Consider the following 576,716-nt stretch of genomic DNA (forward strand, 5'->3'; position numbering starts at 1 on the left):
AAAAAGGATGTCATGTCCACAATATCACTAAATAATAGCTAATGAATGTTATTCTTCCACAAAACAGGGGTTGTTAGCCATAGTTGAGTCATACTAAGTTCTGCAGTAGCAGTGTCAGCATTCTCCATCTTACAAGTCTGGCATAAGGAGGCACATTGAAGTTGATTTGACAGATAGCCTGCATGCATTTTCTTCAATATTGGAAAATCGCTTCATCTCAGTTGTTTCCCCATGTACCTTAATTTATGCGAATTTTCCTCAGTCTACCTTTTTTTCCCCTCCCTATTGCCAAGTTCATGGACTATAAACTTTTTGGCATTTCATTAATTTTGTTACAGAAATAAATTAGTCAAATCTTGTCAAATTAACCAGCATTTGGAAGAATTAGTATCAAAAATATTTTATTAATTTTTATTTTTTTCTTGAGTTTAGCTTATAGTAAAGGGAATTTTACTCACTACAATTTAAATGGGATTTGATAAACAAATATTTATTAGGTATATTACTACCTAAAACATACATTATTAGGCCGGGCACGGCGGCTCATGCCTGTAATCCCAGCACTTTGAGAGGCCGAGGCACACGGATCACGAGGTCAGGAGATCGAGACCATCCTGGCTAACATGGTGAAACTCCATCTCTACTAAAAATACAAAAAAAAAAATTAGCTGGGTGTGGTGGCGGGCGCCTGTGGTCCCAGCTGCTCAGGAGGCTGAGGCAGGAGAATGGTGTGAACCTGGAAGGTGGAGCTTGCAGTGAGCTGAGATCACACCACTGCACTGCAGCCTGGTCAACACAGCGAGACTCTGTCTAAAAAAAAAAAAAAAAAAAACATTATTAACTATAATAGTATTTTTTAGGAAGCCAGTAAGAGTTCCTCACAATGTTTTACCTATAATGCCTTACGAAAATATTGCTATCATGGATTGATTAGTCAATTTTTCCCCTGAGGATAACTACTCACATATATGCATGATTAAAAAAAAATATTTCTCTTCTTCAACAATAGGAACATAACATTTTTATTAATGGCGGTCCCAGAGTGGATGGGAGAAAATGGAGTGAACGTGGGCCACTAGACAAAAAAGTCTATCCTACCAACCACTAAACAATACTAAATCTGTATGACCAATGTGCTAATTATAAAAGATGCCATCTGTGACACTCACTCAAGAAAACAGGACTTGGGTAAACTAATAAAGTTGAGATGAGGACAAGGGCACGGCCTGAAATTAGGCACATGGTATTATTAGTCGTGGGGGTGCTAAGGGCAATGGTAAAAACAATGTTAATAGATAAGAGCAAGGTAATGTCTAGTGTAAAATACGCTAGCTAGAGCAGAAGCTGTTTTGTCTTAAGAAAGCGTATCTTATCTGGCCCTGTGGTTGTTGAAAAATTGGGGAATTGATTGATTGCACTTCACAACTGATGGGCTGTGTGGAATGTACCAAATGAGCACTGATGAATAACAGCTGTTTGTGATTTCCAACGCCAGCATCAAGGAGGCCAAATAAAATTAAGATGATCTGGCATGAAACAAAGACATCATTGTAATCATCAGGATGCTTTTTACACATTGTCCTAAGATCGTTGTGTAATTGTCTGACCCTCTTGATAAGTTCTCTGCCACTGATCCAGTTATTTTGAGAAATTAGACCTCCATGATTTTAATCACGAAAAACTGAAAGATGACTATTACAAATTAATGGCCATGCAAGGCATCAGTGGTGGAAGGAAGGAATGCTTCCCCATTAGTCCTGTTCAGTGGCTTTTCAGTGCCTTTTTTCTTTTTTAAGTAATTATTTTCCATTTTTATTGAATATTTCTACCTGGAGATATGTAATTTCCTTTCTCTATGGTGGCTTTTTTTTTTTTTTTCCTCCAGTGCTGTCTTTTTTCATCTGGTGGTGTCACAATATCATACGAGCTGTCCCCTGACATCATAGCTTAATTCCTGAGAATGCTAGATAAATTCTGAAGTGACTGTTCTTGTTACTATTCATGTTTTATAAATGTCTCTAAAATGTTTCTGCAACATCTAAACAATAAACAAGTTAACTTACTTATAGCTCCATTGATTATTATTTACGGGCAATTGAACATAAACGCTTTTCAGTAAGAAAGATTCTGAAATAAATTAGGAATAATTGGATTAAAAAAAATCTTGGTCAGGCCAACCTTTGTCAAATCAACCTACTCAAATTTTCCTTGCCTTCTGAAGTTTAAATTCTTGATTAATTAGAGCTAGGGTGGAAATTTAAACTCTAAACCAGATGAATTTCTCTAACTACCACATTCTAGCAGACAAAGCATGTCTTAACCTTTTATCCTTAATTCAGCTCTCCAGTGCTTTTAAGAAGTCCTGGTTGTTTACTTAAAGGTTACAGGAAACTTTGAAAGACATTATCTGTAAAACCACATGAAAAATCTGCTATAAAATTAATATCGAATTCAAAGTATTTCTGCTCTGAGATTGTAAAGCTTTTCTGTTTGGGAGAAAAATAGATTACTTCATGTCTTAATCATCATTGTAATCTTGTTAATGAAGTTTCCAGCAGGCACCAGTGAGATGTTGCTGAGATCAGATTGTCATGTAAAGCATCTTTGTACTAGTTTAAGACTTTTGCAGGATCTCTCAATAATCTGACAGGATGAACAGGAATACTGAAACTCAAGGTGATCTCTGCTGCTCTATACGTGTGTTGGAGAAGGGGGTTGCAGTGTTTGGGATGAACAAATGAAGCAAATTTATGTAAACAGGAATCAATCAGCAAATTTATGTAAACAGGGTGCCTGCTTAGGGGATGGGAAAATGTTTTATCTGGTTAAGAGCAGAGAAGTAGAGGGAAATGAGAGTTGCACTTAGAGGTTTACCTTCAAAATTTAAAATTCAGAGTCTGGTTTTGATGAAAAAGAAAGGTGTAACTCATGGTTTTGCTTGGCAACTTGGGATCCATTGCAATGATGGACAGGCCTATAGAGGTTTCAACAACCACTACAAGGCGGTCACCAGGAAATACAGCATTGGGGAAATATTGGTAAGATAGCTTGACTTACTTCTAGAAAGGAGACTTACTTGTACAGATGTACCGATTACAAGAATAAGCTCTCTATCCACCCATGTTTAATCAAAGTAAACTCTAATACTATCTATATATCTCTTACCTATGCAAATATGTTTAGATGGTGTTTCTTTTTTAAAATCTTATTTGTATACTCACTAGTTCAGCAATTCACTTTCTTTAAATACTCATGTGTTCACCTATATCTACCTATAATCGCCCAGGCTATTGTCATTACTTTCAACCCCATCTGTTTCAACTTGAATTTAGTTGCTATTTTTAACCCAAGTGTAAATTGCCTCATTAGCACCACAGGGCTTCTCCCACAGCAATTAACAGCTCCCCAGCAGCAATTAATTTATCCTGGCCTAAGTGATTCCTCTGGCACTCTCCAGCTCCCTGAACTGCCTTTTAAAGAAAAGTCTTTGCCTGCTCCCAGCTGCTTTTGATTCTTTCACTGATGGCGGTTCCCCTCAGTGGGGGGATTCAGATTCTTATTATTTAGGAAACCATTTTTAAAGGACTAAATACAGACAGATTACTAGTTTCATTACATAGTGCAAAAAATGGTGGGTGTGGTGGGGGTGGAAAACAAAGCTCTAACATCCATGCCGCCTTTACAAGCACCAGGAATTCTGCAAGGCACTTTTCAGACACTCATGCTTTAATGTCCACCATATCTACTTTATTCTATTGGCCCATTTTAGAAAAGAGGAAATGGAGGCCCAGGCCCACAATTTCTAAAAGAAAAAAAAAAAAAAGCTAGGATTTGAATCTAGATCTGCCTGACTCTCAGACTACTGCACTTTTAAGAGGTAAAAGAAAAAAGTGTTGATAAAATGTAGAATGTGAGTGAGTGCAATCAGGATAAGATGGGAACGAGGGTGGAGCTGACCGGCACCGTGTTCATGCCACCAAGGGAGTGTCTGTATTTCATCATTGTGTGCTTGGTGCCTCCAGTTCAAATATTATTAGAACGCAAAGTTCCACAAGCAAAACAGCACTATGACAGATCCCCCAAAGAACCTATCATTTCCCAAAACTTTTCTGGAGAGCCTCAGACTTAGGACAAACAACTCAGGGTAAAAACTTAAGCTTGACCACAGAGATTTCTTAGTATGATACACTGGATTTTCTGATTTAAAGAACCTTTGATCTCCTTCCCACTTCAGAAAAGCCTTGCAGGCTCCACAAAGGACTGCTGGAAAAGAAGAAAAGATTTGGGTAAGGTCCTATTAGTTTTGTCATTAATTCTAATGACTCACCCCCATAAAACTGCAATTCTGTCTCTTTGCTTTTGATAATCATTTGAGATAGCAAGACTTGTGATCATCTATTTTACAATAAGTGGCTGCATTGCTATCATAAACACACAATGAATATATTTAGTGATCTCATGTACTAATTAAAAAGCTTGAAAAACCTGGTTCTCTGTCAGAGCCCCCAAAACTCCTTGGGGAGAATACCATATGACAGTCTAGAGCAGACTGCTAACGTTTCTGTAAAGGACCAGATAGTAAATATTTTAGGCTTTGTGGGCCATACAGTCTCTGTCACAGCTACTCAATTCTGCTGTTGCAGTGCAAAAACAGCCATAGACAATATGTGAACCAATGAGCGTAACTGTGTTCCAATAAAACTTTATTTACACAAAGAGGCAGTGGGACAAATTTTCTCACTTGCTATACTTTGCCAAACCCTGGTCCAGAGCAGTGGTTTTCCAGGAATGATTTCTGAATCAGCAGCAACACTTGGACATTTGTTAGAAATGCGAATTTTGGGGGTCCCACCCCAGCCGTAATTACTGAATCAGAAATTCTAGGGGGGCTCACTCCTGTGTTTAAGCAAGCCCTCTAGGTAATTCTGAGTTATGTTAAAGAACCACTGATCTACTGAAAGGTAACGTTTATTGAATGGCTGATTTGTTCCAGGTGCTTCCAATATTTTTTCTCATTGAACTTACGACAACCCTTTCAAATTAGATGCTTTCTCTACAACTGGAGCAGCTAAGGTTCAGAGAGGTTAAATGACGTATCAAATACTGATGATTATTAAGGAATGGAGCTAAGATTCAATCAAAAGGCTGGCTGACTCCAAAATATATCTTAGCTAAAACATCTCCAAAATTATCCCAGAGATCAATCTAATCCACCTGCTGATTTTACAGGTGACAGAATTAGGGACCAGAGAGATTAGGGAAATTTACCCAGCCTATTTCTTATTGCTCCCAATTTAGTAATCTTTCCTTTGCATCATGCCAGAATTGCAAAGTGAGCAGATCTCTGCAAGTGCTGGGACAGAATGTAAATACACCTAGAATAGACAATCCCAGGCACTGCTTGGAATGGTGGAAAGCCTCCACTCTATCCAAAGGAAATCTAACAGGTTCCATGCTGCTAAGGCAGATTCTGGAATTGCCTAGTCATTGAACCATCACTTGGGTCTGTGATGCTGGCATTTCATCCAGCCCCTCCCCAGTTCCAGGATATCAAGGCAGAGAGATGATCTCAGGCGTGTTCTAAAGATTTAACAGGGAAGAAGAAGAAAAGACATTTATTGAGCTATTTATGCTAGGTATTATTCTATCTACTTTGTATATATTAGTTCAAATAATCCATTTAAGAATCAACAAGGTAAGAATTATTCCATTATGTAGGTAAGAAAACTAAAAGGTAAAATAAATGTAACTGAATTAGAAAATATCCTACAACTATCTGGACTCTATGTAACTTCAGAGTTCTTTCTTCTCTTCCATACCATCTGCTGACCAAATCTTGGATGCTCTCTGCTACTTAATGTCCTCAGTGTGTGTTCACAAGTTAGTGAGCTGGTCCTGTGCTCTCCACCCTCTGAGTATAACCAGGATATCTCAAAATGCACTGTGTACTTTTGGGTGAAAGGTTTTGTGTTTGTTTTTAAAATGCAAGTAAAATCAACTCCAAAAATGTGAACAAAAGCAATTGCATAAGAATGAATTTGAATGAACACTCTCACAATTTGACATTTTGGAATATAATACACAAAATCACTTTGTTATAATGTCTCTCGCTTTCCCCAATTTCAATGTTTTCTCATACATAACACTCATAAGTCCCAGCCAGAGACCCATAAAGCAATATTTTCCCCCATGTAATGGTTTCCTGCACATAGAGTTCAAAAACATGGTCTCCTGGAAAACATTATAAAGACTTCTACAGTATTAGAATGTAACTCACACTCCTTCAAGATCACTAACACCACTTAAACATATCCCCATGTTTAAAACACCTCTTTCTGTAGTTGTCTTTCCATAGTTTATAAATATCATCCCCCTCCAAAAAAGTTTAAAAGGAAAATGAAGTGTGAAGTTCCTGCCTACAAAACATATATTTTAAACAAAATCCGACTGAAAATATTTTTAAAGCTTTGTTTCACAATGAACTTAAAAATGGAGAAAAAATGGTTTCCTGCTTCTGAAGTGATTATATTAGTTTCCTAGGAAGCCAAAACAAAGCACCACAAATATCTCAGCTTAAGACAACAGAAATTTATCCTCTTGCAGTTCTGGATGCTTAACCTCCAAAATCAAGGTGTTGGAGGCTGTGCTCTCTGTAAAGCCTCGTGGGAAGAATCCTTCCTTTTCTCCTCCTGGTTTCTAGTGGTTGCGGGTGTTCTTTGCCATTCCTTGGCTTACAGCTGCGTCATTCCAGTCTCTGCCCCCATTTCACAAGGCCTCCTTCTCCATTTATCTGTGTCTATGAGCCTGAATCTCCCTCTCCTTTCTCACATAGATACTAGTCATTTGATTTAGGGCCCATCCTAATCTAACATAACTTCATCATAAGTTGATTACATCTGCAAAGACCCTATTTTCAAATAAGGTCACATTCACAGGTGCTAGGGGCTAGGGCTTGAACGTAACTTTTCAGGGGACGAAATTCAATCAACTACAGTTATCAGGTAAATATATCTGAATATTACTTCAGTCATGAGAATAGGTTTACAAGTTTTTCAAAATCTTTGCTTTTACAAGAACTAATTTTTTATTTTCTAGAAGAAAAATTTGATCTAAGTCAGATTTTTGGTTAATAACCGAAGTAGGTGTATTGACTCCTTCTGGTTGGTATTGATGAATATTATTATTATTATTAATTTATTATCTTAAAATGATTTGATAATGACAATAATAGTTACAGTAATAACTATATATAAAGAACTTACTGTGTCCAGCATATCCGTAGTGCTAATCTTTTAATCTGAACAATAATTTTATGAAGTCAGTACAGGTTTACCCTCATTTTACAAATGAGAAGACTGAGACCAAGAGACATTAAGGAGGTTGCCCATTGTCATGCAGCTGAGTAGTAAGTGATACGTCCAAGATTCAATATCTATTTCTTTGGTAAAGAATTTCTATTTCATTTCACTAAGGCAGGAAGCCAACCTACCCAGCAGTGTGCCAATGTTTCCTTTCTTTAGTGTTTCCTGTTCCAAAGTAACTGGAACAGGTGTATTTCCTTGATGTTCTTTCAATAGCAAAGATTTGTCAAGGACAGTTTCCATGGGTTAGGCACCAGAAATTTAAATAGTTAAATAAGTAAACAAATAGAGACTTTAGAGCAGCCTACTTTTAATGGTTGCCAAGATAGCTAAAAAAACTAAAACATCATGAATTATTTCACCTTCTCTAACCCTCAAAGCAAGCAATAGCACTCTGCTGTTTGTCTTTATACAATCAAGATTAGTTTAAATTAATATGCATCTGTGTAGCAACAAGAGCAGAACATGACATAGTCAGAAACAGAGTAGGGGAAAGAGGTGGGAAAAGGGAATGAAGAGGAGAAGGGAGAAGAAGAAACTGGTAAGTCTGTAGCACCAAAATGTTCCTTCTGTCTAGGACCAGCATTTAACAGATTTAGAAGGGAAACCTGAGGATACAAATCACTGTGGACCTTTGGCTTAGTCTCCTCCTAGTTGCCAACTACTAATAAGGAATGCCATGACCTGGATGTAAGCAAGAAGCTGTCTTCTGGAATTATGCAGAAATAGTAATGGTATAAATTTTATTTGCCAATGGCTGCTCCTGAATTGCTAAAGGAGTTTTACAATTGAATCCCCAATTGCCCTTTACTCTACAAGTGGAAAACTTAAACTTTTAGTGGAACAGGAATGGCTCAGAGTTGTACAATGACAGTGTTTTTTGCTTCAGTTCCTTAGCTCATGGGAACACGCAAATATATTCGTCATTATTGCTCATGTTCTTCCAGTTCAATTGGTACCTTAGTTTCACATTTGTGGTTGGTTCATTGGAGGACTTGTTTCAGTGAAAACACTGTGTGGAAAGAGTTTATATCTGGTCTACAGTAGCCAAGAGGTGATACTCATGGAGGGCAGAAGAAAAGGAGAGAAATGGTTTCACCACAAGATTAAATAGATGCTCCTTCCCTCCTCATAAAAAAGAAAAGAAAAACGTTCTCAAGTATTTGCAAATATTTTCTATACTATAACTTTGTTTTTAATTATAAAATAACTCAAGGAAGGTCAAAATCAATGTTACTTGTATTTTTTACTATTTAAAGAGAATATTTAAAGGTAGAATAACAGAAACAGTCTATACATGCACAAATGTTGATCAGTTTTAATTGTTAATGCATAAAACCGTCATGTCTACCAGCCTCCCTCATACCTTCTATGCAACATGAACAAAAACTAACTCATCATTGTTCCTCCTAAACTTGCTCTTGATCCTAGATTTCCTATGCAGTGAACGGAGCCATTACCACCTAATCATCCAAGCCAGAACCCAAAGCCATTGTATACCCATGGGGTACCTCTGCTTCTGGTTAAAACTGGATAACTGGCACGGGACTAGTGTTCTGCCACAAACAACTATAAAACTGAATAAAATACATGAGCTTACTATTTCTAAGCATTAGACAACAGGCATCACAAAACTGTAATATCTGAGAGAAGGAAAGCTTGCTCTTGCCCTCTGTCTGGGGACAATTTCTTGACCCTAGTACAAGGTTGGAATCCAAACATGGTGGGAGACTTTAGAGTTCCAGCCCAACCAGAATGGAGAGACTGAGGTAATATCATCAACATCTCAGTCATTCAGTGGAAACACCAGTAAGGCTCTACTTATGAATAAGGACCACCCTCCAGAATAAGACCTACTCAAGATCCACTGTGATGAAGCCTCAGCCTCCAAACTGTTCCCATGTAGAGTTGAATATAGCCACATAGTAGAGACTTGGGAAACACCTTGGACTTTCCACAGATCCATGCTAACAAAGTATAAGACTAAGTCTACCTAAATTCAAGTTGATGGGCCAGCAATTGAAGTACTTCTAGAACAAAAATCAACACTCTTCAAAAGGAGATGATTATCAAATGTCTCCACCATAAATTGTCCACAAAGTTTGTATGTAAACAAAAATTATTAGACATGCAAAGAAATCTGATAATCAAAAAGCAAAAGGGTGGTTAATGTGAACCAGCCCCAAGAGTGCTCACTTGTTAGTTTTCGCAGATAAAGGCTTTACTACAGCCATTATAAATATGTTAAAATAATCAAAGGAAAATGTGTTCAAATAAGTAGAGGAAAATAATAATAATTTTTTTTTTTCTTTTTTGAGACAGAGCCTTGCTCTGTCACCTAGGCTGGAGTGCAGTGGCAAGATCTCGGCTCACTGCAACCTCTGCCTCCCGGTTAGCTGAGACTACAGGTGTGCGCCACCACTCCTGGCTAATTTTTGTATTTTTAGTAGAGACAAAGTTTTACCATGTTGGCAAGGCTGGTCTTGAACTTCTGACCTCAAGTGATCTGCCTGCCTTGGCCTCCCAAAGTGCTGGGATTACAGACGTGAGCCACTGCACGCAGTCTGGAAAACATAGTCTTAATGAGGGAAGAGATAGACTATCTCAGCAGAGAACTAAAAGCTATTTTTTTAAAAAGCAAATGGAAAGTATATAGTGGAAAATTATAATTAAAATTGAAAAGTCACTGTTTGTGCTTAATAATAAACTGTAGATAGCAGAAAAAAGAGTTGGTGATCTTGAAGAAAGATCCAAGCATCTTCCAATCTGAAGAACAGAGAAAAAGAATTGAAGGTAAACTTTCCAAACTGAAGAATGGAGAAAAAAATTGAAGATAAATTTCCCAATGTGAAAAACAGAAAAAGAATTGAAGAAAAATGAACAGAGACTCAGGGCCTTTTGGGCAATATCAAATGATCTAAGGTATATGTGATAGAGTCCCAAAAAGTGAGTAAACATATTGGAAAGTATACTAACTGAAAGTTCCCTAAATTTGATTACATTGACTTAGATCCAAGATTAAAGCAGTATTAACATAAAGAAAACAAAATATGTAAGTACATATTGAAGACCAAAGGAAGAACATCTGAAAAGTTGAGGGGAAAAAAAAGACACATTAAATACAGGACAACGATGATATAAAAAATGACTAACTTCTCATCAGAATCAATGAGGGGCAAAAGACAATAGAATTCTATCTTTAAAGTGCTGAAATAAAATTTTTAAAACTGTCAATCCAGTTTTTGAAGAAATTTTGAAATATCCTTCAAAAATTCTTATAGTGAAGACCTGCACTATAAGAAATGCTAAGAAATATTCTTCAGGCTAAATGGAAATAATATAATACCATATACAACTTCAATCTATTGTAAGAAATGGAGCACACTGGAAACAGTAAATGAATGGGTAAGTATGAAAATCATCATTTAAAAGAAAAATAATATAAAGTGAGGTTGGTAGCTACCTGAAAGTAAAAGCTACAACAATAACAAAGGGAGGGTAGGTAGGTGAGTGGAGTTATCCTTTTGTAAGATTATTACACTTGTGACATGAAAAGTAGCAAATGGGAAGTCTGAGTGTCAGGTATAAAGAGTGAAGTGGTAAATTATTGGACTCTAAATAGTCTTTAATAAATACATTTATTATTAGTGCTAGAAAAACCACTTAAAAATAATGACAGAGATAAAGTCACGAACCCAATAGAGGAAACAAAAGAAATACTAAAAACGTATTTTATTAACCCAAATGAAGTCAGGAAAGGAGAAAGAGAGGAATAAAATATTTGGAAAAATTTGAACAAAAGGAAAACAACTAGCAAGATAAATAGAATAAATGATAGATTATCCACAGCAGCTTTATTTATAATAATCTCAAGCTGGAAACAAACAAAATGTCCATCAACAGTTAAATGGATAAATGAATTATGTTATGTTTACACAGTGGAATATACTCTGCTGAAAAATGAAAACCAATGCACACAACAACGTGGATGAGTCTCAAAACATCTGAGCAAAAATAAGCCAGATCAGAGAGGGTATTATATGGGTCAATTTACATGAAATCCTAAAAAAGATAACACTAATCTATAGTGCTAGATATAAAATCAGTAGCTGCCAGGGTCAGGGGTGTGTGTGTGTGTGTGTGTGTGTGTGTGTGTGTGTGTGTGTGTGTGTAAGGGAGCTGGGAGTTAACAGCAAAGAGGCATGAGGAAACTTTTAAGGTAATGGAAATGTTCTATACCTTGTTTACAGTGATGGTTTCACAGGTATGTACATTTGTCAAAATCATCAAATGGTACAGCTAAAGTAAAACATTTTAAAAAGCTATCTGTTGAATCTATTCTCTTCTCCTTGGCTAGCAGCAAATCCATGCGTCTTGAGCCCAGTCCAGGCTCTTTCTAGAATGTCTTACTGATCTCAGGTACTATTTGCTGGTGGTTATCAGATTCTTTATTTTGTGTTTTAGTACTAGCCTTTTTTCATCAAAGAGAAAACGTATAGAGATTACAATGGCAGTTAGTACCAAAAGAATTAACAAAGTTGTCCTGTATTTCTGAATTTTTCCTGAGTAAAATTCTGAGTGTTGGAACCATCTGGCTTATTTCCTAGCAAGGGAAATACTGGAGTGGTTTTTTTAAAAAATGAAGTTTCCTTCCAGGGAAAGTAACTTTTCCCTTAAATAATGTAGAGAATATGGGGAATTTATAAATGTTTAGAATTATGATTTCAAAAAGTTGTTTTGGTACTTTATCTTTTGTTTCAAATGTTTTGGCCATTTTTAAGCAAACAATTGAAGATTCCTAGGAAATGCAACATGTTACAGCTATTTAAAAGTTGATTTTATTACATCATTTTCCTCCTAATCATCTTGGGTTGATGATTTCATATTTAATTTGGAAAAAAACCCAGTTTGTCCGAGTTTAGATAATGTCTAATTTAATATTAATCTGTTTTCTTATTATTCACTTAGTAGGCTTTAATACTTATTTTAAAATTCACATATACACATTCACACATATATGGCTGAAAAATATTTAAATATTGTGACAGTTTTGTTGTTTGAAAACTTTTTACTTAAAAGTCACAAGTTATGTTTAGGAAATGTCAGTTTAATATAAAAAATAAAACCCATTATGAAATATTTTTTAGAAGGCTGGATTAGGCAAAGGACTTATTGAGGGACAGCTAGGAAGGGATGCTGTCTACAGAAAAGAGTAGGTGAATGATCTTGAAAATGCATGTAAATATGAAAGGAATCCTTGACAAAGGATAAGCTAGGAAGCATAATGAGAAGATATTTGGCAAAAGAATGGATGCCCTAGGTCCATCACATTTCAGTTCTCTTTTGCAATTTCTGAAAAACACTCTCATGAGAACAGCCATCATATTGGAGGAAGGAATCAGATTGAGAAGTGACATAAAGAAGAATTACATTTCTTCTTCACGCAATAAATTCTGAACACAAAATTCCCTGTTGTGGCACTCACATTTGATCTCCTCCAGTTGCCCCATCCCTTAGTGAGCTCTCCATTGCCTAAACTCCATTAGCACTAAACTGTCTGCAACACCCTTAACATGGATGTGATACCTTGTACTGTATTTTGATGAGTTTTACAGCCTTTTCGCGTTTATATCGCTAAAGCCTTGGACAGTGTTGACATATACTAGGTCCTCCTCAGTGATGAGGAAATGTTATTATTAAAATATAACATGCCCCTCTGACATCTTTTCACCAAACATTGTATCATTTAATATTTACTGCACTGTATAATTGTCAGTACATTTGGTAGAATTCTCTATACTAGAAGATTCTTGAAGTCTGAGACTGTTTTATTCACTTCCTTACTCTCATTGCCTTGCACAGCTTGAGTCTAAGAAATCTTTGTTGGACAGAAGTATGAACAAGAGAGAACTGGACCAGGAGGAGTAGATGTTAGTCCTCTACAACTAATTGGTTCAGAAAAATTGAACAAGTAGTTTAGCATTTGTCTCTCAGTTTCCTCATATATATGTAAAATGAAGTACTTGGATTTGGTAAAAATCAAAGACCCCTTACAGTTCTAGAATTCTATGATTTGGTGATGATGGTGATAGCTTAAAATAGAAAGTTGCTTTAGTTAAAATGAGTTAATGAGTTAGACGATATCAGCTCTTAGCAACTGGCTTTCTCCTGCCTCCAAACCTTTCATCCTGGAACTCTAAGGACCCCACAAAGGGGTCCTTGCTGAAGATTTTGGAATTGTCATTATATTACAAGTAGCTCCTCATAAGGAACAGACTAGAGACCCCCAGATATCAGTAGTTCAATTAGTGAGGCAACCTGTTTAGATTTTGAACCAAAGGTTAATTTACTAAGCATCCTTGATCCTCTCCCATTGCCTGCTCGGAAATAACATCAATTGGTTTGAGGAATTCTCTAAATCTATAGATACAGAAGCCCTACGTGTCCTACATACATTTGTTGAGCACTATGTGCACACATTGTTCTAAGCTCTTTGTGTATTATAAATCCTCACAACATCATCATTTGGCAGATAGATAAACTGAGGCAAAGATATCCAAGGTTATACAGCTAATAAATGATAGAGGCAGAATTCAATTCATTACTGACACTAAGCGAAGGATATTAGAATGGTACAGTTTATAGAAGCTCCCTTTCTCATCCCCTGCAGGAATTGGGAGGGGGGCATTAAGTATGAATAATTCAGACTTTGAGACGATAAGAATGCATTGCCTTCATCTCCCAACAATTTTGCCTATGTGTAGAATACAGAGATGTTTCCCAGACTATTCCCATTTGTTTGGAAAGCCAGTTACCATTCCTTGGAGACCAACAATGGGATTACATTAACTGGTGATCTGAACTTCATCCAGGTCTGTGTATCTTGGGAGCAGACCTTGTCTGAGAGAATGCAGCTGTGCTGTCAGTCAGTGTATTAAAGCAGGTGGGCCTCATTATGAGTTAGAGAACCAAGTAAAGGGCTCAAAGACGAAGGTTTCTCTCTCCTCCCAGCCAGAAGATGGGACATTTATCAAGTGACTGTGTGGGGAGATTTTACTCTGTTGCTTTCCATTTTCCTGGGATTCTGTAAACCTTGTAATGTGGGATGGAGAACAGGGTAATTCTGGTTTATGTTCTTATTCATATTTTCTTTATTATGTTCCCATATTCATATTTAATAACTATAAATAGAACTATAACAGAGCCTTTCTTTGACACAGGAGGAGTTATCTGCCGAGATACTGGCAAGTTCTTTTACTCATCTTACAGGAACCAAAATGTTCTGGCCATTAAGTCCAAATCTTTCAGCAAGCATTATTTATGAGACAATCACAGTTATTATTTTGGCTTAGATTCCCAAAGTATTTGCAACGATTTCTGAGTGGGATATGCCTGGCCCTTGACTTGGAAAACTAAAAAAAGGCTCATGTATTTCTCCTTAATGAATTCAAACAGTCCTGGAAACCTCAAATATTAAACAAGCAAAGAGCTACCAATGATTTGTAAATTCTCATATTCTGATGAAACAGTTTTTGTAGTCATTAAGGAGTAGTCTCTTGGCATGGAAACCAAATCCTTATCAGGGAATGGGTCCCTCCTGTGATATGCAAATGAGTCAGTTGTCCTGCTTCTGACAACAACTCCAGAGGCTGGGGACTCACTCTCAATAAAAGACTTTTCCCCATTTTTGGGCAACTCTAATTTTTACAAAGTTCTTATTTTGACCTGAAATTGTACTGCTGCACATTTTGCCAGTGTGGATATTCTTTCTTGCTCGTCTTTATGAGCTTCTCTTTCTCTGCCAGGCCTATTTAGGTGTTCCTAGGAAACCAATATTCTTATTTCACACATTGTCCGTGGACAATCTATGTTTAATAGTTCATGCTCACAGTGAAAAGTGTATCTCAAGCCCACACTTTCATGCTGAGCTCCAAGTCAATATATTCAACACCAACATATCTACCTGTCTGCCTCACAGGTACCTCATATTCCATTTATCCAAAGTTGGTTTTACCTTTCCTTAGACTCCTGAATTTGGTGAATGATGCCACCATCCACTCAGTCTCCTAAGTGAGAAACCAGAAAGTTTCTTGGATTTTTGCCACCAGTCGTCCATCACTTTTGATAGTGCCCTGTTAAAATCTCATGTATATTTCTTCCTGCCCAACTCCACTACCAGTGGTCTTTGTTGTTTCTTGACTAACAATTATAAGAGGTTCTAAATTGCATCCCTGCTTCTGGCCTCACCTCCTTCAACCTTTCTCCTTAACTTCTCTAGATTGAACCACCTAAAATTTAAATCTCTTGCTGTCATCTGCTCAAAATTCTTGAATGATTTCATCTTGTGAAAGGATAAGCTTAGTGTATTTGATGGCATTTAAGTTCCTACACACACACCCATTAGGATGACAATAATATGTAAATAGCTCCTACAACTAAAAAAAATAAAATAAAAATGGGGAAAAGATTTGAATAGCTATTTCTTCAAAGAAGATATATGTATGGCTAAGAAACACTTGAAAAGCAGCTTAATAGCTGGGCACACAGTGGCTCAAGCCTGTAATCCTAGCACTTTGGGAGGCTGAGGTGGGTGGATCACTTGAAGCCGGAAGTTCAAGACCAGCCTGGCCAACATGGCGAAACCCCATCTCTACTAAAAATAAAAAACTTAGCCTGGGGTGGTAGTGTAGGCCTGTAGTCCCAGCTACTCAGGAGGCTGAAGCAGGAGGATCAGTTGAACCTAGGAGGTAGAGGTTGCAGTGAGCAGAGATCACGCTACTGCACTCCAGCCTGGATGACAGAGCTCTGTCACAAAAAAAAAAAAAAAAAAAAAAAAAGACGAAAAGAAAAGAGGCTTAACATCACTAATCAGTAGGGATATCCTGATCAAACTGCAATGAGACACTTTACACCCATTACTATGGCTACTTATCAAAAAAAGAAAAGTGAGAATATGGCAAAACTGGAATCTTTGTGCTTGTAGGAATGTAAATGGTGCAGCTACTATAAAAAACAGTGTGGTAGTTCCTCAAAAATGGAATTACCATATGATCCAGCAAATCTACATCTGGGTGTATACCCAAAGTAATTGAAAGTAGGTGTGACTTTATTACAGTGAAAAAAAAAAAAAGAATTAGAAGTAGGGACTCAAAGAGATATTGGTACACCTGTGGGTATAGCAGCATTATTCACACAATAACAAACAAACAAACAAAAACAGAAGCAACCCAAGTGTACACTGATGTATGAATGAATGAGATGAAAGGAATGAGTGGATCAACAAGATGTGGCACACACATACACTTATTCAGCCTTAAAAAGGAAGGAAATTCTAACATACGTTACGACATGGATGAACCTTGAAGATATTGTGCTAAGTGAAAATAGGCAGTTAGAAAAGGACAAATACTGTATGGTTTCACTTCTGTGAGGTACCTAGAGTAGGCAAATTCATAGAGACAGACGTGGAATGGTGGTTGCTAGAGCTGCAGGAAGTTAATGTTTAATGGGTACAGAATTTTAGTTTGGAAAGATGAAAAATGTTCGGGATTGGATGGTGGTGATGGTTGCACAATGATGTGAATGTACTTAAAGCTGAACTACACACTTAAAAATTGTTAAAATGTCCAATTTTAGGTTATATGTATTTTATCACAATTGAAGATCCTATGGAACCTGATTCTTGGCTAGCTTCTCTTGTCTGCCAATACGTGGTCTGGCAACCTTGAGCCACTTGCAGTTTCTCAAACACACGAGGCTCTCTCATGAGTTAGTGCTTTGCGCTGCCTGGCAATGTTTTACTCTTCCTTCTGGTTGCCGCTCAAATCTAGGGTGCCCAACCATCAAGTTAGCCTGGAACTGAGAGGTTTCCCAGGATTCAGGATTTTCAGTGCCCAAACTGAAAATTTGGGAAAATTTCAGGCAAATTGGGACAAGTTGGTCACTCCACTCAAATTCCAGCATTACATCATTTCCAAATTTGATCAACGTTCTCAAGTGTCCTCATCTAAACACTTGAAAATTTCAATTTGGAAAGGATCGACATCAGAACTCTGCGATGTACTAAAAGATGTTTATGAAAGTTCATATCCATTAATTAACATTCCTTGCATAATAATGCAGTATATTCTTTGCCTTATGTTATCTAAAATATATTTCTCTGTTTTCTCCATGACAGTATCATAAAAATCTAGTCAAATGCCTTTCTAAGATCCAGAATCACTGTATTGAAATGCATTTCTTTGATCGCCTGTTTTGCCTACCTGTCCAAAAAAGATATTAATCTGTTAGAGCTTGTTGTTTGTGAACTCACACTGGCTTCATGTGCTCAGAGCTGCTTGTGTATGTGTGTGTGAACAACTGTTTCAATTAACCCCTCAACAACTTTTATTTGTTTATGAAAAAATATTATATTCTACCCTGTACCCACATTGTCATAGATTTCCTAGGTTTTCAAAATTATTGAAGTTAATAAAAAGAAAAAAGATTTTCCTCTTCTGACCACATTAGATTCAGTGACCCAGTGTTAGGCAGGATTTGTGTTACTGAAATAGTCTCTCCCAACACAGAGCTCCTACCTGGTAATTCCTGGTGAAATGGCTGAGCCCAAAGCAAACACAAACTATAGGGATTCATAGAAATGTTTGTTTCACATGTAAACCAGCTATGTGAATACACATTTATTCATAAGAATATAAATACAGGTCTTGATTAGTGGCAAGTCAGCAACATTAAACCAATAATTGTTACCATTTGGAGAGGTTTGGAGGCAGATGCATCTTGGTCTAAACTGATAGCTTAAGTAATTGCAGCATTTGTTTTAAGTTTTGTTTCCAAGTGAAAACAGGCTGATTCTGGTTGTCCTGGGTTTGGACCATGCAGCTGAGGAAGAGAGCCTTTCCCCTCTCTGAGGATAGTTTGTTCCCTTCCTGCAATGTAAGCTTCGTAAGAGTTGCAAGTAAGAAGCAAATTTAAAAAGAAAGGGGGATAAAGGGTTTGTTAATTAATGTACAAGATTTATAATAATTTCTTTATTGTGTCACAATAATTGGATTCAACTTTCTATTTCTGCCACTATGACTGAAATATGTTGTTTAAGTTTTAGAGTAAAATGTCATCAATCAACTAGCATGAAATTCACTACCCAGAAGTAGTAAAGATAATGTTATTGTTATTATCATTATCATCAGAAAGGTCTGCCTTTCTAATGTGACTCTGCTATTCACTAGCTGTGCATCTATAGCTTTGATAGCTTTGTCTTTAAGTCTATTTCATCATTTGTAAAATTGGGATTAAAATTATCTATACTGCAGGTCTGAAGGCATAGTTAGGAGACAGTAACATTTACTGAGCATGCGCTGTGTGCCAGGGACTGTATGGCATCTTACATAGATTATTTCACTTAATCTTCACAGCACCCCTATGAACATGGTAATATCATCCTTGTTTTACAAACAGGGAGACTGAAGCTGAGAGACATTACATAATGTACCTAAGATCCCACAGCTTTTAAATAGCGAGGTTAAGATTTGATTCTACACTGGGCTAAGTCAACTCTACTATATCAGATATAGATGTGCACGGACTTCTGTTTAGCTATATACCTACCTGTAGAAATGTAGATACATGAAAAGAGCATTGATTTTCTCATCCAGAGTGAGAGGGGGATTTTATACATTACTTTGGATTTCCTAAAAAGCCTGTATGATTTCACTGACATCTTAAGTCAAAAGTAAGGGAGTTAAGAGACTCTTCCAGAAGTATCACATAGAAAAGGTAATATTTATATAACATTAAAAATTTCACCCACTATTTACATAAATGTACTTAATATCACATTGCATTGAAAAGAAACATTCCACACAAAGCTTGTATTCATTCATGATATTCAAGTGCTACCTAACTTCATATAATGGAAACAATTCTTTATGCAATCTGGTATATGAGCTTTAAAATCCTTTCACATGCATTCTTTTATAAAATGCTACTCAGGGAACAAAATTCATCCTCGCTACTGTTGCTTGAGAGATGTTTCTCTTGCATCTTATTCAAACCAAAGTCTAAACCAAAGATTTTTAGGAAGAACATCCATCTCTCCTAGAATTAGTCTGGTTACCCTTGAAGACATACTCTAATTCTTTCCATTTCTTGTATTTCCTAAATGTTTTCTATCCACATTTAGTATTTCTTTAACCAAAATAATACTCCATACTCTGGGGCTGACACTAACGGAATTCTAAATACTTTCTCCTTGAGTATATATTCCAAAAATATATTTTTCTGGTCCTAAGCTACAGATATTTTGTTTTACACATCAGGTATAGTGGTTATGAGAATGGGAAATTTTTTAAAAACCAAAACATCCTCTGAGAAGAAAATGATTGGTAATTATGGTGGTCAGCTACCATCCTAATTCCCTAGTTTTGGAACAGTTTAAACATCAAGGTGTTCTCACATTTCTTTCTATTTTAGTAAATATTAACACAAATTATTCCATTAAAAATTTAATTCCATTAATTTAAAAAAGTGTTATAGAGCCTTTAAACATGACTAAGATTTCCTCCGAGGAGCGAAGTAATTTGTATGTTAACCAACTAGTGCCTTTCGGTTAATTTGCTTTCTAAATTAAAATGTGGAAATATGAACTGAATAGACAGACTTGAAATAAAGACCAGTGATGAAAGAGAAATAAGTTTGTTCTTGAATTATGTATCTATTTCTGTACACGTGTGTGTGTGTACATGAGCATGCACACACACACACACACACACACACACATACACACACACACCAGATTCATAGGAAAACAATCTTGATTTAATAATCTGTGTGCAAATAATAAAACAAGAGGGACGGAAATATCTCTACATAATTAGCTTATACAGTTAGTATAAACCTCAATTTGGGTTAGAAAAGCAATGGGAGAAATACTGTATCATAGTAAATGTAAACTAAAAATTGTATGACAGAAAAAATAATTTTACAAGGCACAATTCAGAGGGCAAATTTAAGAAATTTCATCTTGGAATTCTTGCCAATCTGAAGCCTTTGAGATATTGGAATAAATAAAAGTGTGCCTACGTTGGAAATCTTATTTTAGAGCACGAGAGGGTCAAATATAATCGTTTGGATTCATTTTCCCTATTGGATGAAAGCCAATAATTCCTGGTAAGTGTAGTTATATTGAGCCCTACTATTAATCACACGCTCTTCTTAGTTTCAGTACTGCCAGGAAACAACTGTGGCAGACAGATTGGGCTGGCACAGGGAGATCAGAAAGGGACAGCTCTTCCCAAGCAAAGACGTAGATTAGCCTTGAAGGAGACAGGGACAGATTGACCAGACAAATGCAGAAGTATCTGAAGCTAAAACCCAAAGGATTTATTTTCAGTGGGGAAAGAAATATCATAACTCCTGCTGTACTCTTTTCCAAGAACCTTTAACTAAATATTAATTCTTCATATACTGAAAAACAAAATTATTTTGGCCCAAACCTTGTTATAAATTTTTCAAATGTTAAAAGCTCTGATTTGGGGTCTGGAGGGCACACAGAGCCTTCAAAGGTATTAATAATATAGTATTTCTTATATGATACTATTGTTTTCTTCTTTAAATTTTATATACACACAATGAACTCTCTTCCAATGATACATTTCTTGAAAAAACTTTAACATTAGGAAATGCCATTTAGTGTGTTACTGTGATTCTAAGTGCCTCAATTATCTGTTAGCATATCTGCAAACTATTACTTGAAAGTTATTTTATTTGTGTACATCTAGAACAAACTGCATTCTAATTATAATATGTAACCTTAAACTTTTTTTCAGCGACTTTTAGAACAAAATTTTGTCATATGAAAAATGAAGGAAATTTCCAGAGGAGATTCAGGAAAAGTAAATCTGGGTAGAAACTTTCCTTTTACTCCTTAAATACCTATTATTTCTATAAATTGCTCTATAATAATAGTTCTGTAAAAGAATTTGGGTAGAGATACACTAAAAGGTTTAGAAAAAAATGTATCACTGTAGAGAGTTGTCCCCCAATCAGTCTCTCCCCTGTCTCCAACATGCTACTACATCTGGTATTAGGGGCACATTGTTTGTAGCAATTATTTTTTAATGGGAAGAGGGACTCAGGGGAGAAATCCTCAAAATTTTAAAGGCAAATTCCAAAGTACCAGTTTTAATTTAACTTTATATATACATTTGAAAATTAATGGGCTCTCTGGTAATGCTGTAGCTTTTGGAATTCATTCAGAAAGGGTTTTAAAATGGAAATGCTGACAGATCGTGAAGTTCAGTGGTATGAATGGTGCCGATGTAACACTTTACTATGCAGGCATGATGCCCATTGTAACAAACATCCCTGTGGCCATATTTTAATATTTTTAAACTTAAACTTTACACATACAGATTTGTTTGAAGGGCGGACCAAAATCAAGTATCAGAGTAGCTAGTGGGGCAATCTGCCATACATATGTTTCCCTTTTAATTTATCTTTTTTTGGTGTTTATTCTTGTTTGTTTGCCTTCAAATTTGTTATTACTCTCCATTTAGTTCACTTTGCAAATGAACAGTATGAATCTAGGCTAAATGGCTAGAATTGTGAGACAGCATACAGGAAGAATAAGAAACAAGTAATTGGGATGGCAGAGGTATGAAATCTTAGTTCCTGGCAATTCCAGCTTTTGTTTGCACAGGCAAGCTAGGCTACAGTAGGTGTGAAATGACTAAACTAAATTAGTTCAGCCATTGTGGAAAGCAGTGTGGTGATTTCTTAAAGAATTTAAAACAAAAGTACTATTGACCCACCAATCCCATTATTGGGCATATACCCATAGGAATGTAATAAATTCTTTTACCATAAAGACACATGCACGTGTATGTTCATCACATCACTATTCACAATAGCGAAGTCATGGAATCAACCTAAATGCCCCAAAATGGAAGACCTAATAAAGAAATGTGATACGTATACACCATCGAATACTATGCAGCCATAAAAAGAATGAGACCATGTCCTTTGTAGCAACATAGATGGAGTTTGAGGTCATAATCCTAAGCAAATCCTAATGCAGAAACAGAAAACAAAATTCCATATGCTCTCACTTAGAAGTGCGTCCTCAATATCAAGTACATATTGGCACAAAGAAAGAAACAACAGACACTGGGGCCTACTTGACGGTAGAGAATGAGAGGAAACAGAGGATGGGAAAACCACATATTGGGTACTATGCTTATTACCTGGGTGATGAAATAATCTGGACACCAAACTCTGTGACATGCAATTTACCTATATAACAAACTTCCACGTGTGTCCCTGAACCTAAAATAAAAGTTAAAAAAAAAAAAGAAAAAGAAATGGTTGAACTGGGTAAACTTGAGATCCTGCTCAAAGAGAAGTGATTGATGGGACTGAAATGGTTCACGGTTAGTACTCTACAAAATATGTCAAAAGTGTCTGTTTCTATCTAAGGGAAATACTCTTTTTCTTGTCTAGTCCCAGTCAACATGTCACACTTCCCACCAAAACTCAGAATCAAACACTTTTTTGGCGGCACATGACCCAAAGCAGCAAGAAGACCCTGGGGATCCACATGGAAGAAGAACACATTATGTGGAGCTCACCAGATCCAGGACCAGGCAAACCAAGAAAGGAAAATCATTCTGCCAACTGTTTTAGATACACATTTGAGTAAATTTACAAGAGGCAGAATAAAGGCCCACAACACAAGAAGAAATATTCTAGCATAACCAGATTTTGGGAGAAAACAGTAACAACAAAGAGGATCAACAGCGTTTGAGTAATAAAAGAGAGGAAATCCAGACAGAGTCAGACACTGAAAAAAATTTTTCACCAACCAAGCTAAAGGTTTTCATCAGTTTCCCTTGTGAGGAGGAATTGAGATATTTTGTCATTTGTAATCTGTTGTATATAAACATGTATGAGTCAACTATGTGACAAAATGTACGTAGTTCTCTTCCCAAAGTGAATATTGCCATTTCTAATGACTCTTTTTAGCTAAAGAGTCCTTTCAGCTATTGGCATGGGCCCCCAACTGGTTATTGCAGCATTCCTTGTTACTTTAATAAAGTCTGTGCCTCTAAGGTGCCTTATGTTCTAAACATAGGAAAAAATCTTAAATTCCAGGACCCATATTTTAAACTGAGTGATATTTAAGCATGCTTCTCTCAAATGTTTCATCAGTTTCCAAGGCATCATTACCATTTGCACTAATATAAAAGAACCCTTAGGCTGGGCATGGTGGCTCATGCCTGTAATCCCAGTTCTTTGGGAGGCTGAGGTGGGCAGATTGAGCCCAAGTTCAAGACCAGCACCTGGGCAACGTGTGGTAAAATCCTGTCTCAACAACAACAAAAAAATGAGGTGGGTGTGGTGGCATGTGCTTGTAGTGCCAGCTGCTCCAGAGGCTGAGGTGGGAGGATCACCAGAGCCCGGGGAGTTTGAGGATTGCGTCACTGCACTACAGCCTGGGCGACAGAGTGAGAGTGAAACCGTGTCTCAAACAAAAAAACAAAAACAATAACAACAACAAAAAAATCCTTCAAGATACTCTAGTCTAATAGAGATGAAAATTAGGCTAAGTCCAGATTCCTGAAAATTCCTGCATGACCCTTCCAGCCTCATCTCTATGTTGTGGCCATTACAGCTATAGGTCCCCAGTAAGAGTGCCAGAGTCTTTTATCTCTCCATGCAATTGCCCACACTGCCACCTCTGCCCAGACTGGCTTGACTTTTCTTGTCTACTTTGTAAATACCTATTTATTTGTAAAAATCTGAGCTTTATATGTTCCCACTCACCCACAATAGGATTGTGTTCTATTCCTTTGTACCCCAACTGCCCTATATCACCAAGTTGGCTATTCTTATTTTTTTCTATCATCTATACCAGTTGGTTTTTCTTATTAAAATCTGTCCCTGCAGGTTACAAGCTCCTTAGGGGTGATAATTATACCATATATCTTTATAACTCCTGGTCTTAGAACATTGCCTGGTGCATATTAGACATGCAACTCCTTATTTAGTTATTCATTCATTCACTCATTCAATAAATATTTAAAAATGAAATTTCAATTAAGCCACTTATTCTTTTATTCTTATTCTCGTTCATTTATTCTTCCCAGGTATCATGAACGAGAGTATTTACTCATTAAGAGATTTCACAGCAGTCTGTAAGTACTGTGTTGGTAACTAAATCAGGAATGGCTTAACATGTTAATATAAGATCACCAGGCTATCTGCATCATGATTACGTGTAATAATTTTAACAAATGCTGTTGTTAAAAATGCAGATTCCTGAGACTCACCTCAGACCTAATTAGAATCTGTAGGCATAAGACTCAAGAATCTGTAATTGTAAAAAGCCACTCATGTGACTTATATTTACACTGAAGTTTGAGAATCATTGGATTCCAAAGAGCATGAACTTCAGGAAGTGAGGGACCTGAGCCAAGGCTCCGAATCTACCCTTTATTTGCTGTATGACCTTGGAAAAGTAAACTAACCTCTTAGATCCTCAGTTTTCTTACTTATAAAATGAATATACTAATGTCTCCCCATTGGGTAATTGAAAGGATTATGTAAAATGAGGTAAACCACCTAGAACTGTGCCCATGACACAGAAATGTGTGATAATGTCAATTATCTCTTTGTCTCCCTACTCCAGCTTCACTTTGTTCCCCAAATTCTCTCTTCTGAAAACAATCACGTGTGTCCCTTAGAGCTCCGCTGTTTAGAGTTTAAGCAATCTTGACATCACCATAATAATTTTGAATATGATTGTTTGAACTTTGCATATGCTAAAATATTCATATTTTTATTAAATTCTCCTTGTAGGAGAATTAAATCTCCTTGCAGGAACTAAACAGATTTTGATATGGGTTATATAGAAGTTTTACTTTGGCAGAAATGGATACCCCCTTTCTCATTTTATGCCAAGACTTGAAATCATGTGGTGGCATCTGCAGGCATTCATTGCCTCCCTATTAATTTCAGAGACTGGCCTGGTGCAAATTAACTTTTCCTCCTGTTCCATGGAAAAACTGATATTTTTATGTTCTTTCATAATATTGCCATTATTGTTGCAAGAATCTTATTCCAAAATATGGAAAAGTTTCTTCCACTTCTATGTCTCAGAAAATACTCTTACCATTTGTCTGTTTTCCTTTTGTGAAAAAGTGCGTGGCCTGTGTTCACTTTGTAATTGTTGGAAAAGAGAAAATATAAATTTCCCATATTGAATTTTCTAATGTACATAGTAAGGTGCAGGAATTTTTGCTAAAGGTGGTGAGCGAGGATCATGAGATTGACTCTGTGTTCTTAGATGTCATCTCAGGCAGATGACTATCCACGATCAGTTCTCATATGACTATACATGATGCTAGTCTATCACTGGTTTCTATCAATTAGGTTCTCTGTTAAAGCTGGCAGCATCTGTATTAGTATTCATGTAAAAAATACTAAAACACTTGAAATAAACCTTTAGGAAATTGCGGATGGAGAAAATAAACCTTATTATAAAAGAATCACAGATGGAGAAAATAAACCTTATTATAAAAGAATCAAAGATATAATGAAACATGAGAGAAGCAAGATATTTTATTTGGCCCTTTAATAATTCCAAATGGCAACTATCATTGAAATACTTTTTTTTCCCTTTTCTTTTCTTTTTTTTTTTTTTTTTTTTGAGACAGAGTTTCACTCTTGTTGCCCAGGTTGGAGTGCAATGGCTTGATCTCGGCTCGCTGCAACCTCTGCCTCCCAGGTTCAAGCAATTCTCTTGCCTCCCAGGTTCAAGCAATTCTCCTGCCTCAGCCTCCCAAGTAGCTAGGATTACAGGCATGCGCCACCACAGCCAGCTAATTTTTTTTTTTTCCAGTAGAGACAGGTTTTCTGCATGTTGGTCAGGCTGTTCTCAAACTCCCAACCTTAGGTGATCCGCCTGCCTTGGCCTCCCAAAGTGCTGGGATTACAGGCATGAGCCACCACTCCTGGCCTATTGTAATACTTTCTAAAGAAAAATACTATGTTTTATCCTTACCTACATTTGAAATTGAAAATCTTGTTTATTTGTCCTATTATATTCTTATCTCAGCCTACTTCTCTTCAGTTACCTTCTAAATGAGATTCCATAGATATTCAAGCAAACATCGGTCAGTTGTGTGTAACTATCTCAGCTGATTGAGAATTCTCTGCAGTCCAATTCCATTCACCCTCTTCTTTTCATTAGTAAAAGAATAATATTTCCCCTTATACTAGAAGACATTGTAAAAATTAGTAACTGGTTAGTAGAAAATTAGTCTTGGGAGCACTGAATATGAAAAACCTCTATCTCTGAATGGAAGCATATCAACCTGTCATTTTATAATTTCAAATGTAAATTCTACCCTTCCTAGAAGACTACTCCAGTAGAGGGCTCCAGCTTGCTTTAACTTGTTGTGGAGAAACAATTAGGGAGATTTTTGAAGACGAACTTTCAATGTGGCATTAAAAATGTAGAGTTTTCCCCCTGGCATGACTATACAAGTGTTTACATATCTACCTGTTTGGTTGTTCTAGAGTCGAGCTGAATTTATGGCTCTGCCTTTCTCTAGCTACACAAACACATCTTAATCCATTTATTAATGTCTTGTTGCTCCTTCCCTAGAATCTTTTCCATGTTAGTTATTCCAAACCATCCATACGGTCCTCAGGAGCCCAATCTATTTCCCTCAATCTTGAAACTCTTATGTCCTTTTCTGATGTATGTAAATAATACATGCTTATTGTAAAAAATAAAAATGGCAAAATACAAATGAATAAAGGATAAAAATTAAATCAGCATCCCTAATTTTACCACCCAGAAATTCTCTTTATGCTACTATTAATATTTTGGTATATTCACTTCAGTCTTTTTTCTAGGATACACAATATATACTATCACACTCATATATAGGATAGAGTTTTTAATCTTGTTTGTTCCACCTAAAATATTTTAAGAATTTTTTCATGTTAAGAAATAGTATCCCTAATGTTATTTTTTGTAGTTGCCTAGTATTGTATGAATGTACTATGATTTGTTTACCTAGAAATAAAATAACACTGTAATTATCATCCTTATACATGCTTTCATGGGCAAAATCTGATTAGTATTTACTTAAGATGCATTTCTAGATTTAAAAAATATGACATTTTTAAGGCTCTTACTGAGTACTGTCAACTTTCCCTCTAGTTGTATCTAAGAGTACCTGCTTAACACTGCCGTCACCAACATGGGATGTTATAGTTTTAAACAATCTTTGTCATTTGCTCTGGGAGCTTATTGTATTAACTTGCATTTTTTGAACTGAATTAGTTAAATATTTTTATATGTTTTGGGCCAATTTGATTTCTTCCTATGTAAATTGCATTTTCTATACTTCTATCTATATTCATCACTTTTCTTACTGACATAAGAAATCTATGACCGGGCATGGTGGCTCATGCCTGTAATCCCAGCACTTTGAGAGGCCAAGGCGGGTGGATCACAAGGTCAGGAGTTTGAGACCAGCCTGGTCAATATGGTGAAACCCTGTCTCTACTAAAAATACAAAAATTAGCTCGGCATGGTGGCAGGCGCCTGTAGTCTCAGCAATCTACTCAGGAGGCTGAGGCAGGAGAATCACTTGAACCCGGGAGGCACAGTTTGCAGTGAGGTGAGATCACACCATTGCACTTTAGCCTGGGTGACAGAACAAGACTCCGTCAAAAAAAAAAAAAAAAAAAAAAAAAAAAAAAAAAGAGAGAGAGAGAGAAAGAAAGAAATAAAGAAAGAAAGAAAGAAATCTTCACATATTAACGATCTTGACATTCTACAAAAATAATTAATAAAATCTGAACTGTTTAAAAATGGTCAAGGTCATGAAATAACCGACCATTCAAGTTTGCCTGGGGCTGAGTGGGAACTTTCAGTGCCAAAAGCAGGAAAGTTGGACAAACAGTGATGGGTTGGTCACTCCACCTCAGAAACTTTTCCAGATTGAAGGAGACTAAATGCACCTAAATACAAGATGTGATCCTGAAGCAGGAAAAAAAAAAAAGGTGGCGGGGGGGAGTTTCCTGTGACAAACAGCAATAATTTATGAAATTTGAATAGCTCCATACATTAAATAATAGTGCTATGTAAATATTAATTTCCTAATTTTGATCATCGAGCTGTGGTTGTGGAAAAGAATATCCTCATTTTTGGGAAATATACACCGATGGTGTATACTGAAGGGGTTAATCAGCATAATGCCTGCAGTTTACTCTCAAACATTTTGGGGAGAAAGAGAAAGAGGGAGAATATAATAACATCAATGTGATAAAATTTTAACATTGCTGAATATAGGGGAAAGGGCATACAGAAATTTTTTTTCCACACTGTTTTGCTATAAATTTGAAATTATTTCAACATAAAAGCTTATTAAAGATGTTAATTATCTGCCATGCACTACAAATAAATTAGGTTCTCTGTTAAAGTTGGTAGCATTTTAATGCTACCTCAGTTTGTCATTTGTTTCTTCATCTGTTTATATTGTGTGAGACTTTTGTTTCTTTATTTTATGACTTGGAAATTTCAAATTGCACTGCATTCAGCTTTGTCTTTCTGAGAGACTGCACATCTTCCAGAGCAGGATGAATCTGCCTGATGATTTTCATCCCCAGTTCATAGCAAAGTGTTTGGAACCTATTGCTGTCCCATAAATATTTGATAAATTAGTAAATATAAATATTTTTTTTGTTTTGTTTTGTCCTGTGCTTTTATTCTTAAAAGAGACTCACCTCTAAAGAAGAACATTTTTACATATATTTATTTCTAAATCTTTTCAGAATTTAATATTTTTGAACAGCCCATTAATGTATATGGAGTTTCCTTTGGTATACAGCATGAGGTAGTTATAAGTTTTTCCTTCCTCAAGATGAATTGTTTCAGCACTATTTGTAAAGCAGGTCTTCCTTTCTATATAGTTGTGAAATGCCACCTTCATTATATACTGAATCTCATATTCTTATAAGGAAAGAGAGACAGAGAGAGACAGAGAGAGAGAGAGAAATTACTGAGGGTATGGACTTCATCCAGAGTCAGTCTGAATTGGTTTAAATATTGATGATTAGGCCAGGTATGGTGGCTCACGCTTTGCTTTTAATCCCAGCACTTTGGGAGGCTGAGGCGGGTGGATCACTTGAGGTTAGGAGTTCAAGACTAGCCTGGCCAACACGACAAAACCCCATTTCTACCAAAAACTACAAAAAAAATTAGCCAGGCATGGTGGTGCACGCCTGTAGTCCCAAGCCACTCAGGAGGCTGAGGTGGGAGAATCACCTGAACCCAGGAAGCAGAGGTTGAAGTGAGCCGAGATCCTGTCATTGCTTTCCAGCCTGGGCAACAGAGTAAGACTCCATCTCAAAAAAAAAAAAAAAAAAAAAAGATCAGTTTTATAATCTCTTATAATCTCAGGCTATTTAATCCTTTATTTCCTTCTCTTTATAAGGAAGATAAATAATATCTAATTTAATATAATTTTAAGGGATAAAATAATTTTATAATAAACACTTAGAATAAATCCTGATGCATACTAAGCATTATTAAGTATTTGCTATATTGTTTTTTAAGCTCCTATACTATTATTTAAATAATGTTATATGCTTCTTGTTCTATCTCCTTTAATTCTGTACTGTTTCCTTTCACTTTCTGGAGTCTAAGTTTGTATCCTTGGTGCTGTACTCCCTGTTTTGATAGTCTTTTCTTTAAAAATAGACTCTACTGTCAAGGCTTCAAATACCATTTTGTGCAGATGACGAAGAAATCTAACACTCTAGTTCTGGCCTCTCTCCTGAACTCTCTCTCTTCTACTCTATTGAATAGTTCCAAAAGAATGTCTTACCATGGCTTCAAACATAATATAATATGCCTCAATGTGAATTAGTTGTCTGACTCTTTGACATTGGCCAGTATCGTAATTTCTTTATCATTCAGGCTTTCAATTTCATCTATGCCTTCTCCCTTCCCAATCTAACCAATTATCAGATATTGATTTATTTTAATAATGATTCTCTTATTTAGCTTTTCTACCATTCTGACTATAGTCGGAACCTATCTCAACATCTACACCTAACTTATCCCCTTTTCAATCCTGGCATCTGATGCTGACTCATCTTAAAATGGGAGTGTGGAGCAAGCGAAATTCTAATAGTTTTCTATTGGCTATAGGCATAAATCTTAAACAGTAGGATTTAAACTCCATAACGGGAAGGATTTTCATGTATTTTGTTCACTGCTGTAACTCAGTGCCCAGAAGAATTCTAGGCACATAGTAGGTAATATGATAAATGAACCCTTATCCTGACATTCAGGGACTTTCACAGTTTGCCTTCAACCTCTCTTCCAATGCAGAAACCTCTAGTCCAGACTGACGAATCTGTTCTTTTTCTCTGGATATAATTTAGATATACTCTTCTTGGTTCATGTGCTGTTAGTCATCTAACATCCATTTCTAAACATAATACCTTTCTCCTTTCTATGTTTGTAAATCCTTTTTGCTTTTCATGGACCAGCTAAGTCCCAAGGTATCTGTTTAATCTGTCTCGATCAATTGATCTATGCTAATCTCCATCATCCTATAATGTCTATAGCAGTTAAAACTTACATTGTTTATCTTTTACTGGACAAATGCCTCCTCTCCCCGAATAAATGTACTCTGAGGGTATGTGTGCACTTGAGCATCTTCTACATATTAAGTGTTCCACTAACTCTAACTAGCAACTGTCATCTTATGCTCAAATAACCTGAAATACATTTTAATAACTTCATTTCATACAGCATTCTATTCTTCAGACTCAGTATTGTAAACAGAAAAAAAGACTTTATTCCAGAAGTGTATCTCATGGAAAAATGGAGATGGAGATTGAGTTACTTAAGCTCTGCTCAATTTTCATCTATTGTTCTTTCCATCAAGCCAAATTAGCTGTCTTTCTTTAGCTGACTAGTAGGAAAAAGCACAAAAACCAGAAATTAAGGGCATTTAAGAATGACTGCCTTCCCTCAGTCCTGGGTTTCTAGGAATATTTCATAAATCTGTGGTTATTTGTTACAAAAACTGGGAGAAGATTTTACAATGGCAAGTCCTGTGAGGTGAGCACCTTGACTAAGTGATCAAAGTGAACATCACTGGGAGGTGACATATGAACCTCATATACACCTGAGATTGATGCCCCGAGAAGGGCACACCATCACTTTAGTGTTATTTATGACCAAAATACATAACCTGCAACCAATCATGAGACTATGTCACAGAAATCCAGATTGAGGAACCCTCCACAAAATGACTGTTCAGTGCATTTCAAAAGTGTTGAGGTCGTGAAAGACAAAGGAAGACAGGACTGCCACAGATGGGAGGAGACTAAGGAGACCTAACAATTCCGTGAATCACTGTGTTAGTTTATTAAACACAGTGTAGGATCCTGAGTAAAATCCTGGACCAGATAAAGGACATTAATAGAAAAACTGACAATATTTAATAAGACGTATAGATTGGTTATTAGTATTATATTGGTGTTGAGTATCCAGGGTTTTTATTTTTTATTTTTTTTATTTTTGAGATGGAGTCTTGCTCTGTTACCCAGGCTGGAGTGCAGTGGTGCGATCTCAGCTCACTGCCACCTCTGCCTCTCTGGTTCAAGCAATGCTTCTGTCTCAGCCCCCTGAATAGCTGGGATGACAGGTGTGCACCAACAAGCCCGGCTAATTTTTGTATTTTTAGTAGAGACAGGGTTTCACCATGTTGGCCAGGCTGGTCTCTAACTCCTGATCTCAGGTGATCTGCTCGCCTTGGCCTGCTGTGCTGGGATTACGGGCATGAGCCACCACACCCAGCCCAATTGTCCAGTTTTGATAACTGTAATTTGGTTATGTAAGTTGTTAACATCAGGGGAAGCTGAGGGAAGTATATATAGGAACTCTGTACTATTGTGCAACTTTCTATAATCTAAAATTATTTCAAAATAAACAGTCGAAAAATTGAGGCGGGGGGAACATGATGAATTTCTATATTCTTGCATTTAAAAAATTACCAAACTTGAGAGTCACATCAATTATTGTCATTCACCAAAATGATCACTTTAACCTTTATAATGTGTGTGTAATGTGGGATCCCTTTCAGCATGTGGGTCATTAGCTCTGGGAGGCACACAGGCTAGACAAGAAAAATTTGGAGAAATGATACTCAGTGATATACAGCATTCATTCAATAGATATGCCAGGTAGGTGCTAAGAACACAACTATGAACAACATAATAGATTCCTGGCCTCTTGGAGTTTCCAGTCTTATTAATAAGGAAGATAAAATCAGAACGTTTGTTTTCTGTTTTTGTTTTTGTTTTTGCAAACATCAGAAGGTGGATTTCTTAGTATAAGGCCATGGGGGCATAGCACCTTGTGTCAAAAGAAGAAATTTGCTACAAAAATTGGAGAAGGTATTCAAGTTGTTAAGGCGGTGAGGTGTGTGTGTGTGTGTGTGTGTGTGTGTGTGTGTGAGAGAGAGAGAGAGAGAGAGATTGTGTGAGTGTAGTGTGTGTGATGTGCTCTTGATGTGAACCAGTAAAACACACTTGTAGGCAGGAAAAGGCAGAAAGGTGAATTACAGGAGAAAAATCAGTAGAAGGTCTTAAGGGGGACAGACTGAAAGGAAAGAGTGAAGGGAGGAAAGGTAGAAATGAGAACAGTTAAAGTCATTTAATAATACCACGCAAGCCACTGGCCTAACTGCAAAGAAGGCAAGAAGGTCGCAGGGTAATGAAGGCCTCCTCTAAGTGTCATTTCAGAAGGTGTGGGTGAAGAAGGTAGAGAAAAAGATTGGGGATGGGAGACACGCAAGAGGAAAACATCAAATTGGGGACTGCTGAGATGGGGAATGGAACACGAACATGGTATGGAAGGAAGGATACTAGCCGCCTACAAGTGGGGAAGGAGAGCATCCGGTTGGGTACCCAGGCAGCAGCGAGCGTGTCCGGGGTGCGGCTGGCCCAGCCCGACCCCAAAGGGCAGGCGAACGGGGACGCCTGGGACGGGCGCTGGGTCGGGGAAGGTTGTGGGGGCAGAGGGGGAGGTGTGCGCTGTGTTTGGTGATGTCATTGCAAGTCAGTGAGCGGTGAAATTTAACACCGGCCGGATTTGCTTGGCTCCTCTTCTTCCAGGCAAAAGCAGCCGGCAGCAGTCAACGCCGAGCTCCTGCAGTTGCCACCGGCCCCCTCGCACCGACTTGATTTCCGAAGTGGGTGTGTGTGCTTGTTTGACAAATGTTCGGGCGCGGGCTCTTTCCAAGGACTTCCTCCCCCACTTCATCTCCTTCCCTACCCCCACCCCTTTCTCCTCCCAGGCCCAAAGCAGAGGACTCCACTGGAGTCACAGAGTCGCCTTTGAACCGCAAGTGAACTTGAGTGCTGCACTAGCAGCCAGGCTCTCGCTGCCGCCGGCGCCCCGCGGCCTCCCAGTGAGGTTTACCTCCTCGCCCGCCCTCCCCGGGGAGCGCAACCCTGGGCTCGTTCGTTACCGAGCCAGAGAGCTAGGAAGCTTGTCCTCCCCTTCGGGTGCTATTTCCTACCTCCTCCCGACTTCACCGCCCCCCCCCCCACTTTTTTTCTTGTTGCGGGTTTGGAGCATGGTTTTCATGTGATTGTTTTTTCCCTTTTTCATGGACAGTACCTGCACCCTAAGCAATTCAGAGTTGGCTTCTGTTTTCCGTTAGCGCTTTGCTGCACGGACAAATGCATACAAATGCATTTAGGAGCCCACAGAACAAGGCGTGGAAAAGTCTCCCCCACGGCAAAAACGTAAGTAGCCCACCCGCCGGGTAGGGTAGGGGTTAGACCAACCCCTCTCTCCACCCCCTGGTTCTGCTGAGCCTGATGGAGACCTGAGGTCCGGCTCCTTGGCACTTTTTGGCGTTGGGAGCGGGCGAGTACCCGCGGTATAGTCCCCTTGTCTTCTCAGCTTGTAAAATACCGTGTTTGAAAGGATGCCTCGTGCCAGCAGATCTCAGAAGTTTATGCTAAAGCGATCTTTTGGCTCGAGAGGGAAAGTTCGCTGGAGCGAGTCCCGAGGTCCAGGGCAGCGGCTCCCGAAGCTCCAGAGCTCGGCTCCGACGATCTCTCTGGCTCCAGCTCCCGCCGCCCCCGCGCCCTCCTCCCCTTCTCCTCCCGCAGGGCCCTGTCGAGGTCCTGCTTCCCCGAGGTGCTTCTCAGGGCGTCCAGCCTGGCGATTGCTGTGACACTAGAGATCCCCCAGGGTCGGTGTGCGCAGCCTGGACCACTGGACACAGGCGTGAGGAAGGGTCGCCAGTTGGGGGAAGGGGGTAGCTGCAGAACCTCGGGCGTCGAGGGGTTGCTTTACCCACGGGCTCAGAGGCAATCCCCTCTTGTTAAAAGGCCAACAAACGTTGCCCATCAGAGCCGAGGCTGCGCCCTGATCACTGCCCTGTCACTGGGGAAGTGGCACTCGCGGCAGGAACTGGGGAGGGGAACAGGACACGGGGGCGGGCCTGCCCCTCCTGGGGAGGTTTTGGGCGGGTCCTGACGGGCACCCCACCTCCCTTTTGGGCGCTGTACCTGCTCCCATGCCTTCACTGGGAAAAGGGCGTGGACCAGGGGTTGCGCGGCTTTGGCTGGATGCCCTGGTCCCCCTGGAAGAGGTCAGTGGGTTACACAAGTTTGCTTCTGGCCCCTGGGTGAGAAGGGTGAAGCGGCTGTGGAAGTCTTCTGCAGAGAGGCTGCCCCTCAGGAGGGAAGGTGGGAGGAGTGCAGGGAACAGAATTGACCGTGTCAGCTGAGGGCAGGCGGAGGCGGGGTGCGGAGAAAGAGCGCCTTGTGGTAGTGTTTGTATGAACATGTGCTTCCCAGCCGCATGCTGCCCAGCCTGGCTGGGGCTCGCTCGCGCGCTCTCCTCCGACCCCTGGAAGCCTCGCTGCTGGGCTTCCCAGCTGACCAGATGCACCTCCCCGCACACCCCCATCCCCATTCAACAGTGAAGAGGAAACCTCCCAACCTCCTCAACCCCGTGCGGGCAGCGCGGTGCTGGAGGCTGGGGAGTCCTGGGAGCGAGTAGAGGTCAAGCTCTGCGGGTTGCCTTCTCAAAGCGGCTCACGCAGGTCGCATGGGGTTCCCAGGCAGAAGATTTCCCGCCGCTGTTCTCGATAAACATCCCTCTGTGTGGACCAGCTTGGAGAGTCGGGGGTTGCAGCCGATCCTGCGAAATTGACAGATCTTCCCGCTGATCAGGGGCGGATGCAGAGAGGCTCTAGCCCCGCCAGCCTGGAGACTCCAGGAGAGGCGGATGCGGAGAGGCTCTTGCCCAGCCAGCCTCCGCATCTGCCCTCCTGCCGCTCCCGCCCCGAGGGCTTTCCCTCTGCCACCGCGCGAGGCCCACGCTTGTGACTAACACCCCCCTTGGTAGTTGTGACCAACCTCCCGGGTTAAAGCAGATCTGCTCCTGGGTTCTGTCTTGTCTGGTTTACACTTCCCTTCCAGACGCTCCCAGAAAAGGCCCTGCATAAATTCTTGGGCAGTTTGGGGTTTGTAAATTGGGTCCAGATGATTGGGGGGAGGGAGGCAGAGAAACCAAATAGAATGGATTGCACCGGAGGAACTTCTGAAGAAAAATTATACAACGTGGAATGGGAAGAGAACCCTTGTGCAGAGACGTGGGGATGAGTAGCAGGTTCTGGATGAAGGTGTTTGTCTCCCATGACCACCAGAAGCCTTGCAGCCCTTGGTTATCTCATAATATCCAATTTGTTCTATTACAGGGGCCATTGGGGATGGGCTGCAGAGAATTAAGGGTAATCCATAATTACATCAGATTACAGAACTCACAGCTCCAACCACACACATGCAAACTTGGGAAAGATAGTTAATGATTGGGCTGAAAAAATTGTTTCTAGAAAATCCAATTTTCATAAATAATTTGGAATTTTTCAGTTTGAAAAATAATGCCACCAACCCTTTGAAGTTTGAGGCGGGGCTTGGGGGCGGGGAGCTGGATTTGGAAGAAGTAGCTGATTTATAATGTCAGGCCACTGAATTAAACCTTGAGTCTCTGATGAAATCCCTGAGTTTTATTTTCCTTTTGTGGTGATGTTTTGTAAGAGAGGGAGCGCTTTTTAAAATCACAGTTCTGATTAGTCACCGAAAAACATTTCCAGTTTAAAACTGGATCTTTACAGACACTTTCTTTCATGGGGTCTTTCATATGGGTTGCCTAATGTGAATTTGTAGAATTAAAAAAAGGAAATGAAATCTCAAAGTCAGCTTTAGATACCTCAATTTGACATATTATCAGAAGGTCTCCCAGGCAGGCTATTATGGTAATTAAAGACTTTTATAACCAAAAAGAATTTTTGGAATATAAAGATCTATTTCCTAGATGGCATGAAATTCTATTTTTTAAAGTTGCTTATCTTTGTGTTCAAATAAATTTTTGAAATAAACTGATGACTCAGGGAGAGGAAATGTAATTTATGGAAAGTACTTTTGAGTGTCATTTAGACATTCTGCTTGGTAATTCGTGAACTGCAGAATGAAAGTAAATTTTATTATGGGAATTAGAATAGCTGTGCTAGTTTCCTTGCCATGCCTTCCAACTATGACTTATTTTAGAATTTGTAACTCTAAGTGAGAACTAAAGACAATTTTATTTTCATTCTCATAAAAGGCTAACATTATTCTGTCATTCATTTATTCAATATTCATTAACATATTTATTCAACACATGTTTACTGAGCTCCAACTATGTGCCCAGTGTGGTTCTAGGCAGTAGAGATACAATGATGGAGTATGACAGATCCACAATTGCTGCCCTCCCAATGTGTCCAGTCTAATAGAGGAAATAGTAAATGAAACAACCAAGTATAACGAAATGAGAGGAGGATATATACATGAGGGGAACCTAGCAGTCTTGGATGGGTGGATAGGGGAGAAAAGGATAATACTGGAAGGAAAAGGCAACCAAAGGAAATGAAATCTAGACTGAGACCTTAGTGAAAAGAACATGAAATTTTCCAGACAGAAGGAACAATAAAAGGCTCACAAATGAGACAGCACAGTGCATTTGAGGACCTGAAAGAAATGAAGTTGGTTGGAGTACACATTCTAGGGAAGAAGTGACTGGAGCTGGAGCTGGAGAGATAAACAGAGACCAAATTCTGAAAGGCCTTTAAACCATGTTTAACAACTAGAGGTTAGGGAGACTTGACTTTTCTTGATTTTGGGATTGGAGTATAGATAGAAGATACCAGAGAATTTATGTATTTGTTGAAACGCAAGACCACCTGATAGTTTCACTGGAAGATTATCTGATTCATTAGTTCATTTGAAAATCTTTATCTAACACTAGTATGTGCCAGGAACTTTACTAAGCTAGGCAGTAGTTTAACACTCCCTGTGATATTACTAGGACACTCTAGTTTAGCTGTATTTTTCTTCCCTCCTACTGACTGGACTCTAGACACTTTGGCTATATGAAGTTCTTAAGCTTTTATCTCCCTTGCACTGCATGGATTGCTTGAATTCTTGGAATTTAATGAAAAGCTCTACAGGTTGAGTACTGCTCATCTGAAATGCTTGAGACCAGAAGTGTTTTGAATTTTGAATTTTTTCAGATTTGGAATATTTGCATATATATATAAAATGAGATATCTTGGGGATGGGACTGAAGTCAAAACATGAAATTCACTTACGTTTCATGTACAGCTTATACACATAGACTGAAGTTAATTTTATAAAATATTTTTAGTAATTTTTTGCATGAAATGAAGTTTTGACTGTGACCCATAAAGTCAGGTATAAAATCATTCCAGTATGGCATCATTTCAGCCCTCAAAACTTTTCAGATTTTGGAGCAGTTAGGACTTTGGATTTTCAGAGTGGGGGTGCTCAACCTGTAGTACACCTCACACTGGTTTAGCTATACAACTACCACCTGAGTTGAATTAATAGTTGGAAAAATTCTTTGTAAGTAAGTTAGTGACAGTACTACTTTGCTCCCTGAATCATTCAACTTTATGTTCACTGCTGTGATTGAAAACTCTTTTTTCAGTTATTTTGAGAACAAAGAACAGAAATTTTACTATTTCTGGATCTTAGTAGCTAGTAAAGAGCAAAATCTGTAAAGCTGTCATGACTTAGAGAAGTTTTGGGCATGTAAATGTAGGGTGGTGGAGATTGTTGAAATTATTAATGTATATCACGTGTGTGTTTTTTTCAGATTTGTTCACCATTTTCAATTGGTTTAAAAGAAGGCCACCAACTCATAAAAAGTTGCCTATTCACAAGCTTTCAGAAGTCCTTCCCACTATTATAAATTGAATCTATGTAGGAATGAGCATCAGTAGCCTGAAGACATATGTTATAATACCTAAGAGTCTCATGGGTACCCTAAACGAAAAAGATTCCTCAGATTACCCTAAAGCAACTTGGATCCTTTGAACAAAGAGGAAGTTGAATAACTCTAAGAATCATTTAGGAATGATGCCTGGGATGAATATTAGTCATTTACATGTTCTGAGTATGGTCTTTGGATGTATATTTTCTGTCTTCTCCTCTTTAGGCCTTTACCCTTACATGTCTGGTTATGTTTGGACTGTGGCTGGTGTCAAACTGAAAATGTGACTAGCAGCCAGACTCATGCAGAGTGTTTCTTCTTTTGTTAGATATCAATATCATGGGTCATATTTTTTGAGCCTTTATTAAGTGTTTGTTACCATATTGTTGACTTCTTTTGGATATGGTCTGATTTTGTTAAATGTCTGAGTAACTATGACTCTGTAACTTTGTATTAGTGACACATGGTCCACATACACAAACCAGTGAATGCAAACAAACATGCTTTGAATATTTGAAAAATGTTCATGTTTAATATACCAACTAGACTATTTGTGGGAGTAAACTAAATATATGAATGAATTAACAACTTAGTAGACTATTTTAGGTTACTTAAATAGTATTGGACCAAAACCATAGGAAGACCTTTACAGTTTTGTGGTTAAACAACAAACCTTTTATATATATGTATGTGTACACACACACACACACATATATATATAACATTTTGCTAAGTAATTTGTTTTTTGTCTTTTAATGCCAGTATACTAATATGATCCCATCATACACACAAATTACAGGATTTTACATTTGGAATGTAAAACATAAAAACATAAAATTTGTATTATGTCATCACATAATAGATGAGTCAGCTAAGACCCAGAAGAGGACAAAGAACAGCTGCTTCCCTAGAGGACTCTACCATCTACTGCTAATGTGGCAACTTGATAAGTTTTATTTGTTTAGGAAATGTATAGTAAATGTAATATCATAAGGAGAAACAAACAAACCTAGTCCATTAGACATTTCCCAAGAATCTTGGATTCATTAAATACCCATTTTACACAATGATGAAGTTTGGCTCTTTACCAAATTGACTATGTCAATGAAGCTTCATCCTTACTTTGTGTACCCACTTCAAAGACAAGAAAGCTAAAATGAAAAATAGGAAAAAAAAAAAAAAAAGAAAAAGAAGACTTCCATATATGCTACCATAGCAGATTTAAAAAATTCTATTTCCCTTCTCTGTCTTTGGATATCTAACTAAAATTGCCTGTGTTTTATTTTATTTTTTCCAAGTATTAAAAGAATCAAGTCCACAAGGAAAAAGCGAATTCCTCAGTCATTTGGAGATAATACTTTTGATCATTTCCTTTTAAAAAGTATTTACTGTCAATTTCATGTAACACGTGGGTACACTAGAGATAAAGATGAAGACCTGCTGCTTGCTCAGATATTTACTTTCATAAAAGGTAGGACTTATAGGGGTATAATAAAGTCACAATTAATGTATCAAAAGTACAGAGATGGGGGAAAGACTCATTCTCCTTTAGAGATGATGGGAAACTTCATGGAGCAAGTATTGATTTAATTAGGCTTTGGGTATACTTAAGAATAATAGGTGGAGACTGGGAGGGCATTTCAGACATATACAAGCTCTTCCCAGCAAATGGAGAATAACTTGGTATGACTGGAACTTTGGAGATATCAGGGGTAGTGGGATCCATACTGCTGAAAAAGGAAATTGAAGCTGAATAATAAGGGCCTTGAATGCCTTGTAAGAAACTTTTCCTGTTCTTTTTCAGTTGGCTATTAGTTTTGGTTGTAACTAAACAAAGAGAAAGAGAATCTGTTTCCGTCATTGATCTCTACCACTCAATTAGTCATCAGCTTTCATACATAGGTACATTTACGTAAGGTATGGCTCAACTGATTTGTCATAATCCCCTAGGATCACCTGTCTAAAGAAAGATGTTTGATGTACTCAGGTTTTCCTGCCTCACACCAGGAATGAACTTGTTAACATGTTTATTTCCATTTTTCTCCACTGAGGTCATTGGGGAAGTTGATGAGTTTGTTGAATTGCTAAATGAGCAGTGCTGGCTGTTGTAATCGTCATTAGTTATTTTTAAGGGACAAGTGCCTGTTGGGTTGTTTCTATGCATCTGAGTGAGCCTGATTACCTTGGGCAGGTGAGACATGCCTCCATTCACATTCGACTTTCTACTTAAGACAGCATAATTCAGATGCGCCATCCTTCATTGACTGTAATCCTAAGTAAGCAGTTTCTTAATCTCACTGATACGTATCCTGCCAGTTATATGTTTAAATATAAGTTCGAAAGGTAAATAGCCTCCTTACTCAAGCTCTAAATCACATTAGGATACATCCTGGAGAGCCCACACATCATTTTAATCTTGCACAATGGTCCTCAACCTTGTTTGCACATTAGAAACACTGGAAAATGTTTTAAAATGCCTGTGCTATGGACACATTAAAATCAGAATCTCTGTGGGGCAGGGAGAGAAAGATCCAATTATTAGTAGTTTTTAAAACTCCCCAGGTAGGCCAGGCACGGTGGCTCATGCCTGTAATCCCAGCACTTTGGGAGGTCGAAGTGGGCAGATTACCTGAGGTCAGGAGTTCGAGACCAGCCTGGCCAACATGGTGAAACTCCGTCTCTACTAAAAATACAAAAATTGGCTGGGTGTGGTGGCAGGTGCCTGTAATTCCAGCTACTCAGGAGGCTGAGACAGGAGAATTGCTTGAACCTGGGAAGCAGAGGTTGCAGTGATCCGAGATCGTACCACTGTACTCCAGCCTGGGTAACAAAGAGTAAAACTCTGTCTCAAGAAAACAAAAACAAAAACAAGACAAAACTCCTCAGGTAATTCCAGTGTGCAGCCAAGGGGTAAAAAGATCCAAACAGGCAGACTTTATATCATCTCTTGAGGGTCATTTATTTTAGAGTGGTGGTCCTCAGAATGTAGTCCCAGATCAGTAGCATCAGCACATGCAGGAAGTTGTTATAAATGCATATTCTTGAGCCCCACCCCAGACATACTTAATTAGAAATTCTGGGGGTGAGGCCCAGCGATTGTTCACAAGTCCTTCATGTGATTCTGATCACACTAAAGTTTGAAAACCACTGACCTAGTGCAGTAGAAAAGGATTTTTAAAGGGCCAAATAAAAATTTAAGGGTCATGTCATGTTATAAAATTAGATATATATGATTTGAGCAAAAGTAAAATCTATTTAGATATATTTTAATAACATTGTAAATGTAAACACAGTGAATGTTCTAAATAGTTTTGTCTCAGAGTTTGGTACACATACAATCTGCATTAGAATCACCTAGTTAAAATGTATGCATCCTGGATATCCATCGCAAATTTTGAATCATAATCTCTGTGTTGGGGCCCAAAATCTGCATTTTTTACAAGTTGCTCAGGTGAGTTTAACATTTGGGAACCATCCATCTAAATGAATAATGTCATATATAAGAATGTTTCATAGGCCTCATTGCAATATATGGTTTAGTTACTTATCCATATCAGCTGAAATTTCTGCAATGATTCAGTTGATTTGTTTGTAGTTAGTGACAGTTGTTAAGTATTCTATCAAAACCTTGTCTTATAAGAGCTGTGCTATGGACTAAGTATGGCCATAGAATGTTCAATTTTAGAATTACTAACAAAGGATAAATACCATTTTAATACAAATGAGATTTGTGTTCCATTATAAATAGTCTGATTTTATATTTGCTGGCTAAAACTTTGTAAAAAGATCATCTTTCTTACATTAAGATGCTCCTTATACTAGTTGGTAAAGGTAAAAACATCTTATTAGTAATAAATAGAAAATGTACCAATTACTACTAGCACATCAGGAATGTAATAAAAAGGAATTAATGCTTTATAGACAGCTCTATAATCACTCCTTGCAGAACTGCATTTTACAAATACATCATTTGAACAGTCCCTGGGTTAGAATCAAAAACAGAATCAGGGTCTATATTAGCAAAAGTAGGTAATGAAGTATTGTTTTCAGCCTGCTTATCATATCTCTTCAAAATTATTTCTCTAATTTTCATTTTGGAGGTAGATACAGCCAATTATGAAGAATGTTCAGCAAAATTTGTTAAAAGTTTGGTTATACTAACAATGTCACAAAATATTTTTGCTTAGAAACCTCATCAATACAAATGGACATTTTAATTTGTAGTGATTGGGTACTGTGCTTATAGCTACTACTAATCAAAATGCTCAGTGTTGACATCTACAGGTCATTGCTATTTTCAAAACCAAAGAATCATGAATCTAGTACCAGTAATTTAAGTATGATATTCAAATGACTTTCACATATAACCATTAATTTAAACAAATAAATAGCTGGTTCCCTCAATTTATAATCACTATAGTTAAGCAACTATAATTTGCATTATTTTTGTGGAAAATTCTATTACTTTGCATGAAATTGCATACATGGTAATTTAACATAATATATGATAATAATACTACCTACACTAGTTCACAATTATCGAATGTTTCCTATGTGCCAGGTACTGTTTCCTGTGCTTTACATGAACTTTTTAAGTTAATCTTCAGAAAATCTTATGAGATAGGTTTAACAGATAAAGCAACTAAGGCACAGAATGGTTAAAAAGTGTGCCCAAGTCGCACAGTAAGTGGCAAAACTGGAATTTCCCTTCAGAGCCTTTGGTCTTAACCACTATGAATATTAAAATATCATGCTATTTAAAATAAACGCTTAATTCTTAATCTTGCATAGACTTTGTTTTGGATTTTATAAGACTGTAAATGTCCAACTAGTAAGTTTTTCCCAAATGTTTTTTTCTTTTCCTAGGAAACCACTTCTTCATTTTATTGTGCTATGTGTGGCTGGGGTTGTTGTTCATGCACAAGAACAAGGTAAGAAAATTACCTTTTAATTTATTTGCTTACTTAAAAATTCTACTTCCAGACAGCAAAAGTACATAACTTTTAACTCATCATAGCCTTAAATTCAACATTAAACAATAACAAAAATTCCACTCAGTACCATGAGAATGTATGGTTAAAAAAACCAATTTTGGGGGGAAATATGACCTTTAAGAAATTACTCATATCTTCTGTCTGTGAAATTGCTTACATTTTTAAGCAAACTCTATAAAAGAGAAGTTTTGTACAATAAAAAGGCTTTGCTTGTGACTTCATTTTAAGTGGGAGTTCTTGGGGGTGGCAAACTGTGACTGCATTACCTTTGCACTTCTTGATACAACAAAAGCATATAATAAATGTTCCGTCTAGATTTGCATCATTAAGAAACAAAATGGAATTTGCATAGTAGTAGGCTTAGGATTCTATTTAATTCAAATGGGGAGGTTTAGAAAATAAACCTAAACCTGTTTTGTTTGTGCCTGCTAGTTAATTATTCTGGTAGTATGATGATAGAGTTTCAGGAGTATGTATATCCTAATTCATTCATTTAAACATGATTGAAGCATCTTGTATTTCCTGTGTAATATCCTATTGCCAATGATTGAAAATGTAAATAAGATAATGTCTCTAGCACCAAAGTGAAAAAAATGCCTTTGTCAAAGGTGAAAAACATACTAAAGTCAAAGAGAAAAATCCTAGAACTATGCTGGAGAAAGTAAGAAAAATACAAGTAAACAAATTAGAATGAAATATGTGCAAGGTAGAGAGAAGCCAAAAAGGCAGAGTTGTATTCTGGTTGACCAAATTGACAAGTAGATACAGATAAATATTCTTTCAACTATTACATAGATGAATTAAAATATTTCTTAGGAGACATTTTCTAAATCTCTTTTATGGGAAATGATTAAATTAAGCCACATGTCACATGTAACTTCATGAAAAACTATTACTGACCAAGGCATTTAGGTTACTTCATTTTGCTTGAAGTAGTCATGAAGAGGAGAAAAACTCTCTCTTTTAATTTATTGGTATTATCACTGTTACTGTTTCTGAGAACTTACTATGAACTATTAGTCACTGTGCTAGTAGAATATACATTTTCTTCAACACTGCCTCATCGCAGGGTTTTGTAATTATGGCCATGATAGGACAGCTGAAACTAAGATTAAGGAGAATAGGTAACCACCTCCAAGTAACAGCCTAATGAATGGTAGAACCAAGATTTGAGCTCCTATTTTGACCGCAAAGTCTACAAATTCCTTAAAATTGAGACTCCTAGAGCCACAGAGAAGATAAGGAAGACAAGAATACAATTATTAATTAAATGTATATTTTGTATCATGTCCTTTGTTGGTACTTTACATATATTATTCTAATCACTATAATGAACCTACATAGTACATGTTATAGATGAAGAAACTGAGACTCAAAGAAGTGGCTCACCTATAGCTTAGATTTGAATCTAGGTCTGTCAATCTCTGAAGACAAAACTCTTTCTCTTAAACATCCTCTAGCTTCACATTTGCCAGCCACTGGCATTACGAGTTTAATAATTTACCAAATATATTATTATCAAAATATTAGAAACCCATGCAAAGAAAGATACAGGGAAAATTAAATATTTATGAATAGATTTTTAAAAAATCTAGAACCAACAAAAGTAGCAAATGAAAGAAACAATATACTTCTTTCACCCTTAATATCTCATTTACGGAATGTAAAATATGTTCTTTTATTTCAGGGCAAGCATCATAATTTTCAGTCTTATAGACCTAAAATTTTATTGCCAGTTCTTAACAAAAAGAAAAGTCCTTTAGAAAACCTCTCAGACTTTAGAAAATTGAATATTTTTGAGCACAGGAAAGAAATGGAAATAGTATACTATCAGAAACTTAGAAACACTTTTTTCCTAAAAGAAATTTTGTGATTAAATTGGCATGATGCAATTTGTAACACCTAATCAGGAGATTGGAACACCATTATCAGAAAAATTGTGTTTTTATATGATCACAGATATTATTTATATTCATATTGCTGAATATGTTTGAGTGAGAGATATTCTAAGTTAGACTTATCAGAAATAAATATTTGTGTGCTTATGAGATTTTTCAAAACTTAAAAAAGTATATCAAAGAATTACAAGTACTGTACAAAGTTTAAAGGCCAAATTGTATGACAAAACATATAACAAAAAGTAGTGTCCCTTCCCCTTACCTACTCCTGCTATTCTCTGCCCAAACTCTTTTAGCACCTTCTTTTGGTTTTAACATCTATATTTAATACTATAATGTTTAAATATTATATTGACTTCCTATTATTAATGATGAGGATTTAACATTTCTATACTATTTTCTGTGTCTTCTTTTCCTCCTTCTATTCTCTCAATATAGTTTTATCCAATTTTTGGTTAAATTAATATTCACAATGCAGCTTATTATGACCATGTGCATATTTTTTTAATCACTGAGCCATGTACGTTTATATTTTTTCTTGTAAATATTACAAGATTGCCTCCTTTTCTGTTTGCTTTATGTTCTATGTCACTATCACTAAATCTCAGATATTTTGAAATATATTTTCCCCAAAAACACACAAAATACTCCAGAAATTTGATTTTTTCTGAGAGATATTCCTTCTGCATGCTAAAATTCTGCTCTGCTGTGGACCAGTAGTTCTCTAAGCTTCCAGTAGAGCTGATATCTGTGTTACATGGAGTTCTTGGAACTCTTATTTCATTTTTCATAGTCTATTTCCTTATTTGGGTGCAGCATATCCTCCAGTTGCATCCTGAGAATATGCACTTGGGTGGTGCATTTTTAAGAACATTCCATTTCTGAGAATGTGTTTATTCTCAGTCTTATACTTAGAGGTAGTTCAGGTGAGTATAACATTTTAGGCTGTAAATATTATTCCCTCAGAATTTGAAAGATTTTCATCTTTTGCCTTTTTTATCTGGCTTGCAGACTTTTAAAATCTTATGTTATATTAATTCTTGATCCTTTATAAATGACCTTTTAATTTCCCTTTTAATCCCTTAAGATCATCTATTTATCTTTGATGTTTTGGAATGTTACAATAATCTTTCTTGATACAGGTCTTTTTACAACTCATTGTGCTAGGCACTTAGTAGGCCTTTTCAGGGTGGAAGCATCCTTAATTTTCTGGGAATTTTCCTGTATTATGTTTTTCTTACTGATATATATATTTCCTCTTTCTTAAATATCTTTTAAATATTAAGTCTTCAGTGTTGGGCTCTTTATTTTCTTATTTTTAGATCCTATTTTCCGTCTTTGTTTTATGTACTACTTTATATGAGATTTTTCATCACTTACTATTCCAAACATTTTGTTTAATTTCTTATTTCTTCTGTGTTTAAATTTTTAAGGGTTTTTTTCCGCTGAGACTAGTCCTTTTTTTTTTTAAGCATCCTGTTCTTATTTCTTTGATGCAATGTCTACTCTTATCGCTGTAAGAATAAGAATGATGATTTTTTCAACTTTTCTTCTGCTCTCTGCATTGTCTTTGTTCTAGATTTTTGTATTGGTCTGTCTTTTATGTTGGAGAAGTTATTTATAAGTATGCAGCATTTCTGTTATCATTTAAAAGTAAGACACTGGCCAGGTATGGGGCTCATGCCTGTAACCCCAGCACTTTGGGAGGCTGAGGTGGGCACATTATCTGAGGTCAGGAGTTTGAGACCAACCTGGCCAACATGGCGAAACCCCATCTCTACTAAAAAACACAAAAAAAATTAGCTGGATGTGGTGATATATGCCTGTAATCCCAGGTACTTAGGAGGCTAAGGCAGAAGAATTACTTGAGCCCAGGAGACGGAGGTTGCAGGGCACTGAGTTCGTGCCAGTGCACTCCAGCCTGGCTGACAGAGTGAGACTCTGTCTCAAAAAAATTTAAAAAAAGAAGAAGAAATAGAAAAAAAAGTAAGACACTAAAAATATGCTTAACAACTGTTTGCATGGGTAGGCTAGTTAACTGAGATGTTTCACATAGAGGATGACTAAGTAGAAATCTGTCTGACTATTTTGTTAGGCTACACATGTCTGAGGCTGCAGAACTTCTCTAGAGAAGAATCCTCCAATATCTTACTTGTAGAATATAATCCTGGTTGCCACTGTTATTAGAGTTAAGTGATATAAAGAGGTTCTTGGGTTGGTGCGGGGAGGATTGTCTCACAATTTTGTATGTCAATTTTAGCCAAATTCTTTCTCAATATGGTGCTTCCCTTCCATTTTCCTGTATGATTGATTCAATGTTTCTATGTCATTAACCTTTGGTCTCCTTTAGTCCGGAAGCTTCTTATACAAACTTTCAATCCTCCACCCTCACATATCCCCAACCCCCAATTTGAAGTCTCATTGCTGAATTCATTGATTTGGTACCTTCAATTCTTGAGCCTTTTCAGGATTTTGCAATATGAATCAGCCTGCCTGTCATTAGCATTTGCCTCTGTAAGCCCTTAGGTTCAGATTTTTCAGTTCTGGTAATTTCTTCATGTGCTTTTCATTTTCCAAAAATTTGTTGATATATTTTGTCTACTGTTGTTTCTTCTACTCATTAACTTTGTCCCTGTAGTTTTAAACCACATTTCCTTATTCTCATTTGAGTAAGATTTTAAGAATGAGAAGAAATAAGCATCTATGTGATTTGTCATGGTTTCAGTAAATTCCCTTAAATTTTAACACAGCTAAGAAAAAACATTTTAAGTACCTTATTAATAGATGTAAATTGTAAGTTTTCTTTGTCCAAGTTTTAGGTGTAATCTAATGAATAAATGATTCTATCTCAAGAAAAATTAATTTTGTAAGCCTGAGTTTTCTGAGGATTTGACAGATATAGATACCTTTTCTTACCTGATATGTGTATTTTCATTATTACTTTGTCTGTGTTGGTGGGCCGGCTGCCAGTGAGATGCTGGCATAGCTACAACACTTCTCTGCAATGACTTGCACCATGCATAATGTGTAACTAATTCTTAACATGCACATCTTTCTCAGGTTCACGATCCCTAGGTGCAAAAACCACATGTGTAAATATCTCCGTGTAGAATACTCATCTCGAGGAAGAATTTCCCATAGAAATTAATCTGAAATGTGTTTATTGTTAACAGAAGCAGTTCATTGTAGCTGCAGTAACTTCAAGTCCTTTCTGCACAAACACTTGTATGGGCACTTAGCCGAAACTTTTATACATAGCTTAGAGCTTCATTTCTCATTTTATACATAAACTTGAATTTATCTCTTTATACAGAATAGACGTGCTATTTAAACTAAGAATAGTTTTAAGAAACAATTGCCACCTTTAACATAGCCAGTGTGATGATGGTATTTAAGCACAGGTGTTCCAGAGCCAGCATCTTGGAGGTCTGGTCCAGCTTCAACCATTTATTATCTAACTGACCTTGAGCAAGTTTCTTAAATACTCTGAGCCTCTTTTTTAACAACGCTAAAGTGAAGAAAATAATAATACTTACTACACAAGGCTGTTGTGTGGATAAAACAACACATGTAAAGTGTTTAGCTTTGTGCCTGTTACATAAGGATACAATAACTTTGAGTAGAAGAAGGGGAAAACTCCAGATCCTTTTTTTCCCCATATCCTCATAATATTTGAAAAAATAAAATAAAGCGGTTTATTTTAAACAATTTCCTTTAGTTCCTTAACTCAGTGAACTGGAGCTGGGAAGCTGTGTTTGAGTCTTGATTCTGACACTGACTATTTAGCTGAGACTATAAAAAATAATACAAAGCGGATATTGGGCAATTGTCTAGTTAGTTTGTTTAGTTTACTAGTTTAGTCAGTTTGAGTAAATTGGCAAGAAAAAGAAAAGTATGTTGATGCCTGTATAATTGTTCTCATTTGCAAATTTGGTGACTTTATTTTAAACAATCATATTTGTTCTTTCCTACAAACTGGAAAGAATATAGCTTTGGGGACTTAACTGATCAAGACATATGAAAATTTAAAACAGTGAGAATTCATTAAATTTAAGTGCTATGTTATATTAATTCAGTGATTGAATAGTTAAGAGTTAGCTCTGTAACTTGTTATAATTTATAAAGTGATACATTACTCCTTTTTATCTAAAAATTGATAACTTTAAGTATTTTAAACTACCAATTACTAAGAAATGTAAAAATCTCCCCATTTTGAGGGAGTAAACATAATTATACAATTCTTCTTCTTCCAATTATTTGTGATAGAGTATCGCTGAATATTCACACATATAATGGTTCTTTGGTTCTCTGTACTTGTAAAACGAGTATAACCATTGGATCTCCCATATCTATTTCTTTAGGCATATACTATATTCCCCCCACAGAGTCAATTGATACAGTCACTGAGTTTAGAGTCAAAGACTTGGTTATGAGTCATAGTTTTATCCTCTACTAAGACTTAATTTCTCCTTTCTCCCTCCCTCTTTCTCCATCCCTCTTTCTCAATCTACTTCTTCTCTCTCCTCCCTCTCCCTCCCCCTTTCTCCTTCTCCCTCATCTTTCTTTTATTCTAACTTGCGATAACAATATCAGTGCTGCTTACTCTACAAGTTTCAAATGAAAGACCATAAAGTTTGGGCTGTCTGTGTCTACATAGTATGTAAGCTTAGAAGACTGATTTCATTAGCATACTAAGAGAGGATCTATTTCTCATTAGTGTTTAACGAAACAACAAACAAAAATTGTGCTGATGCCTTAAAGGGGAGGTAACGTCTTGAACTGAGCCTTGTAGGATGAATAAAGATTGGAATGGAGGGATATACTTAGCAGGACTCTGACAGGATGAGATTAAAAAAAAACAAAACAGATAAGCTTTGTTATGGCAAGAAATTCAAGGAAGAGTAAATACAGAGAGTGGAGAATGCTGTGAAATGGGCAGATATATCATTGAAGAAAAAAATGAGTAAGGGGTATGTCTTAATCTGTTCTCATGCTGCTGATAAAGACATACTCAAGACTGGGCAATTTACAAAAGAAAGAGGTTTAATGGACTTACAGTTCCACATGGCTGGGGAGGCCTCACAATTATGGTGGAAGGCCAGGAGGAGCAAGTCACATCTTACCTCGATGGCAGCAGGCAAAGAGAGAGCGTGTGCAGGGAAACTCCCCCTTATAAAACCATTAGATCTAGTGAAACCCATTCACTATTGCAAGGAAAACATGGGAAAGACCTGCTCCCATGATTCAGTCACCTCCCACCAGGTCCCCCCCACAACATGTGGGAATTCGGGATGAGATTTGGGTGAGGACACAGCCAAACCATATCGGGCTAGTATAAAGTTAGAGAGCTGTCCCCAAGACCACCCTTACTTCTGACACTAGCTTCAAGTTAAGGGGTCCCCAAGACTACTCTGAGCCTCAGTGATACTTTAGAAGGACTCACAGAACTTACCGAATTTGTTATACTCAGAGAATTCACTGAAGCGTTATATTCACAGTTAAGAATACAGATTAAAATCAGTACAAGGACACAGATTAAAATCAATATATTCACAGTTAAGGATACAGATTAAAATCAATACCTGGGTTTAGAGCATCCCAACAAGAAAGAACAGTAAGTACAAATGCCATGAGTTTAAAATTAGTTGGGTGGATTTCAGAATGAAGGAAAATACTAGTTTGGCTGGAGCAAAGTTAGGTAAGATAAAATGATAGGAGATGTGATCAGAGAGATAAGAAGAGAATAAATGGCATAGGTGTCTTATACCTTGGAAAGCCATTGGAGGATTTTGGTCAGAAGATTGGCATAATCTACTTTACAATATGAAAAGATTATTCTGCTTGCTTGTGTGGTTGTGAAACTCTTCACTGAGAGAAGCACTCAAGTAAGAAAAATGAGGTTTGGGGAAAATACATTGAAGTGGAAATGCTTTTGGAATATCTGATTTCTATTGGATAAATTCAATAGACAATTGGATATGCAAGCCTAGAAGAGAGGTTTGTGAGTCAGCATATGTGGTTGTTGTAGCCATGGTTTGGATGAAGTCATTAGGCTTGGTATTTACAGCAAAAAGAACAAGGCGTTGTCTTGGTGACACCACCATTTATTTTACACTTCAGAAGCAAATAAAGGAAGGAGATACTGTCAGTTCTGCTGTTAGGTAACACATGCCTTTCCTAAATTTCACCATGATAAGAAATTGGCTTTAGATGACTGCCTGCGTGCAAATTCTGCCTCTGCACTCCCTAACTGGGTAAGCTTGGGCAGATAATTTAACTTTTCTATGACTTACTTTTCCTAACTCTCACATGGAGATAACAACAGTGCCTACTCATACAGTCGTTGTGTGAATTATGTGACTTAAAATATTAAATTTCTTAGAATAGTGCTTGGTACAAGGAAATTTAGTAAATGCTGCTATAATTCTTACTTTTTAAAAATGTAAAGTACCTAATATAGTGCTGGGTTGATCATTAATATTCTTTAAATGGTAACTGATTTTCCAAGTGACATGAACTGGATTGATTTTTTTATATAGGGCCACTCACAAAACAAGCAATTTACTTCAGACAACTTAGTTATTTCTTGTTAACATTGGTACGAAATACCTAAATTCAACCCCAAATTGTAATTTGGTGATATCTAAGTCCAGGTATAAATTAAATGTTAAAGAGTCTGACCTCTGAGTGAAAGCCTTTCTTCTTCTTCTCTCCCCCACCCCCATTTTTTTTGTCTCCAGTTCTCCCCAGCTCCACTCATATGTGCCTTCGACCCTTAAGTGTTCTTTAGTCTCTCTTCTCTTATCATCTTGCTCAAACACATTTGCTAAGTGTATTCATACTCAGGTATGAAAGCTTAAAATTAGGATGACAATTTGATAATTTCACTTCAGGTACCAATTTTGGTGGCTATCTAGAGAGTATTCCTCACTGAGATTTCTGTGGGGTAAAAGTAATACTGCCATGATTAATTAGTGAGGTTTGCCAAGGAATATGTGGAGTGGTGTGGGGAATATAATAGCTGAGAGGTCGTGTGGTGGAGCAGTCAAGAGACTTTAAAGCCATATTGATTGGGCTCAAATGCATCTCAACCATTTATCAGCTGTGTGACCAAGTTATTTAATCTCTCTGTGCTTCAGAGATTTTTCATTTGTGAAATGGGTGCAGACTTTAAGTATAAACTTGAAACCAAGAGATATTATCTTCCCACTTTTGTTCTTGGATATCATACAGAAGAAAAAAATGAATGAAATAATAAACTTAAAAATCACTTTCAGCAAAACTAGGGGAATAATATAATCTGCAAACCCCCAAAACCCCCAAAACCCCCCAAAACCCCCAAAAACCCCTCTGCTCAGAAAAGCAGAGCCCATATGGAATAAGGTCAATAGTGAGACTTCAGAAAGCACCAGCAAAACCAGACTTCCTGAAGGTGAGAAGCACACCCCAAAATATACCTTTAGCACATGTACACAAGTGCTACAGGGTCTGGGGAAGGCAGAAGCTGCCAAGGGGAAAGTATAATAAAGAAGCACAGATAATAGCTAAAAAGGATCAGTGGGGACAGATCTCAGAAAATGCAAAAATCTGCTAACTGAGATGAAGGATTCATTCTGAAGCATATACCGATATGAGGGCATATGGAAGAAGGAGAATGAAGGGTTGTACATAGAGCTGACTGCAGAAGTCCTCCTGGACTAGATTTGGTTTAGAGAAGAAGGTGGGGCTAGAAGCCATTTGAATGAAACTGGTAGTACCAGAGCAGAGCTTTTGGGTTTTGAGACTTGGAAGTCACAGCCCATCATCTTCTTCTGCCAGCATCTTGCTATAAGTTGCTGGGCTAGGAATTAATGAGTAAAAGGAGTTGGCACAGCACAAGTAGAAATATACAATAAGGAAACATGTAAGGAAAAGCAGCAAAAATGAGAATGTACACACAAAAAATGTTGCTGTTAAACCAACAAATATTCTGACCAAATATGCCCCCCTTATCACCTATACAGAGAAAGATACTAAGGCAGAAATGAAAGAACTCAGGGAAAAGTAAAAGAAGGCAAGATATTAAAACAATATGAATTGTGAGCTTGTAGAAGTCAGTAAAGAAGTCATAGAAAAATTACCTCATAAATCTAGATGAAATTGGAAGGAGCACAAAGGGAAGTTATACTTTCAAGGAAACAGTAAAGAAACATAAGAAAATCAAACAAAAATAAATTTAAAGAACATAATAAAAAGGATTACAGAGAAATGATACATATAGAAGACAACAATGATTGAACATACTCATAATAGGAATTTTTAAAGAAGAAAACCAAAACCATGAAATAGAACCAATATTCAAGGATACAATTCACTAAAAGTTTGCTGAAGTAAATTTTAAAAAGACTTGAATCTATGCAATGAATGGGCATACTGAGCACCTGAAAACATTTATCAAGAATGGTCAATATGGAGCCATATTCTAATAAAATTACTGCATTTCAAAGATAAAGAACAACTCTTTCAAGAATGTTGGTAAAAATACGGAGTCACTTATAAGGAGAAAAATATTTACCTGACTTCAGATTTAGAAGGACCACCTGAGAACCATGGAACTACAGCTGCAAGATATTCAAGGAAATAAAGTATCATGAAATAATTTTATATCCCACGAAATTTAAGGTACAAGTCTACAAAAAATCAATTCTGAAAAGGAACAACACTCGGGAAATGTTCCCATAAACCCTTCTTGAGGAAACTAATAGAGGATAAACTTCAGCCAAAGAGAAGTGATTGGAGAAGCTACTACAAGAGTCCAGCTCTATTTGTCAAAAGAAAATGTGGGAAAAGGAAAAATATAAATGCCATACAAACTAATAATGTGGGAATGGTACAATTACAGAAAAATAGTAGGAGAAGAGAGTGAACATGTGGAGAGTAGATTAATTTTGCTGATTGCCGTATCTGAAGAAGCTAGGCATTAAATATTATATGGTTGGTAAATTAGATGAAAGAAATATAAGGATATTTAACAATGAAAAGATAAACACTAAGAAAGATACTCCTATTGACTAATATTAGAGGGTACGGGAAAGGGTTAAAGGGAGGAAAATAAAACATTGTTCAAAGGAAAGAAGTAATAGATATGTCTAATGAAAGGACTAGGGGCATCATATACATTTGAAATTTTAAAGGAAAGCCTTAGAATAAAAATACAAACCCTTCTAAATCTCAAAAGACATATACAAAGCAAAGTAAAGGAAACAAACTACATAGTGAAAGACTTCAAAAAATTAAAGTGGTAAAACATAAAATAATACAACAGATTAAACAAACCATCGTATTAGCAAATGTAGATAGATTTAGTTTATATATTCAAAGAAAAAATTCAGATTGGATAAAAAAACAAATACAAACCCTTTTTCTTTACCTAAAGCACAGCGTTTCAAAGTAGATGAAAACAAAAACAAAGGCAAAGGTGTATCAGACAAATGTAAACAAAAAGAAAGTCTATCGAGGGAAGCTTAGTCTTACCACCAGTTAAGGTAACGCCAAAAAAAAAAAAAAACCAATAAACTAGACATAGAAGTTCTTTTTGTAATTCTGAAAGGTGCAGTACTCAATAAATATGTGAACTGTATAATTATCTGTGCATAAAAACCATGACATCAATATTCATAAAGCAAAGACCACAAGAGAGAAAAGACCAAATAGACACACTACTGGTAAGAGACTTTACCTCTCAGTTGGTGGCAGATTAATTGTATAAAAATAAACAAGAATATAGAGGATATAAATTACATAAACAATGATGTACAACTGGTATGTATTAAATTTTGTGCCTTGAAACACCTTTCCAAGTACTTATGAAATGTTATTGAAAATTGATCACTCATGAGGCTAATTGAGTTTTAAAAAAGAAAGTGCTGATTGGACACCATTCTCTGATCATAATGCTATTAAGTTAGATTTTAATAACAAAAATAAGAAAACAAAAAGACCTTTCCAACTGAAAATATAAAACTTTTTTTCTTAAACCATTTGGGTCAAAGAGAAAATACAAATAAAAATACTTTCCAGAAAACAACAAAAATGCAAATGCTACATATCGAAATCTAGGAGATGCAGCTAAAGCAGCACTCAGGAAAACATATAGCTTAAATGCTTTCATTATCAAGGAAGAAAAGAACAATAAAGAACTAATTACTCATCTTCAGAAATTAGAAAAAGAGTAAAATTAAACAAAATAAAATGGGAAGAGATAATAAAGATAAATGCTAAAGTTAATGATATAGAAAACAAACAAAAAAATAGTAGATAAACAAATCTGAAGGCTGTATAGATTTGAAATGACCAATAATGACACCGACTTAAGAATAAATAGAGCAAAATATTCAAAATTGGAAAAATGAGACAGAGGGCCACAGGCATAGGAAAACAAAAATAATTGTAAGAGATTATTAATTATGTGAATATTTCTGGGTAATACATATGAAAGCCTAGAGGAAATTTATTATTTCACAGAAAAAATGTAAATTTCTAAAATCGTCTCAAGATGCAGTTGAAAATTAGAATAAATCAATTAACATAGAAGAGATTAGGAAAGTGGATGAAGCGCTATCAGTGAAAGAGCCAACATTATCAATTTGGTTTAGAGGTGAGTTTTTGTAACTTTTTGGGGAAAAATGTAATTTCAAAGGTTACTGAAATTGTTTTAGGCTATAGAAAATAATGAAATTTCAGTATTATTGTCTGATAAAGATAAGACAATAAGTGAAAAACACTGACCAGTCAACTCATAAATATTGATGCAGTGATTCTACATAAAATTATTAGTCAATAATCCAGCGAGGTATCAAGAGAATACCGTAAAACTAATAAGATTTTATTTTAGGGATGCAATCATGGTTCAATAACAGGAAATTTATTCAGTAATAAGTGTTCAAACACATTTGATTTTTATAAAACAACTATTTGTCATGAAAGCTCCACTAAAAATAGAATTGGAGGAAACATACATATAAAGAAACATTGAAAACACATATGTGCTTTTTAAAGTTTTCAAATAATACTCTTCCCGATAATATTTCTGTATAATAGGAACAGAAATGTGAAGCACTAGATGGCAGGGGTTCTTGATAAATGCAAGGGGAGATGTTTCTGGGGCAGCGTGCAGCCCTTGATATAACACATGTATGATTCTTTTTTATATATGTAGTTTATCTGGTATCTCAGAATTATAGCTTTCTGATACTTTATGATCATATATACTTTAAATTTAAGCATTGTGATTTCCACAGAAGCAGTGTTCCTTCCATAGTTTACTTCTCAGATTGAGCTAGGCATACCCTTAGAGTTAGGTAACCCTGGGTGACGATATCCAATGTCACAGACTAACATAGCTAGTTTCAGCACTGTAAAGTTTCACTGAAGATTGGGGATGAGTACAATTAGCTGATTTAGCTCCTAAGTAAGGTATATTGTATATTGAAACAACCAGACATATTATGGATTAAAGTTTAAATTTTGCATGAATTATGATGATAAAACATAAGAAGTCAAAGGTTTTTTTTTTGGTGATTATATGGGGACTCTTTGAAATATTTCCCTAAATTCCTGGAGGTGCATATAATTCTACACTGGTGTTAGGAATATTTTGGTGGAAAAGTTTGAGACACTCTGTCTTACAATATCATAGATATAAATGTTTTTATCCTTTAAAACTGTCATGAAATTACAACTATTTTATTGATAAAATGATGGTTGTTCTAACCTTAAAACACTTGAGTGTTTTGCGAAGATCTCTGTTAGAAAACATTTAAATTGCATCGCTAGATTACACAGGAATGGCATTCAGTAATTTCATTGTTGTACACAGTTGTGAGATATGGGAACTGAGATTCTCCCTTATCTTTTGTTATTTGTAATAAGCATGCATTATCAAATATCTACTAATTTCCAACAAAGGAAAAAGTAAGGTGATGCCAAATGTTCCTGGCTAATCTTCAAAAACTTTTATTTTTTTCACTTATCACAATTCTCTAACATTTCTGATTGGAGATGATTATATTTATGCAAAGATACAGATGGGAAATTTATAACCCAAAGAATAATAAAGATCATACAGCTGACTCTGCCATTCTGTATTTTAAAGACAGAATTCGTCATTCTTTATAAGTGATATTTAAATTTATATCACTCCAGAGGTGAATATGAGACCTGGTCAGATTGCTGTGGGGCAAATTCATTCATTCAGAAATTACAGGACTATTTGCAAGGCAGGTGCTGAAGAGATCTAATAATGAATCAGACAGATCCAGTTTTCCAGAAGCTTTTAATTGGGTAAAGGAGACAAACAATATACTATTGGTAATATTACAATGAATAATAAATCAGATGAATCCATAATTATATCAAATCCATATTATATAAAATGCATATTCAATAATAGATATTGAAAGAGTCTAAAAGTTGGATAAAAGTTACTCTGGAGGACTGGAAAAAAGTGGAAGAAAGAGAAGCTTGGAAGGAACAGAAAAAGCAGAGTGATTGCCAATAAAATGAATTTAAATTCTTTTATCCAGGAATTATCAAAGGACTTTGGTGGCCAGAGTACTTTAAGTGTAGCACACACTTAAGATAGTAGGCATTGGGAAAGCTTCCATGCAACTTGTAAATTCCCAGAAGGTTAGAAGGAAAAACGGCCTGAAAAATTATACTTTAAGGGATCTTGTGAATCTGATTTATAAAATGCTTTCCAAATCACAATTATCTTTGGAAGTATGACTCCACTTTCACTTTAACATAGATGTCATTAAATTTTAAGTTCTAAATTAAAGAACCAAATGGCATCTGGGAATCTTTGAACATGTATATTCATTGAAGTAACAAATAAGAATCCTACTCAAATGGAAAACAAGAGAGCTAAACTAATTAAATTTTGGAGGCCAGGTGTGGTGGTTCACACCTGTAATCCCAGTGCTGTGGGAGGATTGCTTTAGCCTAGGAGTTCAAGACTATCCTGGGCAATAGAGCAAAACTCTGTCCTATGAAATATACAAAAATTAACCAGGTATGATGGCATGCCCTTGTAGTACCAGCTACTTGGGAGGCTAAGGTGGGAGGATCCCTTGAGCCCCGGAGTTCAAGGCTGCAGTGAGCTATAATCATGCTGCTGCACTCCAGCCTGAGTAACAGATGGAAACCCTGTCTCCAAAATAATAAATAAACTAATAATAAATAAGTTTTGGGTTTAGAGATTGGTGTGTGTGTAGGGGGAGGAGCATGTACTTTATTCAAATTATTGAGTATAATGGCTTATTCTCCTCCTCCCTCTTTCTCATTACCCGTAATTAGTTAATTGATAGAACATGGTTATTTTAGAAATTATTGTTGCTACAACAAAGATTTCCTCATATTCAAACATTTATATGAACACATGAATGCATAAAAGTAAGATTCTTTCTCTCTTTCTTTTTTAAATTTCCAGGCATAGATATTCTTCATCAACTAGGCCTTGGAGGCAAAGATGTAAGACACTCATCATCAGCGACTGCTGTACCAGCATCATCTACACCATTACCTCAGGGGGTCCATTTAATAGAATCAGGCGTCATTTTAAAAAATGATGCTTATATTGAGACACCTTTCATGAAAATTTTACCAGTCAACTTAGGGCGGCCGTTTACAATATTAACTGGGTTACAGTCACATCGGGTGAACAATGCATTTCTCTTCAGCATTAGAAATAAAAATAGACTGCAATTAGGAGTGCAATTACTACCTAAAAAATTAGTAGTACACATTAGAGGAAAGCAGGCTGTAGTTTTCAACTACAGTGTTCATGATGAGCAATGGCATTTATTTGCCATTACTATTAGAAACCAAAGTGTCTCAATGTTTGTTGAGTGTGGAAAGAAATATTTTAACACAGAGACTATTTCAGAAGTTCAGACCTTTGATTCTAATAGTGTGTTTACTTTAGGAAGTATGAATAATAATTCTGTCCATTTTGAAGGAATAGTATGTCAGTTAGATATTATTCCTTCTGCAGAAGCATCTGCAGACTACTGCAGATATGTGAAACAGCAGTGTCGCCAAACAGACAAATACCAACCTGAAACAAGCCTTCCTCATACAACTCTCATACCAACTAAGATACTGGAACACTCTCCCCCGCCCAAACGATTTGCTGAAAAAGTACTGTCAGAGGATACATTTACTGAAGGCAGAAGTATTCCAAATATCATAAATAATGATTCTGAAACAGTGTATAAAAGACGAGAACACCAGATATCAAGATCTCAGTTATCTTCTCTTCAGTCAGGAAATGTCTCTGCTGTGGATCTCACAAACCATGGGATTCAGGCCAAAGAAATGATCACTGAGGAAGATACCCAGACAAATTTAAGCCTGTCAGTGACCCCTCATCGCATCAGTGAGGCAGGAATGAATACCAAAGAGAAATTTAGTTCTCTCCTAAACGTATCTGACAATATCACACAACATGATGATAGACTAACTGGTCTGTCACTGTTTAAGAAGATGCCATCTATTCTTCCACAAATAACACAAGATGCAATTACTAATCTCAAGAAGGCTATCACAGCAAATCTACATACTAATGAACTCATGGAAATGCAACCGATTTTAAACACAAGCTTGTACAGAGTGTCAAATGAACCGTCTGTGGATAATCACCTTGATCTAAGGAAAGAAGGTGAATTTTATCCTGATGCTACTTATCCCATCGAAAATAGCTATGAAACTGAGCTTTATGATTATTATTATTATGAGGATCTAAATACAATGCTTGAAATGGAGTATCTGAGAGGGCCAAAAGGAGACACTGGACCTCCCGTAAGTTTTTTTTTGTTTTGTTTTGTATCTCTTAATACGCTAACTTACATTTTAAACTTTCTTTAAAATACATTTTAAAGAGAGTTCTCTGGACCAAACAATACATAACAGATAAAATCTGTCACAGAAATGCATTCTGGCATGGTAAGTGAATTTATGGTTGCTGTAACACATCTGCCAGAATGTAACCCTGGCTCAAATATTGTGCTTTTGTTCTTCAACTGGTAGGCTAAAAGGTTACTTCATTCTGGTTAAGTAGTGGGCAAACTATTTGTTTTTCTTGTTCAGTTGAAATTCAATCAGTAATTCAACTGCTAAGTATAGATAATATATTTATATTTTGAAAACCATAGGAGAATGCATAGTCATGTTAAGAGAAGGATATAAAAATATGGTAGATTAAAGAAAAATACATTAAATATGCCTATTAAATATTATTACAGCAAAATAGCATCAAATAGATTAAAATAGGGTGTAAAACTTACTTTAGATAGAGATTATTGTGTAATGAATCATTGACTGTCCTTAGTGATATGGTCAATTTATATTTATGGGTTAATTAAAGCTCCCCTTGCCTAACACAAAGAGAACCAGTTATCAGTCAATTCAATGGGGGGCAGGGGTAAAAAAAAATAACAACCAAGGCACTTGTTTAATATCATATAAACAAAACTGTGAGATAATAGACTGAATTTTTCAGCCCTGAATTTCTTTTGTTGTATAGGTGGGAATTAGAGATCAACATTTAAAAATTTCTAAAATCATTTAAAAAACCACTCAAAGCCATTTAAAATCACAGTGTTGGAAATATTGTTTTTACACTTCATATTTGTATAATTTACCTTTATGTCTTTAGAAGTTGTTTTTATCAAAATTTCAAGTAGACTAAAATATATCTTAAAGTATTTATTTAATGAAAATAAAATTTGAGTCTTTGGCTTAGCTCTAGAAATCATAGAATGGGAGAAGGTGAAGTCACTCTTTTAGCTTGTGTTTCCTTCATGGTTATTCCTAAAAGTGATTTGATAGGTATTGAGCCACTCTTGCTAGAGTAAATGTTTGAGGTTTAAAAATAAAATATGAAGAATATACTATTATAGAGAAATAAACTCTTCAACTATGGCAATTATCAACATATTGGTCATAAAATTGAATCACTGGACATGTCATATTAAGCAAATAGTTATGGAAGCAATTTACTTTCTTCAGAAAGAGTCAGTCTGATCAGATGAGCATCAATCTCTTCTGTAAATTCAAAAATAGTCATTCAATATTGGCAGGTGAAACAGTAATATTCAGCAGATATTTACTTAGTCTCTGCTATATGCAAGGCAGGAACACAAAGTATGTGTAACCCAGTAATTGCTCAGAAAAAGCTTGTATTTCCTAATGAAGATATTTATAACTATTAAATATATCTTGTGATAAAGTAAGATAAATGTTGCAGAGAGATGCAAAGTAAGTGTATGGGCTAGAGATGTTCAAAGGTTAAAAAAAGTAGTATTTTTTTGATGGAGTCTCTATGAAAAGTCGCTTAAAGCTGAGCTGTTTAGAATAAGATCTTGTGGGCAAAGTTAGTTATGACCTAAGCTCTAAGAATGGGTAAGATTTTGATAGGTGAGAGGAGTAGGTGAGTTTTTTTATAACAGCATAATAGCTATCATTTATGGAGTACCTTGTGGAAGATGCTCTACCAGTCTCTTTACATATATTATCTTAAAAGAACTTTGTAAAGTTAGTAGTGTTATCCTCGTTTTTCAGGTGAAGAAACTGAAGCCCAAAGAGTTAATTTACTTGCCCACAATGACATTGTTGGTAAATGATAGAGCCAGGATTTGAATCCATGTTTTCTTCCTCTAAAGCAGACAAATAAAGATCCAAGCTTGATGGTGTCAGGTTGTGGACATTCTTAACTGTCAAATGATCATTCTAACTTTATCTTGTTCTCAAAGGGGAATTTTGTAGATTTCTAAGCAGAGATATTAATCGGAAAGTCGGTCTGGTAACAGTGCCCAGGATAGGAAGTTTCTGTTACCATCTTGGTGTTAAAGGACTAGAACATTACCTAGGTTGGCAGCAGTGAAAATGCAAAGGAAAAGTCGGATTCAAGAGATTTTGGAGGAAGATTTGGTAGAACTAGGAAATTAATGGGACCTAGGGAACAAGCAAAAAGGAAAAGAATAAAAGATGACTTCAAATTTTAAGCCTGTAGGTTGAGAGCATGGTGATATCATTATTAAAAACTGTAATTAAGAGGGAAAGTCCATTTTAGGAGAGAAAAATGAAACATTTAAAGAACTGTTGGTAATTCAGCTGTTAGAAGAGTTGAAGAAGCTGAAGTAAAGAAGAGATGTCGAGGCTGGGGATATAGATTTGGGAGTATTCCTATTGATATTATAGTTGAAACTCTAGAGTTGGATAGATTTTCAAAGAGAGGAATGTGGCATAGGGTCACCAGTCAAATCAGGGGGATGTTTGCTTTTTGGTTATAAAAAGAAAAAGCAGAAATGTGATGAGAAGTCAGAGAGACAGGAGAAAAGAATAGTAATATCAAAATATAAAAGAAGCAATATCAAAAAGCCAAAGAAGAGACTTTTGAGAAGCATTTCATCAGCAGAGCCAAAAGAGAGAAGTCAAAGAGAATGAGGACTGAGAAAAAGGGGTAATCTGTTGTATATTTTGGTGAAAAAGTCATTGTTGAACTTTGAGAATCCTAACTTCAGCACAGCGTAGAAGACTACAGGTAGATTTTAGAGAGCTAATGAGAGACTGAATGGTGATAAAATAATGAACTTGTAGGAGTTGTTTTACTGCTTCTTGAAGTAGATGTGACTCAAAAGCCTGAAGCCAGCCTGGTTTTTCCTACTTTTAGGTGACAATTTTTTCCTGCCTATATACCGTGCAGTTCTGTATCTTTGAAGTTCTTTAAACCTATTAGGTTCTGAATCAGGTATTTGGGGGAATACTCTTTCGATCTGAAGATTATTTTTCGTGATAGAAAGACCTCCCCTTTTAATAACCAAATATTGCTTGGTCCCATTTTTCTAAATTCTTCAGGCATACAAGCTTGCATATGTCAAATGTCATTTGTGATGATGAATGGTATTTATTATCTTCTCTACAACTGTGTCATCATGATTGCTCTTTTCCATTTCCTTTTGTGTGAACTCATTTATTCTATATGTTCCTATCCCTTCACTGATTTTTAAATTCTATTTAATCAGTTTTTATTGCTCTGACATGGCTTTCATCAAAGAGTTTCTTTTTTTCTCTTTCATTTTTTTTAAATCTTTCACATTTTTAAAAATCTTTCACAACTCTTCTTTGAGCTTTATTTTTGAAGATTAATGTCATGTTGACATTCTTCGAATATGTAGTGAACTATGTAACTGAACTCTTTATCTGTTATATGAAGTAATTCCTCTTCTGGTAAATAATTTTCTTTTTTTTCACATTAACAATTATTCTCTTTATTATGTGCTAATAAAAAGGTTGCTGTTAGTGAATTAATGTTTAAACAATATTCATGTTAAAAGAATGGTACTAAGTAGAATTTTTTTTTATTGTACTTTAAGTTCTACGGTACATGTGCACAATGTGCAGGTTTGTTACATATGTATACATGTGCCATGTTGGTTTGCTGCACCCATTAACTCGTCATTTACATTATGTATTTCTCCTAATGCTATCCCTCCCCTCTACCCCCACCACACAACAGTCCCTGGTGTGTGATGTTCCACCCTATGTTCTCATTCTTCAATTCCCACCTATGAGTGAGAACATGCGGTGTTTGGTTTTCTGTCCTTGTGATAGTTTGCTCAGAATGATGGTTTCCAGCTTCATCCATGTCCCTACAAAGGACATGAACTCATCCTTTTTTATGGCTGTATAGTATTCCATGGTGTGTATGTGCCACATTTTCTTAATCCAGTCTATCATAGATGGACATTTGGGTTGGTTCCAAGTCTTTGCTATTGTGAATAGTGCCACAATAAACATGCGTGTGCATGTGTCTTTATAGTAGCATGATTTATAATCCTTTGGGTATATACCCAGTAATGGGATGACCGGGTCAAATGGGATTTCTAGTTCTAGATCCTTGAGGAATCGCCACACTGTCTTCCACAATGGTTGAACTAGTTTACAGTCCCACCAACAGTGTAAGGGCATTCCTATTTCTCCACATCTTCTCCAGCATCTGTTGTTTCCTGACTTTTTAGTGATCACCATTCTAACTGGTGTGAGATGATATCTCATTGTGGTTTTGATTTGCATTTCTCTGATGACCAGTGATGATGAGTATTTTTTCATGTGTCTGTTTTTTCAAATGTCATTTTTTCAAATGTCTTCTTTTCAGAAGTGTCTGTTCATCTCCTTTGCCTACTTTTTGATGGGGTTGGTTGATTTTTCTTGTAAATTTGTTTAAGTTCTTTGTAGAATCTGGATATTAGCCCTTTGTCAGATGGGTAGATTGCAAAAATTTTCTTCCATTCTGTAGGTTGCCTGTTCACTCTGATGGTAGTTTCTTTTGCTGTGCAGAGGCTCTTTAGTTTAATTAGATCCCATTTGTCTATTTTGGCTTTTCTTGCTGTTGCTTTTGGAGTTTAAGTCATGAAGACATAGGCCCATGCCTATGTCCTGAATGGTATTGCCTAGGTTTTCTTCTAGGGTTTTTATGGTTTTAGGTCTAACATTAAAGTCTTTAATCCATCTTGAATTAATTTTTGTATAAGATGTAAGGAAGGGATCCAGTTTCAGCTTTCTACATATGGCAAGCCAGTTTTCCCCGCACCATTTATTAAATAGGGAATCCTTTCCCGATTTCTTGTTCTTGTCAAGTTTGTCAAAGATCAGATGGTTGTAGATGTGTGGTGTTATTTCTGAGGCCTCTGTTCTGTTCCATTGGTCTATATATCTGTTTTGGTACCAGTACCATGCTGTTTTGGTTACTGTAGCCTTGCAGTTTGAAGTCAGATAGCGTGAGGCCTCCAGCTTTGTTCTTTAAATTTATTTTCCTGTCCTCTCACTTTTCCCTTCCTCCCAGCATCTATTTATAAATCCTCTACTGATTGCTCTCTGGTTATTATTCATTTTTAAAATAAAGGCAACTCTATCTGGGTGACTTGTTTCAGAATGGTATAGGGAGAGGCATAAGAAAGTAAGGTGGAATGGTACACAGACTCAAATTTAGATTGCTGCCTGAAACACTATCTTACCATATTTGTTGTATCTTCTACCCAGAGGTGTGTGTCCTCTCATGTTCACACACAATTTGTTGTGAAGCCTTTTGTATCACAGGTTCTCTCAGAAGTGATAGGGTGATTTGTGTTCTTCTTGTCTTTTGTCCCCGCTCACCAGAGAGGGTTCTGGTTGTGGATCATAAAAATGGTATTTTCTTCTTCAGCTCCACCTTTTCTACTCTTGGCTCTTTGAAGTTGGGTTTTTACTGGGTCATGAATCATGTTTCCTGTGGCCCATTCCCTTAAACCTTATCATAATCAAAAAATTGTTGAAGTGGATTTTGAAGACGAATATGTATCCAAGGTTTGAGGTCTGAGGAGGTTTTTGGTTTTGGTTATCTCTCAACACCTTCGCTCCAAAGTTCCTCAGTATTGGGCAGATAATCTTCACATTTTGTGGTTTGTGGTTATGATCCTTTCCTTGTTTCAGAGGAGATGATGTTTTCTTCTTTTGGTGCTTCTTGTTGTTTATAGCTAATTTTGAGGGAGGAAGAGTAATCTGAAAAATCTTCTCACTCTGGTATCTTTTACCAAAATTCTCTAGTGATCTTTTACAAACATGAATCAGATAACATTATTTATCAGCTTAAATCCTTCAGTGGAAGAAGGTTATAGCACTTAAACTCAAACTCTGTATCCTGACCTGTGCAGGTATGTGATTTGGCCCCTGCTTTCCTCTACAACTGCCTCTTGCCCCACTTTTCCTCTTACTCTATTAGTTTTTCTTTTAATTCCTCAGAATGATTGTGTCTTTTATTTGTTTTGTTTTGTTTTGTTTTACTCATGCCCTCATTCATTTATTCCTATCTTCTGGAATTTTATTTTCTTCTCTTTTCTAGCTCCTATTAATCTTTTAGGTCTAACTAAATACTTCTTCAGAAAAGCCTTCTCTGACATCACAATAAAAATTAGGTCCACTATGTTAACCTCTTTCTTGATTGCCTTTTCTTTTCCTCCATATCACTAAGTAAAATTTGTAATTGCGTGTTTATATGTTAATGTATGTGTTTTTTTCTAGACTGAAAACTCCAGGAGGGCTTGATGCTTTATAATATTTATTGAGTGAGTGAATGAATAAATTCAAAAAGGAATGTAAGATGCAGGATTTCCAGTGTTAACTGACCAGGGGTTATTATATTTTAGAAGTATTGATCTATCAAACAGATTTACCTTAATGTATATATTACCCTCATAATAATGATATCTAACATTTACTCAGTGATTGCTGTGCCTTATGCATACCTTAAAAAATTAATTAGGCCAGGCACAGTGGCTCACACCTGTAATCCCAACACTTTGGGAGGCCGAGGTGGGGGGATCACGAGGTCAGGAGTTTGAGACCAGCCTGACCAACATGGTGAAACCCCGTCTCTACTAAAAATACAAAAAAATTAGCTGGGCGTGGTGGCACGCACCTGTGATCCCAGCTACTCAGGAGGCTGAGGCAGGAGAATTGCTTGAACCCAACAAGGGGAGATTGCAGTAAGCTGAGATCATGCCAGTGTACTCTAGCCTGGGTGACAGAGCGAGACTCCCTCTCAAAAAAAAAAAAAAAAAAAAAAAAAAAAAGTCAATTAGGCTACAGTTTACTGGTTAACTACTATCACTGCCAGGCACAGCGACAGGTATTTTATATAAAACAGCTTTAATACTCACAATAACCCTGAAAGGTAAATTTCTATCATCAATATTTTAAAGATGAGGAAACTAAGGCTTAGAAAGGGTAACTGACTAATCCAAGGTTATTCAGGAAGTAAATGATTGAGGCATGATTTGAATCTACATTGTATGATTGCAAAACCATTGCTCTTTAAATCGAGTTGTACTTTCTCTTAATAACAAATAATCTGAACGTTAAAGTGCCTTTCTTAGTACTTAACTTTATTTATAGAAAGTTTTATTCTCCTCAAAAATGTCATGCTATAAAAATTATCTTTCTTTTCTGGTATCTAGAAAATGCCTATTAATAATATGTTATCAAAGATTTTGAAACCGCAAAATTATGAAGACGTGAGAATTGATTTTAATTTAGTGCTTATTAAACAATTCAAATATTTAAATCATGACATAAAATATACCTTCTTTTCCCCCCAGTGTCTAATGTTAATTGCATCTTAGTTAGTTCAGGCTTCTATAACAAAATTCCATAAACTAGGAGGCTTATACACTATAGAAATTTATTTCTCACAGTTCTGGAAGCTGGGAAGTTGAAGATCAAGGTGCTGGCAGATTTGGTAGTTGGTCAGGGCCTGATTTCTGGTTTATAGACAGCACCTTCGTGCTGTGTCCTTACATGGTGGAAGAGGAAAATGAACTAACTCCTTTATGCCTCTTTTATAGGACACTAATCCCTGACCCATCACCTCCCAAAGTCCCCATCTCCTACTACCATCACTTTGTTTAGGATTTCAACACATGAATTTTGGGGAGACACAAATGCAAGCCATAGCAAACTGCCTTTCTGATGTGAATGGAATAGTGTTTTCTTTTGTCACAAATAGTGAGACAGGGCACTAAACCAAACTAGACATTTTTAAAGAAAACTTTCCATTTTATTTTTCATTTTAGTTGCAATTTCTCCTACTGGCTCTTATATTTTGGGAAATTAAATTCAAATCAATAGCTGCTAACTTTTTGATTATAACAACAGGACCAGAATTAACTTGAAAAGAAAGTCAATTTTTCTTGATAATGAGTGAAAATCAAGATTTGATGGAAGCTAGTGGTATGATAATGGCTGCTAAAATATTTGAACAGCTGAGGAAGGAGAATGCCCTCAGTTAGGGGCTGAATAGAAATAGCATTTCTCTCTCAGTATTAGGAAATACATGAAAAGTTTTATAAATTTAGGGGGTAAGAGAAGAAAAAATACAACTAAAGGAAAAACATGGACAGTCTGAAATATATAATGAATATCAGAAAACTGCAAATGACTCTAATAAAAGACAAAGTTTCAAGGAGTAGTTAATATCAAAAAAGTGAGATGAGAAATATGTAAAATAACTGTTATTTTTTTCAACATAATTTACTCATTTCCCTCTGTGTTTTTGAATTGGAATGATCCTTTCCCATCATTCCATTTTCCCTCTCCTCCTTTGAAACTCAGTGTACATTTTAGGTGTACCTGGCCATGCTGCAGTTTAAACTGTATGAAATTATGAAATTGTAGGTTAAAAAACTGTCATGTATTGGCAAGTACATATGATTTAACCTGGATTCATCTCTTTATTTTATGTGCAATCAGCATAGATATATAAACATTTTACAATGAAGAAAAATAAAGCACATTAGGTCACAGTCCTTGTTACTAGTGAGGCTAGTATTTTAACCCTGATATGTCGAATTTGGCAGTGTGTACTATTTTTACTGCAATAATGAATGAATATTTGTTGAATGGAGTATGTGTATGCTCTATAGACACCAAGAACAATGCCATATCTCAGAGTGCTCAGTAACAATTGAATGAATGAACAGATGAATGAATGAATATGTATTCAACCATATCACAAATGAGCATTTATTCTTCCACAGTTGATTGTTAAAGTAAGTAAAGAAGACAACATAAAACATTATATGGAGAAGTAAATAAGTAGTGTCCTATTTTTTATTTGATATATTTAAAAATTAACATTTAAATAACTCAGAACACTTTAACAATTGATCAGTTTTTGCTTTCTTAGTTTGTTTTATAAATCATTTAACTCTATTAGTGACTTCCTGGTGTGCTGCAATTGGTATAAGTCAGATTTATTAATGGATATACAAGAAGAATTTCATTATAACAGTTTAACACGTTACACAGATCCTTGGTATAATTCTTTTAAAAGAACATAAAATGGCCAGTGCTTTCATTTTTCAAAGCAAATCTTCAATTGTGTTTGAAAAAACCTTGTAGTTGCTGGTCTCCAAACCCTAAATTGAATTCCTCCTTCCGCAGTGAAAGTAAATTTAGGTAAAAAATTACCCACAAAACTACTAGTTGTGGTCCCTTTAAAAACCAGATACCGTGGCTGTAACCATAAGTCATAGACTTCCTGCTGCCATTTCTGACCCGATTAAAGAGGACACTTGAGTTTCAACTCACCCCTGCCGATTAGGGTAAGGGGGTTTATGTTACTTAAAAATCATCATCAGCTGGGAACTGGGAACTGAGAAAGAGTTGTCTTTGGGTGGAAATCTTATTAAGACCTGTAAGAAAAAAAAAATGCATCTACTATCATGCCTAATGTCTTGGCATTTGTTTTCCAAGGGTCCACCTGGTCCAGCAGGTATCCCAGGTCCGTCAGGGAAGAGAGGTCCACGGGTAAGTAGATGGGCTACATTTCCTGCTGGCAGTGAGAATTTTTAACTTTCTAATATGTTTTTTTCTAGTATTGTACAGTATGTACTTCCTTTGGAAACCTGCCTGGATCTTCAAACTTAGTCCTACCTTAGCCAATTCAAGAGAAGTTTAAGAACACATGTAGCCTAGTTTATTTTGAGTGTAAACACACAGCCAAAGCATTCTCTGTGAACGTGTCCAACAAAGATGATCAAATTTGTAAATTAGTGGTTGTTCTGGTACTACTTGTAACATTATTCTTACTTATAAAGTGACCGCAGTAGTCTAAGGTGAGGTTCATTTGTTTGGGGAAATGAAGAGGAGTGGGCTGCCTTAAAACAGTACATTCCTGGATTACATAGTGGAAAATTCTGAAGCTATTGACTAGAAAATAACTGCCCTGAGGGAAAAAGCTGCATTAAAGATCAGCAGTAGTTTTTCACATTACACAGGCCCAACAAAAGACTTATTGCTGTGTTAAAATTAGTTTCTTTCAAACCTACAAAAAGTGTGGATATTTTACTACAAAACGCCTTTGTTCAATAAGTTAGAAAAAGAATTGTATGACAAATGCAAATACCTTTTATATAATCCACTTTGTTTTTATTCTGATTTTTATTTAACATACAAAGACTATAAACAAAAAATTACTCTAAAATATTACCTTAAGTTGTCCATAGTCACATCAAACTCTTGTCCATTTGAGGCCTAAGATAAATTCTCACTGGGCTCTAGCTGTTTTGCATTAAAACAAATTCTCTGTAGTTGATGACCTATCACATTTCTCACGTAGCCATTCCTAAATCTTGCTCATTCTCCTCTAGCCCATGAACCATTCCCATCCTCCTACCTCTCTGTGAGAATTTGGATCCTACTTCTCTGAGAAACTGGGCCCATTTTCATACTAATTCTATTCCCTATCCACTGCTAAGGTTGTTCTCTCAACAGCATGAACTTCAGGTTCAGAATCTCCATCTGTTCTCATAATACAGCAGTTTCCTTCCATAATTTACTTATCTTCCATTTATTTGTCCAATTCTCATTCCCTTAAGGAAGAAAGAGTGTTTTTCTCAAGGCAAATTATTTTACTTGCGTTCCTAATTTCACCTTATCTAACTTAAAATTTGCAGCTTCACATGTTTTCTCTCTGTAAATTTTATATTTGGCAACAACCAACTAGTTAACCCTCTTTTATAAATCCCAAACTTTCATTGATATTAATTTTTCCTAAAGCTATTGTTTTGGCTCACTGTTTACTGAGCTTTGTGAAATAATAATTTATATCCATTGTCCTTACTTTTCAATCAGCAACTTATTCATTAATCCCCGTAAATGTTTTACATATACTTTATTAAAATGTACTTTTTGAAGGCTACCAATAACATAAGTCATAACATCTAACCATTTATTTATTTATTTATTTTTGTGAGACAGGGTCTCACTCTGTCACCCAGGCTGGAGCGCAGTGATGGGTATCATAGCTCACTGCAGCCTTGATTTCCAGGGCTCAAGCCATCTTCTCACCTCAGATTTCTGAGTAGCTGGGACTACAGGTGCGGGCCACTATGCCTGGCAAACTTTTTTGATTTTTGGTAGTGATGAAGTCTTGTTGTGTTGCCCTGGCTGGTCTCTCCTGAGCTCAAGTAATGCTCCCACCTTGGCCTCTCAAAGTGCTAGAATTACAGATGTGAGCCACCACACCCAGCCAAAATTTAATCTTTTTTCTTTAGTTTTCATCCTGCTAGTCATATTTTCAATATTTGCATTGCTGACATCTCTGCCTTTCTGAAGCATTCTGCTCTATTAATTCAGAATTGAAGAGACAAATAATTATTAACTATATGTTATGTGTTAAGAGGGAGGTATGACTGAAGAGCACAGAAGTAGGGTGCAAAATTGAAGTAAGTATAGGGAGCCTGGAGACATGGAAGCCTTTCTTGGAGAGGGTGACCTGTTCCTCTACTTACTGGTTGTATGAGCTGATTTTTAAATGGGAGTAAAAATAATAACCTTGCAGGATTGTTATAAGGATTAGTAATGAGAGGCACAAAACATTAACAGTTCATAGCATATAGTAGGTACTCAGAAATGGAATCAAGTTTTGAATTCAGATTATATAATTTATCAGTGATGCAAAATCAAATTGCTAAATATTAATCGAGTGTAGCCATTCAATGTGTTAAGTACTACACTAGTAATATTTTTAAGAGTCTCTTTTCAAAGAATTTATAATCCTGGGGCTAAATAGAACATGTCATAAGGTAGTTAGAACAGCAATAAAGTATTTAAGCAACAGATTAGAACAGTATAAGAAATGTCCCGAGGCAATATACAATTACTTGGCAAATGAATTTTACATGAAGAAATTTCTATAGAAGTTAGTAGGAAAAAGATATTGCTTCATGTTCTTGTGACTAGGATTTAAAAATGAGTTGACATCTGAAGAATAATTTGGGTAGGTATAGGGGATAAACTAAAGGAAATAGGTCTTTAAGGCATATATAATAACATAAGCAAAAACTCAAATGTAGAAAGGGATAACACATGTTGACAGGAAAGTAAGCAATTGTACATTGTTCCCTTCCAATATGTTCCAAGAATGATGACTTTTTTCACTACTTGCAGGGCATACCAGGGCCACATGGAAATCCTGGGTTACCTGGATTACCTGGTCCAAAGGTAAGTGACTACTAATGAGTATCACATGATTTTCCTGACATTAAAAAGAAGATCCCTAACATTTAAGGCCAGTCTTGATACATCAAGGATCTCTATCATCTCCAGAGCATGATTCTTCAACATGATTGTCTTAGCCTGGCAGAGAGCTAGGTTCCTCTGAAAGCCCACCATACTTGGATTTATATTCTTAGTAGTAAAGTCAGGTATAGGCCTGCTTAGTATTCCAAAATCATTATTGTCAAAAATATGATGGCAATGTATGGAAACCTCTGAAATATAAGATTATGATTTGAGTAATTTACCTTACTCAAGGGTCATTTTAATTTGTAAATAAACACCAAGGAAATAAAATATTATTTACCTGCTCCACACTTCCCTAATTATTTTTACCTGAAAAAAACCCGAGGATGTTTAAAGAATGATCAAATGTTTATGAAAACATCTAACCTGAAAATCTATATGTATGAGTGTACATAGTTGTACAATAGTCATATGATAGATGATTGTGTGATAAATAGTAGTAAGAACATAGAAAAATGTATGGAAGAATACAGGAACACAGGTTACCTTGTGAGAAAGTATGGGAATGGAGATATCACTAAATATAAATATAAAATATTTAATGATATATCCATCCCCATGCTTCCTCATTAAAATGAAAGATTCCCATTTCCATTATATATAATATATTAAATAAATATATATAAAATAAAATATTCCCATTCCCTTAAAATATATAAAATAAAGTATTCCCATTCCCAATATATACATATTCTTAGTTTTTCAGGCTGCTATAACAAAATACCATAAACTGAGTAGTTTATAAGCAACAGAAATTTATTTCTCACAGTTCACACAGTTCTGGAGTCTCGGAAGTCCAAGATTAGAGCACCAGAAGATTTAGTATCTACTGAGGGCTTGCTTTTTGGTTCATAGGCAGAGCCTTCTCAATGTGTCACCACACAATGGAAGGAACTAACTACATCTCTGGGGTCTCTTTTATAAGGGCATTAATCCCACTCATACGAGCTCCACCTATCATTACGTTGAGGATTAGGTTTCAATGTATAAATTTTGAAGGGAAAAACATTCAGTCTATTGCATTAAGAAGAGGAAAAAAGAAAAAAAGTGTGCATATGAGTGATGACAGAGGTTGGGGAACAGATTAGATAAGTATTAGGATCTTGGTTGCCAGTAACTTCATGAATCTTTGAGGATCTCACCCCTCTGCTTATCAGTGATCGCATTCAGAAGTAAACATGAAATCATATAGATTGGGGTTAAGAACATAAGTTTTGGAGTCTGACAGATGTGGGTGCAAGTCTTAGCACTTTCAATTTGAATGGCTAAAAGCAAATTGCTTGCTTAGGCTCATCAAGCTTCTCTCCTTTTCTGTAAAATAGGGAGAATCATGCTACCTGGTCATAGTGCTATAGTGATGGCTAAATACATTAATGTGAGTAAAGCTCTTAACATGGTGCTATGATGCCATAAGTAGTATCATTATTATTAATAGGTAATAATAGCATATAACAAGGATAACTCAAATCTAAATTTTCTAAAATTTCTCACCTGTGTTGAAAATTGTTTTGAGTTCAATAAAAGTGCCTCAGAGAGGAAAAACCAATCTTTAAAATCAAGTCTGGATGAGTAATAGGGAAGAAGATAGATGGTTTCTAAAGAAATTAGGAATTTGTTTTTGAGTTTGTGGTTTCATAGCCCTTCGAGCTTTATTTGGGGACTTTATAATTAGTCTAGTAAGGTTAAAGTAGCTGTAAGGGCTCAGATTATATTTCTCCACAGGGCCGAAGTTATACTGGGTTTATATTCCTGCTAATTGCCTCCTCTCCACAAGATCCAGGGAGACAGAAAAAAGGAGAGGGGAATTTCCTCATGTCTTTTATTCTTCTCCCCCTTCTAGGTTGGTGCTAAAGTAATTCCGGGTTTTGCACATTAAAAAGACAGAAACCACAATTACTTTTGCACCAACCTAATACTTCAGCCAGTAGCGAACAGTTAGGCACTCTTGTAATTTATCTCTCAATCTGCAGTGGCAAGTACCAGTTTACTCCCTTTAGAGAATCCATTTTTTTTTTTTTTTTCTTTTTTTGAGACGGAGTTTTGCTCTTATTGCCCAGGCTAGAGTGCAATGGTGCGATCTCGGCTCACTGCAACCACCGCCTCTGGGGTTCAAGCGATTCTCCTGCCACAGCCTTCTGAGCTTCTGAGTAGCTGGGGTTACAGGCGTGTGCCACCATGCCTGGCTAATTTTCTTTTTTTTAATCTTTTTTTTTAGTAGAGATGGGGTTTCTCCATTTTGGTCAGGCTGGTCTCAACTTCCCGACCTCAGGTGATCCGCCTGAGGAGTGCCAGCGTGAGCCACCGCGACCAGCCCGAGAGTCCTTTCTTAATAAGCACTGTTGCTGTTTCAGAATAGAAGCAAATACAAACAAAAAATGTTGAAAATAGAGTGAGGAGAGATAACGTAGAGATGGTGGAAAGTATTTTATTTCATTGGCTTCTTAAAATGTATATAAATATTTAGAAAAAATATTTGAGAAAATGAAGAACTTTGTATCAAAGTAAAATTATCTCTGTTCCAAGATTAAACACATTGTAATAGAGATCCCAGTTACCTTGATTTGATTATAAGAGTATATCAAATTATTTATCACATATACCTGGAGAATATGTATCAAAATAAATTTTAAAAATATTAAAAACAGTATTTTTAAATAGTGTTTAGTATTAATATATGTCTGTGAGATGACCTAGGAGAGAAGAAAATGTAATCTCAAGAGTCTTCTTTAATATTATATTTAGTAGGATGGACTTAATTTTGACTATAACTATACCAATAAGGTATTTCATGAACCCGCATATTAGGGATTTAAAAACCTACATTTATTTTGCAAAAACTTAGGCCTATTGGGAATTTACTCATATAAACCTGAACAATAGTCTTTAATTAACATTTAATTTGAGGATTTGATAACTGTGTCCAAACTAGGCAAAACTGATCATGATTTAACTGCATATATTTGTGGAGGACAGTAGATTTGTGACAGGTATTAAAAATTACCATTGTGTCACAAATGTATCATATAAATCTTGTAGTATTTGATTTTGTGAAAACGATTTTCTTAGGTACTTAACATGCATTTTTAGAGTAATCAGAATTAATAGAACATTCAAGCTTTATACTTTATAATCCTCTAATCCAATATCTGCCACTTACTTTATGTATGACATCTCTTTAGTTTTATCCCAATCATAAGTACTATGAGAGCAGGCTTTATTACCTTCTGGTTTGCACTGAAGAAAACACTTGAGAGCAGTAAGCACTTACCCAAGGTAACACTGTTTGTAAGTGGTAGAGGGGGAGACAAAATTGGAAATGTCTTGGTCTTTTCTTTACGCAAGGTTGTCTCTCCCAACACAATGAGGAATTCTTTTATAAAACACCACCTTAAGAAGGCAGGATAGTGGTGGGGTTAACTAACTTAAAGACTTTATGAATTTATTTAGTAATAGTAACAAAGTAGTTATATTCAAAGGTTTTAGGTTATCCTGTAGATAATGATAGTAATATAGATATTCTATGAGGAGTGAAACTGATTCCTAATCCCTGAGGATTGTATTGTTAAATTGCTAAATAATAGAAATATAAAGTGCCATACACAAATTTAGTGGATATGCAGCAATTTTTCTCAGCATCTAAAACTAATATGATTTAAAATAGAGAAAGACTACGGGGATCATTAACTGAAATCATTGGCTGAAATCAGGAGACTGATGGTAGAAATAATGTTCTTCTTAAAAAAAAATAAGAAAGTAAATTCCATTTCCTGTTTGCCAGAGAAAATGGCTTTTTTCTTGTTATCAAATGCCACCTGGGTGTATAGTTTATCATATTTATCTATTAAATGAACTATATTTCTATTTATTTGCAGGGTGATGGAAATGTTCATTGCTATTAATTAAATATGGAAAATTATGCTATAGATCTTTGAACATGAGTAATGAATGCATGTAGAGTCTGTATCTTCAGCCTACCATGTGCTTACAATTCCAGTCCAGGCAATCTGTGGTCAAGATAGTTCTTTTCCAAAAAATGCTTCTTGGAGGAAGCCTAAAACCTTCCTACAAACATTCACGTCCTGTATTAATTTAGTCAGGGCCAATAGTTCTTTCAAATTTAATCCAGTTAAATGAAAACATCTAGCCTTAATAACCCACAGTAACAATGTTTCATTAATAATATTTAATATATTAGTATATATATATATAAGTATTGAACACCAAAGAGTAGTATCTTGGTGCTATGTTCTATCCCTGGTTAAGACTGTCTTTTCCTATGTCTTCATCATGTATTTATCTTAACTAGAAGTACGATTTTTCCTTCCATATGAATTAAATAAATATCTTAAGTACAGATGCTTACCCACAATAAGAATTTTTAGTGGGTCAGATTGCCATAAAAAATAGTCAGTCCAACATTATGAAAATGTAAAGAATGATATGGGAGCTGGGCAAGATGACTGACTAGATACAGCCAGGTGGAACAGCTGCCACTGAAGACTGGGATGACTGGCACACTCCTAACAGATCTGTAGAGAAAGGGCATGGAGAGTGGACAGAGGGAAGACGCAGAAGCTGGGTGGAAGAGGGAGGAAGCTGGGAATCCTGCACAGGGCTACTTCCCATCAGGACTCATTCATGGACCCCAGCTCCTGGGGAACAGGTGAGTTGAACTGGCAAGGAGCAACCTGCTTTCACCATGGGCCTCTGGAATCCCAGCAGGAGGAGACCCATCAACCACCACAGCCACTTGATTGGCAGGGAGAGCTGCTTAGATAAATGGTAGAGGCAGCACTTCAGCAAGTGTGGAGCCCAGAGGGTTTGGTGCAGGAGCATCTGTAGTGGAGCATGGCCAGGAATGCCAGTCCCCCTAAGCTCCACTTGCTCCCATAGGAGACTTTAGCCCTAGGGGAACTGTTCCCCTGGGGGAACTTTAGCCCAGCTGTAAACTCTGCAGGGTGGTCTTCCCTATCAGATGGAGCCGGTCTGATCTGAGCTTTCCTTGATCTGCTGGCCTTTCCTAGGGCACCCAGTGCTGCACTGCAAACAGATACAGCCAGGCTGGGGCCCTGGGGGCCCGCATCATAACTCCTGCACTGTTGGACTGTGCCTGACCAGCAGAGCGGCCCTCTGGACATGCAACAGCCGACCTGTTGCTTCCCCCACTGCAGCATCCCCAGGCTCCACGGCCACTCCCTGTATTGCTTTGCCAATGCATGTGTGTGCAGGCAGATCTTGCCTTCCCTGTTCCACCAGTTTTGCATGTGAACCCTGCCATGGCACTGTTGCTGGCGTGTGTGCACTCCACCTCCCCTCCCTCTGCCAAACCGCCATTGCAGTCGGAGCCCCGGCAGGCATAGAGTCTTCCAGCCCCGTCCCTGCCAGCACCCCAACCCTGTGCCAACACTGCCACTGGAGTGAAACTAAGCACAAAGAAAAGTGGGCCCTCTCCCACTCTGAGCAGCCACCTCCACCTGTGTAAACACGCACAGAGGGCACACACAGTCCTGCATCTGCCAGTGCCTCGCCCCTGTGCTAACACCACCACCAGTCCACCAGTGTGACCCCCACCTTCCTGAGTCATGCTACCTCTGCCACTGCTGTATATACCTGCATGGAGGCTGGTCCCTCAGCACCCGCCAGCATCCTGCCACACTGCCACTGCTGCTGGCATGTGCAAACAAGGACAGATCTTGCTGCTACCACCCTATGAAACACTTTGGCTGGCACTACCCATTGGAGTGCTGTGACCAATGGTCCAGGAACTTAGCTCCCTACATTGCAGTGGGTTCCAAACCTTGAAGAGCCAGAGAACAAAGTCAAGGTCCAATATCAGTCCCTCAGAGTTAGAGCATGTAGTCCAGGAGCTGTGAGTTGAGTCTTGGCCCCTTAAAATCATCCAGAGATGAGGCCAGTTGACTGAGCCAGCCTTATACCACAATAAAACCCTCAAGTGCTTCAAATAGGATAAAAGAAAAATAAACCATTCAAAGGACAGCAATTTCAAAGACTGAAGTAACATCAGCCCACAAAGATGAGAAAGAACCAGTACAAGAACTCTGACAACATAAAAAGCCAGAGTGCCTTCTTTCCTCCAAATGACTGTACTAACCCTGCAGCAAGGGTTCTGAACTGGGCTGAGATGGCTGAAATGACAGAAATAGAATTCAGAATATGAACAGGAACAAAGATCATTGAGATGCAGCAGTAAGCTGAAACCCAACCTAAGGAAGCTAAGAATCACAATGAAATGATACAGGAGTTGACAGGTAAAATAGCCAGTATAGAAAAGAATGTAACTGATCTGATAGAGCTGAAAAAAAATATAAGAATTTCATAATGCAATCACATGTGTTAAAACAGACCAAGCCGAAGAAAGATCTCAGAGCTTGAAGACTGGCTTTCTGAAATAAGACAGTCAGACAAGGATGAGAAAAAATAATGAAAAGGAATGAACAAAACCCCTGAAAAATATGGGATTATGTAAAGAGACAAAATCTATGACTCACTGGTGTTGCTGAAAGAGATGGGGAGAATGGAAACAACCTGAAAAACATATTTCAGGATATCATCCATGAGAACTTCCCTAACCTTGCTAGAGAGGCCAACATTCAAATTTAGGAAATACAGAGAACCCCAGTATGATACTTCACAAGAAGATCATCCCCCAGATACATAATCATCAGATTCTCCAAGGTTGAAATGAAAGGAAAATGTTAAAAGCAGCTAGAGAGAAAGGTCAGGTCACCCAGAAAGGGAAGCCTATCAGCCTAACAGCAGACCTTTCAGCAGAAACCATACATGCCAGAAGAGACTGGGGGCCAATGTTCGACATTCTTAAAGGAAAGAAATTCCAACCAAGAATTTCATATCCAGTCAAACTAAGCTTTGTAAGCAAAGGAGAAATAATATCCTTTTCAGACAAGCAAATGCTGAGGGAGTTAATTACTATCAGACCTGCCTTACAAGAGCTCCTAAAGGAAACACTAAATATGGAAAGGAAGGACCATTACCAGCCACTACAAAAACATGCTATGTACACAGACCAGTGACACTTTAAAACCACCACACAAACAACTCTGCATAAAAACCAGCTAACATCATGAAGACAGTATGAAATCCACATATATCAACACTAATCTTGAATGTAAACAGGCTAAATGTCTCAATGAAAAGGAACAGAGTGGCAGGCTAAAGAGCAAAGACTCAATGGTAAGCTGTCTTTAAGAGACTCATCTTATAAGCAGTAGTACACATAGGCTCAAAATAAAGAGATAAAGAAAAATCTACCAAGCAAATGGAAAACAGAAAAAAGCATGAGTTGCAATCCTAATTTTGGACAAAACAGAATTTAAGCCAACAAATATCAAAGAAAGACAAAGAAGGGCATTATATAAAGGTAAAAGGTTCAATTCAACAAGAAGACCTAACTATTCTAAATATATATGCATCCAACACAGGAGCAACCAGATTCATAAAGCAAGTTCTCAGAGACCTTTGAAAAGACTTAGATCCCCATGCAATAATAGTGGGAGACTTTAACACCCCACTGACAGTATTAGACACATCATTGAGGCAGAAAATTAACAAAGATATTCAGGACCTGAACTCAGTACTGGATCAAATGGATCTGATAGACATCTACAGAACTCACCACCCAAAACAACAGAATATACATTCTTCTCATCACCACATGGCACATACTCTAACATCGACCACACAGTTGGACATAAAACAATCCTCAGCAAATGCAAAATAATTTAATTCATACCAAACACTCTCTTGGACTACAGCAAAATAAAATTAGCAATCAAGGCTAAGAAAATTGCTCAAAACCATACAATTGCATTGAAATTAAATAACCTGCTCCTGCACAGCTTTTGGGTAAATAATGAAATTAAGGCAGCAGTCAAGAAGTTCTTTGAAACTAATAAGAATGAAGATACAAATATGAGAATCTCTAGGACACAGCTAAGGCAGTATTAAGGGGAAATTTGTTGCGTTAAACACCCATATCAAAAAGAAATATCTCAATTTAACAACCTAATATCACAACTAAAAGATAACCAATAGAAAACTAACCTCAAAGGCCGGGTGCGGTGGCTCAAGCCTGTAATCCCAGCACTCTGGGAGGCCGAGGTGGGCGGATCACGAGGTCAGGAGATCGAGACCATCCTGGCTAACACGGTGAAACCCCGTCTCTACTAAAAAAAATACAAAAAACTAGCCGGGCGAGGTGGCGGGCGCCTGTAGTCCCAGCTATTCGGGAGGCTGAGGCAGGAGAATGGCGTAAACCCGGGAGGCGGAGCTTGCAGTGAGCTGAGATCCGGCCACTGCACTCCAGCCTGGGTGACAGAGCGAGACTCTGTCTCAAAAAAAAAAAAAAAAAAAAGAAAACTAACCTCAAAGTTAGCAGAAGACAAGAAATAACCAAAATCAGAGCTGAACTGAAGGAGATTGAGACATGCAAAATCATTCAAAGATCAACAAATCCTGGAACTAGTTTTTTGAAAAAATTAGTAAAATAGATAGACTGCTAGCTAGACTAATAAAAGAGAAAAGATTCAAATAAACACAATTAGAAAAAACAAAGGGGATATTACCACTGACCCCACAGAATACAAGTAACCATCAGAGAATATTATAAACACCTCTATGCACAAAAACTAGAACATTTAGAAGAAATGGTAAGTTCCTGGACACACACACACCTTCCCAAGAATGAACACAGAAGAAATTGCATTCCTGAACAGACCAAAAATGAGCACCAAAATTGAATCAGTAATAAATAGCCTACCAAACAAAAAAAAAGCCCAGGACCAGATAGATTCATAGTCAAATTCTACTAGATGTACAAAAAAAAAAAAAAAAAAAAAAAAAGCTGGTACCATTCCTACCGAAACTATTCCAAAAAATTGAAGAGGAGAGACTCCTTTCTAACTCATTAAATGAGGCCAGCATCATAAACCAAAACCTGGCAGAGGTACAACAAGAAAAGAAAACTGTATGCCAACATCCTTGATGAACATTGATGCAAAAATTCTCAACAAAATGCTTGCAAACTGAATCCAGCAGCACATTGGAAAGCTTATCCACTATGATCAAGCAGACTTTATCTTTGCCATGCAAGGTTATTTCAACATATGCAAAGCAATATGTGATTCATCGCATAAACAGAACTAAAGACAAAAACCACATGATTATCTCAATAGATGCAGAAAAGTCTTTTAATAAAATTCAACACCCCTTCATGTTAAAAACTCTCAATAAACCTGGCATTGAAGAAATATACCTCAAAATAATAAGAATCATCTATGACAAATGCACAGCTAACATTATGCTGGATGGGCAGAAGCTGGAAGCATTACCCTGAAAACCAGCATAAGACAAGGATGCCTCTCTCACCACTTCTATTCGACATAGTATTGGAAGTCCTGGCCAGAGCAATCAAGCAAGAGAAAGAAACAAAGGACACCCAAATAGGAAGAGAGTGAGTCAAACTATCCTTGTTTGCAGACAATATGATTCTATACCTAGAAAACCCCATAGTCTTGTACCCAAAGCTCCTTAAGCTGATACATAACTTCAGAAAAGTCATTCATCATCTTTTGATGATGCTAGGTGATTGTATCTGTAAGATCCTCATATCCTCTGACATCAGTTGGGTATCCAACAATTCAATTCAGTTCTGACAACAGCTTACCAGAGTTAGCATGAGTCTCCACAGTTTTTAAGACTGAGTCCCACAAGACTTCCCACACCTCACATGCCAGCCAAAAATGAGATGCCCAGACCACGAGACACACTTCTGCTTGGGCAAACTACAAGCTAAGGGGTTCCCATGACCCATCCTCTCAGATTCAATATTTTACTAGAACGGTTTACAGAACTCAGGAAAACACTTTACTTACTTTTACCAGTTTATTGTAAGGATACAACTCACAAACAGCCTAATGAAAGAGACATAAGGCAAATAATTGGGGATTTAAAAAAATAATGATGTGGTATATATATATATATATATATATATATATATATATATATATATATATATATATGGTTTTTGTCCCTAGTTCCTGGCATAGAGCTCCTAAACTTGAAATTTTCTGAGGGATAGGGGTGTCGTTTGTTAGTCATAGCAAGCCCCTTCTGACCACACCAGACTTTATTCTAATAAGATGACACAGGCTGGGATCCCTAAATAGCTTTCAGCATTGGGGTCTGGTCACCACAAAGACACACAAATGATTAGAGAATGGGAACTTTCAGCCCTACTTTCCCCTACCCCTTTTGCCAGGGAGGGGAGAGAGGGACTGGAAACTGGGTTATAAAAACTCTTGAACAAGATTTGAAGAGCTTCTGTGGGTGAACACATTGATTTCCTGGGAAGGTGGTATGGCAGGATAGAGCATAAAAGCTCCACACTCCCCATTTCTTTTTATGTCTCCTTTCTGCTCCTTATGCTGCTCCCTTTTAGAGTGAAACTCCTAAGTTGTTTCTGTTAGCTAGGAGACTTCCTCTCCTTTCATTCTCTCCTGGACCTACTCTACACAGACATTTTTGTCCCTACCTCTATCCTACTTCACTTTTTCTTTCTCAATCTTATTGTTGTATTGTAAACAATGGGTTCACGCCATTTTCCTGCCACACTGACAGATGATAGAAAATTCAAGTAGGATCTAAACATAAGAATTTTTAACATGATATTTATAATAAAAACATTGGTCACAAAGGGTTTTGTTATATTTAAACTTTTCAAGGGCTATCATTTCTTATTTTAAAATTTTTTGTAAATTATTGCCTTGAATCAACTAGTTAGCTTTTATAATAAAAGATTAAAATATATTAAAACCAATAGATAAGATTTTTAATAGGCATCGTGATACAAGAAAGAAAATGGACCTTGTTTGCAAATATTTTCCTAAGTAATCCTTAGCAAGTCAATTAACTTTTCTGGGCTTTATTGCTTCTTTTATCTACAAAATATGTTTTACTAGATAAGCTCTAATTTCTCTTATAAATTCTAAGTATATTACCTTTTTGGATGATGACTTAAGTTTTTAAATATTAAAATATCACCAAAGCCATTTCTTAGGTTTCATAACCTTATAACCAGTGACCTAAAATTGTAGCCTTAGTAGTGGAATGAGCAGTGATGGCTACAATAAAGAAGAGGTCAACCTAGAAGACAAACTTTCCTTAAAGAAAACAAAATTTTTTTTAAGTTCAGGGGTACATGTGTAAGTTTGTTACATAGGTAACATTGTGTCGTTAGGGGTTTCTTGTTCAGACTATTTCATCACCCAGGTATTGAGCCTAGTTCCCATTAGTTATTTTTCCTGATCCTCTCCCTCCTCCCACCTTCAAGTAGGCCCCTGTGTCTGTTGTTCCCCTCTATATGTCCATGTGTTCTCATCATTTAGCTCTCACTTACAAGTGAGAACATGTGGTATTTGGTTTTCTGTTCCTGTGTGCGTATGCTAAAGATAATGATTTCTAGCTCCATCCATGTCCCTATAAAGGACATGATCTCATTCTTTTTTATGGCTGCATAGTATTCCATGGTGTATGTACAGCACCACATTTTCTTTATCCAGTCTATCACTGATGGGCATTTAGGTTGATTTCATGTCATTTCTATTGTGCATAGTGCTGCAATGAACATATGCATGCATTTGTCTTTATAACAGAATGATTTCTATTCCTTTGGGTACATACCCAGTAATGGGATTGCTGCATCGAATGGTATTTCTGTCTCTAGGTCTTTGAGGAATCACCACACTGTCTTCCACAATGGTTGAACTGATTTAAAGTCCCATCAATAGTGTATAAGCATTTCTTTTTCTCCACAACCTCATCAGCATCTGTTATTTTTTGACTTTTTCAAAATAGCCATTCTGTCTGGTGTGAGATGGCATCTCATTGTGGTTTTGAATTGCATTTCTCTAATGATCAGTAATGTTGAGATTTTTTTCATATGCTTGTTGGCTGCATGTATGTCCTCTTTTGAAAAGTTTCTTTTCATATCCGTCGTGCACTTTTTAATGAGGTTGTTTGGTTTTTTCTTGCAAATTTGTTTAAGTTCCTATACATGCTGGATATTTCACCTTTGTTGGATGCATAGTTTGCAGAAATGTTCTCCCATTCTGTAGGTTGTGTTTACACTGTTGATAGTTTCTTTTTATGTTCAGAGAAGCTCTTTGGTTTAATTAGATCTCATTTGTCAATTTTTGTTATTTTTGCAATTGCTTTTTGTGTCTTCATTATGAAATCGTTGCCTGTGCCTGTACTAAATCATGTTGCCTAGGTTGTCTTCTATGGTTTTTATAGTTTTGGGTTTTACATTTAAGTTTTTAATCCATAGACACATAAACCAATGGAATAAAATAGAGAACCCAGAAATAAGAACTGCACACCTACAACTATTTGATCTTCGAAAAACCTGACAAAAACGAGCAATGGGGAAAGGATTCCCTATTCAATAAATGGTGCTGGGATAACTGGCTAGCCATATGCAGAACACTAAAACTGGACCCCCTTTCCTTACACCATATAGAATTTTTCTTTGACTATAGAATATAGGACTTTTTGCCAGTGAGGGTTCATTTCTAATTTGTAAAATGCAAGTACTTACTGGGGGACATGCAGGACTTTTCTTTTGGTATTCCATCTTTCATCAGTCAGCTTAAGTGTCATTTAAAAGCATCCCATATGTAAAAAGACATGACTATTTCCCAGTGAAAATAACATTTAGAAGTATCTAGGAAAGGAGAACTATTTATTCTTAGTTGAGAATGGTAATGAAATCAGAATTTGAATTTTAAAGAATCTCCATTGTGGCCCCTATATTTTGAGATGTGACAAACAGTTTGAAAAAGAGTTACTTTGCTACTGTGCATCATAAAAATATTTTAATATTGTACCAAAAAACTTTAGCTGAAACCTAATGTCATATTTTCTTGAAATGTAAAAGATAAAGATCCTCAGACTATGAAAAGCATCTAATTTTATAACAGAATAAAAAGACTTTTGTGGATTAGAGGTATCTTTTTTCGGTTTATTTTTCATAATAATAAAAGTAATATATGTGCATTGTAATATTTTGGAAAACATTTAAACTTGGAACGATATCTTAGAATTTTAAGGATTATTATAAGCAGTTTTCTTTTACTAAAGTAATAGTTTTTCAATGCTAAAATAGGAATAACAACTCAATATGTCACAAAAATGGAAAAGATAATAAATCTTTACCTAGGTCCTTCAAGAAAAATGTTTCAATAGTGTATAACTTTAAATTTATTAGATTAAAAAATCAACTATGTCTAGAGAATTTTTAGGAATCTTCTCATCATTTAAAAATAAGGCTAAGAAAAATATACATTAAAAAATGAAATAAACAATGCCTATCTCAATGTAAAATTATTTTATTTAACACCATATAATGTATATAACATCTGGTAATAAATACCTGAAGATATATGACACATTATATGCAACTTATACTTTACCAATTGTTTTATAACTATTTTATTTAGGGCCCCAAAGGAGATCCAGGATTTTCCCCAGGTCAAGCTGTTCCTGGAGAAAAGGTAATTATTTGACCATGAAATGAAATTATAGTAATATATTTCAAGCATTTTAAAATGTAGATTTTACTGTATCAGACAGGAAGAAAAAAATGAGAATTATTGGATTTTAATGAAAGAAGAACTATTTGAAGAATTATGTAAATTTTATCACCCATTTCACTTATTGATTTAAGTCTTAACATTACTTTTTTTTTTTTTTTTTGGGAGACGGAGTCTCGATCTGCCGCCCAGGCTGGAGTGCAGTGGCCCGATCTCAGCTCACTGCAAGCTCCGCCTCCCGGGTTCACGCCATTCTCCTGCCTCAGCCTCCCGCGTAGCTGGGACTACAGACGCCCGCCACCGCGCCCGGCTAGTTTTTTTTTTTTTGTATTTTTTTGTAGTAGAGACGGGGTTTCACCGTGTTAGCCAGGATGGTCTCGATCTCCTGACCTCGTGATCCGCCCGTCTCGGCCTCCCAAAGTGCTGGGATTACAGGCTTGAGCCACCGCGCCCGGCCTCAACATTACTTTTATTAAATGTCTACAGTGGCCTGCCACTGTACTCCGCGCCCGGCCTCAACATTACTTTTATTAAATGTCTACAGTGGCCTGCCACTGTACTATCTGCCAATGGGGAGTGGATGGGGTAAAAAATTAGAACAGGATGTGGTCCTAATTGCAAAGATTTTTCTGTTAATACATATGCACACAATAATATATAAATTGTAATGCCAATTTACATCTTTTTAGAATAGTTTCACATACTTTATGATGTTTAATTACCAGGGTAACTCTCTGTGAGAGAAGCACTCATTATCTTGTTTTCCCATTAAGAAAACAGAATTCATAGATTTTAACGGACTTATCACATGGATAGTAAATGGCAGAGTTGATATATATCCAAATTTTTAGACTTCTCATCCAGTATGCTTTTCATTTCATCACAATGCTGTCAATACAAACATATACATATTTAAGTAAAAACTAGTTTTAAAGCAAAGATAACTACAAAAACTTTATCAGGAGAAGAATACTGTTTTCTAGTGAGGATAAATACAAATGGAGTCTTAGGAGGACATCTGGGAAGTTTGGTTTAGACAGGCACTTTATAAATGTAATATAATTATAGGATGTGTTTGTTTATGTAGTATACATTCACAAACTTTAAAAATCCCTGAACAATTTTGGTGGTTCCAAAATTGATCTGATCTTATTGGCTTACAGAAACTATCATAAAGTTTGAAATCTGTCTTTTTATTGGCTTACAGAAACAATTATAAACTTTAAAAAATCACATAATTACTCTACAGATACTATATGAAATAGTAAATCATCAAAAAATTATTTTATTTTGTTTTTAAAATTTTTACTTTTATGCAATAGTTATACATATTTTGGGAGTACATACTCAACATTTTTTAAATCTAAAATTTTGGTAATTTTATTATTGTGGTGGAACTGAGTTCGCTGAGTCAGAAGATTATTAGTATAAACATAGTACTTTCATTACTGTCTTAATTATTGCAAGGACAAAATTCTGCAATTTGAGAAACACAAGTGCCATATTTAAAAATATCTAAATATAATACATTTGATTTCTTAACTTAAAATTTAGAAATTAGAGGCCCACTCAGTTTTGGTGACTATTTCAAGTAAAACCCCTAGATTAAACATTCATATTTATATCAAATGCTTGGTTTTATCTTTCCCTGTGGCTTCTCTGAGCAAAATATAGGGTGATTCAATATGGGAGTTCAGACTTGGAAGCATGTTAGTCTTTTTTTACTTTTTGAGTTACTTGTATACTAACTGTGGTTAAAACTGTAACAGAAACATAGTAAGATATAAAATTTAATAGTATGTTGCCATAGAGCTTTAGTAAAATCCAACTTTTAAAATTAATAGAGGTATTCCTAAAATGGTAAAATTTAAAAATGATCTTTAGAAATTGTACTTACATTAAATTGGATTCAAATATACTGAGGAAACAGGAAACTGGTTATACACATAAATCTGAATACAAATAAAATACAAACATTAACTTGGTGGAAGTAGAAGGGGATTGGCAAACAATTTTATTTTAACCATTTAGCCATTTTTAACAATAAATATATAGTCAATGGTGAAAGAGAAAAAGAAATGCAGGATTCAGTACTTCACCATGTAACATCCACTAAGTAACATCTGTAATAGACCATACACAAAGATTTAAGCCATTTTGGGGCTTTAAAAGAGCATGCATAGATAGTTTTTAAATGGTGTAAGTTTTTCCTTTCCCATGAGACAGGTGAGATGACATCGAAATCATCATCATCACCATCATCATTATCAACCTCATTTTCCAGATGGAGGAATTTGAGGAGAAATTAAATGATTCCTTCATGACTAAAGCTATTGTAAGAGGACCAGCCTCTTGTCTCCTCTTTCCTCGTGCAGTTTTCTCTTCCTTCTATCAGTGTAATAAATGTAAAAATGGTAGCGCTAATCGGTAACGCCTAGTCTGTTCGAGCCAAGCACATGATGGACTTACCAATCAATTTTCTCTCATTACTCCGGGGTGAGGGACGTTCTGTGGTGCTGGCACGCAGGATGGAAGGCACCAGCTCAGCTCTGGAAGCGGAAGTGCCTCCTGTGCGTCACGTGAACCTAGCTGGTCCCACCACAGCCCGTGAGATTCTCTCTGGGAGTCCTACCAGGCTGCAGGTCCTCACAGAAACGGAGTAGGGGTGACACCTCAACAGCTGCTTCACAATGCACTTGTAGATTTTTTAGGGAAACTACTTTCAATTTTCTTTTCTTTTTTTTTTTTTTATTTTCTGAGACAGAGTCAGAGTTTCACTCTTGTTGCCCAGGCTGGAGTGCAGTGGCGAGATCTTGGTTCACTGCAACCTCCGCCTCCTGGGTTCAAGTGATTCTCCTGCCTCACCCTCCTATGTAGCTGGGATTACAGGTGCCCGCCACCATGTCCAGCTAGTTTTTTTGTATTTTTAGTAGAGACGGATTTCACCATGTTGGCCAGACTGGTTTTGAACTCCTGGCCTCAAGTAATCCACCTGTCTCGGCCTCCCAAAGTGCTAGGATTACAGGCATGAGCCACCGTGCCCAGCCCTACTTTCAATTTTTAAAACACGATAGACCTTGGACTGAGGCGAAGTTTGATAGCAAAAGCCTTATTACAGAAAAGAACAGAGAAAACAGAGCAAGAATATGGAGGTGGGGAAATACAGTCCAGTTATTAAGCCCTGGAAGAGATAAGGAAGGGCGGGAAGCCTCAGAAACGGGCTCAAAGATTGTGAAGATTGGAAATGATTGTAATAAGAGCTGATGTCTAAGATTAAAGGGAGCTTTAATTTTCAAGAGAATTCTAATTTTCAATTCTCTTTCATGACATTAAACTTCTGTGTTTTGTTTATAGGGTGATCAAGGCCTTTCTGGATTAATGGGCCCCCCTGGTATGCAAGGTGATAAGGTAAGATGGAATTTTACTTGTTTTCTTTTCTGTTTTTCTTTTTTTCTTTTGTCTTTTTCTTTAGGGATCCTTGTTCTAAAACATAACTGGATGATATATGGATCTTGGAGGTCTTCAGTCACTATGATCTTGTTTTGAAGTTGAGCCTAAAACTAATGTTTTAAAATTCCTTTTCTCAGCAAAAGAAAATTAGGATGCCATCATCATCCCGGAAAGTGGTGCCCACAAAAGGCAGAATCTTGAGAAAATAAAAGAAGACCCTTCAATTAATGATGGGCACAGAATTCACATGCAAGAGAAAGTCAGTCACTGATAGAATATTGAAGCTTTCCTTTTTTAAACTATATTAGGGAAATGACCTACTTCTGAGACCTTGAAGTCACTTTATGACTTTTATATGCCCAAAGTGAGGTTTACCTGCTTATAGGTAATACATATGGATTTGTTAAGGGGTTCTCATTTTACTGGGAAATAATAATCTCTGTCTTGAGGTATATACAGATATGAGGCGTGAAGGGTAGGATGGAAGTGAGGATTGGGGATGGCTAGTAAAAAACAGTAGTCATGTTCATATGACTAAGCTTTTTGTGAGGTAGAAAGGAGTACTGACACAGTTGCAATAATTATTTTATAAAATATATCTTGTAGTTTCCTGGATGAAAGAGGTATAACTTCTTTTCTATCTGGTCAGCTTGTTTTTTCCCAAACACTAAGTTACTGATTTTCTACAGGGAATGAGGAAAACAAAAAATTTCTTCTTAAGGTGTTAAGAGTACCAAAATATTGTAGGGCAGTATTTGACTTGATATGGATGTCTAAATACATATAATAATGAGCTGTGTTGTTGTCTTAGTGTTCCATATCCCTTTCCTCTTGGGAGACTTATGTTGCAAGTGGTATTCAGGCTCTGGTTGCTTGGTTCAAATCCCAACTGCCATTTTGTAGGTTCCATCAACTTTGGACAGATTGCTTAACTTCCAAGCTTCAGTTGCCTCATTTGTAAATTGTAAGGATAATACTATCCACTTCATAGGGAGTTTGGGGGAAGATAGAATGAGACAATCCTTGCAACAACGTATCACATAAATAGTCAGCCCTTAATAAATGTAAACCATCAGCTATTTATATGGTTTTGGAAATAATCCTGACCTGTTTTGCTTTCCTTCATGGCCCCTATTATAGGGCTGAATTGTGCAATGATGAAAAAGTACTCATGAGAGTATTTTGTCTTCAATGACCACACCATTATTTTAATGTTCTTCAGACTAGTCTTCATCCTAGACATTAGTTAGAATTTGGTAACTCCCTTGAGATTGTTGGCTGCCCCTCAAGGAGACATGAAACTGCAGAGTGATCATTTCTGACAGAATTGATCTTGATACACAGGCATGAATCTGTTTATTTAATGCTACTGAGTATACATATGACTACTCATATCTCTTAGGCGATTGTACTGACATATATCATCAAACAAGACCTCATAATATGGATATGCTCTCAATTACTTTAGTTGATATTAAAATACAGTTATTGCATCCTATGCAGTGATACTGTATATGACAGAAGAATAATCATTACTTTCTGTAGTTAAATGATGTCTGTGGTTCCTGAAATTAACACTCCAGAAAGGGACACACTAAGTAAATGTTGAGTAGTTTTTGTGTAGAAGAGTATATAACATGCAATCTCTGGGAATACATATTATTCATAGACCAAAGAAAAAAATACTTTGATTTTAACTGTTAGAGCAGATTATTGTTTTAACTTTGAAGTTGTACTTGTTTAAAGCAGAATTACTAACTTTCAGAGACCTGTGTACATGTTATATGGCCCATCAGTATTTTAAAATATTAAGAATATATTCTTTTTGGTCTGTGTAATATTATTTTGCATTCTTCTTTTCTAGTAAAGTCATAAAACAGCATTATTTTAAACATACTGGGCCATTAATTATCTTTCACAGATTTCTTGTTTCTCTTATATGATTTTTTAAAACCTTTCAATCTGGCTTTTATTATTAGCTGATAGAAGTAGACCCTATAGAAGTCGGGGATCTTGGTGTATTATCAATTAGGAGCTATTGCACGATCTTCTCAAGCTAAAATTTAGTTGAAAGTATTTAGAAAGTGACTTACTTTCTGATAAAAGAAGAATCCCTGGTTCACTGTGCTTTGACAGTAGTTCAGAATAGTGTTGAAATATTTGAGATTATTTTGTAATATTTCTTGGAATATTTTCCTCCTTTTCAGAGTGTTTCTATTAATGGAAACTGTGTACAGATTTTTGAAAACCAAGTATAACTAGGAAAAGGATACAATGACTCAATTTAAGCCTAAGACTAATTCTCCACCTAGCGGGCTTGAGACAAGTTTGTATCATACTCCTTGTGGTGTGTCTTACTTTGATATGAGTATACAATAGAAATACATTCAAAATGAACTTGATATACTTTTCCTGTGGTTTGTATGGAAAAGGGAAAGGACAAGACTCATTATTACGTAGAATGTTCAGGTAAAGAGCTATTTTTTTATTGAATTTGGTTCAATTTGAACTAATGTGGTTCATTTTTGGACACTTAAGGCACTCACAGAATTGCTTCCTGCAAACAGGATCCATGCTAAGATAACCTAGAATAGTGGCTCCTATTAGCTGTAACCTAGGGACTCCTATTCCTTCATCCTTGCAGTTCTCCCCGAAAGTGCTGAATGAATTCTCAAGATCAATACAAAGATTTAAGTTATTCATTTTCTAAGTGAGAAAACAAACATAAGCCCAGAGTGGTTAAAATAATTCTTCAGGGTCACTTTGAGAGTGATGGTAGGATACTGAAATTGCTGTGCTTTTAACTATTCAGTTCATATTATGAGAGATGAAAGGGTACTTAGGTTTTGGTTAATACGAAGTAATTATATCTTTTTATCTGTTAAACTATTTTATGAATTACTATTGTAACTATTACTACTAACATTTAAAGTAGCTATTTTATTGTGTACAGTGTTCTAATCTGTCTGCTGAGCAGTTTCTTTTAATCTTTAAGACAACTCATTGAAGCCAGGAGCAGTGGCACATACCTATAGTTCTAGCTATTTAGGTGGCAAAGGCAGGAGAATTGCTTGAGCCCAGGAATTCCAGGTTGTGATGTAGCACGATCCTGCCTATGAATAGCCACTGCACTCCAGCCTGGGCAACATAGTGAGATCTTGTCACTTAAACAAACAACGACAACAACAAAACAACCCATTGAGACAGATACTATGTTTGGTATGTCATAAATAAGTTAATTGAGGTGTATGAGGGTTAAGTCACACTTTCAAGGCCATGCAACTATTATTTGGAAGATTTATAACTCAAATCCAGGCCTGTTTGACACATATGACTGTGCTCTTAATAATTTGGATACTGCTTCTTTATTAATTAATTAATTATTTAGCACCCATAATGCAACTATTTGTTCCCTTAATGGTGTCCCATAAATTCTGTAGGCTTACTTTTTTGGGGGGCTGGGGGGTCTGTCTCTATTATTTCAAATGACTTTTAAGTTCAGAAATTCTTTCTTCTGCTTGGTCTAATCTACTGTTGAGGCTCTTGATTGTATTTTTTTATTTCATTCATGGAATTCTTTAGCTGTCAAATTTCTGTTTGGTTCTTTATTGTGATATCTATTTCTATGGAATTTCTCATTCAAATCATGAATTGTTTTCCTAATTTTGTTGACTTGTCTATCTATATTATCTCATTTCTCACAGAGTTTCCTTAAGATTATTATTTTGAATTCTTTTTTTTCTGGCATTTTGTGTATTTCCTTTGATTGATACCTGTTACTGGAAAATTATTCTATTCCTTTGGAGGTGTGGTGTGTCCTTGCTTTTTCATGTTTGATGTGTTCCTACAATGATTTCTACACATCTGGTGGAAAAATTACCTCTTCTAATTTTATGGAGTAGGTTTCCTAGGGAAAGACTTTTTCATATGAACTGGTCTTGGGGTATTGTTTTGGTGGGATATATTGGCTTTGGTTCTAGATGGAAACAGTAACGTAGTCTCCATGTAGTTTCTTCAGTTGTAATCCATGCTAGTGACATTTATGAGTGTCTCGGTAGCCTAGGCCGAGAGAGTTTGTGATGGTGGTGGTGAGGCTTTGTCAGGGGTGGGCTTGCCAGGCTGTTTCTCAGGTCAGGGGCATGTGCATGCACATGGTAAGTCAGCCAACTTAGGGCTGGGGTTGGGGCTATGGGTCTCTTACTCTGGCTGGAAGCATGTTAAGTCAATATCTGTTAGATACTGGTATTTAAGTACATCTGACTATCTCTAGCATTTTGCAAGAGGAAGTAAAATACTGTTTTTCATGAAAGCCAAGGGAACAAATATAGTTTTGGATGACAGATAACAATGACTTCATTATTCTTTTTCTCTGGAAAGTACCTGTAAATATTAAAATATTTCTAATATAAACCAAACTCCAGTAATCCTTAAAGCTAAAATGTCTGCAAGAAAGTTATGTGAAATACACTAATGACTGATAAAAACTGTTGAGGTAAATAAATAGAAGATTAACGTAAAAAAGAGTCTTGAAAATTGAAAGTGAAAATGAGATAGAGAAGGCAAGCAAATTAGCAGCAGTATTCTCTTCAGTCTTTAATAGATTTTTTGGTTTGCTTCTTTCTTTTTCCCGTTTTTCCATCCATTTCCACTTTTTGAAACCAGTATTAACATTTTTAATGAGCAATATGTTTTCCCTAGATTGACTGGTTATATTGCCTTAACTAAGCAACTTTCATGTAACTCTTATTTTCCTAGGAACTGAAGTGTAGTTTTACTTCTTACTGAGTGTCTGAATTTTTGCCAAAAAACAGATAAGTTTGATCCAGAGTGCATGCTTGATTGGATGGAAGACACGAGTCCTAATTCTGAGTTTGGAATCAAGATAGATTTTTACGTTTTTTAATATAGCCAATCAGTTGCTACATTAGAATGGAAAGCCTTCTATTTATAATTATAAGAACATTAGCAATCCAATCAATTGAAACAGTTTTTCTAAGTTCGAGACGATAAGCCATATTGAAGTAGTTAAGCACCCCTTACCACAACTCAGAGCAGTTGTGAAATATGATGCACACATTTTAAAACAGATTTTTGTAAATAATATATGACAATATTTTTCTGGATATTGAAAAATCCTCTCAGTTTAGTGATAACTATAAATCCATGTGAATTTTTATTTTACTTTGAGAGAATTTGTTCAATTATTTTTTAAAAGAATCTTTTCATTGCATATGAGGCACACAGTAAATATCTGTATAAAGTTGGGCAGGAATAAAGAACCAAAAGCATCGGGTGGAATGCACTGTGACTTATCAGTCACCCCCAAAGTGTGCAGCTCTTCATAAACTTTTTAAAGCAAGGATAGTACTAAGGAGCTATATTAATACTGAATATAGATAATCACAATGACCAAAAAAAAAAAAAAAAATCAGAGTTGGCATAAAAATCAGTGCCTGAAGAAAGATAATGGAGAATTCTACTGCTCTATAGCCAGCTCTATAGATCATCTCTCACTGGCTTATTATTCCTATAAAAATCTGCAGAGCTGTGTTTTACTTTGAGTTGCTTCCCAATTCAAGTGTAGTACTGAGTCTAATACAAATGCTGCTGCTTGGAAGTTGTGCTGCCACCACTGTTACCATCTCTGCAATCCCACTAATTCCACTAATGGTAGGGGAAGCTGAGAACAAGGTATCACAGTACTGAACTCTCCAACAGGCAAGCCAGTGGTTGCCAAAGTGGCGTAGTTTTGGGGACTTTGAAAACTTCCTTGCGTCCAAAGATATTTCCCTCAGTCTGGCTCATATGATTGAAATTCCAACATTAATGACAAATTCATTTGGCTAAAAGTATTTCAGTTTCCAGAAGTCTTTGTAAATATTTCTGTGTCCTCAGAATAAGCTGTGATCTGTGATTTAGCATCATTTTAAGAATTCATCTATCATACTGTTTTTCTATGTGAGGGCTGGTTGAGAGGTACTAGGGATCGATGGGACCACAGAAAAAGCCAAGTACTACTTAAAAGAGATTAGCAAGTGAATATTGTGAGGAGTTTGGGACTAACATTGGCATGAGTCTGTTGTATGCCTTAGGGAAGTATGTTCTAAGTGAGAAGGTGGGTAGAATAGAGAGGTTTGTGTTGTATTCGTCCTATAATTTAAGTCTCCCAAAGTTCTCCAGCTATCTGGGATTATTCTTTTATTTAATATTTAAAAAAAAAATAATTAAAATCTTTATTCTTAAAACATTAGGAACTTTAAGGCCTTACCCCAAGAAGTGCTTACATTATTCTGGTTGTTGATTTTCATCTTGTTCTGAATTCTTGCTTAGGGATTCTTTTTTGATAACTATACTATCCTATTTTATCACTATTTCTCAATTTTGCCATAGTTTTCTCTGGTTGTTTTGGCCAAACCATGGTCATAGGCCTTTGTTGTATTCCTCAAGGCATTGCTGACATGAGTCCTGTAATATTTGACGAACTTTAGTAGAGAGTTATAATTACCTAATCTGTAGAATAAGGATATTACGTTGTAGAGAAAGAAAATTTAATGTTGGCTTTTAGACAACAATGCAGTAACAGTGGCTAAGGGAAAAATATATGGATTTAGGAAATATAGTATAAGTTGCTTAAGTGTAATGTAAGGGCTACATTTCATTCACTGTGGTATTGCAGTTCAGTGTCTGGCACATAACAAGCACATATTATGACTGAATGAATGATAATGCTGCTCTTAGATTCAATTGACTCTGCCCCTTCACCTTGCTTGCTTGTCAAAGCACCACCTCCTCTCCGCTGTCTTATTTTCACTGAGTCCTCTGGCTCCAACCACCCATCATTTTATTTCAGGTTAGCTAAGTAGAACTACTTAACCTGTTACTCATCACTCAGTGATGTTGCCTTTTACAGGATTATGCACGATGGTTAGCTCACCTTTGCCTCAGCTTCCCGAGACTAGACAGAGGCAAAAGATCCAGGAAAATTGCCTCAAGCAGAAGAGCAGTTTTTTTCCTTGATAAATTCTGTAACTAACCCTAAAATTCTGCAGCTGTTTTAGTCACATCTTTTTGTCCTGCAATTTGTTCAGCAAACCACTGTTATGTAAATGATATACATATATGATATCCAGTTGATATGTATATCAACTATATATGATGTATATAGTTCCTGCCTTCAAGTAGCTTACTGTCTTGAAAAGAAAACAGTTACAGACTGAGCATCCTAAATCTAAAAATTTGAAATCTGGAGTGCTCCAAAATCCGAATTATTTTGAGCGCCCACATGATGTTCAAAGGAAATGCTCATTGGAGCATTTAAGATTTCAGATTTTCAGATTTGGGAGACTCAAGTGGTGTAATGCAAATGTTCCAAAATCTGAACAGTTTCAAAATCCAAAACATTTCTGGTCCCAAGCATTTCAGGTAAGGGATATGTAACCTATACAAAAGTAAATAATTAAAGTATCGTAATAAATTATAATTATTATATATTATGTAAATATAAATTATATTTATATATTATGTAAATATGTAAATTATATTTATGTTATACAAATATATAAAAATTGTTATATTTATATATTATATAAATAAATTATGCTATGGCAAGTGTGATTATGAAAATATGAAAGAATTATTATAGTACATAGTTGAGCTTCACATAAGCCTCCTGGAGGTGAGGGGTGGGTGGATACAGGAATCAGGGAAAGAGGTGGCATCTGAGATGATTCTTGAGGATGAGCAGAAGTTATCCTAATGATACTGCACCTAGTGGACAAGTATGCTGTCTACACATAGATAACACATAAGCAAAGGCTGAGAGGTAAGAAACACTTCTTTGTTCATGAATCATGAAGTGTGAGGGAGAAGGTGTCAAGAGATAGAGCTTGAGGAGTATTGAAGTACCAAATTATAAAGGGATTTATAAGCCATGTTAAAGCATGTACATTATTGTGTAGTAGAGAGGTACTACAGGATTGTAAGAAGGGGAGTGCCAGAGGCAAATCCTTTAGTCTCCAGAATTTCTTTAACATTTTTTATGAGTTCGAGAGAGATATGCTTCTACCTTTCTGAAACCAGGCTTATGATAGAGAGTGGGGGTGATTATACAGAAGCTGCCTTGTGCTATGTAGAATACTTTCTCATATGTTGGAAAAGTCTTTATCTCCATGAATATAAGTTCTTCCCATTTAATGGGGGAAAAGAAAACTGTTAAAAGGAGTAAACCATTGATAAATAAAGTTAATAACATGTAAATTATAGGGGCATTGAGAATAATTCTCAATATTTATATGCAGGCAGTCCTTACTTTGTGTGGTTCCTATATACATATATTCTGGTTGCCACAATTTAATTACATAGCATCTGTTCCCAAAAACATAATTAATATTTCATTTACCACAGTATATTAAGTATGATTAACTACATAAAGTACAGACTTTGCTACTGGCCCTTTAGTCCACAAATCACTGCATAATTAATGGAGTCCATCATGACCAATTACCAATCAAGTCATTTCATTCACTCTGTTGGTGATTGCTCACTGTGTATCTGTTATTCAATCAGGTACAGACACTAGAGTTGTGTTGTTTCCTTGTTTTGCAGTGATAAACCCAAGCGATATTTTACACAGATGAATAATAGAAAGGAGTATTAGCTAACAAAGATGAAAGAACAGCAAATAAAGGAATAGTGATAACAGGAATTTTAAAGAAATAGCTGACCATGAGATACTGCTGACATTTAAGACTCTGCATATGCAGCCATGGAAATTTATTGCTGGTGAACTTTTAGACATAAATGAGTAAAGTGGTTATGATGAATAGGACAAGGATGTTCCAGAGGAAGTGACACTTTCAAAAAATAAATCTTCACATTAGAAGAACTCTTGGAAATATGTCATGACATTGAAAGTGCAAAAGATGAAATGTTGGGAATAGATCCGTACTTAGAAGCGAGTATGACAATTTGCCAAGGCATAGGAAGTATGCTTGCTTGGTATGATAATTTAGACTACAACAAGAAGGCAAACACTTTCAAACTAATTTTGATAACTTTTTTCAAAATAAATGATGCTTTAATTTCTAATGTTTTCAATTATACTGTACTAAATTAATACTAGTATTTTTTTTTATTTCTCCATGCAACTATAACCAACAGTAAGAGAGTTTTTAACATTTTGACAAAAATATTTAAAGGCCATGGAACAATTGTAAATTTCCCCATTGCTTAGTAAGACTGCTTTGTACAATTTCAGCTTGCATAGTTATTTTTATTGTCCTATACTATAGTGCAAAGTGAGGAGGATCTGTGTATAAATGATACTACTGTTTTCCTTATGATTAAACATTTTATTTACATATTCAAATCTTAATTACTGGGAGTAGTTTGAAACTGGTTTCTTTTGTAACCACTAATATTTCTGATTTTGATTCAATTGTGTCTTTTTTTTTTCTGTCCTGTGTGGTCACCTATTGATAACATATTTTTAGGGCTCAAATTTTTGTTAATGTATTTATTAAAATTGAAGTCTATATAAAATTGGATTATAAGCTCCATTTATTATTGGAATTCTTGCTGAGGCAATTTTTTTATTTATTACTTTAATTTTGTAGGTACATAGTAAGTGTGTATATTCATGGAGTACATGAGATATTTTGGTACAGGCTGCAATGCATAATAATCACATCATGGAAAATTGGATATCCATCCTCACAAATATTTATCCTGTGTGTTACAAACAATCCAATGATACTCTTTATTTATTTTAAATTGTACAATTAAATTATTATTTACTATAGTTTCTCTGTTGTGCTAACAAATATTGGGTCTTATTCATTCTTTGTAACTATTTTTTTTGTACCCATTAACTATGCCCCTTTCCCTACCTCCGCCTCATCTACTGTTCCCCTCCCAGCCTCAAATAACCATCCTTCCTTTCCTGTCTCCATGAATTCAATTTTGTGATATTTAGATCCCACAGATAAGCAAGAACACATGATATTTGTCTTTCTGTGCCTGGCTTATTTCACTTAACCTAATGACCTCCAGTTCCATCCATGCTGTTGCAAATGACAGAATCTCATTCTTTTTTGTATGGCTGAATAGTAGTACTCCATTGTGTATATGTACCACATTTTCTTTATCCATTCATCTGTTGATGGACACTTACGTCACTTCCAAATCTTGGCAGTTGTGAACAGTGCTGCAGCAAATTTGGGAGTGCAAATATCTCTTCAATATACTGATTTCTTTTCTTCTGGATATATACCCAGTAGTGGGATTGCTAAATCCAGTGGTAGTTTTATTTTTGGTTTTTTGAGGAACTTCCAAACTGTTCTCCATAGTGGTTGTACTAATTTACCTTCCAGTGAATTGTATATGAATGTTCTCCTTTTTCCATGTCCTCGTCAGCATTCTTTTGGATATAAGCCATTTTAACTGGGGTAAGATTGTAGTTTGGATTTGCATTTCTTTGATGATCAGTAATGTTGAGCACGTTTTTATATGCCTGTTTACCATTTTCTTGTCTCATTTTGAAAAATATCTATTCAAATCTTTTGCCCATTTTTAATTGGATTATTTGATTTTTTTTCCTATAGAGTTGTTTGAGCACCTTGTGTATTCTAGTTATTCATCTCTTGTGAGATAGGTAGTTTGCAAATATTTTCTCCTATTTTCTGGGTTGTTTTTTCACTTTGTTGATTGTTTTCTTTGCTGTGAAGAAACTTTTTAACTTGATACAATCCCATTTGTCCATTTTTGCTTTGGCTGGCTGTGCTTGTGGGGTATTACTTAAGATATCTTTGCCCAGACCAATGTCCTGGAGAGGTTCCCCAATATTTTCTTGTAGTAGTTTCATAGTTTGAGGTCTTAGATTTAAGTCTTTAATCTATTTTGAATTGATTTTTGTACAAGGCAAGAGATAGGGATCAAGTTTCATTATCCTACATATGGATATCCAGTTTCCCCAGCACCATTTATTGAAGAGTGTCTTTTCCTCAATGTATGTTCCTGGCAACTTTGTCAAAAATGAGTTCACTGTAGGTGTGTGGATTTATTTCTGGGTTCTCTATTCTGTTCTCTTGGTCTGTGTTTTTATGCTGGTACCATGCTGTTTCGGTTACTGTAACTCTGCAGTATAATTTGAAATCAGGTAATGTTCTCTTTGCTCAGGATAGCTTTGTTTTCTTTGCTCAGGATAGCTTTGGCTATTCTCTGTCTTTTATGGTTCCACATAAATTTTAGGATTGCTTTTTTCTATTTCTGTGAAGAATATTACTGATATTTTGATACAGATCATATAGAATCTGTAGATTGCTTTGGGCAGTATGGACATCTTAACAATATTGATTCTTCCAATCCATGAACATGGAATATCTTTCCATTTTTTGGTTTCCTCTTCAATTTCTTTCATCAGTGTTTTATAGTTTTCATTATAGAGATATTTTACTTATTTGGTTAATTCCTAGTTTATTTTATGTGTGGCTATTGTAAATGGGATTGCTTTTTTATTTCTTTTTCCAATTGTTCACTGTTGGCATATTGAAATGCTACTGATTTTTGTATGTTGATTTTGTATCCTACAACTTTACTGAATTTTTTTTTACCAGTTCTAATAGGTTTTGTTTTTTTGGTGGAATCTTTAGGTTTTACCAGCTGTAACGTCATGTCATCTGCAAACAAGGATAATTTAGCTTCTTCCTTTCCAATTAGGATCCTTTATTTTTTTTTTTTCTGTTGTCTGATTGCTCTAGTTAAGATTTTCAGTACTATGTTGAATAACAGTGGTGAAAGTGGGCATCCTTGTCGTATTCCAGATATAATAGGAAAAGCTTTCAGTATTCCCCCATTCAGAATGATATTAGCTGTGGATCTATCATATATGGCTTTCATTATGAAGAGGTATATTCATTTTATATCCAGTTTTTGAGGTTTTTTTAATCAAGAAGGGGTGTTGAACTTTATCAAATGCCTTTTCAGCATTAATTGAAATGATAATATGGTTTTTGACCTTCATTCTGTTGATATGATATATCACAGTGATTGATTTGTGTGTGTTGAATCATCCTTACATCCCTGAGATAAATCCCACTTGGTCATAATGAATCATCTTTTTAATGTATTCTTGAATTCAGTTTACTAGTATTTTGTTGAGGATTTTTGTATCAATATTTATCAGAGATATTGGCCTGCAGTTTTACTTATTTATTTATTTTTTATTATACTTTAAGTTCTGGGATACATTTGCAGAATGTGCATGTTTGTTACATAGGTATACATGTGCCATAGTGGTTTGCTGCACATATCAACCTGTAATCTACATTAGGTATTTATCCTAATACTATGCCTCCCCTAGCCCCCCACCCCCCCACAGACCCCGGTGTGTGATGTTCCCCTCCCTGTGTCCATGTGGTCTCATTGTTCAACTCCCACTTATGAGTGAGAACTTGCAGTGTTTGGTTTTCTGTTCCTGTGTTAGTTTGCTGAGAATGATGGTTTCCAACTTCATCCATGTGCCTGCAAAGGACATGAACTCATCCTTTTTTATGGCTGCATACTATTCCATGGTGTATATGTGCCACATTTTCTTTATCTGATCTATCATTGATGGGCATTTGGGTTGGTTCCAAGTCTTTGCTATTGTGGATAGTGCTGCAATAAACATATGTGTGCATGTGTCTTTATAGTAGAATGATTTATAATCTTTTGGGTATATACCCAGTAATGAGATTGCCGGGTCAAATGGTATTTCTGGTTCTAGATCCTTGAGAAATTGCCACACTGTCTTTCACAATGATTGAACTAATTTACACTCCCACCAACAGTGTAAAAGCTTTCCTATTTCTCCACATCCTCTCCAGCATCTGTTGTTTCCTGACTTTTTAATGATCGTCATTCTAACTGGCATGAGATGGTATCTCTTTGTTGTTTGGATTTGCATTTCTCTAATGAACATATGAGTTTTTTTTTTTCATATGTGTGTTGGCCACATAAGTGTCTTCTTTTGAGAAGTCTTTGTTCATGTCGTTTGCCCACATTTTGATGGGGTTGTCTGTTTTTTTCTTGTAAATTTGTTTAAGTTCCTTGTAGATTCTGGATATTAGCCCTTTGTCAGATGGGTAGATGGCAACACTTTTTTCCTGTCCTATAGGTTGCCTGTCCACTCTGATGATAATTTCTTTTGCTGTGCAGAGCTCTTTAGTTTAATTATATCCATTTGTCAATTTTGGCTTTTGTGGTCATTGCTTTTGGTGTTTTAGTCATGAAGTCTTTGCCCATGTCTATTTCCTGAATGGTATTGCCTAGGTTTTCTTCTAGGGTTTTTATGGTTTTAGGTCTTAAATTTAAGTCTGTAATCCATCTTGAGTTATTTTTTGTATAAGGTGTAAGAAAGGAGTCCAGTTTCAGTTTTCTGCATGTGGGTAGCCAGTTTTACCAACACCATTTATTAAATAGGGAATCCTTTCCCCATTTCTTGTTTTTGTCAGGTTTGTCAAGGATCCGATGGTTGTAGATGTATGGTGTTATTTCTGAGGACTCTATTATGTTCCATTGTCTATCTCTTTGTTTTGATACCAGTACTATGCTGTTTTGGTTACTGTAGCCTTGTAGTATAGTTTGAAGTCAGGTAGTGTGATGCCTCCAGCTTTGTTCTTTTTGCTTAGGATTGCCTAGGACATACTGGCTCTTTTTTGGTTCCATATGAAATTTAAAGTAGTTTTTTCTAGTTCTCTAAAGAAGGTCAATGGTAGCTTGATGGGGATAGCATTGAATCTATAAATTACTTTGGGCAGTATGGCCATTTTCATGATATTGATTATTCCTATCCATGAGCATGGAATATTCTTCCATTTATTTGTGTCTTCTCTTATTTGCTTGAGCAGTGGTTTGTAGTTCTCCTTGAAGACGTCCTTAACATCCCTTGTAAGTTGGATTCCTAGGTATTTTATTCTCTTTGTAGCAATCGTGAATGGAAGTTGACTCATGATTTGGTTCTCTGTTTGTCTGTTATTGATGTGTAGGAATATTTGTGATTTTTGCACATTGATTTTGTACCCTGAGACTTTGCTGAAGTTGCTTATTAGATTGAGATTTTGGGCTGAGACAATGGGGTTTTCTAAATACACAATCATGTCATCTGCAAACAGAACAATTTGACTTCCTCTCTTCCTATTTGAATACACTTTATTTCTTTCTCTTGCTGATTTCCCTGGCCAGGACTTCCAATACTATGTTGGATAGGAGTGGTGAGAGAGGGCATCCTTGTCTTGTGCTGGTTTTCAAAGGGAATGCTTCCAGCTTTTACCCATTCAGTATGATATTGGCTGTAGGTTTGTCATAAATAGCTCTTATTATTTTGAGACACGTTCCATCAATACCTAGTTTACTGAGAGTTTTTAGCATGAAGGGCTGTTGAATTTTGTTGAAGGCCTTTTCTGCATCTATTGAGATAATTGTGTGGTTTCTTTCATTGGTTCTGTTTATGTGATGGATTACATTGATTGATTTGTGTATGTTGAACCAGTCTTGCATTCCAGGGATGAAGCTGACTTGATCGTAGTGGATAAGCTTTTTGATGTCCTGCTGGATTCAGTTTGCCAGTATTTTATTGAGTATTTTTGCATCGATATTCATCAGGGATATTGGCCTGAAATTTTCTTTTATTCTTGTGTCTCTGTCAGATTTTGATATAAGGATGATGCTGTTCTCATAAAATGAGTTAGTGAGGAGTCCCTCTTTTTCTATTGTTTGGAATAGTTTCAGAAGGAATAGTACCAGCTCCTCTGTTTACCTCTGTTAGAATTCAGCTGTGAATCCATTTGGTCCTGGGCTTTTTTTTTAGTTGGCAGGCTATTAATTACTGCCTCAATTTCAGAACTCAGTATGGGTCTATTCAGGGATTTGACATTTTCCTGGTTTAGTCTTGGGAGGGTGTATGTGTCCAGGAATTTATCTATTTCTTCTAGATTTTCTAGCTTATTTGCGTAGAGGTGTTTATAGTATTCTCAGATGGTAGTTTGTATTTCTGTGGGATCAGTGGTGATATCCCCTTTATTGTGTCTATTTGATTATTCTCTCTTTTCTTCTTTATTAGTCTGGCTAGCGGTCTGTCTATTTAGTTAATCTTTCCAAAGCATCAGCTCCTGGATTCACGGATATTTTGAAGGGTTTTTTGTGTCTCTATCTCTTTCAGTTCTACTCTGATTTAGTTATTTCTTGTCTTCTGCTAGCTTTTGAATTTGTTCTTGCTTCTCTAGTTCTTTTAATTGTGATGTTAGGGTGTTGATTTTAGATATTTCCCTATAGCATTTAGTGGTATAAATTTCCCTCTAAATACTGCTTTAGCTGTGTCCCAGAGATTCTAGTACATTGTGTCTTTGTTCTCATTGGTTTCAAAGAACTTATTTATTTCTGCCTTAATTTCGTTATTTACCCAGTAGTTATTGAGGAGCAGGTTTTTCATTTTCCATGTAGTTGTGTGGTTTTGAGTGAGTTTCTTAATCCTGAGTTTTAATTTGATTTCACTGTGGTCTGAGAGACTGTTTGTTAATATTTCTGTTCTTTTGCATTTGCTGAGGAGTGTTTTACTTCCAATTATGTGGTCAATTTTAGAATAAGTGCAATGTGATGCTGAGAAGAATGTGTATTCTGTTGATTTGGGGTGGAGGGTTCTGTAGATGTCTATTAGGTCCACTTGGTCCAGAGCTGAGTTCAAGTCCTGAATATCCTTGTTAATTTTCTGTCTCGTTAATCTCTCTAATATTGACATTGGGGTGTTAAAGTCTCCCACTATTATTGTGTGGGAGTCTAAGTCTCTTTGTAGGTCTCTAAGAACTTGCTTTATGAATCCAGGTGCTCCTGTATTGGGTGCATATATATTTAGAAGAGTTAACTCTTTTGTTGCATTGATCCCTTTACCATTATGTAATGCCCTTCTTTGTCTTTTTTGATCTTTGTTGGTTTAAAGTTTGTTTTATCAGAGACTAGGATTGCAACCCCTCCTTTTTATGCTTTCCATTTGCTAGGTAAATATTCCTCTATCCCTTTATTTTGAGCCTAAGTGTGTCTTTGCACATTAAATTGGTCTCCTGAATACAGCACACTGATGGGTCTTGACTGTTTATCCAATTTGCTCTTCTGTGTCTTTTAATTGGAGCATTTAGCCAATTTATATTTAAGGTTAATATTGTGATGTGTGAAATTGATCCTGTTCTTACGATGCTAGCTGGTTATTTGGCCCATTAATTGATATAGTTTCTTTATGGGGTCGATGGTCTTTACAATTTGGTGTGTTTTTGCAGTGGCTGGTACTGATTTTTCCTTTCCTATTTAGTGCTTCCTCCTTGTAAGGCAGGCCTGGTGGTGACAAAATCTCTCGCCATTTTCTTGTCTGTAAAATATTTTATTTCTCCTTTGCTTATGAAACTTAGTTTGGCTGGATATGAAATTCTGGGTTGAAAACTCTTTTCTTTAAGAATGTTGAATATTAGTCCCCACTTTCTCCTGGCTTGTAGGGTTTCCACAGAGAGATCTGTTATTAGTCTGATGGGGTTCCCTTTGTGAGTAACCCGACCTTTCTCTCTGGCTGCCCTTAACATTTTTTTCTTTATTTCAGCCTTGGTGAATCTGATGATTATGTGTCTTGGGGTTGCTCTTCTCGAGGAGTATCATTGTGGTGTTCTCTGTATTTCCTGAATTTGAATGTTAGCCTGCCTTGCTAGGTTGGGGAAGTTCTTCATAATATCCTGAAGAGTGTTTCCGAACTTGGTTGCATCCTCTGTCACTTTCGGGTACACCAATCAAACATAGGTTTGGTCTTTTCACATAGTCGCATATTTCTTGGAGGCTTTGTTCTTTCCTTTTCATTTCGTTTCCTCTAATCTTGTGTTCATGGTTTATTTCATTAAATTGATCTTCAATCTCTGATATCCTTTCTTCCATTTGATCGATTCGGTTCTTGATATTGTGTACGCTTCACCAAGTTCTTGTGCTGTGTTTTTCAGCTCCATCAAGTCATTTATGTTCTTCTGTAAACTGGTTATTCCAGTTAGCATTCCTCTGACCTTTTTTCAAGGTTCTTAGCTTCCTTGCATTGGGTTAGCACATGATCCTTTAGCTCAGAGAAGTTTGTTATTACCCACCCTCTGAAGCCTACTTCTGTCAATTTGTCAAACTCATGCTCCATCCAGTTTTGTTCCCTTGCTGATGAGGAGTTGTGATCCTTTGGAGAAGAGGCATTCTACTTTTTGGAATTTTCAGGATTTTGCACTGGTTTTTCCCTCATCTTCATAGATTTATCTACCTTTGGTCTTTTATGTTGGTGACCTTCAGATGGAGTTTTTGTGTGGACGTCCATTTTGTTGATGTTGATGCTATTTCTTTCTGTTTGTTAGTTTTCCTTCTAACAGTCAGGCCCATCTGCTGCAGGTCTGCTGGAGTTTGCTGGAGGTCCACTCCAGATCCTGTTTGCCTGAGTATCACCAGCGAAGGCTGCAGAACAGTAAAGATTGCTGCCTGCTCCTTCCTCTGGAAGCTTTGTCCCATAGGAGCACCTACTAGTTCTAGCCAGAGCTCTCCCGTATGAGGTGTCTGTTGACCCCTGCTGGGAGGTGTCTCCCAATCAGGAGGCACAGGGGTCAGGGACCCACTTGAGGAGGCAGTCTGTTCCTTAGCAGAGCTCAAGTGCTGTGCTGGGAGATCCACTGCTCTCTTCCAAGCCGGCAGGCAGGAATGTTTAAGTCTGCTGAAGCTGCTCCCACAGCCACCCCTTCCCCCGGGTGCTCTGACCCAGGGAGGTGAGAGTTTTATCTGTAAGCCCCTGGCTGGGGCTGCTGCCTTTCTTTCAGAGATGCCCTGCCCAGAGAGGAGGAATCTAGAGAGGCAGTCTGGCTACAGCAACTTTGACCCATTTTGAACTTCCCAGTGGCTTTGTTTATACTGTGAAAGAAAACCACCTACTCAAGCCTCAGTAATGGTGGATGCCCCTCTCCCCACCAAGCTCGAGCGTCCCAGGTCAATATCAGACTACTGTGCTGGCAGCAAGAATTTCAAGTCAATGGATCTTAGCTTGATGGGCTCTGTGGGGGTGGAATCCACTGAACTAGACCACTTGGCTCCCTGGCTTCAGCCTCCTTTCCAGGGGAGTGAACAGTTCTGTCTCACTGGTGTTCAGGCACCATGGGGTATGAAAAAAATTCCTGCAGCTAGCTTGTCTCCCCAAATGGCTGCCCAGTTTTGTGCTTGAAACCCAGGGCCTTGGTGGTGTAGGCACCTGAGGGAATCTCCTGGTCTGTGGGTTTCGAAGACTGTGGGAAAACTGTAGTATCTTGGCTGGATAGCTATGTCCCACAAGGCACAGTCCCTCATGACTTCCCTTGGCTAGGGAAGGGAGTTCCCTGACCGCTTGCACTTCCCAGGTGAGGCAACACCCCACCCTGCTTCTGCTTGCCCTCCGTGGGCTGCACCCACTGTCTAACCAGTCCCAATGAGATGAGCTGGGTACCTCAGTTGGAAATGCAGAAATCACCCGCCTTCTGCATTGATCTCACTGGGAGTTGCAGACCAGAGCTGTTATTCGGCCATCTTGCCTAGGTCATCTACCGTTTTCTTTTTTTGATGTGTCTTTGTCTGGTTTTGAGATCTGGGTAATACTGGCCTTATGGAATGAGTTTGGAAGTATTCCCTGGTCCTCTGTTTTTTGGAGCAGTTTGAGTAGGATTGATATGATTTCTCCTTCAAATGTTTGGCAGCATTCAGCAGTGAAGCCTTGGGGTCCTGGGCTTTTCTTTTCTGGGAGACTTTTTATTAAGGCTTCAATTTCATTACTTGTTATTGGTCTGTTCAAGTTGTCAATCTTGGTTTGTGGTTCAATCTTGGTAGGTTGTACGTGTCTAGGAATTTATTTATTTTTTCTAGATTTTCCAATTTATTGGCACATAGTTGCTCATAGTCAGATTTGTCAATTTTGTTTATCTTTTCGGAAAACCAAGTTTTTGTTTCAATGATCTTTTATATTGTATTGAAATGAATTTCAAATTTATGTCCACTCTGATCTTTATTATTCCTTTTCTTCTACTAATTTGGGGTTCAGTTTGCTGTTGCTTTCCTAGTTTATTAAGACACATCATTACGTTACTTATTTGAAATTTTTCTTCTTTTTTGATGTAGGCACTTATAGCTATAAATTTTTCTCTTAGTACTGCTTTCACTGTATCCCATAGATTTTGATATGTTGTGTTTTCATTATCATTTATTTCAAGGAATTTTCCAAATTCGTTTTTAATTTCTTCATTGACTCACTGGTCAATTCAAGAGCATACTGTTTAATTTTCACGTGTTTGTGTCGTTTCCAAAATTCCTTTGTTATTTTATTCCATTGTGGTCAGAGAAGATGGTTAATATTATTTCAGTTTCTTTGAATGTCTTAAGACTTGTTGTGTGACCTGACATATGACCTCTCCTTGAGAATGATCCGTGTGCTGAGGAGAAAAATGTCTATTCTGCAGCCATTGGGTGAAATGTTCTGCAGGTATCTATTAGGTCCACTTGTTCTGTAGTGCAGATTATGTCTGATGTTTCTTTGTTGATTTTCTGTCAGGGCAGTCTGTCCAGTGCTGAAAGTGGCGGTATTGAAGTCTCCAGCAATTATTGTGGTACGGTCTATCTCTCTCTTTAGCTCCAGTAATGATTACTTTATTTATATGGGTGCTTTAATGCATATATATTTACAATCATTGTATCCTCTCACTGAATTGACCCCTTTAATACAATATAATGACCTTCTTTTTCTCATAGTTTTTGTTTGGAAATCTGTTTTGTCTGATATAAGTATCTTGCTCTTTTTTGGTTTCCATTGGCACGGAGTATCTTTTTTTATCCATTTATTTTCAGTCTGTGTGTATATAGGTGAAGTGTGTTTCTTACAGGCAAAGATCATTGAGATTTGTTTTTTCATTCATTCAGCCACTCTATGTCTTTTGATTGGAGAAGTTAGTCCATTTACATTCAGTGTTATTACTGATAAGTAGAGACTTATTACTGCCATTTTGTTATTTGTTTTCTGGTTGTTTTGTGGTCTTCTCTTCCTTCTTTCCTCCCATTCCAGGTTTTCATTTAGTGAAGGTGATTTTTATCTAGTAGTATGCTTTGATTTCTTACTTTTTATTTGTTATGGATCTGTTGTATGTTTTTTTGGTTTGAGGTTACCATGAGGCTTGCAAATACTATCTTATAACCCACTATTTTAAACTGATGACAACTTAACACTGATTGCATAAACCAACAAACATGTAAAGAGAAAACTGATAAAAACTCTGTCTCAACTTCATCCTCCCATTTTTAAACTTTTTGTCTTTTTTTGTGTTTTTATACTATGTCTTGTAAAGTTGTAGTTATTATTCTTTATTGGTTTTTAATTTAATCTTTCCACTTAATTCAAGAGAAGTTGACACACCACCATTACAGTGTTATATTAGCCTGTGTTTTTCTGTGTACGTACTATTACCAGTGAGTTTTGTATTCAGATGGTTTCTTCTTGCTCAGTAACATTCTTTTTTTTCTGATTGAATGACTCCATTTGACATTTCTTATAGGACAGGTCTGGTGTTGATGGAATCCATTAGCTTTTGTTTGTCTAGGAAAGTCTATTTCTCCTTCATGCTTAAAGCATATTTTTGCTGGATATACCATTCTAGGGTAAAAGTTGTTTTTTCCTTCAGCACTTTAAATATGTCATGCCTCTCTCTCCTGGCCTGTATGGTTTCCACTGAGAAGTCTGCTGCCAGATGTATTGGAGCTCCATGGTATGTTATTTGTTTCTTTTCTTTCACCACTTTTACGATCATTTTTTAATCTTTGACGTTTGAGGGTTTGATTATTAAATACCTCGAGGTAGTCTTTTTAGGTTAAATCTGCTTGGTGTTCTATAACCTTCTTGTATGTGAATCTTGATATCTTTCTGTAGGTTTGGGGAGTTCTCTGATATTATCCCTTTCAATAAACTTTCTAACCCTTTCTCTTTCTCTGCTTCCTCTTTAAGGCCAATAACTCTTAGATTTTCCCTTTTAAGGCTGTTTTCCATCTTGTAGGTGTGCTTCATTGTTTTTTATTCTTTCTTCTTTTGTCTCCTCTGACTGTATATTGTCAAACAGCCTGTCTTCAAGCTCACTAATTCTTTCTTCCGCTTGATCAGTTTTGCTATCAAAGGACTCTGATACATTCTTCAGCATATCAGTTGTATTTCTCAGCTCTAGAATTTCTGCTTGAGCCTTTTTAATTATTTCAATCTGTGAAATTTTTCTGACAGAATTCTGAATTCCTTTTTTGTGTTATCTTGAATTTATTTGGGTTTCCTCAAAACACCTATTTTGAATTCTCCATTTGAAAGGTCATATTTCCCTGTTTCTCAAGGACTGGCCCCGTGCTCATTTGGTGAGATCATGTTTTTGTGGTGGTGTTGTTACTTGTAGATGTTCACTGGTGTTTGGGCATTGAAGAGTTAGATATTTGTCGTAGTCTTCACAGTCTGGGCTTGTTTGTGCCTGTCCTTGGGAAGCCTTTCCAAGTATTTGAAGGGATTTGGGCCCCAAGCCCAATAACACTGTGGTTTTTGTAGAGGTACCGTACGCCTTGGTGGTCTTACATAAGATCTGAAAGAATTCTCTGGATTACCAAGCAGAGACTCTTATTCTTTTCCCTTAATTTCTTCCAAACAAATGGAGTCTCTTTCTCTTTCTTTGCTGGGCCATCTGGAACTGGGGGTGTGGTGATACAGGCACCCCTGTGGCTGTCACCACTGGAACTGTGCTGGGTCAGACATGAGCTACTGGGCCTCACCCAAGGCCCTTCCCTTTGGAGTGATGAGTTTCCCCCAGGCCCAGGGTGTGTCCAAGGATGCTGTGTGGAAGCCAGGGATTGAAGTCAAAGACATTAGCAACTTACCTCCTCTTCTGCTCTACTGTGGCTAAACTGGCATTCAAACCATAATAGAGTCCTTCCCACTCTTCCCAGTAATTTCCATAGGCAAATGAGCCCTTCCCTGTGGCCACCAACACTAGTCCATGGGGGTTTCTGCTAGGCTTTCACCAATGTTTACTTAAAGGCCAAGGGCTGTCTTCCATCAGCTTGTGTTAAATGCTGCCCGGCCTGTGACTCATCCTTCAGCACAGTAGGCCAGGTCCAGAAATCTGTCTAAGATCCTAGTCCTGCACTCAAGGACCCCAAGAGCCTGCTAATTGCCTTACCCTACTGTGGCTAAGCTGGTACATAGGGTGCAAGACAAAATCCTGTCTCTTTTTCCCTTTGCTTTTCTCAAACAGAAGGAGTCTTTCACTGTAGCCACCACAGCTGGGAATGTACTGGGCCACTCCTGAAGGCCAGCATGTCTCAGAGCCCAAGGCCCACAGCATACTCACTGGATATTGTTGTTGGTTTTTCAGGGCCCAAGGGCTCTTTGGTCTACAGGTGATGAATTCTGCCAGTACTGGATCCTTCCCTTCAAAGCAGCAGGTTCCCTTTTGACCCAGGGTGTGTCTAGAAATGTTATTCAGGAGCTAGGGCCTCAAATGGGGGTCTCACGTCTCTGCTTGGTGCACTGTTGCACTGTGGCTGAGTTGGTATCCAAGATGCAAAACAAAGTCCTCTTTACTCTTCACTCTTCTCTCTTGATGCAGAAGGAAAGAGTCACCTTCCTTGTTATGAGCTGCGCTGCCTGGGCTTGGGGAAGGGATGGTGCTCACGCTCCCTTAGCCATGCCAGCTGTTGTCTCCCTAGTTCACATTCCTCCCTAGTTCACTGGCTGTAAGCCCAGCCTAGCACTAGGCATAGCCTAGGAATTGCAGTCATTGTGTCCTAGACAGCCTTTGAAGTTTGCCTAGGACCCCAGAGCACTTCAGCCCATGGTGGTAAGTAAGGCTTGCCAAGAAACTCTTGTTCCTTGAGGATGTGCGATTCCCTTCTGGTTAGGGCTGGTCCAAATGCTCCTGCTGTGACAAGGAAGTACTGAGTTCAATGTAAAGTCTCCCAGTCACTGAGCTTTCCCTTCCTGGAGTGCACAGATTCTATTTCCACACTGCACGGAGATCGGGGAGGGGTGGCATTCACTATTCAAGACTGTATCGCTTGTCCTCCTCAGTGTCTCTTTCCACAATATTAAGTTAAAACCAGGTACAGTGATTGCTATTGCTCATCTGATTTTTGCTTCTTGTAACTATGTTTTTCTGTGTGTGGATAGTTGTTAAAATTTGATGTTCCAGCGATGCGGAGGGGACGAATAGCATAGGCTTCTATTTTGCCATCTTGCTCTGCACTCCTTTGTAAACTGATTTTATATTACAACAAAAATTAAGACACTTCTGTAATTTATTGTAATGTGTTTTAAATCTGTATTGAAACAATTTGTAAATTTTCCTATTGGCATTCCTTAAGGAATGTATTCAGTTTTCAGAATGCTAATCAGAGAAAAATCATATGCTAGTTATGGAAACATTTTTGTTATTCTTCCTGTATGAATATAGAAAATAATGACTCAAAAAATATTTTCAAAAGACCATAATATAAACTAGTTTTTAAAAATAAAATCCCTAGAGTGGAGCTATGCCAAAGCTTGAATGTAGGCAGTTTTCCAAGGAATGTATCCCCTTTGCTTTTAAAAACTTTAGAGACTAGTGTTTAAGTAGAAAACAAATAAGGCATATGAGAATAAATGAAAGTACATAATAGTGGAGATAACTTCAGTATATTACAAATACATATTTTAAAATAACAGAAAGGAAGTCTTTATTCTGTTTATTACCTTTCATTTCAACATTCAGATAATAGAGTTACCATATTAAATACTTAGAATCTATTTTCTACCCAAGTGATTCTTAAATTAATCCAAGTCTTTTCATTCATTCATTCATTCATTCATTCATTCATTCTTCCATCCATGTCTCTCCACCAGTTAATTAATAAGCAACATCTATGTACCAGACAATGGGAACACTACAGTGAGTAAAATGAAGAGCTTAAATTAAGCTTAAGCTTTTTCAAGTGCTTAGGTATCATCTTTAACTCTACCAACCTAGGCTAACTTATCATTATCTTTGACCTAGACTGTCATAATAGCTTCCTACCTAACCCACTCTCTTCCATTTTGCCCACTCCAGAGTCCCATCTTTGTTTTAGAGCATTTAAGGAAGTGCCCCACGGGTGCCTGAATCTGGATTTTTCTCTGATATGTACACTGACCTTACATGAATTCTCCCTATGTCTCCAAATCTGAAATAACTCTTTTTTTTTTTTTTTTTAGATGGAGTCTTGCTGTGTCACCCAGACTGGAGTGCAGTGGAGCGATCTCAGCTCACTGCAACCTCTGCCTCCCGGGTTCAAGCAATTCTCCTGTCTCAGCCTCCCAAGTAGCTGGGATTACAGGCACACGCCACCACACTTGGCTAATTTTTTTGTGTTTTTAATAGAGACGGGTTTCGCCATGTTGGCCAGGCTAGTCTCGAACTACTGACCTCCAATGATCCGCCTGCCTCTGCCTCCCAGAGTGCTGGGGTTACAGGCATGAGCCACTGCGCCTGGCCTTCCTGAAGTAACTCTTATATCTGCTTTGTTTTTTACTCAGTGACAGCTACATTGAAAAAAGTAATGACTTTCTTATAGATTACAGTAGTCAAAGTAGTTAATCAATAAAAAAATTTAGCAAAAATGTAATTGAAAGCTGTCACTTTACAAATTAAGACATTGATGTTAACAATATGACTAGTTTATGGTAAAATTGGATCAAGATCAAGATGGCTTGATCTGTTCATTGTTATTATCAGTAAAACAAACAAAAATTGCTTTACTTAGGCTCTTCGGATTGCTTAGAAAGGGGATTTAGGATATTTCAAGAAACAGTGATTATTTCAATCCTCTCTGCAGCAATAAGGAAACAGGGATCCCATGGAATCTAAAGCCAGGTACTGTAATATGACTTGGTCTGACATACACACTGATTCAAAGCAGCTGTATCTTAGCAGCATTAGTTTGTGAATCTTTTATTGTACTTTTCTACCAGTACTTATCTACTTTCTCTGCATCTGCTTTTTTGTGTTATCTTGTCCTGGGACAACTGTCTTAACATAATTTCTATTTCTAATTTTTATGTATACTTTGGCTTTCTTGGAGCATCTCAGCGACCCTACTCTTCCTCTTAGCCTTTCTTTGTGAATCTGTCTAGCTCCCTCCTACCCCCACTGTTAAGTACTTGCATTTTTCTATTGTTGTTTTAATAAACTTTATTTTTTTAAAAAAGAGATTTTTATTGGCCCAGCTTGTCCTTTTTTTTTTTTTTTTTTTTTTAAGAGGGTGCTATGTTGCCCGCACTGGACTTGAGCTCCTGGGCTCAAGCAACCCTCCCACCTCAGCGTCTTAAGTAACTGGACTACAGGAATGCCATTTGCCTGGCCCAGCTTGTTTTTATTTAAATAAAACTTTATTGACATGGATGAATGAATGAATGAATTTATTTAAATAAATCTTTATTCCAAGTCATTTTGTAAGCTACTGGCCTGACTTATATTGTCCTCCCTTAGATTAAGTGTCAAGTCCTGTGGCTGAGGTGGAGAAGGAGTGAGTTCATAAAAAACAGATCATGACTGCACGGTGCTGCCACCTTGTCAGGGTCTCTGAATGAAGAAGAACCCCTTTAAAGAGAAGTGTACATACAGAAGATACCATGATTAACATATACACATAGTTCACTATTATGGAGTGATTTGGGGAAAATAAGCTAAAATAAAATTGTGCCACCATTGCATTTTGTTTCATTATAGGCTAGTGAGGAAACTAACTCTGATCTGAAAAACAGGTGTTGGCCAAAGAAAATCAAGCTTGTAGCTAGACAGCTAGATTCAAGGGTTCACAGAATTTAAAATAAGTAAATAAATAAACACATACTTTTTTAAAAAATAGGAAAAGGAAATAGGCTCATGGCAGAGAGTCTCTGTAACCTATGAGCCTCCTACCCTGGCTCTTTATTTGTCATCCTCCAGGAAACTTCCAGCTCACACTCTCCTAGAGCTGCTGCCTCATCCCAGGGAGCCACCACCACTGTCTAGCACTGAGGATGTTTCTTATCTCCTGTTGTAAAAAGTGAAAAAACTAAGCTTTGTAGATATTTTACTTGTGGAATTTTGTTTAAACATTTAGACAACTGAGCACGATATGTATTATATTATGTAATTAGCCTAATCTTGAACTCTCTTTAAAAATGTAAAAACAGTTAAACTGTTTTAAGTTTAACATCACAAAAGCTGTTGAAATCATTCCTTTAGTTTTCAAATAGGCACCTCTTCTAAATGATGTTTTTTAACCAAAGTGTCATTCCCTTCTCTCATCCATTAATCCAAACTCATCTCTTCTGATAAACCCTCAGTGATTAATACTGAATAATTCTTTCACTGCATTGGGCTATATTCTGAAACCCAGGAAATTTGTCTTTAGTTTGCAGTATATTAATTGGAAATTTTTGATATTCGTAAACTATGATTTATTTCAGGCTTTTGAGTTATATTTTAAGTCCTTAAGAAAAGGAATTTCTTTTGTATGCACCAAAATCCTGTGGTAAACAGTAGATCAAATCACTGATTTTTATGTAGAACTGTACAAATAAGCTCCAAAATCTTTCTTTATTTCATTCTTCCTGTCCTTTCTTTTAGTTTCCTTTATTTTGTCCCTATATCTTTCTTGAAGAAAGATATTGTCTATTTTATAGCTTTGGGTGTTAACTTATAGAGAGTAAGATTTTCTTTTGCTTCTATTATTTGGAAAATATTCTTTATTACTAATTCCCTAGACAACTTTATAGAACCCCTTTTGATGAACCTGTGAGTAGCCTCATGATTCTTTGAGTTAGGTCATTCTTGGGGTGTTATGACAATGATTTGGGTTAGAGGAACTGCCTGGATATGATCCAGTTTTTCAATAATTACAAACAGATTATGTCTGAGACCATTTGTCTTAGCATTATTCAACTAAAACTAAATTTTTAAAAGCTTCAGCAAACTTAACATATCCATTGCTAGATATGAACCTTTTATAAAAGATACTGTGCTTTACTCTCTATTCAGTACTATGCTACCATTTTAGTTGATAGTAACAAGTCATTCAAATAACATGCAAGAAGGCCGGGCACGGTGGCTCATGCCTGTAATCCCAGCATTTTGGGAGGCCGAGGTGGGCGAATCACGAGGTCAGGAGATCGAGACTATTCTGGCTAACACGGTGAAACCCTGTCTCTACTAAAAAACACAAAAATTAGCCGGGTGTGGTGACAGGCGCCCGTAGTCCCAGCTACTCAGGAGGCTGAGGCAGGACAATGGCGTGAACCCGGGAGGCAGAGCTTGCAGTGAGCCGAGATCGCGCCACTGCCCTCCAGCCTGGGTGACAGAGCGAGACTCTGTCTCAGAAAAAAAAAAAAAAAAAAAGAAAGAAAGAAAAAAAGCATGCAAGATTACATTATTAAAAGAATTTGTTATTTAATAAAAAAGTAATTCTTATTAAATAAAAAAGATTAAGTTTAATAAGAAATAAATTAGTAACAATTAAATTTGTATTGAAGAGGAAACCAAAAGTTGGGATATAAGGCAACTTGCAACCTATGTTTCGTTATTTGGCGCATATGAGTTTACTTTTCATAGAGTGTCTTTGCTTATTCTTTTGCAGGGTCTCAAAGGGCATCCTGGACTCCCAGGACTTCGAGGTGAACAAGTAGGTACTTCCTTTATACTACTTATATCATGTGTGAAAAAGACACATATTAGAGAACACCATTGAGAGATTATTTGCCCCCACTTTTTCAATTTTTCTTCGCAGTGATTTTTTACTCTGTTTAGTGCAGGACAACCTTTTAATTGATTAGCTGTAGACCTTTTTATTTAAAAAACTATACCAGATATTATTTCACTGTTATTCATTTTTTGCTTTTGCCCCATATGTTTCAGACTAGTAGCTCTTAAACTTCTGCAGTTCACAGACCTCTTTGAGAATCTCATAAATATTTTGAATCCTTTCCCAGAAAATATCCATATCCATACACACACACACACACACACACACACACAGACTTGACTTTTTTGTACAATTTCAGGAGCTTACCAGTTCACTAAAGCCCAATCCATAGCTGATTGTTCCCTGACCTTTTCCTGAGGAAATGCAAATAAATTTCAATAACAGTCCGAATTAGAATAGTACATATATCATTGTCCATAGTACACATACACAATATTTAAAAGTCAAAATAGTTTTGGAACTATTTAGTTTTTGATCATGTAACTGCTTCTCTCTCATCAGAAAATAATATATCATTATATCATAGAAAAAAATAAAGTCATATCTCTTATAGTGTTACTATATTGAAAATATAGTGTGACTATAACAGTGAAAAGGGTAAGATATTAGAAACTGACTATGATGATGGATACTGCTATTAAAGAATCAGCACAGAGACTCAGGAAGCCTTAAAGGGAGATCCAGGAAGAAATGTGATGGATGGTACCTGAAGGAAAGCTATAAATGAAGAAACAAAGCCAATTTTCCCTTTCATTCATGTTAAGTTAGACAGTATACTCTGTTCAGTCCCTGAAGCACAACTTTTCAAGATTACTAATTACTAGACATGGCAAGCAAAGTGATATATGTATCTGTAACACATGTAATATCAGTTTCCTGCAAATCAACATGTACTGAAAAGCATTTGAGCATTTACGAGAGAAAAAGATGAGAAGGGTGAGTGGGATTAGTCCCGGGGGAGAAAAAAATTTGTAGGATACTGCTTTGGCAGAAACGTGGATTCCAACAGAGGAAACCTGATACTTCACAAGTGGAAAATTGGCCATGAGTCATTACTGACCAGTTCACTCACAAAACTGCTCCATAAACTAGTTGTGGTGGTATATATATTATCTCTAAGGGTCATATACTTTTTAGAACAGTCTAAAACCAATTTTAAAGGTTGGAAAATGTATATTCTAGTCAGTTCTTGCTTTCTATTCTATTTGTTTCCAGAAAGAAAAAAAAAGAGGCAAAAGTTGTGTTAACTTTGAGAAACAGCTGAAATAATTTTGCATTTTAATTGCGAAGTGGGCTTCATCCCTGGGATGCAAGGCTGGTTCAACATATGCAAATCAATAAATGTAATCCAGCATATAAACAGAATCAAAGATAAAAACCACATGATTATCTCAATAGATGAAGAAAAGGCCTTTGACAAAATTCAACAGCCCTTCATGCTAAAAACTCAATAAATTCGGTATTGATGGAATATATCTCAAAATAATGAGCTATTTATGACAAACCCACAGCCAATATCATACTGAATGGGCAAAAACAGGAATCATTCCCCATAAAAACTGGCAAAAGACAGGGGTGCCCCGTCTCACCACTGCTATTCAACATAGTGTTGGAAGTTCTGGCCAGGGCAATCAGGCAAGAGAAAGAAATAAAGGGTATTTAATTAGGAAAAGAAGAAGTCAAATTGTCCCTGTTTGCAGATGACATGATTGTATATTTAGAAAACTCCATCGTCTCAGCCCAAAATCTCCTTAAGCTGATAAGCAACTTCAGCAAAGTCTCAGGATACAAAATCAATGTGCAAAAATCACAAGCATTCTTATACATCAATAACAGACAGAGAGCCAAATCATGAATGAAATCATGAATGAACTCCCATTCACAATTGCTTCAAAGAGAATCAAATACCTAGGAATCCAACTTACAAGGGATGTGAAGGACCTCTTCAAGGAGAACTACAAACCACTGCTCAATGAAATAAAAGAGGAAACAAACAAATGGAAGAATATTCCATGCCCATGGATAGGAAGAATCAATATTGTGAAAATGGCCATACTGCCCAAGGTAATTTATAGATTCAATGCCAATCCCATTAAGCTACCAATGAGTTTCTTCACAGAATTGGAAAAAACTACTTTAAAGTTCATATGGAACCAAAAAAGAGCCCGCATTGCCAAGACAATCCTAAGTCAAAAGAACAAAGCTGGAGGCATCACACTACCTGACTTCAAACTGTACTACAAGGCTACAGTAACCAAAACAGCATGGTACTGGTACCAAAGCAGAGATATAGACCAATGGAACAGAACAGAGCCCTCAGAAATAATACCACACATCTACAACCATCTGATCTTTGACAAACCTGACAAAAACAAGAAACGGGGAAAGGATTCCCTATTTAATAAATGGTGCTGGGAAAACTGGCTAGCCATAAGTAGAAAGCTGAAACTAGATCCCTTCCTTACTCCTTATACAAAAATTAATTCAAGATGGATTAGAGACTTAAATGTTAGACCTAAAACCATAAAAACCCTAGAAGAAAACCTAGGCAATACCATTCAGGACATAAGCATGGACAAGGACTTCATGTCTAAAACACCAAAAGCAATGGCAACAAAAGCCAAAATAGACAAATGGGATCTAATTAAACTAAAGAGCTTTTGCACACCAAAATAAACTACCTTCAGAGTGAACAAGCATCCTACAGAATGGGAGAAAATTTTTGCAATCTACTCATCTGACAAAGGGCTAATATCCAGAACCTACAAAGAACTCAAACAAATTTACAAGAAAAAAAAAAAACCCTCAAAAAGTGGGCAAAGGAAATGAACAGACACTTCTCAAAAGGAGATATTTATACAGCCAACAGACACGTGAAAAACTGCTCATCATCACTAGCCATCAGAGAAATGCAAGTCAAAACTACAATGAGATACTATCTCACACCAGTTGGAATGGCGATCATTAAAAAGTCAGGAAACAACAGGTGCTGGAGAGAATGTGGAGAAATAGGAACACTTTTACACTTTTGGTGGGACTGTAAACTAGTTCAGTCATTGTGGAAGACAGTGTGACGATTCCTCAAGGATCTACAAGTAGAAATACCATTTGACCCGGCCATCCCATTACTGGGTATATACCCAAAGGATTATAAGTCATGCTGCTATAAAGACACATGCACATGTATGTTTATTATGGCACTATTCACAATAACAAAGACTTGGAACCAACCCAAATGTCCATCAATGACAGACTGGATTAAGAAAATGTGGCACATATACAGCATGGAATACTATGCAGCCACAAAAAAGCACGAGTTCATGTCCTTTGTAGGGACATGGATGCAGCTGGAAACCATCGTTCTCAGCAAACTATTGCAAGAACAGAAAACCAAATGCCGCACGTTCTCACTTATAGGTGGGAATTGAACAATGACATCACTTGGACACAGGGAGGGGAACATCACACACTGTGGCCTGTTTTGGGGTGGGGGGAGGGGGGAGGGATAGCGTTAGGAGATATACCTAATGTAAATGACGAGTTAATGGGTGCAGCACTTCAACATGGCACATATATACATAAGTAACAAACCTGCACCTTGTGCACATGTACTCTAGAACATAAAGTGTAATAATAATAATAAGGCAAGATGGCCGAATAGGAGCAGCTCCAGTCTCCAACTCCCAGCGCGAGCGACACAGAAGACCGGTGATTTCTGCATTTTCAACTGAGGTACTGGGTTCATCTCACTGGGGAGTGCCGGACGATCGGTGCTGGTCAGCTGCTGCAGCCTGACCAGCGAGAGCTGAAGCAGGGCGAGGCATTGCCTCACCTGGGAAGTGCAAGGGGGAAGGGAGTCCCTTTTCCTAGCCAGGGGAACTGAGACACACAACACCTGGAAAATCGGGTAACTCCCACCCCAATACTGCGCTTTAAGCAAACAGGCACACCAGGAGATCATATCCCACACCTGGCCGGGAGGGTCCCACACCCACGGAGCCTCCGTCATTGCTAGCGCAGCAGTCTGTGATCTACCGGCAAGGCAGCAGCGAGGCTGGGGGAGGGGCGCCCGCCATTCCTGAGGCTTAAGTAGGTAAACAAAGCTGTTGGGAAGCTCGAACTGGGTGGAGCTCACAGCAGCTCAAGGAAACCTGCCTGTCTCTGTAGACTCCACCTCTGGGGACAGGGCACAGTAAACTAAACAAACGCAGCAGACACCTCTGCAGACGCAAACGACTCTGTCTGACAGCTTTGAAGAGAGCAGTGGCTCTCCCAACACGGAGGTTGAGATCTGAGAAGGGACAGACTCCCTGCTCAAGTGGGTCCCTGACCCTTGAGTAGCCTAACTGGGAGACATCCCCCACTAGGGGCAGTCTGACACCCCACACCTCATGGGGAGGAGTACACCCCTGAGAGGAAGCTTCCAAAGCAAGAATCAGACAGGTACACTCGCTGTTCAGAAATATTCTATCTTCTGCAGCCTTTGCTGCTGATACCCAGGCAAACAGGGTCTGGAGTGGACCTCAAGCAATCTCCAACAGACCTACAGCTGAGGGTCCTGACTGTTAGAAGGAAAACTATCAAACAGGAAGGACACCTACACCAAAACCCCATCAGTACATCACCATCATCAAAGACCAGAGGCAGATAAAACCACAAAGATGGGGAAAAAGCAGGGCAGAAAAGCTGGAAATTCAAAAAATAAGAGCGCATCTCCCCCGGCAAAGGAGCGCAGCTCATCGCCAGCAACGGATCAAAGCTGGACGGAGAATGACTTTGACGAGATGAGAGAAGAAGGCTTCAGTCCATCAAATTTCTCAGAGCTAAAGGAGGAATTACGTACCCAGCGCAAAGAAACTAAAAATCTTGAAAAAAAAGTGGAAGAATTGATGGCTAGAGTAATTAATGCAGAGAAGGTCCTAAACGAAATGAAAGAGATGAAAACCATGACATGAGAAATACGTGACAAATGCACAAGCTTCAGTAACCGACTCGATCAACTGGAAGAAAGAGTATCTGCGATTGAGGATCAAATGAATGAAATGAAGCGAGAAGAGAAACCAAAAGAAAAAAGAAGAAAAAGAAATGAACAAAGCCTGCAAGAAGTATGGGATTATGTAAAAAGACCAAATCTACGTCTGATTGGGGTGCCTGAAAGTGAGGGGGAAAATGGAACCAAGTTGGAAAACACTCTTCAGGATATCATCCAGGAGAACTTCCCCAACCTAGTAGGGCAGGCCAACATTCAAATCCAGGAAATACAGAGAACGCCACAAAGATACTCCTCGAGAAGAGCAACTCCAAGACACATAATTGCCAGATTCACCAAAGTTGAAATGAAGGAAAAAATCTTAAGGGCAGCCAGAGAGAAAGGTCGGGTTACCCACAAAGGGAAGCCCATCAGACTAACAGCAGATCTCTCAGCAGAAACTCTCCAAGCCAGAAGAGAGTGGGGGCCAATATTCAACATTCTTAAAGAAAAGAATTTTAAACCCAGAATTTCATATCCAGCCAAACTAAGTTTCATAAGTGAAGGAGAAATAAAATCCTTTACAGATAAGCAAATGCTTAGAGATTTTGTCACCACTAGGCCTGCCTTACAAGAGACCCTGAAGGAAGCACTAAACATGGAAAGGAAAAACCGGTACCAGCCATTGCAAAAACATGCCAAAATGTAAAGACCATTGAGGCTAGGAAGAAACTGCATCAACTAACGAGCAAAATAACCAGTTAATATCATAATGGCAGGATCAAGTTCACACATAACAATATTAACCTTAAATGTAAATGGACTAAATGCTCCAATTAAAAGACACAGACTGGCAAACTGGATAAAGAGTCAAGACCCATCAGTCTGCTGTATTCAGGAGACCCATCTCACACGCAGAGACATACATAGGCTCAAAATAAAGGGATGGAGGAAGATTTACCAAGCAAATGGAGAACAAAAAAAAGCAGGGGTTGCAATACTAGTCTCTGATAAAACAGACTTTAAACCATCAAAGATCAAAAGAGACAAAGAAGGCCATTACATAATGGTAAAGGGATCAATTCAACAGGAAGAGCTAACTATCCTAAATATATATGCACCCAATACAGGAGCACCCAAATTCATAAAGCAAGTCCTTAGAGACTTACAAAGAGACTTAGACTCCCATACAATAATAATGGGAGACTTCAGCACTCCACTGTCAACATTAGACAGATCAACGAGACAGAAAGTTAACAAGGATATCCAGGAATTGAACTCATCTCTGCAGCAAGCAGACCTAATAGACATCTATAGAACTCTCCACCCCAAATCAACAGAATATACATTCTTCTCAGCACCACATCATACTTACTCCAAAATTGACCACATAATTGGAAGTAAAGCACTCCTCAGCAAATGTACAAGAACAGAAATTATAACAAACTGTCTCTCAGACCACAGTGCAATCAAACTAGAACTCAGGACTAAGAAACTCAATCAAAACCGCTCAACTACATGGAAACTGAACAACCTGCTCCTGAATGACTACTGGGTACATAATGAAATGAAGGCAGAAATAAAGATGTTCTTTGAAACCAATGAGAACAAAGATACAACATACCAGAATCTGTGGGACACATTTAAAGCAGTGTGTAGAGGGAAATTTATAGCACTAAATGCCCACAAGAGAAAGCAGGAAAGATCTAAAATTGACACTCTAACATCGCAATTAAAAGAACTAGAGAAGCAAGAGCAAACACATTCGAAAGCTAGCAGAAGGCTAGAAATAACTAAGATCAGAGCAGAACTGAAGGAGATAGAGACACAAAAAACCCTCCAAAAAATCAATGAATCCAGGAGTTGGTTTTTTGAAAAGATCAACAAAATTGACAGCCCACTAGCCAGACTAATAAAGAAGAAAAGAGAGAAGAATCAAATCGACGCAATTAAAAATGATAAAGGGGATATCACCACCGACCCCACAGAAATACAAACTACCATCAGAGAATACTATAAACACCTCTACGCAAATAAACTGGAAAATCTAGAAGAAATGGATAATTTCCTGGACACTTACACTCTTCCAAGACTAAACCAGGAAGAAGTTGAATCCCTGAATAGACCAATAGCAGGCTCTGAAATTGAGGCAACAATTAATAGCCTACCAACCAGAAAAAGTCCAGGACCAGATGGATTCACAGCTGAATTCTACCAGAGGTACAAGGAGGAGTTGGTACCATTCCTTCTGAAACTATTCCAATCAATAGAAAAAGAGGGAATCCTCCCTAACTCATTTTATGAGGCCAACATCATCCTGATACCAAAGCCTGGCAGAGACACAACAAAAAAAGAGAATTTTAGACCAATATCCCTGATGAACATCGATGCAAAAATCCTCAATAAAATACTGGCAAACCGGATTCAGCAACACATCAAAAAGCTTATCCACCATGATCAAGTGGGCTTCATCCCTGGGATGCAAGGCTGGTTCAACATTCGCAAATCAATAAACATAATCCAGCATATAAACAGAACCAAAGACAAGAACCACATGATTATCTCAATTGATGCAGAAAAGGCTTTTGACAAAATTCAACAGCCCTTCATGCTAAAAACGCTCAATAAATTCAGTATTGATGGAACGTACCTCAAAATAATAAGAGCTATTTATGACAAACCCACAGCCAATATCATACTGAATGGGCAAAAACTGGAAAAATTCCCTTTGAAAACTGGCACAAGACAGGGATGCCCTCTCTCACCACTCCTATTCAACATAGTGTTGGAAGTTCTGGCTAGGGCAATCAGGCAAGAGAAAGAAATCAAGGGTATTCAGTTAGGAAAAGAAGAAGTCAAATTGTCCCTGTTTGCAGAAGACATGATTGTATATTTAGAAATCCCCATTGTCTCAGCCCAAAATCTCCTTAATCTGATAAGCAACTTCAGCAAAGTCTCAGGATACAAAATTAATGTGCAAAAATCACAAGCATTCTTATACACCAGTAACAGACAAACAGAGAGCCAAATCAGGAATGAACTTCCATTCACAATTGCTTCAAAGAGAATCAAATACCTAGGAATCCAACTTACAAGGGATGTAAAGGACCTCTTCAAGGAGAACTACAAACCACTGCTCAGTGAAATAAAAGAGGACACAAACAAATGGAAGAACATACCATGCTCATGGATAGGAAGAATCAATATCGTGAAAATGGCCATACTGCCCAAGGTAATTTATAGATTCAATGCCAATCCCATTAAGCTACCAATGAGTTTCTTCACAGAATTGGAAAAAACTGCTTTAAAGTTCATATGGAACCAAAAAAGAGCCCGCATCTCCAAGACAATCCTAAGTCAAAAGAACAAAGCTGGAGGCATCACGCTACCTGACTTCAAACTATACTACAAGGCTACAGTAACCAAAACAGCATGGTACTGGTACCAAAACAGAGATATAGACCAATGGAACAGAACAGAGTCCTCAGAAATAATACCACACATCTACAGCCATTTGATCTTTGACAAACCTGAGAGAAGCAAGAAATGGGGAAAGGATTCCCTATTTAATAAATGGTGCTGGGAAAATTGGCTAGCCATAAGTAGAAAGCTGAAACTGGATCCTTTCCTTACTCCTTATACGAAAATTAATTCAAGATGGATTAGAGACTTAAATGTTAGACCTAATACCATAAAAATCCTAGAGGAAAACCTAGGTAGTACCATTCAGGACATAGGCATGGGCAAAGACTTCATGTCTAAAACACCAAAAGCAACGGCAGCAAAAGCCAAAATTGACAAATGGGATCTCATTAAACTAAAGAGCTTCTGCACAGCAAAAGAAACTACCATCAGAGTGAACAGGCAACCTACAGAATGGGAGAAAATTTTTGCAATCTACTCATCTGACAAAGGGCTAATATCCAGAACCTACAAAGAACTCAAACAAATTTACAAGAAACAAAGAAACAAACAAACAACCCCATCAAAAAGTGGGCAAAGGATATGACCAGACATTTCTCAAAAGAAGACATTCATACAGCCAACAGACACATGAAAAAATGCTCATCATCACTGGCCATCAGAGAAATGCAAATCAAAACCACAATGAGATACCATCTCACACCAGTTAGAATGGCGATCATTAAAAAGTCAGGAAACAACAGGTGCTGGAGAGGATGTGGAGAAATGGGAACACTTTTACACTGTTGGTGGGATTGTAAACTAGTTCAACCATTATGGAAAACAGTATGGCGATTCCTCAAGGATCTAGAACTAGATGTACCATATGACCCAGCCATCCCATTACTGGGTATATACCCAAAGGATTATAAATTATGCTGCTATAAAGACACATGCACACGTATGTTTATTGCAGCACTATTCACAATAGCAAAGACTTGAAATCAACCCAAATGTCCATCAGTGACAGACTGGATTAAGAAAATGTGGCACATATACACCATGGAATACTATGCAGCCATAAAAAAGGATGAGTTTGAGTCCTTTGTAGGGACTTGGATGCAGCTGGAATCCATCATTCTTAGCAAACTATCACAAGAACAGAAAACCAAACACCGCATGTTCTCACTCATAGGTGGGAACTGAACAATGAGATCACTCAGACTCAGGAAGGGGAACATCACACACTGGGGCCTATCATGGGGAGCGGGGAGGGGGGAGGGATTGCATTGGGAGTTATACCTGATGTAAATGACGAGTTGATGGGTGCAGCACAGCAACGTGGCACAAGTATACATATGTAACAAACCTGCACGTTATGCACATGTACCCTACAACTTAAAGTATAATAATAATAAATAAATTAAAAAAAAAAAAAAAGAGAACCACAAAAATCCTCTCAACTGGAAAATATACTCAGAAAAGTACAAAACAGACAAGTGGTAGCTAGATTTACTGTGACACATGGCATGTAAGCAGTAATGTGGCAGTAATGTTTTCTCAGAGTGTAAAGCAAACTGCATTTGGCTGCACTGCAGACCTCAAGACACAGAACTACCTGCAAATGACAACCATCACGATGCTGCTATAACAAAATCAGCTCTTATATGACCTCTACATTCTCTTAGCAAATACCTAAGAAACACAAGGGGACAGAATACACATGGGCCCTTCTGTTGGACCATACCAGCTATAGCATACTCAAAAACTTGGCAGAGCTAACAACCCCAGCTATGTGGAGGTCCAAAAAGTTGCTGAATTTCCTGGCAATATTTTAAATGAGTCAAGCTATGACTTAAGTTGTAAAAAACTATCATTTAGAATTTAAATGCTGTTTTAAAATCATTTGAGAATTACCTAAAACAAATGTCTAAGAATTTGAAAAAATGTGAATAATTTATAAAGGGCTTCATATAGTTGGGTTTCTAACATTTAAATAAAAAACGATTGGAAAAATCTTTCAACTTCGAGAATTGTTTTGGTGATATAATTGAATAATAGGGTAAATAAGCCTGTTAATAATTAAAATACTCTTACATTAATATTTTCACTGTACTACAAAATTTAAATGGCCATTATTTAACGTGAATGTTACATATTAACTATTTTTAATAAAAGTAAATCAAATGCCAAAATAATAATAATAATAATAATAATAAAAATAAAATACTATGGACATTAAGAGGAGCATAGCTGACTTGCTAGAAGACATTTGTCTTGAAAATTTGTAAATATCTTCAAATTGGTCAGCAAACATTTGGAAAGGTAATTATATCATTTATGTGAGCTCTAGTAATAAGAGCTGTCATTTACTTACAGCCCTTATTATTTGCCAAACTATATTACTATTAACTACAACTTCTAGTCATATATTCAGTTTTACATATGTTAATTAACCTAATGCCCAGCAAAAAAATACAGTTATTGTAGTTACTTCCACTTTTAAATATATTTCTACACATAGTTCTATTTTATCCACAAAATGAGTACTGTTATTCTATTTTACTAATGAAAAAGCAGAAACCATAGTAGCAGTGCTGGAGCAGTGCCGGAATTCTGAATGAAGTCTAACTGACTCAGAACGTGTGTTTTAAGTAAGATTAGGGCAGGCTTCCTAACTTTCTGTTCCTGATTTCTCAAGGGGCTGTTGATACAACTGTATCTCTATTACTCCATCCAATCTGCAGATTTGAGTGAGCCAACTTTTTTAAAAACTCTATCTTTAAATGCAGAGTGAATTAAGTCATGCTGTTTGTTTTGAGTTTCTTTGGTTGTCTCAGTGATTCTAGGGTATGGTTGGCTCAGAATATGTTTATGCCATATAAAGATTATGCTGAAATCTTACTTGTTTACTTTGTTTACTGCTGTTCTAGTATAGCAGAACTTAGACACTGAGTGGAATTATTTTGTGTCTTTCTCTGCATAGCTAAACTGTGTTAGCTAGATCTCCACATGTTGCTTTAACACCCTCTGTGACAATCCATTTGAAATAGTATTTCACTTATGTTCTATAACAGATTGCCTTTTTATTGAGGTTAGTTAACTTAATTTGACTAGGAAAGGAATGGAAAAGGGATGGTGGTTTTCATTAGCCAGATAGATAGTGACCTACAGAATAAAAACAGCGTTTTACATTTGTCTTACTCCCTTCTGTTGGCATACATCAATATAAGGTTTTGTGAATGTCTAGAATGTGGGCCTGGGTGTTTTGGATTTGGATGGGGCATAAAGGAAGGTGGTTGTAAATATACTACAGCAAATCTCATAATTACAGGACTTTCCTTGGAGTGCTATTGGATGTTTTTGGCACTTCAAACCCACACTAGGGAAACGGGCCTTTGAATGGTGGTCTCTGGAATTAGACTTGCTGATTTAATTCCTGACTTCCTACTTATTAGCTAAGTAACCTTCCATTGGTGACATAAACACCTTATGTCTCATTTTTTCTCATCTCTCATATGGGAATAATGATATCTATCTTATAGGGTTTTTGAGTAGATTGAATAAGATAATACGTCTAAAATACTTGAAGTAGTGCCTGGCATATGATAAATGCTCAATAAATGTTATGGGAATAAAATATTATGTAAATATATGATATCTAATATGAATGGGGAATATTTAATATATAAATATGGCTTCTGAAATTCATAGGATATAATCTCTCTACATATAGACAAGAATTTCTTCTGTAATCCTCACAAGGCCATTGTTTATTCACATTCTCTTTAGTTGTCCATTGTCGTAACTTCTGTGTATCTTAGTTTCTTTAAATGTAGAATGAAGAAAAGACTATCTCATATATGTAAAGTGCTTAGCAAATAAAAAGTGCTCAGTAAATGTTAATTTTGGTCAAGGGAAGGGAAGGGGAAATGAGAGATAGAAATGAGAGGGGAAAAAGTGAGAGATGAATTCTGAGAAAAGTAGAGAGAAGAAACTCAACTATTATCCTCTATTTTTCATTTCCTTGGTCTGTTCTTTCTCTAGATTTTCCAAATTTTTAGAAGTTTTAGTGTATCTGTACTTAAAGTGGAGGTAACACTCTTCTATCTACTTCAGAGCAAAAGGACAAAGTGCAATTATCTTTCATTATATCATTTATAAACAAACAGGAAAGGAATTTTAGGTGATAATAAGAAATCTAGACAGCATTGTTGTCATCAGCTCAACACACCTTCTTCTGACATTTCCTTGGGTCAAGAATTATTTGATAGACCTAAACTCTGAATAAACTAATGAGTAAATGAATGAATGAATGATGTATCAATGAAAAAAGAGGTGTTTTTTTGATATATATAAAATAGAAGCTATAATATTTTGTCTCACTTTTTCACCCAGTTCTGTAGCAGTTTTTCTTTCTTATGCCTTTGGGTTTCCATCTATCAGCCTTTCCTGAGCAAACTTTGTTTTAAATCAAGAATACAAAGTTGCAAATTCCAAATGAGATTTGTCTAAGTCAGTTTGGGCTGCTATAACAAAAGACCATAGACTGGGTGGCTTACAAACAACAGAAATTTCTCACAATTCTGGAGGCTGAAAGTCTGAGATCAGCATGCCAGCCTGGTTAGGTTCTGGTGAGGGCTATCTTTTGGATTACAGACTGCTGACTTTTTATTCTATTTTCACATGGCCTCTTTATAAGGTCATTTATCCCATTCATGAGGGCTCCAACCTATTTACCTTCCAAAGAGCCACCTCCTAATACTGTTAGGCATTATCAGCAGGGTTAGGATTTTAACATGAATTTTGAGGAACACAAATCTTCAGTCCATAGCACCATTCAAATTTACTAGATCAGACCCATGTCATGATAAAGGTTATTTGCCACTTAATATTCATTTACTTAATCAGACTTACTGTAAGGTTAAGTTTACTTTAGGAAAGAAGTAGAGGTTGGTTTTGTGGTTTACTGCCCCTCTTAGTCTTCTGGGGCTCATGCTCAGACTGTTAAGGAGTGTTGTAGGATGATCAAGACAAGAAATAATTCAATCTACTGGTAAAAAAAGTTACTGGTAATTAAGAAATATACCAGCTCTTCTTCTAGAATAAATGTCTGTTTTAGCTATGGATTTTTCCATCCTAGATTTATCATTATTAATGGTCAATATATAATTTAGGGCCCTAATCTAATAGCTTTACTTATTTTATTTAGCAATTTTTGCCCATTTTCCTTCACACAGGTGATTTCAGTTACATAAGCCATGTGTAGGACTCAGTATTTTTATGGGGAAAAATTATTTCCAAGCTTGTATATTGTAAATACACCAAATTTGTTTCCTTGGGCCTCCTTTGGCTTTGCTGTACTGTTTATTTTATTTATTATTTCAGGGAATTCCAGGATTTGCTGGTAATATTGGTTCACCCGGTTACCCTGGCAGGCAGGTGCAGTAACTATATTTAGACTTTTTATGTTCCTATTTATTAATACATTGTATTTCTGATTTTGAGAATTAATGTTCAAATAGTTGCTTTTATTAAATAATGAATAAGTCATAGAGAAATAATTTTAAAATCAAGTTGTAGAAACCCATTACAATTTTTCTGCAGAAAGTTTTATTTAAAATGGGAATGGGGCTTTTAAATATGTTTGATGTGATATACAATGGAATCTTCAAAATTAAAATGCCCAAGTGTTAGTAAGTTCTTAAAACAGTGCTGATTGTGATTTTACAATATTGTCACTGAACTAAATGAAGTAATAGTAAGAGTTAAGACTCTCTGTAATAAACATCATTTTTTAATAACATAGTTATAAAAATTTGAGAAACAGTATACTACTGGCAAACACTTTTATCTAACTGAATTCGGTTATTTGTAAACTGTTTTAAAAATTCATTCTAATCATTTTATATGTATTCCCTTATAACTTCTAACTTTCTCTACTTCATGTAGATTAATAACAGAACAAGCTATCTTTCCTAAGTTTTCGTGAATTGATTACTTCTAAAATTTAACTAAATGTATAAAGTTACATTTATATCTTTTATATTCTCAAGAATGAGGGAAATAAATAAGCCAAAATATTTACAAAATTCCATTTTTTAGGACTTTAAAAACACTTAGAGGTATTCTGTATTACACTCTTACTCTCAAGTGAGAATATATGTTATATAAAAATATAAAACATGAATATGTAAACATATGGACATTGATCTAAAGTTTAAAATATATTTATCTTTTTAAAAATTTATGGTAATATCTTTTAGAATAAGTTAATTAGAAATATTTTAAAACAACACAGATAATCTTCCAATGAGAAATAATGTAATGAAAAAATTTTTAAAAATCTGACAATGTGTTAAGGTACTTTATTTATATATCCAAAATATATTTGTGTATAGATTATTTCCGATGGCTCTTTTGGTTCAGAAATTCTAAAATTCCTCAAACATTTGTAATCTTCATTAGTTATACAGAGTTCGGAATTCTATAGTTTTGAAAATGATACCTCTTTATATGCCCTTTTTATTAATCTATTTATTAACTCTTTAAAAAGTACTATAGTATGATGACGATGTCTTTTGTTTACACCAGGGTTTAGCTGGACCAGAAGGTCATCCAGGTCCTAAAGGTGCACGAGTAAGTAGGCATTTCCATTATTTTGTTAAGCATGCTTGCCTAAAAGTGGAATGAAATATATAAAACACTTACACTCTCTTAGTAGCTTTGAATTTAATTCAGATGTAGCATGAATACACTTGCTTACTACAGTAGTTACTTTCACTTTTATGGTGACAGAAAACAGTCTCATTGTGGTAGGTTTTGCATAATTATTTTATATTTATTTCCATAGCATAATATCTGGCATGTTTAGAATGTGCTCTATAAACATTTGTAGTATTATTTATATATGAATGGATACAGACCTAAGGAAGTCATGATGTAAAAAATATGAAGAGGTAAAGAAATTCACAGTGGTTCAAGGCTGAGATAATTTTATTATACAAAAACTGTCAGGAGTAAAGAAATATCTGCAAAGAATGAAGTAACCTTATTGTATCCAGAACATCCCATTTCACTCCCAAACCATTAAAGGAAATGTTAGCCATTTTTAGTCACTAAGGAAGCAAAATAAACGTTTCTATATTATATTGTATTAGTTACTTTTTGCATCACTATAAATACCTGAGGCTGGGTAATTTATAAAGAAAAGAAGTTTAGTTGGCTCATAGTTCTGCAGGCCATGCAGATAAGGCGGCATTTGCATCTTGTGAGGGCCTTGGGAAACTCAAATAGTCACAGGAGAAGGTGAAGGGAGAGCAGGCAACGTCACAAGGTGAGAGTGGGAGTAAGAGAGAGAAAAAGGGAAGGTCCCAAATCTTTCAAACACCCAGATCTCGCTTGAGTTGAGAACTCACTTATCACCAAGGGGATGATGCTAAACCATCAATGAGGGATCCACCCCCACGATCCACTCACTTCCCACCAGGCCACACCTCCAACATTAGGAATCACATTTTAACATGAGATTTGGAGGGAACAAACATCCAAATCATATATATGTAGTGTATAAAATAAAAAATATATTTTTAAAATTCTTTATTTTTAATAGCCAGATATTTTCCAAAGTCTACATTTGTGCATTATATTATCTAAAATACCTTTTGTTTTGTTTTGTTTTTGGTTTGAGATGGAATCTTGCTCTGTCGCCCAGGCTGGAGTGCAATGGCACAGTCTAGGCTCACTGCAACCTCTGCCTCCCAGGTTCAAGCAATTCTCCTGCCTCAGCCTCCCGAGTAGCTGGGATTACAGGCATGCACCACCATACCCAGCTAATTTTTTGTATTTTTAGTAGAGACACGATTTCACCATGTTGACCAGGCTGGTCTCAAACCCCTGACCTTGTGATCTGCCTACCTTGGCCTCACAAAGTGGTGGGATTACAGGCGTGAGCCCCTGCGCCCAGCCTAAAATGCCTTTTAAAAAGAAGTTAAGCATAAGGTATTTAAACAATATGTGCAATATGTCTTACATTTTAAAAAATTATGAAACATTTCCAACTACTTTCATATGTATTTTATTCTTTTATTTTGCCATCGGCCCTGTGACGTAGAACAGGCCTATCATCTCCATTTTACTGATGAGAAAAATAGTAAGCTAAGGAACTTGCTTGATCTGCCAAAGTTATAGCTGGCTAGAACTGGAACCAATGTCTTTTCACGTTTAGCTCTGACCTCTTTCCACTAGCTCATGTTGTCTTTGTTCTTGCATTAAGTAACCATATAATGAGGAAAAGTCGTGTATTTTTTTTTTATTAGAAATTACACTGAAAACACATGTTGACTTGGATTTGGGAAGTAAGAAGAGATTAGTGGCCAAGAACATGGACTGTGGAGTTAAATAGGCTTTTTTTTTTTTTGAGACAGAGCCTTGCTCTGTCGCCCAGGCTGGAGTGTAGTGGTGTGATCTCGGCTCACTGCAGCCCCTGCCTCCCAGGTTCAAGTGATTCTTCTACCTCAGACTCCTGAGTAGCTGGGACTACAGGCATCTGCCACTACACTCAGCTAATTTTTGTATTTTTAGTAAAGACGGGGTTTCACCATATTGGCCAGGCTGGTCTGAAACTCCTGACCTTGTGATCTGCCTGCCTCAGCCTCCCAAAGTACTGGGATTACAGGTGTGAGCCACAGAGACCAGCCTCTTAATACTTCTTTTACTAGCTTTGTGACTTTTGATGTTATTCAATCTCTCTCTGCTTCATTTTTGTTATCTCATTATTTGTTAAATGGTCACAATGAAACTTACTTTTCAGGTAGTTGGGAAAAATTAAACAAGATTAGCATTCTTAAGGTATAGGGCATAGTGTATGCATGTATTTACTATATGGATTCTATAATTATTATTTGAATTTGAGAGTTTCTTCTGTTCATGAACTAATAACTCCAAGGAATATATGCGAAATATATTTGGCACTGTACAACTTACTCTTATTGCATTTCGTCATCTTGCTTCAGTGATCCATATAACTGTGTTCTTCTGCGTACCATTTTTGCGTTGTATTATACATCCTTTTGTTTTTTCTTTCTCCCACTTGTATTGAAAATTGTTTTCTCGGTTACAACCCTCTTAAGTTGTACTTTTAGTTAGGTTTTCACACTTTAGTTAGGTTTCACACGTGGGAGTGTGATTGGAATCAGGAGGGAATTTCACATTCATAAAGGTTCTCAAATGTAGATTGAAAAATTATTTTAGATTTAGGGGTATATGTGCAGGTTTGTTACATGGATATATTGTGTAATGCTGAGGTTTGGGCTTTTAGTGATCGTGTTGCCAAAGCAGTGAACATAGTACCCAATATATGGGTTTTTCAACCCTTGCCTTCTTCTGTGCCTCCCTCCTTAGGGAGTCTACAGTGTTTATTTTTCCCATCTTTGTGTCCATGTATACCCAATGTTTAGCTGCCATTTATAAGTGAGAACATGCAGTATATTTTGTTTTCTGTTTCTGTGTTAATTTGCTTAGGATAATGGCCTCCATCTGCATCTATGTTGCTGTGAAGGACATGGTTTTGTTCATTTTAATGGCACTGTAGTATTCCATGGTCTATATGTACCACATTTTCTTCATGCAGTCCACTATTGATGAGCACTTGGGTTGATTTCATGTCTTTTCTATGGTGAATAGTACTGCAATAAACATATGAGTGCAGATGTGTTTTTGGTAGAATGATTTATTTTTCTTTGGGTATATGCCCGGTAATGAGATTGCTGGGTCAAATGGTAATTCTATTTTTAGTTCTTTGAGAAATTTCCAAACTTCTTTCCACAGGGACTGAACTAATTTGCATGACCACCAACAGTGTATAAGCATTCCTTTTTATCTGAAACCTCATCAACATCTGTTATTTTCTGACTTTTTAATAATAGCTATTCTGACTGGTGTGAGATGGTATTCCCCTGTGGTTTTGATTTGCATCTCTCCGATTAGTTATGTTGAGCATTTTTTTTTCATGTTTTTGGGCCACTTGTATGTCTTCTTTTGAGAAGTGTCTATTCATGTACTTTGCCCACTTTTTAATAAAGTTATTTGTTTTTTTCTTGTTGATTTGTTTAAGTTCCTTATAGATTGTGGATATTAGTCCTTTGTCAGATGCATAGTTTGAAGATATTTTCTCCTGTTCTGTAAGTTGTCTATTTACTCTGTTGATGGTTTCTTTTACTCTGCAGAAGATCTTTAGTTTAATTAGGTCGCAATTGCCAATTTCTTTGTTGCATTTGTTGCTTTTGAGGATATAGTCATAAATTCTTTGCCTAGGCCAATGTCTAGAAGGGTATTTCCTAGGTTTTCTTCTAGGATTTTTATAGTTTGAGGTCTTACATGCCTATTAAGTCTTTAATCCATCCTGAGTTAATTTTTATATATTAACTCAGTCAGAGGTAGGGGTCCAGTTTCATTCTTCTGCATATGGTTAGCCAGTTTTCCAGCACCATTTATTGAATAGGGTATTCTTTCCCGATTATTTATTTTTGCCGACTTTGTCGAAGATCAGTGAGTTGTAGGGTGCGGCTTTATCAAATGTAGATTTTTAGCATTAACTTCAAATCTGGTTAAAAAGGAAAAAATCGTAGAAATACACTCATAAGATAGATGTTTTTCACTTAATTTGTGTCCTGTTACTGGTAAATTCTAAATGTTATGCATTGTACATGAATATTTTCATGAATCATGATAAATTAGCTTTTCATTGGCAGTTATTTGATGATATTTTTTGGTATTAGCAGAAATATTTTGTCAAATGTAAACATTTAAAACACATCATAATTTTTAAACCCTTCTTTGGCATTTCTTTATGTAATAATGTGCTAGCTGCCCCCAAAAGTAAAAATATATTGAACCTCTCCCGACCCTCTAGTGGTCCTGCTGGTGACACAGAATTACTTCTAACCAGATCTACCACCTTCAAACCAAAAAGCAAAAATGTGTGTTATTCTTTTTAATGTTCTTTGTTTCATTACACAGTAAACTCTAGTTTAATGGTGGTATTTTGAGAATGACCTCAACTCTGTGTGGTTTCTTTGTTTGGTACTGCTGACATCTTATTTCTGTTAGAATCAGTGTAATGACGATCAAGAAAACTCTATGAAACTCCTAAGCAATTACTTATAACATTATTGTATTTAAAATATCTAATTGTAAAATGTTCCCTTTACACTCTGTACAGCCTATGTTGGAGTTCTGACTTCAGTTCTTGAGTTACCAATTGATTATTTAGTTCACTGATAAGTATACACCAGTTAGAGTGTCTTCTTTTTATTTGTAACCAAAACTCCTGCTGGATATATTAAAACAAAGGTTTGCTGACTTTACATTTGAAGTCATCAACAGATGATTCTGAAAATGTACACAGCTTGTCATCATAATCCTAAATGCTCTAGTATCAGAAATACTTTCATATGGTTCACTTTAAAAGAAACATTTCCCATTCTCCAGCTGCTTGACTTTCGAGTAAGAAAATTATAGATGTTTTGCTTTATTAAAGTTATGTATAAGGGAACACATTCTCTCTCTCTTTTCTTTCAGTTTTTGCTTGTTCATACAATCTGTGGAATATAAGGCAATTTTAGGCACCTTTGACAAGGAAAAACACCTAAAAAAGTTTTCAAGATGGATGATTGCAACTTTTTTAATGACAATACTTAACTAAACTCTAAGGAACTAAAATCTTCCAAAAGTTTTATTCCAGGCAACTTAGATATGATTCTTGAGACATTTATCGCTTTCTTTTTAAAATGAAAAAGATAAAATATGCGTAACATAAAAAGTTCTATTTATAAACCCTCTTAAATTATATAGTCAGTGGCCTTAAGTACATCCACATTGTTGTACAATCATTGCCACCATCCATCTTAAAAACTTTTTCATCTTCCCAAACTGAAACTCTATACCCAATAAACGATTCCCCATTCTCCACTCCCAGTTCCTGGCAACCACCATTCTGCTTTCTGTCTCTATGAATTTGACTACCCTAAGTACATCATGTAAGTGGAATCGTACACTATCTGTCCTTTTGTGAGTGGCTTACTGCACTTAGCGTAATTGTCTTTAAGGTCCATCCATGTTGTGGCAGTTTTCAGAATCCTTCATTTTTAAGGCTGAATAATATTCCATTTTATGTATATACAACATTTTGTTTATTCATTCATCTATTAATGAACATTTGGGTTGCTTCCACCTTTTGATAATTGTGAATAATGCTGGAATGGGTATAGAAATGACATTTACTTTTTAATGCTTGAATTCTTCAGTATTTGTTATTATGAAAGTATTTACTCTGAAAAATCATCCATTCTGTGATTCAAAATAAGAAGGCTTTATTTAAATCTTAGTGAAAATGACCTACTGTATCTCTACTTCAATTTCTTTTATACTTTGGCTTTTCTCTGCATCCATATAACTACTCTTCTCTCACACCCCTATTTCACCCTCTTGTCTGATCAGTGAGAATTTTTCCTATTATTTTCTCCTCAGAGCTTTAGTCTGTCTTTAAGACTTCAAACATATCTGTCCTTCAGATTTTTTTCTCTATGAGCTTTTTCTATGAACCCTACATCTCGCAACTCCCTGCCATGATAATTACATTTGAATACCTCATTATAACCACAAAATCCAAATAACTAACAAAACTCATCCTCTTTATACCAAACTCAGCTTTTCTATTTGTTTTCCATATTTCTATCAGTGGTTATCATTTGCCTGTCAAGCCAACTGTAAACTTTAGAGTCATCTTTTCTCTTGATTCTGATAGATAGGTAAAGACCTGTGTGACCCGCTGTAATCAAAGTGAGTTTATAAAGTGAAAATTTGATTATATCAAAACTATGTCTGAGTTTTTTAATGACTCATGGTGTACATTGCAGACTTCCCATCATAACAAAAAAGACTCTTTATGATATGACCCCCTGCCACGCTTTCCAAACTCACCTCTTGCCCACCAATCACACAGACTATTTGCAATTCTTTGTAAAAGCTATGTCATTTCATTCTGATTGATTGACTGATGGCACATTGTTAGCCCTGCCTTTTCTTTTCTTCAGGACTTAGTTCAAATGTTGCTTCCTCAGTAAAGCAAAGCACCATTAATCTTCTCTCTAGGCAAAGTTGGTCATTCTGCTTCCAAAGTTCCCATTGTTTATTTGTCATATCACCTATTACATAATCATGTAACAATTATCATATGATATTACAGTCATTTATTTGTATGACCCTCTTTCCTAATAAACTATGTACTTCTTGAGGGCACTGATTTTCACATGCATCTTTATAAACGCAGTACCTGACACAAAATGGCTACTAAAATAATGTTTGTTGAACCAATAATCTGGACCCATAATCCTTCAAATTTAGACCACTTAAAGAGCTTCTAATAGGTTTGCCTATATTCAGTGTTTCCTGTCATGGCTGTATGCTGTATCCTATCAATAGATTAATATTTTAGAAATACAACATAACATCAGTGCACTACCATACTCCCTAAAATCAGTAGCTTCCATTTGTCTAATATATAAAGTCTAAAATTTTTATTTTAAAATTTAAGACTCTCCTTAATCTAGCACCCAAACTACCATACACTTCATCTGTAAAATTGATGAAACGCATTATTTCCCATAAGTGAGATATAACTAAGTTATGTTAGAATAAAGTGCTTTGCATTGTTATTTATATGTATCTCTTGTTTCTCAGACCAGATTGGAATCTTTATTAAGGCAGGATGGGTCTTACACATAAAACTAACATATAAAACCATCTTACATACAAAGCATGTTATATAAAAAATGTGATCAATTACCATTTACAAACACTCTCCAATTGTTACCATTAACAAAGACTTCCTATTTTGTCTTTATTTACTCTAATTGCTCTTCTAGAATTCTTTCTCCAGTCTCTGCTTATTAAGATTTTACCCACTCTGTAGACCTATCTCAAGTGACAGTCTCCTTTGAAGCTTTCTTTGATTGCCTTTGCCTCCTGCCACATTTAAATGTATCTCTTCCTCCACTGTACTTCTTATATTATTTTGATACCTCCATTCTGTCTTAAATTTTAGCTAATTATATACATATATTTTCTGCCCACTATAAAATTTAGTGAAGGAAATTATTTAGGGTCATTTTTATTAGCCACCATTTCTTAAATTATATTTTATATTTTGTGTATTTTTTAATGGGAAGATTGATCTGTAACTTCTGGAAGAAAAGCAATTAGGTGAGGGGAAGTTATTCACACTTGTAAGTCTTATAATTTCATGCTACTACAAATAAAATTTTAAGTACTTCTTTTTAGAATCATTTGTGGGGAGAATATTCAAATGAAATAATATACAGATTATTTTCTTGTTTTAAGGGTTTTATTGGCTCTCCTGGAGAAGCAGGACAACTGGGACCTGAAGGAGAAAGGGTAAGTCCATTCTCTTCAAATAGTATTTCTGAAATGATATACTTATGATAATGTACAACAGGAGTCATAAAATCAGATGTCAGGGAAGAAATCTTACTGAGTTACCAAGCCAGGTTTAAGAAAAATCACCTGCCAGAAATGTAATTTGATTTTTGAAAATCTTACTGAATTTTGTTAAAAGAAAGTAACATAGCATGATAGAAATGTAATTATACTTTAAATTTAAATTTTTGAAAATACACGCCAAAATACTAAAATATCTATGAAATTTTTATTTTGTAATTCATTATCTTTGAGTATAAATTCTTGACAAGTCTTGATTTTGAGAGCAATATGTGGTAGAATTTAGCCTCAGAAGATATATTTTTGTTTGATTTAATAATGGGAGATAGCTGTTAATAAATATTGGTACTTATAAGTAAAGACAGAACCTTTGCAAAATGGTTTGTTATACTAAAAAGGTTAATGAAGTTATTTATAGGAGTTATGGCATTGCAGCTTCATCATATCTAGTTTTCAGTGCTATATGCAATCTATATGGAGTAATTTCTCTTTGTATTCCTTCATTTCCATTGCCAGTATTAATTGAAAACAGTAGAATTGAACAATATTAGTATATTGTCGTAGAATTTGAAATTTGAGAGTCATATTCAGAATTCAGTCTTCACTGCTATCATTATAAGAGTGCAGTTCAGGCCAAAATGTTCATTTCTGGAAAGTGATTTTTGCAAATGAAAGTGAACCACATTCTTTGCTAAATGAATTTTTCAAATAAATAGTTTTTAGTGAGGGAGTTAAGCTATATTTTCTTGTAATTACTTGTGAATGCCCCTGCAGAGAAGAAATAATCAAAGAGTTTAAATGTGCTGTAATGACAATCAAAATGTCTAGCCATCTTTGGTGAGATGAGGTAAAGATGTTTCCCTGGTGAACACAGCAAGTCGTTTTGTTCAATAGCAAAAAATATCTTCAGCATAACTCCACAACTAAGCCACCTAACCTTCGTATACTACAGCAGACTAGCAGAGGATGTATCTCACTGATCATGCAAAGAATTGATCTGCTGCTTCTTGACCCAATGATTCTGGTTTACATTGTTAATTACTCTGCTTTTCATGACAATCCTTTTCTGATCCTTTGACGTGAACTTATTTCTCCTAAGTTATTTAACAAACCAAAATTATGTGTCCTTGTAAAATGTTGTCATCTTGGATTTAGTGATCTTAAGCCCAGTGTTGACATGGCTATCAATTGGCACATTGCTGTAATCACATTCACTAATTTTTACCAGTCTATATGAAAATATCAAGACCTGGCCGGGCATGATGGCTCACACCTGTAATCCCAGCACTTTGGGAGGCCGAGGCAGGTGGATCATGAGTTCAGGAGATCAAGACCATCCTGGCTAACATGGTGAAACCCCGTCTCTACTAAAAATACAAAAAAATTAGCTGGGCGTGGTGGCGGGCGCCTGTAGTCCCAGCTACTCGGGAGGCTGAGGCAGGAGAATGGCATGAACCCAGGAGGTGGAGCTTGCAGTGAGCCGAGATCACACCACTGCACTCCAGCCTGGGCAACAGAGCAAGACTTTGTCAAAAAATAAAAATAAGAAAAAAAGAAAGAAAATATCCAGACCTGTCTCAACATATAAATACACAAGACCAGTTTGTGATATTGGGCCCATCATGGGTACTGTGTCCTAATATTATTTGGCTATGTCAAAATTCTCATTAAAACTATGAATGATGTGGCTTAAAGGGTGTTATGTATAAAACATTTAAGTAAAGAAAGCAGAAGAGAATAAGATACAATAGTGCTAAGTATTCCTGAAAACAAATGGAAAGAAAAAGTCATTTCTGGGAGTCAATACTGTACATTACGTGCATATTGTGTGTATACACATACACACACATATGAAACATGTACACATATATGTGTATATAAATGAAAAATGCTTGTATAATTCTGTCTGTATTATTTGACTTCTTGATGAGATTTAGGGAGGCTACTGAAAATTTAGGAAATAATTATTCTATTATTTTTTAAAAGGTTGGTTGTATTATGTAAATATATATAAAGTCGTAATGAAATGAGTCCTCTTGCTCACCTGTGAACTCTTTTTTGATGATCAGATACATGAGTATTTTTAAAACACTGTTGACTTGAAAGTGAATGGATTACTTCAGCCAATGATGTCTTCTAACTTACCTGTATGTGCTATTAATCTCAAGCTACATGGTTGTGACAGACTGCTTAGTCTGCAAGTCTCAAAGTGATGATATCAAGTAAGATGCTTTAAACTGCAAATAACAGAAAACCACAATTCAAAATGGCTTAAACATAAGGATATTTTTAATGATGATGATGATAATAGCAAATGATTTACTGAATGGTTTTATATATGTGCATGTATATAAAAACAATTTAATAAATGGTTTTATATACATGAATTAACTTATTTATATATGTATATATATGAAATTTTTAATAAACTTATATATATGTGTATGTATATATACACGAATTGACTTCTTTATATATAAAACCATGTATTGAATGGTAGGTATTGTTATTCTTCTCATCATAGATGAAGAAAATGAGGCACACACAGAGGAAGTATCTTGTCTTAGGCTATATACAGGCAGTAAGAGCAGAGCCAGGATTTAGACAAGGTTTTGTCAGCTCTAAAGCCTGAGTACTTAAGTACTGTACCCTACTGCTTCTTACATGACCAGAAATCCATAGGTTAGGTGGGCTGTAGATTCATCTCTCTGCTTTACCTTTTCTAATGTTGTCTTTACCCTAAGGCTTATTTCCCATGTGACTGCAAGATTGCCAGTGCACCGGTTAAATGTGTCTTTGTTTATATCCAGATAGAGAGGGGAAGACAGAGAGGAGGGCATTTTCCCTTAGATATGAAAATAAGACCTTCGTGTTCATCTGGTTATGCCAACTTTGGTAATATGCCTATCTCTGGACAAATAACTATCGCCAGGGACACGCCAAGATCCCATTTGGAAGTACAGATGGGATGGATTCCTGAATAAAAGCGGAATTTTGTTTTGAAGAAAAAAGGGGCTGCCTCAGTTAAATTAATATATTGAGGCTTTTCTGAATATCACATCAGTTTATAGAGCAATTTGTTTTTGTCTTTTGCATACTTTATTACTTTATATTGGGAGAAAAAGATCTATAGTACCTAATTAATTCATTCAACAAATATTTCCTTTTTCTTTTCTATATTCTAGGGCATTCCTGGGATCCGTGGAAAGAAGGGTTTTAAGGGGAGACAGGTATCTTCATTTGTGTTTTTGAGGTTTATGTTAGAGCATTATAACCTGGTTATGTGTTCTCATCTATGAAAATATGAAGACACTTTTTACTGTTTGTTGTTTATAATCGTTCCATTTTAATTTTTGCCTCTTGAATAGTGTATCAAATAATACCTGAGAATATAAAGGAAAATTTAGATTAAAAAATAACTCAACTTTGAACACTTCTAACCCTTTCACCATACCAGTGGGAAAACACTTACCTCTATGGTAAGGAGCTAAAATGCCACAGAAAATACGTGAACAACTTAAAACACAAATGGTAGTACTATTCAACCAATTCTACATGACCAGATGTTGTAGAGGTTCAACCTCATATTCTAGAGATTTTTAAAATGCGTGCTTCAGCTGTTAATTCAGAGATTAGTTTTCTACAACTTCTTGTATTTTCAGGTTAAAAAATCCAGGAAAGTGAATTTTACTAGGTAATATAATAATTTCAGAGATGGCAGGAAATTGTGACATCATCCAGTACCCCATTGCTTAACAAATGAGAAAAATGTGGTCCAGAAAGGCATCCTGAGGTTCTCCTTGTTAATCTACTATAGTCCATGAAGATAAAAAGTGAGATTTTTCATAACAGCTTTTCTAAAATTTTGTGTGCTTGAATAAAATCTTAATGATAATACTAAAGGACTGCAGCTCTCACCAGAATGTTCAAATCATTTTGAAACATTTATCCTTCAAGCTTTGTAATACTCCTTGAAGGTAAAATAGAGTAAGTATTAATGTCACCATAATATAGGTGAGGAAAATAAAGCTTAGAGATGTTAAAAGGCTTGCTTAGCCGGGCGCGGTGGCTCAAGCCTGTAATCCCAGCACTTTGGGAGGCCGAGACGGGTGGATCACGAGGTCAGGAGATCGAGACCATCCTGGCTAACACGGTGAAACCCAGTCTCTACTAAAAAATACAAAAAACTAGCCGGGCGAGGTGGCGGGCGCCTGTAGTCCCAGCTACTCGCGAGGCTGAGGCAGGAGAATGGCGGGAACCCGGGAGGCGGAGCTTGCAGTGAGCTGAGATCCGGCCACAGCACTCCAGCCTGGGCGACAAAGCGAGACTCCATCTCAAAAAAAAAAAAAAAAAAAAAAAAAAGGCTTGCTTAGATCAGATAGTTGAAAGTGGTAAAATCAGTAATTGAGCAAAGCTCCACAGAATCTAAATCCAGAATCCTTTTCCTTACTGCTTAGATATTTCTGCTTTGTCTTCTACTCACACTGCTTAGAAGACGCATGAATTGTTTTTTCATGACGTCTGGCCAAATTGAGATACAGTTATTTTAAAGTTTAAAGATTTTAATATATTAAGATAAACTTACCAAACTGTCAAGAAATACAAAATAAGCCAAACGTTTTGTTTCCCTGCAATTACATTGAACTTAAAAGCTAATCTTATAATGGTTATAACAGTAGAAACTGCCATCACTACTGCTATTATCACCATTTTTAAGTTCTCAAGCACCGTAATAAGTATTTTGTATGCCATCTCATTTAACTATGCTCTGTTATACTTGAATACATTGGTGTGTTATTATTATTATTATTATTTTATTTTTACATTTTAGCTCTCATACACATATCCCAACAGAAAATGCCTTTCTATTTATTGGGCATCCAATTTCTAATCTAAAATTCTAAAGATTGACAATAGGTGGTTTGTTTTCTTTAGTCTTGTTTACTCCATTCTGTATCTTCAAATTTTCACCCTTCTCCTATCAATGTATGCTATTAATAAAAGAACCAAGAAAATCATTTGCCGTAATATATAAATTACTTCCAATGCTTAAAATGCTGCCTTACCCTTTGGCAATTATTTTAAGTATATTGAGTGTGAAGGCAGGGCGCGGTGGCTCACGCCTGTAATCTTTGCACTTTGGGAGGCTGAGGTGGGCGGATCAGTTGAGATCAGGTGTTCAAGACCAGCCTGGCCAACATGGCAAAACCCCATCTCTACTAAAAATACAAAAATTAGCTGGGTGTAGTGGCGGGTGCCTGTGATGCCAGCTACTCAGGAGGCTGTGGCGGGAGAATCACTTGAACCCAGGAGGCAGAGGTTGCAGTGAGCTGAGATCGTGCCACTGCACTCCAGCCTGGGTGACAGAGTAAGACTCCATCTCAAAATAAATAAACAAATAAATAAATATTAAAAATAACATAGAGTCTTAAGACAAAATAACTAACCTGCAATGGTGGAATTTTAGACATTGATGAGCAAATTGAATATTTTCTCAAAGCCCTTATATGTATCACTTAGATAACCACCAATTATTTCTTTTTTTTTTTTCCACCAATTATTTCATTTGCTAATATTGCTGATCTCATGTAGACATCAACTTGATTTTAGCTTTGGCAATGTATAGGTAATTGCTAGTTTCCTACTATAATGAATTATGAAATTATCCAGAGACCTTTATAGACAACTTCTGGTTTTATAATCCATAGGGAATTATAAAATTATCCAACCGGAGCCTATTGAATTGAAAAAGGGAGTTTAAGAAAACAGTGGAAAAGTAGTGAATGAAATGATTATGGGGCTCTTGTTTGATTGCACTCTTCTTTTTATTATAAAATTTGCAAAGCTTTATTGCTTTTAAAATATATGCATATGTAATAGATTTAGATCTTTTGAAAAATTGTATTTGAAAAACATATATTCATTTTTTCTGACTAATGTTTATTTTAAAGTCTGTCTAGTATGGTAATATATTATGTATGCTATATGTACTTTTTTTTATCATTTTTACCACAAAATGATTTGTCTATATTTATAAGGAAAATATGAATACTTAGAATAAAATACAGTTACAGCCACATGTCAACTTATGGCAAGGCTCACCTCAGAGACTGTCCCAGAATATATTATCCTATGTATAAATGCCCCCCTTATTCTTTCCGTTTATTATAAATAAAATCATCTTCAAAAGATATTATGCACCATAGGATTCTTGTATTTCAATTCAGATGATTAAAATTCCATGAGAAACATGGTCATTTATTACTGTTTTAATAACAGCAAAAGGAAAAGATCTTTTGATAATCTGTCCACTCTCCTTGATGTAGAAAATAGTAGGTGTGTAGAAGATGAATATGGTCATGTTCTCCTGGTAATTTGTTAAATTATGTTTACTATTAATTGTGAAATACAGAACAGAACTAAAAGATTCCAGGCTACTATGAAGTAGATGGATGACACCTATACCTTTGAGAGAATGTGATAGAAACCTGGAAATGCTGAAATCTGAACGTACCAGCATCTGAGAAACTTTTGGCTTTGCATGAGTCAAAAACCGTTTTAATTTTCTGCTGGTTTGAGAGCTATTTAGAAGTTTGGGCCGGGCATGGTGGTTCATGCCTCTAATCCCAGCGCTCTGGGAGGCCGAGGTGGGTGGATCATGAGATCAACAAATCGAGACCATCTTGGCCAACATGGTGAAACCCTGTCTCTACTAAAAATACAAAAATTAGATGGGCGTAGTGGCGCATGCCTGTAGTCCCAGCTATTCAGGAGGCTCAGGCAGAAGAATTGCTTGAACCCAGGAGGCGGAGGTTGCAGTGAGCCAAGATTGCGCCACTGCACTCCAGCCTGGCAACAGAGTGAGACTCTGTCTCAAAAAAAAAAAAAAAAAAAAAAGGAAGGAGAAGTTTGGATTGATGTTTCATTGTAGTACTGCTGTGTAGATACGATATCATTTCATTTACTATCATTAGGTAGAATCGTATTAGAAGATGTACTTTATCACAACTATTACCCTTAAGTTTTTAAATTCATATTTCTGGTTTTTTCTAACTTTTTTATTTTTAATTTTTGTGGGTACATAGAAGGTGTATGTAATTATGAGTTTCATGATATGTTTTGATTTCTGGGTTTTAAATGAGCTGGTTTCCTTAAATTTTAGGTAGAGCGATACAGTTAGTCTTATGAGCATGGAGTATGATTCAGTTTTAAAGAGTTACAACATATGATTTATAGAACAATAGTAGCTATTTTTAGAGAAATCTATGAAGTTTTATTAGCATTTTATACTTAGATGTTTTAAGACTGAATTTAAGCCCAGAAATTAGTAAATTACTTCACTTTCTGTTTTATGTATTACATGAAACAGTCTGACAGTCAATACGGTGAAAGCAATAGCCATAAAAATCTTCAAAATCTCAGTTCTGGTCTTTCTACCTATGGTCAGGATAAGTTTCTTTGGACTACTGAATTGGATTCTCAGCTGTGTAGTAAAGCTTCATGTTTCATATGGAATCGTTTGCAAAAATAGTAATCATATTATATATACATATAGCATGGAAATGAAGTAAAAGTCTTGTCTAAAATTGTCCAACGAGTTAGTAACGTTACTAATTTTACATTTGGGAAGATGTTGCTATAAATCACGTGCTCATACTGCTAGCCAAATGATCACTTATTTCTCTGAGTAAACACAAAGCATGGAATTAAGTTGTCGTGAATGAGCTTAGTGGTGTCTGTGTTTTTCTTTTAATGAACTTATAGATTTACAAATAAAAGCTATCTTCTCTTAGACAGTATAAATATTTTATGAATGCAATTGAAATGGACACATTTTATAATAGCATATTATTTTGGTTATTCAAGAGGTAATTATTTTTTAAAAAGAGAAAAGTATTTATTATTTAGCCTCATAATGGTATGTTTAAATTTAACATTTGTGTTTATTTCCACTTAAATCTTATTTCCCAGAAAGTTCTTTTTTCCCAAAATGAAATGTTATGTTTATTAGATTTAATTGATATTTGTAACACACTTCTTTCTTCAGTAAGGACCATTAGTTTGAAGTGGGAAAACTGTTTTTGTTAGGCATTTGGTATATTTTAGAACCAAAGATTATTTAAAAATAGTTATATTAACAAATTCACTTGTTCCTTGGTTTTATATTGTTGGCATTTGAAATGTTTTTTTATTCCTTGTATTTTAAGCCGTTTTTGATTTCAGGATTTTAGCATAAGTACTTGCTAATCACAACAATTATTTTTAAAGACCTTCTGTAATCAGTTATTATTAGTCAATGTATGTCCTCATGCTTTTGGATAGTGATGTGTAGTTCCGACCTCTTCCTCTCCTTCCCTCCTGCACTCCCTACATGTCACAATTGGATCAAAACCCTTAATGTTAAGTAATATTAGAGAATACCCTGAGGCTGTCTGTGCCTTCAATAAAACTAACCGTTGAAGATAGAGAAGCCCAAGAGTCTATAATTGTCTCATCCTTTTGCTCTCTATCTGTGGATATTTGAGTTCAACTCAAGTTCATTCTCCGAAGATTTCAGGAAAAGACAAGATAGTAGTCAATCTTAATTGATCAGGAGCCTTTCAACACCATAGAACTACTACTGTTTTGTTTTACATGCTTTAATGTCTTTATTTGAGAATCTTCTTGGAACATATCTGATGTGAGCCAGATTCTTTAAAAGCCTAAGTACACTGATGCATAACAGAAGAGAAGAATCCTGTTCAAAAAATAAAAATAAAAATAAATAGGGGAGGCAGGGAGAGAGGATTTGTTATGTATTTGATAACTTTAGATTTCTTATACCTCACTCCAAGTAGCTTCCTTTTTAGTGTAAAGTTTCCAAAGTTTATTTTGTAGTGCTACAATCAGGAAATTCTATAGTTGCTTTTAAAAAAGGCATTTACAGAGCTCTCAGCTTGATTTAATCAGTAGTCTCTGTCTTGTACCAAGTTAGCCATGCAAATTTATATGGCTCCACAGACCTAAAAAATTTATGCCAGAACTGACTTGCCAGGATTGAAAATAAACATGAAATTGGAGATGGGAGTTACTTTCAACAACACCTAGAAAACTGCTATCAGAATACTGATGTTTTTCAAGGAATTTTTCAGACCCTTAGAAATAGATTATAAATAATCAAATCACATTACATTTAAAGTTTGACAAACAGCAAAACTGTACTTAGTTTTCTTCCTCTGAAGATAAAAATATCACATCCTAGAATGGTGGGCAAAATAACACCCTTAAGGCACCCAGACTTCCGAGATGTTTACTTTTCTAATTACAGAAAGGAGTGCCTGTGCCTCTTTTCTCGTATGTTTTTCTGTTAGAAGAGTGTATTTGAAGTAAACTATATTTTGGCTTCTAAATCTAGAGTTAGAATTTCAGAATATAAAATCCTGGTGTTGGACATCTGTTATTAGTTTTTATCTTTAGCCCAAGACAGTCTTAAATACATATTGCATAGTAGCATCTCAGATACATACATTTTGTGGAAAATTTAGAGACTCTTGTTTGTTTTGTTTTAGGAAGAAAATGCAGTTAATTCGATCATAAAGTACAACTCTAGCTAGAACATTATGAAAAAGTTGTTATTAATTGTTAAGGAATTCTGCCTCCTTCAGGAAAAATGTAATTTATGTATTCTACTTTACTGGGCATAGTCTGTAGTAGCTATATTTGGCTAACATACATATATAATAGTATGACGGGATGTATGGAAGATTTCAGGACTTTTAATTAACCCCACCCCAGGGTTGGCATAGACACTAAGAAGAGGGACACCCAATGAACTACATATTATAATTTGGAGGAAGTCCAGGCAGAACATGATTGATTTCATAGGGATGTAACACCAGTGGGTGGGAATATGGAAATTATCTTCAGGGTGGATAACGTAAGGGACAACTCAAAGAGCCTTGTAGGTTATCAAAATCAGAAGTGTGAGTGCACATGTGGCAGTTAGGCCTAGGTTGGGCTCAGGGATGATATTCTCTAGGAGGGCGAATAGCAAGAATAAGGTGGGAGCTTTATTATTGAGGGATAGAACATGATGTTGTATACCACATCTGGTTTTTGGACACAAGAAAAAGGACACAATGTGGTAATCAGTCTTTTAGAACAGGGCCAGAACTTGAATCTGGAAATTGAGGCCCAGGTTAGCATTAAGCCTGCCTTGATGCCAAATCTCCATGAATAGGGCCAGACCTACTCATGTTTCTGCTGAAGTTTAGAATTAGTCTCAATTATGAGGATCCGGTTGACCCTGAGTGTGGATCAAATTGTCCTTGCTGTGAGGAAAAGAAGGGTGAAGAGATCAGATCATCACAGAATACTTCACACTCCAGCCTTTTCCTGCAGTGATCTTGTTTTATATATGAAGGATTTTAAAATACCAGTATTTCCTGGTAATATGTATTCATATGCAGAATGTGTAAAAATAACTTCTAAGTTAAATTTTAGTGTTTCTAATTCTAGACAAGTTAGTGTGATCCTGTATTTTCAATGCTTAGTTTTGGAACAAATTATTTCTGTTATATTATTAATGCCTGTTTAGTATTAACCTTCTATGATAATTTATATTCATTTCTACTTCAGATTAAATATGTTGTTTCTAAACCTTCCTCTAGAAATAACAAAATATGTTCTCCTGAAGGATTTTTGCATTGCTTTTGTTTTTTAAAAATTCTGTAAATATAGTCATTGTGACCATTTTATGGTTATCTTGGTCTTCTTATTTTCCTAGTTATTTTATATACATTTAAAAAAATTGTTTGTGGAGCTAGGAAAATAATGCTTTTACTGGACATGCTAAGGAAGAAGGTTTTCACTGTTTAAACATATTTAAATATACTACCAAATGTAGTATCTATGAGTGATCTAAAATATTAATATCACATACATGTATTCAGGCCTATCAAGTCTAATAAACTTCTTTTGGTCTTAGTGTTTAATAACTACCATGTTTGATAACAGGACCATTGTTAGACCCAGGAATCAGAGAAACTTGCTGTGGGCTCTGAGCTTTAGAGGGCCCTGCATATCATACATTTAAAATACTTGAGTGCCTCTGTCATTCAGGATCCAGCACTTAGCACTGGCATCGCATGCCCTGTGATCCTAGACAGTCGCTCTTGTTACTATGTATTAGCTATCTATTGCTATGAAACAAATTACATTGGTGGTTTAAAACAACAATAAATATATATTATTTTTATAGTTTCTGTGGGTCAGGAATTTGGTAGTGGCATAGTTGGGTGGTTCTGATTCATGAGGTTGTAGTTAAGATTTTGGTTAGGGCTACTGTCATCCAAAGGCTTGACTGGGGGTTGGAGGATTTGCTTTTAAGGAGGCTCACTTGCTGGCCAAGTTGGTGCTAGTTGTTGGTGAGAGACCTCACTTCCTCCCCATGGAGACCTCTCCACAGTGCTGCTGAGTATATTCAGAACATAACTTTGGCTTCCCCCAGAGTGAGTGGTGTAAAGATACTACAGCAAGGTGATAGCTGTGGTATCTTTATGACCTAGCTTCAGAAATTACACATTGTCACTTCTATATTCTTTTGGTCACATAGGCTCACATAATTCAGAGTGGGTCTGGACTACGTAAGAGCATGAATACCAGGAATCCAGGAATCAAAGATCACTGAGGTCCATCACTGAGGCTGGGTACCACAGTTTAAATTAATAATGTTTAGGCTTCAGAGAAATTCTCCACATCTCTTGCCTGTATCTTCATATCTGAATGCCGTGAAGGTTTGTAAGTGGTACCATTGCTGACATTGGAGACAGAAACTGCTCAAGATTTTGGTAAGGGTTCGAGAAGGCAGTAGAAGCATTTCAATCAAAGGAAAGAGAAATTAATTATCTAATTTTTCTCTCAGCATGAATGCAATAGAATCTTACATGATAAAAATATTGTTTTCTGGTAATTTAAAGCTTCTATTATCCTTTCTTTCTGCTATAATTTATTGTTCCTGAGGTAATAGAATTAGTGTGATATTTGCAACAGTTGCAATTGGAGACTGACAAGCATTTTCCATTATTAAACAATGCATATTATTATTAAATTTGTCTTTACATAAGTATGGACAAAAAATTCATGAAGTATGATAAGATTTTTTTACATTGGCAATAGATGGACATGAAATGCTAGAATGATAAAGTTTGAAATACAGATATTTAATAAGATTAAGTCAAATTTTTTAAAAAGTAAATACAAAAATTTTAATATTTTTTAATTTGTTGTTAATTATAATTTGTAATAGGAAGTAGACAGCAGTAGAAAATCTTCAGAGATGATCTACTTGAGATTTTTAAAACTAGAAACAACCGTAGACTTATGTTGAGCATTTACCTATGGTAAAATTTGGAAATAAGACTTTATATATTCTCTAAAGAAGATTTAATTACCAATTTAACTGGTTTTCTGTTTCTATTGCTATTTTACCATAATTAATAACATACGTCAAACTTAGCAGCTGAAAACAATATTCATTTATTATCTTGCAGTTTTCATGGGTCAGGAATCTAGGTGTTACTTCACTGAGTCTTCTGCTGTAGTCATAAGTTTGCAATCAAAGTGTCAGGCTGCATTATCATCTTTAAGCTTGACTGGGGGAAGGTTCATTTCCAGACTCTTTCAGGTTGTAGGAAGAATTTATTACCTTGAGATTGTAGAATGGAGGGCTCTGGCTTTTTGCCGGCTCTCGGCTATGGGCCACCCTCAGGTCCTATAGACTGTCCACAGTTTTCAGAGTCACCCACAGTTTCTTGCCACATGGACTTCTCCAACACAGCTGCTTACTTCATCAAACTCATGAGAGAAGCCTGTAGCTCCAGGCTGCTAAGACAGTCTTATATAGTGTAACATAATCATGGCAATGATATCTCATCACCTTTGCTATATACTATTTGTTAGATTAAGCAAGTCATAGGTGCTAGCTACACTCAAAGGGAGGATGTCATAGAAAAGTGTGAACACCAGGAAATGGGAATCTTTGGAGATCTTTTAAAGTGTCCACCACACTGATCATTGGAAATAAACAAGAAAATAGAAAATTATTCACAAGTTGAAGAGATTAGTTGAATTCCTGAAACATCGTATTCTTTATCACATAAAATATTTTAACTGATCAAAATGTGAAAAAGAGAACTATATACAGCACAGAAGCAATGGTGCGACTCTGGCATGCTCATTAGAAGGTGAAAATTACATTCATGAAACTGGCAAATTGAACAAGAAAAGCAAAAACTCTTGAGCTTTCCTATCTCTGTTGCATGATAATCCTGGAAAATGGCCGTTATGTCCTTTGGCAATGTGAGAGTATTTTTAGGAAAACACAATTTGATTTAAATTAATGATTATAATTTTCTACCAGGCAAATATAACAAAATATTTCATTCTTCAACATTCTTTCAACTGGTTAAAGAAATTATAGAGACTGTCTTTTGTATTATAAAATTAAAGGAAAAAGATACTGTTCCATATTTCACAAGCAATCTTGAAGACCATTTTTTGGCAATGAACCTATGTGGCTGCAAACATTTAGGCTCATGATTAAAAGAATATAGAACCTCACCTGTATTAAAAATATTAATGCAGTTATTAACATTGAAAAACAACTGAATAAACAATAAACAAGCAAGGAGATTCAACAGTATAAAACATTGGTATGATTTTCTTTAAAAGAAAATATTATGTATCTAATAAAGAGCCAAATAATGCCTTTGTGGTATTAGCTGTGCAATATTTCATAAAACAAGAAGTGTCTAGATTTCATAGAAATTATTTCAAAAATTGATAATACATGATCAGTATATAAGACGGATTAAAAGAATAAATCATCTCTGTCAAGAATAGAGAATTAAAATGAAATGTTTAATGAGTAATAAAGTGGGAAAAGAAACAATGCACAAGGGCTTGGTATGGTAGCTTACGCCTGTAATCCCAACACTATGGGAGGCTGAGGCAGGAGGTATCGCTTGAAGCTGGGAGTTTGAGAAGAGTCTGGGCAACACAGTGAGACCCCCATCTCTACAATGATGATAATAATAATAATAATAAAGAAAAATACATTAAAAATTTAAAGTAGATATTACTCAGCTCATCTAAATTATTTCAGGGGCAAAGTCAAAGTGAACAACTAATACGCGTGTTTGTGAACTACCGGAAGAATAAGAAGTTGAAATTAATGAGTATTGCATTGTTTTTATGCTGGTTGTAGAAAGTAAGTATTTTGTGATGAGGGAAAAATTGATCACAATTCTTTCCCCTCTTCTCTCTCCCATCTTCCCTCTGCTAGGTGGGGAGAAATTACTAATTTTGAGGGAAGGTGAGCCAGAGAGCAGTTTCTCCCACTGGATGCAAGGGACTGGGAAGGACTGGGGAGAACAGCACATTCTCTAGGCAATCCTGAGTGAATTCCCAAAGATGTTTTCAGCAATCCCACTCCTTGTTCAGGTTGTTTTTTAAGAACAACTTTATTGACATATAATTCACATACCATAAAATTCACCTTTAAAGTGTATAATTTGGCAGTTTTGAGTATATTCAGAATTGTGCAGCCATCACAGTATCTGATTTTATAACATTTTCATCACCCCCAAAAGAAATCCTGTACTCATTAGGAGTCACTTTCCATTCCTCCCCCACATCACCAGCCACAGGCAACCACTAATCCACTTTATGTCCCTGTGAATTTGCCTGTTGTGGACATTACACAGTAATGGAATCATGCAGTGTGTCCCCTATACTTTATTATTTCAGTGAGGTTTCTGAAAAACCTACTTATGATCTATCTAAGAAAATCAATCATCTCTTATGTTTCAGACTTACTGTAGTATATATTTCTTCTACTTTTTCCATTACCTGTGTGTCATAAATACTTTCAAATATCCATGTTAGCTCATACTGAATAGGATAATATATTGCAGAATTGCAAGTTGTTGACAACAAAATTTGACTTCCAAAGACAATGAAAGTAAAATGCTTGCTTGAACTTCAACTAACTTTGAAGGGAGTATGGCTACAATATATTTGGCTACACAGATGGTTTTTACATTATCCTTTGATTACAGGATAAGGGAAACTGTGCTCCTAGTAGGAGTTAACTATATTTTAGAAACATTGTACATTTTTTCAATTGTTAAACTATCTTTTAAGTTTAACCTATTCATTTTTGTTCTGGGAACCAGTAATTTTTGGCAGTCTGTTAAACATAATATTTAATACTGACTTGCCTAAGTAAAGAGATTATAAGAATCTAATGATAGACTTTTATTTTTGTTATTCCTGGTTGTTGTAAATGAATATTATGAAAATATTTATAATAGTAAGTCTTATAAACATTTTTATAAAATAGCCTCTTAAAAAGTGAGCTTTAAAGTTGAGGAATGGTAAATCTTTAGAGAAAAATGTAGTTTTATAAAGTAAGAGTAGCTGAGCATTGAGTTATTTTACAATAGAATCTACAATGAGAAGGTTTGTTATTTTACCGTCCTTCATAGTTTTACCATGTAGAATTCTCAATAGGCATTTGGGAAGCTTTTAATTTTCACCTCATTTTAAGTTTGTAGTATTTATGTGTATTATTCCTTTCCTTAATAAAATTGTACTTAAAGGATTTTTTGTTTTACATATGTGTCTTGGAATGATGATTTAAAGTATTTAGTGCAGCACAGTTGAAAAAGCATGGACTCTAGATCAGTCTGTCTCCATTCACATCTCTGTCCCACCCATCTTTAATGGTCTAACCTTGAGCAACTGACCTACACTCTCTGTGCTTTAACTTCCTCAACAACAATGTGAGATTATTAGTATCTATTAAATAGACCTGTTATGAAGACGAAATGAAGTGTGTATATATAATTATGTGCATAAAGCCTTTAGCACATGGTAAGTGCTTAATAATACTAGCTGTTTTATTCTCTGTGGAGTGAGTATAGGAACAGTTTGGAATAGCAGAGATAACTGAAGATTGTTCAATCAGAAATCTTCATTATTTTTCCTTTCATTTGGTGATTTTTTATGTATGATGAACAAACTTCAGTTTCATTTTCTGTATATGTTATGTGGCATATAAAATAATTTTATAACATATAGAAATATTGTATTTAGTTTTTTATTTTTTGAAATATTGTATTTAAAATCAATTACGTGTGTTATACAAAAGAGTGTGTTTGTTGCATTACAGTTTAAGAGTTAGGAAATAAATATTTTCTATTACTAAATTTTTTATTAGAAAATACAGCAAAAATGAATTCTTTATATATGTTGGCATTCTTCCTCTTTCCCTGTGACAGGGTTTTCCAGGTGACTTTGGAGACAGAGGCCCTGCTGGTCTTGATGGCAGTCCTGTGAGTACATTATGTTGGTCCAGTCTTGCGTTCTAACATCATTCATACTTTATAGCACTGCACTTACAGTCCTTATTATAATATTTGTGAATAAACACTATTGGAAAAACAGTCTCCACACGACTGTGCACATTCCAGTTTGTGATTTTTCAACTTGGGAAATAAGTCAAAAATATTTCAAATTTCATCATGACATTCAATCTTTAAATTAATTATTTTGATGATGTTAAATAGGTATAACTGCTTAAGTAAAATATTAAAAATATATGATCACAATATTGGCTCTTATACATGAAAGTACCAACAAGACTTATATAAAAATTGTACACTCAGTGATTGCTCTTTGGATTCAAACCTGTCATTGATCCACCTTACTTCTTAGTGTTTTAGGGAAAATTATTCTACTTTGGGATTTTTTAACTGTCAATGTTCAGATTGAGAAAGAGTTACTGTCCTAAAATTAGTTTAATTATATCATCAAAGAATGATGATGGATTGCTATTTTTTGGCACTAGGTAGAAACAGCTTTAGCTTTTGCCCTTAAAAAGCATCCAATAGCTATTTCCCAATCTATGCCATTTACATATTCTTTTCATAATTTTAAAGTGAGTTAGAAAAAACACAAAATCTCTGTAGCCTAAATTGGGAATAGTTCCAATAATTACACATAAGTAAATCACTAATATAAAGAGTTTAAAATAGTTTGTTTTTCTTCTTTTTTACTTCTGTTTTCCAAATTAAAACTATATTAGCTCATTCAGTGAATTCAGCCAAGGTTTCATTTGTTATAAGGCATAGCAGATAAGAGTAGAACTGATTTTCAAATACATTGTTAAAAACTTGAATGATGTTTTAAGTGGAATGTTTACCTTTATTTCTTGCATATGATTCTGAAGAGTATTTCAAGCATAATAAAGTAAACATTATTTATTTTTAATGCCATTTGTGCTCTTGTGTACCTAGTGTGAAGCCATTTTACATAATTTTTTGTCAGTTACTATCCATGAAGTCTATTAAGACTCCCAGAATATTTGAAGTTTTCTTTTAAATTATATTAATTATATAATTATATAAATTATATAAATTATATTAATTATATAATTATATAAATTATATAAATTATATTAATTATATAATTATATAAATTATATAAATTATATAAATTATATAATTATATAAATTATATAAATTATATAAATTATATAATTATCTAAATATGTAATTAATATTAATTATATCTTAATATATAATTGATTTATATAATTCAATTAATATTAATTATATAAATTATATTAATATTAACATTTTCCTAGAATATTTAAAGTTTTCTGCTCTTCATTTAAAATATAATAATGTTTCTTCAGAAGCATTTTGAGTTTTTAAAATCTTTAAAATACAAGAGTCAACTGGATATATTTAGTTTACTGGTTTATAATCCCCTATAGTATATTCTCTGCCTTTGTTTCAGAACAGAATTTGAAATGCAAAAAAAGAAGGACATTCATGTACTTTGTGCCTTGTAAATAACGTGACAGTGACATAAAGTGAATTAGGAATTATCTTAAAGACTATAAAGTGTAATGACAATGAGTTCAAAAGACCAATCACAAATCAGCTGGAATATTTAATAATGATCATTAAAATCTGATACTTACATAAATAATTTAACAGTATTGAAAATTTTATAATTTTTATAGTGCCTTTACATATGACAAATTTTATTGTGATTTTTACAATGAGAAGAGATATTGGTATTTCTGTTTTAATGAGAAAAATGAAGATTAGAGAATTTAAATAATGTACTTCAAAAGAGTCGATAGTGTTTTAAACCATCTGAAAATGTTTTTCTAATCCTACATGCTGACCACCTGTCTTTTCATAGAGTAGATAGCCTAATTAAATGTACAGTGTTGATTATTGATGGGATTTACTTCCTTGGTTAAATACGTAGGAAGCAGAGAGGACTCTACTTAAGCTAGAATTAAGTGGTAGTCCGGGCCTCCAAAAGCATTTAGCCAAGGGCACTTGTGAAGAACATAAACGGCCACCATGGGTTTGTCCTTCTCAGGAGGATGCATAAGATTAGGGGAGTTTCAGAAGTTAGCTATAATAGAAGGTACATTTTGATGTATTCTTAGCTAGAAAGTTTTTGTGTTTATCTTCAGAAATACCTTCAGTAGTTGGGAATCAAATTTAATAAGTATTGCACATTTCTTTTACAATAGGGACTTGTAGGTGGCACTGGTCCTCTGGGGTTTCCTGGGCTTAGAGTGAGTATCACTAAATATCATCATTCTTAAAAAAATATTTTATTGTGCAATTTATATATGTTAGATGTGTTTTTGAAACTTAGGAAAATGAGAAGTTTTACTGTCTTTATTGGTTATCAACCTTGATTAAATGTATTTTTCAACCAGATATGAATAATTAGACCAGTAGTGTAAGTCAAAAAATTAATGTATTTTATAAGAAAAAATAATGATATATTTTTATAGACCTGTATGTATGTGTTTGTACCTGTACGCTAAAGGATACCTAAGACAAAATTTCCTCAAAAGCATAAGACATAGAAGACCCACTTCTTTCCTTTTAAAAAAACTGTCAATTATTTTCAATACGTAATAATTGTACATATTTATGGGGTATATGTGATATCTGTTACAAGAAAAAATGTGTAATGATCAAAATTTGAATAATTGGTGCTTGTATCACCTCAAACACTTACTATTTCTTTGTGTTAGGAACATTCTAATTTCCCTCTTTTATTTTATTTTGAAATCTGTGATCAACTATTGTTAAAAATAGCCACTCTATTGTGCTATGAAATACTAGATCTTATTCTTTCTAACTGTATTTTTGTATCTATTTATCATCCCTTTTATATCCTCCACCCCTACCCTTCTCATATATTTAGCTCCCACATATTTGTGAGAACATGTGTTAGTTACGTTTCTGTACCTGGCTTATTTCATTTAACATAATGTCCTCCAGTTCTGTTCATGTTGTTGCAAATGACAGAATCTCATTCTTTTTTATAGCTGAATAGTATTCTATTGTTTGTATGTACCACATTTTCTTTATTCATTCATCTATTGATGGACACTTAAGTTGATTCTGTATATTGGCTATTGTGAATACTGCTGCAATAAACACGGGAGTGCAAATGTCTGTTCAATATATTGATAGCCTTTCTTTCAGTCTTCTTTCCCTTATCTTTAGCTATCCCAAAGCACAAGGTGACAGCTTGGTCAAAGAAGTCATGGCCGGGCATGGTGGCTCATGCCTATGATCCCAGCACTTTAGGAGGCCAAGGCAGGAGGGTTACTTGAGCTTAGGAGTTTGAGACCAGCCTGGGCAAGATGATGTGATCCCAACTCTACAACAACAACAACAAAAAAAAAAAAAAAAAAAAGAAAAGAAAAGAAAAAAGAAAGAAAGAAAAAAGAAAATTAGCCTGGCCCACTGTGGCAGCATGGCAGTTCTGGTGAAGCCCCCTCCCTGCCATTTGGTTTCCTTCTGCCAAGTGGCTACAGGCTGCCCTTCAAATCTTCATTTGTCCCTTTTCACTTCTTGCAAAGCAAACCTTTGAGAGTTTGTTGGAAATGGCCTTTGATGACCAAAGATACTAGAGTGTGTGTGCTTTGTCCTGTATTGTGATGAATGAGAAATGCGGACTTCCAGCTCTTTTGTGAAATATGAGACAGACCTAAGAAGTAGGTCATCTGGGATAGGAGTGGTTCAGTGTTGGGGGTAGACAGTCACCCAGCCATGCTCCACCAGGCCACCAGTGCATATTTGGCTGGTGATCTTCCAAGTGCATGAGACCTGCTGTTCACTGATTCTCCACCTCAGTTGGTGGCCTCCAAGATGTCAGCAGCACCCCTAGGGCCCTGTCTTCAGCATGTTACAAAGCCTCAGAGTGGAAATTCTTGCTAAGGCTCTATGTGGATGCTTTTCTTCCATGGCTTAAAGGAGACACTGTACTCTAAGCTTTTGACCTCATGCCTTGTGTAGTAAAAAAGATTTGGGGTATTTTTTCTTTTGTTTTTGAGAGGGTTGCGTTTTGTTTTTGTTTCCTTTTGTTTTTGTTTTGGCCTTTCTTCTTTGTCTTTTCATGTAGACCAGATATTTGAAAGGGCAGACAATGGCTAAAGGTATAATGTGCAGCTTGTTTATATATTATTTTGGGAAACTTACCTTGGATAGGAAGTGGAATTATGGATTCTCCAGGCTGGTGCTGGCACACTCAGCCTTCGCCCTTTTCCTCCAGTTCAGTACCTACTGTTTCTCCTTTCAAATATGTGATTGTGCTAGCTCTTTCCATAGGGAAGAATTCTCCTTATTTAAATAAAAAAGTAGTTTAAAAAATAAAGCTGAGAAAAATGTTTCAATTAGCCAAGTGAGGTAGAGCACACCTGTAGTCTCAGCTACTTAGGAGGCTGAGGTGAGAGCATCTCTTGAGCCCAGGAGTTAGAGTCATCAGTGAGCTATGATCATGCTGCTGCACTCCAGCCTAGGTGATGAAGTAAGGCCCCATCTCTCTAAAAAAATCAAATAAATAAAAATAAATAAGTCAGGAGCTCATTTATTGGAACTGTGGTAAAATTTAAGTCAGCATAAGCTTTAACTTGCCATCTTGGGATAACATGAATATGGGATTTAGAGTCAAAGAACCTGTGTGAGTCTGAAACATTTAAACTTTTCTCTAACATAATGGTAAGATTTGTAGTAGTAGTAATAATAAAATTACTGAGGGCGCCTCACATTTATTTACTATTTTCAGTGGACTGGCCACAATTGTTAAGTCATTGCATTCTCAGACCAACCCATGACTACTGAGCTGATAAGTGTTTGAGCCCAGATTTGAAGCCAGGTGATCCAAATCCAGAGTCCAGAATTTTGTTGGGCTGTACCACCTCCTTAAAACTTATACTCCCTTAAGTGTATATTATCTACCTTATAAGATTTCTTTAGTCCTTCCTGAGAAACTCTATGTGATGGTGGAACACAAATTGACTTTTTTTTTTTTCTGAGAACTTAGAATAGGGTTAAACCTGTAGGTATTAGTCAATGGGTAGAGAAAGGAAGTAAGCAAAAGGAGTTAGATTCCAAAGATGCTCTTCATGCAGTTTTTATTTAATCTATTAGCATGGAGTTGATTAGCTAAAGCGCTTCTGTTATTACTCTCAAAATTAAGACCAAATTTTTAAAACATGGCCCAAGATATCTAGTCTGGTTTGGTTCTTATCCACATGTTCATTACATACTATTTGTATACTAGCAAAGCTGTTAATTCTCAGATGCCATGCAGCAGCATCTTTGCTACAAGGTTTTGCACATGTTTGTCTACCTGAAACACTATCTCTACTTTTCTCCAACACTTAGCACACTACCTGGCACATAAAAGTACTCAGGAAAAATAACTGAATCTTCTGTATTTTCTCTTTCTCCATTCACCTTTCAGTTCATGGGAAGAGATTCTACAGAAAAGGAAATGGCTAATGATAACTGTATTAGTCCATTCTCACACTGCTATGAAGAAATAACTGAGACTGGGTAATTTATAAAGGAAAGAGGTTTAATTGACTCACAGTTCCACATTGCTGGGGAGGCCTCAGGAAACTTAATATCATGGTGGAAGGCAAGGAAAAGCAAGTGCCTTCTGTAGAGGGTGGCAGAGTGAATGCAAACAAGGGAAATGACGGATGCTTATAAAACAATCAGATCTCATGAGCCTCACTTACTATCGTGAGAACAACATGGGGCAACCATCTCCATGACCCAATTATGTCCACCTGGTCCCGTCCTTGGCCTGTGGGGGTTATGGGAATTACAATTCAAGATGAGATTTTGGGTGGGGACATAGCCAAACCATATCATTCTGCCACTGGCTCCTCCCAAATCTCATGTGAGGACACATTTCAAAACACAATCATGCCTTTCCAACAGTCCCCCAAAGTCCTAGCTCATTCCAGCATTAACCCAAAAGTACAAGTCCAAAGTCTCACCTGAAACAAGGCTAGTCCTTCCATCTATGAACCTGTAAAATTGAAAGCAATTAGTTACCTCCTAGATACAATGGGGGTACAGGCACTGGGTAAATACTCCCATTCCAATTAGGAGATATTGGCCAAAACAAAGGGGCTACAGGCGCCATGAAAGTCCAAAATCAAGTAGGGCAGTCATTAAAACTTAAAATTCCAAAATGATCTCAATTTGACTCCATGGCTCACATCCAGGTCACACTGATATAAGAGGTGGGTTTCCACAGCCTTGGACAGCACCACCCTGTGGCTTTAAAGGGTACAGACCCCCTCCCAGCTGCCTTCATAGGCTGGCATTGAGTGCCTGCGGCTTTTCCAGGTGAATGGTGCAAGCTGTTGGTGGATCTACCATTCTGGGGTCTGGAAGATGGTGGCCCTCTTTTCACAGCTCCACTAAAAAGTGCCCCAGTGGGGACTCTGTGTGGGGGCTCTGACCCCACATTTCCCTTCTACACTGTCTTAGCAGAGATTCTCCATGAGGGCGTCACCCCTGCAGCAAACTTCTGCCTAGACATCCAGGCATTTCCTTACATCCTGTGAAATGTAGGCAGAGGTTCCCAAACCTCAATTATTGACTTCTGTGCACCTGCAGGCTCAACACCACGTGTAAGTAGCCAAGGCTCAGGGCTTGCACCCTCTGATGCACCGGCCTGAGCTCTGTGTTGACCCCTTTTAGCCACAGCTGGGATGCAGTGCACCAAGTCCTGAGACTGCACAAAGCAGCAAGGCCCTGGGCCCAGCCCAAAAACCATTTGAGAATTAACCATCAGATAGTAAGAGCCATCTTTGTAGTCCTCATCTCTTCTAAATTGATACAGATGGTCCTTTCTACTTTTCAAAGTAGTTTCATATACATATCTTATTTGCTCCTCAATGAGTTGTAAAGTAAATAAAGCAGTTATTGTTACTTCCATTTTACATTCATTACTTTTAAAAATTAAAACAACATGAGCACCTACCAAATGGCTGAACTAACTGCTAGGCCTAATAATATGAACAAGTTAAGATTCCTATTTTTGGCAATATTACAATCTAATGGCATAGAAGGAAAAATAAGTAGTGTCATATACTATGATTGCTGCTATAATGGATTAAATGTAAAACCACTGAGAAAGGAGCAATTTGTGTTATCTTGGAAAGTCAGAGTAGGCTTCACAAAGGAGATATTTTGGGGGCTATATCTTGAAGATTGTATACGAATGGGGTGGGGTGAAAGGGGGAAGAGGGTTCTTTAGATACAAAAATACTGTGTTCAGATACACAGAAGATGAGGGAAAATGAATGTTTGGGAATGGAAAGAGGAGTAGTGGGATTGTAGCATAGGAAGTAGGGGGTTGGGAGCAGAATGGAAAGAATTGAGGTTTTGAAAGTAATTGGGAAGGATTATGGAGAACCTTTATATTGCATAGTAAACAACTTGTCTGCTTGCCCAGAGCAGCAGCCTCTGCTTTATCTCTCAGATGTTCCCTTCCAGCAGGTTTAGTTTCTGATAAAAGATGCTATTGCTTTAACTAAATTATTTTTTCCATGCAGTTGGTCATCATTGTTATATGCTTTCTTAGACTAGTGACAATGTGTATCACGTATGAGTATGATGGGTGTGATTAAAAAGAACCATGTGGAACTCACAGTCCTTTCTGCAGTATACTCATATGAACTCTTATTAATTGGCCAGTGACTGCTCTTTTTAATATAAATAACTTATCCTTTGGGTCTCTCTATTTCTTTGACTTTAATTCAGAAGTTCTCAGAGGAGCTGTGTGGGAGGCGCCTCTGTCTCTGATACCATATCCCAAACACCCTCAGCAAAGCTCCCGTGCACAAAAGTATTTCTTCTGTCTGTTCCACATTCTTGTGGAAGATGAGTTGGTAGGTAGGGAATGCTGAAGGACTTTCAGGTTACCTTTGTAGAACTGAGAACTGAGTTACTTTCAGAAGGCTATAGTTTCTCAGGAGTAGAATTTCCACTCAATCTGTGACATGCTGTTTCTTGGAAATTTCGATTCCATAGTATTCAATTTTACTTTATAGGTCTTTATTTTTCTAAGTTCATTATAATGTATTTTTCATATCTCCCAATACTTATCATTAGGTGATTTTTCTTATAGAGTCACTGAAAAGTAAAATAAGATATTATACATACAAAGTACATTCATCTGAAGATGCCAGTAATATACTTACTGAAAAAAGTTAAGAATATTATTTTATCTATGATGAAAACAACAGGACATAAAGAAAGATTTTTTTGTGTGTTCGTTAAGATAGTCCTTTCTATACTTTCTTGGATTACTTTTACACAATTTCCAAGCATAGATATTTTTGTGTTTTTCTAACCTATCATAAGTTTTAAAGCTATGAACTTTGAATAAACTATCCACTGTAATCATAAGCATAAGTTTTCCTATTGACATAATTTGAAATTACAAGCATGATGTATTAATATTGCATATCTGTTAAGTTGGAAAGTATTACCCTTTGCCTGTAACAGTGTTATATATTTCAGGATTAAACATGTTAGAAATAATTTATCATAGTTATATTTCACAGACTTTAAGACTCTTCCATATGATGTCATATTCTCCATTCTGAAATTTGTATTATATAAATGTAGACAATTAGAAATGCTGTTATGTTGGGATATTGAGCTCTAGAAATCACCATTTCAAATTAATCCCTTCAGTATTCATTCTACACTTTATTTCAGAACCATTATCTGCCAGTTATTATGTTGGGTCTGGGAAATTAAAAAAGCAAATGAGACATGTTTTTCTGCTGTCACAAAATGCACAGACTAGGAAGGCAGAAAAAAAAAAGTACAGTGCTGTGTACTAAGTAGTGAAGTAGAATGGCATTCTAGTACTGGTAACTGTCTTGTCAAAGGTTCTGAGCATTTGATAAGGGAGAGCATGTCCACTGCAGCTAGAACGGAGGATTTCGGGGAGGGAGAAGTAAAGGGGAATGGAAATGAGGACAATGGAAGGAAAGGAGACTGGAAAGATTGATGGAGGTCTGATAGAGAGGGCCTAGGATGCTATCCTAAGAAACTGGAATTCTAACTACAAGGGGTAACATTTTTGGCATTTCACAAATGCAACTTCAATAGTTCCTTAATATTTCAAAACTAAAAAGAGAAGTTTGAACTAACTTGGATTTCCATTATAAAGAGTAGTAAGGAAACCAGGCAAAGAAAGGTAGTGAGTGAAAGAAGAAAAATGAGACCTTAGTGACACAGAAATTATAACTGATCCCAAACCACCAAGAAGTGCCATTTTGTTTTGCAATTTTTTCTTTCATACCCTTATGTTGCTATTGCCCTTTGTTTTCTAAGATGACATATTGAAAGAGTTTTTTCTAAGTCTCTTGCTTGCGGGAGATAATAGTGGTAATGTTTCTGAGGAATTAGAAGATTAAATTGATGTTAGAGATTATGTCTTTTTTCTCTTTTATTCTTCAACAGTGTCTTGTACATATTATGCTTAGTAAATATTAAATGATGAATAAATGAGATAAGCCCAGAAGGATACAGCCTTTTGTTTGCCTCTGGGTTTATCCCTGAAATTATGATAAATTTTCTCATTCTGCAAACTGGAAATTATAAAATCAAATCATTAGGATGTCTGGCACATAGTAACTGCTCAATAAATATTGGCTGAATAAGTGGGTGAAATAAAACTCTAAGACAATCAAATGAAGTATCTGTTGTTATTTCCTGGGAGCATGGCACTGAAATATTTTTTAAAGGTCTCATCTAGTTGGAGAAATATTGCAAGATGAATGTCATGGACAGTATCATAGGAGCTCAAAGGAGGAAAGAATCTCTGTGGACTAGACAAATATGAAAAGGTTTCCGAAAAATGATGGACTTCACTAAAGTTTGAAATATTGGTATGATTTATAAATGTAGAGAGGAAAATAAGTTGTTGAAGAGCAAGGCACGTGTAGGAGCTTAGTGAGATGACTGTTTTGGGTTCATTAATTTATTAATTCTGCCACATTTTCTTTCTAATCCTAATGAATGATTAATGGTGCACTTCTTTCTTACTGTTTTTCAGGGCAGTGTTGGCCCTGTAGGACCAATTGGACCTGCTGGAATTCCTGGCCCAGTGGTATGGTTCTATTTGTATAATGGATATTTCCCTTTAATCTCTCTATGATATCACAAAATGTCACCTTTTTTCGTAGGGTCTTTCAGGGAATAAAGGACTACCTGGAATCAAAGGTGATAAGGTGATTTAAATATTAATATTATAAAAATAATTTTTTTATCACATTTGTCTTTTACTTTTCAGTCAACACAATTTATGAAATATTTTGTTTTTATGGAGTCTAATTTGTAGTATCAATTATATTAGTTTTCCTCAGAAGTAAGAAAAATAGAGAAATTATTCTTTTATAATGAATATTTGCTTCCTTATAATATTGCCATGTTTGTGATACATAAGTATCTTTGCATGAAATTGTGCTTTCCAGGGTGAACAAGGGTCTGCAGGAGAGCTAGGAGAACCAGGGTATCCTGGAGACAAGGTAATGTTTATGCCATTAATTTTATGTAAATATGAAAAAGTGTAAATTCAAAAGAAAGAACTGCTTATTATTTTATCCATGTCTTGTGTTAGAATGTGGTATCAGTATGGTTTTAAGTTCTTGTTTGAAACTTTTTTCTCAATATTTTAGCATACTTTATGAAATTTGTTAGCAGTTTGTAAATAGTGGTATATCTGCCTTTTGTGCTATAATAACTTTCTCTTCTCTCTGTTATTCTCTTCTTTTAGGGTGCTGTTGGTTTGCCAGGACCACAAGGGATGAGAGGAAAGCCAGGGCCTTCAGTAGGTTTGAACTTTTGCTTTGCTCTTTGTAATTGACAGAGTGCATGCGATGGCATGAGTCTCGACACTGTTGATCTAAGTAGGGTATAAGCCTACTGAGCATTTGCCTCCTCAGTTTCAGAATATAGCAAATCCCTCAAGTATTCAGTTCACATTCCGTAGACTTTTGGACTTCCCTCTACTCCCAACCCTAGGCCAAAGCCAAGTTTCTGAGAGTCCTAAAGATCTTGGTCATATTATTCTACTGAATAATCTATTATAGACAATATTTAAATTAAAACAATAGGCTTTGAAGCCAGAAAATATGAAGCATCTTAAATAATATTTTAACTTTTCAAAATAGCAATTTTATTAAGGAAACAGTCTGAAGAAAAGGTAGCATGTTTGCACTCTCTTGTGGACCAAAATATTCTAAATCCTTATTTTTTTTCTAACCCTTGGATATCAATTAGATGAAAGAAAAAGATACCTTATATTGCTGTTAACATAAAACTGAAAAAAATTGTAAATCAAAATTACTTAATTATTAGAGCTATTTAAATAAAATGATTAAAACATGAGACAAAATATATTTCTAAATATTAAAAATCATAATTATTATAGCTGACATTTACTGACTACACAATACCAGGCAGTATTCAAAGGACTATACATCTAAATTAATCTTCACAACAATCCTACAAAGTTGGTACTATTATTATTCCTATTTTTTATATTAAGAAAATTGAGACACAGTGTTAGAAAATGCCTAAGGTCACCTGGGTAGCCACCAGTTACTTAGTAGGTGACCATTCAGAAAAACCTAGGCAATCAGGTATGTCCGAGTTTATGCTTTTAGCTACTGTGCCATACTGTTTTAGGGTTTAATATTTTAAGACGGTTTTAGGATTTTAATATTGATTACAGCTCCATGAAGGTAAAGGTGATTACAGATAGAAAAAATTAGATATAGGATTCAATTCTACAAAAAAGATAGAGATGATTATACATATAAAAATACATATAGGATTATAATTTATTAATGTCACATTAAAACATACATTTAAAAATAAGAGTGTTGTGTTCCTGAGCAGTTTATTGTCTTCCCTCTAGCTCTACCCTTCCATCTAAGGATTGTTTATTTTTTTTAATGTCAGGAAGCAGTATTAAATTACAGAACTTTACCCCGTTCTTTGTGACTTGTAACACTGATAGTATTTTATATACATCTCTTCGGAATTATTTAACCCAAAGAACAATTTTTGGCATCTTTTCGATGAAATGTTAGTGGTGACCTTTGCTTATAGTAGTTTTTTGCCCTGGGTTTATTGCCATAAGGGCTTAACCTAGTAAGCCATGTACCCTCCCTTGTACCCTTGAGTTGAATCTCAGAAGCTCTAGAGTGCATAAACTGGATCATGAGAATAGATCATGAAGCTAACAAACTACTTCTGTTTTTCAACATAGTTCTTAAACCATATAAAGACACTCTGATGTGCAGTGATTGGCAAAATAAGATCTTTTTTACATATTTCTCTTTTTTTTTTTAATAATGTGACAGTTTTCTATCCCTTGACCAAATAGGATGAAATGATACAATACATGCTCTAAGGGCACTATTAACTAATAAATAATATAAGTATTATTCTTTTGTACCTTACAATTAATTTTTTGAGAAAACTAGAGGTAAGTATCATGCTTACACAAGGCAAACCATTTTAGTGTTCCTTACTCTTTGATTAAATTTCTGTTTATAACACATTTATGGGAGTAAAAAAATCATTGGCTAGAGAGACAAAGACCTGGATTCTGGTCCTAGCTCTGGCACTTAACCTACTAGCTAGGGTATTTAACCTTGGGTATTTAACTACCATGGTACCAGTTTCTCATGTTTAAAATTAAAGTTAGGGCCATGCATGGTGGCTCATGCCTGTAATCCCAGCACTTTGGGAGGCTGAGGCAGGCAGATCACGAGGTCAGGAGTTCGAGACCACCCTGACCAACATGGTGAAACCCCATCTCTACTAAAAATACAAAAAGTAGCCAGGCATAGTGGCACACACCTGGAGTCCCAGCTCCTCAGGAGGCTGAAGCAGGAGAATAGCTTGAACCCGGGAGGCAGAGGTTGCAGTGAGTCAAGATTGTGCCACTGCACTCCAGCCTTAGTGACAGAGTGAGATTCCGTCTCAAGAAAAAAAAAGAAAAAAAGAAAGTTAGGCCATATCGTATGTAAGGTTCCGTATAGTCCTGTGATTATGATGTTCTTAGATAGTACTTATTAATATTCCTCTAGTGTAAACTAAAGAAAAGACAGAGAGCCTATTTCACCTTTAACACATTATCTTAAAGCCCTTAGTATTTTTTTCCTGAAAGAAGTCACAATAAATGCTAATGATGTTCTTTTAGGGCAGGGAGCAAGAGACAATGAGAGTGAGTCTTTTACTTACTCGTTTTACACCTTTGTGTACTGTTCTAATAAAGAAAATTAATGTCAGCAGGAATTACTTTGATAGGGAGATAATTGATTTTTTATTTGTCTTACCAAACTTTTGAAAACACTTTGGGCCGAAGGTAAGATAGGCATTCATGAATTAAAATTAGTGAGATAGCCTTGTCTTTAGTCTCTCTTGTTGTATCTATTACTTGTTTGTATCTTTTTGTTTTAATTTAAAAAAATGTTTTAGGAGACAGGGTCTCCCTCTGTTGCTCAGGATAGAGTGTAATGGTGCCATCACAGCTCACTGCAGTCTCCAACTCTTGGGCTCAAGTGGTCCTTTCACCTCAGCCTCTCAAGTAGCAAGGACTGCAGGTGCTCACCACTATGCCCAGCTAATTTAAAAAAAAAAAAAATTGTAGAAACTGGGTCTTGTTTTGTTGCCCAGGCTAGTCTTAAACTCCTGGCCTCAAGCGATCCTCTCACCTTGGTCTCCCAGAGTGTGGGATTATAGGTGTGAGCCACTGCACCTGGCTCTATATATTATTAATAGAAAAACTGTAGATATTTGACCAGGAAAACTTTGCTTTTTATGGAAGGAGACACTTGTTTGATGAAAAGTTGCTTATGCAGAATCCGTTATTATATTAAGAAACAAACTCCCACACTCAATTATATAAGTTAATGCCTACCTAAAATATTTGTTTACTGTCATGGAAAGAATGTCAACATCATAAGGATGTCTTCCCTATTTTATAGATCCTACTTTTAATTTTCTGTTACCTAAGAGGTTGGTGTTACTAACTAATATTGTTTCCAAGTAGATCTAAGTTGTAACATGAAGTAATATTTTCAAGATATAAGAAAGAATGTCCTGATTTGGAAAGTTGGTACAGTTCTTGAATAGGAAAGCTTTTGCTCTGTATTTTAAAAAAATAGAGAAAACTACCACTCTGAGGTTGTCAGTAAATACACTTTCCTTTAGACCAAGAAAACAAACACAATTGTTATGCTCTATCCATTTTTTAGCTAGAGGTTTGTGTCATTTGTAGATGTTTATTTAATATTAGTCAGTTATCTATAGATAAGTAACTTTAAGTAACTTCTAAGTTACTTAAAATGTCAGCTTTTATAAAGGAAAATTGACATTCATAGGAAATTTGCAATCGAAGTTTTTCAAAACAAAGAATTATTCTGAAGAACAAATAAAATCATGACACAATTTCTGTTTTTAAATATCTGATTGTCAATTAGCTTTTCTGAAAACAAAGCCCTAGGGTATTGCTATTTTATCCTCACTGCTTAGAAATTTAGCTTTGTGATTGGATTTTGCCACTAGAGGGCTCCAATGAGAGCCCCTCGCCCCTATCTCTATCTTCTTTAAAGAGAGATGCTTGTCATTTTGAGAACTTCAGTATACTGATTCTGACAGATCACAGATTTTGTTTTTGTTTATTTGGAAAGGGAAACTTAAATGAGGCTTTCCATAGTATTTCACTGCCTTCCTCTAGGTTTGATTGCAGTAGTTGTATGGTGTCTTGTTTTATGTCCAGATACCTCAGCACTGAGAATGAATTAAGTGCATATTGGAAACTGTGCTTTAGGTTTTGGAAAATGGGCAATCCCATATTGTAACTTGCAAGTTTAGGTGATCTGAGGCTTATTTAAATTAAATTTGAAACTTAATATGACAGAAATAATGAATGCAATAGTTTTTCTTATGAAAATAGATATATCAGACTACTGTCCTCCCTTTCCAAACTTTCATCTCTTGAAAGCATTGCTAGCCTTCTCTGGTTTCAGGATTTATGCCTACTTCTCTCTCCTGTCACTTTCTCCTCTAACCCTGATTTCACATCTTTATCATGAATCTCAGAAACTAGCTTCAGAGATATGAAAACTGAATCCTCAAAACTTCAATTAAAGGATGAAAACGATCTAGGAATTCTGTGTATGAGCCAGGAAAGCAGCAAGGGTGTGAAGAGAAGGAATAATGATTGTAAAATTGGTTGATATTTAATGAGTACTTCATATGTCAGACATTCTGCTTAGCACTTCACATATATTATCTAATTTAACTTCCAATGACTCTTTGAGAATGTTACTACTATAATTATTATTTCTATTTTATTGATGAGAAAACTGAGGCTTAGAGAGATTAAGTAACAAGGATTTCAATCCAGGTGAGTCTTAATTACTAATTCAGGCCACTTACAGTATCAAAGGAGAGAGGAATTTTCAGAGACAGCCCTGGGACTGTGGTTATTTATAAAAGCAGTTTCTCATCTAGAATTCCCTATCTTGTTAAGTCCAGCTTTATTGTCTTATCTCTGTGAAACATGCATAAACACACAATTTTTTTTCTTGATTTGAGCACTTGACTCATTAATTTGTTTATATCACTAACACTTGAGTGAATGTATATTCAACCTATAAACATCTTATTTAAAAACTTTTACGGTAATGATGGTTACAAATTTTTCTAAAAAGTCATTACAACCTTGTTTGACATGATAATATAATGACTACTATTTTTTTTACCATATGCCTGTTTCTTCTTTTAATTGTGTTTATTAAGTTAATGTTTATACTTTGATCCTCCCCCCCATTTTAGGGCCAAACAGGTGACCCAGGACTCCAAGGACCATCTGGCCCTCCAGGACCAGAGGTAAAATATTGGTGGAAAGATAATAAATTTGAAACAAAATGGTGGAAATTAAACTTGTTTGGTAAAACATATTTAAACATAGGAAGCTTAAGAAAGATCCTCTTTAAAGTTTGTATCTCTGTAAATAGTTTGGACTAAATTTTTTCTGTTGTGTCACGAGGTATGCAACAGGGATCCTAGGGAAACAGAAAAACGCATTAGCCACATTTTCACACTGATTAGGATCACAGCTGATTTATTTGTTCTGCACAGCTATTAATAACAAGTACTTGAGACTTGGAACCCAATTTCAGGAAAGAAACTCCACTGAATTATTAATGCAAAATGTTTCCAATTATTGCTATATCCATATATCATTGAAATCTCATACAGTATTCTAAAACAAATACAATTAAGTCTGTAGTACATATATCAGATTTGTTTGTATATACTTTAAAATTTGTGACTTTGGTTTAATGGTTGATACAGAGTGGCTTTCATTTCTAAAATTCTATGTAGAACATAAGCTTCTGAGATGAAACATTTGGATTTAAAAAATCATACTATGAGTCAGAACTATGAGTCAAAGATATATTACATGGAGATGAAACTTCTGAAGCTCACTCTAGTTTCAAAAATATATGCCTATATTGATATGTGTGTGCCTGTGGGTGTCTACACACACACACATACACACAAGCACACACATATCAGTGATTACATACATATTTAATTCAGAGTCGTAGATTCAGCAGAAGCCTGAGAAAATAATTGGCATCAGAATAAATAAGTTAGAGCAATAATGTCATAGTGTCAGAGTGGTAGGCAGAGTTTCTAAGACTACTGCTGTACTGATGCTGTCTCCCTCTCTTTGTAAACCATAAAATCTACTTCGATGGCTTCGCAGCTGTCCTTCAGGGTTGGCTGATTTTTTTCGAAAATGCCTATTCTTACTTACTGTATGATTTAAAAACACATTGGGTATTGATAGTTCAAAAATCTAAAAAGCAGGCGGGGCATGGTGCAATCCCAGTACTTTGGGAGGCTGACGTGAGAGGATCTCCTTGAGTCCAGGAGTTCGAGACCAGCCCTAGCAACACAGTGAGACCCTGGTGCTTAAAAAAAAAAAAAAGGTTTTAAAAGTTAGCCAGGCCTGGTGGCTCACACCTGTAGTCCCAGCTACTCGGGAGGCTGAGGTTGGAGGATCACATGAGCCTTGGGTGGCACCACTGCACTTCAGCCTGGGTGACAAAGTGAGACCCCATCTTAAAAAAAGAAGAAGAAGAAGAAGGAGAAATCGGCCGGGTGCGGTGGCTCACGCCTGTAACCCCAGCCCTTTGGGAGGCCGAGACGGGCGAATCACGAGGTCAGGAGATCGAGACCATCCTGGCTAATACAGTGAAACCCCGTCTCTACTAAAAAATACAAAAAAACTAGCCGGGCGAGGCGGCGGGCGCCTGTAGTCCCAGCTATTCGGGAGGCTGAGGCAGGAGAATGGCGTAAACGCGTGAGGCGGAGCTTGCAGTGAGCTGAGATCCGGCCACTGCACTCCAGCCTGGGCGACAGAGCGAGACTCCGTCTCAAAAAAAAAAAAAAAAAGAAGAAGAAGAAATCGTCTTCGAAACTTCATTGTACTTAGTTTTATATCAATAGAGAGGAAACAGGAAGTAAAATACAGTAGTATATTGATCTCTGCATTCTGATAAGAAGGAAATTGAGTAATTAAAACTAAAACTTCTGATTAGTATAAGCTTCTCCATATGAGCCTACAATTTTTATTCTAATTATTTTTAATGAAAGCTTTCCTGGAGTGAATAGTATTTACACTCTTGTCATACTGAGGATAAAGAATCTATTTTAATTTTCATTATCTTTAAAGGTTATTATTATGACTGTATTGCCCCATTATTACTGCAGTTACAGGTAATATGTACACTAGAAATGTCTATGTTGCCTCCTTGCTGTCAGTATGGTTTTCAGTCATTTTTCTTCTTTCTCATAAAGCTTGGTTAAAGGATGCATGAGCCATGTTTTCACTTACTACTTGATCTTCCAAAGATGTTTCTTTATTTCTCTCTTCCCTTTAAAATTTCATAATATCCATCAACACTGAAAACATTGTGTCATTATCTCTGATTTCAGCACCACTAATATAAGCTCCTGAGCCCCAGCCTTTTCAGAGTACCAGTCCTTCCTCTTCACCTGTCTTTAAGTTTTTTCATGGAGCTAAAAATGTAACCTGTACTCTCTCAAGAACTGATGCTAGATTGTTTTGGGAAACAGGGTCTAATCCAAGGAGCATAACTTTTTCTTGATCATAAAAATATAGTACCTAGGCAACTATATATGAGACAACACTTCTATCCAAATCCTTTTCAACATTAAGCTTTTAATAAACTTGCAGGTCCAAGAATTTTAAATAGTATATTTAGTAGTAAAACAAGCCTGAAAACTTTCTGCTTGTATAGCGGATGAATTTTTCTCAGGTAAAGGGTCTTATGCATTGTGCTAAATTCAGACTTTATCCTGTATGCATTGACCAAAGATATTTAAGCAAGAGATGAAATTATCAGACTTGTGCTTTATGCAAGGCAGCAGGGGAAAGGATAAAAGAGAAGAAGGGAAGGAGGGGTGCCAAGGAGACAAACTAAAGGTTATTTAGAAGGATGGTGCAGCCGAGCAGGGGACTGATCATGAGGTCCTGTAACAATAGAGAGGAAAGTATAGCTTAAAGAGAGAACTAGAAAATATAATTCACAACACATAAAACAATTAGTTTAGCTCATTCCAATTGTGAGAGAGAGGAATAAAAGGCAATTTTAATGCTTCTTGCTTGAAAAGTTGGGTAGAGTGTGCATCATCATTCCAAAAATAGAAAAAAAAGAGGAAGAGGAGGAGGAGGAGAAGGAAGAGATTCAGGGTGGCTGGAAATAATGTTTTGGCTTTGAATCTGTTAAGGTTTAAAGGCCTTTAGGAGACATAGAAAATTAGTCTAATAAGTGTCTTAAAATTGTAGGCCTAAAGCTCAGAAAAGTAGACTAGAGATACATACTTATATAATCATCTGCATAAAGGTATTAGATGAAGCAATGTAATAGATGAATTAAAACAAAGTTTAAAAATACTACACCTGGAAACTCACTCCTGGAAGGCTACATTCTTTGTCTACGGTGCAGCAAAGTTTTAAGTTGGTAATAAAAAGTCAGTAAAATAACATTTTGGGTGACTGAAAAATACATTCCTTAGTAACTTATGGTCTGGAAAGAAGAAATATTGCAATGGAAATTAGAAAATGTTTAGAAGTGAATGAGAACGAATCAGTATAAAAACTTGAGTGTTGCAGCTGAAGCAACATTTAGGGGGCAATTTATATACAAATTCATTTTTCTTGAAAGCAAAGAAGGTAAAAAAAAATGAGTTATATACAGCATAACTCCAGGGATTTGTTTCAAAAGAAGGAAGAAGCTGAAAGAGGTAAATAGGATAGTCTCTGTTTTCTTAGTCTTGAGACTAAATCTCAAGAGTAAGGGGACTGTGCAGGAGAAAGGAGCTGCAGGAGCTCTTTGAAAAGTAAGTGAGTGAGTGACTGCGGAATCATAAAATAATTTCTGAGTTGTTGGTTAAGGTAATTTTTGGATAGGTTTTTGTTTGTTTGTTTTTGTTTTTGTTTTTGAGACAAGAGTTTCACTCTTTCACCCAGGTTGGAATGCAGTGGTGCTGTCTTGGCTCACTGCAACCTCCACCTCCCAGGTTCAAGCGATTCTCCTGCCTCAGCCTCCCAGGTAGCTGGGGTTACAAGTGCCTGCCACCACACCTGGCTAATTTTTGTATTTTTAGTAGGGTTTTGCCATGTTGACTAAGCTGGTCTCAAATTCCTGACCTCAGGTGATCCACCTGCGTTGGCCTCTCAAAGTGCTGGGATTACAGGCATGAGCCACCATGCCTGGCCCATTTTTTGGTTAGTTTGAAATGTAAGAGGCTTTTGCCTGAAATACAGTCACAAAACTCTGTACATTTTGTTGTAAGGGAATTTCAGATTTGAATGCGATCTTCCCACTGCCAAAAGGATGACACATGATTAGTTATATGATTCTCCTGTCTTTTGGATTAGAACATATTAATTATTCAAAAGGAGGTAGCAATTCATTGTATTATGTCATTTCCACTATTCAATACAGATGGAAGTTATAATGTGAAAGCATAATTCAGTAAAAGTAATTCTATTAGGGGCCAAAATGATGAGACCTACATATGTACTTCTATGATAGCTTTTGTTAATAATTAGGTCATAAAAGGTTTAAGATATCTGAAAATTACAGAATTTGGGGGTTAACATCTTCTGAATGAGAATTGAGGAGTTAGTCTGAGTACCTTGAGCAAATTACTTCAACTCCCTGGGCCTTTCCTCATCTGTAAAACAGAAATATTAATAGTACCAACCTCATAAAGTTGTTTTATTACACACATTAATTCATGTAAAACACTTCAGCATGTAGTTAATAGGAAACATTCAGTATGTATTAGCTGCCACCACCACTACCACCACCACCATAATTGAAGACAGCACACATTGTATAGACCCAAGGCAGAAAAGCCTGGCCAGTTCAAGATCAGAAAGAATGCCAGTGTAACTGGAGTGAGCAGAATGAATGAAGAAGAAAGTGGTATACAACAAAGTTGGAAAAGTAGACAGGGGATATATCATGTATGCCCTTGTAGAGGAGAGTGAGAAGTTTGGATTTGGTTCTAAGTGCAGCAGGAAGCCATGAGAGGCTTTAAATAGGGCAGTGGCATGATCTGATCTGATTTATGCTTTTCAAAGGTTACTCTGGCTGCTGAGTGAACGTAAGACTGTGGGGAGAAACAGTGCTGAAAGTAGGGACATGATTTTTTCTTTTTATTTATTTATTTATTTATTTATTTATTTATTTATTTGAGATAGAGTCTCACTCTGTCGCCCAGGCTGGAGTGCAGTGGTGCAATCTCGGCTTACTGCAACCTCTGCCTCCCGGGTTCAAGCGATTCTTCTCCCTCAGTCTCCCAAGTAGCTGGGACTACAGGCGCATGCCACCACACCAGGCTTATTTTTTTGTATTTTTAGTTGAGATGGGGTTTCACTGTGTTAGCCAGGAGAGTCTTGATCTCCTGACCTCGTGATCCACCCGCCTTGGCCTCCCAAAGTGCTGAGATTACAGGGGTGAGCCACCACGCCCGGCCAGTAGGGTGATGATTTAAGGAGATTATTTTACTTATCTAGGCAGATAACTTATTTTAATGAATAGTAATTTTAGTTTTTGATAATAAAACCATGCCAGCTATAGAAAATGATTTTTGATTTTTCAACCTTACCTGGGCATTACTATCAATTTTTTTAAGGCTGGGCATGGTGGCTTATGCTTGTAATCCCAGCACTTTGGGTGGCTACAATGAGAAGATTGCTTGAGCCTAGAAGTTCAAGACCAGCCTGGGGCAACATAGTGATGCTTTGTCTCTATTAAAAAGAAAAAAACATACTCAGATTCCCAGGGCCAATCTCAAAAATGCGGAATCAGAATCATTGGGGGTTGCTCCACAGCTGATTAAGAGCAATAATAAAGAACCACATCTTATTTTTCTGTTCTTTATGGCAGCAGAACCTTTATCCGACAGAGTGAGAGTGTTTTCCACCCAGTAAGGTATAAGATCACCAAAGAAGTCAGAACATTCTCCTTGTTCTCTGCTTGGAAATTATCATCTCATTCTGTTTTAGCAACCTGGGAAAATTATTACTGCAGCATAGCATGACACAGAGATAGCATTCTATAAATGTTTTTAAAAATAAAGTGATAAAAGAAAGACACTAATAGGCTTTGCTATGGATTTTTTTCCATTAACATTTAATTTGCACAGGAGCTGGAGCAGAGGAGAACTGGATTGCCTTTGCAGTACAGGGTGAATGTGATTCAAAAGCACAAGTTTTATAGTACCAAGAGCGTATGAAGCAGCCTGAGATAAGAGTAGGAGAAGGGTAGATAACTTAGAAGGTAGTCTCACAGACAGAGAAAAATAATCCAAGTTAGCCCAGTGAACTAATTATACATGTTGACAACATTTTACAGTCATTAAATATCTTGCAATTGTATTTATTAATCATTATTTTTCCACAGACTAATTAGGTTAAATTCTATAAGGCTAAAATCAGGGGCTAAGCCTTCCTCAATAACCGCCGCCACCATTACCACTTTAGAGTAGTGTAATCTTAGTGGTTAAGCTGAGTTTATTCATGAGTAACTAAAAGGTACAGAAAAATAATTCATACGTTTTTCTTTGAAACCGTGTGAGAAACTCATATTAAAAGTATACTTTTATTAAACAGTAATTTTAACTGTGTATTTTCTTCCAGAAAAATTAGAGAAATTGTTCTATAAGGCAAAGCTATATAGGACAAAGTTAGATAAGTGTACTACCCTCCTTACTTTTCTGCCCGGTCCTCATCCTCTTATCCTTTTTCAGTGTTCTCACCTACCCCTGAGGTATCCAATCTCAGTAGTTTCTGTGTATCTTTCTTGTGTGTCATGTATGTGTGTATGTTTTGCTTGTTTAAGGGGCAGATGTATGTGTATTTTATTATACTTTTTTATTACATAAAAGTTACATAGTATAGATACTTTTTTGCACTCTGCTTTTTTTACTTAAAAATATATCCTGGAAAACACAGCATATCAGTTCATGGAGCTCTTCTTTATGTAATTTTGTAGCTTCATAGTACTTCATTGTGTGGATGTATCAGTTTATTCAGTCATTCTCCTACATATGGAAATGTAGTTTGTTTCCAGCATTTTGCAATTATAAACACTCCTGCAATGAATAAACTTGTGCTTATGTATTTCTGTATGGTTGGAGGTGCATCTTCATGGTGAATTGATAGAATTGGATTGCTAGGTCAAAATAAGATATTGTTAGATATTGCCAAATTCTTCTCCGAAAGAATTTCATTCCTATCAACATTTCTGTAATTATGACATTTCTCTCACTATGAATGACACTGAAAATCTTTTTATGTTTGAGGACTGTTTTATAATCTTTCCTGCGAAATGTCTGTTTATGTATTTTGCGCATTTTTCTACTAGGTATTTGGTCATTTTACTCTAATGTTTAAAATTATTTGTGTATTAGAGAAATTAGCCCTTTACCTGTGATAACTATTGCAAGTAATTTTTTCCCAGTTTGTCACTTGTCTTTTGACTTTATTTGTAGAGTTTTTTGACAGGAAACAGCTTTACATTTTTAAATAGCCAAATTTGTCAATCTTTTAAGGAATTTGGATTTTGAGTCATCATTAGAGAACCTTTTCCTATATCCAGGTTTTAAAGAAATCACCTATGTTTTCTTCTGATTCTTGACTAGTTTCCTTTTTGTATTTAGGTCTCTGATACATTAAAAGTTTTGTGTGTGTCTGTGTGTGTCTGTTGTGATTTATGTATTTCATTTCACATTTTTCTAAATGGCTAATCAGTTTTCCCAGAATCATTCATTAAACAGTCTATCTTTGCTTCAGTATCATAGTTTATTTTAAATTATGCTACCTATATCATACACAGTCACATACAGCATGCATCGTTTCTGTCATTGATGGGCCTCATATAAAACCCTAGTCCCATAAGATTATAACAGAACTGAAAAATTTGTATCACCTGGTGATGTCATATAAAGCCTTTGTAACATCATTACTCACATGTTTTGTAGTGATGCTGTTGTAAACAAACCTACTGTGTTGTCAGTCATATAAAAGTGTACAGTAATGCCCTGGGCCTTCACATTCACTCACTGCTGACTTACTACTTCACCCAGAGCAACTTCTGATCCTGCTGGCCCCATTCATGGTAGGTGCCCTACATAGGTGTACCATTTTTTATCTTTTATACTACATTTTTACTGTTCCATTTGTATGTTTATATAGATTTGGATACACAAATACCATTGTGTTACAATTGCCTACAGTATTTAGTACAGTAACATACTGTACAGGTTTATCGCCTAGAAGCAATCGGCTATACCATATCGCTTAGGTGTGTAGTAGACTATACTATCTAGGTCTGTGGAAGTGTACTCTATGATGCTCACACAATGACAAAATTGCCTGACAAAGTATTTCTCAGAACAAATACCCATCATTAACTGATACATGACTGTACTAAATTTCTACTTCTTGGATCTATGTCTTACTTTATGTTCTCTTCCATCTGAGTGGCTGTCTGTTCATGCACAAGTACCACCTTGTTTTAATGACAGAAACTTTATGGTGTGTTGAGATGTCTGGAAAGGTTTTAAGTCCTCTGAGCTTTTTTCAGTGTTTTCCTGGCTATACTTGCATTCTTGTTTTTCCATATAAACCTTAACATCAATTTATCTAGGTTCATTAAAAAATATTGTTAGTATGTTTATTGGCTTCAACTTACACTTACAAATTAATGGAGTGCTGGGATCTTTATGATATTGACTCAGTCTTTTCGAGAACAGCAGTTGTCTTTCATTTGTTCAGATCCATTTTTATGTTTTTCAGGAGTGTTTTAAAACATTCCTTAAGTTTTGCACATTTTTTGTTAAATTTTTTCTTCAGCATTTTATATTTTTTGTTGTTATAGTAAAACGGATTTTCTCTGCCATTATATTCTCGAATACATTTTTGTTTATGTGTCCAAAGACTATTGATTTTTCAATGTTAATTTTATATCCTGTTACCTTAATGGTTTCTTTTTTTTTTTTTTAGTTAGTTTTACTATTGATTTTCCAGAGTTTTCTAGACATGCTCTCATGTAATTTTAAAATAGAGATCATTTTAGTTCTTCTTTCCCACTTCTTAAACCTCTAAGTTAATTCTCATGGTTAATTGTGTTGTAATACCCGAGTACAATGTTAAAGAAGTAGTGAACATCCTTGATCTGTTCCTGATATTAGTGGAAACATTATAGTGATTTCTCATAAAGCAAATGCCGGCATGAAGAATAAAATATTCATATTTTATTACATTAAAGAGATAGGCTGGGGATTGCTTGAGCCCAGGAGTTCAAGACTGGCCTGGGCAGCATGGCAAAACACTGTCTCTACAAAAAAGACACAAAAATTAGCCTGGTATGGTGGTGTGTACTTACAGTCCCAGCTCCTCAGGAGGCTGAGGTGGGAGGAACACTTGAGCCCAGGAAGCAGATGTTTTGGTGAAGTTTTTGCACCACTGCACTCCAGCCTGGGCAACACAGCAAGACCCTGAAAAAAAAAGAAAGAATAAAAAAAGAAATATCCATTAATTTATATTTTCTTGAATGTTTTAAATCACGAATGATTATTATATTTTGTCAAATATATATACTTGGTTAAAGGTTTTATATTTCCTACATGTATTGAGATAATTATGGATTTTTTCTGTTTGGATCTATGTGTATGGTATATTAATGGATTTTTTTTTATTGACCCAACTTGCATTCTTGAAATATATTCTACTTGATTGTGGTGATCCTATTATCCTCTACAAGAGTGGTACATTTGTTACAGTTAATGAACCTACATTGACACATCATAACTATCTCCCAAGGTTCATAGTTTACATTAGTATTAGTGTTCACTCTTGATGTTGTGCTTTCTATGGGTTTGGAAAAATATGTAGTGATCTACCACTATATTATTATACAGAGTATTTTCACTGCCCTAAAAATCCTTTCTGCTCTGCCTAGTCATCCCTTCTCTCCCCTGCCCCCAGCAACCTATGGGCACTGATCTTTTTACTGTCTTCATAATTTTATCTTTTCCAGAATGTCAGGCAGTTGGAATCGTACAGTATGTAGTCTTTTTAGATTGACTTCTTTTACTTATTAATATGCAATTAAGATTCCTCCATGTTTTTTCATGGCTTCATAGCTCATTTCTTTTTAGCACTGAATAATATTCTATTGTCTGGATATACCACAGTTTATCCATTCACCTACTAAAGGACATCTTAGTTGCTTCCAGGTTTTGGCAGTTGTGAAGCTGCTGTAAATAGTCATGAGCAGGGTTTTGTGTGTGCATAAATTTTCAACTCCTTTGGGTAGAATTAAGGAGTGTGGCTTCTGGATCACACAGTGAAAGTATGTTTCGTTTTGTAATAGACTCCCTATCTTCCAAACTGGCTGTGCCGTTTTGCATTCCAACCGGCAGTGAATAAGAGTTCCTTTTGCTCCACATCCTCACCAGCATTTCGTGTCAGTGTTCTGGACTTCGGCCATTTTAGTGAGTGTGCAGTGGCACCACATTGGGTTTTGTTGTTGATGGTGGTGGGTTTGTTTGTTTGTTTGCTTGTTTTGAGACAGAGTTTCACTATGTCACTCAGGGTGGAGTTCAGTAGAGTGACCATGGCTCACTGTAGCCTCAACCTTCTGGGCTCAAGTGATCCTCCCACCTCAGCTGCCTGAGTAGGGAGGATCACAGCCATGCACCAAAGCGCCCAGCTGTTTTTATTATTATTATTATTATTATTATTATTATTATTTGTAGAGACAAGGTCTCACTGTGTTGCCCAGGCTGGTCTCAAACTCCTGGACTCAAGCAATCATCACACCTTGGCCTCCCAAAGTGCTGCGATTAAAGGCATGAGCCACTGGAACCAGCCCCCATTGTTGTTTTAATTTGCAGTTCCCTAATGACATATAATTTGGAGTGTCTGTTCATATGCTTATTTGCCATCTGTATATCTTCCTTGGTGAGGTGTTTGTTAAGGTCTTTGGCCTTTTTAAAATTTTTTTTTTTAATTGTTGAGTTTTAAGAGTTCTTTGTATATTTGGGGTAACAGTTCTGTATCAGATGTGCCTTTTGCAAATATTTTCTTCCAGTCTGTGGTTTGTCTTCTTATTCTCTTGACATTGTTTTCTGCAGGGCAGAAGTTTTAAATTTTAATGAAGTTCAGTATGGATTGTGTCTTTGGTGGTGTTTCTAAAAAGTAATTGCCATACCCAAGGTCATCCAGATTTTCTCCTGTATTATCTGCTAGGATTTTATAATATTGCATTTTACATTAGGTCTATGATCTATTTTGAGTTAATTTTTGTGACAGATGTAAGGTCTGTGTCTAAATTCATTTTTGTTTTGCATGTAGATGTCCAGTTATTTCAGCACCATTTGTTGAAAAGACTATCTTTGCTCCATTGTATTGCCTTTGCTCCTTTGTCAAAGATCAGTTGACTGTATTTATGTGGGTCTGTTTCTGAGTTCTCTATTCTGTTCCACTCATCTACTTATCTATTGTTTCTTCACTACCATACTGTCTTGAATATTGTAGCTTTATAGTAAGTGTTGAGGTCTAGTAGTATCAGTCCTCCAACTCTGTCCTTCTCTTTCAAGTTGGGTTGGCTATTTTAGGTCTTTTGCCCCTCCGTATAAAGTTTAGAATCTGTTTGTCAGTATCCACAAATAACTTATGGGATTTTGTTTGGTATTGCATTGAATCTGTAGATCACATTGGGTATAATTTACTTAATTCTTTTTTATTTCTTTTATCATAATTTTATAATTTTCCCCATATAAGTTTTGTACTTATTTTCTTAGGTTCATACCTAAATGTTTCATTTTTTGGTGCTGTATTATGTTTTTAATTTCAAATTTCATTTGTTTGTTGTTGGTATATAAGAAGCCAATTAACTTTTATTAACCTTGTATCCTACAACCTTGCTATAATTGCTTATTCATTCCAGGAGGATTTTGTTCATTTTTTTCTGATTTTCTACATAGCCAATCATGTCATCTGTGACAAAGGCAGCTTTATATTTTCCTTCTCCATCTGTATAGTTTTTATTTCTTTTTCTGGTCATATTGCATTATCTAGGACTTCCAGTATAATGCTGACAAGGGGTCATAAGAGGGGATATTCTTGCTTTGCTCCTTTTCTAATTTCTTTTTATTCTTTTATTTTTATTCATAAAATTTTTAAGGTCTGTTATTTTTTTCTCTCATCATTACTTTAAATGTATTCAATAGACTTCCATATGGAGTATGTTTTATTAAAATTACTTTTTGATATTTTGTAATTTCAATTTGTATATGCCTTCTCACCCAATAATTATTTAAATAGGCAATTTTTAAATTTTCAAGTGGGAGAGCTTTTTCAGTTCTGATTTTGTTAATAATTTCTGGTTTCATTGCATGGTGATCAGAGACTTTTTTTACTTTATAGAACTTACTGACCTTTTTCTTTTTTACCTAGTATATGTTCACTTGTTGTGAATGTTCAATATCTTCTTGACAAGATGGTGTATTCTTATTATCAGGTGCAAAGTTTGGTATATAGTGATTTGCCCTTCCTCATTGATTATGTTGTTTAGATTTGCTGTATCTTTGCTTATTTTTGTTTTACATGATCTGTCTGTGTTAGTAGGATGGACTGTGGCCTCTCGCAATCCAGTTGCTCTCAGATCCACAACTGGTACTTTTCTCACTCTTTCACTATCCATTTTACATTCCCCTCACCCTCAGCTATCACCTCAGCAGATCTTGGTAGCTTATCTGGTAGTATAACCTAAACCTTCATTGCTGAAGAGCATGTATGTTTGACAGGAATACAAGAAGGTGCCCAGTGTACCACCTGAGTTTCACATGTATTCCTTCCTGCCTTTATTGTATAAAAGCAGTCTTGCTTCCTTTTGTTTATCAGGGTCAATTAGTCATGCCAGTGTGGTGACTTCTCTTTTTATTTGTTCAGACCTGGTCACAAAAAGTCCAAAGTGCTCTGGTAGCTGCCATAACTTTTAGTTTAGTAAGACCTTTGTTGTATCTCCTGTCAAGAGAGAACCCCCACTTTGGGTAACAAGATCTTCAACCCTATAGAGTTCAGCGTGTGATAAAGGAGCACAGAATACAGTGTGTCATTGGGAGTGATGGTAAATAGGACCATACCTGCTTCCACCCCTCGGTCTTTAGACCCAAATGTTCATCCTATTTGGGACAAAACTCCATATGGGGTCAGTGATTAAATAAATCCACTGTGTCCTAAAAGGTAGTACACCATTTTTCACATTATTTTCTTTTAACTGGCATATCAGTTATAACTTTAGAAGGAAGTTCCAATGTTACATGAGGCTGGATGCCTCTAGACTGGGCAGGATAAAAACTAATGGATAATATCATGGGCCTACTCCTTGCACCTCCTTCAATGTAAAGAGGGTCTCCATTTTTGGATGCTGTGTTCTGTGAGGTTTCCTGTTTGTGGATCAGGCATTCTGTAAGTCTCTAGATAGTGGCGCTAGTAGAACTTTAGAAACAAGAAAGGCAAACTCTTACCCAAAATAGATATCTATCTCTGTGAGGATGAACTGTTGATACTTCCAGGTTGGAAGGGGCCCAAGGTAAGACATTTGCCACAGAGTAGCTAGTTGTCTTCTTTGAGGAATGGTGCCATAATGGGGACGTTGTTAGTCTTTTTGCTGACAAATGGGACTTTCAGAGTCAGCAGAAGCTGGAACATCCTTGGTAAGTGATAGTACATGCTGTTGGGCTCATACATAACTTTTGTCTCTGCTACCATGTCTTCTCCATTCATGTGACACTCATGCCAGTCTGGGAGTGACCAAAGATGAAGGCTGCCTAATGTCAACTGGCCAAGTCATTTTGTCTCCTTGGTTTTTTATAAACTCCTTCATGGTATATGCTTCCTGGTGGGCATTAATGTGTGCGATAGAACTCTTCATACTCTTTCCCTAATCCCATGTGTCTATTCATGTGACTGTATCTCAAATCTCTCTCTTCCTCTATTTTTTCTCCTCCCAGGCCCCTGACCAGATAGCCATGCCATTGATTACTGCCCAAGAATCTATATATCCTCACTTCGGGTCACTTCTCTTGACACACAGATGATGAGCTGGTACACTGCTCACAGATCTACTCATTAGGATGACTTTTTTCTTCTCTGTTATTATTCAGGTACTCATAAGTGTACCTTTTTTGCTGTTGCTATCCATTTTCAACTAGAACTGCTTGCCCAGCTGACCCAACCATAAACCAAGCTCCTCCAGCTAGTCATATGGGAGCTATTTTCTCACCCTAACACATATTCCTTTAGTTATAAGCCGGGAGAAGGGAACTGCAGTGAGTGTGAAGGTGACATTGGAGTTTGGGCTACCTATTAATGCAGCTTACTTGTTCCCCCTGGTCCCACTTGGGTTCAATCCTGTATATAACATTTCTCCTGTATAATGGACTGCTGCTAGTGCCCATCTGAATTTATGTCTTGGCAGCCTAACAGAACCCAGGATATAATGGCAAGTTCTAAGTGTGTGGTTACTTGATGTCCCATAGTCAAGTGTCCTTCCTTTACTAGGTTCCAGTAACACCAAAAACTGTTTCTCAAAAAGCATATTATTTTCTGCTTCAGATGAAATGGCCTTACTCCAGAATTCCAGAGGCAGCATTTATTTCTCTCACTGCAAACTGCCATAGGCTTCATACTGCATCTTCTCCCACTGTAATACCTCCAATACTAGAGGGTCTTCTTGACTAAATGTACAAGTGGCAGGACTGATTGTACCATGTCCTAGATTTATGATGTTGCCCTTTCCTGTTTTGGGTGCCGCTCAAAGCTAGCAGCCTTCAATGTCACCTGGTATCTAGGTATAGAATAGTTTGCTCCCTGGACCCCAAAAGGCGTGCCTTTCCTTTTTTTTTTTTTTTGTGTGTGTGTGTGTGTGTGTGGTGGAGTATGTAAGACTCTCAACTTGCTCTTGCCTTAAAGGGGCTATTCAAGTATATCCCTAACCACTGGGATCCTAAATCTTCAGAGAATTGGCCAGCTTATGAATCTTTGAAGGGTGTATATCCTACCATCTTGAGTGCATGTGTCTTGCCAAATTCTCTATTGTACTAGCCATCTCTTGCTATTCTTGTTCAATCAGCATGACATCATGTATGTAGCGGATTGGGGTGATGTTCTGTGGCATTTGCTGAAGGTTCAGATCTCTTCGGACTGAACCTGTATCATAGGCAGGAGAACACAGGAAAACTGTAAGTGGCTATTGTCCATCCTACATGAATGCAAACTAGTTTTTTATTATCTTTTTTAATTTTAAAGGAAAAAAGTACATTTGCTTAATTGGTGACTATATACCATTTATGGGAAGACTTAGTAATCTTCTCTAGCGATGATACTACATCTGACAAAGCAGCTGTAACTGGGGCTGTGGTAGTCTCCAGTCACCCTTCAGAATCTATCTGATCTCTGCAGGAGCCCGCCTGGTGAATTCAGCAATGCTGTGATAGGGACCACCACTGCTACATCTTTTAGGTTTTTAATGGTGGCACTAATCTATGACATCCCCCTACACACAATGTGACTGACAGTCATCGAGATGTGATTGGCTGATCATCAGAACCCAAAGATCTACCTATGGGAATATCTCTGCCTTTTATGCTCTTCTTTAGACTATCCAATTCTTACTATTCATTTTCAACAGATCTTTCTCGGATGTCTATTATATATGTCAATCACTACGAAAAAAAGTGCTGAGGTGCATAAGATGAGGCCCTGACTTCGGGAGCTTATAGTCAAGAAGTCAATATTCAATTCTTGTACCATGTCAGGGCCTCTGCTGTCTCTGTCTGTCCTTTTTCCCAGGCATCAGGTTTGATTAGGTTTGATAAATTAAAAATTAAAGATCAGGTCATCCCTTGAAAGTCTAGAATCAGTGCAGTCCTCAGAGAAAGTTGTAAAATAGTTGAAGAATTTTATTTTTTCCTGAGGCTCTTAGTCTCTCCTTTATGTGTGTGTGTGTGTGTGTGTGTGTGTGTGTGTGTGTGTGTGTATTTACCCCCTTGGGCATGAGTTCTTTTCCATCTCAAACAATCGGTGTGCTCTTTTTTTCCCCTAAAATTTGCCCTTCCCATCAAAGCCTGTTTTCGTGGAAAGACCTGATGAATATATTTCACTCCCAGCAGTAAATGATTATGAGCTAACAGCAATGTATTCCTATTTTAAGAATATTTGCATTTTAGCAATGAACAGAAACCTGAACCTAATGCAAAATGTCATTAATCAAAGCATTTAGGGTGTCATTTAGTGAGCAGGGAAAAACTTATGGATGACTAGAAACTTTTATACCTCTCAACTTGATCATACCATGCAAACGGTCATCTACTCAACTAAAAAGGCAGGACAGGACTGACCACCATTTCTTGCTAGTGACTTTTGGTTAGGAAACTCAAATCTTCATAAGAGCTGGTGAAAGCAAAGTACTCTGAAGTTTTTGTTGTAAATGCTATTTGCCATTGGCATTGAAGAGAACTGTTCATCATTAAAGACCAGCTGAGCAAATGTGATTTCAAACCACTCCAAAGCTTTTTTTCTCTTCGTAATGTTTTACTTATTCTAGGCAATGTGACAGTGATGATACTTGCATATGCTGTAACAATGAAGTGAAAAGATCTGTGCATTTAGCTTTTCACAGAATTGTAAATATTAGAGGTGTTCCAAGATAAAACATCACTTGCCTTAATACACAAGATTTATTTTTTCCATACTTTTTTTCCTGCTTTTAATAAAAACATATGGAAAATGCTCTACAGGAATCCTTTCTATTTCTTTAATCATAGTAGTATCAGTTTTGAGCACTAACCCCAAGTGTCCTGTCAGTTCTGGCAGCAGAGCACCTTCTTATATGGTAGCAGGATGGTTAGAATGTTTGTTGATTCAGCTGTTAAGCCCCCTGGGCTACAGAGATTGCCAAATATTTGAATTTTGGATGATGTACTTGGTATATGGGGCCAGTTGTTTATGACAAAAATGAATCAAGACCACTAATCACAGCAGTGCCAGAAGTGGCCAAGCAGTGGGTCCTCTTTTTCCATCAGGGTGGTCTTCATTAGAGACAAAGACTAAAGTGAGTTTCAAAACTCTGGCTATATCAAGTAAAAGCATGCTTTTAAACTTCATTTTTAGTACTTCAGTGGACTTAACTGGAATAACCTAGACTGTGGCCAGCTATATTAATTGATTAGAATGTAATGGATTCCCTTCACCCAAATGATTTACTTCTTTGATATCTTTTATGACTTGGATTTGGATGATAAATTTCATGTTTTTAATTGTCGCTTAAGTCATGCTGAAAGAGTACATGTGATTAAGTCAGTCAATTTAAAAAGTATTAGGTTTCTACTATGTGCAAATATATGCCTAGTAATCACTGTAAGATATATTAAAAATAAAATGTAATTGATAATTTAGGAAGATTTAGTCTAGTTGGGAAGAACAAAATCTATATGTAAACTGTTAGGTAATGGTGAAGGTATCATATGAGAATTAAGGAGTTGTTATAGTTCAGTGTTAGTAGAGATAGATTTACATAAAATGAAAGGATAGAGAAGGGTTCATAGAAAAGATGGAAGGGTTTATAGAAACGACAGACCTTGAATTAGATTGTTTATTAATAAATCGCAGGAACAGGGCAGGGCATTCCAAGCACAGTGAACCACATAAGCAGAGCCAAGAGACCTAGGGTATATGCATAGTGGATTTACGGGAGTAGGTGACACTGGCTGGCTGATACAGGTTTTTTATGTGTTGGCACAGAGTGACAAATAAGATTGTAAAAGTAGGTTGGCATCAAATTGTTAAAACCTTTTATTTCAAGCTGTGTCAGAGGCAGCATATTCAGTGGTTAGGTAATCTGGGCTAATGTTGCAATTCTTGTGTTGTGAAAAAATATGAGACCCCTCTCTCATCTCCCAGGTGAACCAGCCAAAGTTCTATTGTATTGCCTGGTTTTTGCTCATACTGGTCACAAATTTTCATCCTTTTATACTCACTGTAGATGGGAGTCTCTGTAACTATTGTCTATAAGGAGATAGAATCTTCTGCCTACTCAGGATGAATCTTTCTTTTTCTTTTCTTTTCTTTTCTATTTTTTAATTTTATTTTACTTTATTTTATTTTATTGAGACAAGGTCCTGTTCTGTTGCCCACCCAGGCTAGAGTGCAGTGGCGTGATCATGGCCACTGCAGCTGCAACCTCCTAGCCTCAAGCAGTCCTCCCACCTCAACCTCTCAAATAGCTAGAACCACAGGTATGCACTACCACTACCCAGCTAAGTTTTTTAATTTTTATTTTTGTAGAGATGGGTTTTCTTTGTGTTACCCAGGATGGTCAAGCTATCCGCCCGTCCACCCACCTCAGCCTCCGGAAGTGCTGGGACTACAGATATGAGCCACTGCCCCCAGCTGGAATCTTAGTACTAGTTGTTACAATGTTGCAAACCTGAAACTGCTCACCAGATTGATGAGGAAGCCTTTCTGCCCAGAAGAGAGTTAGGGACAACTACGGCAACTGTCTTTGAACTTATTTCCCTGTACTTGGTCTGAAGCTGTCTCTCCCAGTACCTCCTCTAAACAGGCAATAAAGTGGAGGACCATTTATTGCTTGTTGACCATGTATTTGGTTGACATATTCATTGCAATTTCCCATGGACTTCTCTCAAATCATGTTAATCATCTGTGAGGCCCTAATACTTCCTCCTCCAGAAAGCAATGTCTCTATCAGTATCCCATCTTCATCACCAAAACTGTCAGAATCTGAGATTTTATTCTGTTTGCAAGCCAACAAGTTAGTCTGACAGTTTCAATGATTCTGGCAAAAGACACAACCTCCTAGAACAATGACAAAAGATAGTTTATTACTCTTGGCAAAAGCACTTTTCAGAGTATCAACATTTTTGCACTGATTCATTGAGCCCCACTCCCCATAGGGTGACAAGAAGAGGGCTAGATGATGCTTGCATATGTGGTAGGTTGCATTACATAAGAGGAATCTGAAGTTTAAGGAGACTAAATCTTTTATAATGGGCAGTCAGAAAAGATAATGTATTCCAGAGAGATATTATCTCTGTTATCTTGGACGGTAAGCATTCCTTCCTGCCCTTTGCTTCAGGAAGCAATGCAAAAATCTCTGAAGAGAGTGACTGGAATAATGCGAAGTCAATACCTCATTTGCAGAATGTGTGGAAATGGAAGGGACCAAGAAGAATTATCTTCCAGTGACATGTGAAGTTAAATATTGGAGGTACAAAAATGGGTCAGATACATTCCTTTTCCTGCATGAGCTTACATTCCATTGGAATAGAGAAACATGCCCTTAGTTATAGTACAATATGAATAGTGCTAACTAGCCATATTAACAGAGTTCTGTACAGGTATAAAATAATCTGCTGCTGATTCTGACTAAGGTGCATCGTGAAAGTTTTCATAGATCATGTTACATTTGAGTTGGTAACAAGTTATGTGATACAAAAACCAGTGGCATGGAGTACATGGGTGTTTGAGCAGTGACTTGAAGAAATAGTATGGATTTATCAAGTAGAAACAGAGGGCAAGGGCATTCCCTCCAGAGGAAACAGCATTTGTAAAAGCACAGATGTGTGAAGAAGCTAGATGTATGTAAAGAACTGCAAATAGTCCAATGTTTCAGTGAGGCCTTTTTCCATGGAAAGTGGAAGAAACTCAGTTTGAACAGTTTTAAGTAAAAAAAAAAAAAAAATCAGAATTGGGTAATATAATCAGGAAGTCCAGCAGTATATGTGTCTAGAGATTTGGCTAGGTACAGGAACTTGATGAATATAACCAAGACACTCTGTAAATCTTATCCTGGCATTTCTCTGTTGGCTACATTCACAGGAACACATTGTGGAAAAAGTGGTCATTGGCAATTCTAGGCTTCTGTTGCCCTCAGAGTTAGTAATCTAAGCAAAAAGAAAGCACTCTTTTTTTCCTTGTATCTCTAGCAAAAATTGTTAGGAGACTCCAGCCAATCAGGATTTGACCACATAATCATCTTTTTTTCTTTTTCTGTCATGAGGCTGGAGTGCAGTGGCACAATCTCAGCTCACTGCAACCTCTGCCTCCCAGATTCAAGCGATTCTCCTGCCTCAGTCTCCCGAGTAACTGGGACTACAGACATGAACCACCACACCCAGCTAATTTTTGTATTTTTAGTAGAGATGGGGTTTCACCATGTTGGCCAGGATGATCTCGAACTCCTGACCTCGTGATCTGCCTGCCTTGGCCTCCCAAAGTGCTGGGATTAAAGGTGTGAGCCACCACGCCCAGCCCACATGATCATCTTTCAATCAATTGCAATAGCAATGGAATAGGAATACTGTAATTTGCAAGATTTAGGTCATTTTCCCACTCCTGGAAACTGGGATGGAGAACAGAGTACGTGGACTGAGAAATGGGGAATAATATTTCCCCAAAGAGATTTTTAGCAGATTGAAGAAATGTCTTCTACATTTCACATCTTTAGTGCCCAATATCTACTTATACCCTCTTGCCACTTATACAGTTTTAAACATGCCTTTGCCTAACAGTGCAGGCACCTACACAGCTGAAAAAGCACTGTCGTTTCTCCAAAAGAAGGTACCCCAAGGTACTGGCCAATTATTGCTTACATCTCTAAGGCCAAGTTCTCAGGGTAAGGTGCATTCTTTTCAATGAGGCCTAAATATGTCTACATTTCTACTAACCAGTATAGATAGTAAAGAAAGAAAGAAAACAAGATATCCCATTTGAAGAAAAAGAGAATGTGAAACAACATAGAGTGGCCCTGGACCGGTAGCTGTGTATCTAGAACAAAAGTAGGTAATTGAGACATGCCAGTTCCTCATAACAGTGTAAATCTTTTTTAATCACCTAACTTCCCACTCCATGCTGCAAACATACACACATAGAAAGGGAGAAGATCTTTGAGATAAAGAGTCTCTAGAATATACTTTCTATGAAGCCAAGGAATTTTTTTGTTTGTTTTCTAGTACATGATCAGTGCCAAGAACAGTGCCTGATACATAGTAACTATCTCTTGACTAAGTTAATTTAAACTCTTTTTTGTTTTTGAGATGGAGTCTCCCTCTGTCGTCCAGGCTGGAGTGCAGTGGCACCATCTCAGTTCACTGCAACCTCCGCCCCCAGGGTTCTAGCAGTTCTCCTGCCTTAGCCTCCCGAGTTGCTGGGACTACAGGAACCCACCACCATGCCCGGCTAATTTTTTTGTATTTTTAGCAGAGACAGGGCTTCGCCATGTTGGTCAGGCTGGTCTCAAACTCCTGACCTCAGGTAATCCACCCACCTTGGCCTCCCAAAGTGCTAGGATTACAGGCATGAGCCACCGTGCCTAGCCGAGTTGATATTCTTTACTTAAGATATTTATAAGAATTCTGAGACAGATATATAGATATTGAGTACCTAAAATTATACTTAGCCAAAAATATGCATTAAATAATGGTTATGCTGTTACTTTCAAACAATTCAAAATCTGAGCTCCACTGATTTTTATCTGGGGACAAGTTCAATGAATAATTTCTATTTTCTCTCTAAAGATCTTCAAATTATTACCAACTGTTGCCTACCAAAAAGGAACATCTAAAACACCTAATACCAATTACCTTTTTTAGTTACAGCTTTATAGAGGTACAGTTAACATGTAATAGTTACATGTGGTAAAATGTGATAATTTTTGACATATGTATAAATTGTAAAACCATCACTGTATTCGTCCGTTCTTGCACTGCTATAAAGAAATACCTGAGACTGAGTAATTTATGAAGAAAAGAGGTTTAACTGGCTCACGGTTCTATAGTCTGTACAGGAAACATGGCTGGGGAGGCCCCAGGAGACTTAACAATCATGGTGGAAGGTGAAGGGGAAGCAGACACATCTTACATGGCCAGAGCAGGAGGAAGAGAGAGAGGGAGAGGTGCCACACACTTTTAAACAACCAAATCTTGCAGGCACTCAGTATCATGAGAGCAACACTGAGGGTGAAATCTGACCCCATGATTCAGTCACCTCCCACCAGGCCCCACCTCCAACACTGGGGATTACAATTTGACATGAGATTTGGGCAGGGACACAGACCCAAACCATATCAATTAACAAAATCAGGATAGTGAACACACCCATCAAACCCCCCAATTTTCTTGTTTACATTTGTAATCATTTTCTGCCTCTCCTTTCCCCTTCCTCCTCAGGCTACCATGGGGGGATCTGCTTTTTGTCACTATAGATTATCCAAACCTAAATATCAAATAATGGCCAGAATAGTTGATTTTTGAATTATAACTTAACTATAATTTTATGTGGACTTTAGACTAAAAGTACACTTTCCAGTTGACTTTGTAGTTTCCTTTAAAAGCGATAGTAAAAATACTGTGAACATCTGGGCACAGATCGCTTGTATCTCTAATCTTAGCTACATGGGAGTCTGAAGCAAGAGTATCACTTGAGGCCAGGAGTTCAAGACCAACCTGGGCAACAAAATGAGACCACATCTCTAAAAAAAAAGAAAAAAAATTTTTTTAATTAGCTGAACATGTTGGCGCACATCTGTGATCATGCCACTGTACTCCAGCTTGATTGACAGAGCAAGACTCAATCTCTTTTAAAAAATACTGTAAATACTATCTAAACAAAAGTCTTATTTGGAACACAGAATGTACATTTTGTCATAAGGAATTTTATTGTCATTGTAGTTTTGTGGATTTTCTCTGTTGAGTTTTCAGGATGCTGCACATATGGAATTGATCTGTGCTATATTTTCTGCTCAAATATATAGAATTACAGAAGGGAAAATATGTGAATAGCAATAATCACTAAATTTCTCAGCAGTATCATGATGGAAAATACCTGGTTTTCATGGCTTTTAGATCTAAAACAGCAAAAGAAAATGAAGGAGAGACAGATACCTAGATGGATTATTTTGCATTTTCAAGAAACTGTATTTTCTGCTTGTGGTTTCCTCAGAAGACAGAATAGTTCCTTCATTTGCAGTTTGCATGCCTCCCAGTGCTAAAGTTTAGTTTCTATAGATTACTGGGAAAGTGAATGTATTACATTTGCCTTTTGAAATTTTTTTTGGCATTAACTTTTGGATAGGTTATTCTCACTTGGTAAAGGCTATTTTAATGTTTTTCTTTTTTATTATTACTTTCCTACCTGGACTCATCATATTACTGACATGACATGTGCTTCCATAAATGTTAGAAAATAAAATCTTGTGACTGTAAGCTGGATCCTTGTCTCAGACCAAATTATCCTCTTACAAAACCTCTCTCCCTCTGGATACATTCTTACTTATTTCAATATGTAAAATTTCAGTCCTGTCTTTAGAAGCTAGGCTGGTTCTTTTTTCAGGATAACTTTGAAACTGCCTAACTGAAGAAGTTATTATTCAAATAGAATTTATTTTTAATTTGGTCATCAATTCAGACCATCAAATGTTTATTGAATGTACTATACATTCACAACACTAGCCAAGGCTTTGCATAACTTTGCCCTCGAGAATTCATAATTTACATGTTGCCTTTATTAATTTTATCTTTTAGCCTTTTTTAATGATTGTTTTTCCAAGGGCTATATTCATCTCTACTTTGTTCAGACTTATAAACTACTCAGAAGATACGTTTAAGCCAAACTGTGCTGTGTTCTTGTATATTTAAAGCACAGTGGATATTAAATCAATAATTGAAATTTTCCATGAGAGTTAAACGGTCCAAGTGTCACTCTTATCTGTAACAACAGGGTATCTTAAAGCTACCTTGCAAAATATCAGAAAAGTTTCAATTTTCCAAAATATATAATTTGTTTTAAAGCTGTTATTATAATTTAACATGTTATAACCTCTAAAACAAGCCAAAATCTGAGCAACACTGATTTTATCTGAAAACTAGTTCAAGTAATTATATATTCTCTCTAAAGATCTTTAAACCCTTAAAAAATGTTGCCTACCACAAAGCATATGATTATCTAAAATACCCAGTACTAAATACCTTTCTTTTTACAGGCTTTTTGAGGCATAATTGACATATAATAAACTGCCTATATTTAAATTTTACAATTTGATAATTTTTGACATATTTATAACCTGTGAAACCATCACCAAGATCAAGATAATGAACATATCTGTCAAACCCAGTAATTTATTTGTTCACATTATATATAATACCTTATTTTTGTCCCTCTTGTCTTCTCGCTTTCCATGCCACTTCCGATCTGCTTTTTGTCACTCTAAATTAATTGGAATTTTCTAAAGTCTTTATATAAACTGACTTATATAGTGTGTACTCTTTTTTTAATCTGGCTTCTTTCACTTAGCATAAGACATTTGAGATTTGTTTAGGTTGCCACATCCGAGCTGTTCATTTTATGGATATACTGTAATTAGTTTGTGTATAAGTGTGTAAGTTTATCCACTTACCATTTTTTAACTTGAGGGACTATATATTTCAATAGAAAACAGAGACTTTAACACTTCTATTGGAAAACTATTAAAGTGCTCAATGTATGTGCACATAATATAATATATTCTATTAGGACACTCTAGCTTCCAAGCTTCTGGCTACTGCCAAATAAGAATGATAATATTTTACTTTTATGATTTCCCAAGAAACTAATGGAATCTGCTAGTGCTTCGGTTCCCAGGTTTTGCTTTAAAAAAAATGCATGTGAATTAGTCTCCAGCCTCTAGTGATTATAGAATAATAAAACTTTGTTTTTACTGGAGAGAATGCTGAGTCACTCTTCTCAGTATAGCAAACAGATGTGAAGGGTCTGAAAACAGAAGACATATTTTCACTTATTATTTTTTAAACTACTTCTTTTTTCTGCTTCTTGGTAAAAATTGGTGGTCAGACTAGTTCCATTAAGAGGCACCAGAAGCCAGACTGCTGTTCCTTTCCTTCACTAAGGTATTATATTTTAAATTGTGATGGGATGACTTAACTGAGGTAGTAAAACACATTGTGAGAGAAAATGTTTGGACTGATTAATGTTTTCTAAATTATTTTAAATTTATAAAAATGAATTAGAGCATCTTTATCAGATTTTTGTTTTTACTTTTCTTCCTGTATCGTTTCATGCTAATGTAGCTTCTAAAAATGAAAAGTATGGACTCTGATGATGTACTTTTTATCTTTCAATCTGTAAGCTTTCTGAAATTTTGCTACTTGGCAAAGATGTCTATGTCATTTGATTACATTTTGAGCACTAAATTCATGTGTTTAAAAAAAAAGGTTTCCTTTATTTATATGTTATCATTCTAGTTCAGTTGATAGTTAACTCTGGTTTTAACATTGAAATGTATTATTTAAAAGGCAAGATCTCTACTTGGTAGTAACCTAGGTATGAATTTTTAAAATAATGAAAAGTTTATTTGGCCAAGGTTCTGAACTCTCCTATGTGGGAAGGAAATAAAAATCTTTCTCCTCCTTTTAATAATTTGTGCTTATATATTTGTTAGCTTTTCAATAAGGTTTTAATTTTTAAATATTCAGCTTGTATGACTATACTATGAGATCAGCTGTGTTGACATCTTTTTCTTCTATTATCCTTGACCTTACCACTTTGTCTTTTTAATATTTCTCCACTGATACTTTAATGAAGTCTTAAGGGGCAGAGATTCACACATGTATTCAGCATTGCATGTTTACCCAGAAGTCACCCCAACAATTTTTTTCTTACCATTTTATTGTAAAGTAAAACATAGACACATAAAACTATACAAAACAAATGTAAATCACAAACAATTATAAGACAGACTCTTGTAACTACCACACAGGTCAAGAGTAAAACTGCCATAACTACCGAAGCCATTATGTGCCCCATGAAACCACAAGCCCAGCTCTCCTCCCAAAAGTAAGCAGTCCTCCTTTTTAAAACATAGTTTATCACAAAAGTATGCATCTTTAAAAACTATAGTTTAGGCTTATTTGTTTTATTTGCTATGTCTTTCACTCTACAAGTTCTCTCTCTATTCCCTGTTTTCCCCCTTAAAATTTAGTTGTCGAAGCTCCCCAATCATTTGATCTGTAGAGTTTCCCATGGTCTGGATTTTGCTTTTATAGTCTCATGGTGTAGTTCTGCTTGTTTCTTGGTCCTGTGTGTTTCCTGCAAATTGGTAGTCACATATAGAGACCTTGTCATATTCAGGTTTGTTTTTGGCAAGACAATCAGTGGTATTCTGTTCTTTTTTCAGGAAGCACATAATGTCTGATGATCTCTTTATGTGTGTATGATGTTAGTAATAGTTGATGCTCAGCGCCTAGATCAATTAGATTATTTGTGGCATTGAAAAATGGAGATTTTTTTAATCCTCTTATTTCTTTTTCACTTACTGGCTGGAATACATCCCCTCATCTACTATTTGATTACTAGTGGTACACTAAGGCAGAATAAATGCTTGATTCTTCACCTTTGTTTACCATGTTTCAAGATAATGAGTTAGCCTCCTTTCATCCTTTGAATGTGGACAGTTTTTGTTGTGTCATTATGAACTTATAAATTTAAACATATTTGATGTTTTTCAATCCATTGTAGTTCTTATCCTTGTTGAAGTTCATATAGTCCCATATCTGGCTGAGGGGATCCTCTTCAATCACCTACTAAGTGTTTTTAATATGACTCTAGTTTTGATACCTTGATAGCTTTCTTGCTTTCTGGCATGATATTGCAGGGACCCCCAACGCCTGGGCTGTGGACCTGTACTGGTTTGTGGCCTGTTAGGAACTGGGCTGCACAGCAGAAAGTGAGTGGCAGGTGAGCAAGCATCACTGCCTGAGCTTCACCTCCTGTCAGATCGGTGGCAGCATTAGAGTCTCATAGGAGCACAAACCCTGTTACGAACTGCACATGTGAGGGATCTAGGCTGCATGCTCCTTGTGAGAGTCTTAATGCCTGATGATCTGAAGCAGAACAGTTTCATCCTGAAACTATCCTCTACACCCCAATGTTATGGAAAAACTGTCTTCCATGAAACTGGTGCCAAAAAGGTTGGGGACCGCTGTGATAGCGTGTTCCAGGCTTATCTGGAGGATGGACAGGGTTTATTAATTTATCCATGCAGATGCTATGAATAAATGCTCTAAATTGACTGAAAACCAGTACTGAGGGGCTAAAACTAGCCGTGAAACATGTACTTTCTTTAAAAAAAAAAAGAAGAAAAGAAAAATCAGTCATTCAACAGCAGCAACAACAAAGCATTTTTTAAGCACTTACTGTGTATCAGGCGTTGTATTGGTTGCAGAGAATATGGAAGTGAATAACATAAAACTGCACTCAAAGAGTTTACAATCTGATTAGGAAAACAAAACAAGCTAAAACACTACATTAAGGGACCTTGTAAGGCCCCAGGATGGTATGAGAGTTCATAGAAGCAACCTAATTCAAGGTATGGAAGTCAAATAAAAGTTTGTAATGAAAATATTATTCAGTCTTCTAGTTCAAACATAAGTGTTCTAGGTGAGGAAACTTAAGGGAACATTATTCAAGGTGGGGGAAACAGTATATACAAAAGCCCAGAAGTGAAAGAGAGTGTATATTATGAGAATATGAAAATTGTTCAGTGACTGAAGTGCTGGGTGGAAGAGGGTAAAGAAGAGAGATAAATAGAGACCACCGAATCACGAGCAACCCCGTGAACTGTGTATTAAAGAATTTGGATTCTATTCTGAGGCCAATAACAAAGAGGCATGCTCAGATTCCATAGAATGATCAGTCTGACTACAGAGTGAAGATGCATTTTACAGGGGATAGGAACATGAATAAGTAACAGGAAAACAGAGAAAGTGACTTGCCCTAGGGTTGTGGAGGGAAGTTTGTAGAAAAGTGGTTCAGACCGACAGCGAATTAGGAGATGTAATGCATGGGGCTTAGTAAATGATTGGAAGGTGGTGGTGGTGATGGTGGTGGTGGAGAGGGAAAAATGAGTATTCAGACTATATCAAAAATATGAAAATATTCAAAGCATATGATTTTTGGCTTAGAAACTGGTGGATTACCTCAAGGTGACATTCACTCAAATAGTGAACAGAGGATGAGGGAGGAACATAATGGAGAAGGTAATAAGTTCAATTTTAGACTAGCTAGTGTTACAGCAGGAACTAGAAGTGTCTTGATTCAAGTCCACAAGAAATCCCCCCCCCCAAAAAAACACACTAACAAAGGGTGTGTTCTAGAGAAAGGGTGTAAAATTATCAGGAAAAGAATCTAGGTTTTAAAAAATTGCCTTATATACAAATAATAGCATAGGTGAGCCTGACTTTCTTTGATTAGTAAAGCAATCAACAAGTTTCTATTAAACATATCTGTATTAAACTATTCCAGAACATTCAGAAATCTGATCTTGTGATTATCTTTCTGTTGCCACTGCTTTTTCTTTTGTCAGAAATGTCCCCAAATTATATTTTTCCTCACAGAACCCAAGCTTTAAATCTGAGTTGAGGCATTCATGTCCTAATCCAGACTGGATACATTGGTATCCAGTCTTCTTATTATATCTTATGTCTTCTTATTAGTTTTTCTTTCCAGAATGAATATCCCAGAAACAACCTTGCTGTTCCATCTTACTTCATATTTTTTATTCCCGTTACAACTTATCCCTTCACTGAACTACCTTTTCTTGTGGATGTTCACATTTTAATTTCAGCTTTATTTACTTTTAAAGATGCTGATTCTTATACTTTTACTTTTTTCCTTCACTAATGTCAGTGGAAAGTAACCTATGACAAAATCAATAAAATGAAAACACAATTACTAGCTTATTACAATTATTGAATCATAATTTGACGAATCACACTCTATTTCAGCAAGAATTTTAATCTGATACTTTTAAAGCAACATTGTAGGCCTTTTTCCAGCACAGATTGTATTTAACACTGTAATCCATTTCTTTTTGTTTTGTTTTTCATTTCTTGAGCCAAGTATTTTAGACTGCTAATATAATTTCCAAAAAAGTAAAATCATTATTCTCATGCAAATTTAAAGTAAACACAGGTCAAAAATTTTATTCAACTTATTAATTAATGATGGAACCTGTAAGATAATGGTTTGTAGAGCCTTTGAGGACTTCAGTATTTATAGACAATTAAATATGGGGATGTTAGAATAAGATAGTTTAGTTAGATACAAAACTGATTAATCCTGTATATTAAGCCATAATTTTGGGTGCTGGGTTTTTTTTGTTTTTGTTTTTTTTTTTTATCAGACAGAAGTTGTTTGCATCTCTACCTAACAAAAATCTATACATTAATGTGTAGTTAGTAAACAATGAGTCCAACAAAGTACGTTCACCTAATCTTTGGTAGCCCTATATCCCATATGATGTTGAAAGAATATGTCATATACCTTTTTGCCTTATTTCCACATTGTGGATAACTTTGGACTAAGACTTCTACTCTCTTTAACTGAACTAGAGGGCCTCAGGATTGTTTGTGAATAACTGATGAAGTAAATTCTATTTTAGTATACTTTGTAAGTTTTATATTCCAGTGTTAAACAACTGCCTAACTTAATCTTCAATATTGAATTTTTGAGGAGTATAAATTGCTTTAACTGGGTATGGGGGAATAGCAAAGAGAATTTTATATGATAAATGGATTTAAAGTAATTTTCTGTGGAATAAACTCTCTACATTTTTATATTTTCTAGGGTTTTCCAGGAGATATTGGGATTCCTGGACAAAACGGCCCTGAAGGACCAAAGGTAAAATTAAGAAGAAGAAGAAGAGAGAGACTAAATAATTATGGTTATCTAGAGATCCTGATTCTCAATAAATGGGAAAATATTTTAGAAATATCAGAACATTTCTGGATATTTTTAAGCTATCTCAGGTACATTTAATAAACTTTAGGTTTCAGATAGTTGCAAATGATTTTTCTAATTTGGTATGAACTGAGATTAAGGGTGACAATATTTGCAAAATCACCCAGAAGGGTTTTTTTGGAAGAGATTGGGAAAAAAAACTCTAAAAAGCCATAGCGTATAAATGGCTGAATATAAATAAATGGATGAGAATTTCCTGACCACTAAAACCCTTTAGGGACATAAGATATCCACTCATTAAAATAAAAGAAAGCCTACGGTGTCCATGAACCTTTACATAGCACAAAATACCTGAAGAAACCTAAGCATTTTCAACTTACAAGTGAAACCACAATTATTAGCTTGTTACCATTGTTAAAACTCATCTTGAAGACTCACATACTAATTTATTATTTCAACAATGCTTTTAATCTAACCATTTTAAAGCAACATTCTAGACCTTTTCCCAGCACAGATTTTGTTTAACACTATGGTATATACACAAATTTACTGTTTTGTGTGTATACTAGGAAATATCCTTAGCAAAATTTTAAATACCACAATTTGCCATGCAAGCTGATGTGGAATGGGCATTGCAAGCAAATAAAGCATTATGAATTCACATGTAAGGATGAAATAGCCTGAAGTTGGGAGAACTGGCAAGTTGTGAAATGTAGCTGCTATGGAGGTATCAATGGGAGCAGAGAGAGACAAAATGACAGGAGATGAAGCTGGAAAGGATCTTGATAATAGCCATATTTGTTAGTGTTCTTAATGTTGAGCAGCACAGTACTCTAGTAAATGCTTTATAGACATTATCTCATTTATAGTTATTATGTCATTTAATTTTGGCAACAGCATTATGAGGTAGTTATTCCTATTTTACAGATGATTAAGCTATTCACTCAGTCACATAACTTTAAGCTACATAGCCAGAATTCTAACCCAGATATGATTCCAAAGTCTGAGCTTTTATACCCTTAGCTTTGATATTAACTTAAATAGAGCATTCAGTACCATGCTGAAGAGTTTCTACTTTATCAGACGGGCATCATGAAGTAATCAAATATATTTGAGTAGTGAAGTATCTTCGATGGTTATATTTTTAAAAGATACCTCTTATGCCAGTTTGGAGGATGGTTTCAAGAGGGGAGAAACTGAAGACAGGGAAAGTAGGCAATAAATAATAAAGATTTGAAACAGGACATTCATTCAGCAGATATTGGCTGCCTCTCATGGCAGCCATTGTGCTAGACCATAAGGCTACAAAGATTCCTATTTTCAAGAAAAAAAAAGAGTCCTGTTCCCTGTTTTCAAGAAACTTAAATCTAGAGAAAGATATTCAGGAAAACCTTAATAATAATCATAATGAATAATATATAATCAGCAATACTGTGAAAGCACAGGGTCAGGGAAGTCAAATTATGTTTTGCAGGGAAGATAGCACTTGAGCCTACATGAGTGAGTAGGAATTTGTGAAGCAGACAAGTGGGATGGATGGCATTCAGGAAAAAGAAACTTGTGAAAAGATGGAGGTGCTATATTTGGAAAATATTTATAATAGAAGTTATTTGTTGTTGATCTGAATTTCAAATTTAACTGAGCATCCTGTAGTTTATCAGGCAACCCCACCTGCCACCTACAAACTTATACCTATATGCAGGGATCTTTTCCCCTTCCTTTCTGTCTCCATAGAAGTATTCACTCACCTCTTCAAGTTCCACATATGTTTTGCATCACATCCTCTCCTGACTCTTCAATGACCTCATGCCATCTATTATCACCTTTATCCCAATTTCTCCTTTGATAGAAATTTCCCCTTTACCCTTAAAATCATTCTCACTGCCAATCTTGTAGTTAGGCACCCTTTATTTTTCGCCAGGATAGTGTAGTAGTCCTCCAGTAGTTGTTCTTCCTGCCTCTAATCTGGCATTTCTTCCTATCTACCTTCAAGCTGCAGATGGAATAATCTTTTAAAGTATAGATCTCATCATGTCACTCTTTTGCATAAATCCTTCGTGACCTCCACAACTCCCATGTTAAGGCTCGTACTTTTTTTACTCTTTATACAACGTTCTTTATGATAAAACCCTCTCTCTATAATTGTATAGTTATACAGTCATATCCACCATCACTCTTCCAAAAGCATCACTTTAGCCAAACTATTTAGAGTGCCAAACCATGCCCTGCTTACGCAAATCTCACAGCTTCTTACATGCCATTCTTTTTGTCTGGATATATATATTCCTGTGCCCTTCTTCATCTAGCTAATACCTACACATCACATGTAACATGTCCAGGAAGCTTTTTCTGTTCCTCCCAAATCTAATTGAGATATGCTTTTCCTATATTGCTGAAAAAAAATCTATCAAGCACTTATCTTTATGTATTATAACTTCTGATGTGCTTATCTGTCTATTAGACTGTAACCTTTTTGAGAGAAAAGATTAATTGATTTTATATACATCATAAAAACTAGAATAATATGGATAGCACATATAAATAACTCAGTGAATAGTGGTTGAATGGATGATTAGTTGAATGACTTTAGTTAAAAGCTGTTTTGGAAATAAAAACAAAACAACTAGGTAACTGATTAACATAAAGTGATGGAAGAAAGAGAAGTCAAAGATAAAGCAGTCTTTGACTTGGGTTGCTGATGTCATTGAACTTAAATAGGCGACCCAGGAAGAGGAACAGTTTTGGAGGATGGGGATGATAAGAAATTTGATTCTCGTTATATTTAGTTTGAGGTACCCATTTGACATCTGGAGGTAGAAATAATTAATAGTTCATAGTAAACCAGGCTGAAAAGCAGAAATAGAAGCATGAAGGAAGTTGAGAGAGACAAATAGTGTAGAGAATGGAGTTGAGGATTTTTCCTGCCAACTTTAGCCCTTCACCTGGTACATAAATAGGAACTTGAACTTTATACATCATATAAATACATTTATTTATCCTGTCATTCAATAACTTATTTATTCAAGCATTATTGAGTTTCTTCTGTGTTAGATCAAGTAATAAATGTGGGATTATAAAGATTTCTAAACTCTCTTCCTTCCTCCAGATGAGGTTATAATTTAGTGGGAGAGATAAAAAATAATAATAAGAAAAAATATAAGAAGTTCCATATAAAAGAGTTAGTGAAGTGCTCTGAGAGCCTAGATAATTGAACAATAGTGTCTCTCCTGGGAAATTGGAAAATACGTACTTCAGGTGGAAGTAATAATAGAACTTAACGTTTTTTTTAAATTTATTTATTATTATTATACTTTAAGTTGTAGGGTACATGTGCATAACGTGCAGGTTTGTTACATATGTATACTTGTGCCATGTTGGTGTGCTGCACCCACCAACTCGTCATTTACATCAGGTATAACTCCCAATGCAATCCCTCCCCCCTCCCCCCTCCCCATGATAGGCCCCGGTGTGTGATGTTCCCTTTCCCGAGTCCAAGTGATCTCATTGTTCAGTTCCCACCTATGAGTGAGAACATGCGGTGTTTGGTTTTCTGTTCTTGTGATAGTTTGCTAAGAATGATGGTTTCCAGCTGCATCCATGTCCCTACAAAGGACACAAACTCATCCTTTTTGATGGCTGCATAGTATTCCATGGTGTATATGTGCCACATTTTCTTAATCCAATCTGTCACTGATGGACATTTGGGTTGATTCCAAGTCTTTGCTATTGTGAATAGTGCTGCAATAAACATACGTGTGCATGTGTCTTTATAGCAGCATAATTTATAATCCTTTGGGTATATACCCAGTAATGGGATGGCTGGGTCATATGGTACATCTAGTTCTAGATCCTTGAGGAATCGCCATACTGTTTTCCATAATGGTTGAACTAGTTTACAATCCCACCAACAGTGTAAAAGTGTTCCTATTTCTCCACATCCTCTTTAAGTGTGCATATCATACTAGGTGAAGAACCAGAGAACTTTCAAAATTCTCTTCAGTTTGGGAATTTTGTTTCTCTTGAAGTTTAAGTGTCAGAGAACTGAAGAAAGCCAAATGACCTATTTAATTTTCTTTTGTAACGGTGATCTTTAGAACTTTCTTCTCACTACTTCTTTTAGTCTTAAAATTAGAACGTCAAAACTGGGGCAAAAGACTTGAAGGCTAGACATTTTAATGAACAACAATGGTAGTAATTACTACCCACTGGAAATTCAACCAATATCTAGGTTTATTCAATAAACATGAGTTCATAGAGTCATTAGTACCAACATCATGAGACTAATTGATGTTATACACATCACTGAATTTTAAAAGAATATCCGGGGATGATTTTATCAAAAGAACAGGAAAATTATAATATAATTTTCTGTTCTGTAGATTGAGGAGGATCTGGTTTTGTCTATCTTCTTGGTCCTTCTCATTTTCCTTGAAATTGTTTCTAGAAACAGAGGGAAAAAACAACCAAACATACTGACCCTGTTAACATGATGTGTTTCTTTAGCTGGGTGTACTGTATCATAAAAGCAAGCATCTTGAAACTTCTTTCATTTTTATATACATGTCTTGTTTGGAAAATGGGAATGATAAAAATTGCTAAAGCTCTGTTGAGGCTTTACAATGTGGTCATCAAGAAAATCATGTGCACTGTATTTGAAATACATAGTTACCCTATTTGCAAACAATTTGGGCTCTTTCCAGAGCAATTTGGCACAGCAATAAAGAAGGCTTTTATTTTCTGTTCATTTTCTGCCAGTTCACTAAAAACCTCAAAGTAGGAATGGAAACTTGTGTTAATTATAGTTCTACTGATTGTGGATTTATATGTGTCTGTATATTTGTATTAAGCTACAGAACATACATCAGTAAGCCTTTTTGAGAGCTACACAATTTGGGAATCTGCTTTCAAGAATCCCATATCATTAGCAAAACCAGATCCTTTGCTGCTTACTGCAGAAGGTAAGAGTAGCAAATAAATATTGTCTATTCTCCAGTAAGCAGAGGAATAATTTGTTGCTATAAAGGTTTGTGTTTTTACTTTGGCTATGGAATTAGGGATACTAAAAGAGGCTGTTATTGTCTCTTGCATAGCAGACCTGATAAGTTTTTATAGAAAGCTTACTATTTGGATTATGTTGCATAATATGTGGAAATAGTTCTTGCACTGAATTATTACAATATGTCATGTATTTATCTGTAGAGAGGTAAGCTAACTTGGTAAGAGGGAGGTGTGTAACTCTACACAGTTTTCTAAGATTACTTTGACCCAGGCCTGAAGGTTTACATTCTATATAGGCTATACCAAGATTTTATACACAGATTTCTTATATAAGACATTTATTCTCCAGGTAGAATTTAGTCAGCTAAGAAATATTTATTGAGCTTGTACAATGGGCAGGGTACTGTGTTTAAGCAGTGACTCAGAAACAAAATTAAAACATGGTCTTCTTTTTGTTAGGAACTTGTAATTCTCTGGAAACATGAGTCCTTCAAAAGTGAAAAGGTAAAAAGCACAATAACTAGGCAACATATGATAAATGAGTAGGAAGAAGTTCAGAGGAGAGGATAATCTGTATGGTCATTTTTCTGAGAAAATAGAGAAGTTGGGATTTTTAGTCAGATTGGTTGGATTAGGCCAAGTAGAGCCGAGGAATGAGAGATTCTGTGCAAGAGGTGCAAAATGAACACTGGAATGGAGAGCAGAAGTAAACCTACCTGACTTTAAAAAAAAAAAAAAGGGGGGGTGGGTAGGAAGCAGATTGTGACAGATCTTAAATAGAAAATTAAAGGGTTTAAATAACAACAAGCATATAACATGAATTACACCCCCTTAGTAAATTTGTTTTACTAATTTGTTTATGGTATTATAACACTTAAAATGTGTGCGCACTGTTGTACAACAGATCTGTAGACATTTTTCATTTTACAGACTGAAATTCTACACTTATTGAACAGCAGCTTCCCATTGTCCTTCTCCCCACAGCCACTGGCAATTAGCATCCTACTTTTTGCTTCTATGAGTTTAGCTACTTTACATAGTGCATATAGGTAGAATTATGCATTTGTTCTTTTATGACTGGCTTATTTGACTTATTTCACGTAATGTCATTAAGGCTCATCCATCTTGTAACATATGACAGGATTTCCTTCCTTTTATGGCTGAATAATATTCCATTGTTTGTATATACCACGTTTTCTTTACTCATTCATCTGTCAATGAACATTTGGGTTGTTGACACCTCTTGGCTATTGTGAATAAAGCTGCAATGAACACAGCAGTGCAAATATCCTGTTTATATCGACAAGATATAAATATGCAGTTTTTATCCTGTTTACATTGATGTAAACAGGATATTTGCACTCCTGTGAGATCCTGTTTTCAATTTTTTTGATGAATACTCCAAAGTCCTTTCTCCAATTTTTAGCCCAGTACTTTGGTTTTTGCTATTGAGTTATAGGAGTGTTTTACAGATTTTGAATATTAACCCCATATCAGATACATGATTTGAAAATATTGCTTTCCATTACATAGGTTGATGTTTCACTCTATTTTTTTCTCTAACTGTGCAGAAGCTTTTTAGTTTAATTAAGTCCCATCTATTTATTTTTCTTTTTGTTGCATTTGCTTTTGGGTTTTTGGTCATGACTTCCTTGCGTAAGCCAATGTCTAGAAGATTTTTTTCCAGTGTTATCTTCTAGAATATTATGGTTTCAGGTCTTAGATTTAAGTCTTTGATCCATCTTGAGGTGATTTTTTGTGTAAGGTGAGAAATGAGGATCCAGCTTTATTCTTTCACATGTGGCTTGCGGTTATCCCAGCATCATTTGTTGAATAGGGTGTCCTTTTCTTCCCCATTTTATGTTTTTGTTTGCTTTGTTAAAGATTAGTTAGCTGAAAATATTTGGCTTCATTTCTGGGTTCTTTTTTCTAGCCCATTGGTCTACATGCCTAATTTTATACCAGTACCATGCTGGTTTGGTAACTACAACCTTGTAGTATAGTTTGAACTCAGGTAATGTGATGCTCCAGATTTGTTCTTTTTGCTTAGTCTTGCTTTGGCTATTCTGGGTCTTTTTTTGATTCCAAATGAATTTAGTATTGTGTTTTCTAATTCTATGGAGAATGATGATGGTATTTTGATGGGAATTGCATTGAATTTGTAGATCGCTTTTGGCCGTATGATCATTTTCACAGTATTTATTCTGCCCATTCATGAGCACGGGATATGTTTCCATTTGTTTGTGTCATCTATGATTTATTTCAGCAGTGTTTTGTAGTTTTTCTTGTAGAGGTCTTTTACCTTCTTGGTTAGGTATGTTTCTTTCTTTTTTCTTTTTTTTTTTTTTTTTTTTTTTGTGAGACGGAGTTTCACTCTGTCACACAGGCTGGAGTGCAGTGGTGCAATCTTGGCTCACTGCAAGCTCTGCCTCCTGGGTTCAGGCCATTCTCCTGCCTCAGCCTTCTGAGTAGCTGGGACTACAGGCACCGGCCACCATGCCTGGCTAATTTTTTTTGTATTTTTAGTAGAGATGGGGTTTCACCGTGTTAGCCAGTATGATCTCCATCTCCTGGCCTCATGATCCACCCACCTTGGCCTTCCAAAGTGCTGGGATTACAGGAATGAGCCACCGCGCCTGGCCTTGGTTAGGTATATTTCTAAGTTGGGTTTTTTTTGCTTTTGTTTTTTTTTTTGTAGCTATTGTAAAAGGGGTTGAGTTCTGGATTTTTATTCTCAGCTTGGTCGTTGTTGGTGTATAGCAGTGCTACTGATTTCTCTACATTGATTTTGTATCCTGAAACTTTACTGAATCTATTTATCAGAGCTAGGAGCTTTTGAGTGAGACTTTAGGGTTTTATAGGTATATGATTATATCATCAGCAAACAGCAATGGTTTGACTTCCTCTTTACTGATTTAAATGCCATTTATTTCTTTCTCTTGTCTGATTGCTCTGTCTAGGACTACCAGTACAATGTTGAATAGCAGTGGTGAAAGTCGGCATCCTTGTCTTGTTCCAGTTCTCAGTGGGAATGCTTTTAACTTTTCCCCATTCAGCATAATGCTCACTGTGGGTTTGTCATAGATGGCTTTTATTACCTTGAGATATGTTTCTTCTATGCCAATTTTGCTGAGGGTTTTAATCATAAAAGGATGCTGAATTTTGTCAAATGCTTTTCCTACAACTATTGAAATGATCATATAATTTTTGTTTTTAATTCTGTTTATGTGATGTATCACATTTATTGACTTGCATATGTTAAACCATCCCTGCATTTCTGGTATGAAACCCACTTGATCATTGTGTATTATATTTTTGATAAGCTGTTAGATTTGGTTAGCTAGTATTTTGTTGAGGATTTTTGCATCTATGTTCATCAGAGATATTGTTCTGTAGTTTTTCTTTTTTATTATGTCCTTTCCTGGTTTTGGTATTAAGGTGATACTGGCTTCATAGAATGATTTAGGGAGGATCCCCTCTTTCTCTGTCTTTTGGAATAGTGTCAATAGGATTGGTACCAATTCTTCTTTGAATGTCTGATAGAATTCAGCTGTGAATCTCTCTGGTCCTGTACTTTTTTTTGTTGGCAGTTTTTAAATTACCATTTCTATCTTTCTGTTTGTTATTGGTCTGTTCAGAGTTTCTGTTTCTTCCTGGTTTAATCTAGGAGGGTTGTATACTTCCAGAAATTTATACATCTCCTCTACATACTCTAGTTTGTGTGCATAAAGGTGTTCATAGTAGGTTGAATGATCTTTTGTGTTTCTGTAGTATCAGTTGTAATATCTCCCGTTTCATTTCTATTGACCTTATTTGGATCTTCTCACTACTTTTCTTTGTTAATCCCAGTAATTACCTATCAATTTGACTTATCCTTCAAATAACCAGCTTTTTGTTTCATTTATCTTTGTATTTTTTGTTTCAATTTAATTTAGTTCTGCTCTGATCTTTATTATTTCTTTTATTCTGCTGGGTTTGGGTTTGATTTTTTCTTGTTTCTCTACTTCCTTGAGGTGTGACCTTAAATTGTCTATTTGTGCTTTTCCAGACTTTTTGATGTAGGCATTTATTGCTCTGAACTTTCCTCTTGCTACTGCTTTTGCTGTATCCCAGCGGTTTTCATAGGTTGTGTCACTATTATTGTTCAGTTCAAATAAATTTTTAATTTCCATCGTGATTTCATTGTTGACCCAGAGATCATTCAGGAGCAGATGATTTAATTTTCATGTATTTGTATGGTTTTGAGGATTCCTTTTGGAGTTAATTTCCAGTTTTATTCTACTGTGGTCTGAGAGTATATGTGACATAATTTCTATTTTCTTAAATTTATTGAGACTTGTTTTGTAGCCTCTCATATGATCTATCTTGGAGAATGTTCTATATGCTGATGAAAAGAATGTCTATCTGCAGTTGTTGGGTAGAATGTTTTGTAAACATCTTTTAAGTTCATTTGTTCTAGGGCATACATGAAGTCTACAATTTCTTTGTTGACTTTCTGTCTTGATGACCCAGTGCTGTCAGTAAAGTATTGACGTCCTCCACTATTATTGTGTTGCCATCTACCACATTTCTTAGGTCTAGTAATAATTGTTTTATAAATTTGGAAGCTCCAGTGTTAGGTATATATATATTTAGGATTATGACATTTTCCTGTTGGACTGATCCTTTTATTGTTATATAATGTCCCTCTTTGTCTTTTTTTAACTGTTATTGATTTAAAGTCTGTTTTGTCTGATATAAGAATAGCTATTCCTGCTCACTTTTGGTTTCCATTTGCATGACATACCTTTTTCCACCCTTTTACCTTAAGTTTATCTGAGTCCTTTTGTGTTAGGTGAGCCTCTTGAAGACAGCAGATACTTAATTGATGGATTTTTTTTTAATTCTGCCATAAGTGGAGCATTTAGGCTGTTTACATTCAATGTTAATATTGAGATGTGAGGTACCATTTTATTCCTCATGTTAGCTGTTGCCTGAATACCCTGTGGCTTTGTGTGTGTGTGTTGTTGTTGTTTTGTAGGTCTTGTGAGATTTATGCTTTAAGAAGGTTCTATTTTGGTGTATTTTAAGGCTTGTTTCAAGATTTAGAACTCATTTTAGCAGTTCTTGTAGTACTGACTTGGTAGTGGCGAATGCTCTTCACATGTTTGTCTGAAAACGACTTTACCTCTTTCGTTTATGAAGCTTAATTTTTCTGGATTCAGAATTCTTGATTGGTAATTATTTTGTTTGAGAAGGCTAAAGATAGGACCCCAGTCCCTTCTGGCTTGTAGGGTTTCTGCTGAGAAATCTGCTATAAATCTGGTATGTTTTCCTTTATAGGCTACCTGATGCTTTTGCCTCACAACTCTTATGATTCTTTCCTTCATCTTGACTTTAGAGAATCTGATGACTATGCGCCTAGGTGGTGATCTTTTTGTGATGAATTTCCCAGGTGTTCTTTGATCTTATTATATTTGGATGTCTCTATCTCTAGCAAGGCCATGGAGGTTTTCCTGGATTATTCCCTAACATAAGTTTTCCGAAGTTTTAGATTTCTCTTCTGCCTCAGGAACACCAATTATTCTTAGGTTTGGCATTTAACATCATCCCAAAATTTGTGAAGGCTTTGTTCTTTTTTGTTGTTCTTGTTTTTTTCTTTGTCTTTGTCTGATTGAGTTAATTAGGAAGCCTTGTGTTTGAGCTCTGAAGTTCTTTCTTCTACCTGTCCTAATCTATTGTTGATACTGTCCAGTGCATTTTGTATTTCTCTGAGTTTGTCTTTCATTTCCAGAAGTTGTGATTATATTTTTATGATATCTGTTTCGCTGGAGAATTTTTCATCTATAGCCTGTATTGTTTGTTTTTTTAAACTTCTTCAAGTTGGTTTTCACCTTTCTCTGGTATCTCCTTGAGTAGCTTAATAATCAATCCTCTGAATTCTTTATCTGGCAATCAGAGATTTCTTCTTGGTTTGGATACATTGCTGGGGAGCTAGTGTGGTCTTTGGGGGTGTAATAGAACCTTATTTTGTCATATTACCAGAATTACTTTTCTGGTTCCTTCTCATTTGGATAGACTGTTTCAGTGGAAAGATCTGGAACTCAAGGACTGCTGTTCAGATTAATTTGTCCCACAGGGTGATCCCTTGATGTGGTGCTCTCCCACTTCTTCTAGGAATGGGACTTCTTGAGAGCGGGACTGCAGTGATTGTTATTGCTCTTCTCGGTCTGGCCACACAACAGGGCTACCAGCCTCCAGGCTGGTGCTGGAGATTGTCTGCAAAGTGCCCTGTGATGTGATCCATCTTCAAGTCTCTCAGCTCTCGATACCAGCACCTACTCTGGTGGAGGTGGCAGGGGAGTGAAGTAGACTGTGAGAGTCCTTGGTTGTAGATATGTTTCGCGTGCTGACTTTCTCAAATGCTGGTTATGCTAGCAGTGAAGTTGTCATGTGGACAGACTCAGGACCTCTGGTTAGCCAGGATGTTGCAGTCAGTGAAATTAGCTATTGTTTTCTCCTTCATTGGAGTAGGGTTATTTTGTCATGAGTTGCCATAATATCCTGAGTTGGTTGGCCTCCAGTCAGGAGGTATTGCTTTCAAGAGAGCACCAGCTGCAGTAGTAGAAGGAGGATATAAGCTTACCCTAAGTTGGCCAGAATAAGTATTTGGGTTTCTCAGGTGATGCGCAAGGCCATAAAGCTCCTAAGGATTTATGTCTTTTGTAATTGGCTGCTAAGGTGGGTAGAGAAGTACCATCAGGTGGGAACAGGGTTAGGCCAGTCTGAGCTCAGGCTCTCCTTGGGCAGAGATTGCCGCACTCCTGTGGGGGAGGGGTATGGTTCTTGGGCCAATGGGGTTATGTGCCAGAGGGCATTTTGTTCCATAATACCCTCTGTCATCAAGGAAGTAGGGGAAAACTGGTAGCATTAGGTCTTACCCAGCTCCCATGCAGTTGGTGAGGCCGGTTTTGCCCCTGACAATGTGCCCCACTAGCAGCACTAAGTTTGTCTCCAGGTAGCCTGTGCTCAGCATTCAGACCTTGCCCCAGGCTATAAGCTTCCCTGCTGAGAAAGCAAGCAAGGCTTTCAGGCCTCCCCCTCCCTGCCTTCAAACACTGTTGGGCTTGGCTCCTGCGCTACTCTCTGCAACAGTTCCCATTCACCCCCAGATTCTGCTCAAGAGAGCTTGCTTCAGTCAAAATTATTACAAAATTCAGTTGGAACATCACATACCGGGGCCTATCATGGGGAGGGGGGCGGGGGAGGGATTGCATTGGGAGTTATACCTGATGTAAATGACGAGTTGATGGGTGCTGACGAGTTGATGGGTGCAGCACACCAATATGGCACAAGTATACATATGTAACAAACCTGCACATTATGCACATGTACCCTAGAACTTAAAGTATGATAATAATAAAATAAAACAAAAAAAAAAACAAAGTTCAGTTGGAATCTTTTTTCAGCCTGTGATCCCTCCCAGATTCTGCTGGCTGCCTTCCCTGAGGGCCCTAGTGAGATATAGTCAGGGATGGCTTCCCTTGGCTTGACCTGGAGAATGGGAGCGCCTACAATGCTCCTCCTGCTGCTGCTTCTACTTTTATATTTCACGCTAAATCAGTTTCAGCTCTAGGTAAGGTTAAATCCTTCTCCTGTAATCCGGATTTTCAGGGTCCCCAATGGGGATGTGTTTCCGGAGGCAGGTGTTTCCCCTCACACACTTTGGGAACTCATGGTTTTTTTGCCTGCCTCACAGAATTTGTAGCAGTGTGCCACTTCTGTCAAAGGATCTATGAAATCCTTAAGTTTTCCTGGGAATTTACTGTAGTGGTTCTTAGAACAAAAGTCCGTGATGTGAGTCTCCACACACTGTTCTGTCTGTCCAAGTGGAAGTCCCTTCCCTACTACCATTCCCAGCCTCTGTTAACCACCTTTCAATTTATTCTCTATCTCCATGAAATCAATATTTTTAGCTTCCACATATGAGTTGGAACATGCAACATTTGTCTTTCTGTGTCTGGCTTATTTCACTTAATATAATATCCTCCCATTCTATCCTTGTTGTTGCTAATATAGGATTTCATTCTTCTTATGGTGGAATAATATTCCATTGTGTATAATATACTACATTTTCTTTATCCAGTCATCTGTTGGTGGATACTTAGGTTGATTCTGTATCTTGGCTATTGTGAGTAGCACTGCAATAAACATGAGAATGCAGATTCTGTCTCTGATATACTGACTTTCTTTCTTTGGGATATATACTCAGCAGTGGGATTGCTAAATCATATGATAGTTCTATTTTTATTTTTTGAGGTGACTCCATACTTTTTATCATATTAGCTGTATTGATTTACATTCCCACCAATACATCACCCTTTCTTTGCATTCTCACCAGTATTTGTTATTTTCTGTCTCTTTAATAGTGATCATTCTAACGAGATGATATCTCATTCTGGTTTTGATTTGCATTTCCCTGATGACTAGCGATGTTGAACATTTTTTCATTTATTTATTGGCCATTTGTATATCTACCTTTGAGAAATGTCTACTAATTAATGTCTGATATAAAAGGAGAAAGGAAACTGGTATTAAGTTCCTGTTATATTCTAGGTATCATTTTGTTTATTCCTACAGCAACCTTACAATGCTGATGGTAACATGATTCTACAGATTAAGGAATAGTTTACATCTCTAGTAAACTGCAAAACTGGAATTCAGATCTGTACTCTACTTCCAGTTCTGCACAGTTTAACTTTTTTAAAATTTGTATTTAACAAATGATAAATATGAAACATATGTGCACAGCTTAAACAATGATGATAAAACAAACCCTATAAAGGATATTAAACAGAAAGTTGGAAGCCCCTTGTGTGTCTCTCTCTAATTGTGTCTACCTCCTCCATCTCTGAATTTAGAGGTAAATATTCTTTTGTTTTGGCCATGCTTTTACCATCTGTATATACTCCTACAATATCTGGCGCTTTGAGTGTTTTGTAAATTCATGTAAATGGAATTCTACTATACATATTCTTCAGTGACTTTCTTCTTCCATTCAATTTTGTCTTTTCATCTTAATCCAGGTTGATACATATAATTTTAGGTTCATTTTAAATTTACATTGTATAGTATAACCCACTATATAGATATACTGTAATTTTTAAATTGATACTGCTGCTGATAAACACTTATGGTCTTTCTTGTGGTTGGTTTGCACAAATGCTCCAGGTGCATCTGTACACTATGTAAATTCCCATTTAAGGATTCAGTATTCTATAGATGACCATTAGAACAAGTTTGTTAATATTAGTATTTAAGTTTTCTCTATTCTTGTGGTCTTTATCTGCTTGACTTATGGAGAAAAGTGTCTTGAAATTTCTCTCTCTAATAGTGGATTTGCCCAACTCTATTTGCATATTCATCAATTTTCACTTTTTATACTTGGAATTCATGTTATTAGATGCACAAAAATTTATGCTTTTTATCTCTTCTTGATGAATATAACCTTTAATCATTATTTAGTCACACACTTAAATAATGTAGTTTACCTTCAAGTCTGCTAGATCTAATAATAATGTAATTACATCAGCTCTTTTGGGCTGGTAAATGCCTTGCATATTTTGTATTTTAGGTGTGTTTCTTGTAAATGACATATAACTAGATTTTTTTTCTTTTAACCCAACTTTCATTTTTCCTTTAAGATTATAATTTTGGTTTTGAAAGAAGAGAGAAAAAGAAGCCTAGATTTGCCTGCTTCACTGAAAGGATTATTTCTGGTTCTGGATAAGTGGTTCCATCCCGAGTAAATAGTTTCAATGAGAAAGTTAGGGGGGACCTCATTTCCTTTAACCAGTCAGTCCTCTGCAGGTTACACTCTGGATATGGAGCTGAGCCTGTTTTTTTCATGCACACCCTAATCTTAATATTGTATGTTCTTAGAGCCTTTTGAGCCCCAGAGGTTGTTTATAATTTTTTATTGTATGCTTATTTTTATCTACAAGTTTTTATTAGGCTATTATAACTCAATACAAAATCATTTTCATATATTAAAAATATTCTAATCCTCCCAGAAAGGATTTTGCTCCTTTTTCTAAATTCTTATTTATACTTTGCATATACCTCTACTTCTATTACAACTCTTAAAGTAGTAAGTTTTATTTTAAAGGACCATCTCCCATAATAAATGATGAATTCATTGGAAACAGGGACTCTGTCTTACTGATAATTGTATACTTAGGGACTAATATTGTGCTGTTAATTGAGCCTTATACATAGTAGAAAATTAATAAAATGTCAGATGAAAAATGAACAAACAGATGAATTAAGTGATTAAACTAGCTGACAGGTGGTAGAATTCAAATATGACAACATTCTAATTCTGTACCTCCAGTCAGTGTAGATACTTAAAATCTTTCACTTTGAATTCTAAAAGAGCAGTTTCAGATATTGAAGGCAGTTTGAAATCATTGTATCAAATCAGGATTATTTCAGTTGTAAGTGGTGGAAACCTGGCTTAAACAGGCTTACATAAATACATGAAAAGTTCAGGGATTCAATCACAGCTGAATTCAGGACCCTAAACAATATCAGAAGAGCCCAGTCACTCCAACTCTCTCCATTTGTTGATTCATTGATTTTATTCTCAGGCTGTCCCCTGGATGGTTTCCCACTGTTCAGTTTTACCTCATTTTTAATGCTATTCCCAGCAGTGCCACTGAAGTTTGAAATGTGCTTCAGTTGGGCTGAGTTGGGTCCCTTACTCATTCCTGGACCAGTCATTTTTTCTGGGGATGTACAATACACCGACTGACTTAGATCTCTGTCACATGTTCACAGTTACAGTCGGAGGTGGAGTCACCTCCCCTCAAACAACATGCACGAAGAGTGAAGAGAGTTTTTCCTTAAGGAAAATTAGGGTGCTTTTGCCTGTAAAAGGATTAACATATATTGGACTGGCATGAGGCACAATATGCCCATTTCCATAATCTAATCCATATCTTACTTTTAAAAATAAGAAAGCTGAATTAAAAGGTTAGGTTATTGCCTAAAGTAATACAGTTTCTTGAATGGTGCTATTTATGTAATAAGCTTACAATACTATATTATAGACTTTTAAACTGACAGAGAGTTTTGTTTTTATTGTGTTAAAGTACAGCAAGTATAGAGTAAAATATAACATGAAGGAAAGATTCCCATGTAGTTTGTCACTTTGCTGCATTTCAGAACAAGATCAAAGTCACCTAATAGATTTGCTCTTTGGTGTAGTTATTTAAAAATTATGTAAGTACAGTTAAAAATTAGATAAAACTTCTTAATGATTATAAAATGACTAAAAGCAATCATTCAAACTATAATTCTAAAAATAGACTTAGAACTTTGCTGGCATCTTGCGTCGTTAGGAGAACAGAACTTATTAAGAAAATGTGGCCATGTTGAATAGACGTATACTGTTTTCTGATTTAAGACTTTTTAAAAATAGTTACTTTGAAAGGGTTTTCATTCAGAGAGCAATTGATTTTTAACAACATGTATTTTGTTTAACAAAATACTTTTTTAGTCTTGAAATTTCTAGTCAAATTCACACTCACTTTCTTCTGCAAATTCCTCTTCTCTTTTTGTCATCTTGTAGCAAAAAGGGAAATAAGTTGAAGAATATTCTTCAACTAATGAGTAATGAAGAACTAATGCATTCTTCAACTAACAAATAATGAGTTCCAGACTCTGCAGATCTCTTAATAGGTATTAAAACATTATTTGTTTCTTCCATCTGTTTTCAGACTTTGTGAACACTCTTTTTGTTTTACTCTTATCAGTTTAACAATTGGCCCCATTGCTTCCATTTTAGAAATACTTTTTCTGAAAAGGTGTCTGGAGGTTGAAGAATAAAATACTGAGCAGATTATTTGAATATTAACTTACTGTTTAAAAATAAGTTTATCCTGTGTTTTTGGATGCTTTGTTGTTTTCTGCTTGTCTATATTGCCACCCATTTTGAGAACTTCTTAATGGGAAATGAATGGTTTCAAAGAGTATTGTCCATCTCCACATTAATGCTGATTTATCAAAATGTCAGTTGATCTAAAATTTCTATTGTGTGCGTTTATATTGCTTTTATAGGGACTCCTCGGAAATAGAGGGCCTCCTGGACCTCCTGGTCTCAAAGGAACTCAGGTATGGAAGAAGTGATATCCAGTCAGCTTCAGCAAGGTTTTTAGTTAAAAGTTTCCCTTTTTATTTCTTGTGGGCCTTCAGTTTTTGTTTAAACACTATCAGATTTCCAGTTACCATTTTATTTATTTATTTAGACAGAGTCTCGCTCTCTTTCCCAGGATGGAGTGCAGTGGTGCAATCTTGGCTCACTGCAGCCTCGACCTCCTGGGCTCCAGCAATCCTCCTACCTCAACCTTCCAAGTAGCTGGGAGTACAGGTGCATCACCATTAGCCTGGCTAATTTTTGTATTTTTTGTAAAGACACAGTTTTGCTATTTAGCCAGGTTGGCCTACTTCTGGCCTCAAGCAGTCCTCCCACCTAAACGTCCCAGAGTGCTGGGATTACAGGCATGAGCTACTATTCCCAGCCTTCAAGTTGACACTTTATTTTGTCAGTTATGGAATAGAATTTAGAATCATTTTACAGTGTTCTGAATTCATTAAATGATTTATGTTAGCGGTATCCAGTGGAATGTCTGAAGAATCTGAACCCAGAATCTCACTCATATATACTAGAATTTATATTTACTATTTGTGACTACTTAATATTTTTGAACCAATAAATTATATTTTACTTGAATTGTGAATTGAGCAAAATGTTTACCAAATAAATAATATACACTATATGATTCTAGGGAGGTCTGTATGTATTATTCAGAAAGCAATCAACTATTTTTTAAAGGTAAATCAGTATATTTAGTAAATATGTCTGTAAATGTAGTAAAAACACTTACTGCTTTTTTTTCTCTTAGAGAATTATGAATAAAAACTTTTAATTTTTTTCTATATTCATCTTCAGTCTCTATCCACCCATATAGTTTTTGGTCCTTACAAGAATGCACCAGGTTCACACAAAAAACTAAAGTGTTGTGGGGTGATGGAGTTCAAAGTACAAGAAAATAACAGCATTATTTTCATCACATCTCAGAATGAGCCTCACATTTTAGAATAAATAGAGAAAATAAGAGTTTACATTTTTAAATACCCATTTTAGGCCATAATATGTTCTGATTTTTGTTTTTAAGGGAGAAGAAGGACCAATTGGACCCTTTGGGGAACTGGGGCCACGAGTAGGTATTGTATAATTTTCCATAAGTGGTTTTCTTGAAAATAGCTGTTCTATAAATGTTTTTAACATCATAACATTTTACATTATAGTGAAGGACAAAAATGAAAACAAACTATAGTCATAAAATGCCCCAAAATAAAATAGGCTAATAACTGGAAGTCTCAAAGATAGTTTGAATGATGTTATGCCTACTATGTAGTTACTTGCTATTTTGGTGGTTTATAGACTTAGTAATTTGTGCAAATTGTTTATAAATTTCTTGAAATGTAAAGGGAGCTAAATACTTTAGCCATTTTAGTAATATTCTGAGATTTCCTGTTTTCTAAATGTGTTAGTAAAATTATGGAAGGCTAATAAGATGTATTTTCTGCCAGTGTTTTTGTCAGATAATACCATGGGTAATATGTGAATTGTTTTCAAGTTCTAGAAATGAATTATTTAAAAATTTTTGGTATACATGACCAAAGTTTACCTTATGAAATAATTAAGTTATATGTGTTACATTTATTTTAAGAGGCATTAGACTCATATGAAATACATCATATTTCTTTTCTTGACAACATCATAAAGTACTGGTTCTTCTTCTTCTTTTTTTTTTTTTTTTTTTTTTTTGAGATGGAGTCTCACTCTGTCATCCAAGCTGGAGTGTAGTGGCGTGATCTCAACTCACTGCAACCTCCACCTCCTGGGTTCAAGCAAATCTCCTGCCTCAGCCTCTCGAGTAGCTAGGATTACAGGCGTGTGCCACCATACCCTGCTAAGTTTTGTATTTTTAGTAGAGATGGGGTTTCACCATGTTGGCCAGGCTGGTTTTGAACTCCTGGCCTCAGGTGATCCGCCCACCTGGCCTCTCAAAGTGCTGGAATTACAGGAGTGAGCCACCATGTCTGGCCAAAGTACTGGTTCTTAAAATGCTTTTACATTTAAAAAGACTGTAATTATTTCTTTCACAGTTTTACCTTACTAGCACATATATTGCTACTATCCCATTGGGGGTAAAAAAGAGTTTTCATTTTTTTTTTTTTTTTTGAGAATTATATAACAGAAAAACTGGAATTTGAGCCCAATAAAATTGATCTTATTCAAAATTTACTTCCTTTGAAAAGAGGAGAACCATATTCACCTCTGGTCTACACAGTCTTAATATTAATAATTACTGTTGTTGCTATTCGTTGAATATCAATTTGGGGCCTAATATTGCTATAAGTATATGAATCATCTTTAATCCTGAAAACAACTCTGCAAGATATCGTTCCTATTTTTAGATTTGAAAATAAGGTTTTAATATTACATGTTCAAGTATAACATGATCAAATCAAAATCAATACAATATGATAGAATTTAAGTAGGACAAGAAGTTATGATTCTGTTTCTGATACTCTGAATCGCTTGATTCCAAAGACTTTGAAAATGTGCTGATACCAGATTCCAGTGAGATTCTTTCCATAATGTAAATATGTATAACTGTATCTTAATATCCTACACAGTGCTTGAAATAGTATTATTAAAGATAAAAGAAATGTCACACTAAGGCTCTTACCAAGCAGTGGAAATAAAAATAGAATTGGTTTTGTAAATATCATAGAAAAAATCTAATAATTCAGGTTCTTAACTCTATTTCTTGTTCTGTGTGTCTAACTTAATTAGAGAACAATTGATGTTTAATAATAATAGGATGATTTTCAGTTCTTTGCTTTGCTTTTTGCTTGTTAGGAAATTATTCGATAATTTCGAGCAGGCAAAAGCAAAAATTAAAATGTTTTGACTTCTAGTCTAATAGGACTAGAAGTCTTAAATACAGTTGTAAGTGGCTAAATCTTTTATGTGTAGTAAAAACAGAATGTGAGCCAGAGGGTTGTTCTGTTCCACTTTAAGAAGAAAAAATATGAGCATGTCTTAATTGACAACAGCAATAAAATCCAATATAGCAGGGGTCCCCAACCCCCAGGCCATGGACTGGGCATGAGCATTACCACTTATATTAGTCAAGGTTCTCTAGAGGGACAGAACTAATAGGATATATATAAAGGGGAGTTTATTAAGTATTACCTTACACAATCACAAGGTCCCACAATAGGCTGTCTGCAAGCTGAGGAGCAAGGAGGACCAGTCTGAGTCCCAAAACTAAAGAACTTGGAGTCCAATGATGGAAGGCAGAGAAACATCCAGCATGGGAGAAAGATGCAGGCTGGGAGGCTAGGGCAGTCTTGCCTTTTCACATGTTTCTGCCTGCTTTATATTTGCTGGCAGTTTATTAGATTGTGCCTACCAGATTAAGGGTGGATCTGCCTTCCCCAGCTCACTGACTCAAATGTTAATCTCTTTTGGCAACACCCTCACAGACACACCCAGGAACAATACTTTGTATCCTTCAATCCAATCAAGTTGACACTCAGTATTGACCATCTAACTGCCTGAGCTTCACCTCCTGTCAGATGAGCAGCAGCATTAGATTCTCATAGGAGCAGAAACCCTGTTGTGAACTGTGCAAGCAAGGGATCTAGGTTGTGTGATATTTATGAGAATCTAATGTCTGATGATCTTCTGAGGTGGACCAGTTTCATCCCGAAACCATACCCTGCCACCTCATCTGTGGACCTGCTCTCCCCTACTGATCTTATCCTCTATTCTTTTCAGCTACTCTCTGCTACAGTCATACCCTTTACTTTGTCATTACCAGTGATAGCGACCTCTCATTTTCAATTTTAAACTTCTCATTTCCCAACCACCATCTTTCTTTCTAATACATTCTCTCTCATTATCCAATCTAATAAACCCAATAGGAATGTCAATGCATTGATTCTGCTGCTTTTCCATTGTGTCTTGTCTCCTTTATGATCACAAATTCCTCATCTTGCTTAAAACATTATAATTATTCCTTTGATTACATTCTGAATTCTGTCTTCAAACCTATTTATTCTCTTGCTTTTCTAAGTTATTACTTTATACTTTGTTTCTTCAAACTCCGTTCAGTTCTCTCTCATCCTTATTCTTAGCCTTTGCCTGGCATCCTACTTCCCTGAGAAGATTGAAGTAACCAGAAGAGAACTTACAGTTTTCTGCCATTGCATGTACCCACCTTCTTCTATCTATACTCTGCTTTCTTTCCTGTTGTTGTTGATGAGCAGGCCATTTTTCAAGCTAAGGAAAACTTCCAGTTGTTTGCTGCATACTCTGTCCTCTTGACTACTCAAGATAATTGGTCCAACAGTTCTCTCTGTCTCTGCTATATTTTCTCTTCTCTACACGAAATCATTCCTATCAGCATATAAAGCTGCTGCTATTCTTCCAGCTTAAAAACAAAAACAAAACTTTTTTGGTCTCAGTTTGCCTTCCAGGTGTTACCCTATTTTTATCTTTCCATTTTCAGTAAAACTCCTCAAAAGTGTTGTCTATACGTGCTCTTTCAGTTTTTCTCTTCCCTCTATCTGCTTAAACCATATTTGTTCCCACCACTACAATACAAATACTCTGATCAATACGATCAGTGGTTTCTGTATTGCTGGATCCAATTGTCATTTCTCAATCCTGAGAGTCCTCTTATTACTCAATACTTCTATTCTTCAGAATTTGACAAGATCACTCTCTCCTCCTAGAAACAATTTCTTTACTTCCATGATTTTCCTCCTAACTTTCTGGCACAAATTAAATTTTTTCTAATTTCTTCAAATTCTAAGTTTTGGAATACCCCAAAGCTTGGCCTGTGGATTTCTCATTTCTATCTATACTCACTGGCTAAATGAGGTCATCCAGCCTAGGGCTTTAAATACCATCAAAATGCTGGTGGTTTCCAAGATTATTTCTTCTTATCAGATCTTTCTACCTGTTAAATTCTGAACTTGTATAAATAACTACCACAAGATCTCTCCATTTAGATGTCTAACAAGCATATCAAACTAAAATGTCCAAAACTTAGCTTCTTATTTACCCTCCAAACCTGTTTTCAGTCTTCTTCATTTCATTTGGTCTGCTACTCTTACATTAAAATCCTGAGATTCATTTTTGACTCTTCTCTTTCTCCCACATTTCACACATGACCCACCAGCAGTTCCTGGAAGCTCTACCTTCATATTATATCCAGAATCTTGCCACTCTGCTACCACCCTGATTCACACCCCCATCATCTCTCACTTGGATTATTGTACTAGACTCTTATTCAGACTCTCTTCTTCTACCCTGGAATCAAAGTGATCCTGTTAAAACTTAGATCTTATCAGTTTTCTCCTTAAATCTTGTCTAAGGCTTCCTGTCTCACTCAGATAAAAGTCAAAGTCCTAACTGCAACCTACAAGGCCCTATGTGACCTGACTTCTCATTCCCCATTTCCTTCTTTGACTTCATCACTTTACTGGTCTTCTCCTCTCAATTCTTCAGCTTCTCCTGATTTCTCCAACATACTACACACATTTTAGCTGTAGTGCCTGTGCACATGCCCTTTTCCTCGGCCTGGAATACTTTTCCTTCAGATATCCACATAACTTGTCCCTTTCTTTAGGTCTTTATTCAAATGCCACCAAACTGCCAACTCCCCCAGGGAATGGCACTCGCTAGGGAAGTTGGTTGAGGGTCAAGGGTCACACTCTTCACAGAACCCTGGGATCTCTCTTCTCTCCTTAGGCCTGGGGAAGTAGCTTCGCTCTCTCTCTCTCTCTCTCTCATTGTCATCAAAGACAAGTCACTTCTTGCCTTTAGACTCTCTGAAAACTAAAGTAAGAATACAAGTAATCTGCAAACAACTTTTTGGTGAGGTCTTCTTTCTGGAATCTTATGAACACTTTCAATAAAATTCCCACAACAGTTTATATATCCCTTCCTTGCTTGATTTGTTGCCTTTCATATTACCACTACCTAACATACTAATATTTTACTAATTTTTTAAAACGTTATTCTCACTAAAATATAAGCTCTATGAGGGCAGGTATGTTTAGTGCAGTCCTCGATCCTCTGCATCTAGAACTGTTCATGGCACGCAGTAGACAGTTGGATATTTGTAGAATGAATGGCGAATGAGTATGATGAAATACATTTATCAAATAATGTTAAAGTGTTTAATTTTATAAGAATAGTCTAAATTTCATATATCTTAGGAAACTTTCAAAAATGAGAATGACTAAACATATATACTTTCTTCTTTCATTCTGTTCGGTTCTAGGGAAAACCAGGTCAAAAGGGGTATGCAGGTGAACCAGGACCAGAAGGCTTAAAGGTAAAGCAACTGACTTTATTGTCAGTTTTAAAATATAATTTTCAGAAACATAAAATTATGACTTTCATACAAATATGAAATGAACACATCAACTTAAAAAGAACCGGTAAGATGTTAAAACTGTTACGAAGAGCAACTAAGAATCTGTATCTTTATATTTGTATCTGTTTATATGCAGGTTGAGTATCCCCTGTCTGAAATGCATGGAACCAGAGTGTTTCAGATTTCAGGTTTTTTTTGAGTTTTAAATATTTGTATTATACATGCTTACAAGTTAAGCATCCCAAACCCAAAAATCTGGATTTTTGCTCCAATGAGCATTTCCTTTCAATGTCATGCTGGTACTCAAAAAGTTTCAGATTTTGGAACATTTATTATTTCAGATCTTGGATCTTGGATGCCCAATCTGTGTATCTGTGATTATGTCTGTATCTATATTCTATATCTATGTATGTGATTTAATAAAGAAACGTTAGGATAAGATTTGTGGGTTGCATACAGGGCAATAAACCATAACTTCTGGGGTTATCAATTCTACTGGGTAGAAATCTACAAGTTCATATAACTTTACTAAGTCTGGATCTTTTAATCACTAGTAAACGGTGAGTCTAAGTATATTCACTAGATAATCACTGAGTAACCTTCATCACTTTATGATATTAAGAAGATGTATCACTTACTATTTACTTTATTTCCAAGATCTTGGATAATTTTTTTATAACACCAACAAATATAAAGTAATGCAATGGTTTATTACATACAGAATTGAGACCTGAAAGAAACTAGCTTATAAGAATTGGTAAGTTTTGCAAATTTAAAATTTAACTATAAATTGACGTAGTCACAGCATTTTTACTAAGTTTCCTAAAGCTAATTTTTTTTATTAAATTCATCCTTTTTATGATGCTGGAACCTAAGGAAAAGCTAAACAACACTTTTCGAGCTTGATAAAGAAATATGAGCTAAAGTATGTTTTAATGTATCAGTATATATGAGGCTAAAGTTATCCTGGGGCAGAATATGTGTACCTGACTCTTTCTCAAGTTACATACAAAAGTCCTCTGAAAAATAGGGTAGTAGTATTTATAAACAGAAGGCTTAATCAATTCGCCTTTACTGGGATTAACAATTCTCCTTTACTGGACTGCCAAATAGTGCTAGGAAATCCAACTGTGAGCTACCATCCAGTGAAATTGGCAAGAAACAGAATCTTAGTTATTTTTATACTTTCTCTCCCTAGAATCACACCAGAATCTAGGCGGCTTCTGTGTTACCTAGTAAACAGAGGAAATTTTGTAATGTTCATTCCTTCCTAGCTGTCACTGAAATTTGCGTTTCAGTACATCATGTAGCTATTAACTGAGACCTGGCACTCCCTCGGGGAGTTGGTTAAGGAACACACTCTTCATAGAACCCTAGATCTGTGTTCTCTTTCTAGGCCTGGGGAAATAGCTTCTCTCTCTCTCTTTCGTTGTTGTCAAAGACAAGTAACTTCTTACCTTCAGACTCTGAAACTAATAGTACATTTTATTTAACTCAAGATATCAAAATATTATATCCTTTAAACATGTAATCAATATTGAAATTATTAATGAGATGTTTTATATTCTTGTTTTGTAGAAAGCCTTTGAAATCTGATACATTTTTTTATACTTATATCACAATTCAATTGAGACCAGCCTATTGCAAATATTCAGTAGCCACACATCATTATTGGCTACAATATTGTTCAGTATCTTAACATCTTACTGTTCTACACTGGAATATAATTATTAATGTTTAGACAGTAATTGATTAATTTTAGACATAACATATTTAATCTGTTTCTGTACACAAAACGTATATTGCTATTAGAGTGTGTCTCTGTGGTACTTTGAACTTAATCTTTCACCTTTTGTTAATCTATACCTTTGCCGATGCCATTCCTCACCACCAAAAATGGCCCTTCCTCATTACCAGTGTTAAGTATCCCATATTTTTCAGGGCCCCGCTTACAGTTTCATAATCCATTATTTGAAATCATTAATGTTTGGATTTTTGAAAAGTAACATGTCGCATATAGTATATTTTATTTACCACTACCAGAAGGGTGTGCAACAGCATACCATAATTAGATATATTAATATTTCTGTAGTGAAATGTAAGGATGTTCAGATTAATTGGAATACATCAAGACTATAAATGGCCTTATTCAGAACAAAATAAGCTTTACTGCCAAATCAATCCAAGTTAGGTCAAGTTTGCCACCAAATGAGTTGTGAAAAATTCTGAGTTTTCAGAGCATTATGGACTGCAAAATTTTGTTTCAGAGGTTATGAACATGCGTTACTTCTCCAGTGATGCCAGCTCTAGCTGTTCCAGTTCACAGGGTGCCTGCTCCTAGAGTACTTAACCTGTCCCATGTATTGTTCTATTTGAGCAAATAGAATATCCCTGTGGGAAAGACTTTAATTTCATTCTTCTTAATACCTTTCACTGTGCTTACTACTCTGCCTTTTACAGAGTACACCTCAATAAAGATTTTATTTTTAAAAATTTTATCTATAAAAGTGATTAAAAGTCACGAATAGGAGAATATTTTTTAAGAAAATAGATTATTACCTGATATGGTTTGGATTTGTGTCCCTGCCTAACTCTCATGTCAAATTGGAGGAGGGACCTAGTGGGAAGTGATTGGCTCATTGGGGCGGATTTCCGTTTTGCTGTTCTTGTGATAGTGAGTGAGTTCTCACGAGATCTGATGGCTTAAACGTGTGTGGCACTTCCCCCTTTGCTCTCACTCTCTCCTGCTCCAACATGTGAAGTTGTGCTTGCTTCACCTTTACCTTCCATCATGAGGCCTCGCAGTCATGCTTGGTGTTAAACCGTGGAACTGTGAGTTAATTAAACCTCTTTTCTTCATAAACTACCCAGTCTCAGGTAGTTCTTTATAGCAGTGTAAGAACAGACTGATACATTACTATTTGAATGAAAATAGAGGGTAGGCCACATTTCATAGAAATACTCTACCATAAGTTTTTAAAAATTTTTATTTTAAGTTCTGGGGTACATGTGCAGGATATGTAGGTTTGTTATATAGGTAAACGTGTGCCATGGTGGTTTGCTGCACCTATAACAAAGTTTTAAGTAACTGAAATTTCCTTTGCCTTTTTCTAGGTTATGACTAGATAATTGCATTAAAGATGAAAGTTGAAACTGTCATGAATAATCTAGCTTGAAAAATAACTGTTTTTGCAACTTTATATTCTTTTTTTGACAGGGAGAAGTAGGAGATCAAGGAAATATTGGGAAAATTGGTGAAACAGTAAGCTTATTTTATGCTCTTATTTTTTTTAATCAACTGTAAGCATTTTTAGGAATCATATTAGCCATGATTATGTTCGCTATAATCAAGTTACTCAGAATCAGAGTAATTCTTATCTACTACAAATTTAAACTTACTTGTGATGTTTCTACTGACAAATAAAACCTAATGTACAAGAGAGAAATGAGAGAAAACACAATTGATGATGTTTTCATCCAATATAAACTATATTTGTGACCTCAGAAACATTGTTTCTAATATTTGGTTTTCAATATTATGCTGATAGCTTCAATCTAAATTTGACCTTACAATTTTTCATTAATTATATTTATTATTATTATTATTATTATTATTATTATTTGAGATGAAGTCTTGCTCTGTCGCCCAGGCTGGAGTGCAGTGGCACGATCTCTGCTCACTGCAACCTCTGCCTCCCAGGTTCAAGCGATTCTCCTGCCTCAGCCTTCTGGGATAGCTGGAGTTACAGGTGTGCGCCACAATACACCCGGCTAATTTTTGTATTTTTGGTAGAGATGGCGTTTCCCCATGTTGACCAGGCTAATCTCGAACTCCTGACCTCAAGTAATCCACCTGCCTCAGCTTCCCAAAGTGCTGGGATTACAGGTGTGAGCCACAGTGCTCAGCCATTTTTCATTATTAAAAAACTTATTAAATTATATAATAATTTAATAGCTTGAAGATAATTTTTCTTTAGGTTTGAAAAGTTGAGGTAAACTAAGACATATTGAGTTGGAAAGTATAATTGTGTTCCTCAAATAAAGATTGAATTTTTTTTTTTTTTTTTTGAGACGGAGTCTCGCTCTGTCGCCCAGGCTGGAGTGCAGTGGCGCGATCTCGGCTCACTGCAAGCTCCGCCTCCCGGGTTCACGCCATTCTCCTGCCTCAGCCTCCCGAGTAGCTGGGACTACAGGCGCCCACAACCGCGCCCGGCTAATTTTTTGTATTTTTAGTAGAGACGGGGTTTCACCGTGGTCTCGATCTCCTGACCTTGTGATCCGCCCGCCTCGGCCTCCCAAAGTGCTGGGATTACAGGCGTGAGCCACCGCGCCCGGCCGCTAAAGATTGAATTGTTCGAATTAATATTATTGTGGAAGAACAGGCTTCATGTTGTATTTGAATCAGATTTGTTAGAAGTAATTTTATTTTTTACAGTGAAGAAAGCCAGCCAAAATATTCTCTAACAAATGAACTTACGTAGCATATATAAAGTGGAACATTAAATTAACACCAGGAAAGTGAATTTATTTACAGAGTGTGCTAAATTAATTGTCACAAAATAGATAATTATTTCTTATGACTTAAAACATTTTTTTTCTATATGGTTGTTTTATAGGATTAAATAATTAAACAATTATAAATCTTGGTCTTGTGACAAAACAGCAAAACATTTCTGATACTGATTTTTTGTTATTAATTGTTAATAAAAATAGGAAGAGTATCTGTGTAGTCTTAAAAGATCATTGCCATACTTAATTAACCCTGAGTCACTAGAACGAGAACTTTTTGTTCTTGTTTTTTCTGGGAAAGTTTCAAGGAAGTATTTATATGAATTAGATTATTAAAGGCTTCTAGTCAGATATGATTGTAACTTATATTTCTCTAAGGTTACTCAAATTCTGCCTTTTCTGAGTGACAAATTGCTTAAGAAATATATATAAAGTTGGTATCCAAAGTTAAAATACTAATGAAGAACATATTTTCTTAAAATAATATCTTACATATTAAACTTTTAAGTGTCATTTACCTAATAGTTTTGGACTAATTCCACACAGTATAAGAACCCACTGCTGGTACTTTCCAAAGAGGACATGGACTATCTTGGCAGGTAGTAGATTTTTGTCACTGGAGGGAAAATAACATTTATGGAACATTTGCGATGTACTAGGTATAATGCTAAGTGACATTTCATATTATGGTATTTAATTTAATTCTCAAACAGCTTTAAAAGATATATTTTGTTATTCTGGTTTTTAAAATTAGGAATCTGGCGCACATTGAGTAACCAGTTCAAAGTTATATAGCTAATAAATTACTGAATTGAGATTTAAACCCAGAGCTCCTAACTCAAAATCCAAATCTCTGCTTTATGCCATGCTTGGATGTTTTAATATTGGTTCGATAGCTATCTCATATAAATGTTGTAGAGAGTCTTTAAGCATGTGATAAGTTATTAGACAAAAAGATCTTTCCAACTTCGAGATTCTATCTTCCTTGTTAAGGAGGGCACATGAAGCCTTCTTTAAAAAATTACTGACTATATCAGGTTAATTCAAATATATAAAATGTCTGAAGAATATTTTTGTTTCTCAGTAATTCTGGCTTTCATTTTGCCTTTCTAATTTCCAAATCTTAGAAATATAGTTCATCTAATCCAGAGTTCTGTTGCCAAGAGAATTCTTGAGAGATAGGAGAAGGTACAGTTGTACTTCATGACATTTATCTTGTAATTGTAGTAGCTGATTTTTACTTTGCTCAATCTTTTTGTATAGTCATTAATTGCTTTTAACTGGCCCTTCTCCAGGTTTGTTTGTTTCTAGATTTATACTAATTAGAATTCAATTTGTGATAGAGTGTGCCAAGCACAGCAGTTCTACCTATATTTCATGTCTACCTCTTGCAATTATTTATAGTATACAAAGAATTAACTTCCATAAATGTGCCCCAGATGAGTCTCTAATTTCAAAAGATGCCCTCTCATCTTCCACATTCTAGCATTCAGATGTTTAGAAGTAAATCTGGAATTATCTAACCATAATTACCAGTCTTCTGTGTCTTAAACTGTCTAGGCTGAAAGTATCCGAAGAGCTGTAAAGAAAAAAAATGTTCTTTTTCACTATTGGCCAAGAGACTAATATTAGGATCAGTAGATAGACATTATAAGGGAACAGCTTTTGGTTTAATGTAGGCAAGAATATTTTAATAGAATTTTTAACACTCAAATAGGCTTTTCCATAGAGTGATCCAACATCTTATTATTAGAAGGTTTGATGTCTTTTTTCAGTCATTTACCAGGCAGATATTTATTGATTACACCAGGCACATTTTTAAACATATAGTCCCTACCTTCATGGAACTTACAGTCTATTGGAGGTTTGACAGATATTAAATAGTCACATAAAGAAATATGTAAACTGTGATACATTCTATAAAGAAAAAATACAAGGGACTATGACAAGGGTGCCAATTTAGATGATCAGTAGATGAGAGAAGGCTGTTTTGAGGAAATGACATATGAGTAGTAATCATAAAGAATGATATGAGCTAGCCAGGGAAGGGGTGGGGAAAAAACTTCCCTGGAATATGCAAAATAACATTGTTTCCACCTTTGCCACCTACCTTGCTATGGAGAAATTACTAAATGTTTCTAAATATTTGGTTTTTTCTCAGAGTAAAATGATGAAAATAACTACCTTATAGATTTTCTTATGATGATTAAACATGATACAATGCCAGTCATGTAGTAAAAACTTGATAAATGTTAGCTGTTGTTGTGGAGGTTATTGTTATGTGTGATGGTAGATGCTGTTTCGAGGAACTGAAATAAAGTTGGTGTGGATAAACTTTGATGAACAAAGGGTGAAGGTATGTGAGATGACACTAGTGAAGGAGGCAGGAGCCAATCATTTAGGACCATGTTTATCACTTTGCACTTGAACCTAAGGTCAATGAACAATTGCTAAAGGTATGCTAAGTAAGCCAATGTCATTATTTAATTTGAGGTTTAAGATCACTCTTGTTGCAATGGATTGGGAAGTTAGAACATGGCTTTGAAGACCTGAAGTAGAAGAGGATAACCAATGGGAATGCTATTGCAGTAGTCTGTATGAATGAGAAAGATGATTTAGACCGGTGGAGATAAAGAGAAGTGGATATATTTTGAAGATATTTGAGGTAACAGATTGGAGGTAGGCTGCAAATGAGGGGAGGATTCTAGTCAGTCTCCGGTGTACAATTAGGCCTTTGATAACTAAACTATGTAGGATTTATCAGGAATATTCTGAAAGCACAAGGAAATGGTATACAGAATGTCTCAGGATAATTCCAATTCTAAGAATCCATGACTTTTTTCTAAGAATTTTGATGTTTCAGTCTTCCTCTCACCTGCAAATTTGACTTCTTTTCTCTGTCCCTTTTATTTTATTTTATTTTATTATTTTATTTTATTTATTAAATTATACTTTAAATTCTGGGATACATGTGCAAAATGTGCAGTTTTGCTACATAGGTATACATGTGCCATGGTGGTTTGCTGCACCCATCAACCTGTCATCTAGGTTTTAAACCCTGCATGCATTAGTTATTTGTCCTAATGCTCTCCTTCCCCTTGCCCCCCATTCCCCCAACAGGCCTTGGTGTGTGATGTTCCCCTCCCTGTGTCCGTGTGTTCTCATTGTTCAGCTCCCACTTATGAGAACATGCGGTGTTTGGTTCTCCGTTCCTCTGTTAGTTTGCTGAGAATGATGGTTTCCAGCTTCAACCATGTCCCTGCAAAGGATGTGAACTCATTCTTTTTATGGCTGCATAGTATTCCATGGTGTATATGTGCCAGTTTCTTTATCCAGTCTATCACTGATGGGCATTTGGGTTGGCTCCAAGTTTCTCTGGCCTTTTTCTAGTTTAATTATGTCTTTCTGATGTTGGAGCAAACAGAACTAGAGTAAAGTATTTTACAGGCAGTGATTTCACAGCTTTCTTCATGAGTAGGTAATGACTCCTATTATGTTTTCTTTATTGTTGATGATGCTTAAATCAAGCAGGCCTTTTACCTATAACAGGAAAACTGGGGATGTCTTTGGCAAATAATCGGTAGGGATTTCTAGGATCATTTTCTGGTCTCATATTTTATTTTTTCACAGTTTCCTTGATTACACTGAGTTTCAGTTGCCACATTTCTGCCCCACTTGAAGATTTTCAGATGATTGCCCAGTAGTCTGGCCACATTGTTTCATTTCTTAAAACATAACCCAACTTATTTGATTTACCACAATAATTCCTTTACTTACAGACTTTGATGAACAAAGTAAGATTTCATGAGAAATCTACTGTGTCCTCTCTGTTTTTCTGCCTCCCCTCTGGTGTGCTAATGTATAATAAATGTCCAATGAGCAGAGAGGAAGAAGAATAGAAAGGCATGGATAATCCTCAAAATCAGGTATCCTGTTTCTCATTACAAAACCTTTAGAATCATAAATCCCCTCATGACTGATTCCAAGCTGGGTTATAACCAATTCATTCAAAAGCAAAAAGAGGTGGAGTCAGTGGAGGAAGAAAAAAGAAATAAATGTATTTATTGAAGTCCTGTTAATTTCATTTAGTCTTTAAACAACTCTTATAAAGTAAGTTTTCTTATTACATTCTATAAATGAGGAAGCTGAAATTTATTGAAATTATGTAATGTATCCAAATTCATACAGTAAGTAACAGACCTGGATTTCAAATCCAAAATTTGTATTTCCAGTTCCAAGTCACTCTTTTCTGCATCAGGTAATCATCAATTTGTCCTGTTTTTAAATTTAAAGTGCATCCTTGGGAATTAATATTTAGGAGATGTGAAAAGGGTAAAATAAAATTTTGCTCTGTAATATCTTAAGTCCAGCTGGCAATTTACTTTTTAAAATATTGTCAAATGTTATTTGCCTCTGAGAATTATGGAAATATAACTTAATGTATTTGTGATGGAAATAGGAAAGACTTTGAAAGAGCCAGAAAAAAATATCGTAGAAGTGCTCAGCACAAAACCTCATTTGATACAGTGATTGGTTTTGCTGCCCTCTAGTAGAATTACCATGAAATTAGCTTGATACATGTTCATTTTATTTTATTTCCAATTTTTTCTTTCATTAATAATGAAATGGGAAAAGTTCCCTTATCCCCCTTGCAGGGTGTGCAATAGGGGTGTGGCTCATTTCTTTGGTGTCCCGCTGTCAAACCCCGAGGGGAAGCATGCAGACGGGGAGGTAGTGTGTAGCATTTTGGGGCTCCAATCCCATGGCAGCATCTAGGGTTGAGTGTCTACAGCTCCCAAAGCCCCATTGGGCATGTGTTACAGTGTGCTCTTTCAGCCTGGCCATCTGCAGGCGGCTTGTGTTAATCAGCTCAATTAGATGCTCTGCCTTATCACAAAGACAGAGGGATTTCTGTATCCCGGATTCTTGCCCTGGTGTACTGGAAAAATCAGATCACAGTGGACTTGGAGGATGGGTGTAAGGTTTTATTGAGTGGTGGAGGTTGTTCTCAGCAAGCCAGATGGGGAGCAAAAAGGGGATGGAGTGAAAAGGTGGTCTTCCCTTAGAGTCAGGCTGCCCAGTGGCTGGACTCTTCTCCACCCACACCAACTGAATTCCATGTGGTCTCTCCGTAGATGACGTGTTGGTGTCTGTTGTTGTGTTATTCAGCTCCTCTTGATGTCCACCCGTTTGTGTCTGTGTCTACTTAAGGTATCGGGCTTATATGAGCACAGGATGGGGAGCATGGTGGGCCATCCTAGGCACAGGCCTGAGGGTGGAGCCCTGGCTAGTTTCCCCAGCCTTCCCTACCCTGCACTTCCCCGCCCCGCTTCTGTATCAATAGGAGACTGCTAGTTTTAGAGGTACCTACCTAAATCATAAGAAGTCATATTTCTTTGAGGGAAAGACCCAGATACTGGTGGTACCATTCAGCCAAGCAGCAAGAACTGCAGTATAACGCTACAACTATGCCTAACTAGGGCCTTTGTAGTTTCAGTGCCTTTATCTTAAAGAATGTCATCTACCCCTCCTGTTTTTAGGCTACTCATATCTATATAACAGCAGTAAAGCTGTTTTATACCTTCTATATGATGGGGGTAGTAATTTTTCTCAGGCAATGGAAAGTTATATGAAATGTGTATCCATGATACATTTCATCATCAGGAGGGTGTTTACCTGAATATGATAAAAAGTAGCTACTATTTATTGAGAACTGATAATATGCCAGACACTTTGCATATATTGTATTATTTAATCCTCATAGTCACCCTGGAAAATAATTATTATTATTCCTATTTTATACAAAAGGAACTTATGTTTCAGAGAAGTCAAGAAACTTGTCCAAAGTCAGGTCGTATCGCAGCAGAGCTGGGACTGAAAAGGAGATATCTTTAACTTCTCACTATCATCCTGCTTCCTTTTAGCAATCACCTGAAGATTTTCAGTTGTCTTTCTAATGAATAAGTATAAACCTGCTATTACTGCATGAAGTTAGAGGTCATGGGGCCACACATACCATATTATGGTTTGAGAAACTATTCTGAAAAACCACAGACATACAAAATTATTATGTGTTAGGATCATGTATTTGATATTTATCATCTTCGAAACTGAAAAAGAATTAGACCTAGCATTCATGCACTGGTATAGAAAACAAGCTAGTTATCATACATGCCATATTAAAGAGTAATAAACAAGAGAGTACCCTTCTTAGTCTAATAAAATTTTTCAAATTGCCCAAATTGTAAAAACAATAAACTACTTCTTCAAAATAATAAAAATAAAAGAGATATTAAAATGAAATTTTGTTTTTAAGATAGCATCAGTCTTTTTCAGATGTGAGTATTTAACATGCTTACTGCCCTCAGAGGCAATTAGCCCGTTAGCCTTCAGAGTAAGGAAATGTAAATTTGATCACCTTACTTGTTTTAGAATTGATAGAAATAGTATTTTTTAATAACCTCTGGTTTTTAAGGATTTACTCCTAAGGATTATTTTTTAAAAATCACATTCAATATAATTCTGTATATGTGCCTGGGACATTAATAGTTAGAATCCTAATAGGGTTAAACATTATTATTCTGTGACTTGAAGTAAATTCATTGTCTACAAATATGTGTGTCTCATGTTTTTCTTCATCGTGTACTTATGTTTCTGTGTTTCAGAAGGATACTGTGATTTTTATAGCCAAACAAAAGGAAGATACCGTTAAAAACTAGTATTTTTCTCTTTTATTTATTCCAGCATTCAGAAGACACTTATTGAACGCTTACTGTGTGCTAGAGAGAACAGTAAAGTAAGACTTGATCTTTAAGAGGTATATGATCTAGAAAATGAGAAAAGATTATACACATATTTTGCCAAAACATTAGTCCTCTTTCATAAGATACTCTAAGAAAAAGAAGCAAAAGTTATTTTGGCAGCTGTCATAAGGACATATGTGTTGATAGAGAAACTCTGGCTTTATTTTGCCAAAAATATGTTACTATTCTCTTAGGTAGGGATATTATGAAGTGTTAATCACAACTTTTGAGGAAATGGCAGCTCTAACTTTCTATATAGAAGGCCCGAGGGGTGGCATTTTGATTGGAAGAGGCTGTCAAGGGACTTCCCCTGAAGCTAGTTTGCATGAAAACTATACTGTTTGCATTTATTAGTAGTGCATTATCTTATTTTTATTTACACATCAGTAAAAATAGCAAAGGTTTCTAATGATACTTTATGGTCAGGATCTATAAAATGGAGAATACATTGCTTGTTGGTATTAAAGAATAGGATGGACTGATGGAAATAATGGAAGGGGCAAAGGTAAAGGCATTGCTTTGGGCCACCTGTTGGCACTACCACTCTTAGAGAAGATGGTGGCTGAATTATAATCTGAGAGTAAAAATAGTGAAAAATTATTGTGGTTGTGATTTTTTTAAAAAGGTATTAAGGTCTATGTAATCAATGTACTAAATTTTAAAACTTAAAGGTTACAAACATTATAGAATAGTGGTCAGGAAACTTGTTTATAAAGGGCCAGGGAGTATATATTTTAGACTTTCAGGCCATACGGTTTCTATCACAGCTGCTCAACTGTTGTAGTATGAAAGCAGCCATAGTGAATACATAAATGAATGAGCCTGGCTCTGTTCCCAGGAAACTTTATTTACAAAAACAGACGGCTGGCAGGAGGTAGCCTACAGGCTGTAGTTTGCCCTTTCCTGTCCTAGAAGGTTATACTTTATTTGAGATGTACAAGATTTTGTTAAATGAATCTACCATATGTGATTCTGCCTAATTTGTCTTTTATCATTAAGAAATATTAAACACATGTGATTTCTTCAACTCTTACTTTCAAATCAGAAAACAGATTCAAATTAGCAGACAAATTGTGTTGCTACCACTTATTTATTTTGTGTAGTGTGAACATAATGAATTAATTTGCATTTACATGTACAACCACATGTATATCTAAAGTACTTTTCTGGAATTTATCACTTTTTTTGCATAACAAACACTTAAGAATCTTACCAGAAAATATGTTCAAGAGGAGTGAAATCTGTTCTTTAGGTGCACATGTTCACAAGAAACATTTTTCTGAACACTTTGCATGTTTTTTGAAGTCTTGCTTTACAGATCAAAGCATTTCCATATTTTAAGTTTTAGTGACTTTTTATTTTATTATTTTGAAAAAGTTATCAGAGAATGTCATTAAACTTATGTTTCCTATCAGGTTGAGATATTTTGAATTTGGACTCTATCTTCTGTTTATGAAATGTCTCTTTTCTTCATTAATGGTACTAAGCAGCCCCTTGAGGGAAGTAGCATAGCATTTTTGACCACAAATATATGAACGCTCTTCTTTTGACTATAAGAAAAGTAATTGATTGAAATCTGGATTTTATTTTAACCACAAATGTAGCCACCTATAGAAAACTTTTTATAAGTATATAACCTTTTCATTTTCGGTTGAAAATGGAAAAATAATAACAGCTGAGGTTGGTTTTCTCAGCACTTTTCTGATTAATGAGTTTTGGAATCTATGTTTTTCTGGTGTGTTGATAAAATCAATTTGCTGTCACTAAAATCAGAAAAGACCAAGATGATATAAATGCCTCCAAAAAATGCTGGGGGAATGGGATGTAGTAGATTATAAGGAGGAAAATGAGTCTGTAGAGGCTTTAAGAATATAAATTGTAAAAAATTTTATTCTGACTTTTAAGATAACCCACAATATATTCCTCACCTATCTTTACAGTTGTTATTCCTACACTTTCCAACTTACTCCCTATGATCTGGCCACTCAATATTCATTAAACATCACTCATTTATTTATGCCTTTGTTTCAAGCTGTTTCTGTCACCTCTAAAGACCTTCACTTTCCCACCCTCATTGTCCACCAAGCATCAACTTTCAAGATCCATCTTAAATTACCTGCTCAACCATGAAGTCTTTTCTAATCTCCATGCCCAGTTAGATTGCGTTTCTTCCTTCTTTAGCCTTTTCAGCACTTTTATCTACACTATTATGGTTCTTAGCATTCATTGTTTGATATCACAGTAACTTTTTTACTTGAACTATCCATACAGAAAACTCTTCTATAGCAGTGACCACATGTCTTATAATTGTACATTGACACTACATGTATGTTGAACTGTGATAAATTAAGAAATGAAAGTAATTTTAAAAATTTATTTGCTACTGTCTGTATACAGTACAGACAGTATACATTAGTGTGCTTAATCTAAGTCTGAAAATGCAACAGATTCTTGTGAAGCAGTCAAAATAAGGAAGGACATTTCAATGGGAACAACAGCATGAGAATAAAACATGGAGGCATGAAATGACCTGGAGCGTTTGCATAACTGTACTGTAAGCAGTTCATGATAGCTGGAGGGAGGTAAGGCACAATGAGTCACAGCTCACCTGGCTTCTACTAGTTGCCTCTAATGTCCCACCCAACTTCTTGAGTTCACAAATACTCTTTTTTCTACAAGTCAATGCCAGTATCACTTCTATATTTCACATCAAGTATCCTCTGTATTTTATACATGTTTCTATTTCCACTTCTTGCCATTTTTTATTTGCATATGTCTTTTCTCTTCTGGACCTTAAGTCCTTTAAGCGCCATGATTCGTGAAGCACAAACTGAATCATGAAGGGTAACTTCTGTTTATGAAATCAATGACAGATGAAGTTAAATCTGAAAGCATCCCCTGATCTGTACTTTTTAGTAAAGTTAAAACTTATTTGTGCCTTTGTTTGAGGCTATTTTCAGGTTTTCAGGCCTAATGCTTACTGGGTTCAAACCTTCACTCATCACCTTTCTTCTAAAATTCAATTCACCCCCTCCTCTTACTATTTTCTGAATTGGTACCACACTCTCCAGTTACCAGGTAATTAAAATTCAGCATTTTTTTTTTGTATTCCCTCTTTTCCTTTGTACTTGCTTTCAGTGAGCTACTAACTCTTATAAATTCTACATATGTAATATGTTTTGCATCCATTATTTACAACCTTAATCTACTGGCTTTTTGAGATTGTCACTATTCCACAAATATATTTTGGATACCAATTGTTTGTCAGACATACTGTTAGGTGTTACAGATAAATAGTTTAAAAAATTCTTGCTTTTTATGAGTTCATTGAGAGACAAGTAAAAATCCATTATGATACAATATTTTATGGCTATAATAGAAGAGCACAGCATTTTTTTGTGGGATAATCAGGGGAAGGCTTTGAAAAGGAGTCAGTAGGACCTTGAATAATGTGGAGGAGTTTTCCTAAAAATATAAGAAGGCCTTAGGCATCACTCTAGGTAACAGGACATGTACAGAGGCTGAGAATCATGAGAGAACCAATACATACTGAATAATAATTAGTTTTATACCACTGGATCACACAGTAAAAGGGAGGAGGGAGAAAAGAAAGCGTCTGAACGAGGAGTAGACAATGATGAAATAATGAGGAACGCTGTATATATGCCATCCACAGTCATTAACACTGGGTCCTGTAGCGGTAAGGAGATAATTGAATTTATGGGAATATTTTGAAACAGTCATATTAGCCCATTAGAAATATCTTGCTGCTGCAAGATAAAAGATGAATTGGAGATAAAGGGAGACCAATAACAGGTGATTGCAGTAATATTAAGGAGAGATGACAGCAAAATGCTTCAACTTGGGCAGCAATGAAGGGGAAAGTTATAAAAGATATTTAGGAAATAGAGTAAAAGCTCCATAAACTCAAGGACTGTATCTTATATACAGTGTCTGGCACATAATATATATTCAATAAACGTTTGTTCAAAAATTAATGATTTGGATCGACTCAATTTCCGTTCCCTTTTGAAGTGTCCTAGACTTCCATCTCTGTATATATTTCCAAATTTTATCTATTCCTTAAAGGCCCAGCTCAAACACTACCTGTGGAGTATCTTCCCTAAATCTCCGAGCTGAAAACAAACTTTATCTCTTGTTAAATTCAATAAAATGTAGTCTTTTGTATTTTTTAACACTTTCTTCCTTGTGTTTTAGATATTTATATCCCTAGGCTCTTTGATTATAAATGTTTTAGGGAAGAATCCATGCTTCCCTTCCTATTTATATTCCTCATACTGACTAGCACAAAACTCTTTCACTTATCAGTTGTTCAATAAATATTTGTTGAATGAAAAAGTGACAATCATATCTAACTATGATTTTGGAAACAAAATATCTTAGAAGAATATAACAAAGTAGGTAAGAGTAAGGACTCTGAGACCAGATTGCTTTCATAGCATAGCAGAAAATACCAATATGTATTGATAACCGATACTGAAAAGATGAAAAATTGTCAAAAGTGTGTCAAGAAAGAATGTTAAGAGAAAGTTTCAGAAAACCTCATAAAGATTAAGTAATTGGCAATTACTTGTATTTTTAATGTTGTACATCTCTTTTTGATGAGCTGCTAGATTCAGTTTACCAGTATTTTGTTGAGGATTTTTACATCGATGTTCATCAAGGATATTGGCTTGAAGATTTCTTTTTTTGTTGTATCTCTGCCAGGTTTTGGTATCAGGATGATACTGGCCTCGTAGAATGAGTCAGGGAGGAGTCATTCAAAAATATAGTTTTTTGACTCCTTGGTGTTGCTAAGTTGTGTTGGTATACAGAAACACATGATGACATTGCTCTCCTTAAGGATCATCAAATCTCAAAAAGTCAATATTTGTAATAGAAGAAACAGGATAAGAGTTAATGGTTTCTTTAGTTACCAAAAAGTTCATGGTAAATAATTTAGTTACTAAAGAGGATAAGGGTATTGAGAGCTTATAGTGGTTTAAAATAGTCAAAAAGGCTTCTTGAAAAAAGTTAAGACTTGATTTATCCCTTACAAAGTAAGAATAAATTGATTATTTTCATCTGCAGATATGCATGAGACTTCATGGAGTAATTGATATCTTAACAGTACAGAAAGTGATGGATGCAGGGAAAAAAGGAATAAACTGTTTCAAAAATACCAATTTCAAAGAAACACAATGACCTGAGGGAAAAACATGATGAAATAAATTCTTATAGCATACATGCATGACTGCCAAATTCCATAAAACTTATGTGATGGAGAAAGTGTCGGGGGTTGACGGGCTTCCATGTACTGTTGATAGAAATGAAATATCCTTGAAATTATTCCCATTTTAATAATATGAGAAAAAAATTACAAATAGTTATTAGCCTGGATTAGAATGTTGTATTTTAGGAGGAAGTATAGTGTTAAGTCTTCTTAATGTGATACATGCCACTTGAAGTTCAATCAGTTACACTGATTTTTTTAAGTCAGCTTTTTAAAACAAATATTTTGTTGCCCATAACAGGATTATCAGAGGCTCTTTATTGTTAAAGGATCAGTTATTTTTTTCTCACTGGTATCAATAGATATACTGATAGGAGATGTCTAACATGAAAATATGTCCAATAGCCACTTATTTTCATTAAATTTCTAGTTAGAATAGCATAGATGAAACTGAAAGAATATACATGTTCCGAATAAGGCAATTTGGTTGGTTTCAATTTCCCTTCTCCGTGTCACCTATACTAACCTGCATTTCTTCCACTGGACTGCGGACACTAGATTGTAAAGGGGGGGTTCACCTTTGTTTCCTGATTATCTAACACATTCCTGGCATATGTCACAAATTTAGTGAACAAGTCTTGGATTGAAATACTTGGCAATTTGGTAGCAACTAGGGTCAGTTGAGTTCTACATGTCTTTGTCAAGACCACTGTGTGCTCATCTAGTTTTGGTAGGTAAATCTAAAACAGTCCATAAGGGAATGGGGACAAGGATATTAAGGCATTGATTTAATTGCCAAAATAATTCGTAACCCATGAGGAAATTGGGACTAATACTTATTAAGCATCTGTTCATGCCGTGTGCTAATTATTTTACATTTAATGTCTCATCTAATCCTAAGGTTTTGAAACTCAGGATTGTCCCTTTTGTCCTGTGCAAAAAGCATGAAGTACACACCGACTGGATTTCTTTCTTTTTGTAGTCACCAATTTCCCATATTGGCTAGTCGGTATATATATATATAACACAGAGCAGTTAAGAATTTCAACAGAATAGTAGTTCTGTTTCAGTTTGAATATTGAAAATTAAACAAACTGCCATATAAAAATGTGGTGCTTTTCATTAAATAGCTGTTAAATAAGAAAGAGAAGGAATGAATGTGTTATTTTAGAAAGTGCATGGGTTTTAAGGTAAGATATGTTTGAATTCTGATCCTGGATTTCCACTTCCTCATTTGTAAAACTTAAGGTAAAATGCCTTTTAGCCGTGTTTATTGTCAGGGGTAGAAAATAGGAACTGCCTTGGATGAAGCTGACACATAGAAAGTACTTAATAAATGGTGATGGTTGTATTTATTATACTGCTGCTGCTGCTGCATAAGGAGAAGGATAACAAGGCAGTTATATTTCTCCTTTTCCCCAAGTTTCTCATGGAGATACCTTAGGACACTGTGTTGAGGGTCCCCAAGTCACTCCCAGGTTCAGTGATTGACTGGTAGGACTCACAGGACTCAGCATATGAATGAATCTTACCCATGAGTAAGATTCATTACAGTGAAAGGATACAGAGCATCAGCAAAGGGAATGGTGTGAAGTCCAGAGGAAACCCAGGGCAGTGTCCCAGAGTCCTCTCCTGGTGGAGTCACACAGTATGCACTTAATACACTCAAATCAGAACTGAGTTATAACACATTAAGTATTGTCTACCAGGAAAGCTCATTACAGACTCAGTGTCCATGATTTTTATTGGGGGTTGATCACATAGCTACCCTCTGGCTATCATGTAGCAAAACCCCAAACTCTCAGAGGGAAAACAAGTGTTTAGCATAAATATATTGTTTGCACAAACAGTAGAGGCACAGTGAACCACTCTTGCCAGTTTTGGAAATGCTGGGAACTGTCCGCAAATCCAAATTCCCCAGACACCAGCCAAGAGCCAGTCTTGTAAGCAGGCCATTTTAAAGATGGCAAACTCAAGCCTGCTGTCTTAACTCTTTTTGCCCAGATGTGCAGATAAAATGTTCATAGGAGACATTATTTGAGGAATTATGTTGTATTTTCCAAGTAACCAGTAATTTACCAAACAAATAAGTCATTAAGAACTAGATTAATATTTCTCTCAAGAACATTTCAAAGACTGAAAGATGTAGATGGTCACTCAAGTTGCCTACAGGAAGTCTGAAGGTGGGTCCTTTCATCTCACTCTTAAAATCTAGAACCATCTGCAACTAGAAGCACCATCCACTCGCCCCACTCCAAGATCTAGCTTAGTATGCATCCAGTCGCCCCATAATTAGACCAACCTATCTGGCATCTGTGGCAGTAGTTAGCAGGTCAGTTGGTGATGGTCTTAAGGTCTCAGTCATCAGTATTCTCAAAGATGAGAATATATGCTTGCTTTCCGCTCTGTATATTACAGGACTCCAGTACAAGAGAAAGGTCATACAAAACCACACTCAAGGTTTAACTTAAGAAATCACATAGAATTTTTTTATAAAATTGTTTCAATTTTTCAGTCAGTCACGGCATCCTTAAGCTTCAGGATTTTCAGTACAATGTTGTTATGTATTGTTGTATTTAAGAATCTCTTCTCGGCTGGGCGCAGTGGCTCACACCTGCAATCCCAGCACTTTGGGAGGCCGAGGCAGGTGGGTCATGAGGTCAGGAGATGGAGACCATCTTGGCTAACATGGTGAAACCCCATCTCTACTAAAAATACAGAAAATTACCCAGGCGTGGTGGCACATGCCTGTAGTCCCAGCTACTCAGAAGGCTGAGGTAGGAGAATTGCTTGAACCCGGGAGGGGGAGCTTTCAGTGAGCCGACATTGCACCACTGCCCTCCAGCCTGGGCAACAGAGTGAAACTCCGTCTCAAAAAAAAAATAAAAGAATCTCTTTACACAGAGGAAGTGTCTGTCCTACCTGTGAAGTACTAATGAGGGATTTGGGCTATAATCTTGTAAGATCAAATCTGAAAATATAATTCTGGAAAGAATAATTAAAATTTTTTTTTAAAAGATTTATTTACATTGTTAAAAGAAGCTGTATTTGAGAAACATAAAAAACATGACAGGACACTTCCTAGGCTACTTTAATAAAATAGGCAATGATAACATACATATTTTTGCAAGCAGAAACACTCAGATATTCTAATGACAGTTGCACGGGTATATCAGTTATAAGCAGATGAACAATATTCATAAATTAATAGGTCAAAAAGTGAAATGTATAAAAACTGTATCACTTATGGTTGGTAATTGTCTATACCCAGCTTTATAACTGCACCCATCTGGAACACTGTAGCAGAGAACCCAAGTCTTTTGACAAGATCAATACAAAAGCTGCAGTGAGTCACCACTACATATGCACATAGCCATATAATCTTTTCCAAAGAGCTGAGATCTGTAGAAATTTTATCTTTCACAAATGCAAATGTACAAAAAGGACATCTCTTCATTTACTGGGAAAGTTCAATGTTTTGACATATACACACAGTGCCTACACACACTATCAACATTGTGACAATGCACTTCCATGGAGTCAAATTTGCAAAAACTGCATAACATGAATTAGAACTTTCTAAAAGTGTTTTCATAATTTATACTTCCAGTTTGGAATGATATGAAGCTGAAATACATAGCACAGCAATTGGTGCTATGTGTGAAGGGGTAGAAGTCACACATTATTGCATAATTTGGAAGGAGAGATTTCTTGGACTTTTAACCTGCCTTTTCTCCTCTGTAATCTTTGAAACACCTGCTGCACTGGTATTTAAAGAGTGGTTGTTGTCTACACATTTTATAAACATATGTTGTCTATTTGAATGCCTAATTGTTGCTCAACTGTTGCAATTAAGTGATTTTCTGCTTTCACTGTAGTAATTAACTTTTAGTAATTCACAGTAGTAATTAACTTTTAAACTTTTCTCTTTCACTATTAAGTAGCCACATTCACTTAACTTATCACAGCCTTTTGGTGAGATAACAATTTCACAGACCTCTTTCATTGTGTGTAAGGAATACAGTATGAAAGAATGATACTCAGCTTTCCCATACCAAATTTGTATTAGTCAGGATTCTTCAGAGGGACAGAACCATAAGGTTATGTATAGATATATGAGAGGGGATTTATTAAGAGAATTGGCTCACATGATTATGGTGGCTGAGAAGTATCACAATAGGCCATCTACAAACTGGAGACCCTGGGATGCCAGTAGCTTGGCTCAGTCCAAGTACAAAGACCTCAGTACCATGGAAGCCAATGATGTAACTCAGTCCAAGGCTGAAAGGCACAGGACATAGTGGGTACTGGTGTAAGTCCTGGAGTCCAAAAGCTGGCATGCCCTGGAGTTCTAATGTCCAAGGCAGCAGAAGAAAAGTCTGTCCCAGCTCTCAGAGAGCAACCAATTTTTCTTCTGTATTGGTTCTCTCCAGGCCCTGAGAGATTGGATAGTCCCTGCTGACATTGAGGGCAGATCTTCCCCACCTAGTAGTCCACTCAGGGTTACACACTAATCTCCTCTGGAAACACCCTGATAGACAGACCCAAAATAATGCTTTACCAGGTTCCTAGGTATTCCTTAGTCCAGTCAAATTGGTACCTAAAATTAGGTCAAGTCTACCCCTCATCAATCTGGCACCCATAAGCATCTCCTCACACCATATATAATTTCCAAATGAAGACAGTAGCAAAGTAGTAGTTCTACCTAATGTAATGTAACTGACATGATGCAGTTATCCTGCATACAACTGAAGACACACTAATCCCTTCTCCAGGTTTCAACTTCCAACATTTCAACATTAGGGATTTTAATCTTTGAGGATTATGATTTTTGGAATTTTAGACTTTAGGAATTTTGAACTTTTATGATTTTGATCTTTTGGATTTCAACATTCCAGATTATGACATTTAGGACTGTGTCCTTTGGGATTATGATTGGCGTATTCTACAATGTAGCAAAGCCAAAATTCAAGAACTCCAAATAACTAATAGTACTAACTTGGAAGGCACAGAATAAAGCCAAGGAAAGACCAATCCTTTAAGCCAAAACCATACAGGATAGATACTCAAAACCAGCAGGAATAAGTGATACAAGAGCAAATCACAGTACAAGAAATAAATGAGAAATGTGGCCCTCTATCATTTCATTCTGACAAATGATGTCTTCACCATTCAGGAAAACTTTCTAGGTTTTTCTGCAGCATGTCTCAAAGTTGCTATCCTATACTTGAGCTCTAAAAATGTCATATGTGTCTATCAAATGGTATTTCAAAAATCCATGGTCTAATTAGCTGGTAGAGAACTTCAAAAGAAGAAAGGCAGACTCTTGAAAACATCTTTTTCTCTGTATGATCTCCACTTTTCCTTCTTTATTTTTCCATAACTTAAACAAGTAAAGACATTCCTACGTTTAAGTACACTGTGGGAACTTCTGTAATTTCAGTATATTAATTTAGAGACCAGCATCTAATTTATGCTGTGCAATCACTCTATATATCTTTACTGAGCACCTATTGTGTGCCCAGTGTGCTGCTAGACAATGAGATGGGCATTGAGATGAACATCACAATTAATGGAGCATAACCCCTACACTCAAAGAGCCCACATGAGTTTAGAGGATCCAACAAGTTTAGAAGATTAGACAAGTTTTTTGGATTAATGAAAGAAAGTAAGCTCTGAGTGTTCACAAAGTCTGCTTCCTGTAGATATGTCAGGAAATAGTTTCTAAGTGATACTTAGGATTCAGAATGCTGGAAACACCTTCTTCAATATGAAATAATAAAAGTATTCCAATTTTTTTAAAAAATCTACACATCTCATTCTTACCTGTTCAAAATATTTTAAATACTCTCTAAATAGCTGAATGCTTTTCATTTCTCTTATTGTTAAAATAATAGAATTTTAGAGCTAAAAAGTATGAACAGAATTATCTAGCCCATCCTTTTTGTTTTTTGGATTAGGAAGGTGAAACCCAAATTGCTTCAAAGACTTGCTTCAGAATTGAAGATCTAAGTTGGCATTCATCGTCCATACCATGCTGTTATTTTCCTCATTCTTAGTTAGAGTGATTTGAGAGGAAGGGAATGTTGATAGTGTGGGGAGGCATCAGATGGTAGATTTTCTTACTTTGACTTTGTCTTCAAATATAATCCTCAGAAATCACAACACCTATGAGGTCTGCATGGAAGAAATATAGGACTAATTTAACAATTTACACATGAAAATAATATTCTTCATATAAGCATATATCCTCTGAATATTCCTGCTAGTTATTAGAGTCTTAGGAAGAGCTTGCAATTCAAATGTTTTGCAATACAAGTGTCATAGCAAGAGAATTCCTCTTATTTTTCATCCAAGTTACTTTTTTTGAAACTAGTAACACCCTAAGTTCAACCAAGTTAGGTGGATGATATTCACATTATCACCTTTGATTTATTACCAAGAGACTCATTTAAAAGGGCAGGCTATGTGAACAACATTGCCAGGCAAATTTAGTGCAGGGAGTATAGCACAAGTTGCCTTTCTATTCTTGAGTTTACCATAACGTAAGTGTGAGAGTAAAAGCATCTGTTGAGTAGACATTCCAGGCATATCCTCTTGATCATTGCCAGACCTTCCTCCGGCAAACCTTTGTTCTGAACTTTTATTTTATTACTACATTTTTGATCCAAGAGTCAAATAGTTGTTAGGGAAATGTTAGAAGCTGAAATCCCTATTTGGATACCATAGACCATTCAGTTTTATAAAACTTTATGTATCCAAATGTCTGAAGTGGAGGAACTGTGACTCCAAAGTAGACTATTGTCTAATCAGGAATCTCCAAAATCATGAAGTGCTTGTCTTATATTCTAAATTTAATTGATAATATAAAACATTATACATTATTTAGTATGCCTGGTATGTTATATGCTCTCAGATATGTTTCTTGACTAAATAAATGACTGAATATATCTTATGGCACTTTTTAAAAGTGTTAATGAATGCAGGATTTATATAAAATGGCTTTTTCTTCAATTCATCCTCAGTGTTTGTAGATAGTTTGTCTTCAACTTTTAGAAACCTTAATAAGACATTTTAGGCACACGCTTAGTTTCAAAGACTGACTCAGTAAGTAGATAGCACAGGTGAGTAGTCATTATTTTTATTTACTTATACTATTATTTCGTGCCAGAAAAGAAATTAAGAGAGCAGTGTATATCCTATGTTCAGTAACAGATATGATTCAGTAATCTCTGTGCTACATCATTTCCTCATCTGGTTTATTTGAACTTGTTGGGCACTAGATATGGTATAGTAAAATTCTCCAAGTACATAACATAAGCACACTGCACGTAATGAAACAGAAATAGACTTAAATAAAGTTTTTGGTAAATATTCCGAAAAAAAACTTATAATAAGCTATAGTTTTTGCTGTCAAAGTGTCTTCAGTCTTCGGTAAGCTCTAAAAGTTTTCTTCTCCAGCCAATCATCAGGAAAAGATTTATTACTTAATATGAAGGAGAAGGAGGGATGAGTATCTCACTCCAGATGCTGTCTCAGAGAATCTCCGTTAGGTTTGATTTGGGATACATACCAAATGCTATTTTTTACACTTTGGACTTGGGAGTCAATCCCCAGAAACCATGTGTGTGTAATGGACAGCTTTCTTCCTTATAGGAAGGCAGGATAAAACCTTCTGTGTTTCCTAAGGATAGCAACAGTTCTTACCCAGACATTGAAGCTACAGTGAACATTAGGAGCCACACTGCTAGGTGTGATAGTTGTTGTGCCCATCAAGCATAAGTGAACATTGAATAAAGGTATAAATTCCATTTTTTCCATAACCACAGATTTTGGTTACGAAGAGATTATATCTTAGTTGTTTCCAATGTTCTCAAGAGTGAGGATCATTTACAGTTGGTATGCTTTTATGTATCTAGTCTACTCTGAGTGGCTGTATATAACCTCGCTGACACTTTTCAGTATTTCTATGGCCCTCAATGGGTTGAGGTCCACAGTTAGAGAAAAACTGTGAGCGCACATTGGATTTTCTAGAGGCAAACTGCTGAAATGGCATTTCACTACAGGGTATTTATTAGGAAGCAACAGTTGTGGAAAGAGGTGGGGAAGAAGCAGGATTGGGTAGAGGAAGAAGTCAATCTGTGGCACAGACCCTACTAAGTTTCAACCACCCCTATAAGAACCTCTGAATCCTTTATGACCTATCTGAGTAGTCCCATGCTAGGCTTAAGTAACTGGGCTTTTATAGTCTCCTCCAAGCAGTCACCGTATATGGGCCACCCTGGGAAGGCCATATGTACCTTTTGTGAAGAAGGCTCTCTGGAACTAAGGCAAACCATGAAACTACTGACAGCTTAGGCCACACAAGTTCTTTCTTGAAGGAGTACCTTGGCGGCATATCTTGGTGTTCACCACAGTCTACTCCTTGTTCTGCTTGGATCTACTTCTTCATATCCTTTCAGAGAGATGCTGTTCTAGGATTCTAGTGGATTCTCTTCCTGAGGGAAACTTAGGAGAGCAATCAGTGGTACAAATTACAGCCCCTAGCACTGCAGTTGATTTTAAGACTTCAGTGATATTGATCTTCTCCCTCTTCTGATGATCAGGGTGAATTAACTGTGCCAAGATGGTGACTTATTTTTGCCTGCTGGTGTGTGGACACAGGGAAATTTAAGTGCTGAAGAGATTGCCATAGCTTATAGTCCAGTGAGACTCTCACTGTGTCACTTGGTGAAAACGTGTTGCCTTTGAGGATGAGAGACTCCGTGTCTGCAGAGCTCGCATTTTGTGGGAATGGAAAGCACAGAGTCCTCCACTTGGACATTGAGAGTGATATTAAGTGGAATTAATTCTGCTTCCACACTTTGGTTTCAGACCCATCAGTATTTTCTATTAGAGACCCAGTACCGTATAAATGTCTTTGAGTCAGTGTATATACTTCATCCTATAGGATAGTGCCTTATCCTCATAAAGTATCACCTCCTTGCTGGCACGTTAGCTTGTACCTTCAGCAGGCCATTCCAGTGCTCTCTCAAATTGGAAAATTCTTGGTGTGATGTAATATGACAATTAGATCTCATGGTCATAGGCCCACTTCTGCACTGTGTTTGCATAAAATGAGTCCCCTGCTCTGACATGATATTTTGGGGATCCCCTATGGTAAATTAGACACTTTCTAAGCCACTAAATACTGGTACTAATTGAGGCCTCAGTGTGGGGAAAGCAGCCCATTTACAAAGCATGTATCATTCCTGCTAGAATAAATCTTTGGCCTTTCCAGAATGGACTTGTCTCCAACTAGCTGGTTGGGCTTCTCAAAGAATGGCACCATGTTGTGGGCTTAATGTTGTTCTCTGTTGTTGGCAGTTTGGATATTCAGTGGAAGAAGTATTTATATTAGCCTTGTTAAATGGGAACCTATGATGTCAGACCCATGCATACCTTCCATCTCTTCTACCATGCCCATTCCATTCATATATCCATCATCCAGCGCTGAGGTGACTGATGATCAAGGCTTGCTGATTTCAGCTTTCTGAGTCATTATGTCTACTTCCAGATACTCTTTCATGTTTGACCCTCTCTGGTCAATATTGGCATGTGATATAAAGATCTTCACACTTCATGCCCACTCCAGTACGCCCTCCCATATTCCTGTTCCTCACATCTTCTTGGCCCCAGTCTTACAATATTCTTCCTTTTAGGTGCCTAATCAACCAGCTAGGTCATTCAAAAATTTCCATTAGTCTGTATGTATTCTAACCTCAAGCAACCTCTCTTGCTTACAAAGTGAATGATTTGGTACACTGCCTGAGACTTGCTCATTAGGAAGATGTTCCCAGGCCGGGCGCGGTGGCTCAAGCCTGTAATCCCAGCACTTTGGGAGGCCGAGACGGGCGGATCACGAGGTCAGGAGATCGAGACCATCCTGGCTAACACGGTGAAACCCCGTCTCTACTAAAAAATACGAAAAACTAGCCGGGCGAGGTAGCTGGCGCCTGTAGTCCCAGCTACTCGGGAGGCTGAGGCAGGAGAAGGGCGTAAACCCGGGAGGCGGCGCTTGCAGTGAGCCGAGATCGCGCCACTGCACTCCAGCCTGGGCGACGGAGCCAGACTCCGTCTCAAAAAAAAAAAAAAAAAAAAAGGAAGATGTTCCCTGTTACTGTCTTTTAGGGCACTTCTGGGTGAAGCAGTAGCACACCTGCCATCCCTCTTCAGTTTGCATCTACTTACTAAACCTACTGTCCATAAACCAAGTTTGGGCTTTATCCTTCTATGACAGCTGGTCATAAGGGATCCCCCAGAGAGCAAAGGTGTCAGCTAAAGAAGAAGTACTGGCTGGGAATATGGACTACTTGTTTATGCAGTCTGCTTTTGCCTCTGTCTTGCTCATATTCCATCCCAGATTGCGCTGGAACTGGTTGGCCTTATGTCTTGATGAATCTGATGGAACTCAGCACGCTGGAATTCATTTTTCAAAATGTGTTTAAATCTCTGCTGCAGGTAGCACAGACTTGATACAAAATCTTAGAAGCCTGCACTGTGATCTTCCCATCAAGGCTTATCGAAGGCTTTGCATAACTTATTTTTCCACCATTGATGCCTCTACTACTGTAGGGTCTGCCAGGTCATGTGGCCCAAAGTACAGGACTGCTTGCCTCACAGCTTGGACTCCACTGTAGGAGCTTATGCAATCTCCTGGGGTCCTTGCCAGAGTGTTAATTCCTATATCTTGGAAAGTGCTCCCAAATTAATAAACTTTTCCATATCTAATTTTATGTTATTTGTGTTATATTATGGTTCTCTTGATCAAATACCTGTGCAATCAGATCCACGTATATGCCCCCTTCTTCTACCAGTATATACTGACAAGATCTTTTATCCCCTTGAGTTATAGTCCCTTCTGCCTATATCAGGTGCGGCAAGTTATGCTGTGATTTAACCCTAGTTATTGGCATAATGGCTAGAAGAGGAGGTGGTGGGAATCCTAACTGGGTTACGTTTTCTTACAGGGGAGAGGTTTTGTTAGGGGAGAGTGCTAGATTACAATAAGAAGTAGGCTACTTCTGTAAGCTGGTAGAGTTCAGAGACTAGCAATTCAAAACCTTCAGGGACCTCTGCCCAGATACTGTTTTCACAAGTATCAGAGTCCCACTTTTTTTCCAACCAAGACCCTGACTTTGGCATAACAGACTTGTCTTGGTTAGGAGTTGAACCTTCTCTGGATTTTGGTCACTTTGACTCTTAAATCCTGGCCTTTACTCAGTCTTCTCTGCAATCCCCCAGAAGGAGAGAAGAGCCCAACCAACTGTTTGGACCATCAGAGTAGTCAGACATTGGGCCCAAATGGCCAGACCTTTATACCCCGCCTTAATCAGGCTTTGGATATAGGCCTCTCTGCTAAGGCCTAAATCTTGAAGGAGCTTATTGCAGGGTTAATAAGATATTTCATAAAAAGGGAATGTGGGTGGCTCACCTCTTTTTCCACCACCACTGCTCTATCTAAGTTGTTCACTCATTCATTCAACATATATTATCTTCTGTATCCCAGGCAGTAGGCATAAGGGATACAGTATCAGACAAGACATCATCCTTGCTTTACAGAGCATATGGACCAATGAACTTAAAGTCACATCTTCCTAAATGGTACAGGATGAAGCTCAGTGAGCTAAAGTAACTTGCTACAAGTCATGCTGTCAAATAAATAAATTCTTAGCTTACAGATTTCATTTGAAAATAGGAGTGAAGTGATCCAAAGGTTAGCTATTTGAAAACAGTGATGTATTTACAAATAAACAGAAAGGGTTCATTCATACTTGTCAAGTCGTAAAATTACCCTCCAATGAAAAGGTCTGAAGAAACATTATGGAAAAAAATAGACAGTATTCTCCTATTGACAGTTCACTTTTTTCCTATGCATAGTCAACTTTATGTTTTCTTTCTCCGAACCAGCTCGCTAAATGTTGTTGTTCTTAGCCTTTTCCTGTTTTTGGCCTACATACTCTCTTTGGTGACTCATCTAAGTCTAAGAACTTTTATAAAAATGTTTTAAAATTTTTTGGTTTCAAATAGGAAATATTTTAATTTAAATCAGTGTTTAGTTAATAAATAGGATATAGTTACTTTAAAAAATAGTAGGAGAGAGTTTTAAAGTTTTTATATACCATTTTTCAAAATATATTGTTTTGCCAAAAGTGAAATGTTTTCAATTATTATATGGTTGTCTGGATCTTGAAACACAGCATATTCTAGCTAAACACTTGGTATTTTCTTTATTTGTGTGTTAGATGTGGAATCAGTGTTTTTAAAGATTTTTAATGTAAATTCTTGGTATATATTGACAATAATTCTGTCTATGGCTCAATGACTGTTTTGTGTTTTCTTTAAATATCCAGAAGAAATGACTTGGGCTTTGTGGACCATATGTTCTCCGTTGAAATAACTCAGTTCTGCCTGCATAATGTGGACACAGGCATAGATAATAAGTAAATAAATGGGCAAGGCTGTGTTCCAATGAAACTATTTACAAAACAGGCAGCCAGCCCTCAGGGTCATAGATTGCTCTCTCCTGTTTCATCTGCTATTCTATAGTAGTTCATCTTCTGGCATTGTTGGCTATCTACTTTCATTTTAGTTATTAGTGACGTCTAAATTGACTATTATAGTACCTTATTCATGATAGATTCTCAATAACTAATGAAATAAGAATGAAATGTTGTACATTTCATCTGTAGGAAAATGTACATTATTCCAACAACACTAATTTAGAGTGTTCCTGAAGAAGTGTATAACTTAAAAATACATACAAGAAACTAAAGAAAACTATTGGGAGGAGTCAAAGTCTTAATACAAAATCAAACCAAGAATAGAATTTAAATCATTGTAATCGTTTAAAAATATATCTACAAATTCTTTTCTTTTCCTCCATATGAAATATGCTAGCTCTTTTTTAATGTGGGGTGGACTCAGTTATGCATTTCTAATGAGTAGGATATGGCAGAAGTCAGTGTGTGCTAGATCACAAAGGCACTGCAGCTTCTTTCTTGCTCACTCTCTTTCTTGCATCACTTAATCTGGGGAAAGCCAACTGCTATGTCCTCAGGTCTACGGACTGAGGAAATAAGCCTTCTTGGAAATGGATTTTCTGGTCAGTCAAGCCTTCAGATGACTGCAGCCAATGCCAAATCTTGACTGCAACCTTATGAAAGATCCTCAGCCAGAACTACCCATTTAAGCCACCTTTGAATTTCTGACTCACAGAAACTGTGAGATAATACATGTTTATTATTTGAACCACTAACTTTTGGGGGTAATTTGCCTTGCAGCAGTAGACAACTAAAATAGTAATATGTAAGATTTCAACATTTGTTTTAAAATGAAGAATAAATAGAAAGGAACAAACCGGAAGTCACCCATGTCTCTATTTTAAGGAGCTATAGCAGTAAATAGAAATAAATTATAACCATTTCCACATGCACATAATTTGCCTTCGACCACTTTACAATTGAAAATATAATTTTGCCCTTGACTCTCACTTGCATTTGTCTGATTCTCACTAGCATATATGATACTTGAGGTTTCATGGAAAAAAATGAGAACAAGTCACAGCACCTCTGTCTGCCTTTCAGAAAGTACTTCTGTTAAGAAGAGGTTATATGGCAGCTTTGCACAATACATGCCTTCCCTGCATGGAGCATTCCAAGTGTAGGGATGCTATTCAGAAGTAGTGAGCTAGCGAGGAAATAGTCTTTGGGAGAAGATTAATCCTGCCGGCATCTTCTCTCTGTCACAATGTGTTTGTTCCCAACCAATCATAATAGATTAGGCCATAATAATAACGTCTTTAAAAAAATTTATTCTGTGAAACAGAGCAAAAATGTAGGTTTTTAATGCAATTTATTTCTGTTCAGAAGGGTACATTTTCTATTGCCAGTGAACTTTATTTGGCTGACAGCAAAAATTGGATTCTGAATAGAGTAATTTTGCAACCATGTCCTTTAGCAGTTTTCATGTCTCCTCATTTGTACTGCCAACTTCTTAAAATAATTTTCTAAACTATACAAGCTTTTTACATTTTCTCTTCACCTACATATTCTTAACCCTTTGGCAAACATATCCAAACACATTAGAGCTACTGAAATTGTTTGTACAGGTTACCATCAATGTGGTGATTGCCAAATTCTATGACTTTGTCTTAATGTTCATCCTTCTTAAACCTTCCCACATCACACTGATTTCTCTCTTCTTGAAACTTTTATTTTGTATATCTTTCTTTGTACATTCCTGGTTGTCCTCCTATTTGACTCTTTCTTTTTATTATTATTATCATTATTACACTTTAGGTTCTAGGGTACATGTGCACAACATGCAGGTTTATTACATAGGTATACATGTGCCATGTTGGTTTGCTGCACACATTAACTCATCATTTACATTAGGTATTTCTCCTAATGCTATCCCTCCCCCTGCCCCTCACCCCATGACAGGCCCCTGTGTGTGATGTTCCTCACCCTGTGTCCAAGTGTTCTCATTGTTCAGTTCCCACCTATGAGTGAGAACGTGCGGTGTTTGGTTTTCTGTCCTTGTAATAGTTGGCTCAGAATGATGGTTTCCAGCTTCATCCCTGTCCCTACAAAGGACATGAACTCATCCTTTTTTATGGCTGCATAGTATTCCATGGTGTATAAGTGCCACATTTTCTTAATCCAATCTATCATTGATGGACATTTGGGTTGGTTCCAAGTTTTGGCTACTGTGAATAGTGCTGCAATAAACATTTGTGCGTATGTGTCTTTATAGTAGCATGACTTATAATCCTCTGGGTATATACCCAGTAATGGGATTGCTGGGTCAAATGGTATTTCTAGTCCTAGATCCTTGAGGAATTGCCACACTGTCTTCCACAATGGTTGAACTAGTTTACACTCCCACCGGTAGTGTAAAAGCATTCCTATTTCTCCACATCCTCTCCAGCATCTGTTGTTTCCTGACTTTTTAATGATCGCCATTCTAACTGGCGGGAGATGGTATCTCATTGTGGTTTTGATTTGCATTTCTCTGATGACCAGTGATGATGAGCATTTTTTCATGTGTCTGTTGGCTGCATAAATGTCTTCTTTTGAGAAATGTCTGTTCATCTCCTTTGCCCACTTTTTGATGGGGTTGTTTGATTTTTTCTTGTACATTTGTTTAAGTTCTTTGTAGAATCTGGATATTAGCCCTTTGTCAGATGGGTAGATCACAGAAATTTTCTCCCATTCTGTAGGTTGCCTGTTCATTCTGATGGTAGTTTCTTTTGCTGTGCAGAAGCTCTTTAGTTTAATCAGATCCCATTTGTCTATTTTGGCTTTTGTTACCATTGCTTTTGGTGTTTAAGTCATGAAGTCATAGGTCCATGCCTATGGCCTGGATGATATTGCCTAGGTTTTCTTCTAGGGTTTTTATGGTTTTAGGTTTGACATTTAAGTCTTTAATCCATCTTGAATTAATTTTTGTATAAGATATAAGGAAGGGATCCAGTTTCAGCTTTCTACATATGGCTAGCCAGTTTTCCTAGCACCATTTATTAAATAGGGAATCCTTTCCCCATTTCTTGTTTTTCTCAGGTTTGTCAAAGATCAAATGGTTGTAGATGTGTGGTGTTATTTCTGAGGGCTCTGTTCTGTTCCATTGTTCTGTATCTCTGTTTTGGTACCAGTACCATGCTGTTTTGGCTAGTGTAGCCTGTAGTGTAGTTTGAAGTCAGGTAGCATGATGCCTCCAGCTGTGTTCTTTTTGCTTAGGATTGTCTGGGCAGTGAGGGCTCTTTTTTGGTTCCATATGAACTTTAAGTTAGTTTTTTCCAATTCTGTGAAGAAAGTCTTTGGTAGCTTGATGGGATGGCATTGAATCTATAAATTACCTTAGGCAGTATGGCCATTATCACGATATTGATTCTTCCCATCTGTGAGCATGGAATGTTCTTCAATTTGTTTGTGTCCTCTTTTATTTCATTGTGCAGTAGTTTGTAGTTCTCCTTGAAGAGGTCCTTCACATGCCTTGTAAGTTGGATTCCTAGGTGTTTTATTCTCTTTGAAGTAATTGTGGATGGGAGTCCACTCATGATATGGCTCGCTGTTTGTTCATTATTGGTGTTTAGGAATGCTTGTGGTTTTTGCACACTGATTTTGTATCCTGAGACTTTGTTGAAGTTGCTTATCAGATTAAGGAAATTTGGGGCTGAGGTGATGGAGTTTTCTGAATATACAATCATGTCATCTGCAACTGGGGACAATTTGACTTCCTCTTTTCCTACTTAAATACCCTTTATTTCTTTCTCTTGCCTGATTGCCCTGGCCAGAACTTCCAACACTATATTGAATAGGAGTGGTGAGAGAGGGCATCCCTATCTTGTGCCAGTTTTCAAAGGGAATGCTTCCAGTTTTTGCCCATTCAGTATGATATTGGCTGTGGGTTTATCATAAATAGCTCTTATTATTTTGCAATATGTCCCATCATTGCCTAGTTTATTGAGAGTTTTTAGCATAAAGGGCTGTTGAGTTTGTCAAAGGCCTTTTCTGCATCTATTGAGATAATCATGCAGTTTTTGTTGTTGGTTCTGTTTATGTGATGGATTATGTTTATTAATTTGTGTATGTTGAACCAGCCTTGCAACCCAGGAATGAAGCCAACTTGATAATGGTGGATAAGCTTTTTGATGCGCTGCTGGATTCAGTTTGACAGTATTTTGTTCAAGATTTTCACATCGATGTTCATCAGGGATATTGGTCTAAAATTCTCTTTTTTTGTTGTGTCTCTGCCGGGCTTTGGTATCAGGATGATGCTGGCCTCATAAAATTAATTAAGGAGGAGTCCCTCTTTTTCTGTTGCTTGGAATAGTTTCAGAAGGAATGGTATCAGCTCCTCCTTGTACCTCTGGTAGAATTTGGCTGTGAATCCATCTGATCCTGGACTTTTTTTGGTTGGTAGGCTATTAATTATTGCCTCAATTTCAGAGCATGTTATTGGTCTATTCAGAGATTCAACTTCTTCCTGGTTTAGTCTTGGGAGGGTGTATGTATTCAGGAATTTATCCATTTCTTCCAGATTTTCTAGTTGATTTGTATAGAAGTGTTTATCGTATTATATGATGGTAGTTTGTATTTCTCTGGGATCAGTGGGGATATTTCCTTTATCTTTTTTTTTTTTTTTTTTTTGCATCTGTTTGATTCTTCTCTCTTTTCTTCTTTATTAGTCTTGCTAGTGTTCTATCAATTTTGTTGATCATTTCAAAAAACCAGCTCCTGGATTCATTGATTTTTTGAAGGGTTTTTTGTGTCTCTATCTCTTTCAGTTCTGCTCTGATATTAGTCATGTCTTGCCGTCTGCTAGCTTTTGAATTTGTTTGCCCTTGCTTCTCTATTGTGTTCTTTCAATTATGATGTTAGGGTGTCGATTTTAGATCTTTCCTGCTTTCTCTTGTGGGCATTTAGTGCTATAAATTTCCCTCTACACACTGCTTTAAATGTGTCCCAGAGATTCTGGTACATTGTGTCTTTGTTCTCATTGGTTTCAAAGAACATCTTTATTTCTGCCTTCATTTTGTTGTTTACCCAGTAGTCATTCAGGAGCCGGTTGTTCAGTTTCCATGTAGTTGTGTGGTTTTGAGTGAGTTTCTTAATCCTGAGTTCTATTTTGATTCCAATGTGGTCTGAGAGACAGTTTATTGTGATTTCTGTTCTTTTACATTTGCAGAGGAGTGCTTTACTTCCAACTATGTGGTCAATTTTGGAATAAGTGCAATGTGATGCTGAGAAGAATGACTATTCTGTTAATTTGGGGTGCAGAGTCCTGTGGATGTCTATTAGGTCCACTTGGTGCAGAGCTGAGTTGAAGTCCTGGATATCCTTTTTAACCTCTGTCTCGTTGATCTGTCTAATATTGACAGTGAGGTGTTAAAGTCTCCCATTATTATTGTGTGGGAATCTAAGTCTCTTTGTAGGTCTCTAAGGACTTGCTTTATGAATCTGGGTGTTCCTGTATTGGGTGCATATATATTTAGGATAGTCAGCTCTTCTCGTTAAATTGATCCCTTTACCATTGTGTAATGGCCTTCTTTGTCTCTTTTGATCTTTGTTGGTTTAAAGTCTGTTTTATCAGAGACTAGGATTGCAATCCCTGCTTTTTTTTTTTTTTTCTCCATTTGCTTGGTAGATCTTCCTCCATCCCTTTATTCCGAGCCTATGTGTATCTCTGCACGTGACATGGATCTCCTGAATACAGCACACTGATGGGTCTTGACTCTTTATCCAATTTGCCAGTCCATGTCTTTTAATTGGAGCATTGAGCCCATTTACATTTAAGGTTAATATTGTTATGTGTGAATTTGATCCTGTCATTATGATGTTAGCTGGTTATTTTGCCCATTAGTTGATGCAGTTTCTTCCTAGCATCAATGGTCTTTACAATTTGGCATGTTTTTGCAGTGGCTGGTACCAGTTATTCCTTTCCACGTTTAGTGCTTCCTTCAGGAGCTCTTTTAAGGCAGGCCTGGTGGTGACAAAATCTCTCAGCATTTGCTTGTCTGTAAAGGATTTTATTTCTCCTTCACTTATGAAGTTTAGTTTGGCTGTATATGAAATTCTGGGTTGAAAATTCTTTTCTTTAAGAATGTTGAATATTGGCTGCCACTCTCTTCTGGCTTGTAGAGTTTCTGCCAAGAGATCCGCTGTTAGTCTGATGGGCTTCCCTTTGTGGGTAACCTGATCTTTCTCTCTGGCTGCCCTTAACATTTTTTCCTTCGTTTCAACCTTGGTGAATCTGACAATTATGTGTCTTGGGGTTGCTCTTCTCAAGGAGTATCTTTGTGGTGTTCTCTGTATTTCATGAATTTGAATGTTGGCCTACCTTGCTAGGTTGGGGAAGTTCTCCTGGATAATACTCTGACTTGTTTCCAAAAATTCCAACTTGGTTCCATTCTGCCCATCACTTTCAGGTACACCAATCAAACGTAGATTTGGTCTTTTCACATAGTCCCATATTTCTTGGAGGCTTTGTTCATTTCTTTTTACTGTTTTATCTCTAAACTTCTCCTCTAGCTTTATTTCATTAATTTGATCTGCAATCACTGATACTCTTTCTTCCACTTGATCAAATCAGCTATTGAAGCTTGTGCATGTGTCACATAGTTCTCATGCCATGGTTTTCAGCTCCATCAGGTCATTTAAGGTCTTCTCTACACTGTTTATTCTAGTTAGCCATTTGTCTAATCATTTTTCAAGGTTTTTAGCTTCCTTGTGATGGGTTTGAACATCCTCCTTTAGCTTGGAGAAGTTTTTTATTACCGACCTTCTGAAGCCTACTTCTGTCAGCTCATCAAAGTCATTCTCTCTCCAGTTTTGTTCAATTGCTGCCGAGGAGTTGCATTCCTTTGGAGGAGAAGAGGTGCTCGGTTTTTAGAATTTTTAGCTTTTCTGCTCTTTGTGGTTTTATCTACCTTTGGTCTTTGATGATGGTGACCTACAGGTGGGGTTTCAGTGTGGATGTCCTTTTTGTTAAGGTTGATGCTATTCCTTTCTGTTTGTTAGTTTTCCTTCTAAGAGTCAGGTCCCTCAGCTGCAGGTCTGTTGGAGTTTGCTGGAGGTCCACTTCAGACTCTGTTTGCTTGGGTGTCACCAGCGGAGGCTACAGAAAAGTAAATATAGCAGAACAACAAATACTGCTGCCTGATCCTTCCTCTGGAAACTTCATCCCAGAGGAGCACCTGCCTGTATACTTGGCCACTTTGTTTACCTACTCAAGCCTCAGCAATGGCAGACGCCCCTCCCTCTGCTAGGCTGCTGCCTCGCAGGTCAATCTCAGACTGTTGCTTTAGCAGTGAGCAAGGCTCGATGGGTGTGGGACCCGCCGAGCCAGGCACAGGATATAATCTCCTGGTGTGCCGTTTGCTAAGACCATTGGGGAAGTGCAGTATTTGGGCAGGAGTGTCCCGATTTTCCAAGTGCATTCTGTCATGGCTTCCCTTGGCTAGGAAAGGGAAATTCCCCAACCCCTCGCACTTCCCATGTGAGGCGATGCCCCACCCTGCTTCGACTCACCCTCCGTGGGCTGCACCCACTGACCCACTGTCCAACCAGTCCCATTGAGATGAACCAGGTACCTCAGTTGGAAATGCAGATCACGCTGAGAGTTGCAGACCAGAGCTATTCCTATTTGGCCATCTTGGAACACGACTATTTGACTCTTTCTTTTGTGATTCCTTTTTTAATTTTTTTCTACCTCTTGCCTCCAGTGAATCTTCATTAGATTCTCTTCTTGTTCCTGTTTTATTATCAGTGTACATACTACATCATTCTTATGATTTCAACAATTGATTGTTCTATGGAGACACAAATCAGTATTTCAAGATAGACTCTTTAAGAGCACAACTGTCTGTTGGCTTACTTCGTCACCTTTCCTCTAACAGTGGCTTTTCTCCTGAGCTTACTGTTTCTTTTAATGATGATATCATTGTCTTCATACCAGTCATTACATTTAATCTGGACTATTATAATGATTTATGTTTGTCCTATTTCCTATTTTCTGTTTTTCCCATTTGTACACATTAAACACAGTGATGTTAAATTACCACCCATTCAAGTCTAGATATGATTACATTCCTCCTTTACTGAAAACCAGTAATGATTCTTCTACAAGCACACATTCTTCTGCAGATACCACAAACACAAATTTCTCACTTGGTATTCAAAGCCCTCTACAGTATATAACCAATGTATCTATCCCAGCCTATTCCCCTACACATATTCTGTATCCCAGACAATGTGGATTAACTTTGTGTTTGCAAATGTTTTATCATTTGCTTCCTCCCATCTTTAGCTCAAAACATTCCCTCTGCTTTGAATACACTTACACCATTTCATCATGTCAACATGTAACCATACCTGTTCATCATGTCAACATGTAACCATACCTGAGACGCTGCCTTCTCTGTAAAGTCCTTTCTTATGTTTTCAACCAGATATAAACTCTTCTGCCTCTGTGTTAGATATTATTTTACTTTTTCTTCTATTAGCATATAGAAAATATACATTTACCTTATTCCAATTTACTGGATTTTGAACTCCTTAGTATATTTTACTTGTCTTTATATCCTCTCCAGCTAAATCTTAGCACAGAATCTATTACATGAACAAATAAATATGCTTAATTTTATTTTCTTCAGCTCCTTTTGCATTTATTGAAGAAATTGATTTGCAACTGTATTAAGCTGGAAATTGTACACTTTCTGTGAGATTAACTTTTGAATAAACCAATTGAGCTAGATTTCAAAGGTTTTCAATTTTATGTTAATACTTGAATTCACTGTATTTTTTAGGATAACACTAACTGCCATAACAAATAAACCTAAATATTTTTTGTTGATTTAACATGACAGAAAGTTATTTTTGCCCACGTTAATTGTCTGGTGAAGGTGTCCCTAAGTAGCTCTCCCCTACATGTTGATTAAGAAAACCAGGCGCTCTCTCTTGATGGTGGTGGTGGTGGTGGTGGTGGTGGTGGTGGTGGTTTTTATTTTTTTAAGAGACAGGGTCTCACTGAGTCACCCAGGCTGGAATGCAGTGATGCAATCATAGCTCCACTGCAGCCTCCAACTCCAGGGCTCAAGCCTCCCATCCCAGCCCTCTGAGTAGCTGGGACTACAGACACAGGCCACCACACCTAGCTAATTTTTAATTTTTCTTTTTTTGTAGAGACAGGGTCTCACTTTGTTGCCCAGGCTGGTCTTGAACTCCTGGCTTCAAGCAATCCTCCTGCCTTAACCTCCCAAAGTGCTGGGATTACAGGCATGGGCCACCATGCCTGGCCCAGGCTCCCTCTTTCTTGTGACTCCACCTACCTCTTAGGGTCATTAGCACTTGGGATAAAAGTGGAGAAAACTACATGCTTCTCCTGTTAATAACTGCCATGTCATATCGGTTTAATAGGGCATATTGCATCAGTCAGTTTAGGCTAAATTATGCTGCAGAAAGAAACAGCCTGAATGTATTAGTGGTTTACAATAATAAAAGTTTATTTCTTACTTGTATTCTGTACACTGTGGGTTGGCTGTGACCCTGTTACATGTCATCTGCATTCGGAGACTCAGGCTTAAGGGTCAGTGCCTATGTGGAACATGTTTAGTCTCATGGGGAAAGGAAAAAAGAAACTGACTTAAAAAAAAAATTGGCACATGTCACGTTCACTTTCTATTTATTTGAAGTTACATGTTACATAGAGAAGAATGGCATTAATAGGATGCAGGAGTATATTCCTCCTATGGTAAGGGGCACTCCAAATTATATGGCCAAGTCTGACATCAGTAGCATAGGGAGATATAATCCTTCCACAGAAAGGAGCAGTGAATGTTTGAACAGTAAAACAATCTACCATACCATTTTTTCTTTTCACATTTTAACATTTTAAAAATTGAGATATTTCTCACGATCAGTGGTAAATTACAATTGCTTGGGAGACTTTTTTCTCTATTCAGAGATTTAAAAAATATTGGTGTATCTTACAATCCATGATATCTTAGATTTCATGAAATTTGGCAGACCTCAGCTTTGAATGTCTTTGTCTAATTCACCTATTATTTCCAAGTGTGTAGACCATTTCAAAGAGTAATATAGATTTAAAGACTGAATAGTTTAAAGCCTATATGTTCAGATTCCTTACCACTGATATAAACCTTTGTTGGTATGCTGATTTTCAGTCTGTAGTAGAGACAGCTGAAAAACATTAGAAAAATGGAATGAGAGAAATTTGCAAAGGGAGACAAACAGACAAATCATCAATAAGATAGAATAGAAAGCTTAGAAATAAGCCATGTACGAGAGAAGAATGGCACCATAAACCAATGGGTGGGTAAGAAATAGTATTGAATATATAGTATTTGGAAAACTGTGTCCCTGTATGCAAAAAAATAAAACTGGGTCCCTATCTTATACCATGTGAAAAATGAACTCCAGATGGATTAAAGACCTAAATAGAAAAGTTAACACCAATAGAAAAGAACGTTCTTTAATGACATAGAAATAAGGAAAGCCTTCTTAAACAAGATCCAGAAAATACAAATCATAAGGCAAAAAAAAAAAAAAGGCACTGGATATGGCTACATAAAAATTAAGGACTTCTTGTCAATGAAAGATGCCAAAAATAATTTCACAGGTGAGTGATCACAAGAAGGAATTTAGAACATCTAAAACCAATAAGGTTCAGTCATGGTGGCTCATGCCTGTAATCCCAGCACTTTGGAAGGCCAAGGCACTTTGGAAGGCCAAGGCGGGCAGATCACCTGAGGTCAGGAGTTTGAGACCAGCTTGGCCAACATGGTGAAACCCCATCTGTACTAAAAACTACAAAAAAATTAGCTGGGCATCGTGGTGCATGCCTGTAGTCCCAGCTACTCAGGAGGCTGAGGTTGGAGGCTGAGGTGGCAGGATCAACCTGAACCTGGGAGGCAAAGGTTACAGTGAGCCGAGATCATGCCACTGCACTCCAGCCTAGGCGACAGAGCTAGACTCCATCTCAAAATTAAATAAATAAATAAAATAAAATTGTATATTAAAAAATTTTATATAAAAAAAACAATAAGAAGCTTATACTTTAAAAATATTAAAATTCCTGAAAATCATCAAGAAAATATGGGAAATCTTAATGGGAAAAAATAAATTGAGCAAAGGACATGGATAAGAATTACACAGAAAAAGTCCAAAACGTGAACATGTAAATGAATAGAAGTTCAGACTCAGAGAAACTAGTTATCAGGGAAATTCAAAGTAAAAAAATAGTGAGCCACCACTCTACATACAGACATTAGCCCTTATCCTGAAGTTGTATATGTAATTTCCATGTGTCTTATGCCAGTAAGAAATTAGATTCTTATTGTATGCATTTCAAAATTTTGCACAAAACACATAGTGATGTATCCTTTTGAAAAGGATTTATGCAGTTTTCTCACTCAACATTATATTCCTAAAATGTTTATCCACGTTGATACATATAGATCTGGTCTATTAATTTTAGCTGGTGTTGAGGTTTTTTGTTTATTTCTCAGTATTGGTCATTCAAGAGTTTCCTTTATTGTATGAATGCATTTTAGTTTATCTGTGTCCATACTAATAATGCCGATGATTCTACTTTTGTACTTAAATAATACAGCAATGAACGTCTTTCTCTATGTCTCCTAGTACATACATGCGAAAGTAGAATTCCACGTCAACAACTAGAAGTGCTAAGTTGTAGGTTAGGTGCATCTTCAATTTTACTATATATAATAAATTGTTCTCCAAAGTGATTGTACCAATTTATACCATTTCCTGCTGTATATTTTGAATTCTTCTTTCCTTACATTCTAGCCAACACTTGTGGTATTATCAGATTTTACATATGTTTTGACTAGACTTTTTAAGGTACTGAAATAGTGCATTTTGCTTTTTATGTATTTTGGAGACAGGGTCTTGCTCTGTCGCCCAGGCTTACTGCAACCTTGACCTCTTGAGTCCAAGCAATCCTCCCACCTCAGCTTTGTGAGTAGCTGGGACTACAGGAACGTGTTGCCCCACCCAGCTAATTTTATTATTACTATGTGTAGATTATTTTTAGAGATGGGGTCTCCCTATGTTGCCTAGGCTGCAAGGAAACCATTTTTAATCTATGTTCACCAACTTTAAGTTTTATTAAAGATAACCCATGGACATGGCTGGAATCCTGTGAACTGTCTACTTTTTAGTGAGAACCTCTGTCTTCCAATTATGCCCTTTCGACTGACTGCACCTTTTAATACTTACATGAAATAAAAAACTCAGTTGCCCTATTGGGACCAGGCAATAGTATAAGTAAGTAAAATGGGCCATGTGTAAGAGACAATAGGGAATAGTGAAGTAAAGAGTGCATCTGGATCTCAACAGTACAACAGTTACTTAGTTCTATCTAATATTTGCCTTTGAGAATGTTTGTCTACATTTGCTAGGTCATCTGAAGCTAGTAATTTTCTAAATCTTTATATATAAAGTATTTATATGTAAAATATCCAGATTTTTAAATGTTTTTACCTAGTTCAGTTTAGTAAATGCTATAGGCTGAGCAGAATACATTTGTAGGTGATATTGTTCTGGTGCACATGGGATAAGCTAAACGAGCCTACTCCATTCACTCCCCTAGATCATATATCTTAGAAAAAGGATTTATCGCTTTGGGAGGCCGAGGCGGTTGGATCACTTGAAGTCTAGAGTTCGAGACCAGCCTGGCTGACATGGTGAAACTCCATCTCTGCCAAAAACAAAAACAAAAACAAAACAAAAATTAGCCAGGCATGGTGACATGCGCCTGTAGTACCAGCTACTCAGGAGGCTGAGGCAGGAGAATTGCATGAACCCAGGAGGCTGAAGTTGCAGTGAACCAAGATCATACCACTGCACTCTAGCCCAGGCGACAGAGCAAGACTCTGTCTCATAAAAAAAAAAAAAAAAAAAAGAAAAGAAAAGAAAAGAAAAGAAAAAAAGAAAAAGAAAAAGAAAAATGATTTTTTTCCCAATAGTTTCACTAGTTTGTGTTCAGTTTCTGTCATTTTTTTCACTGTCTCACAACAGATAGCTCTATTTCATTTTTCCTACTCAGATTTGATTGGCAGTATTAGTTAGGGTTTTCCAGAGAAACAGAACCAACAAGATATAGATATGGATAGATTGATTTCTTATAAAGAATTGGCTAACGTGATTGTGGGGGCTAAAAAAAAAAAAATCCCACAATCTTCCATCTGCGAACAGGAGATCCTAGAAATCCACTATAGTTCCAGTCCAAGTTCAAAGGCCTGAGAACCAGAAGAATTCACAGTACAGGTTCTATCAGAGTCCACAGGCCTGAGACCTAGAGCACTGATTATTTAAATTCTATTCCAAGTCCAAAGGCTTGAGAACTAGGAGCCAAGGCTGTTCTAGTTCAAAGACAGGAGAAGACTGATGTCCCAGCTTAAGCAGTCAGACGGAAAGAAAAGTTTCGTTTCCTTTGCCTTTTTGTTTTATTCAGATCCTCAACAGATTGGACAATGCCTACCCACATTGGGGAAGGCAATCTGCTTTAGTCAGTTTACCTATTTAAATGCTAATCTCACCTAAAAACAACACACACTCAGGAATAGTGTTTAGCCAAATATCTGAGCACTCCGTGACCCAGTGACCTCAACACATAAAATTAATCATGACAGCCCTCCCTATTGTCAAGTTGACCCCCAAATGCCATCTCTTTAAACCATATTTAACTTTCAAATAAAGACAATAACAAGATCATAATTCTGCCTAACATGGTATCATTATCCCGCAAGTAACCAAAAACTCGCTAACCTCTTTTCCAAAAGAGGATGTAAAGTCCTTGAGTGACGTTTACTCTTCTCCTTTATAACCTGTAACTTAAATACTGTGATGTAAAATTAACCATACCTAGATACTATGTTATAAGGTCAATACATCTTATGTTATGTGATAAAGAAATGAGAGGCCAGGAACGGTGGCTTACACCTGTAATTCCAATACTTTGGGAGGCTGAGGTGGGCAGATCACTTGAGGTCAAGAGTTCAAGACCAGCCTGTCCAAAATGGTGAAACCTTGTATCTACTGAAAATAAAAAATTTAGTTGGGCATGGTGGTGCACACCTGTAATCCCAGCCATTCAGGAGGCTGAGGCAGGAGAATCGCTTGGAGGCAGGAGAATCGCTTGAAGCCAGGAGATGGAGGTTGCTGTGAGCCAGGATTGCGCCATTGCACTCCAGCCTGGGTGAAAGAGCAAGACTCGGTCTCAAAAAAAAAAAAAAAAAAAAGAAAGAAAGAAAGAAAAGAAAAAAAGAAATGAGAAGAAAAGAACCAAAGATAATCGCTGCACACACGCACACACACACACACACATTCACGACAAAATAATGATGAAATACGACAATTATAGTCTTCATTTCTGTAACTGGTCACATGGCCATAGCTGTTATTTAAAACTACCTTCTCCACTACCCATTCTTTATTCCCTTTGCCATCAGCAAGCACCTCAGCTAGTTGGGATCTGTACCTGGTGGGGTATTATGAACTGAATGTTTTTATCCTCTGCAAAATTCATATGTTGAAATTCTAATGACCAATGTGAGGTATAAAGAGGTGTAGACCTTGGGAGATGATTAGGTCATGAGGGCTCTGCCATCTATGAACCAGGAAACAGGCCCTCACCAGACACTGAATCTACTGGTGCATTGATCTTAGACTTCTAAGCCTCCAACACTGTGGGAAATAAATGTTTGTTGTTAAAGTCACCCAGCCTGCAGTATTTTTGTTACAGTAGCCTGAATGGACTAAGACATGGGGTGACCCAAACCTTCATTCCTAAAGAATTTGGGCCACTAGTAGTCCAGCCTGAACTGGGTTGTTCGAATTTTCCATTGACCTTAATCACAGAGCATGGTGATATTAAGAAGTACCCTAAGGGATCTCCTGTATTTAGTAGTCCAGTTTCCCTGTGGGAGGCAGAATCAAGCAACATAGCCAACACAGTAACTCCCTTCTTTGCCTGTTGATTCAGGAGCATAAGAAACCCAAAGTGGCTGGATGGCAGTCTTAACTTCTAGTTCAGTGAATCATTGTTGTGTGTCCTGGTGGAAGCATTCCTCCTTCTGGAACAGACCTCTAGTCCAGCAGAGCATGAGCAGAAACAAAAAATTTTCTAGTGGATGACTAGGGGTAATAGTGAGTAGTACCATTCCCATTTCCACCCCTTGATTCCTGGCCCCCAAAATCCTAGTTATAAGAGAAACAGCACCATATATTGGACACTGATTCAGAGCATATACAGCCTTCTGGAAAGCCTTGTCCCAGCCCTGCAAGGTATTGTCACCTAGCTGGCCTTGGAACTGAGTCTTAAAAATGTCATTTCACCATTTTATCAAACCAGCTGTCTCAGAATGATGGAGAACACAGCGAGACCAGTGAATTCCATGGGCATGAACATTGATCACAGATTGTCTCAGAATGAAAGTGTTCAGTCTCTTACACTTAAAAACCACAGAAACAAATTATTAAATCACTTCCAACTAGATTTAAGCAATAATACTAGCATAGTGCCTAAGAGTATACATCAGTGCTGTCCAATAGACATGTAATGCAAGTCAAAATTGTAAGCCACATATATAATTTTAAATTTTCTAGTAGCCACCTTAAAAACGATAAAAAGAAAGAGGTGAACTGATTTTAGTAATATTTCATTTACACTAATATATCAAATCATTATCATTTTAATATGTAATTGATGTAAGCAATCATTAGTTAGCTATGTTGCATTATTTCTATGATAAGTCTTCAAAATCTGGTGTCTTTTACATTTACAGTATGTGTCAATTTGCACTAGCCACATTTCAAGTGCTCAATAGCCACTTAAACTCATCCATACCATTTAACCTCATCTGCCTCAGCAAACTGCTTAATTCATCTTCCTCATCTGTCAAAGGGGAATCATAATAATGCTACTCTGTCTGGTGGTTGCAAAGATTAAATGAGGCACATAGAAAACACTTAATATATGTTATTGTACTTGGGATCATTAGATGGATGGATGGATAGATAGATAGATAAATAGATAGATAGATAGATAGATAGATAGATAGATAGATAGATAGATAGATAGATAGATAGATAGAAAGATAGATAGATAGATATCTGTAAGGGTAAAATCATGCTGAATGCACTAGATAAACGACAAGCCATTTTTCATGAGTCAGTGCTTTCTGTGTGCTAATATATATTATTGTATGAGAATCTATCTAAGCAAGGTCTTTGTATGGTAGCTATTGAAAAAAATGTTTCAGATGTCTTTAAATAAAAGCAGAAAGTAACTGCTTATGATTTAAGACAGTCAGGAAAGAGATTATGTTCTTGTCAAGCTTGTTCTGTGTTACTCATTTTGCTTTCTATACTGTTTGAAGGAGAAATAATCGAGAATCCGTAAAGACAAAGATAGAAAAACCCTGAGACGTGTTCACTCTGAAGTGGTGTAACTGATTACCTTCTTTAACTTCTTCTAGCAAATCAAATTCATTCTTTACTCAAGCTATTTACTCTACCTAGAATATTCGTCCTCCCTTCTTTGTTTGGCTGGCTGGCCTCTTATTATTACTCAGATTTCATATTAAATGTCAGGCCTCAGTCTTCCCTGACCATCTGTGCTAGAATAGGTCTTCTCTTTTATTCTCCTCTTCAGCAATATTATTGTTTCCTTTATGAGCTTAGGGCAGAATTTATAATAATTTAACTTTTAATTTAGCTGCTTTTATCTCCCTGTTACAAGACTTTTTGCCTCATAAGGGCAGGGCCTAGATTTGTCTTCCTCACTAATGAAATCTTAGCCACCATCACAGTGCCTGGCACAGAGTAGGCACCAAATATTTCTTGAGAGGATGAATGAATGATAGGCATATTCTGTCCCTTTGTATATTGAGGGGTTTTCAAAGAAGGTAGTTGCAGAAATGATTTCTTAAACTAATATATCTACATCAAACAGGTATGAAAACTTCAGAGGTTTTATAAAATCTGGTAGACTGTCAGTTCCACATGGACAGCAACTGTGGATTTGAAACTCATTGCCTCCCAGCATTGTGCCTGTTATATTTTAGGCACGGAGATATTTTTGTTGATTGACTGAATAAATTAATTTTGATATGAAGTCACAGACTGCATGGCTATACAGGGAGGGATTTTACTCCAAGATAACATTTAGGATAAGTTAGAAAGAAACATAGTGATTACATGTGATTTAAGACCCAGGTACTACAATAGCAATGCAATATGTGTGTATTTACTGTTATTTTTTTTTTCCTAAAAGGGACCTGTTGGCTTACCTGGAGAAGTTGGGACAACTGGAAGCATTGGCGAAAAGGTAATTTTTTAAATTATTTTGTTTTATAGGACGAATTCTAGGCTAAACTCAAAGGACAGACTTTCATATGATCTTTTATGTTAATTAGAAATCACTTAAAACTTTAGCACATTACCTTTACTGAATCTCTTAAATATATTGAAATATAGCTAATAGCACATAGGTTTCTAATTTTTACAGGGCAGAGTACCCTTTTGATTATAAAGATGTGATCTGAAGAGAAAAGATAGAACAGTCTAGATTTCTGACTAGAAAATATTATCTAAATTGACTTCATGAGAGCAAGCCTCCTATGAGAGGCTTCAGAGAAAGCAGTTTTTGAAAAAGAAGAAGTTACCATTTTACCTTTCTCTCTCCCATCTTGTGCTTGGTTCTTATTCCTATTCCCATCCTTACTATTTTCTTGAACTAAAATATCCTCTCTTCTTCCCTCTGTTTTTTCAAAACCAAACTGTTGGACTCAGCTGAATTCCCATCTCCTCTGTGAAGTCCACAGACTCCTCTCATCCTAATTTCTTCACTTCCTGGACTTAGAATAGTACCACATAGTCTAAAATTTACTTACTCTCTGGTTGTTTCATCTCTGTTAATACCATGTCTGTAGTTACTGAGGGTAGAATCTAAGTTAAGTTTTTAAAATATCTCTTCTAACTCTCATGTACTACATTCTCAATTACTTAAGTACTACATAATATATATTTATTGATTTTTTTACTAACAATGTAACAAAATATGAGTGCAGTTTAAAAAATTAGTGTTACAATTTTTTTTCACTCAGTTATTTCTGTGCTGAGTTAAATCTTCTATGCTAAAATTTTGATACTCTTGAGAATTTTAATGTGAATCAGTTTGGTCTTTTTAAGCTGCTATGACATGATCTTCCAGAATTATTTCTTATGGCACTTAATTGTGGTAGGCAGACTATAAAATAAAATTTTCTTAAATGGTTACACTTATTTGTTAAATTTTAATATGCTTTGATACTTTTACTATTCTCATATTTTGTATGTCTCATAAAATAGTAAGCATTTCTTACAAAAATTTAACATATGATACATGCTCACTTTTAGGTCTTGTTTATCCATAATTTCTATTTTCTTCATTTTAATAAGGCCTTTAATATTTTTCTCCGAAAAACATCTTAAGATAATTTTATTAAAAGTCTAACCATTTTAAGATAAAAGTGCCAAATTTGTAAATTTAAAAATTATTGGAAATAAGAATGAGGTATGCATGTAAGACATGATTCTGGCTGACAGTTTTTCTTTCTAGGCTTAGCTCAGTCATGACTAATCTCTATGTTACTTTTTTTTCTTTGTTCTCTTAAAAGGGAGAACGTGGAAGTCCAGGCCCACTAGGTCCCCAGGGGGAAAAGGGTGTTATGGTAAGAGCTCAGTGATTGAAAAATATGTTTCCAAAGAACGTAATAAAAGTAAGGCATTCCAGAGATGGAATTGCCTGGGTTGGAATTTAACTGAGTAAAAAATGTTAAATTTCCCATAGAATTTTCTTTTTAAATGGTTTATCTCCCAGAATGCTATGTGATATTAAGGTACTTAAAAGCATGTAAATGAGATGGCTTAGTCAAATGATTCTAGTTTTAGGAGAGGAATTTAACACCACAATTTGCTAAAATGGATGAAGAAGAAAATTCAATTAGAATTTTGCATACTCTGGTTTCTCTTCAGATTGTATAAATCTTTCACCTTTTAAAATTAGAATTCTACTTATTCTTCTACAGCTTGTAGTTGATATGATGCATATCATCATTGCCATTCTTCCATGAGTTTGTGGTCATGATGTAGTTTTTTTGGCATATGAGAGCTCTGAATCCAGAATTCATCTTATTCTCTTACATTTTTAATATAGGAAATAGTTGACAAATTTGATATCTGAGTTGCATCTTTTTAACTTACTAAATAGTTTTCTAAGTATGGCAGGAACTAGAGTGAATGATTATTATCAATAAAAGGATCTTCCATACAGAAAATACCTTGTAATGGATCTGGTGGCACATAATACTGTCCACAAATTGATTTTAACTAACTTCTATATTATCAGAAAAGTCCTATAAGTTGTTGTTGTTTTAGCTATGCTATTTCCAGTTGCTGTCAGCTAGGAAATTTAGCATGCCTATAAGACTAATCAACTTCAAGAATCATTACCTCCTAAGGCATTTTCTGAATCAGTGTTAATACCATAAAGTGTGTGGTCCTTCTAAAGTGTGAAATGCTAGAATATTTGTACACATTTACATTCCTTAATTAGAGAGCTCCTGGACCTCTCTGAAAAGGATATAGTTTCATAACCTATATAACATAACGTATATCCATGGATAAGATAACATGATCTTCAGTAAAATGAAATGAATGTTCTCTTATAAATAGGCTGTAGTATGTGATTCTGGCTAGCAATTTTCTTGTCTAGGCAAAAACCTTCTAATAAATGGAATATATAGTTCCTATGTAAATAAAACTACATAAAATATATTTTTTATTTCTATGGTCTGTCTGCAGAACATTTACTGTGTCCTTTCATATCTTGGTCAAATTATCCCTTTTTATTATTGTTTATAATTTACTGGTTTGTCTTCAATGAAAATAATTTAAAGTAATAAGTATTTTACTTTTTAAATATTTTCCTTAAATTATAGGGATATCCAGGTCCTCCTGGGGTTCCAGGACCTATTGGTCCATTGGGATTACCTGTAAGTACAGGAAAGACTTTATGATTCCTTCTAGAGTGTGTATTTTAATTTAAACTCATCAATTGTTATGCTTTATTGTTGGTTTTTATTCAAAGTAAGTCATGTGTAAACTAGTGGAGACTGCTTCTCTCCCAACTATACAAAACACTCTTGAATTTGTCATGATATCTTCAACTTCCTTACCTCTACTTGGTATATAATCAATTTCAGTCCTACAACCTAAGCTAAAATGCTTTGAAGTTTCTTTTGAATAACCACATATAAGGAAACAGGATTAGTAAGATTAAAAGTGAAACCAATTGGATAAATAAATCATAAGTGTAAGTTCTAACATATTTTTCTTAGAAATTTGTAAATATTTTCACACAACCAGATAAAATTCATAAAAATATATTTATTAAACAAAAATTGAGGTATTGAAAATATTCCATTTGTTTACAAAAAGATAATGAAATGTTTCCCCTAAATTAATTTTGCTTATCAGAATCTTACAGCTATTGTGAACTTAAAATATGAAAAAGATCAGCCTGTAGGATCCCCTGAGCAGAACTTTTCTTATCAGTGAAAACTTATTGTTTGTGAAGCTTCTGTTTTAAAAATAAGCCTGATTTTCTAGTATATTTGTAAATATGTTGTTGGCTTTTAAATTTAGGAAGACTAGTCTCAAGAACAGTTACTGATCTCTTTAGTCATATAAAATAATAAATAAATTTGAAGTACTAAAGTTTACTTCATTTTTATCTACCTTAGGTTAACAGATAAATTTTGTTTTCCAGCTGAGTCTTGATTAAAGACTGTAGCTATAAAAATAATTCATTATAATTGACTTAATAATAAATAGCAACTTAATCTCCATTGCAGGCTATTTTTATAGCATATTAATTTGGAACATTTTGTGGCATTTTTATAACAAAAAAACTATTTTTTATGTGATGGGATTATCATAAATGTCTAGAATAATAGTAAAGAAATATTACCATGATAGCCATTGCTTTTTTGATGGGCCAGGCAGAATAGACTGGTCTGACTAGCTGAATGGATATCTCCTTTCTCCATCACTCCATATGTGTGCCTTCTGAAAACAACTTGGTCAGTGAATATTAAAGGCTTCTCCATTTTTTGTTCAGGGCGTAAACACCCAGATATTAAATTTGTCCAAAGAGTAGAATATTTCAAAAGTAGAATATTGGTAGAGGGCAGTATGATTAAAGCATATTTTTAAGGAAGACTAATCAATTTTAAGAATGTCCTGGGAGAATGATATATGTTATAAGAAAGATTATGGCTATTATTCTGATAGTATTCTTGTGAATTGTACAACTGATTTTTAAATTTACAACATATAGGGTCATGTGGGGGCAAGAGGACCACCTGGGAGTCAAGGTCCTAAAGGACAAAGAGTAAGTAATCTGTGGGAAAAAGTACATTAACCCTCCCCAAATTACTTCATAAATAGTGGAAAATGTGCAACAAAAATAGCATCATACCTTCTAGAATTCTGCTTAGATCTTGTCAGTTTTTTTTCTATTTTCATTATATTAGATGAATGCCCTACGTTAATTGAAATATGACTCATAATCATTTGTAGTTATAAAATCACACTTTTCTATTTTAATTTTTATGTATATCACTAACTCATATAGAATTCTTGTTTCTTATTCCCAACCTCCAATTCTATTCTTTGAGAGAATGGTAAATGTGAAGATCTTTAAATGAATCATTTCTCTACAGACTTACATAGCAAGGAAAAATGACATCATGACAAAATAAAGAGCAATAAGAAGTGGAACAAAGATACACAAGATGAATAAGAGCTTATTAATTGTAAATCAAAGTTATTATCATCATTGTCTAATAATTATGTATACAGAATTAAATAACAAATCTTCATCTCTTTAAGTTGTATCTTAAACATTAAATCCTTTTTAAAGAAATAAGAGCCACTATTTACTGCATGCCTGTCACATGCCAGACACTTTTTCATATATTATCTCAATACTCAAAACCACCCAAAAGGGAGAGATATTATATCTTAGATATTATAGTTGAGGAAACCGGGGCTCTCAAAGTTTAAGTATATGACCTCTATAGACACACATAGAAATGGCACAACCAGTATTCAAACCTTAGTGTGTCTGACTCCAAAGCCCATGCTATTCAATACCATATGGAATATCAGGGAGTATTTTTAAAATAAATTTGGATATGTGGGCTTTAAGGATTCTGTGTTATGCCTTGACCTTACCTTGATTTAAATTTTAGAGCTGATGAAGAAAATATTTTAAAATTCTAAAAATATCCTCTACCTAACCATGATTAAAAAAAAAAAAACCTGCAGTTTTCCAGTTCCAGTTGGCAAATGGGAGGAGGCTGTTAATGAATTCTCAGTTTGAAGTAATGACTTTAAAGTCATGTCCTGTGTTTTCAGTGAAGCTTGAAGAAAGAGAGCAGATTTGCCTTTATTATTGTTTCTTTTCTGAAAAACTATTTTCCTTCCTGGGTTCCAGATTTATACTCTATAGTCACATCTCTAATATATTAGCCCAAATGAGATTTAAAACAAAATAAAAAATAATGAGAGATGATTTGTACCCAAACTGCCATTTACTGGATAGTACCCTGCCAGCATTCAATACTTAGTTAGGTCAAATGTGTTTATTCAACTTTGTATTATTCATAATGGGAAAGTTCAACCAATTTGTGACAGATGAAAAAAAGAAGAAATACTTATTTGCTCCTTCTGTTAATTAAGTAATTTGAGTCCTTAGGCAGAAGCTGTGTATCTAAGCACAGTCTTTTCCTAAACCACTTTGTGCTGTCTCATTAAGTCATATGGGAAGTTCATTTGTTCTGCAGTTTTCTAACTTCACCATGATCCTATTACTGTTTCCTGATTTGAGACTTTGTCATCAATTCCTACCTCCCCAAGGATCTATTTTCTTCACATCCTTCAAATACATTTTACTGATTCTCTCCCTAAATGGTTCTTCATCATTTTTAAAATTTTTACCCAGGATCCAACAAGGAAGCTTTGTTTAGAAATAAGGGCTTGAGAGAGAGAGAGAGAGAGCTTTCTTTACTGAACGACTATTTTAGGTAAACAATGGACATTGGGTATACAAAAAAAGGACTGAAGACCAGAATATTTGAGAAAGAAAATAGAAGGGACGTTCCCTTCTGGTAGCCACTGATATATTCCTGTTTTTACTCTCTTCTCTCTTCAATCCATTTCCCACTAGGGCTGTAATCCCAGTACTCTAGACCCATTCTTCCCAATGTTTTTCACTCACAAAAAAATGAGAATATTGGTCCAGCCTACTGAGATAAATGAAAAGGGTACCTAGCTGCAGATTCCTGTGTCTGGCCTTTCCTTGCCACCCCAAAGACTGAGGAGGGCACTATTTTCAGCACACCTGTGATCTCTTTGTGGCAAATATGTGTCATAGTATGTTGGAGGGAAGCTCTGCCTAAGTACGTTTGCACAGAGACCACATAGAGACTTTTCATTATGGAACTGGTACTTATACTCTCTTGCTGTTCTGACTGTGATTTATGCTGTTAACATATTGCCCCATGACCATCATGAAGGGTAAGGCTACTCCAAGGAGTCTGCTTCCTATCTGCTTCTCTCCTGCCCATCCATCCACCATACAGCTATCTAACATTTACTGATTCCCTGCAATTTGTCAAACACTATTAATACCATGGAAGATTCTAGACTTAATTATCTCTTAGATCTAAATCACATAGATTTTACAGTCTAATGGCTTTTGAAGGATCAGGCAATATTGCAATTTTTCCAAAGAACAGGAAAAACCCAAACAAACACTAATGTCCTACCATCTCAAGAAACAGCCTAAGTAATCCTGCCTTTTATATAGCTGAAAAAGATAACAGGATTGACTAAAAATATCATTCTTACAGAGGTTCTTAGATGAGAAACATGGCATAAACTTTAAAGTATTATTATTTATCCTACATACTCTAAACTTTGTTTCTACCCTGCATGTTTAGCTGAAGAATAATTAAATAAAATGAAATAACTTAATATACCAAAGCTAACTAATATAATACACAAAATCACGTCCCTTATGTAGACAATATATGCTAGCAGATTCTCTAATTCAGTACCAGAAAGACAGTGGTTTAGCCTCTTGGGTCACTAGAAATCAGCACAACATCAGCTATAATTGAACTCTTCAGAGCTAGGCAGCTGATCCCCTGGTATTACTCCATTACACGCCTCTGTGTCCAGCTACCCAAACAGGAGAGATGACACAGAGCAAGTTAACCTCATCTTTTTTCTTGACCATGAATTGGCAAGGACCATGAGACACGTTTAAGTTTGCACTGTTTCTCTAGAGGGGCAGTGTAGAGGCATGCAACTGAGTATTTTTATTCAGACTATGCTGCTTAAGATTTAAATGGGAGGGAAAGATTAAAATAACTATATTAAAAATATGTAATGTTTTAAGGTTTTCTATGGAGGAGGTAAAATTGATCTGCCTATAGAAATTCTGAAATTTGTCCCTTCAAGGAAATGCTTACCATATAGTGGTAAGCAGTCCTCAATTTTCAAATTTAGATTCAAAGCTAGATTCGATACTGAAGCACTCCAGATGATAAGCCGGACCTTCCTCTGTGGTTTCTTCTCCTGAAATAGTTTATAACAAGAATAGAATCAAAAGATTTTTTTTCCTTAAAATCACTGATAATGTTAGTTTTTGCTTAATAGAACATTTTGTTTCAGCTGTATAAATCATGAGCCAGAAAAGACTGCTAGGCCTAATTAGTTAGGCACGTGAGTGATGTTAACATTCATATGAAGTAGTGGTTCTGTAAATTGATCATTTGTGAATTTAGTTATTGCCTATAATTCAAGTAGCATTTATTTCACAAAACATGCTTAGTTCATGTAGCTGAGCTATCAAATTTTTATTTCTGCTATGAGAACTTACTAATACAGCTCAGTGCAGCCAACTTTAATTTTCCTAAGAATGTAAATACTAGATTTTCTCTTTAGCCAGCATAGTTACTCCAAGAGAATATCCATGAGATATTTTTAAATGATTATTTTAAAATATAACTATGCCAGATTTAGGTGCCTATTATAATGCTATTTGCCTAACTTTCTTATAGCCTGTCAAAAAGCTTATTTTGTCTTAGAAGTCAAAGCAGACGTATATACTAACCCATGAGATAACTTCTATAACCAATACCAAAGTGAAATTTAAAGATGTTGATAAAGCTAAGCTTTCAGTTAATTAGCTTACTCTTGCTTTAAACAGAGAGAGTACCAAGCTCTCCTAGAGTTCTTCTGCCAGCCTTAAACTCTTATCTAGCAACTTTAGGCTTTATTACCTTTAATTAACATAACTGCATTACTTAGACCTTTGGGTTGTTTTTTAAACTAAATGTGGTTATCATCACTGTAGTCACACAGCTTCTCTTTCTTCATTCTCTGTGTTGTCTTGCCTTAGAAAATGAAATAATAAAGTGAAAGTATTTTTCTAAGTAAAGGGTTTTTTTAAAGAAACATTCTTTTATTTTTTATTGATACTATTTGTACATATTTATGGGGTGGGTGTGATGTTTTGTTACATGCATAGAATGAATCATAAACAAGTCAGGGCATTAGGTATGCATTACCTTTAGCATTTATCATTTCTATGTGTTGGGAATATTTCAAGTCCACTCTTCTTGTTATTTTGAAATATACAATAAATTATTGCTAACTACAGTCACCCTACTCTGTTATTGAACAAAAGAACTTATTTCTGCATTTCATTGCATGTTTGTATCCACTAACCTCCTTTTATCTCCCTCTCCTACCCATACACCCTTCCCAGCCTTGGTATCTATCATCCTACTCTCCACCTCCATGAAATGAATTTTTTTGGCTCCCACATATGAGTGTGTAGGGCAGCCAGAGATCACATCCAGCCCCCATTTTAGTCCTCAGTGGGTTCTTCAGCGGGATCTGGAAACCTGATTGACACCAGGCAGATTAACAAAGACAAGCTACAAATTATATTAGTTTTGTGTGTATATGGGGATCTTTACAAGAGAGTGAAGTCTGAAGTGCCCAAAACAAGATGCTTTTATACTTCTTAGACAAAGAGTGATAAATTTGAGAAAAAGTGACAGGACAAAGAAAATCTAGCTAGAGTGGTAAACATTTCTAGGGAAGTCACTAGGAGATATATTGGGAGCGGGGGTGTAAAACAGGTGGAAGATATGAGTTACTTCATTTAGTGTGTTTATTCAGATCCATTGCAGCCTTCAATTCTAAGTCTCTGGTGATAAGGACTGTTTTCTCATGCTGGTATGGAGAAGGTAGCTCTCCCAGAGGGGTCTTGGTTGCTTGCTGCATGCAGGAAGAGAGATCAGCTCGCCCTTCTGGAAACTACAATTTCTCCAGTGTTTTCATGATGTATTTTGGGATGGTATGTTCTTCATTCCTTCAAGTGAGAACATGCAGTATTTGTCTTTCTGTGCCTGGGTTATTTCACTTCGCATAATGACCTCCAGTTCCATCCATGTTCCTACAAATTATTCCACTGTGTACGTATACCACACTTTATTTATCCATTTGTCCGTTGAAGGACACTTAGCTGATTCCATATATTTGCTGTTGTGAATAGTGCTGCAATAAACATGGGTGCAAAAGTCCCTTTGATATCTGATTTATTTTCCTTTGGATAATAAAATTCCACCCAGTAGTGGAATTGCTGGATTGTATGGTAGTTCAATTTTTTTTTTTTTTTTTTTTTTTTTTTGAGACAGAGTCTCACCCTGTTGTCTCACCCTGTTGTCTCACCTTGTTGCCCAGGCTGGAATGCAGTGGCATGATCTCAGCTCACTGCAACCTGTGCCTCCCGGGTTCAAACGATTCTCCTGTCTCAGACTCCTGAGTAGCTGGGATTACAGGCACCAGCCACCTCGCCCAGCTAATTTTGTATTTTTAGTAGAGACGGGGTTTCACCATGTTGGCCAGGCTGGTCTCAAACTCCCGACGTCAGGTGATCCCACCCGCCTTGGCCTCCCAAAGTGCTGGGATTATGGGTGTGAGCCACCACACCCAGGCTCCATAATCTGCATACTCTTTTCCATAGTGGCTATGGAATTAGTAATAATTCACATTCTCACCAACAGTATGTAAGAGTTCCCTTTGCTGTGCATCCTGGCCAATATCTGTTGTTTTTTGTCTTTTTGATAATAGCCATTCTTCCTGTGATATGATGATATCTTATTGTGGTTTTGATTTTCATTTTCCTGATAATTAGTGATGTTGAGCATTTTTTCGTGTATCTGTTGGCCATTTGTTTGTCTCTTAAGAAATATCTGCTCATGTCTTTTCCCCAATTTTTAATAGAATTTTTTTTTAACTACTGAGTTGTTTGAGTTCCTTGTGTATTCTGGATATATAGTCCCTTGTCAGATGAATAGTTTGCAAATATGTTCTCTCATTCAACAGGTTGTCTCTTGAACTGTTGATTGTTTCTTATGTTGTACAGAAGCTTTTTAGTTTACCATAGTCCCATTTGTCTGTTTTTGGTTTTGTTTCCTGTGCTTTTGAGGTTTTAACCCGAAAATCATTGCCCAGACCAATGTCATGGAGCTTTTCCCCTGTTTTCTTCTAGAAGTTTTATAGTTCTGAGTCTTCATATTTAAGTCTTTAATCCATTTTGAGTTGATTTTTTATATGGTGAGAGATAAGGGTTTAATTTAATTCTTCTGCATCTGGATATACAGTTTTCCTAACATCATTTATTGAAGAGACCACTCATACCCCATTGTCTGTTCTTGGCACCTTTGTCAAAAATCAACAGGCTACAAATGTGTAGATTTATTTCTGGGCTCTCTTTTCTGTTCTGTTGGCCTATGTGTCTGTTTTTATACTAGTACCATGCTGTTTTGGTAACTATAGTTTTGTAGTTTCTTTTATTTTATTTTATTTTATTTTATTTTATTTTATTTTATTTTATTTTATCTTTTAAAGATGGAGTGTCACTCTGTCACCCAGGCTGGAGTGCAGTGATGCAATCATAGCACATTGCTGCCTCAAATTCCTGGGCTCACATGATCCTACTGCCTCAACCTACCAAGTAGCTGGTTCTACAGGCACCTTCCACCGTGCCTGGCTAATTTTTAAATTTTTTGTAGAGACAGGGTCTTGCCATCTTACCCAGGCTGATCTTGAACTCCTGGGCTCAAGTGATCCTCCCTTCTCGGCTTCCCAAAATGTTGGATTACAGGTGTGAGCCACCACACCCAGCCCAGTAGTGTACTTTAAAGTCATGTAGTGTGGTGCTTCTAGCTTTGTTCTTTTTGCTTAGGATTACTTTGGCTATTTGGGCTCTTTTTTGTGTTCCATATGAATCTTAGGATTTTTTTTCTATCTCTGTGAAAAAATGACATTGGTATTTTGATAGGGATTGCACTGAATCTCTAGATTGCTTTGAGTAGTAAAAGTATTTTTTAAATGTAAAACATAAAATGAGTGGTTATCATTACTATATGTATTCCTTAATTTTAGAAGGAGTTCCCTTGATTTGCAATACCAATCAGCACTTTACTTGTGAATGTTTAATATTCATTTTGTAAACTTCTAAATTTCAGGTCCTCTATTCCAGCCTGAATTCACTTGCTGACAGGATTAACCTCATTTCTTTCTAACCTTTGAAAAAATATGATAAACTTAATAAAGCGTAGTCGTTCAGTCTTTGTATATTTAGACATCATGGGAGTCAGGCTACTCATCTAACATCTACAAACTTCAGTTTCTTCATCTTAAAAATTGGGGTTTGGACTAGTTCAGCAATGGCAGTAGGTGATTTCTGTGCCCAAACAAGAAACTGGCAATTAATTATGAGACTTAGTCCAGCTAGATGCAGCCTTTTCTATGTATATATCTAGGCAGCCACTTAATCTGATTTATCTAAGAAATGAAACGTATTTTCTATCTTTGGACCAAGTAATCTTTTTTAAAAAAATTCTAAATGTACAACTGTGTGTCTGGGGGCCTTTTGAAGCTTAATGCTTATGGCTGCCACCATGTAAACTCAGAATGACTTCTAACTTTCTAACTCTCTATCACTAGCCTTGGAGATATCTACTTCATTGGGCTTGATCATCTAGAGTCGAACTCCTTATCTTCCACCACTCCTCCCTCTCCACCCCAAGCAAACCTACATTTCTAACTTGCTTTCTATTGATGCTGTTATCTTCTACCAATTACTCAGTAATAAAATATCAAAGAAATACATAGAAATTCTAGGTTGTAAAGGAGTTTTAAGGGCCCAATTAATTACCAGTGGACACATTTTCAATTTAGACCTTACTTGTTTTTTATAGTATTTTAGAATGTTGACCACTCATTCCTTTTCACACTCTTTCGGCCTTCTTCTTTTGTTACTCAAAAAAGTTAGCTGTGTTTCTTTCAGAGCAAAAAGAGAAGAATTAGGCATTGAAGGTGCTAGAGAAAAAGAATCAATACAGATGGCTGAAATTTCAAGATCATCTTGAGGGTTGAGGTGATTATTAGAGCAAAGTCCTGAGGGACCTTCATGCTTAAGACTTGAGTCATCCATTGAACATTGTTCTTTTTTCATCTTCAGATACTCAATTATTGAATATTCTAAGCATGCCCCCTCATCAGAACTTTGCACTTGCTGTTTTTTCTGCTACAGTGACCTTCCCCAAATTATTTGCGTAGCTTGCAATCTTACCTCTTTTAGGTGTCTACCCACATGTCACTTTAGAGAGACTTTTCAGGCCACCCTATCTAAAATAGTCCTCTCCACCTTGGATACTCTCTAGTTCTTTATTTTTCTTCATTACACTTAACTACATATTTTCATTTTATAATTTAGTTTTACGTACTTATTTGCTTGTTTATGAATTCAGGGATTTGTCTCTTCTCCCTACCGTGTCCTCTGGACCTAAAACAATGCCTGGCTTTTAGTACGCACTCAGTATACATCTGCTGAATGAATAACACATGTTAAAAAATACTGATCTATTAAATTAAGTCCATGCTCCTCAACTTGATCTTCAAGGTCTTGCACAGTAAGACTGTAGTTCAGTTTTTCAGTCCTTCATTGGAAAATAGAGCAGAAAGGAAGTTGGGAATAGATTTTGGAGTACCTTGAATATAGACTTAGAAATTGTAGGGCCGGAGCTATGGCTTTATCAGGATCAGTGGAGCTACAGATCCTCCATGAAGTATGTGTTCTGTCCAAATCCATGAATGTGCCTCTGAGGATCAAGGAATGCAGTTACCCTAAGAGTTCCGAGAAGAGTCCTATTACAGTAACTAGCTTTTAATAATATAAAGCTAAACCAAAGCTTATCTCAGATGTGATACAAGAGAAGATTCTGAAGCCTAAAGGACTCCTTCAAATCTGTATGTTGTCCTGGGAGATGTGTATCACTGTTCTGTATAGAAATATTCAGCATCAGTTTTCTGCCAAATTATTTAAAAGTAAACTTCAGTCCTTCACCTTATAAGTCCTAGTCTTCTTTTCCACACTTACATCTTAATATTTATCAACATGTAATCAATAGCCTAACCAAACAAACTATGTTTTTATTCTGTGAGCATCTTTTTTCATGCCTCTGTATTTTTTTCTCATACTATCCCTCAATGTAGAGTTTCTTCTATTTGGAATAAGTCTATGAGAACTCGACCTCCATCTGCTAAAAATACCTTTATTCCCATTACAAATGTGAAGGTTGTCTCCCTCTTTGATTTCTTGTTTTGGTCCTTGGCATGTCTTATCTATCTATCTATCTATCTATCTATCTATCTATCTATCTATCTATAATTGTCTTTTGTATAGTTGTATAATAGAGAAACTTCCTCTCAATTATAAATCACCGTAACACTTAATACAATTCATTTTCCACAGGTATTCAGTTCTGTAGAATTGAATCAAGTCCCTGAACAAAGACTTTAAGGTCTTCCAAAGAAAGTGATAATTTAATGGAAGAGTATTCTATCATTTTATTATAGAATGACTTTTGCAACGGCTTTTTTGCAGCTAATTATTGAATGAACACTGAGAAGTTTCAAATTTACATGAATATTTTCAGTAGTATTTTCTCTTACCTTTTCTGTGCTCCTGCCATCTCCCAGTAATTCCTGGCAAGCAGTTGCATAGCAGGTACAATGCAGTCAGCACTCATTTTCTTTCTTTCTTTCTTTTTTTTTTTTTTCATTCCAGCTAAACTTTATTTCTTTTTTTTTTTTCTTCAATTTTTATTTTAAGTTCAGGGGCACATGTGCAGGATGTGCAGGTTTGTTGCACAGGTAAACATGTGACATGGTGGTTTGCTGCACAGATCATCCCATCACTTAGGTATTAAGCCCAGCATCCATTAGCTATTCCTCCTGATGCACTGCCTCCCCCAGGCCTCCTGATAGGCCCCAGTGTGTGTTGTTCCTCACCATGTGTCCATGTGTTCTCATCATTCAGCTCCCACTTATAAGTGAGAAAATGCTGTGTTTGGTTTTCTGCTCCTGCATTGGTATCATTTTCTAATAACATGAAAAGAGCACCATCTTAAAATATTAAACTTAAGGAGACTGTTTAGAGAAACAAATCCAGCCACTTTTGATTTAGAGTTGATTAAGAACAAATCCTGGCTGGCTGCTGAGTAAACTATAAAGTGAACGAAATACCCAAATAACACACCTATATTATAACCACCTCGACCACTGAGTTAGCTATTTTTGTGCTCATTTGACTTATTATTTGTCATTAAATCTTAAAAACATGGGCTGATTCTCCCATGCAGAGAGGTTGAGCCATATACCCAGCTGTAGTATTTTCTGTTGTCAGGCATAAAATCAAGAAGAAGGAGTTTGTCTACTAAAGAAGGGCACAGCATTTTCATCTGTGAGGACACATAACAGTAAAAAAAAAAAAAAAAAAAAAAAAAAAAAAAAAAAAAAAAGGGAACATTTCAAATTAACAACAGGATATTTTTTTCACCTCTAGGGACCAAGAGGACCAGATGGTCTCTTAGGGGAACAAGGTATACAAGGTGCCAAGGTAATCATTGATTTTTCTCATTTCATATACAGTTAAATTTTATTGAGCCCGTATGTCCTACTGGTCTAAAAAACAACATATTTCCTTACAAAAATATGGTTCTAAATTTTCTCTTTGTCTAAGTATGAAACACATAAAAGTTTTTACTACAGACACAGAGATGTTTACTTTTCAATATTGAACTGTATACTTACTATCTTTTTGTATGTGAATATATGCTAGCATATATAAGACGATAATTCACATTCTTACTAACTCACCTGGCTTTGATGCTTTGTTAGGGTGAAAAAGGAGATCAAGGAAAAAGAGGGCCTCATGGTCTTATTGTAAGTAATAAAACATTTCACATTAAAGATGAACATTTTAAGTCTTTTTCGTTTCTCTTAGTATGATTAATCTTTTTGGAGGGGCCTACTTGACTCAAGCATTTTCTTTCTCGTGTAGGGGAAGACTGGAAACCCTGGAGAAAGAGGAGTTCAAGGGAAACCAGTAAGTAATAAAAAAAAAAAATCAGGCGATGAACAATTTTTATCTGCTATTTTTTGAGGAGAGGGGCTGCTCAAACAATGTTTGGGGGATTTTTTTGACACATAAAAATTACATATATTTGCAGTATACAATGTGATATCTTGATATATGTATAAATTATGAACTGATTACCCTTATCTGCTTTATTCTCTGATACAACTATTGTTTAGTATTCAGTACGTTGGACTAAAAGAATGTAAGTTCTTTTTCTCCTTTAATCATTGGGTCATTGTTTTATTTGAGCAAGTTGCTTACCCATTCTGGGCCTGGGTTGTACCTATCCGTAACTGGTGGTTATAACTGATACTTTTACTTCACTCTATGATAAATAGAGTGAAGATAAATTAGTTTTACTGTAAAACCCATTTCAAAATAAAATGGCATGATATATAAATATAATGAGACGTTAATAAAGCTAACATAATAAGTAACTTTTTTGGGGCCTCTTGCCTAGTTTTCTTTTAACTCAACTTGAATTCCTTTTAGGCCTTTGGAGTGTAGAGCTGTGTGTGTCATCATGCCTTCCCATGGCACTTCTTAGGAGTTGTTAATATTTTATAATACTAGTTATTTTCCTACCATCAAAAATCTTACCAGAATTATACATTTTTTTCCCTGAAAGGCAACAAGTTCTGTGGTTATCGTCACTAAGTAAGAGGAAAAAAAAAAGTTAAATAAAGATTTACCCACACATGCATACTTACACATAGACACATAAGATAGTACATGTATATGAGCACATAAGCTTAGGTATATGAATATTTTTACTTTCATTCAGAATTTTAATTTTTAATGATGACATTTTGATTTGTTATATACACATATATATAATATAAAGTTATAAAAATAGATAATATAAATATATTGCAGCTCAGGAGACAGAAAAGGATAGAATAAAAATGTTTTAGCTGCTATACTATTAATAATTGTTTACATAGTAAATGTCACTGCATTTGCTTGTTCCTTTTTGAAATCTGCTGCCCCCTGCCCGCTGTTTCCCACAATAACATTGTGTTTAACAGTGATCCAACCTAAAATACCAGAGACCTAAGACAGAAAATAAATGACTGTGTCTGGGAAAGAACTTGTGTGTGGCATTGTATTATCGATTAACGTTATCCTCAAAGAATGTTACTTGAGTTTTAATATTCATCATCTGAGTTTCTATTATATCGATATAAATGGTGTTTGCATACATTATGACTACTTTGCTGTACTTTATACAGTGCCCATACGTTGCAGTGAGTGGAAAAGTTCGGAGCTCAAGTTCATTCCTCTCATTTAAAAAAAAATGAGGCCCAGATAAATAAAATTACTTATTCATTTTGTATTCATTGATGTACTGAAAATGAAGGTAAAATTATGGGTCATTCATTTTTGACCTTCCCTAGAATTTTACCTTCATTTTTAGCCCATCAATGTATGCTTGTATAAATGTAATATTTCATGTTTGACTTTCTCAATTAAATAAAAGATACTAGAGTCATTTTGTAACCTTACCCTGGTTTGAAACCTTACCCTGGCAAATGTGTCACGTAGACTCCTGGAAGAATTAAGTTTCCTTAGTGCATGACAAAGTTGGACATAAATATGAATTTATAATAGTTATTGAGGTTTATTTGGCTCTATACCTACATTGTCTCCTTCTCCTTGATTGAATTGAGATCTTGGAGAAGCTGGGAACAATCAACTGAAAAAAGCCAAACAAGCCCCAAAGATTCATTTGATCCTTCAGCACAGTCTTAGTGTCTCTAGTCATTTATGCACTATCAACAAACAGTGCCCTATCTACAAACAGGCAGTGCTGTATATTAGAAAACTAAATTTGAGGTCAGATTGACTTTTGGTCTAGTGTATGCTCCTAAAAACCATATAACCGTGTTTAAATTGGTTAGGGCTAGGCGTGATGGCTCATGCCTGTAATCACAGCACTTTCAGTGGCAGAGGAAGAAAGGTCTCTTGAGCCCGGGAGTTCGAGACCAGCTAGGGCAATGTAGTGAGACCCCTATCTCTAAAAATACATATTCTTTATTTTTAAAATGAATTTTAAAAAATGGTTAGGATGAGAGCTCTAAGACCCTCTCCGTCTCTAAGTTTTCATAATTTTAAGCCAGGAATTAAATGAAAACTGGCAACACATAGTGCTCTGGTAATCCAGATAACTAGTAAAAGTGTATTTGTCTGTGGACCAACACTGTTTCCTATACAATACTTGCCTCCCATACATCTGACTCAAAAGAAAATCAGGAAAAAAGACCACAATCCACTGTGTTAATAAGGTGTTAAGGCCTGGATCACTATTTTAGGTTCTCTAAATAATATAAAAACTATCATAACTCATACATTACTGAGTATTTTTTAAATCTAGATATTCTATCAGTTTGTGAGATAGGGGTGTAAAAATTCTCCAACTATAATTTTTGTGTTTCTCTATTTCTACCTTTGATTATTTCCAATTTTGCTTTACGTATTTTTAAATTCTATTGTACGTTTATTCACATTTGTAATTATTATGTCTTCCTCATCAGCTGATCCTTTTTTGTTGTTAAAAAATATTCTTCTTTATCTCTGGTAATGCTTTTTACTCTTGGTAATACTATTTGTTGTGAAGTATACTTCATCTGATATTAATACTAATATAAAGTTTCTCCAGCTTTCTTAGCTTGCTGCTTACATGGCATATCTTGTTACTTAATTTACTTTCAACCTATCTGTGTCTTGATATTTAAAGTGAATATCTTATCTTATAGTTAGACCTTGCGTTTTATTCATTCTGACAATTTCTGCCTTTTAATTTGAGCATGTGTTCAATTTCAATTTAATATAATTATTGATACGTAATTGATATGGTTAGATTTGGGTCTCCCATTTAATGATCTGTTTTTGTTTGTTTCCTTTTTGTTGTTATTTTTCAATGTCTTCTGTTGGCATTGAATAATTTTGAGAATTCTATTTTAATCTGTCTGTTGGATTTTTAGCTCTATTTCTTCTCATTATAATTTTCCATGGTTATTCTAGGTCAAAGGTCAGCAAACTTCTTCTGTGAAGTGCTACAAAATAAGTGTTTTATGTAAATACTTAACACAAGTGTAAGAAACTTGCCAACAATATAGGTCCATTTACTAATACTTTTTTATGCTATAATCGTTTTATGTATTACATCTACATATATTTTAAACTACACATTTGCAAAGTTATAATTTTTGCTTTAATATAAATAAAATGTTTTCATAATGTAAATGAAATACATACTTTAGAGATGTTTAATGGGAAATAATGTTTATCATTTACCCACATATTTGCCTTTTCTGATGCTGTTCATTACTTTCTGAAGATTTGTGTTTCCAAATGATGTCATTTCCCTGTAACCTATAGAACATCCTTTATATTTCTTGTAGTAAAGTCTGCTAGTACATATTTCTCTTAGGTTTTGTTTATGAAATGTCTTTATTTCTCCTTTACTTTTGAAGTACAGTTTCACCGGATATCAGATTTTAGGTTGACAGAGTCTTTTGGGGGATTCTTTTGTTTTTATTCAACTCTGTAAGGATAACTTGCCATTTTCTTTTGGCCGTCGGTATTTCTGATAAGTAGTCCACAGTTTTTATATATATATATAATTTTATATATATATATAATTATTCCCTTGCATATAATGTATCATTATATTTTATTGGAATCAATCATATTGGAAGTCATATATTGGCTTTGCCACTTACTAGAAGTCTTGACTTTGTACAAATTACTTAACTTCTCTGGGCTTCAGTTTCCCCATTTTTGATATAGGAAATCTTTTATAGTTATAACAAATGTTATTTATTATGTTCCTGGAACAGGCTCTAATAAATAACAACGAAAATAACCATTGTTATCCTCATGGTCATCATTATCATAGTTACTGGGTTGAAGTAATGGAGAAGGGAGTTCTAAAAAGCCTTAAAGATAATTTTTATTTTATTCCAGCTTGTGCTTTTCCGCTTTTTCCCCAATAAAAACAGAGTCCACTTAAATTATTTCGTGGCTTTGCAAAAGAGCTTTTATGCAGTATCAACAGCATTAAAAGTACATGATAAGCTTGATATTATGTCTATACATACTTTACAAAGAAAATTGGGCAGATATTATTTAAAGTTCTGAAGTTTTCTGTATATTTCAGTTGTTCTACTAGGCACAGAGAGATTCCTTATAATGATCCTATCTCTTAATTAAGGAGCCTGGAGTAAATAGGTACCATATCATTTACATGACTGAAACAGAGCTTCAACTAGATGGGAGTCCATAATTTTACATAGTTCCCTTTCCCTAGCCAGAGAAACTGAACATAGCATTAAAGATTATAACTTAGAAGACAGTGTGTTGCTAAGAACTTTGAATATCTTTACTTCTAATTTAATGTCATATTTTTATACCTTTTAGTTTTTTAAGGTAAAATGGTATTTGTGATTAGCTGTATAGTTATCAACTTTCCCAAGGTCAATAATGCAGAAGATGCAACTTACGGCTGGGCGCAGTGGCTCACGCCTGTAATCCCAGCACTTTGGGAGGCCAGGCGGGCGGATCACGAGGTCAGGAGATCGAAATCATCCTGGCTAACACGGTGAAACCCCATCTCTACTAAAAATACAAAATTAAAAAGTTAGCCAGGCGTGGTGGCGGGCGCCTGTAGTCCCAGCTACTCGGGAGGCTGAGGCAGGAGAATGGCGTGAACCCGGGATGGGGAGCTTGCAGTGAGCCGAGATCACGCCACTGCACTCCAGCATGGGCAACAGAGTGAGACTCCATCTCAAAAAAAATAAATAAATAAATAAATAAAATAAAGCAAAAAAAGAAGATGCAACTTACAAATGGGTCAAGATGTTAGGTATTGTCAGTGGTCATCAGTGCCTCGCACACAGTAAATGCTCAATAAATCTTTGACTGAGTCAGAGAAGACTCAGAATTTGGTTTAGTGTTCTATCTACTTCATATCTGAAACACTCTTTTATGGTACTACAAAGAGTGTAAAGATGGGGAAAAAAGGAAGTTACAGGTTCAGTATGGTTATTTCCAGTTATCTAGGTTCTGAGTCTCCTGTGCCTTGCCAGGGTTTAAAGACATAAATCATACTTATTAACACATCACAAGGACATTATTATTTTTTGAAAAAGGAAACTTTATATGGACATTAAAACTGTAAAGAAATTCAGATTTAAAATAATTTTGGGTAATTATTTGTCACAGTATAGGAGTGAGGATTAAATAAAAATAGGGGTAGATACAAAGAACTCCTACAACTCAAGAATAAAAAAAACAACCTGATGGAAAAATGAGCAAAGGACTTGAACAGGCATTTCTCCAAAGAAGGTATACAGATGGCCAGTAAGCACATGAAAAGATGCTCAACATCACTCGTCATTAGGGAAATGAAAATCAAACCACCATGGGATACTATTTCACAAACATTATAATGCTGTTATAAAAAAGAAAAAGAAAATATGTGTGGCCAAGGATGTGGAGGAATTGGAACCCTTGTTCATTACTGGTACAAATATAAAATAGGGGGACTGCTGTGGAAAACAGTTTGGTGGTTTGTCAAGAAGTTAAACAGAGAATTACCATATGATCTATCAGTTCCACTTCTAGGTAGATACCCAAATAATTGAAAAAAGGGACTCATGCAGATACTCGTATACCCATATTCATAGCCACATTATTCACAATAGCCAAAAGTTGAAAGTAATCCATGTTCTTTGATAGACTAATAGATAAACAAAATGTGGGATATGCATACAGTGGACCCAACCTTAAAAAGCAGAACGTTTTCACGCATGCTACAACAGGGATGAATCTTAAAGACATTATGCTAGGTAAAATAAGCCGGTCACAGAAAGGCAGATATTGTATGATTTCACTGATATGAGGTACTTAGGGTATTCGAATTCATAGAGACAGAAAATAGAATGGTGGTTGCCAGGGAATAGAAAAAAGGGGTGATGGGGAGTTAGTATTTAATGGGTACAGAGTTTCAGTTTGGGAAGATGAAAAAGTTCTGGTGATGGTTACACAACAATGTGAATGTACTTAATGCCACGTAACTACATTTAAAAATGGTTAAAATAGTAAATTCACCACAAAAGAAAAAATAAATAAATAAATAGCAGTAGACAGAAAAGTTGGGTGGAAGGATCTATAGGAAAGCTAAGGTAAGGAAACTGTGTAAAACATCTTCACACAACACTTTTCCTACAAGTATTGCCTTTATTTGTCCAGGGTTTACAGGGATTGCCTGGAAGCACAGGTGACAGAGGACTTCCAGGAGAGCCAGTAAGTTTATATTTATACTTTTCTAATTGTGTTTTTCTCATAATGTACATTTACGTTTCTATTATTCCTCTGCTGTGCTGTGACTGGTATGTTTTAGAAAGCAGCATTTATCATAGACACCACAGACAAATCACATAGAATAAAAAGTAATAGTTTATCGTGCCTTTCTGGTTTCATATAGTCAAATATGGTGCTGTTTTTCTGGAGCTGTTAAATCTGAGCATATTTCTGTTTTCAACAAAGAAAACTCTGTTTTATTGAATCTCAGAAATTCTCTTTCTGAATGGCTTGCTGTTCTTATAATATTACATTGCCACACACGCACAATCACACTTATGAGGCAATTTCTATAATTAGAAGACCATATAGAGAGAAGCCAAACATTTTGATGGGCCAAAATGTGCAAACATGACAGAAATGCAGTTACATCAACAGTACAAAAACTTGCATCAATACAAAAACTTATGAAATCGTTATGAAACAGTTTCAGAGTTTCCATGGAAGGTAAGTTGTGAAAAGGAAAGACCTGTCACACCTACTTTCTTACAATTTATTCTTTTTTGCCAATGAAGTCATTCTTCTGGTTAATGGTGTCAGATGTAATGTGCTATAATGTGCTTCTAAGATGTACAATACAATATAGTCTTTCAAACAACTGCATTGATTTTATCATCAGTTGACACAAAGATTTACAAGTGGCTTTTGTATAATTCATTTAGTTAGTGGCAAATGGAAAATTCTAACAGTCAAAGAACTATTCTTACCATAACCTTTTCCTCATTTATATATTTAACCTATGATATAAGCTCTCAAAACAATAAGTAAAGATTTGACAGTATATATAATTCTTTCCAAATAAAGAATTTTAGATATGTTGTTGATTTTTTAAGCTAAATCCTTCTTGGTTTTCTCCCTATTATGTATATCTTAACATGTCATTTCAATTCTGATATTTATCTGACCTAAAATAATGCAACTCTCTTTAGCATTATTTACTTAAGTATATCCCCTAAAAAGTCTGTAACCTGCTTGAAATCAGAGACCATTTATTTTATCTTTGTAATCCCCTTTCCTGGTATAATGTCTGGTATATATAAGTAAGTGCCAGATGGGGTTAGAAAGGAGGCAGGTGGCAAAACACGCATAGCTTTATGAGGGCTATTGCCAACATTTTTAATTTTTATCCTTAGAACAAAGGATGTTATTAAAGGTCTAGGACTAGCTTTATTATCAGATTGTTTAGTTTATTATCTGATATCTATTTTATAAATATCAGTCAAATCACAAAATGGAAGGAGCCAAGAATGGCTGGCTGTTGCAATAATACAGATAAAAATCAGCAGCACCTTTTTTATGAGCAGAGAGATGAAGTGGACAGAATGATTCAAAAGGGGATAAAATCAATAGGTAATAAAGACTCTGTATGTGAAGTATAATTCTTAAATTTCTGGCTTAGTGTATTAAAGAGTTGATGATAATATTCACTGAAACAAAAAAAAAACACAGAAAAGTAGGTTTGAGAATGGAAGATTATAAATTCAGTTTAACTGTTGAATTTGAGGTGTCTTTGAGAAACATGAAGTTGGCAGTTGGATTCAGAGTAGAGGAATGCACTGAAGTTAAAAAATATTGGATTCATTGCCTACAGAAAGAGTATAGAGGTGAGAAAAGAAAAAGATCTAAGGCTGAGGCTTAAAGAGCTACAACATTTGCAAAACGCTGGCAGAAAAGGTTGAAACTGCACAAGAAACTGAGAGAGTAAGAGGAAAATCAGATATGTAAGTTAGGAGTTTCAGCTATAACCATAACCCATCTTAAAATCTTCATGATAATATTAGATTCCCTTAGAAGTATGTAGGCATAAAGTAGGATAGGTAAACCACAGCCCTCAGTCCAGTTATGCTTCTGTAAATCAAATTTTATTGAAACACAGCCACAACAATTCCCTTATGTATGTATGGCTGCTTTCATACTATGACAGCAAAATTTAAAAGTTTTGACAGAGACCACATGACCCACAAGCCTAAAATACTTACTGTCTTGCCCTTGAAAAAAAAGAAATTTGCTGACCTCTGATGTAGATTTTAATCACATATGTACAGAAAGAAAATGTCTAATCAACTCAAACCTTGTAACAAATAATGTCCCTTGGTTTGTGTAGTGTACAACCTGCACAATCACCCTCAATAAGAGGAGAATGGTGACATTTGTTCATTCTCTCTTTTATCATTTTGTTCATTTATTCTTCCATTTCAGAAGACAAGTTGAAAAAAAAATCTCCTGACCTAAATAAATATAGTTAATATCTCTTAATTATTGAAAACTGCCTTTAAAGAGGGAACAAGGGGAATGCTATACTCTAAAATTTAAACTCTTCATAAGCTTCCTTTATAATATCCCCTGTAAATTTTAAAATATTATTTTCTAGCTACTTTTTCTTAGATACCAGAAGTCATTTCCACTTACCTCAAAAAATAGTTAATAGGATTCTCAAGTTAACTAAAAGTGTATAATAAAACTTCACTCAGTTCCTCATTAGAGTGGCAACAGTCTTGGAAACAAAAGATAAGAGTACCCTATATCAGCATCTCAGTCAGACAAAGAGAGCAGCCAAAATAAAGCGGCAGATGAATTTCACTTACAAATATAATTGTAAAAATCTGAACGAAAAATTAAGTAAAATTTAACCATGTATATAAAGAATTATCCACCTCAGTGAAGTAAAAGGAAGAATTACAATCAAGGAAAAGTTAGTTGTTATTAAGAAATCTATTAATATATCACAGATATAATGAAAAATACAAAAACAAGTAATCTAAAATTTAGCAATTTTTTTTTTATTTTTATTTTTATTTTTTTTTCTTTTTAGATGGAGTCTCACTCTGTCACTCAGGCTAGAGTGCAGTGGCGCAATCTTGGCTCACTGCAACCTCTGCCTCCCAGGTTCCATCGATTCTCTTGCCTCAGCCTCCTGAGTAGCTGGGACTACAAGTGCCTGCCACCACGCCCCACTAATTTTTCGTATTTTTAGTAGAGATGGGGTTTCACCGTGTTAGCCAGGATAGTCTTGATCTCCTGACCTTGTGATCCGCCCACCTCTGCCTCCCAAAGTGCTGGCATTACAGGTGTGAGCCACTGCATCCAGCCAGCCATTTTTGATTCTTTAAAAATCATTGCATGGGGGCCAAGCACAGTGGCTCATGCCTGTAATCCCAGCACTTTGGGAGGTCGAGGTGGATGGATCACTTGAGGTCAGGAGTTCAAGATCAGCCTGGCCAATATAGTGAAACCCCACCTCTACTAAAAATACAAAAGATTAGCCAGACATGGTGGTACACACCTGTAGTCCCAGCTACTTGAGAGGCTGAGGCAGAATTGCTTTAACCCAGGAGGCAAAGGCTGCAGTGAGCCAAGATCACACCACTGCACTCCAACCTGGGTGACAGAGTGTGACTCTATCTCAAAAAAAAAAAAAAAATTATTGTGTGTGGAGCACAATTTGGCTTCTAGCTGAATCTCCCAGTCTCCCCCCCAAAAAAGATTTAAAAATCATAGTGTGAAAGTTGTCAGAATCAAAATGGAGTCACTGATGTTAAGAAAATAAAAGAAAAATCTGACAAATAGAGGTGAAGGCCATAAAGACAGAGTTCTCATTCTTAGATGCCTGATAGCACAAACGATCACAAAAAATTGCAAAAATCACAACCTTGCCCAAAGAACATTTGCATCCATATACAAAAAATATTTCTGAAAAGACATCTGCCCAGCAACGGCCTGTCCAGCCCTGGACTGGTATCACCATTGTTGTTGATATTTATAGCCAAGGATAATCATTTCAAAACAATTATATAATCCTCATTTTTCCTTTACAAACTATTCCCTTTCTTTATCTCCCTGAATATGTGCATAGCTTACTACGACATGCATGTTCCCATTACAATGCTCTATTCCAAAATAAATACCTTATTTCTTTTAGAGAGCCTCTTTCTTTTTGTTATTTAGGTTGACAATAGTAAAGTGTTTTCTGGGTTGGGCACAGTGGCGCACACCTGTAAACCCACCACTTTGGGAGGCCAAAGCAAATGGATCACTTGAGGTCAGGAGTTTGAGACCAGCCTGGCCAACATGGTAAAACCCCGTTTCTACTAAAAAAAAAAAAAAAAAAAAAAAAATCAGCCAGGCATGGTGGTGGGTGCCAGTAATCCCAGCTACTCAGGAAGCTGAGGTAGGAGAATTACTTGAACCTGGGAGGCGGAGGGTGCAGTGAGCCTAGATCGTGCCACTGCACTCCAGCCTGGGTGACAGAGCAAGACTCTGCCTCTAAATTAATTAATTAATTAATTAATGTGTTTTCTGGTCTGAAATGTAAGGAACTTGGAAGTCATCAAAACATCCTCAAAACAAGAAAAAAGATGGACACACTGAAAGTCAACAACTCTTCTTAGATCTGTCAGAGACTTAAGGTCACAAGACAAAGTACTGCCCCCAAAATGGAGAGACAGACAGGCAAATACATAGCCCACATCTGGACAGTAGGGACACTTTAAACCATAATTAGCAAATTACTGGAGACTCAGTGTAGACCAGCTTGAGTGTTAAAAAAACTCAGAGAGGGCCTAGTCTTTGGGAGGCCCCTACGTGTTCCTGAGTTTTACGTCCTTCCGGAGCCCTAACAAGTTCTCACTTTCAAACAGAGAAGAATTCCCTCCTGCTTCCAGCAGAGGGAGAGGGATAGTAACCATTTTGAAACACACCTAGCTACAACCAGTAAACACAGCCTAACCCACAGCCAGATAATATAAAATATCACATTAAAGGCCTATTCACCTTGGTTTCATTTACATTTATATCATGTCTGGCTTTCAAAAAAAATTATAAGGCAAGATAAAAGGCAGAAACAGTCTACAGAGACAAATAAGCAGAAACAGACTCAGGGATAGCAGACATTTTGGAATTATGAAGCTGGGAATTTCAAAGTAAAAGAGAAATAAAGTCTTTCTCAAACAAAAATTTAAGGAATTTGTCACTAGTAGACCAGCAAGTAATGTTAAAAGAAGTTCTTCAGAGAGAAGAAAAGTGACATAGGTAAGAAACTCATCTAGGTAAGAAGAGTGTTAGAGAAGGAATAAATGAAAGTAAAATAAAATATTTTTATAATTTTAATTGATCTAACAGACAATTTGTACAAAATAATAATAGCAACAGTATTTGGTATTATATCTCATGGATAAGTCAAATGTTATAAGGAAGAAGAGGGAGGAATTGTTATAAAGTACTGGCACTACTCATGAAGTGGTATAGTGTTATATGAAAATGGACTAGATCAATGGCCATAGCACCCTGAATGTTCTTAATCTCATCTGATCTTGGATGCTAAACGGGGTCAGGACTGGTAAGTACTGGGATTGGAGATGGCCTAGGAATACCAGGTGCTGTAGGGTCTTTTTAAAAAGAAAGAAAATGGCCTTAGGTTAATTGCAAATATGTATTGCAAACTCTAGAGTGTCCACTTTAAAAAGTTTTAAAAGTAGTATAATTTGTATGCTAACCCAGGAAAGAAAATGAAATCATATAAAATGCTTAATTAAAATGAGAGGCCAGAGTGGGCATGGTGGCTCATGCCTTTAATCCTAGCACTTTAGGATGCCAAGGCAGGTAGATTGCTTATGGTCAGGAGTTTGAGACAAACCTGGACAACATGGTAAAACCCCGTCTCTACCAAAACAATGCAAAAATTAGCTGGACATGGTAGGACGTGCCTGTAGTCCCAGCTACTCAGGAGGCTGAAGTGGGAGAATCACTTGAATCCGGGAGGCAGAGTTTGCAGTGCACCAAGATCATGCCACTACACTCCAGCCTGGGTGACAGAGTGAGACTCCATCTCAAAAATGAAATAAACATAAAAATAAAAAATAAAGTGAGAAGCCAAAAAAATAAAAAAGAAGAAGACCAAAGAAGAAGAAGCAATAAAGAACAAAGACAACAAATGAAAACTAACAACTATGGTATATACTAGCTCAATGATATCATAGTCACTTAAATGTCAATGGTCTAAGTATACCACTTAGGAGATTGCCAAAGTGAATATGAAAGCAAGACCCAATTGTATGTTGTCTTCAGGAAATCCGTTTGAAATATGAAGGAAAGTATATCATGCTAACGTTCATCAAAGGAAAGCTGGAAATGTTTATATGTCAGAGAAAGCAGTCTTCAGAACAAGAAAAATTATCAGGGTAAAGAGAGACACGGCACAATGATAGCAGGGTCATTTCTCCAAGATGGCATAACAATACTTAATTCACCTGACAATGGAGCATCAAAATACGTGAAGCAAATGCTGAGATGATTTTCAAGGAAAAATAGATGACTCTATTATTATAGTTGGAGACAATAACACCCCTCTATCAGTAATTGAGAGACCCAGCAGACAGAAAATTAGTCAACAGAGAGTACTGTAAGTCAACTAGGTTTAATTTACATTTATAAAATATGTTATCGAACAACAGTAGAATACACACTCTTCACAAACTGACATGGAACATTCACCAAGAGAGACCAAATTCTGGGCCATAAAACACCTTAACAAATTTAAAAGACTAGACATCATACAACGTTTGCTCTCAAACTACGGTAACAGAAAATGACTGGAGATTTCCAAAATATTTGGAGATTAAATAATACACTTTTAATAACTTACTGATCAAAAAAGGAGTTTCAGGAATAATTTTAAAATATTTTGAACTAAATGAAAATATAGTTTGTCAAAATGCTTGAGATGCAGTGCCTAGAGGGAAATTTATAGCACTGAATCAAAATAAGAGGAAAGAAGAAATACTTAAGATTAGTAATCTAAGCTTCCATCCTAGGAAACTATAAAAGAAAAGCAAATTAAATACAAAGTAAGCAGAAGAAAATAAGTAATGAAAATCAGCAGAAATCAGTGAAATTGAAAACAGGAAAACAATAGAGAACATCAGTGCGACCAAAATTAATCAACCTCAGGCCAGGCTAACCAAGGGGAAAAAAAGAGAAAATACAAATTACTAATATCAGAATATCAATATCACTACTGATATCATTAGCATTAAAATGATAATAAATGGATATTATGAGCAATTCTATTTTCACAATTTTTTTTTCTTTTTTGAGACGGAGTCTCGCTCTGTCACCCAGGCTAGTGGTGTGATCTCAGCTCACTGCAACCTCTGCCTCCCAGGTTCAAGCGATTCTCCTGCCTCAGCCTCCTGAGTAGCTGGGATTACAGGTGCGTGCCACCATGCCTGGCTAACTTTTTTTATATTTTTAGTAGAAATGGGGTTTCACCAGGTTAGTCAGGCTGATCTCAAACTTCTGACCTTGTGATTGGCCTGCCTCAGCCTCCCAATATTTCCACAAATTTGATAACTTAAATGAAATAGACCAATTCCTTAAAAGACATATTTTACCAAAACTCACATAAACAGAAAAGGATAACCTGAATAGGTTTGATTTGACTTGATTTGATTTGATTTTATTTCCATCAATATCTTCATCAACGTGTATCGATGAAGAAACAGAATCAATCACTAATAACCCTCTGAAACAGAAAGCACTGGTCTCAGGTTATCTCATTGGTGAATTCAACTAAACATTTAAAGAACAAATGATACCAGTTATGTACAAGCTGTTCCAGAAAATAGAAACAACAGAATATTTCCTAATTATGTGAGGCCACATACGTGAGGCCATTACATGAGCATTACCCTAACAAAAAAAACCAGACAAACATATCACAAGAAAAGAAAACTATAGACCAATATTATTCATGAACATAGATGTAAAATCCTCAACAAAATATTAGCAAATTGAATCAAACAATGTATAAACAGAATTATGCATCATAAACAAGTGTAATTTTTTCCAGGTTTACAAGACTGGTTTAACAGTAGAATGTCAGTTAATGTAATCCACCACCTCAACAGGCTAAATAAGAAAATATGATATGAAAAGATGCAGGAAAATCATTTGAAAAAATCTAACAACCATTCATGATAAAAAAAAAAAAAAAAAACTCTCAAACCTGAAATAAAGGGGCACTTCCTCAGCTTTTTGAAAAACATATTTTTAAAAAAATCTTATAGCCAATATTATACTTACTGGTGAGAAAACTAGATACTTTTAAGAGCAAGGGAATAAGGAAAACATGTTCCTCCTTTGTTAAATTTTAACTCCTATTCAGCATTGTCCTGGAAGTCCTAGCTAGTGCAATAAGAAAAGAAAATAAAAAGTATACAAATTGGGAAAGAAGAAATAAAACTGTCTTCCTTTGTAGATGGCATGGCTGTCTGTGTGAAAAATCTTCAAGAACTTATTTTTTAAATTCCCTAAACTAATAAGCAGTTATAATGAGATTGTAGCATAACAGGGTATAAGTTAATATACAAAAATCAATTGCTTTTCTATATTACCAGCAATGAGTAATTGGAATTTAAAATGAAAAACACGATATCATTTACATTAGCACCAAAAAAGAGAGAAAGAAATAGGTATAAATCTAACAAAATATATGTAAGATCTGTATGAGGAAAACCTTGATCAAAGAAATTAAATGGAAGGATATTTCATGGTCATAGGTAGAAGGACTCAATATTGTTAAGATATTAGTTCTTCACAAATTTATCTATCAATTCAATGCAGTTCTAATCAAAATCCAAGCAAGTTACATTGTATATATTAACAGATTCTAAAGTTTCTATGGAAAGGCAAAAGACCCAGAATAGCCAATACAATATTGAAAAACAAAGTTGGAGAACTGACACTGACTTCAAGATTTACTGTAAAACTACAGTAATCAAGGCAGTGTAATATTGGCAAAAGAATAGACAAGTACAATTGACCCTTGAACAACATGGGTTTGAACTGCAAAGGTCCTCTTATTTGTGGATTTTCTTCCACTTCTGCTACCCCTGAGACAGCAAGAACAACCCCTCCTCTTCTTCCACCTCCTCAGCCTACTCAGCATGGAGACAATGAGGATGAAGATCTTGATGATGCTCTACTTCCACTTAAGAATACAGTATTCTTTATTCTAGCTTACTTTAAAACTACAGTATATAATATACATATAAAATATGTGTATATGTGTATATGTATAATACACATATAAAATATCTGTTAAACACCTGCTTATGTTATTAGCAAGGCATCCAGTCAATAGTAGGCTATAAATGGTTACATTTTTGGGGAGTTGAAAGTTGTACTCAGATTTTTAACTGTGCAGGAGGTTGGCACTGTAACCCTTATGTTGGTTTAAATTTCAACTGTAGTTCATTGGAACAGAATGGTGAACCCAGAAATAGAACACAGATACACTCTTTGTTCTACACAATATACACAGTATATAGTCACAAATAAAGTCAAGTAATCTGTGACAAAGGAGCAAAGACAATACAATGGATAGTCTTTTCAACAAATTATGCTGGAACAAATAGATACCCACATGCAAAACATGAATCTAGATGCAGATCTTATACCTCATACACACACACACACACACACACACACACCCTCAAAATGAATCATAGACTTACATGTAAAAAACAAAACCATAAAACTCCTAAAATATAAACATAGAAGAAAATCGATGTGACCTGAGGTTTCTTGGTGAGTTTTTATCTACATCCCCAAAAGCACAACCCATGAAAGAAAAAATTGATAAGTTGGACTTCATTAACATCTTTTTAAATCTGCCTTAAAAAAACACTGTTAAGAGAATGAAGAGACAGTCCACAGACTGGGAGAAAACATTTTCAAAACATATATCTGATAAAAGACTTGTATCTAAAATACAGAAAAAACATTTAAAAGTCAACAATTTTCTTTAAACACCAGTTAAAATGTTGGCAAAAGATCTGAACAGACACCACACCAAAGAAGATATAGAAATAGTATAGAAGCATGTAAAAATATGCTCAAGATCATATGTCATTAAAGAATTGCAAATTAAAACAATAATGACATACCTCTATACACCTGTTAGAATGACTAAAATCTAAAACTTTGATGATGCCAAAGGTTGGCAAGGATGTGGAACAACAGGAGCTCTCATTCATTGCTAGTGGGAATGCAAAATGGTCCAGCCACTTTGGAAGACAGTTTTTTTACAAAGGTAGGCATACTCTTACCATATGATCCGGTGATCATGCTCCTTAGTGTTCACCCAAATGAATTGAAAACTTATGTCCACACAAAAACCTGTACAAGAATGTTTATAGCAGCTTTATTTATAGGTGCAAAAAATTTGAAGCAACCAGTATGAATCAATATGTCTGCTATAATTGGACCATGTTCCCCCAAAAATTCGTTTGTTGAAATCCCAGTCCCCAAGGTAATGGTATTATAGGGCAGGATCTTTGGGGTGCTGTGCCCTCATTATTGGGATTAGTGCCTTTATAAAAGAGGCATGCAAGAGCCAGCTTGCCCCTTCTAACATGTGAGGACACAACTAGAAGGCACCATCTATGAAGCAGAAAGTGGGCCTTCACCAGACACTGAATCTGCCAGCACCTTTATCTTGGACTTTCCAGCCTCCAGAACTGTGGGAAATAAATTTCTGTGGTTTATAAGCCATTAATGTATACTATTTTGTTATAGAATCCTCAGTTAACTAAAACAATGTCCAATGAATAAATGGATAAACAAACTGTGGTATACCCATACAATGGAATATTATTCAGCATTAAAAATAAATGAGCTATCAAGCCACAAAAATTTACAAAGGAAACTTAAATGCGTACTACTAAGTTGAAGTCAGTATGAAAAGGTTACATGCTGTATGATTCCAACTGTATGACATTCTTGAGGGGTAAAACTACACAATCAGTAAAAAAAGATCATATATTTACATCTTTAAGATGCAAATTTCTTTGTCACATATTTGCTAGGAATTTTAAGTAGATGAATGACTATCACATACATTAAATAAGATACCTTGTCAAAATGCTTAGCACAATATATGATACTTATGAGGTGCTTAATATTGAATGAATGAGTGAATTAGAGAATAAAAGAATGAATGCCACTCTTTTCTTTGTAATACAAGCATAGCTTAGTAAATTTATTTTAAAAACACGTGAGGCTGGGCACGGTGGCTCACGCCTGTAATCCCAGCACTTTGGGAGGCTGAGGCAGGTGGATCACCTGAGGTCAGGAGTTCGTGACCAGCCTGGCCAACATAGTGAAACCCCATCTCTACTACAAATATGAAAATTAGCCGAGCGTGGTGGCAGTTGCCTGTAATCCCAGCTACTTGAGAGGCTGAAGCAGGAGAATTGCTTGACCCTGGGAGGCGGAGGTTGCAGTGAGTGGAGACTGCGCTCCAGCTGGGCAACAAGAGTGAAACTCAGTCTCAAAAAAAAAAGAAACAAAAACACATGCGCGCGCACACACACACACACACACACGAATCAACTAAAGATATAATTTTGTCTATACAGAGTAAAGTAATATGTTGATAAATGTATTATGTATTTATACAATTATGTATTATGTATTTACATAATTATGTATTATGTAAATATGTATTCTATTATAAAACCCATATCCAGATGCATACATTTACTGACCCAGAGTAAACTTTTATTCTCATATCTTACATTTTATTTTAATATAGGGCCTGCGAGGACTGCAAGGTGATGTTGGACCTCCTGGAGAAATGGGCATTGAGGTAAATTTTTCGTGGCTTGTTCTTGTTCATAAATATTCTACTTTTTGTAAGGCTCTAGGGTAAAATTAATAATTAGATATATATTATGAGGAATACTTCCATAGTATTGTTTCATATTCAGAAAAAAGCCTAAAATTCCATTAAAAGCAGAGATGATTATTATATGTCTAATTTTATACATATGAAGTTCTCCTCTAATAATTACCTCATTGAGATGACAGAACACAAAGTAGATAGAGCTTTCCCTTCACTGATTTAAAGTTGACTTGAAAACCTTTCATTCTAAAATATTATATGCTCTGTATAGGAGAATACTGAGACATTACCCAATTTAGGATATATTTTGGAATTATAAGCCAAATTTGTTATAAATATCCAATTCTTTTATTTCCATTGTTTGTAACTTTAGTACTAAATAAATCAAACATTTTATTTAATGTTTGATTTATTTAGCTGTTGTGAAACTGCTCCCTTGGCTGCTGTGAAACTGCTCTGTCTTGATTTGCCACTTCACCTTCTCATTAGCCTTTCTGAGTCTTGACATGAAGTTGCCCTTTTACTTCCTTGGCTTAGTGATCATGTTATTACAGTGACTGTAATTACCAATTTTACTCTGATAGATCTCAACTTGGTAGCTGTATTTTATACCTCTCTCCTCAGATTCAATTATTGATTTCCTGTTATCTTTTTAAACATCCGCCTAGATATCCCACAGTCATCTACAATTCAAAATATCTAAACCAAATCCATTACTTTCCCACTGTTCTTCCTCTGTTTAATTCCCATCTCAATGAAAGATATCCCTTATACCCAATAACCCAAAACAGAGAGTCATCCTAGACTCCTTCTTCTACCTAATCCTCTCTAATCAGTGACCATTTCCTTTAGAATAGGCCTCCTCCTGCCCATTCTTCTTAAATCTACCCTTTCCTCTTTATCCCTATTGCCAGTGCACTGTCCCCTACACTCTCATGCCATGTCTCCTCCAACTCCTATAATTCCATCATCTACTTGTTGCCAGTTTATCTTTCTTATATCATTCATTTCTTTTAAATTTTTCAAGAGTTCTCATGGCCTTTAGGATAAAATGCCAATTTCTTAACATGGTAAATAATGGTTTACATGACTTAATTTCTGCAGACCTGTTCACCTGTGTCCCCAATAAAACTCTTCTCCTCCCTAAAGGGAAGGGAGGGGCACACGTAGCATGCTCACAAATAAGGTAAATGTTCTTGGAGACAAAAATAGTTGTAACATCAGCAATAGTAGGAACTTTAGGCCTGGAAATAGCCAGAGGTTGCAAGAACTTGTATGTTCTCAAAGTAAAGAAAACTGAAAGCTTCCCAACAAAAATGGACCCACCATGAAAGAAGTCTGGAAAAGAAGGTGTGTGTGTGTGTGTGTGTGTGTGTCTGTCTGTCTGTCTGTCTGTGTCTTCTATAATGTGAATAAATTTATCTCTTATTTGCATGATATTTTTATGAAACCAACAAAGAAAAATGAATTTTTAAAGTAAGTAGATTCCTGAAGGCACTACAGAAAGGGAAAGGAAGAACAAATCGCTTTGAATGAAGTTTAAAGGATGACAGAGAGGATTAGAAGAAATGGATCTTGAAAGTCCTAATTTTAGATGAAGTTGTCTTTACATTTGAACTATTAAATGGTGTCAGAAAGTATCTGTACTTATGCTATGAAGTTGATAAAGGGACAGCAATTATGCCCTTTTGGACACAGGTATCTCACCCTTGAGTTCAGTGTTACCACCATCTTCTCATGAGATTGCTGTTGCCTTTGTAATGTGTCAAATTATTCTCTTGTAGGGACCTCCAGGCATTGAGGGAGAGTCTGGTCTGCAAGGTGAACCAGGTGCAAAGGTAACCTTCTAAAAAATAGTGGAGAGTCTCTAAACTTTCATCATTGAATCCCCTATACTTGCTACCATTGAATCCCCTACATTTGCCAACTTGAAAGAAGGTGGAAGCCCCCAGAGAAAAATTTGGAACTCCTATTCCTTATGACAGCAGTCCCCAACCTATTTGTCTGGCACCAGGGACCAGTTTCATGGAAGAGAGTTTTTCCACAGATGGAAGTGGAGCAGGGGATGGTTTCAGGATGAAACTGTCCCACCTTAGATCATCAGGCATTAGATTCTCATAAAGATTGTGCAACCCAGATCCCTCAAATGCACAGTTCACAATAGAGTTCATGCTTCTGTGAGAATCTAATGCTGCCACTGATCTGTCAGGAGGTGGAGCTCAGACAGTAATGCTGTGTCACCAGCTGTTCACCTCCTGTTGTGCGGCGCAGTTCCTAACAGGCCTTGGACAGGTGCCCTCTACGGCCCAGGCGTTGGGGAACCGTGCCTTATGACATGCCCTCCATAATTAGCCATGCAGTCTTAGTAGAAAAGAGTTTAATCTTTCCCTTTGTTTCCTCAGGGAGATGTTGGACCTGCAGGAAGTGTTGGAGAACCTGGGGAACCAGGTTTGCGAGTGAGTGCCCACTGGAAACTCTTTTAATACACTAACCCCCTTCTTTCAGAGACTCAAAACTTACTAGTCTAAACACTCAAAAAATAGGATAATAAACCTTTCTGATACATTATAGAAAATGTTTGGTTTTATTTCATAATTTCAAAAGCTGCGTGTCAAATTTTGTCCCTATTCTAATTTAGTAGTATTTAGAGTCTTAACCTCGTATGTCCTTTTCTCAAAATCAGGTATACTTTGTAGAACCCTTACCAAAAACGTGGAGTCACTGTGATTGTCACTAACGTCAGCATTAAGAAGAAATTCACAAGTACCAGTGATCAACTCTCAGAATAGTTCGTGACCTAACAAGACAGATAAAAGATTGAAATCTAATTTATAGATTTAATTTGCTCTAAAAAAATCAAACCTATGATCATGCAGGGTTAACAAGATGCAAGGCCATAATTGCAAATTGTTGCAGTTAGATAGCTTTGAGAAGTTATCCTAATATAGATAGCCTTTATTCTGAGCTGTGGTAAGGAGTTGTTTCCTAAGATAATAGTGCCCAAGATAATTTTAAGAGACATTTGTTCACTAAAAGGCAAAGTAGGGAGATATATTTTGTATCTGGCTTCTTTCTTTTTACATTCCCTTTTTTGTGTGGAGCGGGGTGAATGAGAAGTGAGGATAATAGAAATGTCAGTGATAGAAAAGATGGAGCAACGATAAAGATGCACTAATTAATTTACTTTTAAATAATTTCAGTATCAAGAAAGCCAGTCCTACTTTAATAGCTTTGTAAAGTATGGCTCTACATTTCTGCAAGTTCCATATCTAAAAGACAACTAAGTAATGTACCAGAGCCTTAATCTTTACCTCTCTATTGAAAGGGAGAAAATGTGGAAACTCTAAAAATCTGGTAGAGTGGTCATAACTGAATCAAATTATATTAACCCATGTAAATTCAATATAGCAAAGCACTATAATTTTATGAGATGCAGTATTTACATTTCTTGAACTCAAAAACACAAGTCTAGCTGTATAAAATTCTAGAGCTACCAAATGGATGTATATTACTTTAATTATCTAAAATTTACTAATATTCTGGGATCATCTTATATTTGAATTTATGACACTCTGAATCATGAAAGCATCTTCAGAGCTATTCAAGGCAAATTAAATCATGCTCATTATACTGTCAAATCCTCTTTAGAGATAAAGTAATAGAAATAAGTGAACACAAATTTGTTATTTTCCATATATGCTGTGGGCTAAAAATAAAATAAGATAAATGATATAGCAAAAAAAAATTCAATCGTACTGTTTCTGCTACAAAATAGGGTGAACCAGGAGCTCCTGGAGAAGAAGGTCTCCAAGGAAAAGATGGGTTAAAGGTAAATTATACTTTTAACATTATATATAAAATAGATGCTTTGTAAAATCTTTAAAATATTAGACATCATTATTTTTGTGTGGCAAACAAAAACCTGCTTTTTGTTGGCATAATTATTTCACTGTATTCTTTTATAAAAAAAGTTTTTTATTGCATTACAGGGAGCTTCAGGAGGAAGGGGACTTCCTGGAGAGGATGGAGAAAAAGGAGACATGGGCTTACCAGGAATTATAGGGCCCTTGGGTAGATCAGGCCAAATGGGCCTTCCGGTAAGTACTGCTGGGTTCACTTTCAAATACTAAGTGAATTCACTGCCTGTATGTGTACACATGCACACACCTACACATGCTCTGACCTCCTTATATATCCAGTGGGTAATTGTATATGTGGAACTGTGGCTTGAGAGAAGGACAAGTCAAGAACTGATTATCAGCCCTCCTAAGATCCAAAGAGGAAAGATGCTTTGCCCATAAGCCATGTAACTTCTGTCATAAGGCATTTATAAAGGAATGTTTTATGTTGTCTTGAACTTAGTTTGATTAAATATTTTGGATCTATATTCCTATAACGGACATTATTGTTGTAGAGTAATATCCCAGCTCCAGGATGAAACAAGAAATTCTTTGCAACCATTTGTTATTACTTATTTGTTATAATAAATTTTGTTATTACTTCAAGGGAAGTTCTAAACATCATATTGAACAAATTATCTCACCTCAAGACAAATGGAAGATGTGAACAAATAATAAGAATAATGGTCAGTCCTGTAATCCCAGCACTTTGGGAAGGCAAAGTGGGTGGATCACCTGAGGTTAGGAGTAATAGACCAGCCTGGCCAACATGGTGAAACCCCTTCTCCACTAAAAATACAAAAATTAGATGGGCGCCACGGTGCATGCTTGTAATTCCAGCTACTCGGGAGGCTGAGGCAGGAGAATCGCTTGAACCTGGGAGGCAGAGGTTACAATGAGCCAGGATCATGTCACTGCACTCCAACCTGGGAGACAGAGGGAGATTCCATCTAAAAAAAGAGAGAGAGAGAGCGAATAGCATCCTTTTTGCTTAAATGCTTAATTTATATTTATTATAGTCTTCCATATTATAGCCTATCTGGTCATTCTATTGTTTCATTTTACTGTTCCCTTTTTCTTGTCTCATATCTTTAAACATGGGTTCTCCTCAGAGTTATTGTCTTTACTTCTCTAAATGTTCTTGCCTTCAGAGGTATTTTCCTATCTTGGGAGTCATCCCTTTTGACCCTACCAGAAAATGGTTTCTCTTTCTTCTGTACTCTGGCAGTTTTATTCTGCCTTTTAAAGATTGCAACATTTAAGCATGTGGGTCTCTTCCCCAAGAGAAAGCATAGCTCTTCAAAACCAGATGCTCTGTCTTTACTCCTTCCCATAAACCACAGTGCTTCTGTGCTCCAGTATTTCCACATGGGAGCTCAGTAAAGACTGAGGAACTAATTATGAGTAAACTGATCATGCAGGCAGACTGGAAGACAAAGTAATGGTTTACAGAGTTTATAATTTTCAACTTTTTTTCTGTCCTTCTCTTTTCCTCTGGTTTCTAACCTGCAGATCATTGAATGGGCCCTGCCCCAATCAGTTCAGTTAGGTTTGCAGGACTAAGAGGAAAGCTCTATCTGGAAGAAAACAACAAATATCATAAATGAAACACAAGCTAGCTGTCTCACCATTCGTTTTTATCAATGACTATAATTCCTTTAGCAGCAATTAAAATAATATTATAGTACATCTACCCCCAAATAATGGCATATTTCAAAATAACATTTGACGAATGAAGATAAACCGGAAGTATCAGATATTTTTGAGCACTGGCAAATGGCAACATTTTTCTCTTCAGTTTTACAATAGTAATAAAGTGCCCATTTCTTCTCTGTCCTGCTCTCAGTCCTGAAGAACTGTGATGGGTGTTCCACCACAGCAAATACAAAGTACTTAGGAATCCCCAAAATTATTTATTTGTTTATTTATTTATGAGATGGAGTCTCACTCTGTCACCCAGGCTGGAGTTCAATGGCACAATCTAGGCTCACTGCAACCTCCGCCTCCCGGGTTCAAGAGATTCTCTTACGTCTGCCTCCAGATTAGCTGAGACTACAGGCATGCACCACCATGACGGGCTAATTTTTATATTTTTAGTAGAGACGGGGTTTTACCATGTGGGTCAGGCTGGTCTTAAACTCCTGACCTCAACTGATCCACCAGCCTCGGCCTCCCAAAGTGCTGGGAATACAGGTGTGAGCCACCGCACCCAGCCCCCAAAATTATCTTAGACATCATTAGTCCAAACGTTAAACAATGTAATTTCACTTATATACTGTCATAGAATCCTCCCAATAACCTATAGATGTTATTATTTCCTATTTTACAACTGGGAAAAAAACTTAGAAAAAGCTAAGAGATTTGTACAAGGTAACATAGCAGATGGCACTGCTTTATTTATTTACTAAAGAATAAAGAAATCACTAAAGAAATTATTAATAAAGAATCTTTTCCTTTAGACAGAGTCTCACTCTGTCACCCAGAAGTTCAGTGGCACGATTTTGGCTCACTTCAACCTCTCCCTCCCGGGTTCAAGCAATTCTCCTGCCTCAATCTCCCGAGTAGCTGGGAGTACAAGCACCCACCATCATGCCCACCTAATTTTTGTATTTTTATAAGAAACGGAGTTTCACCATGTTGGCCAGGCTGGTCTCAAACTCCTGAACTCAAGTGATCCTCCCACTTTGGCCTCCCAAAGTGCTAGAGTTACAGGCGTGAGCCGCTACACCCAGCCATTGAAGAACTTTCTTTATTTTCTGGATTTGTGTCTCTAAGCCTTGCTTACCCATAGGTTAACCAGCTTTGGCCCCATATTTTTCCTCTCTAGAGTTCTTAATAATTTTCATATTTGTTAAAGGACTCATCCCTCTTCCATTAGCATCACGCCTGTACCCACAGAGAAGCCAAGTAACAAATGCCAAGAAAGTGTGATTATCTTCCTGATAATTCTTGTCAAATTTGTTTTTAGGTTGGAAAAGCCATCAACAGTTATTCATATTTTAGCATGTATTTTTATTTTTTTATTTTTATTTTTTTTAATTTATTTATTATTATTATACTTTAAGTTGTAGGGTACATGTGCATAACGTGCAGGTTTGTTACATATGTATACTTGTGCCATGTTGGTGTGCTGCACCCATCAACTCGTCATTTACATCAGGTATAACTCCCAATGCAATCCCTCCCCCCTACCCCCTCCCCATGATAGGCCCCTGTATGTGATGTTCCCCTTCCTGAGTCCAAGTGATCTTATTGTTCAGTTCCCACCTATGAGTGAGAACATGCGGTGTTTGCTTTTCTGTTCTTGTGATAGTTTGCTAAGAATGATGGTTTCCAGCTGCATCCATGTCCCTAAGCATGTATTTTTAAAAACTCAACTAGCATAGTTCTCTAGCAGAATCCTAAGTGTTTGTAGGGAGGGGAAAAACAGAATTAAGAAAAGGGAAGGTCTAAACATATACCATAGAATAACACAGCAAGGAATCCCAAAGAGGAATGATACAGTATGACAGTTAGTGACGAGTGGAGCAGAGATGGAAAAGGTACTCAAAACAAGTCATGGAAAAATGATAAACACAGATTTCATCTGCTTCATAATTTTTCCCAGGAAAAATCATGCCTAGTACACATCTTTGGTGCCTTTTTTTAGTAACACCACATGTGTGTTTTTTTATTCTTTTTGTTGTTCTCCTTGGAATTTTAAATGGCTTTCAGCTTATAAACTCAATAAAAATACCATGGCATATTTTTTCAAAAGAATTTTGCGATCCAAGGAACTATTGCTTAATCAGACAGCCTAATGCCGGATTTATTTTTGCACTTTAAAAATTCTTCCTTAGGCAGTGTCACAAAGATGCTACCTTGGATTCTTACAAAATAAATAAGAAAGAGAGTAAGAGAAAGAAATAAAACTTTTTTTTTCAAGAAAAGAAAAGATCTCCTTACTTCCTAGAAGATTGAAGAATGAGATCTGGATTGAAAAAATAAAGCAAGAGAAGCATCAGTAACGAATTCCAAATCCAGGAGTTAGATTTCTTTAAACAGAAAAAAAAAATTGTATATTTTACGCTTGAATCTTGTGCTAAAATGTTCAGTTGCCTAAATGCATAACTCTGCATGAGAAAAGAATTGGGAAGCATCTGAAAAGAAGCATCTGAAAAGAAACATCTGCCAGACTTATGGTCTGTTATCTATGCTAAAAAATCTACCACTGTGTTATCTAAGATCTGAGCAGACATGCAACTATCAACTCCAAAGTTGGGTGTATTAAAATGAAATTGTCCTGTTTCATATGTTTAGGAGAAAATTTGGTTGGATTTATTGAAATGTGGTTTTTACTACCTGTTTAAGGTGGTATGATAATAGGTAGAGGTGAATATCTTAAGGGAAGATAAAATGAAATAAAGTGACCTTCTCAAATAAGTTTTTTAAATAAGATCTTAAAAGTGAAGTCATAAAGATGAGAAGAATATCAATAGTTAGAAAAGAACGATAAAGGAGAATGGCTTAAACCCAGGAGGCGGAGCTTGCAGTGAGCTGAGATCTGGCCACTGCACTCCAGCCTGGGCGACAGAGCCAGACTCCGTCTCAAAAAAAAAAAAAAGAAAAGAACGATAAGATATACGTGTTTCTTGATTCTAAGTTTCCTTGGAAACAATCAGTTGGGAATTTAGGGTCAATGGCAGTAAGTGGCATTATGGAGTAAATGATTATCTAAATCTTTATCTTCAGAATGGTTTCTGTGACTCTGGTGTTAGGCTTGTTTATTCTGAACAGTTTCATCATAAAGCAACACAAATAGCAAGCCCTGCACTGACCACTGTGTCCCTGATCTCCCACTAAAGAGCTGTACATTGTTGAGTGAGTCATTCTTTAATTTATATGTTCACACATGACACAAAATAAAGGGGTTGGAGCTATGCAGAACTTCCCAAGATGGTTGTGTCAGGAGGGATACTAAGTTAGCAGGGCCCCATTTTTTTCTATTCCTGTATCTATCAGGAAAGATCCTTGTATGTTTTTTTAACATAGATTTTTAACATAGATTTTCTAGGAAGTAAAGGTTCTAAGGCTTTAAAAATTGCATGGTCTTAGATTTTCTAAACTTTTATTCAGCCTTACAGACTGTGATTCTATAAAATATTTTTGTTCATTTATGAATTCAGTGAGGTTTTTGAGTACCTTCTGTAAGCCAAGAACTCTACTAAACATTAGGGATACAGTGGGGAACAAGACTACCAAGTTTCCTAATCCTCAAATGTTATAATCTGATGAAGAAGACTGACAGATTAAAAGATCACTGCAGACTGTGATAATACAATAATGGAAATAAACATAGTAATGAAAGAGAATAACTGATGATGGGTAGAAAAGTCAACTAGTTAAAGATAGAGAACATATTTCAGCTAGGGTAGTGAGAGAAGGCTTCTCTGAATAGGGGACAGTTATATTGAGACATGAAGAATAAAAAGGAACCCATCATGGAAAGAACTGTGGGAAGATCCTTCAAGACAGATGAAGAAGCAAGGGCCGAGATATAGAGGTGAGAATGAGCTAAGTATTTTTAGGAAACTGAAAGGAAGCTATTACAGCTGCAGCATAATAAATAGTGAAAAGTTGTTTGAGATGAGCTTGAAGAAATAGGTAGGAAGTAGATCATGAAGGACTTTTTAAGCTATGATAAGAAATTCGGGTTTTATTCAAAGTGTGGTTAGTGTTATTGGCTATCTCAAGAAATGAAACAAATTACAGGAAAAGAACAAAATAAATTTCATTTAGAAAAGCACATCATATGCCAAGACAATTCAATGAGAGAAAGAATGGTCTTTTCACCAAATAGTGCTGGAACAACTGGATAACCACATGCAAAAGAATAAAGTTGAACCCTTTCTTATGCTACAAAAAAAATGAACTCAAAATGAGTCACAGACCTAAATGTAAGAGCTAAAACTGTAAAAGTCTTAGAAGAAAACATAGGAGTATGTCTTCATGATAAATTGGACTTCATTAAAATTAAAAGCTTTTTGGTTCATAGGACACAATCAGGAAAGTAAAATGTCAACCCACATAATGGGAGAAAATATTTGAAAATCATATATGATAAGGGACTCATATCCAGAATATATTAACAATATGATAATAAGATAATTAACATAAATGAAAAATGGACAGACTTAAATATCTCCAAAGAAGATATACAAATGGCTAATAAGTACATGAAAAGATGCTCAATATCATTACAAATATCAGGAAAATGCAAATAAAAACCACAGTGAGATACCACTTCATACCTACTAGGATGGTTAGTGTTAATGAGGATATAGAGAAATTGGAATCATTATACATTGCTGATGAGATATAAAATCTGCAGTTTCTTTGTAAACCACTTTGTCAGTTCTGCAAAATGTTAAACGTGAACTTAACATATGACCCAGCAATTCCACTTCTAGGTATATATGTCCAAGAGAATTGCGTTTAAACAAAAACTTGTACATGAATTTTCACAGCACATGATTCTCAAGAGCCAAAAAGTAGAAACAACCCAAATGGGCATCACCTGATGAATTAATAAATAACATGTGAAATATTGTTTGACAATAAAAAGAAATGGTGTACTAGTACATGGTACATAGATGAACCTTGAAAACATTATGCTAAATGAAAGAAACAATTCACTAGAAACCACATATTGTACTTTTTTTTTTTTTTTTTTTTTTTTTTTTGAGACGGAGTCTTGCTCTGTCGCCCAGGCCACAGTGCAGTGGCACGATCTCGGCTCACTGCAAGCTCCACCTCCCGGGTTCACACCATTCTCCTGCCTCAGCCTCCAGAGTAGCTGGAACTACAGGTACCCACCACCATGCCCGGATAATTTTTTGTATTTTTAGTAGAGACCAGGTTTCACCGTGTTAGCCAGGTTGGTCTCGATCTCTCTGCCTCCCAAAGAGCTGGGATTACAGGTGTGAGCCACTGCACCCAGCCCACATATTGTACTTTTATAGGAAATATCATAAATAGGCAAATCTATACATACAGAAAGTTAGTGGTTGCCTAGGGCTAGAGGGGTTAGAAAGAAATGGGGAGTGACTTCTTATGATAATGAGATTTTGGGGGGGAGTGAGGAAAATGTTCTAAAATTGATTTTGGTGATGGTTGTTCAACTATGTGAATATACTAAAAATCGTCGAATTGTACACATTAAATGGGCACATAATTCATATACATGATATGTGGATATCATGTATGAATATATACATATCGTGACTGCCACATATGTAAATGTGAATTATTCCTCAATAAGTCTGTTTTAAAAAATAGATTTGAAGTGATACTTCTGAGATAAAACAGCTACTTTCGCAAAGTCTAAAATAGGGAATCCCAACTGGTTCCTCTATTTTATTAGTAAGCAACATCAAGCTGACTATTCTCAATCAACATGACATAGATAAATGACATATATAAATTGTATAAAATAGCATTTTTAAAAAGATGAGGTCTTCCTATGTTGCCCAGGCTAGACGTAAACTCCTGGGCCCAAGGAATTCTCCTGCCTCAGCCTCCCAGATAGCTGGGACTGTAGGCACACATCAAAAAAATAGCATTCTTCTTTCTGTAATTATTGAATAAATCCATTTTAGCATGCACATTGTAAAACAAAAGTTGCTATTTTTCCTATATGCCCTGGAAACCTCTGGATACACAAATGGGTTGCAGTGGGCAATGTTAACTTTTAAAAGCCAACATTTTGGAGCAAAATATTATTTACACATTTCAGGAAAAGCACTAAAATAAACTAGCCTACTAGCAGTGGAAATTTACACTTCCTCCTAAAAAAATAAAACAACAACATATCCTTGAAGAGAAAAATACTGAACAAATAACCAGGGGGTTCTTTCTGATTATAACAACAAGAAAATACCATATAGAAAAAGGCAACCCCTTTTCTCATACATAATGGGTTTTTTAAATATGTGCAGAAGTTTACTGTGCAAACATTTCCTAATAGATTCATATGTTCTGTTCCCTAGAAGCTGAAAAATATTATTAAAATCTCTCACTATACTTTGCCTTTTACTCACAAACCTTGGTTTTACTTTCGACATTTAATGCATGTTCTTTAAAATATTATTTTCTTACAAGTGAATACGTAATAGACTAACTTACTGTCTGATTAGGGCTAATTATTTTCAACTTTGGTCATACATTCTGTCACTCATTTATTGATTCATTAAATATTTATTAAGCCAGACACAGTTATAAATGTTAATGTTACAGCAGTGAACAAAACAGACAAGGTTCATGCTGTCATGAAATTTATAGGAATTTGTATTCTAATGTGGGAAGACAATGTGAACATGAGTGATAATTCTGGTAGTGATAAGTGCTGTGAAGGAAATAAAGATTGAGTGCAGTGATTCATGCCTATAAACCTGGCACTTTGGGAGGCTGAGATGGGAGGATCACTTGAGCCCTGGAGTTCAAGACCAGCCTGGGCAACATAAAGAAACCCCCATCTCTACCAAAAAAATTTAAAAGTTTGCTGGGTGTGGTGGCTTACACCTGTGGTCCCAGCTACTTTAGAGGCTGGGGTGGGAGCATCTGCTTGAGATTGCTGGGAGGTCAGGGCTGCAGTGAGCCATGATCATGCCACTGCACTCCAGCCTAGTGACAGAGCAAGACCGTCAAAAAGAAAGAAAAGAAAAAAGAGAAAGAAAGAGAAAGGAAGGAAGGAAGGAAGGAAGGAAGGAAGGAAGGAAGGAAGGAAGGAAGGAAGGAAGGAAGGAAGGAAAAGGAAAGGAAAGGAAAGGAAGAAAAGAGGGAGGGAGGGAAGGAAGGAAGGAAGGAAAAGATAGAGAGAAAAGGGAAAGAAGGGAAGAGAAGGAGGGAGGGAAGAAGGGAAGGGAAGGAAGGAGGGAAGAAGGGAAGGAAAGGAGGGAGGGAGAGAGGGAATGAGGGGGGGAGGGAGGAAGAGAGGGAGGGAGGGAGGAAAGGAAGGAAGGAAGGAAAAGATAGAGAGAAAAGGGAAAGAAGGGAAGAGAAGGAGGGAGGGAAGAAGGGAAGGGAAGGAGGGAGGGAGAGAGGGAGTGAGGGGGGGAGGGAGAAAGAGAGGGAGGGAGGGAGGAAAGGAAGGAAGGAAGGAAGGAGGGAGGGAAGGAAGGAAGGAAGGGAGAAAATATGTTACTGGGATGTGGAGTGACTAGGTAAAGGGGTTACCTATTTGGCATGATCACAGAAGTACTACCTGAGGCTGCATTGAGACAGGCACCTAAGCATAGAGAAAGCCACCTATGTGATTATCTGAGGAAAAGAGATTTCTAAATAGAGGGAATATCTAATGCAAAGGCCCTAAGGCAGAAGGGGTCTTGATCTATTTTTTAAAAAAGGAAAGAAAAAAATGGGAAAGAGCCCTGTGTCTAGATTATAGTAAATAATTGGAAAACATGATGTCAGAGAAATGGTAGGAGTCAGATCATAGAGTATTATAGACCATGATAGGAGGTTTAGTGATTATTCTCATTGCAATGGACAGTCATGTGGAAGGTTTTGAACAGAGAGAAGGGTATGATTAAAATTGTTAGTGATTATGTGGGCTATTGTGAAGAAGTGGACTATGGGGTTAAAAGTAGACCAAACCACTTATAAAACTTTGGCAGTAGTCTAGATGAAAAATGATGGTGGCTTGGATTGAGAAAACACAGTGATAGTGAATAATGATCAGATTCAAAACATATTTTAGAGGCATAGCTGACTGAATTTGCTCCTGGTTTAGATGTTGAGAAGATGGGATAAAGTAATAAATAATAAACCCTAGATTTTAGCCTGAGCAACTGAATGGATGATCATGCCATTAAATGTGTAACAGAGCAACAAATTTGTACTTAGAGATATGCAAATATGTAATTAATTTATTTCTGGCTCATCTGCTTTTTCTCAGAAGCTGCTACTTACTGATTAGTGGAATGCAGTGGGGTTGGGGGGACAGATGGCAGCAGGCAAAGAGAAAATTTAAAATCCGATTCAGTTGAATGCTTAAACTTAATCTAATCATATAAAGTAGTAATTTCTTCAGGTGCTCAGACTTGAGTCCTTGACCTCTCTCTTTTACTCCTTTCCAACATTGAGTCTATGTGTCTTGTGATGGCAAGGATGAGGATGCCTTGGATATTGATGCAGTTGTTATTCATGCTAATTGGGACAGGGTAATCTTCCCTCACTGCCTATCCTGATGGTTTCTGGTGATGATGTTTGTGTCTAGTAATTTTCTTTCTTTCTTTCTTTCTTCTTTTTTTTTTTTTTTGGAGAAGAGGATTCCCTTGCTGAACTGGTCTCACATCAGGTCCCACTAATTTCTATAGATGTCTCTGAGGTCTGCTGTGGTCCTTATTCAGTACTAGCCAAGGAAACCTGCTCTTCAGCCCTTATTGTAGAGCTATATATTCCTAGAGTAGTGATCACTCTGTTCCTGCCACGAACTTCCCAGCTGTTTCTGAGTTGCCATCTACATCATATAGGAATCGAAGAGTAGCTCAGGAAAATGTAACCATATGGTCTTCCTCATTTTGACTTTGTTGAGTAACCATATTGATGGGGCTACACACCAGGTGATATCTACAGAAGATACCTTTCCAAATTCCAAATGAGTAGTCGGGAACAAAGATCTCTCTCTGACAAAACTCAGAAAAGGGAAAATATGTCTCTCTCTCCTCCTTTGCCTTCCCACATTCTCCTGGAGCCAAAACAAACAAACAAAACCTCTGTGCTTATCTTTACTTCCCCTGTGTTATATTCTCATCCTTCTAACATCTAGTAAAAGCCTTATGGTAATACATGGAAAGTGTCTTTTCTATCACAGGACACCTTTGTGTGCTAGGTGCTCCAGACTCAACTTGTGAAATGTTAAAAGTTGGAAACAAGGAAAATAGAAAAATATTATTTTAAGGCATTCAGCCTTTGGGCATACAGACACCTGAGGCTGAACAGGCAAAGTCCTCATATTCAAAGAGGCAAGAAAGAAAACCATTTTACTAATTTTCAAATTTTGCCTCATTACAGTGGAGGTGGGGAAGAGTAGGAGGAAAGCAGTTTAGGATTAGCAGGAGGGATTTTGAGACTTTGGCTTTGGGTGCATAAAGTTTAAGACACCAAATAGAAATGCAAAGAGCTATCATTAGGTAGGGTAATCAGAAGGTCAGTGATGGAGTGAGAACAGGTGATATAATTTAGGAATCATTAGAATACAGATCTCTCAAAACCATACCATTAAATGGAAATTAATCAGTCTGCTCCTGAAAGACATTTGGGTAAACAATGAAATTAAAGCAGAAATCAAGAAATTCTTTGAAACTAATGAAAACCGTGATACAATATACAAAAATCTCTGGGATACAGCTAAAGCAGTGTTAAGAGGAAAGTTTATAGCACTAAATACCTACATTAAAAAGTTAGAAAAATATCTGATTAACAGCATAACATCGCACCTAGAGGAACTAGAAAAACAGGAGCAAAACAACCCAAAAGCTGAAATAACCAAAATCAGAGCTGAACTGAACAAAATGGAGATGAGAATAAAGCATACAAAAGATCAACAAAACCAAAACTTCATTTATTGAAAAACATACAAAAGATCAACAAAACCAAAACTTCATTTATTGAAAGAATAAATAAGATTTACAGACCACTAGCTAGACTAATAAAGAAAAACAGGGAGATGATCCAAATAAACACATTCAGAAATGACAAAGGGGATGTTACCATCAATACCACAGAAATACAAAAAACCTCAGAGACTGTTACGAACACCTCTCTGCACACGAACCAGAAAACCTAGAAGAAATTCATAAATTCCTGGAAACATACATAAATTCCTGGAAACAGACTGAACCAGGAAGAAACTGAAACCCCGAACAGACCAATAATGAGTTCTGAAATTGAATCAGTAATTTAGAAACCTACCAACCAGAAAAAGCCTAGGATCAGATTGACAGCGTTATTCTACCAGAGATATAAAGAAGAGCTGGTACCAATCCTACTGAAACCATTCCAAAAAATTGAGTAGTAGGAATTCCTCCCTTATTCATTATATGAGGCCAGCATCATTCTGCTGTACAACAAAAAGAGAAGACTTCAGGTCAATATCCCTGTTGAACATAGATGCAAAAATCTGTAACAAAATACTAGCAAACTGAATTTAACAGCACATCAAATAGCTTATCCATCACGATCAAGTAGGCTTTATTCCTGGGATGCAAGATTGGTTCAACATATGCAAATTAACAAATGTGATTCATCACATAAATAGAACTAAAAACAAAAAACATGCAATCATCTCAATAGGTGCAGAAAAAGCTTTCAGTAAAATTCAACATGCCTTCATGTTAACCCTCAACAAACTTGACATTGAAAGTACATACCTCAAAATAATAACTGTCATCTATGACAAAGCTACAGCCAATGTTATACCTAATAGGCAAAAGCTGGAAACATTCCCCTTGAGAGATGGAACTCTCACCACTCCTACTTAATATAGTACTGGAACTCTCAGTCAGAGCAATCAGACAAGAGAAAGAAATAAAAGGCATCCAAATAGGAGAAGAGGAAGTCAAACTCTTTGCAGATTATATGATTCTACACCTAGAAAACCCCATAGTCTCTGCTCAAAGGCTTCTAGATCTGATAAACAACTTCAGCAAAGTTTCAGAATACAAAATCAATGTACAAAAATTAATAGCATTTCTATACACCAATAACATCCCATCTGAGAAACAAATCAAGAATTTAATGCCACTCATAATAGCCACAAAAAGAATAAAATACCTAGGAATATTTGGGAGGCCAAGGCAGGTGGATCACAAGGTTGAGAGATCAAGACCATCCTGGCCAACATGGTGAAACCCCTTCTCTACTAAAAATACAAAAATTAGCTGAGTGTGATGGTGCACATCTGTAGTCCTAGCTACTCAGGAGGCTGAGGCAGGAGAATCGCTTGAACCCAGCGGATGGAGGTTGCAGTGAGCCATGATCGCACCACTGCACTCCAGCCTGGTGACAGAGTGAGACTTTGTCTCAAAAAAAACAAAACAAAACAAAACAAAACCTAGGAGTGCAGTAACCAGGAAGGTGAAAGATCTCTACAATTAGAATTACAAGAAACTGCTGAAAGAAATCAGAGACAACACAACAAATGTAAAAACATTCTATGCTCATGGATAGGAAGAATCAATATTGTTTAAATGGCCATACTTCTCAAAAGCAATTTAAAGACTCAATGCCAGTCCTATCAGATTACCAAGAACATTTTTCACAGCATTAGCAAAAGCCATTCTGAAATTCTTATGGAACCAAAAAAGAGCCCAAATAGCCAAAGCAATCCTAAGCAAAAAGAATAAGGCTGGAGGCATCCTACTACCTGACTTCAAACTATACTACAAGTAACTAAAACAGCATTGTGCTGGTACAAAAACAGTTACACAGACCAATGAAACAGATTAGAGAACCCAGAAATAAAGCCACACAACTACAACTATCTGATCTTTGACAAAGCTGATAATAACAAGCAATGGGGAAAGTTTACCCTATTCAGTAGATGGTGCTGGGATAACTGGCTAGGCGTATGCAGAAGATTGAAACTGGACCCCTACCTTTTACCATATGCAGAAATCAATTTAAGATGGATTAAATACTGAAATGTAAAACCCAAAACTATAAAAACCTTAGAAGAGAACCTAGGGAATAGTATTCTGGACATCAGCCCTTGCAAAGACTTCATGACAAAGATTCCAAAAGCAATTGCATCAAAAACAAAACTTGACAGGTGAACCTAATTAAACTAAAGAGTTTCTGCACAGCAAAAGAAACTGTCAAAAGAGTAAACAGGCAACCTAAGGACAGGAGAAAATATTTGCAAATTATGCATCCAACAAAGGTCTAATATCCAGAATCTGTAAAGAACTTAAATCAATAAGCAAAAAATGAACAACCCCATTAAAAATGGGTAAAGGACTTGAACATACACTTCTCAAAAGAGACATACATGTGGCCATCAAGTATATGAAAAAATGCTCAATGTCACTAATCATTAGGGAAATGCAAATCAAAACCACAATGAGATACCATCTTATACCAGTCAGAATGGCTGTTATTAAAAAGTCAAAAAATAACAGATGCTGGTGAAGTTTCAGAGAAAAGCGAACACTTATACACAGCTAGTGGGAATGTAAATTAGCTCAGCTACTGTGGAAAATAGTCTGGAGATTTCTCAAAGAACTTAAAAAGAACTACCATTCGACCCAGCAATCCCATTACTGCGTATATACCCAAAGGAATATAAACTGTTCTACCATAAAGATGCATGCACATTTATCTTCAGAGCAGCGCCATTCACAATAGCAAAGACGTGGAATCAACCTAGATCTCCATCAACAGTGGACTGGCTTAAAAAAAAATGTGGTATGTATACATCATGGAATCCTATGCAGCCACAGAAAAAGAACAAGATCATGTCCTTAACAGCAACATGGATGCAGCTAGAGGCCATTATCCTAAGCAAATTAATGTGGGAACAGAAAACCAAATACCACATGTTCTCCATAAGTTGGAGCTAAACCTTGAATACACATGGACACAAAGAAGGGAGCAATTAACATCAGGGCCTGCTTGAGAGTGAAGGGTGGGAGGAGGGTGAGGATTGAAAAACTGCTTATCGGGTATTGTGCTGATTACCTAGGTAACAAAATTATCTGTATACCAAATCCATGTAACACATAATTTACCCACATAACAAACCTGCAAATGTGCCCCTTGAACCTAAAATAAAAGTTAGACAGAAAAAAAAAAACCATAATAACTGTGGTTACTGTGGCATGCATCTGTACTTCCAGTAACTCGAGAGGCTGAGGTGAGTGAATTGCTTGTTCCTAGGAGTTCAAGTCCCGCCTGGGCATCATAGCAAGACAGTGTCTCTAAATACATAAATAAAAGTGATATACAAAAATAGGTTCCATTCTTTTTCACCAGCAACGAGCAGTTAGATATTTTAAAATGCAATTTCCAACACAATTAGCCACAAAATTAAGTATCTAGCAATACATCTAAACAAAATATTTATAAAAATGGTGTGGAAAATTTTTACAATTAAAGAAATTATAATCATTTATTAAAGAACTAAATAAATTGACAGGTATTTTATATTCACGATAGGAAAACTCAATATTATAAAATTATCAATCTTCTAAATTAGTCAATACATTTAATACAATTTCAGTCAAAATCCTGATGGGATTTTTAATAAAACTTGATTGATAAAAAGTGATTTTAAGATTTGTGTGGAAAACCAAAGGGCCAACATTAAGACAACTTTAAAGGATAAGTTGTGCAGAGGTGGGATGGTTGTGGGGGAGGTGGAAGAGAGAACTTGACCTATCTAATATAACTTATTATTGAAGCTAGAGTAATTAAATTAGTGTCATACTCATTCACAAATAAACAAACAGACCAATGGAAACTGAAGATAACATAGAATCAGATATATTTTGAAACTTGATTTTTGACAAATTGATTATGCACTGCAGATCTATAAGGAAATGAACTATTTAATAAATGTTACTAGTACAATTGGTTATCCAAATGGAAAAAAAAAATACTCTCCCTCACACAAATGCGCATGTGCACGAACACACACAAACACATATCCTGCAAAATTAAATTCCAATTTGATTAAAGGCTTAACTGTTAAAATCAAAATCTTAAAACTCTTGGGAGAACATTTAAGATAATATTTTATGACCTTATAAGGAAAGGGCAAGCAGTAAAGAGTTCTTAAGACAAAACACTAAAAGAAACAAAGAAAATATTAATAACTTTGACTGCATTAAAATTGCAAACTTCTGTTAGCCCAAAGTCATAATAAACAAGGTGAGAAAATAAGATACAGGCTGGGAGAAGAGATTTGTGATATATAGAATGAAAAAATACAAGTATGTATAAACACATATACATGTAACTCAATAAGGACAGCCTTAATGGGCACAAGATAGGAACCAGAAATTCACATATAGATATAGATGTCCGATAACTTTACGAGTAGCTATTCATTTTTCCATAATAACCAATAACATAAATTGAAATGGTAATATCATTCTGCACCCATTTTAAGTCTCATACAATCAAGCATTACAGGAAAGATGGAGTAAGTGGAACTTTTAAACATTGCCTTTGAGGATGTAAATTGGCAAAATCACTTTGGAGAACAGTTTGGCAAATATCTGGTATGCTTGAAGATGCATATATCCTAAAACCCAGCAGTTCAATTTCCAGGGTACGTACCCTATAAAAACTCTTGACATGAGCACATAGAGACATGTACAGGGTGTTTATTCCAGCATTGTCTGTAATAGCAAAAGAAAACCACCAAAACTTTAGCCAATGGGGAAAAATACTTAAGTTGTGGTTTGATAATAACATGGAATCCTGTAGCAGTTTTTTTTTTTTTAAGTAAATGAATTAAAGACACAGTAATTTCAAAACAAAAATGTGTTAAAAAGAAGTTTCAGGAGAACACATAAAGTATGATACTGCTTTTTTTAAATTTTTAAAGATGTAAAATAACTACATATTGTTTGGGGATACAAATGGAGTAAAATTATTAAGAAATGTATGGGAACAATAAAATTCAAGACAATGGCTGCACCTGAGTAGGGAAAAAGGGTGATGAGTTTGGAAATTATGTGTTTAATGTGGGGCTTCAATTATATGTGTGTGTGTATATATATGTAGATATATATATGTAGATATATATATATACACACACACACATATACATACACATATATTGGTTCTATCTCTTAAAGTAGGTGGTAGGTAAATGGGCTTTCATTGTACCCTTTAGCATCTTTATGTGTACTTAAATATTGTGTAAGACACTTCTAATAAACAGCAGAGGTTAATAACTACTAACATATTTTGAGCTCTTCATTATAAGTCTAGTTTTTCTAAACTTTCTAAACTTTACATGCATTCTCTCATTTGCTCTTAGTCTTTGAAGAGATTCTTTTATACCTCTTTAATAGGAATCTGAGGCCTTTAGAAATTAAATAATCTACCTATGGCCATATAGGTGTTAGGTGCCAGAGCCAGAATATGAAATGGGAGCAGTCTGACTTTTAAAAGCTCATATCTTTAATCTCTGTGAAGATTAATCAGCCTCTTTTTGAAAGGCCTCATTAACTTCAAAGAATTCTTCATGCTAGTGCAACTACCATTTCTACCTCTGGATGCAGCTATAACTACAGCAATAGAGCACAACAGCTTTGGCCTTTAAATTCAGTGATTTTCTGAAGCTAGAAGAGCATTTGCTCATGAGCACAGGGTATGAGTCATTTCCTTAGGTATCTGTTTATTCGTTCAACAAATATTTATCTAGAGCCTACATAGCACAGTGGTAAACCACAAGTTATTTCTTGTCTACATCATTTTTGCAGTTTGCCAAGCTTTTGGGACACAAATTTGAGATTTCCATTTTCATTTCCAGCGAAGGCAGGGAATATTGTGATTAATTATTAGCCATTTTAGAACTTGCGACCTAGCTTACTGTGGAACTCACTTAAGCCTAACCATTGTTTACCTGAAAATTCACATGGTACCCCACCTTCACTAAAAAAAAAAAAAAAAAAAAAAAAAAAAAAAAAAAAGGTATCTTGAAAAATTTTAATCTACTTCTAGCTAAACAAAGGACAAATGGAAATGAAAATATTATTTTTAAGTTTTATGTGATTACCTCCTTTTTCTCTCTGTATTTCCTTTTTTTTTCCCCACAGATCGAAGAATATCTCTTTAACTCGTTCTACTCCAGTGAGATTTTGAGATGTTCCTTGACCACGTATTAGATGCCTTGAAATTTTCCTTGACCATGTACTACATGTATTTTATACTCTGTACTTCCTTTTGTATGTGTGTGGAGACTTCATTGGATAGGCAGGAGTTCTGTACTTTCCACAAGATGCTGAGCTCCCAGTAGCTGATAGCAATGCTGAAATTGATGCATTGGAGTTTATACTTGTTTATTTTTGTTAAACATTTTTTACAACCTGTGACGTAGAAGGCATGGGTTAACTTTAATTACATTCTCTGTAATTAAAATGGGTATACTGAATCTAAGTAAGGTTTCACCTAGAATAATGAACAGTGTAATTACGACTGTCTTGGCCAGTTTGTGCATGTGAACTTTATAGCTAATAACAGCTGTGCCTCTAAGTCATTGTGACCTCTTTTTAAATGATGCAAACCTAATAATGTGAAAAGTAGCTCTCATTTTTACTTCTTGTCCAATCCAATCCAGTGATTATCTGATAGAAGTATTCAAATACTCCATCTCATCTTTTCTTTAATCATTTATTTCCTTTTTTATATTGAATATTTTAGGGACCTGAAGGAATTGTGGGAATTCCAGGGCAAAGAGGTCGTCTAGGAAAAAAGGTAATTTTTTACATTTTCTTATGCAGGTTTTCTTTCTTCTGATGTATCCAGAGCTCCATAGACTGCTGTAATGTTTTTATTTGGACTAGATAGTAAAGTGGTAAATAATTATACATGTTGCTTTAAAAGATACATTTATATAAATTAATATTTAATTTCAGTTAGGAGTACTTATTATCTTGATTATTTGAAGGCAAATTTTCCGTTTTGTAGTTTGTAGAAAATCTTGGCTTTTCTTTCTTTCTCTTGTTTTCCAGAAATTCTTTTAGTAGACCATGGGCAAGAAGAAAGATAAAAGGAAAATACTATACCATTTGTGCTATTCAATAATAATTTTAGTAAAGTATTTGAGGGAAAAGAATGTAACTATAATTATTTGTTGTTAATGTGTTTTTCTAAGTTGATTTTATTTTTTCCAAATATTAAGAACTTCAAATCAAGAATATTTTTATTTGCTTACTTTATTTTTTACTAATAATTGGTTGTATTTATAAAATTTTAATGCATTATAATGAAAATTTGTATTTATATAAATATAGACTCAATAGTCTATTCAAATATTGATGAAACATAAAAATGGTTTTCCCGTTGGACTATGACAGTTTTGAATTATTTATTGTAATTAACTTCAAGTCACACATATTTTGATTTTCAGAATCCAATTCTAGCATTTCTGCTGATATACACCTAGTCAGTCTTTCTCAGAATTTTTAGACAGTAGATAGGGATAATAAATAATGAAGAGAAACTAATGAGGTAATGTTTAATTGCCATTCTTATCTATTAAAATAATTTCAATATTGAAGTTTTTTTCATCATATAGAGTGTTATGTCTAAAATCAACATTAATAGTGAGAGAGTGCAAGTCTTTGTATAACAACAACCTGCACCACTGGAAAAATAAAATAAAGCCTCTTAACTGTTATAAATCCCAAAAATTTCCTATCCAACTGCGTTCACAGTAGTTTTTCTTTGTGTCTTCTTGCTTATTAGTAATAGAACAGGTTGGTTCTCACTTAAGAAATGAAAAATAACACAGTGTTGTTTAAGAGCAGCTGTATTTTGGTGCTAAAGAAAGGTCAGTTTGTCGGCGGGGTGTGGTGGCTCACACCTGTAATCCCAGCACTTTGGGAAGCCAAGGTGGAAGGATCACTTGAGGTCAGGAGATCGAAACCAGCCTGGCCAACATGGTGAAACCCTGTCTCTACTAAAAATACAGAAAAATTAGCCAGGCGTGGTGGCGGGCGCCTGTAATCCCAGCTACTTGGGAGGCTGAGGCAGGAGAGTTGCTTGAACTTGGGGGGCAGAGGTTGCAGTGAGCCGAGATCACACCACTGCACTCCAGCCTAGGTGATAGAGTGAGACTGAGTCTCAAAAAAAAAACAACAAAAAAAAAGAAAGGTCAGTTTGTCTAATAGAAAGCAGAAGATAGTTAGTTTTCAGAAAGATGTAAAATGATGTAAAAATGTTACAGATTTTTCAAGGTGCACTCCAGGCCAATGAGTGATGATCCTGAATGTACAGAACTGCACACTGGAGCTCTTTTTGTATTGAACAGACCTTTTTGCATTGAAATTCTCTATAGAAACAGACTTTTCAAAGACCTTATTATTTCTTATAGTAACAATACATACATGCATATTTACATACATATATAGCAAAATTCAAAAGTTAAAAAAAATGGTTATTTGGAATTCAGCATGAGCACCAGATACCCCCTGCTTGTTTGTTCAAAAATTTTTTTTATCTTTTTCCAAAATTACTTTTATTTTTTAAAATAACTTATGTGGTGATGGCATGTTATTATTGTTAGTGGTGGTCTGTAATACTGTTAACTAAATATTCCTCAGGAGCTATTCAGGAATATGATATAGTTAATTAATCTAAGTATAAATTTTTTTCTTATGTTTCTCTCTTAATAATGTCTTCCACAGGGTGATAAAGGACAAATAGGACCCACAGGAGAAGTTGGAAGCAGAGGTTCTCCTGGAAAAATTGGGAAAAGTGGTCCTAAGGGTGCCAGAGGAACTAGAGGTGCTGTGGTCAGTATTTGATTTGCTTCCAGAAGTGAGTCACTGTGGATGGGAAAGAAATGTATCCATGCCCTTAAAGTTTCATCCCTTGATTAGCTTTACAGAGAAGGCAATAGTCCCATTGAAAATAATCTACCTCCATGGGATATGGAGAATTGTAAGCATTCCACAGTACTTAAATGGCTTAGTGGTTTCTGGACATGAAAAAGGAAAGAGAAAAAAAAAATGAAAATGGAAATAAAATATGAAATGCGGTTTTAAAAAATAAGATTATAACTCCTAACCAAAGTAGGAAATTTTATATGGCCAGCACTTAAAATTGGGATTTAGTATCTGTATAAAACTATGCTGTCATGGTTGACAAATTGCTTTGAAAATCAGGTTTACTTGAAATGGATTTTCTTTCTCTGGTTGGAAACAAATCTGCTTTATCTGGATATTATTTTTCTAACCAATTGTGATAAATCTATCATCTAATTTTATCTTCAATCTTTCTCAGGAACTTTGCATGATGTTAGGAACAAGTATAGCATGATACTTATGAACTCATATATTAGCTGAATTATATTGCAAATATATTTAGACCTGTTCTGAAAGTCACAGCATGAAAGAGATGCAAAATATTTAAAAGATTATCTAATTGAGTCTTCTGTTTCATAAGCTTTTTTACAAAATGCATGTGTATTTCCATTTAGTGTAGTCTCCATTTAAATGTCACAAGTACTAGACTTCACTAAGGCTTTTTAGAGATCATTGCATAATCCATTTGTTGTCTGAGGAAAGTTTGCCTCAGGCTCATTTTCGGTATTCCATTCCTTACTGTGATCTAGGCCTTTCTTACTTTCTTTTATTTAAATTACTAGCATTTCTCTCTCTTTGACCTGTGTACAAAAACATTTTATAATGTTATTAATTTTTAAATTTGACATGTTCCCAACCTACCTTCCCAAGAGGTTTCACCAAATTTACACTCCCACCATCAACATTTCATATCACTTCTTTTGATGTTTGCCAATCTGATAAGTGAGAATGTGTATTGCATTTTTTCTTTCTATTTACACTTTCCCAGTTGCACTTTTTTCTTTATGGAAGTTGCCTGTTCATGTATACTGCACATTGAATTGTTGCCTTTTTCTTATTGATTTGCAATCACTCCTTATATACTTAAAAAATTAATACATTTTTGTTAAATATGTTACAAAATATATTACAAATGTTTTCCTTTCTGTAATTTATCTTTTAATTTTGTATATCCTTTGCTGTATAGATCATTTTAATTTTTATATGGTCAAACTTGTCGGTCTTTTCCCTTGTAGTTTCTGTGTTTTATTTTACTAGAAATGCCTTCCCTACCTAAAGGATCTAAGAATATTCTTCCATATTCTTCTAATACTTTTATAACTTTATTTTTACCCTTAACTCTTTAAGACATATGGAGGTTTTTATGGATTTTTGTGGGGTTTTTTTCATGTAAGGTGTATAAGACTAATTTTATTTTTTCCAAACTTACAGACAGTTGTTCCACTTCCATTTATTGAGTGGTCAGCCTGTTTTCTGCTTTTTTGAAATGCTACTCTTACCATAAACTGAATTCTCAAATATTCATTGGTCTGTTCTTATTCTACTTTATTCTCTGAATCTAGTAGTCTATTTCTGGGTCAATACCACGCCATTTTACTTACTGTACTATTGTGATACTTTCTGTTAGGGCAAATACTTCATAATTCATTTTACAAGAATGTTTGGTTCTTGCTATGATCTCCTCTGTCTTTTTTCTGTTTTGTTTTGTTTTGATCTCCTCTTTCATGTGAACTTTCAATTTCTTCAATGCTGAATCCTTCTATAAACACCTTATGTCTTTTTATTTACTCATATCTGCTTACATATTCATCAATAAAATATTTCCCTTATCTCTGTTCTTTAATCTTTCTTATTAAGTTTATTCTTAGTATTTTTGTTTTTTGTTTTGTTTTTGTTTTGCTTTGCTTTTGAGTGTTAATATAATCCTTTTTCTGTTACATCAACTTAGTGGTGCTGTTGGTGCCATTATATTTTGATCTTATATCCACTTTAGCGAATGTAGATGATTCTCATAGGGATTCTTTAGGTAAATAACATTGCCTCCCCTTATTTGCTTGTCTGAATTGCTACATTGATTAGAACTTCTACTATAGCAGTGAATAGAAGTCATGATGAAGAAAACCTTGTCTTTTGGGCCTGTCTTTAGTGAAAATGCTTCTAATGCTTATAATGTCAAGTATTGTTTACAGTTGTTTTTTAGATATACCATTTATTTGTTTAAAGAAATTTCTTTTCGTTCTTAAATGAGAGTTTTGACCAAGAGTAGATGTTGAATTTTATCAAATCCTTTTACAGTATTTGTTTAGATAATCCCATGCTTTCTCTCCTTTATTTGTAAATATAATAAAATTCATTAGTAGATTTCCAAAAGTTGAATCACCCATGAGTTCCTAGGATAAATCTGAAGTATAATTATATTATTATTTTAATGCAAATGGATTTCATTTTTTAACATTTTATTTAAGAGTTTTATTTTAGCTTATTGAATTTAGTTTACCTTAAAAGTTTTACATTTGTATTTGTAAGCAAAGTAGGCCTATTTATTCATTCCATCGTTCTTCATTCCATCTTTTTTTTAATGTTTACTATCACTAATTGGATTTAGGTATAAGTGTTAAACAAGTCATATAAAATGGGTTGGTAAATTTTTCGTATTTTTCTGTGCTCTGTAACAGTATGGGACATAGATATTGTGTCTGTTCTTCAAAGGTTTTATGAAACTTGCTATTAAAACAATCTGAGCCAATTGTTATTTTATTAGCAGTAGATCTTTGGCTTTCTTTTCAAATTTTGTATCTTCTGGAATAAATTTTTGAAATTTTTCTTAAAAATTATTTATTTCATCTAGATTTTCATCTTTAGTAAGTGAAACTTGAAATTACTGTTTTCTTATAATTAAATGTTTTTCCTGTGGTTATGTCCTTCTTGTTTCTAATGTTGTTTTATCGTGTCTGCTCTTTACTGTGATCAGATTTGCCAAATGTTTTGCTATTTTTTTTTTTTTCTTTTTTTTTTTTTTGAGACGGAGTCTCACGCTGTTGCCCAGGCTGGAGTGCAGTGGCGCGATCTCGGCTCACTGCAAGCTCCGCCTCCCGGGTTCCCGCCATTCTCCTGCCTCAGCCTCCTGAGTAGCTGGGACTACAGGCGCCCGCCACCGCGCCCGGCTAATTTTTGTATTTTTAGTAGAGACGGTGTTTCACTGTGGTCTCGATCTCCTGACCTTGTGATCCGCCCGCCTCGGCCTCCCAAAGTGCTGGGATTACAGGCTTGAGCCACCGCGCCCGGCCATGTTTTGCTATTTTATTAGTCAGTTCAAAGTGTCTACTTGGTTTTTCACTCAACTTTTTAAAATGGTTTTCTGATTCGCTAATTTATGCTTTAATATTAATCTCTTCTTGAATTAAATGTCTGGCCCATTTATGTAATTTATTTAATAAATACATTATGAAGCTACCTGTTTCCTTTTGAGTGCCACTTTGGCCATATTCCCATATTTTTATGTTTGTGTTTTTACCATCATTTACTTATGGATAGCTTGCAATTTCAGATTTTATTTTCTTCTAAATAAGAGTTATCTTAAAGGATCTTTCTTTTTAAGTAGATTTTTAATTTTTATTGCTCATTTTTAATTACATTGCATTATAGCCAGAGGATGTGACCTATATGATTTCTGCTTTGAGGAAATTTACTAAAATCTTCTTTGAGGCCTAATATACTCAAGTTTTGTCAAAAGATTATGCATTCCTTTTTCTCTCTTCTTTTCTTTCTTTCTTTTTGTTTTTTGGGGCTAATAAACAGTACTAAGTATTTCTGTTAAATCAAGTTGTTAGCTAAGCTACTTAAATCCTTATAGCTTTCTTACTGCTTTTCTTCCTTGCTATTTGAGTCAATGATTTCTCAAAACAGAGTTTGAGGTCTGCTTATCATGTTTTCTACCCGCTTATTTTTGGAAGGTTACATATTTTGCATACATATTTTAGGTACATAAAGGTTCATTTTTTCTTTTATGAATTGCACATTTTATTTCTTATTATATTGGCTTTAGAGTCACTTGGAATCAGCAGCAGTCTTTAGCATTGCCTGCTTTTTGCGCAACAGTTTCCACACTCATTCACTTATCTTCTAGGCAAATGCTACCATCAGTTACCCAGCACAAGTAGAATAGGAATACCTGACTCCTTTCCCCAGTTAGTCACCTGAACCCATCTTGCCCCTTCAATGTCTTGATTTCGGCATTTGAAATTTCCTTGAGACTATTTGGACATCTGCAACAATTTTTTTCTTTGCATATTTTCAGTCCTAATTTTCTGTCTCAGATTACAAAATTTTGGTCCACTGATGATGTTTACTTATTTTCCAGTATTGTTATTACAAATAAATACCTTTATTTTCTCTCTCTCTTTTTTGTTGAATGGGACTATTGAAACAAGCATATGTCATTCAGCCATTTTGAGCTAATGAATAGTGAGTAGTTACATTCTATTCTAGATTATTCACCTAGTTAATGGCTGAATTCTTATTAATGTTTTAAAATTAATTTTGTGCAGTTCCTTTTTTAGACTGAAACTTGTTCTTAACTGAATGAGTCTAAATTTACTGATCAATGGTTAATAGTTGCAATGTGAACTTTTTTAGAGCTGGGACTTTAAAGAAATCATCAAATACAGTGAAGCAGTACGATTAAATGGGAAATACTATATATGCAGAATCAAGAGACTTAGTTCTAGTATGATATTTGGCAAGTCACATACCTATTCTGTGCCTTAATTTTCTCATCTTCTATTTGTTTTGAGAGTCAAATAGGAGAGTCAATATGGAATCTTTTTGATAATATGAAATATAGGACTTCTTCTGGTTTTTTGTTTTTGTTTGTTTTTTTTTTTTTACTTTTTCAGTTGAGCAATCTATTCAGTAGGCTAAGGGCATTTGCTGATTAGTCTTTATAGATGGTTTCACCATCTACAAAAATATTGATAAATAGAGTAACTATTACATGTACGTTGTCAACCATTTCTCTTTTAATAACTTTGACCAGGACTAAAACCATATTCATCAAAGCATCTGAAACTAAAAATGAGTATGGAGTTCTGGATCCTGTAGTGACAATGTCAAAAACTCTCAAGTTGCACTCTCTAATATTCAGTGACCACATCTGGCACAAACTTTGACAGATGTAAACCACATTTCCAATAATTCGTTAGGGACCAGCAGGATTCTGACAACTGAAAGTATTTTTAAATATGATTAAGGATGTTTATATCAGAAGTAAACCAAAAAGACATTTGTTACAGAACTTTTTGTGTTTCAGAAAAAAGAATAGACAAAAGTTGGGGTGTTATTTTTGGCTTTCCTACTTCAAACTAGGTAAATTTCAACCGTGAAAAATCTAAAGGTAACAATTTAAATAATAGGAGTACAAGTCTAATGATTTAGACAATTCTCTACTTTCGCTCTCTCACTAATATTTACTTTGTTTTTTAGGGACATTTAGGATTGATGGGACCTGATGGAGAACCAGGAATTCCAGGGTATAGGGTAAGTATTTATAACTGAAAAAATATATTCACATGAAAACATTTTTATTAAAGATGATATCCCAAATATGCAAATTACTATGAAATCTGTCTGATAAACCTTTCTAACATATTTAGGCCTCATCCTCCCAGACAGTGAATCCTGTTTTTCATTTCAGAATAATACAATATCTAATACCTAGATAGAGCATGTATAAATGTCTACTTGTCCTTTTGTAGGGCCATCAGGGTCAACCAGGACTCTCTGGATTGCCAGGACCTAAAGGAGAAAAGGTTTGTGTGTATATTGACTTTTTAATCCTGAAGTTAAATGTTGAGTTCATGAATTATTCCTGAAAGACTGCATGGAAAAATTTTCCAGAAATAAAGGAAGCACTTTTAAAGTTGAAAATTTTACTAATTCCGGAAGAAAAAAACAAATATCAAGGAGCTAAAATTTAAATAAATTATTAAAATATCTTCCACGGGTTGTTTCAAGATTGAGCTGAAATAATATATGTGAAAATATTTGTAGAGCTTTGTAAGAGTAAAATTAATTATTTAAAGAAATTGTAAGGCTCTAGATTAAATGATTAATTTTAGTACATTTATATTAGAGTCTTTGGGGCAGGAGTCAGGATCAAGCGATCTTGACTGTTGCCCAGGTTGGATTCAAACCAATCAAGCAATCCTCTCACCCCAGGCTCCCAAGTAGCAGGTACGACAGTTGCATACCACTGCACCTGTCTCACTGATATTAAAGATTAAAATTTTTTGATGATTTAGGAATAACTACAGCAGTAATCTTAATTTATGGTATCATTGAAACCTGACACTTTTAAGAAAAGTTCTGAGCTGCTTCTTATATAATTAAAGGGGATTGATACTTCCAAGAAGAATCCTGTACAAATTACAACTCTGTATAAAATACCATATGCCTAGTTTCTTACGTCAAAGTTTTCCACTTAAAAAAGATAAAATCAAATGCATTTCCTAATATATTTAAAAGTAATAGGTTGTGTATTTTTGAAGTTTATTTTATTTATTGAGTTCTATTTATAAATCATTATTTCATTTTAGGGCTACCCAGGAGAGGATAGCACAGTCCTAGGACCACCTGGGCCTCGAGGTGAACCAGTAGGTCTTTTTCTGAAATAATTCTGGTTATTCAAGATAAAATATAATTATATAATAGATTCACAACACCAATTACGTCTCTTCAAAGAGTTTTCTTTTGTTAGTTTTATCACATGGTTTGATAGGACAGTGATATTTATGGTCACAAAATTTAAATGATATTAAAATCTTTAATATGAAAAATACAAAGGTCATATTTTAGCATAATATATAGGGTTCATATAGTGACTTCCCAAATCTAACTTTCTGCATTGAAGGCATGATAGCAACTTTTATAAAGATTATCAGAAAACATACACTCTAGACATTTTAGGGTACATATTTCTTTAATTATCACATTCAGATTTATTTCTAAATATTAAAAAAATCTTATCTGTGTACTTCTTATAACAGTTTACACACTGTTGCCAAGTGATTTCAAAACCCCTCTACTGAGTTATTAGAACCAATAACCTTTAAAGATTACTGATCTGTAGACTTCTTATTAAACATTTTAAGGACTAACTATAACCATGGTTTCTAAAAAGTAGCTAATATAGCTTTGATTATCTGAATAACTGTCTCTGTGTTCATGTTTGACTAAAACAATGTCTAAAGAACATATGTAAATTAAATGAATTAAATGAAAATTATTAGTTCATAGAAACAAATACTATATAATTGGCTATATTTTCCATTTCTCACATAGTATTATATAGAGAAAAGGAATCCTAAGGCACAAGGATCAGAATATGTAGTCACTCCTGATATTTTGACCTGACTCTTTGGAGATGGCTGAAAGTTATACTTTGTTTTAGAAATGGAAAAGAAAGATTCTAATATTTTCTAATTAAATCAAGCCATCTCATATAGAGGCAATAGGTATATAGACATCTAAAAGAATATGTAAGTTTCTTTATCAAATAATATTTTAGTCTCTCTAAACCACTAAGAGAGGGAAATATATGGAAATAATGTAAAAATCTTAAAGCAAATGGAAAAAAATTGGCAAAGGGAGTATAGTAGTGGTTGTTTTTCCCAGATTTAGATATGCCAGGATCGAAGAATGTCACCTAAAATGTAATAAATATATTAAAAGTCTAGCATAGCAATAGTAGTTTTATCCAGTATACATGGGACAGGCATGAAACTTAAACCACAAAGATTCTAAATAATTAAAGCAGAGTCAGAGATTATAGTATTGACATTATGTCTCTTACCTTTGTCCACATAAGAATAAGTTAAAATTTATCAATTAGTGCTCTATAATAAATCCTACGTTTTTCCAATTAATTTCAATTTAAGTTTTTGTTCAGATGGTAGGTCCTAGTGGGTGCTGATATTTCATTTTATAGTAGATAATTTGATGATTTATTATGTTAAAGATTTTCTATTAGAAATGTTCAGGAAAAGTAAGTCTGAGTTTATTAGATAATTTTTGGCTTAAGTATTAAAATTAATAAGTGTATTTTTTAGGTTAAATTAAAAATTTTGCAGATTAAACAATAGACTTTTATTCTGAGACTGTGTCTCCCTCTGTTGCCCAGGCTGGAGTGCTGGTTCACTGCAGCCTCGAACACCTGGGCTAAGTGATCCTCCTACCTCCCAAGTAGCTGGGACTGCAGGCTCATGCCACCAGGGCCAGCTAATTTTTATTTATTATTTTTTAGGTTTTTTTAGAGACAGAGTCTCACTCTGTTGCCTAGGCTGGTCTCAAACCCTTGAGCTCAAGCAATTCTCCTACCTCAGCCTCCCAAAGTGCTGGGATTACAGGCATGAGCTAACACACGCAGCTAACAGTAGACTTTTTCATGAAGAATGGTAAAGTAGGATTTACTTTATAAATACCTTTTAAAAGATCACTCAAACATAATCTTTTGTAATTAATAGCATTATGTACTGAACTGTCCTGCTTAAATCTTTTTCAGTCATTTTAAAATTTAGTAAAAACGTAAGTTATTCCAGCATCATTTATAACATACTGTACTAATTGAAACGTTTTGTTGTTTTGTTGTTGCTGTTGCTGTTGTTGTTGTTGTTGTTGTTGTTGTTTGAGACAGAGTCTCACTCTGTTGCCCAGGCTGGAGAACAGTGGTGCAAACATGACTCACGGCAACCTCGACCTCCTGGGCTCAAGTGATACCTCTGCTTCAGCCTCCCCAGTAGCTGGGACTATAGTCATATACCACCATGCCTGGCTAATTTTCAAATTATTTGTAGAGACAGGGTCTCACTTTATTGCCCAGGCTGGTCTCAAACTCCTGGGCTCCAGGGATCCTCCTGCCTCAGCCTCCAAAAGTGCTGGGACTATAGCTGTGAGCCACCACACTTGGTGAAAATATTCATATTTTTAATTGGGCTGCATTTTTCAATATTTTTCCTAGTAGATTTATTATGAGATTTTTCTTTATGTAATTCAATGGTTGGTGTATTTTTATGTTGTTCTTGGTATCATTGAAATTCAATATTTTGAAATTATTTAATGGAACTAAACAAATCATATATTTGGTTTTTTATTTTTGACAAAAGAATAAACCACATTAATCTTATCACCTGCATTCACATATACTTTGATCCAGCTGTAAAACTGTTTTGTGTGTGGTCTCTGTAGGGTCCAGTGGGGGAACAAGGAGAGAGAGGAGAGCCTGGAGCAGAGGGATATAAGGTAATTGCAAGTTATACCCCTTACTTCTGAATTTAAATAGGGTTCTCTGTGTTTCTATTCCATTTCAAGTGAAAATAAGCATTATTGAGATAATTAGTAATGTCTTATGTTTTTAATCCTAGAAGAAACGTCTTTCTACGTTCTGTTCCTCCTTCCTAGAATCATCTTTGTCTTTTCCCACTTCTGCTTTTTCTCATCATTCAGATCTCAACTGAAATGTTACCCCTGAGAGGCCTTCTCTAACTGCCCTATCTAAAATAGATCTAGAACAATCAGTCACTCTGGACCATAATACTCAACTTCCTTCATGACATTTTGTGCTATATCATCTTGTCACCTTTTAAATATATTCGTTTCTTTGTTTATTGTTTGTCTTCCTCCACCAAAATGTAGGATCCATGAGAATAAAATCTTGTCTCTCGTTTTCATCATTATACCCCCAGTTTCTAGAACACAAAGTTCCTGGTATATAGTAGGAATTCAATAAAGAAGTGTCAAATAGATGGCTAAATACCTTTATATTCTCAAGGCTTAAGTCAATTCTTATCCTCTTCCATTCCTGAGAGGGATATTATATGACCAACTTAGCTAAAATTAGACTGTGTATAGAATTATTCAGAGTCATTTTTTAGAATCACATTTGTTTTGAAGATGTTCTGTATTCCTGCCTTATATCTCTTCCCTCTCTATTTACATTGTCAATTGTTTTACAGAGTTAGAGGTTGTCTCCTGTCTCCCTGTTGTTCCTGTCTTATTCCTTTGCTCATAGCATTCTCTATTTGCCTATAATATTATGTAATCTTTGCTTATGTAAATCCTTTATAATTTCACTCAAGTTTCCTTTTTCCCTGATCCACTAACGGTAATCTTGCTCTCTCCTGTAGTCCTGTAATAGTATTATTTATTTAAGTCATTCAACACAAACATTTTACCATCTTCTGTTGCTATTTTTTTTTGCTAATTATTTTTAATGTGTAGGTGTCTTAGCTCCCCCAGTTTGCATATGTCTTCTTTCTTTCTTGTACAGTGTCTAGTTCTAATCCCTGTACATAATAAGTTTTTAATAATGAATTGATGAGTTAATTGATCTGATACATCTCTCTGTCAAGGTAATATTTCTGTGGTCATGTCTGAAATGCAGATTTATATTACCCAAACTAAATGGACAAGATGATAGATAGATAACTGTCATTAATAAGTTGATTTTTCTCAAGCCAGAGGAATCTGAAAAATTAACTTTCACTCCCTAAAACTCTCTTTGAAGCAGATGTTGAGAATAGTTCTAAATGTTTGTGAAATTGTTGCGATTACCATTTGTTTTTCTGTTTTCAAAGAAACATTTTTAGCAGGTTATATGTGTTCTGTTTCTAATTTACATAACATTTGTATCTACAAGTGTTTCCTAACCCAAGGAATTGAGTGGATTTATTTGAAATTTACTTTTCTCTGAGTTGAGAAGCCAACCCAACTGCTTCCAGCATAATTTGAGAAGCCTCTTAAAGTTCCTCAGCTTTTTCTGTGCATGACTTCTTCACACGGTCTCAAGAAAACCAGGTTCTTGCAATATCTCATTTTGGCTTCTACCAACTACAGAACATTCAGTAGCTAAATCAGTATATTTACCAGCAAATGAGCAGTTAACTATTCGCTTGAAAGGAGACAAGAATTTCCGCACTTGGCTAGCTGAAGAAAAGCCCTGCCAGCATTATTCTGGACAGTCATTCACTTTTCCCTAGGTTCACTGTCTAATCTACTTCTCCTTCCCCTTGCTTGTATACCCCTGATTAAGTTTTCAACTGTAGATGTTTTATAAACTAGTTTGATCCGTGTCTTCCTTTCTGTCTTATTTCTTCCTAAGTCCTTAGTCTTTAGGGATTGTTTTATGTATTGGTGATTCTATGCTAAACACTTAGCCATCTTGTGCCAGACAACCATGCTACTTGTACTGCTTAGCTCAGAATCATGAAATATCCAACTTTCTCCCTTGCCAAGTTTTCTCCTAGCACAAGTTTGATTTATACAGAGGAACCGTGCTTTATTTAGAATTAGGTTATCTTGTTATAGCTTCAGGTGATATTTTAAAATGTTTGCTTTTCTATATGGATATTGTCTACACTGATTTCCCTCTGCTAAACTGATGGTTAGCATTATCACCAAGCTTCTTTATTAGGATAAAATACATGTAACGTAAAATTTACCATTTTAACCATTTTAAACTTTACAACTCAGTGACATTTAGTACATTCACATTGTGTGCAGTGGAGGAAAAATATCTTTTTCTTCTATCCTTCTGAATTCTTGGCTGGGGACCCTGTGACAAAAGGCAGATTAACAAGAGAAAAGCATACAGATTAATTTCATATAAATTTTATGTAACGTGGGAGCCTTCGTAAAAAAATAAAGCTCCAAAGAAACAGTTAAACCTCAGTATTTTTATGCTAGATTTGATGAGGAAGTCTTAGAAGAATGTAATAGGCCAAAGGTATGGGCTAAGATTAGTAAACTGGGGAAAACTGAGCAAGGACTGTTCATTCAGATTATTCTCTGTGTCCCTTCATTTATGGAGATAAGGATGCTCTTTTCCTCCACGTATAGGGAGGGCACCTCTCACATGAGTGTCTTATGACCTGCATCAAAGGAAGGTAAGAAAGTCCTTTCTGCACATGCTATCCCTCAGATTCCTTCAGCTTAAAATAGTCAATATTCCAAGATGCCATATTTTGGGGTAGTATGTCTTGAACTCCATCATGTGAAACCATCACCATTGTATAGTTCCAAACATTTTCAACACTTCCAAAAGCAAGCCCCATACCCACCAAGCAGTCACCCCCTATTCCCCTGAGCCCCTGGAAACCACTTTTCTCTTTGTCTCTGGATTTGTGTATTCCGGATATTTCATTTAAATAGAATCATACAACATACAGCCTTTTGTGTCTGGCCTCTTTCACTTAGCGTAATGTTTAAAAAGTTCATCCATGTTATAAAATATATCAACATTTGATTCTCTTTATGACTAAATAATCACCTGGCTTTAAAAAAAAATTGTTTATAGTCGCAAACATCTTTGACCAAAGTCAAGGGTCCTGCTCATTATTATTAATGAATACTTACTTGTACTGACACACTTTATGTGTTATGTATTATAACATTTCTAAAAACCGTGTCTCTGGGCCAGGCACAGTGGCTCACGCCTGTAATCCCAGCACTTTGGGAGACCAAGGTGGGCAGATCATGGGGTCAGGAGATCGAGACCATCCTGGCCAACATGGTGAAACCTCATCTCTACTAAAATACAAAAAATTAGCTGGGTGTGGTGGCACGCACCTGTAGTCTCAGCTACTTGGGAGGCTGAGGAGGGAGAATCACTTGAACCTGGGAGGCAGAGTTGCAATAAGCCAATATTGTGCCACCGCACTCCAGCCTGGCAACAGAGCAAGACTCCATCTAACAAAAAACAACAGCAGCAGCAAAAAAAAAAAAAAAAATTTCTCTCATCATTAAGCTTGTATTTGAGTGTCTGCCATGGGCCAGGAGACGAGCTAGGGGCCATGGATATTACATTGGACATCCCAGACACAATCTCTGTCCCCATGGACATCATATACATAAAAACATGGGGAATAAGAACATTTAATCAGTATAAAAATAAACTTAGTGAATTTTAGCTATAAAATATGTACAGTTATTTCATGTTATTTCATAAAAGGAAAAACAATTATAGCTGTCATCCTGCAAACTAAAACTATACATCACATAGATCAAGATAAATTTATTTGAGGCTTGAGAGCCAGAGGACATGGAGGGAATAAACTTATTATCCTGGCAACAGCCACTTTTTAAAGGTATAAATGGAAACATTTTACTTAAAGGTATAAATGGAAACATAAATATCCAAGATTAACTCAAGCTAAACTTAGGAGAGATGAAGTCCCAGAAATACTTTGAATAAATTATATTGCATCTCAAAATTCTTTTTGCGGGGGAAGTGGGAGCAGGTTGGCAATAGTCAGAGAATTTTTACACACAATAAAATAACTAAATCCCAACTTGGTCTTTACTCCTTAGCATCAGACATACATATCTAAATAGCTATTAGACATCATCACAGGCACCTCAAACTCAGTAAGTGCCAAACCATTGTACCTCATCCTTTCCAAATTTGATCTGATCTTCCTCTTGTTATGTCCTTGGTTCAGTGAATAGTATCACCAGCCATTTAGATGTCTAAGCCAGTAGATGAATCCTCTGTCTGTCTCTCTCTCTCTCTCCCTCCCTCCCTCTCCCTGTCTCTTTCTCTCTCTTTCTCCCTCTCTCTGTCTGTCTGTCTCTCTCTCAATCTCTCTCTCTCTCTCTCTCACTCACTCTATCTCTATGAATCTCTTTTTCTTCCCCATACCCCTACTTATCTCTCACAGTCAGCCACTTCTTTTGGTTCTTAAATGTTTCTGGGATCTAGCTACTTTGTCCTACTTTAGTTGAGGCTCTTATCATTTTTCGCCAAAATTATTTCAATAGCTTCCCAACTAGACTCCCTGTCTCCAGTCATAGCCCTCTCAGGTCCATTTTCTGTCTAACATGTTCTGTCAGATGCATCCCTTTATTTGCCATGCTATTCCTTGCCAGAATGTCCTCACTTTACTGCCCGGAACACTCATTCTTCAAGATTGAACTTACCATTTCCCTTATAAAATGTTTCGTAAGTTCCTTTGGCCATTCAACTCATCCCACCACTAATATTATCTGACAAATTCATCACTTTCCATAACCTCTCCTGCATAATTTTGTAATAACATTTTCTATGGCATATTGAATTTTTACAATTACAAAAAAATGGTCACAGTCAATTTTTGGAGTGATAGAATGGACCAAAGTAGTTTTAATGAAACTCTTAGAATGCGGGTTTGTCTTGGTGAGATTTACATTCATACTTTACAAAGCTAGGAGAGGCAGTTGGCTATTCTATGATCATTCTGAAAATATTTCTGTAAAACTACATACAGGGATGGTGGAAAAGCCATAATTTGGCATGATAGTTTCGAGTTTTGTAGTTTGCTCATATTCTCACTCTCACTTCAGCTCCAGCTTTTCACCAGCCACTTCTTTCCTGAATCCTGTTTGATAAGTGACCTTCAAGTAGTCATATTTACTTATACCACACTCCCCCTTGATTGGCCAGATTCTGTTCATTGCTGGCTGTGCTCATGTTTTGCTAAGGGTCATGTGTGATTGTGGTTTCTACTTTAGTGTGGCCATGTGCTATATAGAAGCTTTCCAGACTAGCCTTTCTCTCTTGCCACTGTTCACTTCCTTAAACAGGTTTCATTTCCTTTATGAGGAAGTTGACACTTAAACCAAAAACATTTGCCTCAGAATGCAAACAAAGAAGCCTTCAATTAACTTTTCTGTAAGAATAAATATTGTTAACCTATGTATGCAATCTCATCTTCTAGCCCAGGAGATGGGACTGATAACTCTTTTCCTAAGGCATTCTTTCTGTAATATACAGAAAATAGGAAGAAAGAAATCTGATTGAGTAGAACAGTAGGAGAAGGGATAAAAGAGATTACATGCAGAATTCTTCCTGCATAACTGTCATCTGACACGCTTCTGGGTTGTTGCTAGTTTCTGTTTACACACTTGAAAAGGGAAATGTGGTAGGCCAGCATTCCTTCTTAGGAGAACTAAGGTGATGATGGATTGCTGAATGTCAGTCATGTGGTGTTTCTTGGTATTATAGTAATACCTCCCAGTGACTGCTCCCAGTCTTCAGCCCAGTAAATCTGCCGTCCAAATAACTGTGAATTTAGTTGGTAAAAATGGACACCATAGTACACTTTCAGAGGAGGAAGAGGTTGAAAAAGAAATGTATTCTCAAACTCTGTTCCTTTGGTTATTGACTATATTAGTTTCCTGAGGCTGCTATAACAAATTACCACAAAATGGGTGGCTTACAACAATAGGTATGTAATTTTCTCAGTTCTAGAGACCAGAAATCCAAACTCAAGGGATCAACAGGGCCACATTCCCTCTAGAGGCTCTAGGGCCACACTCCTGCCTCCTCCAGTTTCTGGTGGCTGTCAGCATTCCTAGGACTGCCTCTCCCCAGTCTCTGCCTGTGTCTTCACCTGGCCTTCTCCTCTGTTGTCTGTTTCAGTGTCCCTCTGTGTCACTTATGCTCTTTAGCGGATTTAGGGCCCACATGGATAATCCAGGATAATCTTATCTTGAGATCCTTAACTTAATGACATCTGCAAAGACCCTCTCTCCAAACAAGATCACATTCACAGGTTCTGGGGACTAGGACATAGACACACATTTGGGAGGCCACCATTCAAGCTGCTACGTTAATTCACAAGAAAGAAAGAGAGAAAGAAAGAGAGAGAGAGAGAGAGAGAGAGGGAGGGAGGGAAAGAGAACCCTAAGTTGTTCTCAGTCACCATAATATCCAACAGCTATTATGTTCTTTTCTATTTCTAAGAAGAATCATAATGTCTATGACATTTAAGTTGAGCTTTGCAACACTTTGCTACCATTTTAAGTGAGAGTATCCTATTCTCTTAAGTCACATGTCTCTACTTACTCTAATAATGTAATCTTTTCTATTTGTAGGGCCATGTGGGCGTACCAGGACTAAGAGGTGCCACTGGACAACAAGGACCCCCAGTATGTTTTGAAAGCATTGTTTCTAAAAATTAACATTAATATAACTTATTTGGTCTCTGCTTCATATGTGATTTTTATTTTGGTTTCTACTAAAGGGCGAGCCAGGTGACCAGGGTGAACAAGGACTAAAAGGAGAGAGAGGATGTGAAGTAAGTTGAAATTATTTAAGATAATTTGAGATTTATTGTTAGCAATTTTAGAAAGCAGGAGCACAAGGGGTTGCTATTTATTGTAAGTCAAATTATCATTTATCACTGTAGAATATGGATCACTGTGGGCCTCTAAATAGGGTGTTTTTCAATAATTGTGCTAATACAAAATTATTGATTGAATCATTTGTTTTGACTATTATCCAAATTTTTCTTTTCCAGAAGCCTATTCTAACTTTGTGAAAATTGCCTAAGTTGTCTCAAATTAATACTATGTTCTTGAGGTTTCAAACAGAAATACCAACAAACCTTAAAACTAGTATCATAAGGTAAAAAAAAAATCAGTCAAACCTATATGATTGTTGTAGAAAGCATTAAAGAGAAAATCATTAAATGGATAATTGTTAAAGCATGGTAAGGAAGACTTTGTTCAGGACTATTACAATAAGTACAGTGACCACTGCAATGGGATTTTGCAGTGGGGAAGAGAGATTGGACTCAACACCAAATATAGCATGGGCAAGTAGGAATTTATAACAAAGGAGCAGATTGAGTATGAGTGAATGGAAAATTACTTAAGAGGAAACACCAGGGGCAAGGGGAATTTTGGTTAAACTGACCTAACAAGAATTTTGTTGAAGACGGGCCAAGGTGATCACACATCAACTGTGGGATAATCAGACATCAACTGAGGGATGGTAGAGGATGAGGAACCCAGTTAGATATCAAATAGCAAGAGTGATCAGATAGTGAGGGTGAAGGTTCTTGCTAAACCGACTTGGCAGGGTTCGTTGCTAAAACTGGATTTTACAAGGAAGTACACGGAGGGCCTAGAAGGTTCAGGAGCCTGACTAAACTTCGACCAAGCAAAGAATCATTGTCATAGGATAAGAGAGGAAAAAGTAGTTTGACTATGTGACACAGGCTTACAATTGATTTAAAAGTTGTTTCTTCATAAGGCAAATCAAATATTTATCAAGCAAACTAAAAATCTGTTGGTTTACTGAATTTAGTCTTCTCTTTCCATGTGGCCAGATAGACATTGCCTCAACCTTACGTAGCAAGCAACTTTGTCATTTGCACCTTCTATACGTTGCTGCCCTGTTTTTCAGGCATTCTGACTTCACATGCTATTGATTTCAAATTCAATTCTTAAGAAAATGCACTCTACTATTAATAATAAATTAGATGAGAGTGGATAAAAAGTAATGATTTTGAGATTGTGTTTCTCCTGATTTGTTAAGCAGCCTTCACCCATACTTGTGTTTTCCACTTATGGGAGTAAGTAATAAAATGGGGTTGAATCAGATATGTTAAATAGGCATTCACTTACCTAGAACTCATTTTGAATAGTCTTAGCATCTATTCAGTAACTTTCTGTTAGGTTCCCTAATAAATAATATTAATAAATAAAATATCCTATTGAAGATAAGCCTAAACAAGAAAAAAAAGCAGAGAAAGAAGATAGGTAAGTCATTCACTTAGAATTTTTAGTACCCAAATTGGAAAAAGTCATGGAAAACACTGGGAACCTAGAATACTGTTGCTGCTGTCATGCTACTTCCTTACATTTGTAGTAAGTGCCTAAGAATGCAAGTTCTGTCCAACATTTGATCCTAAAATGTCTACTTTTTTACAATTAATACTTTCATATTTACAGGCTTTCTTTTTCCATCTTGAGAAATCTCGGGAGTAAGACATTTTCTGATGCTTATTAGTATATGTTAAAATTATGCTAATGAATATCAAATACTCTTACTAGTCAACTGCCTCTCTAGCCTATGTGGTCAGCTCTCTCTGTGTGTTGGAGCTAAAAGGTGCTAAGAAGCCATAGTTTAAATTCTGTATAATCCAGGAGAGCTAGTTCTTTCCTACTTTGGGTAATGCTGGTATACAACCCAAGGGCACATTTAAAAGCCTCTTAGAATTTAAAATTGTATTAATTGCTACAAGAATAATGACTGTGTATTATTCACTAGGGATACCTTCAGTGGCCAGATGGGTCCTGTCCAATTGCTGTCATCTTGTTTTTGCAAAGCTTTAAATTTATTTTTTAGATTTGGAAATGGCCCTTTAAAATTGTCTGGATAACCCTCTCAATTTTCAGATGAAGAAATTAAAATCTCAGAGAGATTATGAGTTACCTAAAATCACAGAACTAATTAGCAACAGAAGCAACACTAGAAACATTATTTCCCAGCTCCTGTTATTATGCAGAAGCCTATTACTTGTAATCTTTTAAAAATTAAGTAAAATATGATTAATTTAACCTAACCAACCAATTCATTCATTGGGCATAAGACTGTGGGCAGCTATAAAGAAAAATTTAGAGCAAGTCAAAACCAATTGCAGAACCATTTTTTAAAACTTTTGTAATGCAAATGTGAGTTAACTGTCCTATAATGACTCTCAAAGACCAAGACTCAAGCCAAAACCTTTGTTCTCCCAAAACAAAATTCCAGATTTCAATAAATTGAAATTTCTTGGTTAAAAAAGAGAGAATAATTTTTGCTTAACTCTCTAAATCTATTTTTGCTTTATAAAGCTACCTTCTTAAAGAGTGTTAGAACTAGTGAAGTATCTAGATAACTGTCCTTCAGCCTCATTTAAACAAACAAACAAAAAACAAGAGTTTGTGTTAACGTTGCATATTAAAAAATATTTCCCTCATCAAAATAATTAGACTATGTTCTCTAGTATTCTGTGAGCCAGCACAGTCCCAATGAACAGAAGTCTTTTAAAATGGAGCTGATTTCAAATGGGCCACTATACATATTTTTCAATGCTGGCCAGGCAAAAAGAAAGTACAGTTTTATATGTACTGTAAATCTAATCCATCAACTGCCCTTAACTCCATTCACTCAAATATCCTACATTTGATTTAGAGTTTTCCCCACTCACTCTCTTCTCAAATTTGGAGTTACAGATGGTAGGGAAGGCGGGTGGAAAATAAGTTTAGTCTTCAGTCATCATCTGTTCACACTAGTGTCCCCTGAAATGCACATCATCCCTTTTGGCCCACGGTTGCTATCATCTCACCATGTTGGCATCTACCTTGGCCCTCCTGCCAGAAGTACTTTGACCTATACTGGCATGTGCAGCTATTTGTTCATCTCAGGTCCAAGACCTCCTCAGGCCTCTCAGGGCCATCTTCTTCTGTTCTTGGCCACATATAAATAACATTATCTGCTCCCCACACCATACAGGGTACTTGGAGGACTCAGAAAAACATTCTTAATCCCACTGTCCTAGACATCTCAGGCAGAGACTTTTACTCTATATACTTTATATAGACTTCTCAGTGAGGACGTTGGTCTCCCTAGGTATCATCTTTGTGCCCAGATCCCCAAACTTGTCTGGAAGCATTAGTGTTTCTATCCACCCTAAGAAAGACTCAAGGTCAGGCCAGGCACGGTGGCTCGTGCCTGTAATTCCAGCACTTTGGGAAGCCGAGGCAGGCAGATCACCTGAGGTTGGGAGTTCGAGACCAGCCTGGCCAACAAGGTGAAACTCCGTCTCTACTAAAAATACAAAGATTAGCTGGGTGTGGTGGTGCATGCCTGTGATCCCAGCTACTTGGGAGGCTGAGGCAGGAGAATCACTTGAACCTGGGAGGTGGAGGTTGCCATGAGCTGAGATTGAGCCACTGCACTCCAGCCTGGGTGTCTCAAAAAAAAAAAAAAAAAAAAGAGAAAGAAAAAGACTCAAGGGCAGGATGAGGGGCAAGAGGCTCTTTTCAGAGACTGCTGTCAGTGTCTAACAGTCCTGCTTCTCTTTTGCTGCTTCTTTTCCCTTTCCCTGACTTGAGGATCCTTATCCCCTTTCATGGGAAAAACTCTCTGTTACATTATTATTATTATTATTATTATTTTAAATATGTTCTTTATAGCATAAATTTTATAATTTGAGTCCTTTATAACAAACGTTGGTTTTTAACTCAAAAATAGACTTTTAATATTGAAGAGTCAGGCTTTTGTGTTGAAAAAACATGATTTTGAAACTGAAAATATGTTTTTTTCCAACTGTTACCCCCACCATGAGTTTCGTCGGACTATTTTGAAATTCAAAAGCCAAGGAAAAGTCCATTTTGAAAAATCAAAAGTATAGAACATATATATCTCGTTGCATAAAAAGAAATACTGTAAAGGAAAAAACACACTGATTAACATAATTGCATATTATGATTCATATGCTATTTAATAAGTATTATTCAAGATGACCGAAATCACAACTTTTTTCCACTATTTAAAATAGTCTTTGTTTATTTTGTTTTTTTATTGGGTTAGGAAAAACATATTTTACTTATAGGGATCATATGCGCTAGAAATGTATATACTTTAATTAAACCCAGGTCACCAACTATCCCATTTTCTGGTTTTCTCATCTTCAGAAACATTTTGCATTAGTGACTTCTAAGACAAGTACAATAGTTTTCAAAGTTGGAAGTACAACCCATGATCCTTATATCTCCCCATTATCAAATCCTGCAAAAGTTGGATTTTTATCTCTTAGAGAAGATGCTCTTTTTCTCTGTGAAAACATACTATTTCTTCATAAAATCTTTAAGCTCGTTGTCAAAAAAAAGTAACATCTTTTGAAGTTGTTTCTCTGTTGTTATTGTTAAACTGAATCTTTAGCACAATTTGTCTTCAAAATTGAATGATTTAACATCCCACTTTAGTGGGATTATCCTGTTTGTGAGAACTGATGATGATTTCTGAGAAATGTGTCTGGTAATGACAACATGATTCTTTTTCTTATTTGTGAACCAAGTCACTCTTTTCCACATTTTCTTCTTTAAATACTTTTAGAATGTCATCAGAACAATGGCATGATTTGTAAGAGCAATGTTCCTAACTATCCTGGCAGACCCATTACTGCTGAATCAATTATGATTTAAAACATCTCACACATGGAAAAGCAAACAGTTCCGTGGGAAATAAATATCTTTTCCTTGAATCACAAGTATGCTCTTCTCTGTTCTTCCAGAGAAGCTCATTTTAGGCTATCAGTCCTTGCAAGGAGGAACTTTGCCTTTGTCTTCCAAGCACATGACAGAGTCCCTGATACATGATACTCAGTAAATGTTTACTGATAACGTTTACTGATACTAAATGTTTAAGTAAATATGTAGCATTTTCAAAAGGAGATCAAGGCCCTTCCTGAAAGTAGGGACATTGATTAAATAATGTATTCAGGTCCCTTTTAGAAGTACACTTTAAATTCTTAAATCATATAATTTAGAGCTACAAGGAAATTACTAGATGATCTTGTCAAAGGTTCTCATTTTCAGATGAAGAAGCTGACTCCCAGGAAAATTAAATGGCAATCTCAATGATATATGACTAGTTCGTGCTAGTTCTTGCTGCAGCATCCAGGTCTCAGTGTTCTTTTCTATGGCTTCAGTTTAAGTAAGTTTATTACAGTCAACTGACAACTGTGCTTTCCATTTTTAGGGTCATAAGGGGAAAAAAGGAGCTCCTGGTCCTTCTGGGAAAGCTGGGATTCCTGTAAGTAACAGGCCTCTTTCATCTTTCTTGCTTTTCTAAATAGAACTGGCAACTTTAGCAAGCAGAAAAGTTTGGGGCCAATTATGTCATCATGTTGGATAAATCAGATTGTCTTAAAAACAATTTAAACCCATGCTGGAACACAGAGGGAACAAATATGACCATTAACTCGAAACCAAGCTTGCTGTTTAAATATAAGTCCCTTCAGTTGAAGGATGCTATTTTCCTGTGTTATGAAGCCCTCCCGGTGGACTCATGCTTCTGACGGTGAACCACTGAAAAACAGAGAACTTAAAATCATAATGAAATGAATGGTGACGAAGACCAGAGATCTTCAAGCATAATTAAAATGGTATGAGGTAGATTTTAATTAGAGGACTCAGCCTCTCATTCTCTAGACAAATAAAAAGTCTTAGAAAAAAAAATAATCTTTTTATCACAGACAAAGATTAACTTTTACCTCACCATCAGTTTCCTCTCCTGGCCAGGCAGATAAGTGTTGACTGGCTCTTCAGCAAAGACTTCTACTGGTGTCCCCTAGCCAAGGATTAGATGCCTGCTTTGGGTGACCTGTATTGGCTTGAAAAAAAATAGAGGAAATGAATGTAAATTATAAGCACATTCAGATCAGAGATCCTTGAATATGAAATTCAGTTGCCCAAGGGTAGAAACAAAATGTTCAGACCTTGCTTCAGTCATACAATTATCTGATTCAAAGTGGCAACTAATTAGCCATAATTTATTTCTCGGGAAAATAACACAATATAAGGTTTGGCAGATGGGAAATGATAGCCTCTGTCCTAAGATGACAGGTGCATATAGCTGATCTTTTCTCCACAATTATATAAAATATTGGTTGACACAATAAGAAATACCAGAGAATTACACTAAGGCCCAAAAAGTTACACAGTAAATTGTTGATTAGCTTGGCATTTTTGTTTGGGGAACTTTTAAAGGCTTTTAAACTTTTAAAGTTATCTGTTGAATCCAAATATTAAATCATTAAGGAATCCAGGAAACAGGAAAATTTGTCCTAGAACAGAATATTAAAATGTAAACTTCTCCAACTCAATAAATAAAAAAGTATTTGTCATCTTAACATCTTTTCAGCATCTTTTCATCCAAATAATTTTTAATTATCAAGGGACTTCAAGGCCTACCTGGACCAAAAGGCATACAAGGATACCATGGAGCAGATGGCATTTTGGGAAACCCTGGAAAAGTTGGGCCACCAGGAAAACAGGGACTTCCTGTGAGTAGTATGGGTATCTCTTTGCTCATTATTTCTTATGCATGTGTCTCCTTGCTAGACCATAGATATTTTGGCTACCTATTTTAGCTTTGGCATTGGCTCAGATTAAGCCAATTCATTTCTCTAATAGCTATTATGCAGTTGTATTTAGGATTTCCAGGAACTGTCAACAGGTACATTCTCTTCAGTATTTTATATCTAATAACTCATAGTGTTAATAATTCATGCCATTTTAAAAATATAAAAGCTGTTAAAGAAGAATTATAAAGAAGCAAAACCTTAAGGACTACACAACCTGGCTGTACTTTGAGTTCATCAAATGTTTTAAGCCACCTTTGGAACATTTAGGTCTTGGCAGTAACTCAAGGTAGGTTCTGTGAAAAATCATTTTCCCTTTACTTTTATAGCCTCAGTATTTTACAAGAATTGTGTGAATATTTTCTCTGTGTTCATCTAATTCATTCATTGCAATAGGTCCATCAGCTGTCTGTCTTCTGATGTATAATTCTTCATGCTATATATTAACTGCATTTCAACTACCAGAAGAACTTTTGGTAGAATAGCAAACCCATGTCTAGAATATGTGTCTACCCCTGTGAGGACAGTCACAGCTAGCTCGAACTGATCCCCTAAGGAGCGTTGCTGTGTTGGGAGCTCAGTGTCAGCTTCTACTTTTAGCAAGTTTGGCAGTCACCAGGGGTGGTAGCCAAATCAGCCTTGGTGAAGAAAAGTCCACATTGTTGGATTTGTGCCAGTGGACTCATTGAGCAACCACCATGATTATTTTGGGAAAAAAAGTAATGCAATCGTGTAGATTCACTTTTATTTTTATGCAGATTTCTGTCTTATTTATTTGAAGTTAAAATTTAATTTGAAATTTAAAAATCATATTTTTGTCTTTGCTTAGCCATTTTCCCGCTTTCCTTCCCTAATGTCATCCTAATTGAGACATTTTTGCCCCAGGTTGTTTTTACTTTAAACATTAGAAGAATTAGAAAAATTAACCACATACTTTTAAGAATACAGTAAAACTTACTCTTTTAAATTTCTGCTATTTGGATATGGTTACCTATTGATTTGTTGTTCTTTTCTTAGGTAATAGGTCAATTCTATTGTTTATTGAAATCTAGTATGGTGCTATGCCTAAACTTAAATGCAAATTAATATTCTTTTTCACTACAATGAATTATCTCATTTGTTTAAAAAAAATGAAATGATGACTTAACCAGTAAAATTATTTCATTAATAAATATCTAGTCAGATTCTCTGAAAATATGAATACTGTTAAGAAACCTTAACATGGTTTCTATTTGTTTTGGAAGAAACAGGTTATGGCCTAGAAAACTTGAACAGTCAGGTTGAAGTTTTTAATTAAAATAAGTATTGTATAGACTTTTGCTAGTAGTATCAGTCTGGTTAAAAGAGATTCATTTGAAATCCCAGTCTTATAGGGAGCTCATATACTGGGTCTCCGTCTTCATGCTAATCTCCATACTCACCATGTGATAGTCTTATAATGAGACTGTGAAATGTTAAAACTACAATAGTAAAACCCTTTGAATTGGTTTGAGAGTCTGTATTTTTGTGGATTAAATTTTACTGGGAAATATTGTAGTGAATCTCTTCCTATTACTTTGAATAAGATTTTTGAGAATTCAAACAAGGAAAACCACATGTGAAAATATGTCCTATTTGTTGCTGCTATTCACAAGTATAATCATGGAGGTGGGGTGGATGGGCCCAGTAGTTTATAAGGCTAAACAGTGAGCTGTAAAAGTACTCGTAATAGCAAATAAATTTATTTGATAATAAATTGGTAGTAAGTAACTTATTAATTAATAGGACCAGGAAGTCATTTGTTCTCAGGCTAAAATACGACTAATCCAGATATTAGTTCCCTATGTGGATAATAGAAATCAGTATCCTACATATGGGTTTAAGAAAAATTTCAGATGTTCATCTTATGAGATACTCATCAGGACATTAGTGACACATCAAAGTCATTAATTACTTTTTACTCAGGTCATTTAATGGTTCATTATGACAAACAACTTCTTTCTAGCAACATGTAATACCTAGAGATCCCTCAGGAAGGAGAGAAAATTTCATGGAATGAAAACATTGATATGGATTATAAAATTATGGATGATTTTCTCTTGAGATCAGATATTATGGAAATCTGAATTGCTGCTTATACATTTTGTCTGTGCTTTCTGGATCTGCTAGGGCCCAGTTTCAATGTATGACGTTTTTATTTAGGAAAATTGCAATGTGGCACTGATTATCTGTTGCTTGTTTCTAGCAAGAAAATAGATGTTTTCTAACAACTCTACATTTTTCTTCAATATTGAGGTAATATTTAAAGGACAGCAATTTAATGGCTAAGAGAAAGCCAATACCAAAAATACTGAGTTAACACAAATAAAATGTTGATTCCATTCAATGCCACTCTAAAGCTTATTCCTAGAATCTGTCATGCTAGTTTTATCTGCTGTGTCGGCAAAGGCTCATGCCTGTAATCGAAACACTGGCTTTATCTAGAATACACAAGAATGAAGGGGTCTTAAGGCCAGATGATGAAGCTGTTTGCATTCTAGAACCCAATTAGGACTTTGGGATACCACCAAGTCTGACTGGTTTTAAAGAAAAATCTTCTCTGGCTAACCTAAGCAGAAAACAAATTATAAGATAGAGACTGGGTTGCTTACAGAATCAGCTAAAAAGCTTGAAATCCAGGGTCAGAAAACAGTCTGAAGTTAAGGATTTCTTGCAACAGAACACCCCAAGCAAGGAGTAGTCTAGTTAGGATGCCACCAATGACATTGGCACCAGTCAACTTGGCCACCATTGGACTCTCCGTGCCAATGCTACTGCGTTATGAATAATTTCTAAACTGTCATGCATCTTCATGCCACTTTTTCAAGATTCAAAGACCTGAATGAGATTGTCTAGTAATTTGACCTAAGTCACCTGCCAGAGTCCTGGATGCCAAAGGAGTCAAAAAAAAAAAAAAAAGTCTTTCAACTTTGGCTTCTTTTGTTTTATTTTTTTATTTTTTTTAAGGTTTTCCACTCTCTCTCTTTGTCTTTCACCTTAGGTACAGAGTTGTTGGGATAATCATATTAATGAATTTATGCATATTATCATCCTTCAGTTTTTTCATGGACCTACTCTTAGGCTGACTTCTTTTTATCCCCACTCTCATTCCCCTCTCCCTAAAATAGTCCATTATTTTATAATTTTTAAAGTGTATTTTTATCTTTATGTGTTCTTCCAAAAATATACTACTGGTTTTTATGCATATCTTTAATTATGGAAATGATATTAGGCCATTCTGCATCTTCTTTTTTTCACTTAGCACTGGGATTTAAAGATACATTCATATTGCTATAGGTATATCGGCTCTCTCTCTCTTCTGATGTATAATTCGTGCTGTGTATCAACTGCATTTCAACTGCAAGAAGAACTTTCGGTAGAATAGCAAATCTATGGCCGGGCGCGGTGGCTCAAGCCTGTAATCCCAGCACTTTGGGAGGCCAAGACGGGCGGATCACGAGGTCAAGAGATCGAGACCATCCTGGCTAACACGGTGAAACCCCGTCTCTACTAAAAAAATACAAAAAACTAGCCAGCCGAGGTGGCGGGCCCCTGTAGTCCCAGCTACTCAGGAGGCTGAGGCAGGAGAATGGCGTAAACCCGGGAGGCAGAGCTTGCAGTGAGCTGAGATCCGGCCACTACACTCCAGCCTAGGCGACAGAGCAAGGCTCCGTCTCAAAAAAAAAAAAAAAAAAAAAAAAAAAAAAAAAAGCAAATCTATGTCTGGAATATGTGTCTACCCCTGTGAGAACAATTGCAGCTATTATAGCTCCAACTCATCTCCCAGGGAGCATTGCCCTGTTGGGAGCTCAGTGTTGGCCTCTACTTTGGCAGGTTTGGCAGTCACCAGGGGTGGTAGCCAGATCAACCTTGGTGAAGAAAAGTCCACATTGTTGGATTTGTGCCAGTGGGCCCATTGAGCAACCACCATGATTAGTATGGAAAAATGTTGACTGATATCCAGTAAAGGTCCATCTTCTTTACCTGACTATTGAGAACCTACTCTATAGAGGATGCTCTCTGTTAAGTATCTACATGGAATATAATTAACTCTACATTGATTCCATTTTGAAAGGTTCATCTAAATTTATCTTCCTCGGACCTTCTTATCATTAGCCTTTCAAACCCATTATTTCCAAGTGCCTGACCAGCTGGCCAAACTCTTAGCCAGTGCTCTCTGAATTAGTGTAGATCCATATCTCAAGCCATCTCTCCTTCTAACTATATGTATTGCCTCAAGTTCTACCTACTGGAAAGAGTTCACCTTACTAACATCTTTCAAGCTCTAATGCAGCCTGAAGCTGTACACTTCGGGCTGATGTTGACAATCAATGCAGATCTATCCAAAAATCAGGCCTGAGGTTTTTCCTCCTTCATTAACTGGTAAAGGGAATTCTCTAGGAAAGTTGAAGGAGCAATGTCAAAGCAATGGGAACAGGTGTCATGGAAATCTGAATTGCCTGCTTACACATTTTTCTGTGCTTTCTAGACCTGCTAGGGCCCCGTTTCAATACATGCCATTTTGATTTAAGAGTAGTATGCTAGGGTATACATTCAATTTCACGGTTCAGTGGATTCAATTATTACCCAGTTCATAATGGGAAAAACAGAGAACAGAGAGCGTAGCCATTTGACATTCCAGGTTCAGTCATTCAGTTTCAATCAGAGCAAGCTCATAGCTATATTCCAAAGGGTAAATTGCATTTGACAGAGAGGGCATGGCCTGTCTCCAAAATCTTACGGATATAAGCAGGGTTTCTCTTATGGGAGATTACCAAAGGGCCCATATGGCATCTCTACCAGCTACAGAGCCTTCTGATATAATTAGAGTTTATCAGTCATGAGGTCCAAATATTAATAGCATTGTAACTTACATCCTGAATCTGCTGCAGAGCCTTTTCTGACTTCAGGGTTCACTCAAAACTGGCAACCTGGAAAAATACTTGAATAGACATTTCTCCAAAGAAGATTTACAAATGACCAGTAATCCCATGGAAAGATGTATAACATCACTACCATTAGGGAAATGTAAATCAAAAACAAAATGAGCTATCACATCACACATGTTAGGATGCTATTATAAAAGAAACATAAACAAACAAAAGCAGAAAATAAGTGTTTTCAAGATGGTGGAGAAATTAGAACACAAGCACATTGCTGTTGGGAATGTAAAATGACACAATACTGTATGAATGTATGTATGACACAAACCAGTATGGTAGTTCCTCAGAAAATTAAACACTGAATTACCATATAACCCAGCAAGTCCACTTCTGGGTATATATGCAAAAGAACTGAAAGCAGGAATGTAAAAGATTTTTTTAAATAAATTTTATTGTATAAATTTAAGATGTACAGTAAGAAGTTATGGGATACATATAGATAGTAAAAAGATTACTAGAGTGAAGCAAATTAACATATTCATCATTGAAGGTATTTTTACACCAATGTTCATAGCAGCATTATGCATAATAGTAGAAACAACCCAAATGTCTATCAGTGATTGAATGAATAAACAAAATGTGGCATACAATGGAATATTTTTCAGCCTTAAAAAGGAATGAAAGTCTGACACACTATAACATGGATGAGACTTGAAGGACATTATACTAAATGAAACAAACCAGACACAATAGGATGAATATTGTGATCTCATTTATATGAAAGACCTGTGATGCTGGCAAACCCCAAAACTGTGGCTCAGCCAGGGAGTGTTTTTTTCTTCCAGGAAGACAGGAAATAATTCAGGAGGGAGCTGACAGAGTAAAGTGAAGGCAAAGAGTGTTAGGTTGTTCTTGCACTGCTATAAAGAAATACCTGGGACTGGGTGATTTATAAAGGACAGAGGTTTAATTGGCTTACAGTTCTTCAGGCTTTACAAGAAGCATGGTGCTGGAATCTATTCAGCTTTTAAGGAGGCTAGAAGGTGAAGTGGGGACAGACACATCCCATGGCGAAAGCAGTAACAAGCAAGAGAGAGAAAGAGTGAGAGTAGAGGGAGTGTTGCCATGTACTTTTAAATAACTACATCTTGTGAGAACTCACTATCATAAAGACAGCACCAAGCCATGAGGGATTCACCCCCATGATCCAAACAACTCCCCAAGCCCCCATCGCCTGCATTGGGGATTACAATTCAAGGATTTGGGCAGGGCCAAATATCCAAACTATATCACAAAGCAAGTTTATCAGAGCAACAGAGTATAGGAAAATGGCTGCTCCATAGATAGAGCAAGGCCACCCCATAGGCAGAGTAGTCCTAATAGATTGCTGGCTAGCTGTATTTATAGCTACTACTTAATTATATGCTAAATAAGGGGCAGGTTATTTGTGAATTTTCTAGAAAAGGGATGGGGCATTCCCAGAACCAAGGAAGGGTTCCCCTCCCCTCTTAAACCATATAGGGTAACTTCCAAGCATTGCCATGACATTTTTAAACAGTCATGGTGCTAGTGGGAGTGTCTTTTAGCATGCTAATATGTTGTACTTAGTGTATAATGAGCACTGACAGCAACTAGAGGTCACTTTTTTCACTATTTTGGTTTTAGCTGCATTTGGTTAGTTTCTCTACTACACCCTATTTTAACCAGATCCTGTTTTGATCAGCAGAGTCATAGCCAGTGCTTGGAAAACAAGTGCTGCTGACCTCCTACGTCACCTAGAATAATCAAATTCAGAGAGACAGAAAGAAGAATGGGGCTGCCAGGGTTTGGTAGAAGGGGGTAATGGAGAGTTATTGTTCAATGGGTACAGAGTTTCAGCTAAAGAAGATAAAAGTTCTGTAGATAAATGGTAATGACAGTTGTACAATAATGTAAATGTACTAATGCCACTGAAATGCATACTTAAAAATGGTTAAAATTATTTTATTTATATATGTGTGTGTGTGTATGTGTGTGTGTATATATATAGATATATAGCCATCTCCACAATTAAAAAAAAAAAAAAAAAACAGCAACCTTACAAGTTACTAAGAAAATGGATTGGAGCAGAACACCCAAATCGGATATAAGTTGACTCCAAAGTCCACAGAGGCTCACCAGAACTGTACCCCTTTTATTGTGATGGTCAGTCAGTGCAAAGTACAACAATTTATCTCTACTTTGGCAGAGGTATCCTGATGTGCCCCCAAACCATTATTCCTGGAACTTCACCCATGAAACTGCCTTTACAAAATTATGACAGTCAGAGAAATCTGACATAATTGACTCCATCTTGCTTCTGACCTCCAAGCTGTCCTTGATCATTCCTGGGCAAAGACCAAGCTAACTTTGGGAATAATTTAGTTTATAGTTTAACTTGAAAGCAAGAATGACAATAGTCCCACCTTACAATTAACCCCTTCCTTGCTCGGGGAATGAAAACTGCCTTGTAAGACTAATTAAAGCCCACAAGAATAGGGTTATGGGAGAGACCTGAACTCTACTAAGATGTAGGTTTAGTTTTCCTAATTCCTTGCTGCTCAGGAGTCATGTGGCCAGAGATTACAAGATAGGTGTAGTTTCTATAATCCCTACTGCTCAGGAGTTATATGGCCAGAGGTCACAAGATTTGTGACTTCCCCAATTGCTTCTATAGATAATATCACTATTGTAGAACATAATATTGGATTTTTTGAGCTATCTTTCTGACTGACTCCACCAGACTCATGAATCATGACTCAGCTGATCCTGTGGCCCCATCCAGAGGGAGACTCAGCACACAAGGACAGTTTTCCACGCCCCTGTGATTTCATCCCCAGCCAATCAGCAGCACTCATTTCCTAGCTGCCTGCCCACCAAATTGTCCGTAAAAACCCTAGCCTTTAAGCCTTCAGGGAGACTGATTTGAATGATAACTCCAATTCTCCCATGTGGGCCAGCCTTGCATCAATTAAACTCTACTGCAATGCTGCAGTCTCAGTGAATTTATTTTTGTCTGTGCAACAGGCAGGAAGAACCCATCAGGTGATTACACACATTTATCAAGCCCCTGAACTTTTAAATTCTATCCTCTGGTACACCTTTAGGGTGCTTGTTCATTTCTACTCTCCAAGTCTAGTTTAATGGATCTGAATGATATTTTTTGAGATATCCAGACTATAAAGGTATCTGCTCAGTCTGTTTTATGATAGAGAAGCAAATTGAGTTGGCGTAGCACTGAGGTAAGACAGGGAAGGGATACTGCTTTTCCTGCCACATGAAGGCAAGAAAACTGCTTCTGATTATCTTTACTGATAAGAATGTGAATAGGAAATATTTTTGCTAGGTCAGTAGCTGCTGTTGCCAGTGGCTATATGGTTTAGTAAAGATACCATATCAGAACCTGCAGCTGTAATTGGCATCATCCCCCAACCCATTAACTTTGTAATACACTACCAGTTTCTTCAGGTTTATCTGTTGTTTGCTCTAGCCAAACACATGAGTAAAATGGATATGGAATATAGTAGGAATCACTACCCCTGTATCTTTCAGGCCTTTATGGCAATAATATGTACAATTTTCCACAGGGATGGGAGTAATATGTACAGTTTTTCACAAGGTTGTGTTATTACATTAGATTTATTATTGGTGAGGAGGGGACAGGAAGGGATAGTTGTAGGAACATTCATTTGTGTCTTCCCATCTTACCATAGTAGTAGCCTTTATAGTTAGGAAGTTTAACTATGCTCTGAGATTGCAGGGGAGAAAAAAAAACTGAGCTCACAGTCTTTACTGGGCCCACTTGGAAAAGGAATTGGATCAAAACTCCATTTATCACTTGGTCCTCGTAAGCTTCCACTCTGACCACAGTGTTTATTTCCAGGGATTATCATCAGGTTATAGCTCGTATCTTAACAGCTCTAGAAAGACTTGGAATTTGTCTTTTCCCAGTGTTCACTCACCTAGTAAATGACCATAGGTCTCTCTCAAGAATACTTAGGGGAGGAGTCGTAGTATACACCACTGACCACATTGCAGTGTTTTTTTCTTAAAGAGAACCTACCTCCTTCTCAATCAAGGGATTCTGATCTAGGAACTGGCTTGAGTCTGAGAACTGAGTGAGAGTACATGAATCCCAGGCACAAGGGCTTAAGTAAGATTCATATCTATAAGACCTACAATTTTTCCACCTGTGTGTTAATATATTCTAGTATGCTGTGATATATTCAGTTCTTATGGCTCCTATGTTCAATTAACCATCACCACAGATCTGTGCAAGTCAAAACAGTCTGATTCCACTCCATCCTTGTAACTTATTGTGGTAATTGCTCCTACATTTTCTCTCATAGCAAAGCACTGTGACCTGGATTCTACCACTCAGGGATTCCAGTGTTCCCATTTATATCAGAGAACCTAATTCCAATGATATTTCTTAACTCTGTGGTAAAGAATGTTCTTTGAGCCCTTCCAGGGGCTGTGGTTAGAGGGTAGCTGATTCAATTGCAATAATAGAGTCATCTCCACATTTTCATCTTCCTGGGCCTTTGAACCCCTTTCTATTATGAGGGAAGTTGTAGCATTTCAGCCTCATTGAGTATAGGCCACAATTGAGTCCAGTCTTCAAATTGCCAATCTATTGGACTATTAATGGTGTTCCCAGGCACTTGAGTAGGGACTCTCTCCACAAGCCGGGAAGGTTGAATGGGATTAGAGGTTCAGAGTTCTTAGTCTTGCCCGTGTCTGTTCAAATGTCCCCATTTCTTATCCTGGGGTTCTTCTCTTTCTCCACCAGTGCTCTTATCTTAGCATAGAATCTGGCTAGTTGAAGATGTATTAATATGCAAATTCTGCAAGCCTTACAGTGGGTTGGGTCCTCAGTCATATCTGCCTTGTGACTACAGGGGACTTCATTCCTGTTAGTACCCCTTTGGTAAGGCACTGGTCGACAGCTAGAGTAAAGGAGCCTGCTGGGTCGTAGAGCAGGGTGGAGATTGGATCTCAAAAGGCAAACAGATAAAATCCGGTCAACTTGTTTAAAAGTTCTCATTTATGCATGAGTCAATATCAGCAGTCCATTCCAGTATTAGCACACCACATTTGGTGAACAAATCAGCCTGTTTTTGTACGGCCCATGAGCTAAAAATGGTTTTTACATTTTTTCAGTGGTAGAAAATAGAAATAAGAAAAATGTTTTGTGAAAAACACATGAAATTTGAATTTTGGTATTCATAGATTAATGTATTGGAACACAGCCACAGTAATTTATTTACATATGGCTGCTTTTGCACTACAAGAGCAGAATTGAACAGTTCACATAGAGACCATATGGCCTGCAAAGTCTAACAGAGTTACTGTCTGGACCTTTTACAGAAAACATTGGCTGACCTCTGATCTATTTGTGTCATCACACTATTCTTATTACTATGACTCTGTAGTATGTTCTTGTATGTAGTTGGCAAGTCTCCCTTATTTAAATTCTTTTCTTAAGGTTGATTGGCTAGTTACAGACTTTTATTCCTCCACACAATTTGAGATTCAGTTTGTTGAGTTTCTCTAAAAATAAAGCAAAAGCTTGAATTGTTATTAGATTAGTCTTGAATTTATAGATTTATTTGGAGAAAATTTGTATCTTATCATTTTAGTTATCTAAGATAAAAGCAGGAAATATACATTTCTATCATTTTCTAATAGAATTTCTTCATAATAGTAATGGCAAAATTCACACAATGCTTAGAACATGCCCAGGTACCATAAGTGTTTTAATGTATTAACAAATTTAATCCTTACAACCCCATGAGGTAGGCATAATTATATTTCTCATTTTGTAGATGCAGAAATTGAGGCACTGAGAAATTAAGTAATTTCTACAGTCACATAACTACAAAGACAGTCTAAAACTCCATATTTTTTTGTCTTTATAAATCTGCAATATTGCCACTCAGTAAAGGCTTTGTATATTCTTATTTTTATTCTATTTTCTAGGTAGTTATTATCAGTTACTGATATAAATAAGCACTACTGATTTGTATCAGTTATAGTCTAATATGGCTGAATTTTTTATTTCAAATAATTTACTGTTGTGATTCTATTGGGCTTTTTCAAATAATGGCAGATTTATTTCCTTCCTTACATTATCTCTTTCCTTAAATTCATTTATTTTTCTTTCCATGTAAGTTGCAAGTGACCTTGAATATTATATTAAACAATAGCAGCAATCGTGGAAACTCTTCTACTGCTCCAGATGTTACAGGGAATACATCTAAAATTTCTTCATTAAGAATATTTGCCACCCAGGTGCAGTGGCTCATGCCTGTAATCCCCAGCTCTTTGGGATACCAAGGCAGGAGGACCTCTTGAGGCCAGGAGTTCAACACCAACCTGGGCAATATAGCAAGACCTTGTCTCTACAAAAAAATTTAAAATTATCTGGGTATTGTAGCTTGTGCCTATAGCTACTCAAGAGACTGAAGCAGGAGGATTGCTTGAGCCCAGGAGTTAGAGGCTACAGTGAAGTATGATCATGCCGCTGCACTCCAGGCTAGATGACAAAACAAGATCCAAAAAAAAAAAAAAAGCGTATTTGCCATCTGAAATCTATATTTCCTTTGCCCTGTTGATATGGTTTGGCTCTGTGTTCCCACCCAAATCTCATCTTGTAGCTTCCATATTTCCCACATGTTGTGGGAGGGACCCAGTGGGAGATGATTGAATTATAGGGGTGGGTCTTTCCCATGCTGTTTTCACGATAGTGAATGGGTCTCATGAGATCTGATGACTTTAAAATCAGGAGTTGCCCTGCACAAGCTCTCTTTTTGCCTGCTGCCATCCAGGTAAGATGTAACTTGTTCCTCCGTGCCTTCCACCATGATTGTGAGGCCTCCCCAGCCATGTGGAACTGTAATAAACCTCTTTCTTTTGTAAATTGCCCAGTCTCATGTGTGTCTTTATCAGCAGCATGAAAATGGACTAATACACCTGTACCATCTTTTTGGGGTTTATTTCTTCTTCTTTCCTAATTTCCATTGGATGACTAAAGTTTCTTCTGCTGGCTTAAAAATTGCTTCTTTTGTTGTTCCTCTTGTGCAGTTGTGCTGAACGTAATAACCAAGTGTGTATTTATTTAAATCTATTGATTTGTTTAACATATCATTACCTGTATCTTCCCTCTAACAAAACACTTTCACATATTCTCATATCCCTTTGTTTTATAGACCAAAAACAAAGGTTTGGTCTATAAAGCTTTCATCTCTCCTTCATCATTTAGGTATTTTGCCTCAATTTTTTACTTTTAGCTTTTATTCATTTACTTTCTCCTTTTATTTCTGTTATTTCTAGACTCCTTTTTAAATAGTAAACTTAATTAAGCTATTTGATAACCATTACTTTCAATATTCTTTGCAGAATCTCCTGAATTTGTTTCTATTAGTATTTCAATGCTTTCTCCAAAAATTATTTTAGTGTAGGTCATTGTGAGGCAAACCTTCTGATGTCTTATATGCCCACGGATGTATATATTACCCCCTTATATTCGTATGACATATTCAATAATGAACTGGAAATTCTAGCCAATTCAGTGAGGTTCTAGCCAGTGTAATAACAAGAAATAAAAGATGTCTAGATTGGAATAGAAGAAATAAAACTGTCTTTATTTGCAGAAATCATGGTTGTCTAGTAGAATATCCAAAATCTACAGAAAACTGAGTTTAGTAAAGTTGCAAGATATAAGATTAATATACAAAATTAATTATATTTCTGTGTACTAGCAATTAACAATCAGAAATGGAAAATTTTAAAGCAGTGTTATTTACAGTAGTATCAGAATGTGAAATATTAGGGATAATTCTGACCAAAAGAAAGTGCAAACCTGTATACTGAAAACTGTAAAACATTGCTGTGGTAAATTACAGAAGTCCTAAATAAATGGTGTATATACTGTGTCTCTGGATCATAAGACTATATATTGTTTTTGTTTTTGTTTCTGTTTTTGTTTTGTTTTGAGATGGAGTCTTGCTCTGTTACCTAGACCAGAGTGCAGTGTCATGATCTCAGCTCACTGCAACCTCCACCTCCCGAGTTCAAGCAATTCTCCTGCCTCAGCCTCCTGAGTAGCTGGGACTATAGGTGTGTGCCACCATGTCTGGCTAAAATTTTTAGTAGAGATGTGGTTTCACAATGTTGGCCAGGCTGGTGTCAAACTCCTGACCTCATGATCCAACAACCTCAGCCCCCCAAGGTGCTAGCATTACAGGCATGAGCCACTGCACCCGGCCTCTATATTGTTAAGATGTCAATTATCTTATATATTGGTAGTATCTAAAAATGTTAAACATACATCTAACATATAACCCAGCCATTCTATTCCTAGCCAAGAGAAATGAAAGCATATATCCACACAAAAATTTGCACATGAATGGCCATAGCAGCTTTCTTTGTAATAGCCCAAAACTGGGAATGAACCAAATGTCCATCAAAAACCGAATGGCTAAATAAATTCTAGTACATGTGTACAATGAAATATTAGTCTCAGTAAAAAAGAATTATATACATGCTTTAACATGAATGAATCTCAAAGTAATTTTACTGAGTAGGGAAAAAAACACACAAAAAAGGATACATGCTGTTTGGTTCCACTTACATAAAATTATAGAGATTTCAAAATGATCTGTAATGATAAAAAGGAAATCAGGGGTTTTCAGGAGATAGGAGTGCATGTGTAGAAAGGAATGCTTTCAAAGGAATAGGAAAAACTTCTAGGGGTGGTGGATACATTATCTTAATAGTGGTGATGGTTTAATAGGTGTTATTTATTATGCCAGTTTATCAAATTATATATTTGAAATTTACTTCATGTCAATTATACTCAGTGAAATAGATACATAGAGATAAATATGTTATCTACATATATAAATTCATATGTTATATGAGTGGGAAGGAGGAGAGAGATGACACCAAAAGATAATTGGAGTTCATAAATTGGGAATAATAATAATTGTAGGTGGAGAAAGCAGGAAAGAAACATTCTAGGGAGAGACAACAGCATATACAAAGTTAGGAAGAACAGGATGTGCTTAAAGAATCAAAAAAGACCAGTATGGCTAAAGTTTGGTGAGCAAGGTATGGAGTGATACGGGTTCATGCTGTTGAGGTATACAATGACCACATCATGGAGGGTATTGAAGGACGTATTAAGGTAATTGAGCATTATCTAAACAGAGTAGACCTCACTGAGGTTTCAGCTCAGGAGAGACATTATCCAGTTTTACATTTTTAATGGATTCCCTCTGGCTTCAGTATAGTAAATGGATTGGAAGGGGACAAGACAAGATGCAGAAGACTAATAAGACTACTTATTGCAGTACTCCAGGCTATAGGTGTTCATGATTTGAACTAGACTGGTGAAGTGTAAATGGAAAGAAGTGGATGGATTTAGGTACTATTTAGGGGGTGGCTTTAGTAGGACTTGATATTTGATTGGGAGACATGAGGGGGAGAGATATCAAGGGTAACTTCCAAATTTCTAACTTGCACAAGTTTCCAACTTAATACCTTGTGGTGTCTGCCCATCACTGAAAAAGCAAATACTATAGGAGGCCTAAATTTTATGGGCAAGAAGTGGCGATATTAAGTCAGCAATTAAATATTCTCAGCTGGAGCTGAGGGAGGAGGTCAAATATGAATTTGAGAGTCATCAGTATATACATAATGTCTTAGTCAGAGCCCTGTTAGGAAGCAGATGGAATGCTCAATTGGAATTTTGAGGAAACTACCTACAGAAATGTAGACAGGGTTTAAAAAGTCAACAAAGGGTTCTGGGAAACCCAGAGACTATCAACGGTAGGAAGCCATTACTGTCCTTAGACCTGAAATGGTAAAGGGAAGAAATGATGTTACTAGAATCAAATTGAGATCAGGAACTGCTGGAAAAGAGGCATCTGACAGGAGCTATAGCTGAGAATAACCCAACCACTTATAGAATGCCAAAGACAGAAGGAAATGGGAGAAATAAATATATTACCTTTCTCTCCTCTCACTTTTCAATATCCTAGTGGCACATCACTTTGACCAACTCCAACTGGAAGCCAGAGGGCAAAAGAATGCCAGCGATGCAGTACGTTGAAAGTCAGATTCCCAGGACAAGTTGCAAGATAGAGAAGGGGTGGTCAATAGATCTGGGGAACAAATGAAAGAAAACAAACACAAATTTTGTTGAACGAACAATGGGAAGGAGGTCCAGAACCAAGCTGTGAGGAACTCTAACATTTAAAAGTCAGATAAAGGAGGAAAGAGACTGAAGGGAGTGATTATAATAGGTAAGAAAAAAAATGAATGTGGTGTCATGGAGACTTAAGAAAATATTTCAAAAAGGAGAATGTCATCAACATATATAATAATCTCGAGAAACTGTGTTGGACACTTGTTTTATTAATTTTGGTTTTCATGGGATTTTTGTGTGTAGATCCTTTTTGTGTTTTTTTGCTACTCAACATCTTTATCCCATTTTTTTTATTTAAAAATCCCTCTTTTTGAGTTTTGGTGAAAAGCCACCGTTTACTACAGTAGCCGGAAGTTCCAAATTCTTACTTCCTTGTCACTTGAAACAAGGATGCATGCTCTGACCTAGGCCTGATCAGTTAGTTATATTCACCTTCAAATGGGGAGTTAGTGATACACAGAGGCAGGGACAGTGGAGAGTCTGTTCTGGTGGCAGTGGCAGTAACATCAACAGCTCCCAGTTTCCAGGGATGACGGTGGCATCAGTAGTAGTGTTCAATGTCCAGCAGCAGATGTAGTACATGCTGTAGTTTTCAAATTCTGGCTTCCTGACATCACTTTAATTCTGCCCATTTTCCAAACCTGATTCTCCAGGTTTATCTGTGATTATGTGAGCTGCCAAATGTGTTTTCAATGTCTTTTCTGCCTTTATTATCCAGGATTAGTTTCTGGTATTTGCAAGTAAGGACTCTGACTAATATGTAGATCTAATAAAATGAAGTGATGATCATGTATTTTAGTACATAGAGGTCATCAGTAACTTTAGCAAAGAATCTTGTCAGGTTGGGGGCAGGAATAGGATTGGAGTTCTTGAGGAGAGAGAGTGGACAGTGAGAAAATCACTGTCAATGGAGAAGTTTGGTTCTGAAGGAGAAAATAGGGCAATGACCAGAGAATAAATTTAAAGTAGAAAGTTATTTTTAAATATGAGAATCCTGACCACGTTTAAATGCTCATCAGAAGGACCTAGTAGATATGGAGAAGTGGAAGACACAGTCAAGAGAAGGGAAAATCTGAGTATGAATTAGACAACAAAACCTGCATATTCTAGCTCCACTTCCTAAATTACTCTAATTGGGAACCATTTTTTAAAAAAACAGATTCTGAGCCATAGAACAGATTCTGTCCCTTTATGTATGACCAGTACAGAAAGCTCATTGCACTTTGAAAGAAACAAATGGATTACAGTAATGTTAAATACTGTTGCAGTATACCTCCTAGGGCCATGAAGTTGAATGGTAACTAATATTGCCATTAGCAAGCAATTAACTACCAGATCATAAGTCATCATCTGCTACTTGTTAGCATTTTCACAGAACAAGTTAGACGAATTTTACATGCATACTTAGAATATTAGGGTGTCAAGTGTTGAAATGTTTTGTATCCATCGAAACAAAAATAAAATAACTTTCTCTTGAGGATCCCTTTGTGAATCCAAGGTTTACACATACTGTTGGTATTTATGCACATGGAAATATTTTCTATAAATGTCTCTGCTCTCTGTAGAATATTTTATATGGAATTAGAATTATAGTATTTTTTAAGGAATCATTCTGTTGTTCAGTGAAATAAGGTGGCAATGGCTAACTGGGCATTAGGGAAAGTGATTTCTAAGAGAAGTATTTCTCACACCTACTGTGGAAATAGAAAAACTACTTAAGAGGAAATAAGGCCATTTCTAAATACTAGCAAGTTCCTTGGAGTATTTTCAACTGAGGATAAGGACATCTTTCCATTGGTCTTTTTTTGTTTTTTTTTTTTTTAATCACGGCACCATGGTGTTCCTTGGCTTACCTTTAAAGACTGCTGGGTTTTTCCACTGAGAAAAATATTTATTCTGGGATTTTTAGCATTATGCAACTGCCTGATTTTCCTAAACAATGTTCTTTTCTTTCTTTCTTTCTTTTTTTTTTTTTTTGGAATGTGGCCAAGGAATTAAAGAATTCTTGGCATATTCACTCTGCAGTTTCGATGTTTTTTCAAGATCATGTGACTGTAACTGATGGACAGTATTGGGGAGGCTCACCGTTGCCTGTGTGAATTTCCTTCTGTACAAATGAGTGTTTTGAGGCCAGTCAACTTAGCACATCTGTAGTAAATGAGTCTACCATGCTGTTTTCTTCGAGTTGGACTTCTGTACAAGCATAGTACCTCAATCATTTAGGAAAAAGCAAAACAACTTTTCCTTGCAAAGATCATAAATCCATTTATCACCAAAAGGAATGCTTACCAATCTTTTTATTTTTTTATTGCTGTGACTAATAAAACTGGTCATTGGAAAAGAGGGAAAGAAATAAAACTAACGACTTGACTTAGGACAAATCAAGGCCTTTCAATCTTGACTTTGCAGTTTGCCAGGTGAACATAAGCATAAGTGTTGTCTAAAATGAGTTTCTTGTCTTAAAGGAACATTGAAAATCCTGAATTTTCCATTTGTGGATTATGTCCAGTATAAGGAGGAAAAACACACTTCATCAGCACCTTTGTAGTAGGACCACCATCGAAGCTTCTATTAGGAAATCCAGCCACCCTGCCACCCATCTGGGCTGTGTGTTCTCACAGGCTAGTCGCACGAAAGAAACTTTTCTTTCTAAGAAGGTACATTTTTTCTTCACAGTATTATGGAGAAAGTAACCTACCTTCTTTGCCCAGACCTACATTTAGCAAATCCTCTCATCTCATTATTAAGAGGTTGATTATTCAGTTATGGCTTATCCTGATTGCTGCTTTTTCCCTCCCCCGCCAACCCCCACCCCGCCGCTTGTTTTGGCCCTTTTTCTACTCATTAGGAACTGTTCCAGAGCAACAAAGCTCAGTGTATTTGGCAGCATATCGGCAACAAAATGAAATTTCTGCTAAAGGATTTAACTTTCTTAGTTGAATTTTCCATGACTCCCAATCAGATAAAGTTCATACTTTTTTTTTTTTTCAATAGAGACAGGGTCTCTCTCTGTCACCCAGGCTGGAGTATAGTGGTGTGATCTTAGCTCACTGCAGCCTTGAACACCTGGGCTCAAGTGATCCTCCTACCTCAGACTCCCAAGTAACTGGGACTACAGGCATGCACCACCACATTCCGCTCATTTATTGTTTTTTATTTTTGTAGAGATGAGGTCTCACCATCTTGCCTAGGCTAGCCTTGAACTCCTGAACTCAAGCAATTATCCCACCTCAGCCTCCCAAAGTGCTGGGATTACAGGCATGAGCCACCATGCTTGGTGGTTTATACTCCTTATGGAATAGTGTTTCTTCATGGTCTAGCCTCTGTTGACATTTCCAGACATTATTCTACCTTGCTTCTGATGTGTACTGTGCATTTCAGTCATAATCACAGCTAACAGTTATTAAATGCTTACTGTATCCCAGGCACTGTTCTAGGTGCTAATGTGTATTAAGTGATTTAACCCTCACAAAACCTCCATGAAGTAGAGATAACTGTTATATCCAGTTTACAGAAAAGGAAGCTGAGATCGAGAGAGACTAAATAACTTCCCCAGGTTCACATAGACAACAAGTAATCCAGTCAGAATTCAAACCAGGCATCTTCGTTTCAGAGCTATGCTTCATCAAGTATGCCTATTTACTTAGCCCCCAAAATTCTGTTAGTTCCCTCACTTTCTGGCCTTCGTGTAGTTTCTTTCCACTGCTTAGAAAGCTCTTCCATTTTTCCCTCTAACTTTATGGTGATCTTTTAGGACTTAATTGAACTATTACCTCCTTCAATCACTTTTCTAGTTGAGCTTGTCTGCTCTGAGCTTTTGGATGCTCAGTACACTGCCTCCATCAGAGCATAGATGTTATCTTCCTTTCTTTCTGTCCCAAGAGTCCTGTAGAATCACCTAGCACCATGTCAGGCCCATAGGAGAAGATCAATAAACATTTGGGAATTGAATGTTCTTTTTCCTTTTTTTTTTTTTTTTTTTTTTTTTTTTGACAGAGTCTCACTCTGTCGCCCAGGCTGGAGTGCAGTGGCGCAATCTCAGCTCACTGCCACCTCCACCTCCCTGGTTCACACCATTCTCCTGCCTCAGCCTTCCTAGTAACTGGGACGACAGACACCTGCCACCATGCCTGGCTAATTTTTTTTGTATTTTTAGTAGAGACGGGGTTTCACTATGTTACCCAGGATGGTCTTGATTTCCCGACCTCATGATCCACCCACCTCAGCCTCCCGAAGTACTGGGATTACAGGCGTGTGCCCCCGCGCCCGACTGGGAATTGAATGTTCTTTGCATAGTTGTTAGGATCTTGGAGACCTGGGTTTAAAATCTAAATGTGATAGCTATTTGACATCTTAAGCAGCAGTTATAAAATCAGTACAATAGTATTATACTTCATATGGTTTTTATAAGAATCAAATGAAATATTGTATGTAAAATGCATAGTACACTACATATATTTATTGGGTATCATCTTTTCATAATAAAAAATATAAATCATTAAGCCGACATGCATTCATTCAAAAAATATTTGTTTAGTGCCTACTAAGAGCCACGAGTTAGGGAATATAGCAGTGAATAATGGGCAAAAAACTGCCCTCATGGAGTCTGGTGTATTCACAGGGTTGTGGGAGAATCAAATAAGATAGTATGAGTAGATTATTTTTTATTTTTTAAATAAAAGGATAGACATTTATTTCTCCATAATGATGTGAACCCAGACATATCTAAGAGTCAAAGTATAGATGAAAACATCTTCTTTCAGTCCCTGTTAGTCCTGTGATTGGACGTTGAGACCTGGGTAAAGGAGATTTCATAAAATACCCTTATTTTGTCAAATATCATAGTGACATTTGCACTGTCTATTTTTTAGGACTGATAAACCATCAGTTGTAAATAATTTCTGTGAAGTGAAACAATGCCAAAATACCTGTATTCATTAAGGTTGACAAAGAGATTATATACTCTTGGGAATAGATGTGAGTCAAACAGACCTATCTTCACTACCTTATGACCTGCCTCAACTGTGCTCTCAGTTCCATAAGCTTTAATACGTTTAGAGATTCAGAACTAAAAGTACCTCCTAACTTTAGTATACAGCTCATTCATAAATCTTACTTCTAGCAACTGGCTACATTACTTATGATTGGCACTGCACAAAAATGTTATGAATGCTACATTATTTATATAAAATGTAGCCTTGCATATAATCACCTAATAATTACCATCCCACATATTTTTAAACACCAATCCTTTGCTAGGAGGGATATATTTAGTAAACCAAATAAAATGAGAAATTCTCCTTAAACAGAAGTGTTTTGAATTGCTCAGAGTAAAGGAAGTAAAGTATTACTTACATAACTTCAGGGTTTGCTGGCTTAAGAAAAAAAAATAGTACTTACATTGCCTAATAATCCAGGATATTATACTTATTTTTGTACTACAGAGAGTAAATTAATTTTAAATTAATTTTTCTGAGTATCTTCTCACATAGTTCATAACTATACAAACATATAAACTATATATAAACTATATACACATAAGGTGCCTGGCAGAAGAGAAAGGAAACAACATTTTTAGAAAAATGTTAAGGTAGTACTTTAAAGAAAAATATCAACTAATATGAAGTTCAGTGTCATTTTAAGTTTATCATTCTACTGCAAGAAATCAATAAAATTCATATTTGAAATATTTGTAATTTCACTTAGCATAATTTTAATATAATATTTTTAGTTATTTTTAAAATGTAGATTTTTATCTTTGCCTGGATTTAACAAATTTTATTTTTTAGTGCTTATTTTTAATATATTTGTTTCAATCCAAATGAGAATAAGACGGTTAAGCCAAGGAGCTGGGGAAATAACAGAGTGACACTTTCTTTGGTGTGTTTCACTATTATATACACATAAGTCATCATCATTCCAAAATTTGTCTCTGTATCTTTTTCCTATACATGGTGCATATAGCCCCATTTTCCTCCCCAGATCTTTCCATTCCGTTCTAAAATGAAGGCAGACTTACCCTAAAACGATTTCTTCCTTTCCCCAGAGGGAAGTCAAAGTGAAAAGCAATGCCTTCTTTCCTTAACTGACACCAGATCAAACAAAATAATGTAAACCATAATGCTATTCATTTCTGACAAATGGAATGCACTCAATAAAAGGCAACTCTTGTTGTTGTGGTTGATGTTGTTGTTGTCATTACTGATCCAAGTACTTGTTTCTTTAGAGTCCAAAGACTTAGGAAGCCATGGGTTTCAGTCCTGTCAAAACTGACAACACTTTCCTGCTGGTTTAAAACTTATTTCAGTAGGGAGACTGGCTCCTATCTGAGAATAAAGGAAGTCTCTGGTCATGTGACATCATGTACTCTTATAATTATATTAATTTTTAATACACATGTAAACTGTTCATTGATTTTTGGCATCTCTGACCAAAGTTAATAATTATGGTTATATTTACTTTTTAAAATTTACCCAGAATGATTTACCATAGGTTGAATGGTTTTAGACAAATCATTTAAAAGACACTGGAAAGAATGCCTAGGGTTAGCATCTGTTTCTCTTGCAAACAAAATTAATCAGCCATCTGTGTATTCATAATAAGAAATGTTTGTTCTTTACTTGTAAGAAACATTGTTTGGAACTTTGAACAGAACACTCTGCTACCATCCTCCGATTTCTCTCTAAGAAACCAACAAGCGTAGTAAATGACTTGGAATATATTCATTCTACTGGGTTAAATATCTGATAGCACTGCAAGTAAAATGAAGTTGCTAGTTTACAGTTAGCCCTAATGACAAGTTTTGTGTTCCTTATTATTCTCAATCAAAAATACCGCTTGACTTCAGGAGTGTTCAGTAGTATCTGAATGTCCGTTGTCATGTATCACTCAAAAGATAACATTTTTTATATTAGAAAATGAAGAACTTTGAAATTGCCTAGAATTATAAGTAAAGTGAGGCAAAGTGGTCCTATTTTATAATTAGGCAACTTTGAGGCATCTTAAAATCATCTAGGATAATCAGTTCTAATGATGCATCTCCCTACAATATCCATTACCTCTATAAAATATCTGGGGATAAGAGGCTCACAAACTTGCAAGACAACCTAATGCTTTTTTAAAAAAAATTCTCACAGTGATCTACATCTATAACTTAACTTTTCAACTGGTTTAACGCTGAAGTTACTTTATTTATTACTTTATTTTTTTCCCCTGCTTACATGCCCTTTCTCTCATCTTGTATGTATGACTTTTTAAAATCTGCTCTCTCTTCAGGTTTCTTTAGGTCTTTTAACTATTTTTGTTTTTACTGGGGAGGGTGCTATTCATCAGAATTTTGTTTTTAAAATTTGCCTTTCCTGTAAAGTCATATCCCCATTAGAGACCTGGTCATTGGTATACACCTGTGTCTTCTCTGAACATTTTTGAAAATTTATATCCCAAAGTCTCAGATGAGTATCATTTGTATTGATGATCTCTAAAATGGCACCATCTTATGACTCCAGGGTTCTCATCATTCATGTGGAAAGTACACTACCAGATAATCTATCCCATAGGTATGGAACAGAAAGGCTCACGGAAAATTAAAACAAATATAAAAACACTTAGAAGCCAAGGGTAAGAAACGGGATAAGATAATACACTTAGGATGAGGCACAAGCAACTTAGAAGAACCACATCACCCACAGTATGGATCTCTTGCTCTCGCTCTCTCTCTCTCCCCTCTTTCCTTCCCTCCTCTTCTCTTTCTCTCTCTGTCTCTCTTTCTCCCTTTCTCTTTCCCTCTCTCTTCCTCCCTCTTCCTCCCTTTCTCCTTCTATGAGGATTTTGCCCTTGTAATGGTTCCTTTGACATATTGAGCCCCACTAACGTAGATAAATGGTGAGAGATAGTTGGGACAAAAAAGACTTAAAGGTCAAGCTGAGGAACATGAACCTATATCCTATATGTACCTCCCTGTAAGCACCCAGCATAGGGCATGAACCTAGTAGACACGAAATACATTATTTTAGTGAGTTTTGTGGCCATGAAGAAAATCTTCTTAGATAGGATAATTTAAAAAATGTACTTAATTATCTTTTACTATAAGCAAGAAAATAATAAAATATGTGATTACATAATTTGAAGAAAATATTATTTGAAAAAAAAAAGGAAAAATGCTTTGGCACTAAATTCAAGATTGACTTTACTTTTTAAATACCATTCTCTCAACCAGGCCTTCCACAGAAATGACGGTAGTCTGTCTTCAGCCAAAACATCTCTCCCACCACATTTATAACTTTAAGGGCAATATCTTTGTATTATGATCGTGATCCAGCTTCTTCTCACTAATTTCTTTTCTGATTACCACTAAAGGTAACTTCCCCTCCTCAGAACCTCTCAGGTATTTACATTACATCTCTCTTCTCTGGAATTTTTTTAAAACTTTTGCTGGCATTATAATTATTTATATAGTACATTCCATCACATTGCATTGTTTTGTTTTTCTTTTTCTTATTTATTTATTTGTTTATTTCTGGGACAGGGTCTCACTCTGTTGCCCAGGCTAGAGTGCAGTGGCATGATCATGGCTCACTGCATCCTCGAACTCCTGGGCTCAAGCGATTCTCTCACCTCAGCTTCCCAAGTAGCTGAGCCTACAGATGTTCACAATACCATGCCCTGGTAATTTTTCTTTCTTTTCTTTTCTTTTCTTTTTTTTTTTTTTTTTACAGATGGGGTGTCACTGTGTCACCCAGACTGGTCTCAAACTCCTGGGCTCAAGTAATCCTCCCACCTTAGCCTCTACCAAAGTGCTGGGGTTACAGGGATGAGCCACCACACCTGGTCTCATCTTTTTCATTTAATTTTAAGCTTCTTAAAAACAAGAACCATATTTTATTTATATCTATATTTTTAAAGGGTTTCCCATGGTACCTTCCTTATGCATAGATGATATTCAATAAATATTTGTTGAATACATGGAGAAACTATTGAATAACCAAATTTAATATCCTAAGAATAAACTCAGAAAGTAACAGTCATTCCTAGAAGAGAAGTCAACAAACTTTTTCTGTAAATATGAATACATATTTCTGTAAATATGCATATAAATATGAATAAATTTTAGTATTTGCAGGAAGCAAACTCAAGGGTATTGCTTGCGAACTTATGTAAGAAGAGAGAAATTGTTCACAAAATTTTTATTCATATAATTTAAATATAATTAAGTAAAAATTTTGTAATGCAAGACTAGTAATGAGAAAAGTGGCATGCTTTGTATAGAATAACACTTAGCTTATAAAATCTGCTTTCTCTGTGGGTTTCTTTAGGTTTTCAGCTGTTTTTATTTTATTGGGGAGGGTGCTATTCATCAGAATTTTGTTTTTAAAGCTTGCTTTTCCTGTAAAGCGAGCTTATTACAGTTCCCTGTTGTCAAAATTTTCTGCATTTGTTAATGCTGTTAATGTTGACCTGTAATGAGACTTTGCATATTTCACATATTTCATATTTGAAAATTTTTTTTCACACAGATAGATGCTGCCAAATGCTACAATTCATGAGCATATGATTTTGATTGAATATACTGATTGCTTGAAAAGAATATCCAGAATTCTATTAGGTTCTTCTCCTGATTTTGCCTTTTCGCATGTCATTTCCTTGTAGATTAATCATTTTCAATTGTAAGTTAGGTGGAAATTCCTCAAGTGCACAGTCACATGGATTTTGAATTATGGAAATTTATGGCATCTAGGTCTAAGATATGCTATTGAAACTATTTGAGTTCAGAAATCTACCCACCATAAGCTTTCCAAATTTATCCAGTAATTCTTTTTGTGATCCATAGCTGTCAGTTTTATTGCATCCTAGCAGAATCCACAGAAGATTGTACTGATTTAGTGTTTTTTTAACTTTTTTGAAAATATTCTCACTTGCAGTCACCCCACAGACTATTTATACAATTCTTCCATCTCAGCATTCACTCCTTTTCAGACTCAGCACTGACTCCGTGAATGAACAGCTGAGCAGTATTGCTAATTTCTATTGACTCGTCAAGAACCAACAGGCCATGCTGGTGGGGAGAGAAGAAAAAAAGAAAGAACCTTGTTTTTTAACTGATTGTTGATGCTGCACCAGTGTCCTCAACATTTCAAGCAGCTATTCTTGCCAAAAAGCTAACAATCTTAAATAAATGTATTTTTGCTATAGATTTAATTAAGTCATCAATAAGGGATTTTCCTTATTGGGCTAATGAATGAAGTGAACACTCAGAAACTTACCTCAGTTGCAGCCTCATTTTCATTTTGTTGTGAAGAGATCTGCTGTGAAAAAATACTCCATGTTACATTTTCTAATTTTTCTGACTGTTGCATTCCTGTGAGGTAGAAATATTATATTGTGTGCCTAGTCTGATAATGTTGATGTATACTTTATAATTTTTAAGCATAGCTATAATAATATTACATAGTAAATGCAAGGCTTTGACATCTAATTTGATAAGAAAATAATTCATTTTCCATGGTGCCTTAAAAAAACACAATATTCGAAGTCCACTTTTCTTGTTTTGATATGATAGCATGCACTGGTAATAAGTAAAATTAAGTGTCACAGTAATATATGTTCCACTTGAAACACTATCATATTATAACTGCATCACTGCAATTTGTAGTACACCAAGCAACAGTGCAAAGCAATGGAAGTGCCATATAAGATCTCTACCATGACACAAAATCCCTTCAAAAAAATCAATGAATCCAGGAGTTAGTTTTTTGAAAAAAAAATAATGAAATAGATCGTTAGCTAGTCTAATAAAGAAGAAAAGATAGAAGAATCAAATAGACACAATAAAAATGATAAAAGAGATATCACCACTAACCCCACAAAAATGCAAACAACCATCAGAGAATACTATAAACACCTCTATGCAAATAAACAGGGCAATCAAGAAGAAATGGGCACATTCCTTGACACATACATCCTCCCAAGACTGAACCAGTTAAGAGTTGAATCCCTGAATAGACCAATAATGAGTTCTGAAATTGAGGCAGTAATAAATAGCCTACCAACCAAAAATAAACCCAGAACTAGATGGATTCATAGCTGAATTCTACAAAAGGTACAAAGAGGGGCTGGTACCATTTCTTCTGAAACCATGTCAAACAATTGAAAAGGAGAGACTCCTCCCTAACTCATTTTATGAGGCCAGCATCATGCTGATACCAAAACCTGGCAGAGATATAACAAAAAAAGAAAACTTAAGGCCAATATTCCTGATGAACATCAATGCAAAATCCTCAATAAAATACTAGCAAACCACATGCAGCAGTACATCAAAAAGCTTATCCACCATGCTCAAGTTGGCTTCACCCCTGGGATGCAAGGCTGGTTCAACACACACAAATCAATAAATGTAATTCATCACTTAAACAGAACTAAAGACAAAAACCACATGATTATCTCAGTAGATGCAGAAAAGGCCTTCAATAAAATTCAACATCCCCTCATATTAAAAACTCTTAATAAACTAGGTATTGACAAAACATACCTCAAAATAATAAGAGCCTTTTATGACAAACCCACAGCTCATATCATACTGAATGGGCAAAAGCTGGAAGCATTCCCCTTGAAAACCGGCACAAGGCAAAGATACCCCCTCTCATCCCTCCTATTCAACACAGTAATGGAAGTTCTGTCCAGGGCAAACAGGCAAGAGAAAGGGTATTCAAATAGGAAGAGAGGAAATCAAATTGTCTCTGTTTGCAGATGACATGATCCTATATCTAGAAGACCCCTTCTTCTCAGCCCAAAAGCTTCTTAAGCTGATAAGCAACTTCAGCAAAGTCTCAGGATACAAAATCAATGTTCAGAAACCACAAGCATTCCCACACACCAACAGCAGAGAAGCAGAGAACCAAATCATGAGTGAACTCCCATTCACAATTGCTACAAAGAGAATAAAATACCTAGGAATATAGCTAACAAGGGAAATAAAGGACCTTTTCAAGGGGAACTACAAAACACTGCTCAAGGAAATCAGAGAGGACACAAATGGAAAAACATTCCATGCTCGTGCATAGGAAGAATTAATATCGTGAAAATGACCATACTGCCCAAAGTAATTTATATATTCAATACTATTCCCATAAAACTACCATTGACATTCTTCAAAGAATTAGAAATAACTATTTTTTAAAGTTCATATGTAGCCAAAAAAAAAGAGCCCATATAGCTAAGACAATCTGAGGCAAAAAGAACAAATCTGGAAGCATCACTCTGCCTGACTTCAAACTATATTACAAAGCTACAATAACCAAAGCAGCATGGTACTGATACAAAAACAGACACATAGACCAATGGACCAGAATAGAGAACTCAGAGATAAGACGACACACCTACAACCATCTGATCTTTGACAAGCCTGACAAAAACAAGCAATGTGGAAAGGATTCCCTCTTTAATAAATGGTGCTGGGAGAACTGGCTAGCCATATGCAGAAAATTGAAACTGGACCCTTTCCTTATACCTTATACAAAGATTAACTCATGATGGATTAAAGACTTAAATGTAAAACCCAAAACTGTAAAAATCCTAGAAGAAAATCTAGGCAATACCATTCAGGACATAGGCTGGGCAATGACTTCATGATGAAAACATCAAAAGCAATTACAACAAAAGCAAAAATTGACAAATGGGATCTAATTAAACTAAAGAGCTTCTGCACAGCAAAAGAAACTATCATCAGAGTGAACAGACAACCTACAGAAGGGGAGAAAATGTTTTGCAATCTATCCATCTGACAAATATCTAATATCCAGAATCTACAAGGAGCTTAAGCAAATATACAAGTAAAAAACAACTGCATTAAAAAGTGGGCAAAGGGCTGGGCATGGTGGCTGACGCCTATAATCCCAGCACTTTGGGAGGCCGAGACGGGTGGATGATGAGGTCAGGAGATTGAGACCATCCTGGCTAACACCATGAAACCCTGTCTCTACTAAAAACACAAAAGTATTAGCTGGGCATAGTGGCAGGCGCCTGTAGTCCCAGCTACTTGGGAAGCTGAGGCAGGAGAATGGCGTGAACCCAGGAGGCAGAGCTTGCAGTGAGCCGAGATCGCGCCCCTCCCCTCCAGCCTGGGCGACTGAGTGAGAATCCATCTCCAAAAAAATAAAATTAAATTAAAGTAAATTAAATTAAAAAATAAAAAGTGGACGGACATGAACAGACACTTCATAAAAGAAGACCTTCATGCAGCCAACAAACATATCAAAAAATAGCTCAACATCATTGATTATTAGAGAAATGCAAATCAAAACCACAATGAGATACCATCTCACACCAGTCAGAATGGCAATTATTAAAAAGTCAGGAAACAACAGATACTTGCAAGGCTGCAGAGAAATAGGAACATTTTACACTGTTGGTGAGAATGTAAATTAGTCCAACCATTGTGGAAGATAGTATGGTGATTCCTTGAAGACCGTGAGGAACCAAAGTCCAGGAATACCAGAAATACCGTTTTACCCAGCAGTCCCATTACTGGGTATATACCCAAAGCAATATATATCATTCTGTTATAAAGATACATGCATGTGTATGTTCATTGCAGCACTATTCACAATAGCAAAGGCATGGAATCGACCCAGATGCCCATCAATGATAGACTGGGTAAAGAAAATGTGGTACATATACAGTATGGAATACTATGTAGCCATAAAAAGGAATGAGATCATGTCCTTTGCAGGGATATGGATGGAGCTGGAAGCCATTATCCCCAGCAAACTAATGCAGAAACAGAAAATCAAACATCTCATGTTCTCATAAGTGGGAGCTGAACAATGTGAACACATGGACACAGGGAGGGGAACAACATCCACTGGGGCCTGTTGGTGGAGGTGGGACAGAGCGGGATGGAGTGCATTAGGAAAAATAGCCAGTGCATGCTGGGCTTAAAACCTAGGCAATGGGTTGATAGCTGGAGCAAATCACCTACGTAACAAACCTGCACATCCTGCACATGTACCCTGGAACTTAAAATGAAATTTTAAAAAACTCTGTCATAACTACTCAGCTCTGCTATTGTTGTGCAAATGCAGCCCTAAATAGTATGTAAATGAATGAGCATGACTGTCCAGTAAAACTTTATATATGCTGAAATTTTAATTTCATAGAATTTTCCATGTCTTTAAATATTATTATTCTTTTCAATGTTTAAAAATGTAAAAACTGTTCTTAGTTCATGAGATCTACAAAAACAGGTGATGGATTGAATTTAGTTTGCAAAGTATAGTTTGCCAACCTGATTTAGGATTTGGTTTTAAGGATATACTGTTTGCTTGCTTAACTTTATTTCCAGTTAAACTATTTTTAGCAAATTTTCTGGAATCATGTGTGGTTGAGGAATAGAATTTTCTTCTTAAGGAGACTTTCATCAGTTATTAGAGTTGTCATGTACACCACAGTATAATGCAAAGGTTAAAACACAACAAACATACTTCATACCTAAGCTATGTAAGTAAGAAGGTAGTGGTGAACTTTGTATTGCTTCAGTGTTTTCATTTTAAAAAACCAAGATCATTGCATGAATGATAGAAATTTCAAGTGAGTGGTGAGTGTTCCTAAAATAGTATTTAAACATTTCATCTTTTAGGAAAGAAGCCCAGGATAACTCCTGGGCAGTATGTTAACAGCAGCCTTTCAGGACACAACTCTTACTACATTTTATTGAGCCTCTAAACTGACTTTTTAGAAGCTTTCCCAGTTTTCATTTCTTATATGTGTTATTTAGGGCATCAGAGGCAGCCCAGGAAGAACAGGACTTGCTGGGGCTCCAGGTCCTCCAGGAGTAAAGGGTTCATCAGGCTTGCCAGGAAGCCCAGGAATTCAAGGCCCAAAGGTACTTTAATATTTTGTTCCGATGGGTGAGCAGTATTGGCCATCCTTTCTGGCCCTGAGTTCGTTGGCTAGATCACAGGATGGTAAGATTAATAGTTTTTAATAGAATTTGGCTAATAGTAAAAGCACATTAGGAAAAGAGAAAGTATGTGGCTTTGACATATTCATCTCCCGTGATAGCCACAGTACCTGTAATTTGGCATAACAACTCTTTGACCCGGGACTAGTGATGCTTTACAAAATGCTACATCTTTGACTCATTTTGGTTCTTTTTCCTTCTCTGTCATCTATCTTCTTCTCCAAAACAGAGAAATCTTATTTACTTCCAGATAAATACTTTCTCAGATACAATTCATATTCCTCTGACTCTGAACCTAACCAACCAATTAATTAATCTGATAACTGTACAGACTGTTTCTTAGAGTTAATGTGACAGTAACTAAGTCTTACATTGCATTTATTGTGTGGAGTTTGTCACATGTCAATAGACTTTCCAGACAAAACCTCTTTTAGAAATATCTCATGCAGGATTGACCCAGACAACAGAAATTAGTCCAACATCTAAAGCTCTTTCATAAATGCCTAAGACTAAGACATTGGCACCTTTACCATTATTACCTCTTAATCTGATTTTCACAGTTCCACTTCTAAAGAATTTTCAGATTTCTGACCCATGTGGGTAAACTGAAAATCATGACCCACTTGCTTACTGTTTACAATATTAGTCTTCTGTTAATGTTTATACTATGAATATTCCTTTGTACTAAATCCAAAGCAGCTAAGCAAATGCTAAAGCCAGTAAAAGAAATAAAGATCCCTACCTTTTGGCTTGAATTTGCAATAAGAAGGATCCATATTTGTCAAGCCCCAAAGTTGTATAGCTTTGTTTCAAGACAGTGAGAGATAATTTGTTAATCTTAAAGAATCTTTGGCCAAAGTCTACCAAACATCATTTTTCATTAACTTATCTCTAAAGTCCACCTGATTCCTAAATTTACTTTTAGAAATGGTGTGAAAGATATTTCAACTCTCATTTCAAAAATAAAAATCAGTGAAAAAGACTTGACTTTTAAAACTTCAATAATGTTGATTAAGTGTGTACTTAAAGTGACTTTTAGGGGATAAAGACAGTTCATATCAAAGGAACCTAGGGAGACAGATAATGGAAATTTTTTATTGATGGAATTAAAAAGATAATCATGGCTAAAACCGGAGTTTACACTTCAGGAGACTACTCTTTTTCTAGTATTAGATAGCTGAATCATCTTTGGATGGTAAGGAAAACACAGAAAAATGATATCAACTCAAAATACAAGTTCTGGCCAGGCACAGTGGCTCACACTTGTAATTCTACCACTTTGGAAGGCCAGTGCAGGAGGATCACTTAAGGCTAGTAGTTCAAGACCAGCCTGGGCTACACAGTGAGATCCTGTCTCTGCAAAAAATAAAAAATTAGCTAGGTGCAATGATGTGTGCCTGTAGTCCCAGTTACTCAGGAGACTGAGTTGGGAGGATCGCTTCAGCCCGGGGGTTTAAGGCTACACTAAGCCATGATCACACCACTGCACTACGGCCTGGGCAACAGAGCAAGACCCCATCTCTAATAAAAATAAAATAAATACATAAACAAAAATATAAGTTCCATCACATCTAAGCATACCCACACATACCACACCCTCACTATCCTCTCTCAAGTCTTACTATCCTCCTAGTTCTATAGGTTCCCCCTTCCCTCTTCTTTCCACACATCACCACAATCTCTGGAATTTCCGTTTCCCACTGCTGCACTTCTGGTTCATTATAATTAAATACTACTTGTGTGGAAAATATTGGTGAACAAGATGAACATGCAAAATTTGATTTCCCCAGTGCCTTGTATTATGCCTAAGGATGGGCCTGTATTTGGGCTTCATTCAAAAGCCAATATGTTTATATGTTCCGAAGTGAATATCACTTTTCTTTGTTCTACCCGTAGGGTGAACAAGGGCTACCTGGTCAACCTGGAATTCAAGGTACAAGAGGTCACCGAGGAGCACAAGGTGATCAAGGACCATGTGGAGAGCCTGGCCTGAAAGGGCAGCCTGTATGTACCACCTCAGAAATTCACCAAGCACTTATTCTACAGAACAGGCTACCATTGTACAATAATTATTATCATGTCAATTCACTTTGCAGGGAGAATATGGTGTTCAAGGTTTGACAGGTTTCCAAGGATTCCCAGGCCCTAAAGTATGTTTATATACTTTCTTCTAGTCTTCTTACTATCTAGAAATAAAAGAGCTGTTGAAATATCAATACGGTCTCTAACTTGAGCTTTTTTAAATGTGTAAAATTTCAGTAGGTACATATTTATATATTCGAGTTTTGAATATGTCTGTTTTTAAAATTATGTAACTATACATTTTCCCAGAAATTTTAGTATATGATATGCTTTTGTTTTCTTTCATCCCTTTTCCCAAGCAGTTTATTATGAAAATTTTCAAACATACAGCAATGTTGAGAAATTTTTATAGTAAATGCCTATACCCATTACCTAAATTTTACCATTAACATTTTATCCTACTGGCATTATCATGCTTTTCCATCTATGTATCCCTCTCTCATCGTTGGTGTATTTCTAAGTAAATTGTAGGCCTCAGCACACTTCTTTCTGAATACTTCAGCATGCGCAACAGTATTATATTCCATTTTTAAAAGAGCAATTCTTGATAGATTGATATAATTTTGTAAAATGTTCATATAGAGCTACGAATTTTATCTTTTTGTTTCTTATTGTATGTCTAGGGTCCTGAAGGGGATGCTGGCATTGTTGGGATATCAGGTCCTAAAGGTCCTATTGGACAGAGAGTAAGTGTCAAGTCATTCTGCCTACCCAGAAACTGTAGTTCTTTGCTCACTGTAGGGCTTAAGAGCTCTAAATGTAATGTGCTACAAGTAAATAACTTAATAAAATGACTTTTAAGATAGAAACTCATAAGGGCACATGCAGAATTCAGTCTTTTGCAGTTCATATATTAGTTTGAGCAAAATACCTCATAGACCACCCGTACTTCCCAGTATTACTTTAAAAAAAAAAAAAAAAAGAATCATCAGAATTACTGTGAAGACTGGATAATGTATTTATTAACTCACACCAGGAACAAAAACATACAGCAATTTCATGTTATAAGCATTAATACAACCAGAGACCACCTCCATGCACCACCTGGAAGAAGCTTGTGTATGACCAGAGCTCTTCAGACCAGACTGAAAATATTTCCCAATAGCTGTGTTTTCCCAGCTCAGGGGCAGGTATCCCAAGAGAGTGATGAGGAACCGCTTAAATAGTTGCAAAAAACAGGGTCTGAGGAACTCCAATTAGCAGTGAGTGCTTGTAATTGCAAATTGTAGAGAATATAAATAGGACAAATAAGCCACCAGTGGTTACTGATTATTGTTTTTAGTTTTTTGTTTTGTTTTATTTTAGTTTTTATTAACCAAAACTTTCTAATTGATGAGATGTTCTATAAAACTGAAAGAAAAAGAAACTGAAGAGGAAAAAAATCAAAAACTTCAAGTAATGGTTTGGCTGTGGTAGTAGCATCTCTATGACTCATAGCAGCTGCAGGGGCAAGTGTAGAAAGAGCAGAGAAAGGAAGAAGGGAAGCAGTTCAGATGCAGGAGAAAGGTATCTTAAATGACTATTCAATGAAAGTCAAACTTTTAAAATCCTTCACTGCTTTCCTAACTCTTACAATAAGTTGTTTTCAATAATGCAAAAAAGGCCAGACGCGGTGGCTCACACCTGTAATCTCAGCACTTTGGGAGGCCGAGGCGGGTGGATTGCTTGAGGTCAGGAGTTCGAGACCAGCCTGATAAATATGGTGAAACCCCGTCTGTAATAAAAATACAAAAAATTTAGCTGGGCGTGGTGGCACATGCCTGTAATCCCAGCTGCTCAGAAGGCTGAGGCAGGAGAATCACTTGAACCCAGGAGGCGAAGGTTGCAGTGAGCTGACACCACTGCACTCCAGCCTGGGCAACAACAGACTCCGTCTCAATACAAACAATCAAAACATAATGCAAAGAGGAGTATTGTCATAGTAATTGTTTAAAGACCTTCCTGAATATTTCTTCAACTATAAATGTATTAGCTATTTTCATGATTTCTGAAGAACCAAGGAAGCTGAAGTTTGTAGGAAAAAACTAAAATGGGCATTTTTGTATTCACTGAGAAATTATAGACTCTGTTCCTACTTTGGGAGGAATTGATCAGAAATTCACCTTATTCAAGGTTATCCTCATAATCAAATAACAGCTTAAAGTTTTAAAAGCACTTTTCATATTTAATTCTCACAATGTCCCTATGAAGTAGATGTTCTTATTCCTGTTTTACAAATGAAGAACTGAAGTTTAGTTGGTCACATACGCTTCCCTCTGGTTCCTTACTGTACTTTTTCTCTATTTCACGCTTCATGTTACCCAAACATCTGCTCTTTCAACATCTGCACAGAAATTTATTCAAAACCTTGTTCATCATTCTATTCTTTTTTATATAGTTTTATTTGTTATATAATGACATACGTGTAAAATGCATCATTGAAGTTATCACCACATAAAAATCATAATGCTAATTAATCAGTTTTTTAGAAATTATACAGATGTAACTCTCCTGATAGGAGACTTTAATAATATGCAAAATTGAGTCACATACTGTTAACCAAGATTATTATAATTTATGCTAATGCTATAAGATTTTATATTAAAAAGGATAATTATGTAGACATGACTCTTTTACCATTGTACAAAAGATTCTCTGGAGTTGTTTTTTTTTTTAATTATACTAACAGCGAGACTGTTTTTCTTTTACTTCAACAGGGAAACACTGGTCCCCTTGGCAGAGAAGGTATAATAGGCCCAACAGGTAGAACTGTAAGTTTATCATAATATAAGTCTTTTGTACTCTTTTTTTCTTTAATCCTGTTTCTAGAATAATCTACAAAGAATTAGGGTATTTGAGAAGCAATTGGAAAAAATAGACATACATTTTCTTCTGGAAGATGATTCCTGAGAAGTTAGGGACCATATGTGTAATGAAGACAGTGTAAGTAAGTAGGTAGGCATTTATAATTGGAGTTAAGAAAAGAAAATAGAACTGAGTCAGGAAGGGGAGAGCGTCATAAACACTTGAGCAATAAAAATAAATTATTCTTCTGAAGGAAAGAACATAGATAGCAAAAGGTGTGCAGACATCCAAGATTTGAGTTTTTGGAAGTACCTACTATAAAGGAAGGAAAGAATCGTTCGAGAGAATAGCTTTCAAGAAAGGAGTAGTCAACAGTAATCTTTGAGAGAATAAGTTGCAGTAGAAGATAGAGTACAGGTTACAATGATGAAGGAAGTAGAGGAAAATATTTAATAATAATGTTCCTTAAATTCTTACAACAAACTTTTGCAGTAGATATTATTTTCATTTAACAGATGAGGAAACAGATGAGGTTTATGGATTCGTCTAGTCATTCAAGGTGATAGACCTGGTGAATTACATAGCTAGTGTTTCTTACTTCAAGACCAGTGCTCTTTCCACTCCATTCAAGCTGTGTCTGGAGAGGAAATTGAGATATTACATGCCAGCGCCTTAAGAAATTTGGCTATGAAATAAAACAGAGAAATGAGACAATGATTGGGCAAGTGATGTTGGGAAAGTTTTCCAACACTGATAATAGTATTAACAAACAAGGAGGACAGTAGAAAGGGTCAAACTGAGACTTAGAGAGGAAAGATTCATTCTATCTAGGGAATTGATATTTTGAATTATTTGGAAGTTATTTATAGACACAGACAATTTAAAAATATAAAAATAGAATGCTTCAAATGTTTAATGCCACTATTCTCTTTGATAAATTTAGAGAAGAAACCACCAAAGTTACTGGATATGTAAACAAAAGAAGTAAAATGTATAACTCAGTATTTCTCTAGACTTTCAACATTTGCCACTCGGAGCTATATAAGATTGTAAGTGGGAGAATTCTTATATTTCAGTGAGTGGTTCTTCAGCAAGCTAAGGGACACATACTGTTCTGATTACAGAATGATTGTTCCCCTCTGTCAAAACTATGATGTATTAATTGGTTAAGGAAAATGTAATTTTAAAATTACTTAATTAAAATATCTTACTGTGTTTTGTTTATAGATAGTTCTTAAAGACCCTTATAGTATTCAGCATGTACACCAATTTTTCCATATTAAGTTTTTTCCATTCTGAGAAGAAAAGTTCATTATGAAAGAATAAACATTTGAGATTAGAGAAAACATTGTGAAAAAAAATACCGGTGAGGGGTGACGGGCTTGCTTTTCTGATAAGAAAACAATACTACAAAGTCATTGTAAATGAAACTATATAGTAGTACAAAGAAATAAACAGATGGGTGTAACAGACTGAAGCCCAGAATTTGATCTTAAGTATATATAGGAATTTACTTATAACAAAAATGGCATATAATTGAGGAAGAATTGGCTGCAAATTATAGGGACCCTGAACCAAACTACTTTTAGCAATAAGAAAATTTGTATCACGTTATAGGAAGGGCTTCAGAATTGGTTAATTTGGTGACTCAATTATCTTATCCAAGACCAGGTTCTTATGTCTTTCTTATATCTCTATGTCTCTACCCTGATATCCTGAATGTTGGCTTCATAATTAGGCATATAGCAAGATTACTACAATTTCTCAAGAACCACATCCAGATATAATTATCCAAAAGAAAAAAGTGGCATAAAGTACTATCATGGCAAAAATAAGAATTTTTTTAGAAGTCTCCGATTACATTTTTTTCATATCTTTAGCATTCAGCCAGATGCTTACTCCTACGTCAGTGACAGGGAAGAGAGATGGAATTACTTTGAGTATCTTCCTGCTGTAAGAAATTGGAACACAGCCTGGGCAAGACAGTGAGACCCCCATCATAGAAAAATAAATTAGCTGTGTGTGGTGGTACATGCCTATAGCCCTAGCTACTTAGGCTAAGACGGGAGGATTGCTTGAGCCCAGGAGTTCCAGGCTACAGTGAGCTGATTGCACCCACTGCACTCAAGCCTGGGCAAACAGAGTGAGACCCCATCTCTTTAAAAAAGAAAAAAAGAAGAAAGAAGAATTGGAATCCCATTTGCCAAAATTATTTTAATCCTAGATGAACTGTTAAAGACTTTAATGTAAAAACTAAAATAATAAAAAGCTTAGAAGAGGCCATGCGCAGTGTCTCACGCTTGTAATCCCAGCACTTTGGGAGGCCGAGGTGGGCAGATCGCCTGAGGTCAGGAGTTCAAGACCAGCCTGGCCAACATGGTGAAACTTCATCTCTACTAAAAATACAAAATTAGCTGGGTGTGGTGGTACATGCCTGTAATCCCAGCTACCTGGGAGGCTGAGGCAGGAGAATCTCTTGAAACTGGGAGACAGATGTTGCAGTGAGCCAAGATTATGCCATTGCACTCCAGCCTGGGCAATAAGCGTGAAACTCCATCTCAAAAAAAAAAAAAAAAAATTGAAGAATAATCAAGAAAACTAACATGTAGCTTAAGGATTGGGGAGACCTATAAAAGAACAGAAAGTGTATTTGAATACTTGAAAATGTTTTAAATTTTATATGGAAAAAAGATTCCATGAATAAAGTTTAAAAGTAATATCGATTGGGAAAAATATTTACAAAGCATATAACATATAACAGGTTAATATACAAAGAGTTCAATTGGGCACAGTAGTTCATGGCTGTATTACCAGCACTTTGGGAGGCTGAGGCTGGAGGATTGCTTGAGCACAGGAGTTTAGACCAGCCTTGGCAATATAGCGAGATCCCATCTCTACAAAAAAACTAAAACTGAGCCTGGTGTAGTGGCAGATGCATATAGTCCCAGCTACTCGAGAGGCTGAGGTGGGAGGACCATTTGATCCCAGGAAGTTGAGGCTGCAGGGAGCCATGATCGTGCCACTGCACTCCAGCCTAGGCAAAAGAAAAAAAGAATATTTACCTATCTATTGATATGGATATGTGTGTGTATCTAGATAGAGATAGATGATAGATAGATAGATAGATAGATAGATAGATAGATGTATATCTATCTTTCTAGATAGACATGCACACACATATACCAAGAACTCTTATAGTTTGAAAAAGAAAGTTCAATAGAAAAATGAAAACTATTCCATCAAAAAAGTAGCCAGTGGAGAAAAAAAGAACAAATCCGAAAGTTCAACTATTGTTTTATAATAAAAAGACACTCACCTAACTTTAAATTAGAGATATGCAAATTAAAGTAAAATAAGATATTACACTTAACTTCTCAGAAGGGAATATAGGAGAAAACAGTACTATCATTGATCACTGGTAAAAATGTGAATTACACCCTTTATGGAAAGATTTGCTAAATATAGGGACATATTCTTTAACAAAACAGTTCTACTTTGAGGAATTTATCCCACAGGTATAAACACACCCAATACACTAATGAAATTTTGCAAAGACTTTTTTTTTTTTACAATACTGCTTTTATTGGGGAAAAAAATTGAAATTACATGAATACTCATTTCTAAAGGAATTATTGGATAAGTTATAGGTTAGCCATGTATTGTTAAGTGAGATGCATAGAAGAGTATATAATATGATCCCAATATTATAAAACACAAGCAATATTTCCCATACATATATAAATGTATTTGTCAGTATTTGATTAGAAAAGGTATGAAAAGATACATACCAGGTTTTTAATACTGAGTAGGGAGTGGAAAATGGTGTATATGTATTTTTTAAGTGCTGTGTAGATATCTTAAAAATCAGGGTCCGGGCGCAGTGGCTCACTCCTGTAATCTCAGTGCTTTGGGAGGCTGAGGTGGGTGGATCACAAGGTCAGGAGATTGAGATAATCCTGGCCAACATGGTGAAACCCCATCTTTACTGAAAATACAAAAATTATCTGGGTGTAGTGGCGTGCTCCTGTAGTCCCAGCTACTCAGGAGGCTGGGGCAGGAGAATCGCTTGAACTCAGGAGGTGGAGGTTGTAGTGAGCCGAGATCATGCCACTGCACTCCAGTCCGGTGACAGAGTGAGACTCCATCTCAAAAATAAATAAATTAATTAATTAAAAATAAGTAAGTTATTTTAAGTTAATACCTAGTTTAAAATGAATTGAGACAAGATGAGAAACACAGAAGTCATACAAATGGTGAATAAATGAGAAGATAGTATTCTTAGCTTGCAAATTAACAAAGAACATGACATAGATCAGAAGAAATATACACTTCCATTTTTCAGGTGTGTATGTAATTTCAAACTAACTTTCTGGAGGACAGTCTTTAACAAAAATTTTATACTATAAGGGTATCTCTCACAACACTGCTAACAATGACAAAAATTAGCAAAAAGTCTAATAATAGCAAATTTAAAATATTATCATAGTATGTTAAATACTAGACAAGTATTTTAATTATCTAAAAGAATGTAGATTGACATGGAAGAGCATTCATATTATATATATGAAGGTATAAATTCAGGTTACAAAAAAGATGAATAGTATTATCTCATTTTTTACATATATATAAAATTTTCAAAAGGATGAACAGGAAAATATTAACACATTTTAAAAGCAGTAGGTCCACCCAACAACAGCAAACTACATTTGTTTCAAGTGTATATGGAACATTCACCAACATAGAAGATGTTATGGGGCATAAAACAAATTTTACTAAATGTAAAAGAACTGAGGTCATAGAAGGTATATTCTCTTGCCAATGGAATTAAACTAGAAATCAATAACAGAAAGATAATAGGAAAATCTCCAAACACTTGAAAATTAAATCACACACTTCTAAATAATTCATGGATCAAAGAGGAAGTCTCCAAGAAAATTAGAAATTATTTTGAACTGCATGGAAACGTATACAACATATCAAAATTTACAAGAAAGAGAAGGGAAACCATCCCAGAAACAGGGTTTTCAAAAGTTAAGAAAAACAAATATTAGAAGAATTTAACCTGAATTTAGAATGTCCTTTTTAAATTGTTTTGTATATGATTGTCAGATAAGCTGTTTTGACTTAATTGAATGAATAAGTAGTTATCTCAGTCTCACCTTAAGGTTAGAACTAGGAACAGCAAAGCAGACAACTTGATAAATCACTAGGGGTTTTTTGTTTGCTTTGCTTTATTTAGGAAAATAAAACTAGAACTTATACAATTTAACAAAACAGGTCTTACTACATAGAAAAAGCAAAAATATAAATTGTCGTGTTTCTACATATAATGACCTCAGCTACATTTAATACATAACTATCAATAACACTGAACTAACATCTTTTATTTTTTTCTTTTAGGGACCCAGAGGTGAAAAGGGCTTTAGAGGTGAAACTGTAAGTTTAACTAAATTTGTGATTTTAGTAACCCTGACATTAGACTTTAAGCTCCATGAAAGCAAGGACTATTTTACAGTTATTCATTATTATATCTCTGATACTTGTAGAATAAAAATAAAATTGCAGTTGTTAGGAAGTAGATTTAAATTATGTGGTAAAAGAGACTTAGACTCACACAAAAATAATGGGAGACTTTAACACCCCGCTGTCAATATTAGACAGATCAATGAGACAGAAAATTAACAAGGATATCCAGGACTTAAACTCAGCTCTGGACCAAGAGGACCTAATAGACATCTGCAGAACTCTCCACCCCAAATCAACAGAATATGTATTCTTCTTAGCACCACATCACACTTACTCTAAAATTGACCACATAATTGGAAGTAAAGCACTCCTCATCAAATGTAAAAGAACAGAAATCACACCCAACAAACTGTCTCTCAGACCACACTGCAATCAAATTAGAACTCAGACTTAAGAATCTCACTCAGAACTGCACAACTACATGGAAACTGAACAACCTGCTCCTGACTGACTACTGGGTAAATAACAGAATGAAGGCAGAAATAAAGATCGTTGAAACCAATGAGAACAAAGACATAATGTACCAGAATCTCTGGGACACATTTAAAGCAGTGTGTAGAGGGAAATATAGCACTAAATGCCCACAAGAGAAAGCAGGAAAGATCTAAAATCGACACCCTAACATCACAATTAAAACAATTAGAGAAGCAAGAGCAAACAAATTCAAAAACTAACAGAAGGCAAGAAATAACTAAGATCAGAGCAGAACTGAAGGAAATAGAGACACAAAAAAACCTTTCAAGAAATCAATGAATCCAGGAGCTGGTATTTTGAAAAGATCAACAAAATTGATAGACCACTAGCAAGACTAATAAAGAAGAAAAGAGTGAAGAATCAAATAGATGCAATAAAAAAATGATAAACGGGATATCATCACTGATCCCACAGAAATATAAACTACTATCAGAGAATACTATAAACACCTCTATACAGATAAACTAGAAAATCTAAAAGAAATGGATAAATTCCTGGACACACATACACCTCCCAAGACTAAACCAGGAAGAAGTTGAATCTCTGAATAGACCAATAACAAGCTCTGAAATTGAGGCAATAATTAATAGCCTACCAACCCAAAAAAGTCCAGGACCAGACAGATTCACAGACAAATTTTACCAGAGGTACAAAGAGGAGCTGGTACCATTTCTTCTGAAACTATTCTGAGCAAGAGAAAATGAAGGAATCCTCCCTAAGTCATTTTATGAGGACAGCATCATCCTGATACCAAAGCCTAGTAGAGACACACCAAAGAAAGAGAATTTTAGGCCAATATCCCTGATGAACATCGATGTGCAAATCCTCAATAAAATACTGGCAAACCAAATCCAGCAGCACATCCAAAAGCTTATCCACCATGATCAAGTCGGCTTCATCCCTGGGATGAAAGGCTCATTCAACATATGCAAATCAATAAACATAATCCGTCACATAAACAGAAACAATGACAAAAACCACATGATTATCTCAATAGATGCAGAAAATGCCTTTAACAAAATTCAACAGTCTTTCACACCAAAAACTCAATAAACTAGGTATCAATGGAATGTATCTCAACATAATAAGAACTATTTATGACAAACCCACAGCCAATATTGTACTGAATGGGCAAAAACTGGAAGCATTCCCTGTGAAAACCGGCACAAGACAAGGACCACTCCTAGTCAACATGGTATTGGAAGTTCTGGCCAGGGAAATCAGGCAAGAGAAAGAAATAAAGGGTATTCACATAGGAAGAGAGGAAGTCAAATTGTCTCTGTTAGCAGATGACAAGATTATATATTTAGAACACCCCATCATCTCAGCCCAAAATCTCCTTAAACTGATAAGCAACTTCAGCAAAATCTCAGGATACAAAATCGACGTGCAAAAATCACAAGCATTCCTATACACCAATAACAGACAAACACAGAACCAAATCATGAGTGAACTCCCATTCACAATTGCCACTAAGAGAATAAAATACCTAGGAATCCAACTTACAAGGGATGTGAAGGACCTCTTCAAGGAGAACTACAAACCACTACTCAAGGAAATAAGAGAGGACACAAACAAATGGAAAAACATTCCATGTTCATGAATAGGAAGAATCAATTTCGTCAAAATGGCCGTACTGCCCAAAGTAATTTATAGATTCATTGCTATCCCCATCAAGCTACCACTGACTTTCTTCACAGAATTGGAAAAAACTACTTTAAACTTCATATGAAACCAAAAAAAGAGCCCACATAGCCAAGACAATCCTGGGCAAGAAGAATAAAGCTGGAGGCATCACGCTACCTGACTTCAAACTTTACTACAAGGGTATAGTAACCAAAACAGCATGGTACTAGTACCAAAACACATATATAGACCAATGGAACAGAACAGAGACCTCAGAAATAACACCACACATCTACAACCATCTGATCTCTGACAAACCTGACACACACAAGCAATGGGGAAAAGATTCCCTATTTAATAAATGGTGTTGGGAAAACTGGCTTGCCATTTGCAGAAAACTGAAACTGGACCCCTTCCTTATACCTTATACAAAAATCCACTCAAGATGGATCAAAGACTTAAATGTAAGACCTAGGACCATAAAAATCCTAGAAGAAAACCTGGGCAATACCATTCAGGACATAGGCATGGTCAGAGACTTCATGTCTAAAACACCAAAAGCAATGACAACAAAAGACAAAATTGACAAATGGGATCTAATTAAACTAAAGAGCTTCTGCACAGCAAAAGAAACTATCATCAGAGTCAACAGGCAACCTACAGAATGGGAGAAAATTTTTGCAATCTATCCATCTGACAAAGGGCTAATATCCAGAATCTACAAAGAACTTAAACAAATTTATAAGAAAAAAGCAAACAACGCCATCAAAAAATGGGCAAAGGATATGAACAGACACTTCTCAAAAGAAGACATTTATGCAGGCAACAGACATATGAAAAAATGCTCATCATCACTGGTCATTAGAGAAATGCAAATCAAAACCACAGTGCGATACCGTCTCACGCCAGTTAGAATGGCGATCATTAAAAAGTCAGGAAACAACAGATGCTGGAGATGTTGTGGAAAAATAGGAACGCTTTTACACTGTTGGTGAGAGTGTAAATTAGTTCAACCATTGTGGAAGACAGTGTGGCAATTCCTCAAGAATCTAGAACTAGAAATACCATTTGACCCAGCAATCCCATTACTGGGCATATACCCAAAGAATTATAAATAATTCTATGATAAAGACACATGCACACATATGTTTATTGCAGCACTATTCACAATAGCAAAGACTTGGAACCAACCCACATGTCCATCAGTGATAGACTGGATTAAGAAAACATGGCTCATATACACCATGGAATACTATGCAGCCATAAGAAAGGATGAGTTCATGTCCTTTGCAGGGACATGGATGAAGCTAGAAACCATCATTCTCAGCAGACTATCACAAGATCAGAAAACCGAACACCACATGTTCTCACTCATAAGTGGGAGTTGAACAATGAGAACACATGGACACAGGGAGGGGAACATCACACACCGGGGCCTGTGGGGGGTCGGGGGCTAGGGGAGGGATAACATTAGGAGAAATACCTAATGTAGGTGATGGGTTGATGGGTGCAGCAAACCACCATGGCACGTATATACCTGTGTAACAAAACGGCAAGTTCTGCACATGTAACCCAGAACTTAAAGTATAATAAATAAAAATAAAAATAAACCTATGTGGTAGATTGCAGTGAAATCTGATAAACTCTAAACGTGTTTAAGAACCCGCCAATCACTTCTTCCCCGATCACTGTGTGAAATGGATTATTTGCCTTGCCAGGCGTCAGGAGATAGGGTATGAGTTTTCTTCACTAGTGAGAGAACAAAGGGACTGCCAAGTCGCTTTAGGTATATACCCGCTATGTCCACAGCACCAAAGAGGTCTGCAATGCAGAGGCAAATCATTAGTTGCATATCAGCCAGTTAGAGACAATGATGAGAGGATGGGCAAAAGGTACACAGCACTTTTGTGACCAAAGTAGCTTATACTGACACTACTTCCCTCATTTCTAGGATGCCAATTCTTCCAAACTAAGGAAGATGTGTTGTAAAGGGGCCACTTCTCCAGCAGAGATCATGCTGAGCTTATTTTTTAATAAGTTTTTTATTGTATAGATTTAACACGATGTTATAGGATACATATAGATAGTAAAAAGGTTATTTATAAGCAAGTAATTTGACTATAAGTAATTTTTTGAAGCAAATTAACATATTCATCTCACATGATTACCCATTTTTTTGTTTTTGTTGTTGCAAGAGAAGCTAAAATCTACTCATTGAGTATGTGATCCATGCCGAACTTATTAAAGCAGCAACCATAAACAGAGGACAGACATGAAATAAAATGAGGGAGATTGAAACTAAGTACGTAAGGCCCATAAGAATAGATTTAAATATAGCAGTAAAGTCTTGATTACAAGGTAATGAGATTACATAGTGACAGCTGAGATTTTTTCTTCTCATCGTAGGGTACACTTGAGACTCAGAATAATTAAGTTGCAGTTATATTAATTAGCTAAAAAAGAGAAATTATGTAATCTCAGATAGCCTAAGAATCACAAAAGGATATTTAAATCGATGTGTTCAATTTGTGGAAATGTGATCCTCACCTTTTCTCAGCAGATTTATTGTAACAGGAAGCAAAAGCATATGCACACAGTGAAGCTATATTTCCAAGGAAGAGTGAAGGAGGGAAAGGAAAACAGAGAGACTTGGAATTAGCCCATGTTCCATATCAGTGTGGCTCTGCATGCCTCCCCAGTATCCTCTCCGAGTACTGTGGCTGGGACATAGTCTCCATCAGGATTAGGAAGCCTGAAGTACCTATGGCAATGTCACAAGCATTTCACATGAAAAAAAAAAAATTGAGTGGCTCTGATGGATTACAAATGCAATAGATTAGGACTGCCATCTTAGGTTGTAATGGTGGAAATACGGCATGCAGAATAAAGCAGGTAGTGGTACCAGTCATGCTATCCCCAAAGAAAACATGGACAACATTAAAGCACATTCAGAGAAGGGGAAGGATCTGGGGGAACCCATATCCTGGTAGGACCCATTGAAATATCTGGGATGGTTAACCTCTACCAGATTCTGCAGCCTGATTACATCCCTCTCCTTGTTCTTTCGTCTCTTGCCTCACTTTCTGGCTTTTGCACCTCTTATTTCTCTACCATACCCTTTATGTATGGTAGAGAGTTCCTGCTGATCTTGACATTTTGATTTAATGAACATTTCTTGGAGCAGGCACGCTAATGCTTTAACCCCACGCTACTCCCACCCCTGGACATGATATCTAGCACTCAGGACCTAGTACAATGCCTGGCATGTGTTCTTCAGTTTTGTACTTAAATGTCCTCTTACCAGAGAGGTTCCTGACTAGCCTGTGTGAATAGCAGTGCCCCCACCTTCCTGAGTGCCTTATATTCCTTCTACCCGTGTCTCTACCACCTGACATCTTACATATTTATTTGGTTTTGTTTGTTTGTTTGTTTATTGTATTTTTCCTCGCTAGAATGTAGCCTTAAAGGCACAGACATTTTATCTGTTGATTTTTGTTTGTTTTAATGCTGTGTCCCTCACATCTAGCAGTGCCTCTCTTATAGTTGGCATTCAGTAAATATTTAATGAATTATTGGTAAATGAATTAGATAAAATTGAGGTGTTGGCACATGATAGTTGTCTTCAAATATTTGAAAGGTTATCTTATAAAAGAGAGGATAGATACAATATGAGTAACTCTAGAGGATACAATTTAAATGACTTATTTATTGAATTGTACTTATAGTTTCTGTGCTCAGCTCCCTGAGAGAAAGTGAGCTCCATGAAGGCATGAGATATATTAGATACCACCTAGTACCTACCTACCATCGTTGTTACCACCTAGTCCCCAGTCTGTTATAGCACCGGACACATAATTAACACAATAAATACTTAGTGACAAAGTTAATAGAATACTGAGGCTAATTTCAGCTCAATGTAATAATGAGCTATCTAATATAATAATGAAATAGTACACAAAAGATCATTTTGCAAGGTAGAGGTAGTAACTACCTTTCACCAAAGCCTACTGACCATCTCCCCGAGTTATTGGACTGGTATTCCTGTGCTGAGTAGGGAATTAGAAGAGATATATCTATAAAGTTCTTTCCAGATCTGAATATGTGTGATTCTACATAAAAGAAAAATAAATAAGCCCCCCCCACAAAAGAACTAACAAAGCTATAGAACATAAAGAGTTCTTTAGAGATTAATTCCCATCATCTGTAAATCCTACTCAGAATCCATCTCTCATTCTTCACTGGCACCCTTGTCCAAGTGATCATGATATCCCACCTGGACTCCTGGTTTCTTATTTCTTCCACTTTCCCCCCACTACAATCTATTCTCTACATAGCAAACAGAGTGATATTATTACAGAATAAATCAAATTATATCATTCTCCTCTTTAAAAACCTCCCTATGACTTTTTCTTGCACTTAGAATAAAATCTAAGCTTCCTTGCCTTGATTTACAAGGCCCTACATGAACTGGCCCCTGTTTGCCTCTCCAGTGTCCTGATGTACCATTTTCCACCTGCCACCTACACTGACCTCCTTTCTATTCTTAGGAATATGCCTTTCTTTCACCTAGGAAATTATTTCATATACTCTTCAAATGACTAATTTTATCTCAATATTCAGGTCTTTGCTCGAATGCCATTTTAAAGAAGTCTTCTCAGATCATTCTGTCTCATCATTTCTGGTCATTCTCTTTCACAGCATCTTGTTTTCTTCATAATAGCACTCATTGCAATTGTTTCCTGTCCCCTCCACTAGAATGTAAACTTCATGAGAGTAGGGAACTTTGTGTAGTACACAGGTTATCAGTGTCTAGCACAGAACTTGCCATGTAATAGGTAATAGTTGATAAATGAATAATATGCCCTAAAATTAAAAAGGGAAACGCTATTTCCAATTCTAGCCTGGTAAAGTAGAATTTCCTGAATTAATATGCTTTATAGGGTTTTTAGTCTGTGGGTTATCATGGTTCTCTTCACAAATAATATGCAAACTTCCAGTACCCGAGGGAGATGGGAAATAGGCACAGTGGCATTTAGAGTAGCCAACTAAATTTGCTGCAAAAAATAATAATAATAATAATTTAAAAATAAAAAAAAGATTCACTGGCACATTAGAATTATGAGCTTTTTCTGTTTTATTGTTGAGTAACTAATACTAAATACCTTTTTAATCACCTCTTTTCCTTTGTTTCCATTATAATTTAAGGAGCTTTATAAAGGTAATCTTTCAATTCCTGGAGATCATTCTGCAATTATCATAATACATAAGATGTGCTGTTAAACTTTTCTCCTTTGTTTTATGGAAAAGCTTGGTAACATTTCTTACACTTTCACTGGGAATTTTTCAGTGCATTCTACCAGTTTGTTTTCTTTAAGGAGACAGTTTAAATAATTGACTGGCTAAAGACACCTAATTGGTTACTGTCTTTCAGAAAGTAATACACTCACAGAGGTCATTCTCAGACAGTACTAGTAAATGGTGCATTTTTGGAATGGATTTTATTAGCTAAGACCTATTGTATTGAGACAAATAAGAGACTTAAGTCTTTGCACAAATATCAGAATCACAACAGTCTATCAAATTGGTTTATCAATATTATTATTATTATTATTATTATTATTATTGAGACTGAGTCTCACTCTGTCACCCAGGCTGGAGTGCAGTGGCACAATCTTGGCTCACTGCAAGCTCCACCTCCCAGGTTCAAGCGATTCTCTTGCCTCAGCCTCCCAAGTAGCTGGGACTACAGGTGCCTGCCACCACACCCAGTTAATTTTTTGTATTTTTAGTAGAGACAGGGTTTCACCGTGTTAGCTAGGATGGTCTTGATCTCCTGACCTCGTGATCTACCCCAGTCAGCCTCCCAAAGTGCTGGGATTACAGGCATGAGCCACCACGCCCGGCCTCAATCTCATTTTAAAATTTTCCATGCAGAAAAATTTATTAAACTATGAATTTATTAAACTGTGCTCTCCTTACCAAGTTTTTGTTTGTTTGTTTGTTTGTTTGTTTGTTTTTTGAGACGGAGTCTCACTCTGTCGCCCAGGCTGGAGTGCAGTGGCTGGATCTCAGCTCACTGCAAGCTCCGCCTCCCGGGTTCACGCCATTCTCCTGCCTCAGCCTCCCGAGTAGCTGGGACTACAGGCGCCCGCCGCCTCGCCCGGCTAATTTTTTGTATTTTTTAGTAGAGACGGGGTTTCACCATGTTAGCCAGGATGGTCTCGATCTCCTGACCTCGTGATCCGCCCGTCTCGGCCTCCCAAAGTGCTGGGATTACAGGCTTGAGCCACCGCGCCCGGCCCTTACCAAGTTTTATACCTAAAAATAACCAAAAAATGACCAAAGCATGATTCAGTGACTTTAAAAAAATACAAAGATGTTTATAGCTCATTATACAACACATGAAAAGTAACCCCTTTATTATAATTTGGGTTTCTTGATTAGGAAGCTTCACATCTTCTGTAATTTAACATTGTAAACTCTAGTGTTGATCCCAAGTAGGTCCTTTCCACCATTGAGAGAGCTGATTCTGTATGGCCATTTATGAAAGAGTTATTTTTCTTTCTGTTCTATACTTGCTGCCTGTCTGCCTGCCTATGGACTGTTTTTAAAATGAGTCCCTAGATTCGTATATATTTTCTTTTTTTCTTCTTTTTTTTTTTTTTTTTGAGACAGAGTCTTGTTCTGTTGCCCAGGCTGGAGTGCAGTGGCATGATCTCAGCTCACTGCAACCTCCACCTTCTGGTTCAAGTGATTCCCGTGTCTCAGCCTCCTGAGTAGCTGGGATTACAGGCGTTCAGCACCACACTCGGCTAATTTTTTTTCTATTTTTTGTAGAAACGGGATTTCACCGTGTTGCCCAGGCCAGTCTTGAACTCCTGGCCTCAGATGATCTGCCCACCTCAGCCTCCCAAAGTGCTGGGATTACAGGCATGAACCACCGCACCCAGCCCTGTTCATATATATATACTAAACAGAGCCAGAGTTTTATGGCATCCTAAGGAAACCTAGCAGATAACATGTAGAATTATCTACTCTTTCTCTACTTCAAAACTGTTGTGTTACTGGCAAATTAATCCTGAAAGTTTACAAAATTTCCTACTTTCTATGAGACCTCAAACACTTAAAACACAATTGAGTAAATTTTAGAGTAAGTAATGCAAAGAGGACAGCTGGAAATAATGAGATACAGTTAGTAAAAATTTAACGTAAGTAAAATTCTAAGTAAAATTTTAACTTATAGCAGAAATGGTATCCTAGTGTCAGATATCGGCAAATGATTTTTTTTTCTTTCTTGACAGACTTGCTCTGTCACCCAGGCTGACATGCAGTGGTGCAGCCATAGCTCACTGGAGCCCCGAACTCCTGGGCTCAAGCAGTCCTCCCACCTCAGCCTCTCAAATAGCTGATAGGACTACAGGTGCATGTCATTGCACTTGGCTAATTTATTTATTTAATGATTATTACTATTATTATTTTTGTAGATACAGTGTCTCCCAGTGTTGCCCAAGCTGACCTCGAACCCTGGCCTCAAGTGATCCTTCAGGTCTTTGCCTCCCAAAGCCCTGGAATTACAGGCATGAGTCACTATACCTGGCCTGAAAATAATTTTGACAGAATGTCACAACTTGAATCACATAACTTAAAGCTATAGAAATAAAAAAAAAAAACCGAGAACAATCTCAGCATGAATTTTTAGATTAGCTGCTTCATATTTATAGCATACTATTTAATGAAATCATAAAATATTGAAACATCCCATTGACATTTTCTCTAATATTATCTCTAAGTTAATGTGTCTTCACAGTTCTTGATTAGCATTGTCTTATTTGCCTCCAATTTGAAAGTGAGGAGGATGGTTTCTGCATTAGAAGGAAAAACTAGGATATGGGAAATAGGTCCTAAATATTAACACCGTAAGCTTTTAAAGCATATATATGTATGTATTTATTTTTGAAATTCATAAATAGTATAAATCATTCCTTAAAAAATTATCAAACTTATTAAATTCAAGAACACTTACTATTACATTTGTACAGACTTTAAATTTTAAATTCCCAATCTGTATGCATATGTACACCTTCTTTATCCAGATATAAAACATGAGGTAGGTCAGGTGCAGAAGCACATGCCTATGGTCCCAGCTACTCGGGGATGCTAAGGCAGGAGAATTGCTTGAGCCCAGGCATTCAAAGCCAGCTTGGGTAGCATAGCAAGACTCCCATCTTTAAAGAAAATTTAAAAATTTTAAAAAACACATGTCAGGAAGAAATTTGACAAAAGTCTTGAAAATCATAATTTTAAAGTGAACCTTGGAGATTATCTTCACTAGACCTATTATATTACAATTTAGATATCTGAGATCCAAATGTGCAGCAGTTCACTTAAGACCATATAGCAAATTAAGTTACAAAGACAAAAACCAGAGCCCAGGTCTCCCAGTTCCTATTCCTATGTGATTGTGTTTTTCTATAAATTACAGTGCCTCTTAGAAAAAGAGGGTTAGAAGCAACTTGGTAAGGAATATGGGTGTGTGTGTGTGTGTGTGTGTGTGTGTGTGTGTGTGTGTATCCTCCACCTAGAGTAGCCCAGCTATCACCCACATGACAGCTTGAAGAGTTTATGTTCTTGTTTGCAGTCACGCCATATGACTTGTGATGCTCACTCATTCTGTTCTAATTACATTGCTATCTAGTTAATCTTATTTAATATTACTAAACTCTCCTTTCAAACCAATGAATCTCAACCAGCAGCCATTTGTCCCCCTACTGCCCTAGGAGACATTTGGCAATGTCTGGAGAAATTTTTGGTTGAATAATTGGGGAAAAAGAATGAGATGTTAGTGGCATCTAGTGGGTAGAAGCTAGGGATGCTGCTAAACATCCTACAATGGAAGCTCCTCAGTTTATAAATGAGAAAAGGAAGCTCTCTGCAACTGAGCCAGCCTAAAATAAGGATCATGAAGCTAAATCAAGATTGCATTTACATAAGGGAGATGACATAAGGAAATGAAATAAAAGAAATTTACATAAAAGAAAAGACTAACATACTCAAGTTTAAGGGAACGCACTTACACGTATTTTTAAAGTATACTGATAGAATACGTTACTTTTGGAGGATTGTATGTAAATTCTGGAATAAAGTGGAAAGAGAATCTATTTTCATAGGCAGTGTTTTCACTATAGCCAAATAACCACCATAAGCATTCAGAGTAATTTGGTTCCCCTTTAGAAATTGACATAGATGGCCAGGCACAATGGCTCACGCCTGTAATCCCAGCACTTTGGGAGGCCAAGGCAGGTGGATCACTTGAGGCCAGGAGTTGCCTGCCCAACATGGTGAAACCCTGTGTCTACTAAAAATACAAAAAAAAAAAAAAAGCCAGAAGTGGTGGAGCACGCCTGTAGTCCCAGCTACTCGGAAGGCTGAGGCAGGAGAATCACTTGAACCTGGGAGGTGGAGATTGCAGTGAGCCAAGATCACACCACGGCACTCCAGCCTGGGCGACAGAGCAAGACTCCATCTCAAAAAAAAAAAAAAAAAAAAAGTGAAAGAAAATTAACAGAGACAATCATAATATTGTTATAAACTACTTTACTTATTTAATTTTATTTTTTGGAGACAGTCTCACTCTGTCACCCAGGCTGGAGTGCAATGGTGTGATCTCGGTTCACTGCAACCTCTGCCTCCCAGGTTCAAGCAATTCTCGTGCCTCAGCCTACCAAGTAGCTGGTACTACAGGAGCGCACCACCATACCTGGCTGATTTTTTTGTACTTTAGTAGAGAGGGAGTTTCACTATGTTGCCCAGGCTGGTCTCAAATTCGAGCTCAGGCAGTCCTCTGGCCTTGACCTCCCAAAGTGCTAGAATTACAGGTGTGAGCCACCATGCCCGGCCTATAAACTGCTTTACATGAAAGAGAGAGACAGTGAATCACTTCACCTTAATGGTGTATTAGCTAGAGTAATAAAAAAGAACTAATAAAATGTTATCTTGTTGGAATCATATTTTTTTAACTTGGCTACTTTCCCTATTCTATATGATTACATTGGGCTTGCCCTGCCCTATCTTGGGGTGGGTTTGAAGTATTTTGTTTGATCATATTTGTGGTGGTCTGACTTGTTCTGGATAACAAGCTGGAATGAACTTTATGAAGTCAACAGTAGAAATTGTTTCTTATTTTTCTATGATAAATTCCTCTTTTGAAGTCAAGGATAAGATACATATTTTGTACTGAACCATCAGTGATATTTTCCAAATTTCAAAAACTTGCTAAGTGGAATGGACTATCACAACTGTTTATTATTTTTACATTGTTGATCCAAAATGGAGAAGCATACATAACCAATTTCATTTTGAGCTTCTGTATGGTTAAAAGGCTATCTCCAGTGTGACATTTCTGTCACCTACCATGCAGCTTCTGAAGTACATGCATTGGTTGATAATTAAATGAATGGATGATGTTAAAATTAACTAGTATTAATAGTATTAAAATTAACTAGTACTAATTTTAACATCATTCATTCATTTAATTATGTACAAGTTTTGTACATTCTCTGCTTAAAATTGTAATCATAAATCAGATAAACTAAGACATGTCTAGCAGGCACAGTGTTGGAGTACTCTACTCTTTTCAAGCTGCTATGTATTGTTTGTTCTAGCTATCACAGTATATTTAGGATTAACAGCTTTGGCAATACAAGATACTTAAAACTAAGTCAAGCATGGTGTCGACATTATCCAAAACTCAGCTGAAGATAAGTGTTGCTTTGCCATCTTTTAACCATAATTGGAGTCGATTCAATATAGTCTTAACATTTAGCTGAACATCTAGGTTACTTTTGAACAGACATACAGGGCCTTTGAGCATTTTTAACAGTAATTACTATTGCTTCATTTTGAAAAATGTCAACATAGCTTTTGACATTTGGCTATATACCTTTTAACTTTTCTAATTTCCACATTAATACTAATTAATTTTAACATCCTTCATTCATTTAATTGTCAATAAAAATGGAGAAGTATTATTTTGAAGTTGGCAACCAGTTTATAGGTAGATGAAGGAAATTAAGGTGTCTAAGAACACTGAAGTTTCTATATTTGATGATTAGGTAGGTGGCAGTTAGAAATAACAGGAAAAACATCTTTAGACAATACTAACATTTTAAAATGTTACATTTATAGTAGTTTAGTAAAATGAGTAAATTCAGTTTCTAATAATATCAATATCAATAAACAGGAAAATAAATATCCAGCTTGTTTATGAATATGGATGATAGCTAAGTACCGGAGCATGTAACTTTAGAATACTAAAACAATTTTAAATTGTATGACTTGCCTGGCACGAAAGGTGATGACAGAGGTTGAATATTAGTTCTCTTGCTTATACCCAACCAAAAGTATAACATATACCTCTTGTGTTTGTCTCCATTTCTTCCAGGGTCCTCAAGGACCGAGAGGTCAACCAGGGCCTCCAGTGAGTTGGTTTTCATTTATATCTGTTTACTATTGATGCTTATATGCTTGCCTGGTTTGATATGTCTACTAAATAAATGTATATTTTTTTAATTTGCTGTGTTCTAGGGTCCACCTGGAGCACCAGGCCCAAGAGTAAGTTTGCTTGGTTTGATTTTATTTTGTTTTATCTTAGTATGTCATGTTAACTTTTTAAATCTTCTTCTGTTAACTCCCTATTAGAAGGTGTCCCTTTTGCATACCTCTGTTCTTTTTTGCTAACCTGATACAGGGCCGGCCCAGCTACACAAACATGAAATCCAAGCCTCAGACTTCTTATTTATAAAATGGAGAGGGTATCTCCTGCTTTCTTGGGTGGTTTCAAGTATTGAGTAAGAAGTAAAGCACGCAACACATTGTATAATACATAATAAGCACTTGAAAAACTAATTACCTCCATTTCTTCCTAATTCTACATCTTCACTCTCCTTTTTTAAATGTTCTCTTTTTGCCAGCCAGAGTTATCCACTTCTTTGATTTACATGAATCTTTCTCAGTTTCTGGTAACTCTCGAAGCCATCAGACTTCTCTTATGTTTGCTTATTATCTAACTACTATGACCCAAAACTTGCTACCCTTATCTCTGAGGCAATGTTTATGTCGCTCCTGCTATTCTCGTGCCCTCTGATATTCTAAGCTTGATTTTCCTTATGCTTTGTATCCATTCTCATATTCCGCAGTCTTTTTGTCTTCCTGCTCCCTATGAGAGGTCTGTCTCCATCTGCAACGTCACCCACACCCCGCTCCTCCAGCCTCCTGGTCAAATACAGTAGTCCTTGGGTCATATTTTCTGCCTAGTGTGGATCTACTGTTGGCTACACCATCCTAAACAATGGTCAGTCCTGCGCCTTTTAAGCCTTCTTATTTCACATGCTGCTCTGATGTCATTTAGATCTCTGCTAGTTCTCGGTGGTGGTTTCCTGTGATCTACTCTCAGCAGATCAGAAACTCTTCATTTCCCTCAGCTTTTCCTTGGGGCATAGTGCCACAAGGAAGACTATCCCCTTGAAAACAAGAGACCCATTTATCTGTGATTTTAAAAAATCACTTCCCCTTTCTGGTCTTCTGACTAATGCAGAGGGAACCTCTCCCTGTGTGAACATCAATAAGAATGTCTTTCGGCCGGGCATGGTGGCTTGCACCTATAATCCCAGCACTGTGGGAGGCTGAAGTGGGTGTATCATCTGAGGTCAGGAGTTTGAGACCAACCTGGCCAACATGGCATAACCCCAGGCATGGTGGCACATGCCTATAATCCCAGCTACTCAGGAGGTTGAGGCAGGAGAATCGCCTGAGCCCAGGAGGCGGAGGTTGCAGTGAGCCAAGATTGTGCCCCCTCACTCCAGCCTGGCAGAGCAAGACTCCATCTCAAAAAAAAAAAAAAATCTTTCTTCAAGTCTTCAAATAACTTTCCACTTGTTTATTCTTCCCTTCCTCCTGGATCCCCACAATGCATGGATTACAAGTACCCTCATTAATTGCCTTCCCAAATTATAATAACTTTGATATATTATAGCTCCCTTCTCAAGAAAGAACAAGTTCAAGTTCTAAAGAATCATATGTCATTGGCAAGTTAAAGAAATGTTTAGTGAAAATTTTCACATTTAAGTGCCAAAGTGTGGGACACATATCCCTGTCTCACTTGGAAAATATATGTGTTCCTACACAGCCAAAATAGACTAAGACATGAGAGGTTTTTGCTCAGAGCAAAATGTGGATTAAAATATGTATATACTTTGAGAAATTAGGAAGATTAAGAAGATATATGTGTTGAATACATTATAACTACTCAATAAATGCTGTTTCTTTGTTTCTTTCTTTTCTCCCTTTTCCTCCTTTCTGTATTCCTTCTTGGCCGATATGAAAACAGATTTCCATATATAGTGCTGTTTTCCTGGAACTTGCAGAGTCCACTGTAGGAAAATAACATTGAGAATAAGATTTCTAGAGCAGACGTCTAAATGACAATGAGAAGACACCTATGCATTCTTTCTAAAGTCGGCCTCCATGAAACTTTTCTTAATTCCATCCCCTCATCACACTACAAGATAGAACTGATCACTTCCTGTTCTTCATTCATACTCATTTACTTTCATGTTTGTCTTTTCTATTATATTGTGAACCCTCTGAAGGTAGAGACTACTTTTTAAATTCCCCTTCCATTTAAGCTCTTAATAAATGTTGAGTGCATGCCTGCGTGAATACAAAAAAGGCAACATCTCAGGAAATTTTAGTGGGAATCTTCTAAACTAGATTTCACTTGGAGAGAAACAATATCTATAAAGGAATAGATTCATAGAACTAGAGGTCCTCTCAGTAATTATTTAGCAGTTATTTCAGACTTTGAGTTGGGATTCATTGGTCAGTGGATCATACGACCAATTTAGTGAGTCTCATTCAAGATTATTTTTAGAGCAAATGAAATAGAATAGAAAAAAATATAGGGAGGGACTGCTTAGTAGATATGGATTTTCTTTTGGGGGGTAATAAAAATGCTCTGAAATTCAATCATGGTAATGGTTGAACAACATTGTGAATCTACTAAAGACAACAGAATTGTATACTTTTAAATGACTAAAATAGTGAATTTTATGTTATATAAATTTTACTTCAATTTTAAAAAACAAAAAAAAAGTCAGTACATCATCATCAGCAAGAATAAATATGGTTTTACAGAACTTTTTGAGGTTAAATATATGTATGTTTGTCTGAATTTTGTCGTGATGTAAAAATGTATTTCTTACTGTGGGTCAAGATAAGTATGAAAACTTATAATCCAGTCCAGCCACATCTTTATAAGACCTACGAAACTCAAGTAACTTGGTCAGTTATTTAAAGTGGAATAGCTAAAAGGAAATGTTTCAGGAAAAGTAATATGTATTGATGGTGAATTTGAATGTGAGGGTAGGGTAATGACCAGACCTCAGTGTACATGGTAAGATATTTAGAAATGAACACAGAAGTATACAACATGATGTCAAAGTTAACTAGAAGTGATTAGTGGAGTAAAGGGAAGAACATGGTGTCTATGTGTGTCTGTGTTTGGTGTATAGGATGGAAATAACAATCATTAAGAATCATTAAATGAGAGAAAGAATTCCCAACGGATTTATTCCAATTAATGGGTCAATTGTAGAACCTGGATTGATGAATTAAGAAGTGGCAGCTTCTATTATATTCTGGTTCCCTAGAATCAGCAAAAACTCCCATCATAAAAAGGGGTGTGACCTGAAATGAGTTCCTATTTGGTCAGCATTTTCACCATCCAGTGATCTTGAAACTTCAGACATATGAAAAAATAACACTTCTCTTCAAAATACTGAGATGCCTAGACTAGGTATGCTCTTCACTTGAATGATTTGGAGAGAATTGTGAAGATTACATTCTCCCAACGTATAATGAATCCTGCTGTCTAATTCCCCTCATTATTTCACACTCACTAGTCACAACATATAATCAATTTTTATTCTCTGTTTTCTATTTTACATGCATGTTTTTGTAAACATTGAGTGATTTCCATGTGAGAATATGTTCTAACTAGAATGCCTGGAAGAAGTTATTTTTCCTTTTTTGATCCCCTCACTGCACCTAATGAGAGATTTATACTTCGATGTGGGCACTTAGATGTAACTGAATGACTTCCCAGGCAAATCCTCTTAATACAATTTCTCTGACCGTACCTTTCTTAAAGTCTGCCTGTGGGGAAAAAAATCAATAAATTCAACAAATTAATTGACTGCTATGTGCCAGTCTTGAGCTAGGCTTTGTGAATACCTTGGGGATTCTAGGAATAGAGATCGTCAAGAAAAATTTTAGTGGCCAAGTGTTATGAAATTTCTTTTCTTTCTAATACCTGTTCGGGAAGAAAAAATGCCTTTTTATTGAGTTTTCGCTTGCGCTGATGGTGTTTAAAATTGCTGGTACCTTAGCATGACTAAAGCATCAAACTCTACACTACTAATCTACTAATAATCACTGTATTCTTTATTGCCACACACAGAAAATCATAGTCATGTCAATTAAGACTATCCTGTGATTTACTCAGCTTGCCCTCTGTTGATGAGCATTTTTTTTCAATTTTTTATTACGCATAGTACAAATGTCCTGTCCATATACATATCATTTTGTAGAATACCTAGGGGACAAATTGCCAGAAGTAGGATAGTTTGGTCTAAGGGATAATGAGCATATTTACTTGTTATTTTTAATGTTGGCAAGATATACATAACAAAATTTTACCATTTTAACTATTTTTAAATTAAAAATAGAGTATAGAGTTCAGTGGTATTAAGTACATTCACATTGTTGTGCAACCATTGCTATCCATGCCTAGGACTTTTTTTGTCTTCCAGAACTGAAGCTTTGTACCCATTAAGTAATAATTCTCAATTCCTCCCTTTCCCCAGCCCCGGCAACCACCGTTCTACTTTCTGTCTCTATGAGTTTGACTACTCTAGGTACCTCATATAAGTTAAGTCATACAATATTTGTCTTTTTGTGACTGACTTACTTCACTTAATGTAATATCTTCAGGGTTCATCTCTGTTGTAAGCTTATAGTAGAATTTTATTTCTTTTCAAAGCTGAATAATAGTCCATTGAATACATATACCAGATTTTGTTTATCCAAATGGACACTTATTTTGCTTCTACCTTTCGGCTATTGTGAATAATGCTGCTATAAACATTAGTGTACAGACATCTGTTGGAGTCTTCACTTTCAATTCATTTGGGTATATACCTAGAAATAAAACTGTTATATCATGTAGCAATTCTATGTCTAATTTTTGAGAAACTGCCATACTGTTTTCTGTAACTGCTACACACTTTATATTACCACCAGCAGTGCACAAGTTTCCAGTTTCTCCACATCCTCACCAACACTTGTTATTTTCCGGTTTATTTTTTCTATAACAGCCATCCTAATGGTTGTGAAGCAGTATCTCATTGTGGTTTTCACATGAATTTTCCTAGTGCTTTGTGGTGTTGAGCACATTTTCATGTGTTTATTAGACATTTGTATTTTTTAAAATTTTTTTTTGAGACAGACTCTCTGTGTTGCCCAAGCTGGAGTGCAGTGGTGCAATCTCGGCTCACTGCAACCTCCACCTCCCAGGTTCAAGTGATTCTTCTGCCTCAGCCTCCTGAGTAACTGGGATTACCGGTGCCCTCCACCACGCCTGGCTAATTTTGTATTTTTCGTAAAGCTGGGGTTTCACCATGTTGACCAGGCTGGTCTCGAACTCCTGACCTCAAGTGATCCGACCGCATTGGCCTCCCAAAGTACTGGGATTACAGGCGTGAGCCACCGTGCCCAGCCTCTTCTTTAGAGAAATATCTATTCAGTTCTTTGCCCATTTTTTGAATTGGATTGCTTTTTTTTTTTTTTTTTTTTTTGGTTGTTAGTAAGTTGTAGAAGCTCTTTAAGTATTCTAGGTATTAATCCTTTACCAGAAAGACAATTTGCAGTTATTTTTTCCCATCCCTTGAGTTGCCTTTTCACTCTCTGTATAGTGTCCTTTGATGCACAGATTTTTATATATATATATGTAGTCTAATTTATCTACTTTCTTCTCTTGTTGACTGTGCTCTTGCTATCTCTCCAAGAAATCACTGCAAAATTAAATGTTATCAGGCTTTTCCTATTTGCTTGTAATAATTTTTTAGTTTTAGCTCTTATGTTCAAGTCTTTGATTCATTTTGAGTTCATGATATAACTCATGATGTAAGTTTTTTGTACTTGACGTAAGTTAAGGGTTTAACTTCATTCTATCCCATGTGGATATTCCATTTTTCCAGCACTGTTTGTTGAAAAGACCGTTCTTTCCTCATTGAATGAGCTTAGCACTCTTGTTGAAAATAATTTGATCATAAATGAGAAGGTTTATTTCTGGACTCTCTATTCTATTTCATTGGTCTTTATGTCTGTCTTTATGACAGTACCAACTGTTTTGATTACAGAAGCTTTATAGTAAGTTTTGAAATCAGGAAACATGATGCTTCTAACTTCTTTTTCGAAATTACTTTTGGCTACTTGTGGTCTATACTATATATTATATTTACTGTATTGTAACTTTTACTACTGCTCTTTATTTCTTCAGCTGGATTCAAGTTTCTGCCTAGTATCCTTTACTTTAGGCCTGAATGACTCCCTATAATATTTTTCTAGGGAAGGTATGTTAGTGATAAATTGTCTCAGTTTTTATTTAACTGGGAATATATTAATATTTCCTTCATTTTTAAAGGAGAGTTTTACTGGAAATAGAATTCTTGGCTGACAGTCTTTTCTTTTAGCACTCTGAATATATTATCCTACTGCCTGCTCACCTTTATGATTTTTTTATGGGAAATTAGCTGTTAATCTAGTTGAAGATCTCTTGGACATGATGAGCCTCCTCTCTGCTTTCAGAATTCTCTCTTTGTCTGTAGAATTGGATAATTTGATTGTGACGTATCTGGGAAAGTTTGTAGAGCTTCTTGGATGTGTAGGTTAATATTTTTGCATCAGATTTGTGATGTTTTCAGCCATTATCTCTTTACATATTCTTTGTACCCCCGTTTCTCTCTCCTTCCCTTCTGAGACTCTCATCATGCATATGTTGGTAAGCTTGACAGTGTCCTACAGATCTCTTAAGTCTCTGTTCATTTTTCTTCATTATTTTTTTCCACTCCTCAGACAGGATAATCTCAATAAACCTGTCTTCAAGTTAACTGGTGCTTACTTCTGCCTATGGAAATCTACTGTAGAGCCTATCTAGTAAATTTTTATTTCAGCTATTGTACTTTTTAACTTCAGAATTTCTATTTGATTCTTTTTTCTATAGTTTATGTGCTTTTATTATATTCTCTACTTAGTAAGACACCTTTCTCATACTGTCCTTTAGTTCTAAAGACATGGTTTTATTTCATTTTTTAACTTGCCAAGAGAGAATTCTAGAAGGTTATTATTCCACCAGTTTTGCTGTCTCCTAGATCTCTTATCTTCTTTAAATATCTTTTTGATATTTTGTATGATGAAATGGAAGAACATATAAAGTACCTATAGTGCACACTGTAGTGATTGCTTTGAAAGCACTGTGCAGCTATTTGAGTTGCAAATTCAACTAGCCAGTTTTATCATAGAGTACCATTTTTTATTGACAGACTACCAGTATTATTAAGACATGAGTAGTTTACAGATATTTTCTTGAAAAGGAATGAAGTTAGCCTGCCATTTCAAGGAAAACAACTGACAGAATTTGATGCCAATGATAAATTTCAAGCTCTCAAGCAAAAATAAGAATTAGGGAAAACGTATTTATCACTGAGAATTTAATAGATTCCCAGTACTTATGTTTTCCTGATAAGTAACATTATGTTTTCCTGATGATGTTAACAAATGTAATTTCTGACATTAAGTAATGAGCTATATCAGTGTTTGGAAGACCTACATAATTCCATAAATCAGTATTTTCAGAATGATTAATATATGATGTTAATAAAATCATGTATAGGCAAAAGATCTATGAAAGTATAAAATAGACCAATAGATTTTAGTATAAAAGTACAAAATGTTCATTGAGGTGGGTTCAGTTTTCCCATAGAAACTAACCTTTAAGAAACTACCACTTATCAAGTTTTGGTATAAGGTATAATATGATAGAAGAAAATCCATAATTATTTGAAAAAGACAACTTAAATACTTTTCTTTTTTCCTCCTACGTATCTCTATGAGGCTAGATTTTCTTCACAACCAATTGAATACAAAAGCAAATATGAGAATTTAGCTGTAATGTATTAATCCAGACATTACAGAAATGCACAAAAATGTAAAACTGGGTCACCCTTCTCATTAATTTTTTTGTTTTGGCAAACATAGTTAATTTTTATGAAAATATTGATATTAACATATAATGGGTTTGTTGATATTTTAAAGCAATTGACACATGAATAGTTTTAAAATTTGTTTTGGCTTCTACCATAGTAAATATCAAAAGTTGGCCGGGCACGGTGGCTCATACCTGTAACCCCAGCACTTTGGGAGGCCAAGGCGGGAGGATCACCTGAGATCAGGAGTTCAAGACCAGCCTGGCCAACATGGTGAGACTCCATGTCTACCAAAAATACAAAAAATACAAAATAGTGTGTTGGCACACACCTGTAGTCACAGCTACTTGGGAGGCTGAGAGGCAGGAGAATCGCTGGAATCCAGGAAGCAGAGGTCGCAGTGAGCCGAGATCGTGCCACTGTACTTCAGCCTGGGTGACAGAGTGAGACTCCAAAGTTATAATTCACATAAACAAAAACAAAAAATTTGTAAGGCCTCTATTAATAAAGGAATTCTTTATTAAAAGTGCAAAAGGATTCCAATTCTGAAGAGTTTGAGAACCACTATGCTAGATTTTCTAATTAAAACTCTTAATCACCAACAGGGGACCAAGTGAACAACATAAAGGTGGCTTTGGTTCAGCACTTAATTCAGTTTCCCATTTTTAGTGCCAATATTTTTGTGTCACCCATATCCAAAATCTGCTCATTCACATGAGCAGTATGGTCATAATTATTTAATCTGCGGAGAATATTTTAGGTTTAACCTCTTTGCTACTTGAATAGTCCATGCTCCTTCTGTCTCGTGGCCTTTGCTTCTTCTGCCTGGAAAGCTCTCCTACCCCTTCTCCTAACAATTCTTATTTATTCTTTGGATATCAGTTCAAATTTTACTACCTCAGGGAAGCCTTCCCTGACCTATTCCTTCCAACCTCTTACATTTTCCAGATTTGATTAATTTCTCTAATTTCTCTCATAGTTTCATGCACTTCTCTTTCATAGCGTGTATCTCAATTAGTAATTATGATTTTTGAGATGATTTAATTATTGCCTCTCTCCTCTCTAAATTTAAGTTCCATAAGGGCAAGTTTCTTTTTTGTTTACCATTTTCTCCTCAGTGTGTATCACAGTGTTTGGCAGTATATATATGCAGAATGAGTCAATTATTTTCCAATATGAAAAACACATGCTGAAGCAAGGGAGAGCACATTTTACTGATTATTCCATCATTTTAAATAGTTTTTCAAACTACCAACCATGAGCTGTGAGAGATCTGTTGAAAACTGTTTCTATTATATAAGCCTTCAAGTAAAAAGATGTCTTCACAGTACAATGACTCTGAAAGAAATTAAATTGCTTGTTTCACTTACACAGATGCCGTTTCCCAGAACCATGCTTCATTGTTCTAAGATAATTTTTAAAAAATAATTACAAAAAAAAGACTTTTACTAATGATTATGCTCAGTCTTTTTCTAAAAATATATTTTATTAAATGCAAGAGGAGATTGATTTCCTTCTGTATTATTTCTTTTGGGACTCATGGTACATTTTCCAACTTCAGAAATTGTTTTTAAAACCACAGAAGTATCAGATTAAATTAATGTGGTGACTACCTCAGGACAGTAGTATTTTATTCTATTCCTTCCAAGAATGTAACTGTTAAAAATTACTACAGTTATTTATTCTTCACTTTACAGTTTATTAACTGAGAGGATCATATTTTATTCTCTTCCATTTGAGGAACTTTGTGTGTGTGTTTTCAGGCAACAGGAACAAATAGTTTTTCATTTGAGGACTCTACACTCTGGTCCTACTTTAATTAGGAGACCTTTAGATTTGGATGAAGGTGGCATATTGTCCTTTTAGATAGCCAGGTAATATTTGCAAAATCTGTCTAAGAGTTACAGAACCCCTTCAGATAATAAGTCTGGTATACTTTACAGCAGTGCTTTCAGAATTTGCAGCCTTTACTTTGGAGCACTCAGTGTTGATCTTATTCCTAATCTCAAATGGTTTTGTTTTACACAGAAGCAAATGGATATCAATGCTGCTATTCAAGCCTTGATTGAATCAAATACTGCCCTACAGATGGAGGTAACGTATCTGGTTTTATTTATATTGGCACTGTCTCTCAATATACCAATTAAACAGAGAAGTTTTTTGGAGGCCAAAATGTGACATTATCTCAAAGACTGTATTTAAAACAGATTGAAAATGTGAAACCATTTTCAAGAATGAAGTAAGTGATTTTGGTATAGTTAAGCAGAAATATATGCGTAGGATGTTTTGTAAGGAAAACATTTAAATCAAAAATGTAATACTGTTATTTGTAAGGAATTTGGTACTAGCCAAGAAAGTAGTTAAATGAAGTTAGCCATGTTTCTTAAAATGAGATATATATATTATCACTACTCATTTATTTTATTTAAACTCTAATCATTCAATGTGTAATTTTAAAAACATAATACAGTAGACATAGCAATTCTTATGTTAGCTTGAAAACTAAACTTGCGAATGTGAACTTAACTTCTTTAAAAGATTAAGGTTAATAAAACATACACATATGCCTATGCTTAAATATAAACTGTTCTTTACATTCTACTCCCAACTTACTACACGTAACGGAAACACATTCTTCTCCTGCCTTGGCCCATGTTGGTCCTCAGGAGTTTTTTGCTTACGTAATTCTTATGATGACTTGGCAGAACTACCAGAATACTGAAGTGACTTTAATTGACCACAGTGAAGAGATATTCAAAACCCTGAACTACCTTAGCAATTTATTGCACAGCATCAAGAATCCTCTTGGCACACGAGATAACCCAGCACGAATCTGCAAAGATTTACTTAACTGTGAACAAAAAGTATCAGATGGTAAGTTCTTGGTTACCTCGAACTCTGATGTCAAATTTCATTTCATCAGTTCAGTGTGTTTGAGATTTGTAATGTGTTCACTCTAAATCATAGTTAGTTTGATAAAACTCTGGCAGAAGCCATTTTAATGTCATCAAGAATAAAATACTCTATGAGGGAGACATGCTTCTAATGTCGTCCACCCCTTGCTATGTCATTTGCTTACATTTTGTTCTTGGAATACAGCATATTCATATTAAAAATTAAGATAGATAGGCCTGACCTTTGCATTAACAGACAGTAGCACCCATCAGAACTTGGTAAGTCAAGACTACCAAAGTTAACAACATAAATAGATATATTAGAGAATCTCCTTCACCATACTCCCTAAAAGTCTAGTTTTGTTTTTAAATACAAAATGGAATTTAAAGGTCCCATTCTAGAATTGATGACCATGAAGGTGGGAGTGGTTTGTCATTCTTGGAAGTTTCTCATCTCAACACAGATGCCCCAATTTCATTAGCCAGAGGTGCAAAAATGAACGTAGATTGGAACAATCAAGGCAAGGTTTTAAATCAAGAGGAGTCATCAGTTAAACAGGGGAAACCCTGTCTGCTACAAACTCTAGTTTTAACACAATGACATTTTTGAAAAAAAAATTATGATTTGAAAAGTTCTGATGTGAAAAATGCTGATTTGAAAAAGCTATGTTATGTTATTCTGTGGTCATTTTAATTTTGTTTATACATACACATGTCTCACATACCTGCACTCACACACACACAAATGCGCACATACACACATGTCCAAACCATCTGCTTCCGTTCTAGAACTTCAGTGAAAACAGTCATTTTGTTTATATTAATAAAACACTTAACTTCTAAAGATATTTTCTGCCCTAGATTAATATAAAAACTAAAATAATACTTACAATTGTAGCTGCCTATAATAATTCTCAGCTTGATTCTTTCCCATATTTGAGGGCATAAAAATATAATTCTGTAGAATTGAAAGGAACAAAGACATTGTAAGATATGCAAAATTAGTATGAAATATAGTTCAAAGTCCACCTTCCTTATAAGAGAAATAACTAAATGGTGTGGATTGTGCAGTATTCAAAAAATCTTTATGCCCCCAAATACTTTCATCACTAGAATATGATAAATGCTATAAGGAAAAACAAAACAGCAGGGAAGGGGGACTTGATAGGAAGTGGAGCACAAGATACAATTTTTAAATAGAATGATCAGATAAGGCATCTATGAGAATGTGACATTTGGGTGATATCAGAAGGAGGTAAGAGAGCAAGCCACAAGAAATCTAGAGAAAGCTTTCCAGGCACAAAGAATAAATGCAAAAACCCTGAGTCTTTGAGTATACCTAGCATGTTTTAGAATTAGCAAGAAAGCCAGTATGAATGGAAGAGAGTGCATATGGGGGAGAATGTTAGGAAATTTATTAGAAAGATATCAAAAAGTCAGATAATACAGGACCCTCTAGAGTACTCAGAAGTCTCTAATAAGATGGGAAGCCACTGGAAATTGCTGAGCCAAGAAGTGACATAATTTGGCTAAGATTTTTAAAATATTACTCTAGCTAATATGTTGCAAATATAGTGAGGAAGCAGGGGTAGAGGTAGAGAAACTACTGAGAAAGATATTGGCATAATCCAGGAGAGATGATGGTTGGTTAGACTAGAGTTGGTTGCCGAGGGAGTGGTAAAAAATGGTTACATTTTTCAATATGCTTTATTTTAACAAAAATCATTGTTAGCATCCTGGCTAACAGTGGAAAAGCATTCCATTATTGGAACGCTAAGCATGTGGGAGTTATTTATATCCTACTGCTTAAAGTCATCACCAAGGTCTGATTGCAAAAGTTCAAAAAAATTACAGCCTCAGGAATAAATGGATTAAGACAGAGCCAGCAGTTTTTGTTGATAGATTGGATGTGGGCTATGAGAGAAATAGAATGGCAAAGGATGACTCTAAGGTGTTTGTTTGTTTGTTTGTTTGTTTGTTTTTACCATAGAAGGGTGGGATGTTGTTAACAGGAGATGAAATTTTGGAGAAAAGATCAGGAGTAAAATTTTGGATATATTTACTTTGAGATGTCTCTTAGACATTCAAGTAAGAATGTCAAGTAGGTAGTTGGCTACTCAAGTTGAAGGTCAAGAGGGAGGTCTAAGTAAGGATAAAAATTATGAAATCATTTACATTTAATTGGTATTTAATGCCTTGAAACTGCTTAAGACTACCTACATAGTAAGTAAAGGAAGAAATGAAGTCTAAGCCGGCGCGGTGGCTCATGCCTGTAATCCCAGCATTTTGGGAGGCCGAGGTGGGCAGATCACAAGGTCAAGAGATTGAGACCATCCTGGCTAACACAGTGAAACCCCGTTTCTACTAAAACTACAGAAAAATTCGCTGGGTGTGGTAGCACGCACCTGTAGTCCCAGCTACTCAGGAGGCTGAGGCAGGTGAATCACTTGACCTGGGATGCCTAGGTTGCAGTGAACTGAGATCACACCACTGCACTCCAGCCAGGCCACAGAGTGAGAATCCATCTCAAAAAAAAGTAAAGAAAAAAAGAAATGATGTCTAAAAACTAGATCCTAGGGCTCTCTAATGTTTAAAGATCAGAAAGGTGAGGGCGAACTAGCAAAGAAAACAAAGCAGCAGCTATCACTGAGATAAGAGGAAAACTAGATTAATGTGGTGCCCTGAAAATCAAGCAAAGAAAATGTTTGCCAGAGGAGGAGGGAAGGGATTAACTGAGTCAATGTTAAGTAAAGCAAAGACTGAGAAAGACTACTGAATTTAGCAATGCAGACATCATTGAGGAGCTTCAACAAGAGCAGTTTAGAGGAATGGTAGTAGTTAAAACCTTATCAGATTTTAAGAGAAAAGGATAATGCTAGGAACTTTTCATTCCCAGTAATGAAGCAGGTAATTCATATTACCTGGCTAAATTAATTTTTGAAGTTAAAAGCATAAAATAAATAACAAACAGCAATGAACTTTCAAGCTGAGACTTTAAAGGAGACAGCAGAAAGTGAACCCAACATTTGGAGCTACTTTTGCCCCCAGTATGTTGAGAAGCTTGGTGGCTTCAGGAGGTAGGGGTCAAAAGTTAGAATCTGTGGCCCACCAAAGGTGAGGACTTAGGCTTTCAAAGGCCTGCACTCTAGTAGTAAGGATAAACTGGAAGAAAACGAACATTCATACAGACTGTAGCTTTGCTTCACATCATCTGGATAGCTCAGAAAATCCCGAACTTTGAACCTGTATTAAAATGGTTCCAAACTGCTGGAACTTCCACATACCTGTCAGAAGCAAACAAAAATCTTATATAAAAGATAACATTATCCTAGGACTCAAATTATTTCCACAGGTAATTTCAAAAATGCAGTGTCCAGCACACAATCAACGACAGCCAAACACACAAGTTGACAAAACACCATGAATGAGAACTAGTAGAAACAGCAGACAACAAAAGCAGACTCAAAAGAGAGAAGAAAAGAAGTAGAATTTAAATCTGAAACTATAATGAACAAGATAAGTCTTCTTTCTTTTTTTTTTTTCTTTCTTTGAGACAGAGTTTCACCCCAGTGCCTAGGCTGGAGTGCAGTGGCTTGATCTCAGCTCACTGCAACCTCCGCCTTCTGGCTTCAAGCAATTCTCCTGCCTCAGCCTCCCAAATAGCTGGGATTACAGGCGCCCACCACCGCACCTAGCTAATTTTTCTTTTTTGTGTGTTTTGTTTTGTTTTGTTTTGTTTTGTTTTGTATTTTTAGTAGAGACAGGGTTTCACCGTGTTGGCCAGACTGGTCTTAAACCCCTGACCTCGTGATCTTCCCGCCTCAGCCTCCCAAAGTGCTGGGATTACAGGCATAAGCCACCGCACCCAGCCAACTTTTGATATTTACTATAGTAGAAACCAAAACAAATTTTAAAACTATTCATGTGTCAATTGCTTTAAAATATCAACAAACCCATTATATGTTAATATATTTTTCTAAAACTTAACTGTATTTTCCAAAACAAAAAAAATAATAAGAAGGGTGACCCAGTTTTACACTTTTGTGCATTTCTGTAATGTCTGGATTAATAGATTACAGCTAAATTCTCATATTTGTTTTAAGATAAGTCTTCTATAGGAACACAGTTTATTCACTATAATAAGAGAGAAGGCAGGCCAGGTGCCATGGCTCACGCCTGTAATCCCAACACTTTGGGAGACTGAGGTAGATGAATCACTTGAGGCCAACATTTTTTTCAATAAATTTGAGACCAGCCAGGCCAACATGGTGAAACTTCATCTCTACTAAAAATAGAAAAATTAGCCAGCCGTGGTGGAATGTGCATGTGGTCCCAGCTACCCAGGAGGCTAAGGTGGGAGGATCTCCTGAGCCTGCAGGGGGTGGAGGTTGCAGTGAGCCAAGATCTTGCCACTGCACTCCATCCTGGGCGACAGAATGAGAGAGAAATTCCTATTTCAAAAAGAGAGAGAGAGAGAGAAGGTAGAATATATGTGCACAAGCATAGACATGTGGATAGATATGATAGTGGGAGTTTATATAAGTTACATAAATTTTCTTCAGATTCCTTCAGTTGTCTCATTGAAATTGGAAGGTTATGAGTTGAGGATAAGAGTGAATGAATAGGTATAAGATAGTTAACTATCTTAGTGATAGAGGGAATAAACTCTGGAAACACCATATTACTGTCTGGCAACTTTACAGACACATTTGAATTTGAAGGAGGCCCATCACAACAGTTGTGTTTTTCTCCTACCACTTTTTTTCTGTGCAGGTATAGGCACAGGTTAGGGAGAAACTTATGTAGGATTGGGGATTTATGAGACAAGTAGAGTGAAATGAGGCAGGGCAAGGGTGTTAAGGAAGTTCATAAGGACATTACTACAGTAAAGGACTGTAGATTTTTAAGCTGGGTAAGAAGGGAAGTGAACATATGATCATTAGGTGCAATGAAAAAGTGATAGTAGGTCCTCATGAAAGTGAAGAATTATTGGAGTTAGGACACCAGAGGGAATGAACTGGAAAGAGAAGAGAAATGAAATTATGGAGGAGATGCAGTTGTTGGTAATAACAAAAGGTAGGATATGACCTTGGAAGTTAATGGTTAAAGTAAGGTACGAGGGTATGGGGAGGGTACAAGATCATTGGTGGAAAAGTAAGAGGGTTGGGGAGGATACAGTTCAGGGAACTGAAGGCCAACATTTTGAAAGCATCATCTACATGGATTTAAAATCACCAAGAATTAGGTCATAAGTAGATTTTCTGAAAGCGATAATAGGCTAAAATTATCAAAGAAAAATAGTAAATGATTACAGCAGGGGGGACTAATGAGTGATAGAATGTGATTATAGTAATTTCAGTATGGAGTATTTTCAGGGAGAAAGTGGAAAGAATGGTCTGAAAGTAGCAACGAAGAGCAAGAAAGATGCCTTCCTACCTTCAGGCATAACACTGTGGAGGCTACAAGAGAAGCAGTGTCCTCAGGGAAGAGCTAGTTTTGAGTCAGAACATTTAGGCTCACAAAAGATATATCATGGTGCAGGACTTTATCTCTAACTCAGCATACCTTGAAAGAAATTATGGAGCCCTTATCAGTTCACCATTGTAGAATATAACACCTGAATTCAAAGCATTTCACCCCATATAACAATAAAAATTTGCTTGATGAAAAATCTGTTATAAAGAACTTTTTTATTATTAGCTCATATAGTAGTCAGATAGTATTTCTTGGAAGACAAGAGAAGATGAAAGAAGATATATGTTTACTCCATTAGGTAAGACTGGAAGCCCTCATCAGTTTCTGATGAAAAATTCAGCTGTACTTTCTACAAACTTTATGAAATATTCAAAATTCTGAAGATAAGGGAGTAGGAATGGTGGACCTCTTTCACCCCTTTCTTCTGTATTTCAATATATCATTGGTTCTCCAGATGTGATCCTGGGCCAGAATTAGATGCTGTTGACATGCAGATTCTTAAGCCCCACGCCAGACTTAATAAATCAGCAACTGTCAAAGGTAGGGCCCAGCTATGTGTGTTTTAGTGATGGTTTGATGCACACTAAAGTTTGAACACTGCTGCAGCTGAGGACCATTTCTACCCTTTGAGCTACCAATTCAGCAAGTAAGCATATTGAGGGATTAGTAGAATAGTAGAGGGGAGAATATTTGAGGATGTTTTGGAAGCTAGAGGAAGCTCAGGATGAGCTAGAGGAATCTTTGCTATGGAATAAAAGTGGAATGAACAAAGACTTCTGCCTACTGTAGAAAAAATGACATTTGACAAAAACTGTTGAATTTTCTTGCCTTTTTAATGCAGGAAAACAGGGCTGCCTTATTCAAAAATTCCTGTCCCTTGTATTTGGAATAAGATGCTGTTTTACTATTCTCAGTCTATTAGTCTGGAATTAAGATGCTAGCCCATTGCTTTTCAATCTAAGTATTTTCTGTAGTCTGAGTTTAGGCCCAGTTTTATTCTCTTGGGCACTCAATGGAGTAAAGACTGGTAGAATTTCACTAGCTATAGGGACTTCAGTTTTTCCCACTGAATGATAAAGTGGGAAATCTGAAAGAGTACAAAAATGATAAACATTTAATTGTATGGTTTTTTTAATGAAAACAAAAATGTTTTCTTATTTTTATTTTACTTATCAGTATTATACATAAAGATATATTTTTCCTTCAAAAGATCAAAGTTGTTTCTATTATAAAACAAAATGTTCATTTGAAACACTGTAATGATGTATAACAGAAATATACAAATATACTTCATTAAGTTCAACTTTTCTATTAACTATGTAACTTTAAACAATTCACTTTTAGTTGCTGAACACATCTTCTTATCTGTAGAGTGAAACAATCAATTCAGCAATTCTATCATTTTGATTAAAATTATGAAACACTCAAATTGATAGTTATGTGAAAAATACAGCATTTTTAGTATCAATTTTACATAATGCTTGTAGCATTCATTCATTCACTAAATGTAAGTATATCATCTTCTATGTTTTTAACAGGTAAGACTGTGATAATATGTATTTAAAGTATCATGATAATTTATAAGGATGTGGTGGGCACAGTGGCTTACGCCTGTAATCCCAACATTTTGGGAGGTCGAAGTGGGCAGATCACTTGAGGTCAGAAGTTCAAGCCCAGCCTGGCCAACATGGTGAAACCCCATCTCTACTGCAAATACAAAAATTAGCTGGGCGTGGTGGCACATTCCTGTAATCCCAGCTACTCAGGAGGTTGAGGCATGAGAATCACTTAAACCTGGGAGGTGGAGGTTACAGTGAGCCAAGATCACACCACTGCACTCCAGCCTGGGTGACAGAGTGAGACTCTCTCTCAAAAAAAAAAAAAAAAAAGTTACAAGGATTATGGCATTTAGTAACTTTATGTTTTACTATAAATTATTAGGAAAATACTGGATTGATCCAAATCTCGGCTGTCCTTCAGATGCCATTGAGGTTTTCTGCAATTTCAGTGCTGGTGGCCAGACATGCTTACCTCCTGTCTCTGGAACAAAGGTATGTTACTGAATTTTAAAATATATGTTGTTATATTGCACAGTATCAGTGAAAAGTTATTTTTAAAATTCTATCTCTTTAAATAATTATGAATTTTAAGAATGAAAGCAAAGATTTTTCTCTATTATGTATGATAAATAAATATGCTATTTTTAAAAACTAGTTAATCACAGTAAATCTTGACATTTTGATTGTGTCTTTTATGATTTAGCTTAGTTTGGCTTACTCTACTGATCATGTTTTTTAAATTCCTTTTAAAATTGTGCAACATATGCTATGTTTTTATGCATACACACACATTAGAAATTTCTTAAACAGCTGTAGTGTTTGTAACCAGTAATCAGTTACCTGAAGTTTTGCTGAAAATTATATTATAATCATTAAAAAAGAGAATTTTGCCACAAAATCTTGCTATTTGTGGTTATTAGGCACACAATAACCTTTCTTAAACATCCACAGAATACTACTAAAAACTTCTTTCATGAATAATTCTATAAATCAAACGTTTAGAACGAATGCATGTTAGTTTGTTAAACTAACATATAACACTGAGAGTTATAACAAATATTTATAAAACCTAAATCCTAGCTGTACCTATAACATATATTGAAACCAAAACTATGTTTCTTTATTTTTCTGATTAAACCAGCTTGATCTATGATCAAGAATTTCTCATTGACAAAGAACTGATACATGTGCCTATTGTGTGTTTTGTTCATCATAAAAAGACAGCAGATAAAATTCAATCTCTTTAGCTGCTTCTTATTGAACTGCCCTGTCCTCCTAAAACACCTCTCTTCATTAACCAGGGCATTCCATCAATTTATCTTAATAGGCATTCACCATTATCGCCCCTGAAATAAAAGAGGGAAGGATTCTTCCATTCCTAGGGAATCATGAACCTCTAATAAAGAGCAGCATGATAGTCCTACTTCCAAAATATCCATATCATCATCCTCATTCCAATGGAAATTGGCCCAGGATTATCCAGAAGGAAAGAAGATGGGGCTGTGTGAACTGTGCAAAGGAAATAGGAGCAGTGGGGAAGCAGTACTCTAGTTCTTTCCATGACTGAATCACTTCTCCCATTTCTTCGATTCATAAACTCAACCCAAGGAAGACCAGAGAAGTGCTAGGATGAACAGTAGAGTGGGAATCAGGGACTGGGGTTCTAGTCTTTATTCCTCTATTAACCTAGGGAATAAAACTGTGATCCACCAGAGGGCCTGCTCTGTGCCAGGCACAATGCTAGGTAAATTACATTTGTCGTTTTTAATCCTCATAACGACCATACCAGATTGGTGTTATACCCCACTTTACTGACAAGGAAATTAAGTCTCAGAAAGCTTAAATATTTTTTGCAAGCTTCTGACTCTGATCTGTAAAATGAAGGAATTGAATTACTTAAATTCTAACGTTCCTTATTATCTTTCCATGTGTATGCCCTTCTTTTGCTTTTCCTCTCATTTCGTTTTTTTCTTTCTGTTTTTCTTTTTGTTGTTATTTTTTCTTCTACATTACCTCATAACTGATATTTTTCTAACCTTATGCTTGAACATTAGTACAAATGCCTCAGTAGGAACCATTTCTGTTCACTTACATTATGACCGTATCCCTGCTTGAATAATGCTAAAATAATAATAATAATGTCTGGAGCTATAGGAAGATCTGCCTTTCTGTTCAAGCCTGGGGAATGTGCAGTTTTCTTAACTCAGATACTGTCCTGTATTGTTCATTGTATTAGTTAACACTTGTTTATGAATTTCATTCATTCATTCAATAAATATTTATTAACGATCACTGTGTGAATGAAACTACATTAGGGGCTGGCAACACAAAGAATAGGGTTCTGTCCTTGTCCTTTAAGGCTCTCAAACTTAAAATTACTCAACCAGATTATTGTTACAACTTGTAACTCGTCTTCGGTAACTCTCACCAAAAAAATAATATCAAAGGCAGAGACAGATCTCAGATTTTTATTTAAAAAAGTATTAAAGCATTAACCAAAAGCAAATTATTACTACATTTTATATAATGTGAAAATTATCTTTATTTTATTAATATTATATGTAGTAGCCTGATGATGTGAACTGGAACCAGTCCATACAGGCTCAGGAAAGCCAACTGTTAACATTTCTTTCCATTGCCATGTTCAGTGACCTCACCTTGGTAGTCTGAATTCAGCCGTGCCTGTAATCCCAGCACTTGGGAGTGCTTCTACCATAGGAGTCAGGAAATACTATAAATCATGGCTTTTCCCCCAAGAACCCGTGGTTAAACATTTACCAGCACACCATTGACTGGCACTTCAGTTCCAAGGAAAAGAGCTTTCTGGAGGCTGCCTTTGAAGGACTTTTCCTCAGATTTTCCTGAACTGTTAAGTTTCTCAATTGCCACATGTTATAACCTGCATATTGTTTCTATGACATTAGTTGGAGTTTGGAGTGGGGAAAGTCCAGATGAACTTCCTTCATTTATTGAGTTCGGAAGCCACCCATATCATCACCATTCACTGTCTAAACACCCCAAGGTGGACAAGCACACAAACAAGTGGCCCAGGATTGCCTATTGGTTTCAAGGGATGGAATGGCCAGATTTTTAAAGTAAATACTCTACTTGAACCTAAAGTGCTTTCAGATGACTGCAAGGTAAGAAAATGGCACCTTTAGAATTGTTCAGTATAACTGACTTAAAAGTGGTAAAACCATAAAATTAGGATAATTAGAGTAAGACTTTAATTACAAACTGCAGATACAGAAGGGTAGTAAGTTTTAATGTGCCTGACTTGTAACTGCATTTTTTAGAATCAATCATTTGTTTATATCATACCTTATCAACTTGTGTCATACCAATTGGTCTTAGATTTTTATATGCAAAACAGGTGTTAATATGTAAATTTAATTTTTATTCCCTATGTGAAATAATTATACCTGGATAGATGGATAGATAGACAGACAGATAAATGATAAATAGATAGTGTATTTGGATAAATATTTTCATGTGTTTTCACTGCTGTAATTCTACATCTCGTTATTGCATAAAAAGCAAGTTATAGAGGCAAGTAAGTTTTATTTCATTCTGTCAATCCCTGTACCTCATACCAAATATGGGTATAATTACATATTGACTGGCCCCACCAGTAAGTATTTGGTTGTAGCCTATATTTTTTCCATTAAAACTAAATAATGGGGCCAGGCGTGATGGCTCATGCCTGTAATCCTAGCACTTTGGGAGGCCTAGGCAGTCAGATCACTTGAAGTCAAGAATTCAAGACCAGCCTGGCCAACGTGGTGAAACCCAGTCTCTAGTAAAAATATAAAAATTAGCCAGGCATGGTGGCAGGTACCTGTGATCCCAGCTACTTGGGAGACTGAGGCAGGAGAATCACTTGAACCCAGGAGGCAGAAGTTGCATTGAGCCAAGATCGCACCACTGCATTCCAGCCTGGGCGACAGAGTAAGACTCTGTCTCAAAAAAAAAAAAAAAATTAAATTAAGTTAAATAATGGGGCTGGGTACTGCTCTGTAATCCCAGCACTTAGGGAGGCTGAGGTGGGTGGTTCACTTGAGGCCAAGAGTTTGAGACCAGCCTGGCCAACATAGAGAAACTCCGTCACTACTAAAAATACAAAAATTAGCCAGGCATGGTGGCACACGCCTATAATCCCAGCTACTCAGGAGGCTGAGCCGCAAGAATTGCTTGAACCTGGGAGGGAGAGGCTGCAGTGAGCCAAGATTGTGCCACCGCACTCCAGCCTGGGCAACAGAGCGAGACTCCGTCTCAAAAAAAAATAAGACTTAATGAGTGAATCTAATGGTATTTTGTTATCATACCAAGCTCATGACTTTAGACAAGTAATTTATTTTCAATGAGCTTCAATTGCCTTAACTTTAAAATAAAATTTATAGCTTAATCTCTAAAGTTCCTTCAAAATTTAAAATTTCTATCATGATAATTCTGTGAATAAGTGAATTAGCTCCTAAATAACAGCTCCACAAAACTCATCAATTGTGTTTCTCTGTTGTTTCTGGTTGAATCTTAATCATCGGATATTTTATGATATGTTTTTGTTCCATAGAATTTATTAGAAACAGAAGAGCATATACTAATAAGAGAAACAGAAAGCCATGGAAGGAAGAGAAGAAAGAGGGAAACTGTATAAATAGAGAGCTACAGAATGGGGGAGAAAAAAGAAACCTAGAAGATGATTGCACATAATTATAAGTTTAATTATTTCTGACTGAGGTGATTCTGTTTATTTGCTACCTAAAATGCAGAGGTTGAAATAGCTCGTTCCCTTTTATCAAAGAAAAATATCCATCCTGAAGAATCAGTCCCAAATAAAGGAATACAGAACAGATGGTTATTACTCGTGTTAGGAATATTGCAGTCTTTTAATTCATATCTGGTCCAATGATTCACAGAGGGTTGAAGCAGAAGCCTGGCCTTAGCCTCTGGAAGTGAAAAATTAGAACACACAATGCCATCCTAAAGAAAGGAATAAACCCAGGTTTTCAATTAATAGTAGTAATTTTACCATTTATTGAGCATTGTTCTAGGCACTTTCCATTCATTATCTCTAATCCTTAAAACAAGTTCACATTATCTGTGAAAGGCATTGTCTACTGAAAGTGACTGCTAATGAAATGCATATGAAAGCATTTTGTTCTTATTTTACAGATTCAAGATGGCAGCTGGCATAAGGCAACATTTCTTTTTCACACCCAGGAACCTAATCAACTTCCAGTGATTGAAGTACAAAAACTTCCTCATCTCAAAACTGAACGAAAGTATTACATTGAAAGCAGTTCTGTATGCTTTCTGTAAAGTCTCTGAATTAGTTCCGAATTCAGGCTGTTGGCCAGGTAATTGCTGCAGAGGGAGAAATGAGACAGAAAGATACTGTCATTATGAAATGCATGTAATAAAGCATTGGCTAAATCTTAAAGAATCTCAGGAAGAACAGACTTCCTCCTAAGAAGGAGAAAAGGCATTTTTAAAGGACTATGATTGATAAAGTATTTAATTCTTTTAAAAATTATATTGATCTCAGCTTTTTTAGAGAATTCCCTAGAACTAAAAATGTATAAATATGGAATTCTTCAGGGTATCTTTTATTTTTGACTGAGTGCATAGTACCCATTAGACAGCTGGAGATGCAGAGCACTATGGAGCAATACTGGCTAATGCTTCCAAATGTGCACTGCTTCTGTCTAAAAATTACAAGCCACAGTCTAATATGCCTTATTTTCCAAAACACTAAGCTGTATTCAGGTCCCTGATGGGCATATACATCTTAGCCGGTGATACACTACCTCTTACGTGTTGCCTCTTTGTGTTGCTTGGTGCTCTTTTGAAAACAAGGTGCTTATGGCTTTCATAGACTATTTCCTTTTTCATCTTTACCACTCTTTAAAAGTGTATGTACTGGTTACATCAAGATATGTTTTGGTTGTTAGTACTTATTTTAAATTGTTTGGTCACACACTCAATAACACGTAAAACTATTTATGTGAAGTCCTTGTTTTATTTTAAAATTCTCTTTGTGTATATGGAATCAAAGCCAGCACATTGTAACCTGTGCTTGTACACAAAAGAATTGGGAGATTTCTTTGTTTTTATTTTTTAAATTGTTGTAAAAATTATTATAGGCCAGCTACATCTAGTAGTAGGTTTGGGGTAGAGATTGGGGGTTGTGCCATACTGTTTTTAAAGTTCACGATCATCTGGAATGATACTTTGTATATATATATTTTGTAAAGTTTTAATTCAGCAAATTTTTTTAAATTGCTGCTGTTTTAAATTATAAAAACTTTATATTTCTGCTTTGTAGAAATTATATGTTTTTGTAGTATTCATTGATTTTCTTTCACTGTACTTAAATCTAGTGTTAGTACTTAAAAAAATTTAATTTACCAGTCTTTAAAGCAACATCCAGGAAAAAAAAAGTCTTTTCCCATTTAAAATAGGCTCAGCCAGTTCAATGTCTCCTTGTTATCAGAGAAATGTTAGTTCAATATTGAAAGAAAAATATTATACCTCTTGGTATCTAGAAAAGCTTGTTCATCCATTATAAATATATCTTTAGCCACAGCAAACCACACTTAACCTATCTATAATAAAAATGTGCTTTAAATCATTTTGGGTGGTATTTGTTTTTCCTCTTTTGTTGCAATATGCTTTTATTATTTATAATAGCCCATCTGGCATAGCCTTTCTGTGTTATGTATATCCATATTGTTAAGAAGTATCTTTTATATACCTGCAAAAAGATTATAGGACCTATTTCCATGACAAAAATAAACTCTCACATATATGATCAAATGACTTTCAACAAGTGTGCCAATACCATTCAATGGAGAAAGGACAGTCTTTTCAACAAATGGTTCTGGGAAAACTGGATAGCCACATGCCCCAGAATGATGTTGAACCCTTACCTTATATTACATACAAAAAGTAACTGAAAATGGGAGCAAATATCTAAACAAAAGAGCTAAAACTATAAAACTCTTAGAAGAACACATAGGAGAAAATCCTTCATGACATTGGATTTGGCAGTGATTTCTTGGAATGACACCGAAAGCACAATCAACAAGAGAAAAAAATAGATAAATTGAACTCTCTGAATATTAAAAATTCTCTGTGCATCAAAGAACACTATGAAGAAAATGAAGAGGCAGCCCAAGGAATATGATAAAATATTTGCAAACCATATATCTGACAAGGGATTAATATCCAGAGTGTATAAAGAACTCTAGTGACTCGACAGTAGAAGAACCAGCAACCCAGTTTAAAGAATGGGCAAAGGACTTGAATAAACATTTCTCCAAAGATATAGAAATGGCCAATGAATAAAAAGATTCTGGCTGGGCACAGTGGTTCATGCCTGTAATCCCAACACTTTGGGAGGTTGAGGTGTGAGGATTGCTTGAGTTCAGCAGTTCAAGACCAGCCTGGGAAACATAGACATGATCTCTACAAAAAAATTTTCTAAAAATTAGCCAGGAGTGGTGGCACACATTTGTAGTCCTAACTATTTAGGAGGCTGAAGCAGGAGCATCACTTGAGCCCAGGAAGTTGAAGTTGTGGTGAGCCATGATCACACCACTGCATTCTAGCCTGGGTGACAGAGTGAGACCCTGTCTCAAAAAAAAAAAGGAAAGAGAAGAGAAAATGCCCCCAAATCAATAGTCGTTGGGTAAATGCAAATCAAAACCACCAGGAGGTACCAATTCTGTGGTATAATGCAAAACTATATTTGCATTATCTCTGGTTCCTGGCACAGGGTTCCTAAGACTCTTGGAATTTTCTAAGTGAAAGGAGTGTCTTGTTATTTATAATGAACTCTTTTCAATAACACCTGAGTTTATGTTAATAAGGTTTTTTTAGAGTGGGGCCCCTAATGAGCCTCAGGATGGAGCTGGTCCCCAGAAAGACCAAGTAATTAGAGGATTGAGACTTTCAATCCCACCTACTGACCCCTGGGAAGAGGGGAGGGCAGGCCCTGGAGATGGAGCTCTGTAAAAATTCTTGAACAGTGAGATTTACAGAGTTTTCTGTTTGGTGAACACATTAACTTGCCGGGAAGGTGATATGCCCAGTAGGGCATGGGAGCTCTGCACTATACTCCCCGTACTTTGCCCTGTGCATCTCTTTCAATGGGCTGTTCATAAGTTATAATAAACTAGTAAACACAAGTACTAGTAATAATAAACTAGTAAACATGAATAAAGTGTTTCCCTGAGTTCTGTAAGCCATTCTAGCAAACTGTTGAACATGAGGGCGGCGTCATGGGAACCTACCACTTGTAGTTCATTGGTCAGAATTACAGATGGCCTCGGACTTGCAATTGGCATCTGAAGTGGGTACTGAACCCATTTATCTGTGGAATCTGATGCTAATTTCAGGCAGTGTCAGAATTGAGTTTAATTGTTGGACATCCAAATTGGTGTCTGAAGAACTGGAGAACTGGTTGTTAGTTTTGGAAAGCACCCCAGAACTTTACATCCATTAGATGGCTATTTTTAAAATAAAAGGAAAATAACAAGTGTTCTCAAAGATGAGGAAAATTGAAAGCCCTGTGCATAGCTGGTGGGAATGTAAAATGGTACAACAATTGCACAGAATAGTTTGGTGGTTAAATAACTTTTTAAAAAGTTGTGTGTGTGAGTGTATCTGTGTATATGTATATATCTATGTATGTATAAAGCTATATATACATCTAGGTATATACCCAAAACAATTGAAAGCAGCGATTCAAATAAATATTTGTATATCAATGTTTATGGGAAGCATTATTACAATAGCCAAAAGATAAAAAACTGAAATGTCGATAAATAGATGAACAGATAAACAAAATGTGGTATATACATACAATAGAATGTTATTCAGCCTTCGAAAGGAATGAAATTCTGTTATATGTTACAACATGGATGAACCTTGAAAATATTATGCTAAGTGAAATAAGCCAGACACAAAAGGACAAATAGTGTATGATTCCACTTATATGAGGTACCAAGAATAGACAAATTCATACAGACAAAAAGTATAATAGAGGTTACCAGAGGCCAGAGGAAGTGGGAATGAGATGGGAACTATCCTTTTTTTAATGAGTGCAGAGTTTTTGTTTGGAATGACAATGTTTTGGAGATAGACAGTGATGATGGTTGCATAACAATGTTAATGTACTTATTGCTACTGAATAATATGCTTTAAAATGATTAAAACAGTCAATTTTATGTTATGCATATTTTACCACAATTTTAAAAAATAGGGCCTTGGCAAAGATGTCTGTTTTTTCATTTGAAAAAGATAAAAATGGTTTTAAAATGAGCACAAAGGTTGAGTGTAAACTAAAGAAACCATATCCTACAATCTAGTTTCAGTCTACATGCTATACATTCTCTTCCAAAAAAATAATAATAACTCAGTTTGGACTTACATGATTTTTCTAGAGATCATTTAAGAAACATATAGAGGACAGAAATGCCTTGCTTTATGTTTTAAGTGTGTTCCTAAAATATCAAATTTAAAGCAAATTTCAATCAACTTAATCATAGGCAGTATAGTAGTTAGGAGTGCTCTGAGAATTCACTGTGTGATTTGGGGTGTATCATTGTAGGTTCATTGTCTCAGTTTCTTCTCTGTAAAATAGGGATAATAAAAATGCTTATCTCATTTGGTTGTTGAGTGGATTCAAAAATGGAGAAATGCTTAAAACAGTGTCTGGCACAAAGTAATCACCATAAACATTAGTTGTTGCTATTTATTGCCATCATCATCATCGTTAAAGATTTAATAGTTCTATGGTCATTATCACCAAAGAAGTTTGTGCTAAATCCCTTAATAAAATTATTCATCTTCTTTAAAGTCATGCTATCTCCATATTTTGTTGTATAAATATAGATTTTTATATATTATAATTACTATTTATTAAATATAAAGACTTTCTAAAAATGAAGTGCAGCATGTAATATATATAATTAAGAAAGGTGTTTTGCTTTTCTCCCCATTTTTATGTATTAATGTAAAAATTACAGTGGTTTGGCTGGGCACGGTAGCTCATGCCTGTAATCCCAGCACTTTGGGAGGCCGAGGCTGGCGGATCACCTGAGGTTGGGGGTTCCAGACTAGCCTGACCAACATGGAGAAACCCTGTCTCTACTAAAAATGCAAAAAATTAGCCGGGCATGGTGGCATACGCCTGTAATCCCAGCTACTCGGGAGGCTGAGGCAGAAGCATCGCTTGAACCGAAATTGCACATTGCACTCCAACCTGGATGAAAAGAGTGAAACTCTGTCTCAAAAAAAAAAAAAAAAAAAATTACAGTGGTTATTACAAAGTAAATATCATAGACATTTTCTGTAATATGAAACCATAGCAAAAGGAATATTGAACTTAGAGGCAGAAAACATGAATTAAGTTTCAACTCTCCCATTTATTGGTTTGCAGTACTTGGGTAAGTGACTAATTCTCTGTTATTATCTGTATTGGAATAGAGAGAGAGAGAGTAGGTAGGTATATAGAGTTTGTGTGTGTGTGTGTGTGTGTGTGTGTGTGTGTGTGTGTGTGTGTGTGTTTTCTTTTTTGTCTATATTAGGAAGTGTTTTTTTGGTCTGCTTGTCCTATCAATTACATGAGAGAAGGGTGTTAAAATCTCCAACCATAACTGGGTTTGCCTGTTTCTCACTTTTTCTTGCTTATACTTGTAATTAGTTGCATTCAAATTCACAGTTGTTATATCCTATAATGTTCTGGCCAATGTTTAACAGCCAGCTCACTAAGAGGGAAGAAAGAGACAATCCCTAATTTGTTAGCATTTGCCCATTTCCATGGTGTAAATACTTGTACCATGGCTGATTTCAAGCTACAAATAGATTACAGAACATGAAGACAGGAAGAGATAACATGTTGGGTCTAAGAAGCTAGTCCAAGTTGGCTTTAGCCCACCATTGGTATGTCATCCTGTTAGAATGATTATTCTATCATTATGAAATATCCCTTTTCTGCTTATTATCTTAATGTTTACTTTTTCTATTGTTTGTATAATTATACCAGTTTTCTTTTGGTTAGTGTCTGCGTGGCATATCTTTGTCCATCTTTTTATTTTTAACCTTTCTGCATCCTTACCTTTATTGTGTTTCTTGTAAGCAGCATGTCATTGTATTTTTATTTGTAATCAACGTTGGCACCTTTAGACTTATTTAGGGTATTTGGTCTGTTTACATTTAATGTAATTACTGTTACATTTACATTTAAACCTGTTCTCTTACTATTATTGTGTATTTATCTCATCTCTGATTTGTTTCCTCTTTCCTCCTTTCTTGCCCTCCTTTTGAGTGGTAAAATATTTTTTTCTATATTTCCTCTTTTAGCTACTAGCCATACATTATTTTTATTTCCTTTTAGTGGCTACCCTAGAGACTACAGTGGTCACCTTCATATCCTTGACTTTATAGAGGCTGTATAAATTAGTACTTTTCGTGATGGCTCATGCCTGTAATCCCAGCACTTTGGGAGGTCGAGGCAGGTGGATCCTTTGAGGTCAGGAGTTCAAGACTAGCCTGGCCAACATGGTGAAACCCTGTCTCTACTAAAAATACAAAAAAAAATTAGCCAGGTGTGGTGGTACACACCTGTAATCCCAGCTACTTGGGAGGCTGAGGCAGGAGAATTGTTTGAACCCAGGAAGTGGAGGTTACAGTGAGCCAAGATCACACCACTGCACTGCAGCCCAGGTGATGGAGTGATATTCCATCACAAAAAAAAAAAAAAAAAAAAAAAAATTAGTATTTTTCCACTTTTCAGACAATGCAAGCCCAGATCATGCTACTGCACTCCAGCCCAGGTGATGGAGTGAGACTCTATCTCAAAAATAAAATAAATAAATAAACAAATAAATAATAAGTGCTTTTCCACTTTTCAGATAATACAAGAATATTACTACACTTTAATTCCATTTATCTCTTCCTGACATTATGTGGCACTACTCTCTGTATTTTTATTATACATATATTTAAAACTCTAAATATTTTAAACTGACCATTTCGTTTTTTCTGCCTACTTATCCTTTTCTATGCTTTCTTTTTTGTTGTTTTTTAAAACATTTTTATTGATATATAACTGTTGGACATATTTTGGGGATACATGTATTATTTGGGGGATACATATAATATTTTGATACATGTGTACAATGTGTAATGATCAAATTAAGGTAATAAGAACATCCATCACCTCAAACATTTATTTTTCCTTTGTGTTGGAAACTATTATTTTTAGTTGTTTGAAGAACCTCTATACTGTTTTCCATAATGGCTGTCCTACTTTACATTCCCACCAACAATGTATGCGCATTCCCCTTTCTCCTCATCTCCTTGCCAACATTTATGTCTTTTTTATAGTAACCATTCTAAATGGGATAAGATGGTATTTCATTGCACTTTTGATTTGCATTTCCCTGATGGTTAGTGATGTTGAGAATTTTTTCATATACCTGTTGGCCATTTGTGTATCTTTAGAGAAACATCTATTCAGCTCTTGTGCTGATTTTTTAATAGGATCATTGGGTTTTTTGCTATTGAGTTGGTCGAGTGCCTTAAATATTCTGGTTATTAGTCCCTTGTTGGATTGATCATTTTCAAATATTTTCTCTCATTCTGTGGGTTGTCTCTCTTCACTTTTTGTTGATTGTTTCCTTTGCTGCACAGAAACTTTTAGGCTTGATGTAATCCTATCTGTGTACTTTTGCTTTGTTACCTGTGCTTTTGAGGTCTTAGCCAAAAAATCTATGCTTTTCTTTCCTTTGTTACCATGCTTTCATCTGGGATAATTTGCCTTCTGCTAGAGAACCTCTTTAAGTATTTCTTTTCACGGCAGATCTCATGTCCTGACCAAAATATATGAGTTTGGCCCTCCTATGCAAGACTGGCAGGTTTCATAGTTTCAAAAATAAGTATAAGCTAAACCTTCAATATATGTCCTGTTGAGTGTAATTTTTTCCTTATTACCTATATATTAATTGGCTCTGTTAGCTATGATGAAGTTGTTGTCACCTAAGCCTGGGTACACAATTATGCAATCTGTGTGCTTCGGATTCAGAGTCCTAGCATTGTTTAAAGCCAAGTTAGAAAAATGATACCTCTTTAGAGAAGAGCAACTGATGGGGAATCTCAGCTGTCATCTTGGCTGTGCCTAGCAGTAGAATTTTAGAACTGCACACAAGTACAAAAAACAATCTCAGTAACAATCCATTAAAAATAATTGCATTTTATTAGGTATCGAGTTCAGAACAAATTTATGGTTGAAATGCAATAAAACTTTTCACTTTTTTTTTTTTTTTTTTTTTTTTGAGACAGAGTCTGGCTCTGTCACCCAGGCTGGAGTGCAATGGCACGATCTCAGCTCACTGCAACCTCCACCTCCCGGGTTCAAGTGATTCTCCTGCTTCAGTCTCCTGAGTAGCTGGGATTACAGACACCTGCCACCACGCCCAGCTAATTTTTGTATTTTTAACAGAGACGGGTTTTCGCCACATTGGCCAGGCTGGTCTTGAACTCCTGAGCTCAGGTGATCTGCCACTTCTCCTCCCCAAAGTGCTGGGATTACAGGCGTTAAGTCACAGTACCTGGCCAGCTTTTCATTTCTTGAAGCAAATAGTTGAAACTCAGTTTCATGAAAAGTGCATTCCTCATGAAGGTATAAGGATCTTCCTCAGCTACTAGGAAATAAAAACTTTATTTAAACTTTAATGATATTACATTTAATTTTTTCACTTAAGCATTTTCAGTACATAAAAGAGGTTCTCATTTAACTAATAATGCAAATTCCAAGATACTATATAAAACATTCACAGTTAAAATAATTTTCCCAAATGTTTCCCACATAATTCAATATGATCCAAAAATACTATGTATTTTTTTTCAAGTCTTCATACAATGACAAAACAACTTTGTAGAAATATTTAAATTAGTAGGCATTAGCAAGTTTTCGGTTTGATAGTTGGAAGCAAGAAATTTAAATAATCGGAATTTCTTGAGCTTGGGTTTTATAGCCAAATATTATTCTGGCTAGTAAAACTTGCTCCTTTTAAGCCTTGTGTTAAAGAGAAATAATAATAATAAATTGAAATTTTTAAAAAAATTCTAAAACCTTTTTAGAAATAAATTTCACATACGTCTCTGCAACAAATACTATGCCTTCTGTATCAGGTCCTGAATTTCTGTAGTGATTACCCAATTATTGGATCCTTCTAGAGGAACATCAGTTAAGATTGAACCACCTAAATGTATGATGTATCTGTTTGATCCAAATAATGCTTTGCCAGTAATCAGTCCGGGCAATTCTTTGGAAACGGTTATTTGTGTGGTCATAATAGGTCCGTCCAAATCACGGTATAAGTCACTATCCCCTGTTAAAAATAATCGTACCCAGAACTAACCAGTAGTTTCTTCCCTCACCACTTACTTCTGTTCCCCAACCTTAGAACCCAAGCTCAGGAAAAGAATCTGGCTCTTTATCACCTGCAGGATGAAGAAGCGCAAGCTTCTCTGGAAGGCCTACGAAGCCTTGGTGACCTGATTTTTGATCACCTGTCAGCATTTTCTCTTTCCTATCAAAGTCAGCACTCTCCATCATATTTAAATATCTGTCCTAGTCTGTTCTCTGTTGCTAGAACAGAACACCACAGACTCAGAAATTTTTAAAAAGAAGAAATTTATTTCTCACAGTTCTGGAGGTTGGAAAGTTCAGAGCATGGTGCAAGTATCTAGTGAGGGTTATCCCGCGCCAGAAGGTGAAAGCAATGATACAAGAGGCAACCTGGGCTGGATTTGTTTTACCAAAACTCAGTCACGTGATAACTAACCCACTTTCATGCTAAGATTAATCCATTCGTGAATGCTCTACCCTCTTAAACCAATCACCTCTTATTAGGCCCCTCCTCTCAACACTGTTGGGTTGGGGATTAGGTTTCCAACACATGGACTTTTGGGGTACACATTCAAACCACAACACTCTCTGATGTTCCCTGAACATACTCTACTTTCTCATTCCTATCTGGAAAGCTCTCCTGCCCTGTCCTCCCGGCCAACTCTCATTCATTCGAGCTCCTCAGAAAAACTTTCCTAACTTTCCTCACACAGGAATGCATGCTACTTACACTTAAGATCACATTCTATATTCTAATTTCTTGCTTCAGTGTTTCATTTTTGCTATTTTCATGTTTATCTCCCTTCACTGAACTGTGACCTCCTTGTAGGCAAATGGTAGATTTTAATACTTACAATCACTCAGCACAGCACAGTGTGTGATGCATAATAGGTGCTCAAGTCCTTCATGTTTTTACATTTTATTGTCATGTATCAGACACTGTACTCTGAGTTGTTGAGAAAAAAATGCAGGGTCCCTGAGAGCTTACTCTCTGGAGGAGAAACTGATGTTGATCAAGTGATAATACAAGTAAATACATAATTATTATAACTTGAAATAAGTACTCTAAACACACACACACAGACACACACACACACACACAAAACCATGATCTAGGTTGAGCATGGGGGAGGAGGAGAGGTCAAAAATGCTTCCCTAAGGAAGTAGTGCTTGACTTGCTTGCCATCTGAAGAACTAGTAATGAGAGAGAAAACTGGAGAGAAGATACAGGCCAGAATATGAGGGATCTTCACAAGGCTATAATAAGGATTTAGTTCTTTATCCTAAAAGCAGAAATTAGGCATTGAAGGTTTTTAAGGAGGTGACTGACATTATCAGACTTTGATTTGTAACAATGCTCACACTGTACTTTGGAGAATGAATTGAAAAGAAAAATAATGATTGAATAAGTGAACATATTAATAAATTAACTAATATGTTAATTCTTCACTATGTTAACCTCATCTAATTGAAATTTGAATTTTAATACACTTCTGGTATAACACTGTGTAACTGAAACATAATATGAGCTACATATGTAACTTCAAATTTTCTAATAGCCACATTAAAAAACATAAAAGCTCAGGCACAGTGGCTCAGGCCACCCAGCACTTTGGGAGGCTGAGGAGGGCAGATCACTTGAGGCCAGGAGTTCAAGACCAGCCTGGCCAACATGGCAAAATCCCATCTCTACCAAAAATACAAAAATTAGCCAGGTGTGGTGGTGCATGCCTATAATCCCAGTCACGCTGGAGGCTGAGGCACAAGAATCACTTGAACCCGGGAGGTGGAGGCTGCAGCGAGCCAAGATGGTGCCACTGCACTCCAGCTTGAGTGACAGAGCGAGATTCTGTCTCAAATAAACAAATAAAAGAAACAAGTGAAATTAATGTTAACAACATACATAAGATAATATATCCAAAATAATATCACTTCAACATGTAATCAGTACAAAGGTATTATTGAGATGGTTTACATTCTTTTTTTAAATATACTAAGTCTTTGAAATCCAGTGTGTATATTATGCTGACAGCACATCTCAATTTAGATAACTACGTTTCAAGTGCTCAGGAGTCACTGTGGCCAATGGCTACCATATAGCAAAGTGCAGTTTTAATACCTTCACCCAGTGGTTCCCAAAGCTGCTTATACATCAAAAGTACCACCCAGATACACTTGTGAAAAATATAAATTGCCCAGCAACTCTCTCCATTTTGTTAAATACCTCTAGGGAGAGATCCAGAGATCTGTTTCTGATTAAGTACACCAGGTGATGCTGATGCAACAGTTCGTGGACAAGCATACGCAGTTTCTGAATTGCCTCAAAGTTGTGAATATAATGAAACATTTAGGCATCCTGGAAAAATTTGAGTAGTGTTATGGGAAGCCCAGAAGAAAGGATATTTGGGAGACCCCTCAAATAATTTCACAAATTCTTTATAATACAGTATTGCTAAATAAAAAGTTCAATCTGGTAACTTCCGGTTCCTGAAAAGATAGCAAACTAACAAAGCTATTGTCTCCTGGAGTCTCCAAATCCATTCCTGAAGATGCCACATATATGGTGGGGCAGGAAGGGTGATAAATAATGAGCCTAACTAGGAAACTCTGAAAACCCTTAGGAGGTGAAAGGGAGTTGGGTCCATTGTGATGGAGAAAGGAAAGCCTGGAGGGATAAAGAGGGACACTAATGGAGGTAGAGGGTGGAATGAAAGGATAGAATCTCTGATTGTTCCCTTTTCTACCCTACATTAGCTTGGGTGGATCATGGCCCACCTCAACTCGAGATGGTTATAAAAACCAAAGTCAGCCTAACAAGTCCAAGGAGGCAGAAGAACACCAGGAAAACTGATAACTGTGCATACACGTTGGTTTAGAACAGTTCTCTTCTTCCCTCCACTCAAAAGTCTAGATGATTACCGCAGACGACAGCAGCTCTTGGAAATGGGATGGCAAAGTGGGAGTACTAGAAGTTAACCTGAGAGGCGTATGCTCTTCATAGGAGGGCAGACTGGGGCTAGTGGAGCCCGGATTGTAACACCAGAGGTTTTCTACCATGATGCTCATCGACTCTTCTGCTTACCCTCCACATTTGAAAGAATGACCAGAAGAGTTACAATCCAAGTCCTATGCTTTTGATCCTACCTTCCAAATATGAATTACAACTATGCTTGCTAATACTCTCAAAGGAATAGATCTCCAGAGAAAATATTATAAAATCTGGAGTGTAATTCCAAAAGATTTTTTAAAACTGGATAATTTATGCTGGAGGGACAGAATTAATGGGCAAAAAACTGAAGATTTTTGAATAAGTCAAAAGTCGGGCATAGTGGCTCACGCCTGTAATCCCAGCAGTTTGGGAGGCCAAGGTGGGTGGATCACCTGAGGTCAGGAGTTCAAGACCAGCCTGGCTAATATGGAAAAACCCTGTCTCTACTAAAAATACAAAAATTAGCTGGCTATGGTGGCGGGCACCTGTAATCCCAGCTACAGGGGAGGCTGAGGCAGGAGAATCACTTGAACCTGGGAGGCAGAGGTTGCAGTGAGCCAAGATCGCACCATTGCCCTCCAGACTGGACAACCAGAGTGAGACTCCATCTCTAAAAAATAAATAAATAGGCCGGGCGCAGTGGCTCATGCCTGTAATCCCAGCACTTTGGGAGGCCGAGGCGGGCGGATCACAAGGTCAGGAGATCGAGACCACGGTGAAACCCCGTCTCTACTAAAAATACAAAAAATTAGCCGGGCGTGGTGGCAGGCGCCTGTAGTCCCAGCTACTCAGGAGGCTGAGGCAGGAGAATGGCATAAACCCGGGAGGCGGAGCTTGCAGTGAGCTGAGATTGCGTCACTGCACTCCAGCCTAGGCGACAGAGCGAGACTCCGTCTCAAAAAAAAAAAAAATTAAAAATAAATAAATAAATAAATAAATAAATAAAATGAGTTAAAGGAATACCTTCAGAGAGATAAAGAGGGATATTAGAAATATGAAGCAATAATAAGCTAGAGACAATGGTTATGAAAAACATAGTAATTGAAGTGAACTTAGTGGATAGGTTGACTAACAGATTGCATACCATCAAATACCAAAATAGTAAGGTAGAAATTGCTTGGGGAACTCTCCCAGAAAGTATCTGGAAGCAATAAAGAGATGGGAAACATAAAAGTTAAAAGGTATGCAGAAAACTCTGATAACAAAACCTAACAACATTACAAGAAGAAAGAACTACAGATAAATAAATATCCTTCATAGACATAGATGAAAATTCCTAAACAAAATATAAGTTAATTGAATCCAATTATGTTGAGATATTATAAAACATTCGAGTTTATTAAGGTTGCAGGATATGAAATCAAAATACAAAAATCAATTTTACTTCTGCAACCTAGCAATGAAAAATCCAAAATGAAATTAAATGAGTAATCCTCATTTAAAATCATATCAAGGCCAGGTGCGGTGGCTCATGCCTGTAATCCCAGCACTCTGAAAAGCTGAGGTGGGCGGATCCCTTGAGCCCAAGAGTTTGAGACCACCCTGGGCAACATGGCAAAACCCCATCTCTACAAAAAAATACCAAAAATAAATTTAGCTGGGCATGGTGGCATGCGCCCGTGGTCCCAGCTACTTGGGAGGTTGACGTGGGAGAATAGCTTGAAACCAGGTCGAGGCTGCAGTGAGCCATGATTGTGCCACTGCACTCCAGCCTGGGTGACAGAGGGAGACCCTGTCTCAATTTAAAGAAAAAAATCACATCAAGAATAAAATGCTTAGGAATAAATTTAGCAAAGGATATGTAAAAACTTGTACACTGAAAACTACAAAGCATTGGTAAATCAAGTTAAAGACAATCTAAATAAAAGACAATCTAAATAAATGAATGGCATTCCGTTTTCATGGATAAGACACAATGTTGTTAAGATGACAATCCTCCCCTCACTTATCTATATATTCCACACAATCCCAATGAAAATCCCAAGTTCTTTTGTAGAAATTGACAAGCTGGCACTAAATATACAGAGATGCAAACAACCAAGAATAGCCAACACAATTTTCAAAAGAAAAGAAAGTTGGACTTACTATAAAGTCATAATAAAGTGTGGTATTTGTGTAAGGATAGACATATAGATCAATGAAACAGAATATAAGGTCCAGAAATAAATCTTTATCTTTGTGGTCAATTGATTTTTTAAAATATCAAGGCAATTCAAGGATAAAGAATAGGCTTCAACAAACGGTGCTTGGACAATAAGATATCCATATGTAAAAAAAAGAAACTTAAACCATTACCTTGTCCACCTTATGGATGATATCCTTAGTTCTACCACATGTGGGTTCCACCAACTGTGGATCAAATGTCCACAGTTGGTGGAACCTACAGATGTGAAACAATGGACGCAGATGGCAGATTGTAGAACTTGAGCATTCTCAGATCTGTGGTGGTCCTGGAACCAGTCCCCCACAGAAACAGAGGGATGACTCTAGATACAAAAGCCAACTCAAAATGGATCACAGACCTAAATATAAAAGCTAAAACTATAAAACTTCTAGAAAATATAGGAGAAATATCTCTTTGCAACTTTGAGCTAGGCAAAAAGTTATTAGTGTGACACACAAAAAATATTCATTTAAAAATTGAGAGGCCGGGTGCAGTGGCTCACACCTGTAATCCCAGCACTTTGGGGGCGGGTGAATCACCTGAAGTCAGGAGTTTGAGACCAGCCTGGCCAACATGGTGAAACTCCATCTTTAATAAAAATACAAAAATAATTAGTCAGGTGTGGTGGCACCTGTCTGTAGTCCCAGCTACTCGAGAGGCTGAGGCAGGAGAATCACTTGAACCCAGGAGGTGGAGGTTGCAGTGAGCAGAGATCACGCCATTGCACTCCAGCTTGCGTGACAAGAGTGAGACTCCGTCACAAAAAATAAAAATAAAACTTGATAAACTGGATTTAATTGAAGTGCAAATTTTTTGCTCTTTTAAAGACACAACTAAGAAAAGGAAAAGCCAAAAACTGGAAAAAAGTATTTGCAAACCATACAAGGAATTGGTATTAATTATGCATTGCTTTGTATCAATTATCCAGAAATTTGGCAGTTTAAAACAAGAAACATTTATCCTTTCCCACAATTTCTGAGTGTTCGGAATCTGGGTGCAGCTGTTGGCCAGAGCCACAGTCATGTAAAACTGGACTAGGAGTACAGAATCTTCCTCCAAATTCACTCATATGCTGTTGACAGGCTGAAATTCCTTGCTGATCGTTGACCAGGGCATTAGTTTACCAAGGCCACTATAATGAACTAGCACAGACTGAGTAACTTAAATTTATTTTCTCACAGTTCTAGACGCTAGAACTCCAAAATAAGTTGTCACCACCAGTCTTGTTGTTTCTGAGGCCTCTCTCGCTGGCATGCAAGTGGCCACCTCACTGTACCACTGTATAGTCTTTTCTCTTTGCAGGCATCTCTCATGTCTCTTTTTGTGTCCAAATTTCCTCTTCTTATAAAGATATCAGTCAGATTGGATTAGGGCCCACCCTAATGGTCTCATTTTAATGAAATCACCTTTAAAGGTTCTATCTCCAAATACACTCACAGTCTGAGGTACTGGCTGTCACGGATTTAACACACAAATTTGAGGGGACACAATTCAGCCTGTAAGAGCCAGTAACTTCGGCCCACTGCCACATGGGCCTCTTGGTACTCACAACCTGGCAGCTTGCTTCCCCCAGAGTGAATGATCTAGGAAGGAGAACAAAAGAGCAAGAGCCTAAGGCAGAAACCACAGCCTTTTTCCAAACCTAATCTTAGAGGTAACGTATTACTTCTGCTGTATGCTATCAGTAACACAGACCAATCCTGGGATGATGCAGGAGCAGTCCACACATTGGTCTGAACACTGTGGGGGTGGAGGGATCACTGGGGGACATACTGGTGCCTGTCTACCACAAACCTATATGCATAATATATGAATAACTACTATAATTTGATAATAAAAGGTGTCAATTAAAAAGGAGCAAAAGATTTGAATAAACATTTCATTAAAGAAAATATCTAAGTAGCCAGTTGAACATGAAAAGATGTTCAACATCATTAGTCATTAAAGAAATGTAATTTAATAACATTAACGAAATGTAAATTAAATTCGCAACAACATATCACTACACATCTATGATCAAATAATTGATAATACTAAGAATTGGCAGGGATGTCGAGAAACAGGAACCCTCAGCCAGTGGGAATGTAAAATGGTATAGCTACTTTGGAAAACAGTTTGGGCATTTCTTTAAAACTTAACATAAATTTATATGGCCCAGCAATTCCACTCCTAGTTATTTACTTACGGGAAATGTAAACACGTCCACACAAATACTTGTATATGAATGTGGAAGCAGAATTATTCGTAATAGCCTAAACGGGAAACAAAGCAAATGCCCACCAACTGGTACATGCATGAAAAAACGTGCCACATTCATACAATGCAATTCATACAATGCAACTCAGCAATATCGGGCATTAGGCACTTTCACCTAATATATTTATGATGTTCTCTGAGAGAATCCTGCAAAATGCTGCAGAATCCTGCAGAATGCCTGCGTCAGGCTGTTACTTAGAAAGAATGGAAACAAAAATTAATGCCCTCTTTCCTACTTGAAACCCATCAGGATTCCCAGTTATCTATTGAGTTTGTGTCCGTCACTGCTAGTTAATTCCCATGCACGATCTCATAATCTTCGCAATGACACTGAGATTTGTATTAATAATACCATGGTCCCTAGTTTATAGCTTTAAGAAACTAAAGCTTGGAAAGGCGTAACATCAGGTGTGTCTATTTTCACACAAGATTGGATTTAATGGTTAACACAGATGAAGGTGGGTTTTCCCATTTCCAGAGTGTAAGGTTTTCGCTTCTCTCCCTCTGCCGGTCTCCTCCACTCTTCACACCGAGTAGGGCGTGCAGGGTAGCCTAGGGTGTGGCCCAGGAGGCTTCCCTAGGGCAAGGGTGTAGTGGAAACCAGGCGGGAGACGAGAATACCACTGGGCAAGTCACGCAGTTACGCTTGTTGGCCCAGAGCATCCGGCAGGGCCTCCGCAGAGCCGTAAAGAGTTCTACAAGTCGTGAAGTGTCGAGGCGCAAAAGCGTTGCTTTACGGCGATTCGAGCAGTCGCGTCAAGCTGACTATTCCGGGCTTTTGGCTACTTGCCTCTGCACGTGGGCCGCTGTAGGTATTCCGATCGGTAATTCCGCCTATTGGTGTGCAGCGGCCACATTGAAGGATAGAGTGGCAACAGAGGCCAAGTATCGTGAGTTGATGGAGTTTGCTGCTGAAAATGAAGGGAAGTCTGGGGGAGGCCTCCACAGCGTAGCTGAGGGGGTGCGGCTAAGTCCAGACCCTGGCAGGGAGGAAGTCAGGGACTTAGCACGGGCGGAGGAGGTCGGCGGCGGAGAGGAGGGGAAAGGGCTGACAGGGATGAAGGAAATAGGGGATGGAGAGAAAGGAAGTGGACAAAGGCCAGAGGAAATACCGATGGACCTAACGGTAGTGAAGCAAGAAATTATGGACTGGCCAGATACAGAAGGCAGATTGGCTGGCCAGTGGGTAAAACAGGAGGTGGAGGATAGGCCTGAGGTGAAGGATGAGAACGCAGGCGTATTGGAGGTGAAGCAGGAGACGGATAGTAGTTTAGTGGTAAAAGAGGCGAAGGTGGGTGACCCAGAGGTAAAGGAAGAGAAGGTAAAGGAAGAGGTAATGGACTGGTCAGAATTGAAGGAAGAGAAGGATAACTTGGAGATAAAACAGGAGGAGAAGTTTGTTGGTCAATACATAAAAGAGGAAGTGATGCATGGAGAGTGTGTAAAAGAAGAGAAGGATTTCCTGAAGAAAGAAACCGTGGATGATACAAAGGTGAAAGAAGAGCCTCCGATAAATCACCCGGTGGGTTGCAAGCGGAAACTGGCCATGTCAAGGTAGGGCATGGGGAATTCCATTTAGGGGAATAAAGCTGTGGAATCCTCATGTCTAGAGTGAAGGAAACCACACTATCAGGAGAAGGTGGAATAATGAAAAATAAGCACAAGTTTGGGTTTCTGGAGGCAGACGGCGTTCGTGGGGGTGGGTTGGGAAGTGGAGGGTGTTGTGGGTGACAACACAACAAATTCAGTGAAAATATATGAAGTTGGTAGTGTCCAATGGGTAATGGGCAAGTTAGGAAAGTGAAAATTCTGGGGACCAAAAGATCATTTGGAACTGGATCTGGCTTAACTTAATATGCTCTTTACTGGGTATTCCTTTGAGAGAGAATAGAGATGAGAAAGTGTAATAAAACCAACAATGACAACGTAGAGTAAGTTAAAATTAGGCAAAATTACACTTGACCTCAATTATCAAGCTTCTGCATGGGTGCTGTGAATATTTATTGCTTTTGATTTAATTTCCTTAGTGTGTGGATCATGTGACAAAGGAAATAAGAGTAGTCAGATTCTTGGGAATATTACCGTCTAGAACACAGTGGGCTAAATATAAGTAACTGTAGTTTGGTTGTCAGTATCCCAAGAGCGTAGAAGAGCAGTTGAGGACAGATGATGGGTTACATGGCATTTATAGATTATTTCGATGCTCATTCTAGATTAGGTGTGGAGTTCAGGAAAAAAGATGCTACTACTACTCTCTAAATTTCCTTGGCCTTATATTCTTTTTCTAGTGTGTGCTTTAAAAATATCTAAACATAGCTCATGGATTGGACTCCTGGATACACACACATAAAATCATTACCGCATTTCCAGGAATCACAAGTTAAAATATCAGTGAATAATCTCATTCCCTGATTAGAGTAGAAAAAGAAGTCAAAAGCAAGATGGGTTTTAAACATTTTAATACATTTTCCTGAGTTACATGTCACTAACAACATTGGAAATGTAGTTGTTTTGGGAAGGTTTCATAGAGAATTTTCAAATGATGTTCAACAGCTATCAAATATTTTTTCAGAGTTACTTGTCACTAAGTTTATAAGTTGGGACATTCTAAGTTTATAAATAAATAGAGTTAATATTTGATAATTTAATGTTACATGTGGGCTTTTGCAGGTGTGAAACTTGTGGTACAGAAGAAGCAAAGTACAGATGTCCACGTTGTATGCGATATTCCTGCAGGTATACATGTAACTTCCTACCTTTTAACCTGTATCTGTACCTTTCTTACCCTAAAGTATAAAAGTACTTCCCCTTTGTCTTTTCAGTTTGCCCTGTGTAAAGAAACACAAAGCAGAACTGACATGTAATGGAGTTCGAGATAAAACTGCATACGTTTCAATACAACAGTTTACTGAAATGAATCTCCTAAGTGGTAAGCCACTTTATGCATAGCAAATTGAGGCTTTCTGGCCATTGGTGTATGTCATTTGTTTATTCTTCTGTTTTGAAATTTTTAGATTATCGATTTTTGGAAGATGTGGCAAGAACAGCGGACCATATTTCTAGAGATGCTTTTTTGAAAAGACCAATAAGCAATAAACATGTAAGATTTTTTCCTAATTTCTTCCAGTTAGAAGTCCTTCAAATCAATTAGATTCTTTTTTTTTTTTTAACTTACCAAATAATATATATTAAGTGGCTACCATGATGTAGAGCTGTTCTGATTACTTAAGGATATGACTGTGACCCAAACAAAGTCTGTCCACTCGTGGAGTTGTATTTAGTGGGAGATACAGGAGATGAGTGGAGGAACAAATGTAATTTCAGGTAGAGTTAAGTTCATATAGAAGATAAAGAAGGCTCAAGAGATTAAAGAGAGAATGAAAATGGTCTTTGTTGGGGAGAGATTGTCAGGGTACTATTTTTGATACAGTGGTCAGGAGAAGCTTCTCTAAGAGATGATATGTAAGCAGTGATCTGAATGCTGAGAAAGAAGCTGTCATGAAAACATTTGGAGGAAGATTATTCCAAGTAGGGACAAAAGTAAAAGGAAAGACCTGAGTCAGAAACAAGGATGTCTGGTTTGAGGAATTAAAAGATTGGCAAGGTAACTGAAGCATAGTGAGTGAGAAAGAGAGTATTGAAAATGAAATTAGAGTAACTGGCTCATTCCTGTAATCCAAACACTTTGGGAGTCTGAGGCCGGAGCATTGCTTGAGCTCAGGAGTTCAAGACCAGCCTGGGCAACATGATGAAAACCTGTCTCCATGAAAAAATACAAAAAGTAGCCAGATGTGGTGGTGTGCCCTTGTAGTCCCATCAACTTGGGAAGCTGAGGAGGGAGGATCACCTGAGCCCAGGAAGGTCAAGGCTGCAGTGAGCCGTGATTGCGCCCCGCACTCCAGCCTGGACAACAGAGTGAGACTCTGTCTCAAAAGAAAAAAGAAAAGAAACTGGTGAGGGTTTCTAATTCTAAGTGCAAATGGAAACCATGGCAGGGTTTTGAACTTAAATTTGCCTTTTGAAAAACCGCTCTTGCTGCTGTGTGAACTTTAGGGGGGCAAGAGTGGAAGACTAGAAGTAGGGAGACAAATTCTGCAGCTCTTCCCACGGTCCTTGTGAGATAATAGTGGCTTGGTTATACTGTTGGAATTATTGCGAAGGGATTAGATTCTGATTTTGAAGGAAGAGCTAACAAGACTTGCTCTTCTAATATACTCAGTTTTCATACTCTTACATTCCTTTTTTAATTCCTTAAATACTATGCAAAATTAAAGTTTACATATTTGGAATTTTTTGGCAACTGGTGTTGTAGAAATTCATGTATGGTGTGGTTAAATCGTATCCTGGAATTGTGTTGATTTTAGTATTGGAGTTGCAGAATTTTAAACCTTTTAAACACCTTGTTTTATTGGTATTATTGATACAGACATAATTACATCACACATATCTGAAAGAAAATTATTCATATAGCAACTCTTATTTTTCCTCAAACTTAATTAGGCATAATTAAAATTCTACCTAAAGATAAATTACTTTACAATTTTTTTAATTGTGAAGTATAGCATGTATATTTTCTAAAAATCACAAAATGGAAATACACAGTTTAATGAATAGTTATAAAATGAATATTCATGTAACTACCACCCCAGTCTAGAATTAGAACATTACTGGCTTCCCAGAAGTTCCATGCCACCCTCTTATGCCCTTCCCTGATCTTTTCTCATTTGTTAATATTTTTTTCTATCTTAGGACTGTACCACAATATGTGTATGCATTTTTTTTTAATGGATTTTGAATTTTCTGTAAGAATAAAAAACAGTTTAGAAAAAATGCCACTACTTTTGTCTATGAATTATAGTATGCATGTGAACATGTTTTCGTAGGGTTTATACCTGGGGATAGAATTGCTTTGTTGTGTGGTATGCATATCTTCAATTTGCCTAAATGTTACCAAAACATATTCCAAAGTGATTATACTAGTTTACACTCTCACCAATAGTGTATGAATGTACCTGTTGTCATATTCTCACCAGTCCTTAGTTTGGTAAGACTTTAAAAATTTTTGTCAATCTGTTAGCTGTGTAATTTTATTGTGGTTTTAAATGTGCAGTTCTCTAATTCCTGATGAGATTGAACCACGTTTCAAATACTTTATTGGCCATTTGGATTTCCTCTTTTATGCAGTGCCTGTTAAAGTCTTTTGCTCATCTTTTCATTGGTCAGCTTTATTTTTCTTACTGGTTTGTGAGAATTCTTGGTATTTCTTGGATGCTAGTGCAAGTTGGTTTTATGTTGTAAATATCTTCTTCTAGTCTCTGTCTTGTCTTTTCATTCTATAGTGTCTTGTGGTGAATGGATGTTCTTAGTTTTAATGTAGTCAGATTTATCATTTGTTTCCTTTATAGTTAGTAGGTTTATATATTTATAAAGAAATTCCATCCCTACCATGAAGTTAGGAAGTTATTCTCTCATAATTATTGCCTAAAACCTTCATACTGTTGTATTTTACACTTATGTCTTTAACTGGAATTGATTTTTGGTATCATGTACAGAGGAGTTCCCATTTAATTTTTCATATGGATAATCCACTTTTCCCAGCACCATTTATTGGAAAGTTCATCCTTTCCCTACTGCTCTGTAGGACCACCTTTGTCATATATCAGCATCCCTATGTGCTTGGGTCATTTTGTGGCCTTGTCTTTTCCATTTTGTTGGCCTACTGATATATCCTGCACCAATACTATGCTCTGTCAATTACTGTGGTTTTTTACTGAAACTTGTTATCTGATTAAGTCCTCCCACTTCCTTTTTTCTAAAGTATGGCTATTCAGTGGTGTTTTCAAGGCAAAATAATTGCGAATCTAAGCAAGGGATGGCCCATAGCCCTAACTGCTAATGAATTTTTTTTCTTTTTTCCTCTGTTTCAGTGTAACCATACAAGTTTCCTAGCTTGCTCTAAAAGTAGAGATTGTTTCTGGTTCACCCTTACCCTGAAGGTGTATTAGGAGGGTTGGTAACTGCTGTTATAATTATAATAATCACTACCATCACTGAAACCAAAGTCCTCTAAATTATAAAATTACATGTAATTTATTGAAACATTTTCCTACTTAGCCAGTGATAGCTGACCCATCCTTTCCCTTGGCTTATGACTTGATTCTGACTTTACATTGCAAATTCTAGATCCCTATTCACTTAACAAAAAACTTGCATTTATATTTTGCCTTTTCTTTGAGTGATCTTTCTTCTTCCTTGACTTAATAAAAATCTGGTATTACTTCCTTCATAATTCTGGAATTGCCCAGTTTAGCTTAATCAACCCAAGTGGTCAATGTAATAACACATGTCAGAGCCAGAATGTTCTCATATCCCATTTTATGCTTCTCACAACAGTGGTTACTTTAAGCTAGGCCTTGTACTAGGCAATGCCATGGCTCTTCCCTTTAGTGAGCTGTGTAGTGATAAAATCAGAGATATATATATACAGCTAACTGGTAAAACCATCAGTAAAAAAAATCAAGAATTGTGTAGGTAGCCCCTGTGATTGCCAAATGACCTGTGTTTTTGTTTGTTTTAATCTCCATTAAATTCTTCTTTGGCTCATAGAACATATGGGTTAAAAGCACAAGCTCTGGAATTAGACAGACCTGGGTTTGAGTACAGGTTCTGTCTTTCTGGGATAGCTGTATGATTTTGGGGTCTCACTAATTCTTATTGCTAAAATGGAGATGATAATACCTATTCTCATAGTGTCATTGTGAAGATTACATGAGGTTACTGCTTAGAGCTGTTATAACACTTAGCTTCTCAGTAAATCTTAACTATTATTGAACATTGTTTTACTCACTCTTTAAATTTAAGGAATTTAAAAATTAATTTGTCTGTTTGGTTTTGGTTGTTAGATGTACTTTATGAAAAATCGTGCCCGAAGGCAAGGTATTAACTTAAAACTTCTACCCAATGGATTCACCAAGAGGAAGGAGAATTCAACCTTTTTTGATAAGAAGTAAGTTTCTAACTTTAGTATATCAGGTGTTCTGATTTGATCAGGATCATTCTTTAAGGTTTGGTTGCTATAGAGCATTGCTACCCCAAATGTGATTCTCTAAACTGTTTGTTATTGGTCCATGACAAGATAACTGTAGCAATTGTATGTCATGTAACTCTAATAAATATCTGGGTGCATACCAGTCACCTAGGTGTCTTGTTAAGTATGCTTGTGATTTTTTAGTAGGCCTGGGTTGGAGTTTGATATTGTGCATTTCTAACAAGCTCCTCAGTGATGCTGATTGTTTGAGAAACATTTTGAGTAGCAGTGCCCTAGAACACTCTCATACAATAGAAATAAACTGTTTCTTTGAGACCTAAGATACCAAGAAAGTATTTCAGGGACTTCCAGGACAAAGCAAGTAAAAGCAGGACTTCTGTACTGTTTAAAGGCAACTCTGCTTTTTTCTTTCTCCACTGGGTTTCCAAATAAGATTTCATTTAAAAGCTGTCAATGGAGAAGGGGCCTTTGAACTCTTGAGTACAGATAATATAACAGAGATTAGTTTGCTGCTGTCTGAAAATGTTGGTTGAAAAGGCCCCAAGAGTACAAAGGAGAACAGGATCCCAAAGTACTTTAAGCCAACTAAATTATCAGATAATACCTTTCAGAAGTCAAGATTTTGCATTTAGAATTTTTAAAAACTTGAGGGAGTCCCTCCCTTTCCAGCCCCTTAGTAACTGTGGGGCCTTGAACAAATCACCTTCCTTTCTCTGGGCCTCAGTTGTATGATATGGGGAGTTGACCCAGGTCAGCTCTATGGTGCCTTTCCAGTTGTACCCTTCCAAAAATTGAAAAGACAAAGCCATCAGAATTATCATTATTCTAGTGAAACTTCTACCTTTTCAAAGCTGTTAACATAATTAGAAGATGGTGTTATCCATTTATTTTATATAAGACGTAAATATTTGTAAAAATGGTTTTTCGTTTTTCCTGGTTACCTTCCAAAAGTAATGCTGAAGCAGGTGGATCCCTTGAGGCCAGGAGTTTGAGACCAGCCTAGGCAACATGGTGAAACCTCATCTCTACTAAAAATACAAAAATTAGCCAGGTGTGGTGGCACCCAGCTGTGGTCCCAGCTACTCAGGAGGCTGAAGTAGGAGCATCCCTTGAGCACAGGAGGCAGAGGTTGCAGTGAGCCAAGACTGCACCACTGCACTCCAGTCTGGGCAACAGAATGAGACCCTGTCTCGAAAAAAAAAAAAGTGAAGTAATGTCTTGCGTTTATCAAATGTGAGATGATTCTTTTGTGTGTTTTGAAACTGACATATTTAGAAATTGACATAATTTGAAGTTTATGGTAACTGGTTAGAAGTTTATGGTAACTGATTAGTGCCTTCTCAAATACAAAATGTGTTCCTGTTTTATGAAAGAAACCATTCAGAATGATTGTAATCAGAGATTAGTTCTCAGTAATGAAAAGCAGATGGCCTCAAGTATAACATTTTTGTGTCTCTAGATACATGAATGTATGCGGAAAGTTTTTACCAAGAATATTACACTCAGTATATTTTCCAGGTTTAGTATATTTGTGGTTGTTTTGAAACTCCCCGGGTCTCTGCAAATGGCAAATCAGATTCTTCTTGTGTTAGTCTTTTGTTCATAAATTTATAGAGATTTGGGATTGGTTTTCTTAAATTTTTAGTGTTTCCTAGGAGGAGATTAGCAACATAGTATGTAATAATAGGCTTTAGAATCCTTTTCTTAGTCTTTTGCCATCTGCAAAATGGAGCTCATGATAGCTGCCGTATAGAGTTGTGGCCTTTTAGTGTATTCATTCACATAGGCAGTAAGTGGCATATGGGAAGGAATCAGTTTATAGTAGCTATTGTAAAAATAATACATCTGTATCATTAAAAAGTTTAAAGGAAAAATATTACCTGTAATTCCACTATCTAGAGTTGGCCACTAATAAAATTTCATAACGTTTCCTTCTAATCATGTTTTCTCTTTTTTTCATGTAATAAAGTAAGACATAAAATACTTAAAACTATATAAAGTGACATGACTCTGCTCAAGTTAAACATTAATTTTTTATGAATAAATGCACATCCTTTTTTCCTGCAGCTAGATTTTCCATTTAGCAATATATTATGAACCTCTTTTCTTGTTAATGCAAATCTGCCTCATTATTTTTAAGTAGGATATTCCACCTTTGACTATATCCTGTTTCATTTAATTATTCTCGTATTCATGAACACTTATTTTATGTCTTGTTTTTAATTATTACAAATATCACAGTATTAAACAGCCTTGAACAAATTGTTTTGTGTTCTTACATGACTTTGCTTTGTAGGATCAATTCCTAGAAAGCAGAATTACTGGATTAGAGAGTACAATGTATTTAAACTTTTGAGAAAAACTCTGCATTGTCTTCATAAAACATTACCACTTTGTACTTTCATGAAGAAAGTATGAGTGCCTATTTTAGTTATACCTTAACTTTTGTTGAATATTACCAAACTTTTTTGTGGGCAGCTTTATTAGAGAGGTTGAGCTCTTGGATTTTTTATTTCTTGTTAAGACATTGCCAGATGTCCACTGCAGGAGGCAGAATCACCCCCATTTGAGAACCACTGATTTAGATAAATACAGAAGATGTACTTATTGAATGTATAGTTCTAATCTTTTCTTGGTCTATATAATTAATATAATGTAGACAGAATCAGGATTCTGATGTCTTATACTTCACCTTTAAGATAAAAAAATAAAGACATTTAGAATTACTTTGAGATATTTGTATCTTATCAGCTGAGCAATAAGATACAATGAACACATGAAAATGAGCAAGGTTTTAGATGATTGCAGTGGTATTTGCTGGAAAGAGGGAAGAAGGGGAAATGAAATTTTTTCAAAGAATTCTGTTCAGCTCCCATGCCCCCAGTATTCTAAGAGACTAGTTTTCAATACTTTTTTCTAATAACTTTCAAAAGTTGGTTATAACTTTGTCTCTGATCAATGTAAATTTGCATGTTGCCTCTACTATTTGATTATACATTAGGTGACCTTGGGCAAAATCTGACTTACTGGGTTATTGAGAGGATTAAATGAATTATTAATAATAACTAAAGTAGTACCTGGCACATAGTAAATAATATACAGTGACATTGAAGGTTTACATTCCCTTCACTGAAATTCTTAGGAATATGCCACATTTACTGTATATTCCATTTACCCCTCATAGGTCTGGGACAGCACTGTGTAATCAAACAGTACTATTTGTGCAGTGAAACCTATAAATGTTTACCTTATAATGGGTAAATAATGATTGTAGACTGACTCAGGTTTTGCTGCTGAAGGAGTTAAAAATCTCTCAGTTTTGGAGATTTGGGAATTGTTGATATGAGAAGTTGGTCTTGTTCTAAGATTATTATTAATACGCCCTAGATATTAAATTGATTGCTTGTTTAAGCAACTTGAACTGCAGTATAGTCAAAATCTCAAGTTAATGTTGCTTAAAATTTAAATGTTTTAACTTTTGAGGAATCTGAATGAAAAATCTTTTGTACTGTTTTTGTAACTTTTCTATAAAGTCTACTTTTTTTTTTTTAAGTTTTAAATTTAAAAGCCCCCATATGAAGTGTGATGAATGTGCCATTATACCTGAATTACTCTGTAGACCTATCTGCAGGTGATTGTAGCAGCTGACTGGAATAGGTTCATTCTAATCCAGACACCCTTTATAGCAGGCATTTTCACTGACTCTCCTAAAATTATATGTGAAATTATGTGATGTGTGAATTTTTCTAAGAATAAGTACTGCAGTTTTCACTGAATAGTCAAAGTGAGGTGAAGTCTGTGAAGTCAAAAATGTATGCAATGGGGATGAATTTTAGAGGACTATTTTAGAGGAATTTGCAGGAGTGTCATAGTGGATGGCTGTAATCAATAAAGTTAAGTTCAGGGAGGCTTATATAAGTTGAGCCAAAGCAAGGCTGACATTCGCTGTTAAAAATAGAGAAGCTTGATAAGGAAATGTTGGCTGTCCTGCTTATTTTGGAGCAGATCCCAAGCTACTTTAAAATAGTGGCTTTTTCAGAGGTAATTCCTTTACCTCATTCATCTCTTTGTGGGGTCTATAGTTTTACGTTCACTTCCACCCAGTGCTAATCAAATTTGTTGGAAAAAATATGAAAGACCTATATGAAGAAAATGTAATTTCTCCTGAATGACTTAAAAGATGTATTTAAACTTTTGAGAAAAACTCTGCATTGTCTCCATAAAACATTACCACTTTGTACTTTCATCAAGAAAGTATGAGTGCCTATTTTAGTTATATTTTTTTAGTTTAGAAAAAAAGTGCCATATTCTTAAAAAGCTCGATATTGTTTCTTAAGTGATCTTTTAAGTCTGATGCAATCCTAATCAGAATATCAGTGGGATTTTTTTTGTTGTTATTTATTTATTGAGAAGACAATTCATAAATAACTGAAGTTTATTTTGAAGAATAACATGGCAGAAGTGCCTGGAAAAATCTGAAAAAAGAAGAATGATGAGGCTGGACTCATTAAAATTTATGAAATTATACTAGTTTTGTGGTGTTGGCCTAGAAATCTGTAACTAGATCACAGAAAATAAATAGTATATTTGGTTTGCTAGTATATGATCAAAGTAACATTTCAAAGTAATACAAATAATTACTTAATAAATGGAGTTGAAACAGCTTGCCATTTGAGAGGAAATGCTGAATCTTTTACTAAATAACATCCAGGTGGATCAAAATCTTAAAATGAAATAAAAATACTGGAATATTTTCATAATCTTGAAGAGAAGAAACATCCCATCCAGAAGCCAAAAGGAAAATAATTAGTAAATTTACATGGCAAAAAAAGACCATAATAAAGTCAAAAGACTGGATCAAAAAAGTCTTTAACATATATGACACAGAGTGCTTATGCTTTATTAAGAAAAAAAGACTAGCAACTAATTAGGAAAGGGGCAGAGGACTTATAGATAGTCATAGAAAGATATGTCTACATACGTAGTATTTGACTGATAAACATTAATAATATCTAGTATAATGAAGATACGGGTTAACCAGGCCATTTTTCTCTTCCATTGTTCTTGAGAGTTAAATTGGTATGGTCCTTTTAGAAGGCAATTTGGTAATGTTTCTCAGAATGTTATATATTTTATTGTATAAAATGTATATTACATCTTAAAATGTTATAAATAAGTACTCAAGGAATTTAGCCTACAGACATATTTGTAGATGATCTGCAAACGAGATATGTGTACACATATATCTATTGCAATATTGTTTTTAGTAGTGTAAAAACTGGCACCAACCTAAAGTATCCTTCAGTATGGACTGAGTTAAATAAATGATGGCACCTTCATACCATGGAATTCCATGCAGCTATTAAGCAAAAACAATTAGACGTAGAAGTATTGTCATGGAATACTATCCATGACATGTTCAGTGAAAAAAAAGAATTGGAGTTTAAAACAATTGTCTGAAAGATTAGGAAGCTCACTTTAAATTGGTGGTTGTAAAGCAATATGTCATCTGCACAAAAAATTTAAAAATTAGCTTGGTGTGATGGTGAATGCCATGATTGCACCGCTACACTCCAGCCTGGGCAACAGAGTGAGGCCTTGTGTCTTAAAAAAAAAAAAAAAAAAAAAACCGGTAATAAATTAGCGATTCTTTGGATCTGAATCCCTTTGGGAATCAGCTTAAATATATGAGTTCTGTTTGGTATATACTGTATGTCTGTTAGATAAGAAAAACTTCATAGATGAACCATGTTGTTTTTTGTTTGTTTTGAGATGGAGTCTCGCTCTGTCGGCCAGGCTGGAGTGCAGTGGCACGATCTCGGCTCACTGCAATCTCCGCCTCCCGGGTTCATACCATTCTCCTGCCTCAGCCTCCCAAGTAGCTGGTACTACAGGCACACACCACCACACCCGGCTAATTTTTTGTATTTTTAGTAGAGACGGAGTTCCACCGTGTTCAGGATGGTCTCGATCTCCTGACCTTGTGATCAGCCTGCCTTGGCCTCCCAAAGTGCTGGGATTAAAGGTGTGAGCCACTGCGCCCGGCCTGAACCATGTTGTTTTGTCCCCTCTGATAGAGTTTGGACTGAAGCTGGTAACGTTGATTAAGGACATGCTAAGAAATAGCTCTTAGAATCTTGCTGAACTTTCTTTAAGGGCATTACATGTTACTCTACCAAGTGGTCTCCATGTATATAACCATGGGAGAAATGTCTCTTTGATCTCTGTTTCTTTTAGTCAACTATTTGTTTTTTTCTGAAGCTGAACAATGTATAGTGGCTTCAAATGCCAGCTCTGATATTTACTGGTTTTGTGGCTTTAACTCTATATCTCATTTTCCTCATCAGTAAAATGGACAAAAGTATAATCTACCCACATATATAGCAGTATTTTTGTCCCTTTTTAAACATTTTTTCAGACCTTCTTTTTAGGATCATTTTGTTCTCCTTTTTAAGATTTCTTTAGTGAGGGTCTTATAAAAATATGCTTTTTCAGTTTTCATCTTAAAATATCTGTATTTCGTCTTCTTTTCTTTTTTTTTTTTTTTTTTTTGGAGACAGGGTCTCCCTCTGTCACCCAGTCTGGAGTGCAGTGGTGCAATCTCGGCTCACTGCAACCTCCATCTTCTGGTTTCAAGCAAATCTTCTGCCTCAGCCTCCTGAGTAGCTGGGACTACAGGTGCCCACCACCATGCTGGCTAATTTTTTTGTGTTTTAGTAGAGAGGAGGTTTCACCATGTTGTCCAGTGTGGTCTTGATCTCCTGAGCTCAGGCAATCCACACACCTCAGCCTCCCAAAGTGCTGTGATTACAGACATGCGCCACCGCGCCTGTCTTACTTTCATTTTTTAATGGAAATACAATACATACCAAAAAAGTACACAAATCATTAATGTACCAAGGTCAAAAACATTACCAGCACCCCAGAAGTCTTTACTGCCCACCATGGGAATACCTACCACCACCTCCCAAGTTTACTATCTCCCCTAACTTTCAATTTTATAGATTGGTTTTGCCTGTTTAAAGTTTTTTCCAATATTTTATTATGAAAAATTTGAAACATAAAACAAAGTTGAAAATTTTGTAGTGAATGTGTATATACCCATCACCTAAATTCTGTCATTAATATTTTACAATAATTGCTTTATCAGATGTTTATCCATCCGTTAACCCATTTTATTTTTGGTGCATTTCGAACTAAATGCAGGCATCCCTCTACTGGGCCCTGAATACTTAAGCATCATTAACTAGAATTCCATAGTTTGCATTTTTGTCTATTGATGTAAAATTTACACGTAATGAAATGTACAAATCTTAAGTATATACATTTGCTGAGTTTTGACAAATACATGCACCTGTATAATCCAGTCCCTGTGAATAAATGGAACATTACCATCACCCCAGAAAGGTTTTTCTTGTCATTTCCTCTCTTCCTTAGAGACAGCCTGTCCTTTTTTCCCCTGTACATTTCTTTTGCCTGTTTCAAAATTTCATGTATAGTCAGACAGCTCACTCTTACTTTTGTTTTTTATCTGTTTTTTACTTTTTAAAAAATAGAGTCAGAGTCTTGCTATGTTGTCCAGGCTAGTCTTGAACTCCTGGCCTCAAGCAGTCCTCCCACCTCAGCCTCCCAAAGTGCTGGGATTACAGGCATGAGCCCCCATGCCCAGCCCCTTTTGAATGATAGTTTAGCTTCATGTGAAATATATTAAGTTGACATTTATTTTTGAACTCAGTTAATTTATATATTCCATTGTCTTCTCACTTCTTTTGCCACTATTGAGAACACTATTGCTTTATACATAGTCTTCCTTCTTTTCTCTTCTGATTGCTTTGAAAATATTCAGTATTGTCTTTGGAGTTCTGCAGTTTCTATGATGTGTGTCTCATTGTGATTTCTTTTTATTTTTATTCCTTGAGATTTGTTCTGCTGTCTAAATATGAGAATTCTGGAAAAGTAATAAGTTATCTAAATTTCTTTGTCTTTGCTACGTTCCGAGTAACTTATTTAGCTATATTGTCCAAGTCACTTTCTCTCCTCAGTTGTCTAATTAATCATATTTTTAGCCTATGCACTGTTTGTATTTTAGTTTATTTTTCCCTGGAAGCTCTGTTTCTTTCCCTAATCTTTCTCGTCTTTTAGACAGAATTGTATTCCTTACTCACTCACGTTGTAAGCTTCCTTTTTCTTCAGTAATTTAAAACACTTCTCATCATGTAAATAATCCCAGTATCTGAAGTTGTGTAAGTCTGGTACTGCTGTCTGCTTGGACTCTTTTCTGTGGACTAACCATCCATTTCCTCAGATATGGATCCAATTTTCTTATCCCTGCGTTTGTCTCCAAACGATATTGGCCCTCAGTTCTAAACAATCCAGTTCTTCTACTTACCATTCTTCTACTGCTAACAGCTTAGAACTGAAAGTCCTTAACTTTTCAATTTATCCTTTTGACCTAGGGTTCTTTAGCTCTGTGTTTGTGTGTCTGTTTTTACACACAGACAATTGTACACACAGTACAATATGGAGATAATAGAGGTGTGCCTATTACTAAACAACTTAATATTTAAGAGCTTCAATCTGTTTTAGAAGCTAGCCACTAGATGTCCCTCTTGTAAAGAAATAACAAACCTTTTATGAATTCAAAAAATTACTTTTTGTTCTTTGGATAAAATTGCATCATCCTTACTATATGGCAGTAATATACCTATTTACCCCTGTATTAATGCCAGTAGCACTTTTTTCCTTAAAAAGTTATGTGGTAATGTACTTCTAAAAGCACAGGACTTTTTTTTTTTTTTTTAACATGGTATCCTATAAATATAAATAGTATAAGTTTGTACTTTGCTGTAAATTGGCTATAGGAAAGAGTAAAGGAAAATAAAATGATGGGTTTAGCAGTTGTGGTCATGAGGAGACAAGTGGATTTTGCTGTGAGCTTTGGGGGATGATATAATAGGTGCCCAGTACAGACTTGTCAACTGATTGAAATGTTTAGCTCTGCGGTTTCTCTGCCGTAATAGCTTTGATATGGTTTGATGGAAGAATTTCAGAACAACATCAAGGATTTAGAAAAAACACTGTGAAAGAATAGAATCCTAATGGTTCCCCAGTTGGGCTTTTACTTACTGCAGCCATGCAGACAGTGGTAAGGGAGTTCTTGTGACACAGCATCACAGGGTATAACTTTCCACAGCAGTAATTAGCTAGCATTCATAGAAGTGGAAAGCCAAACACTTGATCATCTTGAGGTTCCCGAACTGATTCACTTAAGGAAGACTTTTCCCGGTCACCAAGTCCATCCTTTGTGATATGGCTCTAAAATGTGTCCCTTTCTTACTGTCTCCTTGACCGCAGCATTTATCAGCTGTAGTGTCCTATGCAGGCCCTTCTTATCTCACTCTGGACTGTTGAGGAACCCCCTCCACCTCCCAGGTTCAAGCGATTCTCCTGCCTCAGCCTCCTGAGTAGCTGGGATTACAGGTGCATGCCACCACACTTGGCTAATTTTTGTATTTTTACTAGAGGCAGGGTTTCACCATGTTGGCCAGGCTGGTCTTGAACTCCTGACCTCAGGTAATCCACCCGCTTTGGCCTCGCAAAGTGCTGGGATTACAGGCGTGAGCCACCGTGCCCGGTGTTGAGACAATATTACTCTGTCACCCAGGCTGGAGTTAGTGGTGCGATCTCAGCGCTCTGCAATCTCCACCTCCTGGGTTCAAATGATTCTTGTGCATCCACCTTCCGGGGAGCTGAAACTATAGGCTTGCACCACCATGCTCTGCTAATTTAAGTATTTTTAGTAGAGCTGGGGTTTCACCATGTTGTCCAGGCTCCTGACCTCAGGTGATCCACCTGCCTTGGCCTCCCAAAGTGCTGGGATTGCAGGCATGAGCCAGCACACCCAGCCTATCTGTTAGATACACCTCTCTAAAACTTGTTCTCACCATAATGGTCACCTACTTAGAATCATTTAAGCTTCTGTGCCCACAAAAGTCATTAGCCCAGAGATATCTCAATTGGGCATAGGCAGCATTGCCAGTAGATGAAATTTGTCATCTCATTTTTGAGTCTTGTACTGTCTGTACCCCATTCCATAGCCTGAGGTTAACTCCTTCTTATCCCCCTCTCATTTGAAGTTGCTACTTCCCAGGCAGTTGGAAATATAATTCAAGTATTCCTCATTAAACAAAACAGAATAAGTCTTCTTCGTTGTATTTGCTTTTTAAAGGAGGAATAACAATATAGTTAGTATTTCTTGAATGTTTATATTTTATTAAACATAACAAAATTTAATTTAATCTTTGTTTGTAAGGAAGTTTTCTTGGCAAGTTACTTATTTCCCTGTGCCTGTTGCCTTATCTGTAAGATGGAGACAGTAATAGTACCAGTTTTATGACTAGTGGTTTTCAGTTTAGAGTGCATGTCAGAATTAACTGTGAGGCAATTTCAAAATACAGAATTATAGATACCTGGGCTCGACCAGCAGAACTTGCTAATTTATAGAGCCTTAGAACATCTGTACTTCTTGTTTTTGTTTTTGTTTTTTGAGACAGCGTCTCAGTCTGTCACCCAGGCTGGAGTGCAGTGGCGCGATCTCAGGTCACTGCAGCCTCCACCTCCTGGGTTCAATTGATTCTTCTGCCTCAGCCTACCGAGTAGCTAGGATTACAGGCAAGCCCCACCACGCCTGGCTACTTTTTGTATTTTTAGTAGAGATGGGGTTTCACCATGTTGGCCAGGCTGGTCTCAAACTCCTGACCTCAAGTGATCCGCTCGCCTTGGCCTCCCAAAGTGCTGGGATTACAGGTGTGAGCCACCACGCCCAGCCAAGGACATCTTTACTTCTAAAAACCACCACATGATTCTGATGTTTACCTCTACCTGAAAACCGCTGATTTGTGTGCCGATAAGTCACTGACCTTATTCTCAATTAGTTCAGTCAGTGGGCAGACAAGACTGCAAACTCTTAAAACATAGTATAGTTAGTGCTGTAATGGAGTACTTACGGGGTTTGGTAGCACAGAGGAGGGCTCCCTGCCCCAGCCTTTCAAGAGAAGTGTTACTCACTGAGAGCAGGGAACAGGAAAAACTTCCTAGAGAAGATAGAATTTGAGCATGTTTTTAAAGGATGAGAAATAGTTTTTATTTCTAGGTTTTTATCTAGACAGAGGGAAAGATTGTTCTGGAGGTGAGAATATCATATGCAAAAGCATAGTGTAGCTAAGTTAGCACAATGTAAGTAGTTTGGTGGGGATTTGGTGAGTGATAGGAGATGAGGCTGGAGAGAGGCCCACTCTGCCATGCCAGGGAGTTTAGGTAGAGTCATACTTTGAGCAGGAAATCTTCCTGTTTGTACGAGTGATCCATATCTGAATGTGGATCTTTATAGTCTCTCTCCACCTTATTTCCTAATGTATTCAACTAAATGTTCCCAGGCTGGTCACCATTCTAAATCCTAGCATGTCTTTTTCTTCCTTATTTTCTAGCCATCTGTGAAAGTACACATGATAGCTCATCTTCTCCATTATGTCTCTTTTGCCTAGGTTCCTATAGTACATATTTTCTCTGCAGTTAATACGAAACAGATGCGGGCATTTAGTGCTGGTATTCATTTTTGGTATGCATATATCTGCTCTCCTTTCTACTTTCTAGTGTTTCTTAGTAGGGGCTCTACTGGCATTTTTGAATGGGACAGGTTTTTTGTTGTGTGGGGCTTTCCCATACATTACAGGAATTTCCCATTCCTTGCCCCCTACCTGCTAAATCCCTCAAGTGCTCCCTAGTCTTGGAACAACCAAAACTGCCCAGCCATTTCCAATTGTCCCCATACTCTCAGCCACTCCCAGTTGAGAACTGCTTAAGTACTCAATTATTGGAAGTAAAAAGGTTCTTTTTCATTTCATTTCAGTCTTCACCTGCTATATCCATTTTCTTAATATACTTTCTACTAAAGCCAATACCACATAGTTAACCTGTTTCCTATTATTTTCATGCAGTAGAGGTACTAATTTTTAAAACGGCAAAAAATATGATATATAACTATTACTTTCCAAAGTATTTACATAATGATGTGAGACATAAAATTATGGTTTTCGTTCTCCCAAATTCTAGTCATTTTAATCTATACCAAGTAACTAAACAGATTCTTTGTATTCATGCTTCCAAAAAACACTTATCATGGTACTAATCCTAATAAAATAGATTATTTTTATAAGGAATGATTCCATTTATTTTTGAGAGACTTCAAATTTTCATCTTGGAATACATTTTAAAAGATTAAATGCCTGTGAATGAAGGATTATGTAGATATTTTATAGATTTTGTATTTTTCTTGAAGAGATCAGAATTTGGTAGAGTTTCTTTCGACTCTAAATTGAGATTTTATAGCTGACAATAGAACAAAATTTTTTCCTGAAATTTCATTAGGTATTATTTGCTGCTTCCCGATGTCATACCAGTTGACAATTTTAGTGTCTCTTCCTTTTCTATTGCTTATAAATGAAAGACAAACATAAAATAAATGTTTGTATCAATCCCTTTTATCAGTTAGGATGCTTTATATTGCATGAAATTGAATATCCGGTTTACAGATTTGAACTATATACAAAGGACATTTTGGCTCTCATAACTGAATGTTCAGAGGTAGATGGACTTCAATAGGTACAACAACTTGGTTATATCGTCGAGGACCCATTTTTTTTTTCCTGATTCGTCATTGTATCCTTTATGGTGTCCATGTAATCCTCATAGTCATAGGATATTGCTGGTAACAGTTTGGGTTATAGTAAATATCCAGACAGAGTGCTTCTCTCCCAACATTACTAAACAGAAAACCTGAAATTCACCATGATTAGGCTGCCTACGTAATCTGCCCAATCTGGAGCTGTTGTGTCCAGGAAAGCATGTTGATTTTTTTAAGTCATAAGGTACACCCTTAGAGGGTTGGCATATAATTCATTCATTAAGGTGTGATTATGGATTACGAAGGATGGTGGTGACAGGTGGGGAATGATTGCTAAGTAGATAGTCAAAATGTCTACTATACCTCTTAAAAATGATTTTAAAATATGGAGGCAAATATTTAAAATAAAAAGTAACTGAGATACACTTGAATTCGCAGTACAGAAAAATACATAGTTTATTTTTGAACTTTCAGTTCTAGAAAGCTCATAATAATATAGCAGATTAGAATGTGGACTCTAGAGTTATGAGGAAGCACTGCCTGGGCTCAAATCCCAGCAGCTCTGCTACTTCCAGCTGAGTAATGACCTTGGAGGAGTGACTTTCTTCTCTCTACCTTAGTGTTTTCATCTGTAAAATGAAATAATAATAACATTTACCTCATAGAATTATAAGGATTAAAGGAGTTAATACATATATTTAGAACCATGCCTGACAGGAAAAGCTTTTAAAACAAACTATTGTTATTTACTATTGCTACTTGCTGTGCTCTCTGATAAAACAATTTACTAGTAGTTTTTTTTATAACCTGTAGACATTTCTTTTTTGAGATGGAATCTCAGTCTGTCACCAGGCTGGAGTGCAATGGCATGAACTTGGCTCACTGCAACCTGTGCCTCCCGAGTAACTGGGACCACAGGCGCATGCCACCATGCACAGCTAATTTGTGTATTTTTGGTAGAGACGAGGTTTCACCATGTTGGCCAGGATGGAACCTGTGGAAATTTCTAATGTAATTAGTGATACAGTATTCTGAAAACAGACATGTGTTTTAGCTTTAGCTTACCTCATGGAATGTCACCTGTGTTTAAAAATCAGAAGTAAAAATTTTAAGTATATTTGAACTGACATGATATGTCAATGTGATTCTCAAAAGTAGTTGGAAATACTTCTCTTAATAACTATAAACAAGGGCTAAAACGTTAATGTCCTGGATATACTATGGAAACACTTATTAGGAGAGTTAAGTAGTAGGATGATGAATCTCCCTGTAAGCCCTTCATTTCACTGTTCTTTAAAACCTTTGTTGTTGGTGCATTAATTACAGGATAGAATCCATACTGCTTAGCAGGGCATTCAGGGCCGTATATAACCTGGTATTAATGTTTCTAGTTTCATCTCTAGCCACTAAACACTAAGTTTAATGTGAATAGAGTTTGCTTATGAAATCCCAGCAAAATACTCTGTAAAGACACTGTCGGTATCTGATAATAACAGCAACATTTTTGAGTACTGTGTTCTAAACTCTTTTTTTTTTTTTTTTTGAGATAGTCTCACTCTTGTCACCCAGGCTAGAATGCAGTGGCACAATTTCGGTTCACTACAGCCTCCACCTCCTGGATTCAAGTGATTCTTCTGCCTTAGCCTCCTGAGGAGCTAGGACTACAATTATGCGCCACCAATCCTGGCAATTTTTTTTTTTTTTTTGTATTTTTAGTAGAGATGGGGTTTCACTATGTTGTCCAGGTTTGTCTCAAACTCCTGACCTCAAGTGATCCAACTGTCTCGGCTTCCCAAAGTGCTGGGATTACAGGCATAAGCCACCATGCCCAGCCTCTAAACTCTTGATATATTATTTATTCATTTAATTGTGATAGAAATACCATTGTTATCCCTGTTTTACAATGAGAAGCCTGAGGTACAAAGAGATTGTCTCTTGCTGAAGAACATGTTAAGAACTAAATTATTAAAATGGGATTCAAACACAAAGTCCACTTAACCTCTCCCCCATCCTACCTCTGGACCTTATAGTATATTGAGCCTTCTTGCTATGTACAGTGTCCATAAAGAACAGGACGCTTTCATATGAAAATTGTGAAATGGAGGGAAAAATGCAGTGCCCAGCGTTGGTGATTGACTTGCTGCCCTAAAAAGAAGTCCGTGTTGGACTCATCTCCTTGTTGGTCTCTTTGTCCTTAATGTCTAGTGAGCTCGCGTTTGTGTTCTTTGGGTATATGTTGGTTAATCAGTGTTGGAGTGGGATGAGAATTGGTGATTTTAAAAAAAAAAAGAACAGAAATATTCAAGCTTCTTTAAACTTTGTATTAGAAATCTTCATTCTTAGAGTTTAGCCTCCATTTGTAACTCTTAGTTGTGGCATATTTCATAGGAAGATAGCTTTGAGACTATCAAAATGATTAGATAAGTAACCCTAGTTCTGGTTTGGTACTGGTTTCTAAGATAAAAAAGAGAAACATATATTTTTTTTTCTCAAAAGGGGCAAAAGAGAATTCTTAAATGAATACTTCTAATAGTGAAATATTTTTAAATTCAAAGAGAATGTTAAAATTATTCCTGTCCTTTCTATCACTACCATCCTGTGTGTGCCCCATGAATGCATCTTTGACTTTACTGATTATAAAAAGTAACAAATCATCCAGGTACAGTGGCTCACACCTGTAATCTCAGCACTTTGGCAGGCCAAGGTAGGAGGATCGCTTGAGCTCAGGAATTGGAGACCAGCCTGGGCAACACAGCAAGACCTTGTCTCTACTAAAATTAAAAAATATCAGTCAGCTGTGGTAGCTACTTGTAGGGGCTGAGGCGAGAGGATTACTTGAGCTCAGAAAGTCAGGGCTGCAGTGAGCCCTATTTTGCCACTGCACTCCAGCCCAGATGACAGAGTAAGACCCTGTCTCAAAAAAGGAAAAAATCCCACAAATCGTTATGTGGAAGATTTATTTAATAATACAGACATATTCGTAGGTAAAAATTAAGTCAAGTCCTTTTATAATGTCAAGAAATAATCATAGCTAAAAGTTTGGGGTATGGTCTTTATACTTGCCAATATATGTATAAGCCTGTGTTTTAAATATAAAGGCTATCATTCAACATGCACAGTTTTCCACATCAGTACATGAAGTTCTGCCTCATCTTTTATGACTACTTAAAATTCATTATGTAGATGTACCATGATTTATTTAATCAACTTTCTGATGATGTACATTTAGGTTGTTTCTAATTTTTTTCTATTATATAAAGTGGTGCAGTGGACATTTTATATATATATTATTATTTGACCAATTCTTTCCTTGGGATAAATTTCCAGAAATAAAACTATTGAGGCAAAAATATACACTTTTTCAATTACAGATTTTTATTTATAGCTTTTATGAAATTGAACTACCAGAAGCTTGCACCAATTTATATTCCTGTCAGCAATGAAGTTGCCACACTTTTGCCACACTTACTTAGTATTTCTAATTTCTGCCAACCTGATAAGTAAAAATATTTTATTTCTATATACATTTCTTTGGTTATTAATGAAATTGAACATCTTATTGTAACATTAGAGCAGTGCCATTTAAAAGGAGCTAATGACTTTTGATTTGCATCTTTTTCTTTGGGATCATGGTAGCATTCCCCATACGAAAATTTGCAATTTGAAGTTATGAAGTCAAAAGAATAATTTAGATTATGGTTATAGAACCTCTTTCCTTAAGTGTGTGTGTTCATCCACATACTTTCTTGAAACTGTGGGAGAGAATGATCCCTTTTTTTTCTGTTTTTGTTAACAAATAGGCCACAGAGAGACTGATCCTTAACAAGTTTCTAGTAAGCATGTGTTTGTAAATAAGTGCCCTGTATTAACTCCCTGAAAATGAGTATAAAATATTTATTTTCCTCATTTAATACAAGTGCCATCTAAGTATTTTTCAACCTTTTTTTTATTATGACCTCCCAAGGAGCTTTCTGCCATGATATTTTGATACCATAGATACACTGTATATCTGTTGCATACAGTAGCCCTTTGTAGGGCCACAAACGTTAAAATAGCAAAGATTTTGTTGGCCCTTCAGAGAACCAGTTTTTGCCCTCTTTGGGGCCATACTGCCCTCATTGAGAATGCATGTATGTATTGATATTTAGGGAAGGAGAGGGAAATAGCTTTGCTGTGCATGAATAGTTACTTGGGTTTCATAGGACTTAGAAGAGGTTAGTGTTTCTGTTGCTTTGTCAGATTGTCCACAAGGGAACATGAGGATTAACAGTTGCCACAATTACTCCACCAATCTTATCACCCAACTCTAAACATGGTATCTTGGAGTCCCTAAGTTACCTAGAATATACTAAGGTATAGTAATACCATTTTTGAGAATGTTGATATGCCAAGGACATAGTGACATTGTTGTAGTTGAAGGCATTTTGTTGAATTTAGGGAACAGTAGCCCTAATGCATTAGGAGTAGTTGTAAATGTTCAAACCTTTATCCTTGTAGTTCTCAAACAGTGATAATTCTGCCTCCAGGGACATTTACAATTTCTGGTAGCATTTTTGGTGGCCACAACTGGGTGTATGAGTGTTTCTAGTGGAACACTCATCTAGAGGGTGGAGTCTTGGGATACTGCTAAACATCCTGCAGTGCAAAGGACCGAATCCCCCATTGCAAAGAATTATCTAGTCCAAAATACCAGCACTGCTGAGACTGAGAAACCCTGCTCTATCTTAGTGATTGTACCTCTTGGAATCTAGTTTTAGAAAATAATCCAAGTAATGTTGCTAGGAGTTTGATGTATGTGCATTTTTTTTAAGTGGGACATATATTTGTATATATTATTATAAAAACTGGGAAACAAACTTAATTCTTTCAGTCTTAAGAAGAGCACATGTCAGGACTTACAGTAATTTCAGCAACACTGAAGAATTGGAAACCATTTTAGAGAAAATTAACTCACTCATTTCAGCAATTTTTTTTTTTTTCCTCTGGAGACGGAATCTTGCTCTTTCACCAAGGCTGGAGTGTGGTGGCTCAATCTCAACTCACTGCAACCTCCGCCTCCCGGGTTCAAGCGATGTGATTCTCCTGCCTCGGCCTCCCAAGTAGCTGGGGCTACAGGGACATGCCACCACACCCGGCTAGATTTTGTATTTTTAATAGAGACAGGGTTTCACCGTGTTAGCCAGGATGGTCTAGATCTCCTGACCTCATGATCCGCCCACCTTGGCCTCCCAAAGTGCTGGGATTATAGGCCTTAGCCACTGCACCCAGCCTCAGCAGTTCTTTATACAACACCCTTCAACTTCTATTTGCCCACCTTGGGCTAAAGTACAGTATAGAAAATCATCTACTGTTATCAATAGCCCTTTATTTCTTAGAAGAAATAAAAGTACCTCAAAAATATGGCAACTTGTAAATGAGTTAAATCTGAGTATGGGTACATTGAATGTTCTTTGCATTATTCTGTTTTTCTTTGTTTTTGGAATATTGCAAGATCACATTTTAAAACTTAGTGTACTTTTCAAATTTGTTCATGTATGAGCTGAGGCCAAATACAGAAATATTTTTATTAATAATTTAACAATGTATAGCAATGAATGACTTTGTTATAAGTAGAGCTAGTTAACTACAGCAAATAAAATTATCTCCGAGGGCTTTTTCCCTCTGTGTTTGGAATGTTAAGTGCTTTCTGAACATATTCAGGGTGTACTAAATGTTAAAAGGCGAATGAGTTTTGAAATTACTCAAGCAATAATTGGGGTGATTGAGCATGGTTTGCAATTCTGTAAGATGGCAAGTTGGTAATCCTTTTTTCCCTAAGTTAATGTGGAAAAAATGTACATTTAGGAAGAAATTATATTATGCATTAAGATGAACAAAATCAGTTTATTTCTTATAAAAAAAAATGTCTCTCAGCCCTTAATGCTATTATGGTATACCTACTTCACAAATAAGGAATATTGCAAAATGTTTTATTTTGGAAGAATTATTTTTTTAAAACGAGTAACTAGTAATTTGCATTTGCATTCAAATTTTTAAATGTTTTTTCCTCTGAGATTTTAGACATCTGTCCTTTAGATTAGTAAAGAGTATTTTTCAACTTTGTTCTCAATAAAATTATGGTCATTGTCTTCTGACAGAAATTCTACTAAATCATATAAATGTTTGGTGAAAGATTACTAGATTGTATTAAAAGAAAATTATTTTAGATTTTGGGGTCCTACTGCTATGGGATAGATTTTAAGGAGATGCTGGTGGTCATTAACTTGCTCTAATTGATTGTTAGAAATTTCTTCTAAGTAAAGAAAACATTGTGTAAAATCATCATGTAGTGAAGACATTTAAATTTTGATAATGGATTCAATATTTGGAGCATTAGATTTTTAAAGGAATCATGTGAATGTCTCTAAATTTAGATATATTAAATATAGTCATTTTTCTAAAATCAGGCATTTAGTGAATTATTGCTGTTGATCCTATGTCAAACCAAAGTTTAGACCTGAAAGCAAAAAGACTGTAGCTCAAAGTGCATTCTGCTTAGCAACCAGCTTGTTGTCTACTGTTTTGCTACTGAATGCACGTACTCATGCCTCAGAAGTGTATCTCCAGCCAGCTGGACTCAACCGGACAATACTTCATTCACCTAATTTCCAGACTAGTCAAGCAAAGACATCAGCTCATTGTATTTAGTCATGAGGAAATTTATTTGTAAACTTCAAATAGTAGCACACTGCTCTCAAAAGCCCCTGAACTATGAGAAATTGCCTTCTAATTCAGAAATGTGAAGTCCTTGGAATTCAGAACTGCTTCCCTTTTTTTTCTTTCTTAATAACGCTTGCAAGAGACATTAGCTCTTAATAGAAAATGTATGTTAAATTCTAAGAATAATTTTAGAATCATCTTAAAGTGAAAATTTAGAAAGTTCAATTTGCATCTAGACTTTTATTATCTACTACCTTGATTCTCACATGATTATTTTCTCTCTTAGAAAACAGCAGTTTTGTTGGCATGTGAAGCTCCAGTTTCCTCAAAGTCAAGCTGAGTACATAGAAAAAAGGTATCACTGCTGTCTTTTAATCACTGATTTGTTTTAATTTGGAGGCTGTGTATCTAAAATAAATTGTTAACTTAATGTCAGTAGTTGAATGGATAACTAAATTGTGGTATATTTATACAATGAGATGCTAAACACCACTAAAAACGAATGAATTACAGCTATGCACATCAACGTGGATGAATCTCACAAATAATGTAAGAAAAGCAAGTTAAGGAAGAATGTATAGAACATGATTGTTTGTAAATATGGGGGAATAAAGCCAGAAAACTCAATAGTGTACTTTTAGGAATACCTACAAAGGTGATAGAACTAACTCTAAGGGAAATTATTAACATAGAAATCCTGATGATGGTTTCTTTAGCAGCAAAGCAAGTATTGAGGAGAGGGATCCAAGGAGAATTAGAGGGCTGAAAGTTTCCTGTTTCTTAAGCTGGGTGGTGGTTAAGGAGATGAAAAATGACCCAAAATTCTACCATGCAAAGATTACCACTGTTAACATTATAGTGTATCACTCAGAAAATACATTATTTTAGATATATATAGGTGTACTCATTGGAATTAATTTGCATAAAGTTTTTTGTGTTACTGTTTCATATTAAAACTTGTTCTTTTCTTTTTCTTTTTCTTTTTTTTGGAGGGGAGTTGGGGCAGGATCTTGCTCTGTTGCCCACGCTGGAGTGCAGTGGTGCAGATCTCTGCTCACTGTAGCTTCAACCTCCTGGGCTCAGGTGATCCTCCTACCTCAGCCTCCAGGTAGGTGGGACTAAAGGCTCAGACCATCACACCTAGCTATTCTTGTTTATTTTTTGTAGAGGCAGGGCCTTACTATGTTGCCCAGGCTGGTCTCAAACTCCTGACCTCAAGCAATCCTCCCACCTCTACCTCCCAAAATGTTGGAATTACAAGCGTGAGCCACCCCACCCAGCCTAAAACATTTTCAAGTGTCATTTAAACATTTTAATGTCAGCCAGATGCGGCAGCTCACACCTATAATCCCTGCACTTTGGGAGGTCAAGGCGGGTGGATCGGTTTTGACCAGGAGTTCAGGACCAGCTTGGCCAACATGGTGAAACCCTGTCTCTACTAAAAATACAAAAATTAGCTGGTGGAAGTAGCGCACTCCTGTAATCACAGCTACTTAGGAGGCTGAGGTATGAGAATAGCTTAAATGCAGGAGGCGGAGGTTGCAGTGAGCCAAGATCATGCCACTGCATTCCAGCCTGGGAGACAGAGCAAGACTCTGTCTCAAAAAAATAAAAAAACAAAAACAAAAACAAACAAAACATTTTGATGTTTGTGAACTATTTCATTCCTTGGTTTAGGAAAATTTTAAAGTTGCTCTTTAAGTAGTATATTTAGCATATTCCTACATTATACATAAATATCCTCTGTAGTTGTCAAAGGGATTTTTTTTTTTTTTTTTTTTTTTTTTTTTTTTTTTTTTTTTTTTTTGAGACGGAGTCTTGCTCTGTCACCCAGGCTGGAGTGCAGTGGCCGGATCTCAGCTCACTGCAAGCTCCGCCTCCCGGGTTTACGCCGTTCTCCTGCCTCAGCCTCCCGAGTAGCTGGGACTACAGGCGCCCGCCACCTCGCCCGGCTAGTTCTTTTGTATTTTTTAGTAGAGACGGGGTTTCACCGTGTTAGCCGGGATCGTCTCTCGATCTCCTGGCCTCGTGATCCGCCCGTCTCGGCCTCCCAAAGTGCTGGGATTACAGGCTTGAGCCACCGCGCCCGGCCGTCAAAGGGATTTTAGTGAAGAACTTTGTTATTTGGAGTTGCATATAAGGAAACGACTTATTTTACAGATAGGGGTATGTAGCCAGTAGTATATATGAATATGTATAAATGATTGAGGAAAGTTACTGTTTTAAAACAGTGTCTTAATTTTGTTTATACAGCTTTATATATAAGTTTAAAACAGTGTGCATATATGGAGGAAAGTTGGAAAACTTAAAATGTTTCCAAGGAAATTAGTATCAATTTTTTAACTTGGTCTTATAAATTAGAATGAATAAATTTGAACATGCACTGAAATCTGAAACCTTTTTTCAGATTTATTATTTCTGCTAGTGTCAAATATATTTTATCCTGACCTCGTCTTTTCATGTTTGAGTACAGGTGTGTGTTAAAAGAGGCTTCATATTTTTATAATTGATTTATACAGAACTTCTCAAAATGTTGTTTTTTAAGACCTTGTTAAGTGTGTCCAAGAACTCTTTTTGAGCTTTTTCCTAAGTATTTTTTGCTTAAAAGGATATTTTATTTTGCCAAGAGTAATATAAAAGGTCTTTGTTCAGTTACTTAAACCAAGAAAGCCACAAAATTTAATAATTCAAAATTAACACCTTTAGTAGAAAATTATCAATACTAATATAGCTTGTTTTTTTTTTCTTTGTTGGAAAGAGTACCAGATGATAAAACTATTAATGAAATCCTGAAGCCTTACATTGATCCTGAAAAGTCTGATCCTGTAATTCGTCAAAGGTATGCTTCAAAAATATTATAACTTTCTGAAATAATTAAAAATGTTGATGTACTTATTAGGGTCATCCATGACTATTAGAATGTGATGTGTAATGCAATTTACTTTCTCTCACGTTTTCTTGGTGTTTACTGAAGGTCTGTCAGTAAAAATAACAACAGTAGCTGACATTCATTGTTTCCTATGTTCCAGACACTCTTCAAAGCAGACAATAATAAATATGTTAATTCATTTAATCCTCACAATAACTCTGAAAAGTAGATTATTATTATACCCATTCTATAAATGGGGCAACTGAGCCTTAAAGTGGTTAAGTAATATCCTATAGCTAGTAAACAGGGGAGCTAGGATTCACACCTAGGCAGTCTGGAGTCAAAGTTTTTACTCTTAACCCTTAAACTAAACTACCTTTGACGTTGAATGAAAAACTCTGAAAATTAAAAGTTTCCAAGTAACTTTTAAAGACAGGAAATCCTGTTTCAGCCAAGTTTTCAGAGAACTAAGTAAAGTACAATCTGCCTCCTGTTCAGAAATACAGCATGGACAGAAGTGGTTAACATAACATAGTGGAAAGATTCAGTCATGGATATCTGGGTTAAAATAGCAGTTTCTGTCCCTTATTAGCTGTGTGATTAAGAGCAAGTTACTTAATTTCCAGGCCTTATTTTTTTCTCATCAGTGAAATAAGAATGATAACACTTCCTAGATAGGATTGTTACAAGGCTTAAAAGAAATACCATGTATAAAATTCCTAGTACAGGACCTAGCATATACTAGGCACTGCTTGAAAAAGGATATTGTTATTAGAGTTTGAGTTATTAGTGCTCCTGGGTAGAAACCCAGTTGACTTTATTTTCACCAGATGGTACTTGCTTGGGATATGAACGAGTGCTTGGTTTGGTTCCAGAATAACCTGGTATTTAAAATTTAGACTGGGTGGATTCTAAAATGTCTAATCCAGTTCTAGTTGAATCTCATTCTTTTGCTTTTGATAAAAGGTCATGCCCAGACTGAACCTGACCCATGTCACATATCAAGCAGTCTTTAAAATAGCTATGATAGTTGAGTTTCTTTCCTTATAAATGGAACCTAGTTGTTATCATTAGTCACATATTTGCCAGTAAGACAAAATGTCACTGAATAGGATACATTTTTGTAAAATTATATAGCCAGATTAATTTATTGAAACAGATATTTTAAAATTTAAGATGAACAGAGGAAAAAAGTTATTTTCTTTTCAGATTTCTGGTTAGAAAAGATCTTTATCTCCTTTTCTATGCTTAAATAGATGAACTTTTAAGTATTATTAGGTACAAATGCTTAGTCTCCATAAGACTATGTGGAAATATATTAAAAAATCAACTTTTCCTTCAATGTGATGTTTTTTATTTCAGGTTGAAAGCCTACATTCGCTCTCAGACTGGGGTTCAGATTTTAATGAAGATTGAATATATGCAGCAAAATTTAGTAAGGTAAAATTGCTCTCCTCCCCATTTCTTTAAATATTTTTTAGTTCTATAACATAATTAAGTAGCTTGATTAGCTCAAGTTATTAAACTAATTATCTAGCTATGAACATGACTTTTAGTTTTCAACTTTCAAGTCAGAATTCAAAATAATCACACTTATAGGACAAATTGGGTTGAAAAATCATCCAGGTTAAAATATTTTATTTTCTTTTATTTTCTGTCAACTGAGATAGGGGAAATAGAATATTTTAAAATACAAGCATTCTTTTATTTGTTCTATTGTGTTTTACTTCACTGAGCTTTACAGATATTGCATTCTTTACAAATTGAAGGTTTGTGGCATCTCTGCTTCGAGCAAGTCTATCTGCACCATTTTTCCAATAGCACATGTTCAGTTTGAGTCTATGTGTCACAGTTTGGTAATTCTAGCAGTATTTCAGACTTTTTCATTAGCATTATATCTGTTGTGGTGACCTGTGATACAGGAGTAACACTTTAATGTTACTACTGTAATTGCTTTGGGTGCACCATGAACTGTGCCCATATAAGATGGCAGCCTTAAATGTGTGTGTTCTGACTGTTCCACCAACCACTCATTCACCCATCTCTCTCACTCTCCTCAGGCCTCCTATTCCTTGAGACACAGTAATATTGAAGTTAGGCCAATTAATAACCACACAATGGCCTGTGAGTGTTCAAGTGAAAGGAAGAGTCACATCTCTCACTTTAAATAAAAAGTGGAATGATTAGGCTTAGTGAGGAAGGCATATTGAAAGCCGAGATAGGCTGAAACTAGGCCTCTCCTGCTAGTTAAGTCATGATTGCAAAGGAAAAATTCTTGAAGGAAATTAAAAATGCTACTCCAGTGAACACAAGAATGATAAAAAAGTAAAACAGTCTTATTGCTGATAGGGAGAAAGTTTTAGTGGTCTGGATAGAAGATCAAACCAGCCCAAACATTCCCTTAATCCAAAGCCTAATCCAGAGCTAGGCCCTAACTCTCAACTCTGTGAAGGCTGAGAGAGGTGAGGGAGCTGCAGAAGAAAAGTTTGAAGCTAGCAGAGGTTGGTTCATGGGGTTTAAGGAAAGAAGCCATCTCCATAACCTAAAAGTGTGGCGTGAAGCAGCAAATGGTGATGTGGAAGCCACAGCAGGTTATCCAGAAGATCTAGCTAAGATAACTGATGAAGGTGGCTACACTAAACAACAGATTTTCAGTGTAGACAAAATAGCTTTATATTGAAAGAAGATGACATGTAGGACTCAGCTAGAGAGGAGAAGTAAATGCCTGCCATAAAAGCTTCAAGGGATGGACTGACCCTCTTATTAGGGGCTAATGCAGCTGGGGACTTAAAGTTGAAGCCAGTGATCATTTACCATTCTAGAGATCCTAGGGCCCTTAAGAATTATGCTAAATCTATTCTGCCTGTGCTCTGTAAATGGAACAACAAAGCCTGGATGACAGCACATCTGTTTATGGCATGGTTTACTGAATATTTTAAGTCTACTGCTCAGAAAAAAAATTTGTTTTCAAAATATTACTGCTTATTGACAACTTTGATCCTCTTTGGGACTCTAAAGAGGAAAGTTATAACATTAGTGTGAGGACGTTAAAGGAAAATGAAGCGCAGAGGAGTTGAATGCCTAGAGCTAGGTCGTGTGAGTTTCATTTAAGCGTACTTCTTTGATGTATTTTTTGTTTAGATTTATCCCGTTTGGCTCTTTGTTAAAATAAGTCTTAACGTTTTGACTTGTAGCTTTCTGAGTTGTGGTCTCTAGGTATCCTGATTCCTTTCTATGCAATGGCATGAGAGCAGTTTCCTTAACTGCTCCCTTTTGGGACATTACATCCTATGGGCATTTCTGCTGCTCTTCTCAAAAACCCTAGTATGCTAGGGCAAGCTGAGATTTCCATCCACTTTGGCTCTTTGTGGACTTACAGTACACATTTCCAAGTTAAAAAATAACTGCTCTCTGGGCCCAAGCAGTGTGTCCTATACTATAAACTTTAAAATACTCAGTATCCCCTGTTTGTCTTTTATTACCAAGAATTCTGATTTCCTTGAATTTTGGAAGAAGAGTATATTCTGTCAGAGTCAAGTTTGACTGGCTTAGGTGAGTGGACACATGGGCCCTCCTAGGTATTCTCTTAGTAGGCTTGTGAGACTAAAGCCATGGTCTCATGGCTTAAAACATGAGTAACATTTACATGAACTAATTAGATAAAATATGGCACATGGCAAGAAAGGAACTGAATTTAGAAGGTGAAACAGATAATATAAGAATTATGTAATGATTGACTAGAGGTAAATTCCAAGGAAACAATGTAAATGATTTTGTTTAAACATGAATTACGTGGAACTGACTTTAGGATTTTACTAAACAAAACTTAATTTTTTAATCCCCAAAGTGAAGGGAATAGTAGATTAATAAAGTGAAAAGTTAGTGGTGTTGACTATAAGGAATACCTAGAATAGACTAATTTGATACTAAACCTGAGCCTAGCTGGGTGCCTGTGGCTCATGCCTGTAATCCCAGCACTTTGGGAGGCTGAGGCAGGCAGATTGCTTGAGCTCTGGAGTTTGAGACAAGCCTGAGCAACATAGCAGGACCTCGTCTCCAAAAAAAAAGAAAAAAAAAATGATAAACCTGAGCCAGTCTGAGGAACGTGAAAGTACTTTCATTCTACCTTATCTGTAGAGAAAGCTCATCTTCCAGATTCCCCCGTTTTTGCTGTTGACTTGAACTAAGTGGTGTATGAAAATACTACCAAAGCAAAGGAAGGGGGAAAAGGTTATATCCCAGGTCCAGTTTAAAAATTGGCATTCATTTAGCCTTGAGTAGTGATGGCATCGTTTGACAGCAGCAATAATGTCAGAAATTCCTGTTGAGGTAGCTTTCATCTTGAAGGTGGACCTAAATTGGCGTAGGATATCTTTATATTTCTGATTATTAGGTCAGCCTCAAAGCATAGTTATGCTAATTTCTAAAGAACCTCAATTTTATTAAAGTATTTTGTAGTCATAAGTAATGAAGTTAGATAGTATAGAGATGTATTTAGGCATAGATTTTTATTTTTTATCAGATTTTTAAAACAATGTTCTCTGTATAACATACTGATAAATGGACTAAGATGAGTATTTACATTTGATTGTATACATAATTACAGTTATATCCTTAAAGGAAAGTACATTCAGAGAACATCTAAGGAGAATTATTAGAGGTTATAAATGCTAAGCTCTAATTTAAGATAAGCATTCTAAATAGAACCATTTTATTATTTCCTGAAAAGTGCTTAGAAATCAGAAACATGTAGTTTCTTTATGGCTGTTTGATTTTACGTTTTCAGCATTACAGTAACTTCAGAGTAAAGTCTTTTTACCAAATACTTGATGTTACCAGTTTCCATTGGTTTTATTTTCCATTCTTGGAAGGTATATAGCAATTGTCTCATGATATAGATATACCTGGTCAGCTAGAGCATGCTTACATTTTTTCCAGGTTTCAGCTTTGCCATTCATGGCTTATTTTTTAAATTGTGATTATAGAATTTGTGTCTAATCTAAGGAATTCACTACTGATCTGTTTGGGAGTTTTCTTTCCAGAATACATAGGGTCTGAATTTATCTCTTAGAAAAGCTATTTTAGCTTTTTAAATAAATTGATTTATTCATTCAGCAAATAGGGAGTATGCCAAAGTCCAGGTACTGTTCTAAACATTGAGGCTATGGCAGTAAAGAAAAGTGTTCCTGCCCCTGTGGAGAAGATCATTCATGTAAGATGCTTATGTTAGTAATGCCATTCTTGCTCTTTGCTGCATATTTTTTACCAGCTTTTTATTCTCAGAAAGTAAATGAGTGGTTTTGGACTAGAAAAGCCTACGTTGCTAAATGTCAGGCACTATCAGAGAGCAGCTGTTGTATTACTGCCCACTTAAGTTACTACTGACTAAATAATTTATAAAACAGCCAACTTTGTCTATTCAAGTACAGTTTTCCAAATATATTAACTTTTAAGCCTAGATTTTACTTTTATTTTATGGAATTATTTACCAGAAAGAAATTTAGATACATTTTGTTTTTTATATTTACTTTGCTACTTTGATACTTGTAAATCTTCTTGGATTTTTTGTGATTTAAGCAGTTATAGGATGATTCTTTCCGAATTTGTTCAAAAAAAAACCATTAAGTACATTTAATCTTCTAGGCATATAAATAAAAATTGGGGTTTATACAAGAATGAATAAAATACAGTTCCATTGTAGTAGGGAAAACAGACACGCTGTATGTATCATAAGAAACCTGTGTCTACATCTTAAAAGCGACATGGAAGGTAGCAGGTATCCTTATGTCATCAGAAGGCTTTGTTGTGGAAGTCACGTTTGACTTTTATTAAAGGTGAATGGCCTATGACTAGGGGAAGGTACAGAGGCCCTTAAGAAGTACGAGGGTGTGGTATATCGTAAACAAAGCAAGTAAGTGGAGTGTATAGATGCATGCAGAGAAGTATTTTTAAAACTTTTTTTAAAAAGATAAGGTTGAAGAGTTAGTTCAAGACCCAATACTAACGCTGTTTGGATCTTGTCTCATTGGCATAGAAAACTGTAAAGATCTAGGAAAAAAAAAAAAAAACCAGTAAGACTTGGTGATCAAGTTGGCTATAGGGAGCAATAACTAGGAATCAAAGGTGACTATGGTTTCTGGCATGATTGCTGTTTACAGAGAGATGAAGGTAAGGTCTGGAGAGGCTAAGAGCATGTTGAGTTTCATGTAGAGGTCGCGTCATTTTCCGGAACACTACTTTCAAAAAGAATGACCTTACTCTACTAATTATTAGGATATCTTCAGAGTGAAATTGTATGCTAGTTAAAAAAATAGTAATATTATCCTTCCAGAATACTTAATATGTGGAGTAGACCTTACTTTACTTTATGAGGTTCTAGAGTAGACTTTTTAGACTAAAAGTTTCACCATTACAAATAGTACATTTATTATAATAAGTAAAAGTTTGTTGTCACTGCTCCTTAAACCTAACCCAAATTATGAGAACTTCCAGAATAACCTTTTTGCTGTTATGCAAAAATGTACATCAGAGATTTGCTATAAAGTCAAAATTGTGTTTTTAATTTGATACAGACCTTGGAAAGTTAGTAAGCCTATTTTCCCATCTAAATGTGGGAATCAGAACAGAAATGATACTGCATTGTTGTAAAGGTTAATTTGAGTTAATACTTGTCAGCTGCTTACTACAGTGCCTGGCACCTGGAAAATCACTCCTGTGTATTCAAGTATTTTGAGTTTCAACTAGAACATCATGCTGAAATGATTCAACGAACCTAAAGAGGTGTTTAAGTTCCACATGTTTGGTAGTAGTTAACTGTATCATATATTACTTTATTTGTTTAACAGCTTCTTTTAACCAAATTCATTTTTTAAAATTTTGTTTTGAGAGACAGGTTCTTACTGTGTTGCCCAGGCTGGAATGCAGTAGCACAAGCATAACCTCACTGCAGCCTTGAACTCCTGAGCTCAAGAAATCTTCCTGCTTCAGCCTCCTGCATAGCTGAGGCTCCAGGCATGCATCAGCCATATAATTTCTTATATTTCTGGGATATACTTCAAGTGTAATATTAGCCATACATTCCCAACAGACCACTCACCACTAAACACAAGGGAGCAGATAACCAGTCATGTTTGTTAATATTTCTTTTGACATAATTGGATATTGCAAGAATATGAGATTTCAGGAACTTAAGATATTGTCAACTTTATTTCTGTGGAAATTACTCCCAAATCTAGATATAGTTTTAACTTTTCTCCCAAGCTCCAAATCTTGGTTTCCAGCTATCTTTATTTACACATCTCATTAAATGTTAAGCTCAACATGTCTAGATTTCATTACACTGCATCTATTTCTTCCTGATGTATGTGTTTCTAATTTAATGGACTGAGTGTTCTGGCATCGAGTAAGCAGTCAACAAATGTTGGTACTCATTTTCTATTACTGGCTCTTTTGTTCTAGTAAGCCAGGCATAAGACCTTGTAGCCCAGCATCTTCGACTACTTCTTGACTTCCACCTTGCCACCTTACCTTGCATAATTGACATCCACAACGCGTCTTCCATTTGTCCTTTCTTCTCCATTCCTTTTAGGTAGACTATTATTTACCAGTGTCTACAGTAGAGTTCATTTCCTTCCCCCAAACTGAATATAATTTCCATATCTTTAGAACCTTAAAAGTGTTTTGCATTTCTCATAGGTTCCTATAAATTTGACTTATTTTATCGCAATAAAACTTAAACCATATGATGATTAACTCCCTTTTGAAGACAGTGGTTGCCGTAGGCATCTTCATCTTTGTATTTCCTGCAGAGTTGCGTTAGTGACTTTTCCACAACAAGTGTTCAGTCTTAATTTTTTAATAAGTGTGCTAATTCATATATATATGTGTGTGTATATATATGCTTGATGTATGCTAGGTATTGATGCCACGTTAATACCCTTAAGCAGGGCTTGGGCAGCTTTTCCTTTAAATGGCCAGATAGTGAGTATTTTCCAGCTTTGTGGGCCATTTAGTCATAATTAGTCAATTCTGCCATTGTAACACATAAGCAACTATAGACCACTTAAATGAATGGACATGACTAGAATATGGTCCAGTAAAACTTTATTTACGAAAACAGATAGTGGGCTGGATTTGGCCTCCAGGCTATAGTTTGCTGATCCCTGCTCTAAAGGGTTTTTTATTGGTTTACATGGTATCTATATATCATGTAAACAGTTGGGGGCTTCAGTTCTCAACATGTGAAATGAGAGAGAGAGAGAAGATTGTAACAGGGCCCAGTGTAATTTAAAAGTTACTTCAGAAAGTGTAGTACCTGCTCAGAGGTCAGGCTTTTTGATACATGAACCTGACCTAAAGTATCAGTTAAGATTGATCAGGTCTGTATTTTTCATTTATTCAGTTAATTTTCATTGAGCCCCTTCCATGTGCCAGCCCAGTGCTAATCCCTAGGGATATATAGACATCTAAAATACTAGCCCTCAAAGAGCTCATAGTCTAGGTGGGAAGACTGATACGTAATAAATACCACAAAAGATAGATACTTAAAATACAAGGCATAAAAAGTGCCTAGTGGAGGGCAAGGGCATCTTTGCATGGACACTCCAGACTTAATCATTTCTTGATGGAAAGACAAACCTTTGCCTTCAGTTTGCTTCCAGAATTTTTCATATAAAGCCAAGAATTTAGATTTAAACCTAAGCCTAGGTTAAAGTATTACCTAAGCTTTGATTTCATGGATATCACAAAAATTTTTACTGTTCATGAGCATATTATCCTGTTGTACTTGCACATAGCCTATTAGTCGTTTCCTCCTGTGCTGGTTTTAGTTAATAATTTTGGAATGCTTTTTGTTTGAAAAGCAACCAGCAAAAATACGAGCTATTTCTCTTGGATGATTTTATTTCCATGCTGAGAGGATGTTTTTAAATTTTAAAAACTAAGGCTATTTTACTTCCCTTGGAACTTTATGGATCTTTAATCTAAAATATTTTAAAATCATTTTCAGTGAAGTGAAGAGGTAAAATGCTTTTTCCTATCTCCTTTTTGAGAAATTGATTTTACCTATGTAAAGGCCTCAGGTGAGGCCCACCTGACCTCTTTTGGCTTGCACCCACTCACTAGCAAGCAAAGACCCCCTTTCACTACTGGCCAGTTATTCTTCCTTCCTGTAAACCTCTTCCCAGTGGCACATGTAGCCTGTATTTCTTTTCAGAACAATGCTTCTCAGATTTCAGTATCCATCATAATCATCTAGGGCAGTTGTTGAAAATGTTGATTTCCAAACCACTCTCTTGGGGTTCTGGTTTAGTAAATCTTACATAGTACCCAGAAACCTACAATTTTTTTTTTTTTTTCTTTACAATCTCTGCCTCCCACGGGTGACCCTGATATAAGTTTTTCTTGGGACCACACTTTGGGAAACACTGGCCAGGTTGGTAAACTCCTTGAGGACATTTTTGTTTCCCACACAATGTCTAACATGTTTGATATAGTGAGTTTTTGGTAGATATATTCAATTGAGTTGTTGAAGTTCTATAAAGAAACACGGCAATTGGTATTAGAATGGATTTTTTTTTTTTTAATCACATTTTACCTCCTTAAAGATATTAGTCTGTGCTCTTTCCCTAATTGAACTAGAAATGGAAAATTAGATGACTTTGTTTTAGACTTATGGTGCATAATTGAAAAATATGCTTTGAAGATACTCTAGGAAATTTATAAGATGTGTGTTAAAAGTTAGAACTTAAAAATTATTTTGAGAATAGTGCAGAATTAAGTATATACTGGAGAACACTGAAGGAATTCCAGAATTTCTAAGAACAGTGTTAACTATTTTCAGATGTCTTTTCTTATGTAAACAGTCAGAGACATTTCTGCCTAAGATCCCCTGAAAATAACTGTGATGAAGAATTAGTGAAGAATAAGAGCTTGTTCTCTAGATAGGATTACGTAAACTTCCTCTTGTTTTCCTTTTGAAATTTGATTCTGTTAATGGATACCAAGTTGATAAATGGGGGGAAATCATTTAATCTAAGAATCAATAGTGAACAAAAACATGCCTTTAATAGAAGATGCCCTCATCAGTGCTCATCCATCATGTTAAGAGATATTTTTCAAAAAAAAACTTAATTTGTTTGTAATATATTTGTGTTGTTTTGATCAATTTGATTTAATAATAGTTAAAATTATTCAGTTCAGAAGAAATTTTATTATTTAAAACATAAAGGTCATAAGTAATGAAATTAAATTTTACTTTTCATTACATTTTTGTTACAGAGAAGGTCAAGTGTAAACATATTACTTGGTATAAAATTCTGCAAGAGAATCTGAATGGAAAAACAAGGTTCCGAGAACAAGTAAGATTTCTAACTTAGAAAGCAGCGCTTATGCATATATATATATATATAATTTTTTTTTTTTTTTTTTTTTTGAGAGAGAGAGTGAGTGAGTCTTACTCTGTTGCCCAGGCTAGAGTGCAGTGACGCAATCTTGGCCCATTGCAGCCTCCGGATTTCGTGTTCAAGCGATTCTTGTGCCTCAGCCTCCCAAGTAGCTGGGATCACAGGCGCACACTACCACACCTGGCTAATTTTTGTATTTTTAGTAGAGAGACAGGGTTTTGCCATATTGGCTAGGCTGGCCTCAAATGATCTGCCCGTCTCGGCCTCCCAAAGTGCTGGGATTACAGGTGTGAGCCACCACACATGGCCATTATTTATTTATTTTTTTTTTAGTGGATGATATTGCTGTTAAATTACCATGATATTTAGAGTCTAGTGAATTTACTTAAGGGTGATATATTTCACTTTAAATCATCAGTATTCACAGTACACCATAAATTATGTTCTTTGCATCTACTTAAACTTGTAGGATGTCAGTATAAGGATATACAAAAGTATCATTGTTTTTCACAATTATTTTAGGTTATGTTTAAGCAAAACAATGTGAAGACCCTGAATAAGTTTTCCCGAACACACACAAAAATTGTTTCCTGCAAGAGTGATTTAAAACCAAGGTTAAATCTGGGGGCTAATAGGTATCTTTATGGAATATAGTAAGTATGAATGACAAAGTTTTATTGAGTGCCTTACTACTGTTTAGGTACTCTGATCGCACTTTATACATATTATAATTATATTATACGTTTTAAGTATATTATAATTAAATGGATAGCCCGTCTGTGGCTGTGTAAGCACTAAGTGGTGGAACCTAGATTCAAACCTAGGTCTGCCTGCACTCAAAGCCTTAGTATGTTCTTTGCAATATGGTACATACCTGTCAGTACCATAAATAATCATAATGCATGTTCTCAGATTATGTGAAACCGAACCACAGTTCTTTGTTATACCTTTTTGGGATTGTTGTTTATTTTTCAAAGTAATCATGGTCAGGATGAGTATGTGTTCAGAATGGCATTAACCTTTGACCACATTTTGGATATAGATTCTAAAAGAAAGCGAGAATAAAACAAACAACAAAGGAAGCATCATTTAAGGATTATAACAATTCTATATTCTATTACAGAACAAAGGAAGCATCATTTAAGGATTAGAAATTGTTAGAGTTAATCTGAAGAATGTCCACACACAGAAAGGGAATATGTAGAGTGGTTTGCTAAACTTTTTTTATCATCTCAAAGATGATACTCTTCCAGTGATGAAATGGGCTTTATATGTAGTATTCTTGTTATAGCAGTTTTATGATAAGAATTTTTAACTTAGTTTTAAGAAAGTTGAAGCTCAGCTAGTTGGCACAGTTGGCTGAGTGTTTACCAGACAGATATAAACTCAACTATTGAGGTCTCAGTAGCTTCGAACCTGAGAATGTTAGTTTGAGAGGCTGTATTTAAAGTGATCCAAAGTGATGTGATGGTCAAATTCTTAGCAGATTGCAAGCCTACCATTTCTATAGTGATCATCTCACTTCAAATATATACTATTTTGATTCTTGGTTAAGGGAATTATGTGAAATATAAAATATGAATTTTCTCTAAAAACAAGTGATATTTTAACGTAATGTTAATCTACTAAACTTACCCATCCTAGTTATGTTATAGAATATTTTGTGGCCAATTTAAATGTTAGGCACCAAAACTGTGAATTCTATGTGTATTCCGATATCCATTCTGTGCTCAGTACTTTAACCATATCCGCTCTCTACCCAGTTTCGTAGACCTAACTCTCTTCCTATCTCTACCTCACACATAATCACATATACCTTCTTCCTAGAAAGTCTTTGTCCTTTCACCGCTAGTAAATGCCTTGTAGTACACCATTGTATTCCCAGTGCCAAGAACAGTGTCTGGAACATGGTAGGCTCTCAGTAAATATTTGTTGAGTGAGGAATGAATGAACAAGCACTCAGTTGAGTGAAAAAAAATCACAAAATTGGCTTTATAGGCCCAACTCTGCATTTTCTTGAGTGACTCTGAGTAAGATACCTAACTTCTCAGGGCTTCAGTGTACTTAACTGGAAGACGAAAGAGACTGGGTTATAAGTTCCTGCCAACTCTAAAATAATACCATTCTATAATGTAGTTAATTCATGGACTATTGAACCTCTCAGCAAAAGTTTCTCTGAGGAACCTAATCATATTTTGCAAGGTAATATACATCCTGATAAAGTCTGAAGATGTAAGAGTCTGTACTGATGAAATACTTGCATTCAGTTTTAGCTTCAAAGGAAATGTATGTTTTGTTAGCAAGATTAAGACTAAAGATCAAGATTTAAAATCCCTACATTAATTAGAGGGGGAAAAAGTGCATGGAGGAGAAAGGATTTTAAGAAACAAATAATTAACAATACTGTATTGTATACTTGAAATTTGCTAAGAGGGTACATTTTAAGTGTTCTTATCACAAGAAAAAATTTAAAAATGCTATGTAAGGTGATGGATATGTTAATTAGCTTGATTATGATATCATTTCACAACATATACACACATCAAAATATCAAATTGAGGCCGGCACAGTGGCTCACACCTGTAATCCCAACACTGTCGGAGGCTGAGGCAGGAGACTCATTTGAGCCCAGGAGTTTGAGACCGGCTTGGGCAACATAGGGAGACCCTGTCTCTACAAAAAAAAAAAAAAAATCAAAGTGTATACCTTAAATATATATAATTCCTATTTGTCAATTATGCCTCAATAAAATTGGGCAAAAAAAGAATACAAACCAATTAAGGAGAGGGGTTAGCTAGGGTTAGGAACTGAAGTACCTAGATAGTGAAGGCCCTGTGCAGCCTGCAAGAACAAAGAACATTTGGATGTTGGTACTGAACAAGAGAGGTTTGGAAGGCCAGGGCAGGCAGATAACCTGAGGTCAGGAGTTCAAGACCAGCCTGGCCAACATAGTGAAACCTGTCTCTACTAAAAATACAAACATTAGCCGGGTATGGCAGCACACGCCTGTAGTCCCAGCTACTCAAGAGGCTGAGGTAGGAGAATCGCTTGAACCTGGGAGGTGGAGATTGCAGTGAGCTGAGATCGTGCCACTGGACTCCAGTCTGGGCGACAGAGCGAGACTCTGTCTCAAAACAAAACAAAACAACAACAGAACAAGAGACAATATTTACTGAGGATCTACTGAGCTTTATTTATTTATTTTTTTTAACTTTTAGGTTCAGGGCTACGTGTATAGATTTGTTATATAGGTAAAATCATGTCACAAGAGTTTGTTGTACAGATTATTTCATCACCCAGGTACTAAGCCTAGTACCCCATAGTTATTCTTTCTGCTCCTTTCCCTCCTCCTACCCTCCACCTTCCCCTAGTTCCTAGTTCTTTGTGTCCATGAGTTCTCATCATTTAGCTCCCACTTATAAGTGAGAACCTGTGGCATTTGGTTTTCTGGCCTGCGTTAGTTTGCTAAGGATAATGCATCAAGATTCAGGACAATAAAACAATACAGGAGCTGACAGACAAAATAGCCAGTGTAAAAATCAACCTAATGGATCTGACAAAGCTGAAAAATACACTTCAAGAATTTCACAGTGCAATCACTAGTATTAACAGCAGAATAGACCAAGCTGAGGAAAGAATCTCAGAAATTGAAGATGGGTTCTCTGAAATAAAGCAGACAAAAATAAAGAAAAATGAATGAAAGGAATGAACAAAACCTCTGAGAAATATGGGATTATGTAAAGAGGCCAAATCTACGAATCATTAGCATCCCTGAAAGGGACAGGGAAAAAGCAAACAACTTGGAAAACACATTTTAAGATATCGTCCATGAAAACTTCCCCATCCTTGCTAGATAGGTCAACAGTCAAATTCAGGAAATACAGAGACCCCCTGCAATATTACCCACAAGAAGACCATCCCTAAGACACATAATCATCAGATTTTCCAAGATCGAAATGAAAGAAAGAATGAAATGAAAAGCAGCTAGAGAGAAGGGGCAGGTCACCTACAGAGTGGCTATAGAGATGGGTCACCTCCATCAGGCTAACAGCAGAAGCCCTTTACAAGCCAGAGAGTTTGGGAGCCTATATTCAACTCTGTTAAAGAAAAAAATCTTCAACCAAGCATTTCATTTCCAGCTAAACTAAGTTTCTTTAAGCAAAGAAGAAATAAGATTCTTTTCAAATAAGCAAATGTTGAGGGAGTTTGTTACCACCATACCTGCCTTACAAGAGATCTTGAAAAGAGTACTAAATATAGAAAGGAAAAACCATTACTAGCCAGTGTAACTTTACATTTCTATCATGATACTTGTGCCAATGAATGCAATAGTTTATTTGTCTGCCTCCCCCCATAAAGTTATGAACTTCCATTACCTAGCAGACTACCTGTGCATAATAGACACTAAGTAAATATTTGAGGAATCAATTGAGGAATAAATGCCAGGCTAGTGCTTATAACATTTTCACATGTATTAATTCTAATGAAGTATATACTATGTCTTTTCTACTTTACCTGATTAGGAATCTTAGGCTCTGAAAAATTGACTTACCCAAAGAAACTAAGTTTGTACAGTTTATAAGGCTAGGATTTGGACTCAGACCTGTTTGTCAACAGAGTTTAGTTCATGCTTTTTCTACTAACTAGTCTCTGTCTCTGTCATAAATCGTAAATATAATTCCTGGTAAGTATGTCATTTCCTTGCTAGGAGTGCCACATTACTTTTGGAGTATAAAATCTTATTACTGATGCTAGGTTAGCAAGTTACACTTTGGAAACATTTTCACCTGTTACATTATAGTCCTTACAAACTAACCCATGAGTAGTTATCTTTCCTACCATTTTATTGATGAGAAAAACTGAGTCTCCTTCTGGAGTCATAGCTCGTAAGAACCAGTGATAAGACTGGAACTCAAGCTTTGTAGATTTAAAAGTAATTGAATTTACCAACAAAAATCAGAAAAGATTTCAAAGAAATAATATTTAGAACAAGTCAGAGCCTTGTAAGCCCCTCTTTAAAACAGGTTTTAAAATATATAGTTGGCCATTTTATTTAACCACATCCATAGTTTAAATATCATGGTTAGAACAGGATATTTACCAAATGCAGTTCTGAACTGGTGAGCTTTCTGAATTAAGGCATATGTCTGTACTACACAATTCATGATCTACACTCCATGTCAAGCAGGTATCGTCCTCATTTATGTGGGTACATAAAAATCCCAAAACAAAGTGCAGCAAACCACTAATTTAACTACTCTGATTTTTAAAATATGAAAACTAAGAGAGATTGCGTGAGAAAAAGATTAACTTTGACAAAATCTTTTTCTATATGACTTAAATATTGTGAGTTGCAAAATTGTTACATAGAAGTATTATTTGGAGAAATTTTAAATAATACCTTTTAAAGTGTAAATAAAAGAATAATTAAAACTTTTAATCTAGAAACCTAGATTGAGAAATAAATACAACTATGAAAAAATATAGGTTAAGTGCTACCTTTGCCAGATACATATACAAAATTGTAGAAATTTAGAGCTGAAGGGATCTTGGCGATCACCTAATTCAGTGATCTTATTTTAGTGGAAAGATACTGTGGCTTAGGGTCTGCCACAGATTAAATTTGGAGAAATTCAGACTTAGTTTTGGTATTTTTTAGGAGGTGGAAGGGGCGATGATCCATGGAGTGTCAGTTGGGACATAAAGTAGTTTGTGACTTACTTTCTTTAAAAACTTGTCTTTTTGGGTTATGAGGAGTTTTTTTAAAAAAGCACGCTAATTTGCTAATAAAGTACGGAGAAAGAAGTTCAAGAACTTGGCCCATTTTTTTGAAAGTTAGTGACAGAGTCAAGATTAAAAGCATACCCTTGATTATCATGACAACTTTTATTTATGTAATGTCACTGTAACCCCTCTTTGGCCCACTGAGCCAATTCTGCCCTCATAATGCCCCCATGAGGCTGCCCAGAGCAGTGTCAGCCTGTGAGCCTGTGAGGGTGAACAAGTGAAATTACAAGAGGAAATGTCTAAGAAGGGTCCCAGAGGGGAAGAAAAAAGACAGATGTTAGTATCTTAATTCCTCCAAACCTAAGTAGTTTGTCTTATGGTAGCAGAGACATTATACTAATGGAAATACCAGAGTTTGTGAAAATTTCCAAAAGATAAAGCTGTCCCTTAGGATTCAGTAGCTTCATGGCTTGCAAAGGAGCTAAACCTAAATGTTTTAGGCAGTACAAAGCTGGGCTCTTAAAACTTGCCTCAAGATAATGGAAACAGAAACATTCAAAGTACCTTTATCTTCTTGGAAGTAAATGTGACAATAAAATAATGATTTGAAGGTCGTACTGAAAGTTGTAAGGCTACATTTAAAATGCAAAATGCACATAAAGGCAGTATCTTCACTGGTAATGAAATTCAGTGACTTTGTCCTGAACTGAAGTTTCTATAGGAAAGTGTTGTTATTTTTGGTAAATAAAAATATAAAACACATGTGCTTAGGGCTTAAATAAATGTGTGAGCAGTTGCTGTGTTTTTTCATTTACCCTCACTGTAGCTCTCTAAAGTGATACTGTCATTATCCCTATTTTCAAGCGTGGAAACTGAGGATTAAATAACTTAAGTAACTTATCCAGGATCATAGACCAGTGAATGATGGAGCCGGAACTTTAACTCAGTGTTAAACTCCAAACTCAAACAACCAATAGAAGTTATTACTTCATTTAACTAAACTCCAAGTCCATAAAGTGTTAACCCCATATGTGTCTGATAGGCCTTCTTTATGAACAGTTTGCAAAATTTACTTTTAAATTACTGGTAAATATTAATGGTTGATTAAGAGTAACCACTTGTTGTAGAAAAATCTAAGAAATTCAGAATTTCAGCTAAAAGATTATTTAGTGAAATCTGAATGCTTCGTGTAACAGGCTGGAAAGCTGTGGCACAGCAGCTTACTGACACTCAATAGCATATTGCTGATTAGAAGTTTGCAACATTTTAGGCTAAACACTAATTAAAATCCATTGATTCTAATCAAAACCATACAACATACCAGATTTTCATTGCATAAAATATTTTTAAAATAATTTATTAGTTAACAACCCTCTTCTAAATCTTTGCATCCTTAGTGCTTTGCACAGTGCCTGCTTAGCATGTAAAACAGGAACCAAGTTTTTTTAAGTATAATCATTACAGTTTTAGAATCCAAATAAGTATAATCATTACAGTTTTAGGATCCAAAGCATGTTTAACTTGTTGTGTAGTAATTTTTATGTACCTCTGAACATTCCTCTGCTAGGAACATATGTTATATCAGCAATAATTTTAGGCTGTGATTCCCGTGTGGCCTTTGAAGAACTTTTTTTGTTGCTTCTTGGTTTTAGCTTTGGAAATCTGGAGAAACCCAATTAAGATTTAATATTACAAAAAGAAATAAAATACCTAAAACATTAAGTATGCACTGAAAATTGTTTACTAAAAACTGAAACAAGTAAAAAAACATTCCCTTATTTGAAAAATGCCTTTCATTAGAAATCTTATGATTTAGTTAAAAGGCGCAGAAGATAAGTTATTGCAAGTGCCTGTAGGATGCCACTTGAAAAGCTCCTGTTTGAGAGTCCAGGTCTTATTTCCTCCCAAGAAAAATTTAGTTATCCCCATTTTATATTTTACTTTGTAAGTTAATCTTATACTTAGGTATCTGATACAGTCTCATTTTTCTTTTTTATATAATTACTACTAACTTTAAAAAAACACTGCTTATTTCAAAGAGAAATAATGTTTAAAAGATGTGAAGCATTTAATCCTTGAATGCTGGAAACACTTTAGAAGTATTGTAAGCACATCTGTATTACATTACACACAGGGAAAAGAATGTATGAATTCTATGATCTGTGGGCACTAAGGTGGCTGGTTTAGAAAAACAGTATTTTGCATTTCAAGTTTCTTTTCAACATAAAGAATATTCTGCAATTCCACGCTGGGGTGTGTGGTCAGGGAAGCATAAGTAAAGTTATGGTTTTACAGTTGTTCTCTAACTTTAGTCAGCTTGGCTCTGCATTTTGTTAAGCCCTTTTATTTTTCCTGATTTGAAAACGATTGCATGAGACAAACTCAGAAGATGGAGAAATCACTACATCATATTTTTTAATAAGTGTCCTGCAGGTCTTAGTCAGCTATGATTATGGTGCAGATAATTTTTTACTAATCAGGAAATACCAAAGTTTGTGAGTGATTTACTCTTAAAATTACAGCAAATTTAAATGTATCCCAATGATATCCTCACTCTTGATCACTTGTGTTCCATTGTGCTTTTTTGAGCAGGAGATAAAAGGATGGAGTTACAGCCGTTAGGCTGGATATCTCATGTGATATGTGTTTTGCATGTGAATATCACCTGTCACTGGTAGAGATGAATAAAAATGCTAGAGAACTTCTGCACTACACTGATTGACATGTTCTCAGCTTTTTCTTCTTTGGCATGAAATGACATTAACATGCCAACATATTCTCATATGTACACGCTAGTGAGCTAGCTAGAATTCCACCCTTTCACTCCTACCCCAGAAAGCAAGCAAGAATGAATGTTCTGGGGATGCATATTCAGTCACCTCAAACTTATTTTTTTAAAGTAATGATTTGAGAATTTCATACTTTAATGACCACTAGCATCTATTTACCTGTGACACATTTGGCATCTATGTCATGATAAACTCTGTATTTCTTAAATTTTATATAGCAATATAAATTTCTGGAAACCAGTTATAATTAGAATAATTGACTTTTTACAAAAGCCAATTTTATAACCAGTTATTTTATTGCCATGTTACTAGAAATTATAAGGTGATTGGTTGTCTTTAAGGCTCAAAATAAATATATTTGAGGAATTTGAATGGTTAGCTCATTCTTTTATTCAAGAAAAATGATAGCATAAATATTATTTTTTTTTATTTTTAATTTTTGAGGCGGAGTTTCACTCTTGTTGCCCAGGCTGGAGTGCAATGGTGTGATCTCAGCTCACTGCAACCTCTGCCTCCCAGATTCAAGTGATTCTCCTACCTCAGCCTCCGAGTAGCTGTGATTACAGGCATGTGCCACCACGCCCAGCTAATTTTGTATCTTTAGTAGAGGTGGGGTTTCTCTATGATGGTCAGGCTGGTCTCAAACTCCCGACCTCAGGTGATCCGCCCACCTTGGCCTCCCAAAGTGCTGGGATTACAGGTGTGAGCCACCGCACCCGGCCAGCATAAATGTTATGTAAAAGTCTTTAACTGTTTCTTGGTATGAAAATTGGTAACTTGTAGGCTGGGCACGGTGGCTCACACCTGTAATTCCAGCACTTTGGGAGGCCGAGGCAGGCAGATTACGAGGTCAGGAGATCGAGACCATCCTAGCTAACACTGTGAAACCCCGTCTCTACTGAAAATACAAAATAAATTAGCCAGGCATGGTGGCACGCGCCTATAGTCCCAGCTACTCGGGAGGCTGAAGCAGGAGATTCACTTGAACCTGGGAGGGGGAGGTTGCAGTGAGCCAAAATTGTGCCACTGCACTCCAGCCTGGGCAACAAAGCGAGACACCATATCAAAAAACAGAAAAGAAAAGAAAAAGAAAATTGGTAACTTGTTCTAGAGCTTTCCTAATGTCAGAATATTTGATATTTTTTTATTTAGTTTTAGAACCTCTATAATAATAACTCTTGTACCTGCCTTTCTTAGAAGGTATTAAACTTATACTATAAGGAAGTAACTACTGAATTGTCATGACCTTTAAAAAATTTTTAATGTAAAGGACTCTCATATATTTATCTATTAGTATTTTGAATATTAACAGTGTTTCCTGTTTTTTTGTTTTTGTTTTTTATTAATAAGATATTATGAACTAGATCCTTACAAAAGTCTCCTAGACAATTTGAGGAACAAAGTGATCATTGAGTATCCAACATTACATGTGGTATTGAAAGGATCCAATAATGACATGAAAGTTCTTCACCAAGGTAAGTGTAAATTTGTTTCTGTAATGCTTAGAATAGCTTTAGAGAAACCAAAGCAAAATATGTCCACCCTTATTTCTTTATATGTGTTTTCCCAGTATATTTACACACTTACAGGATCTCCTCTATAGCTACAGTTAATGTGAAGAACCAAGTAAATGCGATGCTGCTACTCTTCTGTTTTTAAGAGTATATAATCTTATAAAATCAATTTTAAGTGAATGAATCAAATTGAATGGCTATAAAATGACTTTTTTTTAGCATGCGATTCTATGTATTTTTGTCTTTTTTTAAGCTAATAGTCTTTCAGTAACTGTCCATGATCACATACATTTAGTCCATAGTTAAGACTTTAGACATTTGTAAAAGGAGGGATTGCAAAACATTTTTAGTTGACAAGGAAAATGTTGAATGGTTAAAAAAAAAAAAAGAAAAAAAAAAAAAACCTAGTATCCTACCTTGTAGAAGGAGATAATGTTGCAAGGAATGTTATATTTTAAAATTTGGCAGCATTGAGAATAAGCTAATGCCATTGCCTTTACCCTTTATCTCCTTTTCCAAACCCACTGGTTTTATTTTCTCTGATTTTGTGATATAGGGAAGTACTAGAACTGGAAAAAAGTGTACATAAAAGTTTAGTACATAAAATGACTTATCTACATTTGTAAGTACTGATTAAAGTAAACTAAATGTGTTTCTGAATACAAGATTTTAGAGGATGAATAAAATTTAGTGACTACCTTTAAGAAGTGAGGAAGATTACCCACCTTAATCCAAAACTATTTCGTAGCACTTTCAACTAAAAGAATTACAGATACAGGCCAGATTTTGCTATAACAAACTCCAGAGGAGTGTAGAATCTTTGTCTTGGATTAATAATATTTTTTTAAGTAGTATTTGAAATGGGTGGTTTAAGTTTTATTGTTATACCAGCATTACAGGCGGTAAGATGCAGTAACCTATGTTATAAGGTATTCTCTGTTGTGCATAGTGTTTTTTCCTTGCAAAAATTAATAGGAAAAAAATTATTTTTCAAAGTGACCAAAACTGTATCAGTGCTACAACTTGAAACCAGATTTTAGTTAGCAAACATGATATTTCTAGTAATAAATTATGGACCTCTAAGTCTTATTTTTATTCTTGACATTAATATTTTTCACAATTTTAGAATATTCTGTATTATTTTTTCAAAATAGGAATTTTAGTTTTAAATGGCCAGTCTCACTTTGTTTAAGCTTTGTATTTTGTTGCTTTTTTCTTAATAAATTCACACAGTGCCCTCTCAAATGTTGGTTTTGGGAAAAGTTGTTTAGTAATGTAGGTTAGTAGCTGGGGCAAACATCATCTGTATAAATAAACAGCACACACAGCTCTCCTTTCACCTTGTTTAGGAATGTACATTCAAGTAAGGCTTCCTGTAATGAAGCAATAAGAAAAGACTACTTTACTAGTGTACTGGGAGCCTTATTGAGTAAAATTTGCTATTTTTCTGGTGGGTATATGATGTTTGACTTATTTACAGGAACACAGATGACTCATGCTTTTAGTACAGAGGATTATTTAGAACTGTGTTAGCAAAGAACTAAAAGTATCTGACAGGATTTTAAAACCATACCAGTTTTGTCACATCATAAGTACACACACCTTAAAAGTAATGCCCAGGTCTTCCTGTACATGCATTTCTTTCTGTAAGTACTTCAAGGTGTCTGTTTCTTTATACATTCTCACAGCATCAGATATTTTGCAGGGTGATCCCTTGATGAGGGAAGGGGATTATGTAAGAAGAGGGCATTTTCTTTGGAAAGCCTTGAAATTCCTTCCCTTTCTGGAGGTAAAAAAGTTGGATTTGATCCTGAGTTCATAGTACAAGTTGTCTCTTACCTAATTTGGGGGTACATGTGTTTCTGATCTGGGATTCAGTACTTCCCACACCTGATGGTTGTTCTAATATTTGTTATGATTATAGACTGCCATAATTTTTTTTAAGTCTGCCTATATTAATCAGCAGTAGCCAAGATTTTGTTTGTTTGTTGCTTTTCAGTAATGGAAAAGGTTAACTGGAAAAGATTGAGCTATTAAGATAGTCCACTAGATTAGGGATGCTGAGACTGATTACCTACCTTATATCAGTCCAGTGGGAAGTGCTTAGAATGGTGTGACTTGCTTCACAGACTGTTGTTAGACTAGCAGATTTAGATGATTGAGAAAAGCATGCTGCATTTCAAATCTAAGGAAGAAAGAATGGAACCCTATTCAAAGAAGAAAACTGGGCACCTTCAATAGGCAAAGAAAGGGGAAAATGTCCCCATACCGCTACAAATCTCTATTAATTTAGAAATGTCAGCAAAATAAACTTTTGATGTTCTAGTATAACTCAAGATTAGAAAATGTCTCAGCCTTCAGAGAAGGAATCCAACCCAAAATTGATTACTGGAATTAGTGAAAATATCTGGCATAGCAGCTACTCATGTGTCAGTCTCTTACTGGGCCAGTAAATCTTCCATTCATTCTCCCTTGCTCACCTTTCCTCATTCTTCCTTACCTCTCTTTTCTTTCTTTTCCTTTTGCAGGGAGAGAGGGGAGGATTTTAGGCACTGGAACACACACGTGAAACTTATTATACAATAGTTGCTATAATAGAGTTTGCCTGAAGTACAGAGACAGCCAGAGGAAGAAAAAATCTTATACTATCTTGGAGGCACTGGATGGACTGCTAAAGTTCATAAAATTTCACAAAGATTGGGATGATATCCTGGATGGAACTTATTTCACTTCCTTACTCATAGGAAGGGCTCAGTAAACACTCTTGTGGTTGCTGGTACAATCTGAAATCTAGGTACAACAGCAAACCCCAGGGAATTTGTCAGTTGGAATATGAGGCAAAGTTCCAGGTGTGTACTTCTAGCATCAACTTTTATAAGCTGTGGGCCCTTGAGCATTTGCTCTGCCTCACTGAGCTTTATTTTTCTTATCTACTCAGTGGAGATAACAACTGTAAGCTCAAAATAACCTATATTTTACCATGACAATTTTTAAATAGTTACTACCTATTATTTCCTTTTAGCTTCACAAGACAATGAAATAGAACACTTACTCTAGTTCCCATTTTGAAGATTTAGGGAAAAAACACTAAAAGACAGAATGACTTGCAGTTACATTGATTCAGCAAACGTGCTCTACATTGTGAGGATAGATACAGAGAAGAAAGGTCAAGTTTCTGTCCTCCAGGAACTCTCAGTTTAGTGAGTGAGTCATAGTCTTGCTTTCTCTAAGCAAAACAGGAGTGTTAGAGGAGCTCCATTTCTACTCTTCTTTCCTGTGAAAGGAAGGAGATGACGATTAGCTAGTCTTCTGTCACTCCACATTCACTCAACATATACTGACCCTCAATTGAGTTTAAAAAAAATCACGGAAAAAATTTATTCCAACCACAAGTGGCCGGCCTGGATAATAGTGATCTATTCAGTGGCATGAATATGGATCATAACCACATTGTGAACTGACCATTCCCAAGTCTTCCACAGAGTCAGGAAGGATGTTACCTCACAAAATATAATTGCCACTTTCAGACATCATTTCTCTATGTATTGTGGCTAGAATTGTATATCCCAGCTGCCTGAGACATAACGCGGTTTGTGTGTCCCTGTGAGCAGTGGTGTTGCTGTACATCAGAAGGGGGGAGAGAAGAGGGACAGAGCAAGCTAAACAGAAACAGTATAAACACTTGACTGTATGTTTACTTATTTTTTTCTAGTGAAAAGTGAATCTACCAAGAACCTTGGCAATGAAAATTGAGCACTTTTTTCTGGAAGAAGAATGTGAAAACTTCCAGACAACTGCAGCAGACTCTGCACTGATGGACTGTTGGCTGATTGGGGTATTGTCAATGGGTGATGGTGGAATTTTTTCTTTGTATGAAAAATAAGCTTAACTCTTTTAAAAAATGTATCTTATAGCCTCTTGAATTAATTGACTTGTAAGACCCCTTTATTCATATTAAGAACTCTCCTTTGCACTTGATCAGCATAGTACTTATTAGGCCTTGGCTTTTAATATGCTTAATTCCATAAACTGAAAACCCTTTTTTTTCTTTTTTTTTTTTTCTTTTTTTTTTGAGACGGAGTCTCGCTCTGCCGCCCAGGCTGGAGTGCAGTGGCCAGATCTCGGCTCACTGCAAGCTCTGCCTCCCGGGTTCACGCCATTCTCCTGCCTCAGCCTCCTGAGTAGCTGGGACTACAGGCGCCTGCCACCTCGCCCGGCTAGTTTTTTGTATTTTTTTTTTAGTAGAGACGGGGTTTCACCGTGTCAGCCAGGATGGTCTCGATCTCCTGACCTCGTGATCCGCCCGTCTCGGCCTCCCAAAGTGCTGGGATTACAGGCTTGAGCCACCGCGCCCGGCTTTTTTTCTTTTTTCTTTCTTTTTTTTTTTTGAAATGGAATCTTGGAGTGCAAGTGGTATGAGCATAGCTTCCTCAAACTCCTGGGCTCAAATGGTCCTCCCACTGCAGCCTCCCAACAGGCTTATACCACCACACTCAGCTAATTTTTTTTTTTTTTTTTTTTGTGGTAGAGATAGGGTTTCGCTCCTTTGCCCAGGCTGGTCTCAAATTCCTGGCCTCAAGCAATCCTTCCACCTTAGCCTCCAAAGCGTTGGGATTACAGGCATCAGCCACCACATCTGGCCTTGAAAACTTTTTTATTTGTTAATTTGATGCGTGACCAAACCCAAGGATCACCCGTGTCAACCACAAAGTTGGCATTCTCTTTAGTAGAACTTCACTAAACAGAAAGGCAGTGCAATGCACTGTCTAGCCACAGGAGAACTAATCTTCCATCAGTTGCCCTTTCTTATCTTTGGAGTTTGTATGTAACTTACCCTTATGAGACAACTTTTCCACTTGAGAAATTCCTAGTACAATGTCTTGTACTAGAAGCCTGGATAAATACTATTAACTACTGTTTCTTATATTCACTTGAGAAAATCAATGGCTCCACATTGTTTGAGCCATTAGTGCTAACAAATTTGGATTTACTTATTCAAGTCTTATGAATTCTGTGCCTTTCATCACATTCCTAGTCCACTCTCATCATTACTGCAAAAGGGTGTTGTGATGGCCAGTTTTATACTGTGTTTTGATATATCTAGCAATAACTTAAAGAAAAAAAAACTGGGAAATCTTCAACATGTTATTGGAATGTGTATATATGTATTAATGTATATACATGGCTTAACTTATACGTTATGGCAGCTCTGTATACAGTTTGATCTCACATACTGAAAAAAAAATCTTAATTTTATTGGAGTTTATACCACTATGAAACTGCAATATGACTGTAAGAGAGTTAAAAAGATTGTTACATCTGCATTGTATGTGTTGTGTACTTAATGGTTAAAAAGCAATGATAAAATTGGACATTAATGAAATTCATTTTTAATTTACAGTTGAAATAAGTTTTTTACCAAAAAGAAACCAAAGACATTAGTTAAGGAGACTTAAAAAGATTTGAAATATGAAAAGATAATGAGAAGATGAACAGAAGATAAATTTGTGGGACACAAGTGTAACTTGGGGTAGAAATTGGAGAAGAGAATCAAAAAACAATGCCAGAAAGACCCTTGGTATAAAAGTACTAATAGAAATGTGATTCATAGAAAGTTCTTAGAAAGTGAGGCCTTGCAATTTGAGAAGCATACATACATATATATTTATAATCTCTAAAGCAACTTCAGGAATCTTATACGATAAAGAATTTGTGTAAAATTACGTTGTTCACATTATTATTGGAGAGACAAATGAGATTTCAAGGAATTTGTTTATAATCGAAAGTGAAATGTGTCTTCTTGAAACCAGCAAGAAATAGATGAATTGAGTGAAACGTGTTGTTATTAGGAAAAGTGGGATAAAGTATACAAAAAGAACATGCGATCTGAATATGATCTGAATATCAGGGTGGTTAGGAATTTTTTGACAGTGAAATCTGTTATGGTATAGTCTCATTTCCAAGAAAAGTCTTGAGTTCCGTCCCTTCTGAATTTAAATTGAAAACTGGACAAAAAACAAACTATCCTGTACTTTTTCCACTGCTCAGGAGGAAAAAAAGAAATCTACATCATCTAATGCATCTTTGCCATCTTTATGTTCTAGAATTCTATTAGACTTTTCAATTATAGGCTATTAGGAAAGAATATAACTCTTAGAATTCCCCTAAATATAATTATCAATTCATTTGATTAATATGCACATTTATTCCTGTAAGATTTACAATACACATGTGTTTTAGTGAATTCCCAATGGCTTGGAGAGAATGAAATTGGAATAATTAACTGAAAACCCTAGATGTTTGTAGCATTAAGACCCAATATCTTTGTGGAGGCCCTCTCCATGTTAGCTTATTGACAAATTCTGGTGTGTAAACAAACTCCTTGACCCATGTTAACTTCAGCATGCTGCATTTTGTTCATGAATCACATTTTAAAAGGAGAAAAGCTCCACTTGGTTTTCTTTCTTTTTTTAAACCATGATTTCAAAGAGAAGATACGCCTTTCATAGTTGCTAATTATATGTATAGGATTAATAGTCATAAATTATAGTAAGTAAAACTTGTACCTATTCCTATTATACATATGACTTGGCGAGGCACAGTGGCTCACACCTGTAATCCCAGCACTTTGGGAGGCTGAGGCGGATGGATCACAAGGTCAGGAGTTTGAGACCAACCTGGCCAACATGGCAAAACCCTGTCTCTACTAAAAATATAAAAATTAGCCAGGCATGGTGGCAGGCACCTGTAGTTCCAGCTACTCAGGAAGCTGAGGCAGGAGAATCACTTGAACCCTGGTGACAGAGTTTGCAGTGAGCTGAGATTGTGCCAATGCACTCCTGGGCACTACCTGGGTGACAGTGTGAGACTCTGCCTCAAAAAAAAAAAAAAAAAAAGAGAGAGAGTTATTAAAAATAGATATTTAAGATTCCAAAATGTAGTTGATCCAGTTTGTTTCCCTGTAGCAAGTAGTGGGATTCAGGTTTCTTGACATACAATAAAATGTTAATCACACAACTATAATACCAACAATATTCTTTATACATTTTTGTTTAATTAGGTTGACATATACTTTGTGTTATACCTTATTTCTTGTTACTAAATTTTACATAAAGATGCTAGTCTATTTTTATTTAATCATATGCTGTTATGGTTTGGATGTAGTTTGTTCCTACCAAAACTCATGTTGAAATTAGATTCCCCATGTGCTAGTGTTGGGAGGTAGAGCCTAACGGAAGGTGCTTGGGTCATGGGGGCAGATAGATCCCACATGAATAAACTAATGCCCTCCGACAGGGGTGAGTGAGTTCTCATTCTTGCTGTCATGGGAATGGATTAGTTCCCACAAGAGCGGGTTATTAACGAGTCTGACTTTCTTGATTTTCTCCTTTTTGCCTTCTCCCTTCCCATGTGATCTCTTTGCACATGCCTACTCCCCTTTCACTTTGTACCAAGAGTGGAGGCAACATGAGACCTTCACCAGATACAGCTGCCCAATCTTGAGCCTTCCAGCCACCAGAATCATGAGTCAAATAAAACTCTTTTTAAAAATAAGTTACCCAGTCTTAGATATTCTGTTATAGCAACACAAAATGGACTAAGCCATACTCTATTGCATTAAAATGTGTTGTTTATTTGCAAGTGACAAAAACTCAAAATAGTGTTAGCATGAAGGACAGTTTATTGGCTTATATACAGGGAAGTCCAGGCATGACTGGGTCCTGGGTCCAAACATCAAAAGAAGTCATCTTGCCATCCTACACACTTAGCTCTGATTATTTTCTTTTTTATGGATTGGTTTTCTCCAGATTTTCCCTTTGGGGATATTCTGTATGGGATGAGGAGCAGTGAGGTGAGAGGATGGTGGATAACAGCAATTGACAGTTTCAGCTTACCTTAGCATAACAAGGCTGAAAGCTTTTATAAAGCAAGCTATGTAAAATTTTGGAGAAGTACTTTGATTTTGCCCAGATTGGATCACATTCTGTTCCTGAGCTAATCAAAAGAGGAATTCACCCAAAGGAGGGGGAAATTTTTAGAGGAAAGCCAGAATGTAGGGAGCAGGTGAGGAAAGGTAGTTACTGGGAATACGAAAGTAGCACGTTCATTGCACCTTATTTGAATTTGAGTAGCAAGAAGTTTCTGATTTGTACCAACAGAAGGAGTAAAGTTCAGATTTAATCTGCAAGTCTTTATTGTTTTTAACTAGAGATTTTAATTTCTGCTTATCATTGCTGCTTTGAGTTGCCATTATAGGTTTTTGGATTTTTTTTTTAATGCCATCCATTTTTATTTGACATCATGTTGTTGCTAGTTTGAGCAGATGCACATAGCATATGTTTCCATTACCAATTTGGAAATTTTTCCCAGTCGCATCAGCATTTGAGAAATACTGATTTTGAAATTAGAGTACTAGGGAAAAATGCTTCAAAAATGAAGACTACTTAAATAGAAACTGGCTTTAAATAAAGCTTTGGGGATCTGTACTTGACTAAAAAATATTTTCTTTAAACTTTGGTCTTTGAAAACTAAAGTGTGTGTGCATGTGTTCATTAAAATGACCTGTAGCATGAACATTTTCCATACTGGAGTGTGACATACTGCACTCATTTTGAACTTTAGAACCAAGTGCATCCTTTAGCATTTGATGAGCTACTATATATTTCCAGCTTTATTTTCTTGCCAAATAAAGTACCAAAGCTCAGCCTGACATTTGGTAACCCCTGACTTGGTCCCAACCTAATTTTACAGCTTGCTCACTCTCAGTCACTCTCCTTTTCAAACTGCTTCAGTCACATAAAACATCAAGGACCAATTTCATTCTGCATGTGGGTATGCAGTTTTCCCAACACCATTTATTGAAGAGATTATTTTTTCCTCATTATGTCTTGGTAGCCTTGTCAAAGATAGTTGCGTGGGTTTATTTCTGGGATCTAATCTGTTCCTTTGGTCTATGTGTCTTTTTATGGAGAACAATGCTGTTTTGATTACTATAACTTTGTAATATATTTTGAAGTTGGGTGGTGTGATGTCTTCAGCTTGTTCTTTTTGCTTTGGCCACTCAAGCTCCTTGGTGGTTCTATTAAACTTTAGGATTGTCTTTTTCTGTTTCTGTGGGAAAAAAAAAAAAAAAAAAGGCATTGGAATTTTTATTAGGATTACATTGGACCTGTAGATTACTTTGGGTAGTATGGAAATTTTAAAAAAATTATTTCCATTCATGAACATGGTACATCTTTCCATTTATTTGTATCTTCAGCTTCTTGCATCGATGGCTTGTAGGTTTCGGTAAACAGATTTTTCACCTCCTTCGTTAAGTTTATTTCTAAGTATTCTATTGTTTTTGGTGCTATTGTAAGTAGGATTATTTCTTTTTCAAACAGTTTATTGTTAGTGTGTAGAAACATAACTGATTTTTTTTGCTGGGCGCGGTGGCTCATGCCTGTAATCCCAGCACTTTGGGAGGCTGAGGCGGGTGGATCACAAGGTCAAGAAATTGAGACCATCCTGGCTAACACGGTGAAACTCTGTCTCTACTAAAAATACAAAATATTTACCGGGCATGGTGGTGGGTGCCTGTAGTCCCAGCTACTCAGGAGGCTGAGGCAGGAGAATGGCGTGAACGTGGGAGGTGGAGCTTGCAGTGAGCCGAGATCATGCCACTGCGCTCCAGACTGGGTGACAGAGTGAGACTCCATCTCAAAAAAAAAAAAAAAAGAAACACAACTGATTTTTGTATGTCAATTTCATATCTTGCAGCTGTACTGAATGTATTAGTTCTAACAGTTTTTGGTGGAGTCTTTTGGATTTTCTATATCATGTCATCTGTAAACATACTATTTTAGCTTCTTCCTTACTGATTTGAATTCCTTTTATTTTTCTTGACTAATTGCTAAGGCTGGGACTTGCAGTACTATGTTGAATAGAACTGGTGAGAGTGGGGACCCTTGTCTTGTTCCTGATCTTAGCAAAAAAAGATTTCAGCTTTTCACTGTTGAGTATGATGTTAGCTGTAGCCTTAACACATATGGCCTTTCTATGTTAAGATACATTCCTTTCATACCTAATTTGTTGAGAGTCTTTATCATGAAAAGATGTTGAATTTTGTCACATGCTTTTTCTGCCTCTGTTGAGATGATCATATGATTTTTATCCTTCATTCTGTTAATGTGGTGTATCACATGTATTGATTTGCATGTGGCACCATCTTTGTATCCCAGGGATAAGTTGCACTTAGTCATGGCATATGATCCTTTCAATGTGCTGTTAAATTCAGTTTGCTAGTATTTTGTTGAGAATTTTTGTATCTAGGTTCAATAGGGATATTGGCCTTTGATTTTTTTGTTTTAGTGCTCTAACGTAGCTTTGCTATCAGGGTAATACTCTTCTCATAAAATAAGATACAAAAATAAGAATTTTTGTGTCTAGGTTCAACAGAGATATTGAACCTTTGATTTTTTCTTTTAGTGTTTTTATCTGGCTTTGCTATCAGGGTAATACTTTTCTCATAAAATAAGTTTGGAAGTGTTTCCTCTTCAATTTTTTGGATGAGTTTGAGAAGAATTGGCATGAATTCTTCTTTAATTATTTGGTAGAATTTAATGAAGTCATCTGGTCCTTGGCATTTCTTTGTTGGGAGGTTTTATTACTGGGTCAGTCTCCTTACCTGCATTGGTCTGTTTCTATTTTCCATTTCTTCATGATTCAGTCTTGTTAGGTGATATGTTTCTGGAAATTTATCCATTTCTTCTAAGTTATGCAATTTGTTGGTGTATAATTGTTCATAGTATTTTCTTGTGATTCTTTGTATTTATTTGGTATTAGTTGTAATATCTCCTCTTTCATTTATGATTTTATTTATTTGAGTCCTCTTGTTTCCTTGGTTAGTCTGGCCAAAGGGTTATCAATTTCATTTATCTTATTAGAAAAACTGTAGGGTTTTTTTTCTCTCTCTCTTGCTATTTTATTTATTTCTGCTGTAATCTTTATTATTTCCTTCCATCTGCTAACTTTGGGCTTATTTTGTTCTTTTTCTAGTTCCTTGAGATTTAAAGTTAGGTTGTTTGAAGTTTCTTGTTTTTGTTTTTGTTTTTCCTGTTAACCATGAGGTGTTCTCATCTTATTCTTAATGTAGGTATTTATCATTATAAACTTTCTTCTTAGAACTTATTTTACCACATCCCATACGTTTTGGTATGTAGTATTTCCATTTTTGTTTTTGTGAAGTTTTTTTATTTTCCTTTTGATTTTTTCTTTGATCCATTGTTTGCTTCAGGAGTGTGTTTTTGATTTTCACATATTTGTGAATTTTCCAATTTTTCCTCCTGTTACTGATTTCTACTTTTATATCATTATGGTTGAAAAAGATATTCGATATGATTTTAGTCTTTTTGAATTTGTTAAGACTTCTTTTGTGGCCTAACATATCTGTTCTGGAGAATGTTTCATATGCACTTATGAAGAATGTGTATTTTGCTACCATTAGATGGAATGTTCTGTATGTCTGTTATACAGATCCTTTTGGTCTATAATGTTGTCCAAGTCTGCTGTTTTCTTATTGATTATCTAAATGATCTCTCTGTTGTTGAGGCAGGGTGGGCTGCTAAACTACCCTATTATTCTATTGTTCTTTATTACTCTTCATTCTGTTAATATTTGCTTTATATATTTAGTTCTTCTGATGTCCTATGTTTAGAATTGTTATGTTTTCTGGCCGGGCGCGGTGGCTCGCACCTATTTTGGGAGACCTGGGCTCCCACTTTGGGAGACCTGGCGGGCAGATCACTTGAGGTCAGGAGTTTGTGACCAGCCAGGCCAACATGGTGAAACCCTGTCTCTAACAAAAATGCAAAAATTAGACCGGGTGCAGTGGCTCACCCCTGTAATCCCAGCACTTTGGGAGGCCGAAGCAGGTGGATCGCCTGAGGTCAGGAGTTTGAGATCAGCCTGGCCAACATAGTGAAACAGTGTCTCTACTAAAAATACAAAAAATTAGCTGGGCGTGGTGGTGGGTGCCTGTAATCCCAGCTACTTGGAGACTGAGGCAGGAGAATTGCTTAAACCTAGGAGGCGGAAGTTGCAAATGAGCCAAGATTGCGCCACTGCACTCCAGCCTAGGCAACAAGAGCAAAACTCCATCTCAAAAAATATATATATATATAAAAATTAGCCAAGCATGGTGGCACATGCCTGTAATCCCTGCTACTTGGGAGACTGAGGCATGAGAATCTCTTGAACCCAGGAGGCAGAGGTTGCAATAAGCCAAGATTGTACCAGTGCACCCAGCCTAGGCAACAGAGCAAGACTCTGTCTCATCAATATAAAATATAAAAAATAAAATAAAATTGTTCTGTTTTCTTCTTATCAACCCCTTTAATCACTATATACTGACCTTCATTTTCTCTTGGTAATTTTGGAGCTAAAGCCTATTTTGTCTGATACAAGTATAACCATCCCTACTCTCTTTGGTTACCATTTCCAAGAAATGTCTTTCCATCCCTTCATTTTTGGCCTATGTGTTTCTTTAAAGTGAGTCTCTTGTAAGCAGCATGTGGTTGGATTTTGTTCTTACCATTCAACCATTCTGTCTTTTGTTTGGAGAATTTAACCCATGTATGTTTAAAGTAATTATTGATAAATAAGGAATTAATATTGCCATTTTAATTGTTTTCTTACTGTTGTGTAACTCCTTTGTTCATTGCCTTCTCTCTTGCTGTCTTTGTGACTTGATGATTTTTGTGGTGGTATGCTTCAATTCCTTTCTCGTAATCTTTTTTGTATCTACTACAGGATTTTTTCTTTGTGATCACCATGAAGTTTACATAAAACATCTTATGGTTATAACAAACTATTATAAGCCTATATTAACTTCAGTTGCATACCAAAAAAATCTGTACTTATACTCACCATCTCCCCTTCCACATTTTAGGTTACTGGTGTAACAAATTACATTTTTTAAATATTGTATATCTGTTAACAAATTACTGTAATTATAATTATTTTAATATGTTTATCTTTTAACTTTATACTGAGATGAAAGTGATTTACGGCCGGGCGCGGTGGCTCAAGCCTGTAATCCCAGCACTTTGGGAGGCCGAGACGGGCGGATCACAAGGTCAGGAGATCGAGACCATCCTGGCTAACATGGTGAAACCCCGTCTCTACTAAAAAAAATACAAAAAACTAGCCGGGCGAGGTGGCGGGCGCCTGTAGTCCCAGCTACTCCGGAGGCTGAGGCAGGAGAATGGCGTGAACCCGGGAGGCGGAGCTTGCAGTGATCTGAGACCCGGCCACTGCACTCCAGCCTGGGCGACAGAGCGAGACTCCGTCTCAAAAAAAAAAGAAAAAAAAAAAAAAAAAAAGAAAGTGATTTACATGTCACATCAAATTTACCAATATTAGAGAACTCTTAATTTGACTATATATTACCTTTACTGGTGAATTTTATAGATTCGTGTTTTTACATTGCTAATTAGTGTCCATCCTTTCATTTCAGCTTAAAGAACTTTCTTTGACATTTCATGTAAGGAGGTCTAGTGCTAACCAACTCCCTTAACTTTTGTTTGTGTGGGAAAGTCTTTCTCCTTTATTTCTGAGGTACAGCTTTGCCAAGTATTCTTGGTTGGCAGTTGTTTTTTAATATTTTGAATATATCCCACTCTCTTTTGACCTGCCACGTTTGTGCTGAGAAATCTGTGTATAGTCTTATGAGGACTCTCTTGTATGTGATGAGTTACTTTGCAGTTTTGAAAATGCTTTGTCTTTGGCTTTTGGCAATTATGTGTCTCTAGACCTTTTGAGGTTCAACCTATTTGGGGACTTTTGAGATTCATGAATCTGGAAGTCCAATTCTCTCCCCAAATTTGGGGAGTTTTCAGTCATTATTTCTTTAAATAGACTTTCTGTTCCATTCTGTCTTCTTCTTCTGGAACATCTCTAATGCACACTTTGTTTTGCTTGACGGTGTTTAAGTCCCTTATCCTTTCTTCACTCTTTTTCATTCTTTTTTTCTTTTTTCTCCTGTGACTAGATAATTTCAAATAACCTGTTTTCAGGATAACTGATTCTTCTACTTGATCAGGTCTACTAATAAAGCTCTCTATTGAATTTCTCACTTCAATCATTGTAGTCTTCACCTCTAGGATTTCTGTTAGGTTTTTAAAAATTATTATATTTCTTTATTGAATTTTGCTCTTGTGTTGCTTTCCTACTTTAATAGTTTATCTGTGTTTTCTTATAGTTCACTGAACTTTAAGAGGATTATTCTTAGTTCTTTGTCAGTTTGTAAATCTCCATTTTTTTTAGAGTCAATTGTTAGAGCTTTATTAGTTTCCTTTGGTAGTATCATGTTTCCTTCATCCTTCATGATCCTTGTATCTTTTTATTGATGTCTCTGTGTCAGATGTAGTGGTCACCTCTTCCAGCCTTCATAGGTTTGCTTCATCAGAGAAAGACCTACACCAGTCAACCCAGCTTGGGGTTTTGGATGGGCCAGCTGGTAGCATCTGCAGGTAAAATGACACTTACTGCTCCAATGTCTGGTCAGGCAAGGCCACTGCCCATGCTCTGAGGCCAGGTAGGGCTGCTGACTGGGCTCCATAACTGCCTGTTCTCGTGGGATCGCAGGCTGTGCTCCCTGGACAGGTGGTGCTACTAGCTGGGCTCTTATGATTGGGTGGGGCTGTGGGCTATCCTTCACAGTTGGGTAGGAACACAGGCTGGGTTCCATGATTAGGTGGGGCCACAGGCTGTGCCCTGCAGTTGGGCATGGTCACTGGCTGGGTTCCCCACCTACCAGGGCAAAATGATTGGATGTGTTCCTGGTGGGGCAAGGTTGCTGACTGGGCTCCCTGGTTAAGCAGGACCCACTTCTTTCTCACCTCATGGGAAGCACCCTGGAATGCTGGGAAAACTGAATGTCTGCCTTCGGATCTCTTTCACACTGGAGAAACTGTAGGCATACGGAATCCCTCTCTGTGGTGATGTGCCAGCCTGGGAGAAGGGCGGTATTAGTGAAATTACTCCTCTTATTCTTCTAATGTTGTGTTTTCTTGATTTTTGTGCTCCAGGAAGGTGCTTCATCTTCATCCTCAGGTTCTGGGATTTTCACAAAGGCAATCTTGTCTTACCAGGATTTTGGCATGGGGGACTAGAGCCAGGGACCTCCATTCCACCATCTTGCTGATGTTATCTGGTGCTGCAGTTCTCAATGAAGTGTTCCACCACTGTCTCTTGAGATTTTATTCAAAGTTATTGACATTCATTTAGCAAGTCCTGATGCTGGTGTTTCCTTGGTCAGAAGATATTACTAGAAGGGTTTGGGTCAACCATCGGGACAAGGTTTGTGGACTGAAATTTTGAAGAGTTGGAGTTGTCCAGTTGTGCCACCAGAAATAACCACCAATTCTCCACATAGGCCCAAGCAGTGTCAACTACGTCATGACTGTGAACTGGCCAAGAGCAATTTTAAGACTCCAAAGATTTTAAACATGTTAAATTGGGAGCTCTAGAGTCAGCTAGGTACAATACCATCATACCCATTTTATATGGGTAAAGAAACAGGTCCAAAATGATTAAAGAACGTGTTCAAGGTCACATGGAAAGTAATCAGTAAGCCAGGATTTAAACCTAGGCAAATTGGGCTTCAGGGGTCATAAAGAAATACCTAATAAGGAGATACCTGAGACTGGGTAATTTAGAAAGAAAAGAGGTGTAATTGGCTCACAGTTCCTCAGGCTGTACAGGAAGCATGATGCTGACATCTGCTTGGCCTCTGGGTAGGCCTCAGGAAACTTTCAATCGTGGCAGAAGGCAAAAGGGAAGCAGGCTCGTCTTACATGGCCAGAGCAGGAGCAAGGGTTGCTGGGGGTGGGGGTGCTACACACTTTTAAACAACCAGATCTTATGAGATTTGCTGTCATGAGAACAGCACTAAGAGATGGTACTAAACCATTCATGAAAGACCACTCCCATGATCCAATAACCTACCACTAAGCCATCATTGGGGATTGTATCTTGACATGAGATTTGGTAGGGAGACAGATCCAAACCATATCAAGACCTGAATCATTAGGCTGCATGACCTCATGGATGGGCTCTATCCCAGTCATTAGGCCATCCTGAATTCATTTTTTTTTTTTGTGATAATTTGAGTGGATGCCATAGTTTACTGCCACTTAAAATTGAAATAATTATTTTAATGTTCTAACATTTTTTTGTAAAAGGGTGGTTTCTTTATAATTTGTCAAGTTGCTTTTCTTAGAGGCTTTTCTCTTCAGTGAATGGACAGCAGGTTGTTTGTCCTAGCATGCTTAGTTTCTGTCTTGAATCTTTTATCCATTTTACATACTTTGCTGGTTTGGGCATAACAGCTTCAATCACTTATTTCAGTTAGTTTGAAACCAACTGATAATTCTAACACGGGTTTCTTTCAGTGGGTTCCAGGATATTAGTATCAAGTTTGTTTCATTGTCGATTGTGAATTATGCACTGCTGAACTGAGTACTCCTCAAAGCTGTTGCAGCAGACCTCAGGTAACGTGGCTATCCAGGATTATGTGGTGATGGGGGCCTACATGGAAAGGATATAAGGATGCAAAGACAACTGTTAATGACTGTCACGTTGACATTATACTGAGCTGCAGTAGGAACATATGTTTGGCATGCTGGTGAATTCAGCTGTAGTTGCTGGGCAGGACAAATTTTGGGCGTCCAGCTCGGGGTGAGTTACAATAACCACATGAGAAGTATAATTTCTTATTGGAAATAAGACCTGTTGGAAATTTTGGGCATACCCTCATAAATGGAAATGGAGTGGTTGGAGAACACCAAAGCAGACAAATGAAAGGCCTTGAAAAATGTGAGCCTTAATTTTATGGGATAGAAGCAAGTGTTCATGCTCTGAACTATACAACAAAGGAGAAGTAAACTGGGCCATGTGATTGTTTAAAAAGGAAGTTGCTTATCTCCCTCAGGTAATACAGAGACTATCAAATAATGGTTTCATTTTTTATTTCAGAAAATTTTACTTGTCCCAAGTTTCTGCTGAGCACACTGGGTTATTTTTACTGTGAGAAGAGATTGTCACACACCACCTCTTGGTATCACGATTTCTTCTGGCTTCTTCAACAGTTGATTCTAGTTAAAGTCCATATGGTTTGAATCTGTGGTGCAAAGACAGTCCCTAAAGCCCAGTAACTTCTTATTTTTCCTAGAGCCCTGTGGTCCTACACTTGACTGTGCTGTTCTGTGTTCCTAAAGAAAAACAGTAGAGGCTAATCTCTCTGTCTTGAAGTATTGGTGGTTGGTTAACCAGATGCTGTGATGTTGTGCTTTTAGGGCTTTTGCCAACAAAAAAGAGACAGCAACTTTTTCCATGTTCCTGACAGATTGGAAGGTGTTTTTCAAATTCTCTGCTTCAGATCTTTCCCTGGAAAGGTTGGTCAGTTGTTCAGCCAACATCGTTGGCCTCTGTAGCTAATGCAGTTTGGAAGCCTGTAAATAGTTTCTGCCACTTTTGGACCCTCACAAACAAAACTTCCAGGCACTGGAAATGGAAAGCTTGAGGTGATGAGGAAAGCCAAGTGAGAGAGGGCATCCAGTCTTTCAGATGATGGACTCTGTAAGAAGGAAGCTACTGTTTGTGGCTGACCTGTGTGTGGACCAAAGGGAGAGAATGATCCAGATGTTGTTTTCTCACTTTTCTAAGTGGCAAGAAGAGCATTTGTAAGGATTGGTTTGATGTTTTATTTTTTAAGCAATCAAATTCTCCTTTCCCCTGACCAATATATATGTTCCTGAGGAATGCGATAGAAAACAAGTTAATTCTTAGCTCCTTTAGCCCATCAAAAAGTACTTTATTTAAAATCCTATAACTTAGCTCACCCAAAAATACTTTATAATATTCTGTACTCTCTTACCATTTAATTTTTATTTCTCTAGAGAATAGTAATTAATCTATAAAGCTTAGGCCAAGTGATGGTACAAAGTCTAACTTACATTAAAGTATATGGTAAAAATCTCTTACTTGCTACCCAACATGCATCCCCCCTGTTTCTGGTAACAATACCTTGAGTTCCCCCAGGCTGTTCTCAGCCACTTGCTTTGGGTGGGATTGAGCCCAACCCTAGCTCCTGGATGGGTTTTCATCAGCTTCACTGATCAGAGTATGCCATTCCTGTGATCATATATTTGGTTCAAAACTGCCGGTGACCTAAGCTGGTGCAATCTGAGGGAACCACAAAAACATAATGAACAGGCCTAGACTCTCCTCTGCTATAAATAAGGCTAAAAGTGGGTTAGCTTGTTTTTACTAGTGTGAGAAGAGCCAGCCTAAGACTGGTGACAATTCAGAGGAAGCTGATTGGGTCCAGATTAAGCCAAGCCATCTGTCCCTATGGAGTGTTCACTTACATTAATACATTTTTGTTTGTTTGTTTGTTTTTTAAGTTAGGGTAAGTTGGGGTTTTTTTGTGAACTATATCAGACCTTGACATCGGGAGATAAAAGTGTTGCAAGTGGCAGTCTCTGGATTATAGAAATGGCTGAATCACGTTAGTAAGGAGAACCTATGTATCTTAGACTAGAACATTAGTAAGAACACTTTCTGGAAGTTGCACCCAGCATTTCTCTTTACATCCCATTTGTAGCCACACTTGTGGCCACACTTTCTTGCAAGGGAATGGAAGGAACTCTATTCTGCACAGCAATGTGCCTAACTAAAAAATGTGGATCTTCTTACTAAGGGGGAGTATTAAATGGTTATTGTAGGACAAGTAATAGTCTTTACCACAGTTGGCCATTGGCAGTTGTTATTTTGTAGTAGTATAATGGTTAGTTATTCTACTGTCTAATGTATATTAGTGCCTTCAACCCATATGCCTCTAGGCTGCAACACTAAGGGACTTGGACAAAACATTCAAACTGTAGGAACATATTGGTTACGGTATGAAGCCTTCGTAAATCTTGCAAGAGACTGGTTTACTTTGAAGCCTTTAAAAACCAAAAAAGAATGAAATCAAGTTTGCTACAAGAAGCACTTTCCTCCTGTGTCCTACAATCCAAGGTGACTAAGAGCAGTGATCTGAATCTCTGACTGAATGAAAAACTTCCTTCCTAAAGTTAAGTTAATTTGAGTAAAAGAGAGAGAAGGGAGAAGTGCAGTAAGGCAAGATGGGGGCCTGGGATAAGTGATTTCCCCCAGGTCTCTTCTGTAGTCCTCTTGTTATCCTGTCAAAAGGGACATCCATGCCCTTTGAAAGATGCAGCTGGCGTGTAGCCTTCCAACAAAGGGAAAGCAGCTGTTCCTCCCCACTCCTGCTTTTTGTTTTGTATTGCCCTGAAACAGAGGCCAATATGGAGCCTTTAATTAATAGCCATCTGAAACCTGTATTATAGATAATAATTTTAAAATAACATCAAGTAGATCTCCTTTTTTACTAAACCATCAAATTGACCAGTGTTGGTTGGGGTTCACCAGAAAAACAGAACCAACAAGATTTTTATATATGGAGAGAAAGAGATTGATTATAAGGAATTGGCTCATACAATTACGGAGGCTACCACATCCCAAGATGAGAGTTTATTGGCAAGCTGGAGACCCTCGAGAGCTGATGTTTCTATTCAAAGACTGTCAGGAAGGAAGAACCCTCTCACTTGAGAGATGGTCTGCATTTTTGTTCTATTTGGATCTTGAGCTGTTTGAATGAGGCCCACCTATGTTAGGGAAGGCAATCTGCTTCACTCAGTCTTCCAATTTAAATCCTAGTATCTTCCAAAAGTACTCTCACAGAAACCCCAGAATAATGCTCGACCAAATATTTGGGCACCTCATGGCCTAGTCAAGTTGATACATAAAATTAACCATCACAACCAGAAACATATAGATGGGAGCCAACTAAAATCATGAGGGATTTCTATCACAGAGAAACCCCCAGCTCTGAAAACAATACTCCATGATTGCCCAACCCCTAAATCAGTCCTCAGACTCCTAGCCCCCATCATACATACACCTCTATTTACACCAGCAAGCAGTGGGCTGCTGAAGCCGTGTAGCCCTCTGAAGAGGCTTTCACACAGAAATAATAGTAGACAAGGGAGGGCCTCTTGGAGAGTGAAAGCAAGACAGCCCCAGTCCTTCATGTCACTGCAAAATGCAAGTCTTGGCCATTTATGTCCACAAAGACTGTAGTATGTATAAGGACTGATGGCCACTGGATGTTTCACATTCTTCTCTTTGCAATTAGGAATTTTTATTGCAATTCTGTTTTCTCTCTCTTATTATATATAGGGTGTGGTTAAAATTATTTACCCACATACCACTGAACCCCAAAGATTTACTTGACATGATTTACACATCAACATAGAAATATTGGACTTGGATCTAGCTTCAGCAACCAGATGAGATTTCATATTATTTCCCTTTGGGGAAGGAATGTGACTGTTGTATGTGTGGAAGTTACAGATTCATGTTAGGCAGCCAAAGGCTAGACTGTTGTTCAGCATTGCCTGTTCCTTCTATCTGGTACTCAAAATTATCTTTTGAGAACCACTTGCACTCCTTCTCAACTATATTGTTTGGTTGGATTGATACCCCCCCTCTCCATTCTATCTTCTTAGCCACAGTAGTGGATTCAGGGATGGAAATGTAAATCCATACCAAAGAGAGCTTTTAGATTTTTGCTAGAAACACTAGAACTCGACCTTCTCTTCCTCACTGGGCTTACTTATATGGAGGGACTTGAGCTTTAGAACTACTGTAATCATTTTTGGTGCCACAGGGAGAGCTAGCCTGAAAATCAACCTAGAAGCAGAGCTGAGAGATGGATCCTAGTAACAACATTTTGCTCTTATTTTGTAGTCATTCTGGAATGCTCTTCTCTCATTTGCAACAATAGCAAAGTTTCCCATGTGATATAGATGATGTGAGGAAATTCAAATGAGCACCTCTTTTATTTTAAGTGGTCTTTTCATGTTTTCTAAAGTCCTGTCTTCTATAATTGAAATCTGCAGAACCACAGGATCTACAGAATCTTAGAACCAAAAGAACCATAAAGATCAACTAGTCAGGGCCTCGCAGTGTGCCTCAGGGGATAGGCAAATTGATTTTTAGGTGCTTCATGAACATTTTTTATTTTAATAAATATTGTTATTATGAGTCCTGGAAGAATATAATTAGTATTTGACATCAAACCTGTGAAATCACAGGTTTTGACTTTTATTAAAAGGATCAAACCTGTGAAGTCACAGGTAATGTTTTTATTGAAAAGAATATTAAAGCTTAAAGAGATAAATGGCTTTTTTAGGGATTGCCCAGTTGGTGAATGAAGGGTGAGGATATTAAATGTAGCATCTTATAACTAGAAGGGACCCTAGAGATCATGAAGTCACCTCCCCACTCTTCCACGACTTCAATGTCACAATTCCCTCCAAAGCATCTCTGTCAAGTGGTTATCCAGCCTCTACTTGAATACCCGCAATGATGGGAAACTTATCATTTGAGGCAGTACATTCCATTTTGGCAGTTCTGATACTTAGAAAAGTTTCCCTTATACTGAGCTCCTTGAAATTTCTTTTCCTTTGTTTCTAGTTCTTCCCACTGAAGCCACTCCTCACCTTCAAATGTGTCAAGACAGTTTACCCTCTCCACCTCTCCCTACAGAAACACACACACATGCACACAGACATACAGTCTATTTTCATGGACTGGGTTTTTTTTTTTTTTTTTTTTTTGGTTGGTTGGTTGGTTTCTGTTGTTGTTTTGAGACAACGTCTCACTCTGTCACCCAAGCTGGAGTGCAGTGGCACGATCTTGGCTCACTGCAACCTCGACCTCCCAGGTTCAAACGATTCTCCTGCCTTGGCCTCCCAAGAAACTGGATCTACAGGTGTGCACCACCACACCCGGCTAATTTTTGTATTTTTAATAGAGACGGGGTTTCACTATGTTGGCCAGGCTGGTCTCAAACTCCTGATCTTGTGATCTGCCCACCTTTGCCTCCCAAAGTGCTGGGATTACATGCGTGAGCCACCGCGCCTGGCCTGGACTGTGGTTTTTAATCACTTCATGTTCTCATCATTCTTTTTTGATGTAATATTCAAATGTCCTTGTACCATTTAAAGCTTTGTGTCTAGAACAGAACTTAATATATTTGAAAGGTAGAATTAAGCTGGAGCTGTCTACCATTTGTCCTGGACCTTATGTTTCCATTAACAGCCTGAGATCACCACATCCCATGGTTGACCATTGAGTGGTAGCATCCATCTTTTTTACCATCATTCCATAGTTAACTGGCTGATTACTCAACTTCAGTTCACAATTCCTAATTTATTCTTAATCCTTTTTATTCCATCATTCCAGTCTGTTGAGATTTTTGGAGGGATCTTGTTTCTGTCCACCAATTTATTAAATCTGAGAATGATAGAGCATGAGGGCTTCTCTAGAAATGTAACTAAAGTAACTTCAGGATACATAAAAATGTAGAAAATGAATGAAGCAGTAACCTTATGGAACCTAGTACTCAAGAGATTAATATAGACTGAAAATATTAATGAGCTTAATACAGATCAAGGAGAGATTAAGAGATATTTAGGAAATTATTCAACTTTTAAATACAGTGTGCTGACCTTGTCCTGACAAGACCACTGAGTATCCTCACTGACATACTTCAGAACAGAGACTGCCCAAACCAACATATGCAAAGTCATAACGGACACTAGCCTTCATAGGCAAGGCGGCCTTGTCTGATCTGGTTATGGTCAGGCAAGAGGTCTTTTTTTTTTTTAATTAAATACTAATTTTTTAACATGCAGGAAAACACCTGGTTTCATGCCGCATGAAATACATAGCTTCAATTGAATTCCTTTTTTTAGATGAATTTTTAGATCCAGTACTTCGTTTTCTTTATCAGTGAAAGAGCAGTCAGTGTATCTATGAGCCCAAACTACAGTGACTCTCAAAGGTGCCCAGATTTATACCTTCTGGTGACCCCATGATTTATAGTAACTCATCCACTCCTGCCATTCCGTGAGCTTTCACTGCTGCTTTATTGAAACAGGAGTACTGACAGAAATTTTATGTACTTGGAGGTTTTTAGGCTACTTAATTAGTCACTCATTTCTACATCTTCAAAGGGCTGTATGTGTGTGTGTTTGCATGTGTGTGTGTTTTCTCATTAGTCACACTGGCTGTTGTTGGGTTTGTTGTTTTTTTTTTTTTTTTTCCCATTCGCACAAGGTCACATTCAGAGCTCTTCCTCCCTTAGGAGAGGTTGCACATTCGTCACTTCATCTGCCTCCCATTTCCTCCAGTTGGGATCACACAGCCCTTCCTGAGGTATTACCATTTTTCCATTTCTTCTTTGCTCCCTCCTTTCTTTTAATAACTCTGGGAGACAGGGAGGCACCTTGTAAAGTTAATTTCCTCCAAAGCTTTCAAAGCAAAGGCATCTCCCAGCCCAGACACCACCACCCCTCTCCACCCCTCAGTGACGGCGCACACCCCTCCTCACAACCTTAGTCACTCTGGGCTGTGCCCGCCACCTAGGACTCACCCCAACTCTGTCAGGCACAGTGAGTTGCTCTGTCCTGTGGCTCTTAGGTCTGGGGTGGGAACTCTAGATGAGAAGAATCTCCTCATTTATCTCCTTGGTGCCTTCCTCCCCCTTTTCCCTTCCTAACTGTGCTCCCCTGCTTTCTGCTTCTCTCTGGTACTTTCAGGACTCATGGGCTGGCCGCCTGCCTGTACCAGGGATGGCATTTCCTCTTCAAAGGCCTGTGGCTGCAGCCACCCAGCTCTACCAAGCACACAAACCTTTGGAATTGCTGTGGCTTTGCTGCCTGCCTACTTGGAAAGCAAGAGCAGTTTTTTAAACACCCCTTTAGTTTCTTGGGGCAAAGCTTTTCTCAATCCTATTTTATTTATGCGAACATGATCTGTGGCTTTTGAATGTTTGCTTTTGAATGTTTGTGTTAACAGACTAAGCTGAAAGCGTTTCCTCTCACCGGAGAGAGGGCCCTGCGCAGCTGGGGGCCAGGCTGCTCAGCTCAGGCAAAAGCTGTCCCAAGAGGAACAAGTCGCCAGCCAAGGAAGTCTGGAAGCTCAGAGAGGAATTCACTGAGGCCTTTATGGGCAGCAGCGGTCAGAACTAGGATCATAGACTGGGCCATGAAGCTCAGTAATTTATTTGATTAATAGGAAGGACTAGACCGGAGACACCTAGATTTTTGCAAATATATTTTTCAAATTGCGCATATATTTACCGAAACTCTGTGTGGTTTTCAACAGCTTGGGTGTCTAATCTTTTGCCCCATATTCCCAGCCTTTTAAAGCACTCCTGGCAGTATTAAGAATTGGCCAGGCATGGTGGCTCACACCTGTATCCCAGCACTTTGGGAGGCCAAGGCGGGTGGATCACGAGGTCAGGAGTTTAAGACCAGCCTGGCCAACATAGTGAAACCCCATTTCTACTAAAAATACAAAAAATAATTAGCCGGGCATGGTGACAGGCACCTGTAGTCCCAGCTACTTGGGAGGCTGAGGCAGGAGAATCACTTGAACCTGGGAGGTGAAGGTTGCAGTGAGCTGAAATCATGCCACTGCACTCCAGCCTGGGTGACACAGTGAGACTCTATCTTAAAAAAAAAAAAAAAAAAAAAAAAAAAAAACTTCAGAACTTGGTTGATCCTTGAATCATTTGTCTGTAGGTGACCTCTCATCTAAAAGTATGGCAGAGTTTTTCAGCAGCCTATTAATGTGCTTCTGGTATATGTCCTTCCTCCTCTTCTTTCTCCCTGGTACCTAGGGCACTTCAGATGGAAACAGAAACAAAGACTCAAAGTACAATTTTCCATATCCAATGACTGGATAATTTAGCCCTAGGGTAAGGAAGACAGCCAGGAGAGGGGCAAGTGGGACCAGAGAAGACTGGGGGAGGGAGTGGGGTCCTTAAATCTGCCATGAGGACTAAGGAATAGAGTAGAAGGAACTCAGTCAGGGCTGGGCTGTCTTTAAAGGTAAGCTCCACCTTACCACCATCACCACCCCATACCCTGTACAGTCCTGGGTCCAGTGGCCCTGCATATCTCTAAGCCCTTGAAATAAAGGTGGGCAACTTACCTGGACAATTTATGTGAGGATATGGGTATGAAGAGGAACACCTCTGCCTCCAAATAAGATGGAACCGATTAGAGCTAGTTGGGAATCTTTCTACAAGCTGGGCCAAATGATGGATCCACCAGGAAGGTTGTCTCAGTTATTAATCTTCTTAAATGTAGGGACTGGTTGTTGTTGAAGACTATATAAAAAGCTGCAATAGAAGAGAAAAATTAATGTAGTGGTCCGTGGAATACAGAAGTAACAGTTTTTGAGGCAAAATATTCCAGAGTTTCTTTATTTAATATATGTATGTCCAGTGTTGATATCCCTCTCTGTTCAATCTGTACTCTCCTTGGGCAGTGTCTTCTAACTCCTTGGCCTTGTAGCCACTGGTGACTTCACATGCTGGATCTCTCTCCTGAGCTTCAGATTTCGCCACTCTACTCCATACTTGACATGAGAATTGCACATGTGCTCAGACTGACCCAAAGGTAATTCATCCTTTACTCTGCTTGCCCCCTAGCCAAGGCCTCCTGGGTTACCCATTGTAGTCACCATTTACTTGGTCACTCATGCCAGAAAAATCAGTTATCTTTGACTCTTTTTTTTTCTTATACTACCACCACTCTCCCTACCCCACCCCATTCATTTTACCTCAGAAATATCTCTTCATTCTGTCCACATCTCTTTATCTCTTTGGCCACCAAACTAGTCCAGGCTACCATCTTTTTTTTTCATCTAGCTACTACATTGGTCCTCTGACTGGCCTCTTGGCCTGGTTCACTTCTCCTTGCAGTCCATTCTCTATATACCAGTTTGCATAATGTATCTAAAATACAATCTGATCATGTTTCTTCCCTGCCCAAAAGCTTTGGTGGCTTCCTATTGCTTTTCAGATAAGATCTAAAGTCTAACTCCAACCCTCCTTGCTCCTTCCAGCCTCACCAGGGCAGATATGTCTTTCCACTTCACTGCTGTTTCCTCAGCACCTAGAACAATGTCTAGCACAGGATTGCCCTCCATAAATAGTGGTTACATAGAAGAATGAATGAATACATGAAACACAGGATTTCTATGCATTTGAGGAGAATTAAGAAGAATGGAGAATGAGTGAAAGTCAATATGAAAACCTCTCAGTTCTTGTTCTAAGACTAAAACATTTTGATCCCAGGACTGGCAGAGTTCAATATAGTTGAGCAAGCGTTACACAAACTGTAAGGAATGGGACAAACTGTAAGGAATGGGATGGTCTCCATTATTCTGCCCCATGGGCTTCTATTCTGGGTGTGGGCAGCATGTTGCCTGTGAGGTTGTCTGCAGTGACTGTGGGCACTGACAGGATTACAAGGTAAAGAGAAGAAAAGGCAATTGATAAGTTTAGTGTAGGGATAATTTGGTTTGGTTTGGTTTGTTTTTTCTGACCAGCATCCATTTCACTTCCTAACAATACCCCAATTTCCTTTTAAAGGAGGATCTCTTTCCCATTGGATTTAGTCTTTGGGGGCTGTCATTAAAAGCCTGACTTCCCTTGAGGCCCACATTAGGCCAATCAAATGCTTTCCCCCTAGAATTAGACTCTTGAGCACAGAGAACAAGAAACTTAAAACATTTGCTGTGCGGAGGTGACCTACCAGCCATGTCATGCCTGCTATGAGACTACAGTAGTGGTTCCTGGTGACCAGTCACCCATTAATTAGCACAACAATGGGCTCCCAATAGTCTCCTAATAAATTTCTTTTTCCATAATTTGGTCAGAGTTCTTTCTGTTACATGCAACTCCTAATGTGCTAAATTTGGTACAAAATCAACAGAATGTAGTTCTGGCCAACACATACCAGGGCCTGTATGGGGGTGGGGATTGAGGGGAGGGAACTTAGAGGACAGGTCAATAGGTGCAGCAAACCACCATGGCACATGTATACCTATGTAACAAACCTGCACGTTCTGCGCATGTATCCTAGGTTTGTTTTCTTTTTTAGAAGAAATAAAGGAAACAAACGTAAAAAAAGCATATAGTTCTGGCATCTTTCAATACTTTTGGCCAAAAACTATTATATCCCAGAATAAACATCAAATGTAATTTGACTTTGGGAGTTCAATTATGACTGATTTTCCTAATATGGAGATATGTAACATGCCAATGTGAATCTTCTTAGAAATTAGTAGGTCAAAATACCACTATTTGGATTGGTCATCTATATCTAAAAGAAATAAGCCAAAAACACACTTTCAGCTCTGTCTTTTGTTGTAGCCAGAGTGAAAGGAAAGACTGAAAATGAGCTCAATCTTACTACTGATTGGGTAACTATAAATCAAAATAAGTAGCATGCTCTTGCCAATCAGTTCTGTCAAAATTAAAAACACTGACAGTGTCCACTGTTAGTAAGAATGTGAACAAAGGACAATCTTTATTGGTAGAACGGTAATTGGTCAATCTTTCTGGAAGGCAATGTGGCAGTGCCTATCAAAATTCAGCATGTATACTCTTTGACTCAGCTGTTCTGAGACTGTTAGAAATAAGAACCAAAGGATACAAGCATAAGAATCTGATGCAGTATTAATTTATACTATCAAAATATTAGAAACAATGTAAATGCTACTTACTAGGCTGAATACGTTAAGGTATCTTTTTACTGTGATTTCATGATTCACTCTGGAGCCATTAAAAAGCGTGTGGTTGGTCTGTATATAATAGAAGTAGAATCCACAATATATTAGTTACAAAAAGCAAGTTACAGAATAATGTGAGTAGAAAAATTCTTTTTTAAAAAACAAAGCTACACACAGACTTTTTATGGTGTGTGTATATGTAAATATGTCTAAATGTGCATAGGAAAGATCCAGAAGGATTCATACTGAACAGCTGCCAATGCTTACTCATGAGTAATGGGAGAGGAGCAATGGAATGGGAGAACAGAGGGAAAAAAGGGGAAGCTTGATTTTGTATTTTATATACTTTGATATTATTTGAATTTTATTGCCTTTATATTACTGCTATAGTTTTAATTTTTTAAGTTATTTTTGTAATTGTAAAAAAAAAAAAAAAATGAAGACTACGAAAATGTAAATAAATGATCAGAAAGTAGGCAAAGTAACGTTTCCAGAGATCAGAGGTGGTTTTTAACCCACTCATCTAGACAAGAGTTTGGCTATTCCCCGTGGGTAAAAGCTGACATACCAGCCATGCCCAGGATACAGCAGAGTTTCTGTAAGAGGCAACCACCCAGGCAGGCCAAAGGAGCTTGTCCTGGAAGGCTTCCCTGGCCCACATGGAAATCAACCCATACAGGAGTTAGAATTATGCATTTGATTGTTTTTGTTGGCTCTGCACATCTTACCTTGAATGCCTCCTCCTTTTGTCCACGAATATTTAATTTGCTGTCCTGTCACAGCTGAATCCAGATTCCTCTCTGTCTAATGAACTTAATAATTGTGCCGTGGGTGTCTACAGACAACAATCAGAGCCTCTTTGGTTCATTGAAACGTCATACCACCACCAGGTTCCTGCTTTTCATGCTGCCTTGTTTGGGCAGAAAGTCTATTTATCTTTTTATTTATATTCTACTTTGTTTCAAAACACATGTCCAATACACTATTTTTTAAGGAAAGAAAATGGGGATAAGAGAAAAATAAGGTATAGAAATAAGATTAAGCCAGTAGTGAGGTTAACACACAAGATATATGCTACCTAAAGTTTTATGTAGTTAGTACATTAAAGGTAGTCCACAAATTTGGTTCTGAGTTTCCTAGTGACCAATGCAAAGTGCATTATTAGGTACAAGTATAAAGTAACATTCTTAGTTTTTTGGGTTTTGTTGTTTTTTTTTTTTTGAGACAGACTCTCACTTCGTCACCCAGGCTAGATTGCGGTGTTGTGATCTTGGCTCACTGCAACCTCTACCTCCCAGGTTCAAGCAGTTCTTGTGCCTCAGTCTCCCAGGTAACAGGGACTACTACTATTGCTACCAATTTTTTGTATTTTTAGTAGAGACAGGGTTTCGCCATGTTGGCCAGGCTGATCTCGAACTCCTGGACTCAAGTGATCCACCCACCTCAGCCTCCCAAAGTAGGAATTACAGTCATGAACAACCGTGCCTGGCCACATTCTTGGTTTTCTTGAAGAATGAAAGGAGAGAAATTTCAGTGGGTCTGAATATATATATATATATATATATATATATATATATATATACACACACACACACACGTACACACACAACTAAGAAAACAACAACAACTATCCTACTGTAATCTAATGGACTTGAGAGCTGAATCCTGACTAATATCAGGTGTCAGACAACTTCCAATACATTGCAAAGACAGTAGTTTCCTTCTTTCACACGAACTCCCTTGAGCCACTTAGTTCCCTGTGGATTATTGTTCTTCTCTCCAGAAGGGAGCTGGTCCCTTCTCAAAGCCATAAGCCCAGGGAAGAATGCTACTTTGTTCAAGTTATTTTTGATTCTTTTGGAACTTCCTAAAACTCCTGTCATGTGGTTCCAAGTTTAACCATAGTCATTTTGGACATGATTTTGTTTCCACAATGATGTATGTCAGCAACCACAGAGTGAGCTTCTTGTATTTTTACATCAATCTGATACCCTTTGTTTATTTGTTCCTCAGGTTTCACTTTCACTTATGTAATGGGTTATGGCATTTTTTGGTCATTACCTCATCTGGGATCTCCTTTTTCTTTGTACCTCCTGATGCGTCATCTTCTTGACTCTACTCCCTTGGATCTCTTGGATACAATGCCCTCAGCTGGTGGGTGGGAATGGGTGGGAGCCAGATAGAATGATGTCTCCTCCACCCTTCCCCACAAAAGAGCTGCCTGGGTTTGTCACCAAGTCATTTTCTGTGCTCATTCTTTTGGCATCCCTCAGAAAGCACATTGACTTAAAACTACATCAGCTACCAAAAGCATCAGGGTTAGGCAGGCCTGGAAGAACCTAGGCTCCACTTCTAAGCTAGGCAGGAGGCCAGGCAGCATTTCTTGAACTCAAGAGCTACACTGACCCTTTTCCCAGAGAATCTGTAGCTAGAAGTGCTCAGTCCCCTATACATATCCCTATTCAAGCCTATGCCACAGGTAGATCTTGAAGGAAACACAAGTCTCAAAATATGAGCATTCCTTCGTTTAGGGCTCATTTTCCTGAGGTCATCCATATTCTCATATACAGCTGTCTACTTGAACATCTAATGGGCACCTTGAGCTTAACATGTCCAGAACAGAACTCCTATTTCATGTTCCCATCCCACCCCTACCCAAGTGTTACTCTTCTATTCTTCATCTTGGAAAATGGCACCACTGTTCGCCCAGCCGCTCAATCCAGAAAACAGGAATCGTACTTGATCCCTCCTTCCCTTTCCTTCACCTTTTCTGTTGTCTCCATCAAATACAATGTTTCCATTTTCAAAACATATCTAAATCCATACACTTCTCTCCATACTCGTGGCTATCACCCTAGCCCAAGCTGCTGTTGTCTCTTGCATGGACAACTGAAGTCACTAACTAGGCTCCCTGCTTCCATTCTTGCCCCCACTACATTCTATTTCCAGAGTAACCAGGGTGACAGAGCACATCACTCCTGTGCCTGAAACTCTCCAATGACTTCCTGTTGCTCTCAAATTTATTAAAAAAAAAAAAAAAGTCCCATTGTTCTTGCCTGCCTCTCAAACCACATCTTATACCACTCTCTATGTCACTCACTCAGACCAGACCCATTGACTTCTTTTTCTCAAAAACACCAAGTGATTTCTACCTCAGGGCCTTGGTATGTGCTGTATCTTCATTTGGAATACTTTCACTTCACTTCTTATCATTGAGGTCTCTCTTCTTCAGTGAAATCCTATTCCCAGTATTGCTATTAAGTAGCCCTTTTATTTCCTTCATAGGACTTCTTATAATTCAAAAGTATCTCATTTAAATTTGTTAATTTGTTTATTATTTGTCATTTTTGTCCGGAACACAAACCCAAAGAACTTTGTTTTGTTCACCTCTATATTTCTGGTGAATATTTTTTTTAATGGATAAATATATGAAGTAAAGGACAAGCAAATGCTAGAGGACTTGTGTCAATCCAACTCAAAGAACATTTATTAGGCATCTAATAGGCACTTGCCAGGTGCTCTAGATTGAAAGATCAAACTAATCAGCTTCTTATCCTTAATTCTGGAAATATTATCTCTAAATATTGCCTTTTTCACATTGGGTTTTTTCTTCCTGTCCCCTTAACATCTGATGTTTCTCATTTATTTGTGCCTCTGCCCTTTTGCTGGGTTATTTCTTCACATTTATCTTCCGGTTCCTTAATTCTCTCATTACTTGTGTCTTCTCTACTTTCACTCATTCACTGTGTTTCTAACTTTGATGATTGTGTATTTTGATTTCAGTAAGTACTATTTGGTTCTTTCTTCATTCTCCTTGGTCTTTTTATATGTTATTTATTCCTTTTCCATATTGGTATTTCTCATATTTCTTTTAAATTTAAAACAATTTATATAGAATAACTGTTATGTAAAGTCTAATTCTATTCATTGTGGTTTCTGCTGGCTCTCACTCATGGTAGCCTGTTTCCTAGTGTGGTTTGTAATTTCAGATTGTTATCTCATGTTCACTGAGGCTTTCTTTGTTACACTCCTATGAGGCCTGGGTGGCTTTCCCTCCAGATAAGATCTGCTTCTGCCAGGTACCCTGGGGTGCTATCAACCTGAGGCCAATTTAAACCAATTTTTTCAACTGAGACTTCCAAGATCATGTAGGTAAGTATAAATTCAAACCCCAAACCTGAGGTTAGGAAGGTGTATCTGTGATTTTAATATCTTATGAGCCCAGGCCAAGGCTGACATATTTCCCTGTTTTTCTTTATTACAGATAAGCAGGTTTCCTTTTTTCTTTTTTCTTTTTTTTCCTAGTCTACCCTTTCACTGAGTACATATTTCTTTGTGAGTCTCACTTTTATGCAGGGGTCTTAGTTCCAACTCTCCATATTTTGAAGGTACTAAGCCTTGGCTTCTGTTCTCCATAATGCCCTTTACATTGAGCCTCAAGGTTAATAAGATAGACTTTCCAGAGCAGCAGTAGCTTTAGTGGCTATTTACCATGCTGGATTCCAATCCCTCGTGTGTGTGTGTGTGTGTGTGTGTGTGTGTGTGTGTGTGTGTCCCCTTGGGGATTTCTCCAATTTACATGTGAGTTGACTAGGCATTTGAAAGTGTATTTTATCTATAATATCCAGGCATTTTGTCTGCCTTATAGCTAGAAGCACAATACTTCCTACCTTCTATGAGCATGTGATATCATTGTGGGAGACATTCATCTAATTGCCTACATTTATTATTTTTTCTGTGCTAAGCAGTAATAATCAGGTGCACATATGAACATGACGAGAAGCATGCCTATAGTGATGTGAAGATACAGAGGTAAAAGAGACTAATTTCGATAGGAGATCTGGGAAGAATTTTGCAGATAAAAAGGAGTTGGAGCTGGATAGTAATAATAATATCTTAACTTTTATCTAGTGCTTACTCTGGACCAGCCACTGTGGCAAATATGTCAACATATATGGTCACCTTATCCTTACAACAAAGCATACAATTGGTACTATTCTTATCATCGTGATTTTACAACTAAGGTGCAGAAAATTTGAGCAGTTTCTTCAGAGACTATAGAAAGTAATTGGCAGTGCCTGGATACAAATTCAGTTTGAACCCTGATCCGAGGCTTTTTAGCTATTATGCCATGTTGTACTTGAACAGAGAGGCATTGGGAGAGGGTATTCTATCCAAACATTCTATCCAAACATTGAAGAAGATAATGACTACCTCCTAGAATGTTGTGAGGATTATTGTGACATAATATAAGGAAAGGCAGCACAATGCATACTACATGATAGGCACTCAGTAAGTGCCTACTTTCTTTCCTCTTTAACTTTTTACCACCAACTCATCCATAAATTCCTTTAGGGATGGGGCCATGTTATATATGAAGACATGCTTCATCTCCCACAGAACCTAGTATTGATTTGTGATTGACATCGTGACTGATTCACTGATTAAATTAATATGTTAATTAGATTGTGGTTTTGGGACTTAAGTTTGTGTTGCAGTGTAGTTCTCAAAGCACTTTTACATTGATTAGCTCAATATATCAGCACATATATCCTTAGAGGGAGATAGGGCAGATGCCTGGCTTTAGTGATAAATGTGAATTCTACTGAGGTAGGAATAGATCAGTACTAGGAAAAGAGTGAGTATGAACTATGTGCAACTGGATAGAAAGAACAAGAGAAGCCTCCAAACGTGGGAGTCTGGGAAGTCTCAAGGAGGTAGTGGCAGAAGACCAGGCTTTTGTTCCTGACTGATCTCATCAGTTCCAACCCCGTCATCAGCCAACTGAGAGAACTTGGAAAAAGTCTTCAGTTTCTCTGAGTCTTAGCTGCCTGGCATCACTCCATGCTTGGATGTGGGTCTCCATGTCCATCACACTTTATCATCAGTTTTCCTCATTAGACTATGAGTTCCCTGAGAGCAAATATTCCGTATTTACTTGTTGTAACTCCAGCATTTAGCACATGCTTCAGTTATAGAAGGAGCACAATATCTATTGCATAAATGATGAATGAATAATTTGGATAAAAAGGGAAAAGAGGAGAGGAGAAACAAGGTCAGTGTCATAGATGCAGACCTAAGGTGCCACGAGAGGAAGCAAATAGGAAACAAGCTGAGCCAGAGAGATGGTCCTGCCCATAATGGGGCATTTAATGAGCTGAATATGGTTGTGTCTGATTATGAACATCAAGAGTCAGGGGCTTCCCCAGTGACTTTAATAGCAGCCTGTCCTTTGTATTTGTTTAGCTCAACTTTATTTTTGGAGATAGCACAAAAGTGAATTTTAGCCCTGGCTTTACCCAAAAGGCCACATATTCTAGATAGTTGAGAAGGCTGAATTAGTAGGGTATGTATTAGTGAGATTTTACACCATTGAGGTACTTTGTGAACATGGCCATAATCAGTTTTCATCTGCACAATAAGCCTCCATTCCTTTGGGATCCCTTTTTTCTCACTCTTCAAGGTCCTTGTTCAAAGGCCAGCTTCTATACTTGCTTGTACAATTCTGGGCTCACATCTGGGGGCACCTTACCCTTCCTCCCCTCTATCATTTCCCATTTCTTTTTCCTTGCCCAGGGTCCATTTCAGCAGAACTTCGCAGACCAAGAAGCCACAAGCAACTGGGAAACAGTCCTTTCTTTTGTTTGGAGCTTAACAATATGGGGTTAGGCCCAAGGAACCATTGGTCAGCAAATCAACCCAAAACTTACAAGATGTCTCTTACCTACCATTACAAGGGGATGCTGTAGTTCTTTCCACTTGTTAGATGACTTACATTAAAATGTTCAGACCCTGGGTACAGGTAGTCTTTGGGACCAATAAGAAAGGGATCTAAATACACATCCCAGGAGGGAGCCAGCTAGCAGCTGTAGCTCATCTCACTTCTGAAGTGTGTCCTCACCCAACTGTGAAAATGACCTAATTGTGTACAGACAACAGCAATTGTACAGGGAAAATAATACAGTAATGCAAATATACAAACCAAATTGGAAAAGCAAAGCAAGAAAAAGCCAGAAAACATTAGATCATTCAAATTGCAACCTGGCCAAGACAGCATCTGGGTGTGCATCCTCTGTCCTGCTTTTGTTCACTTACTGTCTCTAATGCCTCTCTGCATTTCTAGAATAAACCCTTTGGGTGACTGCACTATAAGGAATAAGGTTTCTTTCAGTGTTCCTTCAGAAGGAGCAGGGACTTCCCCACTAGAATACTTCAGTAGAATACTCCCCAAGTAGAATACTTCAGTAGGCTTCCAGGGCAAAAAGGGCCTTTCTCACTCTGAAGGGGTGGGTGGAAGAGTGGTGTACCTTTAGGAGCATATGTATTTTAATTGTGTGACCAAGGCGGATCATGCTTATTCTTTGCTTATTTTCCTTCCTCACTGGGTCACTTCCACTTTAGTTCTGAAAACAGAAAACAATTGACTAAATGAAGAGCCTTCCTGACTGAGCCTTGGATCTCACTGTGGGTTTGGACAAAGAGGTAGGGGTGTGTCCACTCTTCTTCCACTCCCTATCCTAAAGCTGTGCAAGTCGGCCTGAGAGTCTGAGGAATAATGCGATCTCTCCTGGCACAATCTTATTTCTGTTTCTCTGCTGAGCAGCCCCTTCCCCTTCTATGGGGAAATCACTCCTGGCAGGCTCTAGAGTCAGAAGCAGAATCTAGACAGGATAGGTGACCTCTTCAAGCTTTGGATCCCTCATGTGGTAAGCAAGAATAATATTATTATTAATAGTATCATATTAATGTTAATATTCTGACTATATAATAATATAATAATCCTGCCTTTGGGGTTTGTGAGGAGGCATTGTTATAGAGAGCTGCTCAGAGCACCTGTCACTGAGTGAGTATTACTGAAATGGTAGGTTTTCTTATCACCACTTGGCTGTCCAGCCTCCTACCCGCCACCTCAGTAGGCTATCGGATACCTCAGCACAATTTCAGCAAGGAAGCAGGCAAGGAACATTTCTGGTGATAATAAGTTTCACTCGATTCATGACAGTGAAACAAAAAATGACATTTCCCCAGTAAAATTCCTCCTCACCTTCAGCTAGTGAAGGCTGGACCTTTTACTATAGGATCGGGGCAAGCCCCTGCACAATCCCAATTGCCTAGTTGCTTGAGAATTTCTTCATGTCAGTGGATCTCCATTTGTCAGGATATATGAAGCCTTTAAAAGCTGGGGCTCTGAGAGGAGGGAGAATCAGAGGGGAGAACCAGGGACCGGACCACAGACAGACAAACCCACCTTCCTGCATCAGCCAGGGAAGGGAATGCCTCCGAAGCTAGCCCGTCCGGAAGCTGCACCCAGGGACTGCCCGGGAAGGAAGCATTAACACGGAGTTCAGATAAGTGATCCTGGGCAGAGATAGTTCCACAGTGTCCTTGGGGCGAGGAGCCACGGGAAGTAGAGTGAAACAAAATTTTTAAAAAGCGCTGGATTGAAACCCCTGCACTCTCCCTTCCTAGCCTGTGGGTTTGGGCCAGGTGCTGGCCTTCGTGAGGCTGGAGGGTTGCATTTGTAAAATGTGTCTGAAAGCAATACCGCCTCGGAGGGTCGCCGGGAGGGTAACCTGGGGTTGGCACGCGGCATGGCAGGGGTGGGTCTTACCCGCGTCCCCTCGCTGGAGCGGCCGGGCCGAGAGGGTCACCCTCTGCCCCCACAGCCACACGCCGTCGGTCCTGAGTCGCGCTCGTCCGCCCGCGGGGACCTGACCCGAGCCGCCCTCAGGTTCCACAAAACTGGGGCACGGCCCCTGGGTCTCCGCGTGCGTCAGGCTCCAGCGGCGAGACTCCCAGGCTGGGGCTGGCGCTCGCGCGTCAGGTTGTGACCATTGTCTTGCAGGAGGCCCCCGCCAGGCTGGCGGCGCAGCGGTCAACGAATTGGGGCCCCGCTTAATCGCAAGTGGTGCAACCCAGTTTTTGATGTTCTAAACTATTACCTTGCAAAGAAGAGAAAAGAATAAAAAGATTTAGAGAAAGAAAAGGAAAAGAACCCAAGTTTATACCTGTTATTTGTTGCCATGGGATCTAGGTCAGCTGTGTACATATGCAGCTCTTTTTTATTTAAAACAAACAACAACAAAACAAAACAAAAAAATACCTTTCAAGCTATGTACTGCAGTGGACAAAGATTACACCGTGTTTGTGTTGCAATGTTGCTATGGAAATGCATATGGTGGAAATTTGCAGGGAAGTCGAAGGAAGTCATAGGTATGCATGACAAACATGAAGTTTGAGAGTGCCTGAGTACCTCTCAGCCTGGCTGGGTGTGCCTGTGCCCTAAGGAGGGAGGCAAGGGTGTTAGAGTCAAAAAGTGGAGGGTTTAATTCAGTTCCGCCACCCAATAGCTGTGTGGCCTTGGGCAAGTTACTGGGCCACGGCTGACCTTGACTCTCCTCTGAAACAGGGAATGACAACTCCTACTGTGCATCATTGTTGTCTAGATGGAAACAAGATGTTCAAAACAAGGTCTTGAATATTGTACACAGTAAGTGCTTCATAAATGGTTCTGGAGTGATGGCAGCAGTCCCAATTATGCGCCAACAATTTGGGCTCATTCAAGGAATGGTCTAAAAATGTTCAGAAAGGTGCTCTGGCCTGACCAGAGGACAACACTCTGCCAAGATTTGGCTGCAGTTTGGGCTTTGAGACTTGGAGCACTGTGGGGAGGCTGAGTGTGTTCAGTGCTGGCCAGACTTGGTTGTGTAGACAGTTGTCATCACACTGGACGATACAGAAAAGTACAGACTCTCAGCTGTCAAGGGAACTGCAGGTGATCCACTCCAAACAATGGGAATGTGGAGTCAATGAGATGAAGTTGCACGGCAAGTTGGTGATATATGCCAGGTGCAGCACTGTGGCCTCTCAGCTTCAGGCTCCATGATCCTCCCACTCCATGTGGCGGGCAGCAGGCTAGCCTTCCCGTGCTCCAGCACCTTTAGGAAAACAGAAGATCATGTTTGAAGTGCTTACACTCCAAATGAATACTTTTGGAAGACAGGGTAATTATTATAACTATAATATTTTAATTTTCAAGTTAACTTATGAAATCAACCAGGGAAGTAAACTCTGCACACAACTTTGTGCATTTTGGCTTGCATTTCGAAAAATCTACAGACCTGTTGGAATGCTGTCTGTGCACCCCACCCCCCAGCTCCAATATACCCCCTAGAGGTTGGCAAAACACACTCTGAGAGCTTGTGCCCACCTTAATCAAGTTGCTAGATCTATCTGCGCCCCATTTTTTGATCTGGAAAATGAAGATGTCAGACTAGGTGATTTATGAGGTCCTTCTAGCCCTAATTGGCTGTGACTGTACTGTCATTCATCTGTCTTGAATAGAATACAAAAGGTCTTTTTCAGTGTTCTAGACCATCTGTGTTCTAACCTACATTAGGAAACAATGAAGGAAAAAGTCTGCATCCTCCCTCAACAGGATGTTCTAGTTTCTCTTAGCTCCTTGATGGGCCTTCAGAAATAAGCATAGAATCTATCACAGCTCACCCATGCTTTTCCTGGGCATGCCTTCCCTCCTTGCCCCAGCCTGGAGACTTCACAATTGGGCCAACTGTTCCTCACCTGCAAAGCATATGTAGTCCTGATTGAATGGGCTTCTGTCTTTGCTTCTGCTTTTTCTCCACCTTCATTGTGACTCAAGCCACTCTTTAAAAACTAATAGAGAGTGAAAAGGCAAGGTGGAGGGACCCAAGCAATTTTGTTTTTAAACTTTCTTTTTTTATTTTTATTTATTTATTTATTTGAGACAGTGTTTTGCTCTTGTTGCCCAAGCTGGAGTGCAATGGTGCGATCTCAGCTCACCGCAACCTCTGCCTCCTGGGTTTAAGTGATTCTCCTGCCTCAGTCTCCCAAGTAACTGGGATTACAGGCATGTGCCACCAGGCCCAGCTAATTTTGTATTTTTAGTAGAGACAGGGTTTCTCCATGTTGGTCAGGCTGGTCTCAAACTCCCAACCTCAGGTGATCCACCCGCGTTGGCCTCCCAAAGTGCTGGGATTACAGGCGTGAGCCACCACACACAGCCTAAACTTTCTTTTTAAACTACAAGCCATGTAACTTTGTCATCATTCTTTGTATACCGCAATGAAAGTTGTTTGGTTGTTTTCCTGGCAAAACGGTCAAGGTGTGTATTTAGATGGGAAATATATAAGTAAATCAACTCTCTGTTTCTCTCTCCATATGTATATGTGTATATGTGTATGCTAAAGTCTTAAATTTGAAAAAGTATATCTGCCATAAATGGCTATGGTACCAGTCACCTCATTAGTGCAATAGACATTGCCTCTCACGTTTAAGACATTAGTATGTTTACTTGGCAAATGATATTAATTATGTGTCTAATAATAGGATTACTAATGACTTTCAAAGACCATAACTTTTCCCCTTTCTTCTGCCCCCCCAATTATTTTGATTTGGGTTACACATTGGTGGAGATGTAGGAATACAACTTGGCTCAATGTGGCTCTGCTCCCAGCTCTGTCATTAACCAGCTATGTGACCTTAGACAGCCCTTTCTGGACCTTTTCCTCATCTGAAAAGCAAAGGACAGCCTTGGGCCATCTCTCAGATGCCTTCTGCACTAGCCCTCTTGGGTTCTGCCACCCTCCAGCCTGGAGAGGTTGTCTGCTGCCAGCTACTGTTGACTCTTGGAACTTCTGTTCACAAGAGGCTTGTCCTCAGGCTCTAACCAACTCTCAACATCTTTTGCACTCGAAATCTTTTGCACTCTAAACTTCATCTCAGGAATGAAGACTGAAGCTTTTGCTCAGTCTTGGTTTCAAAACCCAAGTCAGGAAGAACTTCCTTCCATTTAAAGGCTAATTCAAGAGCTCTAGCCCTTCCCAGGGTAGGCAGGTCGTATTTCCGGGGTGTTTGCTCTGTCAGCTGATGTTTGCTTATCTCCTGTTCACTCATTCGAGGTTAACATTCCATTGCTTTGCCTTCTTCAGATTCCTGCCAGTTCAGCTTGTGTGCCCCAGTGAAAGCCTTCTCTATGAGTATTTCTCATCTCTGCTCTCTTTTTGGAGAAGTTTCCAGGAAGGAATGTGATATAATTGCATGAAATACAGCTGAACAGTGTGTAGTTATCCAGGAGTAGCCTCCACATGTTCCTGGGCCAGAGAAACAGCAGCCCCTGGTGACAGGAGCTATCTATCCCTGCCTTGCTGGGAGAGTATGTGGTCTCCGCTGCACCCTCTCATCTTGGCTGCAGTGGGTATAAAACACCTTTCAATAGATGCCAGATTGAAAAGTCACTAAAAAGTAACATGTCTTATTCCGCACTCTACTACTCATCAGAGAAAATTGTTATAAAGCATTTAAATGGAAAATTCTTTCTGGACTTGGTAAGGTTTATTTTCAACTTGCCCCACAAGCTCTTACTTTTCTTTTCCTATGCTTATTCTTCCTACCTTTTCTTGCCTGCCACAAGAAAGGTGAAAGCCAGAGGACGAATTTTTTTTAATATTATCTTGGGTTTTCTGTAACTTTTTTGCTGCTAGAATAACTGAATGAGATCATGACGAATTTGAAGGGATGTCTGGCAGCCACTATAATTATCTGTTACAGGTTGGCAGGTAAATAGAGAAGAGGAATTTTAGGGTCCACGTGAGGAGAAGGCCCATGTGGGGAGAACGGATGCAATGGGCCAAAGAACAGTATTATTCTGGTAAAACAGAGCCTGTGGTGCCATGAGACACATCCTTTGCCTCCGCCTCTCTTGCTGGACCCAGCACAGGCAGCATGTGGTGTTGGGAAAGGCCCTTCTGGAAGGGTGAACCACAGGAATGCAGCCCTGCATGTTGGCTGATGAGCCAATCAGAGCACTGACGATTGGCCCCACACGGATGTACAGATTGGTTCTGCTATGTAACAGCTCATATCTGGAAATAGATGTTCCTGTCTGTGCCAGGCTAGGGATGGGGTGAGGTTGGGGACTCATATGAAGGTCTGGGATTTCAGATTCATAAGCAGACAACCAGGTTGGACAGCATGTGCAACTTCACTCTGTTAGTATTTTGTTCCTGCCCCATGTGTTATGACTTCTTTCCCAAACTGATATTTTCTCCTGAGTCTTAGGGCACAAGAAAGCAAACAGCCGGAATACATTAGCCACATCTTTTTTCTTAGACCCTTTGCTGATATTGGTTAAAGCTGCTTTGCTCTTTACTTGGAAGTAGTTTTGACTCTACTTTTAAACTAACATTTGCCAAGGGAATGCAAACCAGTGCTTTGTCATGATTCCTCATGTTTGGGGAATTTGAGATTTGAGTTCTGGGCTGAGTGGATGAGGCCTCAAAAAGCATGTCTTATTGAGCTGTGGCCGCAGAGACGCTGATCAGAATGGAAGGCTGTGCTCCTTCCCCCCTCCTCACTCTGATGTAACTTTCTACACAAACCTCAGCTGGGGGCTGCTGGTTTTAATCATTAGATACATCTGGAGGTGAATTTTGGCTACATGTAGACTCTTTAAGGCATTTACAAAGCAATTTAAAGAAATTCAAAGGTTGTGAGGGTAAGATTGAGAGAAGGTGGGTATGACATGTAAGACCTCAGGCCAGCTGGGCTCATCCACAGCAGCAAGGGCCTTCACTTATCCAAAGATGTTGTTAAGGATCAACTGAAGGTCAATGACGTGGGTGAATCTCATAGGCGTTAAGGATGAGTGAAATGTGCCAGACATAAGAGTGTATGCAGCAGGATTATTTTCATAAAAACTACATGAACAGGGCTTGGTGCAGTGGCTCACACCTGTAATGCCAGCACTTTGGGAGGCTGAGGCAGAAGGATCACTTGAGCCCAGGAATCCCAGGATTTGGAAGTTATAGTGCAATATGATTGTGCCACTGCATTCCAGCCTGGGCAACAGAGCAAGATCCTGTCTCTAAAAAACAAACAAACAAACCACCACCATAACAACAAAACTACAGGCACAGGCAAAACTAATCTATTCTGTTAAGTCAGGAGAGTAGTTACCATTGGTGAAGATGAGTAATGTCTGGAATAAAAAATGAGAGACTTTTGGGAAACTAGTAATGCTGGTCATGTTTCTTCTTCAGGGTACTGGTTGTAGGGGTATGTTCAGTTTGTGAAAATGTATCCAGCTGTTCACTTTCTGTATGTATATTTCAAGAAAAACATAATTTATGTTTTGAACTGTAAATTATGTTTCTGTTGAAACATACATATAAAAGTGAATAGAAGTGTACAGCTGTATATATTTATGTAAATTATGTTTACTGAGAGGCAGTTCTATGTACATTGACATGTAACTATCTCCAAGGTATGGAGTTAAATGGGAAATGCAAGAAACAGAACAGTATGTATAGTATGCTATTTGTATGAGTCATATATGTATAATAGATGTATAATATGTGTACATATATGACTCATACAAATAATATAATTGTACATACTTAGAACATCTTTGGAAGGACATTAGGAAGAGTGGTTGCCCCTGGGGTGCCTAGAGACAGAAGTAGGAGGAGAACTTGCTTTTTGATTCTATACCTTTTGAATTTTGTATCATGTGCTCAAATATTTTACTCAATAAAATTATTCATCAGATATTAATTAATAAGGAAGACTTGCTATGTGCAACAAACCAATCACCAATCCCAAAAGCACAAATAATATATTATTCTACTTCTATGAGGGACCTACAGTGCTCAGATTTATAGAGACAGGAAATAAGATGGTGGTTGCCAGGGGCTGGAAGGAGGAGAACATGGGGAGTTAATGTTTAATGGGTACTGAGTTTCAGTTTGGGATGATGAGAAAGTTCTGGAGATGGATGGTGGGATGATGAGAAAGTTCTGGAGATGGATGGTGGCGATGGTTGCACAACAATATGAATATACTTGATGCCACTAAGCTGTACACTTAAAAATGGTTAAAAAGATAAATTTTATGTTGAGTATATTTTGCCACAAAATATTTTAATATGTGAATTAAGGCTAAACAGCCATTTTATGATTGGTGTAAATTTATGCATTGGCTTTACTATTTGCAAGCTGTGTTTTAACCTCCCCATGTCTCCATTTCTTTGTTTCCTTATCTGACAAGTCAGGTAGTATTATTACCACGTTAAGGGGCTGTTGTAAGAATTAAATGAAAGAATACGTGTAAAATGCTTAGAATAGTCCTTGGAACATAAGTACTTAAGAAATATTATCATTATTGTTTTTTATTATATCTTGTGAAGTATAAAAGCAAATTACAGAATTCTCTCTGTAATACCATCCCCTTTATACTTTGTGGGGAGAATACATGTGTATGTATGCATGCGCATGCACCTAATGTACTCACGCATCCGTCATGTATTGATCAAAATACTGTGTGCTGGACATTGTGTAAGGGTTGGGCAGACACTGGTGGTGTCAGGGTGGAGAATGGTGATGGTGGTGGGATTATTTAAATAGAGAAGTCACAGGAGACCTCTCTGAATAGCTGACAATTCCGAGAAGGTTGTAGCAGCCATGAGGGAGCCATGCAAAGAGGAGAAAAGCTTCCCAGACAAAGGCAGTATCATGATGTGAGATGCCAAGTTGGAAGGCCTCTTGTGGGTGAGTGAAAAAGAGAAGATTGTCAGAGGAGGTTGGAATATACATAGGCAATTCTAGAAAGATGGAGAAGAAACTGTTAATAGTGGTTTCCACAGGGAGGTGTGGGAAGGAGGGTGTGGAGTGGAGAAAAGGAATTTTACTTTTTACCTCATTCCCTTCTTTACAGTTTGAATTATGTACCACAAAGATATATTTTGTCATTAGAAAAAAAGGCTGGTTGGCCGGGCGTGGTGGCTCAAGCCTGTAATCCCAGCACTTTGGGAGGCCGAGACGGGCGGATCACTAGGTCAGGAGATCGAGACCATCTTGGCTAACACGGTGAAACCCCGTCTCTACTAAAAAATACAAAAAACTAGCCGGGCGAGGTGGCGGGCGCCTGTAGTCCCAGCTACTCGGGAGGCTGAGACAGGAGAATGGCCCGAACCCGGGAGGCGGAGCTTGCAGTGAGCTGAGATGCGGCCACTGCACTCCAGCCTGGGCGACAGAGCGAGACTCCGTCTCAAAAAAAAAAAAAAAAAAGAAAAAGAAAAAAAGGCTGGTTAATAAGAAATTGAGGAATCTTAGTGATTAATAGTAAGGAATCTAATAGCCTTTCTTTCTTTCAAGAATCACCTCATCTCAACTGTCCAGTTACTTTTCATGAAGCGCAAGAGTGTAATGTCGTTTATATCTACTCATTGGTCTGAAAGTAGGGGAGAGGTTACCTTCTCCTATCTATTTAGTAATCTTTTTCTTTGAGTCAATAATGGCTTCTTCTAATTCCCTTCTGTGAAACTCCTGAATCATCTCTTCCAGTAGGACTATTTTTACTCTTTTTTTAAGGGCTTTCAAATTCATTTAAGATTCTTACTTTGTGGTCACTGCAATAACAGACATGCGCAGAAGCAGCTACTCAGCCTTTCCAGTTGGAATAGAATGGGGACAAGGGATGACCAAGAGAGACTGAGGTCAAGGGAAGAACTAAAGCACTGTCTCTCGAAATGCATTCTGGAGGCTCCATTGGGCTGGGTGCTTTACTTCTCTGGATCTCCCCTGGGGTCCCCAGAGCCTTGCTAAAATAAAGTTAGGGTTTCTCTGTAGAGTGCTCTGAAAGGCAGAAAAAGCTTTTCCTTGTCCAAATGGAATCCCAGCAGTGGTTAAGATTGCTTAGACTCATACCCATGAATCAAGGCAATGGATGATGTCTTCTAGGACAGATGTCAAAACCAGCCCCGAGGCAAGATGCGGTGTGAGTGGGGGGAGGGTGGGCTAGATGTCTCCTAGCATTTTCAGTCCTCTAAACTGAGCTGCAGTCAGAAAGGAGGAAAACAGAGCGTCTCATCTGTCTGTGGCCTGCCTCACTGAGAATTTCATTGCCTACACGGCAGCAGGAGAAGTAAGGTGAATAACACCAATTTGAAACCCCATGCTGGGCTATGTGTATGCCCAGCCCATACTCCAAGTATCTCTCCTGCATCCCCTTTGTTAATTCCCTGGACATTTTTATAATTGTTTCTAACCAGAAGAAGTGCATGGATTGAAACTTTGGCATCAGGCCAGATGTGCCACTGGAGTTTCTTCTCTCCCAAGCTGCCCCTCCTGCTGTGTGTGTGTGATGTCTGAAGGCCTCCCCATCTGCACAACTCACACACGGCACTGGGCATTTTCCTTTCAGGTTTATCCCACGCAGTCCTATTCCAGGAAGACCTCCTCTTCCCCACACCACTTAGTGTGTAGACAACTCACTCTGCCAACAATGAGCAATAGTATGAACAATAAACTAGTATTTATTGAGCACTTATTATCTGTCAGGCTGTATTCTAACTACTCTATGTGGATTAACTCACTCCCCATCCAGTTCTCTGAAGAAGGTGTGGTTATTGTCTCTGTTTACAGATGAGGAAACTGAGGCACAGAGAGGATGCTTTCATGGCATTTCCCTTCTGCCAGTGATCTCCGCTCTGTGAGCGAGCCAGCCAGTCTCTGTGCATTTAGCCAGTCCCTGCCGCAGGGGTCCGGCTCTTAGTGAATGATTGCTCCTGGATCTCCCAAACTCTTCATCTACTTTCACATCCTGAGCAAAAAATGCGTCCCAGGATTCCTCCCGCCAGCTCCATCTGTGAAGCATGTGGGCCAGTGTTTGAATAAGAATGACTAAAGGGGGAAGAGGTTTTATGAACTTCAGACTGTGAACTCAAGAAAGAGAGTGAGTCAGGACTCCACATTCCTGAAATACTTTCAGGAGGCTCAGTGACCTCAGACAATAAGAACCTGAGGCAGAATGTCCTCGGGAGGCCCCCCACCAGGAAGAACGTGAGGGCAGATGCTCTGCTGTGCTGCTTTCTGTGGGTTCCATGCACAGTGTGTGGGTTGAAGAAAACCACTAGCCAGAGGCCCAGGCCTACCGAGAGCGCCGCCGTGGTTTTGCCCAGGCTGACTCCGCTCTCTGGAATGCTTGACCCCAAGCCTGTGTGAGCTTCTCCTCCCAGACTCAGCTCATGTGTCACCTCCTCTGTCTGCTACAGGTAGAAGAGGGTTTGTGGTCAGGACAACACAGGGAATTGCGCGTGCTTCTCTCGCTCCTAAACTCCCTAGAAAAGCATTGCTTTCAACATGTGTGCCCAATACATTCTTCATACCTACTGAGACTGGCAACAACTCCAAGGTTGAGGAGCAAGCCCTGTGCTGGGGGTGGCAGATGTGGGTGCTAGTTCCATCTCGGGCCTGTGCCATTTAACCTCCCACACCTCAAACTCTTCCTGATTAAAATGATATGTTTTGATCTACCTCTCCCACAGATGGTGACCTTCTGAGGTACAGAGACTTTTAACCCAGGCACTATTTTCAGAGCAGAGTAGGCACATGGCTATTCAATAAGTTTAAATAATCACAAATCTTTCTCCCCAGCTTCTATCTCTGTCCATCTCTTTCCTCACCAAGCTTAAACCCGTGATTGGTATCAGGTGCAACCATCCACAAAGGGAAAGTAGTATCATCCACTAATTTTTTTTTAAAGGTGCTTTCTTGTGTTTCTCATGTGTGCGTGCATATATGCATGTGTGCATGACTCTGTGTGTGTGTGTGTGCGTGTGCGTGTGTGTACAGAGCAAACGAGAGGCTGCATTAGGCTGAGCTCACCACAGGGGCGAGACTCTCACCGAACATGAACACGTTACCTCAGGAATTCTTCCATGATCCTTGAGCAGGGTGTAGCTGGGGCCCATTCTATGGATTGAAAAGCTGAGAGAGCACGTTCAGTCAAGCAAATCCTCCAATAGCTGCACCACTTTCCAAAAGAAACAAGGGAAGGGTGACTGAGGAAGTAAAACTAACTAGGCTGTGGGTTACTGCCCTAAAGGCCAAGATGTAAAGCCATAGAAAAAAGTGCTTTCAACTGTCTGCCCAGTAGGCTCGTGAAAGCTACTGAGATTGGTGACTGCACCAGTGCCAAGGAAAAAGCCCTGCCTGGGGGGGCAGGTGTGGGTTCTAGTGCCATCTAGTGTCATCTCTGGTGCTAAGGAATTTGGTGGGCTTGGCTGTGTCATGTAACCTCCCGTGTCACTTTATGTGGATAGTGAAGACATTGGGTTGATGACGGGTTTAGCTGAGGTTCTGTCACTCCTGCTCACCTCCCCTGCTCTCCTGTGTCACCCGCACAAGTGTTGTTTCTCCATTGGCCAATTTGGGACTCATCCTTGCCTCCACTTGTTCAGGTAAAAGAGCTGTCACACAGTGGTTTCACCCTCCAAGACAGGAAGGAGGGAATGTGGGTAATGCAGGTGCACATGGCACACATTCCATCAGGCAAATGGGAGTTGAGTGACATAAAGAGTTGGAAGTCCACTTTCAGGCTGGACAGGGAGGTCCTCTTCCTCCATCCCATCTTTACCTCTATTCTTGCCTACCAGCCCAATCCCCACAGTGCTGCCCAGGGGTAGCCTTTCCCTCATTCTGGCTGAGCAGTGGAAGCTGCCTGAGGAAGCTCAGTCCTGCCATCCCAACCAGAGCTGCCCTGGTTCACCTTGCTGCACCTGCCAGACCTCCCAGGTAGTTAATGATCTCCCCCTGGGCAGAAGAGCCCTTTAATAATTTACCAGAGTAGATAAAGAAAAAAGCATAGTTCTCTACTTGGAGGCCAATTACACTGGAAATCCAGACAGTATAGATGGAGTTAAGACTAACTTCAAGTTCAAACTCAATTTTTTTTTTGTATGGGAACCCTGCCTTGTAGCTATTTATATGAAGTCTTATCAGAACCTTCATCCAGATATTTGAACATCCCAGCCCTACTGTATGATCAGCACTTTCGGGCTCCTTCACTACTCAGGAGAACTCACTATATAAAGCAAAAGAAACCAAAATGCCCTAGAACAAAATGAAATTTAAACACTTAAAGAACTCCGGAGAAAGAAAAGTGATTTTGCATTGTCTGACTATTTGAGTTCCTTATTAGAATTTGAAAAACACTCTTTCACAGGGAATTATATGTTTCCTTGAGCCAAAAGTACACTCAGAGCCAGTATGGTACAGTGGAAAAAAACACCTCCTTTGGAATTAAAGAGACCTAGGTTGAAATCTTGCCTTCAGCTAAGATTGAGACTAAGAAACTTACTGACGTTCTGTGAATCTCATTTTTCTTATCTCTCCAGTGGGAGCAATAATTCTGTCCTTGGGATTTTTATGTAAATTTTAAACATGCAAAGAACAACCTAGGATACTGCAGACAGTAAATGATATATCATTGTCGTCACCATCATCATGGAGCCCATATCCTGAAAAATTTGAATTTTTGTAAAGATGTGAGCAAAAAACTTCCCTCTCAAAAGTGTAACAATGACATCTAATAAGGATAAATGGTGGTAGACTGTGACATTGGTGGCCCCCAGTGAATCACCTCACAGTGTCCGTGACTTTATGTATTTCCCTTCCACCTTGATGCTGGGCTTGATCATGTGACTTATTTTAACCAACGAGGCATTAGTAAGTTTGGAGCAATCAGAGGTTTAATAGGTTCTTGTACATCAAGGCTTGTCTTCTTGTGACACTCCCTCTTAGAAGCCAGCTCTTGGCTGTAAAGAAGCTCAGGTTAGAATACTGAGTGATGAAAAGCCACAAGAAGAGAGACCCCAGAGGATGAGGGGTCATTTGGAACGTTCCAGCCCCAGCCCAGCTCCTACCTGGGTGAGTGACTGCATGAGTAACCTCCCAGCTGAACTTCGTCAACCAACAAAATTGTGACAATTATAAATTGTTGTTGTTTTAAGCCACCCAATTTTGAAAGGGTTTGTTACACAAATGTCTGGTCCTAAATTTACGTTAAGAAAAGTCAACACTACATGTAGAACTGACAGATTTTCCTTTTAGAAGGTCATATGAAATAGACCATGAGATTGCAGTTAACCATAAACATTGACATACTGTTAAGAAACTACATGCAAGCTTACCCTACTTACATTAAACAAATGTACTGGTTGATTGACCATACAGTTATTGAGTGCCTGCTGACTCCTAGGTTTTGTGCTGGGAGCTAGTAATACCAAGAAAGTTAAAACTCAATTCTCCTATACTGTGTTGTCTCTTGGATTCTGAAATTTACATCTGCCCTTTAGTTCAGCTTGGGGATTGGGGGTTGGGGGTGTGAGAACCAAGAGACCAAGAAAGTAAGTGCTCATGGTTCAGTAGGGAGGGTGGATTTGTGAACAGAAGTCCACTTCAGGATCCTACAGGAACTAATAGACTTACTGCAGTTGGCAATCAGGGAAGACCAGGAGGTTTCTGTTACCCTATCAATATATCATTTTTAGAGTGACCTTAACAGACTGAGGTGTATTTGGAAGCAAGCAACCAGGGAAATGAAAGTCCTGAAGACAGATCATGTGAGGAATAATTGTAGCTGCTGTATTTATCCTAGAAAGAAATAAAAGGTTGAGAGTGCACGTGGGGAAGAAGCACATAATTTAGAGGTCTTAAATATGGCAATATGAAAGAGGATTAAATTCATTCTGAGGAATGCTGAAAGGAAAAACCTAAACAGTTACTGAAAGCTATAAGGAGATGGATGTCAAGCTAATAGTCAGAAGACTGGCTAACACTTCTGGAGTATGAGCTGTGGAAAGAGGCAGAGCGGGCACCAACTCCATCAGTGACAGAGGCCTGGACAATCTCTGGCCAAGGAGGTGGGAAAGGGGTCTGGCAGTCGGTGGAGCCAGGGACCTCCAAGTCGCTTCCAAGTGTAAGGTCTCACAATTCACCCCATGCACTCTGCATCCTTATTCCGACTAAATAGTGTTAAGAAGTAAAACAGATGGCACCTGCCTGCCAATCATAAGTGGTAGGATTGTCCACAGATGATGACTGGGCTCTTCTCTAGCCCTAAGGAGTTAGCCCAGGAGATTAGGGATTAAGGAGTTAGCCCTGATATCTGAACCCAGGAGACTGAGCTCAGAGATTAGGGATATGATGACTGAAGCCTCAGAGAGACACATGGGCACTGCTTCTGATGTCTCTCACCACTTTGAAGAGGTCATGAGAGCTTGTGTATTCCAGGGATTATCATACCCTGGGGGCAGATGCAGAGGAACAGGCCAGGCACATATGGACATCCAGGTTTCTCAAGCATATGACAGTTTAGGAAGGACCAAGAAAGGGGACTAAGCAAGTATCAGGACGTCATTGGTCATTTCTAAGTGGGTATCACAGCCCTGTCCTGGGACCATGCTCAGTGCTCCTAACTGGCCCTCTCCTGCTTCTCTTGCCTTCTAGCCTGCAAAACCACAGGAGCAAAGATCTTTTCAGGGCCCCATTTCCTGTCAGTGGGTGCTGCAACACCAGCAGCACCAGGACTAGAGAGAGGAGTGCAGGTTCAGAGGTTTGTGGGAAACAGGAGATCTGGGAGGTCAAGTTTAGGGTTCCCTGGAGACCTTGCAATTATGGGCCTAGGCAAGGGAAGGCTTCAGCCTCCCTGTCACTGGCTCAGGGTAGGAGTAAAGGAGGAGGCTGCAGAGCGCCCTCTGTTTGATCGTTCCCTGGTCCCCGTGCTCTCACACACCTGTGCCTTTGCACATGCTGCCTCATTATCTGGTGACTCTTTGCCCTTTCCTTTTCTCCCAACACCCAACTTCCAGATTCTACCCCAGGTAAAACCTTCCCCAACTCTCTCAGAAAGGAGCAGCCTCAGACCTGCATGGTATCATGCAGCAGAGCTTACTGGAACTAGACTATGAGTTTCTCAAGGCCAGAGGCTGAGTCTTGGGCATCTCTGCAGTCCCCAAAAAAGGTGGTGCAGAACCTGGGATGACTCAGATGCTCAGTACACAGGGGTTGAGTGTGTGAAGCACATTCCTTGCCCCTGCACACATGCGGCATGCCCACTGATGCCCTGTTGTGTGCAGCGTACATCTCTCTGCGGTCCATCTCTCAAAAGTTGGAGTGAAACTGGTAGGAAGTAACTTTATTCTAAAATAAAGTGAAATAAAAGAAACACGTGGTTTCCATTTGCTACTTTCACAGCAGGGAAGCCCTGGCACCTGGGGAAGGGGTTTAGTCTAACTGGGGCCTGAGCAGAACAGGAACCCTCAAGGGAGAGAGGCCGGTCATGGCAAAAACCCTTCAAGCCACTGACCCAGCACAAAGACTCTACTGTGGGGAAACCCAATATAAGGGTGTGCCTTGTTCTAAGGAAACAGGATACGCAAAAATCCAAAGTTATAAAATAGATAAATCAGGGAGTGGTTATTAACGTTACCAGAGAACTCACCAGAAGGTTCCCTGAAATAGCCAGCTCCCACAGTCCACTTAAACTGTGATTTTACTTTCAGGAGTTTGATATTACACACCGGTTTTCAGGAGAAACATAAATAGGTTCCCGGGGAGCCAGGCATTGCAGTGTGTCTCGCCAGCAGCTGGTTGACCAGACTTTAAGGTGAGCAGCCTCAAGGTGCTCCAAGTGCTGGAGAAGCTGTGGTTCGGAAGCTCCCTCCCCGCCTGCTCCAGGGCACACCAGACTCAGCGAGTCTGGCTGTTTCCAGTGTTAGGCCCAATAGGAAGAACAAGGCCCAGTTGGGACCTTCCTGCCTCTACTTGAATGGGCTGGTTGATTACTCAGTGCATTTTCCTGTTGAGAGAGCATAGGATTTATATTAACTATTCACTTTTCGTTCATTCATTTGAGCGTTTTACAGTGTATTTTCTATGTGTATGACACTGTGCTAGGCACAGCAAAGTACAGAAAATTATAAGTATGTTCCCTGCCCTCTAGGAACTCACAGTCTAGTTGGAGAGGAAAGCCTTTGGATTTTGCTGATTCTAGAAAGTACTTTTTAAAAAATTCTTTAATGGTTCTGAAATCAGAATCCATCTTATTGCAGACGGCATGCCATAGTCTAGTTGGCCGGTTTTTCTTAGTGGTATGTAAAATGATAGCCTATCTTAGAATCGTCAGGGTCTTACGCAGATGAAACAGAGTATATGAAAATGCTAAACACACTTGTCCCCTGGTATCTGTGGGGGATTGTTTCCAGGACCCCCATGGATACCAAAACCCATAGGTGCTCAAATAACTTATGTAAAATGGCATAGTATTTGCATATAACCTATGCACATCCTCCTTCATACTTTAAATCACCTCTGGATTACTTATAATACCTAATACAATGTACATGCTATGTAAATAGTTGTTATACTGTATTGTTTAGGGAAAAATGACCAAAAACGGTCTGAACATGTTCAGCACGGACACTACCATCAACTTTTTTTTTTCTGGATATTTTTGATTCATGGGTAGTTGAATCCATGGATGCAGAACCTAGGGATATGGAGGGCTGGCTTGTCATGGTTTAATGACACCAGACTCCAAGTGGGATTTGATGTTTGAAGAATGAAATTTTCCCTCTGTGTAAATATACTTCATAGGTTTGCCTTTCAGAGAATATATGTCATAAGCTTAAATTAAGGTTCATTTTCCATAGTTATCCAGGGAAGCTGGGATGGAGAGACCTCACCCATCCTCCAATCTGGGAGCACAAAATGGTGGTGGCCCAACCCTGATTCCCTTGCATACGGGCCATGGGAAAACCAAAGCGAAGCAGCAGGAACAGGTCTAGGTGGCAGCTCTTCAGCTGTGACATGACAAGATTTGTACTGCTTCTCTGACTCCTAGATGGCAAGTCCTCGTTCATCTGTGCCTCCCAGTGCTTAACCTGTAACAGAAATATAAAAGACATTTCTGTGTGTATATGAGCATAGATATAGATATACAGATATATAAATAGGGATATATATAGATAGATAGATATTAGTCTGTTCTCACACTGCTATACAGAACTACCTGAGACTGGGTAATTTATGAAGAAAGAGGTTTAGTTGACTCACAGTTCCATAGGCTGTACAGGAAGCATGGCTTGGGAGGCCTCGGGAAACTTACAGTCATGGCAGAAGGGCAAAGGGGAAGAAGCAAGCACATCTTCACATGGTGGCAGGAGAGAGAGAGAGCAAAGGAAGAATTGCTACACACTTTCAAACAACCAGATCTCAGGATAATTCACAAGAACATCAAGGGAGAAATCCACCCCATGACCCAATCACCTCCCACGAGGTCCCTCCCTGAACATTGGGGATTACAATTCAACATGAGATTTGAGTGTGGACACAGAGCCAAACCATATCTGATATATAGATGTATGTCAAATGAATGAATTTCTGTGATTGAAGCCAAAAGTTTATTATAAAAAGGGTGCAATATGACTGCTAATCTTAGCTTCTTGGTCAAAATTCAGAAAAATTCCTTGTGATCTGTCTAATGTTACAGGGGATTTCTTCCTTTTCTTTTTTTGGCTTCATCATTGCTCACCCAAAAAAGCAGTGGCTCCTGTTGCTGGTGCTGAACTGTGGCCATGTTCTATTTATTTAAACGGCTGTGTTTACATAGCATGCCAAGGGACCTGGCTTCAAACTTATGAGAGCAGAAGGAGAATGGACCACTTCTAGGCAGACATTGAAAGCGACCATGGGAATTAAATACGTTCTTAGGAGCATATACAAACACCTGAAATGTTTTAGACCAAGTGTATTGACATAATAATATAATCCAAATTCTTCAATTATCATTATTAATATGGCACATAGAGACTATGAATTGCTTTATCATTCTTGCCCATACAGAATGTTAAGACACTTGCTGTTTATACCTTTTATGACATTCAGTTCATCTGCAAGTGTAGCTATAATAGTTCTTTTGCACCTGGGGAATAGCGAGGTTTAAGGAGCCAGAGTGGAGTTGCTTCTGTGACCTTTTGTTTACCTGTCACATTGCTGCAGCCTTTAAAATCCTGGACGAGAAAGCTGTGCACAGCTAGTCGTAAGCAGGAACACTACCCCAGGAGGAACCGGAAGCTGTTAAGGAGCTGGCCTCCTGCAGGAATCTGACCTGTGGCACAAACGCAAAAGCATCAGGTGGCAGTAACCAAGTCATCCAGGCTTCCTCTCTCTGGGTTTTGCCTTTGCTGCCGGGTCCAAGGAGTCAATTGGGGCTGCCCTGGGTGACTCACCAGTGGGTCAGGCCCAGGCTAGGTCCTGTCGGCCTGAGACCAACCTGTCATATTGAGGCTACTCTGTGGGAGTGGCAGTCTGCTCTCTTGTCCCCAGATGATGTGGTGTCCTGTCTGCACTCAGCTATGTCCAGCTTGTATCTGATGATGCCAGTGCTAATTCACACTCTGCTGGCTGGCAGCTCTTATTAACTGTGGAGATGGGGGATTTCCAAAGATACCTCCCATGGAAGGGACAGACCTGTCCCTATCACCGGGGCACATCTCCCATCTCCCATAGGTCCCTGTTGTTTGCTTTTTCTCTTATTAGCTATAAAAAACAAAAGCAAAATGGCTGTTACTACTCAGGTCTTGCATGAGGCTATGAATTTGCTGACTTTGAGAGTACCCCAAGGCTTCCAACACCAATGGTGGTGTTTTCCACTTCTAGAGTTAACCCCAAATAGCAAACTCTTATTCATCCTTCCAGACCCACTTCGAATGTTTTGTCTTCTGTGAAGCTTTCTCTGACTACCCTCTATGCTCTCATATTACCAGGTTCTCTCACACTGTTACGGTGTACCAGGATTATTTTTATACATGGACATTTCTGCTAGGTGTGACATCCTTGAGGCTAGGGACGATGTCTTATTATTTCTTTGGCCACCTCGTCTGGCTGACCCGTGGCCTGTCATGCCCTATACATTCAACAAATTATAGGTAAATGAATGAAAGAATTATACTTCTGCCAAATATTTGTTTGTTCGTTCATTCATTCACATCTCAGAAAGTACTTTCTTCTCCTTTGGAAGTAGCCGTTGTTGTATTATTTATAAAGTCAATAGGCAAAAAAAAGACCCAAGTGTATCAGTTAGGATAGTTTTGGCTGCAAGTAACAGCTTGACAAAAATAGTTTAAACAGTGGGGAGTTTATTATCCACCAAACAAGAGGTCTGGATGGCAGCTGGGTCCAAGACCAGGTAATCCAGCAGCTCAAGGATCTCTTTAGGGACCCTGAGGCTTTTCCCTTTCTGCTCTACTGTCTCCGGTGTGTCAGTTATGTCTCCTTCCTGGCTCAAGAAAGGCAATGTTCAGCAAAGAAGGAATTTCTTCTACTGATCTCTTTTTATTATCAAGGATTTCCTTTCTCAGATGTTTCTCTCCCCACAGAAGATTTCTCTATCAGTATCATTGATCAATAACGAGTTACAACCCATCATTGAAAACGAAATGAGACCATCATACCAGTCCTGATATAATCCTTTGGCTGAGGGTGGAGACAGGGGATTGCTTCCCAGAACACATGGGAGGAAGAACACCCAGACAAATCTGAGGCTTTGCTGATGAGGAGTCAAGGAGATGGGGTATGGCTTTTGGGTGGGCACACCAGGTACAGCATTTAAATAATTATGGGACTTCAATAATGGAATGAAAGTCTATGAAACCATTACAAAGACTGAGGAAAAACTACATGGATCAACATTAAATGCCTTTCAAGGTATAATAAATGCAAAGCTATATGTGTATTCTAATCTTATTTATTTATTAATTATTTATTAGTAAATGGCAAGTGGACACATCCCCAAATCCGTAAGAATATACACTATGTGCTTAAAAGTGGCTCTCCATGCTGTGTGTGTGTGTGTGTGTGTGTGTGTGTGTGTGTGTGTGTGTATGAGAAAGAGAGAGAGAAAGAAGGGGGGCTTAGTAGGAAGCTTCTTTTTTGACATTCTGCATTTCTTATAATACTGAATCTGTATAAGCATGCCTGCTTTTAAAGGGAAACCAGCAACAACAAAACTCAAACACTAAAGGGAACATCTTAAATGGCCAAGTCTCGTCTTAAATGTAAGAGGTCAACTCAAGACATGGGCTCTTTTCCAAGAACAAACTAATTTGGAGGATGAGAGGAACCTGTCTGAAAGTTTCCCTTAGGAGCCCAGAATGTAAACTCACTCTGTGGATGAGCTCCTTTATTTTAACCAGCAAATGCTCTTAACAGAAGAGCTGAGTTTTCACCACTCAGATCATTCTCCATTTGCTGGAGAAAGGTGTCACCTCTGGTATGGGAAGTTGGTAGTGCTGATTCACCTCTAGGAAATCCATGGGCGGAAATCTTCCCAGGAGCCCGGTTGATACCAAGAACCTGTCTCCTAGACAGACCTCCCTGTGACCCAAGTGCCTTCCTGTGCCCCAAATGCCTTTGTCAGAGAGAAAGTCAGAGAATAAATCCTCTGGGGTCAATCTTTTACTTCATAAGTGGCTAACTAACTATAACTACTTAGGCAAGTATTCCATCTCTCTGGAGTTCATTGAATGCCTCTGCAAATATAAGTATTATTTATTTGATAGCACTCGAAAAAAGGACTTTGAATCATTAAAAAAAATTTAGAGCAACGCCCTGGCTATCTGCAGCAATGCCCCTGGGAAGTCTCTTTGGTTACCATAAAAATAGATGGTTAAATTCAGTGGACGTTCAGGATGCAGTGTATATCTTTGATTAACTTATCCGGTGTCAGTTGGAAAATGTGACATGGTATTATAAATGGAATAGGTACACTTCTCCACAAAAATACACAGACTGGAATTGTAGAAGGAAGCGGGGTTGGTCGCGGGGGGGCATGTTTACAGCAGCATGGTGACTTGAGATGGTCTCTATTCTTTCCTGAATTTATAACAGCATTTCCATGCCTAAAATTATTCTTCTAAGTACTTCCACAGTAAAAGGTTTGGTCCAGGTTGTGCTTTCTTTAGAAAGAATCTGAATTTTTAAAGACCATCTCTTCCTGCCCTTTATTTCCCTGACCACATGTGTGCATGTGCACGCGCACGCGCACGTGCACACACACACACACACACACAACTGTTCTCTATCAATCTCTCCTTTTTTTTTGAGACAGAGTCTCGCTCTGTCACCCAGACTGGAATGCAGTGATGTGATCTCCGCTCACTGCAACCTCTGCCTTCCGGATTCAAGGGATTCTCCTGTCTCAGCCTCCTGAGTAGCTGAGATTACAGGTGCCTGCCACCATGCCCGGTTAATTTTTTTGTATTTTTAGTAGACAGGGTTCCACCATGTTGCCCAGGCTGTTTTTGAACTCCTGAACTCAAGTGATCTGCCCCCCTCGGCCTCCCAAAGTACCAGGATTACAGGCGTGAGCCACCACGCCCAGCCTGTTCTGCATCAGTCTCTATGCTGGTGAACTGCAGAGCACCCAGTCTCAGGAGAGAGCTGCAACTCAGCTTCTACCATGTAGAAATTGCTCATATGTATAAATGTTTCAAAGGAAGCTAGAAATTTTACTTAAAAAAAAAACCCTCCCAATTTTCAAACATTGATGACAAACCAGTTTGTGTGTGTGTGTGTGTGTGTGTGTGTGTGTGAGAGAGAGACAGGGTCTCACTCTGTCACCCAAGCTGGAGTGTACTAGTATGAATCTTTTTCACTACAACCTCAACCTTCTGGGCTCAAGTCATTCTCCTGCCTCAGACTCCATGTCACTGGGACCACAGGCATTCACCACAATGCCTGGCTGTTTTTTTGATTTTTTTGTAAAGACAGAGTCTCACTTTGTTGCCCAGGCTGCTCTTGAACTCCTGGGCTCAAAAGATCCTCCTGCCTTGGCCTCCTAAAGTGCTGGGATTACAGGCATGAGCTACTGGGCCCGGCCCGATCAAGTTTTATAAATGCCATGTAAGCTGAACAAAACACGTCTATTTGTCAGAGTCTAGTGGGACCACAAGCCTTGGACCTCTGCCCTGGGGCAATGTAGAACATACTTGTTCTTTCTTCTCCAAAGGAGATCTGGAGGTGCTGTAAGATAGCTCTCAAATTCCTTTCAATCTATTCTTACTTGGTACTCACTCATTCACAAAACTTCAGGGAGTTTAAAATCTGGTGGGGGACTAGACAGTCACAGTGGGGTGATAGCATTGCTACAATGGAGATTCATATGAAAGGACAGAGAAAGGATCACTAATTGTGCAAGTGCTGGGCTGTGGCCTGCCATGTCCATGCAGATTTGGAGAGGGCCCTTCTCTAGAGCTCTCAGGATGCTCTCCCTACAGTCTCCTACCCCACAGCCATCCTGACTGAGAGGTGGGTTAGATCCTGCTGTTCTGCATGAAGCTTGAGGTCAGTGGCCCAGGAGCCTTTTTGAGGTATCCCCTGAATCTAGTCAATGCAAAATATATGCTAAAGCCCTTCCCACACACCTGTGGGCACAATGACAAGCCTGGGGAATCCTAGGTATAATTCAGTAAAACTTCTGCTTTTCTGACTCTGCTCAAATTCATTCTAGTTTAGAGAGTGGGCAAGAATTCTTCCTCTGAAAATGTTCAACTAAATAGGTACTTTGATGGTTAGTTTTATATGTCAACTTGACTAGGCTATGGTGCCCATTTGTTTGGGCAAATACCAGTCTAGATATTGCTGTGATGGTATTTTACACATGTAATGAACATTTGAATCAGTAGACTTTGAGTAAAGCAAAGCATCCTCCCATAGCAGGGTGGCCATCATGTATTCAACTGAAGGCATTAAGAGCAAAAACTGAGGTTTTCCAAAGGAGAAAGAATCTGACTTCAAGATTACACCATAGAAACCATGTCTGAGTTTCCAGTCCACCTGGCCTGATCTGCAGATTTAACTCCAACTTGAATTCCAGCCTGCTGGCTTGCCCCAAAGATTTTGGACTTGCCAGCCCCCACAACTGCATAAACCAATTCCTTAAAATCTCTCTCTCTCTCTCTCTCTCTCTCTCTTCTGTTTCTCCAGAGAACCCTAATACAGGTACACTTTTCATGATATTTCTAAACCCAAAGCAAAAACGCAAACTATTTCAAATACAAATGGCCTTTCAGACTGCAAACCCAGGTGGCACAGCTGTCTTTGATTTCTCTTTATGGCTGAAATGGAAAAAGTATACTGGTTATTTCAGAAATTTTCAACCTGTTAACCAAGGCTTCCGAATAGTTTCCAATCTATTTATCTTTAAAAAACAGCTGAAGTGACAACTCCTTCCTCCAGGAAACTCTCTTTGATCCCAGAACCAGGCAGTTGGTGACTCTCCTCCAGCCTCCTCTGTGCTTATTAGACTTGTTACAGCATATTTTTGGATATGTAGTATAGACTGCCAGGTATCCCCCAACACCTGTTCTCCCTTTTGTAGTAGCAGGATCTCTAATTTTCACGTAAGTACATAGCAACCTAGAGTAAAAACTGTATTTCCTATCCTTCCCTGCAGCTAAACGAGGCCATATGCCATGAAGCAAACTAGGGAACAGAGATCATGCATGGTGAAGCAACGAAATAGCAGAGGCTATTTTGGCCTCAAACAATCCTCCTGCCTCAGCCTCCCAAATTGTTGGGATTACAGTCATGAGCCACCATGCCCACCTCTTAAGCCATTATGATTTGGGTTTTCTGTTACTTGCAGCTGAACCTAATCTCAACTCAATTTTGCTTATGTATATGCCTCCCTTACCACAAAGTAAAGGAACTGCACTTCTTTAACTACTGCATAGCACTATGCCTGGAATATAGAGGTGCCAGATAAGTGTCTAGTGACTGAGTGTATGAATGCAAGAAAAAAATGAAAGAATAGTTAGCAGTTGACTAGGAAAAAGTCCAAGGTGAAGTAGAAGGAAGACATTGTGCCCGTGAGTGGATGCCTTCTAATTTAGCTTCAGCATAAGACAACATTTGTTCTGTAAATTAATGAGCATCTACTTTATGCTGAGCACAGTGTAAAGCAATTTTTTTTTTTTTTTTTTTTTTTTTTGAGACAGAGTCTTGCTCTGTCACCAGGCTGGAGTGCAGTGGCACGATCTTGGCTCACTGCAACCTCCACCTGCGGGGTTCAAGCAATTCTCGTGCCTCAGCCTCTCAAGTAGCTGGGATTACAGGCACACACCACCATGCCCAGCTAATTTTTGTATTTTTAGTAGAGAGGGGGTTTCACCATGTTGGCCAGGAAAACTTCTGCTCCCATTCTTGAAGGGAGAGATGTAAGAAATAAACAAGAAAATATCAGATAGTGCTGAGTGCTATGAGGAACATATAACTTTTAAATTTTATTTTCAGTTTTTTGTGGGTATATGGAAGGTGTATATACTTATAGATTACATGAGATATTTTGATACAGGGATGCAATGCATAATAATCACATCAGGGTAAATTAAGTATTCATTACCTCAAGCATTTATCCTTTGTGTTACAAATAATCCAATTATACTCTTTTAGTATTTTAAAATGTATAATTAAATTATTTTTTACTATAGTCACCCCATTGTGCTAGTAAATACTAGGTCTTATTTGTTCTATTTTTTTGTACCTGTTAACCATCCCCGCATCCTCAACCCTCCAATACCCTTTCCAACCTCTGGTAACCATCCTTCTACTCTCTGTCTCCATGAGTTCAGTTGCTTTAAATTTTAGCTTCCAGAAATAAGTGAGAACATGCAAAGTTTGACTTCCTGTGCCTAGCTTATTTTGTTTAACATACTAACCTTCAGTTCCATCCATGTTGTTGCAAATTACAGAATCTCATTTTTTTTCTTATGACTGAATAGAACTTCATTGTGTATAAGTATCACTTTTTCCTTGATACATTCATCTGTTGATGGACACTTAGGTTGCATCCAAATCTTGGCTATTGTGAACAGTTCTGCAATAAACATGGAAATGAATATATGATTTCCTTTCTTTGGGGTATAAATGTCTATTAGGTATATTTGGTCTATAGTGGAGATTAAGTCCAATATTTCTGTGCTGATTTTCTGTCTGGAAGATCTGTTCAATGCTGAAAGTGGGGTGTCAAAGTCTCCAACTTGTATTGTATTGAAGTCTATTTCATTCTTTAGCCCTAATAATATTGGCTTTATATATCTGGGTGGTCCAGTGTTGGGTTCATATATGTTGACAATTGTTATAATATATTCTCTTGCTGAATTGACCCCGTTATTGTTATTGAATGACCTTCTTTGTCTCTTCTTATAGCTTTGTCTAGAAATCTATTTTGTCTGATATAAGTATAGCTATTCTTTTTTGGTTTCCATTGGCATGGAATATCTTTTTCCATCCCTTTATTTTCAGTCTACTTGTGTCTTTATAGGTGAAGTGTGTTTCTTGTAGGCAACAGCTCCTTGGGTCTTGGTTTTTTTATTCATTTAGTCACTTTATGTCTTTTTATTGGAGAATTTAGTTCATTTATATTCACCATTATTACTGATAAGTAAGCACTTACTCTTGCTATTCTGTGATTTATTTTCTGGTTGTTTTGTCATCTTCTCTTCCTTCTTTCCTAACTTGTAGTGAAGACAATTTTGTCTCGTGGTGTGGTTTAATTTCTTCTTATTTTATGTGTATCTGTTGTATGTTTTTTGACCTCCATTACCATGAGGTCTGCAAATACTATCCTATAACCCGTTATTTTAAGCTGATAACATCTTAGCACTGCTTATATAAACAAACAAGCAAAAAGAAAACTAATAAAAACTGTACACTTCAACTCCAAGCTTTTTTGTTGTTTCCATTTGTATTTTATTGTACTGTGTCTTAAAAAGTTGTTGTAGTTATTATTATTTATTTATTTATTTATTTATTTATTTATTTGAGATGGAGTCTCACTCTGTTACCCAGGCTGGAGTGCAGTGGCATGATCTCAGCTCACTGCAACCTCCACCTCCCAGATTCAAGCAATTCTCCTGCTCAGCCTCCCAAGTACTTGGGACTACAAGCATGCACCACCCCGCCCAGCTAATTTTTGTATTTTTAGTAGAGACAGGGTGTCACCATGTTGGTCAGGCTGGTCTCAAACTCCTGACCTCAGGTGATCCACCTGCCTCAGCCTCCCAAAGTGCTGGGATTACAGGCATGAGCCATCGTGCATGGCCTAGTTATTATTTTTGATTGGTTCATCTTTTATTCTTTCTAATTAACGTAAGAGTGGTTTACACACCACAGTTAAACTGTTATAATAGTCTGTGTTTTTCCCGTGTACTTACTATTCTCAGTGAGTTTCGTACCTTCAGATGATGTCTTATTACTCATTAACATTCTTTTCTTTCTGATTGAAGTACCCCCTTTAACATTTTTTGTAGGATAGGTCTGGTGTTGATGAAATCCCTCAGCTTTTATCTGTCTGGGAAAGTCTTTATTTTTCCTTCATGTTTGAAGAATATTTTCACCAGTTATACTATTCTAGGGTAAAAGTTTTTTCTCTTCAGCACTTGAAATATGTCATGCCACTCTCTCCTGATGTGTAAGGTTTGCACTGAAAAGTCTGTTGCCCGGCATATTGAAGCTCCATTTTATGTTATTTGTTTATTTTCTCTTGCTGCCTTTAGGATTCTTTCTTTATCCTTGACCTTTGGGAGTTTGATTCTTAAATGCCTTAAGGTAATCTCCGGGTTAAATCTGCTTATTGTTCTACAACCTTCTTGTACTTGAATATTGATATCTTTCTCTAGGATTAGGAAGTTCTCTGTTATTATCCCTTTGAATAAACATTCTAGCCTATCTCTTTCTTTACTTCCTCTTTAAGGCTGATAACTCTTAGGTTTGCCCTTTTGATGCTATTTTCTGGATCTTGTAGGCGTGCTCCATTCTTTTTTATTCTTTTTTCTTTGTCTTCTCTGACTGTGTATTTTCAAATAGCTTATTGTATTAGTCCATTTTCATGCTGCTGATAAAGACATACCCAAGACTGGGCAATTTGCAAAAGAAAGAGGTTTAGTGGACCTACAGTTCCACATGGCTGGGGAGGCCTCAATCATGGTGGAAGATGAAAGTCATGTCTCACATGGTGGCAGACAAGAGAAGAGAGTTTGTGCAAGGACACTCCCATTTTTAAAACCATCATATCTCATGAGACTTACTATCACAAGAACAACATAGGAAAGACCCACCTCCCTGATTCAATTAACTCCCACCAAGTCCCTCCCACAACACGTGGGAATTATGGGAGCTACAAGATGAGATTTGGGTGGGGACACAGACCCAAACCATATCACATATATTCAAACTCACTAATTCTTTTTCTGCTTGATCAATTCTGCTATTAAGAGACTCTGACACATTCTTTAGTATGCCAATTGCATTTTTCAACTCCAGAATTTCTGCTTGATTCTTTTTAATTGTTTCGATCTCTTTGCTAAATTTACCTAATAGAATTCTGAATTTCTTCTTTGTGTTATTTTGAATTTCCTCAAAACAGCTATTTTGAATTTTCTGTCTGAAAGGTCACATATCTCTGTTTCTCCAGCATTGGTCCCTGGTGACTTATTTAGTTTGTTTGGTGAGTTCATATTTTCCTGGATGGTCTTGATACTTGTGGATGTTCAGCTGTGTCTGAGCATTGAAGAGTTGGGTATTTGTTGTACTCTTCACAGTCTATGCTTGTTTGCACCTATCCTTCTTGGGAAAGCTTTCCAGGCATTCAAAAGGACTTGGGTGTTGTGATCTAAGCCATATCTGTATTAGGGGGCACCCCAAACCCAAGAATGCTGTGGTTCTTGCAGACTCATAGAGGTGCCACTTTGTTGGTCTTGGATAAGATCCAGATAATTCTCTGGGTTACTAGGCAGAGACTTTTGTTATCTTCTCTTACTTTCTGCCAAACAAATGGAGTCTCTCTCTGTGTGTGCTGAGCCACCCGGGGCTGGGGGTTAGGGTGACACAAACACCCCTGCAGCCACCACCTCTGGAGCTGTGCCAGGTCAGACTTGAAGACAGCACAGCACTGGGTCTCACCCAAGGCCCCCTGTAACCACTAACTAGTACCATCTGTGTTGACTCAAAGCCCTAGGGCTCCACAATCAGCAGGTGGTGAAGCAGCCAGGTTTGTGTTCTTCCCGTCAGGGTAGCAAGTTCCCCCAGGCCCTGGGAAGGTCCAGAGATAACACCCAGGATCTAGGGACTAGAGTCAAACAACCTTAGAAGTCTATCTGGTGCTTTATACTACTGTGCCTAAGCTAGCACTCAAACCATGAGACACAGTCCTTCCCACTCTTCCATCCCCTTTTCAGAGGAAGAGGAACCTCAGGGGAAGAGGAGCCTCACTCTGTAGCCACCACCACCACAGACCCAAGGGGAGTACTGCCAGGCTACTACTGATATTCTTCTCAGGTGTAAGGGCTGTTCAGTCAGCGAGTGGTGAATGGTGCCAGACCTGGGATTCACCTTTCAGGCCAGTGGGCTCTCCTCTGGCTCAGGGCAGGTCCAGAAATGCCATTCAAGAGCCAAGACCTGGAATTGGGGCCCCAAGACCCCTCTTGGTGTTATACTCCACTGTGGCTGAGCTGGTACCTGTGATGCAGTACAAGGTCCCCTTTGCTTTTTCGTCTGCTTTTCTCAAGCAGAAAGAGTCTCTCATCATAGTCACAATAGTTGGAAATGTGCTGAGTCTCACCTAAAGTCATCACATCTCAAAGTCTCACCCAAGGCCCACAGCATACTATCTGGGTATCACTGCTGGTTATTCAGGTATCACTGCTGGTTATTCAGAGCCCAAGGGGTCTTTAGTCAGTGGATGACAGGTCTTGCCAGTTCTGAGTCCTTACCTTGAAGGTAGCAGGTTCCCTTCTGGCCCAACATGTGTCTAGAAATGTGGTTGGCAAGCTAGAACTTGGAATAGAGGCTTCACAACTCTGACCCGTGCCCTATCCCACTGTGACTGAGCTGGTATCCAAGATACAAACAAAGTCCTCCTTATTCTTCCCTCTCTTCTCCTCAAGTGGGAGGAAGGGGTCTCTTCTGGAGCCACAAGCTGTGCTGCCTGGGTTTGGGGGAAGGGTGATGCAAGCTCTCCCTTAGCTGCCCCAACTGGTATCTCAGTAAGTCACATGCCCTTAAAATCCACCTGCTCTGAGCCCAGCTCAGTGCCAGGACTTGCAATCCTTACAGCCGAGACTGCCTTTTAAGTTTATTTACACCCCCAAGGCACTTCTGCCCATGGTGGTAAGGCTTGCCAGAACTCAAGCTCTGACCATTGGGATGGGTGATTCTCCTCTGCCTAGGACTGGTCTGAATGCTCCCTCCATGGGTGGGCATCTCTGCTGTGACAGGGCAGCACTGCATTCCAGGCAGTCTCCCAGTTGCTGCACTCTCCTTTTTCCAAGAGCACAGATTCTCTGCACCATGTGGCTGCTGCCAGGGAATGGGGGAGGGGTGGTGGCAGTGATTCAAGACTGTCTTTCCTACCCTCTTCAGTGCCTTTTTCAATGATATGAAGTTAGAAGATGATGAAGCAGCCAGCTTTGTGTCCTTCCCTGCAGGGCAGCAAGTTCCCCCAGGCCCTGGGAAGGTCCGGAGATGCCACTCAGGATCTAGGGACTAGAGTCAACAACCTTAGAAGTCTATCTGGTGCTTTATACTACTGTGCCTAAGCTAGCACAGGGTGCTAGTGTTCACCCGGAGTGCTCACCTGAATTCTGGTTCTTGTAAAGGTTCTTTTTGTGTAGATAGTTGTTAAATTTGGTGTTCCTGCAGGGGAGATGATTGTTGGGGATTTTTATTCCACCTTTTTGCTCTGCCCCTTAAAAAACTTCTTGGTGTAAGGAACTATTAATAATTTAGACTGGGTGGTGAGGAAAGATTGCTAAGAAGGTAGCATTTGTGCTGAGACCTCCATGCCAAGAAGAAGCCTAGGTCAGGGGAAGGGGTATTTGAGGCAGAGGAACGCTAGTGCCAAGGCCCTGCAGGGGAACTTGCTTGACTTCTTCAAATAAGAAGAAAAGGCAAGTGGAAGTATAGTGAATGAGGGTGAATGGTAAGAAGTAGGCAGGGTCCAGGACCTAGGTGCCAAGTAAGAAGATAAATCTCTACTTTGACAGCAGTGGGACACCATTGGAGCCTTTAAGCCAAGGATCCACATAGTCTGATTTACATTTTTAAAGGGTCAGTTTAAAAATGTAAAAGGGCAAGAATGGAAACCAATGATATTTTGGTTATCTGTTGCTATGTAACAAACAAACCCAAAACTTATTTCTTTAAAATTGCCATATTAGTTTGCCCACTATTTTGTGGGTCAGGAACTATGGGAAGTACTTAGCTGGGCAGCTCATCTCTGGTTCACAAGACGTCAGCTGGGGTGACTGAGACTGGAGGATTCACTTCCGAGATGGTTTCTTCACGGACAGGTGTAATGCCCAAGTGCTCCTGGTCCTTTCTCTTTCTCCACATGACAACTCATTCTCTAAGGCCTATCCATGTGGCTTCAGCTTCTCACAGTCTGCTGGTCTCAGAGTAGTTGTACTTCTTACATGGAAGATCATTTCTAAGAGAAAGGATGGAGGAACTCCTAGCCAGTACTGCACATGGAACTGGTAACATATTGCATTGCTTCCTCCACATTCACAGGTCAAAGTAGTCAAAGAGCTCACCCAGATCCAAGAGGGTGGAGAAATAGACCCCACCTATTAATGGGGGAGCAACAGTGTCACATTGCAGAAGGGCCATGGGGTGGGAGATATTGTTGCAGCCAACTTTGGAAAATACAATGTGCTATAAATGAGGAGGCCATTCTGGTAATTCAGACAAGAGATGATGGTGGCCTCATCTAGAGGTTTGCTCTGGAGACGAGAAAGGGGTAGATTCAGAATATATGAACAGAATATATGGAAACAGCAAAGCAGTAACAAATGCATCTGAGTATTTGTTAATTGTAGTTTATAAGATTACATGGATGAATATTGCCCACCACCCATGAAGTAAGTCACGGATATCTATTTGTAGGACAAATGGATCAGTCATGTTTCAGAATATGCTTTGGTTTAAAGCATCAGTTGTTCAGGGCAGGGAGTTATTGAGGCCTGGATACAGCTATACAGTGAGGCTAAAGTATGGACCTATAGACTCTGAGATCCAGGGATTGCTGTGTCCTGTAACCAAGTGTGATTTAGAAAGTAAAGGGGGGTCTAGCAACAGTACATTTTCAAAGACTTCATGGAAACAAGTGCATTTGATGACAGAAAGGCTCGAGCAGTTTTCAGTTCACACATTTGGTTACTTGAGGAAACAAAGTTTTTAAGGTATGAGAGCCAATGTACTGAAGTGGGTATATGAGAAGGGGTTTTTGGTGTTACAAAAATGCTGAAAGCTATTTTCCTACTTTAACATGAGGGAGTGAAACAGAAACTTGCCCAGAGTCACCTAGTGAATTCATGGCAGAGCTGGTGCTGTATCACCTGCCGTTCTGCCCAGAGCATAGCTTTGCTCTATACTGTGGTCATACTGAACCACTACTATTGCTCAACTGACTTTCAAATAGTGCCAGAAGCCTGCAAGAAGAGGTTGTGAACAAACCAAGTCTGTTCCCTCTGTTGGAAAACATAACTCTAAAATATGCTTTGCTAATTTTGACTCAGTTGCATCTCTTTGTGGAGCAGGCAACACATATGTTCATATGAAAAGATAGTCATAATGAGACTACTTGCTGTGCTGCTAAATGTCCCATAGAGTATTTCTTAAAATTCATGGAATGCTTAAGATTCTGAGATCACTCTTTCAGTTCTAAAATCTCTACCAAAAAACAGCTCAAGACCACCGGGATCTTTTGGATTGAAAAGCAAGAACAGGCCGGGCGCGGTGGCTCAAGCCTGTAATCCCAGCACTTTGGGAGGCCGAGACGGGCGGATCACGAGGTCAGGAGATCGAAACCATCTTGGCTAACACGGTGAAACCCCGTCTCTATTAAGAAATACAAAAAAAAACTAGCCGGGCGAGGTGGCGGGCGCCTGTAGTCCCAGCTACTCGGGAGGCTGAGGCCGGAGAATGGCGTGAACCCGGGAGGCGGAGCTTGCAGTGAGCTGAGATCCGGCCACTGCACTCCAGCCTGGGCGACAGAGCAAGACTCCGTCTCAAAAAAAAAAAAAAAAAAAAAAAAAAAGAAAAGCAAGAACAACCCAAAGTCTTTACTGTGCATGGGAAGGTACATATATATTATAATGAATATTTCTATATGTAACCTCTATTTCATGTATGCGGATGCATAATTTGTGGTTTGTTTTCTCAATATTTAAAGTGGGCAGAGCTCCTTTCTGGATGTAGGTAAAACTTACATGTTCTAAATATCATAATTTTATTCTCCACTACTTTTAATTTCTTCAGTTTTTTCCTATAGCTAAACAAAAGACAAAATTTGCTTGTATTCATCTTCTTTATTAACTAAACACACCTATTGTAAATGGAATTGGCACTTTCAATCACCCTCATTGTATTTACTAGGATGAGATTAATAACCCAAAGATTCAGTGTTTTCCCATACTAGGTTCAGTTTCACATTTGAGCTTATTTGGACAAATAGTACTTCCCTGCACACTGAAAGGATCTATAAAATATTGCTCCTTGATCTCCACATAAGAAGCGATTTGTTGGACTCCAGTGTTGGAGGGCAATACTTCAGGGTTGATGCTTGGGAATGTGTAAATCTTGCCTATGGATTTAGATGTCTGTTCAACAAGATTGCACCACAAAAACCTCACACCTTCATTATGTTTCACATGTTACATTGCACTGACAAGTTTAACTGCATCCACGACTGGGCCAGGTGGTGTTTAAATTCTCAAATACCTTAACATTTGAATGCCTCAGGCAAGAAAAACTGACTATTCAGAAGGCACAAGCTGTAATATTTCAGGCAAGTCAAAATCAGAAGTGAAGGCTTTTGGCCATAGATTTTACTAGTGCATTTATATTAACCTTTATGCATTTCCATAAGGCTTAAAAACCATTGCTTAGGCAGTATTTGTCTGTGGGTCTTCATTAAAGTAATGATATTATTTAATCTACTTGGAAAAATCCCTTCAGGATCCCAGCTGTCCCCCCCCATTCCTTTTAAAAGCACTTTCTCTTCTGCCTAAAAATTCAAGTACTCTCTTAACTAAGTGCGGACTGAAACATTTCACTATAGATTTGAACAGGAGCCAACACTGATGATGAAAAGAAAACTTCTCCCTGTAAAAGGTTTATTGTCAGTACTTTCTAAAGACGAAGATGCTTCTGAAACAGGCTACCAACATTTTCACAAACCTTGACACAACCTTCTCAACCTCTCTTAGACCTATGATTTGGGACCCTTTCTTTCAGGAATGCTGTGGACCTTTGACCTTCTGAATAGCCAACTCTACATAACTGCTCCTTCCCCCATCAATATAACTTATATTATAAAAAGGAACGGGGGATGGGGTAGCTTGGCCCTCACGCTATTGGAAAAGTACTTGAAATTCCTTGCATTCCTTTGCATTTAACAGCATGTTTACCTAATCACCGGCTTATTAGGATTAACACAAGTCATGCTTCAAGCTCATTTAGTGAAAACAAACTGACCCCTATAGACTCAGATTTTTCCTGATAACAGCCAAGGGTAAATTTCTAAGTAGTTCTCCTAATTTTTAGGAAAGGTATTGGGAAAATATAAAGCTACAAACAAGCAAGTCTTTAGAATACATTAATTATATTCAATCTTGCCCATGGATCTGGATGTGGGCTGCCTGAGTTATGGACTACCCCTTTTCATTAAAGGGTTTCTCTACTAAAGTGACATGCCCACTAACCTGGTGATGAAAATAATAAATTATTATGGCCATCGCGCAGAGTGATGGAGACCCTTAGGCTTTACATTCTGATGAAAATACAGCGCTGTTTTCTTAAATTACAAATTTAGCTTCAGAATCTTTCTTGTGCTTCATACAAGGTCATGTTCAATACATGTTTTTTAAACATTATATGCAAAGACTTTACTGAAGATATAAAAGCAATCATTATCTTATTTTAATAGCTTAATTCACTGCTGTATCCCTATAAGTCCTGTTTGAATAATTGAGTACTTGAGCTAGGTTGTTCCCAGTGACTTTGGAGCACCTCTAAAAATACTGAATGGCATACACTCAGATATTAGGTAAATATTTCTTTATTAAATGGTTAATTTCATAAATAAAATCTTTTCACTGAATATAAAATTAAACTCATTTACAAATTATTCCAGTATTACATTTCCCCTCCCTCCCAAAAGCTACATTTTGATAAATAAAAACATTCAGTCTTAAAACACCTGATTTCTGTTTGCAGTTTAGAGTGCAGATAGCTGCCTCTCACAGACACTCATGGAGTGTCCCCCTTCAGGAAGGAATGGAATGCCCTCCCATTTACTTTTGTCAAAGGACGAATAAAAGCTTTAAACTGTCCAACTAATCTTATTATCTCTTTTACGACTGTAGAACCCCAAAAGGAAAAAAGCCTAGAGAAAATATGCTTAGCAAATAATTTACAAACAGAAAACAGAAAGTCATCAACACCACAAGCTCCAAAATGAAGCAGTAACATGTGCTCCAATACTATGAAGCAAAGTATTCTCCAATCGTGGCTGCATTAGTGTCCATCTGCACCAGCACCCTTGGCAGTTTCGAAATACCTTAATGCTCCTCAAGAATGAGCAAGGAATCCCTTCTACAATGAGTCCCATCACCCACACCGCCCCCACCCATTTTCTCCATGATTCTGATTCTGACACTCTTCTCCCTTGTTTGTCTAGGTGTGCCCTGGAAACCCAGGTAGCATTTAGTCCCTAAATTTGTGAATGTCATTGAACAGCCTGTAGAAGGGAAATGCTGCTTCATTGGCATGCGGGCAGTTGTAGTTGCATTTGCAGGACTGGATCATCATGACGTTCTTGGAAAATGTCTCCCCATCTTCGCAGCGGAACCGCATCTTCACAGTCCTGGTCAGCTGGGGCGTGCAGCATCGGCCGTCCACGCAGGAACCGCAGTACTTCGGCCGGTATTTCTTCACACTCGAACATCCAGCGTAAGTAAACCTAACTGGTTCGGGGGATTTCTTGGTCTTGCTGCATTTCTTGCCCTTCTGTAAGAGACAGGAGAGAAGAAAAGTTAGGGGTGATATTTCTCTTTCTTCAAAAAGAGATTCACATCCCACCCCCCTGCCAGGCAACAGTCTACACATCCCTGAAGGAACTTACTTTCAGGCTGCTGTACACTGGCTGTCCACAAGGCCGCACCTCACAAATCCGAGTTTCTTTCACAAGGCGGCACTCGGGGTTGTCATTGGTAACTCGTGTGGAGATACCAGTTCCACAGGTCTTTGAGCACTGGGACCATGAAGTTGTTTGAACAATACATTTCTGGCCATGTAAAGGGTTGTATAGGATGCGAGGCTCCATTCCAAAAACTGGAGAGAGAAATAAGAGGGAAGACTTCTCAGAGGCATAGCCACACAAACAGGCTCAAGTACTCATTTCTACAAAGCTTCAGACCAAAAATGCATCTCAGTACAGTGTCTGAAGGGCTCAGTCTCCACTTACCAGGGAGCCGCTTCAGTGAGCTGCCTTTTCCAACTGCAATCAATTCATTGTTTCTCGTCAACTCCACCTCGGAGGCATCGAATCCCAGCTCCTTGCCAAGGAGGCCGTCCTGGTCGTCCATGGGGTCCTTGACACTATCCTCGTCACAGACCCACTCCTCGCAGCACTGTCCGGTAACTTTGACCAGCCGGGGGTTGGGACAGCCCAAGTTGGGGAGAGACAGTTCTTGGGGACACAGAGGAATGCAGCCCACGGCGCCATCAATACATGTGCACTGATGTTTACAGTTGGGCTGGAAACTTTCCCCGTTTTGGTAGATTCTGGAGTTATATTCACAGGGTCTGCCCTCTGACTGAGCTGCAAAGATCACCAAAAGAGAAAGGTAGAAGGGGATAAAGTTAAGATTCCAAACCACCGCCTGAAACTCATACATATTTTCTGCTGTTAAATTCAATTTATGGTAAAGTTCCCTACAATTCCCCGGAGACTCTAGACCAGAACAATAAGTTAGTCAGGAATCACTTTTCCGTATGCGCTTTCGTTGGGCCCAGACACACTGAATTGCATTCCAGACTGCTGAAATCATGTGCCTTTCTGCCAAGCTACCAACAACAAAGCATCACCATACATGGTCTCAAAATTACTAAACTTCTGGACTATGGGGACTAGTATTTTTTTTTAAAGGGGCCAAACCACAAGCATCTTACCTCTGCAGATCCCCTTCAGAGCGGTGGAGCTGGCGCCGAAGTTGCATTCCAGCCCCTTGGTGTGGTCGCAGGGCTGCGTTTTGCTGCAGTCCTCGTTGAGCTGCTTGGCGCAGACCTTACAGCAGCCACAGCCGTCCCGGACCAGCCCAACTCCCGGCGCGCACTTGGGCGCCTCCAGGGGGCAGTGGCAGGCGGCGGGGCAGGTGGAGAGAGCCTGGAAGGGGGAGAAGAAACGCGTGAAACTCGGCGCGGTGCGCAAGAGGGGCGCCGCGGCTGCTGTAGGAAAGGACTGGGGTCTCCGACCCTATCGACAGGGAGCCTCTGACTTCGTCCAGCCGGGCCACCGAGGGAGGCTGCTCCCACCAAGAGGTCCCGACAAGTCTTTGGGGGGAGGAAGAGAGTGCTTAAAGAAACGGCTACCGCAAACGGCCGCGAACTTTTTATTTTATGTTTTCCTGCTGTGGGCAATCTGGGACCAGGGAAAGGGACTGACAGCGGACGGGGAATCGGTGGCAAAAGGAGAGTCCAACTCACCAGTCTGGTCAGGTGGAGAAGGGTGACGGCGAAGGCGAGCGCCCTGGCGATGCGGGAGCTCATTGTGGCGCGCAGGAGTAGCCCGGGGCGAGCGCGGCAACGAAGACGCCAACAAGCTGGTGCGCAGCGGCCAGGCCGTGCGCAGCGGGGTCGGGGTGGCGGCGCGGTGGACCCGGTGGGTAAGGAGGCGAGGGCTGGGCGGCGGGCGGGTGTCTTTCGCTCGAGGTCCCGGCGGAGAAGACGCGGAGGGCGCGGACGCTGCTCAGGGGCGCTCTCTCTCGCGGTCTGCCCAGGCGCCCCGGAGCCCGCCTTTTATATATGGGCCGGCGGAGGCGCCGCGTGTTGCAGTGACGTCGGCTCTGTCTGCGCGTTCCAGAATTCTCAAACATCTCAGGAATGCTGGTTGGCGCGGGCTGCTGCCAAGCGCCTCCCCTGGCTCCATTGCACCTTTGTGTGTGTGTGTGTGTGTGTGTGTGTGTGTGTCCCGTCAAGAAAACAGTTCGTTTTTTCCACCTTAAATTACTTCTGTTAGGAAGCGTTCTTTGGGGCGTGATGGTGGTGATGGTGGTTGGAGGGTCGCGAGGGGAGAGGGGGGCCAGTTCAGAACTTTGCCTGGACTGGGTGGGTGGGAGGACCTGAGAGGGAGGAACAAAAGTCGTTTTGTTTGGTGATTCGAGTTGACCGGGCACGGAAACCCTCACCCAGGAAGGCAGTGAGCTGTTTGCTTGTTTACAGCGAAGGTGAGAGGCAAGTTATCTGTTGAAAGAGTAGAACGTGGAAGAGGAGTGTGTCTCTGAGCCAGTAATATTTGTGGACTTCAAAGAGGCGTGTTCAGAACAAGTCCCAAAGCTTTGGCATGATGTTTATTAGCAAAATTCAGTGAATTGCAAATTAATACCCAGAGTGGCATTTATGAATGAAAAGGCGAGGGGGGTGCGGGGGGGCGGAACTTCCCCATCGTTTGGCAAATTCCCAGGCAGAGGTCTCCCCCACTCCTCCAGCCCTCCCCTTTTTTGGATATGTTGTACTTGTTTGTTTTTGGAGGTTCCCACTTTAGTTCCAGCCCACTGCCTGGGTTGGAAGTCCGAGAGGAAACGAACGCGGGGAGTTCTCCGGGAGGCTGACTTATACTTCCTCACGGATGCAGGAGACTGGGTAAGCCCTGCCCGCCTGCTTCCGCGGGCAAGAGGCTATGCTAACCAAGCAGCCAGCCAGAAGTGCAGGGGACCACCGTGGAGTGCTTTGGCCTGAAATCATCACCTGCAAAGACCGCAAGGCCAAACCAGATTCCAGTACCATTATGCCCTATGAATCTCTGGGAAAAGCAGATTCCTTCAAGCTGGACGTTTTGTGGGGTTTTTCACTCCTTTCCTAGGGACCACTGGAAGCCTCCCATTTTAAATGAATTGCAATGCCTTTCTCTCCAAGTACAGAAAAGAGATTTAGGATGTAATATTTTGTAGTAAAAATGTCAGCAGATTTTAAGATCCTGTTCTACCTGCAATACACTCAGTAGAAGACCCCACCACAAGACAATTTACTTGAACATCACCAATACCGTTAGTGTGATTGATAAACTTTCCCTGCAAGTTTCAAAAACTTTTTGCATAATTTTAATAAAAATGATGTGAGACTCATATGCTCTAGGATAACTACTTATCCTTTTTAATGTTTAGGGCTGTTCAGACTTCATAATTTAGCAGTCTTGTTTAAAAAGGCCCTTAGTGCTAATGCTGACTTTCCTGATAAGCACAATGAGAAGCTGTCAGGATGAAAACACACTCCAGTGAAGAGAACCCTTGCAGGAAGTTCAGTTTCATTCATTCCAAAGTGCCCTTTCATAAATGGAAGCAGCATTTGCTAGAGGGAGTGGGATTTCTAAAGCTCTGATGGAGGGTTAGGGTTGGGAGACTTTTCAAGACAATGGATTGTCAGGTGTTATGCAAATACAGTGAGGAAAGTCTGGGCCCAACATGTACACAGGTTAATACATCAATTATTATTTACAAAACATTATTTTTTCTGCCTTATCATTTCATTATTGTTTCCTTCTTAATGAAGTGATTGCGGGACGGGAGGGGGAAGGAGGGGTGTAGCCACAGTACGTGTTGAACAGAGGGAGATGGGAGAGAGAGAATGGAGAGGAGGGTTCCTGGCTTCTGTTGTGGCGTCTTTTCTATTTGACTTCATGGTTGTAAGTATTTCCAGATGGTGAATCAGACACCAGACGTAACAATATTTCCATATTTGGGTATAGCAGTAGCCTGCGTTTTTAACATTTTTCTGCCTCTGTTATCCAACCACAAAGCATTCTTGACAGCTTCAAATGTTGTTAAATATAGATTTAACTTCTCTTCCCAGAGCAGGAAATTCTTTGGAATTCCTTGTTTTTCACGCAATCTGTCTATCATGATTTAAAATAAAAGCACAGTGGATCATCCAACTGGCCGTATATACCTTAATTGGAGGTTGGGGATGGGGGACGGCAGAGATCCAGTCTGCCGCACTGCGTTCAAACACAAGCCATTCCAGAGATTCCTTTAAAGACACATTAAAATTTTCTAACAAGGGTGTGTGGGTTTGTTTCTGGACTTCAACTGGGGAATCTTGAGGATGAGTTTGCCCCAGAGGAGAAATTTAGAGAACCTTACTGTCAGCTGCCCATTTAAAGCGGGGGTGTGTTGTGCGATGGGGGTGGGAGGTTGGAGCAACAGGGCCAGGAGGTGTGGGAGCGGGAGACACTAGAGTACCCTATGTGCACAGCCTCTCCATATACCATGTGCTGGTGCGCCTGCTAGTAATCGACGACATTAGGCAACAGAAACAGCGGCTCCTCAAGTCCTGCCCAAAGACCGTCCAGAAACCCAAGCCTCCGGTCGCCTTCTCGCCGCCTCCGCTGGGAGTTGCAGATCAGTTCAAGTTGACGGACAGGAGGCGAAATGTGCAAATGTTTATGGGTAAGTGTTGCTTCGGGTGCTAATTCTGTATGGCTCTTTTGCTAGTTTCTCCTTCACCCTCCCCATGCGGGTGCCCCAGGAGGAAATAAACGGGCTGCCTTGTTTCCTTGGGTTGCAATCCACGGAGAACGGGCTGATTGTCTTCTGCAGCTCCTGGCTTCGGGCTGAGCGATGGGGACGTCTCTCACCCGCTGTTGCCAGGGAATTTTAGGTTACCTAATGAAGGGCTCACTGTCTGGCAGCAACCGAGAATAATAACGGTAAATCTGGCGACTCCGGTTTCCTAGCCCTAGGAAGGCTCTCAGACTAGAGTGCATCAGAGTCACCTGGAGGGCTAGTTAATGGTTCCTGGGTCCTACCCCAGAGTAGTTACATTTCTAACAAGTCCCCAGGTGATGGTGATGATGCTGGTCCGGAAATCACACCCTGAGAACCACTACCCTGGACGACCGGAGTGCCTGTAGTAGGGGTGTGTGTGTGTCTTCAGAGATACTCGCCTGCACACCCAATCTCACAACTTCACTCTTCATAGCCACCTTAATGAATAGAACTTATGGTGTCTGCAAAAGACCAGCTTTAAAGTGGCGCCCCCGTACCATCCCATTTCTCTCCTCCACCCTTTCCCCACCCCTATCCCCTTGGCATGATAGCCAGGAGCTCCCCAGGAAGCTAGGATCCTGGTGGCGGCGGCAGGAACTGGGTGGCCGACGCGCGGAGAGGGCGGTCGGCTCCGGAACCCCTGCGAAGGGAGCGGACAGGGTCCGCACGGCGGGAGGGCGCCGGACCCGAGGCATCCGGACGCGCCTGCCCGGCTGCTACCGCCGCCCCCTGCCGGCCACACCGCCCGCGCGCCCACAGTCACAGAGGTTGCCAGGACTCGAGGTTTCCGGCGGCGCGCGGCGCAGGACGCTTCCAACCCCGGCCCATATTTGGTGAAAGTCTTTCAAGACTCCGTCATCCAGCTTTGGGGGGCGGTGGCGACGGCGGCGGCGGTCCTGCGACCGGGCCGGGCAGCCTTGCGACTGTCGCGTTCCTGAAAAGTGTACCGCGGCCGCCCGCGCCCAGGCCTCCCTCCGCGCGGGACCCCGGAGCGTTGCGGGCGGCAGGGTAGACCCGCGCATTTCGATCCCAGTCCACCCCTCTGAGGACCGAAGTCCGCCCTGTGCTGCGTGGGAGGCTGGCGCGGAGGGCGCCGAAGCCCAATTGTGTCACTTTTCCCGTCCACCCCACTGTTGACTCGTCCTCCCAGCGGGGCAGCGAGTTGCCGTGCTGTGCCAGACATGGAGGGTGCGCCCGGCGCGAGGGTGTGGGGCTGTGTGTGTGTGTGGAGGGGGGTGTTCGGAGGATGGCGTTTGCGTGGACACCAAGCGCACCCGAGAGCGGGACGTGGAACCGACTCTGAGGAAAAGCCCTGAAGGGCCTGGATGCCATTATCCCCAGAAGAGACACATGGTAGAGCTGGCTCTTCGGTTTCTCCTGGCCTCCCAGGACCCCTTCCCCTCTTCCTCCTCGAGAAGTTCCGCCTGTGGGGAGCCCTGGATAGGAAGTCCTGGCTCTGCCATCAGTAGCCTGTGGCCTTGGGGATGCTGCCCATCCTCTCGGGACCTTGCCTGCTTCTCAGTAAACTGGGAAAGGAGGCAGCAAGTAGTAAAGCCAGAGCAGCTCCTTTCAGGGCCAAATTTCATGTCATCCCCTCTAATAATGACAGAAATTAACACATTATATAGGGTTCACATAGGTTGGGGCACCACTTTAAAATGCCTTCTATATATTGATTCGTTTAATTCTCAGATGCCCCACTGAAGCAGGTCCTTTTGGTGACACCATTTTCTATCTAAATGAAGAAATGGAGGCATGGAAGGTAAGTGACTAGCCAAAGGTGACTCACCTAGCCCGCAGCGAAACCGGATTTGGACCCAGATCATAAGGTCTCATACTTAACCACTGTGCTATACTGCCTGCTCTCTATCTCTTACCTCAGACATTCAGGCCCATACCCCTCTCCTGGAAATTTACCTTTATTTAACTCTATCACAGCTTATCCAGATAGTCTAGGTGAAATGCATCAGATATAAAAAAATAGTTGATAAATTAACTGAAGCTGTGCTAACTCCTGAGAATTGCCTAATGTACTGGCTCTTAGGAAGGAGGGAGAAAAGGAGTGTTGTATTTTAACAGAAAAGGTCTTAATGCATATACATTTATGGAGTGATCTTTAAGCACCTTGGCAGGCTGGTGGGGAAGATACTTAGGACCTCTGGGGTTCTTTTGACACCTCATAAGCCACATTGTTCAGGCAATCCCTACTTCTGGAATAAGGCTTGGCCTGGGGGGAATTGAATTTGTCACTGAGATAAAGGTTTCGGCATCACTTACTTGATGGTTCGTCAGTCTGGGTGTTCATTGTGGACCCAGTCTGTTTTTGTTGTTGGGTTATTTTTTGAAACATGGTCTAGCTCTGTCACCCAGGCTAGAGTGCAGTGGCATGATCTAGGCTCACCATAGCCTTGACCCCCTGGGCTCTTGACCTCAGCCTCCTGAGTAGCTGGGACTACAGGCACACGCCACCACACCCAGCTAATTTTTGTAGAGATGGGGTCTCCCCATGTTGCTCAGGCTGGTTTTAAACTCTTGGGCTCAAGTGTTCCATCCATCTCGGCCTCCCCAAGTGCTGGGATTGCAGGTGTGAGCCACTGCACCAGGCTCCCCATCTGTTTTTAACCTGTTTTCTCCCCACCTATGTTATAATTACTCATATATATATGTGTGTGTATGTGTGTGTCTGTGTGTGTGTGTGTGTGTGTGTATGTATAATAGAGATGGGGTTTCACCATGTTGGCCAGGCTGGTCTCGAATTTCTGGCCTCAGGTGATCCACCCGCCTCGGCCTCCCAAAGTGCTGGGATTACAGGCATGAGCCATAGCGCCTGGCCTAATTACCCATATATTTGAGGTCCGTTTGTTTACCCTTCTCTGAATCCCAGACTTATTCAGAGTCTGTGATGTGTCATGGCACAGTGCTAGGTACTGGTGACATGAAAAAGAGGATTTTAATATTGCACATCCCCTGGAGGACTCTAAGGCATATTGCAGAAGTGGGTACATAAATGCTGTGTGGATACTTCACTGCCTGAGAGGAGTTAGGGGGAACAACTAATCTGGGGCTGAAAGGATGAACAGGAGTTGGATAGCAGGGCAGGACATTTGAGAGGAAGGGAACAGGGCCTTGACCAGGCGTAACAACCAGTCTGATGCGCTGGACCATAGCATAGGATTTCTTCTGAAAACTGGCAAGAGATGTCAGTTGGGACCATCTGTGAATGGCCTTGCTGTCATGACGCTAGAACTTTGCAGAGTGAGCCATGTGAGCTTTTTGCCTAGGTTTCCTTTTCTATAAGATAACAGGACCAGGCGCAGTGGCTCATGCCTGTAATCCCAGCACTTTGGGAGGCCGAGGTGGGCGGATCACGAGGTCAGGAGATCGAGACCATCCTGGCTAACATTGTGAAACCCCATCTCTACTAAAAATACAAAAAAAAAAAAAAAATTAGCCAGGCGTGGTGGCGGGCGCCTGTAGTCCCAGTTACTCGGGAGGCTGAGGCAGGAGAATGGCGTGAACCCAAGAGGCGGAGCTTGCAGTGAGCCCAGATCATGCCACTGCACTCCAGCCTGGGCGACAGAGTGAGACTCCATCTCAAAAAAAAAAAAAAAAGATAACTGGATTCTCCCAGCTTAGAGGACACACACTCAAGGGCCTGCCTGCACTTGACATCTAGCTTTGCTAGATGTCAGCCAGGTAACACCATGCCATGCCTCAGGATTAGTGCTGGCTGATATTTGGCCTCAGCCTTGGGAACCATGGGGACACTGGGACCATCTATGAGGGGCTGAATGGATACTAGCTGAAAATGTAGGTTCACTGTTTGCCTATTTTCTCATTTTATTTTATTATTTATTAATTTTGAGAAGGAGTCTCATTCTGTTGCCCAGGTTGGAGTGTAGTGGCACGATCTCGGCTCACTGCAACCTCCTCCTCCCAGGTCCAAGTGATCCTCCTGCCTCAGCACCACTAGTAACTAGTAGTAGCATGCACCACCACGCCCGGCTAATTTTTGTATTTTTAGTGGAGACAGGGTTTCACCATGTTGGCCAGGCTGGTCTCGAACTCCTGTCCTCGTGATCTGCCCACCTTGGCCTCTCAAAGTGCTGGGATTGCAGGCATGAGCCACCGTACCTGGCCTATTTTCTCATTTTAAAAAGAGATACTAGAGATCTGGATTTTTATGTGAAGTCTTCAAAATTTTAAAATGTTGGCATTTAATTACAATGTTAAAATGCCAACTAGGCTAATCCTTGGAAAACTCAAGAGGACAATGTTGATGGGTGCCAGTTGTGATCTCCGGACTGAATATCTGTAAGAATCTGTCCTGCTCCACCATTCTGTAACTCCCAGCCACCTGTGAAATTGTAGGGAAAAGCACCCTGGGCTCCATTTAATTGTCAAGTTGACTAGACTTTTTTTTGTTTAAGAATCAGGGCTGCTACTTAACTCTTGGTTGTAGGAATTTATATCCTATCAACAAAATTGGAATTGGTGGCTTTTTACAAATTTTCTGCTTCATCCACTCTCCAGCCACTACTCTGTCTCCCTCCTTCCTGCCCCTGAATTGATGTTGTAAGCAGCTGGCATCGCCTTGGCAGTAGTATAGGAAACACTTTTTTAGGGCATCTGTATCCCATGGGAACTCTATCTGTTTATTTCCTTCACCTGGCATCTATCCACAGGAAGCCAGCATTCCTAACTCCCTTACCTTACAGCACTTCTTGTTTTGTGAT

The 576,716-nt window shown here is 37.0% G+C and overlaps 4 protein-coding genes and 1 pseudogene across 19 annotated transcripts in view; 3 read left to right on the forward strand and 2 right to left on the reverse strand.

The window, feature by feature from the left end:
• Positions 1 to 33,578: 33,578 nt before the first annotated feature.
• COL24A1 (collagen type XXIV alpha 1 chain) lies at positions 33,579 to 431,649 on the forward strand. 5 transcript variants are annotated; one of them, XM_077987934.1, is made up of 61 exons: positions 33,579 to 33,653; positions 34,078 to 34,208; positions 43,618 to 43,682; positions 59,112 to 60,481; positions 69,971 to 70,024; positions 72,668 to 72,721; positions 86,338 to 86,391; positions 89,785 to 89,838; positions 117,577 to 117,621; positions 131,462 to 131,515; positions 132,668 to 132,712; positions 140,474 to 140,527; positions 143,776 to 143,820; positions 156,913 to 156,966; positions 159,192 to 159,236; positions 167,063 to 167,116; positions 167,193 to 167,237; positions 167,481 to 167,534; positions 167,783 to 167,836; positions 172,864 to 172,917; positions 202,349 to 202,402; positions 219,560 to 219,613; positions 220,678 to 220,722; positions 225,874 to 225,927; positions 229,187 to 229,231; positions 272,377 to 272,430; positions 273,761 to 273,814; positions 275,084 to 275,137; positions 276,484 to 276,537; positions 287,143 to 287,196; positions 287,478 to 287,522; positions 287,641 to 287,685; positions 293,974 to 294,027; positions 305,678 to 305,731; positions 307,552 to 307,605; positions 308,170 to 308,223; positions 309,543 to 309,596; positions 309,757 to 309,864; positions 328,081 to 328,134; positions 330,069 to 330,176; positions 335,730 to 335,783; positions 336,002 to 336,055; positions 336,842 to 336,898; positions 339,489 to 339,542; positions 346,152 to 346,205; positions 346,301 to 346,354; positions 351,811 to 351,864; positions 353,009 to 353,116; positions 383,094 to 383,201; positions 385,176 to 385,283; positions 385,376 to 385,429; positions 385,985 to 386,047; positions 388,058 to 388,111; positions 393,546 to 393,581; positions 407,212 to 407,247; positions 407,355 to 407,381; positions 417,119 to 417,184; positions 417,796 to 417,964; positions 425,401 to 425,510; positions 427,943 to 428,158; positions 430,191 to 431,649. In XM_077987934.1, exons 2-61 carry the CDS (start codon positions 34,153 to 34,155, stop codon positions 430,335 to 430,337), a joined length of 5,145 nt encoding a protein of 1,714 aa, XP_077844060.1. In that variant the 5' UTR covers positions 33,579 to 33,653; positions 34,078 to 34,152; the 3' UTR covers positions 430,338 to 431,649. The 5 variants fall into 5 exon arrangements, with proteins under 5 accessions (XP_077844060.1, XP_001109249.3, XP_014999753.3 ...); XM_001109249.5 differs by lacking the exon at positions 33,579 to 33,653 and having other exon boundaries at positions 33,753 to 34,208; XM_077987942.1 differs by lacking the exons at positions 33,579 to 33,653; positions 59,112 to 60,481 and having other exon boundaries at positions 33,774 to 34,208.
• LOC106999510 (uncharacterized) lies at positions 160,144 to 161,290 on the reverse strand (annotated as a pseudogene).
• Positions 431,650 to 447,573: 15,924 nt separating the features above from the next.
• On the forward strand, positions 447,574 to 500,575 carry ZNHIT6 (zinc finger HIT-type containing 6). Of its 2 annotated transcripts, none has more exons than XR_013413831.1 (10): positions 447,574 to 448,400; positions 449,517 to 449,582; positions 449,669 to 449,775; positions 449,861 to 449,946; positions 453,749 to 453,852; positions 473,562 to 473,630; positions 476,034 to 476,114; positions 477,507 to 477,584; positions 486,423 to 486,502; positions 496,414 to 496,538. XR_013413831.1 is itself a non-coding variant. In NM_001266313.1 (10 exon segments), coding segments are annotated over 10 exon segments (1,413 nt in total). In that variant the 5' UTR covers positions 447,591 to 447,744; the 3' UTR covers positions 500,331 to 500,575.
• A 65,685-nt stretch (positions 500,576 to 566,260) lies between these two features.
• On the reverse strand, positions 566,261 to 569,211 carry CCN1 (cellular communication network factor 1). Its single transcript, XM_015144252.2, has 5 exons — positions 568,925 to 569,211; positions 568,391 to 568,604; positions 567,684 to 568,040; positions 567,342 to 567,550; positions 566,261 to 567,226 (listed from the first exon to the last, which is right to left on the reverse strand). The coding sequence occupies exons 1-5, from the start codon at positions 568,985 to 568,987 to the stop codon at positions 566,924 to 566,926; spliced, it is 1,146 nt and encodes a 381-aa protein (XP_014999738.1). The 5' UTR covers positions 568,988 to 569,211; the 3' UTR covers positions 566,261 to 566,923.
• Positions 569,212 to 571,419: 2,208 nt separating this feature from the next.
• DDAH1 (dimethylarginine dimethylaminohydrolase 1) overlaps positions 571,420 to 576,716 on the forward strand; it is a 255,707-nt gene continuing 250,410 nt past the window's right edge. For 4 of the 11 annotated variants that reach the window (XM_077991915.1, XM_077991900.1, XM_077991927.1 and 1 more), the window contains exons 1-2: positions 572,742 to 573,168; positions 573,673 to 573,742. The gene's annotated coding sequence lies outside the window, so the exon portion shown is untranslated. Of the gene's footprint in view, positions 571,882 to 572,741; positions 573,169 to 573,672; positions 573,743 to 576,716 lie in introns of those variants that run through there. The other 7 variants (XM_077991877.1, XM_077991919.1, XM_077991890.1 and 4 more) reach the window with 7 other exon arrangements.

This window comes from Macaca mulatta, chromosome 1 (assembly GCF_049350105.2).
Source record: "Macaca mulatta isolate MMU2019108-1 chromosome 1, T2T-MMU8v2.0, whole genome shotgun sequence".
Taxonomy (NCBI): domain Eukaryota; kingdom Metazoa; phylum Chordata; class Mammalia; order Primates; family Cercopithecidae; genus Macaca; species Macaca mulatta.

Excerpts from the sequence above, each read along its gene's own strand:
- COL24A1 (XM_077987934.1), top strand. The coding sequence starts at position 34,153 with ATGCATTTAGGAGCCCACAGAACAAGGCGTGGAAAAGTCTCCCCCACG. Across the intron at positions 309,865-328,080 it reads CAGGCCAAATGGGCCTTCCG|GGACCTGAAGGAATTGTGGG; the intron begins GTAAGTACTGCT and ends TGAATATTTTAG. Across the intron at positions 386,048-388,057 it reads AAGGTCCTATTGGACAGAGA|GGAAACACTGGTCCCCTTGG; the intron begins GTAAGTGTCAAG and ends TTACTTCAACAG.
- CCN1 (XM_015144252.2), bottom strand. The coding sequence starts at position 568,987 with ATGAGCTCCCGCATCGCCAGGGCGCTCGCCTTCGCCGTCACCCTTCTC. Across the intron at positions 567,551-567,683 it reads CTCACTGAAGCGGCTCCCTG|TTTTTGGAATGGAGCCTCGC; the intron begins GTAAGTGGAGAC and ends TTCTCTCTCCAG. Across the intron at positions 567,227-567,341 it reads CAGTGTACAGCAGCCTGAAA|AAGGGCAAGAAATGCAGCAA; the intron begins GTAAGTTCCTTC and ends TGTCTCTTACAG.